General features: G+C 34.7%; 15 protein-coding genes and 1 long non-coding RNA gene across 31 annotated transcripts; 9 read left to right on the top strand and 7 right to left on the bottom strand.

Annotated features, from left to right (window-relative positions):
- Positions 1-18555: 18555 nt before the first annotated feature.
- On the bottom strand, positions 18556-36732 carry LOC120351453 (peroxisome biogenesis factor 10-like). 2 transcript variants are annotated; one of them, XM_039428915.1, is made up of 6 exons: positions 36450-36732; positions 35288-35408; positions 32647-32784; positions 31129-31286; positions 29607-29855; positions 18556-26733 (listed from the first exon to the last, which is right to left on the bottom strand). In XM_039428915.1, the coding sequence occupies exons 3-6, from the start codon at positions 32768-32770 to the stop codon at positions 26377-26379; spliced, it is 888 nt and encodes a 295-aa protein (XP_039284849.1). In that variant the 5' UTR covers positions 32771-32784; positions 35288-35408; positions 36450-36732; the 3' UTR covers positions 18556-26376. The 2 variants fall into 2 exon arrangements, with proteins under 2 accessions (XP_039284849.1, XP_039284848.1); XM_039428914.1 differs by lacking the exon at positions 35288-35408 and having other exon boundaries at positions 36450-36729.
- Positions 36733-41672: 4940 nt separating this feature from the next.
- On the top strand, positions 41673-42669 carry LOC111044008. The gene has a single exon (XM_022329059.2). The coding sequence runs from the start codon at positions 41692-41694 to the stop codon at positions 42592-42594; it is 903 nt and encodes a 300-aa protein (XP_022184751.1). The 5' UTR covers positions 41673-41691; the 3' UTR covers positions 42595-42669.
- Positions 42670-43574: 905 nt separating this feature from the next.
- Positions 43575-49484, bottom strand: LOC111044007 (tubulin alpha-1 chain). The gene is made up of 5 exons (XM_022329058.2): positions 49248-49484; positions 48642-48864; positions 47474-47775; positions 45902-46429; positions 43575-44248 (listed from the first exon to the last, which is right to left on the bottom strand). Exons 1-5 carry the CDS (start codon positions 49248-49250, stop codon positions 43955-43957), a joined length of 1350 nt encoding a protein of 449 aa, XP_022184750.1. The 5' UTR covers positions 49251-49484; the 3' UTR covers positions 43575-43954.
- A 2941-nt stretch (positions 49485-52425) lies between these two features.
- LOC111044010 (putative inorganic phosphate cotransporter) lies at positions 52426-88969 on the bottom strand. Of its 6 annotated transcripts, none has more exons than XM_022329061.2 (9): positions 88232-88969; positions 71543-71742; positions 66616-66849; positions 64615-64702; positions 63016-63239; positions 56995-57147; positions 55995-56127; positions 54235-54473; positions 52426-52735 (listed from the first exon to the last, which is right to left on the bottom strand). In XM_022329061.2, exons 1-9 carry the CDS (start codon positions 88272-88274, stop codon positions 52532-52534), a joined length of 1518 nt encoding a protein of 505 aa, XP_022184753.1. In that variant the 5' UTR covers positions 88275-88969; the 3' UTR covers positions 52426-52531. The 6 variants fall into 6 exon arrangements, with proteins under 6 accessions (XP_022184753.1, XP_039284845.1, XP_039284844.1 ...); XM_039428911.1 differs by lacking the exon at positions 88232-88969 and adding an exon at positions 72663-72708; XM_039428910.1 differs by lacking the exon at positions 88232-88969 and adding an exon at positions 72410-72509.
- An 11387-nt stretch (positions 88970-100356) lies between these two features.
- LOC111044011 (2-oxoglutarate and iron-dependent oxygenase domain-containing protein 3) lies at positions 100357-111054 on the bottom strand. The gene is made up of 7 exons (XM_039429558.1): positions 110891-111054; positions 110639-110759; positions 105726-105937; positions 105654-105678; positions 103921-104074; positions 102391-102517; positions 100357-101516 (listed from the first exon to the last, which is right to left on the bottom strand). The coding sequence occupies exons 2-7, from the start codon at positions 110743-110745 to the stop codon at positions 101386-101388; spliced, it is 756 nt and encodes a 251-aa protein (XP_039285492.1). The 5' UTR covers positions 110746-110759; positions 110891-111054; the 3' UTR covers positions 100357-101385.
- Positions 111055-116816: 5762 nt separating this feature from the next.
- Positions 116817-131464, bottom strand: LOC111056715 (E3 ubiquitin-protein ligase parkin). Its single transcript, XM_039428909.1, has 9 exons — positions 131011-131464; positions 128990-129216; positions 127829-127961; positions 126252-126391; positions 122568-122766; positions 121366-121503; positions 120090-120206; positions 117872-117956; positions 116817-117129 (listed from the first exon to the last, which is right to left on the bottom strand). The coding sequence occupies exons 1-9, from the start codon at positions 131266-131268 to the stop codon at positions 117026-117028; spliced, it is 1401 nt and encodes a 466-aa protein (XP_039284843.1). The 5' UTR covers positions 131269-131464; the 3' UTR covers positions 116817-117025.
- A 279-nt stretch (positions 131465-131743) lies between these two features.
- On the top strand, positions 131744-135608 carry LOC111056028. The gene is made up of 3 exons (XM_022343345.2): positions 131744-132021; positions 132401-132567; positions 133159-135608. The coding sequence occupies exon 3, from the start codon at positions 133763-133765 to the stop codon at positions 134699-134701; it is 939 nt and encodes a 312-aa protein (XP_022199037.2). The 5' UTR covers positions 131744-132021; positions 132401-132567; positions 133159-133762; the 3' UTR covers positions 134702-135608.
- A 7743-nt stretch (positions 135609-143351) lies between these two features.
- Positions 143352-239181, top strand: LOC111046153. Of its 7 annotated transcripts, none has more exons than XM_039428905.1 (41): positions 143352-143528; positions 147674-147811; positions 148514-148685; positions 149198-149379; positions 149719-149844; positions 151300-151458; positions 153201-153405; positions 154289-154467; positions 157659-157853; positions 162892-163029; positions 163755-163929; positions 164368-164549; positions 170201-170347; positions 171167-171242; positions 177901-178035; positions 180436-180519; positions 188685-188827; positions 190267-190422; positions 192825-192968; positions 193520-193724; positions 194964-195151; positions 196772-196924; positions 203014-203098; positions 203803-203939; positions 207651-207747; positions 208324-208463; positions 211741-211803; positions 213874-214023; positions 216613-216756; positions 217319-217523; positions 220328-220515; positions 222149-222298; positions 223262-223346; positions 226028-226164; positions 226721-226808; positions 227514-227653; positions 229502-229564; positions 230840-230911; positions 236889-237025; positions 238087-238133; positions 238848-239181. In XM_039428905.1, the coding sequence occupies exons 2-41, from the start codon at positions 147797-147799 to the stop codon at positions 239099-239101; spliced, it is 5541 nt and encodes a 1846-aa protein (XP_039284839.1). In that variant the 5' UTR covers positions 143352-143528; positions 147674-147796; the 3' UTR covers positions 239102-239181. The 7 variants fall into 7 exon arrangements, with proteins under 7 accessions (XP_039284839.1, XP_039284837.1, XP_039284838.1 ...); XM_039428903.1 differs by having other exon boundaries at positions 177901-178046; positions 180438-180519; positions 211744-211803; XM_039428904.1 differs by having other exon boundaries at positions 177901-178046; positions 180438-180519; positions 229505-229564.
- Positions 239182-245232: 6051 nt separating this feature from the next.
- Positions 245233-267074, top strand: LOC111063275 (ATP-dependent RNA helicase A-like). The gene is made up of 14 exons (XM_039428901.1): positions 245233-245421; positions 248824-249037; positions 249621-249860; positions 251079-251299; positions 254626-254737; positions 255154-255245; positions 256010-256219; positions 257260-257434; positions 258295-258465; positions 259453-259610; positions 261241-261390; positions 263704-263811; positions 264830-264945; positions 266085-267074. Exons 1-14 carry the CDS (start codon positions 245305-245307, stop codon positions 266254-266256), a joined length of 2256 nt encoding a protein of 751 aa, XP_039284835.1. The 5' UTR covers positions 245233-245304; the 3' UTR covers positions 266257-267074.
- Positions 267075-269445: 2371 nt separating this feature from the next.
- On the bottom strand, positions 269446-417149 carry LOC111046165 (43 kDa receptor-associated protein of the synapse homolog). 2 transcript variants are annotated; one of them, XM_039428899.1, is made up of 11 exons: positions 416987-417149; positions 372123-372219; positions 324447-324788; positions 287911-288094; positions 285215-285366; positions 280230-280536; positions 274762-274962; positions 273801-273899; positions 272650-272841; positions 271548-271747; positions 269446-270413 (listed from the first exon to the last, which is right to left on the bottom strand). In XM_039428899.1, the coding sequence occupies exons 3-11, from the start codon at positions 324482-324484 to the stop codon at positions 270245-270247; spliced, it is 1542 nt and encodes a 513-aa protein (XP_039284833.1). In that variant the 5' UTR covers positions 324485-324788; positions 372123-372219; positions 416987-417149; the 3' UTR covers positions 269446-270244. The 2 variants fall into 2 exon arrangements, with proteins under 2 accessions (XP_039284833.1, XP_039284834.1); XM_039428900.1 differs by lacking the exon at positions 372123-372219.
- LOC120351647 lies at positions 416948-453628 on the top strand. Its single transcript, XM_039429557.1, has 3 exons — positions 416948-417179; positions 452410-452785; positions 453373-453628. The coding sequence occupies exons 1-3, from the start codon at positions 416948-416950 to the stop codon at positions 453626-453628; spliced, it is 864 nt and encodes a 287-aa protein (XP_039285491.1).
- A 49-nt stretch (positions 453629-453677) lies between these two features.
- On the top strand, positions 453678-457191 carry LOC120351451 (odorant receptor 85f-like). Its single transcript, XM_039428898.1, has 5 exons — positions 453678-453809; positions 454812-454911; positions 455365-455454; positions 456544-456699; positions 457101-457191. The coding sequence occupies exons 1-5, from the start codon at positions 453769-453771 to the stop codon at positions 457152-457154; spliced, it is 441 nt and encodes a 146-aa protein (XP_039284832.1). The 5' UTR covers positions 453678-453768; the 3' UTR covers positions 457155-457191.
- A 10696-nt stretch (positions 457192-467887) lies between these two features.
- On the bottom strand, positions 467888-483896 carry LOC111044274 (putative RNA polymerase II subunit B1 CTD phosphatase RPAP2). Its single transcript, XM_022329369.2, has 7 exons — positions 483713-483896; positions 482618-482732; positions 480556-480726; positions 478593-478726; positions 470590-471696; positions 469019-469168; positions 467888-468137 (listed from the first exon to the last, which is right to left on the bottom strand). Exons 1-7 carry the CDS (start codon positions 483739-483741, stop codon positions 467981-467983), a joined length of 1863 nt encoding a protein of 620 aa, XP_022185061.2. The 5' UTR covers positions 483742-483896; the 3' UTR covers positions 467888-467980.
- A 247-nt stretch (positions 483897-484143) lies between these two features.
- On the top strand, positions 484144-503112 carry LOC111044273 (endoplasmic reticulum lectin 1). Of its 2 annotated transcripts, XM_022329367.2 has the most exons (9): positions 484169-484608; positions 487104-487196; positions 487580-487660; positions 488503-488638; positions 491799-492063; positions 493730-493850; positions 494765-494824; positions 497463-497630; positions 499788-503112. In XM_022329367.2, exons 1-9 carry the CDS (start codon positions 484474-484476, stop codon positions 500247-500249), a joined length of 1521 nt encoding a protein of 506 aa, XP_022185059.1. In that variant the 5' UTR covers positions 484169-484473; the 3' UTR covers positions 500250-503112. The 2 variants fall into 2 exon arrangements, with proteins under 2 accessions (XP_022185060.1, XP_022185059.1); XM_022329368.2 differs by lacking the exon at positions 494765-494824 and having other exon boundaries at positions 484144-484608.
- Positions 503113-509085: 5973 nt separating this feature from the next.
- LOC111044263 (zinc finger protein 236) lies at positions 509086-539109 on the top strand. 2 transcript variants are annotated; one of them, XM_039428895.1, is made up of 14 exons: positions 509086-509318; positions 509541-509704; positions 512062-512208; positions 512893-513051; positions 514591-514834; positions 516763-516969; positions 527454-527787; positions 528677-528896; positions 529458-529569; positions 530192-530491; positions 531450-531735; positions 533209-533539; positions 536008-536236; positions 538770-539109. In XM_039428895.1, exons 2-14 carry the CDS (start codon positions 509555-509557, stop codon positions 539015-539017), a joined length of 2967 nt encoding a protein of 988 aa, XP_039284829.1. In that variant the 5' UTR covers positions 509086-509318; positions 509541-509554; the 3' UTR covers positions 539018-539109. The 2 variants fall into 2 exon arrangements, with proteins under 2 accessions (XP_039284829.1, XP_039284831.1); XM_039428897.1 differs by lacking the exons at positions 509086-509318; positions 509541-509704 and adding an exon at positions 510116-510274.
- Positions 539110-547820: 8711 nt separating this feature from the next.
- LOC120351450 lies at positions 547821-555532 on the top strand. The gene is made up of 3 exons (XR_005571409.1): positions 547821-547947; positions 548393-548540; positions 549186-555532. It is a non-coding gene; the product is annotated as an uncharacterized LOC120351450 (long non-coding RNA).
- The last annotated feature ends 21184 nt before the right edge of the window (positions 555533-576716 follow it).

Below are 576716 nucleotides of genomic sequence, written 5' to 3'. Positions count from 1 at the left end.
GGGCTGGATATTTCTATGTGTGGGACGAAATAGTAGCGTCCAGAGGTTCCCAGGATTTAGCTTCTTGTTTGATCAAACTTTTGAAATTGAATGCTTGCCATAAGAAAAAAGTTACAATTTACAGTGACTCCTGCACAGGACAAAATCGAAACATCAATAGGCTACATTAGCTTTGATGAGATTTATTCAAAGTGGAGAAACCGAGATTCAAATCGTGGATCAAAAATTTCTAGTGTCTGGTCACTCATTTCTCCCTACCTAACGATTCTGAGTTTGGATGTGTCGAATCAGCTGCAAAGGGGAAAAGTGTGTTTGTGCCTGATGACTGGTATTCGTTAATGAAACTTGCCATCTCAAGACAATTGCCAACTGCCGACTCAGACAATCCATCTTATGAGCCTGGCATGTTTTAGACAAGATATGTGAGTAGAAGGAAAAAATTTTCACAATAATTATTCTTTTCAAAAACTTTGTACGCGATTTGCCAGAAATTGTGTTTTTGACACTTGTGGAACACTTTTCTCAGAAACTATCTGGGATATGGTGTTTAAATTTCAACCACATATTTATGGGTACATTACACACCCTTTAACACAGGGATTTCGCCCTATGACAAATTTGAACTATTTACAAGGGTTTTCTATGGCCTTTGCCAACCATGGACTCTAAGGTCTAGAACAAATGAATGTACTGCGGAAAAATGTCCTTATAAAAAAGAAGTTATGGGAGAGTCTCATTCTTAATATATGTAATTCACCAACTGACATTCATTTATTGAACCAAATGGTAGACAAAGAGTTGTGATCGAAAAAAGATGTGCTCTTCACAACGAAAGCTACTTTTTTAATTGCATTGGTGAGAGAAGAATAATGAAAACGATCATTACTCTTATAGAGCCTGACAAATAGTGCCTGTAGAAACGACAGCGACTTCTAAAATGTCATCTTAGGGTTCGTAAACTCCCAACCATTAATAGTGTAAAAATCTACCAACACAGTTGCTCAGGTTTCATTGGGAGTGCCAATTTGAAGGACATGGTCAATATATTGCCTGCTCTCGCGAATGACAGCAAAAAGACAGAAAAATTGGAAACTTATTGAATATTTCAATCAATATATAAATGATAATAGGCCTATTTATAAGAAATAGCTGAGAGTACATATAATATGAGAATAGTGTATACAACTGGAAAGTATTCAACAACTAAACTCTTGAATTTGTTACCAACTGTCACTGAAGCAATGAATGTACTGCAGAAAAATGTCCTGAGAAGAAAAGAAGGTATGGGACAGACCCATTATCAATATCATTATCAACTTCTCCAGTTCCAGTTAAGCCACAGACAGTTCTATGTCAGGACATTCTCTGGCGATCTTTTGGAATTAATATATTTACAAGTGACGGGTTTACAACCCTCGCAATTATAAGTGGCTGAAAGAGAGCATGAGAGCTTGAAACCTTATAACACATTCATCTTCACCATTTTCAACTTTGTAAGCAATCTTGTTTATACGGGAATATTGAGAAAAACTTATTTGGATAAAGGGAGAATTCTTATGGATACTTTTGAACCCGTAAATGTTCCCTGTGAAACTGGTGTTTAAACCACTAACAACTAAACTCTTAAATTTGTTGCCAACTGTCACTGACACAAATGAATGTACTGCAGAAAAATGTCCTCAAAAATAAATAAGTTATGGGAAAGTCTCATTATCAATAAATGTTGAGTTGTTGTTGGAGAATTCACAACAAAAGGCTACTCTTTCAATTGCATTGGTGAGAGAAGAATAAGGAAAACGATGCATGATAATTTACATTGAGCCTGACGAATAGTGCCTGTAGAAATGATAGCCGACTTCTACAATGTCATCTTAGGGATCGGGATCTTCAATAGTGGAAAAAATTCACCTACACGGTTGCTCAGGTTTCATTGGGAGTGAAAATTTGAATGACAGGGCACCCAACTATGCATCTTGGAACATCATCTCCTGAAAAGCTACATCAGAAAAACCTACATCAGTATCTACTTAGACTTGTGGTGCAACAGAAGAGAGATTCAGAAACACTTTTTGTCAGGAGCTGTTACAGGTGTTAAAACTCATGTTGTAATCCACAATTGAATCATTTGTTCCTGCCACCCTCAGCGCTAGTGTTCCCTCCACTAGTTTCCCCTTTTTGCCGCATGTCTACCTACTGGCTTGTTATTCACTTATATCTTCTCTCGTATTATTTCAATCAATTACTGAATTAACTTACGAATCCAGAATACCATACTGATTTTCATCAAATTGTTATTGCCTTTGTGAGATACGAGGCAATACGTTTTATATACTTCTTTAATATTTTCAAATCATTCTTTGCCGTTGTAGGATATAAGGCAATAAGTGTTACATATCTTTTCAATACTTTCAAATCATTCTTTTGTCGTTGTAAGATACAGGGCAACATAACCTCTACAAACCATTATTCTATTATTGTAGAAATTCAAGGCAACAAGCTTAATTACTTCTTGTGCATTCAATACCTAATTAAGTGGTCTCTAAATGCTCTAGATTATTTTCATATCAATTTTTTCATAACCTGTTTCAAGTTGTCTCAGAAGCAATCAAAATACTCATATTAAATACATTTACCTATCCTTTATGGTTTCAAATAATAAGTTTATTATTGTTAATCATATCATTCATTAACTATTGTAATAAAATATCTCTTTACAATATCTCTTTTATTGTAAATCTCTTTACAACGTCCTAAAGCGTCACTCCAGGTGGTCCTTTGAGGTAATCACTGTATTCTTGGACTATGTGAGATGTTGATTGAACATCAATTGGACATTTCACAACAGGTATCAGATGAACAATTTTAATTAAACTGTAATTTGCCAGTACATTTATTGATAGAGGTAGATGAGATTGCTCATGCTGTATCCAATGGAACTGCTCCTGGATTGGCTACTGATGTAGAGGTAAAAGAACCACAGGAAGTACAAGAGTGTTCATGATATATTGTATTAGAAACATCCAACAATTCATCTCAATTCATCCAACAATCATATCAAAATGGATACTTTGAAACTCTTGTTTGCCAGGAGCCAAATGACGAATTCTCTGTTCCAGTCATCAGCCCTGTTCAAAGTTCTACTGAATCAGGGAGTACATAGGCCTATTTTTCAATTCTTAATTTACCGAGGATTGAATAGGGAATATTCAATTTAAATCTAACGATCATGTTTCAACTATGGACGATTCTGAAATATCTGCTACAGTTGAAGCCACTACCGGAATGGCAAAAACAAAATAGATTGTGGAAAGTTAGGACGGTGCTGGATTCTGTCAAAGCAGGGTGTCTGGACCAACACCTAAATTATCCATTGATGAACAGATGATCCCCTTCAGTGGACATACCACATTGAAACAATATGCAAAAGGTAAACCCAACCCCGTTAAAACCCCGTGAAAACTCTTTTGTTGGCTTCTCATAGTTCTAGATTGTTTAATCTATCAAGGAAATAGGACAAACATTTACAAATAACATAGATTCTAAAAATTTCACAATTTGCGGAAATGCAGTTGCACATTTGATTGAGACAGTAGAGAGGAATTCATGTATCTATGTTGACAGATTTTTCAGTACTGTCAGATTGTTAGATCATTTGCTTGACAATGACATTTTTTGACTGGTACTGTGATGAAGAATAAGATTCCATGTTCTCAATTTATGGTTAGGTTAGTTTTTTGAAGAAACTGCCTTTATAAATGTTTTATGAATGAAATAAATTCAATAATATTCAGTTGGAGTTCGGCAGCCGAGCTGGACAGACGTCTCTAGAGGAGCTCCTGTAATATCGTTGTCAGCAGTTTAGCAGTTAACAATGTATTAGTTTGTGAATTGTTAAAGTGAGTGTTTTAAGTGAATATTCCAGTAAGTAAAGGTAAGATCCTGTTAACCCTTCAAGTGATGGGTGTGTGCATACAGTGCACAGACGATTTCATTGTTAGTGTGTAGGCACACTACTGCGTCATCAGACCTTCTCCCCACCAATTACCCTCCTTCCATGCCTTCTTCAAGGCCACTCAATAGATTGAGCAAGTCCAGTTGACAGCACGCTCTTGCTAGAAGTGTTTGTTTCCAACGCGACACGTTTTGTGCATCCAGTGCACAGCGCATCATAATATGTCACAAAGTAATTCACAGAAGAAGAATGTTGATCCCAGTGATTATGCCCGGATTTTGGATGAACTATCGGACTTGGAAGATAGGAATGAAGAGTGCTTGGACAATGACCCATCTGACTGTGAAGAAGATGAGCAAATTATCTTCTCCAAACATAACACAGACTCAGAAAATGAAGATGTGCCAGATTCATTGTTACAAACCAAAGTTTCTACACTTCCTGGATCTTCAGCTATGGATGACTTCAATTCAACTGATGAAGAGGCTCCAGACAATGAAGGTAACTCTGATTTCTCCATTAAAACTATTTATAAAAAGAAAAAAAATAATAAAAAAGTGATGAAAGAAGTTAGTGAGACTCACAAATGGAAAAAAAAAACGCCCATCAAGAGCAAGTTTTCAAGAACTCCTCGTAAAAATGTAGTTAGAATACTTCCTTCTACAAAAAATTGTCATGATGTCAAAGATGAATTTCTGCTTTTTCTAAAATTATCAACCAAAACATGATCGATGTTATTGTGAAACACACCAACAGTTACATGCAGAGGACTAGGGATATGGCTAACCTGGATCAAAAAGAGAGTTCGAAAAGACAACTGATTGACACCAACAGAGAAGAAATGCTGGCTATTTGTTAGGTAGAAAAAAATGTCTAAAATAAATCTTGAGGAAGCATGGGCAAAAGATGGGACAGGACTTGAAATATTACAGGGTGTCATGGGCATGAGGAGATTTAAAAATTTGACAGCAGCCATCAGATTTGATGAAAAATCTACTAGAGATGAACGAAAAAAGAATGACAAGTTGGCAATAATTCGCGAATTTATAGACTCTTTCAATTATAATATTCAAGAATACTACACTCCAGGAGATCAACTGACAATTGATGAAAAACTTGAGCCCTTTCGTGGACGATGTTCTTTTATACAGTACATCCCAAACAAGCCCGCCAAATATGGGATAAAAGTTTTTGCAACTGTTGATTCCCGAACATATTACTCACTGAAGCTTGAAATTTACTGCGATACTCAACCTGAAGGTCCCTACAGTGTATCCAACACCCCAATGGATATTGTAAAAAAAATGCTTGTTTCTGGGTATGAAGGTTCTAACAGAAACTTAACAACAGATAACTGGTATACCAGTTATCCCCTTGCCAAGTACTTACATTCAAAGCAAATTACACTTGATGGTACTTTGAAAAAATAAAAATAAAAGAGAGATCCCTGACAAATTCCAACCATCCAAGTCAAGAGCAGTGGGGAGTTCAGTGTTTGGATTCCAGAAAGACATTACACTTGTCTCATATACAACAAAAAAAATAAGTGCGTCATACTACTCAGTACTGTTCATGATGACGACAAACTTCATCCAGACACATCTAAACCGGAAATAATAATAGACTACAATAAGTTCAAATGAAGGGTGGATACCGTTGATCAACTCAGGGGGAATAATTACACAGTAGCTCGAGGAACAAGGAGATGGCCATTGGCGTGCTTCTTCTCATTGTTGAATGTGGCTGGGATAAACTCACAAATACTCTTGAATTTCAGTTCGCCAGACAACTCACCCAAGTTGAGAAGAATATTTTTGTCCAACCTCGCCACATCTTTGATGAAACCTCATCTCCAAGAAGAAGAAGCTTGAACTCACTCCCTCTTCATGCTCAACACATCATCAAAAGACTGATACCTGATGAACCAAGCCAAGCTGATGATGAGCCACAAACTAAGAGGCCCAAAGGACATGGACGCTGCCACGGGTGTGAAGGAGCTAAAAGAAGTAATACAAGGTGCGGCAGTCAATCGGGCGATTTTGCAACAGCGCTTGTGTTCGTTTGGCTGGAGTGGGGAGAACGATGCTACGCCCATCGTGTAGAAAACTTTAAAGCATTTTAGTAGCAATGGAGCAGTGGACAGGAGCACAGCGTGCTTATGCCGTAAAATCATTTTATAAAAACGGGGACAGCTATGTGATCGCTCAACGTGAATTTAGAAGAGAGTTCAAGATTCATCGTAATAATGCTGTTCCATCAGCCAATGCCATAAAGACCTGGGTTCGTAACTTTGAGGCAACTGGTTCTACAGTGAAGAAGAGAGGTGGTAGTGCAAAAAAAGGGCGTACACCAGAGAACATAGCGGTAGTTGGAGTGATGAGCGATGTTAGCAGAAGACTTACTGAGTGCATACATAGGAATGGTGGACGTCTGACAGATGTTATTTTTCGAAAATAAGACTTTTCTTTTCTATTTTTTAGTTTTTTGAGTTTGTAAACTAAATGCTACTATCTTTACTCTGTGTTTTTGTATGTTTCATGTCAATAAATCTAATCATTCACTCTTGATAACACTTTTAAAATCGCCCGATTGACTGCCGCACCTTGTACTACAATAACTTGTGAACAATGTATGAAGTTTACTTGCAAAAATCATATTGCTACAGTTTGTATCAAGTGCTCTTCCAGCAATGAAGTTGTTGAAGATGAAGACTAATTATGCACAATAATTCTAGATATTTCTTAATCTTTTCCACAATATTTCATGATAATTTTGAATTATATTAATAAAACTTCTTTTTTTATATAAAACAGTATTTTATTTATTTGCCATTTTTCTGTTTTATATTATTTTTTCTATGCTTTATAGTGTTATTGAGTGCACTGAGGATACCTTCAGCCAATATGGTCACTTGAAGCAAGAGTGTAATTATGCCCATATTTTAATATAATTCATATGATTTATAAATATTATCTATTGAAAATATATTCAATATCATAAAAAATATATTTCATGATATAAAGTTGGTGACATATCTGTTACAGGTCACAGTAGAGGTCTGTAGCTATGGTGCGGAGAGTAGATATATTTTTACACCAAATGCTGACAGCATTAAACAGTGACCATCTTGGCAAAAAATCTTCTCAGTGCGACTCAATAATATCTAATAAATTACAAAATACCTTCTAGGCATCATTTAAGTATATATCAATTCAAATATTCAACCAAAAAAAGAGAGATGGGAATATACCGTTGTGCAGCCCATCACTTGACGGGATGAGAAGCCACCCATCACTTGAAGGGTTAAAAATAGCTTAGAGTACAAATAATGGGGCAGTGTGAATAAAAACGAGTACGACGAGTATTTACTTACAAGTAAAGTGTAACGAGTATTCAAACTCCATGTAAACTGATGTGAATAAAGCGTCGAGTTTTCTTGTGACCATGTACTCGCCAACCCGAGGGTTTACTAGGAAGTATTGTAAACTCGCGAGACAATTGAATTCACAAGAAAGGCAAGTAAATACTTGTAGCGCCACACAGACTACTACCCATCATTTCCTGTTGTGACTTGTTCTACACATGCCCTTTCAGTTGCATTTCAGTGGGAACAACCTTTCAAAGGCTGCTTGACTGAGTGATCGACACAGAAATGGAACCCTATGCATTCACATACCTAGATGATGTGATTGTGCTAGAAAGCTGGTTTAATAATATTAACAAAGAGAAGTGTCAATTTTGAAAACCCGAGCTTTTTACCTAGGACATATTGTGATGGAACAAGGTCTTTTAACTTTCCCAACCACAAAACGTATTTAAGCTTTTTTGGAATGTTTCAGGTTTGACTTCCTGGTATAGACACTTGTATCAGACATATGTACTGAAAGTTTCATATGTTGGTAACCCCTTACACCATTGAAATCAGATGTGAAGTGGCAATGAGGCAGTGAAGAAGAGGAAGCGTTTAATAAACTATCAGCTCTTACCCAATCACACATACAAGCTCATCCCCATTTCTATTTTCTTTTTAAAATCTAGTTGGATACTTCAGATTTTGGACTGTGTTGACCCAGGAAATATAAAAGGTCATGGCCTTCGCCAACTATGGACTCTAAGGTCTGGAACAAATGAATGTACTTCAAAAAAAATGTCCTGATAAAAAAGAAGTTATGGGAGAGTCTCATTCTCAATATATGTTAATTCACCAACTGACATTCATTTATTGAACCAAATGGTAGACAAAGACTTGTGATCGAAAAAAAAGATGTGCTAGGAGAATTCACAACAAAAGGCTATTTTTTTAATTGCATTGGTGAGAGAAGAATAAGGAAAACGATGTATGGTCATTTACTCTTATAGAGCCTGACAAATAGTGCCTGTAGAAACGACAGCCGACTTCTACAATGTCATCTTAGGGTCATTTACTCTTATAGAGCCTGACAAATAGTGCCTGTAGAAACGACAGCCGACTTCTACAATGTCATCTCAGGGTTCGTGAACTCCCAACCCATTAATAGTGTAAAAAATCTACCAAGACAGTTGCTCAGGTTTCATTGGAGTGCCAATTTGAATGACATTGGTCAATATATTGACAGCGAATGACACTCGCGAATGACAGCAAAAAGACAGGAAAATTGGAAACCTATTGAATATTTCAATAAATATATAAATGATAAAAGATTTCTTAATAAGAACCACCTGAAAATGATGTATCATGCTCTAGTCAAGTCAATTCTGCAGTATGGCATAGTTGTTTGGGGAGGCTGTTTCAACTGTCATATTGCTGAATTATTTGTAGCACAAAAACTGATAATTAAAACTATATTAAGCAAACCCAGGCTCTATCCAACGGATATGGTTTTTAGTGATTTTGAGGTCATGACTATACGTCAACTATACATAAAAACCATAATTGAGTACTTAATAAAATATAGATCCGATTTTCCTCTCACAATAAACTCTACTCTTAGTTATTATAATCTAAGGGCCACTGCTAACAAATATGTAACCTATAACACTAATATTGAATGTATAAAGGGCACGCCACACCAAGCTCGCTACCGCGGCGGTAGCGAAGTTTTAAAAATCGCTAGCCATGTATTCAGGTTGATCGCGCCACACCGAGCTCGCTACCGCGGCGGTAGTACGGCGCACTACCACCTACGACCGCCTGCTAGGCGATTCAACAAAAGTTCGCTGAGAGGTAGTACGGCGGACAAAGCGAGCTCAGTGTGGCGCGCTCAACCTGAATACATGGCAGGCGATTCGAAGAGGTAGCGCATGCGCACCTCTCCTCCTTGCAACACAACACAACTAGTACGTCTCACCCCCCACTACTAGACTCACTACTCGGAGACTACCGCTAGTGGACGTTTTTCGGTGTGGCGTGCTCAGCCGAGAAAACTACCACCAGCGGTACTACCTCGGCGGTACTGGCGAGCTTGGTGTGGCGAGTCCTTAAGGAGGCAATTAATTTACATAGGTACTAAAATAATAAACCTCATTCCAAATCACTTTCTCATGGACATAAGATCAGCGGAAAAATTAACTGGATATAAAAAACTGGACATACAGTAATTTCTTCTTCCATTTAGATAATATATGACTCGAGATTTCTGCTCCAGCATTGTTTTTTCATTAGTTTTTTCATTTTTCAGTGGACTAGCTTACCTTTATTTTGAGTACCTATTCCTCTGTTTTCTTCCTTTCCCCCATTTCTCCCTTCCTTTTTTTCCTCATTACTTCTCTTCTCTTCTTTGCCTGCCTATTACATGGGAAACCATAGTTGGCTAGGTACCTTCCTCTCTTTTTTTTCTCTTCTCCAACACACCCAAACACTAAGCCCATTGTTTTTTTTATATTTGTAACATTTTATTGTGTTTTATTTGTTTCGTAAATCTTTGTAATTTTGTTTTGTCTTGTTTTGTGTGTTTTTAATAAAATAATTGAAATTGAATATCTACTTATGCTATCGTTTCTCTATGGTATTACTATATAATAATTGTTTCACTTTTAAACAAAATATCACACATTTTTCATCATTATTTTTTTAAATTTCATTTCAGATGTTCCTTGTGAAGAGTCTTCAGAGCATAGCAGCAAAAATAAAAAGAAGAAGAAAAGAAGGCTGGATGAGTAGAAGTAGTGTAATGTGACAATCTCTCACTCACTAGCTAGTCTAGATTCTATAAGTTACATATCATGTTTTTTTAATACTATTTTATTGTTCAAGTAATTGATTTTTATTTTATTTTCGTTGATTATTTCAGTGTCATATTTGATGACACTAATTTTCAATAATGTCATTATTGTCTCAAGTTTTAAGTCGATCGTCTATTTTCGTATTGTTTAAATTATTTGAGTTTATATTAGGAGTTTAAAGATAATACTTATATAATTTTAATACCGGTATTCGAATAGCTACTTTAATTTAAGAACAACTGGCTTTACTTGCTGAGGTGTTTGAGTAGTATCTACTGTACTACCGTACTTGTATTGCAAGTAACTTTTATTGATACTAATTCTCCTGTTTCACGAGTTTTTCAGAAGAACCCATGTAATAAAATGATATAATAAATAGTATCAGTGAAACTTGATGTAAATATCGTAGATAAGTGATAAATATTTATTTATCCAATTAGCCTATGTTTTTGTTAATATGTAGATAATAAATACCTTGGAATAGGCCTATTTATGAGAAAATAGCTGAGAGTACATATAATATGAGAATAGTGTATACAACTGGAAAGTATGTACTGCAGAAAAATTTCCTGAGAAATGTTATGAGAGAGTCTCATTATCAATGAATGTTGAGTTGTTGTTGGAGAATTCACAACAAAAGGCTACTCTTTCAATTGCATTTGTGAGAGAAGAATAAGGAAAACGATGCATGATAATTTACTCTTATGGAGCCTGACAAATAGTGCCTGTAGAAATGATAGCCGATTTCTACAATGCCATCTTAGGGTTCGGGATCTCCCAACCCTTCAATAGTGGAAAAAAATCCACCTACACGGTTGCTCAGGTTTCATTGGGAGTGAAAATTTGAATGACAGGGCACCCAACTATGCATCTTGGAACATCATCTCCTGAAAAGCTACATCAGAAAAACCTACATCCAGTATCTACTTGGACTTGTGGTGCAACCAGTGGCGGCGTGTCCATGAGAGCACAAGAGCACGTGAACCCCCTATGAAATTGCTACAATAAATTAAAGTTCAAATCAATAGAAAATTGATTGAAGTAATAGTAATACTCAAATTTCTTGTAATATTAAAACAATAAGGAGCGCACCAAGCAAGGTACATGCATTGAGATAACCTTTTGAATTACGCGCTACAGCAAGCAGGATCACTGCTCCAAGCATTAGTATGGGTTCAAATGGTAGCTGGGCGAGTTCAATTCCCTCCCCGTGGGGGGTGGGAGACTATTTACATTAGCTTTACGGTGAGCTGCTTTCCAAGCAGCTCATAGCTGTGATAGTGTGCTTTGCATTGGCGCCATTGCCTTCTAGAGCCATTTCCACTTATGAACTGTTCTAGCTGGCACTGGCTACTACTTTGTTTACTGTTTGCAGTTTCGCGTTCGCGCTACATGTGTTGTCGATTTTGAGGTTAATTCTTGTTTCTTCTTTCTTGTGTTTTGAAAAGTGAGAATGGAGGGTTCAAGAAAGGTTTCAGTTAGCTATTTAAAAGAGATAGTGTTCTCTAATTTATCAATCGAGGAAAAAATATCGATTAAGGAAAGTGGTAGGCCTACACCGACAATTGATATACATCAGACTTCTACATCGAAATCCAGGACATACAAGAGAGATTTCAAAGACCAACAATATGAAAAGACATCTTGGCTGTGTGGTTGTGAAGAAACTAACAAACTTTATTGTTTTCTGTGCTTGTTGTTTGCTCGCGAAAAAGGCGATCCAGCATGGATTAAGAACGGTGTGTGTGATTTAGCTCATTTGACTCAAAAAATTAAAAAGCATGAAAACTCACATGCGCATATTAGTGCTTCATTGGATTTCAATTACTTGGTAAAATTGATGTTCGTCAACAGCTTGATAGTGCTTATCGTTTGAGCATCAGAAAACATAATGAGCAAGTCACCAAAAATAGGTATGTGCTTTCCAAACTTATAGACTGCATTAAATTTTGTGGTGCATTTGAGTTAGCTCTTAAAGGTCATCGAGAGGACGACAATGCTTTAAATCCGGGAATTTTCAAAGGCCTTGTGAATTTTACTGCAGAGCTTGATTCGGCTTTGAAAGAACATTTAAATAGTGCTACAGTTTTCAAAGGCACCTCCAAAGACATTCAAAATGAATTGCTGGACTGCATGCTTTCTGTGTGCCAAGAAAATATCAAACAGGAGATTAAAAATGCTCAATATGTTTCTCTAATAGCAGATGAGACAACTGACATTTCGTCTGCATTTCAGTTAGTTTTAGTTTTTCGGTAAATTTTATCAAATGGTCAACCAGTAGAGAGATTTTGGAAGTTCGATAATCCTGAGGGTCATGATTCACAATCGATTGCAAAATGTATTTTTTCAAGTTTGGATACTGTCATAACAATTCCAGAAAAACTCATTTCTCAAAGTTATGATGGTGCGAATGTGATGAGTGGACAACATGCTGGTGTGCAGACAATTGTGCAACAAACCTATAAGCATGCTTTTTTTGTGCATTGCTATGCACATCAACTCAATTTAATTGTAGCACAAGCAGCGAGTCAAAATCAAGATGTAAGAATTTTTTTCTCAGATTTGAGTGATATTACTATTTTTTTTCAAATTCTCCTCAAAGAATAGATGTTTTAGACAGAGTAGTCGGCAAACGTGTACCTAGGGCGTCAGCAACAAGGTGGAATTTTAAAAGTAGAACTGTGAATACAGTTTTTGAATATAGAGAAGAGCTAATCGAGTGTATGGAGGAGATTCAATCCACATCAAAACAACCTTCTAGTATTATAAAAGCAGGTGCTATTGCTCGTCTTCTCAAAGATAATAGATTCATTTTTTGGCTCTCGGTTTTTCACAGGCTAATGCCTCATGTTGACATTTTATATAATCAGCTGCAAACAGTTAAGACAGATGCTATGAAAATCAAATCAAATGTTGAACATTTTATCAAAGCTGTTGAAGAGGAAAGAACTAAAATGAATGATTTGATGGAGATGGTAGCAGACTGTGCAGGAAGTGTGCCCAAACGTTCAAGGCGCGAAGAGGACACCTACCTCAGTAGAACAGTGGCTGCCAAGGAAACCTGTGACATCATCACCACTCAAATCAAAACCCGGTTCTCATTCACAACATTCTATTCAGCAATCTGTTTATTGGACTCACAAAAATTTGAACATTTCAATAAGGATTTCCCAGATACCTTGCTTGAAGATACTGTTAAGGTTTACTCATTTCTTGAGAAAAATCGCCTAAAAACAGAACTTGAAATAATTTTTAGAAGAGTAGACTTCAGAAATTTGCTTGGTGCTGTCAGTTTGCTACAATTTTTCATTGAAAATAACTTAACTTCGTCATTTTCCGAAACCTATAAACTTTTGTTGATAATTTCAACCATCCCAATGACAACAGCTGAAGCTGAGAGGTGTTTTTCTACACTAAAACGAATCAAGACGTTTTTGCGCTCCACAATGAACCAGGACAGGCTATCAGCATTAGCAATGCTGACTATTGAGAAGGAAATGATAGCAAATATCATTAACTTCAATGAGAAGGTGATCGATGTTTTCGCAGCAAGGAAGGAGAGGAGGATGGATTTTATTTAAAAAATGCTCTGTAAATGCCAACTAGAAGGAGGGTGAGTGTTAACAAAGTCTCTAAAAGCATGTTAATCCTTATTTCTTTGATTGGAATTATCTTACATCGAGGAAAAATTATTGCTGTTTTCTGTATAATTTATGATTTGTACATGAATTATTCAATGGGAGTATGGGAGTACATCTTCTAGGTTGAGAATCCTGAGTATATCTAAATACTTATTATTATTAAACGAAAATCCAAATTATTATATAGGTACTTAATATAATACAACCATTAGAATATTTTGTTACCTACGTAATAATATGATAGGCCTAGTACTCTTCTAGGAATAAAAAATTACATTCTACTACGTGAAACGAACAAAATTCACTTGAAACATGGTGTTTAACAAATTATTAAAGATCTAGATCTTGTTGCTCATGTTAAATGTGAACCCCCCATTAGTATTTGCACGAGCCGCCACTGGGTGCAACAGAAGAGAGATTCAGAAACACTTTTTGTCAGGAGCTGTTACAGGTGTTAAAACTCATTTTTGTAATCCGCAATAAAATCATTATTGTTCCTGCCACCCTCAGCGCTAGTGTTCCCTCCACTAGTTTCCCCTTTTTGCCGCATGTCTACCTACCTGGCTTGTTATTCACTTATATCTTCTCTCGTATTATTTCAATCAATTTACTGAATTAACTTACGAATCCAGAATACCATACTAATACATTTATCCTTTATGGTTTCAAATAATATGTTTATTATTGTTAATCATATCATTCATTAACTATTGTAATAAAATATCTCTTTACAATATCTCTTTTATTGTAAATCTCTTTACAACGTCCTAAAGCGTCACTCCAGGTGGTCCTTTGAGGTAATCACTGTATTCTTGGACTATGTGAGATGTTGATTGAACATCAATTGGACATTTCATAACAGGTATCAGATGAACAATTTAAATTAAACTGTAATTTGCCAGTACATTCATTAATAGAGGTAGATGAGATTGCTCATGCTGTATCCAATGGAACTGCTCCTGGATTGGCTACTGATGTAGAGTTTTTTGATAGAGATTGTAATCTTTCAATGTAAATTGGATTTTCAATGAGCAAATCATATAGTTTTCAGTAAGTTAATTAATGACATTGAATTTGAATTAAATAAGTCCTTGAGCTTAGTATAAGCAGTTAATTGAAATTATTTATTGTAGGTTAAAGATTAATTCAAATAGTATTTAGTACATTGCCAATTGCTCCAGGCATTGGGTTGTTGACCTCAGGTTGAGTCAGCAGTTTTATAGATTTAGCCTGCCATATTTGGCTACATAGGCGGAAATTAGGCCTGTGAATTGAGTCATTGACTGTCAATGGGGTCAAAGGGGTCTAGAATCAAAACTCACATTATCCATTTTTGACGAAATTTAGTTAGCACTAGATTCCTACAGAAAAAGATGCGAGAAATTCAATGGTGCTAATAGTTCTTCTCTAAAATCACATTATCCCACATAAAATGGAACCAAAAGTTGTGGGTTAGTGTCAAAACTGACAATATCCGTAGGATAATGTGAGTTTTGTCAGTTAGGCAGCTGTAGCCAATGAGAGAGCAGCATTCAGGTCATGTGACTCCTGTCAAACAACATTTTAGCAAAGCAGTCCATAGCAGCAAAATATTTGAGTATTGAGTGGTTAGAATCTTTATTAGAGTCAATTTATTTTATTGTGTTAGAATCTTTTGTTCAATGGATATCTCAGTGACGCCAGTGCAGAGTAATGAGAGAGCTAGAAAACCTAAAAAGTCACCATTGCAGTGGAAGAAAGCTTAATTGAAGACAGAACGGTAAGTTTCAGTATAACTACAAACCATGCTTTCATCCCTTGTTCTGTTTTAGATTCTTGTAATTTCTCTAATTATTGCATAACAGATGATACAATTTCTAAATAGGAATGATTGTGGGAGCTTTCACTTTTTAAACTAAGCCACTTAAAATTAATATAACTTACTAAGCCAGAAGAGAGCAAACAAATTAGGCATAACCTAAAAGTTGCTTTCTTTGGTTTTAGGTACAAGCCCAAGAGTATGCCGGACAAACCAACTTGTCGACACAACAGTCAATCCTTTCAATGTTGTTCGCTTGATATGTGTGATTTGAAAAAGTTTCATTCTTTATTCTATAAAAAGACAGAAAAAGAATATCAGGATCATTTCGTTTTAAAATAATATGTTGAGATTGTGAATGTGAGGAGAAGGCGTCCAAATCAACGGAAAAATCAAAATGAAGTATCCAAGTACAAAAAACAAATGAGGAGTACACGTTATTTTGTATTAAATAAAAAGAAGGAGAGGGTGCCTGTTTGTTTGAATGCATTCATTGGTATTCTGGGCATATCCAGATTCAGAGTCAATAATATTACAAAAACATTCCATGAACAGGGCTTTATAACTGAGAAAAGGGGAGGTTTTAAGAGGACAGCAGAATTTGCTCCAAAAAAGATTAATGTCATGAAGTTTATTGAAAAATTGCAGTGCATTGAGTGCCACTATTGTCGAAAAGAGAGTAATAGAAAATATTTGTCCTCTGATTTGTGTATCAAGAAATTGTTCATGATGTATTCAGCTGAAAATGGAAATGTGCCTGTCAAGGAATCATACTTCCGTAACATTTTCAATACCAACTATAATTTGGGTTTTCGATCTCCTCGAACTGATGTTTGTTCTACGTGCTTGTGCCTACAAGAAAAAATCAAAGCTGAAAGTGATCCAGATAGAAAGTCTAACTTGTTGATTGAGAAACGTGTACATAAATTGCGTGCAAAAGCGTTCTATAATAAACTCCAGGACACAGACGAAAATCTTCTTATCTTATCCTTCGACTGCCAGAAAAATCTTCCAATCCCCAAATTGCCAGACCAATCAACTTATTATTCAAGACAAATTTATGTACAGAATTTTTCAGTTGTGAGAGGTCATAGTAAGTCACAGTTGAACAAGGAATCAGTTACTTCTTATTGCTGGACAGAGAATAAATTCGACAAAGATTCAAACACCATCGCTTCATGTGTTTTTGACACCTTGAGATCTATTGATTTGACCCCCTACAATAGGATTAGACAGATATCTGACGGGTGTGGCGGACAAAATAAAAATAGCATTTTTATAGGAATGTGTAGCTTCTGGTTGAGTTCTGTGGCACCAAGTAACATTGAAGAAATTGAGGTAGTATATCCCGTTACAGGGCACAGTTTCCTTCCAGCAGACAGGGTTTTTGGGAACATTGAAAAAATTTTGAAAAAGAAAGAAGTCATAACTACTTATGAAGAAGTATACGATATTATATCTGAGCATGCAACTATAAAAATCCTTGGGAAAGACTGTGAAGTAACTGATTTTAAAAATGTAGTTAAAAGAAACATGAAAGATACCCAAAAATGGCCTTTTAAAATCTCCCAATGTAAACGCATTTACATAAAAGTTCGAAAAAATGCACGAAATAAAGTTCTGGTCAGAGGTGAGCCCACGTATGTAAGTGATTTGTCTGATAAGTATTGGAACCTAATGAAAAATGGTAAAAAACCTAATCCGGACTTGAATCCTGACATTATAGAAGAGAAAAATTATCTTGCGGAGGAGAAAAAAAACGATGTCGACAAACTACTTAAAAACATTTTGGTGAGGATTGGCGACTCATCGATAATCTGGAGTTCTATAAGAAAGCAATAGACAATAATGGTGAAGAAGAACAAGAACCAATAATATATTTTGAATGTGGATGTGAAGATGAAAATATGAATAATCAGTTCACTATTTGAAAAAAATATTTTAATTTTCTGATCAACATTTATTTTATTTTTATCCTTTTGAATTATTAACAGTGTATCAATAAAAGTTTAATTTGTAAGAAGAATGTTTTTTCAATCACCTTCCTTACCACATAACTCTTCTGGCTTAGTAATTTGTGTCAATAGCCCATATAATATTTCAAAAAGACAGTATTATAGTCTACTAGTGGGACAAAATTAAAGAGATTCGAACTTACAATAATTTCGACAAAACTCATTTTCAAAACTTACAATATCCAGAATATTCAGTATCAAATCTCACATTATCCCAGGATGAGTGTCAAAACTCACATTATCCATATTATTTTCCTTTTTTTTTTCTTGATTCTGTGGAGAATTGTCTGACTTTCAATATCCATTTCTATTTGAATACCTCAAATGAACATGAAAACACGAGCCATAAGTATCTTTCTTTGGAATCACAATGTGAGCAAGTTTTTTGGCTGTACTGAAAAATTTGATTTTTGGATAATGTGAGTTTTGATTCTAGACTATTATTAGTGCTGTGTGAGGCCATTGGTTGAGTTATTAACACTTGGAACTTTTAATAGTGCTGACTGAGTTAGGTTACTCCAGTTCATACTGGTTTTGGATTTTAATACCAGTTAGGCTGAGTGGGGGTTCAAAGAGTGGGAGAGGAGGAAAAATCAGTAGTAGGGATCTAGCAAGAGTGGGAGGTCAGGCTAGCCACCGCAGACCGGAGGGAGAATAAAATAATTCCCACTAGAGAATTACTGGGAAAAATCTTTTGTGGGGGAAAGTAAAATATCCCCGTGTGTGCTGTTTGTCTGATATATCCAGTAAAAGATGGAGAGGGTGACCCTAAATTGACGTCCGAGGAAACCAGGAAAAAATTGGTCGAAGTTATAAAGCCTGCAGACGACTTTATCCAGGTGAGAAACATGAGGAGGATAAGAAATGGGGGAGTTCTAGTGGAAGCGAGCAATAAGGAATCGGCGGATAAGGTAAGAGCAGCAGTCCCCCCACAGGGGCCAAGTGGACTCAGGGCCAGAGAAGAAAGCGCTCCCAAAAGTAATGATATATGACGTTCCTGGTGATAAGACTGATGAAGAAGTCATAGAGAGCCTCTTGAAGTAGAATCACGATGGACGAATCTCGAACGATGATTTCTCTAGAGGATTCAAGAAGGTTAAGCCCTTGTGTGTCTTTGACGTATATATCAGTCAGCAGTAGGTGGCTGAAAAATTTCCCCTGACGTATATATCCGTCGCCGACTTTGTCCTTCTTTTAAACGTTCAGTGTCGGATTTATCCGTCTAAAACTGATGCCTCTACAATCTTTAGTTCATTTCTTCACCGTTTCAAGCAATGAAAGTGTTATCCAGCTGATTATAGTGCCTCTCTATGTGTTTTACCATCGTAGTGCAACTTGTGTATATTGTTGGAGTTGGAAGGTGAACAGATCTGTCATCTGTAGTTTCATAGACTTGTTGTTTGATGTTTGTTATGGTCAGTTTTGTCAGTTGTTTGCGTAGCATTGAATTCAGATAAAGTTATCTTGTATAATGTTATTAGTTTTATAAAACTGTACATAATTGTAAATAAAATGGCAAGTACTTCTCATGGGAATCAGGAGTATAATATTGAAGATGATGATATCGCTCAGCTACTAAGTGATTTGGACAGTGAATCGGATAGTGATAGTGACTTTTTAGGTTATAGTGATGATGAAGATGAAGTTGAGATTAAAAATGTTCCTGCACCACCAGTTCAAGTCGCAAGACAAGGAAGACAAGTTAGACAAGTGCAAGCTGTGAATGTAAATTGGAAACAATATGATGAAGCAACTAATTATTGTCAACCTAGTCAGTTCACAGGTAATCCAGGATTGAAAGTACCGGTAAATAATCCCATGGATGCTCTTGAAATTTTCCAACTTTTTGTTACTGATGAACTTATAGATCAGATAGTGGAACAAACAAATAAATATGCAAACTATTTCCTGGAGTTCAGAGTATTGAACAGTTTTCTAGATTTCACCAGTGGAAACCAACTAATAGGAGTGAAATATTTCTTCTTTTTGCTATTTATCTGATGAGTGGGATAATTTGGAAGCCACAGCTAGACAATTACTACACTACAAAACCACTCTTTTCCACACCTGGGTTTTCTGCTATCCTTTCCAACAAAAGACTAAAGCTGCTTTCCCGTTTTCTTCACTTTGCTGACAATGAGCAACAACCAAGGCAACACAAGAAACTGTATAAGATAAAGCCAATTTTGGACTACTTTGTAAATAGATTCACTGCAGTGTATACCCCAGAACGAGAGGATGCTATCGACGAGAGTCTATTGTTGTGGAAGGGACGATTGAGTTTCATGCAGTTCATCAGGATAAAGCGTTCACGTTTCGGAATCAAATCATACATCCTCTCTGAATCAAAAACTGACTACATACACAAAATAATAGTCTACACTGGAGGAGAAACAGAAATTACCAATGATCCGAGATTTGGACATGCAAGCAATGTGGTTTTGACCCTCATGAACCACCTTCTAAACATGGGCTACTGTGTGTACACTGATAATTTCTATTACAGCCCTGAACTAGCTATTGCACTGAAGAGAATGGACACTGACTTAGTGGGCACTGTTAGAAAAAATAGGAAAGGAGTTCCAAAAGAATTTGTAAAGAAGAAGTTGGCTAGGGGTGAAACGGCTGCATTGTGTGAGGAAGAAGGCACCATGCTCCTTTTGAAATGGCAGGATAAGCGTGATGTCTTGTGCTTGTCTACACATCACCAGTTGGGCTTTGTGGATGTTGTTAGAAGAGGAAAGGAAGTCCAAGTTCCAAATGTTATTCATGACTATAACATTTTTATGGGTGGTGTTGATCGAGTTGACCAAATGTTGAGTGCTTACCCCATGGAGAGAAAGAGACAGAAGATTTGGTACAAGAAGCAATTCAGACATTTACTCAACATGTGCATTCACAATGCACATGTTATTCATGAAAAATGTGGAGGCACTTTCAGTCCTCTTCAGTTCAGAGAGAGTCTGTTCGAGAGTATTGTTGAGAAACATTTTTTAGAAAAGCCAAAGAAAGGCAGACCATCTGCAGAAGAGGATCCCCTTCGACTGCGAGAGAGGCATTTCCCAAAAATTGTCACAGCTACAGAGAAAAAAGCTAATGCTTCAAGGAGATGTACAGTTTGTGCCTCAAAAGGAAAACGAAGAGAGTCCAGATACCAATGCACTCCTTGTGATGTTGGATTGTGTGTGGTTCCATGCTTTGAGGACTTTCACACAAAGAAGAAGTATTGAAGTTATAATTTTGAACTGTAAATAATAATGTGTAAATATTGGAACATTCAATTTATTTTGCAGCTAAATGTAGTAATAATAGTAAAAAAGTCAAAGTGGTAAAAATAAAAATTAGTGAATTCGGAAATAAAATTTTTCAAAAAGTGGTTGCAGAAATTATTATACGCAAAAGTGGTTGCTTGCTTGCTTCAATACATTTTATGGGAGTACATAAATAGTGAGTGAAACAGATGATTTATTCTGCTAATTTTATATAGCCCAATTTATTTAGAAGGATTACGCAGATGTGGCCAGATGCTATAAGTGTCAGGCTTATGGGCATGGGGCCAAATATTGAAGAGAGAAGCTTGTATGTAGCCATTGTGCGGGAGAAAACAATTTCAAGGACTGCCAACAAAAAACTGGACGCTGTCTGTGGGGCCTGTGAGAGATACGGGCAGAAACACGATCATTCGGTACTGGATCAGGAATGCCCAGTGGTGGATTTTGCTGGTTAAGCGGAAATCTAGAGCTGAGTGTTTCATTTTGGTTATTGTGCTTCCACCTCTTCTCCCCGCTCCTTCCAGTGAAGTTGGCTGGGTGAGCTCTATTCCTCCCCCTCCCCGGGCCGCCCGGGCGGAGCTGCTGAGCTGCAGCCGGGCTCACTGCTGCTGCTGCCGCTACTGTGGTCAAAGTCAGACCGTGCATTACGTTCCGTGATATGCACAGTGCGTGCAAACGTTTCGTGAAATGTAAATATGAGTGTATTATATAGACCAGTGGTTCTTAACGGGGGCGATATAACTTTAATGCCAGTCACAGCTCAGTAACAGTTATCAAAGTGAACGGAACTGCTCTAACAAATACGTTACCGGCGCATGCGCATACTCCTGTATACTAGAGGAACAATCCTACAGCGAGACACGCGTAGCTCTCCAAGATCGTCTGTACATAGGAATGCAAAACCACCGAGCATGCGCAGTAAGTGTCGTTTTGCTGTAATTAATAGTTATTTTTATGTTCCACAAACTAACCAGAAAGTGGCATTGTTAGTATAAAATCTAAATCATAGAGAAAGGATAAGCGTAAGTTATGTTTATATGATTGTCTCTGATAAAATCGTGAAAATTTCGGATAATAAAAAGAAGTGCCGCCAGTATAATACCTCGTATTTGAAATATGGTTTCGTCGTATCACCTTCAACTTCCCATGTGTTTGGTTTGTAACAAAGTGCTATGTAATGAAGCTATGAAACCTTCTTGTTTGCAAGACCACTTGCAAAGAATGCATCCTGACAAACAAAATAAGGATTTGTCATTTTTTTCTAATCTGAGGGAGAAGTTGCAGAAATCACCATCAGTTTCTACTTTTGCTATGACAACAACAAAATGCAATGATGGCTTAATTGCATCTTATAATCTTGCAAAAATTATTGCAAAAGCTGGAAAAAGCCATACAATTGGAGAGGAATTGATCTTGCCATCTGTGAAAGTTATTTTAGAGACGGTTTTACACCATTCAGCTTCTTCTGCTGCAACTGTTATTAAAAAGTTCCATTGAGTAATGATTCAGTACGTCGACGAATTGATGAAATGTCTGTCTAATGATGTTGAAACAACTTTATGTGAAATTTTACGAGTGACTGAATTCTCTTTACAAATTGATGAAAGTACCTTACCCGGAAATGAAGCTTTACTATTAGCATATATGTTCGTTTTGCAAATGATAGGAATGTCCAACAAGAGATGCTATTTGCAAAAAAAATTGACAACAGACACTACAGGTGAATCCATTTTTAAAGTAACAAAATCATATTTTGAAGAAAAAAAACTCTTAAAAACATTCTATCTGTTGCAACTGATGGGGTCGTCAAAATGGTTGGTCATCACCGTGGGTTCATTGCTTTTTTGGAAAAAGAGGTACCTGGTATTATTGCTGTTCACTGCGTTATTCACCGGCAACATTTAGTTGCCATGAACCTCAATGCACGTTTGCACCAGTCACTGTTGTATGTCATTTCAGCAGTCAATAGAATTCGTAGCAGCGCTCTCAATGATCGACTGTTCCGGCAGATGTGCAGTGAAAATGATGAAGAATTCAACCACTTAATTCTTCACACAGAAGTGAGGTGGCTATCAAAGGGTGCCTGTCTGAATAAATTCTGGGATCTCTTTGATTCTGTAATTCAATTCCTTGAAGAGCGAGACTTGCTTTCGAAAAACAATCTCAAGCAATTCAAAACTGATGTTGCCTACATAACTGATTTATTTCCTAAATTCAATCAAATCAATTTGCAACTGCAAGGTGATGATCTGAACATGATAGCTACAAAATCAGTGATATCTGCTTTTTTGAAAAAGCTTACTCTGTGGAAACAAAACTTTATACGCCGTGTTTTAGCCAGTTCCCTATTCTAGCAGCTGTAAACCAAGAGATAGAAATTTCTTTTGAAGACACACAGCTATATTGTCAACACCTTGAGTCATTGGAAAAAAATTTTCTAAGCGTTTTGAAGATATTTTATTGATGGAAATCCCGAGATGGGTTGTGAATCCTTTTCAAAGCTCTGATGGTAATGATGACATTGAAATTCAAGAGGAACTTGTTGAATTATCTTCAAATTAGCAACTAAAAGCGACATTTGATGGAGGACAGCAGCTGACACAATTCTGGATCCAGCCTAGCATTCCCCGTCTCTACCCTAGAGTTTGGGCTACCACTAGAAACTTTTTCATTGGGTTTCCCTCATCATACCTCGTTGAAAGAGGTTTCAGTGCCGTTGCTAACTTGATAACAAAGAAAAGGAACCGGCTACAAATCACAGATAGGGGAGACTTGCGCCTAAATCTGACAAGGATTGAGCCAAATGTGAAGAAATTAGCTCAAACCCACCAAGCCCAACCATCTCATTGGAATTATCACATTTTTCAATCATGGTATGTAATTGTATTTATATACATAATTTATTAAAATATATAATGACTTTGTTGTTTTTCACAAATTGAAACGATTTTTGTGAAAATTCTGATTTTACAGTTTTTTTCAACTTTTATTGAATTAATAGACTAGGAATTCTCAGAACAACAAGATTATTAAATGACGACAAATCTAATAAAATAATAATGATCATTCGATAACACAGTATAATTAAGAGATCATCTCATATTATTTATTTAATAAATATGTGGTTGAGGCTTTTCTAGTCTTTTTATTCAATGTGGATACCTATCACAATATCACCTTTACTACACATAATATTTAATTTTGATTCCTGTTATAAAAAAACCACCAGAAAGTTGCAATGATATGCCCCTATTGTAAAATAGGTGAAGGGGGCGTTGGCAAATGTATCATACTTGAAGGGAGCGATAACCAAAAAAAGGGTTGAGAACCAGTGGTTTGTATCGATTGGAATTCTTGTAGGGTGGAGGATTACGCAGATGTGGCCAGATGCTATAAGTGTCAGGCCTATGGACATGTGGCCAAATATTGTAGAGAGAAGCTTGTTTGTAGCCATTGTGCGGGAGAACACAATTTCAAGGACTGCCAGCATAAAACTAAGGACGCTGTCTGTGGGGCCTGTAAGAGATACGGGCAGGAACCCGATCATTCGGTACTGGAACGGGAATGCCCAGTGGTGGATTTTGCTGGTTAAGCGGAAATCTAGAGCTGAGTGTTTCGTTTTGGTTGGCTTCAAGTAATGAAGATTCATAAACAGACTTTAGGTTCAGTATAATGGCTTGTGCACACCACTGCGTTCCAAGAGGAAAATTAGTACAAGCTTAGCTTAGTTTTCATTTTTCAGATTGTAATATTATTGTAGATCATTGTATTGAATTATTGATGAATGATTGATTGATCAGATTAGTTTATTATAAATTAGATAAATATAAATATGTTCGAACACCCAAACCAATCTGTGATGTAAGAAATGATTGATAAAATTAAAACATTTTTCATCAGTGAACAAACTGGTTCTTGAGAGAGGAATGAGCATTACTTTACTTGTTTGATATATCTCCATAAAATAAGAATGAATTGTTAATGCATGTTTGGTATTATTTATTCAGCCAATGCTGTTATTCACTTTACTTGTTTGTAATTGACTTTTTTATGCATTATCTGTAATGTTGCAACAATTAAATTTATTTGAATTCATCCTGGAAGAAATTCAATATGTCAATGGGTCGATTAAAATTATTAAATTGAATTTTCAATTTGAATATTTTAAAATTGTTCAAGATTTTTTCTCTAGATGGGCCTATATCGATTTGTAAAGGAATCAGTTTCAGGCGTATAATATTCTTGTTGTTTCCAAACTGGTTTCATGTAAATAAATGAATAGATAAGCGAAGCACTCCCATTCTCACTATCATATACAAAATATTTTCTTTTACTGTATGAAAAATGAAACTACTATAACCTAGGCCTTAATAGACCTACTAGGGATACATTTTACACGATATATCGCCTAAATAAAAACTTTGCTCTACCACTTCAGCCAGGAAGGGACAAATTTCCCGACTCAAGCAGTACCGTACTTACAGGCTCACAAAGCAATACATAACAAATTATCACTTGAAAACCCAATCAAATACACTTCAATTATTATGAACTTGAAAATATTCTAGTAGTACTTACTAGTGAGCAATGCTATACTTAAAAACGAACTATTACGTAAAACCCCAGTCAAATATACTTCAATTATTAACTTAATAATGGATAATATTCCAGCAGTATTTACTAACAATGCTATACATAACAACGAATCACTGAGTTGAGACCTATAGTGAGGTCCACGTTATAATAGCAGTGGAGAAAGATAGGAGAACAGCGTTGCCGATTCACTGCTTTGTCACTGCCTTCTATAGAGGATAGCTGATAATGGTATATCTGATGCAATAACAACTACTGTTCATTCTTGTTTAAAATAATCAATTATGCGTTGCTAATTTTCTGTCTTGTGAAAACCTTCTATAGAGGATAGCTGATAATGGTATATCTGATGTAATATCAACTGTTCATTATTGTTTTAAATAATCAATTATGCGTTGCCGATTCTCTGTCTTGTTAATTATATTTCTTAATTGTTGAAGAAAGATCCGGCAACATTGCGGAAATAGAAAAAGATAGCGCAAGGATGCTTTGTCAAATATTTACAAATGATTATTTTACAATGATTGAATATTAAATATTATTATATTGATATGATTTTTCAATATAATGATATAATCTATCAATAACTCTGGGCTATTGTTATTCTTCATCATATTGTGTTATTTATCTTATTATGTGCACTGTATTTTTTTTCTTCTGACGAGCTTATACATTGAAAAAATGTCAGGCAGAATAAAGAATTTGAATTAATATAATAAATTCATTTTATTGTTATGATTGAGTTGAATGTTACATTGATTACTTAATAGACAAGGATAGCAACACCAATGCTCATCAAATACTGCATTATAACGTGGACCTCACTTCAGGCAAATACGCTTTATCAGGCAAATACACGACGATACAATCGTGGTTTTAAGAGTAAATAATAAGTTCTTACTGATCACAGATAATTGTGTAGGGGCACAACGCGACATGGCTGCACAGGCTCCCGACACACGGGGCACCGCTGTTCAGTGTGTAGCCACTCGATGAGGCAGTGCCAGCAGAACAGGTGGCCGCACGGCGTCACACTGGAGCTGTGCCGCTCCTCCAAGCACAGCGGACATGAGTCTCGCAGCGGCCGAACCACTTTCGAATGCGTCGGCTGAGTGCGCGCGCGCAACTCGTCCGCCGACAGTTGTGCAAAGTTGATCGACTCGGTGGCGCCCGACAGCGCCGCGTACACCAGCGTAACAACGCTCAGAATCTTGAAGCCGTACAACGATTTCCGATCCTTCAGCCATTGTCGAACAAGAACCTGCAAAACAAAACACGACGCTTAATGATTTATTTATTTAGCGTATGGCAGTATACACAACACATTTATGATCACAAAATTCGAAAAAAAAAGAAAACAATAGAAAATTCATATATAAATCGAATGAAAATATCTTAGTCACTTTTGACCTGGAAATTAGAGGCATGCTTCCAGGGTATTTTCCTGGTACATTCCTCCACTATGTGTCTCACAGTCTGGACTGCTCCACACTCACAGAAAGGGGAGTCAGCCTTCCCCCACTTATGCATCAGATAGGCACATCTACCATGATGAGTTCGTACCCTATTCAATGCCGACCATGTTTTACGAGGCAAATCGAAGCCTGGTGGCCTTTTGGTTACAAATGGGATGTCAATGTTCTGCTTTGCTGACCACGCTTGTTGCCAGGCCTCAGTTATACGGAAACCTGAATCTAAGGCTGTAATTGCCGTCCTAACCGGTGGCTTACGAGATTGCAGACGTCTCTGATTGGCATCTTGTATATCCTCATGTATTGGCAGGCTTCGATTTTCCTGTATCTTCTTGTACTCTCTAGTAAGGGCATTCATGCGTCGAAGATTTGGGGGTGGGATGTGACTCAACACCGGGAGCCATTCCACAGGGGTAGATTTTAGAACACCACCTATCATTCTCATTGAGTTATTTAGCTTAATGATGAATTTATGATAATGCATTCAATTCCATCCAATCTATTAATTTTTTTATTATTTTATTCAAGTATATGTTGGAGTGATTATGTTTATTCAATTAAATGTTTGATGATATTTCATATTATAAAGAGTTTGTAATATGTCTTGAATATTCTAATTGGCAATAAATGGAATTGAAATTTATTGCCCAATAATAGATACAATTTACAATATCAGGTTCAATATGTTTTACAATGATTGATTGAATATTTTTGCACAAAGGCTCTACCAGCCTATTATATGGAAAACCATAGTTGACTATGATGTTGCTATCCTTGACTATCATTCAACAAAGCAGATGGTGCTATCTCTTTCACGTTTTGTGATGTTGCCACATCGTTTATCAACAATGTAGCAATTCATCTAATTGATAAAATATTTAATCTCAATCGTGAAAATTTATTTTTTAGGCTACATCTTTGAAAAATATATTTTCTTGACAAATAAAATATGATTAACTATTTTCAACAATAATGAACAGTTAAATTGATCAGATATACCAGTATCAGCTGTTTGGGTGGCAAGGCTGAGATCTGGTAACCCTTTTCTCCTATCTTCCTACACTGCCATTATAACGTGGACCTCACTATAGGTATTTTACCTCCTTTCTTTCTTTTCACCACACACCACCATGAAGCCTGTTTTTGTATATTATTTTTAATTTCTATTTTGTATATTGATTTATATGTGTATCTCGTATTGATTTGAATAAAATTATGATTGATTTATTATTGTGGTAGAGTGGAATGTCACATTTATTTATTCAATCAATTAACATAACACAACTTGCAGAAAAATACGAAAGGCTTAAGCCCAAAACGTCCCAAAAATAATTTGTACCACAGTCCAAATGTAGCTTAGTTATGTGTTACTATCACATTTTTTCAATTACCTACTAACTGCAATTTACAATTCAATACAAACAAACAAGAAACACAGATTATTAAATTTAAACATATTTTCAAAATGAGAAAAATCAAATACAAATTAATTCCATAGTACCCTTTTTCAAAGGAAACTTTTTCATAAAAAATACAATAACAACTAGTTCCGGTATTTCTAATCCATTTTCAAGTTTTTCTTAAAATAAAATATTGAATTATTACTAATAAACAAAATTATATCTTCAAATAACTTATTTTTTTAATAAAAAAAGAGAGTTATTGAGGATAATATTTTGTATATTAGAAATAATTCAATATTTTATTTTAAGAAAAACTTCAAAATGGATTGAGCATATCGAAGCTACTTGTTATTGTATTTTACACAAAAAGTTTTTCAAAATAGGGTGCTATGGAATCATTTTTCATATAAGTAGCACTAATGAATACGTTATTAAACAATAACAAACTATTGAAAAAGTCCAAACCTTGAGTAATTGTTTCAGGTATCCATCGTCTCATTTACGTTCATAATAAATGTCTCTAGTTCTGCTGTTTAAAATTTCAAAAACTGAGATTAAAGAATGTCCATTTCACTGACTTGAATAAAATAGTTTCAATAATTCTTGTTAGGTTGACTATAAGTTGAGGATAATTTATAAGCAGTCTTCAGGTTGGAGTCGTCGCCGTCATGCGAATTACAGTTGGTGCACAAGGTTAGGTAGGCCTAGTTGATAAGTTGAGGACATATTTATGACGAATCTCATTAAAAAAAATAGAATGGACATTGCTGCCTCAAGCTGTGTTATCTCTAGATGTAAATTGCACTCAGTGGAATTTGTTTTGGTGAGATGGAAATTCAACATTTAACCTGTCGTAGCTCATTATAGTTTTATGTTCAGCGCTGTGAGGTTGCTCAATAAATAATAATATGATGCATCCAGGTTATAAGCTAATGCCGATGCATCCAGTTTAAACAACATTGCCTCATGTTATAATCCATTGTTTACATTCTAAGAACAACCCATGTTTTTTGAAAATTTTAGAATTTGAAAATAGTTTGTCTTTTACTAGGCCAGAGATAAATGCTCATTTCTGAAAGGCATATCTGATAAGTGTGTAGTAGAATTAAAGCAAGACGACCACTGACTTGAATGAATTTTATAGTATTTATAGAATAATTATAAGATCGTAGAGAGCAGTGCAAGTAGGGTGAGTTTGAATGGTAGTGTTAGTCATATTAGTTTGTTATCTCTTATGATAGGAGGTGAAGTGCACTTACATATTGTATTCCAGTAAGCCGTTTTGAAAACTGGCCATAGAAGCCAGACCAGTAGAATACAGCTTTATGCAGTCTCTCCAAAATTGGAATGAATAGTTTCAGCCAGGTTATGACTCTTAAAATTTGCAGCTGAGCTTCCGGTCTGAGTTCGCCATCGTTTTTCAAACAATCGCTGTTTTCAACTTTTTGTAGAGCTGTTAAGACTAGCTTCTGTCCAAAGCTGCTTAGGAGAACCATTAGAATTCTCATCTGAAAAAATAATTTCATAATGGAGCAACAGAGAATGAGAAGATATGATATATGAGTATTTATAATGCAATGAATATAGAGAGAATCATTTCAAATATCCGTGTTATCAATTTCAAATACATATTCTTGTTTTGCTCTAATTTTCAATTCAACAAATCTGCAAAATACAAAAGTGAACATGGATTCGAACTTGCAAATAATAGATAGCTGAGTATTACAAATATCCAACACTTCTCAATACAGTGAATGGATAGATTCTTCTACCTAGGAATATATGGACATGAAACTGACAATTATGCATGAGTAATTTGATATATAATGCATGGGTTTAGTAAACTGAGAGATTGAAATTAATGCCATACAGCCGGAATAGTGAAGAATATTATTAAAAATTGATAGTACTGGTTAAGTGATAAATATCCCACAAATTATTGTATTCAGTATTTGTTTCTCACATCATATGAATGAGAATATACTACCTATAACACAAGACCAACCATTTTCCTCTACATTGATTCAAACCACGTGGTAAACTTTGTCTTAGTTGATCAGTTTCTTCTTAGAAACTACTAACAATTGTTTAATAACTAATAACTTGAAAAATTTCAAAACAAAACCTTTGTAGCCCTATAAAAGTAGATCAGTTCTTATTAATTTATTCATTGGGAAGCTACATTCAAGATTTTAACAGAGATTTAGTAAATTCCTATAGCTGGAAACTCTAGAATTTCATCAAGTTTCATTGAAAATTGGTCAATTGAAAAATAAATTACTACTGTGGTATTTCAGTGACTAATTGTAGAGCCTAGCTAAAAGTTGCTTCCATGTGGTTCGCAGCCCACCTATATCTGTAGGTCTTCTCACCCCTACCTACCTCGCACTCATCCCTCATCATCATCCGTCTCGTTACATGCGCGCAGGCCTAGAGCTTATGTGGGCATCACCCTTAATAAAGATAAATGTATAAAGCCATTTTCACTTTGAATCTTTCTTCAATGTATACATGGATGTGTGTTTCCTTTCTCTCTTAATAGATAAAACTGTATCATGATTTAACAATGATTGGATGCTTTCAAAAATACTCAGAATAAGATTGAGAATTACAATTATTATTATAAGTTTTATTTAGTAGTGAACTGAAGCTCGAAGAGCATTGATTCGTTTTTTCAATAGTTAAATTAAAACAACATTTGAAAATAATTTGTTCTGAAATACACCAATATTGTTAAAAATGTGTCAATTGAGGTACAGCTTACTGTGTAAGCCAACTTACCTTCAATGCCGGTATGTTTGAATTATCGGAATCGAACTGAAGGATTCCTGTGTATTCCTCGCCCAGAGTTTGTAGACCACTCAGAGTTGTTGAACCGAAATATATTAGATTACTTAAAGCACTCAACGAATTTCTGTACTTGATCAATGCTTTATTACCTGTGAAAATAGAAAATTCCAATAATTGAAACAAAAAGAGAAGAAGCAGGTGCTACAGTAACATGATGACCACTATCAACATTATTTATTTATTTATTCATAGACAATGGATACAATTCAGGTGTAAACGACAGGCATTCGTTCAAAACTATTTCAACATTAATTCAAAATAAACAGTCCACAGGTTCATGGATCATGACTTGATTTACACACAATTTCAAGTTTAAAAAAGCTGTAAGTGAGAATGGAATTCTTTCGAATTATAGAGTAACATTCCCACTCATTATTATGATTCTTCTACTGAATAATTTCAGATGATATTGATAGAGTAAAACATTTAATAAACGAATGGAACATCACTTTTTGTTTTCTATTTAATGAGAATGAAACATCACTTTTACTTGAAGAGGCCATAAATCCTTATACATTAGAAGACTACTAAAAAATAATGACAGTCACTAAGAGGAATCAAGTTCCGGTCACACCTCTCATGCAGCGTTCCTACACATGTCCGTTTTTGTGGTGAAGGGGTGGCGGTGGGACATATAATACAACGAACATGTGTGGCATTCTAGGCCGTTGACATCCGTGATCGGATTGCAGTATGATGAGTGTAGTTCCAGCTTATCAGGGAAATTTACAAACGACTTCAGACAAAAGAAAATTTTGTTTTACACAGCTATACAAGCACAACCAGTAACAATTGAAAACTGAAATTTTGGGAAAACAGCTGGGAATCTCGTAATATGAATTATAACATGTTTTTCAAACTCATACCTAGTTTGTTGAGATTTTAGATCGTTATGTCTCATACAACAATACATGTCTCTACGGCGGGCTACACACTGGTGTCGTAGACCAGACATGATGTCTACGACAAATCTCATGTCCGAGACATGTCGCATATGAAACCAACTTGTGTTGTAAAATCAGAGCTTACTCACTGCTTGCGACAGATGTTCGAGGCATCGCCTGTGTCAGCCGGTTCCATGCGACACATGTCGCGTGAGACATCACTCCGCGCATGCGCTCCAGCCACTGTCTACTGCCAGCACTGAGCACTCTTTGTCACTGTTCATGCTCAGTCTGTAATACAGCTTTGTAACAACAGAAAATCACAAGACATGCGACAAGCGACAGAGACATGCAAAATACATGCATGTCTCATGAAATTTGATAAGACACGACAGTGTGTAGCGACACCAGAGTGTAGCCCGTATACGACTTTATGGGCATTCGCTATAATATGCATTCCACTTGAATTATATCAACATGTTCAAGAAGCATATCAATGTAGAATAGATTGAAAAATATAAGGAGAAACTGAATTGGGTAGGCTTACTTCAAGTTATTACCTTACCTCCGACTTGAAGTAGAATATCATATAGACTACTTTCAATTTTTTCTCTCAAGACATCGTCCTTCTGCGAAGCTCGCAGAATCTCCGCAGGACCTGCACGAGTGAATTCTGATACTATTTTCATTTTGTAGGTAGATCCTGTAAAGAAGGACATAATTTATTGAAGCGTTGATGTTGTAATCATTCTATTTTCAAGTAAATCCCTCGTACAAATTGTGCAAGTTACAGAGTAAAGCCGAAGAAAACTAATACTACAAGATACGGATAATATATAGGATATTATATAATATAATATATATAAGGACATAATTTATTGAAGCGTTGATGTTGTAATCATTCTATTTTCAAGTAAATCCCTCGTACAAATTGTGCAAGTTACAGAGTAAAGCCGGAGAAAACTGATACTACAAGATACGGATAATATATTATTATTGTTAGTAAACCATACGCTTATAATATGATTATTTAATGACCCATGGTGAGTTTTAAATTGATTGATCCTGGTCGTAGGCTTACAATATGGCTTTTTTGACCCAAGGTAAGTTTTCAAATAGGTAGTTGGTTGAATGGTTTTTACCCAGGGTAACCTTTAAAGACAAATTGTAATGCATCGAAATGATCAATTTTGTTGAAATAATAATATTATATAAAACAAATAGCTCAATTTAGAAAAATCAAAGCAATAGTACAGAGTTGGTCAATCAACAAGGAAAAAGATAGCATAGGAATAATTATTACGAACAATTTCAAATAACTGAAACAATAACTTATCTAGTAACAACAATTTGAATCCTTCTTCATTACATGGCTCGCAATAATAAAGAAGTTTGATTGTATCCCTTAAATTATTTCCTTATCCTAACCAACTTCTCACAAACCTTAATGAATTGATCACCCTCTTAGTGTGGTATTGAATGCATGCCTTGGCAAAGGATATATCTCCACAGCCCTAAAACTGGCTAGAACAGTGCCTATCTTCAAAAAGGGTGACCGTACAGCCCTGAAAAGTTACAGGCCAATTTCTATTATTCCAGCACTGACCAAGATCTTTGAAGCCTTTATGAAGATAGAGTAATGGACCACTTTGAGAGCAATAACCTATTTTCAATTGTGCAGCATGGATTCAGGCGCGGTAAATCGACAATCACAGCTGTTTCCAAGCTGGTAGGTGACATCCTAGATTCTTTTGAAGAGGGGGACAAATTAGCACTGGCTCTGGCAGACCTGAGTAAGGCGTTTGAGAGTGTCCCGCATGATATTCTGCTGGAGAAACTTGCAGCATGTGGAGTCGTAGGTCGGGTCCTTGCCACGCTTGGATCCTACCTGGCAGACAGAAGGCAGATCCTTTCGCTGGAGGGAGCTAACTCAGGTCCACTACACGTTCATCATGCGGTGCCACAAGGATCAGGGATTAGACCCCTCCTTTTTCTGATTATGGCCAATGACATTGGTTTGCTGGGAAACATCATACTGTTTGCTGACGACACCACAATCTTTGCCAGAGGGAAAACACCAGTGTTGGCACAGAGGGCGGCAGCAGATATTTTTGGACTGGCCAAACAGTGGTTCACTAATAATAAGCTGAGTCTTAACGATGACAAGACACAAGAGACTACCAGCAGCTTTAGAACAAACCAGCTCATCAATCGGACTGAGGTCAAGCTACTAGTATTTACACTGGATTCAAGGCTCACCTGGGGTAGCCACACTAACAAGCTTTTCCTGAAGCTATCCAGGATAATATTTCTACTCAGGCGTCTAAAGCCTCTTATTTCTAGGAAGCGTCTTATTAAAGTGTACTTTGCCTTGTTCCACTGCCATATTATTTATGCAGATGTGGGGACATGCACCAGGATGTAATGATGTACTTCTTCAACAGAGAAAGGCAGCATTTCTCGCTGCATTGATCGCTGCCATCTTTTAGTGTTTTTTCTGACTTTCATTGTGAAATGACGCCATCGATCCCACAAGTGTGGTTAATGGATGAAGAAGAAGGTATGAGGCATTTAGAATTTTAGACTCAGTAGGATATTTTGATCACTGTCGGCCGATCTTCATAAGACTGGGTACCGGTATCTATACGGTGTTCAACCAGTACATTCTGCTCTCCTTGCTACACATAAAAAGTCATCAATCAATGACAAGAAACGCCGATGAGCATTCTTATAATACGAGAGGAAAAGCTAAAATTGATGTACCCTTCTGCAGATTGACAAGAAGAGAGACTGTTCCCTGTACTGGCACAGAAGATCTTCAACGCGCTGCCAGACATGGTGAGGGATCTGGATGAAAGAAGTTTTGATGCGAGGATTAGAGCCTGGCTGCATGGGGTGCCATTCTACTCTGTGGCTGAATACTTTGAGGCCGACAAGTCTTCAACTTGATTCGATTTTTCTGTTTCTCAATCTCGATCACTTCAAAAGTGACACACTTATGGGCGATGAAGTATGAATACTTTTAAATATCAGTTATTTCGGTTGTAACCAACCTGAACAAGTTGTTATCAATAAAGTTTTGAAGTTAAAATTATTAGTTGATTTTAGTTTATTATTCAAGTTATTTGATTACTATTAGAAATTGTTTAGGTACTCTAGTTAATTTAATTTTTTATATCAGTTTACTAAATTTAGATTAAACTAACCATTAGTTTAAAAAGTAGCCTATTACATTTTGGCTGATTTGTATTGGCGCTCTTCCATTGCCACATTACATATGGCTTGCTTCTGTGGGGTCATTCAGCGGGGGCTGCTGATGTGCTGAGACTGCAAAAGAAGGCTATAAGAATTATAACAGGCAGCGATCATCTTTCCCACTGCAAGCCCATCTTTGCTCGCCTTGGTGTACTGACTGTCTTCAGCCATTACATCCTCCTGTGCTTGGTGTATGTCAAGAAGATACAGCATACTCTAGCTGCCCGTAGTGACATCCACCGCCACAACACCAGGCGCAGTGAGCTGTTGGATATCCCCAGGAGACGCCTCCACCGATCACAGGCCAGTTACAGGATTTCAGCCCTGAAATTCTACAACAAGCTGCCTAATAGTGTGAAGCAATTGGATGAGGCCGCCTTCAGGAGAACCATCCGGAAGCTACTGTGTGCAAAGGCATACTACAGTGTGAACGAATTTATGAGTGATAATTTGAATTTTTATTGAGAGCATGAGCACTGGATCACTGCCATCTGAACTGTTACAGTTTTTTTTTTCATGTGTTTGTACGTGTTTTGATTTTTTGAGGCCATCGATCCCACAATTGTGGGTAATGGATGAAGCTGAAGGTATTAGGTATTAAGGTATTGTCATGCTGAGCTTTATTTGATTTCTGTATTTATAAGTGCGAAATAAATTTTAATTTAATTCTAATCAATTTTTATCTTTAAAAGTTTTTTATCGCCGGTTCAAAATCTGCATGCTGGTACTCGGGACGACTTGATAAATTTTGTTTTCACCATTTCTGTCGACTTCTTCCCAAAAGCAATAACTTATATGAAGATACTTTTGGAGGTATAAAGGCTTAGGTTTGGTGTCAAAGATTACTGGTCACACTGCTACACTAGATTGATTTCAATTCCCTGCATTCTATTTAAAATTTATTATTATAAGCGCTTCAATCCGAAAGTAATAATTGAAAACCATATTCTTGTACTCTGAATATTTATTGATTGAAATAGAAATTCTGAAAAAATTAAAATAGATTTGAACAGGAAAGGCACGTGCATTTTTCTAAAGTGCATTTTTTGAATCATTTTAGAATTAATTTAATTTTAATTTTAATTATAAAAATATTACCAGTTCTTTACTTACATCAAATCCAGTTTTTTTTTAAATTAATCACTTTAGTTGAGTTTATACGTAAAAACATGCAATAATGACTAATTATTAATCACAAAACATCATTGTTTAGAGCATTGTCATTGTCAATTATTGTCATCCTCTTGCACCTTTTTTCTGTTTGAGCTTGTTTGAGGATGAGGTTAGGTTTCTATTTAGGAAAGTTTGAACAAACATGACCTTCTTGATAAACTACAAGGTTTCAACAAATCGGGAAAAACACCTAGAATAATAGTTATTATCATAAGAAAATCCTGATAGAATTCTGTTCTGATTATTGTTATCATTAATTAGATTCTTTCTATAATGAAATTATTGATTCATGAGCATACGATTTGATTCAACTTCTTAGCTATATCCATCTGTAGATCACCCAAAGTGCTCAAGTGATTCTACGTTCTGGTAGCTTACAATGCAGCAAAATTATAGATGAATTTACATGATATAGACTAAGAAAATAATTATTGAACCGTATATGATATGAAAAAGCAATTTGTAATATAATAACTATAGATAATAATTATATTGTTATGTATCTACATAAATTGGCGGAGCTTTGGACATATCAATGTCCATTCTTCGGAAAGAATATTAAAAATATCCTCCCCACTAACTCTCTACCAAAACGTTAATTTCATTATTTAAACTAAGGATTTATTTATTAATGGAAATATTGTAAAAGTTTTAATCAATATGAATATTTAAGAGAAAAAAAACAGAAAATTGATAAAGTAAAATAATTATATAGATAGATAAGATCAAATAATTGATTAATAAAATGAAGTAGACTGAAAGTAGATCAGGGTAATCAACTTTCAGTAATATACAGCAGTATGCAGTGGATAATTGAAATAACATGAGTTTATATAATATATATATATACAATTCGTTCTATAACAGGTTTAAAGGTTTGTATTTGTGGGATGGGTGGGGGATGGTTGTCGTGATCGTTCTAGGGCCGGACAGTTTCAGTCATTTGTTCCAAAAGATGTTTTTTTAAAGTCAGGATAAAGCTCGCTCGGCTCTCGATGGACCTGATAGAAACAGGAAGTGCATTCCATGCACGACAGGCACTGACTAAGAAGGATTTTGTGAAAATAGTAGTTCGATGATTGGGTATCCTTAAAGTACTTTCTCCGGTTCTAGTATGTGAAGCATCTATCCTCCTACCTTCAGAGACAAATTTGAAATCATCTTTAAAATAGTTCGGATTACCGTATTTCAAGATATCTCTAACAAGCTTGACTATTCAAAAAAGCCTTTGATTGGGAAGCTTCAATGTTGAACTAGCAATGTGGGCTGGGGTGATATGATCATGGCGTTGGAGAGAGTAGACGAAACGTAGACAATAATTTTGGCAACGCTGTAGTTTATCATTCAGAGTGACTTGCATATCGTTAAGAACAGAATTACAATACATCAAATGTGGGAAGATGAGAGATTGAACCAATAATAATTTAATGTTTCTAGGGAGAATATCGTGCATTTTCTTCAATGCATGCATGGCTGAGAATACCTTTTTACAAGTTTTGTTCACTTGTTCTGACCAGTCAAGAGTATTATTCATAATAATGCCTAAATTTTTAACTGAGCTACAGTAAGGAATGTCATTACCATCTAAACTAATTTTGTGGATCGATTCAAGGTCAATATTGTTTATAAGACGAGAATATCCAATTATAATCGGTTGTGTTTTGATGGGATTAAGCTTAAGGCCATTTTTCTTTGTCCATTCCACTATCGAATTGATATCCTGATTCATTATTCCAACTGTTTCATTAATTTTTGTTATGGGACAGCTTAAATAGATTTGAAGGTCGTCTGCATAAGTATGGAAACTGGAGAATTTGATAATGGAAGAAAGGTCATTAGCATACAAAGTGAAGAGGAGAGGGCCTAAAATTGAACCTTGTGGTACACCATGCATAACGTTTTTCCAAGTAGACTTTTTGTCACCGACAGATACACATTGTTTCCTACCTAATAGATAGGATTTAAACCAAACTAACGAGTTGTGACTGAAACCAAGGATAGCCAACTTATTCAGAAGGACTGTATGATCAACAGTATCAAATGCTTTAGAAAAATCAAATAGGGTGAGGATGGTGCATTTTCTTTGGTCCATAGCTAACCTTATATCATCAGTGTAAGGTATGAGAGCTCTCAGTCCTAACTCTAGCCTTCACTTATTTTAATACTAGTGTTTTTAAAAAATTAATTTTTTCTTTTTTTATTATGAAATTCTCGGAGAAGTAGCTTAAAGCTTTAGAGTAAAACCCTAATTCATGTTTCTAACCGCTCCTCTGTGTTTTGATTCTTTTAAATACATGTATTATTATAATTGTTTTAATCTCTCGTCTTAAGCTTGCTTAGAGGTGTATTTAGGGTGGGGATAAGGCGGTGTGAGGCCCAGCACTATGTAACCTATTTAAACTTTTTATAGGAAAAAATAAACATAGACCTAAATATCACACCTTTGAATGTGATAATTATGAAAAAAACATCTGACCCATTTTCCTTAGGAGGTATATTATAACCCTCATCTACTTTGATGTTTGTTCCACTCCACCCCTAGGCTAACAGTCATGCAGTTTGGCTTCCCAGACAGTGGGTGCAGTCGACCATGTAGCTGATGCTTCGAGGATAGTGACTCTTTTTGCTCAGGCTCTGTGTGATCTGAGCTGAGCTTTCGCCTGCGTAGACCATTGCATTTTACTTGGAAAGTTTTTATGGTCTAACGGACTCAGATCTTTCCATCTTGGGCTCAAGTCTTTCTGGAAGGACTCAGCTTGTCTCCCTCAGTGGTGCAAACTCCCGAACGCTTCCGGTGGGTTTTGGTGTTCCTCAGGGATCAGTGCCGGTTCATTGTCATGATGAATCACTTTGACGACCACGGTTCCTCTCTGATGCTTGCGAATGATGTATCGCTACTGTCGTCGGGTGCTGAGCTTGAGCGTGTTTTGGACGCGTCTGCGTAGCATATTTGATCTGTCACTTCATGGTTCCAGGCTAATCGATTCCAGCTGAATGAGGACAAGACCCAAATGATCATCAGCAGCTTGACACGAGAACTACGTGAACCTCAGAATCAAGTGAATCTGCTGGGTTTTGTCTTGGTCTGCAAACTCAGCTGGAACAGTCATATAATGCAGGTGACCAGCCAACTCTTCCGCATTTGCTTCCTGCTGCTCAAAATGAGGGGCTTGTAACAGAGAGGTGTCTGGTAATGATATATCACGCTTTCTTCTATTGCCAGAGCACTCATGGATTGCTCCTGTGGAGTCATTCAGCATGTGCCGATGTCCTGAGGCTGCAAAAGAGGGTTGTAAGAATTATAACAGGCAGTGACCATCTTGTCCACTGTAAACCCATTTTGCTCGCCTTGGTGTTCTAACGATCATCAGACATTACATTCTCCTGTGCTTGGTGTATTTCAAGAGAATACAGCATACTGTAGCTGCCCGTTGTGACATCCACCACCACAACACCGTGCGCAGATGTCACCAAGAGACCCCTCTACCGATCACAGGCTAGTTATAGGATATCTGCCCTGAAATTCTTCAACAAGGTGCCTAGTAAAATAGAATAGAATAGTGGTGTGAAGCAGTTGGATGAGGCCGCCTTCAGGAGAACCGTCCGGAATCTGCTGTGTGACAAGTTAAATTACAGTGTGAATGAATTCATGGGTGATAATTTGATCAGTTTGATTCAATCGATCGCTGCCAACTGACAATTACAGTAAGTGTTGAATTGCGCGTTTTGAGTTTTTTGACGCCATCGCCCCCTCAAGTATGGGTAATGGATGAAGCAGAAGGTATTAGATGTATTATAAAGTTTGGTGAAATAGCGCCCTGATCTTGCTAAAGCTAACTTCACCGCTTTTCTATGTTTTGATTCTATGTCGAAACAACTTTACTAAGACATTGTGATCTGGAGTCATGTTGAAGGTTGTGAGAGAATCTGAATCATTACTGTAGCACCCCGCCTTGAACTCTGCTGTCCAATCATTGATAGTTTTAAAATAATGTTGTCTTCAGCCAATATATGTATTATATATCTACAGCTCGCTGCTGCTCCTGGGGATCTTCACAGATTTCAGGAGAGTGGCTAGTTACATCAACATAATAATGAGGCACATTGATGTCAACAGACCCTACTCTGGATTATTAAGATATCATAATAGTTACTGTATACCATTCACACATTAAATATAGAATGAACTCTCAGAATACGTGTGAGACCTGCCAGAAGCTGAAAATTTTCATGAAACTACTGTACATATTGTGGGATGAATTTCAACGTGTGTCACCATACGAAATTAATGACGACGAGATGGAATGGCTCTATGCTGTTCTGAAAACACAACTCTTCATTTACAATCTGAATATTTTTTAATATCTCATCAAATCTATTCAGCATAATGCTAGTTGGCAATGATATAAGAAATATGAATACTGGTATGGATTTATCGGTTGCATTAAATTTCAGGTGTGAAACTATAATCAGAGGCTTTTCTATCACTTTTCCTCGTCTTTGTTATAGCTATCAGCATCAGCCTTCTTTATAATGCCTAATTCCACTATGCTTAAGGATGTCGCTTGAGAATGAAAACTGAAAAGTTAATATTACATAAGATATACCGGTATCAGCTATCCTCTATAGAAGGCAGTGGCAAGGCAGAGTATCGGCAACGCTGTTCTCCTATTTTTCTCCACTCCATTCTTGGACCTCACTATAGTAATTTTTGGGTTAAGGAATCGTGGTTGGAAGGATTAGGGGGTGGGGGAATAGTAGAAAAAATAAAGGATTTGATGAATGATGGTGTCACGGTTTTTTGAACTGAGGTCAGAAGTTCAGCTTAGAAGGTATAGCTTACAAATTTCAGAATAATAAAGGTACTCCTTGCTTACTTGAGATGGGGCTCAGTGCTCTGAACAAGTCCAGACTTAACTAGTATGTTGTAAAGTTTTAGAAGCTCTATTGTGAACAAAGTGAATCATTATTCAAGTTATTTACCATACCAATAGTTCAAGTTGGCATAAAAATTATCAAGTTAGGATGAACACCTTAAAAGAGATTAATTTTCTCCAGGAAAGCTCATCAGAATCCGATAGGCTAATCAGAGTCTTATTTTGGGATGTTGGTTGGTTTTTATAAAGCTTGATAAAATAGTGCTGTGGGACTACTGAGACAGTAATGCCTCCTTATTTTGCAGATGATTGGCAGAAGATTTCTGGTGCCTGGACTAAGCTTCTGCAGGCGGATTCCCATACTAAGACAGACATCATATCGTACATCTGTGAGTAAGGTCGATGCTCTCCAATCGACTAGTGAAGTGTCAAGTGATGACAGTATTCACACTAAACATCCAAACTTCAACTCATTACTGGCAGTTGCAAAATCCTATGGTCTAGATAGAAATTTCCTAGTCGAATCAATCGAAGTCAATCCAAATGTATTGAGTGTTGATCCAAATAGAATGGATAAAGTTGCATGTCAACTCACTCAATTTGGATTTGGTAAAGAGTTGCTGGAAAGCATTTTCACCCACTATCCAGAAATTTGTACAACTTCCACAGAACGGCTCAACGACTCTCTGCTTTTTTGGAGTAAAGCAAATTTTGGTGATAGACTTATGTATGGAATTTTGAATTCTCATCCTGAACTTATTGACAAATTGGATAGTAGTAGCTCTGAAAGGATAAGAGTTTTGTTGCCTTACCTGGAAAGTCATAAAAACATCGCTGTGGCTATACTGAATAATCCTAGTGTACTATTTGAAGCATGGGAAACACTTGAAGCCAAGTTAGAATATCTTAACTCTATAAATATAATGTCTGAAAAAGTTGCTATTAGTGGAGGATTAGGGCTGACTCTAGATCAAATAAAAACTAGGTTTGAGTTTTTGAAAAGAGCAGGAGTTTATAGAGACGTGCAATTAAAGAAAAAGATGCTCAATAAACTAAATCCAAAAATCGAAAAAATACTTTCAACAAATGATGAGGATTTTGCTAGGAATGTAGCTAGATTATCATTGATTGAATTTGAAACATTTACAGAACTTTATGAACGCCAATTGGAGAAGGAAGAATGTGGAGACTTATCCGATGATGATTAATAGATTGTTCAAGAGAGTGATGTTATAATGTGGAAACTATATATTCCTTCAACAATAAATAGTTTTTTAATAGTCTCCAGTGTTCTACTCAATACTTTTAAATAGTTCACAAATTCTAAAAACTGGTTTTCTAATGTATTGAATCAAGGATTATTCAGCTACGGTATAAAATGTGAGATTCTCTCTCAATCAGTTCAAGCAATTCAAACCAATATTTTCAATTGTGTTTCAATGATTTCAATTCTCCATTCAAAAGCGATATTCAGCGACAATTCAGTATTTTTTATCGTCTTATGTGATTTATGTGGCAATTCCAATAATTTAAATTATTTCCAATAAGCAAGATAAAGCTGGATTAGCATACAACAGCGACAGTGAAAATATAATTCCAATAAGTTCTAATGGTATTATTCATACTTACTCGGCTGGGCTGAGAGGTAACAGTCAAATTAGTACTTGTGAGAATTATATTTCCACTGTTCACTTTCTCTGTTGTGTGCGAAACCAGCATAATCAGATAATCTAATAATTTTCTATATTGTGTGAAAGACTTCCCAGTCAGGACTTCCCATATACTACCTATATAGGAGGTCCTGGTTCAGCCTTGTGAAACAAATTTCACATCACTATTAAGAGGTGTGTTCGTATAGTAAGAATAGCATATGAGTGTTATTGCTTTTTCAGACAAATTCATAGTTAATCCAAAAAATTTACTCATCTGAATCTAAGTGTCGGTTGCACGAAAGCCTGTTAAATTTCAATCATGATTAAATGCCATAAAAACCAATTATAGAAGCCTTCTTTTCAAAAACGCCTTCTCTGATTGGTATTTAATTGTGATTGAAATTTAACAGGCTTTTGTGCAACGAGGCCTATAACTTATAACTAAGAAAATAACCAAGTTGATTAGTAGGCAAACAACAGTAATACTACAACAATATTATTGTCAACGAAAAACAGTACAATAAACAAAATAATAAATCATTTTTCCAGTTGAGTATTAAATTTATTTCAACAATTATTGAAACAAAACAAGTTGAATATCATTAATTTTCTATCATTAAAATCGAAGTTCATATAAATATTCTCATCGTCAAAACTCCCTTCAAATTTCTCAAGTTATGTATTCTCAATTCATTTTCCATGAAGGAATTGAGAAAACAATATACATTCCACAAAAGTTCAGCAACAATAAATTGCTCAAAAACGTTACAGAACAAGTTATCAACATTGGAACGCTGAAATTTTCAAAGTTAAAATGAAGGTTGGGGCGTTTAAAAATGATGTAACAAAATATTGAGGTGTTTAAAAATGATATAACAAAAGATTGGGGTAGCTGAAGATGAAGATTGGGGTGTATCTAGGCTTCTTCACCCTCGCCCTCTCCGACAATCGAATCCATGCCGACCTCCTCGTAGTCCTTCTCGAGTGCGGCCAAGTCCTCGCGAGCCTCGCTGAACTCTCCCTCCTCCATACCCTCACCGACGTACCAGTGCACAAAGGCGCGCTTGGCGTACATCAGGTCGAACTTGTGGTCCAGCCTTGACCACGCCTCCGCAATGGCCGTTGTGTTGGACAGCATGCATACGGCGCGCTGCACCTTCGCCAAATCGCCTCCCGGCACCACCGTCGGCGGCTGGTAGTTGATTCCAACCTAAAACACACACACACACACCAGTTAGTGTTTATATTTTTTCTATACTTTGAATTTATTCAAAGTTATTCAAGATTGACAAGTCCATATACCCCTTTGAGAGGAGGTCAGTGGCTGCTGAATTATCTATCTATCTATCTATTCTCATAGGCATACTTTATAAGATTTGTTTTCCACTTGTAGTCTTTAAAAACAGAAAGATAAGTTCTAGTTAATTCAATCTAACAATACATTAAGTTTAATAAGAACAATCAAGTCTGTACAAACTTAATGTAAAATCACTCCACTCATATGGGCTGCTTTATTCAAATTAATAAAAACAATATAAAAAACTTTTAGTACCCTTTTATTAAAAACTTTAAAATATCTTAACGACTAGTTTCGACCATTGGTCATTTTCAAGTAAAAATTACTGTACTTGAAAGTTTAACTTGAAAATGACCAATGGTCAAAATTACATCACAATAGGTTCAAAATTACTTGAAAATGACCAATGTTCGAAACTAATCGTTAAAATATTTCAAAGCTTTTAATAAAAGGGTACAACAAGTTTTTCATATTGTTTTTATTAATTTGAATAAAGCAGCCCATATAAGTGGAGTGATTTTACATTAAGTTTGTACAGACTTGAGCGCCACGAATACTCGCATTTCACTTTTCATCAGCTGATTATATCTGTATTTGTACAGAAACAGTAAGGTCCAGCTTTGCATCAGCTGATAATGAGTGGAAAGCGCTCAGTCTGTACGCACCTTATCTTTTTCCATACTTGACAAAATTATTTATGGTATATATCACCACAATAGAGAACAGATCAAGTCCACTTAATTATCTTTTAAAGATAGATGAAGAACAATCGAATCTAAACTACACTTAGACCTCCATCTCATCTTACTTAACCCAAGTATGCCGAATGCTTTTGGTTTATCTATCTCACTATAAAATTCACTTTCCAACTTGTGTAATAATATTTCAAGTCAGCATAATACTTGAAACTTGGTTTTTTATAAGAATTTCTAAATAGCTTTTATTGCCTCAGCCTTATTGTTTTAATGTTTCATGAAAGTCTTGTCATCAAAGATGGATGCTAATTCATTGGATCACGAAAAGAATTCTTCACTCTACTTGATACATCTGTCAATATAAAAATAATTTCAACAAGAAAAACATCAGTAATTCTCCAGTGTCAATATTCAAGTGAAATTTTGATCTGAAAAATATAAGAGCATCTCCCTTTAAAAATGTTAGAGTAATGCAAGAACTATCAGTAACTCCAAGGGGTCGATTACCGAAAACTCACTATTTTCAATTAATAACTGTTTAAAGTTTGAACTAGTAAGCAGTAACGTCAATCTGTTGCAACTCTTAATACTGAATATTCTAATTTAAATATTAAATTTATTAACCCTCTCAATACCAAACGTTTTTTAACCAGATCACTCCCGTGTTATCGGATCGACACGTTAAACTGTCGGTCCCGGCTGAAGTATGATAGTCGTAAGGCCCATTGACGGCTTAAATTATATATTCAGGCGGTGGGACCTTCCCGCAAGGGACTCCCCACCAACAAAAGCCATACGAATTTACTTTATTCTAATTTAAAACACTTATTTTCAATCCAAAAAATATTATCTCTCATCAACTATACTGTACCTTGAAGCCTGTGGGGCACCAGTCAACAAATTGTATTGTTCTCTTTGTCTTGATAGTGGCGATTGCTGTATTCACGTCCTTGGGAACGACATCACCTCTATACAGCATGCAGCAGGCCATGTATTTGCCATGTCTGGGATCGCACTTCACCATTTGGTTGGCTGGCTCAAAGCAAGAGTTGGTTATCTCATTGACAGACAGCTGTTCATGGTAGGCCTTCTCAGCCGACACGATTGGTGCATAAGTGACTAGAGGGAAGTGGATTCTCGGGTAGGGGACTAGATTGGTTTGGAATTCTGTGAGATCCACGTTGAGAGCTCCGTCGAATCTCAAGGAGGCGGTGATCGACGATACTATCTGGCCAATCAGTCTGTTGAGGTTTGTGTAGGTGGGTCTCTCAATGTCCAGATTTCTTCTGCAAATGTCGTAGATCGCCTCGTTGTCTGCCATGAAAGCACAATCTGAGTGCTCCAGAGTTGTGTGTGTTGTTAGAATTGAGTTGTAGGGCTCCACAACTGCTGTTGAAACCTGAAAGGTGAATAGCATTTCGATTGATAGCATTTTTTTGAATTTTCGTTCAATAATAGTTTTTATCCATTCATTAGAATTTGAATATCAGATTTTTTCTCATATTTACTGAATACAGTAGATATAATTGTGAGATTGCGCACTGAAAAGTAACAAAGTAGATAGGGCTCACTGTTGTTCACTGAAAACTCAACTGTTTTAAAACTTGAAATTTTATTCAACTCAAGTTTCATAATACGGTACTCAAAGTAGTGCTTCTAATGAAGCTATATTATCGTTATATCACAGCTGCAAATCTTCGCCTTCTAGTGACAAGAACTAGAAGATTGAAAAATATTAATCTAGTGACATGAAAGTAACTTATCTTTTGAGACAAGATTTCTGTGGATATAGTTATAACGCTCATAGATAAGCTAAATATTGAAATCCACTGAGGCTATTCATTTAGTTACTGCAGTCGGCCAGACAGTGTTAGCTAATCAAGTAACACCTTTCTGTTTATTGTTTCTTTTACCGCGTACTTCATTAATTCAATCTCCTAGTAAATTAATGATTCTCAGTTATTTTAATCGGTGTAATAAGAGTAATTATGAATTCAGTGTAAGAAACTTTTAATGAGTAATTTGCTATTCAGTCTTTAACCACACTTTATATTTTTTCTAAAAAATTAGTACCCTAAATTAACTCAACTCGAATTTCTAAAATGACTAAAGAAAGACATTTAAATCTAAGTAGAAGTATCGAGAAATTATGGTTGCACTATAATATTAGAATGCACACAATGAAAAATATTGAATACTTTAGTTTCTAAAATGACTAGAGGAAAGGCATTTTCATCTAAGTAGGAGTTATACCGAGAATTTGAGGTGGCACAATAGAATTTTAGTATCTTATCCTATGTGTAGTACCTTATTCTGAAAATATTCTTCCACATTCCAAGAAAATTATGGTTGCTCGAAAGTTTTGGTATTTTATGTAAATTTGTCAACTCTTTCTAAATATATTTCTTAATATAAGATCAAAATATCTATACAAAATACATACTTGAGGAGCAGGGTAGATAGCATACTCCAGTTTGCTCTTCTTGCCGTAATCGACAGAGAGACGTTCCATGAGGAGGGATGCAAAGCCAGACCCAGTTCCACCACCGAACGAGTGAAATATCAAGAATCCTTGCAGGCCTGTGCATTGGTCTGCAAGCTTCCTGATTCTATCCAAAACCAGATCCACGATTTCTTTGCCGGCTGTGTAGTGTCCTCGTGCATAGTTATTGGCGGCGTCCTCTTTTCCTGTTATCAATTGTTCTGGGTGGAAAAGCTGTCTGTAGGTTCCGGTTCTTACTTCGTCTGCAATTTTCAAAATAATAATATTACTATTTCTTGTTCATGAAAATTATTATTTAAGTAGCAATTTTTGGCAAAGTTTTTATAAAAAATCCTTAGACCCAATTGGTCAATTGTCATTATCCTTCCGGCAGTCGCGCTGTTGTAAAAAGTACAACAGTGTCAGTTTTTTGCTGCACAAAACTATTGAATGGGTTAGTGTCAGTGAATGAGTCACCTATGCATTTCAAAACCTCCCCCCATCATTCCACTGAGTTGCAATATCAACCAAGCAATGGTTCAGTCTTTTGGTGCCATTTAGTCGCGACAGTGCATAAGTCGCACTGTGCATAAGATAGGGAAAGACTGTATACAGGGACTGTAAACAAACCAATAACACAAAATTGATGGCTTTTTGCTTGATGTACCTTATTGGGCTATGAAATGGTAATCATCCAAATGTTCATAGGCAAAATAATCCAAGAGGATGAAAAAGTAACTATACAATTAATTAATATGTTTTGACAGTAAACAGAGTACATATCACTTGGAAAATTGAATGTTGTAAAAAAATACAACACGCGTCTGCTCATGTGATTGAGGAAGGTTAATATTGTCTTTGTTACTGGGTGGGGCTTCTGTAGAAATTTTCAAAGTGTAGTTGCTGAAAATGAAATTTAGAATTTCTCAAATCAAGACATATTGTCACATTTGCAAATTACAATAGTAGGCTACCTGTACCTATATTTTCAATATTATTGCATTGTCTAGTTCTCAATTCAATGTTTAACTACTGCTACTTAATAAAAGCGTAGCAAATTTTATTAAGTGACCAATTAAAATAGATTTTTTTAGCAGAGAATAATTAATAAGATCCTAGATGATCTTACCAACTACTGTAGGTTCAAGATCAACGAAAACAGCTCTGGGCACATGCTTCCCTGCTCCCGTTTCACTGAAGAATGTGTTGAAACTATCATCGCCGCTACCGACTGTTTTATCAGAGGGCATTTGGCCATCAGGCTGGATCCCGTGCTCAAGGCAATACAGCTCCCAGCACGCATTTCCAATCTGCACTCCGGCCTGGCCAGTGTGAACTGATATGCATTCACGCTACAATTAACAAAATATCCACAGATTATTTCAAATATTCATCCGTAGATTATCATTGGACATGAATGGATGTTTAAAAACAGTCGATAGATCATGTCAGAGGCACTGAAATTAATGTGCGTAATTATGTGCGACCTAAAAAGAGATTTTTCAATGTTTGAAAATTAATATTTCCTGGCTACATATGAATGGATGATCAACGTTTTTTAGATGTTTTGAAAATTAATATTCCTCTACTGAATAATTTAATTGTTAAAATAGTTGAATAGTCTTACTTAGAAAAAATTAATATCAAATGTTTTTTATGTATCAAGATGTTATCTAGAAAAAAATTGAAAAGAACAAGATAAACTCAAACTAAAAATTGTATGTTTTAAACTTACCATTTTGAATTAGGTTTTGTTGAATTAAAAGACGAGGTTCAAATTACTTGAAATTAAAGTATTCAAACAAATATTTTTATAGAATTCAACAAGACAACAAAAGCAAGATTAGTTTGCTTGTGTTTCTTGCAAATACTGTTATCAGCCGATTTGAATTTTGCTAATAGAATAGCTCAACTATAAACAAGATGAAAAAATTGGTTCAACTGATCATAGGAAATTTCAATCATATGACTATGCTATTTTTAAAATTAATAATTCTATGTGCAGGTTGCATAAAATTCTGTTAAATTGATTAAAAGCCAGCTGATTGGTTAACGTGAAATTGATTACGAAAAATTTAACCGGCTTTTATGCAACCGGGCCTATTATTTTTTATAATTAAATATGTTCCTCAATACAAACTTTTTGAATAGGTAAGGAAAGTATTGCTTTCCGAAAAAAATTAAGGTACCCCAATTTCTAAATTTCTATACGTTCCAAGGTCCCCTGTGTCCAAAAAAGTGGTTTTTGTGTATTGGTCTGTATGTGTGTGTGTGTGTGTGTGTATGTGCGTCTGTGTACACGATATCTCATCTCCCAATTAACGGAATGACTTGAAATTTGGAACTTAAGGTCCTTTCACTATAAGGATCCGACACGAACAATTTCGATCAAATGCAATTAAAGATGGGGCTAAAATGGCGAAAATAATGCCAAAAACAGGGTTTTTCGTGATTTTCTCGGAAACGGCTCCAACGATTTTGATCAAATTTATACCTAAAATAGTCATCAATAAGCACTATCAACTGCCACAAGTCCCATATCTGTAAAAATTTCAGGAGCTCCGCCCCATCAATGCAGATAGATTCCCAATTATCAGGCTTCAGATACAATTGAAACAAAAAAACTCAAGTGGAGTAGATTGAGCATGAAAATCTCTACAATTAATGTTCAGTAACATTTTCACCTAAAATTGAAAATAAGCTTTTAATTCGAGAAAATATGATTATTCAATTGCAAATTATCGTTGATTCTATTGAATCATTCACTATGAAGAGATAGCAGACCTCATGTGTGTCTTCAGCGTTATTGCCCTGTCACCAGCTGACTAAAATCTTTGAATAGTAGCTTTGAGAAGAGCGGGAACACTAGCGTCAGGTGATCAATTTTCATAACGGCAAGGAAAGTAGTGTGAGTGCGCCACACCAGATTTTTTCATTATAACTAATTTCTTTGGATTTGATGGATCGAATCACATCCATCACTAAAATGCAAATTCAGATTGACTTATAAATTTTACATTACTAACTTTTAACTTTTAACTTTCCACTTGGATCTAAAGTACTTAAGACTAATGGCTAAGGCCAATCTATGTTTTTTATCTAAAACTCATTGTGATGAGTGTGATGCCCACATAAGCTCCAGGCGTGTTCAACTGTGCATGTTTAATGGGAATGTTGAAGGATAATAACTAGTAGTTCTGTGAGCAGTAGACCTCGCGCTCAGTGAGTTACATTGACCTGTTGTTATATTTTCTCAAAAATTAATAAATAATTTATCAATTAAAAATGTCTAGAAAAAATCCTAAATAAACATAGAGCTTTCTTTCAAGATGTCCGATGTTTTTGGACGGGTAGCATTATAGTCCACTAGACAGCTGATTTATGATGAATAATTCTATAGTCTGATTTTCACGGTAATATTGGCGTATGAAGGAGGCTCCTTTTTCCTTTTATATTATCCTTGAAATGCAAAATTTCCAAAAACCTTGTATATAAGTCGACGTGCAATTTAAAAAGGAACATACCTGTCAAATTTCATGAAAATGTATTACCGCGTTTCGCCGTAAATGCGCAACATAAAAACTTATAAACATTTAAACATTAAGAGAAATGCCAAACCGTCGACTTGAATCTTAGACCTCACTTCGCTCGGTCAATGATGATGAGTGATTTAAAAACTCATATACAGCAGTACCGGGTATTATACCTAATATTTATACCGAAATCTAATACTTCATGTACAGTATCATATTCAGTAGAGTCGGCTTTTCAAGTTGGTTACTCAACCAACTGGAGTAGCTTGCGCATTCTTGTTGACTTATCTAAGCGATTACATAGTTTACACCCTAATAGTAAATTTCAGCGGTCTACTTAGAGGTTTTCTCCCTTTACCTGAACTTATTTGTAGATGGTCATCGTTTTGAGGAGACGCTTGAAGAAGGCCAAATCTCTTCAAACCACTTCACCCGTTTATCCCTAATGAGTATGAGTTGCTTATAATTGCAATGAATACTTCCAGTCCATGTTCTCTCAACATAGGTATTGAAAATGTGCTCTTGTTGTTTCTTTCCAGGATTGTCTTTTATCTTGACTCTCTGCATAAATATTATGAAGTGAGAGTATAGACTAGGAATCCGATTGAGCAGTTGGTTTCTGTAATTGTATTCAATTTCTTTTGAGAATCTGATTTTAATATAGGCCTGATCTCAATTTCATAACTCCTGTATAAATTTTGAATCTCAACCACTTATAAGACCTGGCTCAAATGAAACACAAACATTATGGTGTACCATACCGTACGGTACAGTATATTTTATACTATAAGCTATCCTGATACGGTAATCCAAAAATAATAAGGACGTGTTGAGAATGATTCTATATTTTTATCATTCGATCAATTTTATGTCTAATCCGAATCCACTTCCATTTTTTAATTCATTGCTAATGAATATAAAATTTTTCCTAATAGCTATGAGAATAAATTGATGTAATAAAGATAGTCTCTCTTATTTTAACAGAAAAACGTTCTACATGATAATATCTTCCACAATATTCTTAATTTAATAGCAGAATTTTTGTATTGAATTGAAGGTACCTACACATCAGTAAAATCTGAGATATTTTTGTTTTTAAATAACTGATAAATAGATAAATAATTGAATGAATGATGAATTAATTGGTATTTTATTTTTTTAATTTAATTTTGTTTTCTCCAGAACGATGCTCACATGAGTTCTAGTCTTGTGTGTGATAGATACATAGATAGATAAATGTCTTTTATTTTTACTTTAAAACATTGCAAAAAGTGATGAGGACGAAGTTGAAGCAATAAGAGCCCCCTCTTCCAATTAGGATGGGATGGATTATGATGAGAGATGATTCTCGGGAGGATTAAATAATAAGATACACCACACTTACAAAAAGCTATTTGGTATATTCTCTTAAAAAATAGTTTTACAAATATTTGAGACTAGAATTAAACCTATCTGATAAATAATCTTAAACCTAGGTAGAAAAATATCACATCCTCGACTTCATTTTAGACACATCATCTTTAGTTTGTGAATCACTGCATGTCCTTTTCTTTGCGTTGGATTCTTCCATTTCGAGGGGGTTGTTCCAAGGCTGCACTTCACCGGATCCAGTGAACAGGTAGACCAAGTTGGTCGCCACTAGAACTATAACTGCTATCCAGAACACGAGTCTCCATTCCAGCAATGTACTCTGCAATTAAAAGACAAGCAATTGTTATTACAAAATGACCTACACGAATGTCGAAGCTACACTATTGCTATCCCATTTTTAGATATTTTTAATTCACTTATCACTGCTAATAAGAGTAAAGTCCATCTAGAAACATAATAATAATCCATTCTAGTAATAATAATACTATCAATTTTATTGTATAGTGCATTTTAAAGAATAAAGAATTTTGAATTGAATTGAGACCTCTGGAAATAAGAAAAATCCAATGCGAAAGTCCAATTGAGAAAAGTCCATTTGTGTTACGACCATTTATGCTTGAGTAATTTCATAGCAGGCTATTCATTTATGAATTTTCCGTAATAATTAAAAACTTCATAAATTAATTATAGATATATCTTTACATAGAATTACAACAGTGGTGCCCTTTCTATTTAATTTGAGACACAATTTAGTTTCGGGTAATCATCCCATTATCAAGTGTCAGAATGAATTATTATTTTGGAGTAAACAAATTAAATCAAATAATTTTTGTATGAATAAATAATATTTTTTGTATGAATAAATAATTCTATATGACAGAACTTTTAATCTATATGTTCAGAAGGCAATTGACATGGTGAGAGAGGAAGTGAATGTGGGTGTCAAAATCCATGGTAAAAAATAGACATGCTGAGATTTGCAGATTACATAGCAATTATGGCAGAAAGTGAAGAGGATTCGGAAAGAATATTATGCATAACAAACGAAATTATGGAAAAGAATACAGCCTAATAAACACACAAACAAAACAAAAATACTAGTCTTTAGCAGAAACAGAGAGAATAGGACAGAAATAATTAGGCTGAGGAATGAAGTCATAAAAGAAGTAAAGGAGTTCGACTATCTCGGAAGCAAGATCACTATTGATGAAAGAAGTAGTAAAGACATATCTAGCAGCGTTTATCAAGCAAATGTTATCAATAATAAAAAGAAGATATTGAATGCAAGAATATTGAGTCTAGAGGTGATGAAACGGTTGCTCAAAACTTATGTATTGAAACCTAAGGAAGTGAAGCTTGGACGTTGGGTGTGAAAGAAGAGAGAATAATTTCTGCTTTTGAGACATGGTGCTACAGAAGAATGCTAAGGATCATTTGGAGAGAGAAGGTAACGAATGAAGAGGAGAGTTTTAAAGAGTTGGAGAGAGAGGTTGTCTACTGAATGAAATAAAGACAAGAAGAGCACAACTAGTTGGTCATATTCTTTGACATGAGAGACTAACAAAAAGAATAATGGAGGGAAGGAATGTGCGAGGAAGGCCAGTGCTGGAGTACATGGAACAACTGAAGAAGGATCAGAGATGTGTCAACTACATAGTGACCTCAAAAGGATGGCGGATGACAGAGTGGTATGGAGAGTTGCTGCCAACCAGCCCAATGGCTGTTAACAAAAGAAGAAGATAGAACTTTCAAGTAGTCGTTTTGAAGTGAATGGATAATAATTATAGATAACTTCTGACAAATTGTGAAGCTACTCACATTTGGCGTGAGGACTCCAACAAGGTATGGTGTGATGATGCCTGAGATGGCTCCGATGCCGCCTACCAGGGCCAGAGTGGTGCCCGCATAGTTGGGACTCAGATCGAGGGCATTGACCTTGAGGCTGGGCACAAAGGCGCCCATCAGACCCATGCCGACCGTGAAGAATGTCGCCACCAGCACTTTGTCGCAGCCGGCGTAAGTGGCTGCCAGAATGCCAAACGCCGGGCCCACTGACGCTGCAAAATTAATCAATCGTTCAATTTCACACAATCAAATTGATGTAAAACTTGGAAATTAATGTACAATTTTTTCAACTTTATTCCACTCACTCTAAGGGTTGTGTGGCAGAGAGGACCTCGAGTCCTAAATCGATCACTTTAAAATGGCATTAACATGCCGTGAGTAATAAAATATAGTTGAAAAAAACTTATACATAATTTTTACATAAATACGAGTAGCCCTTATCAAAATAGGTAGTGAATCAAATTGATGATCTATTAAGGAATGTCATTTGAACAGTAACATTTTTTCTGAAACATAGAAAAAAATAATTTTGTTATTCATACAACGATCGAAGTTGATACAATTTATTATGAACATTTGTGTAAAAATGTATGAATTTGAACTGCTTGTTTAATTGAGTAGGTACTGTTGTTTGAACAGCAACAATAATCTAAAACGTAGTAAAACTTAATTTTGTCATCAATATAACTACGGTACTGAAGTAAACACAATCACGAACATTTGTGTGAAAATGTATGAATTTGAATTTCTTGATCTTTTAAGAAATGTATTTGAACAGCAGGTAACAATTTTCTAAATAGGAGAAATACGGTACAGAATTTTGTTATCCATATAACGATCGAAGTCATCCATAATACAATATAACGATCGAAGCTGATACAATCACGAGCATTTCTGTAAAAAATTATGAATTTGAACTTCTTGATCCATTGATAAATATCATTTGAACAATAAAATTGTTCCAAATCGTAGAAAAACTGAATTTTGCTATCTATTAATTCATATATAACAATCAAAGTTGACACAATCAGGAATATTTGTGTGAAAATGTATAAACTTTAACTTATTGATCCTCTAATGACGTATGCACATGTTGGCCCAATGAAGGCCAATGACGACCAGCGACAGTGTGGATCGGTGGTTTATTGCCAACTCTGGCTACCGCTAGCCTTGATTGGACACTACTGTCACAATGCAGGCTGGGCCAACATGTGGACTATAGTCATGATAAATGTTATTTTAAACAGTATCAATTTTCTATCGTTGAAAACCTGATTTTTCCGGGAAAGCTACTGAAAAGAAAGAACCAGGCCTAAGATTCTTACCATTTTTTTTTCATTATCATAATTACTTATATTGAGCCAGACCACATTAAGCGTTTTTTTCAAGCGTTTGTTCTCGCGTTCTTTTAGGCGCCAGCCCAATCAGAGAGATCCCTGCCCTGCCGATGAAAACGCTTCATATGGTCTGCCCCCTAATTACTAAGGGCCAAGCCACATGGAGCGGTTTTTTTAGGCGCCAACCCAATCAGCCAATCGGAGAGCTTCCTGCCCTGCCGACTCTGAAAACACCTGAAAAAACGCTCATGTGGTTTTGCCCTAGACAAAAACCACTTTCGTTATTAAAATACTAAATTCTGCATTTTGATATTGCACTCTACATTTCTTTCTACTGAAAAGTCTTTTGTTTATTAGATTACATCAATATTCAACATGGATTTTTCCAAGTCTCACCTATGGTAATGAAAGTTTTCCTGACACAGGTTACAGGGTACTGTTTGACGTTGATCAACCAGTCGACAATCCATCCAGACGTGATGGCAGCGATCCACATCACCATATAAGGTGCTGCCGACAGGAATCCATTCTGAAATCACAAACAACGATTTGAGATCGAAGGAGAAACGTGAATTAAAAGAAGCCTCACTCATTTAATGTCAGAGTAGACAGAGGGTGAGCAAATCTTCAAACACTGATGAAACAAACCATTTGAGGTACAATTGAATTCTCACAAACAACTCCAGCCTCCTAATTAGCTGGGCTCTCAACTCAGTAATGAATAGTCCCACACAAGGTGTGCTTATAATAGCTTGTTAAGCTCATATCATATATCTGTGTGTGATTACATTTGACCGTCCTTTATTTATTTTATTAGAGCTTATATTAACATATTGATATAGAAATAGGCCTATATAACATATAGCTAAACGTGAAAAAGACGAAGCTATAGGGAGAACAGATAATAGAGCACCTTAGAAAAATAGGAGATAAAAAGAAACAGAGAGTTTCAGCTAAAGTTCACACATAATAATATACATCAAACATTAGTGACAAGACAAAATTTATTCTATAAGTTATAGACAATGTGTAACCTTACTAATCATATAGTTTGATGATTCAAACTATCGAGTAAGATCTTTTGATTACAAGTTCTTATTATAGTAAGAAGGTATAAAAATATTTGTAAATCTTAAAAGGACATTCTAAACAGTTTTTCAATCCGCTGAAAAGAATGGACTCTTATAACCCGAAAGTTTCCAGTCAGTAAGTAGGCTAAACTAAATTGTTTATTTAATAAATTAATTGACTGCAAGTCTGTGTTTGAATGTTTTCTTGGTCTTAAACTGAAGTTTTGAGTACATTTAAACTCAATAATTTCTTGAATGAATTTAAGGTTAAATGATATCATGTAAGAATTAGATGTAATAATAGTAGACTTCATTTTTCAACTAACCTGAGCGATTGAGAAATGCATAACACTCTTCATGTATTTGGGGAGATCAGTGATGATGGTGAAGAGACCCCAGTCGTGGCCAATCTGAGCGATGATCAGGCCCCACAGTGGCACTGACGTCATAATACTTCTCCATGGTGTTGGAGGCAGCTCCTGTGATACAAGTAAAATGCAAAATTAGAGCACATAGTTGAAATTTTTGCTAGGTTACAGTAGTCGAAATCATGCTATTCGAGTAAATTAGAGCACATATTTGGAATATTTGCTAGGGTAGTTGAAATTATGCTATAGTTGCGTATTGATCGTTCACGTTAACGTGAACTGTTCACGTTGATTATCAGTCACACCCACCAAAACTATCAGCTTCTATATTTCTTTCTCACCATTACCTATTTAATATCATATTTACATCTCTTTCATCACCTCCTGAAGATTACAAGTATAATATGCTTAATTAAATAGAATTATCAGAACCTATTTTTTGTTCCATGCTGAACAAAGTACCCATATTTTTTTTTTTTTTTCTTGATTTTTATAGCACCTAGTTAAAGACTAATAAGCTATTCTATTTTGACATAAATTGATAAGAATATTGTTTGTGAAGGTAAAACCCATTGGTTAAGCCTTCTATATTGGTCAAGGATTAAATAAAGATTATTTTTAGCATAAAAGGATACAGTATTCTGCCTTTGCACTTCCAATTGAACACTTTAGCACTAAACTAATTCGTGTGGCTTTCTGCGTTGCAGTCTTCTTACTCCATGCACGTTGAGCAGCTGGATTGCTTCCACGTTCACATGTTGATGAAGTCTTTTCTCATGTTTTTCTGCAAATCTTTGGATTTCACTGATGACTGTCGCCACTCCCAGGTCGCGGTGGAGATCAGAGTTCCTGATGTACCAAGGAGCGTCTACACAACTTCTGAGTACTTTGTTCTGGAAGCGCTGGATGATGTCGATATTGGATGGTCGGGTGCAGCCCCAGAGTTGAATTCCGTAGGTCCACACCGGCTTGAGAATCTGCTTGTAGAGAAGCAATTTGTTATAATTTGACAACTTTGATGTCCTCCCAAGTAGCCAGTACATTTTATGGAATTTTATGCCAAGTTGTTCTCTTTTCTTCTTCACATGCTCCTTCCATCTAAGCTTGGCATCCAGCGTCATGCCTAGATACTTTGCAGTGTTGGAGTAGGGTACAATATTCCCATTGAGTGTTAAGGGGATATATTGAACTCTTCTGTTTGTAAAGTTGACTTGAACTGATTTTGCTTCATTCAATTTTATAAGCCAGTGTTTTGTCCAAACATTTATTCTGTTGACTGCCACCTGCAATTTCTCTGTAGAAACTTCAACAGTTTCACCAACTGATAAAACTGCTGTGTCATCAGCAAATGTTGCTACTGTTACGTTTTCGGGTTGAGGTATATCAGATGTGTATAGGAGGTACAAGAGGGGACCCAGTACACTTCCTTGAGGAACTCCAGCCCTGATTTCTCTGAGAGATGAAAAAGCATCATCTTGTTTTATCCTGAAATAACGGTCTTGAAGATATGATTTCAGTATCAGACTGTATTCTGTTGGTAAGAACTGGTTCATTTTGTAGCACAATCCTGAATGCCATACTTTGTCGAAAGCCTGTGCTACATCAAGGAAAATTGCAGAGCAAACTTTCTTTTCCTCCAATGTATTTTCAATAATATTTGTTATTCTGTGCACCTGATCTATTGTACTATGTTTATCTCGAAATCCGAATTGATGGGTTGGTATTAATCCATTATCATCCAGATAAGGCTTTAATCTTTTCAGTAGAAGTTTCTCAAATAATTTTGATATTACTGGCAGTAGTGAAATTGGCCTATACGAGGTTACATCATGTGGTGGCTTTCCAGGTTTTGGTATCATGATGACATCGGCTACCTTCCAGAAACTTGGCACATATTTCAATCGGAATGAAGCGTTGAAGAGATGGCATAGCTTCACAATTGCTTTTCTTGGGAGCTCCTGTAGAATCTCTCCAGTTATTAAGTCGAAACCTGGCGTTTTCTTTCTGCTCAAATTTTTAATCTCATATTCTACCTCCCTTGGCGATGTTGGAGTGATAACTCCTGCTCCAAGATGATGAGGATTCTCATCTATAATTGTTTCCTCATGAGGTGAGAAAACCTTTTCCAGATGATCAGCAAACAAATCGGCTTTCTCTTTATTGCTCCTTGCCCAGCAATCTTGATTCTTCCTTATCGGTGTAACTTGTTCAAGAGGTCTCTTCAGTTTCCTGGTTGATCTCCATAATGAAAAATTTGTAGTAGACTCATTGGTTAACTCTTCTAAGTATTTATTGATATCATGTTGTTTTACATCCTGTATCATCTTTCTCAGTTCATTAGTAATTCTATTAAGTTCTGTTTTAATTCTTGGATTTCTTGTTGATTGCCATGATCTTCTTGTTCTTCTTCTTTTTTCTATCAACTCTCTTACCGCTACAGGATAGCAATTACCTTTGAAAATCCTGCTTTGAAGTAGTGGTGTATTTTCCCAGGCACATTGTTGGATATTGATTACAAACTCCTGGACTTCAGTTTCTAGTTCATCTATAGTTTGCAGAGATGTGTTCAAGTCTATTCTAGAGTCTATCATATTTTTAAAAGTTTCTAAATCTGTGTACCTGTTGATGAGTCTAGGTGGCATTTCTTTTTTAACAGCTGCACTGTGCATTGTCAAAACTATTGGCGAATGGTCAGAGTTGAGATCAAATTTTTCTTCAACTTCAACACAGTTTGGTGAAATATTTTTTGTGATGAAAAAATCTATCAGGTCTGGAATTTTTGTTTTGTCTGTTGGCCAGTAAGTTGGTTTCCTTGTTGAGTGAACATCGCAGTGGTATTCATTAACAGCCAGTAATAGCTCCTTTCCTTTAGTTGTGGTCAGTCGGGACCCCCATTGTGTATTCTTTGAATTGAAGTCTCCTCCTATGATAAATTTCCCTGTGAAGTTGCTTAGGAAATCAATATATTCTATCTTCTTCAAATTAAATCGTGGTGGACAGTAGACGGCTCCAATTGTGATCGTACCAGATGGTCTACCGATAAGTTTGACTTTGATTGAAATCGACTGGAACTCCTGCAATTCTATCTTCTTGAACTCGTGATGGTTTAGCTCTTCTCTTACAATAACCGCACTTCCGCCTCTAGCGCTGTTGTTGGGATGTATGGCATGGTACGTTTTGTACCCTCTAATTTTAAAGTAGGATTCTTTGGTGAAATGAGTTTCGGAAATGAGACAGGCATCTATTTTATGCTCAATTAGAATTGCTAATAGATCATCTTTGTGCTGTAGTAATCCATTAGCATTCCAAGTCATAATTTTGAATCTATTTTCCATGCTTCTTGTGAATGACTTCTGGAACTGAAATATTTTCCAGTTTTTCTAACCTACTTAAAATTGATTTATTGAGGCCTTCTTGCACAACTAGTTTCTCAAGAATCAATTTAAGTTGAGTTGTAATGCTCAGTTCCAAATCTTTACTCAAGTTGTAATCTTGAAGACTTGACTTTTCGTTACTGTTGATAGGTACTTTATTTTTCAGCTTATCAGCATAACTCTGGTTCTCCTTAACTCTACTGTCATTTATTACAGCTCTCTGTGGCACAATAGGATCGTTTCTTTTGTTGACTGACGAAATAGATTTTATTGCTTTTTTCTTATTTCGAAGTGCCTGCAACTCTTGTGCTACAACACATCCTCTATAATTAGCAGGGTGCTCCATCCCACAATTGTAGCATTTAGGCTTAACTTCTTTACTCTTAGTACAGTTGATAGTGATGTGGGGACCAGCGCATTTCACGCACCTAGGCTCCTTCTGGCAGTATTTTTTCGTGTGTCCCCAGGTTTGACAATTTTTACATTGCGGTAGAAATTTCGATTTTTTCAGGGGGACTACTTCAACCTTCATACCCATAATTACACATATTTCATAAATTCTATTTATGCTCTCTGTGTTTTCAAAAGTTAACATGAATATTGGGAGTGGTTCTTTTGTTTTCCATTTAAGAATGTTTACCACGTCCAATATTTTAAATCCTTTTTCCTGAAGTTCCTCTTTTATTTCCTGTGGATTGCAAGTGCTGTGCAACTTCTTCACTATTACTCTAATGGGTCTCGTTTGCTTGTTTTCAAACGAAGACCAATTCATTTTTTTGTCATTCAGCAATGATGTAGCTAGTCTATAATTATCCTCAGATTCAACGTTGAGTTTTAAGCTACCATTATTCAATAGTGTGATCTTATAAGAGTCTTTTATTTTTTCATTCAAAATCTTATACACTACTTGATAGTCTTGGATGTTGTAGAGTATTATTGGAGGAGGTCTCTTAACTTGTTTGATACTAGGAGTTTTTTTTGGTTCAGCATTCTCTTTTAGTTCAGTTTCTCTACGTGAACTCACTTTCTGCTCATTGGATGATTGTGTTGGAGGTGAGTCAGATTGTTCTCTCTTCCTCTTTCTTTGCTTTTGACGAATCCATTCTGTTTCAGTAGACAATTCTTCTTCATCGGTTTGATAATTGTCCGTATTTTTTTCTTCATTATTAGATTTAGACTCTAACGCTGATAATCTAGTTTGAAGCTGTTCAAGTTGAATTTTAAGTTCAGAACTTATTTTTTCTGATTGCTGGAATTTTGTATTAGCTTCGTTCCAAGCTTTAAATAAAAATTTTTCGCATTCTGATTGAATTTTATCAGTTCGAACCTTGTAGGAGACAGGTTTATTTTCTTCAGTTATAGTAATAATAGTTGTATTATCGTCACCGTTCATAGTTACGATAGTTCAGTTCTCACAATAGAATTACCGATTCAGCACTCACCGAAGCAGCAATATCCGAATTCGGCTACAGTCATAGTTGCTGCCAACGCGCGCGCGCACGCACACACACACTCACTCACAATTCGGCAATGCCGTTTTCACTGACACAACAGTTTGATGGTATACTTTTAGAATAATTACATGAATTTCACAAAACACGTCCACTCGCTTCGGCTTCCGAAAGCTGAATATTGATATAAATTATATAAAATGTATTTTTGGATAGCGGAAATAGTTTAGGGCGATTGTGTAGACTCCATAAGTTTTCATCTAGGCTACAGGCTATTTCCTGAGTATGTGAAAGGTGGTGTACTCTTTCACGATCCCACTTCATTAATTAGAAACTTCATTGTCCACTAACGATCCAGGATAATACATTTTTTACATCTTCAAAAATCAACTATTCATGGCAAACGCACATACATCAAGATAATTATAATAAAATGAGAGTAATTGAATTTATTTCTTAGTGAGGACCTCCACACCATTATAAATTATAATAAATTCAAACAAATAATATTGTTTTAAAATCAAATTGAATTCAATAGATATAATTAAGTTGAAATCAAAATAAAATTATAAAATGATTATTGATCAAGCAATGAAATCGTGGAAAATTTATTCTCAGGTTTATAATGATTTTTTTCAAAAAAGAAAATATTTTTTAAAAAGTGAATTTTTATCATTTTTGCTGCAGGAGAGTCTCTTGTAGGAAGGTCCTATCAGGCCTGAATATATCATCCAAACTGTCAATGGGTCTTATGACTGTTATACTTCAGCCAGGACCGACAATTCAACGTGCTCATTCAATAATAGGGGAGTGACCTGATTACAAAATTTTGGTGGTAACTGGGTTTGAACACGGGATCTCTAGGCTGCTACGCAAGTACTTTTGAAAAATATCTTGAATATGGCTATTGAGTGCCATACTCTTTTTCACAAATAAATGCTTGCTCTCATTCTACAGATGTACGGTACCTTACAAGGAAATCATAGAACCTCAATTTTTGTTACCAATCACTGTAAAATTATCTAATACAAAAATTCTACCGAGTCACTGTCAATAATATTTGTAGAACCGTTCCATAATTAAATAATTTGACAACATATGTGTGTTTCTATTTAAATACGAGAATATTAATCGTAAAAATGAGTGCTACTAACCGCTCGTTTCTTCAACTGTCCAACAGATTTCGACAGGAGGAATTCTTTTTCCGACTGCGATATGAATGGATGGGACGAGGGGTCGCTGTAGCACAAAAACTGCCACAAAAAGAACCAGATGAGACCAGATGTGCCGAATACGTAGAACACACTCGTCCAGCCACCCATGTATCGAATCAGCAGTCCGCCGACTGCCATTGATATCACGTTGCCAATTTGAGCACCTGTTCAATGAAAGAAACACATTTTATAGTAGGCTATAAGCATAGAGAGGATGTAGAAAAATATCTAGCGTGCCTAGGAGTGAGGAACTGGAAGAGACTGGCTAATCAGAGCGATGAATGGAGGCGAATTGTTGAAGTGGCCAAAGTCCAGGGATGTAGCGCTTCGTAAGTAAGTATAAGCATAATGAAAAGAACACTTAGATATTATTCTGTCTCTGCTATGAGTTGCATGGAATCAGTGCTTAATCATGAATTAAATGAGCCATAATATAGAATGATGGTGAATATAATGAAACAATTTGAAATGATTCCATGTTGAGCTTTGCTAATCAAATAGCGATAATTAAAAATAGGTTAATTATGTGAGATTAAATCATATCTTACTCAAAGCTTGTTCCAAAAATTTCAAAAAAAAATCCTGTACGGATAAATAAATATTATTAACAAATTGTAGATAATGATAATTTTACCTAATGGTATTCCACAAATTTGCTCAACAAAATGAGAATTCAATGTTTGACATTGAAAATTCAAACTACTTGCAAGAGACCAATATCAATAATATTATCATTAGGGCCTACCGGTGGCCTAAAATTGGAATTAATTTTGATAAATAAAATTCCTGAATATAATTCAACTAGCAATGTAAACTTTTAACAGTGCTGTATGTTGATAAAATACAATTTGAATGTATATTTTTCAATTTTTATTGTGTTGATTTGTATCTTTATTCGGGTTTGACGAGTATTAACAAGTGAGTTGAATTTTATAAAACGCATGGATTTTGTTGAGTTAAGTAACGCATGAAATAACGTTGAATTTCACGCATTTCACATAATATGCATGACATTCGGTTCTACCTAGTTTTCATTGGCATGTAATCATTATATTCACGACTAAAAATTAGAGGTAAAAAATCGTTATTAATTATGATTTATAGAAATAATGAGTTAAAAATAAGGAACTAATTAATGATTAGTTAGAGATAAAATTAGCACCCAAGTTTTGAGAAATCCTTTTCAACTTATATTTATCACAATACATATTTGGGACAGATTAGCCTACTGGTTGGTAGGCTAGGTATCATACATAGTTACCGCCATGTACTTTCTGGAGATCATCACGTACGTTAGTAAAAATTGGAGGGCATTCTCATCAGTTTTACTTGATCATTCCTACAATACGAGGAGTGGTATAGAAGTTGTAAAAATTGCTTATGATGAGTTTCTTTTACATTTATTCAAATCCCGATTAATTTTCATACATACTATCGAATCACTGTAGCCTGATAACTATAGTAGGCTACTATAATCAGAATAAGCAGAATGTGTAGGCCTATGTAGGAAGTGTGTATGTAATTCACTTTTGTCTTTACCTGCAAAAACAAGTGCTCCTAGTCTTCCTCTCTCTTGCACAGGAGCCCATTGAGCGAGCATTACATTGAGAGAAGGATACAAAGGCCCCTGAAAATAATAAAAAATGAATACTTAATAATTATATTGACATTTGACGTGATGATAAAAATTAATTATCATAAAATATTCCATCTTTAGTTTATTGTACCTGATAAACAAATGCCCGCAACAATTAATTCATTAATATCATCACTCGAATAGTCCAATTAAATCTCTCAGAACTTCATGCACAATAAATCATATCCAGTTATGGAAGTTCTATTATCAAATCAGCAACAAGAACGTGTCACTTCTATGTGCCAGCTGCACAAAAGCCGGTTAAATTTAAATCGTGATTAATTCCACAAGAACCAATCAGAGAAGCCGTCTTATAAAAAAGACCTACTCTAATTGTTTCTCGTGAAATTAATCACGGTTAAAATCTAACCAGCTTTTGTAGAATCGGCACTATGTAATTTTCCTTAGATATTGCAAGTAGCCTAAATAATCTATCCTGGGCTTGGTAATTTGAAATGTTCTCATAAAGAATAATATTAATGATTGACTATTCAAGTGTTTATGACGCATAAATCTAAAAGCTCAATTTCGCTCGTTAATGGATCGGAACGATGTAATTACTCTTTTAGTAGCTCAATTACTGGTGCCCTGCTGATGAATTTCTATCATTTTCTTTATTATTTTTATTATCTTTCATTAAAATTCAGATAGTAGCCTACCTACATATTTACAAAGAGTTTATTGTATTCAAGATAGTCACAGTATCACAGTAACATTAATTAATATTTTAAAGTACTGCAGGCCTACCAGTAATAATTTTTTACATTGAAAATAATGTCTCTGAAATAAATCATTACAATTCATTGAATTTACACTTAAAGTGGACAATAACACTAATGTTTTTGGGGAAAAATTATTTTGTGCTGAAAAATGCACATTATCTACCCCGACTTGTACTCGATATTCTGATCGTTGCACGACAATATGCTCATACTAGCAAGAACAAAAATAATAATTACGGTATTGTTCGATTGTTCCCCACAAACTTGAGTATTTCTCTATGTATACTAAAGTTCATCCCAATGAATTCTATAGTATCATTCAAAAGAGGATAGCACGAGTTATCTTTCATTTAAGTTTATTTCAATCAATTGAATTTATATAAAGTAAGGAGATGATGCCATTGCATGAATGCTATTTTAAAGTATATTCTAATACCTAGATTGTACTTATCAGTGAAAAGATATACTACCTTATATTCAAGAAGATTTGTCATTATCTGCAACTGAATTATTCAACCGTTTCATTAATCTCAACAAGGCTATAGAGTTCGATAGTTTTATCATTGTAGAATCACTATATTACCATAGCCACCTCTAATACAGGCGCCTGTATTAGAGGTGGCTAGAATCACTATTACGCTTTTCATTTACTTTGATGACACAAGTACATACGTGGTGTCATCAAAGAATAAAATGAAAGATAAAATGTACGTGTATGATTACATTGGTCGCGTATATGTGCAAGTACACGCTTTGTTATGCATTACCAAGCTTGCAGATGAGAAACAAAATCTGGAAAGAGCAATAAAACATTCACACTGAATGTTGTGTCAGTGTGAGCAGCTACATGCAAGTTACAACATGCTTCAATGGTACTTTTCAACAAAAAAATTCGGCTCTTGCATGATTTGACTTGCATATATACGCATTCAATATGATCACACTCTGATATCTCAAAATACTAATGGAATTTGTATGATATCCTCCGGTACTCCTATTAGGCTTTGAACGTTATTCATTGTATCAAACCATTATTAATTTGAAATTCCACATTAAGTCATATCACATTGAATGTGATCACACCCAAGGAAATAAATAAATAAAGATGAAAGTAAACGAGTGACTTATAGATGATTCTATGTAATATAATGAGCAAAATTTGAGGATGAATTATTAGATTACCTGGCCAAGTCCGAGAATGAATCTGGTGACAATGAGGTAGGAGGCACCTTGGTGAGCGGCGAGTGGCGTGATGAGGGTGCAAATGGTGGAGATGAGCAGGCCGAGGCCAAGGACCTGCTTCCCCCCCACCCTCTCAGCCAGAAGACCGCCAGGCAGCTGAGTCAGCACATAGCCCCAGAAGAACGCGCTCAGAATCATTCCTTGTGTCTGCTCTTCCCAGTCGAACTCAGCTGACTGTAACCATACAGTAAACATACCGTTCAAACATTATTTATGTGGCATTGTCATTAATCCCCTCATTATCACCTGGGCTTAAAATACTCGTGAAGAGTTGCCCTTGAAAATAAATAAATAAATTCATTCATACATGTAACAATCATTTTGTCTCTGCTGTAACACACAAGAACTCTCAAGTCCTTTCTTCGTCCTCAATCAATAATATGTCAAGCAATTATCCCAATATTATTCTCAAGTAATTAAAAACTGTAGAAGTAAACCAGTATTTTTGTTACAGAAATTATAGTTGAAATAGAACTAGTCCATACTCCAGCGCTACTTTCTTTGTTCGAATTTGCCGTCAATAGCCTACTCTAATAGAAACTCAATATCCAATCAATATTATTCAATACCGGTACTCTAATATTGGTCCACCTACTTAATCCATATACAGTAATCACTCGAGTTCAAGTCTAAGCTAGAAATTCGAGATTAAATGCGAATTTACCTATATTTTATAGAAATAATATTATCCTATAGATAATTATAAATAGTTTACCTATAGAAATAAACTTTTCACAAAAAAAAATAGGTAAACTTTATTACCCGCATGTAAATTGACCTAAGATTTGATACTCAGCAATATGTGAATAATTGATTTTGCAAAATTATTTTATTAAATAGGATAAATTGATAACATATTTTTCAAAATTCAAGGTTGTTGGTTGTTGTTCAATATGATTCTGGACTCTTTGAAATTTGAGTCATTAATTTTACTATTTATTTTACACTAATATGCGAAATACTTTCTGATTATATAGGGGCCTACTGTATTCCTACTATGAATTATAAAAAAGTGTGGGGTTTTCTATCCGTACTTCTTTGAAAATAATACGGTGACTGAAATATCGATCACGCAAGAGAAATAATATCCCTTGTAAATTTGATGAGTGGAATTTCAACTAGGCCTACACATAATAGCAAACATATCAAAGGGTTCCTTATTCGAGCAATTCACAAATCACCCATTATCTTGTAAGTGAAATATTCAACAACAAAATTGTGACATTATAAAAACCACATTCATTGGGTTGAATGCCAATGCCAATTCTATATGATAAAGCGATCAGGTTATGCAAATGTAAGAGAAGCAAAGATGATGTAAGCTGGGGAATTTCTCAGAAGATAATAAATTTGAATTCTAATATCTTGTCAATTATGCAATAGCTAGCTTCTTTGCTTTATTTTTATTACAATTTACAGCTCATAGAGTAGACTGCAAAAACTATAAAAGTAGCTTGCCCTGAATTCAGAACGAAACTTTTCCGCATACAATGTAATTTTCTAGGATGAGATTTATGGATAAGCTACTTCTCCAAATCGTTAACATGGGATAAAAGTAATCTGCAGTGAATAACGGACTCTTTTTTGTGATAATACAGATCAATGACCAGACATATAGTCAACGATCCTTCTTAAATCTTCTCATCAAATCTTCGTCTTATTTATCAATAAAAATCACAAATCAGCTGTCAGCTGGATATTAATTTATTGCATGCAATTTTAATACAGAAATATTAATTGTATGCAATTCAATGCGCCTAGCCACAGCCTACTATAGATATTATCTAAAGTAAGCCATGGCCTAGCACCATTTCTTTTAACTTTCCACTGCTTTGATAGAATAGCTGAAAGAATATGTTTGTCATTTTGAGCGAGTTCTATAAAACCCGGGTTCTGCCCAGCTCACCTGCGGAGGCCTAAATAAATTTATTTCATTTCGAGAAATATATACTTCATTCAGTTTGTACAGAGAACAGAGTAGAATAACCATACATGCGAATAAAATGACGAAATACGAAGGAGTCTTTGACTAGGTAATATAAACTAAAGCTCATTAATCTGAAAACAGGGACATTGACCTGTGAGCATTGCGAATCAGTAATCGACGTATAATGTAGTTCAGAAGAACTACATTGAGGCTTAATGACGTCATGTTACTGTGTGGTGTAATCAAAACAGTTTGATAAGGAAAGTCCACTCTACTGGTATTCGCGAAAATGAAAGGATTGCTAATATATAGGAGGAGAACGAGTAGCTGCTTATAGTGAGTTCAAATCAATTTTTCGCCAGGACCAACCTTGACACAATCGTAGATCAAGTTAATACCAAGAACAGAGAACTTGTTCCTAAATAACATGGTTGATGGTATTCTAAAAGTTTCCTTAACGGTGCAGAAACTACAAAAGCAAATTCCATGAATAAAGAAAATTGTTAACACAATTGAAACTTGACATGGGTAAATGGTCATTTTTAAACGTTACAGTTAGTTCAGTAGTATTGAGAAATCAATTTATCATGATTGATTCTTTGTTCTTTATAGAGCAATTTCTCTTCACACATTTGATGAAAAACCGTACATTTTATCAAATTAACAAATTAATTATTATTGGTCTGTATTGTCAAGATTATCAAGTTTCAGTAAACAATAATAATTAAATTTATCATGAGTAATGCTCCAAATAGAGAGTTTAATAAACTTTTTTCTGTTATTCAAGCTTATTAATAAGCTTGATAAATTTCATGGTTTTGAGTTTTTCCAAGCCTTACCCATGGCAAAATTGAGAAAAAATTATGTAAGACAGAAGAAAAATTCAAAAGTAGATAGTCTGGCTCAAACTAGTTAAAGCTAAAAGAAAGTTGATATTGCTTAATTGCATTAAAACCTTATAATATTGTCGATCTGAAGAGACTATTATAGGACTACCATATACTGAATGCTCATCAGGAATCTATAGAATATTGATTTGAGGCCATTGTGCCTATAAGCCCTATTTCAATGATTGATGTGTTATATAAGGATGAGGATGAATATAATGTCAAATGGGGTTCCTCTAAGGAATTAATTCTTAAATTTGCGTGTAGCCTATTACTGAATAAAAAATAAATATGAGATTAAAAAAATAACGGCTTGATGATCAAATATAGGAGAAAAATGTAAGGGATCAAGGATATCTAGACTTTTATGGTAATTTATTTATTTCGAAATTTGACCAATTTGAATCAGCCTATTAACCTGAGGTTTGAATAATTAATGAACTATACAACCTACAACCTGCTCGAAAGTACCCCTGAAATCCTGAATAATAATTTATTAATTCTTGCCAAATCGATCAAGCCTTCTTGGCTATTAATCACCAAAAGTAGAACTAGGGCCCAATATGGTATGTTGCTCATTGTCAGTAACTGTGATTGCTACAAAATTGATACCTACAACCTAATATTAGGTAGTAGGTACCGTGAGTATAAATCATACTTCAATACCTTACTACATATGTAATTATCCCGAATAAGTGAATAGATATGAATTATCAAGATGAAGTCATCACTGGAGTTCAATATGAGATTTCCATTAAAATAGTACCAGGCCACATAAATCAACAAAATAATAACTGATTTAATAATTTTTTATACTGACATGCCATTGACAATAGCATGAACTTGAGAAAGTTTTGTACACAGTATACTCGTATAGGCTTCCTATCGTTGTTGAATGAACAAAAATGGGGGTTGCATTTTGTTATGTTGAAGATGCTGGAAATTTAAGTCTGAAACTTTCACTTGATTAATTTCTCTACAGCTATATTTTGAATCAATAAAGGTTAAATAATATTTTTAAAAAGTGACTATAGTTGTAGGTGGGTGGGTTCCAAACCTTCAGATTAGGCTATACTATAAAGTATTTTTCAGGTCAAAATCATGCCGAATAGCCTACCTTCTGTAGGTGTCTTGAGTTGAGTAGATCCGTTTAAAAATCAGATTATTTTATTCAAGAGCTAAGAAAATATAATTTAATTGAGAATACATTCCATCATCGTTGAATTAAAAGCTGCATTATTAAGTTCCAGTAAATTTCATTTTTTATTATAGCCTACCGATATTCGATTCTTTAAAACTCAGTTGAATAAGAAGCACCCTGCTATGATGTTAGTAAAGATTTTTACCGAAATGTTTCACTAGCCCGCATCCAATAACTTATGGAAGAGATAATCGTACATGGTCAAGTAGTTCGATGCAAAATGATCCATTCTCGAAAACATCAAGCACTTTCACATCACTATATAAACATAACTTATGCCCGTTCTCCTTATTATCACTTTCTTCAAGTTGTAACTTTTATCCTGGTTCCTGACGATTTTCACTTCAACTTATTTCCACATTTTCCCGTCATAGCAGCCTGAACCTTATTTTTGGCACTTTGTAGAGTGTTCTATCATTCACACACTTAGCTACCGTATTCACGTGTACACTACTGTGCTCTCAGAACGGACCGCGCAGCATCTGCCCAAAGTGTTATCGGTCTGTTGTGACCGTTTGGACTGTAGAAAAAATTACCGTATACTTTTATCTGAGTGATAATGCAATCTTCTGATAATGTACTTTGAAATAAACTTTCTTCATGGAGATTATACAGGGAAAACTAAATTATTATTATAGAATAAAGTTGGAAATATAAACATTTGAAGAATTCGTCTATCTGAAGCTGATTTCTTCTTGACTCTTAGAACGTTGGGAGCTTAAAAATTTTTCCAAAACATGTTATTATTTTCATTTTTTCTGCTCACAAGATGTGGCATTTTGTTGGGAAAAACTTGCATATGAGATTCTTCCTATGAATATTGTCATGTACCGTAACTACTAGGCTACTCACCGAAAGGTATTTCTTGGTGAAATTGGCACTGGTCTCTGCATTATCATAGGGACAAGAGTTTGGGTCTATCTTGCCTTTATGATGAACGTTGACCATCTCTGTGATGGCCAAACTCAGACAAAACCTTTGGATGTAACCATTGGCGAGGGCGAGGAAACCCATTATGCCCAACACATATCTTTGCTTCATGCAACAGTTATCTGAAACAAACCAAAATAATATATCAATTCAATTAGGTACTCACACAAAATTATAATCAATCATCTCCCGTATTCAAAGATTCACAACTCCATCATTGATTGATTTCATCATAGTGAGATATTTTTTCCCACAGATTAGTAGGCTACAATTTTGTTATAATCATAAAATTGGAAGTAAAATTATCGTTTTCTGTTTTGGTACTCGTCACCGGCACTCAAACTATGGTTTTGCTGGTTTCGCTGAATTAGTATGATAATATTATTACCGAATTATGTTAAAAAATTATACTTCTTTTTTTAAAGTTAACATTTTGTAATCTGTATTTAATTGTAAACATATTTCGTAAAGCATTTTTTTTTTTGAAATTCAACTCTAGTCTACTATTACAATATATGTGATATTATTATAATTATCACATTAAATACAAGTTTAGTTTCTGATGCTGGAATATAATATAAGATCAATAAATCTACCACTGTATCGACAAAAGTTCTTCATGTGTTAAAATATAAATGAAGTATAATTCTGATAGTTCGTATAAGCACGGAATAAGCATACCATAGTAGTGCTTCTTTCCTCTGTGGTATAAGTTACAACTTCAAAATAAATAATTTTATTAATTGAGACAACAGAGTAGTAGAAAGCAAGCCTCATAATCAATCAGACCTATTGGGCCAAACCCACTGAACTCATGTAATCTCTCCAATGAAACAATAGAGTTTATTGTATTGAACTGATGAATTAAATACATTTGAGCAACATTTTTTGTTTGAAAGTCTCTAATTAGTGGCTATTTGTAGAAAAAGAGTTAGCCTATCCTTATCAGTTAAAAAGGTCAGCAATTCAAAAAATTGCATTATGCAATTCTATCAATAATTTTCAAATGCCTTGAAAGGGATTATATCTTATAAATAGCTACCGTAGCAATAACCAGTCGCATGTTGCTCCATATTTTCATCTGAAAATCGAAGAGATGAGATAATTATGTAGCCCATATCTAGTCAAAATTACAAACTGTTCAAAATAATCAAATATTAACTTGTCATTTAAATTTTCTCATCAAATAGAAAGCTAATATCGACTTGAAAATGACCAATATCTCATAATAATATAATATCTATCAATGATTGAAGTGTATCGCTTAATTTCGAACTTGTTTGCCATTATTTAAGGATTATTTTGTTGACGAGTTTAGAGGAAAAATATATTCTCAAGATTTTCAAGTTGATCAACTTGAACTTGTTCATTCTCAAGTGGAATAATCTCTTTGACATTATTTGATAGATTGGTCATATTTTTTAAAAGAGTCCGGAACATCGTTATCTGCCACTTGTCACTGTTTATTTTAGTAATTACATAGGCTATATACCGTACTCTTTCAGATTAAATTTGCAATATTCGGAAGCGTAGGTATTAATCAGTTTTATGAAGAAAATAGTATGCCTTTAGATTAAATTGAGAGCCAGGTGCGTCACTGATCGCATTGAAACTTGAATGATAAGTATATTGCTATTTGTATTGTCACAAGCCGCTACTCAGATTACCTATTGATGTGAATCAGATTATTTTTGAGTTGAGCGTAGTCGTCATTTCTATAATGAGTGGCAATACAAATTCCTCAGTTAAGAGATTAATTGCCTGTTCAAATCCAATCAATTGGCTTTGAGTTTTTCATAACACTCCAACAGTACGATACTATTATAAATAAATATTACAATCTCAAAAAAGAGAAAAAAACGTTTCATTCTACGTATATGTTCCGATAATTACATGTAGGTTGTAGGTACCGTACGGTACCCAATTATTGTCGAAGTGTATGAGTAGATTGAAAATAGTATTCAAATTCTCGAACAGAATAATAGAATTGCAGAATGATTGAGATTCCAAAATTAATTATGTATGGTTGAATTTGAATTTCCACTGTAAATTACTGCCTTCTGTATGTAAGTTCTTGCAAAACGATGACCCAGGCCTAGTTAGCATGGATGGTTGATTGCCTGTTTGAATAATAATTAGACATAGTAGTCCCACGTCTACGTCTAAAATTAATGCAGAATGTTATTGACGGAAATGGGAAATGAATCAAAGAGAAGTAAAAAAAGCAAGTTAAATACCTACTCCATGAATTAAAAAAATTATATTCTGATTTCAAATTCAGTTTCAACTTTCATGTTGAATGCCCAATATAACAGCCATACTTAATGAATTAGCAAGTTTTCAAAACTTTTCCATAGATTTTTATCAGTATTTTGATCTCAAATTACAATTTCTTCAAATTCAATTCAGAAATCCTAATTTATTCAAAACGAACATACAGTCATAGTCATAAAATTGACATTATTGCACTTCTTTCCAGGAAATCCATTGCAAGAGACTTCCAATAAATTACCGTTTCATGATTATTCATATATATTGATAGAGAATAATCCCCTACGTTTTCATTGCTGTTAAAAGACAATAGGCCTACTCACATTAAATCACTTACACGTGTGCTAAATAAGCTTTTAAGTAGTCCCATTTGATTTATTTAATTGAGTATTATACAAGAACTAGTCTTTAAATGCTATTGGAGTAGGCTAGTTCGTAATTAATGCAATTATTTGATCTAAGTCATTTTATTAATACTGTGAGAATTTTATAATGAGCATAATACTATATAGTATAAATAATATGCGGATTTGATCTTATTTAATAATAATTTTAAGATGGAGTTCTAGGTATTTTATTTATTCAAAACAATTAGCGTTTGTCTTGGAATTTTTGTATCATATAAATTTTCTTTACATTTTACTGTTCTCATTTTTTTAAAGTAATTATAATGTTAGTATCGGCTCAACCATGGGGTGTGTGATTTTTCAATGAAATCAAGGGCAATCCTCGTATTGTGATATTCAAAATTCAAATGATACATTTACATTCATGTTATTCTGTTGCTACTATATTCAATACATTTAATGAAGGTCAATGAACTGTACAATATAATTTCATGTGCAACTTAAACTATACCGTACCACGTGTACCGCCCGCGCCCATAATAGAACAATGATAACTAAACTTCCTCGCACAATGATAGATTAATCTTCTCAATGCAAAAATTCTCTTCACTTTTAGCTATGGTTTGAAGACGAATAGCTTTTAATTATATAAATAGACCTACTTGAAGAATACAAGAGACTATCATGAATTTTATTGACTCTATAATATCTAAAGCAGAGAATCTCTTTAGCTGCGAATAATCCCATTTTATATTTCTAGAGAATGTCTTCTTCTTCTTCTTCTTCTTCTTCTTCTTCTTCTTCTTCTTCTTCTTCTTCTTCTTCTTCTTCTTCTTCTTCTTCTTCTTCTTCTTCTCTTCTTCTTCTTCTTCTTCTTCTTCTTCTTCTTCTTCTTCTTCTTCTTCTTCTTCTTCTTCTTCTTCTTTCAAGCAGGGATTAGGCTATTACCTGTTCCGACTCAACTTATAATAAAAAAATGTATATAAATTAAGTTATCTCAATATTAAATAATGAATTAAATTTGTAGTTAAATAATTAGGTATTATAAATGTAATTCCAGATTCATATATTATCAATAAAAAAACAATTCTATTTAGTATAATAACATTTGTTTCTATTTTTATCCATTTATGGTAGTAGTAATCATTGCCACCTTTTCCGTGGCCTGCCTACCTATTGATTATCTCTTTTGCCTACCGGCTGATACTTCAAAAATGTTATTGGAAGCATATCAGCTGACATTCGTTCAATATGTAAGTATCATGCTTTGTTTACATTCTAAAGAATGTCAGATTTTCAATTTTATTATGAACACAAAGCTTAAATAGTATGTGTTCTTGTATAAACCTACTTAGAATAATTTTTTTCTTGTTAGAATCATTATTGTTTTTTCCTGAACTGATATGATTGATCCATATCCCTGACCGTTCAAAAAATCACATTTTACATTCATGGAAATATGAAAATACTCCCAAAATGTTATTTCGAATGACACTATCTCATTGTTTTGTGTTGAGATGATCAAATGAATAGACAACAAATAAAATTCGTAATGATGCAAAAATAAACTTTTCTATTAATTTGTTTCAAACACGTTTTGGAAAACACTAGCTCCACAATGTTAGTGAAAGAATATAACTTCTATCGCACTTATCAATAATTATTCAACTCCATTAAGGAAAGCTACGTTCAATGAACAATGAGTCCTTCAGACTTTCTTTCCAACGTAATATTATGCAATAAGGTGCTTCCCACTATCACTGCAGGATACCGTACTGTATTGATACATAATAAATGCACTTAATAAACAGAGATAATGTTATTGAACATAATGTTATGAACTCCAATACTGGTTGAGGAAAATGCTGTACTATCATAATATTATAGGCTACTATGTTAATGGTTATAAAAATAATATTTAATATGAATGAGTGCAACAAACTATTACGATTAGACGAATTTTAACAATCCTGTAAATTTTACTGGATTGTTAATAGAAAATAAAATATGAAAGCCTTCGCCTATTATCAGAATGATACTAACGGGAATGTAGTCTAGAATTATTTCCTTTTATTTATTAAGTAATAATGAATGATCTATTGCTAAAAATAACAAGAAAAATACAAAACATTAATATCTTGTACAATATTTTTTGCGTGGCTGGAATAAGAGAAGCTTGCGCTCCAGCCACGATAAATTATGACCTCTCGGGAAGAAAATCACTTCCATCTATTTGACCAATAATAAAGAGGGCATATTGTACCAACCACTTCAGACTAACCAAAAAAACGTTGTCTGATTTCTTCTACATAGGGTTCAATAACTTTATAGTTATGATGAGGCCTGTGGAGAAGAGAACCACGTGAGATGAGATGAATGAATGATAAGATGTGTGACTGCTCAGAGCACTGCGATCATGTCAAAAGCGTGCCGACTCTGAGAACAATGATTGGAATTCCATAGACAAATTACAATTCAATTTGTAGAAGGAACCTACATATAGCTTTCTAGAGTTATTGTATTTCCGTGCCATGCTTGAAATAAAACTACACTGTGAATAAATACAGTTTCAAAAATTTCACCGAATAAGAAGTTACAAAATCGAAATCCACCTACTTACTTAAGCCTACTCAATCATGAAATATTAGTTCAAATACTCTCTACTTTCTCAAGATATGTAGTTGAAATTCATCGAAGAATTTGACATTCTATGTCTGGAAAATGGTTATAAAAATTATTTTTAGTGGTTGAAAACTATATATTATGATCAACAACTATACTTTATTTATATATTTTTTTAATGTATGCATTCAGTGCTACTCATTTTAATTCATAAAATAGAATTATGAACGTTTTTTTGGAATCAATAATAATTATTAAATAATATTATTTTATTTAAAAATATTTAATTATTTTAAAATAATAGATTAAAACACATCGATGAGTGTAGTTTAAATTTGTGTATTTAATCTGTCTTTTATATTTATTTCAGAAAAAGGTACTACTGTATAATGCTATTTTATACAAATTTATCTACTCGTAAATCTTCTACTATTATTTCATAAATACAGTAATCGAATCTTAATTGAATATTAAATACAAATTGAAAGTTGTTAATCACATAAGAAGCCGAATAAAAATATTTAAAAAACATACACATAAAAAATGAAAAACTACATTTGAAGCCAAAATAAGATTGGAAATTTGCAGAGAATATATAATTATAGAAAATCACTAGAGTCCTGTGTTTATAAAACACAACTAGTTACGAGCACATGAAAATGGCATAAGTACAGCTAGGAACTGGTCGTGCTTTAAAAAAATATAACAGGTGTACTGTACATTATTAGTGGTTTTCTATAATTGAACATTTAAGTAGCCCTATTAAAATACTTTATCAACTTCAAGAAATATATAGACAATAATTTATGCTCTATGCTTAGAGAACAAGGGGTGGGTAGGCCTCATTCAAGGGATCCTGATCAATAGGGAGAGTAGCCTACAATGAAACCGTGATCAATAATTTATCATTAAGTACTTCCAAATTCAATTTTGTAAAGTTTCATATGGGTTGAGCTAAAAGCTTGTTCGAAAATTTATTATCAGAAGCAGAAGATCGGAATTTGCGTGACCTTGAACAGGTTTTGGCATTGAGTTTTTCGCATTGCCAATGGCGAGGTCTCCTCACTGTCATATGACCTTGACCGAGAAGTTTACACCGAGCAGAGATCACAAGTGTAATGAGACAAGTGGCCGGTGATGTATAGGCCTAGTGTAGGCGCTTTTTCTCATCCAAACAAGTTTAGTCAAATAAAAGTATAACTCCATCAGTAATGCTTCAATGATCGCATCGAGACGCAATTACAACGTTTTTTGTCAACTCGAATAATATTATTTTCTTCTCAAGTTACAATAACATTCCTTGATCCAATAGATGCCCACGGTCTGCGAATTGCAATTGGATCAACTTAGAATGTGTAATAAAGATTACCAAATAAATATATTATTATCACTACCTAAATTTCGTTTATGTATGCCATTATATCATGAATCAACATCACCTCACTATAGAAGCCTTATCATATCGTAATTCAGCAGTCTAAATTATAATAAAGGATATCAAAGCTCCACCCTGAAGCTACTTTCATTGATGAAGAAGATTTATGAACACTTCTAAAACATTTTCAATCCACTACCACATTAAAAAGAAATGTTATCCTTATAGCGACTTCACCCTCCATACATTAGTTGTAGAATATTGATAACTTTTCATGAAGATGGAAAGGGATGATTCACAGTTTGATACAAAGACTTTCTAATTATTCAATTTCTACTATAAAATCAATTCAGGTGAATGTTTGATTCGCAATTGATAGAAAGACGGTACACGGTATGATAATATAATTCTTGCCACATTCAACTTAGATCAAAATCAATAACGCTATTTTAGAGAAAGACTCTCAACATCTCAAATATCTCCATACGATTCCTATACCAATACTGTATCTTCTGAATTTGTTCTATAATAAGATTAGAGAATGTATCTTTAGCAGTTGCAAAGAATCATTGGATTTTATAAAAAAATCCAAAAAACCACTGTATAAAAGAAAAAAGATTAATTTGTCGGTTTCATAACACTATAAATAGATAATTAATAGATTAACCATTGTCATTGAATTAATATTATCATATATACAGAACATTCAACATTTTGAACGATTTTTTTTGTAGCTGGTAAATCGATCAAAGGCCAGCGAAATAATATTTTCAACATAAATTAAGAGATCAATTTATGGATTTGAACTGCCTGGACACATTATTTTTAATTACGCCAATTCGTCAGCAATAATGATAAGTGACCATTTTTTATGTATTAAATCAATATTTCTTTCTATTCACACATCCCAACTTCATTTGAATTTTGATAAAGGGAGACAGACAAAGGACATTCATTCAAATTCTTAGCAAAAGTTAATTTATATTTACAAAAGTTAGGAATATTGTTTTCAGTTTTTGGTTTGGAGTAGCGGCATATTTAGAGTGTTATTGATTGCGCCTGAAGATGCACTATGCTGTTTCAATAGATAAGTTAATTAATTAATTCTAGTACAACAGTAAGAACTTCTTCTGTAGTTGAAGTATTCTTGACATTGAGTAAGAGTTCAAGGTCGTCTGTGGCTTGCTTTGGTGAATGCAAATGACTCTCGATTGCAAAACTACAGTAGGCCTAAAATAATTCATTCCTGGACTTTGGCGTACAAGAACTTGCATTATCGCAAGTTCCGTTTCACAGTTCCGGATATTGTAGAGTTTGTTCCGGAACGTGCCATTATGTATTGTGAACAGCTTCAAGAGAAATTAGCACTATTAAATATTCAAGAAATGACCTCAATCACTCGCAACTTGAATACGTGATTGGCAAGTGAGATGTTGAGGAGTCTATAACACTTGAAAAATGCAAAAATTTCTTCTTTTTAGCAAGGTCTGTGCGACTAGGCCCCAGGTCAGATTTTATCTTCCTGGCATTCTCGATTAGTAAGTCGATGGTCAAGTCTTCTACCATTACATACTTCACCATTAATCACAAAGTCTTTGGACCTCTACTCGATCAAGCCAAAAAGTTACCTCATCGAATGATTAAAATTTACAAGTAATCATAATTTCACATTCATTTTTTTATTCAATTTGTTCTTGAGAAGTCAGTTTGGAGGTTGGGACTAGAATGCTTTTGGAAGCATTCAAGAAATTCAGGAGACAAGTGATTCATGGCAGAGAACTGAAAACCGGGAAAACAAAATATGTGGAATGGCAGTACTCTCAATTGGTGAAGACCTATTTCTAGTATCCTTCTGAGACTCGGCACCTCAATCATTTTTCCTTTGAGACTTGATCTGCCACTGCACTTTTGGGTGGGGTTATGAATAGGTTCAGGACTTGTTAGGTAAAATACCAGGCATTAGTGTAAAATACACCCTTCCTTGAGGTTTAGCCGATTTTCCCTTCTGCGAGTATGGCCTATGGAAGCAAACCATGTACGGTACCGGATTCTTGATAATGTCTCTGGATTACCTGAACAATATTAAATAAAAATTTTAATTATAATAATTTAGGCTATAACTTTGAGGTAGGCCTATTTTCACCTCTTGATTTCATACACATGATGATAAAAATAGTAAGACATTTTTGAGTGGAGAATCTTTTTTGAAATAGAGTATATGCCTAGTGTGTTATGAATAGTCACTTATTCAGTCACGTATAGTTGTGTTTAAATAGTATTTATTGTACTGTTTGCTGTTAATGTGATATTTTTATTTGGATGATTTCGCTGAGAGATTTTGAATATTTCGCTGAAGAATTTGAATTTATTGGAACTGATAGAAGCTATTTTTTTGAATTAATTAAGTTTGTAGCGTGAATATTGATGTTGTGAAACTTATCCATAATTGAAGAGACTTGAAATGTTATTAAGAATCCACTTTATTTAGTGTTGTTACAGTTGATGATGTGTGAGCACACACGAAAGCATGTTCCTGTAAAGTGTTAATTTTTATTTAAATAATGTGGATTTTTAACATCATTTCAAGTCTCTTCCATTATTTTTGGAATGTTTAAATCTTTTCCCATTATATACTGTATCAATATCGAATAAATAATAATCTACATTAGGTACAGTATCAAAGTAATATGCGGATACCCATAATACTCAAATGGGAAATTATGTAAAATTGTAAACGATCTTCATCAATAGTTTAAATTTTTGTACACTCAGCTCATAAGCTTAGTTCAAGTTCAATGATGAAAAGAACCATTTTAGTTTCAGTGATATTCTAGCTTCGTCATGCTACAATTCTATACTCAAGGTTGGAGACTACAAAGAGCGTAGAGTGTAATGGTCAAATTTGGATTTAACAGACAATAATCCAACAATGTAGCAGGCTATAGCAATAACAATATACCGATCATTCCTATTCATTTTTTCAAGATGCTAGTTTACATTTCCAATTTTCCTCTATTGAGGAAATAAACGATTTTTCTCACAGTTTAACATCAAGGTAACGAGGATGATTTTATTCGATCATAAAAGCACTGGTATTACCAGTTTGTTCAACTCCAGTCAATTATTTCACTTAAACTCACGACATTCTAGAGAGGAGAACTCTCCATGCGTCATTACTGAAGTCATGGATTGTATACAAACAATATTGACTACGTCACTCGATATTAGGTACAGTTATGAAACACTTTCTTCCCATTCATGGCAAGGACCAGTCGACTTCAGCTATTCTCTATAATTCAATGGATGATCACAGATTTTTCATAGATAGATATTTTCGTTTCTCCAGGTTATTTGTTTCATAATACACAATGCTAATATACAGTATATACGTACCATATACACTCATATAGAATACGATTTAACTGGTATCTGAAGAGATAATTCGTGAAAAGAGACTGACACTATCCTCATAATAAATTATTACAGTTGATAGAGGGAGCCTAATTGAAAAAATTGAGAATTTTCTTGATTGTAAGCATCTGATTTCTCCAACCTATGACATTCCTGGTTGATGGCGAATTATGTCGAGAATAGAAAATTTATAAAACTACCCTAATTTAACTAAACCATTCTGTAACTTGCTGTTGTATGTTTCCAAATGCAGAATAATTCCTATTTTAATTTTTCACTCTCTGACTCTCGTATGTTTTATAATAGTAACTATTATGACATTCAATAGTAATATGTCAATAGTACATACCGTATATTATTAGAGGAAATATTTACAATCTTACTAGTGCAGCTCACTTGTACTGTTCGAAAGAAAAGAAAATCACGTGTTTTGTGATAATACGAGCTATGTGATGTAGTCTGGGTTTCCGAAATATTTTCGATTTGTTGCGATACAGCGGAGAGAGAGAGAGTGTGTGAGAGAAAGAGAGAGAGAGAGAGAGAGAGGAGGAGAGAGTGAAAGAGAGGGAGATAAGACTCATACAAACCGCTCATAGGTTCATTGCAGCTAGTTTTCTGTTCTGCTAAAACCGAGAATGTCATTTCTCTGATCAAGCAACAGGTGTCTTACTCGATAGCACTCAATAATTTTTCAAACAATTTCAACCCATCAAATATATGAGTTGTGTCCTCTTGAATTCGCAAATAGACCACTGTTTCCATCTAAATCCAATGAAAAAAAAGTTGTCCAATTTTCCCTTCAATAACAATTATGTTTCAAGAACCTCAGGCAGACTATGCTTCTAGACACAAAACTTCCTTATAGCATATTCATGTTAGACTGATTTGTACCATAGGTTGAAAGATAAATATTTAAAATTACTAACAAATAATTACCAACTAGATAATTATTCTTCTCTCCGCGTGTCAAAAGGTAATTCTGCAAATTGACAGTTACGTTAATCACAAGTTTTTGAGGCCACTTAGAAAATACTGTAAGAGACTAAGTATTGCCGTGACATTGACAATAACAATTTGCACAATTACACATTTTTCTTGCATATTTTTTCAGTTGTGAAAACTTATATTGGGTTATGTGCGAAGCAATAGTCTGAGGCAGGTGCAAAATACTGCTATTAGGAAATCGGCTTGAACAATTAGAATAATTCATCTGTTCATCTGTTGTCATGATTTCTCCCAATTAACCTTCACAAAAAAATCGCTTTATTTGTTTGCTTTTTGTGTTTAGATTTGTTTGTTTTGTGTATCAATTTGTTCTATTTGGTGTATCAACACTCAACAATAGACAAATGGACAACTAAATTTCAATGAGTGTTTTAATAGTGGAGTTTTTATAGGCGTAGTAGTGGATGAATGGTTGAGTTGTTGAGAGAATGTAAATGTAATAAAATCATGTAGTTTGTTTAAAATAAATTTTGGTATGAATTAGATGCATTCGGATCATGAATGCTATGATATATTAAATCTGTAGGCTACGGCGTTACAAGATAATCGGAAAATGAGTAACTTAAAATGAGAGTCTCATTGAAAGTTGGCCTTCTGGGTGAGTAGTTGCACGAAATGAGGATTAGATGTTCTAATGAGTGTTTTCACTAATCCTTGGAGGCGTTCCAGGTCCTGGTCATTTACAGAATTTGATGGGAAATATGTGGGAAGGAGAGTGCACAGTTTGGTTATGGATGTGGATGATGTGAGTGGACAAGGGAGACCAAGGTTGAGGTGGAGGGTCCAGAAAGTATAGAATGTATACTATTCTATACTCTACGTTCTATAAACTAAAATAGTATGGTATAGTATACATTTCATACTCTCCGGGTGGGTCTCCCTCTTACGAGAGAGAGAGAGAGAGTGAGGGAGACAGAGAGAGAGGGTAGAGGGAAGAGGACTATATTATATAAAAACAATATACTCTTAAATTCTTATAGAGTTACACATTGAATATTTTTCAAGACGTCAAATTCAAGTTACCCTCATATTATTAACAGTATTTCACACCTTCCACGTACCTGAGTCAGTACAATACTGTTACTGAACATGAGGTAGAGGTATTACTTGATTCAACAAATACTTTATCTTATAAGATCTCAATATAAACTTAGCCTGAAAATAATAGCAACATAGCTGCATAGACCAATATAACAGCAACATAGGCCTGTAACAACTATGGCAACAAGTCAACTCAAAAAACGATTACAACAATAAAATTGACAAATTTCATCGTCAATCGCAACCAAAATAAACATCACGGTTCAATTCTTGAAAACCTTTTGAATCCCAATGACATAACACATACACTCATTACAGTACATTTGAACACTATGAAGTAAACTCTCTCAATGAGAGATAAGATTTATTACTGGCTCGTTCAACTTCAGTTCTCTTCTTCTATCATTCTTATTCTTTCTCACTTATTGCTACCATTTTCGTATTCCCCAAATCATCAATCTTCTCTAGATTCTTTCTTTACATCACAAAAAGATAATTATTTTGAGGAGTATGCTTAGCAATTAATTAAAAACATTATCCATATAATCACTTCATTATCTAATACTCATCATGTTATTTGAACTTCTGAAGAGACACTTGTTATGAAGTGCTAAATTAAAAGCTATTAAATTCGTATTGCTCTGCTGAATACTTTACTCTTCTAATAATTTTTCCACATACATTTTATACCGTGACCTACTTTCAAATCAACCTCAGTTGAATTTCCAGGTAGATACTACAGACTATCATGTTGTATGAATGAATTTTGAAATACGGTATATAGACTTAATTTGATATGATTAATTTGGTATGTTGATGTTATTAAATCAAAACATAGGCATTTGTATAGAAATTCGAAATTGAATTCTCCATTGATAAGTAGCCTAACAAAGATAGGTAACAAAGATAAACTCTTAAAATTGAAGTTCAATAGCATTTGTCCTTGTCTCTTTCCAGCTAGTTGCAATAGATAGATAATATATTTTAATTCAATTCTATCGATGAAGAGGCAATACTTGAAATGGCATCTGACCTCACAAAATGAACTCATAATGTTTTATTTCGTAATAGAATCGCCTGTGATTACCGAAGTGGATATTTGAAAATTTGTGATTTTGATAATGTGCAGGTCAAAAGGAGAAACCTGGCTCACTCGTTGGAACTGCTTCGGCATTCTCAAAACTCAGATTTAAATACACAAATAGAATAGCGAATCCCCGAATCATGAAAATACTGAAAAAAATGGGTAGGCTACAGGTATGTAAATCATCAGTGACCTAAACTGGTTTTTCTGAGATAATCAACAGTCTCTATTTTGCAAAAAATATATTTTATTATTTGCAATTTTATGGAACTCGTGCTGAATTTGATTTAAAGCTTGAAGATGAGACGATGAACCGGACAGTAGTTCTCAATCAGGTTTTTCTAATGCTGATGCGATACGCATCTTAATAAAAAGAAGAGAGAGTTGATCCTCTGGAGAAAAAATATATGCAAAAATCCCAAAGAGAACTCAAAAGAATGTTTGAGTCTATTGGAAGCGCAAGCAAGCTGAGTATCCAAGGACACGCTCACATGAACAGTCAATGCATTGTTGACATGAGCATGATAAATGTAGCCTACATGATTAAAAAAGAATACAGTTGATAGCACGTTGAAGAGGCAGTTAATTGTGAATCGGTGATATATCATTAGAGCAGTCATGTGATAATATAATGCATACTAATAAAAACCTAGTTTTTACATTTTTGCCTGATCATTTCTCAATTGTGAGTGACGATTTGAATTCTCTCTCCTGTTCCCCTCAATGATTTTAACACACGTGATTTCTGGTACAGAATTGAGGTCTGATGAATTTGAACTTTAGGATAGTGAAGTAATAGTACAGAACTCAATCGAGGTCTAAAATTTAATTTAGAGTGTAATAGCATAGAGAAACGATAGCATAAGTAGATATCCCATGGTATAGGGCGTTTATGTCGCAACTTTTACTGTTATCCCAAGCCGATAGTTCACGTAGTTCTTTCCTATGCAGCTGTGTGACGGTGGTAGTCTCTCAAATTGTGCCGTTCATACACTATCACCCCAACAAAACAGTAAAAATTGACAATAATCGACAGTAATCGGCTTGAGATAACAGTAAAAGTTGCGACATAAATTCCCTATACCATGGGATATCTACTTGCGCTATTGTTACTTTCCTTGCCCTACTACCATAGGTTAGGAAAGTATTGCTTTCCAAAAAATTAAGGTACCCTAATTTCAAGTTTTCTATACGTTTCAAGGTCCCCTGAGTCCAAAAACATGATTTTTTCTCTATGATAATAGATAGTGTAATAGCTTAGGCTCATTCCATAATTTATAATATATAACCCTAATTTAAGTACTTCATTATTTATATTTTATATTATTTATCATTGTATATTTGTACTTACCGTGTTGTGGAATGAAGAAGATTTTTGATGTGAAGTGTAAAACAGTATAAGGTAGGCAAACCATGACACTACACTAAGCTACAAACATACTTCCGACTTTGTGTTTCCTATGATATAATGAGATTTCTCTCCATAATGATTAATGAGACTGATAAAAGAGCGGATACCGATATAACATTTCTAAACCTGGGGCAGCTTATACAATTTGAAAATCAATGTAATGAATCGCGCTTCTATTCTGTGCTGAACAATGAATGAATAATAATCAGTGATGTAAGAAAGAAATAGTCCACTCCAGCTACTTTTTCTTCGTGTTCATCAATGAGAAAAATAAAGATCGAAGTACAGTACCAGCTTAGGCCCTGAGGCTACAAGTCTACTCGTTCCAATGTCGATCATCAGTCATCGTATATCTAGTAAACTATTGTTGTTGTTTATCCTCAAAGACTATAAAATTTTCCACGCTCGTTTCGAATACGAAGTGACGATATATGTAGTGACTATTATTTGTCTGTTACTATCCAATACTGTATACTTCATGTTCTTGACTATACTTAGATGAGTACCGTATGTAAGTAATTGTACAGGTTACAAGTGGAAATAGCATATCTGATTAACAAAAACTTTCCAAGTTGTATTCAATTCATTCCTTATTTTGAGTACTGTAGGACTATAGTAACCCTAGTGTTTAGGATGATGAGCTGTGATTATAAGAGTATATGTTCTTGATGTGCCCATTATTAATTAATTAATATATGTAGTTCAAAGCTAATCAGGCGTGGGAGGTGGCTTACTATAGCCACTATATTTGTTACTAAAGTGACAAATATGTAATATGAAATATATCAAAACACAAAGGAAAGAGCATAGGAAAGAAAATAGAAAGAACAAAGGAGAGAAGAAAGGGTATCTTCTTCTGAAACATGGATGACCTATATCATAGAGAAAGGATAAGCTTAAGGATAAACGTCAATTTGTTTGTCTCTGCCTATATCTACCTCATCCCTTTATCTATCCACAGATTGTATGAAACTATTTATGTAAAAATAAGTAACCCATCAGTAGATAGGCAGCAAAGTCAAAATGATTTATGTTCAACAAATTAATTAATTTTGATGTATATGTCTATCTCGAATTCAATTGATATCATATCAAGATTTATTCGTATTCCTCAAACTTTATCATGGTTAGAACTCGAAAAATGTTCATATCGAGGTAATCTAATCACTACTATTATTCACTATAGAAATCCATGATTCCAAAGCTATCGTTGAGCAGTCTAACTCAATAGCATCACTGTATCAATATCCTATCACTGAATAATATTATTTATGTGATAAAAAACTTCAAAAATGATTTCACAGACAATCCGTTTAAAACTAGGAACGTAAACATGGATTGAGTAAAGTTGTGATAAGATGAAATGATAAAGCCAGATCGGAAAACAGTCTATAATGAGATTAACCTTATATACTGTCAGCATTCCTTATAAGTAACACTATCGCTTATCATTCAACCAGTGCTGACAGTTTGAAGTGAATCTCATTTCAGAACTGTTCAACAGGTAGTCCCTCCAACTCCATCCCCAACAACTAACTGCATACGGTTCCGGTAGGCCAACTAAACTCTGAACACAAAAACACTGAAAATAGCTTCAAGCTACGTTTGCACCAAAGTTATTAACAAAATGTTTATTTCTCCGTCCTTATAGATTCTATTAGATTGAACATAACTCATCATACACATGATGAACATATGTATTTGCCAAGTTCCGTTCAATCTAATATAATCTATATGGATGGAAAAATAAACATTTTGTTAATAGCTTTGGTGTAAACGCAGCTTAATAAACTCAATTTTAGTGACTCATTCTTTCAACTATTTATATTTATTTGCCACTGTCTCAAAACGATTTTCATGATAATGATAATGATATTGAAAATGGATAAATAGGAGTGTAATTGATCAATTATTGAATAATTGATAGCATCATCAGTGGGCCTAACTTTATTTATTTTTCAAATATGTCAAGTCATTTTGGCGGGATGAGCTCTCGGATTTTAATAGAAAACTACACACAAACTAGATGAAAATTTGTGCTCACCTTGTGTTTTAGGCAAGGGCTCCAGCGAATTAGTAGCAGCCATTGTGAGTGGAGAATAAGACGGACACGACACAATTGGAGCACCGATATCCCAACACTGGACACAGTCACAGGACGAACAAGGAGAACAACTAGTCCAAGACGAAAGTGCGAAAGTGACGTCTTTCACAGCACACGGCAGGAGAAGGAGACCTGAGACATGATTCACAGACAACGGATTGACGGCAAATGTTGTTGACAGCAGCCGATGCCGACCCAGACTAAAACTACGCGGTGGCTGACGACTAGTTTTATAGCAGGCGGAACGTTAACGCTCGGCCGCATGTCGATCATCCTCCTAATATATTCGCTAGGACGCCGGCCTCCAAACTTAGGGTGAATATACCGGTTGGCATTTTGCGACCCTGCTTCGACATCTCCAAAGGACCGCTTAGTAATTGCGCGATTGCTATCTCCATCAACAACCGAAATCTACAACAGCTTTCTTTCATTCAAGTCGACAGCCGGAGAAAATGAGAAGCGCCACAGATAAACCCGTGAATGAGTGATGCTCACTTCCGAATGGATGAGGCTTCGAAAACTGGAGCAGGGTCAAATACATCCGATTCCATCACGTTCAATGACAAGGACCAACTGATATTAGTGATAACTCACAACTTAACTTAGTTTACAACTGAATGAAAAAGGATGAAAATTTAAGATTTGGAAGTAAATCCTCTGAAAAATTAGAATCACTCAACTTATATGGGTTACTTCATTCAAATTAATAAAAACAACATGAAACTTGTAGTAACTAAGAAAATAAGTAACATAAGGAAATATATTATCTAGTATCAACTTGTTTATTTTTACATTTTAACTTCGAAATGGCCAAAGTAGCCCGAAACTAGTCGTTAAAATGTTTTAAAAAAAGGGTACTACGAGTTGTATGTTGTTTTTATTAATCTGAAAAACTAATATGACAACTGTTGGGTTCCACTATTTGACGCATAGCAAGATTAATGACTGAAGAATATTAAACAAATACATTCAATGAGTCCCAATCAGTTTATCTCAGAGTAGTTTATCTCATATATGCATGACTAATAAAATGATTGAAGAATTAGAGAAACTGCAGGTTAACCCCGAAACTAGTTCTGAATTTGGAATAATAACTCGATATAGATAAAATAATTTAATATATCTTCATAATCCACATTGATTGATTGCTTATCCACATTATGCATTGCTACTTCAAACTTCACCAATTCAAGCCATTCTATTCTAGTCTATTATGGTCTATTCTAGACTATCCTAGTCTATTTTAGTCTATTCTATTCCATTCTATAGCATTAAAACTGCGGCAAGTAGAACTCAACACTGACTAATATGTAGCCCAGTTGGACCAATATACTTTCCAAGAATATTATACAGTAATTGTTTTCTCAGAAATGTATACAATGATGATAATAGTACATTAACAAAAATTGAGACAGATTGTTTATTATATTGACAAATGAAAAGATTAGGGAATGATAAGCAACAGTATTATTCCGCTCATGTTGTCAATAATCGTTTTGAGAATTCAATTATTACTTCCAAAGAATGATGATAAGACTAGTAGAGCTCTCTCGAAATTGCAGGAAATGCCCTATGAAATTGTACAAAATTCCCAAAAACTGTTTCGAAGCAAGTTCAAACTACAAACAATATTCAAATTCATTCATTTTAAACAAGCTTCCTGCTGATAATCATCAAATCTTCTAAACATGTGATTCAATGAATGCTACAAAATCAACAAAACTACAAATGATAATGCTCAAGTCAACAATAAAGTTGAATTTGTTTGGCAAATCTATATGCGATAAAACTTCAACACATTATTGAGTACTAATCTTCAACATAATGGTGGAGTGGGGAAAAAATCATTCTTGAAAACTATTATACTGGACCAACTGAAAGTAAGTATTGAATTTTCTACACCAAATAAATGCTCTATAAACATGATTGACAATTCATACATTGATTTTGAAAGAGTATGATATCATAAATAGATAATAAAAATTATGGACATTGTGGTGATAGATTGAAAGGAAAAGTGCATCTAGAATAGAGCATTTTGCGAGTCCAGTATAGGTTTAGAGTAGACTACGTTTGGTGGAGGCCAAGGTCAAGTATTGAAGCCTCTGTACAAGATACCAGTTCCCGAAAAGGAAAATCAGACCATATTCAAGAGGTAAGAGGTACTTAAATTCGAGAAGTAAGAGACCCTTTCTTCCCGGAAAACTAAGCATTTGAGCTTTTGTAAATCAAGATCAGGTATTTTTTATCGAATGAACAGATGATGAACATTTTCTGATCATAGTAATTGTTAATAAACTTGTTGGACAGGATAACTGTTCAAATTATCGATTAATAATTGAAAAGGAATTGATATAAGGAAAGGAAATAGTTTACCTTCTAGGAAAACTCGATTCAAATCAAGTGTTCTAAACAAAAGATGGACTGGCTGAGATAATTATCGTTATTGGCTTCAAGAGAGAAATCTTCAGCGGAATCGTAGAATATCATCAGACGCGTAGTATCCAATGTCAACTTTTAGATATATCTTTTAAAAGTTATTTAATGAACTGTCTCTTCAATCATAATAATACTATTTATTATTATCCTATATATAACACAAATTATAATTTCATACCAGTAATTATATTGAATAACATCTGAGGTATCTAAGACTATCTACTCATTTCAGAGCTTACTTAAAGATCCTTGATGAGGGAACAATAATAGAAATAGTTGGTGAACTCTTGGCTTGAGTTTTGGCTGAGCTCTTGAAGTACGGTACAGAGGATGAGAGGAATGTTGGAAAAACGTCGAATACAGTATCTCTTTTTCAAATAATGAGTCCAGTTGAGTACATTTACTAGGTGTGATGATGAATGAATAATTGGTGTAGTTCAACTTTAACAAATTGAAGAGTAAGAAATTAATAACCATTCTTCAGCTTGGGAGGAGTGATGGAGGTTGTAACTTCGGGAATGATACTGGATTATATAGCATACGATTCTGAAGAACTGAACATAATATTAAGATTGATAGTTGGCGGTAAGTCTACTATAGTGAGGTCCACGTTATAATGACAGTGTTTGATTAGCAATAGTATTGCTATCCTTGTCTATCATTCAACAAAGCAGATAGCGCTATCTCTTTCTCGCTTTGCTCTGTTGCCAGATCGTCTTTTAACAATGTAGAATTAATAATGAATATTAACAAAATATTTAATCTTAATTATGAAATTATTAAACAATTATAATTTCTTGCTTAATAAATTATAATTGATTATTTTAAACGAGAATAAACAGTTTATATTACATCAATAAACCTGTATCAGCTACCGTCTATAGAAGGCATTGAAAAGACTGAGGATCGGCAACTTGTTCTCTTATCTTTCTCCACTGCCATTATAACGTGGATCTCACTGTAGTCGTTCAAAAAAGTTCGGGTGGCAAGACACCAAAAATAAGGTCCTTGAAAATATTAGAGATAACTCTGTTCAAAACTACATAAGAAAACAGGGAAATCCAGTGTAATTGACAGCTGTCAAGTTTAAGTAAAGATTAAATTTTGTTAAATATTTATCAATATTCACCTTTTCATTAGATTTAATCGTAGACTTGTCAAATTATAAAAATGGATGAGATCAAACAAAAAAGTTTGCATTATAGAACTTAGTACAATACCTGATAAGTAGTATTATCTTAGGCTGCAGTGAGTTAGTTAATGTGCACTGTAGGCTACGGTGTAGGCTACCTGTAATAAACAACTGTCGTAAGTTATCAAACTATAGTTCTCCCAGACTTTGTCATTCCATCACCCATCAGCCACAGTTTAACATGAAGACACTACATGATTGACTTCCTAGTAAATCAGTCAGAAATTTGATAAACCTGGTCAAGTCAACAGATTGATCTATAGGCCAGTGTAAAATAGATGAATCCTGGTTTCACATTTGCAAGTCGCTATAAGATGAAATACGACGCACCTAGGTTGATGAGATTAGTTTCTCTGCTTATTTTAAAATCACTAGAAGTAGATTTAGTACTCATTTCAAAATCATTTGCTAGTTTGCTACTGTAGGTACTTTATCTGACGTTTTTAGAGCTGTTTCTTTGTAGCTATATTAGAGAGAAGGTTTACTATCGAAACTCAAAAATATTTAGGGCAGGTTACTTCATACCCTCCGTAATAACTCAACACATAAATTTATTTTAGTTTCAATAATGACCCCTCCCTAACTACCTTTCCTATTATTAATCAGGAATTTATCCTGAATAATGATAATAGCTCATATATTTTCTCCATATCTATTTCAACACTCAAGAGCTTTAGTACTTAACATTTTAGAACTCAAACATTATAATATACTTTCTAAAGTAATAAATATATCACCACAAGTCAAAAGGCATAAATGAATTAATGGTAAAATCAACTTAGAATCGCACTCAAAAACTCAGAAATCGTAACTAAATAGTAGATATTTTAAAATAAGAAAAATGACTAACAAAAAATTCACATAAAATGCTGGAGTAAACTCAATTTATGCACATACATGATCTTTAGGTAGGTCTACTATATTTGTGTTATTGGAATTTTTCTTCTAATCATTATATTTCTTCTATTCCAGTTATTCTTCTTCATCTTATCCTTCTTCTTCGTCTTCTTCTTCTTCTTCCTCCTCCTCCTCTCTTACTACTAACTACTCATTACTACTATTTCTACTACTCATCCTTTTCCTCCTCCTTCTAATCATCATCATTCTCTTATTTTCTTCTATGTCAAATCAACTCATTCATTCAAGCCAGCAATCGTTTGATGGTTCTTATTTCATTCAAAACGATAATAGATCTACAATCTCCCATACTTCCATAAACTTGGGTTCTTGTTATAAGTGAAGTCTATTTCCCTAGTTTTATCAATGAAGGTTCTGAGTAACCGTACTATTGTACTCTATTACATTGAGCATGAATTCCATGTGGAGAAATTGAGGAGAAGTCTGAATTGTAAATACCATCTGTGAATTACAGGAGGTCATGAAATTAATATTACCATTGAGAAAAAAGGCTATGTAAGCGTGTTAAGTACATGCTTATGTGAGCGTTTGAGTAAATTATTCTAGGAGCAGGTCAACTGGTTATTGCGTCTTTTCCTCCTTCTCAATTTCGCCAGCAAAATTCGAGGAAATAAACTGAGGCATGAACAGAATTCAATACACATTGATAATGAGTGTACCTTTATGATAATTTTAAACAGTACGGTACTTTTCTGGGACGAAACTTCATATTATTTTCCCTACATTTAACTATAATGGAAAGATATATAAACTAGATTTCATCATCTATTTTTTATATTGCGAATGATGCTCACGTTTTTTCTCCTGTGAGTACGTAAAGAAAGTTTACCTAGTTTGCGTAGATGATTGATGAGATGATCAAACGTCCATGCCACCGGCGGGAATCGAACCCACGTACTAGGGGGTGTGAGCACACTGGAGATTGTAACGCTTCAGACCACTTGATCAATCTAGACGGCAATTTTGATTTGTCAAACTATACTTGCCTTTTATACGTAATTAAGTTTTTTTCTGATCAAAATTTATATTTTTTACGACATAGCTACCTAGAATCCACAAGTCATATTTTCCTAGTTGAATGTGAAGTTATGAATTTTCAGCATTACCAAAATTCCTCAAACGAGTTGGAAATCCACAAATATTAGCTCCCACCCATTCCTGGATCGAAATCGTATCGATATACCAGTAATTACTGCAATCCGGTAGCCTACTTTCCACTAAATTAGTCAACAATAATTACTTACTACTAAATTAGCTTAATGGATGGACACATTACACTATATAAATTGCATGAAAATATTTACGATGAAAATGACACATTGTTGAAACACAAGTTTTAATAACATGCTGCACTATTCCACTCTGAATGCTGAATAGACTGCAAATACAAGCCAAACTTTGCTGCTGTTGTGTCATCAAGATTGTGTTTATCTGAAATCTTGTCAAACATTTTAGGAATATCATCGTAGCTCTGGTTTTGAGTATAAATTCCAATCACACTTATTGGTACAGTTAAAAGGAATTTGAGAGCAGTATTCTTTGCATTGAGTTGTCTCAATGCGCCAACTATATAGGCTTAGTAATTTATCTGGCTTCGTTTTGAAAACTTTTTACAAATATTGCCTGCATATACAGTGTAAACGTAGTATTCTACTTCAAGTCAAACAGTACTCTAATGGATCAAGGATAGGTGATGGGTGTAATGAATATATAATCACACTTTAAAACAATGCTAAAGGTGTCAGGGGGAGGACAGAAAAAAGGACAGAAAAAAAGGACAGAAAAGACGTTTGCATATATGAATGAGCTGATTAGAAATTTATCACAAGAAAGTACTGTAATCAGTCACAACCAGCTAACATAGTAAATTACAAGATTGCGCATTCAATAGGCAACAACTCTGATTATGCTTATCAAAGCTTCTTAAATTTCGTTCTGCAATTGATACAGCTCAAGAATACGCCTTCTTTAAAAGAAACTCCACTCATCGAGCTATTTCCTTATTAGAGATGCGGCAATTTTTGTAGAAAACTATTTTTATTGACGTCTTTTATTCAGAAGGCACATAGAATACAAAAGAAAAATAATACCAAAAAATCGTAATAAATAGCCGCCTTTTATGCTGTTAGACGATAAGCAGAGAGACTCAACCTTGGCCATTACACTCTCAATACAACAATCTTTACACGCCACATTAGCAAAACGCTTTCAATCAACGTTTTCCAGTTCATTTTTTACAAACACTTCAGTCTCGGAAGACCAATAATATAAGAATATCATTAATATTCAAATAAATAGTAGGATATCATTCATATTTGAATAAATGATCTAAAAAGTAGGATATTAATAATTCACAGTTAAAGTGCATGAAAACAAGGATATCATTCATATTTCAGAACTGATCAAATTCTTTATTCAATTAGTACAAAATGTTTGCATTATTTATCAACTTGCGTTCAGAATAATTTATTTCCACATACTAATCAATATTCACATAACAACCAGTCCACACTTACTCATACTATTGATAAGAATTCTATTGTTGAATGTTTCTTAACAAGTAAAAGTTTAAACTAATCTGGTAGGCATAATTACGATACTGAAAATTGAGCTAAATTTATTAACTGGAATTATAATGGATAAGAGAAAATCTATAATATTAATTTATACTCGTATAAGACATCAAAAACAAGTCATGAACATACAGTTCGTTGAATGGAATTGGGAATTCTCTTCTAAGGGGAATATTTTATCACACTTAACACCGGTAGGAAAAATTAATCTTCATAGGCCTAGCCATAATTTCTATTCGTCCATAAAAATGCTTTCAACTCTTATTGCTGGAGCAAGAGCATTATTTATTTATTTATTCATTTGTGGATAGAATTACAAATCATATAAATATGATTGGGAAAGAATAACAGGCTATTTTAGTCCCAAAACTATTCTATTCCCAAATAGAATAACATGTCCAAAAAATAGGTTATGTTCTTATTGCTGAAAGTTCAAGTCCAATTTTTGTCCAAAAATATATATGAGCTGAATTATGGATTATACAGTAGTACCAAAACATTTTTTCAAAGATAAAAAGAACCTACCTAAGTGAGAAACTGGATCAGATAATTATGTCGAATTTTATCACATCACATATTTATTGATTCATACAATAAGTATCAAATGATAGGGAGAGAAAAAATAAGGTAACCTTGTACTATTCCTCTCCCAAATTTAGATAAGGTTACCTTACTTTTGAGATGAAGTAGATAAATACCAGATAATTCAAATGAATATTTTTCAAAAGTAGTTATAATTATTTTGCCAATAATTAGCTCTTCTACAAATGTACAGGTGGGGATTTTGATTTACTAAATGAAAATGTGCAATATACAACAATCTGTAGTTTATTAAAAAGGCTATACAGAACGTAACCAGTTAGCTGGTGCGTTTCTTTGTGAAGGATCATTCTGTTTTCTAAAGATAGTAAAGTGAAAGCCCTTCCACTCTGACATAACTTTGAACAGTGAGCCTGCTGGCTGTGATTTGCAGCACTTTATGAGATGGAAATTGCTAGCCGCCGTAGTTATATCTCGTCTGTCTTGATGCTCGATTTGGCAAATAGGAGTTGCTAACTCGCAGCTATACTCTTTTTTCATGAATATGTATGAGATCGTTGACAGGGTACCTATAATATTGTTGTGATGGCGTCAAATTATTCTCGGCTAAATTTCCTTTTCTCGCTGCTACGTTTTTATGGGACTTTGGGAGCCAGTGAGATGTTTAACTGTTTTGTAGCGCTGCTATTCAAATGAGCAGGCAAATGATGAGAATAAAGTATAATAGGCTAGAAGAAATGGGTAGACTTTCGAGATCCTCTGGACTCAGGCTACATGGTTTTAGGTTTTAGATCAAAAAAACATTTCAAGAGATGACAAATGATTTATGTTATGGGAACAAAACTGAAATTTTATAAAAAAGAATAGGCTAATATTCATGTTTACTACTTTTTGCTATATCTATGTTTCGAACGCAAACTAGATATTTTGTTTTATTAAGATGACATGAATTCTCACATTAACTTAAGTAACATAAGTTGATACAATTAGTCCTCATTAGGATAACTGTATTTTCTACATAAGAAAAGTTTTGTGTGTCGAAACATGTCACGTCTATAAGGGAAAATAAGGGAAGGAATTGGCTTACTTACATGAACGGGATATGAAGTACATGTTTGACGCATTATCATGTCTGAACTACTGAACAGATTAACTGGAAATTTTGCATTATAATATTATATTATATTTAATTAAAACAGAAAATAATTCATTCCCCCAAAGCTTATTTTTATAGAAATCACAATATACTGGTTTACAATCAATTGTTTTATAGCATGAAAAACAAGGAAAATAATAAAGCCTACACGTAAAACGAACATGGAGCATGATTTTTTGAAAATCGTAATTTTCTCTGAATTTGATTTTTCAAATTTTCTCTGACATTTTCCTCAATAATTGCTTTTTTCTATGAGATTTTAGCTCATTTCATCAATATTTATGAAAATCATGCATTTTTTGGATGAAAACTAGCCTTCATTGAGCTGGGGAATACCCTCCTAATTTGTCATCAAAAGATGATAGTTTGAGACTATTAAGATTCTTTTGACAACGCAACTCCAATATGACAGTTGCATTGAAAGCAGGCATTCAGTTTAAAAGAGAATTCTTCAAAGCATATTTTCATATGTATTCACGTTCAAATTGACCGTAGCGCTGCCTTATTGCTATGGAAATGCACAAGTGTTTACATTTTGAATACTTAATAACAGCTTAGTACAGTTTCAAGTCCATGCTTTATTTGGGAGAATCTGTCAATACATCAAGACACTGATGGGGAAATGACAATCCGTCACATTCTTGGAATGATATCGTATGTAATTATTGCACTGCGTCACACTGACTTTGAAGATGAGCCGAATCTGAAAACTCTCAAAGCGATATTGAAGGCTTTATAAAATTCCATAATGATTCGCTTTCATGTGATTTGGAACGACATGCAATGGCCATGACAACGAAATGGTTCAATATTTATTTTATTACGCAGCAGATGCTCAATAATAATTACTGCAGTTGATTACGCGTGCTGTATTTTTGCTATTATCCAGTTTTCACTAGTTCATTGGCCTTCGTCTCGCAACTGGTATTTTTTCGTTAAAAGACACAGTAGCATCATTCATACAGACCGACTTCGGATAACAGGCTCATGGACTCCTCTCAAGTTTCAATTAGAAACAAGTTGTCATTCATAGTTCGGGATTTGTAGAGAGACATTACTTTCAAATATTCATGATAGAATTACACTGCCAAAAATGATCAATTCCAACAATTTTTTTGTAGTTGAGACGTTGTTGATATTGTGGTAATTATTCATATTAAATAAAAAAACTAAGAAATTGTCAAAAACCACAGACTAAGACTTTGGTTTGAACTAAAACTTTAGTTTATCAGAGATTGACAAAGGCATAACAACCGAAACCGGTCTTGCTAACTTTCAATAAAATCTGTGGTTTTTGACAGTTTCTTAGTCTTTTTATTTAATTTCAACAACCTATAACTATAGGTGCATGAAGTTTGAATTTCAATCACACTTATTGTTAAATAGATAATTTTTGATAAATACAGTGCTGTAATGTAATTGATCTCAGTAACAAAATCTATCATTCAATGAATGTTATTTATACTCTTTATTTGTTGATATCGATTAACTTATTTTTAGGTATTTTGCTAATCATACATCCTGACCTAGCTATTAAAAGCTATAATTGGTCATTTATTTAACATACACTCCCACTGTAGTAAAATATTGAATGAATTTGGGCAAGTCAATTCAGCCAATTTATTGAGCTCTTATCGAATCTGAAATAATAACATTTTGACAGTTGAATAATTGACTCAGAAAATTGTAAGAATAAATAGATAATTTCAATCTAGTGATAGCAATGTTGTAATAGCTTATTCAACGAATTTGGAATTGTTCCAATGGAATTTTCCGTTAATTTTAAAGCGATTCTAAAGCTTGATCTTAAATTAGAATAGGCTGAATGTAACACATGCGGAGTACATTAAAGAGCCGCTCTTTGGGAAAAAAATAAATTAGAAGAATCGAATTACGCTATTATTTCATATGATAAATCCGTGATTGAACGTTGAACTGTATATGAATTTAACAGTACGACAACTTGGATTACAGATTAGAGCTGATATCCTTAATGCTTGATTGTTGTTTTTTAGAAGTACAATATTTAGGATATGAATGGACGTTCGCCCATAACTTATGTTACTAGTTATACGTGAATAGTCAAAATAGAAGAGTTATTTACACCAAATCAATATACAGAAAACGAGGTACCTTCATCCTGGCAGAGGTACCTGCGTTGGTTGGCTTTATTTTCTCTTGATTAACTCAATATTTTCCAAATTTATAGGTTGTAAATATTATCAAGTGCAATTAATTTCTAATTTCTAGTTTTATTGTTAATATCGTAGCTATTATTAAGTGCGATTCATCTCCAATTTATAGTTTTTTGTATTTTTGAACTGACAATAGGATTGGAACTGTTAAAAGTGAAGACAACCGATTTTTGGAAACACGTTACTATCAAAATATGGGAGAAAAGAAGTTTTGTGCTAAGACTGTTCTAATCCTTTAATGTGTTATTGTATAGGAGTAGGCTATAGATGAATAAATTAAATAGCATTTATTTTCATATTATAGGTGACATGTAATCCTTTACTAATTCAGTTTATTATTTGCTTAGAATTATGTTTTTGAGTCCCTAATTAAACCAATAAAATCTACATCGAGACTTACTAGTCCTGTTCGCACCTCAATGCAACTAAGCAATATTTATGTATTTGCAGTTCATGACATTTTTATACGAAGTGGAAATTGGAGAAGTGACGAGACGAAAACTGCATTCCTTCATGATTATCATGATAACAATGAACCAGTAGAATTCAGACTTTTGACTGACCTCGATGCCGTGTTTAAGCAACGATAAACCATAATTCAAAATAAACACGCTGACTACAGATCATTCAACATTTTTTTGATGAATTTTTCCATTTGATGATTTTTTGTAATTTTTCCAACTTCATTAAAGAATATCACACTATCCATGTACACTGACAACGAATTTGTCCTGCGAAAAACTAAATTCCTGCCTATTTTACGATTAACAGTAGCATCATCCACATATTCAACATTCCAGTTAAAATATTAATAGAAAAGTACATAGAACATTATTGTCAGTGTGATATATTGCTGGATTATTTGTTTTTTTGGTAGATATAATGGTTATTTTTTCCACTATAGAGAGACCTCTAATGGAATAGATTTCCAATTTTCAATTTCATCCAAGAAAAATTCATCAATCTACTGGTTCTCCAAGGTCAAGCTAGCAAAATCGTGATACCCTTACAATAGCAGTAGAGATAGGTTAACGAGACTGAGTTCAATATCCATTCAACAACACTTATTTTATTTATTAAAAGTACAAATCTTGAGATTCATAACAATTACAGTGATTACAGAAAAACTGTTTGACACAAATTTTCATTGCATTATTCATCAACTGCTTTCTGTTAGAAGTGCACAAATTTATTTATTACCGTAAAACTCACTAGATTTGAAGATTTAAGCGTAAAAAATATTATGAAGTAATAATACAAAAGGAGTAGAAGTGTAACGTTTGTAGATATAATAACAATGAATACAGTTGGAATGAGCACCAAATATGGCAATATTTGGGGTAGCTATCAATCTTTTTATCAGCACAGAAAGAAACAAAAACAAGGTACCGATAAAACGTCTCTTCTTCCCTATTCTAAAATAATAATTCTATTGGAGATCATTCAACTATTTCTTCACTTTCAAAGATGAAGAACCAATTAAAGAATATATATTCTGGTGGAGAATCTACTCAGAAAGTAGTAGGAATGATTATTCAAAGACTTTAATCTTTAGGGTGAACGACTTCGATCACTCTTAAAAAGGCAAAGACCCACTTATGACAAAGCCATCCTTAATATTAGTACTAAGCAATTTTGCTAACTAGGAAAAGGTTGAAGAAAAATCATCTATATAGAAATATTTTTCAACTGCTTAAAACAATATTTGTGCTAGATTGAGCGAATGATTTCTTCGTTTTTACTAAGAATTATGCCTATATTTATGATCTCCGGGCTTGAGCTTGGGAAATGAGAAGGGATATGAGTGGAACCAAGTTTAAGGAGGGTTCCTAACCACTGGGGAGCGATGGAATAAATGATATTTGGGGGTGTCTCCCTCACAAAATGTGGAGCATGGATCTCAAATTATCTAATCGATAGCTTATCAGCGCGACCATCGCTTCCCAATATTTGATTTTTACTTTTTAAAGAATTAATTATAGTGGAAAATCACAAAGTTGAATCAGTCTTGTAGCTAAAAATAGGAATGAATGAGAAATGTTTGGCTTACTGGTGGCTAACCGATAACAAGGTTCAACTATTCAACTGGGATCTTTGATAGCATGCGACTCATCACAGGTGAATGAAATGGTGAGCGCGTATCTGGTGCCGGAAGAGACACGTTCCACTAGATGCACGTTCTCCCATCCCGATGTGAACATTGACACTCGTCCTGCACAAATAATCAAAATACAGTTCTACTTCAAATACATTTTCATAAGCAGCTTTATACCATCAAGTCTTTCCCTCTCCACGTGTATTACGTTAGTATAGATACTCTAACCTATATCTTGGATTGCAAAAATGTATCCTTCACGATGAAAAAATAGTATCTATCTATCTACCTCTCTCACTCATAGAATGTAATATCATACAAAGGAGGAACATTTCAATTCCAGAATAAGATGAGAATATGTATTTTTAATATTATACAGCGCGAGTTTATTGAACGATAGTGTAGCCTACATACTAAACTATTTTTCAACATTTTTTCATAGAGATTCAAATAGTATGTTTCTGTCAAATCCAACGAAACATTGTTTTTTTCTGAATGTTTTACATTTATTTGTATTTCAACTATGTTTTATGAAACCTACATTCACCTATTTAAACGATTGCATACGAATGTAAGTAACTCAAGTTTTATCTAGACATTTTCAATCCTTAATGAGAGCATATTTATTGTTAGACTATTATTTTTAGGAATTTATAAGAAACTTGACTACCAGTGAATGTAAGTGTATTCCCAGAGTAAATTTTTTTTTCGAATTATAGGCTGATACAAATCATTTGTTTGACTGGAATATGATAAAACATGTATCTTAGCCTACTCATTCACGTAATTTTTCACGTATTTTTATTTTAAGTTCTAAAATACTTTCTATTAATTTCAGGCAAAGTAAGGATATCAATTTCACAAGAGTTGTTTCTACGACCTGATTAAAACTTGAAATATGCTCATTAAACTTTATTCCTATAAATTCATAAATATGCAGAATTTGTATAATGTGCGTCATTTATAACGAGCAAGTTATTTATTTACTAACCTTTCTTTGGTTCCACTATTAGAGTACTATTATCTGGATCAATGAAAACAAATCTTCCTCCCGTATAATCGTCTCCAAAGTTGTTGAGGTACAGCAGAGAAGTGTAGTGGAACGACTCATATGTTTCCTGAAAACATTGAATACGGGTATGGATTCAGACAAGTTCTAAATAGAAAATCCCCTGAGAATAGAATAGAATCTTGTAACATTATGTTGAACATTTTGATTTTACAGAGTGCTGGAAAAATGTATAGGCATACAAATCAAATGAAATTAAACTTACGAGATCAACTAAGCCTTGTAACTCACCTGAAAAACGTGAGACTAAAACCACCACGGTACCCTATTAGCTATAACGAACCAAAACTATGCTTAGAAAGAATGGCAATTTACTTTCAGCTTTCATTTTATTATGTTTTGGTGCCAAGAAGTTATCATATCTTAACCTTCCGGAAGTCGCACCCTACTCAATCTCACGAGCAGTCGCGTGTTGTAATTTTTACATCATATTTTTTATGTGTTATATACTCTGTTTACTGTCAAAACATATTAATTAGCCTAATTGTATAATTAATATTTCCATCTCATTGGATTATTTTACGCCTATGAACATTTGCATGATTACCTTTTTGTAGCCCAATAAGGTACACCAAGCAAAGCCAACAATTCTGTGTTATTGGTTCGTTGGCAGTCTCTTTCCCTATCATATGCACTGTCTTTCATATGTACTACTTATGCACTGTCGCGACTAGATGGCACCTAAAGACTGAACCATTGCTCCGTTGATACTGCAACTCAGTGGAGTGATGGGGAGAAAGTTTTGGAATGCATAGGTGACTCATTCACTGACACAACCCCATTCAATAGTTTTGTGCAGCAAAAAACTGACACTGTTGTACTTTTTACAACAGCGCGACTGCTGGAAGGTTAAGAATTGATCATTGGGTGGTAACCGAGGATAAAATCGCTGATTTTAAGATTGAAACAGGTTCAATTCAATAGCTTTTTCTTCGGTCATTACTGTAAAGGGCGTTTTTGTTTCAAATTTCACTGTTAACTCGAGGCGATACTCCTATGGTCACACGCAAAAATAGTCCGAAGGAATTTGTAACTACTCACTTTGAGCGGTTACCCGGATTTGAACTATTGATTTGAAATCAACTTGATAGTTATACCATTGACCGACGAACAGGCCTAATAGATATATGTAGGCAATTATTAATTGGTACAGTACCGTATCTTTGCTAGCAGTGGAGTTGTACTCAGATGTTAACTATATAGCCTAAAACGATTTATTTATGAATACCAATCTTGATTATTTCTTATAAAAATTATAAGATTTAATGCTATTGTATAATTATTATACAAACTTATTATATTACTCCATAAGTCATGATGTCTCAAGTTTTATTTACACTGTTGTTATGTTTGTGCTGCAAACATATATATAATTTTGACTAAATAAACTCAATTCAATTCAGTTCGGTCCAAGTATTAACATAAACTTGACAGAGTAAGGGCATTACAAACCTTATCAACGTGAGGATGCCAGTACTCATCGTGAGGCGTAGAGGGAGGGATGGATGTGAGACGAGAGAAAAAAGTTGGATGAGTGAGATGAAGTACTTTCTCGTCGATCCCAAAGTGTTGAGCGATTGCAGATTGTATTTTTCCTCTCACTTGTCTGGAAGATGAATGATTATGTCAGAAAACATTACAAGCAACATTTTCATTGGTATTTGAGAATGTCTCAAATCGGTGAAAATAAATAAAAAAAAAACATTTGTAAAGAAAGACATGCTATCAATAGAAACAGATATATTATGCCTGAATAGATGCATTTTGGAGTTTCATAAGGTAGGCTAGTCTTATTCTAAAATGTGAAACAAATCTCACATTTATAGATAATGCCACAGATAGGTTGTATTGATCATTTGATTGGAATTCAATCTTATCGGGAACTAGCATTAACTTAAGGTTTAACTCGACAATGTATGTAGCAGTACAGTCAACTGCTGTGATATGATTCCACTCGACCAGAAATTATTGAAAAGGGATTGATGAATAGAATATGAAAATCCTTACACTGTTTTGAGGGTGTGATCACTTTTTGAAGCATTTGGTATGCAAATACTCACTTCGAATAAACTCAATGAAAAAAAAATCATTTGTTTATTGAATAATTCGAAATCCTATATAAGATCTACATTCAAAGTTTAACATTGAATAAAAACGAAAGTAGAATAACTAGTAGTTCTGTGAACAGTAGACTTCGCGCTCAGTAAGTTACATTGATCTGTTGTTATGTTTTTTTTTCAAAAATTGATAAATTATTTATCAATTTGAAATGTCTAGAAAAAATCCTAGATGGACATAGAGCTTTCTGTCCTATCGTACCGTGACGTGTCGTCCCGGAATGTGAGCGCTGTTATCAGGTCTGGTTGCAACTGTCTACAACGTTGATGGAAAGATATATTTTCAATATGTTCAATGTTTTTGAACGGGTAGTATTATAGTCCACTAAACAGCTGATTTATGATGTATAATTCTATAGTCTGATTTTTACTCTGATATTGGCGTATGAAGGAGGCTCCTTTTTCCTTTAATATTATCCTTGAAATGCGAAATTTCCTAAAACCTTGTACATACGTCGACGCGCAATTTAAAAATGAACATACTTGTCAAATTTCATGAGAATCTATTACCGCGTTTCGCCGTAAATGGGCAACATATAAACATTAAGAGAAATGCCAAACCGTCGACTTGAATCTTGGACCTCACTTCGCTCGGTCAATAATTTAACAAGCGATATGAGAGAAATTTGAAATCTATGATTTGGTAGAAGAATAATGTTGTAAAGCCTAATAAGAAAACCGGATGATATCCTATAAATTCCAATAGTATTTTGAGATATTATGGGTGTGATCACATTGAATATGTTCAAGTGAATGTCTGATCATGCAAGAGCTGAAAAACAAAATCTGGAAAGAGCCATACAAAGACGTTGTGACATGCATGCATCTACCCACACTGAACGCAGCCAATACGTACATGCGTTCAGTGTGAGTCTTCCAATTGCTCTTTCCATAGTTTGTTTCTCATCTGTCATGCATAACCAAGCGTGAACTTGCACGTTCAATGTGATCACACCCTTGGAATATACGGTACTATTTAAATGCAATAAAACCGACCCTAAAATGGTTGACGAATAATTTGAATTGAAAATGAATATTTCAAAACAATTAAATTGAATGTACACCTACTTGTAGATTTTAAAATTAGAAAGTGCTCTATGCTTGATAAGATATTGAGTAAGATAATGTTTAGTGTGATACCTGGAAAAGCCTCAATTTCTGTTCGATATTTTTCCGAACAAGGAACATCTACTCTTTGCAGATTAACGTGATCAGTATGTTTGGCGAGATGTCTTTCTCTCAAATAGAAATAGTACGGATACAAATAAATGGAGGCAGCAAGGCAAATCACGCAGTTGAAGCAAAATATTTTCAATTGCAGTTTGAAGTTGAAGCTTGTATTAGAATTATTCCTGTGGAAAGATTTGTACTGGGAATTAGAAATATTTCATCAAAATCGACATCAATCAAATACCAGACATCATTAAACATGAAAACTTCAGTGGTGAATAATGTAGTAAATTTCATTTCCGCAACAAAATACATCATACAAATTATTCTACATAACAATAATCACAAAAATAAGATAGGATAAATCACTAGATTGTGGTATTATAGAAAAGAGATCCAACTGAATGAGGTACACCAGCACCAGATGCAAGTTCGAATCCGAACAGATTAGGGGAAATAATTAATTCTGTCAACTCCTAATAACCAGTCTCAATTTCAATTTATGGAAATGATTATGAAGCTGTCGTTGGCCTACGTCTTTCTCAATAGTTAGTTTCTGCTTGGTGTCTATAATTACCTCATGAGAAATTTGATTGGATTATCTCCTATCAATCCTTTAATTCAATCTCTTATCTCTCATGTGTTATAATTTAATCCAATAATTATTATCCTTTCCATGAATCTAATAATAATCTTTTCCATCGACTCTCTAAATTAAATTCAGCTGAATACTGACACATTTTCAATATTCACTCACAATCTTTCGACAGAGCAAAACTTTCAACAACAAAGAAACGAAATAGAGCATAATAAGAAAACAAAGATATTGCCAAATTTCACTAAAAATCTTTTTTAGTGAAAATTTCACTTTTTTAGTGAAATTTGACAATATCTTTGTTTTCTTATTATGGAGAGATTTCACAACATCACCATCGAAATAGAGCATGACTACATATTTTTGCTGTCGAAGCCGATTGGAGAAGTTGACAACATAAAACGATGAAAAATATTTTAGTGTCATAATAGCATTAGACGTTTTAATTGACAAAAGTTAATACCTATAGGTACCGGTAGAGTATAAAGTAACCTCGTGCAATACATTAAGCCACCAGTGGGACGCAAGAGACCGAGCATCGTCGTCCTAAGTAAAGCATGCTGGGACAACAGGATCGTCTGCCTGTCTGGCAACCCTAGTGTAAAGAGAACAATAAGAACCAATGCCACCCTACTCCCTAGGTGACTCACTAGTCCTAATGCCGCATCTACAGGTTGGCTCAATGAAGATGAGCGCCAGAGTGTGGATGGGTGGGTGGTTTGCCAGTGCTGGCCATCATTGGCCATCGCTCCGATTTTTTCCGAGCGGTGGCCAGCCCAGCTTAGGCCAATGAAGATCAGCTCTGGCAAATCACCCATCCAACAAATCAACCAATGTGTGCTGTTTCCTGTTTTTTTCGTCTGTTCTGTTGGTTTTTCTGTGTAGCTTTAGGCCTAATTGTTATTTATTAATTATTATTATTACGTTACATTGAGATATTGAATCGCATGCGTCATGGCATGCAATTTATAGTCAACTCGACAGCTGATTTATGATGAATAATTCTATAGTCTGATTTTCACTCTAATATTGAAGTATGAAGGAGGCTCCTTTTTCCTCTTATATTATCCTTGAAATGCAAAATTTCCAAAAACCCTGTATATACGTCGACGCACAATTTAAAAAGGAACATACCTGTCAAATTTCATGAAAATCTATTACCGCGTTTCGCCGTAAATGCGCAACATATAAAAATTTAAACATTAAGGCCGGTTACAGAGCTCGACCGACCGTCAGTGCGTATGTACCATCCTGACCGTACGCATCGATCAATCAGTTTTACACATTCAGAGCTCAACCGACCGTCAGTGCGTATGCACCATCCTTACCATACATCAGTTTTTCTGACTCACAAAATGGACGCCTTTACAGATTGTTTAATTGCAGCTTATTATCTTCTTAAACGAAAGATTAAAAGACGTAGATATCAAGTTCACCCGATGGTCGCCCAAAGAGCATTTCAAAGGGAATTTAGTACCATTATAAACATCATTGCTTGGGGTGAAGATACATTTTTCAACTACTTCAGTATCTCCATCAGAGATTTTTATGAGTTATTTCGAGCTTGTATCACCATTGGAAACACTTGCAGTCACTTTAAGCTACGGATCAAATAAATGTAGATAATATTAATAATATATGATTTTTTAAAATAAAACATTTAGAAATGATTGAAGAAATGTATAGAAAAAACTCTGAATTCAAATATGACACTATTAATTGAATTCATTATTTATGCTATTCAATTCAATATCAGCTGATTGTCGGGCAGAGGTGTCAGCACATTGGTTATGTTGCGACCAGTACAGCTCTGAAAGCTTCTATTTGCTTCAATAGCGCGTCAGTCGACCAATGGAACGGATGCGCACGAGCTCGACCGATGGTTTTCATACGCTGTATAAAACGCATGGTCCTGACCGTGCGCGTGCGTGCCGTCAGTCCTGCTCTGAACGGAAACATGAAAAAGACAAGTGCGACTGACGTACGCACTGACGGTCGGTCGAGCTCTGTAACCGGCCTAAGAGAAATGCCAAACCGTCGACTTGAATCTTAGACCTCACTTCGCTCGGTCAATTACCGTAATTATTATTGCGTTACTTCTTTTAATTGATTTTTATAGTTTTTATTTTGTTTATTTCAGTTAATAATTTCAATTTCGATCATGGATATGTCGCTGGTTAACGGTGGTCTTGATTGGGTACTGATCACATTGCAGTGTGGATGGCAAGTGCAACCAGGCTGGGTTAACGACCAGTGGCGTAGCCTCAAAACTTACCTAGGGCCAGCTCTCCTGGCAAATCCAACCCCCCGCCCCGCACAGTAATTTCAAAATTAACTCTCAAAAGACAAAAAGCTTCATTGAAGATTATTAATACAGTTGTTAAAACTCTCAATATCATCATGGAACAATAAAACTACATTCAACCCATTTGTGCTTCAAACAGCTCTTGCAAAGCACGGGTTACCTGCTACTGAAAAATAAAACAAGCTTGTAAAAGCAAAGGTGTGTACAGACTTTCGCTCTGCTCCGCAACCGAACGTCACTCCAGCAGAGCGATTGATGATCGACCGGGGAGCAACAGTGGTTCGACCGGGGAACGCGAGAAGAGCTAACATCTTCCGTAACGTTCATGGTGGGTGCGTAGGCGGCGCGACTGTGGTTCGATGGAGGAACGAAGGCGGTACGAGGGCGGAGCGTGCTCGGTGCTGGTTGGAAGCGCGTGTATGTGTACGCAGCTCAATAGCCTCATCAGATCGAACCAAAACTGGCAAAAACAACGCTCCCAAGAGCGAAGCTTTCAGATTCACTGCAATGCAAAAGGAACCTACTCACTCACCACCACTCCTCAATTGAGGATAGAACATAGTCATTATAGACCGATAGACTAACGCTCAACTTTCCGTATATGGCCTGATCACGCCGCATCACCCACGCTAATTTTGAGTTAAAACATGAAGCCAATACTGGTTTTACGAAAATTTCTACCTCTCTGAATGATATAATAATTATTTCTTGAAACTAGTTGGGCTTCGCAGCTAGCATAGCTAGCCTTGAGAATACGCAACTGCTAGCGACAGAGTCAACATGAGGACTATAGTCCATACAAAATTACTGTTGACCTGGACGGGATATCCGGAGAGAGATCAGCCAATCACAGTGATGAATTGAGTCAAAGCGCAGTTGCCAATTTGTTGATTAACTTAGTCGACTCAGTGCTTTCAGAGAGGAACCTTCGTATGTGTATCATGAGCACTTGAAAACTCACTAGAAATTAGAGATCGCTGGCCGCTTTAGAACGGCAACATCGCCGCCGTTGTATCCCTCTTTCTCTGCTCTGCATATCCCCCCCCCAAGTCAAAAGTAATGTATGGACTATAGTCATAAGACTTGTATTATCCAACAGTCTAAGCAACCGGTGGAACGACAATTGTCTCAGTGAGTCGGGAGGCATTTGTTTTTACTGCGCTCATTACATAGGGTCGCAAGCCGCGACGCCAGATTTTTTCAGCCAGACGCCCGGCTGATGTCTCTCTTATGTCGTCAGCCCAGTAGTCAATCCTGGTGTTTCACTGTGCATTGAAGGGCCTTCAATGACTACTTACTTCATACTTCTCTACTTAGTCATGACCAGAGATCTGGATATTGACTGTTTCTGGACGTGGACCTTACTTGGTCCTTGTCGTAGGGTTGACATATTTTAAGCTATGTCAATAATAGGTATTCATTTATTTAAGTTTCTCTACTTTTCAACTTCGTTTCTTTGGTAAATTTTCAACTTTATGAAGACATCCTTGCCTGTAGGAATCACATATATCACTCGATGTTTAGCTAATGCGTCTGTTGTCCTCTCATTCCTCCACTGAGTAAAATGGAGACTCTATCAACCAGTAGATTGGTCCCTGGCGACCGACTGGTGGCTTAATTTAATACGAGCCTCAAGAGTAACAAGCAAAAAGAGATGAACAGTCAACATCAATTGAATGGAAAGCAAAATAAAAAATATTAGGGATACAGTTGTGTGACATTAGACCTATATCAGTATCTATTCAGTTATCAGCATTATATGGTGCAACATTCGATATTTTATTTTAATACCAATTAATACTTACACCTGATACGAAACTGTTCCCAATATTTGCATAAGTATGTTATCATGTAACATAGGCTAGTTGAGTGTAAGAGAGGGCCGATTGAGCCCTAACTTCGCTCCCTAAGAAAAATAAAGGCAGTTATTCTAGACCTATTCTACCATAAGACTTGACTCAGGTATTTTTATTAATGACTTACTTGGACTTGGACTCATCTTTTCTATTATCAGATGGAGATAGTTTGGCTATTTTCTTCCGAGATCCGATCTTTGAATCCCCATCTTTTCTCAACTGTTTGCGAGGCATTTTTTTTTCTCAAACTGTGGACAGAATAATGAATTATCAATCTTTATTGTGAATGGCTCACTTTTGAAAATATAATTTATTACAAAAGAAAATATTTAGTAGAAATGATAATGTTACTTAAATTAGGAAATATCAATTACGTTACCGGTATTCAATCTGTCCAAGAAAGTGAGAGCAGATCTCTACTCTCTACAGCAGCAGTATTGATAATAATATTATAAATATAATGTAGTTGTTTGTTTACAAAAAATTAATGTCTACACTGATAGTTTGTGAGGTTATGTTAGTTCCTATGCGCAAATCATAACCATTTGCATGTCACCACGAAAATTAATACGGTACGTCAGAGATCACGTGACAAGTAACCAGCTGACCAATATTGCTTGTTTCTGTCGCTAGGTAGCGCTAAAGACGTAGAAAAAGGCGGCTTATCAATCAGATTTAAACAGGATTATCACTGTTTTTCTGATATACATTCAACAATAATGAATTAATCTTAGCACGTTAATTTACGACATAAAAATAATAATATACGTATGACGTTGTGGAACTTTTCCATAATTGAAGAGACTTAAGATCCACTATAAACTGGATTTTTTTATTTTTTGACAACTCAAGTCTCTTCAATTATTCTTGTGACTTTTATTGGTGAGGAGTTCCTGACGGAAGTTCCAATAAGGGGTAATTAGGATGTAATAGAATACATGTTCAAAAACGGGTTATATTTAGAAATACTCCTCTCTTGGTTTCCCTCGTAAAGTTAAAAATGTCCTCTCTTTCACATCAACTTTTCATATGAGCGACAAGTGTCAACAATAAACAATAATCGCAATGCTTTGAATGATCCTATAATATAGTGACATCTATGGTATCAGGTTTATAGGCTAAAATCCATCACCCACCTAAAAACGTACTTACCGTACGGTATGCCACAAAGACCTTAAAGAGATCTTTAAGGTCTTTGGTATGCCATTATCCAATATCTCGATCAAAGACCAGGCCATTCCTGGATAGATCGCGTCAGTTGGTATATCTCAACATCAGAAATAAAAAACACTGGTCAAACAGACCACACTTCACTTGATCATGATGGCAATGTCACAGATCACAATAGTAGCCTATCTTCATTAAAGAAGTCACTGATCATATATATGATTATATAATTTTTTCAATTAGTCACTTAGACAATGAAGAACTGATAAGATGTTCACCGGACGCGCCCTCACCGGCTCCGGCAGGTGGTTATACATCCTCATCGCCAGAACGGGGAAACAGTCCTTCACCTTCGATAAACGACATTGCAGCACATACAAATTTATCCTTCTCCGAGTGTTGCAGGAGTGCACTTGCTCTCTCCGATGTAGCGTTGTGATGTTACTCCTAACCTATAGCAAGGAAGCCAAGATGTAATGTCCACAGACTGTGTGGATGCCCAATCTGCGGAAGACTGCCTGGAAATGTGCGTCATACTTGCTATATATGTGATTCGGAGAGCTTTCTTTTGGAGCAGTAGAATGTCTCTGGCATGTGGCGACGAATGTCGGATTCAACGGATATTGTCGGATACCAACGAATGTTGGTATCAGATCAAGATACCATATACGCAGTATGCGGCTACCAGAAAAACTGCATGGTACAACACCAGCAACCGCTCGACTCTCAGCTGGGCTCTCAACTTCCTGAAAATATATATGACTCACACTCCAAGAATATGACGATGCTCCCAGGTCAACTTTGGATGTATACTGAATCCGAGGAGGGTGACAGGTGTCTGGTTTAGATCTGTGCTGCCAAGAGTACACATCACTTTCTGGGTCATTACCCACGCAAAAGGTAAATGCGTGTCAATGCGTAATATGGGCATCATCCGCAATAGGCCTATATATATGTTTTTGCTATTTATATAAACAGCAGGCTACTTATAACAATAGACGAACGAATGCGACAATTGGCATGTCATAATATAGGTAGGCTTCTTCATGTCGTATTAAACTCAACTTACTTGTCACTTTCTTGTATTTTTGTCCTTCTGCCATCTGTCACAGGTCTTAGTTGTCATTTTAAGTAGTGTGTTCGTTCTCAATACAAACATGAATTAATAGAGAATATATAAAGATGTTTTCAACTTACTTGTTACTGTACTGTACTTGCAGGGTACTTGCCGATGTAGGTTACGAAAACACGAATATTATGAATTGATAAGAATAATTATTACCAGTCAGCATCAATGAAAAGCGTCAAGTAGGTAGCGTTTATCACATTATTTATCAAACTCATCGACAAAGCGCCGACATCTCATAATTTAATTATGTCATGTTACTTGCTGCTTGCAAGTAACTTGAAACTAGAATAAAATAGTAGGCTAAGTCGCCTCAAACTGACAAAATTGAGATGGAACCCCCCGAGACGACGAATCGAAAGTCGGTGACGACATCATCGGGAGCGAAATGCTGTCGACATGTCGGTGTGGTCGAGAGCTGGTCCATTTCACAGCATTGAATCTGAGTCCAAAGTTGTCGTTCGTTGTCTTGTCTGCGCAATGTCGATGTCCTTAAAAACTCACCTAAAGACTAAATCCTTTATTTCATTCTTTTTTTTAACATCCTCCAGGTGAAATCACTGATAATCGAACTGAGTAGAATTCCGGAGCAAAGAATCAAGTGTGTTGAAAGGAAAAGGGATGGTTCTTAATGTAAGGAAGAGCAAAGTGATGATGGTATCAAAGGTAGGAGGAGAGAATGTGGAAATTAGGGTTGACAGAGAGGTGCTTGACCAGGTGTCGAAATAAGAGTACTTGGGTGCGTGGTTCTCTGAAGATGGAAAAATAGATATGGAGGTGCTGAACAGGGTAAGGAAAGGTCCACTGGCTTACTATTCCGTCAAAGACTACACATTTAATAAAATTGAACCAATCTTCCTGTACGGAGTGAAAGCTGGCCCATGAGTTCATGACCATGAAAATAAAATAAGAACGGTAGAAACTAAATGTCATAGAAAACATGTGGGAAGATAGAAAAGGATAGAATCCGAAACATCAGAATAAGAGAGGAAGTTGGCATGAGAGATGTGAGAGGATTGAAATGAGGCAGCTTGAATGGTATGGACATGTACAGCGGATGGATGGCAGTAGAAAAGCGAAATAATTTGCGAACGTGAGAGTGCAGGGAAGGAGAACTGTATGACGACCGAGGTACTCATATGAGGACAGAATTGAGGAGATTGGAAGGAGAAGAGGGAAGACTGCTCCGGAGATGAGAAGGATGGCGATAGACAGACGGGTATGCAAGAACTGGGTCGAGGCTAGCACAACGCTGTAAAGGCATAGCGGAGAGAGACAAAGAAGAAGAAAATAATCGAGTGTGTTCATTGTAATACCAGCGTCGCTTCCAACTCAATATGTTTTTGCTCAACTTTACACTTGAGTATTAACTTTTAAGCGCTCCAGTTAAATTCCCTCCTTATTATGTTTACACTCTCCTCAATAGAAAAAATCTGGTGTGGCGCACTCACACAACTTTCCTTGTCGTTATGAAAATTTATCACCTGACGCTAGTGTTCACGCGCATCTCAAGTCTACTATTTAAAGAACCAAGCCAGCTGGTGACAGGACAATAACGCTGGAGACAGACGAAGTCTGCTATCTCTTCATAGTAAATGATTCAATAGAATCAACAGTTGCCAACAGTTTGCAATTGAAATAATATCATTTTATCGAATTTCGATCTTATTTTAAATGAGAATGTTACTGAACATTAATTGTAGAGATTTTCATGCTTAATCTTTCCCACTTGGAAATTTTTGTTTAAATTGTTTCTGAAGCCTGATAAATGGGAATCTTAAATCAAACTTTGCATAGTTGTGCGGAGCTCCTGGAATTTTTACAGATATGGGACTTGTGGCAGTTGATAGAGCTTATTGATGACTATTCTAGGTATAAATTTGATCAAAATCGTTCGAGCCGTTTTCGAGAAAATCACGAAAAACCCTGTTTTTGACAACATTTTCGTCATTTTATCCGCCATCTTGAATTGCATTTGATCGAAATTGTTCGTGTCGGATCCTTATATTGTAAGGACTTTAAGTTACAAATTTCAAGTAATTCCGTTAATTGGGAGATGAGATATCGTGTACACAGACGCACATACACTCATACTCACAAACACACAGACCAATACCCAAAAACCAATTTTTTGGACTCAGGGGACCTTGAAACGTATAGATATTTAGTAATTGAGGCACCTTAATTTTTTTCGAAAAGCAATACTTTCCTTACCTATGGTAATAGGGCAAGGAAAGTAAAAAACAATGTCTGTGTCAGAAGGAGCGTCGTTGTAAGTCGTCTCTCAATTCAAGTTCCTTAGAAAAAGTAGCTGTGTTGGGAAAAATTATAATCAAGGATCTATAAAAAATAGCAATAATGTTCAAATACAATTATCACTAGCCAAATACATAAATATGTGGGCAAAGCTAAAAACTGAATCAAGAGATAGATAGATCATTATTTATTGTCTTCATTTTTTATACTTTAAATTAAAATATTATAAGTGCTGTGGACGAAGTTGAGCTAATAAGAGCTCCTCTTCTACTCAATTCACAAGAGGAGAGAAACAAAACTGATAACGTCACTTTTGCTTCTCCAGCAGCTCTCACAGTGAGGGTATTGCTGTAGTATCAGCTTATATTAGTATCATAGAATCAGCGTGACACCGATATCAATCAATTTTGCTTTAGTTGCCTAACATACATTAACAAGAACCAATCTATACAGTATTAAAACTATATGAGAAAATTCCTTGTTACATTGGTGTTAAGTTATACAATAAATTGCCTGCCAAGTTGAAGTCCAAGTGAATGAGCGAAAGCTTATTCAAAAAGATATGATACAGCTTTCTTGCTGCAAAGGCTTACTATAGAGTGAACGATTTGTGAATCCTTGGTACATATCAGCACTTGTAAGTTGTAAAAATACAAGTATAGGCACATTGTTTTAATTATCTCGGTTTAATTCTGTTCTCTAATTTTGATATTTCATTGGTGTGAGGGTTCTTTCAATAACTTATTCTAAATTATATTTCTTTGATGATGTTCAACGGTTTATTATATTGTGCAGTATGATATACTGTGTTGAATAAAGGGATAGCTTATCTTCTTTTAATCAGAAAAATAATTATTACTAAACAAAATTCCAATTAAATGATGTAAATCACCCCGAAGACTTCTGCTACTGCAAATATTGACAACAGGGTAAAAAGCTAGATGGAAATTCGATGAGCGCTACTATACAAAAATTATTTGTCAGCCCGGGAACCGAACCCAGTACCTCCGGCCAGGAATGCTTACCCTTACACCAAACTGACAATCTCTGGATAGCAACGCTCATTTTATACAAAGCCATAGCGGCCAGCCAGTCTACAGATGGAAATAAATTGGAAGTTGCATGTGTTCAAATGCTAAATTATGAATAATTATTATTAAACGAAATTCCAATTAAATGCTGTAAATCACCCGAAGACTTCTGCTACTGCAAATATTGACAACAGGGTAAACAGCTAGATGGAAATTCGATTCCCGGGCAGACAAATAATTTTTGTTTAGTAGCGCTCATCGAATTTACATCTAGCTGTTTACCCTGTTGTCAATATTTGCAGTAGCAGAAGTCTTCGGGGTGATTTACAGCATTTAATTGGAATTTCGTTAAGTAATAATTATTCATTATTTAGCATTTGAACAAATGCAACTTCCAATTTATTTCCATCTCTAATCAGAAAGATTCTAGCAGTTGGTTCAACAATTTTGATTGGTGTTCCCAAAGAGCCTTGGAACGATCTTAAAAATCTTTGATAATTACAGCCCCAAGTGGTAAAAACTAAACTATTCCATAGAAACTGTAACAGTGACTGTACGACCTTCTCATTCATTCCTTCTCATAGCGACGGACGCACATCAGCATCTCACATAGCGTAGAGAACTGCTTTGAAAGCATGGTATGTCTTGGAAGGCAAAATAATGGAAGGTCACTAACGCAGTTAGTAGTTAGTGTATCTAGAGTGAAAACCCTTGTAATAAAGAACATTATTTTGAGGATAAGGATGGAGAAAATAGAATGCATTTTATTTTAATAATTTATTCAAAGAAACCCTGGTTTAGAAAAATCTTCTCGAATCTTTACAGCTATATGGAGTAATAATTGCTTATTACTGGAAGACACTTAATTGGGAATTCTCAAAAATAAATTGAGCTTTGGCTTCAGTCGAATCATGACTTTAGTTTGATCATAAATTTACCCGAACCAATGAGCGCCCATACAATCACGTGTCCATTCTGTTTGACAAACCCAGCACCATTGCAGTTTACACCTTGTACAAACCATGTGCATGCAACCACCTGCGGAAAATCACAACATTTCAATTAGCTACATTGTATTCCTCAAGCCTCGTTTCCATTAACACAAATTCAGCGCTGAAACATGATTGGAGATCGAATGAAGACAACTTGTAATAATTGAAACTGTCGACAACATTTCAACTCTGCTGTTCCTTGTGCCAGCCCAATAAGCCGCGGCGCAAGTTATTCATATTTCACAATTGATTACTCATCTCTTTTTATCACAAATTCTAACTTCCTTATAAATAAAGATAGAAAGATTCGGTTTTCGGATTTGGATCCAGCACCTCCAAAAACTAAATGCTTGAGTCAGATTTCCGAGAATACCCAAAAATTGGTAAGTTTTGGTCACTTTTATAGTTTTGTATATTTTTATAGTACTCAAGAGCAAGGTCTCACGTTGGAGCTAAGTTAGCGTCTAAGTTTCATTGCACCCACTTTCATGGAGTTTGCGCCAAAATGAAAACAATAGATGACAAAGTTGTAAAATTCACTCAACAAGCTGTTGCAGCTCGTCTTTTTGTTGTGATATTGTAAACTGCCAGAATGGAAACTAGGCTTCACAGAAGTAGTCTTTTCACTTTGCATTCGACATAATATTCAAGTTTATTCATAAGCATATTTTTTTCTATTTATGTAAACACATTGTGGAATTGAAATATCAGATAAACTCTGTCCACGGAACATGGAATACGATTTCTGTCTTAGTGATTACTGATTTTTCATAAAAGTGAATATTTACCATCACGCTCAGTAGCTGTTCGACACTTTGGACAAGGTTTTGTTGTGACTCTGATCGCAACTTTACTTGCCTCATCCCAACGAGCCTGCGAATAAATTGTTTATTTCAATTTTTCTTAAAATAAGTTCAACTGACTTGGAATACTTTCACAATGAAATTGCTCTTTAAACAAGCCAAGCATACCTAATAATATATGACACAGTACTAGTGTATATATGAAGGTGGTCATTCAAATTGAAACTTTGAATTAAACACTGTTGGTAGTTGGCTTAAAACTACAGAAAAACGTACGAATAAGAATGTTAAAGGAATGAACGTACAAATAAGTACATTGAAATGGAAAAAAATGTATCTATGTAGAATTTGAATGATATCAAATGATCAATGACAGTTCTAAGTGATTAGAGAGTGTTATTTTGTTATCAACTTTGGTTTGTGAAAAATCTAAATTCGAACTTTTTTTGTTTTCAATGTTTGGACTGAAAATTGGAATTCGAAAGTGTATGGAACATAGGTAACCTATTTTTTGGACTACCGTATTTATAGTCTAAACATCAAAATTCGGGGATAAAAACAGTTTTGGGCTGTGGCTGTTGGTCCTTCCCCAATCAATTGAGAGAATTGTGTTCTGTGTATCAATAAATAAATCAATTTTATAAACTATGCTTTTATACTCCGGAGCGAAGCTCGGTGTCCCGATATTAAATAAATAAATGCTTATTTCCCAAAAAAACTAAAACTACAAAATCAATTACACAAAATATTAGATAAATTACAATTACATAGGTACAATAGTTAGTTACAAAAATTCTTATAATGTGCCCTCTACTTGTTTAGTTTTTTCTGTGTGGAAATTGACCTACTCCACTATGGCGTATCACTATGTTCTAGAGTAGGTTTTGTTTGGTTTTTTTTGTGCGTATTATTAATAAGTTAGTGTTTAGTAAGTAATTAGGTGGTTAGTTGTTGTTTGAAATAATGTTTTCTATGTTCTGTCTTCCTTTGCTCATCAACCAATTGTGTACTGTTGTTTTGAACTTTCTAGGATGATTAATCTCTGTAAAGTTTGCAGGAAGTAGATTATATTTTGGTGCTAAATGATTGAAATGTCTCTGGTATAGTGCCTTCCTTGCAAAATTGGTGATGTGGTTTGAATCTGGCTGAATCTGGTGTTGTGGTTGTGGTTTCTGGTTTGAAATGTTGTTGGGTTCTTGTGTAATCTGCATAGTATCTCCTTGGAGTAAAGCTGTCTTGGATCCATCACGTCAAACTCATTGAATAGCTGGTCTGATGAGTAGCGTGGAGGCTTCTGGTTGATGACCCTCATGATCAGCTTCTGTACCCTGAGGAGCGGTTCGATGTGTAAGAAGCTTGTACCTCCCCATCCTACAATCCCATACAGCATGAGGGACTGTGCTAGAGAGAAGAACTCTTAGACATCCCTTGTCGACCAGTGTCCTCAGAATCCTGAATCTGTAGATGGTCTTCCTCAGTCTCTTATATATAATATATAATATAATATTATTATATATCACCTTTAAATGCTGTCTTAAGAGGTGGCTTTTTTAAATTGGTAGGGACGCCGCATCGCGGCTCATCCAATCCGCCTATATCCATTGAAGATCACCCCTAGTTATGAATGTTCGTCTGGATATGCAGAACTCTGTAGTTTTCTTTTCTGAATACTACAGGAATTTAAGGTCACTAGCATTGAGTCCTCTCCGCATCCTTTAAAGACGTTTTTTATTTTATTTATTCTATCTACCTTATACTTATTCTATTGTTTTATTATTTTTTTCAAAAATCTTCAACTATTATTGTTGCTATATTCAGTTCACGGAACTCATTCCCCACACCCAGACCTGTTGTCTTTGTGGGGAATATTCACTATGTATATTTTTTGTCTCAGCTGCTGTATTTTATTTTGTGAATAAAGATTATTTGATTTGATTTATATACAACAGAATGCAAATAATACTTGGAAACAAATATAAATAAAAAGAGACACCTACCTACCCTTATTGAAATTGTTCACTCACAATATTATTTTAATAAGGGTACTTAGACTTATATTTTTGTTTATATCCAAGAGTAGCCCTAACGGAAAAAAGACAATTTGGAAAAAAAATTATCCGAAATGGTCATTTTAACTACTAAATTGAGAGAAATAGCACACTAGGATAGAGAAATATTGGAAATTAATTTTCTGTATAATTACCTGGGAAGCTCTAGTTGGATCGACTGAATAAGACTGGGAGGATGCACCTGCTTCTTCAGGTCTGCTTGAGCAATCTCCCAAGTGGTAACCCTGCATACAGTCTCGGCAAAATACAAACTGAAAAACCATCGGAAGTTTTCAATTATCACAGTTGAATCAAGATTAAAATACTCATAATAAGGATAGTAACAAGTATTCAGATTTGAGACTGGAACTGGTTTGGATAAGTATAAAAGTTACAGTAACAATAATTCTAGTTCAAATTATTTTCATAGTACACAGTCATATTCTCATTGTTCCCATGTCAATGGATCAGGGGATATTTGTTGGAAATAATGGAATCAATAAAAAATACATTTATAATGAGAACTTACAATCAAAGGTGATGAGACCCTAGAGAGACCCCAGTATGGCTTGTGATGGAAACAAATTGTCAAATATGTTGTGTTTTGTGTATCATTGAATAGATAAATATCACAATTTGAGAATGATAGGCTAATTAAGTCTGTTATCAAAATTAGCACTGAAAGTTCATATTTATTTATACATTGATAGATACAATATCATTATAATCTATGGATGATTGGGAAATGAACAACAGGCTTAAAGCCCAAAACTGTTCCTTTCCCAAATTTAGATAGACATTGTCCGAGAATAGGTTATGTTTATCTCTTCATTGTCTATTTATCTATGTATTTAATGTATTTTTATTCATATATCTAGTTACACTGTATTATTTATTCAATTGCATTTGTGATGTCGAGGTTGAATGGTAGAGAGGACTTGAAAGTCCTAAATCCGCCTAATAAAGATTTTTTTCATTTCATTTCATTATCTGATTCAATGTTGGTTACTAATGTATCTTATTGGAATGAAATAAGCCAATTTCCAAATTTCTTTCAGATTATTATTATCTTGCAAATGGATTATTACCTAACCTAACACTATAGTCTGTTCTGGGAGCCAAGAGATGAAGTAAACAAAAATGCGCGTGTAAGAGTGAATCTTGGAGCAGCAAGACTGACTCACATTATCTACCTATCATTTTTGTCATAGACTGTACTGAACAATCACAATACGTGGCTCATTTTCCATGAAAACACTATGATCTGGAATTTAAGAGCATTCAAACAATGAGAGGATATAGAGTCATCACTTTTATACGCACACAGAAGTAGGCGCATGTTATTATCGTCTCTCCTTTCGATGAATAACTATAGAAGCCGAAACAATATGAAATCAATGGGAAAAATGGATAGAATAGAACTTAACTTACACCACAACCACCCACACACTGGACTCTTTTGCAGTCGGAGTCAATGAGGATGCCAGCACCGCACCCCGGCTGTGGACACAAAACGCCACCCGACCTCAGTACAAACTCTTCCGCTCCAAACCTCTGGTACGTTTGATACTGAAACATCAACATCATCTCAAAATGAATCATCGCAGGAAAATATACTTCTCAGTTCAAAGTATTGCAACTTGCAAATAGTCAGACATTATTTTTCAATTGATTGAATTATGATTCAATTGATTGACAATAATATTAATACTTGAAATTTTGGGTGTCCAATAGTAGCAAGCATTCAAAAGGCACACCAGTTTTTAATTTTAAGTCAGGCTTAGGCCACAAACTCAAGTTCTGTCGTAAATTTGTCAAAATCTTTAAATAAGGATGAACTATTGAAAAGATTGACATGTTTGTCCTACATATTTCATATCCTAATGATGCACGGTTTATATATGCGTATGGCGTGAGGGAAAACATGAAAAATATTATACACTGGAAAGTATTGTAGTGCCATTTGAAATTTAGATGAAAAAAGATGGGCGAAGAGGTTGTTGTTGAGTCTTGCTCCCCGGTCGATCATCAATCGCTCTGCTCGAGTGACGTTCGATTGCGGAGCAGAGCGAAAGTCTGTACGCACCTCTACAAATACAATCCACTAATCAATCATCCTTGGTATTTGAAAAGGTAAGCTTGATCCCTACTTGTAGCTGGAATGAGCTTGTCCAACATCTGAACATCGCTACAACATACCAATAATACTAACAGTTGGATAATAACATTTGGTATATTCAGACAAAGATATGTATTCGAAGACACCGAGTAACGACTTAACTATTCATGCTTTTACTTTTACTATTTAAGACTGAACGTCCTCACACACCTAGCTACGTGTAACTAGGAATAAGCCGTCCTATCTCCCAATGCTGAAAGCTACGCTTCGCTGTAGTGAACGGGTCAGATTGCGTAGCGTAGATTAAACATTGGGAGATAGGACGGCTTATTCCTAGCTAGGTGTGTGAGGACGTTTAGTCTTGAATAGTAAAAGTAAAAGCTACAGGTAGCTAGGTGTGTGACCTCCTTGAGATTTGACAATAAATTATCATTAAAGTATATCATATCAGAGATAGCAGCAGTAGAAAGATATCCAATATGAATCAAAAAATGATTTCAGCATTACACATTACCTGTTCACTAGTGAGCAGTCGAAAATGGTGGCATTCTTCGATCAAGGAGTCCTCACAGCCAGCAGGACAAGGCAGAGTGTAGCCGAGTCTGTCATCAGAGACGAACTGTCGCTCACGCAGTCTAGTCACGCAGTACTGACGAAAACAGTCCAGGCAGGTCACGTGACGTTCTTCGCACGAGAACACCAGCACTGGATCACTCATTGCCGAAAATAAACAAGGAATTTTACATGAAACACAAAATAAATGATCTGAAGAGAACTGTCAAGAGATATGACCATGAATGAGGACCAACATCTCTGTAAGAAATAGAATGGGGGAATAAATTCATTTACTTATTAAAAAAAAAACAGTTACAATTTGAAGACACAATAAGCTCTAAGGCTCAACTCACACTCACGCGACTCAGGTCGAGAAGAGACTCGACTCTAGTCGAGAGCATGTGTTTCCAAATGGTGACACTCAGACCAGTCGATTCTAGTCTCCGCGATGTCACCATTTTAAAACACATGCTCTCACCTAGAGTCGAGTCTCTAACTTCTCGACCTGAGTCGCGTGAGTGTGAGTTGAGCCAAAGTTGTCGAAAAAAGGTGTATATTGTATTGATGAATTGACCAAACCTTATTGTACCAGCATGACATTTAAAAGTAACAATTCAATATATGGTACTTTAAAAAAAGTATAAATACTTTTTAAAAATTATATACTTTAAAAACTTATAAGTATGAAAGAAAAAGTGTTATGAGGGTTTTTAACTACTTGGGCCATCTCAGTTTGAACGGAAATAAACTAGCAGTTCATGTAAACACCCAGAATGTAAAAAAAATGATAGATGCGATCATTTACATATACAATCCACATTCACTAGTAGTTCTGTGAACAGTAGACCTCACGCAATTTTCTCATCCACGAGTATCTGGTGTCACCTGTTCACCGGCTTCTCCGGACATCTGTGTAATGCATGCAATGAATAATCCACTTGTCAGCTGATTGATTATGAATGATTCTATAGTCTGATTAATCAGAGCAGATGATATTATAATATAATTATAGTGATATCAGAGCATGGAGGAAATTCCTTTTTCTTTTATATTATCCTTAGAATGCAAAATTTCAAAAAACCTTGTGTATACATCGATGCGCAGTTAAAAAAAGAATATTCCTGCCAAATCTCATAGAAATCTATCAACGCTTTTGGCCGTAAATGCGTTACATACATCATACCGACGAAAGAAAATCAGAGTTAAAACATAGACCTCACTGCATTCGGTCAACAAGTAATCGTGGTTTATAGCCTCAAATGTAGATGGTGAATTTTATGATTCACAGTCACTGATGACAGCGCTGCAATTGGTAGCTCATCAATATTTTTCCCGAGAGAGGTCTGATTTACATTCAAGGACTCTCCAACTCCAACTCATCAGACAGGTGGTTTGCTCCACACAGTTGGTGCTAACAATAAACTACATATCATAATCTAAGACTACTCACGGACATTTTCAATTCCAATACAACATTCTGTAAAATTCAAGGTTTCTAGGTTTTGTTTAAATGATTAACGGTCAAATTATTTAAATCGAACTATGATATTTTATAGAATAATTTTGTAAGTCTTGAATTACAACTAATCTGTACAATAGTCTGATCAATACTGAGTTACTGTGTTTAGCCATACACATCACAACAGCGATATTCCTCACTATAGTGAGGTACATGTTATAATGGCAGTGTATGATTGACTATATTGTTGCTGTCCTTTCCTATCATACAACAAAACAGATAGCGCTATCTCTCTCTAGCTTTGCAATGTTGTCAGTTTGCCAGAATATTTTATTTTCACTTTTGACAGTGACTGTACAAAAGTAAACAATTCATTATCAATCGCCATTTATTCTTCATTCTATCGAAATACTTGAGTACACAAGTCGTATAATTGATTTAAAATGTATTTTAGGAACAATTAAATAATTTTTAGACACTACCGTATGAGAAACACAAATTGAAATACCTGAAATGACATTTTAAAAGTTGATAACTAACCATCCTAGACTTCATCCATGCTTCAGTTAGCCTACACGTATAGGTTAGACCTACTCGTACCGGTATAAATAATATTGAAAGGTTATTTCAGAATTATTTCCATTGAAATTACTTATCTCGAATGAGATTTCCATTTTTCTATCATTTTTAAAAGAAATTGTAATAGAATACCCACCAAATAACTTAATTTCTGTTGTTTTGAAATTCAGATTGTTGTATCACAGCTTTTTAAATCAGCCGCCATTTCAGGTTTGTATAAAAATAAAAATCTGATCTTAGTTATGAAAGCAAATTTTCGAATCAAATTATGGAAAAAAATTCCTTGATTAATTTGACATTAAATTGATTATGTAATCAAGGAAATGATAATTATTATCATATAGATCAAATTTTATGGGATGAATTGAGTAACAGCTGTGTACACTCAGTGGCAAAATGGAGAAACTTGGCAACGTTTTTCTCCTATCTTTCTTCACTGCCATTATAACGTGGACCTCACTATAGCTTAATGATGAGCTAAGTGAACATAGTATAAGATATTTCTCACATAAATATGATAAGAGGATTTGTATGGAATTAGTATTCTAATTCATAAATCATAATGGAATAATTGATGACCCTTATAGTTTATTTATGTTTATGTGATGAATGAAGAGGTATCTGTTATACAATATTTGAAATTTATCTGCCACTAAATTTCACAGTTGGGTCAGCCACTATATTCTACAGATGGGTTTCGTTTAGCAACTGGATTATAGAAACATAACTCGCTCTTGAATTGCTCATTCGAATGCATCATTCATTTGAGCCAAAAGTGATTCGCTCTACGCAATTGGTGCTGACAATGTGATCACAGGACGACAAAAACCATACACTACAATTAGTGCTTAGTCGTGTTACGATCCTGAAACAATTTCTTCATGAATAAGTATAAGTGATATAGACCTAATGTCCTATTTAAGGCACAAGCAGAAATCATAATTTTAATTGCTGAGACCGAGTGTGCTGTTTTTTGGACATCAATAATTAACCTCCAAGAAATTCATAAAATATAGGTTCAAAATACATCAGCTTTCATAATTCATATGAATGATAATATTAAGATAGTAGATTGGGATATTTAATGTAGTTTTAACACAAAAAATAGGTACTTACTTGTCATCATCCGATGGTCTTCCAACGGTTTCTTTGTTGCCATGTTGGATTTAGCTCAAAAGTCTGAACAAAGAGGTTATAACTGAACGGGCTTGTTGCTGTTCGCAGCTGTCTAGTATGCTCTATCAAGTAGTGCCAACACTGTCACTTAAATCAGAATTTCCCTCAGACTATTTTTTAAGTTGATGTACTGTAATAGCACATCAGGACTAACAGAGATAATTTTATTTTGTTGGATAGGACTAGTTTAGGGACAATGAAATGTGATGAAAATGGGACCTTAGGAATTTAATAAGTTTTATAAAATCTGAGGGCAGGGCTCAGGAGGCTAAGTATTTCTTAAGTATAAGTATAAGTATTAGTATAAGTATAAGTATTATTCCTGAATAAGTACTCTAGTATTTTTAATTTGGTGTTTCACGCCCTGTACTTAATGATAGAGAAGTGGAAAACGTTTACGCAAACATACAACGTGAATGCAGAGCATACCTGATGTCTGTGCAGGCTAGACAAGGAACCTGGCTGATATTAGGCCTGATTAAATATAGAGGAACCGCTTCATCTTTTTCGCCCTGTGAGGTGTGCTCTGCACACTTGAAATAAAACTGGGCCCAAGAAACTGGTCCGGTCTGAAAAGTAGAAAAAAAACGCGAACTTGAAAACCGCATTAAATTGTAAACATATTAGTCTGAAGATTATAATCGTGAAATTAATGATACAAAGATTTGACATTAAAGGTTACTTGGGTTACCATTAGACAGTAATGGTAGCATGCTAGTTGTATTGTGAGTGATGTTGTGGTATTTTTCCATGATGAATAGCCATGGAATACAGCCGTGCATATTGCACATGAATGCAGCCATGTGATTTTGTCGAAACATTACTTTTTGTTTATTCAGTAATGGTAAAATATTGTCAGATAATTTTAACAAGGGAGAGTTTGGGATACTACATCTGTAGAAAGTAGAATATTCGATGTAGTTGATAATCGAATTGTCGGTACTGTACGTCAGTTGTCAATAAGAATAGATAGTAGATTCTCACACATAATCTGCATTGTCGGTCAGTCATGTATTTAATTATTCATGAAATCAACATAAATGAAAACGTTTGTTCTGAAAGCTGATTATTATATTATAGAAATAACTATAGTGAGGTCCATGTTATAATGGCAGTGTTTGGTTAGCAATGGTATTGCTATCCTTGTCTATCATTCAACAAAGCGGACAGCGCTATCTCTTTCTCGCTTTGATCTGTTGCTAGATAGTCTTTTAACAATGTAGAATTATTAACTAACAAAATATTTCATCTTAATTATGAGAATTCATTATGAAATTATTGGTAAATATAATTTCTTGCTCAATAAAATATAATTGATTATTTTAAACGAGAATGAACAGTTAATATTACATTAATAATCCTATATCAGCTACCGTCTATGGAAGGCATTGACAATATAGAAGATCGGCAACGTTGTTCTCCTATCTTTCTCCACTGCCACTATAACGTGGACCTCACTGTAATACCCTTTTCAAAGTTTTTTTTTACATAAACACAACTATTTTACGCATTAGTTATCTTCTTTTTTTACATAAAAGGTTTGAGTTTGAAAATCGCTTCTAGGTGGTTCGGAACCAAACTAATGCGTTTTTTCACATAAACACTGAAACTTCAGTTCCAATTTACTGAAAAACAATAATTAATTTTGACACTTGAAAATGGCATGAGTGCTGTAACTAGTTGTGTTCTTGTAAAAACGTTTAAAAAGGGTACTAGTTATTCCTATAATGACTAAACAATTCAACTAATCCTATTGAGATACGTTATTATAAAACGTTTGTATTATCATTCATCCCCTCATCATCATCTAGACTTAAAATACTTGTAGAAAGTTGTCTTTGTAAATAAATAAATATCGAATAATAAGATTACTTTTATCAAGTCTAACGCCATCAATTGCCTCCAGTTTCGGTTCATTAATTGATCTTGACTGATATGCACATACTTCATCAACTATGCTCATAGATACAAAAAAAAATACAAGGATATTTAAAAAAAAAACTCACTTGACATCTGTTCTCCTCACAATGAGCAGAGATCCGATTGTCTTTCAAAACATCGTCCCAGCAAGATGGGTCACTGTCCACTGTCAATGCACCACTGTGACAGCTGGCACATCTCACTCTCAGCTTACCCACGCTGTACAAATATTGAACAGAATTTCAATTAAATTCCAAACAATAATGTATAAAATATTCAAAATTCTATCAACAAACAGCAATTTAAAACATCGATCAATTAAATCTCAAACAATAATGCACAAAATATTTAGTATTCGTTCAACAACAACAATTAATTTAACAACGATTGAATAAATCCAATCAATCAATCATGAATTAAAAAGGTTCAAACTAGACTAATAATAATCAGGATATATCGCATAACAAAACGAAGTCAATACACCTTTATCTATAGGCTACACAATATGTATTATATTTATATAATATATAAATTATATATATATATATATATATAATATATATATATATATATATATATATATATATAAGAACGCTGCTGCAGGCTAAGCTAAAATACACTAAAGAGAAAAGAATACATCCACGAATGGTTTACAAAATACTATTTTATATGTTAATGCTATTGAAATCGTTCAGTTTCAATTTTTCAACTAGATTACTTGAAAACTGAGTAAATTTGTGTTGAAAGTTTATGTCTAAATATTCTTGTAAGTCTTACTACAGACTTCATCAGAATAGAACAGATCAGATTAGGTTTGGTAGTGGCTGTTGTAGCTGTAAAATAGTTATAGCCTAATAAGTTAATAAGAGACAATAATTTCTGTGGACTTGTTAGAATATTATTATATTGTAGAATATATAGACAATGAATAATAAATACCTAACACGGTAACATATATGCATTGATAATCCATAAATGATTGGAGAGAAAAAAATGATTTGATATGCTCGCTTAAATATGTTTTATGAAAACAATAATTCTATTCCATGTAAACTGTCTCTTACGAGATGTAACAATCAACCATTAATAACTATTTATTTTCATTTCTCTACATGATTTCAAATTAAATTTTTCACATTGTAAAAATGGAGGATTTATGATTTGAATCCAGCACAAGCTGGAAACATAATGGATGATTTGCATATGAAATTCTGAAAAAATGTAAAGGGAGACAGTTTTACACATACCTAACACTCTTACATGGTTGGCTGCAGTAGACATAGAAATGAGTGTTTTTACTGTTCTTCTCCTCACTCGATTCGAGTTGTTCCTCAATTGTGGAATTGGAATCATCGTTTTCACTAATATTGCTTAGTTGAAGGTTGGCTACAGATTCACTAAGGGGCCGAGATCGCTTCGAGTTACTTCTGGATTGAACCGCATGCAGAATGCTTTGTTCGCCAAGATCACATTCCTGAAAAATTGAAACATTCAACATTATCTGAGTGAAAGATAGAGACTGAACACACACAACATCTAATGGACTTTATTTCCTATGTATACAATATGGAAGTAGCTTAGAAATGTCAAGGCAGTCTAGGCTTGGGACAGAGGACCAGTAATGGAATGGATACTTATTTGTTACTCAGTTTTTACTTCGTTGATTACCTCAGCAGGCAGATGACCGGGGAATCGTCCTATTCCCTTCAAGTTGATTTCGTCAAATTATTGTAGTCACCTCTGCCTGATATGTGTGAACGAATAATTCTGAATGAGTTCTCTGATTCTAAATCTGAACATGTAAAAGATACTCCTCGAATTATACGGTAGCACTGTAATATTGTCTGTCTATCAAATACTGTTTCAATATTCTCGCAAATGCATTAATGTTCACAGTAAATTTCAAATACCTGGGAACAGGTTGTGGAGGTATATGCTGGAGAGTTACTGTTATTTTTTAATCTGTGTTGAAGGAGGTTTATACAGAGAGAATAGAACTAATTCCTAAAATCTTTGCTTTTATGCCTTTTCTATTTCTTGACCTGTAGTTCTGTTTGTATTGCCTAAGATTTGGGTTTGAGTTTATTACCAGAATGGAAGATTCTATTGAAGATATAGATTGAGATTATAATTATTCTTTTAAAGTACTTTTCAATGTTCAATGTGATTGACTAGTATTATAATTTTTACTGATTTGTAAGTAGGATACCTTACAGACTTACTTCTATCAACAGCCATTTGACTAGGTAAAAATGTTTAATAAACATTGAATTTACATAAATTGTACAATCAACTTATGGATATTGTCACAAAGCGACATGAGAAAAGAAAGCCAAACGCATATTCATCTTGAACTTCAATCTAAATGGAAGGAGTGGATAGTGATCGGCATCCCCAGTCATTTTACCCATTTTTCGGAGATGGGGAGCTGGTGAACAGAGAGTACGGTAGTAGAAAGTAAGTTTTGTGTTGAATTCCTCCCATGACTGGAGAATGTGTTCTGGATTGTGAACTCGTAATAGAGTGAGTTGCTGATATCCTATAATGCAGATCAGTCAGCCGAGAATTTAGTAAGTCTACGACCTTCTCTCAAGCTAGATCTGGATTTGAACTTCAATCGCATCAATCTGAGAAGCTAGAATGGAATAAACTTTATTCTTTTAAGTATACACAGTATACAATTGGAAACGTCAACCATAAATTAAATTGAGATCTAAGCAAATTATCATGTTAATTCTTTAAATTCTAGGCACTATAATACAAATATCACTTTGGTAAACATTAAAGTATAATGTTAATAGCAAAATAATATAATCAATCATATATTCAAAAATTATTGTTAATATCCCTTCATCCACATTAAAATACTCAGCAAGTGAATAAAGAGGATTTTCCGTTAGAAGCTTTTTTAATCTATTTTTGAAAGCATTAATTGTCATGGCTCTTAATTGATGGGTAGCGGTGAAGACATTTTTGGAGAACCTTTAATGCATCGAAGTGTCAAGTAGCCCACACGGCTACTGTAAGGCTATTCGAGATCTGAGCTGTGAGCAACTTTTTCTACTCTACCCAAACTCGGCTAAAATACCTACCGTGATGCCCTGTACCTGTACCCCATACTCTTGAATCCTTCTAAGAGTATGTACGAAGAGAGACGTAGGCTCTCAAAGCAGTGGTAATTTTTCTCATTCCCCAATTCTACCTCTCCGTATTAAAATAAATATAAGGATAGAATTTAAACTAGATTAAATCAGTAAATATAACTTACCTCTATAGTTATTGAATCATCCAACTCCTTCCCCGCAAAAATGATTTTTACTTCATTTGGAGGTAAACCAAGTTTAGGAGCAATGACCTCTTTCACATTTTTTATATCCCACTTTGGATCAAGCTCTATTGACAGCGTGTTCCCGGTATTTGATTTAATATAAATATTTAGAGAATTACTGATAGATTTCTTACCTAACCTGAAAAATTGTAGCATACTATTCAAAATATCAAATATGATATTTAAAAAGGATGCCATTAATAGACTGATAATGAAATAAACTAATAAGATGTTATAATAAATGGGTATTTAATACTTGACTATATTAACATTATAATCATTTACTCAATAAAAAATTCTGAACACTACTACATATTATTAAATATTAAACAAGAACTCAACTTCCTTTTAAGTTTCAATTTCAAAACAACACAGACAGATCCACTTTCTCACTCGCTCAGCTGTTAACCTTACAGCTGGTGAACAGCTGACATGTTAATATGAATAATAAATAATTGTATAATCAAATTGAATAAAATATATATTTTGATTATAATTATACTTCCTAATATATTGTTACTTGAGATTGATAAAAAAAAACTACCGATTTAGAGAGTGTTTATATACACCTTTTGCTTTGATGGATAATCGAGTGTTGAATATTTAATTCTATGTCGTAATAGTTGACAGCATTGTATGTTACCGACATTTCTACCGACATCTATGTCGCGAATAGACTGAAATATTATTGTGAAGTGTTTAAGGTAAAACCACCAGTAGTTGACACTGCACTAGTAGTTGACACTTTTAATGAATAACAAGAGAAATAAAGGTGCCAGATGAATAATATTGTTCTGTCTGTGTAGTGTAGCTCTCTAGTGGTGTGTATGTGAACTACTGTACCGCCATCTTTAACAGAAGTCGAAGTGCAATCATCTCATGACAACAGTGCATGCTTTTCAATTAATAGTTGGGATTTCGTTGTGGAGTTGGCTAAGAACAGGCTAAAAGGTAAGGATTGCAAATTTAAACACAAATTATAATTTTTATTAAGTAGATGTTTAATACGTTGCCTTAGACTCTGAAGTATACATACAGTTTTTAAAATAACCTAAAAATTGAAAAAAAATGGCTGTTTGGCATCATGTCAACTACTGAAACTTGGAATTGTACTGTATTGAGTAGTTGACACGGAGTGTCAACTACTGGGGAGTAATATAATTTGATAATTCTGCTCTATTTGAGTGTTATTTAACTGCTTACATTTTTAATTTGTGCATTATAACCTTTAAAACATTTTCAAAGTATCATATCCAATAGTTGACAGGGGGTGTCAACTATTGGAGTTTCAATGTGTCAACTTCTAAATTACTCCCTTTTTCATTTTCAGATGCCTCCAACAAAAGGTAATTTTAGAAAATATACACAAGAGGCAATGGAAGCAGCTGTGGAAGATGTAAGATTGCATAATACACCTTATAAAACTGCAGCTAAAAAATTTAATGTTCCAAGGGTCACTTTGAAGTACAAGGTTGAAGGAAAACACCCAATTGACAGGTAACGCAGCTCTATGATGTTTTCAAAGGATTGAAAATAATATGAATTTTAATAATAAACTACAAAACTCAAACTACAAGAACCTAACAAAACTCAGTTCATGAAATTCATATTATTTTCATTGCTTTCTAATCATATAATCTAAAAGTAAGTTATTTGAGAGATTTTTTATCCCTAAGCATTTATACCTCATTTTGGACACAGCTGTTGACATACACAGTACCTCTAACCTCCACATCCAGAAGCCACCTCCAATCCTTGACCCTTGATTTGTGTCATCTATCATTTCCATATTATTCCACAACTATCATCTTCAAAAAAATTATTCATATAACTCATCATATTTTTGAATTCTCTCATTAATAATAATTAGAATAATTTAATTAACTTGATAGTTTAGAAATTCAATTGAACCTCTATATATTCTTTATATATCTATATATATTCTTTTTTAAATCTCACATACCTTAAGTTACATTTTCTTTGTCTAGCTTGAGAGTTTACATCACATAGTGTCAATGTTTGTCAAACATATGCAAAAAAAGGATATTCTTGTAGGATTGAAAAATTATTCTATTCTATTTGTTCAAGGAAAATGGGTCCAGCAGCTATTTCAAGTCCAGGTGAAGAAACAACTATCTGTAATTGGATTTACAGCATGGCCCATGCAGGATTTCCTGTTACAATGCAGGAGGTTGTATTCAGTGTGCAGCGCCTTTTAAAAGAGTTGAAGAGGCCGAACCCGTTCAAAGACAGCTGCCCAGGAAAATCATGGATGAGAGGATTCATGAGAAGAAACCCCGGAATAGCTGTTCGTATGTCCCAAAACCTTACAACAACGAGGGCTGCAGTAACCAAGGAAAGCCTTTGTAATTGGTTCTAAGAAGTTGAGGCATTTTTGGTTGAAAATAAACAAGAAGAGATTCTACAAGATCCAAGAAGAATCTTCAATACAGATGAGACAGCATTTTTTCTAAACCCAAAGGGTAGTAAAGTATTGGCAAAAAAAGGGGATAAGACTGTATATCAGCAAGTGAATCCAGATGAGAAAGAATGCCTCACTGTCCTTATCACAGGTAGTGCAAGTGGTGCTGTACCTCCCCCAACAGTTTTGTACAAATATAAAAGGATCCCGCAGGAAATTGCAGAGAATTTTCCTCCAGCGTGGGGCTTGGGAAAAACAGAGTCTGGTTGGATGACCTGTGAGGCATTTTTCGAATTTGTCGCTGATATTTTCTACCCATGGCTGAAGAAAGAAAATATTCCTTTGCCAGTTGCTCTTTTTGTGGATGGGCACTCATCTCATCTGAGTTTGCAAGTGAGTCAGTTTTGTGAAAAAAATGGCATAATCCTCATCGCACTGTACCCAAATGCAACGCATCTCTTACAGCCAATGGATGTTTCGGTTTTCAGGACTCTCAAAGAGCACTGGAAGAGGAAAGTACATGAATGGAGGCTATCCAATTTGGAGGCTCCAATCTTGAAGAAGAAAGATTTTCCAAAACTTTTGAAACAAGTTATAGACAATGTGCTACAAGTGACTATTCTGGAAAATGGTTTCAGAAAATGTGGATTGTTTCCATGGAACCCAGAAGCTATCACTCTACCATTAAACATTGAAGGTGAAAATCAAGTCACAAAAGCCAAAAAACGTAGCCAATTTTTGAAAGAAGGCCTTCGATTTCTCAATGAAAGTATTCCAGAAAGCAAGCTGAAAATATTTTGTAACAGTAGTACAAGTAACGAGTTGGAGGAAAAAGATATTTCACTCTTTGAACTATGGCAGAAGACAAAATTAGAACTGGAAAGTAATTTGCTGAATGCATCTGGTCCTACCAATGAGGGGGCCAATCTAAGCACTGTGGATGGGGACCTATCATCTGCAACACTCACTCCTGATGCTACTAATGAGGGGGCCAATCCAAACACTGTTGATGGGGACCTGTCATCTGCAACACTCACTCCTGATGCTACTACTAATGAGGGGGCCAATCCAAGCACTGTTGATGGGGACCTGACATCTGCAACACTCACTCCTGATGCTACTAATGAGGGGGCCAATCCAAGCACTGTGGATGGGGAGCTGTCATCTGCAACACTCACTCCTGGTGCTATCAATGATTGTATTGATTAGCCTGCTGAAGATAGTATTGATCATACTGATCTTTGTCAAGCTGGAACTTCTAAAGTATCTTCAGAAATCCCCAGCCCCTTCAAAAGACATTTTTTTCTCCAGAAAGACAAGAATGAACCAAAACAGAAACGATCGATGAAGGAGAAAATGCCTGCCATTGTCTCAGGACACCTGTGTCAAGAATATTTTAGAAAGAAGTTGGCAAAAAAGGAAGAATTAGAAAAAAGAAAACTGGAATGTGCTGCCGAGAGACAAAGGAAAAAAGATGAAAAAGAAAGAGTGAAACAAGGTAAAGTTCAGCAGCATAAGAAAAGGACTGCAAAGCAGGTGCTTCATTATGAAGACAGCTCAAACTCTGGCATAGATGAGGTGCTATCAGACAGTGATTTTAAAGATGAGAGTGATGAGGAAAGCATGCATGAGAAAACCCTGAAGAAACCAGTAGAGAGGAAAGTAGGTGAGTATGTAGTTTTTTCTTATGAAGATGAGCTATTTCCGGGTGTTATAACTGATGTTTGTGAAACAGCTGCTACTATTTCAGCAATGCAAAAATCTGGGAGACTCTGGAAATGGCCAGAAAAAGAAAGTTGATAAATTGGACTATGAATGGAGAAATGTAATATGCCACATTGATGAGCCTTTAAAAATGAGTACAACGAGAAATGTTTACTCAGTCCCGGAACTTGCATTTTTATGGGATTAACTTCTTTCATTCTGATAACTTAGCAGTCTTAGCACAACTCATATTCATTTTTAAACTTAATTTATGTAATTACATCAACACTCAATTTTTGTATTTTTCTACAACTTTCATCATTTATCTCATTCCTGTATTCATACAGAGTACACAAAAATTCATTTACTAAACCTTTTCTCATTAAAAACATGTGTAAACTACTAAAGAATGTCAATAAAATAAAGAGTGTAATAAATAAAGAGTTTTATATAGAGTGTCAACTACTGGAAATAAAATGTGTCAACTACTGAATATTCTTGTTTTTCCTTGGTGTCAACTACTGGACCTGTGCCCATTAAAAAAAAAAAATAATAAAATTCTCACATACATTTTATTAATGTTATTCTTGTGACAATATGATAGAGGAATAGATTGTGCATCTATCAGAAACTTTAAGTTTCCGCTAAAGTGAATTTGGTTTAAGTAATGTTAAAAACAAGACATATAAATCCTTAAGGTGTCAACTACTGGTGGTTTTACCTTACTCTTCTTCACATCAAAATAAATAAAAAAGGTACTAATTATAGAAATAGAAGTATCAATAATGAGAGTTCTGGATGACTTTGTTACCAGAATAATATTATGGCAGAGGATTCACATTATTCTTCTAATTTTCAATTTTATAATTTTTTGGGGGTGTTATGAGGGGAGGCAAGTGATTATCCAAATGTGGAGGCAAATGTGCTATGAACAGAAACCATTATTATTATCATTATCCTCCTTGCAAGTGATTAATTCTCATGTAAAATTAGCTGAGAAATCCAATGGAATTAGTTTGAAATATGAAAATTTGGTGATGATTGAGAAAGTGAGCAGCATATTATGAAATATTCAATTTATTCAACTTTAAATGTATAGGAATAGTATAATAACCCTCATTTTTGACCAGAAATTTGAATTATTTCTGTATAAAGGTGTATTGTAGAGGATTTCTATCTAAAGAAAGAAATATTCAGTGAATTTCTCGTCTAAAACGCACACAAATCTCACAAATTAGTATTCAAAAGTGACAAAACAGCAATCTTTATAAAATGTTTTTCTTTGTCTATTTGTCTTTTCTAAATCCTAATTTTTAGATTGCAGATTATTCCTCTAGTGGGGGCACTACTCAAAATGAAAAACATCTAAACTTACCTAATGTTCGGTTACAGAGATTAGTTTATGGGCCTTTGCTGTCCCGGATTATGATTAATGATCTGAGACAAGAAAACTTAAGCCCTCTCTTTGCAGATGATACCACAATCATTTGGTACACAATTACAATTGGTGAGGGTAGTGAACCTACAGCAGCATGATTGAGAGCACAGCCTCTCTGAGGTTGAGGACTGGTTTCAGCAAATAAGCTGCTTCTCTGTGTAGGTAAGACCAAGAGGTGATATGTACTTTGGCAACATGCAGGCATTCTGACATGCAGACATATTGATTGAAAATTGACAATGAGGATATCATATTCTTGGAGTGTTTAGAGAGCTTTCAAGTGTTTGAGTTCTTGAAGTGCATAAGAAACTTCTGTTTTTGTTAAACCATGAAGTTTTTAGTAACCTTATACTGTATGGTATCCTGATTTGGGGACATTCACAAGAGTGATTTTACTGCTCCAAAGAAAGCACTTAATAATATTACATATCAAATAATTACATATGCAAAGATGATGATAAAAGCAAGCCAATCATCTCCATATTGAGCATCCACAGAGCATGTGGACACTAAATATTTTGGCTCAACTACTATATTTCACAATAAGAAGCAACATTCCAATGATACAGCAAAGAGAGCAGGTGCATTCATACAACACTCCAAAAATGAAAGATTCAGACATTCTATGAGATAATGATATGCTGTCATTTGTTAAAGGTAAGGGGATATTTCTCAGTGCTGGCGTTGGAGATGTTTGGAATTTGATCAGTGAATGTCTTTAAACTTCCATGCTGAAGTGACTCAGTGGTAAAATTCTACACTATATTATTATTACTCTTCAAAGATAAATGTGATCTGTGACACTGCCATTGTCATCAAGTAAAACATGTGGTATGTTTTACCAATAATTTTTATTTTGAATGACAAGATCTATTGGGAAGTTTTGCTACTTTATTGAGAAATTGAAAATATAGGACATAAAAGCAGTTTCTCTTACAGGCAGTATTTTCCAACCAGCCGAATTTATCCAAGATGGTACCAATTTTCAACAATGGAGACCAAAACTAACCCATCTCTTTTCTACACATAATTTCAAAAAATTAATGTTCAGACCATAAAGAGAGTCCAAAAAATGTAGGCTATTCACTCTTTGCTATTTATTTTGAAAGACTCTCCTGATTTTAATTCAATCTGTACAATTCAAACCTGCATAGCATCACATCACATTGCTTTATATGTGTTGCCAATGCTAAGTTTTTTAATGTGGCTCTATATCTTAGGCAGAGCATGTGCTTTGAGCTGACTGATAACAGTTCAACATGTGATCAAAAACAAAAAAAAAAGAATGTGAAAATATATTTTGGTGTAAACTGTTCATGGCTCGCATATTAATACATTACATGGGCCAAAGACATCGCTCAGGTCATGTAATAATTGGTCTGAAATGGCCCAAGTTCATAGTAGTTGCTCCTTAACATGAGACTGGCGCTCTGTACTGCAAGCTGATATTTATGCTCTGGAGCTTGAAATGCTGTGTTCCTAAGTCTTTCCTTGTAATTTGCTACGGTATCTCTGTTTTTTCCAGGATGTGATTATGTATAGCATCAAAAAGGCAACAGTCCACAGATGTGATAAGAGTTTGTCTGTTCATTCAGAAGAGGGACTAGCAACTCCTGAAATTTTCAGGTGCTGAGACCTGAGAGACTTGCTCATTGTTGTACTCTCTTTGTAAGAGAGAAGGTCCTCTTAGTCTCACACTGTTCATCCTTCACACTCTTTACTAAACACTTGAAAAAGTGGGGTGTGGATGAGCTTGAAACCAGGCAAAACAGCAAACTATAGGTATGAGACCAGGCTGGATTAACTTTACTCTAGGCTGAACAAAGCTTGTTTTCTAGCCCATCTTTGTTTCTGTCTCTACAAACAAGCTAGCTGGTATCAGTAAGGAATTTACCAGGTGGGCAGGTTTCCTATGAAAGAGAGCTGCAGCTGCTTAGTACTGTAAGCTTTTTTCCCATTTTGTGATTAGTATAAATTTGTTTTGTTTGCTTTCGGTTCAGTTCATTTTACCAGCAGGTTTTTAATAATTGGTGTGTCCCTAAAACCACTTCATGCTCCAAAATAATAACTGAATGACTAAATAGGTAAACTTATATCAAAATGCAGTTTGAAAATCATTTTCATCCAATTGGAATGAGTAATCTACAAATATGTAGATAATAATTATCTATAATATTACTATAGGCTAATGAAGTGTATTATTCACATTTCAAGTACATTCTTCAAACAACTAAAACGTCTACTCATTATTCGAGCAATTCGAATAATGAGCAGGAAGCATGCGCTCAGAAATATTATCAAACTCAAAGGTTTCGAACATAACCTATAGAACATAATATTCTAAATTTCTAAGATCAAAGTTCAAAAACAGTATGCAATATGCCTATTCAGTATTCAAATAACTCCAAAACTCGTTTCCCTCTTTAGAATAGAATAGAAAGTTATAAATAGAATAGAAAGTACTAGATTTATATTTTTCAAGTTTATAGTTTGTAGGACTGTTATAGTTGAAACATGTGGAAGTAAAAAGTAAGTTGAACCAAAGTTTTGCTTTATTAAATACTTTTTCAAAAAGTTTAGAGAATCTTTATGTCTATCAAAAACAACATTAATTTTACCTTACTGCTACTTTAGGTCAACTATTCTCATTTTTATTTGAAAGTAAATAGCCCACTCAACAGTTGTCTAATTATGGCATTTATTTATGTCTTGTGTTATGTGAATGTACTGTACCTACAGTACAGAATTATTTTATTAATATTACTATAAACTTATATTATTTCATATAGATATTTCATTTTTAATAATTTTATGTTTATTCATTCCTTCTTCCAAAAATATGCAACTTGCAAAAACCACTTGCAGGAATAATTTACATTTTTGATAATTCCTCAGTTTCCATCTTAGGCTCATACCTTTCTAGAAGAACTCAGCATGTCTATCTCGGTTGTGCAAATTCCCAGACACTTCCGGTGACTTTTGGTGTTACTCAGGGGTGAGTGCTTTGGCCTACACTGTTCCTAGTTATGATAAATTACCTTGACAACCAAGGTTTCTCTCTAATATTTGCGAATGATGTAGGCCTATCTCTACTGTCGTCGGGTGCTGAGTTTAAGCGGGTTTTGGTAGTATCTGCAGAGCATCTTCGATCTGATTCTTTGTGGTTCCTGGCTAATCGGTTTCAGCTGAATGAGGAAAGACCCAAAGGATCATCCGCAGTTTGTCACAAGAACCACGTCCCTCTCAGAATTCAGTGAAGCTGCTGGGTTTAAACTCAGCTGGAACAGTCATATAAAATCAGGTAACCAGCCAACTCTCCCGCATTTGCTATCTGGTGTTTAAGATGAGGGTCTGGTGACTGAGAAATATCTTGTAATAATGTATCACGCTCTCTTCCATTGCCACATCACCTATGGATTGCTCCTGTGGGGTCACTCGACAGGGTTTGTTGAAGTCCTGAGGCTGCAAAAGAGGGATATGAAAATAATAATAGGCAGTGACCATCTCTTTGCACTGTAAGCCCATCCTTGCTCGCCTTGGTATACTGATAGTCATCTGTCATTTCATCCTCCTGGTATATGTCAAGAGGATACAGAATACTCTGGCTGCTCTTAGTGGCATTCACCACCACCCTGACTCGAATCTCTTATATTATGTTAAATCCTGGACAATTATCTGCAATTTATGTTTTCATTACCTCTTCTAAAAAAGTTTTTAACAATACAAAAATATAACTTTAAACGATATTGTAGGCTTCAAAAACTTAATATTCAATTCAGCCACATTGTACGCAATAATACTCTGTCGCCCACCCTCACTCTGACTGACGGCCGCCGCTCAGTTGTCGTCGACTGGCTGGTGACGCGCCTCTCCGTCGAACACGCTCCTCACCGCCTGCGACACCACCTGCCCCATTAAACATATCCTTGATCCAGCCGTCGCCTCCACCAGCCGCTCGCCTCCATCCACCGTGGAGCAGTGACCGTCCACCATCAGCCGATCGACCTCCTCCGAAGCTCTCACATTTAGTACACGATTTCTTCACTCCTTACACGTCCGGAAAATTTTCGACCTTTTTCTTCTGGTCTCTGATGCAAAGTCTTTGTGCATTACAAATCTTGATCCCGTCAACTTTCTACTGTTCTTTGTACTTTGTTTTTGTACGTTGGGAAAGTGGGCGATAAATAAGGTAGATGACTAATACAGAAGTCTCTAACTATTTCTGCGTAGTTCACAGTTGCACAATCATAGTTCAGTCCTCGCAAAATTAGATTGTTTCTCCGTCATAAAATCAAATAAAATTTTATTTACTAATTAACAATAGTTTTACAAGAAAATAAATGAATAATTTGTTGTTAAATAATTGGCTTGGCTAAAAAAAGAAATATTGAGCTCTAGCCACGAGTTGAAAACATTCTTTACCTACATTTTAACATGATTTTAGAATTAATACAGCTCTTTATAATATAATACAGACCAGCACAATACAGATGGACAAATCAAAATAAAAAATCATAAGTACCTCATGTAATATAGTTAATCATATAGCATACCCTAACCAAGATACTTCAAATATTTCAAATAGCACTAGAATTTCAAAACAGATTTAGTGGACTTTTGCATACTTCAGTAAATATTATTAACAACATCAAACATACGGTATTTAAGAAAAATTGAAAAATATATTTTGTTTATCAATTGGGAATTTTAAAGTAATAATTTATTTTCACCCATTCCTTTATTGAATTAAGTTTAGTTTTTGTTATTTTTGTAGATCTTACACTCAACACTGAAGCTGCTGCAACAGTCGTGGGGATGTGCGAAAAATTGAAGAGAATTTGATGCTCTATAAGCTCATGATCAGCATGGATTTTTCCCATCGATATTCAAAAAGTTATAAGAGCAAAAATAGCATAAAATAGAAGGAAAATGTGTTTTTTCAAAAATGTCACATATTTTAGAGCGGATATCTCGAAAAGTGAAAGAGATATAAAAAAAGTTGATAGATCAATATTTTAGGAAATTATGTAAGCTTTAATTTCTTATAGAATAGTCATGTCTGTAAAATGCATAATTTTTGAGTTATAACTGAGAAACCAAAAATGGTACATTTGAACCACCCCCACCCCTTCAGCACAGGGTGTAGGGGTGGGGACTTTTATATGTTTACCTCCTCACAACCCTAAACAGAACTACGGGGTCAAAAATTGTCTTCCAAACTTTTCCCTCTATAACAGTTCTATAACACTTTATGACTGGGCTAACAGTGGGACGTATATATTATAAGGAACAGTTCGAGGAGTAAAAAGGTGATTATTTTTGTTCAGGAATAAGATTAAATTTGTTATGTAGGTTTGGCGTAGCGTGGGTAAGCCAATTTCTTCAATGATATTCCTGCTAGGATAACGCCTGGGCCTTCCTAGCGCCGCTCTAATAATATATATTTGCATTATAGTTTTTTTAAGTGGGCTGCTTATCATAGGCTGCTCCCCAAACAAAAGCTCCCCACACCTCTCCCTGAACACACATAGCAAGAGACTTACTTACTTCTAACTTCTTATGTCTTCACCACGCTCCAAGGATCGAGAAATTGCCAATGTTTTCTATCGATCTCCTTATCAGGGTTGTCAGTTGTCGAATGCACCGCTATCCTCTGCGGTGGTGGTATTTGAGATCTTTAATATAGATCCATAGGATCTTTCTGTTGAGTTGTAGGGATGGGTCCCACTACAATTAATTATCGTGGAGCAGGGAATTTTGCAGTTAAACACTGGATCTCCAAGTTATTGAGTGGTAGGAACGGTTCCCTCTTCAAGACGATTGTCAGATGTCAAAGATGGTGCAAGTTTACTCTCTCATACTGTTGTCTCCCTCCAATTTGAGAATCAAACTGTGCATATCCAGGATTAGCTTCCAATAAATACCCTCCATTAACAGCTAGTTCAAATTTGCATTGACAGTACTAACGTCCGAGTCCCTCCAGGGTTCACAAGCCAAGTGGGGATTGCTTGGCCTAGTCCTACGATTGTTCTTCATGAATATCAGATCATGATTACTCGATGGGTTTTTACGCAAATGATTTAACTTATGGATTAAATATCGAATAATCTATAATAAAAAGGAAATAATTGGCTTATACATGTACGGGATAGGAAATACACGAATGACGCATCATCACGTCTGAACTACTGAACTGATTAACTTGAAATTTTGCATATAGATTATTATTCACCAAGTATGGTTATAGGCCTATTTTCAGTTTTTCAAGAATTCAGTACGTCAAGTTTTCAGTTTGTCAAATTGTCAGGATTGCAGTACGTCAAGTTCAAGTTCGTCGAGTTTCCAGTTCTTGATACTTTGCTTGAGAGTGGTCATTTTAAAAAAAGTGTATTCAACAGTTTCATCCTTTATCAATATCTTCTTCTTCTTTTACATCCATACCATATATGAAGGAAGGATCTACGGAATACGAAATACATGTCTGACGCATCATCGCGAACTACTGAGCTACAAATATGTAGATAATAATTATCTATAATATTACTATAGGCTAATGAAGTGTATTATTCACATTTCAAGTACATTCTTCAAACAACTAAAACGTCTACTCATTATTCGAGCAATTCGAATAATGAGCAGGAAGCATGCGCTCAGAAATATTATCAAACTCAAAGGTTTCGAACATAACCTATAGAACATAATATTCTAAATTTCTAAGATCAAAGTTCAAAAACAGTATGCAATATGCCTATTCAGTATTCAAATAACTCCAAAACTCGTTTCCCTCTTTAGAATAGAATAGAAAGTTATAAATAGAATAGAAAGTACTAGATTTATATTTTTCAAGTTTATAGTTTGTAGGACTGTTATAGTTGAAACATGTGGAAGTAAAAAGTAAGTTGAACCAAAGTTTTGCTTTATTAAATACTTTTTAAAAAGTTTAGAGAATCTTTATGTCTATCAAAAACAACATTAATTTTACCTTACTGTTACTTTAGGTCAACTATTCTAATTTTTATCTGAAAGTAAATAACCCACTCAACAGTTGTCTAATTATGGCATTTATTTATGTCTTGTGTTATGTGAATGTACTGTACCTACAGTACAGAATTATTTTATTAATATTACTATAATTATATTATTTCATATAGATATTTCATTTTTAATAATTTTATGTTTATTCATTCCTTCTTCCAAAAATATGCAACTTGCAAAAACCACTTGCAGGAATAATTTACATTTTTGATAATTCCTCAGTTTCCATCTTAGGCTCATACTTTTCTAGAAGAACTCAGCATGTCTATCTCGGTTGTGCAAATTCCCAGACACTTCCGGTGACTTTTGGCGTTACTCAGGGGTGAGTGCTTTGGCCTACACTGTTCCTAGTTATGATAAATTACCTTGACAACCAAGGTTTCTCTCTAATATTTGCGAATGATGTAGGCCTATCTCTACTGTCGTCGGGTGCTGAGTTTAAGCGGGTTTTGGTAGTATCTGCAGAGCATCTTCGATCTGATTCTTTGTGGTTCCTGGCTAATCGGTTTCAGCTGAATGAGGAAAGACCCAAAGGATCATCCGCAGTTTGTCACAAGAACCACGTCCCTCTCAGAATTCAGTGAAGCTGCTGGGTTTAAACTCAGCTGGAACAGTCATATAAAATCAGGTAACCAGCCAACTCTCCCGCATTTGCTATCTGGTGTTTAAGATGAGGGTCTGGTGACTGAGAAATATCTTGTAATAATGTATCACGCTCTCTTCCATTGCCACATCACCTATGGATTGCTCCTGTGGGGTCACTCGACAGGGTTTGTTGAAGTCCTGAGGCTGCAAAAGAGGGATATGAAAATAATAATAGGCAGTGACCATCTCTTTGCACTGTAAGCCCATCCTTGCTCGCCTTGGTATACTGATAGTCATCTGTCATTTCATCCTCCTGGTATATGTCAAGAGGATACAGAATACTCTGGCTGCTCTTAGTGGCATTCACCACCACCCTGACTCGAATCTCTTATATTATGTTAAATCCTGGACAATTATCTGCAATTTATGTTTTCATTACCTCTTCTAAAAAAGTTTTTAACAATACAAAAATATAACTTTAAACGATATTGTAGGCTTCAAAAACTTAATATTCAATTCAGCCACATTGTACGCAATAATACTCTGTCGCCCACCCTCACTCTGACTGACGGCCGCCGCTCAGTTGTCGTCGACTGGCTGGTGACGCGCCTCTCCGTCGAACACGCTCCTCACCGCCTGCGACACCACCTGCCCCATTAAACATATCCTTGATCCAGCCGTCGCCTCCACCAGCCGCTCGCCTCCATCCACCGTGGAGCAGTGACCGTCCACCATCAGCCGATCGACCTCCTCCGAAGCTCTCACATTTAGTACACGATTTCTTCACTCCTTACACGTCCGGAAAATTTTCGACCTTTTTCTTCTGGTCTCTGATGCAAAGTCTTTGTGCATTACAAATCTTGATCCCGTCAACTTTCTACTGTTCTTTGTACTTTGTTTTTGTACGTTGGGAAAGTGGGCGATAAATAAGGTAGATGACTAATACAGAAGTCTCTAACTATTTCTGCGTAGTTCACAGTTGCACAATCATAGTTCAGTCCTCGCAAAATTAGATTGTTTCTCCGTCATAAAATCAAATAAAATTTTATTTACTAATTAACAATAGTTTTACAAGAAAATAAATGAATAATTTGTTGTTAAATAATTGGTGTGGCTAAAAAAAGAAATTTTGAGCTCTAGCCACGAGTTGAAAACATTCTTTACCTACATTTTAACATGATTTTAGAATTAATACAGCTCTTTATAATATAATACAGACCAGCACAATACAGATGGACAAATCAAAATAAAAAATCATAAGTACCTCATGTAATATAGTTAATCATATAGCATACCCTAACCAAGATACTTCAAATATTTCAAATAGCACTAGAATTTCAAAACAGATTTAGTGGACTTTTGCATACTTCAGTAAATATTATTAACAACATCAAACATACGGTATTTAAGAAAAATTGAAAAATATATTTTGTTTATCAATTGGGAATTTTAAAGTAATAATTTATTTTCACCCATTCCTTTATTGAATTAAGTTTAGTTTTTGTTATTTTTGTAGATCTTACACTCAACACTGAAGCTGCTGCAACAGTCGTGGGGATGTGCGAAAAATTGAAGAGAATTTGATGCTCTATAAGCTCATGATCAGCATGGATTTTTCCCATCGATATTCAAAAAGTTATAAGAGCAAAAATAGCATAAAATAGAAGGAAAATGTGTTTTTTCAAAAATGTCACATATTTTAGAGCGGATATCTCGAAAAGTGAAAGAGATATAAAAGAAGTTGATAGATCAATATTTTAGGAAATTATGTAAGCTTTAATTTCTTATAGAATAGTCATGTCTGTAAAATGCATAATTTTTGAGTTATAACTGAGAAACCAAAAAATGGTACATTTGAACCACCCCCACCCCTTCAGCACAGGGTGTAGGGGTGGGGACTTTTATATGTTTACCTCCTCACAACCCTAAACAGAACTACGGGGTCAAAAATTGTCTTCCAAACTTTTCCCTCTATAACAGTTCTATAACACTTTATGACTGGGCTAACAGTGGGACGTATATATTATAAGGAACAGTTCGAGGAGTAAAAAGGTGATTATTTTTGTTCAGGAATAAGATTAAATTTGTTATGTAGGTTTGGCGTAGCGTGGGTAAGCCAATTTCTTCAATGATATTCCTGCTAGGATAACGCCTGGGCCTTCCTAGCGCCGCTCTAATAATATATATTTGCATTATAGTTTTTTTAAGTGGGCTGCTTATCATAGGCTGCTCCCCAAACAAAAGCTCCCCACACCTCTCCCTGAACACACATAGCAAGAGACTTACTTACTTCTAACTTCTTATGTCTTCACCACGCTCCAAGGATCGAGAAATTGCCAATGTTTTCTATCGATCTCCTTATCAGGGTTGTCAGTTGTCGAATGCACCGCTATCCTCTGCGGTGGTGGTATTTGAGATCTTTAATATAGATCCATAGGATCTTTCTGTTGAGTTGTAGGGATGGGTCCCACTACAATTAATTATCGTGGAGCAGGGAATTTTGCAGTTAAACACTGGATCTCCAAGTTATTGAGTGGTAGGAACGGTTCCCTCTTCAAGACGATTGTCAGATGTCAAAGATGGTGCAAGTTTACTCTCTCATACTGTTGTCTCCCTCCAATTTGAGAATCAAACTGTGCATATCCAGGATTAGCTTCCAATAAATACCCTCCATTAACAGCTAGTTCAAATTTGCATTGACAGTACTAACTTCCGAGTCCCTCCAGGGTTCACAAGCCAAGTGGGGATTGCTTGGCCTAGTCCTACGATTGTTCTTCATGAATATCAGATCATGATTACTCGATGGGTTTTTTCGCAAATGATTCAACTTATGGATTAAATATCAAATAATCTATAATAAAAAGGAAATAATTGGCTTATACATGTACGGGATAGGAAATACACGAATGACGCATCATCACGTCTGAACTACTGAACTGATTAACTTGAAATTTTGCATATAGATTATTATTCACCAAGTATGGTTATAGGCCTATTTTCAGTTTTTCAAGAATTCAGTACGTCAAGTTTTCAGTTTGTCAAATTGTCAGGATTGCAGTACGTCAAGTTCAAGTTCGTCGAGTTTCCAGTTCTTGATACTTTGCTTGAGAGTGGTCATTTAAAAAAAGTGTATTCAACAGTTTCATCCTTTATCAATATCTTCTTCTTCTTTTACATCCATACCATATATGAAGGAAGGATCTACGGAATACGAAATACATGTCTGACGCATCATCGCGAACTACTGAGCTTGAAATTTGCTTTAAGATTATTAATTTACCGAGGTCGGTTATAGGTTCTTTCTATTTGTGTTAATTTGTCATCAAATTGTACTTCTATTGTAAATTAATGCAGTTGTTGGTACTTTTAATATCAGCATGGAACTAAAACTAAATTCAATCTATTTGTGTTTTTTACAGGGCATGGGTTACCTGCTAGTGGTGACCTTCATCTAATGGATCTCTACCACTATTTGCTCCCTCTGGAATAGGATCTTCTGAAGTGGATCAAATTAAAGACTGCTTTAGTCTTTAGTCGTGAGAATGTCCAATGCTCAGGTAAATTGACGGTCGCAACTTTATTTCAAAGATAGAGTCTTGCAGAAACGTTAATTGCGATATTAAAAGTATGTCATTGTATATGACATGTAATTGTTATGTTCTTGTTTCTAGTTTTGAAATATTTTCTATTCTATTGAAGATTCCTAAATAATACCCACTAGAAAGAAGGACTTAGATTCACTTAGGAGAGTAAGAGTTCTGGTAAAAACTTTTATTTTTAGGTATGGCTTTATTTTTATTGAGTCATGGACTTGAATAATTTTATTTTATATATGCAGTTAATTAAGTGGGTTCATTTTCTTCAATCAAATAAATAAATAGCCTACTGTATTGGTTTAACATATACATGCTACTCTCTTTCACTTGATTAACAATTTTGAAATCACTCTCAATTTTGCTGTTCTTGGAGGTCAATCATTTTTACATCCATCTTACCAAGTTATTGTATCCTCAATTTAAAATAAAACGTGTTTTTAGTGAAGAAACATATTATCGAAAGCCTATTGCATAACATGACAAACTCACAAATCATTCATAGATACTCCTGTTGAATTAAATTATGTTAGAGTAGATTAAATGAGGTAGCCAATTATTGTATTCCTACCGCTTTCAATTGAAACTTCTTATTCTTCCTATCAAAACTCAAGAAAATATATGTGAATTTCATTTGAATACAATACTTTCTTTGTTAATCCTCAGGAAAGTCCTCCAAACGATGGAATAACTGCTGATTATGTTACCATACATAACAAGCTGCTGAATTCAATTGAGAAAAAAATACAAAAATATGACTTAACAAATGCTGAATCCTTTCTCACTTTTTGGAGTGAAACGAATGATGCAGTCATCACATACGACTATCTCTTGTCAAGTAAGTAATCTCAGATCAAACAATTTTATTCTTTTTTGAAGTGATTTTGATATGTAAAGGAAATTGGATTAATTTGATACCAACTCACTTCTGCAAGCTCATCACCCTTGAACCCTTACGAGTGACTTCAATAGACTATTCAGTTATGTGAATAGCTTTGATAGATAATATTTAAAATGGTCTACGTCCAATAAGACATATTTCGACGCAACATATTTATTAGTTATCACTTTAATACTTGGTGCCATACACTGTATTATGATTGGTGTGGAAGTAACAAGAACGAATATTATTAATTTCTTAGTTGTTTTTTTTTGTATTAGCACTTATTGCATTTGGCATTTACATTCAATTTTTCAGAGAATAATTAGATCCAATATTATCTAATTAATACTGCTTTCGCTCAAATAAGAATTTAATTAATTATTCAATTTACTAATAGTTTGCTGCCGAATTCAAGTAAGTTACAAATTTGAGGAAATCGTTTATTCTAATTTGTATTTGTTTTGCAGGCTCTGTGAACCCATCCGTGATTTTCTGTGTGGTAGCTTTGGAATCGCCAATTGTTGGCAAAGTATTTATCACCGATGCATCAGCCACTGTCAAAGAAATCGCCACTAGACTGGCGTCGGTTAAAGCTGTTAAATATCTGTTGAAAGCAAATCTGATAACTTCTGAGGATGTCAAAAGCATTGTAAGTGATGAAATCAGTATACTGGATTTCTTACAATTGTCTTCATTTGTCTGTCCTGGTTCAATTATTGATAAATTATTAAACTGGTTCAACAATTTTGTGGGAATTACAAGTTTTCTATTTATTGAAATGTAGCCTATATTTTGAATACTGTGAAAAACAAATTTTTTCACTAATATGTTAGCCTATGTATATGAGATTGAGACTAATATGATGTTTGAGAAGCTCTTTCTTAGTAAGTGTATTTTCATAGTGACTTGCTGCATTATTAATACCAATTTTGATGTTTTATGGAGTAGCATCTATGTTCATGCACATCATAAAATATTTTCTTTACAGGATCTTGATTTGCCGGAGTATGATTCAGACGTTCTTGACAACCTCCAAAAATTTATGTTTGCCTCGACAAATAATAAAAACCGATCAAATCCAGTGGCAAATTCTAGTCTGAATCAAGAAAAATCTGTAAGTAGTCTTCTTCATCTTGCGTTGCAATCGTAGTATGTACTGTACACTGTAATGTGATTTACGAAAAATATTGAATTTGTAATGCCGTTTACAATAGATAGACATGGAGAAATATGATTTCGTCAAATATTGTAAAGCTTTCATTTGGAAGAGATTATTTCTCAGGTTTTTCTGTGATGTGAACACTTCCTATTACGTTATATTATACAACATAATTGAGGATGTAAGAACCAAAGGGATGTAAGTGATCCAAACCAAGTTTTGAGAAAAAAGCCTGTAAAGTTGAAGCCTAATATAAAATTCCATAATAATGAGAAAAATTAAGTAAAATTAGGTAGATAATTACAAACTTTTCCTCTATTTCTTACAGTAATTAATATTTGTTTGGCAATTTTTTTGTTTTTATAATAATGATTTAAAAAAAAACTTACATGCACTTACATCTTTTTTCTTCCAAGTTGTAACTTACACCCCTTTTGCTTTGAAAGACAAGACTATTATGGGTTGGTTATAAAAAATCTTAATTAGAATAAAAAAACTGTAATTATGTCAAAAAAGATGAAAAATTGAAAACGAAATACAAATACTAGAGATTAAACTTCAATTAAGTCAAAAAATATTAAAAAAACGTAAAAAGTCAACTTGAAGCAACAATAATATCAGCTGAACGTGGGTTTGCTTGGAACCAAAGAGATGTAAGCATGCTTGCATCCTTCTTCCACTCAGCTGATGGGCCATTTCTGTGAGTAGTATTTTTTTTCTCCACCAGAATGCAGCATCTGTTACTTAGTTCACTTAAATCCTTTTGCCACCAAATAAATATATGTTTCATCTTCGCATTTTGCTATTTAACTCATATTATTAGAAAATGTCACTTACATCCCTCTGGTTCTAAGTGCCTCAATTGTACTACACACTTACGTATTTATTGCTCCAATTTCACCATTATGTTGATTGATTTTTAAAGGGCTCGAATGCGGGTTCCATTGGTGAGCATAGTCACAAAGTAGGCCTAGGCCTAATGCAATCAAGAGATCCGACACCTCTTCGTCAAAAATCTTCCAAATCTGATGTTAATGAAAACGTCATTGTTGACATGAAAATTCCAGACTTACGGGCTACGAACAAATTCATAAATATTCTACATGTTATGTTGCTATTCTACGAAAAGTTTCTGCAAAAACTGTGTGCTCCCAAGTGTAGTTATGTTTCCAGTAATTATGAATTGAGGTCTCAAATTCACAAAATCCGAATAAGTTTATTTAGAAATTAATTCATAAATTCAAGATACACAATTATTATTAATTGAAATTCTACCTCATTGATAACCCTCGTTTTTGTAGACCGTCCTTTTCCTTCTGAGTTGTTCAATTTATATATAGTTAATATAAGCTAACAGTTGAATCTATTCATTTTCTGATAATCAGGTTTGCAATTATTAATTTTCTGCAGGTGGATTGTGGAAAATCAATGATAAATCGTAATGAAAATGGAAAATTAGAGCAGAACCATATTGACAAACTTGTTGAAACAAGGTCTTCAAAATCGATTACCTTGGAGACCTTCCCAGAAAAAGACAGAGAGAGCGCTAACAATGTCATGGAATCACAGGTAATTTACAAATTTGATTATCTCTGCTTATAATTAATTTTCTTTCCCCAGCATTTCATAATATTATTGCTTATCTTGTATCTATCATTACTATTGTTTTCAACCCCTTATCTCACTCTGAATAGACAATTGTCGTTAAGAAGCTTTTTTCTGATGAGCGTGACTGATGATGATTTAGAATGAGATTACTCTATCAGTCTCGAGTTGTTTATCATTAAATAATCTCTTTCCCCAAGACGTTGCCACAATCTTCAGTAGACTTGTTGAAAAATGACATAATCAATCTGGCCATTTTGTTGAGTGAGAGCTTCAGTTCAGTATTCAATCATAGTTCCTCATTGTTGTGATCTTGACTTAATTAGAAAGAGAAGTAACTCAAGGTATCCTTATTTTTTCTGATGATGTGCTGATTCGTTTTTCACATTTTAACATTTTTGTTATTAACTGTATTTGTTTTGTATTACTAACATTAATGTTTATAACATTTTCTTTTGGCTGCTAGTTTTGTTATCAACAAAAGTTGATAACTTTGTCACGTGTTTCGTCAGCTGCTATAGTTGGTAGGGACAAGGTCTATAAATACAGGTCATGACACAATCACGTGATGCAATCGCCATTTTATGGGGTTCTAGTTCACCAATTTTCAAATTTATCAGCTGTTATCATTATAGATTGAACAACATGATTTGTGTTATTTTGTTATATTGTTCAAGGAATATTGCTTGGTTTTGAATTGTAAAATAAATTGTTCAGACAATAATAACATTTTGATTCCAACTAGTAACTGAAATGTTGATTTTTAGATTTAATTGATTGGGAACTTAAAAATCTTTTTGAAGTTGGCCTCGCATATTTCTGTCTTGTCCCAATGCCTTATGAATCATAATCCTTAAGATACAAGAATAAGAACAATTTTTAATAATAAATAAATGAATAATTGAAGTATTTATTATTGAAATTTCATTATTAAAAAATTGAAAACCTGAATTCACATATTATTTGAACTAGAATATTGTTTTTAAAATGCATAATTTTGTTACGAGCAAATTGAATTAGATTGGATTTTCAAATGTACCGCCATAAAGACCCCATAAAATGGCCGCTCCATAAGGAACACGAGTGTCATGACCTGTATTTATAGACCTTGACTTTGGGTAGGGAACACTAGCGCGCTCTGTGTTGCAGAATGCTGGGCGAGGGGGTTGTTGGGAAGATAGGAACCTGTTACTAACAAAAGTTAATGCGCTAAAAGAGGCTATTAACTTTTGTTACTAACATTTGTTAATAGCATAACACACTTCCTTTGATCCTTACCGACTCTCGATGGATAACATAAATCTTGTTAATAACAAGTAATTTTCTGTTAAAAACACGAGTTATTAACTTTTGTCAAGAGAAATTGTTGTCGATTCAGTCAAGTTGATAATATTTTGTTAATAACTCGTGTTATTAACTCCGGTGTAAACGCAGCTTATTAATTTGATTTCTGAATTACAACTGACATCTTCTCAATCATTAATCACATTATCTCAGAAATGACACTTTCTCAAATACAATTCTCATTATTCTTAGTTACGAGTGATAATTTATCAAATTCAATCAACTGTTCTCATTTACATTCGACATTTCCCCAAATACATATTACTATTCTCAATTCCAATATATTGTTTCTATCTCGAATACAATTTTAAGAGGAGTAGTTAGAATAGGCCATTCAGAAATTGATTATTCTTGTTTTACAGGAGAGTTCTTCTTCTGCCGTCCGACCAGAAAAGTCTCAAAATCTAGACTCACAAGAAAACGAGAAGATTGTCACAGAAAACATGCAAAACATCGTGTTAAATGGAGGAGACTGTAATTATTCATCTTTCAAGGATGCAACATCTTTTCTCCGTAATTGGTGTGACAGGAATAACGTAGTCGCACTTTCCGAATGTGCTTACATAAGTAAGACTTCATTTTTGTGTTAAGTATTATTTCTTAAAAATTATTCAATGAAACGTATGTGACTCAAAACTGATCTAGCTAACTAGATGCATGGTTCAATTGACGAATTGATTAAACAGAAGAAATGAAACTAATTCACCCTAGACAGAAACACCGTACATTTCCTTTGCACAAATCCGGTCAACTCATGTCGAAATTGATATTCTGGCCTTTCAACGTTACATTAACATTGGTGTTGCCTTATTTTTAAACTGAAGAAAACTGAATTTTGTAGTTTTCATAATTCTAGATAGAAATTATTGCAAAAAACTAATTTTTGTCTACGAGTTCATCTCATTCTCGGATATTTCAACTTATCATCAAGCCTTGGTGATTTCATCCATGATCTTATATCTCATCTCCTTGGTCAAAAATCTCACAACTCTTTTGATAAAAAAAAAACTCTTGCAAATATGTTATAAAAACATACATTACCATACTATAGTATAGTTACAAAACTTGTCAGGTTTATTTAGGACAAAGAATTTAAAATTATATATCAAGAATAATAAAGTGATAACTATGCGAATCCCCTACTTATTCAAACCTTTCTATCATCTGGTGGATGGTTGAACTTTTTATTTTTCAATTTGTTATGGATTATTCCAGTTTATCAATTTTCTGTCGCTTCTTGAACGCTTTGATGTTCATTAGACTATTAATTAAAACTTGGGAAACTTGAAATTCTCAAACAATTCAAACAAAACTCAAAACAAAAATTACATTCTAATTTTTAATTGATGAATCTCTTTTGAACCCTCGTTCAAATTTAAGCTTTCTCTCACTTTGAATTTGTTTGATTTATTCATTGATTAGTCATAGTTTAATATGATTCACTTTTCAGAAGCTGTGTCCATGAAGGGATTTGTCTGCTCATTAGCGTTGTCATCCTCTACGGGGAATTTATTTTTAACTGAGAGTGCATCCCTTACGGAAGAAGGAGCATGTTTATTTGCTTCAAAGAAAGCCGTCAGCTACCTAGTGGACAACGGAAAAGTAACACTTGATGAAATTGGACATATTGTGAGTAAAATAACTATTGATTTCTCCATTATTATTTTACTTTGAAATACGGGGTTTTCACCATTATCAATTCACTCCAAAATACGGTCTTCCTTATAAGAGGAAACAAGTAATTTATTTCCTCATATTGTTAGTTTATTCTTTCGAAATCAATTGTTACTATTATCATTATTGAAATCAGTGGGAGATATGACTTGAGTAACTTGAAAAAGTATCACTTACTATGAAACCCCCCCCCATGTATGCACCAAACTGCCAATGAGTCCAGTCACTATAACATTGGTGCTTGCAATATATATCATTTATATTATTATAATATATTATTCAAATTAATTTGACATTTTTCGACCGAATTTGACTTATGATGCATGCTTTTGAACCGCCTTGTCGAGCTGAGAAGAATGAAGTGTAGTACGATGCGATGCGAGCATTGTGACAGAAGTTATGAGTGTTTGAAATTCCAATCCTTGAGGATTTTGTCCTTATGTGCGCCTCCCCTCTAGGAAATACTGAAATGAAGTAAATCTAACTGGTGATTCTCATAGAACATAATCTCATGACCTTATATCATCGAGCGAAATATCACTGTGATGACAATTTTTTTGGTGATGATGGTTAAAGCTAAAAGTTAGGTGTTTGTAAATGTGTGTTTGAAATTCTAATCCTTGAGGATTTTGTCCTTATGTGCGCCTCCCCTCTAGGAAATACTGAAATGAAGTAAATCTAACTGGTGATTCTCATAGAACATAATCTCATGACCTTATATCATCGTGCGAAATATCACTGTGATGACAGTTTTTTTGGTAATGATGGTTGAAGCTAAAAGTTGGGTGTTTGTATGAAGTAGACCGCTCTACCTGGTCTCAGATTGTAGAGCACAAAATTACGCCCAGAGGGGTTTCGAATTTTACATCTAAATGGTAACAATAGGAATATATTGTTGATCAAAAACTAAAATTCATCAAAGTTGATTTTTTCTTGAAATTTTACTAATTTTTGAAAAATGATAACTCCATACTACTGGAGATAGACAGTTCTGAATGATCTCTATTTATTCAGAATTTTATAATCTAAAAAAAGGCGTGAGCAAATTTTTCAGTCCGATTACTGGATTTGGCGGAAATAGCTGAAAACTGGAAAATGAACCGAAAATACGAGGTTTTTGGGCCACTCTGTATCTAGCACAAGGAAATTTCGCATGAAGAAATTGGTTCTGGACTTCTTCCATGTATCCAAATAATATATTTAAAAATCAGATCTACAATATATAAATTAATAAATAAATGATCTTTATTATCTTGTAAGCTAATTGTAGCAATTGGTTCGTCAGAAAAACAAGCACACTTAAAATCAAGCTCCTTACAATGGTGATAGATATTCAAATCCAGATTCCTTGCTGTTGGCCAAGTACATCCTTGGATACAAAGATAGCTAAATGGGTGATTCACTGAAAGAACTAACCAGTAGATAGTCATCAAAATTTACCATTTTCAGTTGATCATCACATAGCCAGTGCTCCCCAAGGCATAATATCTTGTAATTAACCCCACATATTGCCAATTCAATATCAAGTTTATTTGCCAAATTGGGACACTGCACAATGCTAAAGAGAATTTTGAAATTAATCTCAGATGCCACAGGGCCTTTACTGGTACTTGTGTTCCTAATTGGGTCAGAAGCTATGTGATTAGCTGCCCCAAGGTTCTCCTGAATAAAAAACGTTTAATTGTCACATTTCGATGCCAAAGTTCACCATCCAGGAAAGATTTCCTCTTTTCAAAGTCAATACCAATCTTGAAGCTGTCACTTGATCCCTTTGTCTCCAATTTTTCACTTGAACCCTTTGTCTCCAATTTTTCAACAACACAGTTTTTGTATCAGCAAAAGTGTTATGCACAAATCCCTTGACTGCATCAACAGTTGTTCTACTCTGTATTTTACCCAGATGAAACCAGGTCCTCTTAGTTCCAGTCAAAATAGTACTGTTACTTCCAGCACCAATCACTACCTTACGAAGTCCCTTGTCGATATTCATGCGCTTAGTTTTCGTTTCTTTGCCATCCTGCAATAATTTAGTCGGTTTAGCTGACGAACCAACCGCTTTTGCATAATTTTTCCGCTTACGTTTATTTATGACATCCTTAAAACCATCACACCGATTGAGGCCAGTTTCATTCAGATTTTCCTCATTTACAATAAAGTTAGGTAAAGCAGGGAAGGAAGAATGATGATATGGAAAGTCCCCTTTGTCAAGATATTTATTCAATGTCCGAGAGCATTGTTTATGTGAGTCAGAAGCAGATTTGTCTTCAACAACTGAAAGTACGTCCGAATGATACTTGTTTTTACTATCACTTTCATTCTGATTGACAGCTGCAGTTTATGATGTGTCCAGTTGATTTGTCGACTTGTCAACCACTGTCGATGTGTCGATTGTTGAATGTCCAATGTTTAATAAGTCAATCTTTACAATCGACTTTCTTCAAACAGTTGATCTATTTTGTTTGTTTGAGTTGGTAGACAGGTGTTGGCCTGCGCGTAAATTCAAATTCAAACAGTCTGATTCACTAACATATTTTTGTTAGTCATTGTTTACGTCAATGAATTTCTTGAACTTTATTCAACTTGAACTAACCTCAAGTAAATTATCAATTTTCAGAAAAAAAATCATTATTGAATGAGTTCATAGCCTACAATTTAATATCCATTTCACCTACCTTCCTAGATAAGGATAAAATGTTGTCAATACTATGGGTTTTCACTGTTGATAACCTATTATTACAGTCACTGCAGCAATGCCACTCAACCACATCACCAAGTGCTTGAATTTTCTCATAATTGTCTTTTGAGACTTCAACACATTTCGAGTGATACCACTTGTCACAAAATAAATCACAAAAAGTAGCTTCCGAATTTGATTTAATAGCTTTTTTACAGAGACCACAAGATGAGTTTACTACTTCATCCACTGCCATCTTGACTCAAAGTAGTAGTATTATTGCAAGCACACTCCCATTTTATATCTGTATTGACTGGACTAAATTTCATTTTCGAGTGAAGATGAATTTTTTAAAGTTAGACATCTCAAAGCTCTACAATGTCGGTCTACACCACCTATGATTCCTCATCCTCATCCTAATATTTTATTCAACTTGTCTAGTATCAACATGAAATTATATTTATGTTCCTAGAATCTTCATGTACCGAAAGTCGAAGCAGTCATATTACGAAAACTTCAAAATTCTCAGAAAGCAGAGCAGTTTGAGGAACAGAAAATTGAAGAATTTGTCGAATCACCGATGTCCTCGGACTCGGAGGGTACATCGGATGAAGATAGCGACAGCGATTCGAATATCCGCGAATCACGGAACGCAAAAGCAGTTTGTGTAAGTTTTGAATTTCGAACTTGTTCATGTCAGTTTTTGTAGTTTTCCAAATCATCAACGTGCACATTTACAGTATACAGTACACGCTCTAGTAGAACAACATGGATTACATTCATAAATGCGTTACACTTACAAAAGTTCAGTAAAATTATTGCAAAGTTATTAGGAAACATTTCTATAGACTTGCAACAGAGTACGACACTCAAAAAGAAACCAATTTCCAATACATTATTTGTTCAAAAACCTTTGAATAATTTCATCAAGTTTCAATTACAACATTTCAATACCCAAGTGGTTGTGTGGAAAAGTCTTGAAAAACCAATTCATAACATATGTGCAGGTTATCCTGTATATACTGCAGGTGATGGGTGAAGGGTGGGTGAAAAGTCCGAGAACGGCTTAATATCTCATACACAAAGGTAATTTAACGGTGGGTGTGATTGGAGATCCTACTCAATTTGAAAATACTACTTTACTATGACTTTAAAAATCTGGTACGCCATCTTGGATCCGCCATTTTGAATGCAACTTTGTTTTTTTAAATAGGAAGGTGGTCATGCAATACATAATTTCAAGAGAAAAAGAATGACGAAAACCGCATATCGATATCTCAAACCGTTTCAAAGATTTTCACATTATTAATCAATACTATTCAAAGCAGAAAATAGAGAAAAAAAGTCTGAGAACGGCTTAGTATCTCATAAAAAAAGTGATTCCAAGGTGAGTGTGATTGGGAATCCTACTCAATTTGAAAATACTACTCTACTATGACTTTAGAAATCTGGTCCATTATCTTGGATCCGCCATTTTGAATGCAACTTTATTTTTACTTTCCTTGCCCTATTACCTACCATAGTTGTTAAGGAAAGTATTGCTTTCCAAAAAAAATTAAGATACCCTAATTTCAAGTTTTCTATACGTTTCAAGGTCCCCTGAGTACAAAAAATGATGTGTGTGTGTGTGTGTGTGTGTGTGGTGTGTGTGTGTGTGTGTGTGTGTGTGCACGATAACTCCATTCCTAATTAACCAATTGACTTGAAATTTTAAACATAAGGTCCTTATACCATAAGGATCCGACAATTAAGAAATTCAATAAAATTCAATTCAAGATGGCGGAAAAAATTGCGGATAATTACTAAAAAACCGAATCACGAAAACGGCTCTAACGATTTTCTTCAAATTTATACCATGGATAGCAATTTATAAGCCCTATCAACTGACATGAGTCTCATTTCTGAGGAAATTGCAGGAGCTCCGTAATATTCTTGAGAAAAATGGAGGATAATTACTAAAAAAACATGTTTTTCACGGTTTTCTCGAAAACGGCTCTAATGATTTTCTTCAAATTTATACCATGGATATCTTTTTATTTTTTTATTATTTTTTTTCGTCCTATCAACTGATATGAGTCTTATTTCTGAGAAACTAGCAGGAGCTCCGTAATATTCTTGAGCAAAATGGCGGACAATTTCTAAAAAACCATGTTTTTCACGATTTTCTCAAAAATGACTTGGCCATTTTTTTCAAATTCATACCCTGTATAATAGTTATTTATCAGCTCTATCAACTGGCTTGAGTCTTTTCCCTGGGAAACTAATGGGTCCACCCCATTCAGAACCAATCCCACAAGAACCAATGAGAGAAGGCGTTTTTGAAAAGATGGCTTCTCTGATTGGCTCTCGTGGAATTAATCACGGTTAAAATTTAACCGGCTGTTGTGCAACCAGGCCATAGTCGAGATATTTAATCTGTAGAACAGCTGTTTTGACGAGTTTTGAAAAAAATCATCGAATTTTACAATTTACACAAAGGAAAAAATCTGGTGTGGCGCACTCACACAACTTTCCTTGCCGTTATGAAAATTGATCAACTGACGCTAGTGTTCCCGCGCAACTCAAGTCTACTATTTAAAGATCTAAGCCAGCTGGTGACAGGACAATAACGCTGCAGACACACGAAGTCTGCTATCTCTTCATAGTGAATGATTTAATAGAATCAACAGTTGCCAACAGTTTGCAATTTAATAATCTTATTTTCTCGAATATCGAGCTTATTTTCAATTTTTGATGAAAATGTTACTAAACATTAATTGTAGAGATTCTCATGCTCAATCTTTTCCACTTGAAATTTTTTGTTTAAACTGTATCTGAAGCCTGATAATTGGGAATCTAAAATCAAACTTTGCATAGATGGGGCGGAGCTCCTGAAATTTTTACAGATTTGGGACAGATTTGTGACAGTTGATAGAGCTTTTCAATGACTATATTAGGTATAAATTTGATCAAAATCGTTGGAGCCGTTTTTGAGAAAATCGCGAAAAACCCGGTTTTTAACAACATTTTTGCCATTTTAGCCGCCATCTTGTATTGCATTTGATCGAAATTGTTCGTGTCGGATCCTTATAGTGTAAGGACCTTAAGTTCCAAATTTCAAGTAATTCCGTTAATTGGGAGATGAGATATCGTGTACACAGACGCACATACACTCATACACAACCACTTTTTTGGACTCAGGGGACCTTGAAACGTATAGAAATTTAGAAATTGGGGTACCTTAATTTTTTTCGGAAAGCAATACTTTCCTTACCTATGGTAATAGGGAAAGGAAAGTAAAAGTACTCTGAAAACAGTTATAATATATACACATACAGTAGTCCAATCGTAGTTTCAAATATGTTGCCGCCAATCGTCATTATGTTATTCCCCTAAACTAAATTATTCTCGTTCAAGAATGAGGCTTACAGTACAGTTCAATGAGCAAGGAAAGTTGTGTGAGTGTACTACACCAGAATTTTTTTAATAGGAAGGCGGTCATGCAATACATGTTTTCGATACGAAATTTTAAGAAAAGATGAATGGTGAAAGCCGCACATCGATATCTCAAACTGTTTAGAAGATATTTATATTATTCATCAATACCACTTATGTATTCCATTTCTGATTTGCATGGTATTGTTTAATAATGTGAACATCTTCTAAACGTTTTGAGATATCGATGTGCGGTTTTCGCCATTCATTTTGTCTTGAAATTCCATATTGAATTCATGTATTGTATGACAACCTTCCTATTTAAAAAAATAAAGTTGCATTCAATATGGCAGATCCAAGATGGCGGACCAGATTTTTAAAGTCATAGTAAAGTAGTACTTCCAATTTGAATAGGATCCCCGATCACACCCACCATATTACCTTTGTGTATGATATATTAAGCCGTTCTCGGACTTTTTCCCTTCTTTCTGCCTTGAATAGTATTGATTAATAATGTTAAATATGAAGCTGGCCGCTATGGCTTCGTTTAAAATGAGCGCTGCTATCCAGAGATTGTCAGTTTGGTGTAAGGGTAAGCATTCCTGACCGGCAATTAGGAGGTACCGGGTTCGATTCCCGGGCTGACAAATAGTTTTTGAATAGTAGCGCTCTTCGAATTTCCATCTAGCTGTTCACCCTGTTGTCAATATTTGCAGTAGCAGAAGTCTTCGGGGTGATTTACAGCATTTAATTTGAATTTTCGTTCAATTAAATTATAAAAGTGATTATTTACTATTCTGATTAGGAAAAGATTATTCTAATTATTTCCAGAGCTGATTATGAAAATGTATTATTATTATCATCTTTATTCGGTAAATTTTGTGAATATGTTATCTTTTTCTATTGAAATCGAACACCGGATCTTATGACTCATGATGAATGTATTTCATTTTCCTAAAACAGTGAAGTGTTTGGAATGGATGTTAATTTGTTATCTGATCCCGCAGATAAGTGATGAGTAAGCTATTGGTTGTTCAAATTTTACGGGTGATCCCTTTATGGCTTGTATCTGTACGGTTCTATCAGATTCAGTTAAATATTTTTCAATTCAACATTTTATGCGCTAGTTGCATGTAAATCTAGAAGAGGCTACATAATTCTATTTCTACAAAAAATTTGATTCTAGACCTGTTACATTTGTCAATTATTGTAATAACAAGAGTGGCCCAAATGTAACTCCCAATGCGTTTTTGGAACTCAAGCTTTATGAAGGATGATGACTTTTGGACCAATCTTTATATCGAAATATCAAATCAATTCAATTTTTATTGTTCACATTGTTTGTAGCATAAAAATTATCAGTAAAAGAAGAGCACTTTTCTTCTGTAATAAAATTTCATATAAAAAAAAACAGATGACTTCCACCACGAAAAATGAGTTATAACTTAAATATTGGAAATACTGATGATGATGCCAAGAAAGCAAACAATAATATTTTACTGCTCACAAATAAAGCAAGATGCTTTTGTACGTGAGCAGGAGTTGAAAAAAAAACACACACACGCATACATTTACATACAAGCATATTTCAAAACATAGACTTTGAACAGTTTATGTATTTGAATATAACAGAATACCACCAATAGAAATCAATTGTTGAAGCTTACACCTTCATAGAGAACGTAGAGAAAACAGGAAGTCAACAATATAAGTTAAATAATGCAGGTCATGAGGTGTTTGTTCTAAAAATTGAGGAAAGAAAAAATATATATACAAGCACAGTAAATTAGTTTGATAAAAAATCATGGTAGCTCATCACCCTGAAAAAAATTTCCAGTTCGATTGGTGAATGAAGGCATAGCCAATTTTTTAGGATATAGAAGATTCTTGTTTATTTATTTATCATTTACAATCAACTTGAGGACAAAGAAACAGACTACAGTCCAAAACTTCTTTTCATCCCAATTTCATAAAATAAAATGTCCAAATAAAGGTTATGTGCGACTTTCCAATTCTTCACTAATTTCCACATTGAAACAAAACACGAACACTTGAAACAATTATTAATTTTGAATTTAGAAAGATTAAGATCCGAATTGATAACAGAATTCCTTCTACTTAGTACTCTAAACTGTAATACTTATCTATATAACTAGTTGAAATCCATAAAAATATACAATGTGTTAAGTCAAAAATATGTCTATTAAAAATATTCAATAGTATGAAATATGAAGTCATTAACAAATGAATCTACATTTTTCCGGTGATCAAGAATAATCATTGTTGTGTAGGATGACCAAAATGGTGGATCTGACCAAGAGCAGAACCACATTGAAGAAGTTGACGAAATGGAAGCTCATGCACCAATATCCTCGGAGGATATTCTAGATAAAAATGCAGACACCACCAAATTTGTTCTGGAATCGCAGGTAATGAACTCTCCCAATTAAGAATTTTGGTGCTCTTAAATGATGTGCTATTTTATTTGGTGAAAACTCCACAATATTTTAATTTTAAATTATTATGAATTAAAACAAGTATCATGAAAAGGAGTTTGAAAATAACTAGCTATATTTTATTTGAATAAAATCGTTTTATTCTACTTCAGTCATCAAACTTGATAAGATTACCTGGATGAGATTTACCTTAGATTACCTAAGATTATATATCTATATCTTTCTTGATCCATGATCATCTTATGATGCATAAGATCACGTCAAAAAATTAGAACACTTCACACATTATAGAGTCCAAGTCAATAAGTAAGTGAATAATATGGTCAATAAGTTATGCCTATATGATTTCAGCGGTTGTAAAGCATTGAAGGTCTATGCTGAATTCAGGCAGATGAAAAAACTCTTCAACATCATGTTACTTGGATTTCTATTTCCTGATGAATAAGAGTAGCTCTCACCAAAAAGTTAATAGAGTATTGTCGTATCATGATCAAATGATAAAAAATACTCCTTTATCATAATTTAATCATAACTTATCATACTCCTTCATGAAAATTTAAAACTGATAGAGTATTCTCATTTTATTTTACTGCATCCGCTAAGATGATTTCGTATTATGAAAAATATTGATTTTTCCATTGAACACAATGATTGGAAGAAATATTAAATGCCATTTTCATCGATGTATTTTCCCACAGAATGAGTCTTCAGAAGCTGTTATCAACGGTGATTCGCAGGAACATTCTCAAGAAATTCCAACGCAAAATAGCACTATGTATCCAGCATCAAAGAATCAGTCTAATAAAAAAATAGTTTTAAGCGATTGGTGTCGACAGAATAATATACATCTTGCCGTTGACTTTGCCCCCATACGTAAGTGAAATTTCCGCTCTTTTTAAACTTGCCCTGTTAAGGAGGACCATAACTTTTGAAAAAATATAGGATATTCTCATACTTAGCTTATTCATTCTAGTCTAAGTTTTCTATTCCGACAACATGCATCAATGAGTAAAATTTCATGAAAGTATAAAAAAAGATATGTAGACTTGAGTCTACCAAATGCTCTCCCTATCATTCTAATGATGTTCTTATTGAGAGAATAATCATTGTAATTGTTCCAAAAAGTCGAGAAATTAATCTTTTTTGGTAGAATATGTTATTGCCATGAAACATGGTTATGGTCAAATAGTATAAATAATAATGTATTCCAAATATATCTTGAACTAGTTAACCTCATTCATGGTGTATATTGGATATTGAAAAATATCATTTATGATGTCTCTGATTTTCGTCGTTCAATTTTACTTTCAGAAATTGGACCCTCTAGGATTGAACTCTGTACAGTCACTTTGAAATGGACAACTAATGACAAATCATTTTCAACTGGGGCAGTTGGAAACTCATCGAAAATGGCTGAACGATTGGCAACAAAGAAGGCTCTCATTCATCTCATGTCGGAAGGATTAGTAATGCCTGATGAAATCAACAGAATAGTGAGTGAAACCGTTATTTTCTCACATTTTTCTGCCTAAGGAGTTTCAGTGATCTCCATTCAATCTTAGGATTCTCTAATTTTCAATTAAATTTATCTGTAATAGCTTTTTCCTGAGATAACGCAATTCATTTGATATTAATTTGTAAGAACAAAATAATAATATATTTGACTAAAATGTACATGCCACGTACAATTATTATTCAACTTCGGAATAGAAACCAATAACTGGAGTAACAAAGACCTAATTTTTTATTATTCATCCCAGTTCAAAGATGCAGTTTCACATTGAAAATGTAACCAGTGGGAATGGATGAATTCCTTCTCAATGTGAATTTCTTGATTGTAGGTGAATACGATTATGAAATTAAAAGCCGTCAGGCTCGCTTTGCTCGCCATATCCATCTAGCCAGCCTGGACCCCCGGCTTATTATCCAAAAATGAGATCAGCGGGCTCTTTGATGAAATATTAAAGTCACCTCATCACAAAATTTTTAGACCCTAGCTAAACCTCTGTACCAAATTTGAAAATTTTCTGTCTATTACTTGATGAAAGAACTGAGAAAACGCAAAAAACCGCTAATTTTGGGCGTATCTTTGGCGTTATTGCAAATTCCTTCTAACACAACATTATTACACCCCAGCTGAGCTTCTGTAGTAAATTTGAACATTTTCTGTTCATTTGTTCTCGATAAAGCTGAGAGAGTGCAAAAAACGCTGAAAAAACGTAGATTATGGATGTATCTTAGGCGTTATTTCAAATTCCTTCTAACACAACATTATTACACCCTAGCTGAGCTTATGTACTGTCACAAAGTGAATTTTGCGACGAATGGAGAATCGTCATTTAGTATATAATTTAGCAAATTCTCTTAATTTTAGAGGAAAATGTAACCAGTGGGAATGGATGAATTCCTTCTCAATGTGAATTTCTTGATTGTAGGTGAATACGATTATGAAATTAAAAGCCGTCAGGCTCGCTTTGCTCGCCATATCCATCAAAAATTGGGTTGACAGTCGGATGTATTTTGTTGAACTTAAGAGTTGATTGTGTAAATCATCATCATTGGTGACAACACTGCGAGTTATCATCAGCGGATTCATCTGCTGAAACCAGAAATTTCCAGATTTTGTTTACTGGTTTGAGCGTTCTGTTATCTAACATGCAGTCAGCAGCAGTCGTGCCAGAGTAGCCGCTTCTTGTAATTTCTGGTGAGAAAGATTGTTTACCGGTCTAATCTATTATAGTAATTAGCAGCACTGTCATCATGGTTACACCCTTAGCATCAAGATCATCTGAATCATACCCTGTCACATGGTCGGTGGCATGATCGTCTCCTGAGACTCCTATTCTCCTATTGGACGGTAATCTCTTTTCCCCCAGCCTCCTAATTTTCCACTGACCCTACTCTGCGAGGAGCAGACCTGGGTGAGAGGCAGTTGTTCAGCGATCAAGTTTGTGTATGGCCGCGTTCTGTGTGGCGTCCCAAAATGTGGTGTTCTTTAGGGATAATATTCTATTTCTATTTTATTGAATAGAATATTGTGAGTCGAATTACCGACTATTTGAAGTTAGATTTTCCTGGGGGATTTTCTGTCCTTGTAGATTTTATTTATTTATTTGTTCGGTAGTCGAGTGTGTGAACGGGTCGCGAATCTCCTCTCCTTACGACGTTCCCGGTACTAGTTTATTACTAGAGGAATTATTATATTTTGTGTGTTAGAATATAATATTGTAGGACGAGTTCCGGACAACTCGAAGATAGATCTTCCTTGGGGATTTTCTTTCTTGTTAGTTATTTCTCCCAACTCGTATCACTGGGGGTGAGCGAGTTATCCTTGGTTTCGAAACCAGGAGGGGTCTTAAGTTTGTGCTACAAACAGTTAAGTGGGAAATTTAACTAGGCTCTTGTAGCGGGTTATTTTAGAGTGCTTAATTTATAAGTCTCTACTCTGTCGCTTCACGACGTTTTTAATTATTATAATACGGGAATTGAGAATCGGTTCATCATTCTCTGTATCAGTATCCACGTCGATTCAGGTAATTGTATGTCAGGACTGGTAGTCCGTATGTTTTTCCTTCCCTGTGGTAAGGTGGCCTTCAACTTGAAGAGTAGTTTTTCTCAATTGAATTTTTATTCTTGTAGGGAAATCCCTAGCCTTTTTAAGAATAGTTTTTCTCAATTAATTTCTATTCTTGTGGGGAAATCCCTGTCCTTTTTGAGAATAGTTTTCTCGATTAATTTTTATCCTTGAAGAGAAATTATTATCATTTATAGTAAATTTTCCTTGTTTAGTTTTCATACTATAGAGTGGCCCTGTATTTTAACTTTGCTTAGCAGTTCCGGACTAGCTATAATTCCTAGTAGGAAAATTCCAATCCGTTTCCTAGAGAACTCAGGTGCAGCTTGAGTTCTTCCCAGTCGAAGTCATCAGACTGCGACGTCCTTTCTCTTATTTTCTCTTAATTTTCCCTATTCTAAAATCCTTCCAGCTCTCAGGTACAGCTTGAGAACTTCCCGGTCGAAGTCATCAGATTGCGACAAGCTTCCTCTTACTCTCTCCTAATTTTTCCTGTTCTAAAATCCTTCCTGATCTTAGTTCCAGACTCGAGATCAACCCCGTCGCGGTCTCAGACCCGCGAAAAGTTTAGGAAAACCCTGTTTAAATTAGGATCTCAGTTTCAGATTAGAGATTGTCCTAGTCGCGGTTTTTCAGACCCGCGAATCCTTTCTAAAATTCCTAGAAACCTGTCTCCTTTAATAGCAAATATTATTTGCTGGTTTTCCCTGTGGAAAATTCACGATTTTTCCCGTGATCTCAGTTGCAAATTAGAGATCGATTTTGTTGTAGTCCTTAGCAGGTCCTTAGCAGAGCTAGAGCGCAATTGTCAGATTGCGGATTATTGAACAGATATCTGTTTGTTGTAGAGAATAATAGTCTTATTATTGATTCTCTGTTCCCTATACCCTATACCGTATACTTCATACCGTGCACCCTATTCTCTATAGCTTACACCCTATACCGTGCCCTATTCAACTATATCTCAAATACTACTAACGACTCCATAGTTCCGCCACACCTTTACTCCATAGCCCTCACCTTAAATCCTGTAATAAAACCTCTTTCCGGGCTCGCAGATCCAGTCTGCCCTCCGTCAGCTCGCAGTTGGTTCAGATTGTGTATTACCTTTACAAATATAATTATTTGTAGTGATTTTAGTTAGTCAGATCTGTCTCCTTGTATAGGGTAATCTCAGTCGCCCTTAACGCCCAACCTGAATTCCAAGAGCCGAGGGCCAAATCGGCCAGCAACGGCACGGGCATACACTCTTCCCTTCAAGTTAAATACCTCCCGACAGAAACAGAGGGTAATGAATCAGGATAGGGAGAGAAGTGTAGGTCCGGTATCTCCACCAGTCAGTACGGACACTGACCCCGACCCATACCCGGCTGTAGCTAGTCCGCGTCGTAGCAATACTTCGCAATTATTAGATAACCTAGGGGGTGGAATAGGCGTATCTAATAGTACTAAATTTGAACAATTTCTGTTCATTTGTTCTCGATAAAGCTGAGGAAACGCTAAAAAACGCTGGAAAAACGCAGATTTTTGTCGTATCTTTGGAATTTTTCCCAAATCCGTTCTTAGTGCGCCTCTAAAGGGCCAACTGAACATACCTACCAAATTTGAACGTTTTTGGTGCGGTAGATCTTTAGTTCTGCGAGTGAGTGAGTGAGTCGGTCAGTGAGTGAGTGCCATTTCACTTTTATATAGAAGAACGCCGTTGAAGAGTCAAAGCTTTCATTGATGCAAATAATAATAATAATTGCCTTCAAAGCATCTGATTAAGGCAATAAATTCTTGGGTTATTCCATCTCTGACCTACAGTTTTGGTGTTCTGAAGTGGTCTGACACTCGTCTGGAACAAATGGACAGGCTTGTGAGGACTCAAATGACAAAAAACAGGGTGCATCACCCAAGATCATCGATGAGCCGTTTATATATGCAAAGGAAGCTGGGTGGCAGGGGTTTGTCCAGGGTTTCAGATCTGTGTACAAAACAAGAGAAAAGACTAAGAGAGTATTTCATTTCTGCTAACACAAATCTCCTCAGGGAAGTGTGCCGATTGGATGAAAATTATACTGCACTTAACCTGAGGAATCCTAATGGTCGAGAGCTCTTGACAGTGCATGATTACAAGGCAGAATGGCAACAAAGGGAACTGCATGGGCGCTACTGCAAGCATCTGAACTCTGATCATACTAATCATGACCTTTCAAGCAGGTGGCTGACAGATGGAAGTCTTTTCCCAGAGACAGAAGGCTTTATAATTGCTATGCAGGATCAGGTTGTAGCTACCAATTCCTATAGAAGACACATCATTCGAGATCTGAGCATAAGTGATGAATGCAGGCTTTGTAACGCTGCAGTAGAAAGTATTCAGCACATAGTTTCAGGCTGCTCAATATTGGCACCAAAAGAGTATTTGAGGCGTTATAATAATGTTGCAAAAATAGTGCACCTGAAATTGCAGCAGGAATTTGACTTGTTTGAAGAAATGCCCCCATACTATTCTTACTCTCCACCTGCATTTATTGAGAGAAACCAGATTAAGATCTATTGGGATGTTCAAATGATCACTGACAGGCAGGTCATTCATAACAAGTCTGATATCCTAATGTTGAACATGAATCAAAAAGAAGCATTGATAATTGATGTAGCCATACCAGCAGATCAAAATTGTCAAAGAACAAGAGGTGAGAAATTGAGGAAGTATCAAGAGTAGCATTTGAGCTCAAAGATATGTATGGGCTCAAGAATGTTAGAATAATCCCAATCGTAATATCCGTGAATGGTCTGATTCCTAATTCAACAGTGGAGAGCTGTAAGGTTATTGATGTCTCAGAAACTCTGGTAGGGAAAATGCAGAAGTCTGTTCTGCTTGATACAGCTCGCATAGTACGCCAAACGCTCCAACATACTTGGTAAAATACTTTATCAATAATAGAAAATAATGCCAAGAGGTTGCATAAATTTTGTCCCTCTTCGCATAAGCTATCCGCAATTGCGTGAAAAAGAGAATAATAATAATAATACTAATGTTTTATTCAACCAATAGAATTCACATTACAATTGCATTTGAAAGCACAAAAGCATTTCATATTATTAAACAGTCAATAAAAAAGTAAAAAAACACAGAATCCTACGTGTAGATGGGATATATACAATAATTGAATATTCAAACAAAATAAAATAGGATATTCAATGGATAATATTAATAGAAGGAAAATGCTTTTGGAAGAAATAATGGTTCATCCCTCTTTAACCCTAAAATACTGGTTATGTTGTTAATTCTTTTCATTTATATTATTGGTGCAATTGCACAGAAGATGTGGTTTCAATATGGCTCAATAGTCCTGTAAATAAAATGCTAAATAAAGTGTGATAAATTACAATGTAAACGGAGTATTCAGCTATGGAAATGTTTCACTATATCAATATTTATTGTACTAATTTTCCATTAATGATCTCTTACACTTCAGAAGTTGCATCTAAATCTGATGAATTTGATAGTTTACATCTTTCACTGTATTTTTTTAGGATTGGATATCGTTGTTAATTTGTTTATTCTCATTAAGTATTATGTTTCAGGATTTGAATACAAACAAAAGCGACAAGTCAACTAATGAAAAAGTTAAACAATTCCTTTCCGATAAGGCTAACAAGGCGAAGTCCAGGTTGAGTTTTGATTTGATACATAGGCTGGAAGAGTCTGTCAGTAGTTTCCCAATAGACCAGGTAATTGATTCCTTATGACTTCTTTCCATTTGTGACATGTAACAGATATCATTTCAGCGATCCTTGTAAGAAACATTCATACATTCATCCACGTAGACAGCATTCATACAGGGATTGAATTACATCAGTTTTAATGTGAATGAATTGAACATTGCGTTTTCAAGATTGCAAAATGATGAACATATTGATAAAAACTTTCTCTTTTCTTCTTGTTTCAATATATTTGCATGAGGTTTACCACTGGTTCTCATTCTATTCTTTTTTGTTGCAATAATATATATTTTATTATAGTTGTAAATACTGTTGTTTAAATGAATTTAGGTAATTTTCAATACTGTGGAAACTTCTATTTCGCTCATATCTAATAATAATATAAATTCGTTTTTGAACTATTTTTGATGACACTACAGTTAGGTTTTTTGAATAAAAGTTATTAAAAAATAGTACTCACGTGGAGCGCTTTTGGGTTTTCTCAAACCTATTTTCAACACACAGAGTGACTGTAGTTTCATCACAAACGAAGTTCAAAAACGAATTATTAACTTCGTTTACTCGCAGTTCGTCATGGATTGTGGAATAGATGAGAATAATATTAAATTGCTTCTTCCTCTAATTAGCAGCATATCTATTAAAACATGAAATCACTTCGCTTGTATGGGCTACATTATTAAAACTTGAAAATGCCCAAAGTAGGTCGAAACTAGTTGTTTGAAATGTTTTAAATAAAAGGGTACTTCATGTTTTTATTTGGTTTTTAATAACTATTAAAACATTTTTACTATACATTCTGATTCAATTGATTTCCAAAACTATTTTCAGAAAAATGAAAAATCACAGCTTGAGGAATGGTGTTCAGCTCATGGATTGAAAATGGAGATTAGTACTTCGAAAATAGGTAAATATGATTCATTTATACATTTGAAAGTTAATATTGGCTAAGTAAATTGTATATCATGATTCCAGATTAAACCAGTTTGCAAGCAACCTATAGTAAGTATCAGTTGTTATTATTATTATTATTATTATTATTATTATTATTATTATTATTTAGATCAATGCTATAAACTATATAGTGATCTATCATTCATTTCCACTGAATAACGTTTTTACTGTTCTTATTAACATGAAATGCCCTTCTAGAGGTTCACTATTGCGGTGATTTGTCATGGGTTTCAAAGGGGGACGCGTCAGTTGAGGACTACGACATTTGAGGACTGATTTCCAGTTCTCTACGGTCGCAGTCCTTGACTGTCGGGGCTGTGCAAAAATTAAACAGTTCTCAACTGTCGCCTGTCGCTTTACGGTCCTCTACGGTATTTGTTAGAATTCATTTATTGTAATTTATTGTTATTGATTGATTGAATTAATAAGTTCTTTTAAGTCTTCATCTGTCTTCATAAGACAGTGTTATCCAATAAAACAATTAATGCAAAATTTTCCTCTATTTTTTAAGATCTTGCGAATTAGTGATGGGAAGTATCCAGTTCAATTCAATACATGGATATTCAGTAAGCTTTACAGATAAGTGTTTAAGCTGCAAACACTTCTTGATACGTCTTTTCACTTTCTATTAATAATAATTCTAAAAATTATGTATAAATAAAAATATAACCATAAAACTTTCTAGAAATCAAATTTTTCAATTAAATGAAGAAGATTTAAATAACGACAGGGATTTCAGAGTATTTCAAGACTTGGATCAGTCCAAAGAATTTTTGAAGAACAAGACAGTGAATGAACTAAATATTTTATGCACCAATATTAGATCACTCAGAAAAAATTGGGATACATTGAGAGCAGAAACTAACAGTATAATCAATGAAATAGATATTCTTGTGCTTAGCGAAATTAATATTAATAGTGAAGAAACAAATTTGTATGGAATTCAGGGTTTTACAAGTCTATTTAAATGTAGGTCCGATGGGAGAGGGGGAGGTGGATTGGGAATTTTTTACAAAGCAGGTATTAAAGTTGAGAAAAATGAAATAGATTTTGTGTCTGCTGAATTAATATCTTTTAAGTTTTGTGATTTTTAAGTCTGTTGCTACTGTTATGACAAATTTATTATCATCTAAGGCCTCAAAGATATCGTCTGTCATTTTTTCTAACAAATCTATTGTTGATTTTTTTGAAACAAAACCGTATTGTGCCTCATTTATTATATTATGTCTAGTCAAGTATTGATTCAATTGCATACTAATAAAGTGTTCCAGGATTTTCATGACTACTGAAATCGATCCTATTGGCCTATAAGAATCCACACTTTTCTTTACCCCGTTTTTGTAGATAGGTCTGAGATACGTTACTTTTAAGCTTTGAGGTATCTTCCCTGTTTCAATTATTCGATTAATTAGATGCATAAGTACCAGCTTTAGATAGAAAATATTATTTACTATATCTAGTGATCTGATCTTATCAGGACCAGCAGATGATCTGTTGTTAAGTTTACCAATAATACTATAGAGGTGTTGTTCTTTCATTTTTTGAAAATACATACTCATCTTATTACCTATTGTGTAGTTCCCTTCTGTTAAGTTCAAGGTCAAATCAAAATGTTGTCCATTCATCTCTGTTGTAATTTCTTCTATTTTTTCTTTAAAGCTCCTTTTAAATCTCTCTGTTAAGTTCATTATTTGATTATTTTCATTTAAATTAAAATTAGCCTTAATTGATTGTTTTAGAGCTGGTCTTTTCTTCTTGTTAACAAATTGATTTATGATTTCCCAAGTTTTCTTCGTGTTATTAAAGTTATTGTTAAACACTCTAAAATAATAATTCATTTTTTCCTTTCTAATCAAGTCAGTCAACTTGTTTCTAATAATTTTAAATTGATTTCTCAGATCTATATTATATTTGTCTCTCTTAACCATTTTCCAAACCTCATTTTTCTTTCTATCATTCGCTTTATACTATCATTGAACCAGGGATTATGTATATTATTTGCTCTTAACTTGACCTTTATTATACTCCTATCATAAATGCTATGGAACCTCCTAACTAGCTCGTTATAAATCTCTGATGGTTCTCTTAAATCTAATATTGGCCACCAATTTTCAGCTCGAATCAATTCATTAACCTTCCTTGTTAATATAATAGCTTTATGTTCATCTTCTATAGAACATTGATCTTCATCTGTGTGGTTTTTCAGTAATTTAACTCCTGTCCAATAGTGATCTGCAACCTTGCTTTCAATTAAAAAGGAAATATAGGAGCTACTTTCGTCTACCTTTAAATTAACGTGATCCAAACAAGTTGATACCAATGTATTATTATAGATTTCTTCTCTTGTTGGTTTTTGGATACTGTTATATAGGCCATGAGAGTATAACACATTTATATAATTGTTTGCCCCGTACATGTTTGTTAGGTAACATATGTTGATATCTCCCACTATGACGATGTTTTTTTCATTTTTTATTATTTCAGATGATAAAAAACTGTCTAGTTCCTCATTGAAAAGATTCACATTTAGATTAGGAGGTCTGTATATTGCTATTAGTATTACAGTCTTACTTCTACCACAGAGTTTCATAACAACCAGTTCAGCCGATTCAAATTCTATATTATATTGTTCTACTTCATACCATTGTTTATAGAAAATTCCTATTCCACCACCCCCTCTTCCATCCGACCTACATTTCATTAAATTCACAAATCCTGGAATTCCATACAAATTGATTTCTTCATTTTTAATATTAATTTCGCTAAGAACTAAAACATCTATCTCATTAATTATATCATTACTTTCTGCTCTCAAAAAATCCCAATTCTTCCTCAATGATCTAATGTTAATGCTAACAATATTCACTTCATTAATTGTTTCTCTTTTTTTAAAAACTCTCTAGATTGACTTAAATTCTGAAATACTCTGAAATCCTCATCATTATTTAAATCATCGTTATTTAATTGAATAATCTTATCTACCGAATCTACTTACAATATTATATTTTTTCTATTTTACCAATTTCTACTGTTTTTAAATTGAAATAAGAACAATATACTATTTATTAATGATAATATGCAATTAATATTTATGTAGGCTGTAAAAAAAAACAATAATAACAGTATCCTACAATCACAGAACGATAATAATACTAAGAATAATGTATAAAAATTTCTTTGTTTCCAGATATTAGTGAAAATAATCTTATTAGATTACTTGATGATATTTTGACTGTAAAAAATAGATAATTTATTTGGCCAATGATCATTAAGTGTTATTTAAATCATTTTATCTAAATCTTCTAGCTTTATAATCCTAATACCTTTGGAAAGTTCATCCTTTCTGACCATGATTCTGTCACCGTTCATCCAAACATATTTATATTTTTTTCTTTTTACTAATCTCCTTTACCTTCATCATCAGTATGTTGAAATAGGGCGTCAGGTGATCATTGAAGTATATTGCCTTCTTGGGAAGATCGGGGTTAATTAATCCAGTATCCGGCTTACGTTTCCTTGCTGCTTTGATGATTCTATCCCTGATCGCTCTCGAGTTTAGTTGCAGAATAGCAGGACTATGGTTTTCATTTTTTGATGGCAATCGGTGAGTTGAGATATCTTGCGTTCTTATATCTATTTCCATTTTTCCCAGTAAAGTAGTGATGCTCTGAGCTAGATCTTCATTTTTTTTGAAGGGTATACCTGAAATGATGATGTTCCTCGATCTTGCATACTGCCGCTCAGACTCCACTGTTATTTTCAAGTCTTCCAACTCTTTTCTTAACGCTGCCGAATCCCCTTGAATCACTTCGATGTCTTTCCTCATTTCTCCTACTTTCTCTTCGACCTTCTTGATCATCGTCATCATTTCATCCATTTTCTCATTGATCACTTTTTCTTGTTTTGCAAACAGTTTTTCCATCATGGATTTAAGCGCGATGTAAGTGGGTTCTGTAGGTTCATCTTCGACGCTATTTAATCTGCTCCTATTAGATCTGCATTTTGAACATTCCCATTCTCCTTTTTTCTGACTACCTTTTGCTTTCCAAGTATTTTTAGAGACTCCAGAACAGCCATAGTGAAGACCGGATTGACATCTGCTGCAGACAATGTAGTCGTTATCAATCGGTAAATCATTATCACAAACCGAGCAATTCATTGTTCCTCCTTGTATACAATTCAGTTCAATCAAAATAAATTACGTGAATGGATTCAATTCAGGTATTCAATTCAGGTATTCAATTTTCACTTTTCTAACCTCAAATTGCGATTTCAGTACAGACCGATTTTCATTTCACCACATCTCCTGCAGCCACTTCTTATCACTCCTATCACTTTTAATCACTATTTAGCCAAGATAAAAAACTAAAACATATTAATTAAACTATTTTTATTAATTATCGATTAATAATTAATCGATAGTTCATCCATACTTTGAAAATCACGTTTGGATTCTGGCACTGCTTCCTTGATAATGAAATTGAAATTGAAATTGAAATTGAATTGAATAAATTGAATAGATCAATGCTATAAACTATATATTGATCTATTATTCATTCAATTTCCACTGAATAACGTTTTTACTGTTCTTATTAACATCAAATGCCCTTCTAGAGGTTCACTATTGCGGTGATTTGTCATGGGTTTCAAAGGGGGACGCGTCAGTTGAGGACTACGACATTTGAGGACTGATTTCCAGTTCTCTACGGTCGCAGTCCTTGACTGTCGGGGCTGTGCAAAAATTAAACAGTTCTCAACTGTCGCCTGGCGCAGGCGTCATTTGAGGACTCTTTATCAGGAGTTCTCTATGGTCGCAGTCCTCAACTATCAGGGCTGTGCACAAATTTAAGAGTCCTCAACTGTCGCCTGTCGCTTTACGGTCCTCTACGGTATTTGTTAGAATTCATTTATTGTAATTTATTGTTATTGATTGATTGAATTAATAAGTTCTTTTAAGTCTTCATCTGTCTTCATAAGACAGTGTTATCCAATAAAACAATTAATGCAAAATTTTCCTCTATTTTTTAAGATCTTGCGAATTAGTGATGGGAAGTATCCAGTTCAATTCAATACATGGATATTCAGTAAGCTTTAAAGATAAGCTGCAAACACTTCTTGATACGTCTTTTCACTTTCTATTAATAATGATTTTAAAAATTATGTTTACATTAAAAGATGTAGAACTGAAGAACAAGGAGAGTTTTTCTAATCTTATTATGTTGTCTTCCATAGAACGCACGAAATGTGAATTTCCTCCATTTATTAAACATATATTCGTAATCTACAATGTACTGAGAATTTGACATCCAAGTATCAAAAAGGTATTTACGAGTTTGAAATTTTTTTATGAAGAAGCAACTAAGGTATATTTACAGTTGTAAAGTTGCAATACTATTCATAAGATGGGTGGAATAATGGGATATTAGATATTACTCAATTGCTGGTAAATCCATGGCAATTAAATGATGATTATTTTGGTCTGTCTGCCATTCTGAAGACTTCGCAAATTCGGTTATAGACATCGACGAACCTGTGTTCAAATACCGAATGGCCGAACTGTACAGTCTGGTATAAAAGTAGGATGTGTCCTCAAATGTCGCCTGCGCTAGGCGACATTTGAGCACTCTTTGTCCTCTACGGTCGCAGTCCTCAATTGTCGGAGGCCTCCACTGTCGCTTCTGTGCTTTTAGAAGAGTCATTTTCTGTCGGTAGCCTCGTTTGACATAGACCCTTTTCAAAGAAAAACCGTGAAAAAAAAAATATATATTTAAAATTATTAATGATCAATCAAACTTAAAATTATCAATTCAATTCATTGGTCATTTTTTATTTCGCTTTGTAATTTATGTCCAGAGATAAAATCACATGTATTCAACATTTAATTCCGTAATTTTTACCCTGTCAATATCTAGATAGATCTTCTAGAGCTCTAGACTATTAGATGCGTTCTAAGAAAGTTGGCTAAAACCTTGTCAAAAGTATTTCCTAAATCTTCGTTATCCAGACTTTTCTTGCATTGTCCCAGATTTTTTGAGAAAGATTTAGACATAATTCATCACCAGTATTTTTTGAATTGTTGAACATTATATAATTTAATATATTTATCAGAATTTAATTTAAGTTATCCAAAGTTTGTGGGTTGTGGGTTGCCAAATAAAAAAGGTTAGGTACTACAAACTACTGTATTATTTTATTGTATTCCGACCACTGCAAGTACCTCTTTTTCTCATATAATATAACGTTATTCTTATTTGAAATCAGTCGATCCTGTATCATTAAAGCTTGTAATTTAAGATTTTTTTTCATTCCAAATGAAGTCTGCTATTTTCGGCACCTCACGAGAATGACCCTGGATTGTCAGTAACGGGGAAAATAGTTGAAGAACGATGTATAGAGTAGGCTTATCGTTATGTTTTGCGATTTTTATCGCACGCATCATTGGCCCACTTCATTTCTCTGTCCACATTTCGGCAAGGGCTCGTGATGCACCAACTCTTGATAATGTATATAATGCCCAATTGTATGGATGTTATGTCCAATTATATGTCTATCAAAGCATGCTTCTCAGTTTCCACTGTTAATATTAGTTTTCACTTTTTCCTTTTCCACAGTTGAGGCCATATTCGAGTGCAAAGTGATAGTAGAACCTTATGACTATGTTGGTTCTGGGAAAGGAAAAAGATGCCCTTCGTTCAGGAGAGCCTGCCTAGACTTCATCAATCATTTACAAGAAGATGATAAGCCAGATAAGCTAGAGGTTTGTAATCTTTCGAGATTCAGTTTCCTTAAGAATCAGAATATTTTTCAACAATTCAAAGTTTCTCTCGCTAATACTCAAATCGATTCAATGATCTTTTCAATATTTCGTAAACAAAGTAAAAAGTAAACAAATAATTATTCAAGCATTTCGACTGTCACAATCAAGTGAAAGCTGTCTATCCGGCCGCTTTCAGCTTATATGATCTACGGCTAAACTTTGTTTCAATGAACTCTCCTGTGTGTTCGGGTACATAGGCCTTTGGCCTAATGGCCTGTGTGTCCACATATGTACACAGTCTTGGTCGAACAGTCGAAGAGTAAACATATCATAGCATAGAGTAGTTTCATTAACAGTAGTGAAAAGTAGGTCAATAGCAAGGTGTTACTTAGTTTTCAATAGCAACTACCAACTTTGGAACAGCAAATTCACCAACAAAGCCACCAAGTGGCATCTTTCCAAATTCAATTGAAGAAATTTGTATAAGACCATTACATAAAGGTGGCGATAGATCTGAACTTAACAACTATTGGCCAAAATAGCATTAGTCAGCAATATTTCAAAGATTCTTGAAAAACTTGTAAAAAAGCGATTGGTCAATATTATCTTTAATCAAAAAACCTGTTATCACCCAATCAGTATGGCTTCCGACAATATAGGTGTACAGATGATGCTATATCTGAGTTGACAAGGTCTAGCAAAGGCATTTGATACAGTGTCGCATGACATCTTGCTGAAAAAGCTTCAGGCTATGGTTGTGAGAGGTGTTGACTCAGAAAGGTTCAAGTCATATCTGGAAATTCATAAGCAGAAAGTCAGGATTGGGAAAAAGCTAGGTGCAGGCTGGAGGAGATGGCCTTCCAGTTAGCTTTGGAGTACCACAAGGGACAGTTCTTGGACCAATACTCTACCTCATCTTTGCCACTGTATGTCGGTGGCAAGATTATTGCCTTTGCCGATGACACAGCAGTATTATTCCGGGGAACCAGCTGGGATGTGAGTCTTCAGGTCGACTGAAAAGTTGCCTCTTGGCTCTACAGTAACATTCTGACGATTAATGCCTCAAAAACAAAATGTATTTATATTCTCACTGACAGATTCCAAGAACCCTTCTAAGCAGACAATCAAACTGCATCATTGCAAATTGGATAGTATGAATTGTAATTCCTTCAATAGAGTGCAAAAACAATATAACATATTTAGGAGCCATAATAGAATATGGATCGAAATTACTTCGCTGGGATAAACATATCTCACATCAAACGGCTAAAATCAGAAAATTAATTTACAAATTCATCCAAGTCAGCCAGCTACTGTCAACAGACATGATTAAAAATGTTCATTATACAATAGTCGAGTCCACAGCAAGATATGGCATTCTGGCCTAGGGAGCTAAAAATTTCTGCCACATCGATCTTATCTTCAAGGTTCAGAAGCTGATTTTGAGGATAATAGGACGCGAACATCCACTCTTCCCTTCAGTACTATTATTCTCAGAGCTCAGCATCCTCAGCATCAGACAGATTTACCAGACTTTTAACATTCACCAAAAAGAACCCACAATTCTTCTTCAATCTGAATCACCCACAAGGAACACGCAGAAGGAACATGGAATTGGCATTCCCCAGGATGACAACATTAGCTGCTCAGAGGTCAGCCACATATTTAGGACCAAAAATGTTCAATAAACTCCCAATAGCCATTGAAGAAACAGTTTCAATCAATTCATTCAAATCGAAAATAAAAACCTGGCTGCTGGACAATAGAATCAAACATGGAGAACAATTATTAGTTCTATGGAAAAATTTTCTATACTCTTTCATTCTTATAGTAAATAACTTTTAGTTGAGTTATTTTTGGTGAATTGAATAACTTTCTCAAAAATTGATTTTTTATATAATTTTTGTGTTATTCAGTCAACAATACCATTAAGAATTTATCCTCTAAATCTCATGGATTTATCTCTTACCGAATTTGAAATGTTTACAAATTTTCCCAAAAATGTAAACTTTAGGCGCACATATCTTAAAAAGATATAATCGGAAAAAATGTTTTCCTGTGAAAAAGTTTTCATTTTGATAGCTTGATGATATACAAATCAAAAAACTTTGAAAAATATCACCAGTAAAGTTTATTTTTAGCCTTTGCACAGCCTTAAGCTTGGAGATTTTCTGTCCATTTCATCATAATCCTATCGGCTCAAGTTCAAGAAGTGGTCTCTGACAAATATTCATGAGTTATTGAATTTATTTCAATGATAATAATCCATATATCATTTCAATTGGCTTTATCATGTTGTGAGTCATGAGTTTATAGAGTTTCAAATAATTTCGTTTTCCAATAACTTTCAATGAATCTTTTTGTACAGTATAATTTGCATTTGATTTTCAGGTGACTGATGATCCAATTATCGTGTTACGAGAATGGTGCAAGGATCGGGAACTGAAATTGCAGCACAAAAGTGAAAAAACAGGTTATTCATTAATTTATATACATGGACAATTCAGGTAGAAATAACAGGTATTCGCCCAAAACGGCCTTGAACCTCAATTCAGAAAACACAGTCTAGAGGTTATTTTTAAAATGATAACTCATTTTATACACAATTTGAGTAAATAATTTATTGATAAGTTACGGCTAATATTATTACTAATTATAAAATGTTGACTTCATAACTCGTTTTCATATGTTATGTTTTTCAATTTTGTAAAATTTTAGTATTGTTGAAATACTAGCAAACTAATTTTTAAAGTTTCCTATCACTTTTCATGTGAAAATATGTTTTCGATGCTAAAGATTGAAGATTGAATTTTAATGAATAGATTTTTATTTAAGAAAAATGTGGATTTGGGATACCCTAAGGGCCGGTTTCCGAGCTCGGGATCTATAATTTCTGGACTTACAGAGTCTAAGACTGAAATAAGCACTCGGGTCTTAATCGACTTTCTGAGTCACGGGTTTATCTTCTAAACTCCGGGGGCTATTAAGTTCTCGACTTATTTGAGTCCAGTAGTTTAACGCAGTAAACATGAGGGAAATTCACAATATTATATTGTTGTTATTTTGGCAATGGAAGACAGCTGATAGAAGCGGGCTTATTAAAACGAGCATGCTCTCCAAACTATTTTGTAACAATTATTTTGTGAAAATACGTCTCGATTTATTTGTAGGCCTATAAAGCAAAACCTAACTTTTTGAAACATGAATGAATAAACATTTCATTTCACGTTATGCTATTATTGATCATTGATCCTTGCTAGTGATTTTGGAATAAAAATTTTAGTAGGCTATTGAGTTGGAAAACTTACTTGTTTTGAAAAAAACTGAAATGATAATTTATTATTGTTATATTATTACCATTATTAATATGTCAAATATGACATTGATTGATAACATTCACAATGAAAGATGAAATTCTAAGGCAATCCTTTTATTATCTTTATTGAAAATTTTTAGGTTATGTCACAGTCGTTAAATTAGGTTAGTTTTTTACGCATAATTCTTATAGAGTTTTATTTTAAAATAGACTTGCAAACTATAAATTATGAATTTAGATGTACTAATCCAAATAATTTACGTATTCCAAGACATTTATTTGGCTATTCATTTACTCCAAAACAATAAATGAGATGTGTTTGCTCAGTTTCAGTCCAGAACATAATTTTAAAACCTACCTCAGTCGAGGGTTAAAAATCACACTGTTTTAAGTTCTGGACTTAACGATTTTTGATTAATCCTTGACTCGGAAAGAGGCGAGAATCTAGTTCAAGTCCTGGACTTATAAGCCCTTCACTCAGAAAGCGAAATTATAAACTCCTGGGTCTAACATGATCTCTAAACTCCAGGGTCTATTTGAGTCCTCGACTACGTTAACGCTCTGACTCGGAAAGCCAATTTTCTGACTCCAGAGTTTAAAGCCAGTTAAAGTCTATAACTTAGCTAAATCCCGAGCTCGGAAACCGGCCATTATTTTTTTTTATTGTTACTTACTAGCACAAATTTCGTAGATTCGCATTAATCTATTATCATTTTTTTTCTATTACATCGATTAGGTTAAATTTACATATCACTTGTGCAAAACAACAACAGGCTGTTATTTTTCCAATTTATACATCTTTTCTTAATCAACCTCTATTATAAAATCCTTTGTAAATCTCCAATGAGATGTTTTATATTAATTTCAAGCATTGGCCCGCCCCTTATAAATTTTTACCAAAGACAATGTGTTGATATTTCTACTTGCTTTTTCGATTGATACTTAACAGCTCTGTAATAATTCGATGTGACACCATAATTAAGTTTGATTTCTTCCTTTGATGTGACGTGACTTCATAATAATGTTTGATTTCTTCCTTCACAAATTCGAATAATGTTTTTTAAATACTTTTTACCAATAGTCCAGCATTGCTGCTTGCAATATATATTGTAGTTCCGATTTTTAAAGAATATTATCTGGATACATAAGAGGACTCCAGAAAAAAATTTTTCATGCAAAATTTCCTTGTGCTAGATACAGAGTCGCCCAAAAACCTCGTATTTTCGGTTCATTTTTCAGTTTTCAGTTATTTTGCCAAATCCAGTAATCGGACAGAGAACTTTGCTCTCGCCATTTTTTTAGATAATATTTTTCTGAATGAAATGAGATCATTCGAAACTGTCCATCTCCAATGAGTAAGTCCTGATTTTTCAAAAATTTTAAGAAAAAATCAACAATTAACTTCCCATTCTTCGACCAAATTTGACTTATGATTCATGGTTTTTAACGAGCCGAGGAGAATGAAGTGTAGTACGATGAGATACGATAGTTGTGTCAAAAGTTATATGTTTGAAATTTTGATCCTTGAGGTGTCCTTACACGCGCCTCTCCACTTGAAAATACTGAAATGAAGTGCATCTAACGGGTTATTCTCATAGAACATAATCTTATGAACTTATATCATCTTGCAAAATATTACTGTGAGTACAATTTAGTTGGTGATGATGGTTGAAGCTAGGTGAATAAGGATTGTTGAAGAATAAATGGTGAATAAGGTGTTTTTCACAATAAAAGGAGCATTGATGTCAGGTCAGGTGTACCTGGAAATCCATATGAGATAGAGCGCTCTACCTGGTCTCAGATTGTAGAACACAAAATTACGCCCAGAGGGATTTCATAAATGGTGACAATATTGTTGATAAAAAACTAAAATTCATCAAAGTTGATTTTTTTCTTGAAATTTTTGTCATTTTTGAAAAATTATAACTCAGTACTCATTGGTGATAGTCAGTTCCGAATTATCTCATTTTATTCAGAATTTTATAATATAAAAAAGGCGAGAGCAAATTTTTCTGTCCGATTACTGGATTTGGCGAAAATAACTGAAAACTGGAAAATGAACCAAAAATACGAGGTTTTTGGGCCTTTCTGTATCTAGCAAAAGGAAATTTTGCATGAAAATAAATATTGGTTCTGGACTTCTCTCATGTATCCAAATGATGTGATTCAGATCACTTCTATAATTCAATTCAACTGATAAGATTCATTCATGCACTTAATTTCATTCAATGAGTCATTAATTATTTTTATTTTATAGTTCTTTTAACTCTTTTAATTTCTCTTCATTATCAGTCAGCTGGTTGGATGAAATCTGAGTCGATATGACATTTCTTATCAACAGAACCTTCCATCCAGTCAAATCCATATATTGTTTTGATGCTGCTTTTGCATTATGTGTATTTATGTGTGTGAATGAAGAGTAGAATCTCACGTGCTCATGTGATTGTGATCTGGTTGTCTTTCTCATCCCGTTATCTTGACTACGCCTCACTTATATGTTGCCTCCGTTCTCTGTTCCAATTCTTGTTAATCGGTAGGGTTTATCACTTTGTCAAGATAAAGTTACATGATAAAATTACTTTCTTTCCTATTATTACTATCGACTATTTACTCTTTTTATTATTATTATTACTTATATATATATATATATATATATATTTTTTTTTTTTAAAGTATTCTTCTCATTTTTCTGTGTCATAAGTTATCGCTCATACCTATATTTATCAGCATGCAGTTCATTGCCTTATATATATTTTTTTCTCTAATTCTCTACCTAATTACAGTATCTTGATTGAGTTATCAGCTCTCTACTTCTTTCCTCTTCTATCAATATTCGCTATTCTTGTGGATTTATATATGCATTCACTGTATTAGTATGTTTATAATTATCAATGGAGCCGAACCGCCTAGGCCATCTAATATAGCGTCATCTTATCGTTTCATAGCGCTCGACTTCTTCACTTGATTATTTTCTTCTTCTATCTCTTATGATTTCTATATTTCTTCTATCATTTCCTTCTTTGTGTGTGTATGTCAGTATGAATGTGGTAAGTGTCTTTTTTGTAGCTTCTCATTGTTTCGCCGATTCACCCCCCTCTTCTGCCTTGCTGATCGTCGCAGACACCTTGTCTATACAGCAGGATGACGGCGCGGCCGCGCTGAGTGTCGGCGATTCCCTCAAGCGGGCATTCTCTCCTTTCCCGGATCGACTTAAGATCGCTCATGTTAATGCGCAATCCCTTCTCTGTCATATAGATGAACTTTCGAGAGCAAAGATTGTGACATCATTCTTGTATCCGAGACCTGGCTGAAACCGACAATCCTTAATCGACTTGTTGCACTCGAGGATTATGTGCTCATTCGGAATGACCGGTTACACAAGAATGGGGGAGGGGTTGCTGCGTTTGTCAAGCGTTCTCTGCTGCCTGTTCATAAGTTTTCCTCTGATACCTCCCGTGCAGCTAGACCTGAATACATGTTTATTGAGGTTAAGTGTAACGGAGTTAAAATGTTAATAGCAGTTTGCTACAGACCGCCTCATATTGGGTATATGTCAGAATTTGAGGAAGCACTACTTGAGCTGATGGTGCCCTATGAACATGTGGCTATCATGGGTGAATTCAATACTGACTTACTTGGACCTGATACTCATGACAAAATACAACTGACCACTATGTTTTTTGCGAATGGTATGACATTGCTGCCTCTCCAAGCTACGCACCATACATCCACTTCGGACACATTGCTTGATCTTATTGCAGTTGCCGATGTGAGAGCAGCTGTGTGCCATGGGCAGATCCCCTTTCCAGGCCTCTCTGCACATGATATGATATTCCTAGTTTATAATATTAAGAGGCCTAAACCTAAACCAAAAATAATCACTTATAGAGATTATAAGAATATAAACTACCACAATTTGTTCAATGATGCAATTAACCTTGACTGGTTACAGATATTCCAAACTAACAATGTTAATGTTATGTTGGACATTCTTAACCACAATATAGTTTCTCTTTTTGAAAAACATGTTCCTTTAAAAAATCGCAGAGTAACCAGAGATCCTGCTCCATGGCTCACAGATGAGATACGCCAGCTAATGAGGAATCGAGATTATTGGTGCAAAATTGCAAGAGCTTCAAAAAGCCCCAATGATTTCAATCATTATAAGCGTTTGAGGAACTCTTGCAAGCAAACAATTAGAAATGCGAAAGCTACATTCTATCGTAACTTGATCTCCTCAAAGCGATCATCAACTTCATCTCTTTGGCGTGCTCTGAGGGAGATTGGGACTGGCAAGGAGAGGCAGGTACCGACTGTTGCTCACTCGCTGGATGATCTCAATGACTTCTTCACTGACATCACTGTAGGTTTGGACCAAGCTCGTGCTCACTTTGACTCTCTGCCTGATTTTCATCCCAATCAGGACTTCTACTTCTCCAATGTCACGGAGCAAGAGGTCTTCTTGGCTGTTCATCGAGTGAAGAGTAATGCTGTTGGTGCAGACGGTATCCCGATTAAGTTCATCAAAATTATCCTTCCTTTTATCCTCCCATTTCTCACCCATTTCATCAATACCTCACTTTTAACGTCCGTCTTTCCTAATGACTGGAAGCTATCCATAGTAATTCACTTGAACAAGATCCCTAACAGTTCTAGTCCTAATAGATTTTAGTAAGGCATTCGATAGCATTTTCCATCCCACTTTACTCTATAAACTCAGAAACTTAGGTTTTTCCAACTTCACTGTGGCATGGGTGAGGTCTTATCTTCAGGGTCGGTGTCAGTGTGTGAGAGTCGGGGATGCCTCTTCACGGTGGTGTGAAGTGAACAGAGGAGTTCCTCAGGGTTCAGGGTCCTCTGCTGTTCAGCATCTACATAAATGACGTGACAAGCACTCTACTCATGACTAGACATCACCTGTATGCCGACGACTTGCAAGTATACCGGCACTGCAAGAAAAATGACTTCGACGTCACAGTTGATGAAGTCAACGCTGACTTGACTCGTTTGGTACGATGGACTGAGAATAATGGACTGAAAATTAACGAGACTAAATCAAAATCAATAGTCATAGGTTATTCAAGACTTTTAAACACACTTGACATAACTAACGGACCATTTGTAAAATTGAATAACATACAATTGCAATACAGTTCTGACGTGAAAAATCTAGGACTTACAATGACAAGGACTCTTGACTGGACCAGCCACGTGACTCAGACTTGTAACAGGGTCATTGGGGGGATTATGACATTGAAGAGGATCTCTGACCTCATTCCCTTTTCAACGAAGGTTGATCAGGTCAAGACTCTGATCTTCCCGATCTTCAACTACTGTGACATTGTGACTCTTGACATGACAGTTCAACTTCTGCAGAGGATGCAGCGAGCACATAATTACTGTGTTCGCTTTATCTTTAACCTGAGACGTGACGACCATGTAACTGAATACTTTAACAGACTTGAACTTATGAAGCTGCGTGAGAGTAGATCACATCATGCTTTGTGCTTCCTCTATAAGATATTGAAAACTAAAACCCCTAAGTATCTGGCAGTAGAGTACCGTTACTTGGGTGACTTTGGTCGTGGAGGAACGCGGCATGGATCACATCTGCTGGCTGTCCCAACACATAGGACTGTTATGTACAACAAGTCGTTCCTTGTGACAGCCTGTAGTTTGTGGAATTCTCTGCCTGCTGAGCTAAGGCTTGTTGAGGGACATCGTCGGTTCGGTGCGGCTGTCTTGCGGTGGATCAGAGGTGGTGGACTCGGCTGGAATGTTCACTGAATCTTAACGTGAGTGTTGGTGTGTGTTTGTATGTGTTTGTGTGTGTGTGTGTGTGTGTGTGTGTGGTGTGTGTGTGTGTGTGTGTGTGTGTGTTTGTGTATGTGTGTGTGTGTCCTTTCTTCCTTCTTTAATTTATTCCTCTCTTTCTTCTTTTCTACTTCTATAGAAATGATCTATGGATTTTGAACTGACGTTTCTTCCGTTTTCACTTTTCAGTTTTCTCTTTTTCCTTATTGTATTCTTTTCACTGATTCAAATTAGAAAGAAATTTTGTTTTTTTTCTTTCTTTCATTCGCTATTTGGAAATTTTATTATTTTGTAAATTGCTTTATTTTATCTTATAATCTTTGTTGTACAGTGTTTTAGTTTTACTTAGAATTGTATTGGAGGGTTAAGTGTAAGAGAGGGCCGGCTGCGCCCTAACTTCGCCCTCCTAGGTTTTAATAAAGGCAGCTAATCAATCAATCAAATCAATCAAATAATATGTTGAAAAATCATAACTACAATATATTGCAAGCACACCTGCTTTTTATGTCTATATTGACTGGACTACAAGTGATAATTGAAGAAGAAACTATAATGCAGGGTTAACGAATGATTTCATCAAATAATTGTTTGTTGATAAATAATATTCTCTAACCGTGAAATTATCCACAGGCACAGTTATATTGAATAAAATGTAAAGAACATTATTTCTTGAAAAGTAGGCTACCAAATGATCTTTATTGCAGATAAGGTAGGTATTCTTGTAATATTATTTCTTGTTGGGGTTCTTCCAATTTCGCATGACTTGTTGTATCCCTTTAGTATCTCTTAACCTTTGTCACCTTGCTCGTTCAATTCAACTTTTTGCGCTTTCCTTATATGAGGATAAATGTTTCACAATCAATAACTACTGTCGACATACTGCAACAAGTCGCACAAAAATTTAAGATCAAATCAAATTTATCGCCAAATTAATATAAATTCACAAAACATGAGAAACAATATCCAGATTCACACATTGGAAAGTTACTAACAAAATTACAAAAGCTTTTATTGAAAATGCAACGAGCATTCAGTAAGCACTCCAATTAGAGAAAAATAGGAAAAAGTTTCTGTAGCCTATGAAACAAAATTTAGCAAACATTTTCAAAAAAGAAAAAGTAGCTCATATCATAAACATAAACGTGAACAAAATATAATTCGATAAACAAATATTTACGTTGATATATTAGAAATTACAAATATAGTACAGGATAACATATAAAATTAAATTCAGTTTGAGATCAGCCTACAAGAATGCTGTAAAATGTGAAATCAAGGTCATTTGGCTACTAAATAGTTGTTCCATATCATATTTAATCCATGTACTATACTTGATCGGTACATGTACAATTGAAGTGGGTTTCTACAAGCAATATTAAATCATCCCATTTTACTGGCTAACCATGAACAATATACATTCGTCACATTGTACTCTATGACCGGAATAATTTACATTCTTAATACTGTAGACCTTAGTTTATTAACTTTTTAATTGTTTTCCCCCTCAGATCCTGCCAAACATCAAAGTCGAGTCAAGGTTGAATCATTTTCCTTTTCTGGTATTGGAATAGGACCAGATGTGCAATCAGCAGAAAATCTTGCTTGTAGAAGATTTATTGACCGATTGAGGGCAGAAAAGCTGTTTCCAAAGGTGAAGATGATCTATTTTATGATTAAGGAAAGAATTTGTTTATACATGTACGGGATAGAAAATTCACGAATGACGCATCATCACGTATGAACTACTGGACTGATTAACTTGAAATTTTGCATAGAGATTCTTAATTTACCGAGGATGGTTATTGGCCGAATTTGAATTCTTCAAGACTTCAGTACGTCAAGTTTTCAGTTTTTTTAATCTCTTTGTGGAGCACGGGTTACCTGCTAGTGCTAATAATAAATTCTTATCATCCTGAAATCCCAGTTTTCAAGTTCAATTGAATTATAAATATGGAATGGGGTTGAAAAATTAATGATAGGAAAATCAATCTAGAACAAAAATACTCAAATTATACAAATGTGGAATGGGATTGATAAATTAATGATAGGAAAATCAATCTAAAGATAATAACAACAATACATATGCAAAAGTTGATTGACTGTGAAAGATGATTGTTATATCAATGGTCACTAGCTTAAATCACCATTATCAATAATCAATCAATGATTCATTTTTCATTATAATTTCTGAATTAATCTGAATTTCTCATTGCAGTGAGAAAATTGAGCTTATACCGTGATATAATAGTAGGTTATATATAATGAAATTATTCCTGTTCCAAAAATATAATTTTAATGTGTTGTAGAAGATGAGAGTAAGTACTAAATTTGGAGACTTGAACAGCTCCTGATAATATGAGATAACGAATTTCTCTAAAATAGAGTAAATTTGGTCAAGATTTTTTTTTTCAATTACGTATTGGAGACTTCAGTTATGGAATATAAGACAAGTCAAATTGAAAGCTAAAAATTCTATACAACAGATAGATTGTACAATAAATTCTATACTAAGTTAACACTAATTCGAGTCTGAGAGGAACTCTTGTACACTATACATGTCTTTATCAACTAAATACTTTTGAAATTTGTCATATCGTTAATACTTCTTAGAGAACCAGGTAGCTTGTTATGAATTTTTTTTCTAATGTAATTAGGTTTTTGCTCAAATAACCTATTATGACTTATTATTTGATAATCTGCTCGGTTACGGGTACATCAGAATCTTGGTTCACACCACTCGCCTTCACAAATATTACAGCCTCATATATATATATATATATATATATATATATATATATATATATATATATATATATATATATATATATAATGACGTTACAGTCAAAAAACCAAGTTTCTTGAATAAAGATCTACAAGAATCCAACCTATTTGCCTTTTCAATACGTCATCTGAGTGCCCGTTTTTGAATTTTTAAGACTATCCAAATTTTGTTTAGATGAATTACCCCACACTAAAATCGCATACCTTATTATGGGATAGTATGAGGCCATGGTAAGCAGTTAACATTGCTTACCACAGATGAGTTAATATGAGATCTCCATTGATAAATATTTGTCAATTTTGTTCAAGGACGAGACTGAGGAATGTAAACAAAGTGAAATAGTCACTGAGGATGTTCGAAAGACTACAAATTCAACGTCTCTTGTTCAAAGACCCCCACTGTTAAGAGATCTTGTTCAAAGATACTGTCAAAATAATTACGGACTGGCGAACAATTATGGACAGGTAACTTCATTAAGACTCCACGAATCGCTAAATTATTCTATTACTAAAAATAACATTAAAATAGTACCCTTTTTAAAATCCACCTTTCACTTCTTTAATTAATACATTGCAATTTATCATAAAAGTTTTGTGCTTTTAATTGAGTTTCAATTATTGCCATAATTTGAAGAAGTTTATTGTTTTTTGGAAGAAGTAGAAGGTGTTAGGGTATCATTTCTATCACTAAAAGTAGCTCTTCTATTACTGTATGTCGACCGGCATGTTGTCGGGGATAATTGCAACACGTTGGGGAAAAACATAGATATAATCATAGATTGATGTATCAATGATTTAGATTAACCAATTGAAAGAGTGCATCATAATATTAATCAATTGCAGTTATATTTAATTCAAGAGAATTATATTTCATCCTCTCATGATGTATTGCAAGTTAGAAAAGCTGCAAAAATTAGTACTGTTGCATTTTCAGTTGACCTATGGCCTTACTATTTGTAGCTTTAATTGACGGATGGAAAATGAATGTCCATCATAAAGTTGAAGATGATTAATGTATGTTTTCTCTTGTAGGTCAGCTCTTTTGAAAGATATACTTGAACTTTCACAATCTGCATGCAAATGAGTGCTAACCTGATGTTCAGTCCTATTGCTCGTTTCAAAAGTTTCAGTATTTGTTTGATTTTTATTCTTACTATTGGAAATCAGAAACCTTATTTGAAACAACAGGACTCCCAATATTAGCAAATATATTATCAAGACAAGCATATTATCTGTTGTATTTACGACATTTGTGAAAGTCATGTTGAATTGCCTTAATAAGTTTTTTAGCGCAAAAGAGCTATATCTTTCTCTATTCAAGTCGAAATCCGAGTTCACATCTCCACCTACGAATAAATGATAGTTTTTAAATACATGGATTTGAACAGTTATTCCAATTGTTCCAAGAAAACTCTACCGTTACCATTAGGAGATCTATAAATTGATGTGATTCAATTTGGAATTACGATTGATAACACATGTAGCTTCAAAGTCTATCTACCTGCAAAAAAAATCTACATTCAAATGGTCAAAATCCTTGACTGATTTTTTATAAAGATTGCCACTCCACCTCGAATGTGAAGTGTTCTATAAAAACTATCACAAAGAAAATAATCATCTAGTATCAAAAAAGACAGTTGAGGCTCTCTACGCCAATGCTCTCACATATAATATCAATACTGTTATCAATAGCAAAAACTATTTCAGTTTTTCTAATTCTATTATTCTGTTCATTATAAAGAGTTGTGTAAAATTATTCTCATCACATTGAGCATCTAAATTGATTTGATCAGAACAAACACCAATCACAGAATGTGTATCAACAGAAGTGGAATTCGAATTAAATTTTTGCTTATCTATTCTTCTAAAAAAGAATTGATTGGAAGAGTAATGGGAGGAAATGAACTCAAATATGAAAAATAATCCTCTACATACTCAACAACCCTATCACTGATATACGCTTTTCCAAAACCATTCTTGTGCAATCCATGATTTGTGAAAAATCTTCGTCCTAGGCTAATAATGTCTATGAATTTTACATGTGAATACAGGTTACATGTTTTCAACATTGACCTATTAGTTTCTTTGATTACGACGTTGACGCAGGACCAGTCTGTCAGGTCGTACCGAAGAGGAATTGAAAAAACAGAACATTTGTCCTATACAGAGCAGCCAAACTCCATCGCAACGCTATTAGAACATCTTCAGCCTCATTCTTGCTTCATTCAATTACCAAGTTTTGATTTGCCAACCAAAACAGGGTCAGCATTGAGTAAAGTACAAACGCAGCATGGTCGATTTTCCTACTAGGGTGGCCACTAACGGTAAAACATGCATGATACACATGCTGTCATTCATTGTTGTCTCATTACAGCGAAATGCTTCGAGCAAAATGTTTTGATAAATCTATGATTTTTCTGCCGCTGCTCTATTTGAGATTAGATTATCTTCTATCATTATAATTTGTGATTTATAGTGATTTGTTTATTTTCATTGTATGTTTATTTCCTGTTAAAAGCCTCTCGCTGATGACAAAACATGCATCATGATCATGGGTGTGTGTGTGCATGATAAACATGCATGTTTATCATGCATGCCCTATCGTTCGTGGCCAGCCTTATATGCAAGAATGGGGAAAGGCAGGTTCACTTTTTTATGAGTGTGAGGCAGTTCAGACTTTATGGACAAGTGCCCTAGAACAGCCCATTCAAATTCTCTGGAAGTGTGCCTATACCTTTTATTCGTTGTATAATATATTTACTTGTACAGATTATGCATAGTTATTTGAAAGTTATGTGTGTTATTATATGTTGCGTGTCTGTCATACGCTAAATAAATGGGTTTCACTTATTGTTTACTTTTTGTAGGAATCGAATAAAAAATCTAAGCAAAATGAAGAAAATACTCTGGATATTGCTGAATCAAGAACTTCTCAACCACTCCCCAACGAATTCCCCGAGAGCATCCAATGTGAAGACAGTGGCAGTGATATTGATCCACTTGAAGAACAGGTAGCTTCAAAAAATCCAATAATCACTACTTTATTCTATTACAAAAAAATAGTACCCTTTTGAAAAACTACCTTTCACTCCTTTAATAAATACATTTAAGTTCTGTGCTTTTGATTAATTTCAATTATTTTAATAATTTCAAGAAGTTTGTTGTTTTTAAAAAGAAGTAGGAGGTGTTAGGGTATCATTCCTATACTATTTTCATCACTAAAAGTAGCTCTTCTATTACTGTATGTCAACCGGCATTTTATCGAGGATAATAAATTGCAGCACGTGGGGGAAAAACGTAGATATAGTCATAGACTGATGTATCAATGATTCAGATTAACCTATTTGAAGAGTGTGTCACAATATTAACCTATTTCTGTTTTATTTCATTCAAGAGTGTATCATATTTTCATTATGTATTGCAAGGTAGAAAAACTGCAAAAATCAATACTGTTGCATTTTGAGTTGACCTATGTCCTTACTATTTGTAGCTTTGTTTGACAGATGAAAAATGAATGTCCATCATAAAGTTAAAAATGATTCATGTATTTTTTATCTTGTAGGTCAGCTCTTCAGAAGACGGTTCGGATGCTGATCTCTCAGAAAGATCTCAGAATTCTTCACAACAACAAATTGATGAATCGTTTTTGGCATTCAAGCAAGAAATTATTAAAAACAGATCATTGGGTTCTGGAGGTGAAATCACAAGTCTACATGATTGGTGTCAACAGAACAATGTAGCTTTCAAGTTAAAATATCACTTTGGACGTAAGCAAGCAAATAATTTAAAATTGGTTATGATTGATTATGTATTGGTTATGTACTCCAATGATGGATGAGTAGTGGCGAGCGATCAAATAAATCAGTGCTTTGGCAATGACAAAACTATCATCATTGATATAGTTGCACATTGATGTTTCTCATCGGAATATAAGCCTACTTTAGTTATAGTAGGAAAACAGTATCAATATCAATGTTCAACTACTTTGTACTGATTGCCTTGGTAGAATGGTTGGTGTTGGTCTGGAAATCTTCACTTAGACAACTTTTCAAGGCAAGATGTTTAGTTAGATATGAGTGGACGATTCGGTTGCATGTTCCATTCATTAATGAAGCAAAATCCTATCTGCTAGGCTGGGTTGAGAGTGCAAGGAGATCCCATTAATGTAGACTACATAGGAATCTTGCTTCATTTAGACGACATTTAGTAAGCCTTAAACGAATATCAATTCAAAAAATGAGAATTGCCAAAGTGGGATGTATAAGACTGCATAAATCAAACTTATATGAAACAGATGGAATCACAATAAGATGATTGTCAGCCATGTTAATTCCAAACAATTTATTATTTTGTTGTTCATTAGTTTCTGTTTGTTTTTGAACGAGAACGAACTTGTTTCAATCGGGGTGTTATAAATTTAACGCCAATTAATAGAATTAAATCATGATGTTTTTTGTACTTTTAAGTGATTTAAAAAAATGTATTATGCATTGTTCTTGTGTAAACATTATTTTGAGGCAAAAAGAAATTGAGGATCCAACAATCTCAAATACTGTATGCGTAAATTGGATTATCGAAAATAACCAAAAATAAGGGAGTTTTGATTACTTTGGTTACTACTAGGTGTCTACTTTTCGATTACTAGTGCTTGGGATCACTAGAGCTAGCGTCTACTTAGTACTGAGTTAGCGTCTACGTTGTCGTTGCACCCACTTTCATGCAGTTTGCGCCAAAATGGAAACAATAGACCGAAATATGTAACAGTTGCTCAATGAGTTGGCACAGCTCGCTTTGTTTTTATGATATTGCAAATTGCCAGAATGGAAAAGCTTTTTCAGCATTCGAGAATCTAATATAATATTTTGCAGTTACTGTAAAGAAAACATCTTTTGTTGTCTATAAACCAATCATTGCATTATTGAAAAAATTAAATTACTACATACTCCATTGTTGATTTTTATAAAAATACAGTAATTAAGTTACATCATAATGATATATTTTTTCAGCAACAACAGGAACTAAACGTAATGTTTGGTTTTGTGCGTTGACATTGAGTTCTCCGACAGTTGGTGAATTTTGTTCGTTTTCGGCACCTGGAAGTAAGAGAAAGGCATGCGAGCCGTTAGTGACAAAGTTCGCCTTCAATTATCTGGTACAGGAAGAATTTATAATACGTGATCAAATCAAAAGCCATGTAAGTAGAATAAAATATATTTTGCTCAAATTGATCAATAGAATGAAATCATCACAGTTATCTACTGATTCACGTTCGAAGTTAAGAATTCTGAGAGGTGCAAACACAGAATGATAATTTGTATTACTTGTTTAAAGTATTACTTATTTTATAAATTCTTATACTCGTATTCATTCCAGTAGATGAATATTTGTTGATGGATCCTCTATATTTTTATTATGTAATTTTTGTTAGTTTCGGAAGAATATTGAATATATAATATTACAAAGGAATGAATGGGAATAAACATGGTATGGAATTCGAAATACATTTTTGACGCATCATCAATAATTGTGAACTAATGGGCTGATTAACTTAAAATTTTGCATGAAGATCTTGAGTTAACCGAGTATGTTAAGGTCCTGTTTCCATTCTTATCAATCAATTAATTCCTATTTTAATAGTTGTAACAAATTTAGCGGGTTAAACCACTACCACCGTAAACAAAGTCATAGTGCAGCATTCTGGTGACGTCAGCACAGGTAGGGCTCCTATAAAAATTTGTTGATTCCAGCTGATCTATATCAGCTAGTGTTTTTATTGGTGTAGGAACCCTACCTGTGCTGACGTTACCATCAACTACCTGTCATGCACTATGGCTTTGTTTACGGAGGTAGTGGTTAAACCAGCTCCTATTATATAAAAATTGAATAGGCTTTTTGAATTGGGATTCACCTGCACCCTTGATTTCTGCTTGGTATTTTGCTAGTGACAGATGGAAGCAGTTGCTACAGGTATTCTAGTATTCAACGTAGCATTGCTCCTCACCCTGCCGCCGTGGACTCAAATTTTATTCAATTCTATTGTAGATTGAAAAAATGAAAGATTGCACACTGCTTCCTGACCTTGAATCGACCGTGCTACTTGAAAACATCGTTTCAGACAAACTATTATTACAGAGGCTCCCAAACGCCGCAGTCCGGCTCAGAGAAAAGGAAATGTATTCTGTACTGAATAATCTCAAAACACGATTCAGTGTGAATAAAAACATTGTGAATTGATGTTTTCGAGTCCATTAACAATCTACAGCTGTAGTTATCAGTCATCACTTTTATACGCACACAAGTACAAACTTAATGTTGCATATCCTTTGGATGATATGAGCAGAATTATTGAAAGGGATGCTTCTATCAATTATATGTATTCGTCACAATATACAATCATTTAAAAGAACATTTATTAAGATGATACCCCACTACTGAATTTCAGACTCCTGATCACTATAAATCACTTAATAGAATCTAGTCCGGGCGCAAATGTCATTCCGTGGTTATTTTTGGGTAACAGCTGTGGAAGATGTCTCAATTTATTCGTTAGTTCCATCATAATGAGAAATTAGAATTATGATAGACCTAGCGAAAAAATTGATACATCTTCCATGACTGTTACCCGAAAATAACCACGGAGTGTCTTTTTCATGACATTTGCGCCCGGACTAATCCCTCGTCTTTCGTTTCAACTGTTTTTAGAACGCAAACCTGTTATGTTAAAAAAAACAGTGTGATATTTATTCCATTATATACATTACATTTTCTTGACATAAATGTATATTTTATTTAATATTCACTATTTTTGTTTTAGAAGATTGATGTGTCACCAATGGAAGCAAGAGTACTGAAAAAACTCGAGTTCACTCCACATATAAAAAGTCGTTATTATAAAAAGGGTTCAAAAATTGACTTCAAACTTCAAGAAAATAAGAAGAAAACTTCCGCTAGTAGAGTTTCATATAAGGTAATATACCCATTTTGTAACTCTCTTCAGATAACAATATTATTAAAGAATATTTGGTAAGGATTGATAAGGTAATATTTTATGTATATATATATATATAATATATATATATATATATATATATATATATATATATATATATATATACAGGGTGTTTCAGAAGTAGTGTCGAGAATTTTAGGGTATTGTACCTGGATGCTAGGAGACTACAAATGTCATATTTGAAGTGTCCAAAACTCAGCGGTTATCCTTATAGCTGCCATTTTGTTTTTTTCACTTAAAAATTTTTATCTCAAGAACGAAATGTTGTATTGATCTGAAATTTGGCATGAATATTTATGCTATAAAGACTCAACTATAAAAAATAAAAAAAAATTTTTTCGTTGAAATTTTTCAAAATGGCGGCCATTTTAAATTTTTGATGGCGAATATCTCGAAAACCGTCCATTTTACAGAAAATTTACAAGAGACAAAAAAGTTAGAAAATTTATTCACAATTCCAATGATACCTAATTTATTAAGATTGGTCGAAGAATAACAGAGAAATTAATTTTTTTCGTACTGCATGCATGACCACTTTTCACCATTCAAAGATCAATATTAATTTTTTTTATAATTTCATGAAAACCGTTCTTATTACAGAAATATACAAGAATAACTTTCCTCCAAATTTTATTTTACATTGAAAAATATTAATTTCACTCAAATCGGTTCACTGATACTAATGCAGCAATTGCTCAAAATGCCGTCCTTCAACTTGATTACACAGTCTGCACCTTTCAATCATGGACCGTCGAACTGCTATAAAAGCATTTTCATCATCTTGAATGGCACCTGCTGCAGCAACCACTCTTGCCACAAGGTCTTCTTCGTTTTCTACTGGCGTGCTGTAAACAAGGTCTTTCATATGGCCCCAGAAAAAAAATCTAAAGGGTTGAGGTCAGGTGAACGTGCGGGCCACGGTACTGGTCCACCCCGCCCAATCCACCGCTGACGATAGGTCATGTTCAGAAAGTCCGTAACAACATTTCCGAAATGAGCAGGGGCACCATCATGTTGAAACCAAATATTATATCTGTTTGCAAGAGGCACATCTTCCAAAAGTTCTGGTAGTATGTCTCTTAAAAAAGTAATGTACGTGGGAGAATTCAGACGATTAGGAAGAATGTATGGTCCAATCACGCGATTACCTAAGATACCCGTCCTAACATTCAGCGAAAATCTATGCTGATAACCACGCACTTTGACCTCATGAGGATTGTCTAAGGCCCAGACGTGACTGTTGCGAGAGTTGAAGATTCCTTCTCTTGTAAAGCTGGACTCATCGGTAAATAACACATTTTCTAGAAAATTTGGTTGGATAATGTCTTGCTGAAGAAACCAACGGGCACAGTTTACTCTTGGCTCATAGTCGCGTTCAACCAATGAGTGAACTTTTTGAAAGCGGAAGGGGTGAAGTCTTTCCTTGTTTAGTACACGCCACACAGAAGAAGCACTTGAATTGATTTGCTTTGCAACTGCTCTCGTACTCGTTCTAGGATTGAAATCGAATTTCTGCAATACTTCCTCTTCAAAAGCAACATTTCGAACTGCTCGAGGCCTACCAGCAATTACCCTGTTCCGTTCAAATGAACCAACTTCTCTCAGCCGATTATGAGTTCTTGTGAACACCTTGTCGGAAGGGAGACGGCGGTTTGGAAATGCAGCTGCATACATTCTTCTTGCTTCGGTCGCATTGCCAAGAGCTGCTCCATACATGAAGTGAATATCGGTGTACTCCAGCGAACTAAATTCCATTACAATAATTAAATATTTGTGTAGAAGCAACGTAAGAAAATATTGAAACTGGAAATTTAAGATAGAAATAAGACCTAGGAAACGTGAGACTAAGAAATAGGAAGCACTACATCTGGTTCTTTACTTTTAATGAAACAACAATACTTTTACAAGACAAACATTATCATCTGAAAACCATTGTAAAATCATCTGTTTGCCCATATGGAGCCATACCGAGTTTCAAAGCTTCATCTTAAATACATCTGGAATTAAAAAATTAATATTGATCTTTAAATGGTGAAAAGTGGTCATGCATGCAGTACGAAAAAAATTAATTTCTCTGTTATTCTTCGACCAATCTTAATAAATTAGGTATCATTGGAATCGTGAAATACACCGATGCTGAATTGTTTGGCGACTAGTTTTTGAGAAACTTATGCTGGATTCATATGGAAAAATATCTGAAAAATTGAATAAAACTAGTCTGGAAGCTGTAGTGTGAGTAGATTTTGAGAAAAAAGTTGAAATATGCAAAAAATCTAAGTAGAAAAACACAGACTTCTACGTTTGATGCCCGATAACTTTCTTTAATGACCAGTAAACGTTTATTCCTCGCAATAAAAATTGTAGAGAATTTAATTCTGAAAAGAATGATGTAAGCTGTGTAAACTAAATTTAAATAAAAGTTGGATAAAATGTATTCTTATGTAGTACATTACACCACAAAAATTTGCTGTTTTTATGAGGAGAGAACTAATAACTCATAGTTTGTAGCTGATTGCAAATAAAACATGGATTTTAATAACAGCTGTTCCAAAACAGCTGATTTATTATGTTTTAAAAAAGAAAATATTTAAATGAAATTATCAGCTGAAAATTATTTTCAGAAATATTTTAGCTCACTGTTGAACAAAAAAAAAAACAAACTGTAAGTTAGGCCTACTGTAACCGCTCTGTGTTTCTTGTTTAATCTATTAACCAGTTATTTGTAACCATTCCACTTTGCTTTTGTGTTAAGTGTTAACTTTTTCAATAATGGCAGCTAATTTTAGACATTATTCATACTCCGAATTAGCTGACATGCATTTAATGTATGGAATGGGACACTACTGTAATAGTACTGAAGCAAGACGTTTGTATCAAGAGAACTTTCCTAACCGAGTATGTCCAAGTTCAATGTTTTTTGCCACTATTCATCAACGTCTGTCTGAAACAGATTCTTTGATATCCAAAGAGCACATTTATGCAGGCAGACCCCGATCTACTATGACTGTTGAGTTAGAAGAACAAGTTCTTAATGAAATTTATGAACATCCATAGAAGAGCACGAGAGAATTGTCAGTGCAGTTTAATGTCAATCAATCTATTATTTGGAGGATACTAAAAGAGCAACAATTACATCCATACCACCTCCAGAAAGTTCATACTCTATTGCCACGAGACTGTATTCCCCGTGCTGGTATTTGCCGATGGTTTTTAGTAAAACTTGTTTACCCAAACTTTTTAACAACCGTTTTATTTACCGACGAGGCACACTACACAAGAACAGCTATCGTTAACGACCACAACCAACATATTTGGGCAGCTGAGAATCTACATGCCATCAATCCTAATCTTCCACAACATCAGTTTTCAGTAATCATTTGGGCAGGAATCATAGGAGATAATCTACTTCTGTTCGAGCTTCCTCCCAGGCTTAATGGCATAATCTACTAGTCTTTTGGTATAAGTTTGCTGTCATTTAGATATGCTACTTTCATATTAAAAAAAAACTTCTCATAAAAAACCGAATATTTTATTTGCAATCAGCTACAACTTATGAGTTATTAGTTCTCTCCTCATAAAACAGCAAATTTTTGTGGTGTAATGTACTACATAAGAATACATTTTATTCAACTTTTATTTAAATTTAGTTTACACAGCTTACACCATTCTTTTCAGAATTGAATTATCTACAATTTTAATTCTAAAAAATGATTTGTTTACTGGTCATTAAAGAAAGTTATTGGGCATCAAACATAGAAGTCTGTGTTTTTCTACTTAGAACTGACACTACAGCTTCCAGACTAGTTTTATTCAATTTTTCAGATATTTTTCCATATGAATCCAGCATAAGTTTCTCAAAAACTAGTCGCCAAACAATTCAGCATCGGTGTATTTCACCAGAGGAACTGAATTCCGGGCGAATATCTGATGCAATACGGGGTCCATCTGAAGGCCTCTCGGACTCAGACATCAACATCCTTTCGCCAGACACTCCCAACACAACACACTTCTATCTTCTTCCAAAAATCCATGAAGAAGGCAATCCTGGTCGTCCCATTGTTTCAAGCATAAATAGCCCAACAGAACGAATCTCTGCCCTTGTTGATTTCCACCTCCAACCCATTGTTGCCTCCCTACCCTCTCATCTCAAAGACTCCTTCCACTTCATAGATATCCTAAGAAACACAACCCTTCCAATTGATCAACAACTCCTCCTTGTTACCATTGATGTGGCCTCCCTCTACACATCCATCCCCCATTCTGAAGCCTTAAAATCCCTTGAGCATTTCCTCTCCTCACGTCCCACACCCTCCACCCCTTCAACCACCTTCCTTGCAAACCTTGCAAAACTGGTGCTCACAAGCAATGCCTTCAGGTTTGAAGATAAATATTATCTTCAGACTCAGGGTACAGCCATGGGCAGTCATGGGCCTCCTTGAACAGGATTTCCTTTCTAAACAAACCCTATCCTCCCTGATATGGCTCCGTTTCATTGACAACATATTCCTCATATGATACCCTTCCCCATGGACATGATACCCTTTCCCACTTCCTCAATCAACTTAACTCCAACTACTCTGTCTCCTTCACCTGTAATATCTCTGAATTCTCCAGCATCTTCCTAGATGTCAACGTAATCCTTTCCAACTCCAATGCCTTATCCACCAATACTTTCACCAAATCCACCCACACTCAACAGTTCCTACACTTTGAGAGTTGCCATCCCTACCACATCAAAAGATCCCTCCCACGTTCCCTCTCAATCTGAGGCCAAAAAATTGGCAGTGATCCCCACCACCTTGACCAGTACCTCAAAAAACTCCACCAATCCCTCCTGAAATGTAACTATCCTGAAAGGTTGTTACAGAAACAAATCTCCTCCAAAACGGACACTAATCCAACCACAAAAATTCCCAAATCCCACAAACTCCAAAGCTCTGTACTACCTACTTCCCTGGAATCGTAAACCTCAAGCCTGTCCTTAAAGATCTGTTCCATGTCGTCTCCTCCAATCCCTCTACCAAACACCTTTTCCAGCAACCACCCACCCTCATTTACAAGCAGCTTCCCAACCTCAAGAAAAGTTTCAGTAAAAACCAATCACTCACGTCTGATGAAATCCGAACTCCACCTGGTATCCTACCTACCCTGCAAACGCCCCCGCTGTAAAACCTGCCCCATCACCGATCCTTCCTTTTCCTTTACCAGTCCTATCAGCAACTACACCCATCAAATCCATCAATCCAGTAATTGCATCTCCAAAAATTGCATCTACCTCCTTTCCTGCAACTTCTGTCCTGCCTTCTTCAACAGACAGCAATAGTACCAGAGCTACCAAATAAAAATAAAAATAAAAATAGAAATAAAAATAAATTTCATTCCAATTCAATTCTATAATTACATTTTTTCAATTATAGTCTAATTCTTTTCTAACTTCTAATTCCAAATCTCCTCTTCTCTATCAATTCATAATCTACCCCTTTCCTTATCCATAACCCACTCAAATTTGAAATCTCCCGCTTGTAACCCATAATGGCACCCCTTCAATATGTACTCCTTCCCCCTCCGTCATCTACTGCCGTACTCTGTGGTCTCTACTACTTAATTCGTTTCAACTACGTGCTCTGTGGTCGTGACTGTTGGAATTCAAACTGAACAACAAATCAACACCACTCTCTACACGGTCATTTTTGATTAGAAGAAGAAAAATAAATACATGCTTTAAGACAGACTTGAAACCCTTAAAAACCATCCTTAGAGTTAAAATATCGCCAAAAGAATTCTTAATGAGCACCTATAAGGAAGCTATATTCTAAGTTTTGTTGAAATCCATCCAGTAGTTAATCAGAGCTCGTGATCAGTGGGTGAGTGAGTCAGTGAGTGATATAAGAATTTTATTAGTATGGGATGGGTTTAATTTCTTTAGGTATAATTCTTTTTCATACGACTGTGAGAAAATTATATATATCTGATGCATTTTCCTATTAACGTACCAAAAAGTGAATAAGTTTCTCAAATTCTTAAATAATTCAGTATTTTGTTTTTAGCCTGCCAAATCGAATCCAACAGCGGAACTTGAAGATTGGTGTATGAAGAATGGATTGACAGTGAAGTATGAGTGGCTAGTACTAAGTAAGTAATTTATCTTGCATCTAATTAATGTTACTACGTTAGACTTACGTATACTGTAATACAATTTTTATTGATTTAAAAATTATCTTGGAAAAGATTACTTTTATCTTTCTGCAGTGGTTTTTACGCAGCAACGTTTATGGAGAACTCCTGTGAAATGTATCCAACTATCTACTAACATTTTTCATATGTTTTGTCAATCTCTTGAGGGAAACTCAAAGAGAACTATTGTAATATTTAAATTTTTTCCAGATAATTTATTGTGGAGCATTCCATATAATTGATAAATTTGAAGAAATGTTCTTAATTTCATATGTGGAATTTGAATTTTAGCAATACAATATATACAATAATGAACCTCTGGGAAATTATAAAGAAATGATACAAAAATAGTTAAACCACAATAGAGCAGCGAAAAAATGAACAACAAAGAAGTCATAAAAACCTAACCGCAAAACTTTTTAGCTCTGATGCAAGCCTTTTGCTGAAGATGCTAAAGCTTGTACAGACATGTTCGACAGACATGAAGTAGGCCTACCGTTAATGGCAACCTGAAGTTTTTTATCGGTTTGATTGATAAACCTCCTTTAAACTATATATTTTTTCTTAATACAAAAATAAGAATGAATGCTTTACTGATTTTTTTAATATTCTAGCTTCTGAATATTCTTTAATTGTAATCTTTTCTTCGCACACCTATACAGACGGGAAGGAATATCTTTACCAAGTAAAAGTACCACCGCATGAGTATATCGGAACCGGAAATGGCTCAAACAGTGTAGCTAAACAAAGAGCTTGTCAAGACTTCATCAACCATTTACCAAAAGAATGTAAACGTCAGGTAAATACCAACTTGATATTCTCATTACAGATATACTCTAAAATTTTCTTGGAAACACTAATAGGATATGGGATGTTTCGTGGTCAGTGACCGTATTATATACACCCTTCATTGAGAGTGTAAACATTCTAGTTTGTAGACACTTTATGATACTTAGCATCACGTGATACTAAGTAGAATATATGGCTCTGAAGTTTGGGGTCTTGGTTGTTCTGATATTTTGGAAAGGGCACAGTTTATTTTCTGAAAAACGTGTTCTTCTGTTAAATGTCACATCACCGAGTTGGGCTGTACTTTGGAATTGGGCAGGTTGAAACTCAGTCACATTGTACTGAAGAGAATTTTTGGTTTTCTTTTAAGGGTCCCACCCCGTAAGGGTTCAAGGTTTTTAAGGGTCTGGAAGTAGTTACCCTAAACTCTGTTTCTCGTTGTTTTTGGACTGTGTACTGGATCAGAAGAATATACATGGAACCTCGAGATGGTTGTCTCTTCTTCAGAAGAAGTGCAGTGATCAGGGTATCGTAATTGCATGGGGAGATAGGGCTGACCTCTTTCACAGGTTGAAAGCTGTAGAGGGAATCTTGTTCAGAAATTACGCAGATAGTTTGTATGCGGAAGATGTAGAAGCGGCACTCAGCTCTATGAATTGCCCTCACTACAGAATTAAATGCCAATTTCATGATGGGTGAGCAGCTTGGATACCAAATGCCCATTGTCAAAGTCCGTTCTATCACTCAATTGCAAATGGCTACTAATGTATCCAATATATCTAAAATACAAGGTAGTGTTAAAGAAAAGATGCGCAGTAACAAATTTAAACCAGCTGTTCGGTATGACGTCATTGCTGCTCTAGAAATCTATTCTTCCTATCTTTTCAATGTTAAATTGAGCAACTCTGTAAGTCTTTTTCTTAAAAAGTACATAACTTTCAAGTCTCATCGACATCTCCTACGATTCATACAATATTTATCTTAAATTTTTCTAGAAATTCAATACTTCTGGACGGCTGGATGTTTAAGAATGCTGGATTTTGTAAGAGCCTGCACATCGAATACCTGTTGCTCTTTTATTGAAAAACCAACATGCTTTGCCTGGCTCTTTTATAATTAAATTACTCAATGCTGATAAATTTGATAAATCGATCATTTTTCAATGAATTAGAAGCGTTTAAACATTAATTATATTATTTTTCTCAAAATCATTGATATCTTGTCTGTGTAGCCTAATGTATCTATATATAATAAGAGAGAGTATGGCTGTGTTTGTTCGTTTGTTCGCATCAAAACATGTCAACTTGTGGATTGCAAACCGGAAAAACGGGAATGATTTAGATCTCCAATTTTTGCTCATAGATTCTAAAAATATCAATCTCGTGCACCTCGAAGCCCAAATTTCAATTTTCCTTCTAGATTTTTCAGAATTAATGTTCAAATTTCATTCATGCTACCATACAAGAAGTTCCATATGACATAGGCTACATTATTATTTGCAGACCTAAAATGTGTTTTTTAAGGAGGTTATAATGTTCATTTTCAAGACATTCATTTTCGAACGGAGCCGTATAGCTTAATGGTAGAGCACTCGGTTTCCGAGAGTTTCTCGGATCGAATCCCGATTCCTTCCAAATTTTTTTGTTAATTTTTTCCCTTGAAACGTATTATTATAAATTATTTTTTTGAAGGAATTTGTTTCCATTGCAATTAAATTTGGATTTTATCAAATAATTATTTTCAATATAAAATTTTGCCACCAGTAAAAATGTTGGACATAGGTTTCATGCTGTATCATTGAAATTCATAAGAAAAACATGAATAGATCACAATAAAATTAGTAATAATTTATATTCCCCAGTTATAATGTACTATCAGATACAACTAGGGAGTGGAACGATTATTGTAGGTATTTTGTTTGGAATAGGGAAAACAAAGGCTGCCTGATTAAAATTGAGGAGGATCTAATCGATACTAAAATTTATTGATGTATTGAAAAAAATCAATATGATACTGTGAGGTTTTAAAGTATTATGTCTTCATCAGTTATTTGTACTATAATAAAGGAAAGAACTGGCTTAAACACATAAGGAATAGAAAAATTATTTTTGTCGCATCATCACGTCTGAACTACTCAACTGATTAATTTGAAATTTTGCATATAGATTCTTAATTAACCGAGGATGGTTATAGTCCTATTTTCAATTCTTCAAGATTTCAAGTTTCAATTGGTCATGCTTCCAGTTGTATAGAAACAGCTGAAGATTTCTTTTTAAAGGGAGATTAGATGATAGGTATGATTGGGGATCCTATTCGAATAAAAATAACTGATTTTCTGTTGCATCAAAATATTTTGGTCCGCCATCTTGGAACCGCCATTTTGAAATCAACTCCATTTTTTAAAATTGGAAGGTAGTCATGATTTTAATTTTTGTCTTGAATTTTTCATTTCGTTTCATCTCATAATTTCTTTATTAATAAATTTGTACAGTGTATACAATGAATAGTGTCAAAAATATCTTTGATTAGATACAATTTAAAATAAAATACAAAACAAATAAAACATCTACAGAATACAACAATACAAACATACAATACAATTCAACTCATAGGATCTGGTCACATTCATTCAGATATTCTTCGATATTATAAAGAGCTCTTTCAGTTAAATATATTTTTACTTCCAATTTGAATTTATTTGGATTCGGCTCTTGTTGGATTCGCGTCGGTAGCTTGTTATAGAACTTGGCTCCTATCCTATGTATGTGGGCTTCTTCTCGTAGTACTCAAGTCTATGGCTTTGCAAATGTAAAAGTTTATCTCTGTTTCTAGTGCTGCACCTATGATTATGTCCTAACGTCAAAATATTTCCAAGATTTTCTTTCACACATAATTGTCTCAAAGATGTAAAGACTGTAAAGTCTTTATATTTAAGTGAGCGAAATGTTCTTTAACTGATGCTATGGGGTCTAGGTGTAAAATTATTCTTATAGATTGTTTTTGTGCTTTGAGAATTGAATGTTATTAATTTTCAGTTATGCAGTAGTATTCTATTATTCTTGAATGTTTGATAATCCGCATTAGTGGCGACATTAAAAGAGACATAACGAGTGATATCGTGCTCTCTCATAAGCTGAGATATTACTTAAGTATTTCATTTCTATTGGATGTTAATGTTGGAATTATTGAATAATTATATTGTGCATGACATGTATCTCTATGTAACTGTATCTCTGTATTTGTATGGCTAGTCCGTGAACAAATAAAATGATTATTTATTTATTTATTTACTAGTAGAAACTAGTAGTTTATTTATTATAAGTAGAATGATGTACGTCTATTTGTTAACGTACATCTGTTAGAAACACATTTGGCAGGTATTAACTATCACATCATTAAGGAAGTTCAATTTCGTAGAAGTAATAAAAATGTTACTTTTTAATTAATGTGTATGAAACTAACAAGAGATTAGTTAATTGTACTTTTCTTGAAGTTTCCTCTTTCCTTTAAAGTTAAATAAAAATCACATAATTATAATTGATTTCCTTGCATTGATTAGATTATTCCATTTTATTCAGGTGTTATGTTCATCATGGAATCGAATAAATGGTGAAATCAATATATTTTGATTGTCATCTGAACTTTATTTATTAAACTCTGTATGTTCTTATAATTTATTGTCCTTTGCAAAAATAATTCTTATTTTCGTTTTTCTTCCAAGGTTTTGAGTGATAAGATTGTGAGAAGTGCGTCAAAAGCACTTAGTGATTGGTGCTCCAAGCAAGGATTGGAAATGGACTGCAAGAGGAGAAAAACAGGTGAATTGCTTTGAAAATCGACATTCAACCCCTATTGGCTTCAACTTGATTGGTCATTATTTATAATAATTTTAGTTCTTTTTATCATTGCATATGATTCCACATGAGCTTTTAGCTTGTGCTTGGGTAATGAAAAGTGCATGGGTGATTGATGAGATGATCAAACGTGAATGACTACCGGCGGGATTTGAACCCACGACCAGGTAGCGCTAGCAGACTGAAGGGTGTAACGCCTTAGTCGTCTTGATTAATTCAAGATAATAAACCTTTTTGCTTAATCAGTCCTAGAAAAACTATTCAGATCTACTCTGTAATCGAGTTTCTTACAATAATAATTTTTTTCTTTTATATCGTTGATCAATAATTTGTTATTAGTATACTCTATTATTTGTTCTTATTTTATCATGAATTAACATTTTAACTCAGTTTACTATTAATTCGACTTTTTCCACTCCAATGTCACTTATTTAAGTTAGTTTATATCAGGACTGTCTCTAGATGGAACTAAACTTTTCTGATTCTGTGATCGTTTTATTTCATCATTAATAATAGTTTCAACTAATTTTATATGTTTAGTACCGAGAAAATATGAATTCGTGGTAAGGGTACAGTCGTTTGATTTTGTTGGCACCGGAATAGAACGGAAGAAAAGATATGCTCGGGAGATAGCTGCTCAAGATTTCCTGGATCGTTTGATGGCAGAAGGGATACGAAAGGTAAGACAGTTTAATTTGATGGAATTTCATTCATTTATTACATTGAGTACAATCGAAAACTTGGAGAAAGAATCAACATGCTCAAGCCCAAAATTGTTCCTATTCCAATTAAAAACAACACATTTATTTATTAGTATTATAGTAGTCCAGTCAAGGAAAGTTTATAGAGGGAAGAGTTTGGAAGACAATTTTTGACCCCGCAGTTCTGTTTAGAGTAGTAAGGAGGTAAACATATCAAAAGTCCCCACTCCTACCCATTGTGCTAAGGGGTGGGGGTTGTTCAAATGTACCATTTTTTCTGGTTTCTCGCATATAACTCGAAACCTATGTATCTTAATGACAAACCTGTTCTATACAAAATTCATCTCACAACTTTCTCTATATCTTTTCTAGTTTTCGAGATATCCGCTGTTGAAGGTGTGACATTTTTGAAAAAAAAAACGCGTTTTTCACAATTGTTTTTCTATTTTTGCTCTTATAAGGGAAAAATCCATGCTGATTATGAGCTTATAGAGCATTAAATTCTCTTCAATTTGATGTATAATTTCACACTTCTACGCATTTTCCTACAACTGCTGCAGCAGCTTTAGTGTTGAGTGTGAAATCTCCAGTTTTTCAACAATAGACCAATTGACAAAGTAATTTGGAGGGAATGTTTTGAACACAATTTTTGACTTTGCAGCTTTGTTGAGACTTGTTGGGAGGAGAACATATCAAAAGTCCCCATTCCTAACTCATGTGCTAAGGGGATGAGGTTGGTTTAAAAGTTGAATTTTTCCAGCTTTTTTCTTCCACGCTCATATCTTGAGAACGTTCAACCGACATAACCAACTAAACAAAAACGAAGCTTAATAAATTCTCTACCTTTTTTGTTCAGTGGAATTTTGTGATATTCCCAAAATTTCCCGATATATTCGCTCTTGAAGGTGTGTAATTGTTAAAATAACAGGTTTTTATCCAATTTTTTGCTCTTTCAGGGCTCATAACTCTCCAACAATTCATCGCAAAAATTTATGCTTATCGTAGTTTTGTAGAGCATTACATTCTCTTTGAAATCATATATTATTTCACTATTCCAAGTTTTCGTTTCATTGTTTTAACAACTTAAATGTTGGGGGTGGAATTTTCACATTTTTGTGTAATAGTTTTTCAGTATCAGTATTGAAAAATCATTTTGTTACTTATACTATCGTTATTTTTATTTACTAGGACAGAATCATGGAGATGATAACTGTCGTGAAGATATTTTTAATATTTGTAACGGCAGGAAGCCATGGGGAATAATGATAGAACCCCATTTCGTAACGAGGAAAAATATATGATGATTGCTTTACACACACACACACACACACACACACACACACACATATATATATATATATACTTAACCCGTTTGAATTATTCGAATCCATGGTTGGAGCATTGGATGGATTCGTTCATTCAAGATCTTCACTGTTGATTAACAACACCTGTTCTAGCAACTAAGTAACTTATCACGAGCCAGGAACGTCAAATAAAAGATTTGTAGAAATGCTACTGACATTATTTTATTATTTGTATTCAAACATAAAATTATCGATCATTTTTGAAATTGTGTTACTTCCAATCATAATCTTCAATGTAAACAATCCGGTTTCCTATTCAATACTTGTTTCAAAATTACAACATAAAAACGTAATTTCAATTAATATTTCTTAAATTGAGACTTTATCGCAATGATTCATAATTAATATTCAGAAAAGAATTTGCTAACTCACTCTACAATTTAGGGCCTTGGTCAATTTATCGGGTCAATCTATTTGAGCTTAATAAAATAATTTTGGCACACGACATGATATCGAAAATTTAACAAATAAATCAGCACTCACGTTTACATTTTACCTACTATTTTCTATACTACATGCTTTCTAATTAACTAAAAATGATGTCAAGGCGATTTTTCATGTAAATAGGCCGAAGCCCAATTTATAGTCTGAGACTTGTTCTGCGACCACATCTTCTCGTGGTGACGACTCGATTAGAACTGTCGCTTTTCCATTAAACTTTTCCGATTGTCAAGAAAACATGTGCAGCGCCCGTCCTAGTTTAAAGTTGAAACGACGTGGGGTCGCATGGTTCAAACATTTCAAAATACGATTGCATTTTCATCACAAAATCAAAGTCAGTACTATGGAAATGCTAGAAGACTGTGTGGCGAATCATCTGCTATTTTCCACACGTGTGGAACATATATTTAGCAGCTTGTATTAGTTTGTTTATTAGTCATCATCAATATTACAGTTCAAAATTTGTCATCATTTCATTAGTCAACTTATTCATCTAGTCCAATGTATTTTGTACTAGTTGGCCCGGTTAACTTCGTACCGCCAAAAAGTCAATGTATCCCATGTCACACTTGACTTTATTTGGTGAATCATGAAATTCATCCGACAATCAATATTTTCATTCACATCTCAATACAGACTTCCCATGTGCTTAGTCATGCAGCATTTATTATTCCGGAAACATATTCTCAATCTATTGGTAGTTAAATTCTCGACTGGATAAATGCAAATGTCACTCATAAAGCTTTCTGTATAAACTTGGCTCATTTTTGATAGAATTATTGCATTTTGCTTGCAAGTAACGCAACGCAACTAGCACTTGAAGGACTTTATTGAGGCGGCCATGTTTACTGATCTATAACTCGACAACAATTGACGATCTTGACGCACTGTTCATAGAGCAATTTGTGGGGAGGACAGGCTGTTCAGCTCTGTAAAATCACCCCCCACCCCTTGTCTATGTCTCATGATAGTTATCTTAGGTTGAAAAAAATGACCCTCGTTTCTATTTATAGTATGTCGATGACGAATGTTGGGTGCCGCATTAGTTTACATCAGATCAAAACTTGTTTAATTCCAACAATAACATTCCACTGATTTTCATTTCTGAATTGTCAATGATCATTAAAATATCTGAAGTAATAGATTGGTGCCAGAACTCAAATTATTTGCGCCTTAACTGCGCCAGAAGAGTTGGAATTGAACAAGTTGTAGTCTGATGTGAGCAGAAGCAGCACCGGAAACCGATTTACTCAAACAACTGAAAAATAAAATACTATGTACTCAAAATAACTAAAATTTAAGTGAGTAACTATTAAAATATGCCCAAAAAGACAAACCAGATCGTGTTCACCAGAGTTGTCATCTCCATGATTTGGTCAGAAACTTTTCAAACTGTCCGTTTATTCAACATTTGTATATGCTTGTAATATTGTAATGTTCAATTTTCCAAGCAGGAATCCGACGAAGCAGTTAATGATGGTTGTGATAGTGACGTGGAATTTCGTGAAGAGAAGGTGAATAGATTATATTTTTATAATTAACAGGAATTGTTTGAACAAGTAAAATAATAGACGATGATTATTCGCAATAAGTATTACTGATAACAACTATTGAGTGCAAAACATTCCAACTTGAATCTATTTCATTAATTTGATCTCAAGGTTAATTAAAGAAAGTGTTCTTCTTGTGACACACTGACTTTTTCTAGTATTCCAGTGTGCCACAAAAAGATGCAAAACGACACAGAAAAGTTAACATAACCTCGTATAATATAGAACACTGAGATGGCCAAAAGAATTCAGAAATTGAGATACGATTTCTAGAAGAAAGTGTTCGTCTATTAGAAGTCTGAGTCTGTAGTTTTCTGCTCGTAAGCAGGTCCTTCTATATGGCAGCAGTCCTCCACTCTCTTCTATTCTCTGCCAGTCGCTTCGTTGCATAGTAGCTCATCCCCTCCTTGATGTCGTCCAACATTTTGTATCTTCTTCTCCCTCTTCCTCTTCTTCCCTGAACGGTCCCCTCCATGGCATCCACCAACAAGCATTGCCGTCTCATCCAATGTCCCAGCCATCTCCTCTTTCTTCCCTTTATCACATCCAGCAGACTCCTTCTTTCCCCAACCCTCCTCAACACCTCCTCGTTTGTAACCTTATCCCTCCAACTGATCCCCTCCATCTTTCTCCATATCCACATTTCCAATGCCTCAAGCCTCCTCTTATTCTCCTTTCTCAGCGTCCAAGTTTCTGCACCATACAGTGCCACACTCCAAACATAGCACTTTATTAGCCTTTTCCTTAGTGTCTTGTCCAGTTGGCTACAAAGAATTCTCTTTTTCTTATTGAATGCTGTTTTTGCCATAGCAATTCTTACTTTGATTTCTTTGTTGCATTTCATATCCTCTTCCATTATGCTTCCTAGATACTTGAAAGATGATACCTGTTCCAACTGTTCACCCTCCAGTACAGCATTCCCCATTCTTGCTCTCCCTGCACCAATTCTCATGCACTTTGTCTTCCTGACGTTTATCCTCATTCCATACCTCTCACAAGCCTCATTCACATCTCTCAACATTCCATTCATCATTGTCCAGCTATCAGCCAGGATCGCCATATCATCTGCAAATCTTATGCACTCTATGTGTCTTCCTCCAATGCTGACTCCTCTTTTGCCATCCAAACATTCCTGCAATATATCCTCTAGGTAAACGTTGAAAAGGATTGGTGACATACAACATCCCTGTCTCACTCCTCTTCCTATTCTACTCTCTTCTCCAATTTCGCCCTCTATTCTCACTCTGCTGGTCTGGTTGACATACAGGTTCCTGATTAGTCTCCTCTCCTCCCATTCCACACCTCTTCTTTTCAGAGTATCCATAAGTCGGTCCCATCTGACTCTGTCAAATGCTTTTTCCAGATCCACAAATGTCACAAAAACCTCTCTCTGTTTCTCTACAAATCTCTCTCCAATACTTCTTAACAAGCCAATTGCTTCCCTAGTGCCTCCGCCCTTCCTAAAACCATATTGTTCCTCTCCCATTGAGTTATTCAACCTTCCATACAGCCTTCCTATTTATTATTCTCAAAAGGATTTTCGCTGTATGAGCTATTAGACTGATTGTCCTGAATTCCTCACATTTTCGAGTGTTTTTCTTCTTTGGAATTGGTACAATAACTGAGATTAGAAATTCCTCAGGCCATTCTCCATTCTCATATATTTTGTTGCACAGATATGTGACTATTAGAAGATAAGGTAATTTTGAAATTTCTGGGTGCTATGGTATCTTCAGGCACTACTCAGTTACAATATTGATGCTGCTACTTTTATTCTTCAGATGAGCAATTTAGCTCATGCCAATCTAACCGCTACTCAACATTGTAAAATGATGTTATTACTTCTATTCAAGTAGTGTAATTTCAACAGAATGAAAGATAACTCCGATCATAGAACGAAGATACGTTCATAAATTGAAGACTTATTCTGGTATTGAGTATATAAAAATCTATTATTTTAAGAAGTGACAGACAAGCTTAAGATTATTCAAATAAACTATTTTCAAAGACAATAAATATCTGTTTTTTTTCAAGGATGAGACGGAGGAATGTGCGCAACATGAAAAACTCAGCGAGGCTGCTGACGAATCTAGAACTTCAACTCCCCTCTCTCAATGCTGCTCTGAAAACGTCACATGTGAAGACAGTGGCAGTTCCATAGTGTTTATGGATGAAGATGAAGAGGTAATAAACATACTGTACAACGTGCATACTTTTGAAACATTTTTAACTGGAAAATTCGAATCAAATCCGATTTCTTAATTGTTTTTTCGAGAATGACTAGAGCATTGCAATAATCAACGTAAAAGTTGAATATTAGTTGTTAACAAATTATATAAATTGAATTAACAATGAACGCCAGTGTTTTGAAACGTACCCTTATTATGGAATGGCTCCCGGTGTTGAGTCATATACCAACCCCAAATCTTGGACGCATGAACGATCTCAGTAGAGCATACAAAAAATATTTATCATGCTAAAACAATCCTGAATAAACCGAGAATATATCCCAGTAGAGACACTTTCGACCAATTCAAGGTGATGACTATTCGCCAACTATATATACAGAAAATGCTACATTACATACGGGTAAATAAAAACGAGTTTAAATTGAGGGATAATTCTGCTTTGTATAACTTCAGATTGAGTTCGTACAACACATTTAACATCATTTACACCAATCTGACAATAGTACGCAGACAATTGAGTTATCTTAGCACTGAACTAATGAATCTCATCCCTGGTAACAGAATTGATTTTTTTTCTCTGTGGGCAGGCGAAGGATGGGAACGGAAGTCATTGAAAACTTTTTCTTTGACATCAGTAATATATTGTAATTTATTTTTTCACTATTAACTCCTTTGGTTTTTTCTTTTGTATTAAGTTAGCTTGATTTTGTTTTAAATTGATACTCTCACTCAGCGGGCAGGATTATTCCTTTGCTGGGTGATGCCAATAGTGTATTTTATTTGTTTCAATTTTGTTTTCCATTATAGAATTATCTCTAAGGAATTGATAGAATGATTTTATACTATATATACTATGCAATGTTAAACATGTATTGATTTTGGCAATAAACAATTATTATTATTATTATACAAGAGGTTATAGGAAAACCTAAACCTGCCAATACATCAGGATGTACAAGATACCAGTCAAAGCCCTCTGCATTTCCATAAGCCACTACTAGGACGGCAATAGGAGCTATAGGAGCAGATTTGAGTTTAGACCTGTCAACAAGAGTGGACAGCAAAGCAGGACAACAACATGTATCACCCAAAAATCTTGAGTTTAGCTTTTCCACCAATATATCAAACTGAGGGAAAGTTGATGCCAGAAATGATTCAACATCTGTCACAGGAGTTCCTTTTTTGATTTTTCCCAAATGGAACCAGATCTTTTTTCACCAGATAGAAACTCTGAGCCAATTGAACCTGAGCCTATAATGAACTTCTGGTCAAATTTACGATTAGCTCTATTCACTTTCTTTGCTTGCCTTCTACCTGTCACTAGTTTCCAGTCATTTTATTTTTCCCTTAAAGATGTACTTGAACTTTCATAATCTGCATGCAAATGAGTACTAACCTGATGTTCAGTCCTATTGCTCGTTTCAAAAGTTTCAGTATTTGTTCGATTTTTATTCTGATTATTGGTAATCAGAAAGGAATTACTTTATTTGAAACAACAGGACTCCTAATATTAGTAAATATATTATCAAGACAAGCATATTATCTGTTGTATTTACGACATTTGTGAAAGTCATGTTGAATTGTCTTAATAAGTTTTTTAGCTCAAAAGAGCTATATCTTTCTCTATTCAAGTCAAAATTCGAGTTCACATCTCCACCTACGAATAAATGATAGTTTTTAAAAGCCAGCCCATGCAAGAATTTGAACATTTCTCCCAATTGTTCCAAGAAAACTCTACTGTTACCATTAGGAGATCTATAAATTGATGTGATTCAATTTGGAAACACGATTGATAACACATGTAGCTTCAAAGTCCATCTACCTGCAAAAAAAATCTATATTCAAATTGTCAAAATCCTTGACTGATTTTTTATAAAGATTGCCACTCCACCTCGAATATAATGTGTTCTATAAAAACTATCACAAAGAAAATAATCATCTAGTTTTAAAAAAGACAGTTGAGGCTCTCTACGCCAATGCTCACACATATAATATCAATACTATTATAAATAGCAAGAACTATTTCAGTTTTTCCAATTCTATTATTCTGTTCATTATAAAGAGTTGTGTAAAATTATTTTCATCACATTGAGCATCTAAATTGATTTGATCAGAACAAACACCAATCACAGAATGTGTATTAACAGAAGTGGAATTCGAATTAAATTTTTGCTTATCTATTCTTCTAAAAAAGAATTGAGTGGAAGAGTAATGGGAGGAAATGAACTCAAATATGAAAAATAATCCTCTACATACTTAACAATCCTATCACTGATATACGCTTTTCCAAAACCATTCTTGTGCAATCCATGATTTGTGAAAAATCTTCGTCCTAGGTTAATAATGTCTATGAATTTTACATGTGAATACAGGTTACATGTTTTTAACATTGACTTTATGGACAAGTGCCCTAGAACAGCCCATTCAAATTTTCTGGAAGTGTGCCTATACCTTTTATTCGTTGTATAATATATTTACATGTACAGATTATGCATAGTTATTTGAAAGTTATGTGTGTTATTATATGTTGCGTGTCTGTCATACGCTAAATAAATGGGTTTCACTTATTGTTTACTTTTCGTAGGAATCGAATAAAAAATCTGAGCAAAATGAAGAAAATACTATGGATGTTGCTGAATCAAGAACTTCTCTACCACTCCCCAACGAATTCCCCGAAAGCACTCAATGTGAAGACAGTGGCAGTGATATTGATCCACTTGAAGAACAGGTAGCTTCAAAAAAATCCAATAATCACTACTTTATTCTATTACAAAAAAAAAATAAAATAAAAATAGTACCCTTTTGAAAAACTACCTTTCACTCCTTTAATTAATACATTTAAGTTCTGTGCTTTTGATTAATTTCAATTATTTTAATAATTTCATGAAGTTTGTTGTTTTTTAAAAGAAGTAGGAGGTGTTAGGGTATCATTCCCATACTATTTTTATCACTAAAAGTAGCTCTTCTATTACTGTATGTCAACCGGCATGTTATCGAGGATAATTGCAGCACGTGGGGAAAAAACGTAGATATAATCATAGACTGATGTATCAATGATTCAGATTAACCAATTTGAAGAGTGTGTCATAATATTAACCTATTTCTGTTTTATTTCATTCAAGAGTGTATCATTTTTTCATTATGTATTGCAAGGTAGAAAAACTGCAAAAATAAATACTGTTGCATTTTGAGTTGACCTATGTCCTTACTATTTGTAGCTTTGTTTGACAGATGAAAAATGAATGTCCATCATAAAGTTAAAAATGATTAATGTATTTTTTATCTTGTAGGTCAGCTCTTCAGAAGACGGTTTAGATGCTGATCTCCCAGAAAGATCTCAGAATTCTCCACAGCAACAAATTGATGAATCGTTTTTGGCATTCAAGCAAGAAATTATTAAAAACAGATCATTGGGTTCTGGAGGTGAAATCACAAGTCTACATGATTGGTGTCAACAGAACAATGTAGCTTTCAAGTTAAAATATCACTTTGGACGTAAGCAAGCAAATAATTTAAAATTGGTTATGATTGATTATGTATTGGTTATGTACTCCAATGATGGATGAGTAGTGGCGAGCGATCAAATAAATCAGTGCTTTGGCAATGACAAAACTATCATCATTGAAATAGTTGCACATTGATGTTTCTCATCGGAATATAAGCCTACTTTAGTTATAGTAGGAAAACAGTATCAATATCAATGTTCAACTACTTTGTACTGATTGCCTTGGTAGAATGGTTGGTGTTGGTCTGGAAATCTTCACTTAGACGCCTTTTCAAGGCAAGATGTTTAGTTAGATATGAGTGGACGATTCGGTTGCATGTTCCATTCATTAATAAAGCAAAATCCTATCTGCTAGGCTGGGTTGAGAGTGCAAGGAGATCCCATTAATGTAGACTACATAGGAATCTTGTTTCATTTAGACGAAATTTAGTAAGCCTTAAACGAATATCAATTCAAAAAAATGAGAAATGCCAAAGTGGGATGTGTATGACTGCATAAATCAAACTTATGAAACAGATGGAATCACAATAAGATGATTGTCAGCCATGTTAATTCCAAACAGTTTATTATTTTGTTGTTCATTAGTTTCTGTTTGTTTTTGAACGAGAACAAACTTGTTTCAATCGGGGTGTTATAAATTTAACGCCAATTAATAGAATTAAATCATGATGTTTTTTGTACTTTTAAGTGATTTAAAAAAATGTATCATGCATTGTTTTTGTGTAAACATTATTTTGAGGCAAAAAGAAATTGAGGATCAAACAATCTCAAATACTGTATGCGTAAATTGGATTACCGAAAATAACCAAAAATAAGGGAGTTTTGGTTACTTTGGTTTCTAGTTTTGGGTTACTTTTCGATTACTAGTGCTTGGGATCACTAGAGCTAGCGTCCACTTAGTACTGAGGTAGCGTCTACGTTGTCGTTGCACCCACTTTCATGCAGTTTACGCCAAAATGGAAACAATAGACCGAAATATGTAACAGTTGTTCAATGAGTTGGCACAGCTCGCTTTGTTTTTATGATATTGCAAATTGCCAGAATGGAAACTAGGCTTTTTCAGCCTTTGAGATTCTAATATAATATTTTGCAGATTATAATATTTAAAGAATAGCTATTTATGTATTTAGAGCATAATGCGCGACTTTTCCGCTCGCACAAAACAGTTATCATGCGATGCGAAGTGGAGCGTGATAATTTTGCAAGAGCGATAAAGAAGCATTATGCGCAAATTACTTACAAAATTTTTCTACAACTGCCCAAACCTGTTAAATTACTTATATCTGGCTGAGTTAATAATAATTCGTCTTCACTGATATCCATCATGGCTGCAGAGTGCAGAACCGGTACAATTACCGACTTTTTAGGTTAAGATCTGACCTACTTTTGGCGAGCTGCTTATCATCAGCTGATAATCAAGCGTAAAGAAACTCTTTTGCGCATGCGCGAATGATTAGCGAGCGTAAAGAAAATCTTCTGCGCATGCACAGATGGTTAGCGAGTGAAAAAGTAGATTCTCCTCAGAAATAAGCTGTTTTATGAGGAGAATTGAGTATGTAAATTCTTTTTTCTTGTGCAGTTGTAGAAATAGTTATTTGTGCAACTAGTGCGCAAAGTGACAGTTTGCTGCACCGAAAGAAACGTTTACGCCCGAGCCGTAGGCGAGGGCGGAATGGTTTCTTGAGTGCAGCAGAGGAACTTTGCGCACGTATTTCACATTAAATTTTCCCTACAGTTACCATTGAATATGAAAAGTGGGTAATTATGGGTAAAATGATGGCTGAAATCCATCAAATGTTTGTGTGTGTGATGCTGATATTAATAACAACCTTAATTCATTTAAAAAGTAATAAGACAATTGAAGTTGAAAATTCTCAGCCAAAGTTCTCATTTTTATTCATTCAAGAATCAGAAAAAATACAGATAGAACAAAAAATTCGCATTCAAAATACACGCCAACAGCTCATTGGGATGGCTGAACCGACAAGCGCGCGACCTAGCGGGAAGAATCGTATCTATATAACTTCGTTTCATTCAGCTAAAAACAGTATTCAGATATTTAGACTTATGGTTAACTAAAATTACCGAAAAATACTATAAGTAAACAAAAAAATATTTATAAAATAACATGGACAACAGAAAAAATTTTATTGTAGTATATTCGAATGTTATTTTATTAATTTTATTGACATGGATTTCGAACGGTAATTATTTAACCTGAAAATTCGAATTTCGTAATGTGTGTTTGCTACATTCTCATTGCTTGGAGTTGAAATAACTATTACTGTCAATAGAAAAGAAACATTATTTATTATCAAATGATGAGAAGTTATTATTTAATTATGATTTTGATAAACATTATTATTGTTTTGGATTTCTAGATTGGGATTTTATCATAAATAATATTTGTAGCCATATAGCCATTGATGATTCTTATCTAACCACAGACATTGTTACCAACTTAATTTTTATTTTCCTGCTCTAGTGCTCCATATAACCTACTAACTATTTTGCGTTGTCATGCTGCAAATCTGGAGTACGCAAAGTAATACTTTGCGCACTAGAGCGGAAAAGTGATTCTTTGCGCACTAGAGCGGAAAAGTGATTCTTTGCAGCCTGCAATCAGTGCAGAAATGGTCACTTTTCAAGGTATCTGTAGGAAAAAACATTTTTTGTTGTCTATAAACCAATAATTGCATTATTGAAAAATTAAATTACTACATACTCCATTGTTTTTTTGTTTTTTTTAAATACAGTACCTAATTAAGTTACTCATAATGATATATTTTTTCAGCAACAACAGGAACTAAACGTAATGTTTGGTTTTGTGCGTTGACATTGAGTTCTCCGACAGTTGGTGAATTTTGTTCGTTTTCGGCACCTGGAAGTAAGAGAAAGGCATGTGAGCCGTTAGTGACAAAGTTCGCCTTCAATTATCTGGTACAGGAAGAATTTGTAATACGTGATCAAATCAAAAGCCATGTAAGTAGAATAAAATATATTTTGCTCAAATTGATCAATAGAATAAAATCATCACAGTTATCTACTGATTATCTACTGATACTTAGTTAAGAATTCTGAGAGGTGCAAACACAGATATAGTGATATAGAAACAGAATGATAATTTGTATTACTTGTTTAAAGTATTACTTATTTTATAAATTCTTATACTCGTATTCATTCCAGTAGATGAATATTTTTTGATGGATCCTCTATATTTTTATTATGTAATTTTTGTTAGTTTCGGAAGAATATTGAATATATAATATTACAAAGGAATGAATGGGAATAAACATGGTATGGAATTCGAAATACATTTTTGACGCATCATCAATAATTGTGAACTAATGGACTGATTAACTTGAAATTTTGCATAAAAATCTTGAGTTAACCGAGGATGTTAAGGTCCTGTTTCCATTCTTATCAATCAATTAATTCCTATTTTAATAGTTGTAACAAATTTAGCGGGTTAAACCACTACCACCGTAAACAAAGTCATAGTGCAGCATTCTGGTGACGTCAGCACAGGTAGGGCTCCTATAAAATTTTGTTGATTCCAGCTGATCTATATCAGCTAGTGTTTTCATTAGTGTAGGAGCCCTACCTGTGCTGACGTTACCATCAACTACCTGTCATGCACTATGGCTTTGTTTACAGAGGTAGTGGTTAAACCAGCTATTATTATATAAAAATTGAATAGGCTATTTGAATTGGGATTCACCTGCACCCTTGATTGCTGCTTATGATTTTGCCAGTGACAGATGGAAGCAGTTGCTATAGGTCTTCCAGTGTTGCAACGTTGCATTGCTCCTCACCCTGCCGCCGTGGACTCAAATTTTATTCAATTCTATTGTAGATTAAAAAAAATGAAAGATTGCACACTGCTTCCTGACCTTGAATCGACCGTGCTACTTGAAAACATCTTTTCAGACAAACTATTATTTCAGAGGCTCCCAAACGCCGCAGTCCGGCTCAGAGAAAAGGAAATGTATTCTGTACTGAATAATCTCAAAACACGATTCAGTGTGAATAAAAGCATTGTGAATTGATATTTTCGAGTCCATTAATAATCTACAGCTGCTATCAGTCATCACTTTTATACGCACACAAGTACAGACTTAATGTTGCCTATCCTTTGGATGATATGAGCAGAATTATTGAATGGGATGCTTCTATCAATTATATGTCTCCGTCACAATATACACTCATTTAAAAGAACATTTATTAAGATGATAGCCTACTTCTGAATTTTAGACTCCTGATCACTATAAATCACTTAATAGAATCTAGTCCGGGCGCAAATGTCATTCCGTGGTCATTTTTGGGTATCAGCTGTGGAAGATGTCTCAATTTCTTCGTTAGTTCCAGCATAATGAGAAATTGAAATTATGCTAGACCTAGCGAAGAAACTAATACATCTTCCATGACTGTTACCCGAAAATGACCACCGAGTGTCTTTTTCATGTCATTTGCGCCCGGACTAATCCCTGGTCTTTCGTTTCAACTGTTTTTAGAACGCAAACCTGTTCTGTTCAAAAAAACCAGAATGTGATATATATTCCATTATATTCATTACATTTTCTTGACATAAATGTATCTTTTATTTTTGTTTTAGAATATTGATTTGACACCAACGGAAGCAAGAATACTGAAAAAACTCCAGTTCACTCCACATATAACAAGCCGTTATTATAAAAAGGGTTCAAAAATTGACTTCAAACTTCAGGAAAATAAGAAAACTTCCTCTAGTGCTGTGTCATATACGGTAATATACCCATTTTGTAACTCTCTTCAGATAGCAATTGAAGAATATATGGTGTGGATTGATAAGGAAATATATATTCATCCTAGTAGATGATTGAAATTCCGTGATGGCTATGTATCTACCGGTATATCTTATGTAATATTAAATTTTCATTCTAATTTAAAATAATAAATTGTATTTAATTCATAAAAAAATATATTTCTCAATGATTAAGTGATAAGTTTTCGTGATCGAGATTCAATATTTGGTTGATTGATTTTATTTGTACATTGTTTAAAAATGATCTGGCAACATTGCAGAGTTAGAAAAGAATAGCGCTATCTGCGTTGTCGAATGATAGACAAGTAAAGCTACACCAATATTAATCAAATACTGCCATTGTAACTATATTTAGTGTATAATTTACCTTTCCCAACTCTTTAAAAATGAGTATTTATTTTATGGTATTCAATAACACAATATGACATAATAGAAATAACTAGTGACCCCCTGGGTTGGAGAACTCGCTCAAGAACTGTTGTATTGTAATCTTTGAAACCCGCAACTTTTAATTATACAGAGTTGATGAAAATCTTGGAAACAGCAGAATATTTCTCTAACAAGAATAATTTGACAGGTTTCATTGGGGATCCTATTTGAAATGAAAAATTACTCTGTCGCTTCAACATCTTTGTCTCTCATATGAATCCAAAATTATTATAAAGTTTTTGTAGAACATACAAACAGACGGACAATGACTTTGGCTTTCAGTAAGTCATAATTGAGAACTCGCTAACGCTTGTTCAAAAACATTTGCCAAAGAAGTTTGAATATCTGATAACATATAATTTATTAGTATCTTTAGCGATTCTTCCTGATACGACTGTGAGAAAATTATATCTATGTGATGCATTCTCCTATTATTGTTTCAGAAAGTGCATGAGTTTCTCAAATAACTGCTATAATTCAATATTTTGTTTTTAGCCTGCCAAATCGAAACCAAAAGCGATACTTGATGATTGGTGTAAGAAGAATGGATTGACAGTGAATTATGAATGCGGAGTACTAAGTAAGTAATTTAACTAGAATGTAAATAATGATCCAACGCTAGACTTACGTATCCTGTGATAAAATTGTTATTGTAATTCTCTTTTGAAAGATTATCTTTCTGTAGCGGTTTAATTATGTAAGCCAGGTAAAGAACTATGATAACAAAAGAGAACAGAAATACTAGAACGTTATTTAATTGGTATCTTTCGGTTTACATGGTTGAAAATAAATATTAATTTTTCTCTATTCCAAAAAAGGAAAATATAAATATGAATACAAACACAATATTAAAGTTGAATTTAATGGGGAAAAACAACTCGCTGCTGCTCAATCTTTGTGGTTATGAAAATTAAGAACAATGATCTTATCCAGTAGTCACCTACCTTTTGAATATGGCTTCCCCCTTTGGCATCCACTGGTTTAATCGCGACTTTACAGTTAGTATTTTAAAAGAACAAAAATTAACTGAACCAATGAATAGGCTCAGAACCCGTCTCCCTTAATTATACAATTATTTTTAAACTGCCCGATCTGTGACAGAATAACTGTATTATAAAACGAAACGAAAGTCTAGCCTTTTCCACTGGATCAGCCGGACATTACTCACAGTAAAGTAACGAGCTCAGATCGATCATTTTTATAATCCCATCTATTCGCTTCCGTCAACGAGAGTTGGATCATATCTAAATATTTCAAAGGACTGCCTTCTAAGTAAAATGGAAGATATAGTAATTTATCCTTTTCATCCCACGAATTTGCATTTGAAACTCTTCCAAAATGAACAAAAAAAAATCTATAACATCCTCCGATTTCTTCATCCACATATCCGTGGAGCTAAGAAAGGTCGCTTTTTATCAGCCATATTCAATGTTTCAAATGAACCAACTGTATCCGATTTTATAATAACGTCTGTCTGAACCGCACTATCTTTTTTTCAATAAAAGTTTTATTAAGAATATTTGAATCCTCGTCTCCAGATATAGATTGTTTACTTTTACTAACTTCTGAGGAATCCAGAGTGAATTTTCTTCTCAAAGTCTGCTCTAAAAAGGCAAGATTGGGATGCTGTAACGCTAATTCGTTCGATAACCTGACCCCTTCTATTATATGATTCACAGCTTTCTCTTGACTAAGTAAATGCTGTTCAGGTTGAAAAACGACAATTTCAAGATCCTAATATGAGATCTCAAAAAATCTAAATCCGCATTTGGGGGAACAATCTATATTGCTGAGCTATGGACAACGCTTCTTTAAGATTCAATTCTTTTGTACGAATATTCCTAAGATCTACCACTGCACTCATTCCATAATATAAATATAAATGATAAGATAAAATACAACAACAAATGAAAACCACAAAAATTGAATCTTCACTGAGGTAACCGGAAAAGTCCAAATTTTAAAAGCTGGATTAAAAACCCTTGAGCCTCCACCAATTATGTAATCAGGATGGTGGGAATGAGAGAGAGAGAAAAAAAGTGCAATGACAGGTTTTGAAAAAACAAACAAATTTATTATTTAGAATTATGGGTCTGAAAAATAGAAAAAATACAATTAACTATTATCTTACTTTACCTTAAAAAATTGTCCCTTGGCCTGAATCCTCAGGGTCCGGTTAAACCACTCCCGACTTTAAATAAAAAAATATATAAAAAAATACCTTCTTATGCCAGCTGATGAATCAAAACACTAGCCTTCCCTTCAAGATTCAGATCCTGAAAACGCAATTATGTAGGTTTAAACTGCCCGAACTGTGACAGCCTATAATAATTGAATTCTCAAGACAGAATCCTTCAGGTAACCAATGCCTTAACTCAGCAACTAACTTCACAAACGGTTCAAAGAATACGGGCCTCCGAAGAAAAATTCAAAATCTATTTATGTGAAAAACACATGCAGCCTTGATTCACTGACCAAAAGTCAACTCACTCTTGTTTGTATTGCATGGAGCTAAAACCCATAATATTGCCTTCACGCAACCTGATAAAACACAAGTTTCATCTTTGTACATTGGAGATCTTCTCGCTTTATCAATTTCATTTAATAATCAAATCCGCGACCAGATTTCCAATTCACAAAATAATATTTCAAAAATTGAATAGGTTTTGATGTCATGTATGACATATGCAACCAAGTTCATGGAAGACTCCTGGAAATGTATTTCACTTTCCGACTATCTACTAACATTTTTTATATGTTTTGTTAATTCCATGAGCGTTCAAAGGGAACTATTGTGAAATTTAAATCGTTTTTCCAGGTAGATCATTGTGGAGCATTCTATATAATTAGTGAATTTGAATGAAGCTTATTAATTTATTTTGGAAACTTGAATTTTTTCAATATTTATAAATAAACCACTGGGAAATTACAAAAAAATGATACAAAAATAGTTTAATCACGAATAGAGCAGCGAAAAAATGAACAACAAAGAATACAGAAAAACCTAACCTCAAAATTTTTTCACTGGAAGGCAAGCCATTTGCTGAAGACACAAAACTCTGTTTAGACATGTAGTAACATTAATGGCCGGCCTAAGGTTTGTTATCGGTTTGATTGATAAACCACCAATAAACTTTATAATTTTTCCAAATACAAAAATGAGATGTGGTTCAGAAATTTGTGAATGCTTTACTGATTTTTTTACTTTTCTAGCTTCTGAATATTCTTTAAATGTAATGTTTTCTTCGCACTCCTCTACAGACATGGCTGGATATCATATCCAAGTAAAAGTACCACCGTATGAATATATCGGAACCGGAAATGGCTCAAGCGGTGTAGCTAATCAAAGGGCTTGTCAAGACTTCATCAACCATTTGCCAAAAGAATGTAAACCTCAGGTAAATACCAACTTTATATTCTCATTACAGAGATAGACTCTAAAATTATCTTGGAAACACTAATAGGATAATTATGGGATATTTCCTGGTCTGTGACCTTATTATATACACCCTTCATTGAGAGTGCAAACATTCTAGTTTGTAGATATTTAGTAGTTTGTAGACACTTTATGATACTCAGCATCACTTGATACTAAGTAGAATGATGTACGTATATTTGTTAACGTACATCTATTAGAAACACATTCTATTATTTGACAGCTATTAACTATTAATGAGGAAGTTTAACTAATAATTATTTTTAATCAATAGGTATGAAATCTTTTTCGAAGTTTCCACTTTCTTTTGAAGTTGAATCAAAATTACTTAATTTTAATCGATTTCCTTGTATTGTTGAGATTATTCCATTCTATTCAGGTGTAATGCGAATCTTGCGAATAAATAATGTCGAATTCGATATATTATGATTGGCTTTTGAACTTTGTTTATTGAACTCTATATGTTCTCATAATTGACATTTACAGAAAATAATTCTTATTTTCGTTGTTCTTCCAAGGTTTCGGGCAATCAGAAAGCTTCAGTAGTACTGCGTGATTGGTGCACCATGCAAGGATTGAAAATGTTCTGCAATAAGACAACTACAGGTGAATTGCTTTGAAAATTGATATTCACCCCTATTGACTTCAACTTGATCGGTCATTATTTACAATAATTTTAGTTCTTTTTATTATTGCATATGATTTCACATGAGCTTTTAGCTTGTGATTGGGTAATGAAAAGTGCATGGGTGATTGATGAGATGATCAAACGTGAATGACTACCGGCGGGATTTGAACCCACGACCAGGTAGCGCCAGCAGACTGAAGGGTGGAACAAGGTCTATAAATTTATTTATTATTTTACAAAGACTTTCTAGAAGTATTTTAAGCCTAAGTGATGATGAGATTATTGATAATACAATGAAGGTATATTATTATATAATTATAATAAATACTAGTATTGATAATATTGTATGTACTAGTATACAAGAATTTTCGACCTTGGGGTGGAACGCCTTGGTCGTCTCAGCTAGTTCAAGATAATAAACTTAACTGTTTAATCAGTCCTAGAACAACTATTAAAATCTACTCTGTAATTGAGTTTCTCACAATCATACAATTTTTTCTTTTATATCGTTCATTAATAATTTGTTAATAGAATGCTCCATTATTTGTTCTTTTACCACTCCAATGTCACTTATTAAAGTTAGTTTATACCAGGACTTTCACTAGATTGAACTAAACTTTTCTGATTCTGTGATTGTTGTATTTCATCATCAATAATATTTTGAAATAATTTTATATGTTTAGTACCGAGAAAAACAAAATGCGTGGTAAGGGTACAGTCGTTTGATTTTGTTGGCACCGGAATAGAACGGATGAGAAAAGATGCTGAGGACACAGCTGCTCAAGTTTTCTTGGATCATTTGATGGCAGAAGGGATGCGACAGGTAAGACAGTTTAATTTGATGGAATTCCATTAATTTATTACATTGAGTACAATCGAACACTTGCGGAAAAGGACCAACATGCTCAAGCTCAAAACTTTTCTTATTCCAATTTAAACAACAAATTCATGAATTTTTAAATATCAAAAACTAGATACTTCACAACTATTACTTTAATTTTATTATTTTATGAGATCAAATTTTTCAGCTTTTAAAACTATTCATTATTGTCAGGATTGAACTCACAATTGATAGCATTTATCTATATAAATAAAAATCGAGCCTCACATTTTGACATTGATGACAAAATGTTGAGAGTTACCGCCAAGTGTATTTCAAGTTTATTTTCGGTTATTAGCCAAATCAACATTGTTTTTCTTAATATTGTTTGATATTCCGTTTATTGATATTCGTATTCTGATATTTTTAACGGCCTCAGCTTAGCAGCCGATTTCATTTACTTTTCTAAACGACTTGTTTTAATTAGTATTCACTTCATTACTGTGGAAAAACATTTTTGTGAAATTGTTTTCAATAATAATATTGAAAAATAATTTTGTTACTTATACTATGATTTTTTTAGTTATTAGGGCAGAATCATGAAGATCCTGTAAATATTATCTTCTTGGTCATATTATAATATGTTACTAATAATTCAGCCATTAGTTACGCCTAGTACGAGGGTCGTCAGTTTTCAACCTCCGATTTACCATATATAAGAGAGGAATGCATATAACTAATAATGTGATTACTAGAACTTACATACACTTATGGTCACTCTCCAACATAATTGCCGTTGAGGTATTTGTCATGTCAGTGGACCAGCCTTCCAAAATCCTGTTTATTAACTGTTGCCGCAAAATGAGTTGAAGTATGCCGTTGTTTTGGAGCTCCTCTATAGTTTCGAATGGCTACTCTTCAAGTTATGTCTTGAGCTTAGTATATAAGTTTCTAGTGGCCAAGTCATGTTTTTATGACAGGTGATAACAATATTCCATTTGAATTGCCGAAGAAGCCGTTTGATTGCAACAGCACTTTGAGTTGTCATTGCTTACAAAGTTAAATAAGTAAATTCAACTAGCATATCTAAATTTCCGACTTGATTCATGCACATCATCACTCATAAAACATTCGGCTCATTTTCGGTAGATGTTTGCTGAACTATTGCATTTTGCTTGCAAGTAACACAACGCAACTAGCTCTTGGGAGACTTAATTGAGGCGGCCATGTTCACGGGTCAATAACTCGACAATAATTGACGATCTTGACGCACTGTTCATAGAGCATTTTGTGAGGAGGACAGGCTTTTCAGGTCTGCGAAAATCGCCCCCTACCCCTTGTTATGTCTTATGATAGTTATCGGTTGAAAAAATGACCCTCGTATATATGTTAGAGTATGTCGAAGCCGAATGTTGGGTGCCGCATTAGCTTACATCATATCAAAACTTGTTTAATTCCAACTCTAACATTCCACTGATTTTTCATATCTGAAATCATTGATAATTATTGAAATATCTGAAGTGATAGATTGGTGCCCGAACTCAGATTATTTGCTCCTTAATTGCGCCAGAAGAGTTGGAATTGAACAATTTGTGGTTTGATGTGAGTAGAAGCAGCACCGGACATCGATTTACTAAAACAACTGGAAAAAATATTACGTGCCCAAAAAAACTAAAATTTAATTGAGTAACTATTGAAATATAACCAATAAGATACACCAGTTCTTGTTCAAGAGAGCTGTCGTCGCCATCGTTTGATCAAAAACTTTTCTAACTGTCCTCGTTTATTTAATATATGCTTCTAATAAATATGTTTATATGCTTCTAATATTTTACTGTTCAATTTTCCTAGCAGGAATCCCACGAAGCAGTTGATGATGGCTGTGATAGTGACGTGGACATTCTTGAAGAAAAGGTAAATAGATTTATATTTTTATAATTATCAGGCATTTTTTGAACAAGTCAAATACTAGACGATAATTTACAATTAAAAGGAAAAAATAGATAAAAATTTAGATAAAAGGAATTGAATGCTTAGTTTACCTGTATGATGTAATAATGTTTAGTAAAAACATGCAAAAAGACTAGAAAATGTACTAAAAATATTTGAAAGGGCAAATATAAAGGTGAATTTAGAGAAATGCGACTTTGCAAAGCAATATTTGGGACACCTAGTAACTTCAGATGGAGTGAAACCAGACCCTGCAAAAGTTGAAGCTGTGAAGAATTATCCACACATAAATTATTTTTTGTCATGAAATGGTGTTACCTGCCAATCAACCTATATAATAAAATAGTAATACTAATAATAACTATTGGGTGCGAAATATTCAAACTTGAATCTATTTGATCTTACGGTTAAAGTAAATTTAGTAGTTGATATTGATTTAAATTGAGTTCTTAATATAAATTATCGTGTATAATACTGGTGAATTCACCGGTCCTGATATTAGTAGGTAGTGAGTTTTTCAACAAATTTGAGGACATTGACAACTAATTTATAGCTTAGTCAAACAAGAGCAAAACAAGTTATTTGTGCATAAAATAGTCTCTTGGAGAATGTAGTCTAATAGGCTATAACCACTACCGTTCCTCCGTAAACTGTTTACGGAGGTAGTGCTATAACACGGTATTCATTTACGAATCATATTCTGATTAACATATTTTTAATATTGATTACTGTGAGTACATGAAAAGCGAAAAATGTAGCTATACTTGTGAAATAAGTTCTTCACAAAGGTTTACAATTTTTTCTAATTTTATTACCATATTCCTGCCTTTGTCTTCTCCCAATCATATATTATTGTTTAATATTTCGATTTGTGGCTCTGTTGATAAATAAATTGTATTAAATAATTAATCAGACTTCAAATTATATATATTCAAATAGGTATTATATATTTTTTAAAATAGAGGTGATAAAAGTATAGGAAGATTCACTTCTAGCTGTCAGCATTCTACATGAATGACATGAATGTTTCCAATTCAACAAATGATGACAGTTTGAAACAAATTATTTTATATATTAACAATTATCAAGGTTCAGTGTTTTCTTTCCAATGGCCAATCGATAGTTACCGCCAAACATACTAAAGCAAAAATCCTTGAGCCTGATCTTAGAACTCGCTAAATTCGTTCAATTAGTATAACTTCTATCACCTAGTTACATATTAAAAAAATTTTTTTTCAGGTTCAATTGAATGAGGGAGCCAACACCTTGCCAAAAATAGATTTATCAAGCATCACTCACTTGTTCAAAAAAGTAAGTAGCAATATTATCTATTTATTCAATAGTATTCCAACCAAAATGTTGAAGAGAAAAATCATGTAGTGACTGACTCATTTTCCAAGAATTTATTAATGTCAAAGTTGATATGGCGGAAGGTGTGGCTCGTTCATCAATTGGGCTAGTCAGTCGGGTCGAGCGAGGGGTTTGTTACCACTGTCTGAAAAAATGGCTTTTGGTGGCCCTGAAAAGGGACCAAGTTTGTTGCTGGTGGCCCTGAAAAGGGACCAAGATTGTTGCTGGTGGCCCTAAAAGGGACCAAGGCAGGCTAGATGTTTAGTAGTCGTCGACTGGCGCGATACCACGCCGCGCGAGGGTCCCGGGCAGGTCCGTCTGGTGCGAGAGCAGGCCGGCAGGGGCTCAAGTCAATGGTTCGCAGTCTCCACTCTGGTTTACCCGGGCTACGGAGAGGGCTGACCGGGTGATCTACTAGCCAGAGGTCGTGCCGAATCTCCGCCGGGAGGACCTCCTCGACCACTTCCTCGTTTAGAAGGGGCCTTCGGTCAAACCCCGGGCAGGCAGGGTCGTAGGCTTCCGCTGCACACACTCCGATGTCGGTTCGGCACCCAACCCGCGCATCCAGAACCGCGCGCCAGTTGTTAGGCTGGGGCGCTAAGTCTTGGGGCGCAGCTGGCGCGGCGGTGTACAGCCTCAGCCTCTCCTCCACCTGGCGAAGCCGACGTAGGGCCCTCCTCTTCTGGATTCGGCGGCCGGCTCGGTTCCTCCTAGGCATCGGCTGGGTAGTAGACAAGGAAGACACCTCAGGTTGCGGTTAGTCTCGCCGTGGTTCCCTCATTGGCCTGCTCGCTGCTCTGCTCCTGGTCTCGGTAGTGGTCTCGGCTGGTAGTGGTCTCTGGTAGTGGTCTCGGCTGGTGGTCTCTTCTGGCTCTTCAGTGGAAGGCTGCTAGTGAGCAAGTGCTATCGAGGGTAGCTGAGTAGCCCCCTTTTATTCACAGTCCCCGAGTTCACCTGCGCTGCTATTGGCCGGCGGTGCTCGGCCAATAGAAACGCAGGAACGGGTGGCGGCGACTGAGGCGCACCCTGGTGGCGGGTGGGTCAACCACTCATTTGGTTGATGCGTGGCGTGGGGAGCAGAGCAGAGCGGCAGGCTGAAAGGTAGCGAACGCGAGGGAGGTATCAATTCCCCCCCCCCCCGTTTGAGGTAGCCACGGCGAGAATTTATTGATTGCAAAAAACAAGATACAATGTTTACAAAATATACAAAAGTGCCATTGGGCGATAATTTTACAGAAGTGAGACCAGAAGGGTCTCCCCCAACAGGTGGGTTGTGGTCAATAATTACAGAAATAAGACCAGAAGGGTCTCCCCCAACAGGTGGGTTGTTATTCCAAGAGATGTTGCTGGTCGGTGGTTGGAGCCGGGCGTAGTTGAGTCTCGTACACCTTGATGGTCTCGTTGTCACGGGTGATCCAGTAGACAGCTCCTTGGTTGTGGGCGACCGTATATGGTCCCTTCCATCTGGGTGCTAGGCCCGCGTGGAATTTCTGAGCCTTGTTTGAGAGTTGATGATTCCGTGTGAGCACCTGGTCGCCGATCTGGTAACGAGGCTGTGTCTCGGCTATCGGGTCTCCCTTCCTATTGAGATAATTTTCTTGGTTCAACACGGCTTCGCGTTGGATTGCGGTTAGCGTGTGTAGACGCTGGTTAATATGGTCTTTGTGCGGTTCGAGTTGATTTTCGGGCCAGTGGCTCCATTCCCCTGGCCGTGGAAGGGTTTGGCCAAACAGGATTTGACTGGGGCTGTATCTTGTTGCCGTGTTCTGTCGATTTCGCAGGGTGAATAGCACGGATGGTAGTTGGTTCTCCCATTCTTGGTGTTGTTCTTGTAGGCGGATCCGTAGTCCCTTCTTGAGTTCCTGGTTCCTTCTCTCGGTAGGGTTGGCTCGGGGGTGATAAATTGGCGTGGTGTAGTGTAAGACTCCCCATTTGAGGCAGAGTTCGTTCCATAGTTTCCCCGTAAACTGAGTGCCATTGTCGGAGAGTAGGATTTTTGGGTATCCCCATCTGGGAAACAGGTGCGTATCCATCGTGCGGCCAATCGTGTTGGCGTCGCCGTGAGGCAGCGGGTAGGCTTCTATCCACCTGGAGAAAGAATCAGTGATGACCAATATGAATCGATTTCTTCGCTTGGAGAGTGGGTAGGGGCCCATCAGATCGAGACATACGGTTTCCCATGGTCTAGTAGACCGTCGCGGTCGTTGCGTAGGTTCGTGATTCCGGTTGTACGCTTTTGAGCAGCTACACAGCAGGCAATTTTGTACGTACGCGGTTATCTGCGCCTTCATACGGGGCCAAGTGTAGTATGTAGCGATGTTTCGGTAGGTTTCGGCGTAGCCTGGATGTCCCATTAGATCATCGTCGTGATAGCGGAACAGTAGCCGGGTGCGAAAGTTGGGCGGTATGACTATTCGCCAACCGTCGCGTGTCTTCTTCTCCCAGAGTCGGTTGTGTAGGCGGTAACTGGTGAGGAATACTTGATCAGTTCCCGGTTGATCCTCCAACGGTCGGGGTTCGATCTCCATCCATCGTTGCACCTGCGCGTTGATCTGGTCGTCTGTGGCCTGTGCTTTCCGAATCTCTTCTAACAGTTCAGTTTCGGTTGCGATGCTTGCTAGCGTAGCGGGTTCACTGGTGACTGGCAGGATGTCGGGAGGCATGGTTCGTTCTAGTTGTTGACTGGTCTCCTCAACTTTTTCGTTGTCGGGTTGCCGTGACAGTGCGTCGGCGAACTGATTCTCTTTACCCGGGCAGTGTTCTAGGGTGAAGTCAAATTCTTGTAGGAGCAGGGCCCATCGAGTGAGTTTGGCGCGGCTGTCCTTTGCAGTTTGTAACCAGGTAATCACCTTATTGTCGGTACGGAGTATGAATGGCCTGCCTTCCAGGTAAGGGCGATATCGCTTTATTGCCCAGACAACCGCAAGGCACTCTTGTTCGTTACTGTGATACTGTTGTTCCGTGTGGTTCAGCTTGGCACTGGCGTATGCGATCACCTTACGGTCATTGTTGATTTCTTGGTATAGGACAGCCCCTATACCGACCTTGCTGGCGTCTGTCTGTAGGATGAAGGTCTTGGAGAAATCTGGTCGACAGAGTGGTTGGATGTTGGCGGTCAATGCTTGTAGGCGGCGGAAAGCTGTCTCTTCTGTTGGTGACCATTTCCATCGCGTCTTCGTGCTAAGTAGCTCAGACAGAGGCGCACAAACGTCAGCGGCGTTGGGTAAAAATTCTCGTAGCCAGCCGACTACTCCGAGAAATTCTCGCAGTTTCTTTCTGGTGGTGGGTCTCTCCAGTATCGCCGTTTCCCTGCCGTTTCTTCGCGAGTTCTGGGCAGTCGCGATGAAAATGCTTGGCCGGGCAGTAATGACACTGAGGAAGCTGGTTGTAGTTGAACCTCGGCGGCGGCTCTCGATGGGGTGGCCCTGCGGGTGCCGTAGGTTGAGGCGGCTTATATTTTGGTCGACTGTTGAGGTCGGTTTCCAGGTCGTTGGCGATCATGATCAGCTCTTCATAGTTCGTGGGACGAGCAGCTCGAACTAGGGTGCGAAGCTCGGAACTCAGCTGACCGATGAGCAGGGCGATCACCTCGTCTTCAGCCAGGTTGGTTCCTAAGCGCTGCTGTAGTTGGAGCTTCTGACGGATGAATCGCTCCACTGGCTGGTTCGGTTTGTGGGTGGTGCCATAAAATTCCGTGTGAGCGGCTGCGATTTTATGGGCTCCCGAGAAACGGGCCTGAAGTCGGTCACGGAACTGTTCCCAGGTGGTGACGAATTCTCCGTAGTCTCTCCACCAGGCGGCGGCGTCGTCTTGTAGTTGCGCTTTTAGAAGCATGACCCAGGTATAGCTGGGAATGTGGTGACCCTGTAGCAGCTCGGTGCACTGTCGCATGAAGGTGATGGGGTCTTCATGGAGCTTGCCGCGGAAGAACGGTAGCAGGGTCGCTATGCTGGTCAGCTGGCTGAGGTTGCCGGTGTAGCTGACGGCTGGAGCCGGTAAGTTGGCCATGTTGCTGGTTGCGGTAGTGGCGTGACTAGAGGTTGACGGTGGAGCAGGCAGGTTGACGGTCAGCGCGCTGGGTTGCAGGGTGGTTGGTCGAGCGGGCTCGCTGGTGAAGGCGGATGGCTGCGTTGCCCCGGTTTCACTGGTGGAAGCGGGCGGCTGCGTCGTGCTGCTGTCGGTTTGACCGGTGGTCTGTGCAGGCCAGCCGGCGAATGTAGACTCGGTGTGTTGGCTGGTTGACTGCATCGAATCTTCGGTGGTCGTATCTCCACTGTCTCCGGCTCCGGTTCTAGTCGCTACCATGTTCAGGTGTTATGGGCGCCACTGGGAAATTGCCTGTTCCCAGACAGGTATTCTGAATTGAAAGATTCAGAGACACATTTTGTTGAAAGAAAATAAGTTTGAATTTTTTGTGTGAAAAATTCAAGACATACATTTAGATGAAAAATTTAAGACATACATTTAGTTGAAAATTTAGGTTGACATTTTGTTTGAAAAAAAAGTTTTGACAGTGGTAACGGGTTACTGTATCTCCATACAGTGAGTGGCCCCACGTTGGCAGGCGCCAATAAAGTTTATATCTTTGAATAATACTATCCCATTTGCTTTACTGTATCTTTCTACTCAAGCTAATGTTTTAACATATTTTCAGCTATCATACTCCATATCAAAATTGGATTGAAGGGATCTATTTTGAACAATTTTTAGAAGTTCTTCTCAAGTTGATGGGATTCTTTATGCTCTTAAACCTCAACTAAACCTAAGGCAGGTTACAGAGCTCGACTGACGGTCAGTGTATATACATCACATTTTCTGACTCACAAAATGGACGCATTTACATATTGTTATTGCAGCTTATTATCTTCGAAAACGAAAGATTAAAAGACGTAGATATCAAGTTCACCCGATGGTCGCCCAAAGAGCACCATACTCTTTGATGAATCAGTTTTACACATTCAAAGCTCGACCGACCGTCAGTGCGTATGCACCATCCTGACCATACATCAGTATTTCTGACTCTTAAAATAGATGCCTTTACAGATTGTTATTGCAGCTTATTATCTTCGAAAACGAAAGATTAAAAACGTAGATATCAAGTTCACCCGATGGTCGCCCAAAGAGCATTTCAAAGGGAATTTAGTACCATTATATACATCATTGCTTGGGGTGAAGATACATTTTTCAACTACCTCAGAATGTCCATCAGAAATTTTGATGAGTTATTTCGAGCTTGTATCACCATTGGGAATACTTGCAGTCACTTTAAGCTACGGATCAAATAAATGTAGATAATATTAATAATATATGTTTTCCAATAAAAATTTTAGAAATGATTCAAGAAATGTATAGAAAAACTCTTAATTCAAATATGATACTATTAATTGAATTCACTTATTATGCTATTCAATTCAATATCAGCTGATTGTCGGGCAGAGGTGTCAGCACATTGGTTGTGTTGCGATCGGGCTACTGATCAGTACAGCTCTGAAAGCTTCTATTTGTTTCATTAGCGCGTCAGTCGACCGATGGAACGGATGCGCTCGAGCTCGACCGATGGTCTTCGTACGCTGTATAAAACGCATGGTCCTGACCGTGCGCATGCGTGCCGTCAGTCCTGCTCTGAACGGATACATGGAATATCTATGGAAAAGACAAGTGCGACTGACGTACGCACTGACGGTCGGTCGAGCTCTGTAACCGGCCTAAAACTGTAGGTCCACTCTTATCTTACCGTCATCCGTTTCATAGCCCTTAAGCTATGCATAGGTTCCTAGTGGTATATAATCCTCAGAAGGAATACTCCAATGATGAAAAAACATAATATTGGTTATATCAGGTTTATTTGTCTCTCGAAGTACCTTTTTTATCAAGAATCTTCTCACATGCTAATTTAGGAATGAATTATTCTAATACAATTATTGAATCTTTGATCCAGGCGAACTCAAGCCAGTGCATCAATGTCACTCCTGGTTACTGGATTGGCTCAGAAGAGGCTGGACTGCAACAGTTCTTTGACGAAAATAACATTAATGCCCAGTACACTCTCTCAACTGATCCTGATTGTTCGGAAGGGTGAGTAATGCTAGTCTATATGAATAAACATATTTAGTTTGTTTGTAGGTAAATGAAAAAACGTCTTCCATTATTAAATGAAATCGATCCTTTATGAACTCAAGATATAGGTGTTTTTTTTTATTCATGCAATGCTTATAATATTTAAGACGTAATAAATACATGAAATTATATGAGTTAATATACAGCAACAAATATCATGAGTAATAATATTGTTATAAATAATAATAGCAGTAAAATTCGTATATATTGTGTAGTTGAACGTCTGGAGCATTAATTTACGTAACGCGTTATCGACGCTGATGTGATATGAGCTGGGAGCAACGAGAAACTGGTTTTGATTATCCATGAATGTTCCGTATACAAAAATAATCATAATTTTCATTAGATTGATGAATAAGTTCCACAACTTCCCGTATTTTCATTCAATATGGATGCTTACCACATTATAATCTTTAATGCCAAGTAGGCTTAAACAGAAAGTGTGTATTTAAATTGTTGAAAAATCCAAGAGTACATACTATCAAACAACAAAAACTTACATGGAAAGGCGAGGTGCAAGGCGTACAAAATCTTCGTAGTAGAAAGAACCGACGGATGTAATGTCCATCTGAAACAGTGAGAAGTGCTGTGTGTGAGAGAAGTGTTAATTTTTTCAACAGTGGACATCATAATCAAGCTTTGAAATGGATTTGGAGAAAAATGGATCTAAATGCATTAAAGAAAAAACTACAAAAAATATTTTTATGATAGTTGATACTATTGATATGAAAAATGAGGATATCAATAGTACGAGCGTACTATTTTTCATCAATCCAATTTTGTAAGGTTGCATGCCAGGATGATATTGAGATATGTTGGTGTCTTTTCACTACATGACTGAATTTCAATTTTGTTGGTTGAAAATTAAATATGGACGTACTACACATGCTCTCTGATGGTCGTGGATTTTATCACATACTATTTGTAATTCTAGTTTTATTTTTTTCTACAGTTTGGTCAATCCTCTTATATTTTTACTCAATGTGATAGAATCATTTTAATAGTTCTCATTCTTTCAGGTGCCATGTAGCTTCTATGCAATTCTATGTCCGAAGGATAGGAAAATGTGAGTAGTATTTTTATGTACTTGATCAAGCTTTTGAAAAATACCTTTCAATTTGAATTATATTCTACTAAGTTTGTTTTAAGTAAAAACAGTAATGCGATGAATAAGTATCTAATGAAGGATAAGATGATGATTTGAGTTATTTTTGTCATTAAACCTCATAGACATGGAACATGCCATTTTATAATGTTTGAATGAAGACAAATATTCGCTTGTTGATTATGTACTCAAGATTTACGGAATTTGTTTATAATATTTCTTTATGCTATATCCCACAACGAATATTGTCAAACAAAGCCTTTTGCAATTATTCTGACTAATCAATTTGGCTACATTCCACTCAATGAAAAAAATGTTCAAAATTATTTCCAACACTCCGCTCACTCAATATTAATTATCATTTAATCACTTTTCTACATCTTATAGATTATGTCTTGGAAGGTGTTGTCCGGTACATTATATAACCTTTTAGTTTAGCAACAAGATAGAGACAAATAATATATAAAAATGCAATTTTAAAATTTCTGGTCACTCAATCAGTGCTACCTCCAGTTGTTTTTTTTAGTTCAGTAGCGTGGTCAAAGTGACTACTTTCCGCACATCAATCATTTTGCGTACTGCACTGAGCTAAAGAAAATGCTGGCCTTGCGCAAATGCGGGAATCATAGAAACAAAATGAATAATGGTGTGAAAATAATATAAATCAATTTTCAGCTTTCAGCGCATCTTCAAACGGCAGTACAGTAACAGAAGCTAAGGCGAAATGTGCATCCCTCCTTCTAAAGCAACTTATTCTGGCAAACTTGTTTGATGGTCTGAAGCAGAGGAAAGCAATTGCTCCTATCAAGGAACCGATTGAGTTGGATGTGCCTGATGAACTTGTGCAGAGCATCATACAGTTATGCACTGAATTCGATGTCAATACTCCTGAGTTGGTGAGTTGTAAAATGTGTCAACTGAATGACTAACATGTACCTTAATAAAATGTCTAGTAAATTATTATTCTATAATACAGGGTTATTCTAAATGGTGGACCCATTTTTAAATATTCATGTATTACTAAAGAACCATCCCCACATGAACAATCTTTATATCAATGGAAAGAGAAAGTTTGAAATTTTGTGGCGGTTGATGATGGTTTCGTTCCATAACTGGCTGGTAGAGTTCCGCAATAATAGGCCGCCATTCTGTGCCACTGTGGGTGAGATGGCGACTGTTGATGGTGGATTCACGGAGGATCGGCAGCCTTGATCGCAGGTTGATTGGTTTGTGCTTTCCTCCCCTTCCCCCTCTCACAAAGAGGCAAGATAACCTCTCTCCCTCACCCCTCCTTCATCCTCCCCCGTTTATCTTTCAACCCAGCACTTCAAGAAGCGTGTTCGAGAAGTCAACATCGTTTCGTTCCGTTTCTCCTGTTCCGTGGCGTTCGAGCTGAACGCAATTACCTCGTCTCGTTTCGTGATATATGTACAATATCATATAGGCCTACGCATAAAGACAGGATATCGTCAGCAGTAACTTCTACACACGAGCTACAGTCCACTTCCTCGCCAGTTCCAAGGTTAGTGCAGATTAAAGACTTACTTTTGGGGCTGTCGACGTTTTCGTGAATTAAATCTTAACTGTACCCCAATCCTTAGGTTTGGGGACAGGACGGGATTACCAGTTGAGCACACGGTTTTTTGCGTTATTGAGTTTGCAAAAGTGAGTCGCAAATTGTAGTGCGACGGGCATTTCGTACCAAATTTGGGATTGAACCTCCAACTGCAAAAAGCATTAGCCGTTGGTTTAAGCAATTTCTACAAACTGGAAGTGCGTTGAAATGAAAAAGCGCAGGCCGACCACGTGTGTTTGTTTAATCTATATAATAATAGAGAGTAGGGCTGTGTTTGTTCGCATCAAAACATGTCAACTTGTGGATTGCATACCGGAAAAACGGGAATGATTTAGATCTCCAAATTTCTCACATAGATTCTAAAAATATTCTGCTGATTGTGCAGAAGGAAGTTATCAAGGCTGCGACAGGCTATCCAAGACGTTATCCTACTGATCAGCTTTTCATGGAGTTTCAGGTTTTGGATATTCGACAGCTTTTTATCAAGGCACTACTTGTGCATATGCATAAAAGAAAGGAAAGTCTAAATATAATTGTATCAAATCATGACCATTTCATACGTGCCTCTAGCATTAGCAGCATAAGGATGCCTAGATTGATGAGTCTGGTCTCATCCCGATGTCCCTATTATATTGCTCATCGCTTGTGTTGCAACATGCCTGTTCAGTTGTCAATCTTTAACACATACAGTAATGCAGCGTACAAGAAAATATTGCTCTCTTGGCTGTTCCAACAGAGTAGAGTAACATCGGAGATGTTATTGCGGTCTGTTTACCATTTCTAAAAGGTTTTTTGGAAATAATAATATGTTTTCAATTTGCTATGTCCGTCTCTAGCATGTGCTTGCCTGACGGCCCTGATGGATGATCCTCGACTGAAATTAAAACTTTTCTATTTTGTACTTTCTTCTTTCTATCTGTCTCCTTTTCACTCTCTCTTTCTTCACTCTTCTCTTCCCTTCTTTCATTTTTTTCTCTCTCTTTAGTTAGTTTCTCCTCTGAATTAAAATGAATATATTAAGTGATTCGGGCTCTTCTTCGCACACAAGCATCATAGCCCATGTGAAGAAAATTTCCTCTAATGCTTTCTATAATTTTTTGTAATGTGTATTTATAAAGAGGAATAAATTGATTTGATATCAATTTCGTGCACCTCGAAGCCCAAATTTCAATTTTCCTTCTAGATTTCTTAGAATTAATGTTCAAATTTCATTCATGCTACCGTACATGAAGTTCTATACAGCATAGGCTACATTGTTGTAGGCCTAGGCAAAACTTCTTTGGAGAGGTGAGGCTTTTGACCCTGCGAAGTTTCGGAGGGGAAAAAAGAAAAACTCAAGAGGCCAGTGATGGGTGAAAAAACAGGCACAAATGTGGGTCAAGAGGCTGAGTCAAGGGTGGCCGGGCGCCCTAGAGGCAACTTGGCCGCCCCTTCCTCGGCGGAAGGACCTACAAAGAAGGTCAGGAGTGGAACTCACGCAGATCACGAGGACTAATCAGCCTGAAGAGACTGCCAAGCATATCACACTGGATTGCAACAAGGATTGCAATCTCCAGGTGATGAATGAAATGTTAGTATAGGGAAAAACTCCTGGTTCTTGTAAAGGACATAGGTATTGGTTTGCCTAACTAACATACTACTTGGGAACACAATAAGCTTCGGTTGACGTTTGGGGTTCTTTGAACCTATGGATCCTTGAATCCGTCCCTTCCAAAACAATAAACAATAATTGTTGTAGGCCGAGAGTGTGCTTTTTATGAGGAGGTTGAAATGTTGTTACAAGACATTGATTTTCGAACGGAGACGTGTAGCGTAATCTATCATACACGTACGGGAAATTATATATAAGGAAAATAATGTTTGACGCATCATCACGTCTGAACTACTGGACTGATTGATTTGAAATTTTGCATAAAGATTCTTTATCAACCGAGGATGGTTATAGGCCTTTTTTCAAATTTCTAATATTTTATAATAAGTTTTCAGTTTGTAAAATTTTAAAATAGACCCTTGCGGAGCACGGGTTACTTGCTAGTAAGCAATAAACGTGTAGGACGAGTTTGGCTACCGTGTAGATGTTTGCCGTGCAGCAGCCGGAGGCCACATTGAACACTTTCAAGGCATTAAAAAAACTTTGAAACTTTCTCTTTCCATTGGTATAAAGATTGTCCATTTTGCATTTTTACTTTAATGAATACTAAGTTTTGAAGATGGGTCCATCGTACAGAATAACCCTGTATTTCTAGGGGCTCTTCTAGTTTTCATTATTTGGATCGATGGGGCCGCTATGCTAATTTGATATATATAAAGCTTTTCTCACCATCACCTAAGTAATGTTCTTTCTGAAAGTCAAAATTTCACCCAAAATTGAAAAAATCTAAAAGATGGAAATGAAAAAATCGGCAAAAATTACAAGTGCTCTGGAGTTTACCATGCATTTTTTTAGAATTGTTCAGAGAGTTTCAATGCTTAACATTTCTAAAATTTGATATTTCTTTAAGTCACCAAAATAACCCACTCTAAGAAAAAAATCTGCTTATTGACTTCTACTTTTTCAGAGTGATTTCGAAGTACAATTTTATCTGAGAAAGATGGAAAGTAGCTCAATTAGATAATCTACATAACCTATTACCTAAACTGTGACACGTGACCTGCGCCAGCCAGATCACATGATATTATCATTATTTATTATCTAAATGACAGTAGTAAACATTATCTGTTTAATTCTTTAATATAATAAAGAATTATATGATCTGTAATAGTATCAAAAATAAAGAATTAAATTAACATGCACGTGATAGGAAATACATGATTGACGCCTGAACTATGGAACTGATCAACTATATGATATGCATAAAGATGCTGAATTTACCGAGAATGTTTATAGGCTCATTTCCATTTTTATCAATTATTATAATTCAATTATTGAATGAAATGTTGTGGGTTTAATCCAACTACAGTTTTTTTTTGCTGAGCCAACTGAGTCTTCAACTTCAATGAAGATTTTCTAAGTAATTATTGACAAATGATAAATAATTATTGTATTCTCTCAATCATTTTCCCGATTGTTGTCAAGTGAATTTCACAGGATAACAGTTTCAATTTCCGGCAAGGAACTATAGAACTAGAATCGAATCTTTTTTTTTGCTTTTCACAGACCCTTGCGCAGCGCAGTTTACGCTCGTTTAGCTATAAAATCATCATTTTACTAGAACGGGGAATTTATTTTCATTTATTTTTACAAGAACACTGAATGGGAGAGAAAAACTAAGGATACTCCTAGTACTATTTCTCTCCCAAATTTATATATTTAAATTCAATTAAGAGTAGTTTATGAACAGTAATAGTTTAGTTAGTAGATAGTTACACACTACCGAGACAATTTCAACAGTAAAAACTGTGCTTTCTAATTATTTGATCTGAGAGTGATTAGTAAAATACTGTATAAACCTTTCCGCCATCATATCAATAGCTTTGTTTATTTCATCATCTCTGCTTACCATTCTGCTATGATTCGTTGACGATTCTTTGATATCTAAGATAATTTGATTATGTTGATTTCTTTAAAAACTTATACTTTATATCCATTGTATACGAACACAAGATTTAAATTCCAAGTTATACAATAAACCTAACTATTAGAAAGTATCTGATACTCCTCGTGAATACCGTAGGTTTATAATGGAGTCTTGCATTTTGATATCATATATATATATATAATATATATATATATATATATATATATATATATATATAATATATGAAAATGAATGTCTGTTTGTGTGTTTGTTGCCTATAGACTCGAAAACTACTTGACAGAACGGCATGAAACTTTGAAAATATGTTGTGTGAATATTGGGGATTGTTTCTGACCAGAAATTTTAATAAGGGTGCTAATAATAATTATTTATTTATCCATTTTATATACCTATGTTTTTGACATTTTCGGCCGAGCGGCTACCGAAGAACGGGAAGATGATCATGATTTAAGATCATAACGTAAGTAATACAGAGTTAGCATAATCATTGAAACCCGTGAATAGATTTCAACGATTTGGCAACATCCAAATTACAAAACCCACTCAGCCCAACCAATGCTTTGTTCCATTAGCTCTTTTGTGGTCAACTTTTTTCTTGAAGCTTTTTTCATTGTCAAAACAGTTTCATCTCTACTATTCATAAAATAAAGAATTAAATTAACATGCACGTGATAGGAAATACATGATTGACGCCTGAACTATGGAACTGATCAACTATATGATATGCATAAAGATGCCGAATTTACCCGAGAATGTTTATAGGCACATTTCCATTTTTATCAATTATAATTCAATTATTGAATGAAATGTTGTGGGTTTTATTCCAACTACAGTTTTTTTTTGCTGAGCCAACTGAGTCTTCAACTTCAATGAAGATTTTCCAAGTAATTATTGACAAATGATAAATAATTATTGTATTCTCTCAATCATTTTCCCGATTGTTGTCAAGTGAATTTCACAGGATAACAGTTTAAATTTCCGGCAAGGAACTATAGAACTAGAATCGAATCTTTTTTTGCTTTTCACAGACCCTTGCGCAGCGCAGGTTACGCTCGTTTAGCTATAAAATCATCATTTTACTAAAACGGGGAATTTATTTTTATTTATTTTTACAAGAAAGCACTGAATGGGAGAGAAAAACTAAGGATACTTCTTGTATTATTTCTCTCCCAAATTTATATATTTAAATTCAATAGAGTAGTTTATAAACAGTAATAGTTTAGTTAGTAGATAGTTATACACTACCGAGACAATAATTTCAACAGTAAAACTGTGCTTTCTAATTATTTGACCTGAGAGGAATTAGTAAAATACTGTATAAACCTTTCCGCCATCATATCAATAGCTTTGTTTATTTCATTATCTGCTTACCATTCTGCTATGATTCGTAGACGATTCTTTGAGATTCAATATAATTTTATAATGTTGATTTCTTTAAGAACTTGTACTTCATGTACATTGTATATGAACACAAGATTTAAATTCCAAGTTATACAATAAACCTAACTATTAGAATCTCCTCGTGAATACCGTAAGTTTGTAATGGAGTCATGCATTTTGATATCTATAATATAATAAAGGAAATAACTGGCTTATACACGAACGGGATTGAAAAATTCTGTTTGACGCATAATCACGTCTGAACTACTGGACTGATTACCTTGAAATTGCATATAGATTCTTAATTAACCGAGGATGGTTATAGGCCTTTTTTCAATTCTTCATTACGTCAAGTTTTCAGTTTGTCAAGTTTTAAAATAGACCCTTACGGAGCACGGGTTACCCGCTAGAAAACTAATTAAGTATTCCATACTCCTTCATCTGCAACTATATAGTAGCCTTATTCCATAATATTCTCATTAAAATGTATTCGTAAATGGAAAACGATTTTTTCAAAATCATGTAATACGGAATGATTTAGTGCCTTTATATTTTTCAGATGAGCTTGTCGGATATTAGTAAACAATTGAGGACCTCGCTCAAGGATAGATTACAAAGGCGTGCGTTCAAAAACAGTATGAGAGAACGTGAAAAACTGCCAATTTACAAGCATGAAAGGAAAATTCTTAAATGCATCAAAGACAATGCAGTTACCATACTAAAAGGAAGTACAGGCAGTGGAAAGTCTACACAAGTGAGTAAAATATTTTTATTCCAATCCCATTCTAATTAATTCATAAATAAGAAACAAGAATTATTCACAAATCATACTTAGCATTCATGTTTTCTAGCAATATAATTCTGGAGCTCAAGGCGAGTTCAGGTGAGATCTAGTAGTATCTAGAATCAACACTATAGTACTAGCAAAGAAAGCTATTTGTGAAAGGTGTTTGCTTTTATGTGAAAGTACAAATTTTCAGATTTAATTGAATATCATTCAAGAACCGACTACTCACATTGGAAATATATTTTCATTGAAAAATATTTTATTTTCTGATATTGGAAAATTCTATGGTAAAACTTCTCTGAAGAAACAAACCCGCTTTTGTTGATTATCTTTGAAGTCCATATTCACGATTGGATTTAACAGATTCAATATACTTAATACTGTGAGCTACATTAACTCAATTATGCACGATTAAACTGTTCGGGGCTACTATGGATTTCGTCTATTAAATGAACTATGTTAGTCAAGTCAAGTAAGACGTTCAACAATTCAAATTAAGATTGTTCTGTATCTTTAGTAGAACGTTTCTATTTCAAAAAGTACAATACCTTTTTTCCAATAGCTTTTTCCACTGAAACCTTAAGGTCAACATTTAAAGTCCAAAAATTGAAAACCAGAAGATTCATATGAAATTTATGTTACTATATGAAATTCTAAATAATAATATATTCATGCCAGATTTCATCAATTTGTTAAATTTTCATGTTCCATGCAATAGACCAAGACTTAATATGCTATTTCAAATACCGTTTGTCAGAACCGCTCACCATTTCAATTCCTACCTAAATAGAACAATGAGATTGTACAATAGACTAAACCCATTCCTTGACCCCTTCTATGACCGCTACAATACATTCAAAAATCTTGTGAAAAATTATGCTCCTCAATTGATGAATAAAATATTATTTTTGAGCTCTACTAACTCTCTTTTTTCAAATCTTTCTTCTTTCTATAGGCTATGTATCTTTCATCCTAAACCCCTTTACTAACTTTCCGGAATCTAACCCAAATATCGTTCTCTTCTGATCTTATTATTTATAATGAATCGTGAATATTTTATGAAGTGCGATATTATTTTCTTTTGTTTTCTCTTTTGTATGTTAATTGTAATGTTATACTATCATATATGTCATTAAGGCTCGTACTGGAGTTTGTCTGTGAGCCTTTCTATGTTTTCTTGGAATGAATAAATAAAACGTTATTGATAGCCTAACTTGTTCTTGATTTTGTATGATTTTGTTTGATCAACTTTCACTCGTTTTCATTTTTCTCTTCTCCCATTGATGGGTATTGCCTGTCATTTTTCATAACTTTGATTAGTTTTCTCTAGAAAGTGATAGAGTTCGTAAAATCTCTTTTTAACTTGATGGATTTATGTGGAATCCAACAGAGTAGTTGGATAACACGCCTACGAACCTTTTATAAACAGAGTTTATAAACTGAATCCCAGCCAGTTCATGATTGTTCATAATATCACTTCATTTCATATAAATAAAAATATAAATCCAAGTACCCTTTTTAAAATTGTTTATTCACAACATGTTTCGGCTATAATTATGATGCCATTATCAAGCATTATGTCATTATTATTGACTTGATAATGGCATCATAATTATAGCCGAAACATGTTGTTAGTAAACAATATTTTGAAAAGGGTACTTAGATCTATATTTTCATTTATATTCAAGAGTAGCCCTAACTGAAAAAACATTTCACCTCATACTTACGCATAAGTGAAAATCTTATGAAGGCATCAGTCAGGAAACAAAGATTCCTTTCCCCCTCTGTTCATCACTATTTATTTAGGTCATGTCAGAGGCCCTGAAATTGATCAGTTGCGACCTGAAAACTCTAACACCAGACCTGAGCCAGCCAGGTCACACGATATTATTATTATTACTATTATTATTTAGGCTACTGCAAGAAAATAATTTATGAATGTTATTAAAAAATAAAAAACAAGACCTCGTATTGTGAGGCTTACTTAGTGAAATAGTTTATTTCTGATGAATGTCATGATCTACCAATAATTATTTATCGATTTAACACTTGAAGAAGGAATATTGTAGAACTTCTACATATGAAGGTGAATGAGGGTGGTTACAAGGGGTGGTTTCTCATTAAATCTAATAGACCAGTAACTCTTCATAATATTTTTCATGTGTTTTATCGTTATGTAACCTCTATATATAACATTTGAAGTAGAAAGAAAAAATAAATATCTAAGTAGGTCCACCCTATCATGTAGTAAATGAACAATTTAAGAATAGGGTACTTAGGTTTTTATTTTTTCTTTCTATTCAACAGAAAGAAAGATAACGAAAAAAGATAATTTTTGTAGTGTATGTGTTTTGTTATTTTTTAGCTTTGAAATTTTAAAAATATTTTTGAATTTTTTGATGGATTTTGAAGTGTAATACTTGAGTTTTCAACATTTATAACAAACCAAGATTCAAAATTTTTTTGTGTTTATATTATTGTAAATAATACGACTGTGAATGTTTGTAAAATTTTAACAATTGATATCCTAACTCATCTGAACTTTTTAATCCAAATGTTGTTCATCCCTCAACCATTCAAATTCAAATTCATTTTATTTTCAGAAAGTGTACATTCTACAATATATTCCCCTCAAAATTACTTCTCTAATATGGAACAAGTCCGTGTTTAGAGGAGGAGTCAATACAACAATAGGCACAATACAAGAAAGAATAAGTTGACTTTCTACTGCTGTAGTTTACAAGCATAAGCTATTAAAACATATTTACATACAATAATATTAACAAATAAAACAATTGAAAAAATGTAATCACTTAGCCAAATAACAATAGAAATAGATTCAATAAACAAAAACTGATTGATTCCCTTTTTTATCATAGATCTGGAAACATTACTGTACCGATGTACTCAATGCACTCATTTACACATTTGAAAACAATCATTTCTACAATACCATTACTAAACAATCATTTTGATTTTTGCTTGTGTCAATAGTATAATGGAATAAATAAATATTAAATACATAGGTTCAATGGTCCATCAGATTTAATGAAATCTAGAAAACAGGCCTGAATAAAATAGATATTGTTTGTATCATGAATAAATCACAATAATGAAAACATCATCTTCAGACAATGAAGATCACACCATACATGTTGAAATATGTAGCCTATGTAATTTTTCAATAAATAGTGATATTATTAGACATTATTCTAGTGTTTTTATCATGGATGATTGCGTCAATATCTCACCAAAAACAGTATAAGAAATTAATTACATTTCGAATATGCTACATCCTCCGTTCTATCCATTCACCTTACTTCTTTATCGCTCCACTCAATATACTAACCTCTGAGGCGATGTTTTTAGGTTTGCCAGTACATTTTGGACTATGCAATCGAGAGTGACAAGGGAGCTTATTGCAATATCATTGTGATCGAACCGAAGCGTATCTGCGCTTCGACGCTGGCCGAAAGAGTGGCATCCGAACGCTACGAGTTTCTGGGACAGAGTGTTGGCTACGCTGTGCGCTTCGACTCCATTCTTCCTCGTCCGTACGGCTCCATTCTGTTCTGCACTCCAGGTTTGCCAACCCACCTTCTCCTTCTCATTCAATTTGCACTTCATTTTGTATTTAGAGTGGCTTCTACCATAGGGAAAAGATAGCATAAGAAGATATCCCATGGTATAGGTCGTTTTTGTTCCAGATTTCTAGCCGTTTTTTCTTGTCTTAAGCCGACTAATGTCTATTATTACTGACTTGGCCGGATAGAGTGTAAAAACTGCACAGTATGAGACACTAACAGCATCACATAGCTTCACAAAAAAAACTACTATGAGTATCGGCTTGTGTTAAGATTGAAAATTGAAACATAAACTATGGGATATCTTCTTGTGCTATATTTTCGCTATGCTACTAAGCTTCTAGGTTGCAACACATTCAACTGATTCAAAACTAATTAAAACCGTTTTAAAAGGGTACTAGCTATTTCTATAATGATTGAACAATTCAAGTAACTCTATTGAAATACTTTATCATGTATTCCCTAACACACAGGCTTTGCCAATGTGAGGAACCTTCTTCAAGTTTTGTACTTGTATATTGTATATTGTTTGTATTTTCTAAGAAGAAGAAGAATAAAGATAATTCCAATTTCAATTTGTAGGTTACTTCTTGAGAAGAGTAGAAAATGGACTGGTCGGCGTGTCGCACATCATAGTGGATGAAATCCATGAGAGAGGTTTGGAAACTGATTACATTTTGATGATGTTGCGGATGATGCTGAAGAGTTGCAGCTCACTGAAAGTGATTTTGATGTCTGCTGACGTCAATATTGACTTATTTTCAAGTTATTTCGATGGATGTGCTCATATTACTGTGCATGGAAACTGTTATCCAGTGAAAGGTAAGCCATGGAGTTTTGCCTCTGATGTGATGTCATCATTATCTTTGTGAAGATATGGTTATAGATAAGAAAATATTATAAGAATTTGCTTGGTCGATGTATTGCTTATCAATAGGCTATTCCATCCTACATGTTTCTATATTAAAAAAACTAGCTGCAAAACTTAGGCTTAGAATCGAATATTTGCTTAAAATTCGCAATATGTTGGAAATAATCAAATTTAGATGCAATTTACTTCAAAACAAAAATGTTTTCGTTCTGGTCGTTCATATGTTTCCAGTTGTTGAACAAAGCATTAATTGGGCCAAAAATTACGAATTGAGTAAAAACACACGTGGCGATATTCAATTATTAGTTTGAGCCTAATGTCTAAACAAAGAAAATCACCACAAACAAGCCTGTTGGACGATTTCACCCTGTTTTTATTTAATAACTTTTAGATTGAATGACGCTCTCTTCGTTTGAAACAGAAAAATCATGAGATTTAAAAGTTGTACAAGTAAATTTACAAAGGAAGCGGCGTTTTGGCTTCATAGAGTTAGTCAAGTACGAATAATTATTTATAATATGTGTCATCATGTAATTAGTTGATTATTGCAATCAAGCAAGTATAATCAAAATAATCTGAATGAAAGAAGCTACATTATTTGGAAAATAGTGGCTCACAAAATCAGTTATTTATTCTAAGAAAAATGAAGGAGGATACAAAAATTATTCTAATAAAAATTATTTTAGATATATTTAATTTATTCAAAAAGAGATTAATATCATAATTGAGTTATGGGCCCAAAAGCTTTTAGTTTAGCTTATCTTTTTATAAAATGTTGTAATAGCATAAAGAATTTTGATTTCTTAGGTATTAGTTCATTCTAATTTTTATAAAATTAAGAAGAGTAAATCTTTTTAATTACTTTATATACCCTATCAAGGTATTCCTTTATTCAGGCATCTTCCTATAGTGCACTAATTTACACTATTTTGATCATTATTGTGAAGCTATTAAGAATTGCAAATTATTTACAAGATTTCAATCTGAAAGATACAGAATTTAGAGGAATTATATATAATATTTCAAGAGTGCTACCTCTTTCATGTATGTGAAGATTAATCGCCGTTTCTCATCTGTCATTTCCAGTCCAGATTATTGTTTGTCTTCTTTAGCTTCAATCATTCGATTGGTAGGCAGCTTACTATCGTTAGTATGTTTGTATTTTTCAGAATACTTCCTGGAAGATTGCATTGAACTGATCAAATTCAAATTCAATGATCCCTATGGCGAAATCTATGCAGAAGAGGATAGCGATGCATGCTCGTCATTCGGACAGAGCCATGAAGATGTGAGCGAATGCGGAGTGCTGGACAGCTCAGCCTACTCTACACAAACATTGCAAACGTTGGCCTGCTATGACGAGCAAGCCATCAGTAGTGAGCTGATTGAGGTATGGCATAACAATAGAATATTAAATGTAATATTACAGAATTACCATTTTGGATAAAATAGAATAATAAGTAAGGAATAGAGTGTGGAATAACGGTTTCAACTGTTAACGGATTAACAAATGGGTATGAAGAAAGTATGGTGGACAGATTATTGAGTAAAATTAATAGACAAATTTCAATCAATTCTAGCTTTGTAGGCTCAAACTGTGAGGAGAAGACTTGGATAACAATCCCATATTTAGGCCTTGTATCTGATAAGATAATTGAATTGAATTGAATCGCTGCCTTTATTAAAAACCTAGGAGGGCGAAGTTAGGGCGCAGCCGGCCCTCTCTTACACTTAACCCTCCATACAATACTAAGTTACAACTAAAACAACATCATAAACAATGAACTAAAGTAAAAGAAAACAATAACTTAGAAAATTTACAAGAAAAAATATATATAAATATAATAACTATATTTAATTTTTTATTATATTATAATTATTTATAATTATATATAAATATAATAAAAATAAAAAAAAGAGAAAACTCGAACTCCTTTCGAATTTGAGTACGTAAAGGTGGTTATGCAGAAAGGAAGAAGAGAAAAGTGAATACAGTTGAGAATTTTCAGTCCAAATCCATAGATTATTCCGGTAGAAGAAAGGGAAGAAGGGAGAAGAAAGAAAAGAAAAGGAAGAGAGAAAGAAGGAAGAAAGAGAGGAACCACACATACACACACACATATATACACTATATAGACTTGAATTACGGGTTAGGGAGCATTCCAGCCGAGTCCACCACCTCTGATCCACCGCAAGACAGCCGCGCCGAACCGGCGACGTCCCTCAACTAGCTTCAGCTCAGCAGGCAAAGAATTCCATAACTACAGGCTGTCACAAGGAACGACTTATTGAACATAACAGTCCTATGTGTTGGGACAGCCAGCAGATGGGATCCATGCCGCGTTCCTCCACGGCCAAAATCACCCAAGTAACGGTACTTCACTGCCAGATACTTAGGCGTTTTGGTTTTCAATATCTTATGCAGGAAACACAAAGCATGATGTGATCTACTCTCACGCAGCTTCATGAGTTCAAGTCTGTTAAAGTATTCGGTCACATGGTCGTCACGTCTCAGGTTGAAGATAAAGCGAACACAATAATTATGTGCACGCTGCATCCTCTGCAAAAGTTGAACTGTCATGTCAAGAGTCACAATGTCACAGTAGTTGAAGATTGGGAAAATCAGAGTCTTGACCAGCATAACCTTTGTAGGAAAGGGAATGAAGTCAGAGATCCTCTTCAATGTCATGATCCCCCCAATGACCCTGTTACAAGTCCGAGTCACGTGGCTGGTCCAGTCAAGAGTCCTTGTCATTGTCAGTCCCAAATTTTTCACGTCAGAACTGTATTCCAATTGTATGTTATTCAATGTTATGTATGGTCCGTTAGATATGTCAATTGTGTTTAAAAGTCTTGAGTAACCTATCACTATAGATTTCGATTTTGTCTCGTTAATTTTTAGTCCATTATTATCAGTCCACTGTACCAAACGAGTCAAGTCAGCATTGACCTCATCAACTGTGACACCAAAGTCATTTTTCTTGCAGTGTCGGTATATTTGTAAATCGTCTGCATACAGGTGATGTCTGGTCGTAAGTAGAGTGCTTGTCACGTCATTTATGTAAATGCTGAACAATAGAGGACCCAATACCGAACCCTGAGGAACTCCTCTGTTCACTTCACGCCACCGTGAAGAGGCATCCCCAACTCTCACACACTGACACCGACCCCGAAGATAGGACCTCACCCATGCCACAGTGGAGTTGGAAAAACCTAATTTTCTGAGTTTGTAGAGTAGAGTAGGATGGAAAATACTGTCGAATGCCTTGCTAAAATCTATTAGGACTAGAACTGTTAGCTCTCTATTATCCATGGCCCTACGGATGTCGTCAGTTACTCTCAGGAGTGCAGAGGTGGTGCTATGACCACTACGGAACCCCGATTGAAAGTCACCAATCAATCCAGAGCCATGAACGAATGTGCTCAATTGAGAGTGAACAATGATTTCCAGAACCTTTGACAAGACGGACAATAAGCTAATAGGCCTGTAATCAGATGGAGAGAGAGGGTTAGGGATCTTGTTCAAGGGGATTACAATAGATGACTTCCAGCCATCAGGAAAGATAGGTAAGGAATTGAAGAGGAATGGATTTCATGTTGCTTTCAAGACAAAACCGATTTTAAATAGTCTATTTAGCTGGAGTAAAGACAAAATTGATATTTGGGATAAAAGCGGGGTGTACAAACTTAAATGTGATGATTGTAATGCTTGTTATGTGGGTCAGACTGGTAGAAGTTTCAAAAGTAGAATTAAAGAACACATCAGAGATTGGAATAAACAAAATGGGGAATCTAACTTTGCAGAACATTTGATAACAAATAATCACAAGTTCACAGTTAAGGAGAATGTTGAGTTTCTGCGTGTTAATAACAAAGGCAGATCTTTGAATATTCTAGAGGCTTTAGAAATAACAAGAGTAATTAAGGAAAATTCCCAGTATAGTTTAAATGACCAGATTCATTTCAACCAATACAACACTACAAATTTAGTTTTATCATAAAATTGTAAGCATTCATTAGTCAATAGTTTTTCCATTTACATATTTGTTTTATTATCTTTCACACTTGTTTTCTTGGTTCTTATTTTGTACTAAAAGTAAATTTTATTATCATGGCGATTCTGTTGCTTAAGCCGCCATTTTGTCACACCGTTGAGGAGGAGGAGACTGTCTAGCTAGGCCAATGGCAGGCGTTCATGCCCTCGACCAATAGCAGTACTCGCCTACTAGTATAAATTCTGCTGCTCTTGTATTTAGTTTTAGTTTATCAGAGATTGACAATGGTGTAATAACCGAAACCGGTCTTTCTAATTATCAATAAATCAGTGGTTTTTTGACAATTTCTTAGTCTTTTTCATTCAATATGAATAATTACCACAATATCAACTTTTCAACTACACAAAAAGTGAAACGTTTCCAATTATAGAAATGAGAAAATAAAGTTTTATTTTGCTGCAACTATTCACTGCGACTAAGCCCCGTTTTGGAAAGCCAATTTTCTGATTCCAGCTGTTTAAAGTCTAGAACTTTCCTAAATCCCGAGCTCGGAAACTGGCCCATAGAGTTTAGATTTAGACTCAACGTTCTTCAGCCAAAGATAGGGAGAGGAAAAATAAGGTAACCATGTGCTATTCCTCTCCCAAATTTAGAAAATGTTACACTAATAGTACGAAATAGGTTAAGTCTGATGAATAACTGATTGTACATTTTATTACAGGCTATCATTGTGTGGACCAGAGAGCAAAACATCAACGGTTCAATACTGGTTTTCTTACCAGGATGGGGTGACATAAGCAAAGCTTCAGGACATCTGAGTAGATCGATCAATAGTGAGTATATAAATTGTCAATGTCAATAAAATTATAAATTCAGTTTTAGAATCATTCTGATTCCAAATAATTTATATTGCATATTATTTGAATATTGCTGTATTCAGTTTATTTGTTTTGTATTGTACTGTTGTTTAGTGAAATGGGTCTATCGAGACCTAGCACGTCATAATAAAAATCAATCAATCTGAATAACGAACTTTTTTAGCTGTTGAAAAAGTATTATAAAAGTGTTTAGCTGAGTTTTTATCATTGTTCTGATTGAAATATAATTAGTATTGCTCCTACACACAGACCAGTAGTCTTGTAGGGGGTTTCCTTTATATCGTATTGTACTGTAACTCTCATTTTTGTATCTAACATTCTGGGAAATACATTTATTTGATTTGATTGAAATGTTTGTAAAAATATTTCAGGTGCCAATTATTGTGTTCTGCCTCTACACTCTAAAATCAAGGGTCCTGAGCAAAAGCAAGTTTTCCTGCCAGCTCCTCCTGGAAAGACAAAAGTAAGAACTTCTTGTGGTAGTATATATGTTAATTTTTCAGTTTCTCAAAACAGCTCAATATTTTTCATATTTCATATTTGCAGTAGCAGAAGTCTTCGGGGTGAATTACAGTATTTAATTTGGATTTTCGTTTAGTAATAATAATATTAATTCATCAGCATTTGAATAATTGCAATATGTCAGTAATTTCCATCTGTAGACTGGATATTCATTCCATTCTATTTTCTATTTATCTCATCAAAAGTTTGGTAGAGAGTTACTGGGAAGGATATTCTGAGTATTCTTACCAAAGAATGGACTTTGATATGTTCAAAGCTTCGCCAATATTCATGTAGATGCAAAACAATATTATCTTATAGTAATTCTGAATTGTTTTCTTCCATATCATGCACAGTTCAATATTATATTCGTTTATATTTTGTAAATTCATCTGAAACTTATTGTAAGTAAGCTATTGCTGTATTGTAAGCTAATATATAGCAGTGTATAAGCCAGTATGTATGTAATCTGCATGAATGAAGCAATCAATCAAAATCTAAATTTTTAGTATAACTATTTTTGAATTGGGATTTTGCTGAATTGTGTGGAAGTAAATATCTAGAATGTAGAATAGTAAACTACCTTACTTTATGTTAGACTTTGTTATGTTATATATACTCGGCAGGGATAGAGATTGGTTTTCCAGTTTATTTCTTGATCTATGATCCACTGCTCATTGACAAAGATTTTGTTAAATTCCACTTTTTTCTGTATTTTGTGTTTAGGTTATTCTTTCGACAAGCCTTGCTGAATCGTCTGTAACAATTGATGATGTGATTTGCGTGATTGATAGCTGTAAATCGCGCATTTCAATTTCGCAGGACAATTTGTCCTTCAAATTTGTGTCTGAGTGGGCATCGAAAGTGAATCTCAACCAGCGATCAGGCAGAGCTGGGCGATTGAGGCCTGGATTTTGCTTCAGACTTTGCACTAAGGTACATAAATCATCATGCCGTATATGCAGGTCTACAGTACTCTTTCTTCCAAACTGTTATGCATCAATAATGAAGCATATTTATTTGCTCCGAAAATGAACTTGTTTTAACTTTGCAATGCATCAATTCCGTAGATATAATGTTTACATCATGTAGACTTCAAAGTATGCATTAAAAAAGTTGAATTTTCACCCAAGAAATTTTCAGTATCCCATTCAGCAATTATCTTATGAATAATATTGATATGATTGAAAATTAACTGCACTTAGGTTATTATAATTTGAATTTGAATACAGCTCTTACAATCAACTTTAAAATGCATTAATTTACTAGATATAATGTATACATTATGTAGACTTGAAAGTATGCATTAAAAACTTTAATATTGACCCAAGAAATTATCAGTACTTTTATTCAGCAAATATCTTATGAATAATATTGATATGATTGAAAAGTAACTGCACTTAGGTAATTACAATCAATTACTGATTGAGAGGATTTTGATATTGCCTTTTTAGAATTATAATTCTTAATCAGAATTCCCATTCGATTGCTATCAGCTATCCTGAAGAAGACTTGTACTAGTGCAATTATTGGCAACAGAGGAAACAGCTAGAAGAAAATTCTATGAGAGCTACTATCCAAAAATTATTTGCCTGTGCGGTAATCGAACTCAGCACCTCCCCATTACCGAACAGATATGTTACCCATACTCCAACACAACCTCTGGATAGAATTCTCACTTGGAGAATTTTGAAGTGACACATAACCTCTAGCTACATTATTGGACTTTTGTATAAATTAGAATTGGAATCGTATTGGGTGTAAGTTAGCCTGCGGTGCTTTTCTGTAAGTTGTATAATTCTGAATGATTGAATAAATAAATAAATCAGCATTTGAATAAATGCATTATCATATTCCGCTTGATCTATATACGTTACTGACTGGCCGCTTTGGCTTTTCATAAAACTAAATAATTAATTAAATGTATCGATGATTTATTGTTTATTCTATGAAATTGAATTTTTTTCTTAATTCAGGCAAGATATGAAGAGCTGCCATTGGATATTGAGCCTCAAATGTCTCGTGCGCCTTTGTACAGCCTTGTACTGTCTCTTAAACTTATGAAGATGGGAAACATCAGAGATGTCTTGAATAGCACCTTAGAACCCCCACCTCTCCGTTCCATTGAAGAAGCGGAACGCTTGTTGAGTGGTGAGTTGTTTGACATATTGAATGTTTTTTTTTGTTTTGCTTTTTTGTATTATAGGTGCTCCCTATCATTTTATATATCTTATCATTGTATATTCTTATCATTTTATATTCCTATCATGAACATTTGTTGTTCAAGAGACTGGCTTCTTCTCCAATTTTTCCCCCCAACATTTATAAAACTAGTCTAAATCTGGAATTTACCGAACATAAAAAAAAATAAAAGGATATTTCTGTTCATCGATAGTTGGGATTAATACATTAATATAACATTAAAAATTAATAAAAAAAAAAATAAAAGGATATTTTATATTCATCGATCTCTTTTGTCAATAATTTTATGCCATTTCTATCGTTAGTCTGTTTCTATTTGAATATTTTGTTGAGAATTCACGTGTGAAATTTGAACTTGCTTTGGATTTAATCGAACAAAATAAAATAATTTTCTTTTGTATCACATGCCCATTGAAAATTTTACTGCTGGAGATAAATCACACGTTTATTGATTGATCATGTTCAAAATCAGTAATGTCCTGCTTTAGAATAGAATAGCATAGAATATATTTATTAGCCTCAATAGAATATCACAATTTGACATATAGGCCAGTCAACACAATAAAACAGGGTTTATACAACACAACAATAAATTTGAGGTCGTACACCCTTGAAAGCTATCTTACAGTTGAGTAAAGTTGATAATTTTCCAATTGTTGATATTCAACTGAATGCACAGTTCAACTGCTCCAGCTAAAAGATCCTCTACTTGTTGTCTCTGAATCTTGCATATTCTTCTAGTACGATTTCTTAATAATAATGATATTATACTCTTTATTTCTATTTTTTTAAATTGATTTTATTTGCAGAACTCCAGTGTTTGGATAGCCGGATGGAATTAACTCCATTGGGTGAAATGTTGGGCCGACTACCTCTTGATCCTAGAGTCGGTAGAATGCTGTTGATGAGCACCCTGTTCGAATGCCCGTCTCAAATATTGAAGATTGCTGCATATGCTTCAGTTCAGGAGGAATTATTCGGTAATCTTATCTACTTTATATTACTCAGTGTAGCAAATTCTTGTTCATGTTTTTGCTCAAATCCATTTTGCTTTAAATATTCAGTGTTGAAGCAAAACACAATTTTTTCAACAGTTTCTACCCAAAGTACCTCTTCATTATATTCTAACTTCTAAGTAGCCTAACATTAGAAGTCGTGTATATTCATGTATATTGATAAAAGCTCCTCTTCTTTTTTTATTGTGGACGATGACCGTATAAGCTTTTTGCTTTTGCGTGGGTAATTAAAAGTGCGTTGGTGAATTGATGAGATGATGAAACGTCCATATCGTCGGCGGGATTCGAACCCACTAACCAGGCGGTGCCAGCAGACCGAAGTTTGTATCGCTCCTTACTACTAGATCAACCCTAAAGCCAACCCTCCATAGGACAACCTGTTATAATTTTCCAATTGAGTATTTTTATAGGGCTACTTGAATGTTAATTACAGAAATGCATTTTATAATAAACAAGACTAGTTTCGCCGATCATGCAGTTTTCTAGTGTCCTTTCAAAATAAGGTTACTATAGTGAGGTCTACGTTATAATGACTGTAGAGAAAGATAAAAGAACAGCATTGTATATTCTCTTCCTTGCCACTGCCTTCTATAGATGATAGCTGATACTGGTATATCTGATGTAAAATTAAATAACACTATCCTTGCTTAGAATTATTGTAAATTATATTTTATTCGTCAGGAAAATATATTTTTCAATGATTAAATATTAAATTTCCATGATTGAGATCAAATATTCTGTTACTTGATTCTAATTACATAATTCTAAATTTTTAGAAAACGATCTGGTAACGTTGCGGAGAAAGAAAAGGATAACGCTATCTGCTTTGTTGAATGATAGACAAAGAGAGCAACACGAATTTGAATCAAATACTCCCATTAGAACGTGGACCTCACTATAGTGATTTTCTGTAATTGAACCATTTGTAATATAATTATCATTATTTTGTAGATAAACCTAGTGAAGATATGAAAATGATTGGAAAGCAGCGATACAGCGACCATATTGCAGTGCTGCAAGTCTTATCGTCTAGAGAGAATTTGAGTAACATTCAGGAGTATTACCAAACCAACTCTCTCAACTTGCTTGATGATATTTTAAGGATTGAGGTAAGATACTTCATTTACTTGCAAATGGTACCGTACTGTACATTATCAAATTATCGAATAAAATTATTGTTCTCTCTATTTTAATTATATCACGTAGTATAAAGCAATGAAGAAAACTAGAATGTTGGAAGAGCTTCAAATGTATCAATAGGCTATACATTCGCTCCAATCCTATACTATTGAACGAGCAATTTCTATTTATATGTTTTTATGTTTGTATTTCACTGGATCTCGAAAACGGTTCCTACGATTCTCACGAAATTCTGAACATAGTAGGTTTATAATATAAAAATTCTATTGCACGAGGTCTCATCCCAGGGAAAACTCGCTGAAGGACATTAAAAGGATGATAATTATTATTCATCCTTGGAAAAACAGCTGATAATAATTATTTCGTCGTCTGTTGATGATGGAAGTGAGTGAGCGAGTTCATGTGTGTGGGACTGTGTCAAAATTATCACTCAGCTGTTGAACTTTTGTAATCATTCAATCAGGTACTTAGTGCCGGTTGCAAAAAAGGCGGGTTATTTTTAATCCTGATTAACTCCAGTACAACCGTCTTTTTGAAATGGTCTACTCTGATTTGGTTCACGTGAAATTAATCAGGATTAAAATTTAACTGGCTTTTGTGAGGAAAATTTTTGCATTCCTCTGGGAATTGATTAATTATCAATTCACTGTGATTAGATAAAACATTCCTGTACGAACTATGAATATTATTATAATTTCTTCTTTTTCATGCTTTTGTACTCCAGAGCGAAGCTTGGTCCCCGATATTAAACGTAATTTCGTGATTGATTTGTAAAATATTAGTCATATTCGATGGGCTAAGCAGTACAGTACGCAGTACGCAGTACAACTTTTGTACTGGACACATTTAATTTGGAAAACCGCGCTCAAAGGGATTACAATTCTGAATTAATTTTGGACCAATGCGGCCTTATGCATTTATAAAATAAAATGTTCAAAGTGAAGTATTGCTTTGTTGCTGCTGTTGGTATACTTAATAAGTAATAATATTGTTTTTTATTCTCCTGTTCGATAATTCTGACTTAACCAACTATCATCAGTCAAATACAGAATTTTGATTTTTGACTCACTCAAATTTTTATTCAACAAATATTTATGGCTCCATTGAGTTTGTGAATCCGTAATATTTATTCATTTATTTCATTATTTTTTGGACTGTTGTATAAATTAGAATTGGAACCGTTTTGGGTTTATATGTGGTACTTTTCTGTAAGTTGTGTAATTCTGAATGATTAAATAAATAAATTAATTAATTAATGTAATTATCTGGAAATGTTGAGAAGTGTTGAAAAGAAATTAGAATAGTAATGCTCTAAGAGTATTTTCTCATATTCATTTTGATTATACTGTAGAACGCCCTAGTAGGTAATAGCAGAGACAAAAATAATATAGTTATTATCCTTCATCTTACTTATCCTTCATCTATGGTAATAGTGTATATTACTTTACTTTAGAGCTTACACACGCAATTTTTCATTATTTTATCTATCTCCCACTCTGTCAACGTTATGTGTACAGAGTTAGATTGAATCTGTTAGATTCGGATTGAGAATTAAGTGATGAATAAACTGTGTTTGATAAATGGTCTTTATTGTTTCAGGATCAACTCTTCACAAGGATGTGCGGGTTTGGCTTTGATGTACCATCGATTCATGACTCCATGGATGATAAACTTGACATTGTAACTGGTCTTTTGTGCCAAGCATTTTATCCGAATGTTTGTGCAGTTAAACCAAAGCTTAAAAAACGAGTAAGTACCAGTCATCTCTAGTTGACTAATGATATATGTCATCCAACACCTCAGAAATATTGAGCTAAAACTCACTCGGTTGGGAATCATTTAAATCGTTGTTGTATTATTCAATGTTGTAGTGGATTTTCCATGGCTTGGAGCTATGGCAACGAAACTTCCCTTTATAAAACTGATGAAGCTTGGAAGGCATATTTAGATATTAGAAGATCATATAAGCAGTTGATTAATAAAGCTAAGAAAACATATAACATTTCTAAAATTGAGTCTACTAGTAATAAGTGCAAAGCCGCATGGAAAATAATAAAATATGTTCAGGAAGAGGCTCGAAAAGATCCAATTCCATTCACATCCAATGAAATTAATAACTTTTTCTTGGACGCAGTGATGGATGTTCATGATAAAGATTAATCGGCCCAATTTAACGGCACAGAATTTATTGGAACAAACCTTCAATTTCCCTCTTAACCAGGATAAGCCAAAATTCTCATTCCACAAAGTCTCCACACGTGAAGTGCTTGATATAGTGCTTAGTTTTAAAGCTTCATCCAGTGTTGATATTTACGGCTTTTCAAGTAATCTATTAAAGAAAATTATTCAAAATATTTTAAATCCATTTACATATTGTATAAATAGATGCCTGAGAGATGGAGTTTTTCCTGAAGTGCTAAGTTTCCAGAATTGTACCTGTTTATAAGAAGGGGCCTAAAGATATTCCAGGTAGCTATCGTCCCATCTCATTGGTTCCATGTGAAGTGAAAAGTGTAAATTTAAAGTATTGTGCTCACTATAACCTTAGTGTCCGGTTTCCCATTAGGGAACTTTGGTCTATATACGGCGAGTTGGAACTACCCTTGGGTCTCCCCACCATTCAAAGCCATACGCTAATAATAATAATAATTGGTTCCATGTTTTTCAAAAGTCAGTCCTCGAGACCATAATGCATAGGCAGTTATATAGGCAGTTAAGGGTAGGTCAACTACCGGAGCCATGGATGCTCTTGTCAAGAATATTTTGAGCGCTTTTGAAAATAAAGAGTATGCTCAGGTGACCTTTTGTGACCTGAGCAAAGCTTTTGATTGTGTTGTGCACTCTCTCTCTCTCTCACTGGATAAATTCAAATTTTATGGCGTGTGTGGAGCAGATCTTAGCTTATTTAAAACTTATATTGTGGGACGTAAACAAGTGGTGTGTATTGAAGATAAGAAATCAGATGTAGCATGTGTAAAATTCGGTGTCACACAGGGATCAGTTCTCGGACCTGATTCTCTGATCAGACAACTGAAAAATCATGTTCCAGATAATTATTTGAGATCAACATATTTTGCCTTTTTTCAGAGTATTGCAACATATGGCATACTACTGTGGGGAAATAGTAGTGATGCAGAAAATATTTTATTATTGCAAAAGAAGGTGGTCAGGGTTTTAAATTATTCTCATAGACTAGCACATTGTAAGCTCTTTTTGTCCAGCTTAGAATAATGAAAATAGTGAATTTTACATATAGACAGTATTATTGCATGTTAAAAAACTCATCTAATTCAAAATTAAGACATAAAACTCATAGCCATAACACAATAAATTACCATAGGATTGATATCCCCTATCAGAGGTTATCCAAAACAGTCAAAAGTTATGATACATTTGGTATAAAAATTTTCAATAAATCACCTACAGATTCAAAATTAGAGACAGAAAAGAAATTCATGACAAGGTTATTTAATTGGCTTGTGATAAATCCTTTTTATAGTGTTGAAGAGTTCTTTGAGAATGGAGTAATTGTTACTTAGAGTTAAGAGGTTTCTATTTGTATTCATGTATTGTTCAAAAGGCTCAAGTTGTGCTGTAAGGAATATGTTTAGTGCATTCAAATGAATTCTATTACTTTATTTGAAAAATCTAATTGACTTACAGTTTACTTACTGTATTATTTTTAAAACTCTAATTAAAGTAATGTAATTTTGTGTGTACAGTTGCTGTAAAACTTGATTTTATCTTTTGTCGTACTGCATTCAATATTTGACTTTGCCTATTGTTCTAAGATTTTAAAGGCAATAGAATCATATTTATTTCATTCATTTATAGGCTGCATCATATTTGAACGGTTTTCTATTCAACTTGGCAAATATTCACAAGCCAGTCATCATTTAATATATCCAGTAAAATTCTGCTAACAAGATAGATACTCCTTGTCAATAATTGAATTGGTTCTCTTTAATCTCATCGATTAATTTCTATTGTATTGTATTCATGGCTATTTGTAGAATACTGAATCGTTTTATTACCATTTCTATTCATATTTTTTCATTGTAGGTTTTCCAGCCAAATGGCAAGTTTGGACTGATCTCCGGCCGGTCCTTGATTGGCTACTCTGATATTGATTTCAATCCTCCGTTCCCGATTTTCATTTTTGGGGAGCAGGTCAGTTTACATTGTGAATCTCTTCCACAATCAAATGAATTGTGTTTATGGGGACAATAAACCAATAAATTGTGTTTATGTTTCAGGTATAAGGACAGCAATAATTCGTCACAAATTTATATCCCTTGAACACATTCTATATAGAATTCTATATAGAGAACTTCGGTTTCTCAGGCTTATGCCTTTGAATGTTAATTCGATTTTATTCTATTTTATTCTGTATTATAGCAGAAAGGACATAAATGCGATGTTGATTTTTTTTAAACTGTGATGCCAACTATCGATCTAGTCGATCATTCTCCGATTATTAATATGTGAACTTGTGAATTAACTGCTACAGAATGAATTACTGCTAATGAATATCTTAGGCCTACTCGCAGATTTACGTGGATAAAAATTTCAGTTATTGAAAATTATGATACGAAAAAATTCGATGATACCTGTGAAGAGCTTTGCATAATATCATATATTTCTTGTCAATAATTGCATTGATCCTCTGGAGTATTGAAATTTCAATGTTATCGATCCCACGTGTAATTTAATGCATTACGATTTCTAATGTCATGAAGATTCATACTGTAATTCCAGGTATATATTTTGTGTTTGTATTCTGTATTGAAGAATATTTCCATAGTTTTCTCATTCTATCGTAGATAAATGTGTCGTATTATCAAAATTGACTATGTTGCTCAAATGAAGATGTTTCTATTTAGTTCAGATCTAGTTATAATAAAGGTTTGTTATGAATTGATAATATAATTTTGGACTGGATTCATCAATCACTGGACAAGCAATTAATTCTGTTATAATGAGTGATAAAACTTTGTTCAGTCTTAAGGTCTCAGATACAAGCAGATACTAACGTAATCCTTTATTCTCATTATTGCTCTATCTATTTTCAATACATATTCCAATAATATATGTGTGAATTTTTATTGTTACAATTTTTATTCTCGTACCAAATTGCTATCTGCTATTTTATCATTTTATAACTTGATATTGTCTTCTTATTTTTCAGACTGAAACTTCGATAAATGTGTGCAAAAACTTGACAATGGTCAGTCCGATTCATCTATTGTGCTTCACAAACTGCAAAGTTGTTTATGAGAACGGAGTGGTGAAGATTGATGACTGGTAAGTAGGCCTACGCATTCTCCAAACATTATTAGACAGTGGTAGGGAATAGAAGGTACAGCAATTTGGTAAGTTTTTATGGATTTCAAAGCCATCTTACTGTGATGAGTAGTGAGGTATCATCAAAGTGCACCCACTCAATCAACTGTTCAAGTGGCTTAAAATTCAAGAAAGTCAATCTCTATCATGTCTACAGAAATATTGTTGGAAGCAAACAGCCTATCTTTTGATGTAGCATGGTGTTCACATTAAATAACCTATTGTTGCATTTGTGAACTTAGTGAACTTAATGTATTTGAAAGCTTAGAGATTTCTAGTTTCGAAATTATTTGCTCAATGTTAGAAACAGATTATTAACGTCAATTCCTTCAAAACCACTCTATTTCGAAATGTTGAAAAATCATTTTCTCTACCTTAGGTTGATGTTGAAATGATGTTTACCACTTAATAACATAGAGTGCACAATACATAGAAATCGTAAGCATATGGATTTTGAGTTTATACATAAGCAACAGAACAGAATAGAAGCAACTCATTCAAAACAACTCTAATTTAAAATGTACAAAAATCCGTTTTAACCATGCAAAGTGAGGTATATGATTCAAGTCGACGGTTCTGCATCTCTCTTTATGTTTGTATGTTCATAAATGTCCCACATTTATGGCCAAACGCGGCATCACATTCTCATGAAATTTGACAGATTGTTCCTTTTCAAATAGTGCAAGATACAGAGTTCTGAAATACTGTACGGTATGTATTATATTCTATAATCTGTTGTATTATGCTATGGAAATGAATAAATTGAATTCAATTCACTATTGTAATGGTTGTTTAATGAACCGTAACATGCTATTCAAGATTCTGGTAAGTTTGTTGTGATAAATCATTATCGTGGATAGTTTTCAAAGTTGTTTACTGGTTTAATTCACGTCTACACCAAAGTTGTCAATGATTATGTTTTCCTGTCCTTATAAATTATATTAGACTAAGCATCATGTGTTTGCCAAGTTCTGTTTAATCTGGTAGAATTTATCAAGTCGGGAAAAACGATTTTTGTTGCCAACTTTAGTATTAACGCAGCTTTAGGGTTTGTTGAATAACTGAATTTATCAACCTGTTACTTTGTTCCCGATGCACAGGTTACCGTTGAAGATGGACCGTGATGCGGCCGCTGCCCTCATGTGCGTGAGGCAGATGATCGAGAAGGCGCTGCATGATGTCGTCTCCCATCCGTCCGCTGCCCGCAAAGCTGCCCACCAAAGGTTAGCAACTGTTGTCAAACAACTTTGCGAAACCGATTTCGATTTGTGAAGAATTTGAAAAAACAACCAAAACCAGCCAAATCAACTGGTTTCAGGCTCGAAAAGTCGCCAAACAATATTGTTCAATCTGAGTATTATTATTAATCTGTTTGAATATTTGTTCGATTAATGCAGAAGAGTCTATTAGAAGTATCTAATAATTACTAACTAATTTTCTCTCCATTCAGGAGAACACTCCAATCATTAAAACACTCAAGTGCGCCTTTAAATGAAGTCAGTACCTTTTTAATTGTTACGGGAACTTACCAAAAAATATAACTTTCTCATAATGTGTTCATCATGATAGATTAGTTTTTGAATATGATAATTTTTAGGCTCAGAGTACAATTATAGTGAAAAATAGGAACTTACACTTATTTTAGAAGACTGTTTTTCAAGTTCAGATAGGATTTATTTTTACATGTCTTTTGTTTTTCGAGTATTAATCGCTTATCAATCTAATCTTAATCAATCAGTCCCAGTTAGATCATTTATTCAATTAATGCATCTGTTGATAAGGTCATTCTGTATCTGTTAATAAAGTCTGTCTATCCTTTACTGCCAGTTGTAAAGGAAAATATATGATTTATTTTTACCTGTCTATTGGTTTTCGAGCATTAATAGCTTATGAATCTAATCTTAATAAATCAATCAATGAATCTCATTTAGATCATTCATTCGATTAATGCATCTGTTAATAATGTTATTCTCTATCTGTTAATGAAGTCTTTCTATCCTTTACTGCCAGTTGTAAAGGAAAATTGTTGTCTTTTTATAATATTTTTCTACTTTTCCATTGAGAAATAAAATTGTTCAAATATACTGAAACGCTTATCTTTTTCATGATCGGCCTTTTCCCAATTCACCTAATGAAAAAGCATACGGTGTTGTGTGATTGTTGGTAGCCATCTTGTTATTGGTTCCAAATTTGAATGATGAATAATAACCTCACAAAATTACACTTTTGTCAGGTTTATTCTAATTATTCAGTTTGAAGCTGGATTCGCACACAAAAGTGACAGTGAACCGTGAAAATTTAATTCCTACGAGTTATATTTGCACTATTCCCATTCAGCCCGGCCGAGCGAATATGAATAATCCCATTAGAACCTATGGGAATTATATTTCTACTGTCACTGTCACTGTTGTGTGAGAATCCAGATTAACAGATAATGATAATTTGACTTCTTGTGGGACCGGACTCCCACTAGATAAACTCCTACAGGTACATTTGATGATTAAGCTGTACATATTTGAGCACAGATTCTCATCTAATATAAGATTCGACAAAATCCTATTATATTAAGCGAGCAATTTCTGTATATACTTATATGGTTATGTGGTTATATGGGTATATATTTATGCTCAACGGATCTCGAAAACGGCTCTAACGATTTTCACGAAATTTGGAACATAGTAGGTTTATGATATAAACATTCGATTGCACTAGGTCTCATCCTTGGGAAAACTCGCTGAACGACATTAAATATGGATAATTCATCCTTGGCTGAAACAGCTGAGACTTTCGTCGTCTGTGGATAGTACAAAAGTGAGTGAGCGAGTGAGTATGTGAAAAATCAAAATATCGCATAACCGAAATTCATAAGATGACGTATAGCCAGCTGTGAAATATAAACACGATCATTTTAGAGAATTGTGATCTGTTTATCAATAAATAAAAATAGCTGTGAAAGTAAATAAATTAAATAATGAATGAAAATTAAATAAATGAAGCAGCTGTGAAATATAGACACGATCATTTTAGAGAATTGTGTTCTGTTTATCTATATATATAAAAGCGAAATGGCACTCACTCACTCACTCGCATAACTAAAAATCTACCGGACCAAAAACGTTCAAATTTGGTAGGTATGTTCAGTTGGCCCTTTAGAGGCGCACTAAGAAATCTTTTGGCAATATTTTAACTCTAAGGGTTGTTTTTAAGGGTTTAAAGTTCGTCTCTTAGCATGTATATTCTTCTTCTCCCAATCTCTCAATTATAATTGAAATTTCCATATCATATGTTACTATAGAACTATAATCTAGATAGAGTACCTCTTTGAAACAGTTGTTAACTGGCAACTAAATTAATAATTTTGTCAGGTTGGCATTAAGTTCAGTTGTCTTTGTTAGGTTGGCACCAAGTTGAAGATTTAAATGCATTTATTGCGGAAAAATATTGATTGGGCACTGCTACTTCAATCCTGGGAATATTATATTACTAGCAGTCAGGCTCGCTTCGCTCGCCATATCCGTTTAGTCTGGACTCCCGACTGGATTGTCCTATTCGCTCGCCTGCTGATCTCATTCTTGGACGATCCAGCCGGGGGTCCAGGGGGCGGAGCCCCCTGGCTAGACGGATATGGCGAGCGAAGCGAGCCTGACGGCTAGTCAATAAATAAAAATAACGAGCGAAGCTCTGTGCCCCGATATTTGATATTATATTGCAAAATTATATTTTTATTATAACCCTTGCACACCAACGCTGGAAGAGAGCGGGAGGGCGAGGGGCAGTGTTTCCATTGTGAATCTGGTTAAAAATCGCTCTTGTCCCATTTCAGTGTGGGCAATACTTTGCTAGCAAAAATATATTCAAGTCATACAATGCGGAACTTTAAAGATATTGGAATCAGAGTATTAAGAGGATCTGTTGTATTATGACCTGATCCTAGACTTTGCTATGGGTAGGATAAATTTGTAAAATTCCTAGCTTGTAGCAACCAAAAATTTTCAAATAAAGATCACAGTGTTTGGATAACATATTTTATTTATATATATATATATATAATATATTCATTTGTTTTACATTTGAATTTAGCTCCTCATGATCGATTTCCTACAACGCCAGTTTAATAGGCTACTTATCCAAACAATTTGAGCAAACTGTACCTTTTCAAGTAAAACATTTCATAGGCATTAAAATATGACAGCACTCACATATCAAACTCAACCGAGCCATTGCTCTATCATATTTCTTTTTATCATAGATCAATAGATCAACAATAATTATTATAGGAAGATAAATTCTCAAAATACAATATCAACTTGTCGTTTAGAACTAGGTTCTCATAAAAATTATAGGTACATCATTAGGATACGTCTCTGGATTAAAATATTACATTGTCAACTAAAAATATACCTATTTCACACAGAATTGAATAGAGAGGTAGGCTACTTGTGAATTACATTATTAAAACCATGCAATTTTGTATTCACAAATCATTTGACGGAAATATTATTCCTACCTCATATTGAACAATTTCCTGGCACAGCTCAACAATGCTGCAATTCATAAATTGCCATTTTCACAAATTAATATGAAGTATTTGAAATTATTGCATGGCTTTGATCTTCTTTAAAGATCGCATTACTTGAATTTCTATTGATTTGTGAGTTGCAACATCAAAGCACTTCCAGTAGGCCTACTCTATTTCCCTCTCTAACAATGAACTTTTACCATTATCCTAGAACCACATTTCGCTTTGATTAGGCAATATCAAATTCATTAATTTGATTTCAAGCTCATGCAATCTGTCAAATTCCAGTGCAGTATTGGCAACTTAATTAATTTTAAACTTATATCATGTATAACTGATCTACATGGTCATCAGTTGATATCAACATAAAATTGCCATCCTGAATACTCTCCTGGTTTAATTTAAAGAGAATAATCCAAATATTATTGTAAATTTTATGATTCTATGATTGAGGGTATCTAAGTATCTGTAAAATTTTCAGTTTCTTCTTCCTGAAATAAAATGGTATCCAGTTAATTCGATATGAGATCACGTTCACCTCTTTTTAAATCAATCAGCATTACGTTATTCTTTAAAATATCGCTTTCTTAATAATTGTTTATTCAATAATATTTAAACTTTATCACTGATATCGCATTTTAAAGTTTTAGATTAGATCGATGTGTGGCAGTTGAATGTTGAAGTATTCTCAGCAATCATTGGCATCCGCAACCGCGGATGAAGATGATGAAACATCATTGCTTATACAGTAGATGAAGCATGGAGGGATAAGCTCGCTAGACTGAAAGTTGAATGATGTGCATGAGAGTCTTCACTGTGCAGGTATAATCTTGAGCTAATTGATCTTTCGCAGTCCGGACAGACTCGCTTTTTCTTCTTATCGCGCCTTCTTACGATTTCGTGAGCACATCTGAAACATTCAGAATCGATTGTTATTTTACTATCTACATGATGAAATCTCTAATAACGATGCATATAATGATATGGATGACAATATACTTCAGAATAGAAATATTCTAATACAATAATGGTAATACTCATACTTTAGAATAAACTAGGAATTTTGTTTAAGATAGTGGGCAGATTTAATTTTTGTACAAATTGTTCCAGAAAGGAGAACTCGAAACATACTTTTGCCCAATTCTCACAGTGAGATTCACTTCAGATTGTCACCATCCTTTATAAGTAGCATCAATGCAGTTTATCTAAAGTTAATCCTAATTTATTGTTGTTTTGAAGATAAGTTTTATTGTTGTTATCCCACCTTGAACTAAAGAAGTTGGTCTTCATGTCTTCGTTGAACATTCTTCACGAAATTAACTCAATGCTAAACTAAAGTGAATTGGCATACGATGAATTCATGTTTTGTGCAGAATAGTCAATTTGAGCTAAAAAAATGTGTGTGCAAGAAAACAATATGTCGTGCAAAACCACATATCATCTTCTGTATAAACTATTATAACATCTGGATAAAAATGCACTTTTCATCCTTTCAAATCTCATGCACTGTGCCTCATGCCCTGGCTTTAACGTAATAACCAATACACATTACCAACTTAACATACTACCGATGGTGTGTGTACGTGGTAAACAAAGCTCCAGATCCATTACAACCAAGATCACCTTTTCAATCTCATCGATAGTCTCATTTGATACTCATTCAACTGAGGATTTATTAGCATTATCGTATCCCCTGAGAGTTAATGAAGGTGAAAATGAAGCCTGGTGCATTGAAACTAATTTTGTAGATTTTTAACGAAAAATAAACTTAACCAAATTAAGACAGATAAGAGGTGAATCAGTTGTCCTGAGTGATGGCCAGGACGGGGCGATGGTTCTTGAACAGGTAGTCGGCGAACTCAGAGTAGGGAGTCTTATTGAGGACAGATCCGTTCCAGACGCGTCGGGAGTTGGAAAAAATACAGAGGAAATGATGTGGAAGTGAAATTTTATAGGCTACTCTATTCAACCATTCAGTTTAATCTGGCCATTGAGTTCAGAATCAGATCAAACGTTGTGTTTAAAGTGGCTTTTTGTAGCCTACCTAGCGTGAAGTATATGAGCACAGGGCAGAGCTTCCAGGCTGTCGGCTTCGAAGCCGAAAGGCAGGTTGCATGCACCACACTGCAGCTCTAGCTCCTCCTCGAGGCACTGCACCGCTCTGCTGTGCTCTTCTTGCTGGGCCTCGTCGCCCAAACTCTGGTAGATTCTGCAGAGTCGCACACGCACTGTTCGTATCAGTAACTGAAATAACACACCGCGAATTAATTTTAATACTTCAAATTACATTCATAATATTAGATGGTGATATTTGCTCAAATTAAATTAGGTTTGGGTTTAGGTTTAAAGTTTCTCGATATGCTATTTTCTCCTTAAAAATTATAACATATTCACTTTCTGAGTAGTTGTGAAGGTGATATTGTGGTAGTTATCCATACTGGATAAAAATACCATTGATTGAAACTCAGAGCAAAGCCCAGATTCTTTGTAACTAAAGTTAAGACTATTAAGCCTATATATATATTCTACTAAAAACTCTCGTTTTTAATGAGACTGTGTTTGGACAATATCTAGTCTTCCTTTTCAGTTTAGATACTAAAATAATCAACTTCGTTTTCAAAAGTCTAAATTAAGTCAATATTGTACAAAAATATTTGTACTCGCATATTTTTTTGTATAGGTGGGAGAGATTTTTTTTACACAGGAATGTATCACTACACCTGATGAATATTTTTGTTATCAATGGTCTTCATATTTCTGTTATATTTTATCCTGTACTATTAAATTATCGTGTCCATCCAAAAACACAATATAGTAAACCAATATTTAGAGGTTATCAGAAATTGTGGGCCCCCTATATAGACTTCAGATAGTGGAATTTGATGGTTATCTTGGATTTTTGGGTCACTATTTCGGGCTCATGGGGGAGGGGGTTGTAACCTTGACTCCTCCCCTTCCCCCTTCACTACGCCACTGCTCATTAGTTGTATTTTATTTAATGTACCTACCTGATACAAATTACGCAAGGAAACAAAAATATTCCTCTACAGTCAGCTACCAAATTCAAATGATGCAATACTTTAGGCTACTATTGGTCATTGGAAAAAAATCTTATCAAAATGGAAACATCTGGCTGATTGACCAACCTTAGCTCCAATTGCCATAGCGACTTCTAGAAGGCGGTTATTGAATTCTAATGGACGACAGTTGCAAATCTTCTGCTGTAATCGGAGTGCTTCGAGACATCGTGCGGCTCCATCCATGGCTTCCATCTGACACAGCCGATCTCCCATGGCACACGCTGTTGACATGGCGCTCTCGTATTGCCGGTACGCGTTCTAACAACACAACGAAAGTACTGTCTTCAAACATATTGGTTCTAAAGTAGAAAGCAATAGAACAAAAGTAAGCATGTTGGTTCAACGGTAGAATACTACCGTTCTCATTGTAGGAAGTTCACATAAACAATAAAATAGAATTGTACGGACTATGGAGTTCAGGTGGCTTCAATTGAATGTATTTTTGATGGATAGGTAGCCTACTTTTAAAATCAACGAAAATATTAAACGAAAATCAACGAAAAATACTGTAATAGATCAGAACTTATTAATAAAATGGGTAGAGAGGATAGTTTAACATACAAGTTGAATATATCTCACACTATATGACTATATCTCGAGAGAAAAGGAATTGGAAATATTTCTTTGTTAAAATAAACACAAATACATCCCAGAAAGCAAATACCGGCACCTTATTGTTTTCTAATTTGTGTTCCCTATAGGCTACCCTGTGTGGTTTAGTTTTGAAATTATATATTTTGCTCATCTATTTCACTATTCAAGACAAACTGCAAGTGATAATCCGTTTTTGAACTATTTTCAACGACACTACAGTCTAATTTTTAAATATTAGTTATTAGCACAGTGAGTAGTAGTTTTAATAACTGATATTCAAAAATTAGACTGTAGTGTCGAAGAAAATAGTTCAAAAATGGATTATATTTTTTGCATAGTTGAATTCTAATTTGTGTTCCAAGCATTTTAATTTTCATGAGTGTAAGCGAAAATTGCATAAATACAATATTGGTTTTGTTACTTTGAATTGAATGAATCATTGTGATGTGCTTAATCTTGTATAAAAATTCTCATTTAAAATATCTTTCACATTTTTATCAATAAGATACATATAGAATCGCAATCTGCGCTATTCAAAGCATACCTACAAAAACTATACCGTGATAGAATAAAATCGAGAATAATATTGTTGTTAGCTTATGAATAGAATCTACAATACTTACACTAATTTCAGATTTTTTCCTGTAGATATCCCCCATAATTCTAATACTTTTGGCATATGTTAGTTGATCACCAGATACTAAGGCAAGACGTGTGGCTTCCTGTAACAATTAAAAATAGATAACTTTTAATCAGGGGTTTTTATGAATGTATTGTATTCTTATTAGATTAAATGAAATAAATTTATATTGTATCTATTACTTATATTGATTACAATATCTGAAGAAAAAGTAATGTGGCAATACGCCCAATGTTAACACTATTAGGAGATGAGTAAGGTGTCAGTACTACTGATGGAGAATCAAGAAATCAGACCTTTCTCAGCTACTTTTCTCACAAGAAGTCTTTTGAATTCAACATCAAGTTGAGTTTATTATTTTCTTCTTACTAATTAACCTAATTATTTAGTACTGTCCCATTAAATTCGAATAAAATTATAATACTCTCCGAGATTCAGGATCTTTCAAATCTGTGTACATTTCAAAATGATTCATTACTTCAGTTTTTTTAGAGAAAGACAATACCTACCATCGTAATCTCCCAAATCCAAGATCCTTCCAAATTGTATAAATTTTCAAGTGATTAAATCCAAATCTAGGAAATGGTTACTCACAACTTCCAATCTGTAATCAGTTCTAAAGTTTCCAAGTTGATTCTAGACCCGTACCCATAGAAATCTGTCTTATTTTCTATACAGTAGACCAAAGTTAGTAGCCTGAATTTCCTATAACGTTTTAAAGGTTACACGCTTCATTTTTTTGGGCTACGTTTCATGATGAACGAAGGCACTATTTTAATGTAGCTTATCGTATAAAATTTTTGAAAGTTGCATTATATACAATATTTAATAAGCTATTTTATATTTTTCTAGCTTTTTTCATCGACAAACAAATGTATTGTAACCTGTGAAACAAAAAGTAAAGTCCTAATTACAGAAATATAATCACAATTGAAAACACGTACACTACAGTAGTCATGAGCATCGCCGAGCTCGCCCTGCTTGCGGAGGGCAGAGGCCATTTGCAGGAGTGCGGCGCGGTGGTGACGCGAGTTGAGGTCTCCCAGCTGCAGGTTGCGCGACAGGTCGTACGCCTTCGACGCGTAGCGCGCGCTTTTGTCCGCATCTTGCAGCCGTGAAAACAACTCCGATAGTCCAACGTAAACCTGAACAAAGAAAATACAATTCAGGTTTTTCTGGATAGATTTACATAAGAAATAGAAATCATCTTCCATCGCACCTATTTGATATTGAAGCTAATAATATTGTGAGGGTGTGAAAATACATTTGTTTGTTGAGATGTCCAGTACACATCACATTGTTTTGAGAATTTATTATTAACATATAATCAATTATTGATTATAGTTTATAATTATTAAGGGCAGTAATCGTCAGTCTAAAAAAGATTGTTCATGGAAAAGATGCAAAATAGAGTGCCACAAGGAAGCGGGGGATTTTTAAATAACGTCATTTCCATGAATAAATTCATGAGTTGTAAGTTATCAACGAAAAACAGAAAAATCATGTATTCAGCATGCCATTAATGCCTCTACAATCAAAATGTCGAGAAGTGTCTCTTTACTTTTTAAAAAATGGGAAGATATGCTCTCATTCGGCCTTTACATACTGTTATATGATACAGCCTTTTTAATGTTTAAATCGCCTGCTCTACCCTGTATATGGTGGGCATCTTCCAATCTGTGCTCAAAATGATTTCAATTTTATCTTTGTTCCATACAAAAATAAAGATAAAACTCTACATACATCTAGATACAGTAATAGAGATTGGGATTTGCATCCCAAATGCTCTTGATAATAAAAAACAATTTTTTCTGAGTACAACGATTAAAAAAAGCCTATGAATGAGGTGACTGAGACCTGCAAAGAATGGTGGTAAAGATCCACATGCCACAGCAATGTGACCAAGCTGTATTTTAATATCACTGCATTTTCTCTTGAGTAAATTCAAATTCTCCAATGCGTTCACATCAATTGTTCGAAAATTCGAACAACTGCGAACTCTACAGTCAGTTTGGCTGCGAACCACACACTTATCCCACACCTCCAGCAATTGGCCACCTGCTATGCGCACGAACAGCGAAGTGCAGGGCGCGAACTACTATCCAACGGCACTGTCAAGTCGATAGGCATAGGCAAGTATCACTGAGGAGTTTAGCCTACGATGCAGTGTAACCACCCACACAAACGTCTAAAACTTCCAACTTCACAGTGTTTCCTAGTGCCTTTCTTTCTCTCTCTCTCTCTCTTGAGATGTAGATGCATAACAATATTATTTTTAGTTATTACAAATTTCTTTTTTCGTATCATATACAGTTCAATAATTATTTTTCAAGCAAAGTTGTTTGCAAAGAATCATAAATTCAAATTCACATGGATCCGGAATGGAAAAGTATTCGTCAGAGAGAGTGAAGAGACCAGAATAATTCGAATTTCCAGTATGGCTGATCTGGAAAACCTGAATGCGAAATTGTTAAATGTCAACTTGACTTCTGAGAGTGGATAGGACTGGCCCACCGGACATTCAACAGGAGAAAAAGACTTTCTTTTGATTTGTTTTAGTATTTACAAATGGCTGATATAGAAGAAATCTTTAATTTATATGATAGTGAAAATAATTTAACAAAAGAAATAGATGATTATTTTAATTATTTACCCTTTAGTGAAAATAAAGATATAATTTTTTTAAATATTTATGTAATGAATGTACGTAGTTTGAGCAAAAATTTCAATGAATTCCTGTGTCTTCTTCAAAACTGTAAAACTTCTTATGACATAATTATCCTTACAGAGACATGGATAAATGAAAACACTCCTTTTACTTTTAACATACCAGGTTACAGAGTAGTTAATAAAAGTTCTAAACTGAATAAGTGCGATAGTTTGTGTATATATGTAAAAGATTCTTTCGACTTTTCTACATTGAACTGTGAGATTGATGAATGCAATTCAATATCTCTTGATATCAAAACGATTAGTGGTAAAACTCTTAAATTTATTGGTATCTATAGATCTCCTAGTGGTAATGTGCCGAGATTTTTATCTAGTTTAGAAAATTATATAACATCAATTCCAAAAGATATTGACGTCTGTTTTGCAGGCGATATCAACTTGAATATGAGTTTAAGTAATCAGCTTATTATTGAGTATGTTGATATTTTTAGTGGAAACGGGTTTAAATCTTACATAAATGGAAATACGAGAGTAACAGAGACTTCCGTCTCCTGTCTTGATCATATTTTTCTGAGAAACAATGATAAGAAATTAAAATGTAAAATAGGCAATATATTGAAGACTCATATTACAGATCACTTCTCGGTTTCTCTCCACTTGGGGTATGTAGACTGTTTTGTTGGTGACATTATTGCCCCAGTAAACATTAAGAAAATAAATTATGACATTTTAAGGCAGGCTATGGCTGAGGAAAAGTGGAGTGCTATCATGGAGGATGTTTTTGATGATGTTGATGATATGGTTGTATATTTCATAAATACGCTTAATAAACATATTGCGAAATCAACTCAGGTAAAAACGGTTACTCATAAAAATAGACCCCTAAAACCTTGGATAGTTCCCGGATTGATAAAATCGATCAATACCAAAGATAAAATGTATAAAAAAATTAAGAAAGAGCCTTTCAATATAAGATTAAAACAAGATTTGAAAAATTTCAGGGTAATATTGAATAAAGTAATTACAACTGCTAAAACACATTATTATAAAAATCAAATTAATAAACACAATAATAACCCCAAGAATCTTTGGAAGTGTATAAATGAGATTATTAATGAAAAAACCACAGGCAGAGATAAGATTACCATTGATGCAAACACATTAAATGACCATTTTGCCTCTGTCGGAATGAAACATGCTCAGAATATCAAAATAACTAATGAAAAAATTGAATTGCAGTTTGAAAAATACGATCACCATTTTCAAAATTCTTGGTTCATTAATCCAGTTTGCTCATCTGATATAGAAAAAATAATTAAAAATTTAAAAAGTAGTTCTAGTCCTGGTCTTGATAGCATAAATAACATGACTTTAAAACACATAGCCGAATACATTTCAACACCTCTATCTCATGTTATAAATAAGATCTTCATCACAGCAACATTTCCAAATCATTTTAAAATTGCAAATTTAAAACCGTTATTTAAAGGTGGAGACAAAAGCAACCCCAACAACTATAGACCCATTAGTCTTTTGAGTAACATAGCAAAAATCGCAGAAAAATGCATAAAAATGAGTTTATTGAGTTATATTGATAAGTATAACATTATCCAAAAAAATCAATTTGGTTTTCAAAAAAATAAAAACACGCAAGATGCACTAGCTTATTTTATAAACATTGTCACAAATAATCTTAATAAAAATGAAAAACCTTTAGCAGTCTTCTTAGATTTATCGAAAGCATTCGACACGGTTCCACATGATAATTTATTTATTAAACTAGATAAAATGGGTATAAGAGGAATCCCTCTTGATCTAATAAAAAGTTACCTGCAAAACAGATCCCAATTCTATCTTTAAATTCTCAAGAAAGTTCTGTAACCCTAACATCTTTTGGTTTGCCTCAAGGTACCGTGCTATCTCCAATACTATTTCTGCTTTATGTAAATGATCTTTTAAAACTGAAACTAGACTGTGGTAAACTGGTGTCTTTTGCCGATGACACAGCTATAATTTTTTCGCAAAAAAACTGGGAAGATGCTTTCAGGGTTGCTGAAGGTGAAATGTCTAAAATTCAAAAATGGCTTGAACTAAATACATTGAGCTTGAATGTACAGAAAACTAAATATATTTCATTTTCAGCAAATGCAGCTGGAAAGCCTGATAGAAACTTAAAAATAAAACTTCACTTAGAGTGCACAAACAAGGACCTCTGCAGTTGTCCAAGTATTGTAAATGTATGTAATTTAAAGTATTTAGGAATAATTATTGATGAATGCTTGAAGTGGCAGCCCCATACTGCTTTTATAACAAAAAAACTTAAATATATTTCATATAAATTTTACCAAATAAATAAAATATTAGAACTGAAAGATTTAAAAACCGTGTATTTTGCATTGGTGCAATCCATTTTGGAATATGGGATAGTAATCTGGGGTGGAGCTTTTGACACTCATGTAAATAATTTATTCATCACCCAAAAATATATTATTAAAACAATATTAAATAAACATAGACTTTATTCAACTAATCTATTATTTCACGAATTTAACGTTTTGACTTTGAGACAACTCTACTTGAAAAATTTAACAAAATATATTATTAAGTATAAAGACAATTTTTTTATGATAAATGAATCTCATTACAATTTTAGGCCAAATACTATCAATAAATACGAAGTTTATTATGCAAAATTTACACTAGTTAAGAGACAGTTGATATATTTAAGCAGCAAGTTTATAAATATATTACCTTTTAATTTAACACATATAACTAGAGATACCAGTAATGATATAAAAAATTGGATAATTGCAAACTATTTCACTTCAATAGAAAACCTTATTTAAATTAAAATTTATTGTATCCCTTATAATTTATTTACTTTTATCTTTTTTTCATTCTCAGAAATGACTAAATGATGAGGATTTTTTTTTTATTTTAAATATTATTATACTATTTTCGATTTGCAACGGTCACCAGCGGGCAAAGTTTATTCTTTTGCTGGTGATGCCATATATAATAAGTAAATTATATTTACATATGTAAAGAGATATTTATGATTTTGTATTATTATTTTCTTATTTTTAAGTTAACACTTGTATTTTGTTTAAATTTATTATTCATAATTTTTTGAATTCACTCTTTATTTGTGATTGTTTTTGTTTTTTTAAATGGCGAAATAAATGATTTGATTTGATTTTCTCAGTCTACAATATGTAAATTCATCTATAATTTTGCTGTATTGTAAGCTATTTTATATAAGTGTATAGGCAAGTATATATTGTAATCTACATAAATAAAGTACTCAATCAATTAATCAATCAATCAATCTTGTCTGCTTCACAGCTCGGGGTGGGCTTTGGCATTCTCTACCACTCTCCTCCACTCATCCCTGTCAGCAGTCTTGGACTGCCATCCTCTCTCCTCCAATCCTGCCAAGTCCTTCATGACACAATCCATCCAGCGATTACGAGACCTTCCCTTCCTCCTGCGGTTGTTCATCTTGCTCCTCAATATTCTAAGAGAAAGATGGCCCTCTTCCATTCACTAAACATGTTCAAGCCATCTTAACCTCTGAGACTATGAATCTAACATGTCCTGCCTATGGGTGCATCCAAATCAGCATCATATTTTATTCTCCAGACATTATTTTCACATGTTGAACCTTATATTCCTAGGGTAAAAATGAAAAATTTCCTGAGCTACTCTGTAGATGGATGTGAATCAGCTGTGGTGCACTGACCTGCAATTCGAGCGCCGGATCCTGAATGCGTTGAGCGATTGAGTGAGCTTGTTGAAAGGCCTGCAGAGCCTTGCAGAAGGTGGCCAGCTCGAGATGGATGGTGCCGACTGTGATCTGCACGAGGCCCGCCGTGCGACATTGGTCGCACTCGTTGTAGAGCGAGTGACGCGCGCACGCCAGTGCTCGTTCCAGTGCGCCCATTCGCTCGTGCGTGCGCGCCAAATTCAAATAGGCCTCCGCTCGCAGGTTCGGACTGTCCGCCTCCTCTGCCAGGTTCAGTTGTCGGTGTGCAAACTCCATGCTTTCCCTACAAATACGAAATTTAACTTTTTTAATAATAATAATAATAATAATAATAATAACTTTTATTCACTTCATTGTACAATTTTACAAAGCATAATAACATAAAAAATATCAAGTGCACTCCTCATTAGGCTAGGCCTGCGTCGAGGAGTGGTTCGTCTTATGAATTACAGAAAATATATAAGAAAAACGATTCAGCTGCTTCAAGTACTATATAGAGCTACTTACATAAATAGTATTATCTTATGCCATTAAGCAATCCAAACAAAAATACACATCTTCCACAAAAAGAAACAAATTGATTACAATGCTTAGTTTATATAGCCTAGTTTACAGAATAAAGTTAAACATAGGTATTTCAATGAAACAAAACGAAACGAAACAATTTATGAAGCCGATAAATACAGTCTCAACCTTCTACAGAAAATCGATAAGGAGGACTCTCTAGAAATATCGAAAGGTAAAACATTAAATAAACGAGGACCCTGAAAGGCTGCATGACCAGCCGCAGATGCAGTTACACATCTCGGCTCATACAGTTTCTCTCTGGCTTGACCACGAGTTGTATATCCATGTTCAGGAGTCACTGGAAAATCTAATGGTCGTTCAAATACATATTTTAATAAGTTAAATTTATATAAATCATCAGGGCTTAGAACTTTGAGTTCTTTATAGATTAGGTTAGTGGGATATCTAATTGGTCTATTCAGACATATTTTTACAATTTTCTTATACTGCAAAATAAGGGGTTGTAAGATGGAAGATCCACAACCTCCCCATCCAACAATGCCGTATTCAATTACAGAAGAGATTAGGGCAAGGAATACCATCCTCAACTGGTACAATGGAAGAATATTTCTCAATTGAACAAACTTATAAAATGTTTTCCTTAATCTATTACAAACATAAGAAATATGTGGCTCCCACCTTAGTCGAGAATCTATCATGATGCCCAGGTATTTTACAGAATCATGAACAAAGAGAGGAGCACACTGGCAAAAGGACTGGTTACAGTCAGGTTTATGAATAATAATTTTAAGTTGGTACTCCTCAGAGGGCTTACCAGCCATTGTGAGGTAAAAGGGTAGAACCACAGTTTTATCTATATTTATACATAATTTATTGTGGTCACACCAATTTTTTATCTTTGCTATACCACTATTTGCTTTCTCAAATGTTTCCATCCATGAATTTCCATGAAACAGAGCTACAGTGTCATCCGCAAATGAGTAGAGAGAGCCACAGTCTAGATCAATATTTAATAAATCATTAATATAAATTAGGAATAGAATTGGGCCAAGCACTGTTCCTTGTGGAATCCCAGCTTCAACTCTCCTATCGTTGCTAATTGTATCATCAATTTTTACGGCTTGTGACCTTAAGTTTAAGTACGACCTAAAAAATTTCAAAACTATGCCTCTAAAACCGATAATTTCCATTTTATTTAGCAAGAGTTCATGGTCCACTGTGTCGAAAGCCTTTTGGAAGTCCAGAAAGATTCCCAAGCACTTTTTTTCTCTATCTAAATGATTTATAACTTCTCTACTCACTCTAAATATTGCATCAGAAGTATTAAGGCCACTTTGAAAAAACCAATTGCGAACTATTTAAGATTTTATATTTATTTAAGTAGGATATTAGTCTCGACTTTACACATTTTTCTATAATTTTACTAATACTAGATAAGAGGGAAATGGGACGATAATTATTCAAACTGGATTTCTCCTTTCCTTTATGTAATGGAATGACTATAGCCCGTTTCATTTCGTCAGGGAAGTAGCCCTGTTGAAAACATAGATTAATTATATGCTCAAGAGGTTTAGAAATATTATAGGCATTTTCAATGAGGCAATTTGCATATACTCTATCAGGGCCAAGAGTTACCCTTCTTTTCAGACTAAAAATAGTATTAATAACTTCTTCTTCTGAGACTGGTGTAAAAAAGAATGAATTACAATTTCCTGGAATTACTCTATACCTGTATGTTTTGTCTTGATTTAAGTTCTTTAGATTCCTATTTGTAATCTCTCTACCGATTGTAGTGAAATATTTATTGAATTCATCTGCTATCTCTTTCTTTTTGTCTGATTTTATTACTCGTTTATCAATGCCTTGTATATCAGAAGATATATTTTTCTTTTGTTTAGTAGAATCCGTTGCTTCATTTATTGTTTCCCAGGTCTTCTTGATATTATGTTTGCAGTTAATAAATTTGTTTTTGAAATAAGTCTCCTTTACCACGCGCAAAATTCTCTTTAAAATAGTATTATAATTTTTTAATTTGTTGGCAAGTGCATCATTGAACGGCTGTCTTCTAGCTTTTATAGTCATTTTGTTCCTTGTCCTTATAGATCTAACTAAACTTGATGTGATCCAGGGTTTAAGTCGGGTTTGTCTACTGCTAACCCTATGACAAACTTTTTTTGATAATGTAAAATGTTTTATGATAGTATCAAAGAAAATTGTAAAGGCTTTTTTAGCACTGTTTTCTGACATAGATTCCCCCCACGATTCGTTTTCAATTCTAATCTTAAAATTATTTAAATCAATTTTTTCTTGTATGATTTGTAGATCATCAACAGCAGTATTTTTATTTTCACATATTTGATTCTTAGTCTCACTAATAGTACCCATTATTGCTTCATGGTCAGTAATCGAACAATTAAAAATAGCTGGATTAAGCCTAAAATACCGACTTTTTAGAAAAAAATGGTCAATACATGTTTCAGATACGTCACCGATTCTAGTACCTCCATAAAGATAACTCATAAACCCATATTCATTCAATACATCCATATACCTATGCCCAGGTAGACCTAAACGATTTTCCAAGATATCAATATTCGTATCACCAATCAGGACTCGATTTGAGAAGCATTTAGTCTCCTCTAAAAACATTTCAAGGTTATCTATGAATTCAAAAACATTCGTATCTGACGGTGATCGATAAAGGGCAGTGAAGTAAAACTGGTTTTGTTGAAAATCAATAATAAAATTAATAACATTTGTTTGTTGAATATCGACATTCAATATTTCAAACTTAATAACATGCTTAATATGCACAATAATTCCATCGAATTTATTATATTTTGTTGGTTTTATGTATTTATTGTAATTGGGTACATCAAACCCGTCATCATGAGACAACCAGGTTTCAGTAAGTATTATAATATCAAAATTTACATTTAAACTAGTAAGAAGCACACATAATTCATCAAAATTCCGTCTGACACTTCTAATGTTCAAATGAAAAATTTTTAAAACAGAATTGTCCGAAAAGAAAAAATTAACATGATTAGAATCTTGTAGCTTCGAAGTTTTACAATTATTATTGTCATAAAGTTCCTCCAATAAGTTTCTTACTTGGCAGTTCTCCATAATAAATTAGAGAGAAAAAAACAATAACCAAATAGAAACTAATTTACAGCTTGTTGTAATCATCCTTCGATCTGATCAGCAAAGCCGGACTGGTTTCAGTCTTCCTGACAAAAATTTTTCCATCTCTAGACCATACGTAGCGGTAGTTTTTCTCTTCAGCCAACTTCTTCGTGTCTTTGAGCAGCATGGACACCGCCGGGGACAAGTGTTGGTACGCCGATATCCTACCAACCGGAAGAAAGCGAGATACAGTCTTTGTCGATATGCCAGGCTCACTTTTGTCTTCAAGTGCCTTCTTCTTGAATTCAGACAGCCATGTCACCTTATCTTCTCGACGCATAAATTTTAAAATAATAGGCTTAATGCCGTCCTTGGTACGCGAAGGAACTCTGTGTGCGGCACTAAGATCCTTGCCTGTTAGAGGACTACCTATTGCAGTGGAAATATTTTTAAAAACTTCAAATACGGATTCGTTAGGAGATTCAGGTAAATCAGTTACAATAACGTTGTCACGGCGAGTGTACATCTCAAAATCAGCTATTTGTTTTTTTAATGAGCTAATGAAAAAATAATACATTTTTTTATTAATTCATCAATTAACTATTTTGGTTACTTCAATCTATTTAGTACCTAGGTCAGTATAGTTACTGGCCTTTTTCATGCCAAAACAACATGACATGAAAAAGGCAAAACTATTAGATCGTCACACACTTAGAGAAGGGTAGCTAGAAATACGACTCGTCTTTGGAAGACGTAGCCGTTTTATCTCCCATGTTGCAATCTGTCCCGTTCACATCAACGTAGCGTAGCTTCAAGTGTCTCTTCACGCTTAGCTACGCTACGCTTAAATACGTCCTCGGAAGACGTAGTCGTCCTACCTCCCAATATTGAAAGCTACGCTACGCTGATGTAAACGGAACAGATTCGTAGCCTGGATTTAACATTGGGATATAGGACGTATTTCAACGTGGCTAAATGTGAAGAGACCGGCTGGCAGAAAGAACGGCTGTCTTTCGAAAATGTATTTCTAGCTACGCGTCGCTAGGTGTATGACAGCCTTTAGTTCAAATAAAACAGCTTGAGACTTGAGCCTCCACCTCAGCATTGGCAGATTGTGTAAATACATTGAAAGTTTTAGGGGTCAGAGCTCTTCCTAGACCTATAAAATATTAAATAATGATATTTGATACAGTATTGCTCTTATTGCAGGTGAGATTTCATCGCAGAGAAAATTCGTTAAAATAATAATTCTAAATTCTAATCTACATTTCAAGATGGATCGATATGAAACAATGTTTTATTACCTGTACTTCGCCCAATCCATGTAAGCTTGATATAAATAACCTAATAGTATAAATTTATCACTTCTTTTTTTAATTCTTTTTAAAGCACTTCTCCATTTTGTCACAGCTGCTTGCTGCTTGTGTTGGTTATACAGCCGCACACCTTGCTCAACCTAAAAAACAAACAAAAATATCTTCAATAATTGGCACGACAAGGACATTACTTTTCTGATGGAATACTTGAAATGACTTGAAAATAAGACATTCAACGTTACTCAACAGGCTCGATTCCACTTCTGCTATAGGCCTTTGTATTTTTTTATTGAGAAATGATCCTCATCATTCCAGTTCAATTGAATTAATTTATTACAATGTTCCATCTTATACACTCGATTATTGAACAGTTATCAATTATTATTTCTAAAGTCAAATAAGATATTTCCATCTCACCAAAGTAACAATGAATACCATCAAGTTAGAGTTCTGTGCATAGGTTTTTGGAAAATACATTGATTTACATGTCTATAATGACGTAAAGATTGTATCTATAACATTTAATAGTTGATTTTTCCACCTCCAATTTTAATTTAAGAGAATTTCAATTTATTCAAAAACTTCACTCCCACACATGTAAGTTTCGGTTGAAACCTCATTCATATTACATGAGCATGAGAGGGCCAACAGAAAAATCTATCCGCATATTGTAATACGCCAAACCAAACATGCAGGATCAATCGAAGGGTTGCATGTGATATTGTGAGATTTCACACCCTCATCTGACTAAAATATTCTTCCTATCTTCCAGTTTTATGATGGTGCACATTACATATGCTGAATACCAGCTACAATAGCGTCAGAAATCGGTATACCAGAAAACGACTTATCCTAAGGTTTGTTATGCACAATGATCAGCAAATTCTGGAAAAGTCTGGATTCTACATGGAAAATCTGAATACTCATTCACAAGGTGTATAAAATTGAGGATGTGAATGATTTCACAGATCACCTGAATATTCTCATAACAATTGATCATAACAAATTGAAAATTGTTTGATATCCTTTCGAAATTTTAATAATATAATTTTTAAAATTATTGTGATTTTAAAATGAATCACTCTTTTAACAGAAGTTCATGTTGTGAAGTGGTGAGACTACACACAGCACATTTTCGACTATCTAGAATGTCACTTCATCGCTTTTGGAAAAATGTAGAGATACCTGAATATACTGAAGTGAAAGTAGTTGAGTATATTGTAACGGTTTAAAACCTTTGAATCATTCTAGTTCTGACATTTCAATTGTCAATTGTGATGAAAATTATTTTAACTTGTTTGATTATGATGCTGCATAATTATATGATAAATAAAAAAAATACGGTATGCACCTTAACCTTCCACCTCTCCCTCAGTGTCTTAATCTATTGTTGCCCTGATTCTCAACCCTCCACCTCACACTCTTGAGTGTCTTGATCTGTTCCCTAGATTCCTCCCATCTTCTTCTTGTGATGGATGCGAGAATCCCGTATTTCTTGCACGTAACGAATTTCAGAGGTAATTGATGAGTTTATCAACAATATAATAGAAAATCTAATCAGTTAACTGTTTCCTATAATCTACAAAATTGCCGAGGAAAACTGCGTGAAAATGCAATAGTTGAAATAGTTATTTGTGCAACTAGTGCGCAAAGTGACAGTTTGCTGCACCGAAAGAAACGTTTACGCACGAGCCGTAGGCGAGTGCGGAATGATGGTTTCTTGAGTGCAGCAAACGAACTTTGCGCACATATTTCACATTAAATTTTTCCTTCAGTTACCATTGAATATGAAAAGTGGGAAATCATGGTTAAAATTCCCTGAAATCCATCAAATGTTTTTCTGTGTAATTTTATTATTAATAAAAACCTTAATTTATTAAAATTGAATAATAATAATTGAATTATAATGATTGGTAATTCATATGAAAATTTATGTGACTGCTTGAAGGGGGTTTATCTTATGTAAGCATTGAAATGACTATAATCAAGGCACATAATAAACAGGCAACACTGTTCTCCACTGCCATTATATCGTGGAACTCACTATACCATAGTCAGTGTTACCAACTTAATTTTGATTTTCCTGCACTGGTGCTCCATATAACCTACTAACTATTTTGTGTTGTCATGCTGCAAATCTGGAGTATGCAAAGTACTCACTTTGCGCACTAGTGCGGAAAAGTGATTCTTTGCGGCCTGCAATCAGTGCACAAATAGTCACTTTTCAAGGTATCTGTAGGAAAAGAAACAACAGTCAACAGCACAACAGTCTAACTGTTAACTTCTAATCCCGATTAAATGCCACGAGAAGCCTTCTCCTCAGAAAAACCTTCTCTGATTGGTTATCGTGAAATTTAATCATGATTGAAATTTAACAGGCTTTTATGCAACCGGGCCTCAGACCTTAACCAAACATTTCGCAAATATTTACATGTGTGTTAGAAACATGTAACGAACATTGCATTCGTTACATGTGCCAACATTTCATTAATTTACAGAGGGGAATTCAAATCCCGATTCTATTTCCAGGTTTGAGTTATTATGCTGAAAAATAATGTTAGCCCAGTTATGTCAGTTTCCATATTAGATGTACTGTGGAGAATTGAAATCCCTATTCTATTACCAGTGCTTTGCTACGCACATGATGGGTGCTCCTTTGGGCATGAAATATTAAGAGAACTCACCCTTCTGCGGGCCAGCTGTTGATCCATCTTCTGGCGGCAGCCGACGAGGCACTCCCAGAGTCCGGGGCCTGCCCTCCTGGGAGTGAAGTCCTCCTCGGTGAACTCGTAGAGGTCAAGAGGATGTCGGGAGCCGTCGGGCGATGAGAGCAGGGCAGTCGCTGAGAGCTGGTGTGAGACCCCGCCCCTATCAACAACACATCACAACAACTCTCAACTCTTTTGCCACTTCACTCTCTCGTCTCTCGCTGTGCCCTCCTCAAATATTCACTACTCTAAATCAATACCTCAAGTTTGCATTCCTGCTCCACCTCTTGGTAGATGACGACGACTCTTATCCTTGTAACGATGTTCCACTTGTTATCCCCCTCTACAGACATATTACAACAGTGATGTCTGGAAAGTGCAGAGCTACAGATTGAAATGAATGAGAGATTGCATTAATTTACCTCTTGGTAGATTTCGACGTCTCCAATCCTTGTAATGATGCTCCACTTGTTATAGACCGACCCCACTACTGACATAATTACAACAGTTATGTCTGAATGAATATTTTAGAGCTACAAATTGAAATGAATGAGTGATTGCATCTATTTTATTATTGCTAATGATATAGAATTAACTACATAGTACCCTTTTTATAAACACTACTAGTTTTTCTCTTGAAGAGCACTTAAAAAATGACTTGAAAGCTGAAAATAGCAGTGTCTATATAAAAAGTTTAAAAAGGTTACTATGTAGTTATTTCTTTATTAAAGTCCACAGATTCCACAGTATTTCGAGAAATTTCACAGTGCTCTCCACAATAATCATAATGATCTTATTCCAAGCACAAGAAGATCAATCAATTGAGTGGATGGTAATCTATGAAATGATTTACATAGTAAAATATGTGGCTGTAAAGTTGAATCTTCCATTCAGTTATAAAACAGTTATCGTATGGTAAAAATTCATGTGACCCACCACCAAAAAAGTCATTATTAGTATAGTATTAGTATAAATATTTATTTTATCCGTTTCATATCAAATGTGTATTTAAATTGAATTTATGTGATAGATATTGATGAAAAAATGTAGTGAGATAATGTTGCCTTATTCAACAGTTACAAAATTTCAGGCAATACCATGAAATTCTTCAACTTCAGTTACAATCAACATTTTCCCTGTGTCACTATATTATTTTCATATTAGATTATCACAACATGTGAGGTAGAGACTAAAATACGGGACACTAAAGTAAACACACACTGTAAGAAGACTGTAAATGAACTCAGACAGTGAAAGTTAATTTATCAAATAATAAGCGAGGATCTGAATAAACGTTTTAGGAACAGGATTGAAACGGCATGCAAGACCTTTGAAATGTTATTGCAATCATCAAAGCTGGGAAGGTTTATTGTGGGATCCATTTGACCCTTGTCGGATTCAAGCGAATCTACCATTGAGCTTGAGCTTGCATCTACAAGGTGAATCCATAACATCATTTGGCTCTAGAAAGCCTTACAGAGAGCCGACAGTTAATGCTGTGTGACAAGTTAATGCCAGTTCATATTCTCCGAATTCTCTTTGAAAATTATACAAGAGAACATTGAATATCAGAGTTGCGATGGACCAACAATATATTGAATCATTTTCATTTCGGATGTTCATTTTAGTCATCTCGTATTCTTTACAAATTGATTCTTTCAACATCTGCTCTCAGTGTATGCAGCGTATTCTACTCTCAGAATGAGGACAAATTTTTGAAATTTATGAATACAACACCATCAAGATTAAAAATTAAAACTTGAAGGAAGAAAATAGTGATAGAACACAGCTTTAAAAAATTGATTAAAGATTCTATTGTTTTATCATTATAAATTTGCAATGTGTTGAATTAGTACGGAGTTTTTAATGAGAATTTTCAACCCTAAAATATGGAGGAAAACGATATAAATATGCTTAATTATAATAAATTTGTTATATCTTACTTGGGGAAACTATCTTTTTTCGTTGGGTCTATTCTTTCATAGAAATTAAAAAAAAATCCAAGCACCTTTTTTAGAATAAACCATTTATATTTTCTATTTCTATTGGGGAAACGATTATTCGATAACTAGGAAGGAAATCATTCCAAGTAGGAAATAGAAGTAATCTTCATCAAAACATGAGAAATTGATTTTCTAATAATCACCGGATAATGTAGGTTTTTTACATAATTTTCAAGGAATATAACAGGCACTAAATGCTAGTAAAAGAATCTCATCTCTTATCCAAAATGATGAAGAAGTTCTCATCTCCTCTTAAAATGATTCGATTCAGCGTTATTCAATCTTGCTGAAGAGAATTCATTATTTTTTTTCTTTTATTTAGATAAGTTAGATTTGATTTTTAGTTCTAGTTGGATAAGTATGGAGAAAAATTATATTCATAATCATGATAATATCTATCGAAACTGGGGAAACGAACATTTACGGTTCAATTCTATATTGTTTCTCTTGAAGTTGATGAAGCGATTTCCTACAATGCGATTGCCACAAGCATCTTATCAGTCATCATCTTATCTTAGCATTATCATTATCTTATCTCATCATCGTATCCTATCATTTTATCAGATTGGGAATTTCACGAAAACAAAATTTTTCAGTTTTGTTTTTTGAGCAATGTTCAATGCACACACAACATAACAAAGTCCTCTTCTGGGTGCAGAATTTTGTGAACCATTAATATTTATGATATCGTCCTTGTTGCTGAAATTATATTATTATTCAATGTGGTGTACGCTAATGAATATAAATTACAATCTTGATAGACGTAGCGAGCGGCACTTTATATCAACGCTCCGGTTATAAATCGGAGTTTGGCCAAAGTGTTGGACCAAGCCATGCGCTGGCAATTACCTGATAGCACCCTAACCACCGTTCACCCCTAATCATCTCCTCCTCCTCCTCCTCCTCCTCTTCTCCCTACTCCTTCTCCTCCTTCTTCTCTTCCTCATCTTTCCGCTCATCACCAACCCACCACTTCCTTCTCGAGTGGCTCATTTCTGCCGTTTTCCTCCACCTTAAACTTCGTTCTCCTCAAACACTATATTACTAATTCTCACTTTCTCAAACTTAAACTACAACTCCATATTTTCTTACTCATATTGCACTTTCTCTCACTTCATCTTCTACACCATTGCAAATACTGTCTTCCTCCAAAATCTCGCCTCACCACCATCATCTTCATATCTAACTCAAATTATCATCTCCTAACATCTTGTTACATCTCACTTATGTTATCTCTCCTATAAATCTCAATTTATAAACTCGCTACTCGTTACTACTACTCCTTGACTGCACTAGCTTATAACTTGATAATATTACGTATGAAGCGAGTGTAGAAAAATTTTGGGCTGGCGCCTGTTTTTTCATTCCTTAATTGTATTTCAAATTTCAATTTTATTGATGTCATGCATTGTACAATAATACAATATTGACACAAGTCAAATACATAGTCACAATGGTGAATTACATTGAAAAAATATTAAGATATTTAAATAACAAAAAATAATTCAATTCGCTGCCAAGATGACAAAAATCACATCATTTTAAAAATTTCTCAATTCAAAAAATTCCAATATACTGTAAAAGGATTTTTCGATCACCCAATCCTTCAACTTAATCTTTAACAAAACTTCAGAGTCGATCTCAGATATAACAGGTGGGAGAGAGTTCAATATTTTCCTGCTCATTTGATCAGGACTACCCTGGAAAAAAGACGTTCTATGAGCATCTATTCTCAGAGCATTCCTAGACCTCGTGTTGTTACCGTGTATATTAGATCCTCTAGCCCAGGAAGTTCTATGTTTGAGTCCATGTAGTGCAGCCTCGAGTATGTATAGACAGGGAAGCGTCAGAATTCTTGCACTTTGGAACAGTGGCCTGCAAGGGGTGATAGGAGGTTTCCCCAGCATCATCCTGACCACTCGCTTCTGTGCCTTGAACACTCTGACAATTCCAGTTGATGAGCCCCAGAAGATCAAGCCGTAGGTCAGTAGCGGTTGAAAGTAACCATAATAAGCCGAGAATACTACTTTCTTGTTCAGACTCGTCGTTAATCTTGATATCGCAAATGTTGCCCCACTAAGTCGCTTCACGACCTCGTCCACATGGTAATTCCACCTCAATCCAGAGTCAACCTCGATTCCTAGAAAACCACAAGCACCTGTAGATTTGATTTGTTTTGAATCCAACTTGAAATTTAGTGAATTAGAGAATTCCGGGCGGTTGGACTTACTGATAGAAAAATCCATAAAACAGGTTTTCTCGACATTGACTTTCAGTTTATTTGCCTTACACCAATTCTCGATGCTTTCTGTGACGCGCTCTCCCTGCCTCAGCAATTGCTGCAGATCATTCTCAACAATAAGAAAGTTCGCATCATCTGCAAATAGGACGCTACTGACAAGAGGTACATTACTTGGTTAAGTCATTTATATACAATGAAAACAATATCGGACCGAGAACTGTTCCCTGTGGTACTCCCCTTTTTATCTGGCAAATTTTCGACCTGTATTTATGATTCATCACTTTTTGTTTCCTGTCCTCAATTTCTACAACCTGCACTCTTTCCGTGGTAAATGATTTCAACCATTCTAATGCTGAGCCTTTGAATCCATAATGTTGCATCTTTTATATCAAAATATCATGATCAATACTATCAAAAGCCCGTTTTAAATCTATAAAGAAACCCAAAGCGTTTTTTTCAGCATCCAGTGACTTGTATATTCGGCATAAGAAGTTATTAATGGCATCAATAGTTGACTTTCCACGTCGAAACCCGAACTGGCTTGAGGAGAGAATTCTGTTAACTTCAAGGTGTTTTGAAATGGTAGTTATAGCCAATTTCTCATGCAACTTGGAAAATGAGCTCGTGACTGATATTGTTCGAAAATTACTCACTTCTGTAGTGGATCCTTTTTTATGGATGGGAATAGCTTTGCCCACTTTCAATTGACAGAGAAATGTTCCTGAGCTGAACGATAGATTGATAAGCTTCGTTATTACACTTCTTATTGGATCAAAACACTCCTTTAATATCATCCATTCCACTCGACATTTTGCTTTTAATATTGTTCATAGCTGAAGAAACCTCGTCCTTTGTAATATTATTATTATCGAATGAATGAATAAATGAAAAAAAATAGGTGAATATGATCTGTTTTTTAATGAGCTACAATATTATTATTATTAAGCATTGGATTCCAATAAATTGGGTTATGAATGGCAAGAGACATACTGTAATATAAAGTTTTAACAGGAACAGATGCAAAAACGCTAAAACGAAACTAAAGCTAAGTTCAAATTCATTGAATATCGAACGATTAAATTATGTAGATTATATTATACTAGCAGGTGACCATGCTCCGCAAGGGTCTCATTAATAACCTGACGTATTGAAATCTTGAAGAATTGAGAATAGTCCTATAACTATCCTCGGTAAATTGAGAATCTATTCGTAAAATTTCAAATTAATCATCAGTTCAGTAGTAGAGACGTGATGATGCGTCTTTCGTGAATTTCCTATCTTCTTCGTATAAGCCAATTCTTTCCTTTATTATATTTTTATTTTGAACTTTATTTCGAATAAGTGTTTTGCCTGTCACTCCTTATAATTAATTTACACTCTTTCTCCCTTCTCTCAACGAAAGTATTAAAATCTGCAGCGCTAATTTAAGAACCAAGCTCATCGATTCTCTAGCTCATCTTTTCTGAAGCTTGTTCATCTTTCGTCTTCGTTCATTTCGAGAGAGGAACCTGGCCCTTCTAATTTCAAGCTCACCAGCTGAATCGTGCTGTTCATTGCCGTATCCTGAAATTGACTGTCAGGAGCCTGTTAATACGCCGTTTAAACTGCAAACACTGCTAATGACGATATCAGCCACTCTCCGTCAAGCAATTAAACGTGGGGATCTGTCGATAATAGAATTCTGGAACGGGTGATGCATAAATCTTGAAATAGAACTTACAACACATTTGAGAAGAAAATGATCAACCGATATTATTAGCTCATAAATATTATTTGTTATAACGAAAAAACAAACAGTATGATGAATAAATCTCTGAAATTCACATTCAATATTGTTTCAGAGGCTTCATGTTAATCCCTCCTGACAGAGGTTCATCAATAATTATTAATGTTTCATAGGATAATTTGATTCACATATTAAAATTAGGGACTGCCAATATATATCGCTATATATTCTTACTGTAAGTATCTCACCTATTCAGATGAAAAACATATTTATAGTATCTTTGAAAAAATAGAACTACTCATCTTAATGGAAAAAAAACTGATATAGAAAAATACACTTGATAATTGAAGAAAAATCATAAACCGTACATTCATGTATGGGTATTCTTTCTTCAGAGTATAAAATTCTTATTCTTCATTTTATGGTATTTAGTGACTTGACTGATGCTGGTTCGAGGTAGTCTAATCACAATTTCATGAATTGAACACAGAAACTTCAGATGTTTTAAATCGTTTGAAGCTCAGAAAAACACATTATTCCGGTTGGTAGTCAAGGATTAAGTAATAGTTATAGTCAAGTTTCTCTTGACTTATCATTCGGGAACTATTCTATTCCTCTGAGTCCTTACATAAATGATCCTATTTCATAGCAGAAAGTAGTCTTTCTATAGACTACTTCATATTTCTGAGCTTCAACCAAAGCCTGATCAAGGATCCCATGGAAATATTCATGTCTCTCTGAACTCGTGCGGTTTCGAGTTTCAGAGAAATCAATGGGATCGCAAGGAAGAGAAATGTAGGAAATATGTTGTCGGCTCTTTATTTCCGTCCAATTTGACGGTTTTCTCTGTACCGTTGGAAAAATCACATTGCTTGTTATCTCAGCTCTCTTCAGATTTGTTTGTCTCATATAACTTGGGGCAGTCCTTTGATGTTGTGAAATCAAACAGGACTTATTCCAAAAAGCATTTCCAATATATCAGAGACCAGCTCTGAGCCTCCCAGTTGGAGTTTGCAGAAAGAAATCCAATACCTTCAAAAAAGTCATTTTCATTTTAATGACTGCGCTATTGAGCTCTCAAGCCGAGAAGAACATGTTTTCAATGGAGCTGCTTCATTGAGCGATCACACATGAGCTCATTTTTATCTCAAAACCATTAAAATGGAACAATTTCAAACACTATTTTCATTTTTAGATTTGATGAGTTCACATTTCATGAGACTACATGATTCCTAGAGAATGTTTTCGATTTGAACGAGTAAACAATTTTCAAGCTCTATGTTGATGTGTTCAATTTCTTGATGAACTGTAATGTGTTTATTTTCTTGTGAGTTTCAATTCAACATGAAGTGATTTATTTCATTCATTTGAGAAAGATTTTGGGAACGACTGAAAACGTGCCAAGTTTAACCTAAATCCTACTTATTTTCATCACAAAATTTGATCCAAGATAACCAATTTCATCGAAATAAGAAAATAAAATCTGCACTTATAGTGTCGCAGACCTATATAGACAAACTTCATATAGGTATTCTGTTAAACTATTTGTAAATTGTTAAACTATCGTCATCTATCCTGAGTAAACAAGTATCTTGAAACTTCAGGATTTCCCTCCAAATAAACCTATTTTGAATTCTCAAAAAAACTATCCAGTTTATATAGATGTATGTTATCAGAAGTTTACAATTGATACTTTGGACTCCAGAGACTTCCATTCCAGAGGTTTTTATTGTGAGATTGAATTGAAACTTATTTTGTAAATATTCTGAAGCGGATTTCCAAATTTAATATCAATTCCATCCGAAAAATGATCGTCAACGTTATCTGATTTCAAAATACGGTATCAGTATCGAATGGAAATAATCAGTATTCAAATAACTCTTTTCATAAATATTCAAGTATCCCACCCTTTCGGATGAACCAATATCGTATCGGAAGCAGAGAATTTCCAATATGCAAAAGAGCCGTGAACTGCAATAATTAATTTATAATTGCGGAAAAACGTATCATCGGTTCGAATTCCCTCATGGAAAAATATATTGGAATGATGAAGGGTGAAAAATCGCGATGACACTTCAAAAAGCGGACCGAATCACACAGAGGCATGCGATGTGTGTGAGTGTGAGTCGTTTGGATGGAATCGTGATTGGTTGGGGTGGTGGTGGTGAGAGGAAGGGTTTAGGCCACTTATTGGTGGCGGTCTCTCCATCCATCCATCTCATGGCCTTACTGCTGGTCGTCGTCATCCGCCATTCATCTTGATCGCATTCACCGCTTCGTCTTCCTTTCGTTGCGAAATTTTTACAATACCGACCGTCCGTCCGCCAATCCATCCTTTCAGTCTTCTAATCTCCGGATAAAGCATCCATTTACGCTCCTTCAACATTGACGTTTTTCGCCTCTCCCATCGCCAATTGAGAAAATAAACTCCGGCCTTAATTTACATGAACAATGTCTACAGTATTTGCGTTTGTAGCTTGGAAAATCTATAGGAGCTCTCGTCTCATCGGTTGTCGTCTCAAAGCCTCTGTGTTTTTACTCTTGTTCTCTTCACTGAATTATCTTGACAAAAAGCGGGAATCACTGCACAATTTCGTAGAGAAATTGTGAAAGACTGGAAAACAGGGGAAAATCGAATGACAGAATCTGGAAAAATCGAATGACAAAAATCTCAGAAGAAAGACGATAAAAACATAACACAGTAACTTAATTGTAATCCCTGCTTCTGATATAATTTCTTACACTTTTTTCTCTGTATAGTTCCATCATTTTATTTTCAATTCTTGGCCATCTGGAATACTGTGCTACCTTTGACTGACAGACTAATACAATTGTTTCATGAAACAGTTGCCTAGTTGACTATAGGTACTAATGAAGTTGTGAAGTTCATTATAATGTATGTTAAGCCCAGACGTTCGTATATTTTTATGTTTTTTCAAGGAGAAAATTTCCACTTCATGAACTTAATGTTTTTTTTATTATAAATTTGAAGTGTAATAATTAATAAATCATTAAAGTATGTAAATCATTGAGTATCTTAGATACTCACATTCGTTTGAATCATGTACGATCACTCTGTATTCGATCACTAAAGTATTCTTTGATTTTTTTTGTTCTTGATTGTATTATTCATTTTGAATTCATTGTTGGACAAACAAACGTTTGCATCAGTTTACATCCAACTGATTGTTGATTTGTGTTTTGGGATTGATCACACAGACTATCTGTCCTTTTTGCCAACTTGAATTTTGATTCTGACTTATTCTACCCATAATGAGTGAACTATAGAGTTCTATTGATTCACATTAATGCAGATTACAAGCTGCGGATTTCAAAATCAGTGCGATAGTACGTGAACGAGTTCTTCAGCCCAGGGGTCTCAATAGCTTAATCATGGTTAAATAAAGGTATTATACATGTAATGGGGAGTTAGACTAAATTTGAACAAAATTTTAAGATGTGTACAGTTACAACTTAGTAATTGGCGCCACCTACTTGCAGTATTGAGAACTACACTAGTAGGCGTTCCAGTCTACCAATTAGAAGAGAGGATGGTGAGCTGGGAGGCGTGGCTTGCTGTCATTGGTCTGTTATTCTTACGCCAGTCTCTATCATTCTCGCTTTCTTCTATACATTCACACTCTCTCTTCAAGTAGAGTGCTGATGAAAAGAATATTCTCTAGTATAATTTCCCAAGAAATGACCCATTACCCATACAGAGTACGGTAACCTATAAAGTTCTATTGATTGACTATACTTTTCAGTTGCGGACTTGAAAATCAGAAAAATAGGAATGAGCGAACTCTCCAGCCCGGGGTGCTTCCTATTTTTTGTTTAATTTTTATATGAAGTCAATTTACGTGGAATTGCCACCCCCTTCCCCAACTTTGGTTATTTTTGGTGAATTGAATAACTTCCTCAAAAATTGAATTGAATATTTTTAGAAATCTTATTTCTTATTCAATCAACAATACCATGACGAATCGCTTGGATTTATCTGTTACAGAATTTAAACTTTGGGCGCTCATAACTGGAAAATTAATGATCGAAAAAAATGTTTTCCTGAGAAAGTTTATTTTTAGCATCTGCATAGCCTTAACCAGAAGAGCACCTATGCTGATGTTTGAAGCACTAACGATTGACACCATTTTGAATGAAAAATACTAAGAAATTGTCAAAAAACCACAGATTTATTGATACTTAGACCGGTTTCGGTTATTACATCATTTCCAATCTCTGATAAACTAAAACTAAATACAAGAGCAGCAGAATTTATACTAGTAGGCGAGTACTGCTATTGGTCAAGGGCATGAACGCGTGCCATTAGCCCAGCTAGACAGTCTCCTCCCACTCAACGGTGTGACAAAATGGCGGCTTAAGCAACAGAATCGCCATGATAACAAAATTTACTTTCAGTACGAAATAAGAACCAAGAAAACAAGTGTTAATGAAACAAATATGTAAATGGAAAAACTATTGACTAATGTATGCTTACAATTTTATGATTAAACTAAATTCGTAGTGTTGTATTGGTTGAAATGAATCTGGTCATTCAAACTATACTTCGAATTCTCCTTAATTACTCTTGTTTTTTTCTAAAGCCTCTAGAATATTCAAAGATCTGCCTTTGTTATTAACATGCAGAAACTCAACATTCTCCTTAATGAATCTCTTCTTCGGCCTGGTTCATCATGATTACTAATTATAATTAGTAATAGAGCAAACAACTCATTACTAGAGCAGAGCAGTTTGTATCGTTGATGAAGCTTTAGTTTAGATTCAATATTATTGGATCAGTAATAGAGTGAATGTGTTGTTTCATTACAACGACTAACCCTATCAATTAACAGCTATCTTGAACAATGAAACCCACCAGTAATTGTACAAAATTACTGTTCAGCCAAAACTGTGAGAACATTCGAATTCAGATTAATTGAATTAAACTTCGTTTGCAGAACAACTCTGACTTCCATTTCACAGTCTATTCAGTATCTTTGATTGAGATAGTTTATTCGTTGTGCTCATGCTCGTTATGAGAGACGTGAAGCTTTGTCAGTTTGCTCAACAAAAACATCATTATTATAATTCGGTCAACAAATACGGTAGCGAAACAATTCAATTTCCACCTTTTGTATGCAGGTGTTTGATAAATTCAGTTGGGAACCGATGAGTGTTAGTGAAACAATCACTGCTCTATTCTATATACTATAATTAGCAATCTATTTAATTGAAATGTATACTTGTAGAAGGCAAATATTGAACCCTAAACGGCTTTTTTGGAAGATTGGAAACTCACTAGAGATTTTCGAACACTCTCAAAATGTATTCAATAAAATCAAGATCTAAATCACTTCATGATCCTGATTGGTCACTCACTAAAACGTGAATAGGCTAGAAGTTTAGTTTGTAATTTGAGAGATATTTCGTAAAATACTTCGTTTTTGAAAGAATTCATCTTTTCTCTAGAAACTGAATAGAATATTATTATTGTTATTATTATTATTATATATGAACTTAAAAATTATTTTAAACAGGTGAGCTATTTTTATAAAATGGAATGACTATGATATTCTCATAAAACCACTAGCCCACAAACGGACGAGTCGAGGCTCCAGTCATCAATAAGAGCTTACTTCGATCGTTCAAAAAGATCATTGTCATTGCATAATCAAACAATGTTCATCTACGGCATAAATTAAGTGAGTATTATTTACGTAAAGATTATTTCTGTCATCTCTGTCCACGGTAACTTTTTCCAGTCTTAGGCCTATTGGTACAGTTGACAGTGAATAGCTCCATTTTCATCATGTTAGCTGTTATTAGTGATTACTATACTCTAACGTTATTATTTCATAATTTCTCCACAAACTCCTAAATAATATTTTCTTAGTCTTCGAAGTGGAATCTGAGAATACAATCCACATGAAACCACTCCATAGAGTAACGTATCTGTAGTTTGAGAATGAATTGATGGGGAGGATTTCATATGCCATGCTCAACCAGACAGAAATAAATATGCAATATGAAAAATAAGATCGAGTTTAGCGGTTGCTGGTGGAGCGATTCTCGATGGGGTCTCCGATATTGTAATAGGCCGTCAGAGGGGGAAGTCAGCAAGGTCGTATGTTGGCGAAATGTTTTCTTTCTGTCGGGCCAAGTGAAAGATTCGCCTGGACTGTTATTGTACAGTTCGGATAACAGGAAGGAATAAAAAGCAGAAAATCCTTCAGTTGGTATATTTTTCCTCTCCCTCCTACAGGAAGCCACTCTTTCCAACTCACGGTTGGTTTCGATAGTATCGATTGCCAGCAGCGGTCGAGTTCGAGAGAAGAAGATGCGATAGAAGCCCCAAGTCGGCAGGAAATGAATCCATCAGGGTACGTGACTAATGATTTGAGGCGACTCAATCCCGACAACTGGACCGCTTGCGATCTATTTCCTGCCAACATGTGAAACTAATGACCCGAAAAAGCATTTGATATTGTTTTAGGACACCTCAGTCCTCAAATCTACTCCTGTGACAAGTACGGAGAAGATTGTTTACTCTAAACAATTGCATCCTTCTCAAATATTACCGTGAACTACTATACTGAATAATAATAACATGTATCCTTTCCTTTTTCCTTTTTCCTTCGTCCTGGTACCCCCAGAAGAAGGGAGTTTATTATAGAAAATATAACAAACAAAAATGAAAAATACACTTATAAAAAGAAATCTTACAAACAAAACAAATGAAGAATAATAAAAAAAAGCAAGAATGACAAAAGATAAGAAGATTCCCTTTCAGTAGAACATTTCAAATATTACAAACCAGACGAATTATAAATTCTCCAAAACCTTCTAAAGAAGGTTTGACTGGAGGAGTCAAGTTTTACATTATATTAAAAAAAACCATAGAAATAGTACATTGATACAATCAATCTTGATACAATCAAAATTAATTGATACATTGATAATAATTCATTTAATTGTATTGTGTAGCAATAAAATAATAAAATAATGGGCTTTCAGTTGTTGCTTATCACAAACAATAATACACAAGAAAAAATATATATAAAAAAAGAAAGAATTTATGAAAATCATTCAAATTCACTCAAATTATTTAACAGAAAGTGTTTCATCTTATTCTTAACAATTGAAATTCTATCCAGACCAATTAAATCATCTGGCAACTCATTGAAAATAGTTGGTACAACATAACTAAGTTCACATTTACCATGATAATTATTGTATTCGGGCACAATAAACCTCTTATAAGCAGCACCTTGTCTTCGCTCATGCAAAATTCTACTTGACATTTTAAAGTTATTAGAAAAATAATTATTTAATAAGATATCATATCTGAAAAGCTCGTTTACAGGAAGAATGCTATATTTTTTAAACAAATTTGGCTTAGGGTAACTCTCTTGTTTTGAATGAACTATTTTCAGCAAGGAATTTTGTAATCTCTTAACTCTATCAATTTCATAGCCACTTGCATTACCCCAAACATTGACACCGTATCTTACTACGGATTCAGCTAGGGCTTTATAAACAACTATCAATGTCTTCTTTGAGACAGATCGCTGTAAGTTATATAAACCAAATAGACATGAGCGAAGACGCTGGCATACACTATCAATGTGAGGACCCCACTTTAAACAATCATCAATGAAAATACCTAGATATTTTTGAATTGTAACTTGTTTGACCTTTTCATTACAAGTACAAGGAGTTCCAAAGTTATTCTCATGTAGACAATTTAAGGAATGCATAGTAATATTAGTGGACTTTGAGGTTTGACGTGGCGGTCTCATATGCATACAAGTGGTTTTTTTAAAATTCAAAGTCAAGCCATTATCATGGATCCATCTTTGCATTCTATCAAAGTCTCTTTGTAGCAATATCCTTGCTTCATCAAAACTTGTGTGGCTGGCTACCATAACTGTGTCATCAGCATACTGAAATATCTTAGTTTCCTTTGAAACACCAACCATTGTGATTACTGACACCAGATAAAGCAATGGTCCAAGATTGGAACCTTGTGGCACACCAGAGGTGACAAATTCATGGCGACTGTAGGATTTTCCTACTTTAACAGTAACCTTTCGGTTATTCAAATAATCTATTAACCAGTTAATACCTCGTCTTGACAAACCAATTTCACTCATGGACTGTACAATTTTATGAAAAGATAAAGTGTCAAACGTTTTCTTGAAATCTAGAAATAATATTAAAACATGGTAATTCTTATTTAATTTATTATTTATATAGTTACATAATTGGGATAAAAGCTGACCAGTTGATTTGTCGCGTTGGAATCCAAATTGAGCTGAAGGGATTGAATTGTGATTTTTTAAATGCATAACTAATTCATTACAAATATACTTTTCAACTATCTTATCAGGTGAAGAAAGTATTGAAATAGGCCGATAGTTAGAAATTTCTGATCTGGATCCATTTTTGAAAATCGGTCTTATTATGGAAGTTTTCAATTTATTTGGAACTTTACCTTCCTCTAATGATAAATTGATTAATCTTGTGATAATTGGTATGAACTTGATACTGTGATTTTTATATCAGACATCAAAATATTATCAATCCCTGGAGATTTATTTGAACTCATACTTCTGATGATATTACCTATTTTTAATTCATCTGCATCAGGTAAGTCAAAGCTAGGAAAATTAACATTGGTATCATTATCATTTTCTAAATAAGTAGTAATATTACACTCATGTTTTGCAGCTCTAACACCTTCTGTGAATTCACTGCAGAAATGGTCCACAACCTCCTCAACCTGCCTATCACCAACCACTATGTGTTTCATTATATTATCATCAACTGACAACTTTTCTTGTCTACCCATGGCAACGTTGATTAATGACCAAGTATTTTTTATGCTATTAATGTTTGTCTCAAATTCATTTTTTAGAAAATTACACTTTGCCTTTTTAATATCTTTATTTAATTTGTTACGATATTTCTTATATGCTTCCAAGCCCTCTGGTGTACCAGAGTGTCTATACAAATTATCCCTTTCTTTCAATCTCCTATGCAACTCTAGAGTCATCCAATTCTTTTTAAGTTTAACTTGAGATTTGTTTTTAACTTTGATTTTTGATTTTTCATATCCCAAGTCATAGACTCGGCATAACTCATTATAGAGCTCATCACAGCTATTCAAACTTAAAATGCTATTAACATCAATATCGCTGAGGTAACGATTTATTCTATTTTTTAAGTAAATATATTTATAATCACTCCCAATAGTTGAATTTACACTAAGATTTTGATCTATTGGACATGAACATAAAACAGAAAAATGATCACTTATTCTACTTTTTACTACACCAGTATAGATTGGTTCATCATACTTCATCCATCGAACAAAATAATGATCTAAACAAGATCTAACTGGTACTCCCTGCAGGAAAACCTCTCTTGTATTACTCCAAATACCTCTAACAAATCCCATGGAATAGAGCGTATCTAAGTATTCTTTTATAATAGAAGACCTATCCTCATTCAAATTGAGGTTGATATCACCTGACAACAAGAATTTACAATCAATGGGTACTTTATTAATATTTTCATTGAGCTCTTTGATAAAATTAGACTTAGATAAATTAGGAGGGCGATAAATACCCAAGAAATAAGTTTTGAAATTTGCATTAATACTAGAACGTATAAATCCTTGAACATTTTCAAAAGTAACAAAATTATAATCTATCCTTTCAAAAATAAAACAATTTCTTAGAAACATACAAACACCACCACCACCTCTATTTTCTCGCAACCAGAAATGCTTATTGAAACCCTCAATTTTGAAATGATCCATCAGGTAAGATTTAGTTTGTACTTCCGTAAAAAATATCAAGTCAAGTGATTGAATAAATTTATCATAAGCTAGTATGAATTCATCAAAGTGCAACTGGATTTTTCTAATATTGAGAGTAAGTGAATTGAAGTTGGATTTGACACCATTCATATTATGTCTATTGGTCCCTAAAGAAGAAGAAAGAGGTACAAACAATTCGAGCTCAGTAACATCATGGAAAATACTCTCAATACTATAATAATAATAATAATAATAATAATAATAATAACTGAATAACATGTTTCTCTCTCATTGATTTCAATTATTGACGATTGCACACATTAAGTGTATCAAATATTTTACATAATAATTTAGTATTATCATTGAATCATTATTTTGTTTTTTCTCGAGAGTAGCCCAGCTACGTCTTTAAATTCTAATTAATAACGTTCTTTCCATTTCATTTTGATGATTCGAATTTAAATTCTATTATTGAATGAAGTATTATCATTTATGCTGATTGCCTTCATTTGTTATAGCTGTTCTATTTATTTCTGATTGGCCGTAACTGTGAAGACGTAGGATGTCATACTTCAGGAAAACTCTCAATCATATCTTAGTCATCTCGCATATCTTTAGTCATCTCATGATTCCACAGGAGTGAAAATTATTGTGAAGGGTTGGATTATTTGATGCAACTCTGTTTATACCTTCATTCCTAATTCAAACGATCAATGATGACATGAAACTCAATATTTTCCTATGATTTTCTAGGCTACAGCCTTCAGCTCACATGGGTATTACAAGTGTGGATTGTAATTGACTACAAATTGTTCAAGTGGAATTATCTGAAACGAACAGAACTTTTCTTCCAATAATTTGAATTATTAGATCAATTGATGATAGTTTTCTGATGAAGACTATTTTTCATATCAACCTCGAAGTTGAAGCTTTGACAAGGTTACTTTCTCAGTCACTTGAATTGATTAGTAGCATTTATTTCCTTTTGATGACATTGGGATTATGAATAGTATTTTATCTTATATGAAGGATGATCGCAATATCCTTCTCGTTATTGAGGAACGTTTCGAAGATGAGTCTATCAATGTAGACTTATACATCACCGAGACGCTTTTGTATCACAATTTCCACAGCTGCTCGATTTGTAATTGAAATCCACTTTGGGTTTGTTATTCAAATGAGAGTGAAGTGCATTTAATTATGGCACTTTGTCTTTGTCAAGACTCCCTGCCAGCCGCACCCTACCCCTCCAACCAATGGCAAAGCTTGCACTCTGGTGGCTTGCTTACATTGTGCGCAGTGAACGCTGGCAAGATAAATTACTCCGCTGGATGTTCAACAACTTGGCCTCTGAAACGGTTGCTGACCTTAACAGTTTTTTTGACAAGAGCTAAGTGCCATGAATGTCTTCTCTTGTGGCTCTAAAAAACCCTGAAGCTTCTTATAATAATTATCTCTCCAGACTTACTGGAAAACTGCTGGGTAATGCACTTGGCTCAATGCAGAGCTTCAGCTCGGCGAGTTTCCCTGGAAGAAAGATTTAGTAGACCACCATTGCTGGTACTGATGGAAATTGGGAAACGTAATTTCCTGGGATACAAATTTTGAAAAGTTATCCCATTGATATTAACCTATCATAGAAGAGGTCACATAAGAAGTCATAGACATCTAAAAAGTGTCATAAAGGCATAAAGTGAAATCTGACAGGCCAATTGAGCGGCTATTGGAAATAATCAATAGTAGGCCTATATGAATAAAAATAAAGACTTATTTCTCAAATAGAAGATTATTGATTAAAAAATCATATCAATCATAAGTACAATGATTAAGCCTATTGTGAGCACCAGTGATATCTGACAGGCTTAAGTAATTCCAATTGAGCGACTATTAGAAATAATCAATAGTAGGCCTATATGAATAAAAATAAAGACTTATTTCTCAAATAGAAGATTATTGATTAAAAAATCATATTAATCATAAGTACAATGATTAAGCCTATTGTGAGCACCAGTGTGCATAAAGTGATATCTGACAGGCTTAAGTAATTCCAATTGAGCGACTATTAGAAATAATCAATAGTAGGCCTATATGAATAAAAATAAAGACTTATTTCTCAAATAGAAGATTATTGATTAAAAAATCATATTAATCATAAGTACAATGATTAAGCCTATTGTGAGCACCAGTGTGCATAAAGTGATATCTGACAGGCTTAAGTAATTCCAATTGAGCGACTATTAGAAATAATCAATAGTAGGCCTATATGAATAAAAATAAAGACTTATTTCTCAAATAGAAGATTATTGATTAAAAAATCATATTAATCATAAGTACAATGATTAAGCCTATTGTGAGCACCAGTGTGCATAAAGTGATATCTGACAGGCTTAAGTAATTCCAATTGAGCGACTATTAGAAATAATCAATAGTAGGCCTATATGAATAAAAATAAAGACTTATTTCTCAAATAGAAGATTATTGATTAAAAAATCATATTAATCATAAGTACAATGATTAAGCCTATTGTGAGCACCAGTGTGCATAAAGTGATATCTGACAGGCTTAAGTAATTCCAATTGAGCGACTATTAGAAATAATCAATAGTAGGCCTATATGAATAAAAATAAAGACTTATTTCTCAAATAGAAGATTATTGATTAAAAAATCATATTAATCATAAGTACAATGATTAAGCCTATTGTGAGCACCAGTGTGCATAAAGTGATATCTGACAGGCTTAAGTAATTCCAATTGAGCGACTATTAGAAATAATCAATAGTAGGCCTATATGAATAAAAATAAAGACTTATTTCTCAAATAGAAGATTATTGATTAAAAAATCATATCAATCATAAGTACAATGATTAAGCCTATTGTGAGCACCAGTGTGCATAAAGTGATATCTGACAGGCTTAAGTAATTCCAATTGAGCGACTATTAGAAATAATCAATAGTAGGCCAACATTTTTTACAGAATGAAGCAGAAACATTTCAAATCCACGAGATATTCTTCCATTGTTCATTCATATTTTGTACTATCAGTTAATACAGATTGCTAACAATTATTCCAGTAACTGAAATATTTCTAATTAATCATTTCATTTTGAGATTTTCAGGTTGAAGACTCAACATGAATGCAGAAAGCAACTAATCAACAAACACAAGCATGTTTTCACATTACAATAAAGAAGAAGAATGGCGAAGCTGAAATCTGTGAAGGAATGTAGGTCAGTTGCTCTAGAAACACTTGGTAAATGTGATTATGAGAAACGATTGTGAGGAACTTTTTGAAAAACCAGAGAAAATAAGTGTGATTGAACGGAATTTTTGTCTCTGGCTTTGTAGAAAGAGTAAATTGGTGTATCTCCGATCAACACTGGAACTTCTATACAAACAAAACACATACTAATAACGTGGTATTGGAGTGGAACTTTGGCAACTACAGTACTGCAATCAGACCTGAAAGTTTTGAGAAGTCGTTAGCCAAGATTGATCAGAAATTCAACTGATTGAACTGATTGAATGGCCAAATCAAGTTTGACGCTGGAAAACGGCAGCTGCACTGCACTTTGCCAAAGCTGTTTTAGTGAATTAGATGCCAGTTGCACGGCTACAGAACACAGATCGATGCCACTCTGCCATTCGCCCTCCGACGACTATTCAACAACAACAGCAGCAGCAACACGATTTGTGGAAATTGGAAGACGGAGTGACAAACGAAATTAGCTTCGGTGCAAGTTGTGCTTGAAGCGGCGGCTTCGGCGGCGTCAGTGGTCTGGATGGGTGACCGGTCGAGCCCTGCGGTTGCCCAACTTCCCCGGCCGCCATTTTGTCGGATCAATCACACCCCCACCCCTCACCACCCAACAACTCAACCGGATCGCACCACCTTCATCTTGCACAACTCTCCACAACCACATCCTCCCCTCAGAAACACTTTCGAAACAAACCGAGCTTTCATCACCTGCTAGAACTTTTCAACAACTTGGCTTCAACTGGAACATTCGGCTGGCATCCAGCTCAGAGCCGAGGAATTACTTCTTATCAAACTGTAAAAATAATCTGAATGACTTGGAAGTCAATTTTAAAACGTCTTCTTCTTTCAAACAGGGATTGGGCTATTGCCATTTTCCGACTCACTTTCAGCTTGTAATTAGAAAAAAAAAAATAAATGCATAAATTAATAACATCAATATAATCCAATCTAATAGCATCACTATCATCACAGTTTTAAAACGTATCATGAATAAGTACGTTGAATAATTAGAAATGCCTCATAATATGGATAAGTAAGCCCTGTTGTTTCTCCTTCACCCGCAATTATATAAAGCTACTACAATTATGTACAAGTGAAAATTTCTCCTTTTTTATAATATTCAAACTGTCTGTGAATGAGAATGTGAGGAATAAATTCACTTTCCACCCTGAAAGCGGAAAATGTGAATACTGAGCATGGATCACAGAGTTGTATCATGATATTGGATTAGATATGGTGGTATCGTATTCAGTAGAAATTTCAAGTAATCTTGAACTCAAATTTCAGTATATATGCTCACACTACCCACTCCAGAGGTTCCATGTCCAAATCTTTCATCACACTGTAATGTACAAGTGATTCTCGAAAAACTATACATGCTCACACTGGAAAATAAAACATTACGTCCATTTCATCTCAATAAATAAGGCCTTATTTCATGAACTGTGAAATTAATACTCATCGACTAAACCAAAATTTATATCTATAGATGGGAATTATACATGGAGGAGAAGCAGGAGCACGATGCAGTCTTATCTTTCTAGAGATCAGACTTTGAGCATTCAAAGATAATTGACATTCTGTCTTCCAAGGTTTCACCATTTTGTTTGAGCTTGAGGGTACCAAAACTAATATATTGCTAATCAGGACAGGACAGAATTCGAGAGGAGTGATTGACATAGAACGTCGACATGGCGGTCCTAGTTCCGTTTCTCCTCGTATAAAGACAGCTTATCTACTGACTGTCTGTCTATCCATCTACTCAACGAGGTTTCCTCTAAACATGTCAAGGAAATGCGGTTCATGGAGAAAGAAGAGAACCAAATAGGGATTGCTTACAATTTGAAGTATTTGGTAGAAGACAAGAGCAGATGCTTACTTGAATCTGTAGAATGTTAAGACGAGGGTGCTTTATGACACAAATAAAGATTATCCGCTCCAAGCTTTCTTTCCGCTTCGAAAGTACTGTTCCCAAGATTCTTAATACTAGAACAGTTTCGTTTGGATGACTGGCTGATTACTCTGAAGTAATTGAATTATAAATGAAAATAGTTCAACGAATATAACAAAAATTGATAAATAGTTTATTTCTTCCAATAGGTTGGAATTTAAATGATAGGAGTGTAATGTAAATAAGCTCAAACTGTTTTCCAAATGCAATGTAGGGCTTATATTGATAAAGCTGTCAATCCTCTATCCAATTCCATAATTTTCAAAATAATAAAGAACTCGGCACATTATGGATGTTGAGGACAATCACATCGGTAAATTATTCATCGATTTGAAAATGGATTGTTAGAGCATACATATTTTTATTCCATTCCATTCAAAACATTATCCCAAATTATTCCACATCATTCCAAATTAAAAACATTATTTACACTGTAATAAAACAACAACATTCAAGTACATTCAGCAGTTTGTAACTGAATTGATTGAGCTTTACTGGAATAATGCTTCCGTAGGATTAACTAATATTCATTTCTTCCTACAGCTGTATTTTTGCATTGTAATCAGCTTAGCTATTTCCAATATCCACTGACGTCACACAAACACAATCGTGATGATTTTCACTCATCATCTATTTGTGTTTTGTGCGCTCCAATGCTGTGATACAGCCACTCGGTTTTTTGTTATTTATTATGCGCCTCTCTATCACACTTTTACCAACATTTGATGAGTATGTCTACATATTTCACAGTTTTGAAGCCTGCAAGTAGATCATGATGTTCTTGATAATTCAATAAGGGGAAAAATAAATAAGAGATTCTTGATCACAATAAATAGGATTCTATCGAATTCATTCACTTTCATTAGAGGCAATAGAAAATTTATAAATTTTCATCTATAACAAGATAAATTTGACAATGATTCCTAAAGTCATCCAATATTTTTACAGCCGGTCACGTCGGGGACGATTTACAAGTGTACACTGGAAAAATCGATAATAACGAACGTCACGAGAATCAATCATACATTCCAGTGCACTCATTGTAAACTGTACCCAATTTGGCCATGTTCAAATGTCTCAATCAAGCATGGTGAAGCCGAGTATTACACTTTAATTATATTGATGTGGATGACAGGATGTAAACTTCTTGTTTCAATCATACTGGACCTTCCATGTTGAACTGACTATTCTAGGTGGGCTTAGAAGCATCCATCATGTTAGATGAATTGAGGACCTTGTCATTATGTTATATGCGAGTATCATATCAGATTATTATTTTGGAACAGATAAGAAAAAAATGTTATTTCAAATGCAAAAAATATGCTATGTCACCTTTCAGTAAAGCTGACAACATTGGAATTGACAGCTATAATAAACTAATCAAGAAGCAATAGTTAAGGGTTGTGTGCAGGAATCTATGAAGCTTGAAACTTATGCAAACCGAAAATCTTTGCCATAAGGACCTCCACTCCTATCCTCCAGAATTCTGAGAAACAGCATTCTGATCGATCTCCCATTCTTTCAGCATCATAGATGACATCATAGCTTCAATATGGTAGAATAAACGAATCAGTGGAAGCTGAACCGTTTTCAAGGAGCCAAAAAATAATACAGTTGTAGAATGGTCTGGAAAATGGCAGTTGAGAATACATTTTCATGCTGAGATGATCGGAATCTTACAGTGGCATTCACGTATTGTGGAGAAATTGTCATGGGAGCAAAAAAATGAAGACAGTAAGTTGCAGGAAAATTTTGTGGGGGAGGAGAGACGAAAAACTTTCTCTGTTATGCATAACACAGAGATTTTTTCCAAGAAGTCCCGAAATGAAAAAGTGCTGCTGAATACTGAGGGAGAAAATAAAGTAGGCTTGAGACTGCAAACTTTGCTGTTATATCTATTTTGACAGAGATATTTCATCTGTATTCACTGGCGTGGATTCCAACGCAGTTGTTTCACTAAAATATTCCGAATTTTCCGGTCGACTTCTCTCGTAATGGGGAGAATGTAAATTTGGAGAAATAAGTGGGTAGAAGTTTGATCAAATTCATCAAATTGGAAATGATCGACAACAATTCTGGGGCAAAATATTGAAAAAAGAATTGTAAGCTCAATTCAAAAGTCCAAAAGAATCAAGTTCAAATGAATACGCTGTGTAAATCTACGGAATACCGAGAGCAATAGGAACGTTAACCATAATATAGAAACAAATATCTTGATGGGCGGAGGCGAATACTGTATGCAGATTACAAAATATTGACATTATTTGAATAAAGAACGGCAAGAAGTGTTCTACATTAAGGCCAGCTTAGAATCACTATTATTCTAGAAATTCAACAAAGATAATGTGAGAAATTAGACTACTAGAACTGAACACACAATGGAATTCATGTACAAAATTTAAAAAATTGATTTCTACATTAATTTGCTTCTTCCACTCGTGTATCAAATAATATATGAAGGCCTTGTTCCTCGTGAGATGTCAGATGCAAAAGCGAGAGCACAACCTTTGTCATCTGCCTTATTTGTTCCAAGAGTAGTTTATATTATGAGCATGCGCTTCCATTTGAACTCAGATGATAATATATGAGATTGAAAAAGCAATGTCAACAGATTGTGCTCATTCCTCTGGGCTCATAAATGACAGAAAGTAATTCCACATTTTACACACGAGGAAAATTTTCGACAGAGCTTTTTTGCAGCTTGAAACAAAGGAGCTCAGTAGCGCAGTGGTAGGTACTTCCCTGTGTCTATAACATTTTTATGTTTACGACGTTTCTTTTGAGCTTGCATCATTTTTTTATTTCATCCAGCAAGATGAAAAGGCTGAGAGGAAAGTCTTTATGAACGTGAAAGCATATCAATGTTCTCAGCATCATATCAGGAATCTCTCATCTCATCTTCTTCAACAGAATCATCCTTTCCATCGATCATACTGAGGGGAATCTTTCCAGTTTTTCCATATGTGGTATCCAACATGAACTTGTATTTCTCACTCACACTTTTCGAAAGACGCTTGAAGATATCCTAGTACACAATAGCAAAAGTATTCAAATTATAACACAGTCAGGGAAGTAACCAAACCCCATTTTCTACTTTATCATAATAGGACACATATTCAGCCTAAAAGATGCAGATAGAATGATCACTCGCATCATGTTTGTCACGGTTGCTTAGCTGTTCCAATAGCTTGCATCTTATGTATAATCCTGTATTTTCATTCATTCAAATCTTCAATGATACTATTGCACTCTCAAGTTCTTGATGAGAATACATATTTCTCCAATCTAATCTAATCTTGCCGAAGCGATTGACAAATCATACAACTTGTAAGAATACATAATTTCTCCATGTCACATGTAGCTCCTTGATATTGGATTATTTGAGAAGAATTATCGTTGATATTGGATTATTTCAGAAGAATTATTGCAAATTCACATCAGATCTTAGGAAAGTGGATATCTTTCAACTTGCAGGAGACAATTACATTTCGTGTAGCAAGAGAAGAGCTTCAAAGAATTATTGTTCATTGTTGCAGCTCATACCATAGGGACCGTTCTATACTTCCGCGGAAGTAACAGGAAAAAGCAGATTATGGTGGTCTTTTGAAGCTTAGCTTGCCATCCATTGTGCCGTACTGTACAATGAGAATGAAACCAAGTCCTGGTCCTGGTTCGGATAGCGTTTCATAATAAGTCGACAGGACAATGAAATGAGAATTCTCATTTCCGAGTTATGTTTCAATGTGATGAGAGTGACGTCTCACCATAATGAACATGCCTTGGAGGCAATGAATTTATGCTGAAGTGCAATTCCTTATCACTTTGAGTTGTAGATGAGAATATTCATCTTGGATAGTGGCTCTTCAGCGATGCCTAGTACAAAAATAGTCACATTGTCTTGAAAGTTCTCTACTTAGTATCATGAAATCATCATTTGCAGCAAGATAAATACACTACTAAGAAGGTTGATGAGATGTTGAGATAAACTCTAAATGGTGTTTTGCAACTTACTTAGTTATTGACTTGAACAATTTTAAATCTCGTGTCTTTTTGATGTTTACTTGGCAGGGGAAGAGAACAAAAGCAACGAATAATCACTGATGATTATTCCTTAAACTTATGCCTTTCTATTTGAACAGTTGAACAGTGATATCGATTATTTTTTGAAAGATCGTGATTGGTTACCGTCAATTTGGATTTTAGGTACCTTATAATGCTATTATTTCCAAGTACTTCCTTGAACTTCTATTACAAGCGCCTATTTTTGAGTAAAATTTCAAGCGGGGATCTCACAGGTCATCCTTTTTAAATAATCATTTTCTTCAATTTGAGTAGTGATGAATGCTATTGGAAGTCTCGAATTGATGCAATATAATCGTGGGAATACTTCCAATGGTTAAAAATGGCTTTTTCTATTATTTTGTGAAGTAATGTGTTATATTCGCAGAAAATGCATACCGCATACATACCTTCAGTGATATGTAAAATCAAAACATTTTTTACTATCAATAATAGTGAGAGAAGAAGATAAGCAAGATGAAGAGAAGCAAGTTAAACATGTAAATAGTCTGTTCTAATCAATATCAAACATTGGAGGGGAACTTTCAAAATTTGGAGATATTAAAGTTCAAACCTCATAATCTCGTTGAATAAAAATGACGTACAAGCTTGTATACATTAATGCAAGCTTTAATGCATTTAAAATGCATACACGACTGAATGATTGACAACAATGAAAACTTGACTATCTGACGTCTTATACTACCTAGGAAGGTAATAAATAGGACACTGGACTCGGTGCTACTACTCCCGGGTGTTGTAGGCTATAACCTTCTGTGGTGTAACCCTTTCTGATCTCTCAGATAAACCGTGTATAACGGATGGTAAGCTACTAAGTCCCTTTTGCTGAAGTTCTCTTTACTATCCAATCCCAGGATATTGACTACTTATTTGAAGCTTAGTCGAACCTAAGAGAGGATATTAAAAAAGATCTATCATTTAAATACATGCAACTGAAGGGTTTGATGATTGATAATGTGCATGGCTGTGTTTCGAATGTATATCGGATGATGGAATTAGATGATGTATGAAATAATGATGAACTTCCACTACAATATATGTGATTTGTGATGATAATTAATAACAATATTTCGTCAAGAATTTTGTAATCATTTCCTCAAAAAGGACAGAGAAATGCTTTGACCAATTTCATTGCCCAACAAACTTGATCTGTAGAATGCTTCCAAGAATATTTGCTTGAAATTTGAAGTTGATTGGTCAGAGCAGTCCTTAGTATCGTGAAATATATGACAGCTAAACTTTTTGATTCATAGAGTTGAACTAATAACTCCCCAAGCACGTTTCATTACAATGACACTTGTATGTTATAGATTGAACATTATGGTGATCTGAATAAGAATCAGGAATAGCGCCAATGAATTGTAGGCCTGTTGCGTGCAATATGATTCCGGTAGCTGATTAAATGCCTACGATTCATGGGGGAAGAGGATACCTTTGCAGTTTGCACCCTTGAAACTTGAAAGGTAGGCCTAGTTTTGGTCTTAAGGTGCGTGAGGATAATCTTCACGGCCAAGTTGAGCAAATTAGTTCATGGTCAAGTCAAATCGACCAACAATTTACTGAATAGTAGTTGTTAATCGAGTCATCATCTATCTCTTTCCAAAACATTGCTTCTAGGTTGTTAAAAATAGTATTACTACTGGCGGCTGGTACAAATAATAGTGTATAAATAAAATAAATAAATGCCTATAAATACCTAATAAATAAATGAATGTAATTGCATTAGAATTAAACAAGTCATCTACAATAATCACGTCCGCTTATACTACATGGCGTCAGCAGGGTGAATGTATTATTCACTAGCCGTCAGGCTCGCTTCGCTCGCCATATCCGTCTAGACCCCCGACTTGATAGTCCAAAAATGAGATCAGCGGGCTCACTTTTATATATATAGATAATGGTAATTAAACAATCCTATTCAGGCATCTATGAAGAAATCACGAATAGTTCTAATTTTATCATGTATTAATCAATCGTTCACAAATTTCAAGTTGGTAGAATACGGGTTGAACTATTGTTTCTGGAGTAAAAGTTTAATCACCTTTCAATTATGGACCTGGTGTAAATACTATACACCATACATGATCCACGTTTTGCCGAGAATAATAAATTGAATCCTTGAAGAATTTTCTTATGACTTCAGTTCATATACATTCCATACTGATTATTTTGTAATATCAATGCCTAGTTTGAAAAAAGTGTGGTCAAGTTACTATTTTTAAAGCACTAAACTAACTATCTGCAAGCTACTGGTGGTGGAGCAGCTAGATTCTTCCTCTTGAAAAATGCATTGCGTCTCTTATAGCAGGATCAGGTAATTTTCGAAATATTCTACGAATGATTAAGTTTCTGGATTATTTGAAACGAACTAATTAAAACATATTGATTGACATTGATTATTATATAGCCAAGGTCAGACTTCAGATTCAATAATCAAGTACTCTGACTAATGTAGCCTATTACTTGAGAATGAAGCTTAGTAAGAACTGAAACGCTATTTACTGAGATTTAAAAGATACTTAAAGATTTCAAAGAAACTTAAAGATATGATCAGACCTGACAAGACTAACTAATGTTGATTATTGAATGAGATCGAAGATCAGTAATACTGCGTTTACACCAAAGTTATTAACAAAATGTTAATAACTTTATCCTTATAAATTCTATTAGATTGAACGGAACTTGACAATCATGTTCAATCTAATAGAATCCATAAGGATTAAGTTATTAACATTTTGTTGATTGGACCGCTAATCACTGAGAGCTAGATATTTTCCGATGCTAGTGATTTTTGAGCTTGATCCATTATGCATTATGTGACCCGACTCACTTTCCACATAAAATAGAATTGAGCGATTGAACAGCATGAAGCGGTTTCAGAATCTGGTGTTACAGCATCAATCTTCGACACCCTTCACATATAAAAGTGTTGTCAACGCAAGTGTGTGGTGAGCTATAAGCGCACAGTGGACTACACTACTACTTGAGACTTCGCTCCTTCCTTCAGGTCTGTGGAAGCAATAATCCTTCAAAATCAGGACTACGCACAACCCTGATTATATTTCGACAGCACATCAATCAAAGCCTCAACATCGTCATCTTCTTCACCAGTGACGTCACCTGGTACCTCACAGGCCACAGCCTGTCAAATCTAGTAGGCCTACCATGCCCGTGCTTATTTTTCGGAAAGGAAATTTCAACCTCATGAAATATGTCACAGATTTTAGATCACCGTAGGAAACTTCACAAAGAAATTATCGCTTAGACTATTGTTGCTTGAAATTCAATTTCCAGCGCTTATCAGCAATTTCTCAGTAAGTAGCAGTAAGACAATGAATTTCGATGTGCTACGGAAATGTCTTAATCAGTATGTAACAGCTATGAATAAAATGTATGATTATCAAGATGTTTTCAAATTCGGGATAGATGAATTTGAGATAAATGTCAAATAATAATAGCTTGATCTCTCCGATTCAAAATCCATTTCCAAACTACCAATGCTAACACAGTTATAATGGGAAAGGGGATCAATTAATCAATAAATGCATTGATAAGTCGGATAAGAGTTATGTATATGTAAAGAGCAATATTGAGTGATGGAGGAGATTCCGATACATTATGAGGGAAAAATATTCTGTCTATACGAGCAGTTAGGAGATTGCCCTTTCGAATTCTGAAACTAAAACTTGTGTATGAATCTAGTAGCCTGAATAAGATCACTCAAATTCCAGTTAATCTGGTATGAATTGAACTATTGATCAATATCAAACCTGTATGATGGGTTACCTTATGGAGTCAGTTTCACATCCAGTGGGCCTACTCGAAATCATGTTCTGATAGTGATGAACTCCTATACTGGTGAGCTCTAAGCACTTGTTCAAGAAGAACTATAGAATACCCTTTCCATGTTTTGAAACTCACAAAAAACCTATTGAGGAAAGATTTTCATCGATAATTGGCACTTTGATCACAGAGAACCATTCTAGCACGTCAAGTTCATAACTCTAATTATAACAATTACGTGGAACAATTTTTACAAACATGATTATAAAATTTCATTCATCAAGTGAAATTATCACCGAGCATTCAAAATTGACGTATGTTGTCCCCAATCAATTATTGATTATTCTGCTATCAGGAATATTGAGGTTCGTTGAGCTCTTTGACAAGATATAATAAATATGATGGGCCCGACTGAGTTTCCATAACGATTCAAATTGGATGGTTTTGGAGAGACAACGGATTTTGCCATTCTACTTTTGATTGGGGATGCGGAATGGTGTTGATATTTCGTTTCGATAATGCTATTTCCCGAGGCTGTCAATATTACCAATAAAGGTATTTTTCCTGAAAGTATTAGATAAACCTTGGCTCTTGCGTCACGTGCTAACTGTAGCCTGCAGCTCTCCGATATTTTATCACCGTGATTTGATTGCTGAAAAACTTTTCATTGAAGTGTTTCGCCACAAAGCGACGTGAACTTTCAAAGCTTAGTGATGACGCTCAGTCTAATCATGGTATAGTTCGTCGATATCGTTTATTGATTATTAATAAATTGGAAACCTTTGTTGCTCGTTCTTTGACAATATTGCAATTCAATTGTAGGATAGAATGGAGATCAGGCTTGCGTGATAATGGCAACCTTTGATCATGTGAGGCTGAATTTTTTCAAATAGCGAAAACAACGATTTTGTAACTTTCAAAGGAGTTGGTTATTTGTGAGCAAAATGAATAGATCATATATAGCGTATTGTGATCTTGGAATGGATAGAAGATTGATATAGAGTAGAGTTATAGATGATTAAAAAAGCTTATTGTAGTTTATTCTCACCAGTAATAAACTGGGCCTTTGTCTCTTGTCATGGATATTCAGGTTGAGATGTTCCATTCGAGAAGTACATGAATTATAATTATGTCCTATTCTATTAGGTTCATAGTTGAATGATTGATTATCTATAGAAGCAGAGACTAGAACACTAGATTACTAGTAATATAGTTATACAGTAATTTGGTTGTAGCATAGAGTTACCTTCAAAGGGATATATGACATCCATCATCCCCATATCCATTAGATCCAATGCTGTGCAAGTCAAGAGCAGAGCCAAGTCACTGAGCATAGCTTCTCAATTATCGGAAAAGTTAATTGAATGCTTGTGATGTACCCGACCAACGTCACATACATGCTACACGACTTACATGCAATCTGTAGCCACTATTTGAAATCTCAATTCTATTCACTCCACATTTTCAATGTGTTGATTTTAGTGATTTAGAAGAAAGTAGATAATCCAGAGGATTTGAGTTTCAAATGATTTGAATTTCAAATATCCATGACATGAAATTTATAAGGTAGATCATAGTGAGATGAAGATTCAATAAAGATTTTATATCCATATCTATGTATTAATTCTAGAAAATAATTCGATCACTATATTGATTACTGGAACATAACTCTTAAAATATTAATTTTTCTTTATTTGCACATTCAAACTCATTTTATTCTTACTTACCCCTTATTTTCAAAGTTTTTTGCTGGCAGTTATCATTATCACTCTCATCCTATCATTCATATGAGACTGCATGCTCTCTCATCATCTTTATTGAAAGCACCTCTCCTTCATCACTTCATATATTCATTTTCACCATCACTTTCACCATCAACTCTATGAGGGATGTTTAAGAGGTAGTTTTCTAAGTATTATTTTTTCTTTTCAAACGTTGTGTTAAGGAAACTTATTTGGGTCATTACCTGTTGTTTCCGATATGATATTGTGAATAAATAAATAATATAATGCTTTGAAATTTGGAACTTCCTATTTCTTATTTAGCGTACTGAAAGCACCAGTCTAGCTGAGGATGGGGCAGGTGTAGCCCCGAAACCATGTAAAACAAAATTAAAGTGCTATTGACAACATCTGTGTCTCATTTTTACATAATAATGCTTCAGTTCGGAGAGCAAACTACATGAAGGAAGATTAAGATCTCTACTTCCACTAAAAAAAGTATAGAATTTGAATCCAGCATTTGAAACCTTCTATTCTCTTCACTCCACATTTTTTCTGTGATAATTTTAATGATTCAGAAGAAAATGGATAATCCAGTTGATTTTACTTCCAGATGATTTAAATTTAGTTGAAAAGTTCCAATAGGATCTATTCTTCAATCCAAACTCATCAGATAGTCTTGAAGCAATATTGTGTATTATGTCTTCGATAAAAGAATGAAGGGTACTAATGATTCCATTAGATAATTGTTTAAATAATTCACCTAATTTCAATTTTTGCTAACCTGGCTATTTTCAATTAAGAGTTTGATTGATCGAAACTATCCTATACTATTGAACGAGCAATTTCTGTTTATATGTTTAGATGTTTGGATGTTTAGATGTTTGTATTTCACCGGATCTCGAAAACGGCTCTAACGATTCTCACGAATCTAGAACATAGTAGGTTTATAATATAAAGATTCGATTGCACTGGGACTCATCCCTGGGAAAACTCGCTGAAGGATATTAAAAGGATAATTATTCTTCATCCTTGGGAAAACATCTGATAATAATTATTTCGTCGTCTGTTGGTGATGGAAGTGAGTGAGCGAGTTCATGTGTGTGGGACTGTGTCAAAATTATGACTCAGCTGTTGAACTTTTGTGATCATTCAATCAGGTACTTAGTGCCGGATGCAAAAAAGCCGTGTTATTTTCAATCCTGATTAATTCCAGTAGATCCATCTTTTTGAAATGGTCTTCTCTGATTTGGTTCACGTGAAGTTGATCAGGATTAAAATTCAACCGGCTTTTGTGCAACTGGGCCTTTGTGAGGGAAATTTTTGCATTCCTCTGGGAATCAATCTCAATTTACTGTGATTAGATAGAACATTTCTGCGTGAATGTTATTATAATTCCTCCTATCGTAATTATTTTTTCATGCTTTTGTACTCCAGAGCGAAGCTCGGTCACCGATATTGTCTAACTAATGATTGCAGTGTTTGGAACGTCTCCATTGTGATTGACCTATTCTATAAAATCTAATCCAAATTGAGTAAGCTTCTTGATAAGTAACTGTAGCAACTGGGGCATTCTAACTATTCTCGAAATGTGTAGGAGTGTCCCGGAAGCAGTTTTTCACCAAAAGTGACCTGAGATGTGGCTGCAACTGCAGTTACGAATAAGAGAAGAGCCATCGCTTTTGTTTTCGCAATTCGCTCGGCCGAATCGTGAGACTGGAAGCAATTTCGGGCAATAAAAACTCCACTCTTCTCTCGGTTTCCCTGGAAATCGAGCAGCGGAGCCTCGCAGTAACGCCGAAACGTGCGCTTTGCAGTATCACTTTCCACAATGGCAAGTTCCAAGCGAGCTTCAAGCACATCCACTGTATTTAGAACTCATGCAGCGCTTATTTCTCCTCACTTGATTCAATTCGCTTCCCTGTTTGTCATTCATATGATATGAGTCCACTTGAATATTCTAGCTAAAATTTAAGTCATAATCATGGATGGAGAACTAGAATATTCATCGTCAGAAATTAACATGTTGTATGGAATCCAAATATTTGCTTCAGTGATCAGTCGTCTTTAACGTTTTAATCCTTTCAATAGAAGTTACTTACCGTTACAGTTAACATGTAGTTGAACATGTTGATATATGTTGATAAAATAAACATTTCCAGTAAAGATAGCGGTCCATTTAAGGTTGTTAGGTACACTTTTCTTAAATTGGATAATCTTTTTCAATATAATTGTTAAGATCATTATAAGAGTGAGAAAAAGTGGCAACTGAAATTTTTAAGTGGTCTAATAAGCGAGTTATGGCAGTTATGGGTCGTTAAAGTGCTAACTCCGTTTTCTTTCCAGATCAAAAACAGTTACGACTATAAATTAACAGAACTCCTCTTAAAAATTCAAAAAATGTATCCTTCCAAACTGAAACATTTTATTCCCCATATTGTAATCATACATAAAGAAGTACAATTTCTTGTGAATTCGATAACTTGTTTATTTTGGTATAAATTGCGAAATAACGCATATTAGAACAAAGCCAATAATATTATACTGAATGTATTAAAAAAACACAAATGAAAAATTCAAAACCGTTTATGATCTGGAAAGAAAACGGAGTTAGCACTTACAACAACCCATAACTCGATTATTAGACCACTTAAAAATTTCAGTTGCCACTTTTCTCACTCCAATAATGATCTTAACAATTATATTGAAAAAGATTATCCAATTTAAATTAAAAAGGTTTACCGAACAGCCTTAATGAAATAAATTGCAGAATAGTGTGAAGTGATTAGGATAGACTAGGAAAAGATTAGGTTTTTCATGATTATTTAGAATTTGTTTAGGTGTTATGTTTAGGATTGGTTAGGAGTTTGAAATTCTCGAAATGATAATATTGTGTGGTTAGAATACAATAATAGATCGGGTCTTCTATGATTCATCATATTGTTTAGGTGTGATGTTTAGAATTGGTAAGGGATTTGAAATTTCCCAAATGAAAGTACTGATTCATATCACCATTATTGAACGAAAATGAGCTATCAACTTGATATGAAACATATTTTTAAAGAGATGCCCAAAGCTTGAGAACATGTTTTTTAGTGAGGAGTATTATGAGTATGCAATTCAATGCAATTGTATCACATTTGATGTATTTCTCTCAAAGATCTCTCTTATATTTTCTATCTCTTGATCATCAGAGATATTCCTTTTTTAACTTTCTATAAAATTCCAATACTCGACTACAATAGGTTAGTTCTTCTGTATTATTTGTTAGAGTTAACCGTTGAAAAGGATTCTTATCATAATCATTATTAAACGAGAATCCAAATTAAATGCTGTAATTCTATGATTCTTATCATAAGAGGGAAGAACTATTTCCACTCTCTCCATTATTCTTTGACACCTTGCATGTTGAAAAATATTTTATTGTAGAATCACGTTATCACGATTTGGATCTGATGTATGGGGAACTTCATGTATTATGTGAGGAATAAGTGTTATTGTCTATTCAATAGCTCTTGAGAATTCATGAACATAATGAGTTTGGTTTCATATATTATTAATTTTGCCGACTCTCTCTCCACTGACAGACAGGCTTCACTTAGGCTACTACGTCTCTATCGAAAACTGAGATCTACGTCTATCTGTCAAATTAACTTCATCTGACAATTATCATGCTCAGTTCTACGATCGCTGATTTTTAATTCTCACTTCTGCTCTATATATAATACACTAAATTTATTTTTTCTACTCCAACTCGTGTGATATTGGTCTCTCAAGTAATGGCTTTCAGTTCAGGAAAATATTATTTTATATTATCTTATTTATAATCTACAACTGTTGTATGCAGCCGTTATATCGTAACATTATTGTTATAGAGGACATCATATTCATCACTGTACAGACCATATTGCATTATGTTGTAGCATAAACGTCATTTTTATTCAATTAGCCTACAGATTGGAATCTAGCTTGGTGAATTGAACAAACATTGTTACCAGAGAAAACGAATGAATCCCATAGCATAGAAGAAATTGTATGAATAATCATCATAATCACTATGATAATTATCATAATTATAATCACTACTAATAATATAGTCTCAGGAGTTCAATTTCTAAGATACATATTATATTTAGTAGAATCGCTGAGAATGGAAGAGATTTTATTTGGGGGTATCTTATTTTGGCTCTGAGCCAGAAGATTAAAATCAGCCGCTCAACACTCAAACAGTTGAAGGTCAACTTTGGACTGAATTAGGCTGAAACCGTTACTCTGCCCCAATACTGCCTCACATTGGTTCTCTAATGGAATGTGGCTTCATTTCACTTGAGTTTTCCAACTTTAATATTAGACTTTGAATACCTTTGGGTCCCAATCCATGTTGAAACTACTCCAAACTTCAGAATGTTCAACTTAGAAGTCTTACATTTTTAAGAATAAATGTTAATGATCTCCCATTGTCAGAGAAAATCTGAAAGTTTTTGAACATCTCACCAAATTTAGGAGGGCTGATATTCCTAGGGGGTACTCTTTCTACTTGGACTGAGGTCGTCATAGTTGAGATGTGGCCCAGTCAGTTCACGACCCATTAGTGAATCATGGACGCAACTTGTGTGTGACTCTTGAAAATGAGCCAATTATACGTGTATCACATCTTTTTCAAATTCAAATTCAAATTTATTTCTCAAAAAACATACACAATTATAATAATCTAATATTATGACATATAAAAATAATACAAGAAAAATACTATTAAATATATAAAATGATCCCAAAACTGCAGTATATTTTTTTATGTCCATCTATGTTTAAGGAGTAGCCTACAAGGTAAAACCTGTGCGTAGACCTAAGTTGCAGTAATATATTTATTCAATATAATTAAGAAATTAAACCAAAATAAGAACAAAGATTAGTGGAACTTACACACAAATATAAATTTGTAGATTAAATTAGATAAAAGTTAGTAAAACACAATAATTATTATTCTATGATAAAAATTCTATCATTTGATAATATGATAAATATGTAAATGATTACATTACGAAATATATGTATATGTATGTATGTAATGTATATGTAAATATTAATATGTATATTATTAAATATATTATAATTAATATGTGAATATATAAATATTATATGATAAAATCTATTCATTTATCTCAATGATCTCTTCTTCTTCTTCCTTTCACGGGTTAGGCATTACTGCATTACAATATTTCATTCTCGAATTCAGTTTTAAAGTGACTTTCACCTATCAGTTATACTGTAATTGGATGCTTCATAGCGGAGTTTGAGACAAAAATCATTATAACACTTCGAATATGATATTTGCTATTGTGGAAGTGGGAGGAGCAATAGTCTATATTTTATTGTCTATGTAGAAGCTGGTTCAATGAAACAATCTGACTGTGGAGTTAGATTCCCATTAGGTGAATCAATGATTCTCAAGCTGTCTTTTATTCAACCATATACTGGTTAAATGAGTAGAATAAGGTGTTATCAGTTGTCAGAGCTGACATTCATACACTTTTAAACTTTTAACCCAGTTTTTTCTATGTGACCTACTTTCATAGGTGTGGCAAATATCGTTTTCGAATACATGTTTGTAATAAAGATTCACTCCTAGTACGATAATTAATAATGCAATTGAGTTATTAGTAATAAAAACTGAAATGAACATGATTTGAATATTATTTCTCATTTGACCTACTTCTATAACGTGGGAGCAATAAATTTCCCGGATTTTGTAACTTGGTATTACATTTGATGAGATGTCAATGATAAAAGAGAGGAATGTAAGTTGTCAGTGTAAAAACTGGGATGAACATGTTTGTTATCTAGGTTTTTGGAGAGGATTGCAAAAATCCATACTGGCGTTAAAAGAGCAGAGAGCAGAGGAAAAGAGGTAGAGATGAGAGTGCGCTTACCCGAGATATTCTCTGGAGGCGATGGACTCCCAGGACATGGCGGTGTTGGCAGCCTCACAGCTCCGATCCGTGAGAAGGTGCAGGAACAACGTTGTAACGGTCACTAGGTACTATCCTCGTGTGTGAACACTACGTCAGCCCCCCCGCTGCCCCCGAGTCACCCCTTCCAAATTACCACCCGTCGGCGAGAGCCACCCCTCTCCCACCCCAACCACCCCGGCTAGCTGCCCCAAATCCTGACCTAGACTCTTCTCCCTGCCCCATCATATCTTCTACTCTATTTCTGCTGCTGCTACCCCATACTGGCATCGAGACGCATTCTGCCGCAAACTCCAAATCCACCTGAAACATAAACATACCACGCTAAGAAATAACTCATGAGCTTGACGTTTTGGGAGTTTATGATTGCATCAAGGTACGCACCAACTTAACTCCCCAGAACATACAAGAAACTCATGTATTTCACCACAAAAGTCAAGAAAAAGCTTTCCTGGATCAATTATTATTATTTATACTACTTGAGAAGTAATTAATTCATCATCAATTACCACAATTTGCGTAAAGTGATGTAGCATTTGACCGAAATGATTTCATCTCTGACCTATTAGGAACGACCTTCCTGGAATCTAGAACTAAAAAATAGGATGTTTTCGAAGAGTTAAGTGCTCTTCTATATCAAATAAGAGATTTTCAACTAATAGAATTGAAAAATGTTATACAAAGCATACTACTACTACATACTACATCAATAAATGGGAAGACTATTGTTCATTGGTTATATTCACCAATAATTGGATCATCAGAAGTATCAGAATCATAAGAATAATTCAATTTCTCTCAATTCTCAAAGCGATGCATTATACTACAACTAATAATAATAGTTCTCACCACAATTTTCTATTCCGATTGATACAGAATTTGTATCAACTCAATTCAATTTGTATTCGGTATTTATTTCCCAATTCAATTGAAAAATCTGAACTGAGTAATCTGTGAATGTCGTAGGATCAAATCCTCCATAGAGAGAGTGTCTATGAAAAAGCCACTTTCATTATTGACAACGATGAATAGAGATGGAAGTACAGAAGAAAAATAATATTCGATGATGGAAATACATTTCGCTTCATGATGTTATAGGGACTGGGAAAAAGTATTTCCCTTGTTACTTTTAAAGTGAAGTGCAATCATACTCTTTTCCTTATTGGGAAGTTTTTCTTCAATTTTCCTTGCTGGTTCTTCCACCTCAAATTGAAATTGATGGAAGAGCTCTCATATTTTCAAGCACCTTCGCCCACCAAAGCTTTAGAGATTACATTGCATTCGGGATGGAAGTCTGTGATAATTAAAATTGAATACAAGGACAAAGGTCCGGGCAGATACGAGTTGAATGATAGGGTTCTCTGTTGTAAGCGGCATCACACACTATACAATCAACAAGCAATACAATAATAAACATTCGTTATTCCCATGAGATGAGGAAAGCTCGATGTATTCCGTGTGAATTTCTGATAGTTCTGAGAACAGTGCATTGAAAATTCATCAGTTGGATATGGAATGTCTTTTAATCTGAAAATTCAGCTTTAAGCTTACTAAATTAGTTTTTCATTCGTTATCTTGATGAAATTTCTGTTAAAATTTCTCAATTTTTGAAGTGAAAATGGAAAACCATTATTGTCGAAATTAAAACTTTCTTAGTTTTAACAGAACTATGAAGCTCCTTGATGACATGCAACTTTGCGCTGCTACACAACTTTACTGATTGTATAATCGCTGGAAATATTTATATCATGTCAGCAAGAGACTAGTTCTTCACTATTTTGAATCTTCTGGCAAAGAACTCTCCTCAACATGCAAATCGACTCCAATCAACATGCTAATGTAGCTGCATGCCAGATGACAACAATTTTCCCAGACAGATCATAGAGAGCGCTGTACCAACAAATGTTGTATGAATATTTATCAAGAATGCTCTCCGGTGGTGCGAACCAATTACAAATACTATCAAATTTTAGTGGAATTCCTACTAGGTATTCTTGTTTTTTATTTGTTTATTTTTCTTCAAACTTCAAAACAGAATTGAGTCATGTTTTACTCAACCAGTGTGTGATTCATAGAAAGTTCACAGTTGGTTGGTGTCATCCTTTGTCAAATTATTTATCATGCATAACTGCATAACTGCATGTTCACAGCATAACTGAACAAAATATGGTTATTGAATGAAAAAGACTAAGAAATTGTCAAAAAACCACTGATTTATTGATAATTAGAAAGACCGGTTTCGGTTATTACACCATTGTCAATCTCTGATAAACTCAGTTTGTTCAGAGATTGACAATGGTGTAATAACCGAAACCGGTCTTTCTAATTATCAATAAATCAGTGGTTTTTTGACAATTTCTTAGTCTTTTTCATTCAATATGAATAATTACCACAATATCAACTTCTCAACTACACAAAAAGTGAAATATGGTTATGATCGGTTAGGTTCTGGGGTCAAAATGTAGAGAATATCATAGAAGAGGATAGTTAAGATAAATCTGTTATGGCCTATAGTAATGAGAAAGCATTCAGGTATATCAATTTGATAGAAGGTTGAGTGTTTATTGAGGGTTAACTGTCACGTTGTAACTCAAAAAATAAGACTATCAATTTCATCTGGAGTTCTCACTCTGAACGGACAGAATATTCTGTTTACACATGACACACTAAGTCTAAATACACCCCACCGGCTTTGAAAAATTGAAAAGCTCCATTCCAAACCTGCTAAGTCAAAAACATAATTTGTTGGCAAATAGGGAAAAACTGTTGCTGAATCACTGTATGCTCTGTGCCAATGAATTCTCGCTGGAAGTTAATTCATCATTAGAAGATCAATATGTATCATTTTCAAAGTTGTTAATTAATCTAACCATCTTTTTGTAGAAATAAAACTGCACATGCGCAGAAACATGGCATGGATTGGGAAAAACGACTACTAAGTAGTTGACTTGACAGGTTTTAGAGAAAAAATAATGTTTGAATGGTGATTGCAGCTTTAAGAAGCAGGTTTTGGCAAGAAACACACTAGCAGATGATGAAGTCATATGTTTTGATGAGATATGACATGAAAAACAGAAATCTGAGAAAATTGACTTAGCAGGTTTGGAATGGAGCTCTTCAATTACCAATCAAGTATGAAAAATCCAATAAATAACTAGAGTTGGCCTCAAATCTCATCTACTGTCACATAAAACAACTTTAGCGAATTGTAATCTACGAACTATCAGCACCATGTAACACCAAAGCAAGAGTTTTGGAACGCAATAAATTTCGACACAAGCAATAAATTCAGCGGTCTGTCGAAAAACGGCAGCGGAAATGAATATTGTGCGCTGTAAAATTGAATGCGAATCGGACTCGGAACAGTTTTTCATGTGTGTGGCCCCTGAAATGAGAGTGTGAGCGGTTATTAGAGTGGTGATGCAGGAAAGTCATGTGTGACGCCGGTGATGGAGGATGTGGACTATTTGTTCATGCGCGGAAGAAGGTGGCTGTGGCTGTAGAAAAGTGTGGAAGAGGCAGGGGATGGCATAATGTGCAGATTATCGAAGAAGATCGAATCAGTTGCGAGACAATGGTAAAGGAGGGGTCGCGAAAGAGGGGAGCCAGCATCGTCGTCTTCTGCTCATGAATATTTTGGCGGAATTCCAGGGTCCCTGCTGCTGAATGCTGAGGCGGGTGGCGCTGAACCTCTTTCGAGGGCGCGGCATGACACACGGGGTCAGTAGGTCAAATATTGATCTATGTTGTATCGCACAAAACCAACTACTTTTGCCCTTGGCCTATGCTGCGCGCCTATTTTTGGCCACACACTCACCTCTCATTTGTCTACTATACTAAGTGCGAAAACCAGCATCCGTGCCAAATCGACGGTGAGAAAGTGTGCCTCACCAACAACACCTCCCACCCCCCAGCCAACCGGAATCTCCTCCCCCGCACCACCACCACCACAAACTATTTCCAATACTTCGCGCCAAAATTCAAATTTATATCCTCAATAATGCTTTGCATATTGAAGAAATTGAGTTTTTCCTTTTCCAAGGATACCAAAACGATAAGAATAATTTTTACTTCTAATTCTTGCTTATTATTTTTAACAAAGATGATTGATGTAAAATGAATGCATCTGTTTTGTTAATTATGTTCTATCATAACATCTCTTAATTTGAATTTCATAATTGGTGATTACTTCATAATTAATGCATTTCCACAAGATCAGAAGAATAAGAAGGTCTTGATATTTTGGATATTTTGTGAATTATCCAAGTTGAGCAACAGTTCATTCATGAAGTTTATTCATTCATCAATACAGAACCAAATCATTTAGCAATGTTTGACAAAGTCATTTTTAATAATTCCTTCACCTTGTAAGAGAACTCACAAATTAAAAATATCAAGATTAGTTTAATTTCCCATAAGTTTCAAGATCAGCTGAATTTTCTGACCCATGAAGATCAAATCACTTTGGTATCTGTTAGTTGAAATCGAATGAAACTGTCAAATAAGTTGGATCGATGTCAATTGGGTATCAATAGATGAACGGCGAATTCCATCCACATAGAAAATAATCATAAAAAATGAAAATATCAATGACCACAATACATGAATTTATTCATGACATTCATATCTAGGCCTACTTATTCTTCTTTTCAAGATCCTTCCTATTTATACACAATCGAGATCGAGTACATTGATGATTCTCAAGAGAAGTTATGAGCAAGACAGTATTTTTCATGATCGAGCTAGGAGCTTATGATGAGGACAGTTCCTGCAGGTAGCTTAATTCCATCTGAAACAATGTGAACATGCAAGGTATTCTTGTAATCTTCAGAAGATGAGACATTACCAACGACATCAATATTAACACGCATGTGGAATGGGAAATGGAGTTCCAATTGAATTACATTGTCATTTTATCAGACAAGAGCAAACAGCACTTTGCACCAAAATCAGTCTCACGAGAGAATCCTTCGACAATCTCAACAGCCAATCAATATTCTTACCAAAAGCGCTCAGAATATATGACTTCAGTTTCTATCACTTTTTCTTCTAGCAGCAAAATATACACTAACATAGTATTCAGTGCTCTTATTGAAATTACAGCGAATGATAATCTTTAATCTATTTGTTTCAAGGAATGAAACAGGCTCAAGGTTGTCGCAAATTGAGACACGACGCGACGTGACACAACACGACTTGAGTCTGCTGGATGTGACACAACACGACTTGAGTCTGCTGGATGAGTTTTAATACCATATAATCAAGATAATTCACATGCGCTATCTTCATCTCAATGTCAAAATTAAAATATGATAATATGAAATGAACTCGTCTATCAGACACACGACACGTCGCGTTGAGTCCCGTCTCAATAAGGAGCGAACCTTATAGTGAGTTCACAATGAGACCAATATCATACATCATCATCAAGATCATACCATACAAGACTGAACTTCTATCAGACTTTCTTCGAGTCAAAAAAGCATGACTGTGAGTATCTATTGGATTTCCTATTATATTCAAGACTGAAGAGCTGAAGTTTCAGAAGTAATGGAGAAGTTTGGTTCAAACTTATCTACAGCGGAAGAAAATAAAATTATTGTGAATAAATCAGGCCGGGGTTCACACTCAACAGGAACAGAACTACTATAAATTATCATTCCGGCAATAAAACGTGATTAATGAGTCACATTCAAGAAAAATGTTCTAGCCATTATCAGTTTGATGACCCGGTTTAACTACAAATGCAGTGAGAGTATTGTTAAAATGAGTGAATTTGGAATGCTGCCCAGAATCTCACAAATGAATGGAGTTTGCAGGCACATTTATGCTTGCATTCATTAATGAAGAGGAGTGATTAACTTACTAAGCCTCAATTCTACAGCTTCCACCAAGCCCATCCCTCTTCGCATTATCAAGTTTCAATCTGAATACCAGAATCCCTGAGCTAATCCTTTAAAATTTTAGAGGTATGTTTACAGAGTTACTTGGATGAGGAAATAGTTATATCTTGGACGTTCTAATTTCAGTTGCGTATGAACCACTTTTCTGTGTTAATTTTAGAGATTCGCAAGGTATAAAGTAAATTCAATGTATATCTTCAAAGGAACAACGGATTAGGAATATTAGTCATAGTGTATTTTTTACTGGGTGTTACCATAGAGAAACAGTAGCGTAAGTAGATATCCCATGGTATAGGGCGTTTATGTCGCAAGTTTTACTGTTATCTCAAGCCGATAGTTCACGTAGTTGTTTCCTATGCAGCTGTGTGACGCTGGTAGTCTCTCAAATTGTGCCGTTCATACACTTTCACCCCAACAGAACAGTAAAATTTGACATTAATCGACAGTAATCGGCTTGAGATAACAGTAAAAGTTGCGACATAAATTCCCCATACCATGGGATATCTACTTACGCTATTGTTTCTCTATGGTGTTACCCACATTAGTAAGTAATGTGGGTAATTTTGAGTGGGTAATGTTATGAGTCGGTAATGAACAAAGATTATGATATCATGATCTTGGCAGAACTCAAACCACACTATGTAACAGCTCTATTGTTATTCGCTCTATAAACCACAAGAGATAAGAGTCACATGCTTCTAGACAATTCTCCAACAATACCTTCATACATCTTAATCAGTCTTGTTTCCTAATAGAATGAACATTCGACAGTGTTGATAGAGTGGAAAACAATTAATAACATCAACTCAATTGATGGATCAGAGATCGTAAATTATATCTCATAGGAGATATTCTCACATATCATTCTGTGAACTTGAGATGCTTGATGGTAATAGATTGATAGCTTATCAAATTTGAAAGGAGGATTAAATAGTTACATCTCCACTCGACTTCAAGATACAGCTCGCATAATCAAATAACTTTCTTCAGAATTTTCATCGTTATGAATTCACTGAACAACGTCTATTTCTCGCAGATTCAAAACAAGTCGAGACAAGCCTTTCAGAAACTAACTTCCAGAAAGAAATGTCATTACAAATTCTGCTCATTATTATCATCCAAAGCTTCATCATCAAGTTCGACAAGTTCGCCTTGTGAATTGTCTCCAATATTGATATAGATTTTTTGTTTCTCTCGACAGATCTCCCTATCTCCTCTATCGTTTCCATCAGTCAAATAATTTTGGCCTTGAATTTTCTTTGTAATTTCAAAACAAATGGTGACAGAGTTAGACAGAAGTGAAGAAGTTAAAGAATGAGTTTGATTTGAATAAAAAAGGAGAATATTATTGTTGAAAGGCTGAGAGAGATAGCACCAAAAAAGAGGCGATTCACTGATTAGTTAATATTATCATCATCGTCATCATCATTATTATTCAAAAAATTTATATTCTTTTAAGTCACAAATCAAAGATTTTGAAGTTTATTATGTGCATCGCACAAATTACAAACATGAGTTGTAACTTTGATTAGGGAGTACATAGCAGCAAATAAAACGTTTCCATAACACTCTCGATTATTGTGTGCTAATTTCCTGATCAGTGTGGAAACAGATATATCATGATCATTATCACATTATCAATATGAGCAGAAAGTGAATGAGTTTGAAACTGTTGACGGATAATAATTAATTGAATACTGATTGTCACTTCCATATCAATGTCTCTTTCTTGACTGATCGATCAATTAAAATATAGTCACTTCGATCAATATTGCCACTTCCATATCAATGTCTCTTTCTTGATTGATCGATCAATTAAAATATAGAATCAATCGGTGAGAGAATGATTCATGGATAGGTGTGTTTGCACTCAATTCATGAATGAACGGTGATTCAAATATTAAATAAAAATACCACAATATTAACTTCTCAACTACACAAAAAGTAATTAAAATACATTCGATAATGGAAAAAATGTAATGGAATTGATAAATATAAATATTGAGTGGGCCAGATATAACAGAAACTTCAATAAGACAGAAATTTCCTACAACAGAGATGATAATTTTGTTCTGAAAATTTTGGGATGAGTCAGATATCATTCTTGATTCGTTCAATCATCTTTATTCAAGTATACATAAAGATGTACGAGAATGCGTCAATTAGAAAAAAATCCTTGAAAATATAACATGTCAGTTATAGCAAATATATAAAAATTTACAATACTTATCTAATAGTCTTCAAGGATGGTTTTCCAGAAACTCATCCACCGAGTAATATGCTTTTTCTATTAAGAATTTATGAAGGTTAGTTTTGAATTTTCTCAATCCACCGTTAGTTGATGATAGTTTCAAAAAGTTTGGAAGTCTATTATAAAATTTGCACCCTGTACAGCTAGGCTTCCTCTCAAATGTTGATAACATTGACAGGTTTTTTCAGAGTATGCTTCCGTGACAGAACACCAGGCACCAGCACACGCCCGTATTGTGACATGGTGGCGAGCAATGGAGCAATGGAGCGCGTGTAGCCTGGGACAAATGAAGTGAACCTGAAATGGCTGATCCCTGCCAGTGACACTAGCAGTGATTTCCAACAGACTGACTGCCTGCGTAAAGGCACAGCGCAACAAGCCTGAACGCACCCCGCATACAAGTGTAATCTCCGCGTAACTCTTCCGGAAGACACGTTGTGTGCTACTTCTTCTGTAACATGAACTGTCAAGTTTCGGTATTAAACGTGATAGATATCTTCTAGTGAATTTAGGAGCTACAAAACAATTGGTAAAGTTCTGTAGCCGAATAGATCTTCGTGTAAATGGGTTTCTCTGATCTGTGATATGTAACTGTATATTCTATAGTCGAATATACTCGTACTTCTACTTCACTTTGTGATGATATGGTTTTAGTAATAGATGATTATTAGAGTGTTAATGGATTTCATAGCACCAGTAAAAATATTAAGGGGTAATGATTGTATGTGTGTGCTGTTATTGTTTGGTTGTGTATTGAAAGTTCATGTTCAGGAAAATTGAATGTTGAAATTGAAGTAGGTGTAAAGCCGTGTCCATACTGAACAAATGTTAGACAAACATGTTTGCTGAAAAAGTTTTGGCAAATTTTATTATGTTTGACAAACAATGTTTGCCCGTGACCAGTGTGGACGCGTCACCAACCAAAATATTTGTAAGTAAGAAGAACAGGTTTTATGTTTTACAGCTGTCAACTCTGAAAATGTTTGGAAAAACAGTAATTTTTTGTTTGACAAACAATGATTGGTCCTCAGCTACTCAAAAAACATGTTTCCCGAACATGTATGTCGAACATTTTTGTTCAGTGTGGACACGGCTTTAATTTTATCATGGTAAAATTCTTAAATATTGTTGTATTGGCAATTATTCCAATATTTATATATAATTGGTAGACTTTTTCAATAACATTGATATGATGTGATAAAATTTTCAATAATAAAGTCCAATATAATAAATTATAGTCGTAAAAATCAATCCAAAATCAATAACTGAAATGTTTGAAAGCCTTTCATAATAATAATATATTTGTATTTTGTTCTTGTACACGCTGGAGATTCCAGAAATTACAAATGAATCTCCGGCTTCATTGTTTTCATAGACATTTGAAAACTGAACATCTCATAGGATAATAATAATATCAATACAGTAGGTACTATAATAAGCTATTTGTGAATCGATGCTCTTTTTTATTATTCTTTAAAATTTTTTGGAATAACTGAAAATCAAGGAGAAATTCCTGTAGCTCCACGTAAACTGTTCATTTATAAATTATTCAGTTTTCCATCGCAAATTATAGAATTTTTCCGGTGAAATTATGAATATAACTTCATATAATAATACGACGAAAACCTATTATCTAAGATAGATATATTTCATTATTGATCCCTTTGAATAATTTTGTTAAGAGACACATGCAGGAGCAGTGTAAGCTCTGATATTGTGTTTCAATAACAGAGATAAATATCTAAAATAGAACTAATCCGGTATTGATCGCGATTGGCGCAACCAAGCAGCATAACGGGTCTCCCAAAATAGAATTGGATTGCTGAGTCCCATCTCCAATTATTCAATTCCTCGAATCAATTTTTTCATCTGACATTAGGAAGGATTTTGATGACTATCTGACTTATTTGGGGACTATAAATTGGGTCAAATTTTATTGGAAACTAGTTTCAATATTGAAAAATAGTGAACCGTATTGACAAGGCAAAATAAAGCTGAATAATATAATTTATTCGTGAGAAAGGGTTACAGCTCGCAATATATTCATGAAGTAATGAAGAGGCAAACCATAGTTTGCTCTTAACAAAGCCGTTATTTCACACTTTCAAAGTTTTTGCTCATTGGTTTTAGTTTGAAGTACAAAACTCGAGCTTTGTCAAGAGCTGCTCATTACACTCCAGTGTTATTTCAGTTGTTTCAGCAAGAGTTTGAAGCAGCATGAATGAAAATTCTACATCCATCATTAGCAATTCAAGCAGTTCTTCTCGCTTTTATGTCGTATCTATCATTTCCTTGTACTTCTCTCGTGTTATAGGTACCGCCAGTGCTGTTTTTGTAACAGTCTTTTGTGACAAAAAATGAAAAAGTTTTTGATCCTTTCCTTTTGAATTTGTGATCGTTTGAATTGTTTCTTGTTCCTAAATAACTTTAGAACACAATTTTCGGGTCCAAATTTGAAAAGTTTTCCCTGGGGCGAGTCTACCCCAACAGAAGAGCATTGCTTACCGGAACCTATACTGCATTCACAAAAAAGCTACACATTCAATTGTCCCTCACTCTATTTTCCAGTATTATCGACCGTTCTGTTCCCCACTACATTAACAGAGTAATCTACTTCATATTCTGTAGTCATCAAAGTGGAAATAGAAGTATTGAAACGTGAGAAATTAAATGAACTGGTTTGGAACTGATCTATGTTGGTTTAAGATATTCTGCCATATATGCAACTTATTTATCCCAATTTGGTTCTGTTATAAAGGGAGTTTCGTTTGTACCAACCTGAGTGGAAGCATTCTATACATTGTCACGTGGTAATTTAAAACCACCAAATATTTTAAAATGAACCAATGAAATGTAATAGAACTATAAAATTGGAAAGAAGGTTAGACCTACTCAAAGGATAAATCAACTTAAATCAAGTATCATTAGCGATTAGGAGTAATAGTGTTATCAAAAACGATAGGAAAACATGTATAATTGTGATTTAATAATTATGAGAACCCATTGGTAAGATCAAAAAAAATTATAAAGCGGCATACTTATTATTGGAGGTTAGAATTATTTGTTTACATTTTGAAAAGAATTAGTCGATCTTGGATAAATCGATAATTATTAGAATCAATACTGAACGAATTAGCTGATTATTCGATCAACCCATATAACAGGTTGAATTATAAAAAACTAGCCGTCAGGCTCGCTTCGCTCGCCATATCCGTCTAGCCAGATGGCTCCGCCCCCTGGACCCCCGACTGGATCGTCCAAGAATGAGATAAGCAGGCTCGCTTCGCTCGCCTGCATTTTTCATTTGAGCATTTTTATCATATGTTAGGACAATCCAGTCGGGGGTCCAGACTAAACGGCTGGCTAAACGGATATGGCGAGCGAAGCGAGCCTGACGGCTAGTTATATAATATTACCAGGATTGAAGTAGCAGTGCCCAATCAATTTTTCCGCGATAAATGCATTGAAATCTTCAACTTGGTGCCAACCTAACAAAGTCAACTCAACTTAATGCCAATCTGACAAAATTATTAATTTAGTTGCCAGTCAACAACTGTTTCGAAGAGGTACTCTATCTAGATTACTCTCTTTAGATTATAGTTCTATAGTAACATATGATATGGAAATTTCAATTATAATTAAGAGATTGGGAGAAGAAGAATATACATGCTAAAAGACGAACTTTAAACCCTTAAAAACAACCCTTAGAGTTAAAATATTGCCAAAAGATTTCTTAGTACGCCTCTAAAGGGCCAACTGAACATACGTACCAAATTTGAACGTTTTTGGTCCGGTAGATTTTTAGTTATGCGAGTGAGTGAGTGAGTGAGTGAGTGAGTGAGTGAGTGAGTGAGTCAGTCAGTGAGTGAGTGCCATTTCGCTTTTATATATATAGATTTACTCATAAAGGATGTATACTAAAGGAAGTCGATGCGTAGAAATACGAACATCCATTGTTTCTGTATAAATATTTATTATAATCTAAAAAAGCATGATAAATCAAGAGTATACAGAACTCATATAAAAACTAAATGTCTTAAAATCGCATGTTAGGATTTATTTATGAAATCAATTTAAGATAAACACTCCATACATTTGTATAAAAACTCTTTTTTATTTAATTTTTTCTATTATAAAGCCGAGGAAGCCCTGATTCCCAAGGCAACCAATTGTATTGAGTTTATTAAATTGAAGGCCAATCAGAGAGTAGCTTACAGAATTGTTCGTGGAAGAGACAAATCTTTCTGAAAACCTCCTTCTTCTGGCTTAAGATCCCGACCTGAGAGGATGCACATGGAGTTTAGGGTTCTTTCTTCTTCCTTTTAAAATTTTAAAAACTATTAAGCCAAACCCTTTTTTTTTTTTAATGTAAAGTATTTGTATTAAATGTTCAATTATCTGTGAACTCAGTGCTGTCAAAGAGTTCGTAATTTGTAACGATTCCCATAAAAATATCTTTAATTCGAAAGAAACTTATAAGAATCTGGATCACGCGTTAGCCCAGCAGTGACGAAAAGGAGCCTACCTAATTAATTATTGGAAATAATTAATTCAGACCACGAGACCGTCAAGAACTTCAATTCAGTGAGTGATAAGTCAAACGAGCTCGTTTCAGGTTCTACGTACAGTGGGGGAATTAATAAAAAAGCGCTATTCAAATTAACTTGAATTAAATAAAAGATCACAATGTGTTGAATGCTAGCACATAGTTCATAAGAACATTTTATAAATTTATTTAATACAGGTAGGAAGCTTACTTCCATGCACAGCCCGAATTCATATTAAAAGCCCTGAGATCTCATGTTTGAATATTAATTTATTAATTATAATTTTGTTAATTGAACAACGTATATCATATCAAACTTATAGACCGAACAGGTTTTTGTTTGCAGAATTTTGTATTGATTGGAAGTATAAGCATCAGTATTAAATATAATATATTATGAATTTGAAACTCACTATTGTGAATATTAGCAAAGCGTGTGATAATTATTCAGATTTTAGAAATAGATTATTTAAGTGAATTATAGATATATCGAATATTTTATGCACATCTTTTTTATGGGAATATATTTTGTGTTTTATGTCAGCATACAAACTCATAGAATTTTTTATTATATCCTAACTCATCTCGTGATATACAGTTTGAGCTGTTTTAATACCAACAAATAGTTAGCAGCACTTAAAATCATTGAATCAAGTAATATTAATCTTATTCAGAGCACTCAATATTTATCATTCTTTGATGATATTCATCTCATCTACCAGAACAAGTATATTAAGAATTATATTAATAAGGTTCCAGTTATATCATATAAGGATCCAGAGAGCTTCAAGAACTGGCGTTGTAAGTTCTAAGGAATTTTGGAAGGGTATATTGGTGAATACTTGTATTCACGACGAGCGTTTTAGGAATCAACTAGAAACAACTATAGTTGGTCCTTATCATTCTCTAGTGGTGCATGGTTACTGATAATCAGTCATCAAATATTCTTTTAATTTCCTCACTGGTATTCTTCAAGAACTTCACAGAAGCAGCGGTAAGAATTATCAATCACCGGTCACTGAACCTTATGGTGATTATTTGTATTTATAAAATTCATGTTTCTACCACTGAGCTAGAGCTGAGGTTTGAACCCAGTAATTTTGCGAGCCGGACGGCCTTAATTTTTTGTGAATTTATTCACAAAAGAGGGAATTTAGAGACGGCTCTTATAAATATCAGAAACATCGTATTATCTGTGAAGGATTTACAATTCACAACTTCACAACATGTATATACGAGTAATAGTATTGCATCATATAAAATACACTTTAAATAGCTCTAGATATCAAACTGAAGTTAATGAATGTAGAGTATCTCGATAGAAATTAACAAACCTATCAATTTAAAGATTGGGACTAGCAATATACGAGTACTAATCTGATTTCACCCTCTGATGGAAATTTCTTCTTATGGGGTTACGTTGAATGTAAGAAGCTCCAGCCAACCAATCATGCTAGTACTTTGAGTTAGAATAGCATAAGAAAATAAGTGGTCTTTTCAATAAGCTGTTCCAGCACAGGAGTTCATTATATCGAGTAAAGTATGATGATCGGATTTGATTGCGCTTTTCGAACGGTTGAGCCCGATATGTGTTTGAGAAAGTGGAATGAGTTGAAGAACTAAGCTACAGTATTGGAATTTTGTTGGTTCAGTCTTAAACAGTTGATAAATTAACTGTGAAGCTGCACTTGCTTCATGTAAGAGAAGTTCAATGAATGATTCTTCCAATAACAAATAGGGCAAGGTTCTATGTTGAATGTTATGTTCATCTGATATGGATGTTCAGTAAAGATTCCAAAAATGAATGTATTTTCATCAACGACATTTCTATTTCATTCAAATGCCAAAAAATCACAATATAAAACAAAATTACAAAACGATGCAATAAGCGATAATAGGATGGCATAATAACTTACACAAAACCAACCGGAAAAACAACAGGTTTCATGATGGCGTGTGATGAAGAGAATAAACGAAGGAAAATACCTAGAAATTATAATAAGCAGGAACCCAGGTATAACTCTAATATTGTTGAATACTCATTATTGATTTACTCATGATGATTTGATGACTATCCGTTCAATCAAATATAATTCCATCGCAAGTAATTCAAGAAATGCATGATGATATTATTCTAGGAGCAATCTGTAGGCTACTGAAAAAGACCTCTTTACATTCCTAACCACTCACCAATCAACGAGAAACCTAGATATTGAGGATAGGGTAGGTGTAGCAGCCGAAACCTCTTTCTTGAGCTGTCAATTTAAAATTCAAGTTTCATGAAACAGGATATATCTACCACATTAACACATCCATTACAACCAAGAAATCTCTATTAGCAGGGATTGATCGTAATTCTTCAATCTCGTGTTAGTTCAGGAGTATTTAGTAGGATATTTAAATAGGAGATTAAGTAGATTTATACTTCATATCTTATCATTGTCCGTGGAAGGCATGGGATTCGACAATCTTCAGTATAAACTTTTATTGTGGATAACACTCATAAATTTTCAAATGAATGGATAAAGACTGAAAAATGAGGAATACGACTCATAACAGAGCTAGAGAATTCGTTATTTGCCAAAACAGTTGGGAACAGGATTGCATTCCATAGATATAGGTATTATTATTATACGTGAGCTAATTGGATATTTGCCGTCGGTGTACATTAATATGCAGAAACATTCAAATAATGTTTTGTTGTGAAGTCACTCCAAAACCACGAGCTAATAATATCAGAGATGTGAGGCGACTGCGGCTCTAGCTTAATTAGTAGGCGAAATGTTGCTGTTTCGAGCTGGCTGTATATAAATAGGGAAATTGGATACAGATGAGTATAATAGAGAAGTTCTGCAGCCTGGACTTGTTTGCTGCAACATCAAGTTAGTTTCTGGTTGGTAATATTTTTTTGGAAGAAGTTCGCAGTCATGCTTATGTAAATGAAAATTATCTAGAACATTGAGGAATATTCATTTAGTTGAGATCATCGTTGAGAACACACAGTATGATGCACTTGGTTTCAACAATCTATTGTAGCTACCCTCACAATGATATGTATCACAAGTATACATGAGACGTATACATACATATGAGATATTATCATTATGACGAATCTAATTTATTCATACAATAAATCATAATTGCAGTAGCGGATTGAAGAAAACAGGCGCTGGCCCAAAACTTCCTCTATTACTAAATTTAGTCCAATGAAATGTCCATAGGGGGGACAACTAAACAACAATTCTCCCTTTAAAACGAAAGGTATAAACTATAATTATACCCTGATATCAGTGGCAATATGAGTTTCAAATACCTTATTGATCATGAATAGTTATCTTCATTATAGATTTCAATTATTTCTTCATTACATTGATTGTCTAGTTGGTTCATTCTTGGGCCCGCTACATGAACATTTGGAAGTACAGTACTAGAACAACAGGAGAAACAAATATTAAATTACATACACTGCGAGGATAGTTGGAAATTTCAGTTCCTGAATTGAAATACCTATAAATTACTATTAGTTAAATTCTATTAGTTGATTCATTTTGTTTTCTATTGAATAAAGCCTTTTCCTTTGCCATTTGTCGCTCAAAAATTGTGTATATCAGAGATAAAAAAATAATTATAATTATGTGAAAATTAGAATAATTCACCCGAATCCATCCCAGATTTCTTCCTGTTCTTCTTTTTTGTTGATAAAGATAATTATTCCGTTCATATTTGCTTAATTCATCATAAATTTTCCCACAGGTTTCTAATCTTTTTTCTCAATATTGGTTTTCACAAAAGGTTAACTTTAATAATTGTCTGCTGGAGAGGACCGAAGCTATCAGCACAAGAAACTTCCCTCAAAAATCTACAATGATCCAATTCTCAGAAATTCGATGACAATAGACTCTGGCCAAATCTGAAAACGGTGCTTTCAGTTCCCACAGAAGCTTAGAAGGAACGAAGTTAATCTTATACCAACAACAATGGGCACAGATTCCATTTCAACTTGCTGCTTAGGAGTACTTGGTGGATTAAGCAGAAAAGAGAAACAACTGAAAATAGGGGACAGGTTATGAATGAAAACAGCTGCTGCAGATCGTGCCTTTGTTGGCAATGGAAAATGCCCCAGCTAAGCCCGATTGTATGGCTGCGCTAATTCTATTCACGTTCCGCTCCGAGAATAATATTGTTCCGACTTTATCGCGGTTCAATTTCCTCAATTCGATGTTCCAGGCTTGTGCGACTCAACCATCCCACCCATTATACATTCATTCCATTTATTGAAAGCAGCAAAGTTTTGATAAATTGAAGACTGATAATTGAAAACCTTCACATCCCTTGGGCGATCGGATGCAGTCATCAATAATAATAAACAGAACTCGGCTATTCGCAAGATTTATTCTTAATATTCATGTCCCATGACTGAAAGAATGAGGTCAACTCAGACTTTCCTTGAAGACTGATATTTGATTTAATGATGATGGTTAGAGTACTCTTGTAGCACAAGAAGTCACATTGAAATACCTAAGATATTCATGTTTCATTATAGGGCAACTAAAATTATTGTTAGAATCAATTCATGGGATCATGCTTTCATTTATCCTTTTTTTATCAAGTTTTGGTTGATTAACAGAACATTATGGAAGAGGAAGAAGGTTCTTGAGAATTTCTATTTCATCCACACAGATACCTAAATTTTTAGATTTGAAACTTGAAGGCAATCATTTCAAATTTCGAATGTTTTTCGCAATAAAGAAATCTTGAATCTTGATGCATTATATATTTTTTCATTGAAAAATGATTAAAAGTAGAAATCTGTGATTCCTTGTCCTGAACGATAGTGATTCAGGCATCATTCCCACCAATCCAGAGTCTGAGGGAGAATACAGCTTCATGGTGATATGAGCATCAAATTGGAAGTTTCGGCCCGAACCACGAATGTAATTTTGGCTACAGGATCTTAATTTAGAGAGCAGGGACCCCGCTGAACTGGAACATGATACTGTGGTAAGATCAGAAGATAATTAACTGGAGAGAATTCGCATGTCCTTTGAAGAACGACGTCCAGTAATTGAAGTACAGAGTTGGATCAGCAGACATCAGTGATGCCAACCAACCAACACGTGGCTTGGAGCATAGCTCAATTACACCTGCTCCACTGTAATTGATGGAAATTAGATAGCAACCGCAATATACACACGTGATAGCGATGCAATTGTAATGTGAGTGAGCGCCGTCTTATCGTCTCAGATTTCGAGTGTCTCTTGGAACATGATCTGTCTACTGTGATTCGTCTTGAATCATCCATACCATATCATAACGTAATCAAATGTTTATTTTCTCATAAAGTGTGGAAAAATACAAAAGAATAGAGACTTTGAACGTTCTATCATAGGGAAACGATAGCATAAGTAGATATCCCATGGTATAGGGCGTTTATATCGCAACAACTGTCACAACTTTTACTGTAATCCCAAGCCGATAGTTCACATAGTTCTTTCCTATGCAGCTGTGTGACGCTGGTAGTCTATCAAATTGTGCCGTTCATACACTATCACTCGAAAAAAACAGTGAAAATTGACAATAATCGACAGTAATCGGCTTGAGATAACAGTAAAAGTTGCGACATAAATTCCCTATACCATGGGATATCTACTTACGCTATTGTTTCTCTATGGTTCTATCTACTTGAATGATTATTGATATCTTGGGAAATGCAGTTTCGAGTCCAAATCCGTCACCATCCACTCGTTATGTTTTTGGCAGCTCTTAAACAAAATTTTCGAACTAATAAATTAGTGGAATCAGTATCTCGAATAATCTGTGAACTTGGAAGGTTAGTATATTGAATTTTTGGAATATATACAAGAATATTCAAACATTGTGCTTTATTTATTATACAAGATGCGCCAGAGAAACTTACTTATTTGAGAGGTCAATAAAAGCAAAAGTACTGTATATATCTCAATTTTTTCCAAGCAGTCTTGGCATTTACATCAGATCAATGGCGACCCCCATTGCGCATACACTGATGAAGTCGATTTTTAAGATTTGTATCCACTCGTTGCAGTAGATATCAATCGGTATGTTGGCAATAGCGTCGCGGATGTCGTTCTTGAGGTGTACTATGGTCCATGATCGATCGACATGAACCAGAGATTTCAAATAACCCTATGAATCTGTTCAAAGAAACGCATGTGGAAATGAGCCTCGTCACTGAAAAAATGATCGCGTCTTCAGGCAGGTTGTCAATCAGCATATCACAAGCATTCTGACGGGCAACAAAATCGCATTCAGTCAATTCTTGAACAACAGCCAGTCTATAGGGATGAGATTGAAGGTCTTTATGGAAAATTCGTCGAGCAGTGGAATCAGGAATTGCCATAGCAGCGGCGTGTTTGCGAGCCGAACGCCGGGGAGAACGCACAACTGACTACCTCACTCTTTCGATATTTTCTGGAGTTCTGATGGTTCGTTGAAATCCGTTTCTGGGTTCAGCGACACTTCCACACTCCCGAAACTAGTTAACCCACAACAGAATCAAATTACGGCCAGGAACGAGTCTGTGAGGAGGAATTTCAAATCGAACGCGGGAACACGTTGCGTAGCAAGAACAAGTGACCGGCAATTAGAAAAGACTCTCTCAACTGCGAAGGCCCGCTGCTCTCTAGACCAGAGCATGATGGCTACTTACTTGAGGGAGGATAAATTTGATAACTTCACCCTCCAGATGTGCCCCCTCCCACCTCTCTACGCGACCAATTCACCGCGCAGGATTTTTTTCAAATAAGTAAGTTTCTCTGGCGCACTTTGTATAATAAATAAAGCACAAACAATGTTTGAATATTCTACATTTTATTGAATGTATTCCAAAATACGCACCTTATACAACCATTTTCTGAAAAGTATTTTCTTTCATACCTCCTTCTTATTTCAATGATTATTATTATTCACTTTATCATTGTCTTAACGATTGATTATTCGACCTCGTGTTGAACCGGCCAATCCAATTGATTTCCATGATAGCCATCGTAACACATTTTTTGTTAAACAACTTACCACTGAAATGAAACTCATCGATCCAAGTTATCCGTATTATTTTTCATGCTTGCAGTTTTCATCTCTGCAGTATTCATTCATTCTCCTAAAACATTGTTTAATGTAAATGCTATCAGTCCTTTCGTGATAATTTTCCCTCTATATTAACCAACTGTATATTTGTATCACTACTGTATTACATCGCAGCAAGACTTTTTCTCTTGAATGGATTGTATTTTCATTATCCTCAGTCTTCTCCAACCAATATTATCATCCATTAACAGAATAACTCACTCTATCATTGATTATCAGTGGAAATGTTCTCAAAATTACAACCGTTCGCATGAAGAATTATATGATCACTAATACGGGCATCCAAATAACGGTTCAATGTGTATGAGGTGAGTAAATTTATATATTGAATAAAGTGCGGCTGACGGGAGCGTAAATAGGGGTAAAAAGCTTGTACATACAGTACGAGTATAATGCGAACAACAACATTCGTTGTCAAGTATTTATCGAGTATTGTGACAGCAACAATGTTCGAAATTCCCGAGCAGAAATGTTGTTGGAAATACCAGTGTGAAAGTGTGTGTACTCTCATTATACGTACAACAGATTACAACGTGGACTACCTTCTAATTGGCAACATGTATTAATGATAATAATCGATCGGAACGAATGCGAGATAGGACGTGGCCTCTCATTGACCCTTCAGGCTTTAATTACAGTTCGGGTCCGAATGTAATCAAGTGCAGACGCGGCAGCAGTAGCGTTGTCAGCACTATTCTCGTCACAGCGCCGATGATACACGGCAAGTCTTTCCAGGAATCGGGCGCGGCGGAGGCAGATTGAATTATGGCGGCCGGTGTCGGCATGGCGACTAATCACTGTCGCCCTATTACTTTGCTCGATGGATTCCGGCGCTCGAGCTGTTAATAGGAGTGAGATGCCATCAATTACAACCTCACTGCCGAAGGACACTATGATTTCAGTGCAACACGAAGGGGTGGCAGTCTCTCCACTGACGAGCATCTTGATAAACTTGCTTTTTATGGGAGTATTATAGTGATTGAATGGAGAAAACATAATAGTTTGAGATTATTGCTGCATGTATTACTATAAGTTGCTCATGGGAGAATGAAATAATCCTATAATATTTTATCTTTGCAAAAATGTTAATAGCAATACATAGTCTAGTTTCATTTCAACTCTATCAGACTGGACCGTGTAAACGGTTCCAATAAGATAATATTATAAATATTAGAATATCCAATGTTATGAATGTGTAACAATTGGCTGAGTGGTTGTTTGACAATTGCACACTCAATGAATGACTATAGTAGCGATAAATTCGAGTATTGATTTTAAACACAGACGTCCGAAAGAACGTTTGTAAGTATCTTGTCATATCAATAACCTATCTCTCCATTATATCGTCATATAAATCTGTCTCACCATTATCTGATCATTATCAATCCATCTTTCCATTATCTGATCATTGTTAATCCATCTCTCCATTATCTGATCATCATCAATCCATCTCTCCATTATCGCAGATAACTCCTACGTATAAATCAATCATTCATGGGAGTGCTTATCCAGTGATCGATGATTTGCCAAATACTTTGTAAAATAATACAAAATTAGTTAATATTGAACTTCAGATTTCTATGTTTTCCATGAATGGGAAACAATCGTTGATTTTTTATTGATCAGCAGGCTTTTTGAAATATGTTCTAGCAAAATCAGTCTAATCATTACTTATTATATTATTTTAGTAAAGATGAGTATTATAGTTATGGAGAATATCATATTATACAATGACACATTCTTTAAGTAGTTTTTGTGGTATCACTCTACACTCATCGGTCAGTCCAGTCTGTCTGTAGTGAGTGAGGGCTCCTACCTGAAACGACAGTACCATAGCTCGAACTACATCACATAGTATACACCGAATACGAAAACAATGGCCACTAAGCTCTCTGGATGCAGCCAGAGCAAACAATACAACATGAGGACGCACAGTATCAGTTGGGATTGGATGAGCAGCGCTAAGGCAGTTCAATCAACATAACAGTCACGTGATATGTATGCTCCATGTTGTTGCAAGCATACAACCACTCTGCTGCGAATCCGAGCCGAGTAAATACATGAACAACTATTCCAACAACGTCGGCACGTACAGGTCACTGATTAATTGTTAATAATAATTGAGCACCCTGGTTTCCATTATCCATCAATGGATATCAGCGCTACTGAACCTATTCATGAATTTCAACTAATATTCATTCAAATTTGGATTATTGATTTATCACTCTCAGAGATAGATTTGTACTTACAAATGTGAGAGTAATGTGATGTATCAACAGATTTCCATTCATTGATACAATCTGAAGTCGGAATTTTCATGTTGAAAACTGGAAGTTTACAACCTTAACATTAAACATTAGTATACAACCTCATTATTCACTCATAAACTTGATGAAACAATAGTTGATGTTCATGTCCAAATTTACTTGTGCGTGGATAATGAGATGAGACTTGATTACAAGCCGGTATTTACATGCTGACCTGAGGTATATAGTCTCGTGAGCTTCGATCTCTTTGTATTATTACTTCTATGTTTGATGACATTGTTTCATTATTTTATATAAGAATTTGTACAAAGAGCATATAAATTATTTGAATCAGTATTTGACAAAAAAAAACATGCACTTGAAGGGACTCGAACCCACTATTTTACCAGCATCAGTCTATCAAAGGTCAAAGGTTGATAGCTTCTAATTTATAGCAGTAGTAAAGTAAGGAAAGTAACACTTCGAGAAGAATTTACAGAAGTGTCGGTGGAAATGATACACATTATCAAACCAATATCATGCAGGAAATGGAAGGAAAATTGAAAAAAATTATAACAGAATAACTTTAATCAATCATAATAAACCGCTGTTTGAGAGAGGAGTAACAAACCTAATGTTGAATCGTTCAGAGTTATCACATCTTGGTGTCGTGCTAGGAAATTAGTAAATTCCGGAAACAGTTAATAAAAAGAGCACATAACAGTAAACAGCAGTAAGAGAAAAAAGAAGAAAGCGTGATTAAAGGTCGGAGCACGTTCTTTTCAACTGAATTTTGCACTGGTGCGGCAGTTTATGCGTTTTCCAAGCCTCCATAGACTACAGCGGTCATGAAATAAATCCAATAGTAACTCGTTCACATCCGACGCCATATAATAAACTCTCAACGGCCGAAAATATCTTTGAGTTTTGTATTTATAACTTGTACTGCTCATAAAAAGTTACCATGCCTTGGAATCAATTATTTCTTTTTACTGCTATTGTTCGTGTTGAATTTCAGTGAAACCTATTGAATGAATCACCTTTGGAATGTAGTTTATCAGGAAACATTCGCCAACTAATCAAATAAGTTGCATTTTATTGATCCGATGTCCAAGCTCGTCCACAGTTGCTGTATCCCAAAAGAGTATTATGGAACTATAATCAGAGACTATATAACCAAGGCTTATCTCAAATAAATAAGACCTACCTCATTCACTGTTAAATGAGGCTTACATGTTGAATCTGTGCTATTATTGAGACCCGGTTAAAAAAAATATTCTTTTTGTTCAAATCAATATTATTCTGTATTCCCCAACACTGAGCTGACTGAACATTGTATTCAAGAAGACGAATCACTCCTATAAGACAATGATTCTATTACGGAATGAAGAGGATCATGCCTTGTAGTATTATGGAAGCATATGTTGAAAGTTGAATGGTCTAATAAGGATTCAACAAGAATAACTGGAATGTCCGCCCATTGTACGGCTCATCTCCTTGTAAACTGCAGTCTTCAGCCCCACCCGCGCTGTTTCATCACTGAGAATAACAATACAATGCTTCCCAACGCAATTTTGTCTCCGTCCTCATCTCGGTCTCCCATTCTCCATCTTCATTTTGTTCTTCCGTCCTCCGTCTTCATCTAGGCTGTTCACTTTCTCTTTGTTGGTCGCAAGAACTATCCAACATCTCGAAGAACTCATTAACTTCCTCCGTCCCTCGCCAGCTTTCCTCACTCACCATCTTCTCACATCCATAACCATTTTCTTTTTCTCTGTTGCACTGTTATTCGCCATCCACAATCATCCTCCATCTTCATCCTATTTTCCTTCTTCATCTTGTTACGAGTAGAAGTTTTTGCAGTCTTGAGTTAAACTCGCGCCCGACTTTCCACTAATGAGGACAGTCTGTGGACACCAGAATTTCCCCCTCCCTCCCTCAGCCTACTTGACATGACTGAAGTTCTTTCAAAAACATTGGTACCTTGTCTGTGTTTTTTGCTTTGTCTCTTACAAACATAATATTTTGAGACTAATTTATTCCTGAAACAATTTCACAGCAACTCTCATTGTACAGGTCTTTCTAGTGAAGTATTTGCATCCGATAATTCCTTCTGCGAACATTGATAATCCAATAACACTATTTTTTGATAACATTCAAATTCGTATCTCTGATTTTTATGCAAGACTGAATAGTCACGATATAAATATAAAATAGGAATCGACAGAGAAGAATCAGTCAAAACTATTTCCATCTGATCAAAGTCAGAATAAGATTTGCACAAAGAAAAGTTGTGACTGTCTTCTGGATTGGGTATGATTCTCTATAATTCAAATCCATGATTATAATTTAATATACTAGCCGTCAGGCTCGCTTCACCCGCCATATCCGTCTAGCTAGGGGGCTCCGCCCCCTGGACCCAAGACTGGATCGTCCAAAAATGAGATCAGCGGGCTCGCTTCGCTCGCCTGCATGTAGACCTCAGCGGAACCTCTGTACCGAATTCTGGATCCCCGACTGGATTGTCCAAAAATGAGATCAGCGGGCTCGCTTCGCTCGCCTGCATGTAGACCTCAGCGGAACTTCTGTACCGAATTTGAACGTATTATGTCAATTTGATCTCGAAAAACACCTGTCACCATATCGGCGTATCTTTGGCGAACAAAATTCTTCCCCCTCAGCTAAACCTGTGTACTGAATTTTTTTTAATATATTTCCATCAATTATCGAAAAAGGTGAGGAAACGCAGAAATGCTGAGAAAACTCTAATTTTGGGCGTATCTTTGGCGTTATTCCAAATTCCTTCTAACACAACATTATTGCACCCTAGCTGAGCTTGTGTAGTAAATTTGAACATTTTCTGTTCATTTGTTCTCGATAAAGCTGAGAAAGCCCAAAAAAAACGCTTGAAAACGCAGATTTTGGGCGTATCTTTGGCGTTATTTCAAATTCCTTCTAACACAACATTATTGCACCCCAGCTGAGCTTCTGTAGTTCTGTAGTAAATTTGAACATTTTCTGTTTATTTGTTCTCGATAAAGCTGAGAAAACGCTAAAAAACGCAGATTTTGGGCGTATCTTTGGAAATTTTTCGAAATCCATTCTTATTGTGCCTCTAAAGGGTCAACTGAATACACCTACCAAATTTGAAATGTTATGTCATATTTTTATCATATGTTAGTACGATCCAGTCGGGGGTCCAGACTAAACGTCTGGCTAAACGGATATGGCGAGCGAAGCTAGCCTGACGGCTAGTAATATTAAATTCCCAGGAATAGCTCTGATTGAAGTAGCAGTACCCAATCAATTTTTCCGCGATAAATCAGGACCTCCTAATTAGGTATTTAGGAGGTACTGGATAAATTTGTATTTAGGAGGTCCTGGATAAATGCATTCCAATCTTCAACTTGGTGCCAACCTAACAAAGTCAACTCAACTTAATGCCAACCTGACAAAATTTTTAATTTAGTTACCAGAACAACTGTTTCGAAGAGGTACTCTCTTTAGATTATAGTTCTATATCAACATATGGTATGGACATTTTCCAATTATAATAATTTTAAGATATTGGAATAAGAAGAATATACATGCTGAAAGACGAACTTTAAACCCTTGAAAACTACCCTTAGAGTTGAAATATTGCCAAAAGATTTCCTAGTGCGCCTCTAAAGGGCCAACTGAACATACCTACCAAATTTGAACGTTTTTGGTCCGGTAGATTTTTAGTTCTGCGAGTAAGTGAGTGAGTGAATCAGTCAGTCAGTCAGTCAGTCAGTGAGTGAGTGCCATTTCGCTTTTATATATATAGATTAAGATTATATGGGATTCTTTTTTATTCCATCTGGAAACATTTGCTTCATTGTCAACCAATCAACGATGAGAAAATTGATATTTCGCATAGAATTTATTTTATGAATATATTGAGAAGAGGGAGATTATTGCTACTGAAAGACTTGTAAGGCTTAGAATTTGAAAGATTATGATGGAAAACGGTTTATAGACTTTATAGCAGTGAATCGTCAACTTGAATGTTTAGTACTTGAAATAATGATAGCATTAAGAATACTCCAATTCAGGCTTTGAGAAGGAAGATTTGTATTGATGGTAATAATCAAATAATTGAGAAAATATGAATAATAACTCCTCAATATTGAAGAAATTACAGCAATATTTAGTGGTTCTAACAGGTAGCGCTACTCAAATAATAACGATGCGCCACTTGACATATCCTATCCTTATTGGACTATATTTTGGATCATACTCTACGTGTACTTATACATTTGCCATGAATTATTTAAGTGAATTTCAATCTCATTGAATCACTGGTTCATATTAATGATACAAATGGAATTTCCAGGGCTGATGATGACAAACTCAGGAACAGATGAATCAACGTTTCTATGATACCATATATCATAGCTTTGTAAAAGTCAATAAATGCTGAAACAGTCGCTAAATACAGTCACTGTACCAATCATACAGACGTTCATATCGGTGACATCAGATTGGCAAATTTGACATTCTCTATACAGGAATCATCAAACTCTTATCATCAACATCAATTATACATGCGTAATTCCAGGAAAATATATTACAGTGCAGTGAGCAGTGTCTATCGAATCCTATTATATCAAACATAACTTGGAAAACAGATGTTTTGACCTTGACCTTGACCTTTACCTTGACCTCTACTTTGACCTTGACCTTGGGCTCGACTTTGACTTTGACCTTGACCTTGACCTTGACCTTGGCCTTGGACCAAGACTATACTACTATGTGTTAATGTGTTTGTCAATATCCTTTCAATCTGGTAAATTTATAAGGACGACAAAATAATAATCGAACGTCCAGAAATCGATATGTATGTGTGTAACTGGCTTTTTCGTACAAATCTGATACAATTCACCCTTGCAAATAAATACGAGATTTTCCATGTAGCAATCCACGAACAAGAACTTGAGATATGTGATATAAATTCATAATGATATCTTACTCAGCAGCCTGTTTCAGACATCCTTTGTTAAGCAATTGAATCGTTCCTACTCATCCATATACTTGACAATGTCTAACGTACTTACACAACTTGTTATTACTATTACCGTCATTTCCACTCAGTGATGAGGAACCTACCCACAGTACATAGTACTCATTATGATAGTCAGAATGTATTGCCAACAAACCACTTGCATGAAGACGATTCAGAGCATCATTACCATTAACGCTTTTGCTTTGAGTGCTTGAATCAATTCGGAGCTTCACACCTCCTCCAACGCTATACTCATAGAATCTTATGCATGAACTGTGATAAACACCTTTCCAACCCGCATTGCAAGTGACATCTCAATAAGAGCGCTATCTCGCCGTTGAGTTCTGAAACCATTCCATGGCAGCGTACTGTACTGTCGGTGATATCAACGCCTTCTTCAATGAATTGATACCATATATCATAGCTTTGTAAAAGTCAATAAATGCTGAAACAGTCGCTAAATACAGTCACTGTACCAATCATACAGACGTTCATATCGGTGACATCAGATTGGCAAATTTGACATTCTCTATACAGGAATCATCAAACTCTTATCATCAACATCAATTATACATGCGTAATTCCAGGAAAATATATTACAGTGCAGTGAGCAGTGTCTATCGAATCCTATTATATCAAACATAACTTGGAAAACAGATGTTTTGACCTTGACCTTGACCTTTACCTTGACCTCTACTTTGACCTTGACCTTGGGCTCGACTTTGACTTTGACCTTGACCTTGACCTTGACCTTGGCCTTGGACCAAGACTATACTACTATGTGTTAATGTGTTTGTCAATATCCTTTCAATCTGGTAAATTTATAAGGACGACAAAATAATAATCGAACGTCCAGAAATCGTCCAGAGTATGTGTGTAACTGACTTTTTCGTACAAATCTGATACAATTCACCCTTGCAAATAAATACGAGCTTTTCCATGTAGCAATCCACGAACAAGAACTTGAGATATGTGATATAAATTCATAATGCTATCTTACTCAGCAGCCTGTTTCAGACATCCTTTGTTAAGCAATTGAATCGTTCCTACTCATCCATATACTTGACAATGTCTAACGTACTTCCACAACTTGTTATTACTATTACCGTCATTTCCACTCAGTGATGAGGAACCTACCCACAGTACATAGTACTCATTATGATAGTCAGAATGTATTGCCAACAAACCACTTGCATGAAGACGATTCAGAGCATCATTACTATTAACGCTTTTGCTTTGAGTGCTTGAATCAATTCGGAGCTTCACACCTCCTCCAACGCTATACTCATAGAATCTTATGCATGAACTGTGCTAAACACCTTTCCAACCCGCATTGCAAGTGACATCTCAATAAGAGCGCTATCTCGCCGTTGAGTTCTGAAACCATTCCATGGCAGCGTACTGTACTGTCGGTGATATCAACGCCTTCTTCAGTGTATTCATGGATGACTCATCTCGACAAAATGTGAAAATCAAGAGAATCTATGTTTACTACTTATATATACATACTCCTCTATTGAAAGAAGATTTGAAGCATCAAAAATTATTTTCCACTATCCTTTCACGCAATTGATAGTTTATCAATGAATTTCCATCGTCAATCAATTCTGTTGTCTACTCATTCATAATACACCGACTCCTTCTCCATATTCTCGGAAAAGTATTATTTTCGGACTTTGGAAAAAGCTGATAATTTCTCATTTTTCATTGTAAACTCACAATGTATAAGCACAATATATTCTAGTTCTCTGCTTTGACCTTACACAGCTGTTTCAATCCTGTTTGCTCACTCCTTCATAATTGAAGAGGATCGATGAAGAGGAATGGTGAATTTAAATACGGGTTTGGTGAATGTTAATGTAGGTCTTACGTTGCAACTTACGTATTCAATCAATTTATTTATTATAGGTATGATAAAACTTTTGATAATTAATGGTATAATTATTATACTAGGGTTGTAATTGAAAGAAGTGATTCGGTAAATTAAAGATTGGTGGTTGATAAAAATTTATGAAGGCTACTCGTATTTGTGGTGTCAGACGTGTGTGATAGGCAATCATGAAAGAATTCAAAAAAATCTTAATTTTCATTGTTATGTTATTTCATTTTAGAATACTCCTTTCCATTGAGAAATTTGATTAAAATTATAATGAAATCTTGATGCTTATGAACTACTATTGTGAGGACTAGAATAGTGAAATTGAGTTGTTAACTATTGGAGCAAGTGACACATTATATCTATTGTCTCCAGTGATTGTCACAGCAATTCATCTCTGAGGATTTTTATATCCTTAGAATGTATTCTGAGGATATAATCTATCGAACAACATTTTTATAGAATGTCATAGCCTTAAAGAAAACAATTTCATATGAAATGTGACCTGGAAGTTGGCAATCACAGCAGAGCAAATAACAGTAAAGCCGTCCAATAGCTTTTGAACTGAGCTCTGCGTGGGTCATTCCTTTTCACGCTTCCAGAAATCATTATTTGTATTCTATTCCCACTTTGAATCCCTCGATATGTGATAGCTGATGGAACAATTGGCTGAGAACATCAGCGCATCTTTGAAAAGTCACGTTTCTTGAACGTGCCAAACTGCTTCTCCTTTGGAAGAGAATGCACGGCGAAGATGCATGCTACTCTATACATAAACACTGTCTTCAAAAAGCACTTTCGGGCTGAGAGTTTAGAAGCAATATTCCAAATTCTAAAATTACAATAACTCCGGAGCAAGCCAACTTGTGATTCGACTGACTCGCTTTCGCATGGGAACGAACTCAGCTGAGAGTAATCCATGCTCCCTGAACGAATTCATTTTGAACACGACAACAAGCCTCTCCACTTGCTCAGTAATTTCATCATTCCACTCCACATCATTCAAAAGCTAGATGTTTTCGTGCTTAAATTAATTGATACTAATTGAGTGAGAGTGTTAAACTCCCTCATACCAAGCAATTCGCCCGCTTTCGCTTTTGTACTTTAATGACGCTTGATGAGGCGGTACGAGCTGACGAATATATTTTCGGTAATTATCAAGTTTTGTGCTCCTGCGATTTGTCGCTATCACGGATTTAACTCATGCTTCACAAGGGGAGGCAAATAAAAAAGTGTATTCCATTAAATAATATTACGGTGAACGATGTTCTGCTTACGATAGTCAAATTGCTAGAGCGTCTTATATTTTTACTAGTACGAATAAGATGGCGTTTTTGGGGAAACTCCGATTTACTAATTTTTTGAGACAAATGAACACAAATAAACTGTTTGGACTGAATCAGTGCGATTGACGGGGGTATATCAACTCACATTCAATGAGAAATACATTATTTATTCTCTACAAGAATTAAAGGAGTTGCCCGTGGAAAAGTTGTCTAGACGCTGGCTTTGTAAAATCTCATAAGAAGGGGCTGTGTATGCAACCCGCACGACAGATTGTATAGTCACTTTGGATTTGGGTTGAATAATGAAAATGCTGAAATTTGATTAAAAAAAAATCAATTTTAATGGGGAGAATCAATAATAATAAAGCTTTTTTTACATCCTTGAAAGAACTAAAGCCCATCTTATGAGGTATATGTGGTTGGCAACAAATACAATTTCACATTAATTCTACATTATACAATGTTTCACTTTTCAATTCAGAATCTGTCAATAATTTTTGCCCATCTTCCCCTGTCTCTAGCTTCGGTCAGCCACAAATCTCCAACTCGTTGCGAAAGTTGATCCCTCCACCGGAGTGCTGGACGTCCCCTTCCTCTGATCCTGTCCCGTGGTATGTCATTCCGTGCATGTCTTCGCCCATCTGTCAGCTTCCATCCACGTGACCGGCCCATCTCCACTTGATTAGATGAGTTTCCCGTTGCAGATACTTTACATTGATCATTTTCAAAATTTCCGTGTTTCTAACTCTCTGTTGCAGTTCAAGCCCAATTATACTCCTTGACATTTTTGTCTGAGTTGTCTCGAATCTTCTGTGAAGTTCAGCTGTCAGTGTCCAAGATTGGTCCCAATACAATCGTGATGGATAGACACATTTCCTGAGAGCTTTCGCTCTCAATTCATTCGAGAAGTCTCGTTTGAGTATGTTCCTTAGGATCCAATACCTCTTCCATCCCTTGTTTATTCTCTGCTTTATTTCCTCCCCTGTTCAAATTAATTAATAACTCAAGTATTAAATCAGAATCTTACTTGTTTCTTGCTGATGATTATCATAGTATATGATATCATGAAGTTGTGTAATTAGACAAAGGGATGATATAAAATAAGGCCAGACTGCGAAAGAATCTGCTCCATAACTGGAACAGCTATAACAGACTATAAATTTGGGATTATCAAGACACTAGGCTAGCTGAACGAGCGTTAGCGAGTCATCATATTTCAAATCAAGCTGATATTTATATGTAATTTCCAAATGATCTACCAGAACTCCATTTCAATTTTTCACGTTCCATCTCCAGACGCTACAACAGCTACTTGCTAATATTCGTAGTGATATAACAACACTATACATGCATTAAATTAATTGACAGACATAATAGTTATTTCATATTTATCTATGATACGCATTCAACCCAAACAGCTCTTCATTTTCAGTAAATTAATCTTTGGGCTCCAGAGTATTCTGTTCATCACTCTACTACTCCCCAATTTTCTGTACAGATTTGGAGAAAATACGATTACTCGGCTTCTTCATTACATTTGTCATAAAAGTGAACGGTTCCTTAACTATTGATCTGTCAACCATCTGAGAACTTCTGTGGATTACTTCTGTGAGCTCCTTACCATTTGATTATTCTGACTTCTATGAAGGATCCAATTTGCTACGACTAATTCGGACGACAAACTTCCTTAAGCCTGCGGTGACAATATTCTTAGAACTCAAGAGAATTATTCTACTGGAACGAATCAAGGATGGAATTAATCAGTAGTATTATCTTTGGCAGGAGTTCCATTGTCAGATATTGAAATCAAGTATGATTCGTGAATAAATTTTGTAATCACAAAGATTTAAATGAAACCATGATATTGTATTAACTTTAAAATTTTGAAATTCCTCTCACCATATCGCGCTATCTTGTTAGATTAGCTAGAAAGATAAATGTTTACTAAATTTTGTTTTCAAGACTCCGGTTTGAAGCTTATCATACTTTACACATATGAGAAAAGTTGTAATGAGCGTTACACGACAATTTGGCACGAGAAAACATATATAGCTTCTATACAAGAATAGTTTGCGCTATCGAAAAGACTATAATTACTTACTGCTTGAACATTATTTGAATGAAACATTTCAAATTGTTAGCTACTTCAGCCATCATTTCCAATCAATACTTAATGATTCTTTCTATTGAATCATTTTGAAGTGAATAATGTGTTACAATTACAATATTTTAAATTGTTTGATGAATTCTAATAGAAAAGCATTCAAAATATGTATGATCTCTCAGCATCATGACTTGTGTTTGGATGGTATTTGGGTATTTACGAGAGGATTAATCTCGAGGGATTACAACACAGTTCAAAATTCAACGATATAAATATTTTTCTTTCGAAAACTTATATATTCGGGGTTTCTTAATGTTTGTGTTATATAGTAATACCACAGTACACTTTTGAAAAAAAATTAATAGAAATCTTTATAATTTGTTATTTTGTACTAAAATGTTCTTAGAAGAGTACTTTTTTACTCTCTTGGAACTCTTTCTCCCAATTACTCTTCAGTTCGATCCACCTATTTCTCTCTCTGTCTGTTTTCCTCTTTCCAACACTTCCATACACACATACAGACTCAAACACAATTTATCTCCATGTATCTCTTGTATTTTTCAATAAGGAGAGCTGAAAGTTCACCACTCAAAAATATTGGTACATGAAACATTTGCATATTGCACGTGCGGTCACATACAAGGGCCATTTCTAAGTTGCACATAAATGAGAATGTGGCATTCAGTATAAATTCTATGCCGGAGTATAATACGTTTACCGAGTATTCCTAGCAAAATGTTCGCAAGAATGAATTTTGAGCTGCAGGATGGAGGCTCGGTCATTCGTTGAGAGACTGTGTTACAAGGCCGGTACAGTGTTTTCTGACAATGTGATGCTGCTGCTGAAGGCATTGTGGATTCTGGACACGTCTGTAGTCGCTCTTTCCGACCTTATGCAGTTTGTTGTGCTCGTGCCTCAAGCCTCGTTGTTATCCTGCCCTGCATCGATGACTATCTCTGCCTGGAAACGAATCGCATACCGATAAAGCAGTCATTGTAGGTGTGGGGTTGCCTTACTGTATCACATGAAACATCCAGCACCCAATAGTTCGACACACACTAACATCGGAAAACAAATGGTGTCAAATCAGAAAAACTATCCGAGTTTATTCTTTGTGATAACTTTTCTCGTATAGTATCACTACTTTTTCTTTTCTTCTATCTTTATCCTTGATAATGGATCACAGAAGAAATAATAATTTTCCCCCATTTTGTCACTCAAATCAGAAGTTGAACCATGTTGTGAATCTACATCATCATTTCCAACAACATCATCTTCTTCTCCCATTCTCATCACAAAATCGTTTTTGACATGACAGAATTGGAGTTCGTTTGAAGATCATCAAATACATACATTTCTCTATGATCCTGAATTCTGTCATTCTGTCATTGTATTAGCAGGAATTATGATATTACTTGAGAGGAATGGTTGATAAAAAAGTGTTGAACAATCCTATAATTTTTCATCGATTATGATTGAATAATGAAACAATCTTGAACTTCTGTAGATAACTACTCCTATTTCAATATGAACACTGATTATAGCTCATGCAGTTCATTCTCTGATTATCATCTATATCGACCAATTACGTATTGAGCTGTGGGAGTTTTGGGAATTCATGGGAATTATCCCAATAGCTCATCCACGTTATCATTATTGGAAAAGAGTTATTCAAGTCGCGAATTCTCATTATTTTGATAACTCTCCTATATTTCCCACAGTGGAAAAAAATTTAACTTGTAAAACAGTAGTCTACTGGATTGAATTGTTTTTATCATAGATAATATAATACGAAGAATTCAACGAGTTGTGTTCTAAACTATGTATGATTCTGAATATTGTCTAATAACATACCATCAAGGTAATATCCGAAACCATCGACTGCTAAACCTTATTACTTGTCCTTGATTATGAAGTATCACCTTCTTCAAGGAAATCCACAAGATCTAACTAATCAAGAATTGAAAACGTTTTCTAGTTCTCCTCATTCTAGCGGCTTTTCAAAACGTTCAATTATTGTTGGAATTATCATGATTGTCTGACACAATTATTCATGGATGAGGTCTTTCTTTCAGAGATCTTCCCACTCGAAAAATAAACTGGAGCACCTCTTCCTAAACGAAGCCTGTTGGAGAGTGGTAGAGCTGGTAGGAAATATTTTAATTATTCAGGATGGAAACAGAGGCCGTTTCCAATTTGCGATGTGAACTCAATTGCCTCACCTATATTTGCGCCGGTGTCTAGACAGAGACAAACCCACTTGGCTTTCCTTCGCTCCTCGCTTTCAACCATAATTTAAACTAAGAATGCCTACAGAGCTACCGAGTGCTCAGCTATTTCCATACTACGTTCTTCTTAAATTTGCTCGACACAGTTTCGCACCAAGTTCCGGTTATCCGTGACTGCTCAAGCGCGTTATTGGACCGAGTTGGCGGATTCCGATAGAGATTGCATCGATGAATGCCAACCGGAAACATGCTTTGGGGCTCGAGCGACCCGTAAATATAATAACTGTGTGAGAGCAACTCAATTATTGATAAATGGACCGACCGAGCTCCACTGCAATTGCATCGACATGGATCCGCTGTTTCAACCAGAACTAATCAACATTCAATGCGAGTTCAACATCGTTATCCTACGAACTTAGCCTATATACTCTCGTTTCCATCATCGCCAAACAAAGCACAAAAATCTTGTTAGAATCACTCTGATAAATCACTGTATATAGTAATGGATATATACTGGAAACTGAATACTTACCCTGGATACTGTGTCCTGGATTCTATATACTGAATGAATATAATTATACTGTATTGCCTTCTCTTCTTCTTCTTCTCTGTCTCTTCCCCGCATGCCGTCAAAGCGTTGGGGTAGCCTCGACCCATCTTCTCCACTCCCGTCGATCCGCCGCCAGTCTCCTCATCTCTGGAACACTCTTTCCCCTTCTCCTCCCTATTTCCTCTATTCTGTCCTCGTACGAATACCTTGGACGGCCCACTGTTCTTTTGCCCTGTACTCTGACATTTACATACTGTTTGGCCTTTCTATCATCCCCCATCCGCTGTATATGCCCAAACCATCCAAGCTGCCTCATTTCTATCCTCTCGCTCACATCTCTCATGCCAACTTCCTCTCTTATCCTGGTGTTTCGAATCCTATCTCTCCTGGTCTTTCCTACTGATTTCCTGTGACACTTCATTTCCACCGTCCTGATTTTATTCTCATGGCATGATTTAATGGGCCAGCTTTCACTCCCGTACAACATGATGGGTTCAATTACTGATCGATAGACGTGATTTTTAATTCTTTTTTCTATCTCTCTTTTCCCAAAAATGCAATCCTTGATTGCATAGTAGGCCGTAGATCCCTTTCTCACCCTATTCATCACTTCCAGATCTATTTTTCCGTCCTCAGTAAACATTGTACCAAGGTATTCGTACTTCCCTACCTGTTCGAGCAGTTCTTCACTCACCATAATTTGAATATTCTCTCTCCCTCCTCTTGAAACCACCATCACCTTACTTTTACTCACATTCATAATCATTCCTCTTCGTTTCAGCTCCTCAGCCCATTCTGTCACTGATTGTTGGAGTTTCTGCTGAGTATCAGCAATCAGCACTATATCGTCCGCATATAGGAGAGCTCTTGCCCCAATCGGTCGCATGTTCCAATACCCTACCATCATATTCTGGGTCCTTCTCTTGCACACCTTATGGATCTCATCCATCACTAATATGAAGAGTAGGGGACTCAGACTGTCACCCTGTTTTACCCCCATCTCCATACCAAATTCATGGGACATTCCTCCACATATTCGCACTTTCGCTCTCATTCCTACATTGACACTAATGATGGCCTTGATCAGCTTTTCAGGTACTCTCTTTCTTTTTAAGGCTTCCCATATCACCTGTCGTGGAACTGAGTCAAAAGCAGCCTTCAGGTCTAAGAAAGCTAAATAGACAGGCTTTCCCCTCTCTAAAAATTTTGAGCATATATTCCTCAGCGATGACACATGCTCCTGGGCCTGTCTACCCGGCCTAAACGCTGCCTGTTCCTCCTCCATCTCTTGCTCTACAACTTTGCGCAAACGTTTCTCCAGAATACCCGTGTATACTTTCATGCTCACTTGAGAGAGGCAAACCGCTCTATAATTTTCACAGTCTGTGGTGGGGCCCTTCTTGTGGATAGGGATGATAATATTCTTGGTCCATTGACTGGGAACTCTTTCTTGATGCCATATCAAGTTGATCAAACTTGTCATCTTCTCTATCAAGAGATCTCCTCCCCATTTTATTAGCTCTGGCACAATCCCATCCTCTCCCGCAGCCCTTCCTGTCCTCAGCCTTTTTATTGATTCTTCCACTTCATTTGTAGTGATCTCATTGGTTATGCCATCTATCAATTCATCCATCATTTGCTGATGCTCATCTTGGTCAAACCCTGTTTCATTCTCATTTCTTTGGAACTTATTTTCGTAGTACCTTCTCCATCTCTCCATCACTTCCTCCAACTGTGACACCAACCTTCCATTTTCATCCACTATTGATCTAGTCTGCTTTCCAAATTTTCCTCTCAGCTGTTTCACCGTTCTCCAGAAAGCTCGCCCATTTTCACGTCCATGCAAATTTTGTAGATCTCTGCCAAAATTTTCCCAGGATTCGATTTTTGCTAATTTGACAGTTCTCTTGGCAACATTCCGTTTTTCAACGTAGATTCTGTAATCCTCCTGTCTCTTAGAGCCTATAAATTTCTTGTATGCTTTCTTCTTCTCTCTAACTTTCATCTTGACTTCTTCTGACCACCATCTAGTTCTTCTCTTAAACCTTCCTACTACTTTCTGGCCACATACCTCCTCAGCAGCACCCATAATAACTTCTTTCAATTCACTCCAAATAAAATCAACATTATTTTGCATATCTTCAGCATTTTGCAAATTTTCAATCCGATTTGAGAGCTCTACTTTATATTTTTCTCTATTTTCAGCAAGTCTCAACTCTTCATGCTTTATTCTCCTGTATGCTTTCTGTCTGCAAACCTTTCTTTCTCTAAAACCTGTGTCCGCAACCAGAAGTTTGTGGTCAGTGTCCAGTTCTGCTCCCCTTATGACCTTCACATCCCTAAAAGCATATCTAAGCTCTCCTTGATAGAGAATGTAATCAATCATGCTTTCTGCCTCTCTGCCTTCTCCAACGAATGTAATCTTGTGGATTCTCTTATGAATGAACCAAGTGTTCCCTATGAGGAAATTGTGTTGAGATGCATATTCAATCAATCTTTGTCCATTGTTATTCTTAATCACCTCACATCCATACTTTCCCATACACCCATTCCCCACCTGCTCATCCATTCCGATTCTTCCATTGAAATCACCAATCACTACAAGTTTCCTTGATTCTTCAGCTTCAATGGTTTCTCTCTCTAGCTGCATCCAGAATTCATCTTTCTCGGCCACATTTGCATCTTCTGTTGGTCCATATACTTGGATTATGCTAATTTTCTCTTCCAGGTCTAGATCTACTCTTATTATTCTAGGGCTAATGGCTTTCCAACTTCTAACTCTGGTGTTGGTTTCTTCATCTATTACAATAGCCACTCCACCGCAAGCTCTCCTTCCATCAGCTACTCCTGAGTATCTCATTACATATCCCTCCTCAAGAACTCTCTCTCCTACACCCCTTCTTCTCGTTTCGCATATACCCAACACCTTGATCTTATACTTTTTCATCTCCTCTACCATCTCTACCTCTTTCCCAGTCAGTGTCCGAATGTTCCATGTCCCAAATCTGATAAAGTGGCTTGTCCGTTTATTCCGTAAATTCCGGTCCCGTCCGAGGCTAGTTGTAGTTCTTTGAATCAGCTTTAAACCAGCGTGTGGGTGATTAGCCCAACGACGCCTTCTTTGGAGTACTTCTTCGTCTGACTCCTACCCCTCGACCTGTCCGGCTTGGGAGGCCCTGCTGGTAGTTACACTACCGCCGGCATAGCTCTCGGGGTTATTGGAGTACACAAGCCCCTCCACCAACGACAAGGTGTTGTACTCCCTAGGAGGGGCTGCCTACTAATACTAATTCTGTACTTTGTGAGTTTGACTTCGTTTTGATTTATCAGTCTGTTGCACAACAAAATCATCTATAATATAATAGAGGAAATAATTGACCTACACACGTACGTGATAGGAAATTCACGAATGACCCATCATCATGTCTGAACTACAATACTGATTAACTTGAAATTTCGCATATAGATTTTCAATTTACTGAGGATGCTTATAGGCCTATTTTGAATTTTTCAATATTTTAGTAGGTCAAGTTTTCAGTTTGTCAAGTTTCCAATTGGACCCTTGCGGAGCACGGGTGACCTTTAAGTCGCAAATGAATGTGATTAATAATCTCTTCCATGTATGATATTCGCTATGTGAAATAAGAGTTGAATCGTTTCTGGAATATTCTGGGTGGTTTTGCCAAAGTGAGTAATTATTGAAATTGGTTGATTTTAGAGACATGGATCCTATTCTCAAAATGAATATTCCAGAAATTGCAATACAATAAATAACATGAGAGAATAAATTCCGCTGTTTCTACTGAAGTTCATTGAAAAATCTACACTACTATGAAATTGGAAATTTTGAAAACAACATGATACAGTAATGAATTGTCATTTTTCTCTAGGGCTACTCTTAATATAGATAAAAATATAAATATGAGTACCCTTTTTAAATTTATATTTGCATTTATATTTCTATCACCAGTGATGAATATATCCTGGAAACCGACTCTCAAAAGTTCTATTGCAGATAATGGATAAGAGAGATGAGATATAAAGTACTAATACAGAATGATAACAATGTTATTGTTGGAAAAATATTAAGTTACTGATATCCCTGTGATGAGACAACAAGTTCAATACAGCGAGTTTCAGCTATGAGATCATGAGAGTTTTATATTTGATATTATTATGTGCATTCACGTACACAGAAGCGTAACAAATACATCGACGAAAATAGAATTTAATTCCTTTTTTTCAATTATATTATTTGTTCAACGCTACATGTTTCATGACACCTTTCTATCTCGAAAAAGTATCAATTTCTCTCTTGTGTAAATAGATGTACACACAACATGCTTGCTGTAAATTCATCATCTGTTCGTTTCGTTACCTACTGTACATAATATAATAGAGGGTTTTAAAAAAGGGAATCTCTAGTGGACTCTTGTTTTATCCACAATTCCCATTGTTTGTAATGTTACATAAAATTAATTAATCAAGTCGATAACAAAAAATAATACAGAATGACCACTACTACGTCACTAGCTACTCCATGTTAAGAGCTCAACGAAAAATCGAAGTTCATCCGTCATATTCAGGTTTCATTTTCAAGTCCATCAGGTTCAACAGTATCAGAAAAATAAAGGCTATTGGAGTTGAATCATTATTCTCACAATGAACACAAAGTATACGAGGAATATTATTAAGTAATATGTTCTTAGTGAGGCTAAATATAGAACCGTATCGTAGCTCATGAGATGCATTTTTCAAACTGATGTTTGATTCACCCATCACTTAAAGATGAGTTCATTTAGAATGGATTGAAATTCCTATGAGCTCAAATGAATTTATGGATAACTCTAAAAGCCTAGTATCAAATACTTAACTCATAGATAAAAGTGCTTAAATGTGTTTCCATCATTTTCATCACCAATCAATTCTTTCCAAATTGACACAACAAAATAATTTCTCTTAGATACACTGTTTTCCCTGAATAGTTAGCAACAGAACTTGAAGAGAATAAAATCCCATTCTCATTCCCATTTTTCTTTCCCATTCTCATTATTCTAGCTACATCGCTCCCGACTTCAGAATTTAAAAACCATTATCCACTATCAAGTTGATCAAGATGATCAAATAGATCGATTTTTAAATTATTTTCAGAAAGATATCAGGAGAAATTATTCTTATGAAGAGAAAGAAACTGGAGGATTGAAAAGGAAAGTAACATTTCAGATGAACAACAATTACTCATCTAGGAATGCTAGAAAATCTGTGAGACGTAAATTGGCAAACGAGTTTACATCTGAATCATTTCCCTCGAAAGCGATCAGTCTCAATTTGGAACTACATTTTTCAAGTGACTCAAGAAGGGTTTCAGCCCTCATTCCCTCGGCTGTGTTCGCAAAGATAATTAAGAATACAACCGAGACGTTACGCTTTATTTCAGCAGGATTTGCATTAATCTCCACTTCACTTGGAATGAATAATGCACGATTTGTTACAACCAACAGTTGGGAAATCAGAAGCAAGTCCTGGAAAATCTTCTGTTAGAGGGTTTGTTCTTGAAATAAACAAGCAATATTGTTGTTGATTCTGAATACATGGCTCTTTCTTCTTCTTAAAGGATTGGTTATTAACAATTTGAAATTATTTTAAAATTAAAAGCAGGAATGCCACTATAATTCACGACATACATCACATTCGAAGCGATATAGCAGAGAGTGGAATAATATGAGATCAAAATACCCAAAGTATCATGTAATATCTTCCAATAATTTGAATAGGCTAGCAAAAAGAATCACATGGACTCTTTCTGATGTAGAGAACAATAGAGTTGAACCTTCTGCTTAATGACAGATATGTTTTATCTTGTGAATGGAAGACGCCGAGTCAGCAATATGAATGTTGAAAATGTATGCCCGGTGAAATCGAAAACTGGAGTTACAGGTCAATAGGTTTCGTTGCATTATCGCGAAGGGGATATTCTGTCGAAAAGAAGGGCAAAACACTGTTCACTAGTAGTTCTGCGAACAGTAGACCTCGCTCATGAATACAACTTTCAATCTAATGAGAAGGACCAGTACAGTAAGTACAGTATGTTGTGAAGATGTAGCCATGTCATCTATTATTTCCTCCATTGAAAGTGATAGAGAGACTGTTTCCAGGGACACCGGACTTATCAAGGAGGTGTATCGTATAAGGTACCTTTATATCGTCTCCATATTTACAATATTAACATATATTACAACTTTTCTAATAATTACTTATAAGAAATCGGTCCTCTCTCCTTGATCTGGAAAATGGGAAATTGTAAACGAAAATTCATGAAAACTTTTCATATAAGTGCTACATAGTGATTGGATAAATAGAAGTACGAATTTCTTCACTCCTTCATAGCAATATATTATCATATTCCTGCATCTGGGAAATAAGAAACTGTAGACAAAATTCTATTGAAACTTTTCAAATATAACTGCTTCAAGTGCTTTGTATGTGCTCTTGTATTATCCTCGTTTTGATAATACTTGAATACATAATGCATTTTGCAATTCTGTATTTCTGTTTTCACGATATGAAGAATGAATTTGAATGTGCATATAAAAACTATTCGCATATGAAAATATCATTCCTTGCACTTGCAGATGTCAGTACCTCCTAAAACTATTCATGGACTCGTAAAAAACTATAACTCTCAAATACTATTTTCCATACTCCCAGTTTCTTGAAGAAGTTACAGTACCTTGTTAGGATGAGCAGTTTCTGTAGAAAGTTACCTGCGCAATATAATAGTAGCTTATCTCGTTTATAACACTTTGAAGAGATTTCTGAGCTCTTCCGAGCATATCGGCATCCATACTCCTCCGTCATCCACAACACTCTCAATTCCATTCTTCGCGGCTGCAACTTTCAACGACAAACTGCCATACCTCAGGCAACATATTTTGTTTCGATGCGTCATATACGCTGCCGCCGCATCTTCTCGCATCCTCCACACTTTTCTCATTTACTTCTCTTTCCTTTTTGCTCACCAACTATTAAGTTCTGAGCTTCCATGCTCCATCTTGCACGTGACTCAGTTCACGGAGTCTAGTCGACTCCCAACAACTTTTATACGACAACAAACTTTCTTGTAAAAAGTTGCGAACTCCTCCACCCCCACGCTAAAGATAATTAAGGACAGCCACCAGCGAGGTCGCTACAATTTGCAGTTTAGCAAACCAATTAAAATTATAGCATGAGTTCAACTTGGTTCAAGAAATGGACATGTGGCAATTTGGGATTGCTTAGCCAACTTCCACACTAGATGAGAACTATTGTCAATTTACAATTAGCTTCATGAGACTGAGTCATACTGGATAATTTTTTTTTTTGAAATATCTGTTTAATTGTCAGACATACTTCAAAGCTCGAGGTGATGGGAGATATGTTTTCTTGTTGTTTGAAATATTTCACTTGGATTATCACGTACTACACTGAAATTTTGATAAACTAATAATTATTCATAATAATAAAATATTCAAAATAATTTTTTTTCGGGTAGCCTAGTTAATTTTTCTCATATCCATGATAATAAGGGTGTAAATCAAGCACCAGGCAAAGGTTCTTCGTCGTATTTCCACCTTATATTTCACGAAGTCTTGTGAAGCATCACATTCTCTTGCATTGTTACTTTTATTTTTTTATAACGTGTAAGTCAAGGTATGAAATTGTAATGAATCAAATCAAATAATCTTTATTCACAGAATAAGTAAATGCAGCAGCAGAGACAAAATATATCTAGTGAATATTTTCACAAAGACAACAAGTCTGGGTGTGGGGAATGAGTAAAGAACTTATAAATTTGAAATCGAATATGATTTTTTAATACTTTAAAATAATTTATGATTCTTCATTAGTACATTCTTGACTCACTATTATTCAACTTACGCTATACGATAGCTTATGCTATTTTTTCTCTATATTTATTCCCCCAATCCATATATCCGTGTTGTGCCGTGCTATGAAATTTAGAAAGTTAATTTGGAATTTAGAATTTAGAAGCACACACAATATAACTTAATAAAAGGGACGCTTGATAAACATACCTAGTGCTAGAGAACGGGAAACCAGAAATGACAAGAGAGACAACGAAATAGAGAGAAGGTATCAACTATATTGTCACCTCTTACAGTTAAATTCAACAATTAAAAAAAAACAAAGAAGTTACATCATGAAAACCGAAAATAAAATAACTAAATTTAGAAAGTTATCTCTGATATAGATAAGTCGGTAATAACCTACTCTGTATGCTCTACATTGAAAACGTTTTTGATTGAATCATAAGAAGCTTAAAGGACTCTAATTTCAAAATAAGAATTGAAAATTATCATAGGTATGTCTCAAAAGTTAATCATTAATGACAATTAATATTTTAAGAAAAGATCCACATAAAATTCATAAAATTCTTAGAACATTAAATTTAGAACACACTTGGAAACTTTAAAACACTATCAAAACATTATCAAATATTAATGATCCCCAATGATAACTATTCTGTATCTTTATATCATGAAAGCTGCAAAGACAAACATTCCTCAAGTATCACATCATGGAATACTACCTTGGAAAAAACTATTAAAAAAATTTATGTCATCAAAACAAATTTAGAAAAGGTTAGGGTCCTTGAAACTTCATTTGATCCTTTACAACTTTAAGATGAGAATTATTTTAAAACATTAATTTAATCAATAAGGGACCTTTAAAAATTCATATACTCATTCAACTTTTAGTAGTTTAGAAGATTATAATTATTTATAAATTTAAAGAAAACTGAAATTCCCAGCTGGATCCTTACAGAGAAAATATGCCTCACATTTCAATGTAAAGATACAACCGAAAATCTATTACTCAAACCAAATTAATAAAATTAATAATCTATCTATCCCCAATAATAACTCAAAATTACGATTTAACAAAAGTCTAATTCCGCACGTTTTAATTGATTGAAAGTCTGTAGTCACTAAAACTCATTTTGTCACATCCGGAGTTCCTGGGACGTTCGTTTAATTTGGAAAAAGTTGTTACCTCATAGCCGTTTCTTCAATTTGAATCTAGGCTCGGTGATCGAGCTCTACACGTCCAGATGGACAGGAGACAGCATACCCCAAGCTTCTAGGACGGCCATCGATTCAGAGGCGTCTCAGCGGCTTAAAGACACACGTTCATGAACCCGTGAATTGATGGATTCGTACGTTGATCCCATACTTGATGTTCCCGTACTTACACCGCTGTTAGAATAAAAAAATAAACTAGGATAATACAAATTAACTTAACTTCAGTTATATAATAAAATCAACCTATTTTAGGTTATATAAAACTCAAATCAATACTTATTACTTTAAAACATAAATAGACATTACCTACTTCAATCTCTTGATTTAATAGAATAGAATTTATTTGTAATCAGGGTTATGCCCTATACACAAAGCGATGAGTACATAGTTATTCCATAATAGGCCTACATAATTCACAAGTTGATTGAATTACTTTTCATAACAAGGTATTTCGAGTATTGTTGTTAGTTTAGTCAGTTCTCTTACGTAAATTACATATATGGTGTAATTTTAAAAGAATAAATTACATGATAGGTGTTTCCTAAATAATCAAGAAAGCTTTTCATTAGAATCAAAAAGACAAATAAAATCTATAACAAAAATACTGATAGAACTCATAATAATATACTATAAACATCAGTCAATTTGGATTTAAACAACAGTAATTGAAATTTAGGTTAATAGCTTCCTCTTCAAAAATAATTTAAAATCAAAAATATCATTCTCAATTCCTTCTTCAGAATGGTACTCTACATTTCTACATATTACACTCAAATGTATCTATCACAACAAATTTAACACTCTGATGGAAGCTTTCATCGATAATCATTTCCTTAATTATATTATAATCTATGACGTACCTTTAGTAGCGGTTATAGGAGGAAAATCTCCATTGTGAGGTGACAATTTGATACTCTCTCTCTTCTCAATTAAAGCAACTACTGAGGCGGAAAAAAACTAAAAACACTACTGGAACAAACGGTTCCAGAGCCAAATACTAAAAAGGCCTAAAGCTGGCATGGAAGCCATGATTAACACAAAGTATTGATCAGACTACATTTTGTACTGCTTATGACGGAGGCCAGACGCTGAGTGAATGCACTTCGCTTTTCTCGTATTGCCGTGGACAGCTGTAAACGGCCTCACTAGATGGGAAGCCAACCAACGCCAACTGTGATTGGTAGCCACTATTCTCTAGAAAAATTTCCACCAATAGAAAGGAACGTTACAACTACAATTTAAGATACATTCTCCCACCAAGTGAAAGCTATTTTTCCTTGACAGCTGTAAATTCCTTGCCTTATAAGGTCGTGAACCAGACCGATATTCTAGGAAAATCGTTGATCTTCCCAGTACCACAACTTCTACACACACACCTATAGAGTCGACACTACACAACGCAGAAAAGCAAGGGTCATGAACTAAGCTGTTGCTCCAGGAAAATTGATGTTATTCTTAGGATCATAGCTTCTACGCACACACTTACAGAGTCAACACAACACAACGCCGAAAAGCAAAACAGCAAAATCCATTTTCACAACAGGCTAACTTCTCAGGCTAATTCGCATAATTCTCATCACTCACAATTGTAACAATAAATATTGTTACAGTGTGAAACGTAGAAAGTTTTTCTAAAGTGATGGGATAAGGAAAAATATAAATAATATTTCTCATGTGACATGAGACTACGTGATCACACTGTATTCTATTTAGTCAATACAGTGACTGTTCTTTATTATTTATTCTTTGTTGATTCATACAACAAGTACATCATCAAAAATGATAGGGAGAGAAAAATAAAGTAACATTATCTATCAAGGTGAGTTTATCTATTATTGAAACCTGAAATTGAACCGATTGCTGTGTGTTGTGATTGACATTTGAAAATTCTACGTTGAAAATCTCGACAGTCAATTGCGATCAACCTTCAGAGAATCGATTGGAACGGAAATCATTAGAAGGTGAATCATTAACGATATAATAATACTCTAATCCTAACTAGCAAAAACTCTGAACAACGCCATGATATTAAAGACACAGACATACCAAACCAGTTGAATTCGTTCAAATATTCATCAAAAAGCAAGTCAATATTGTTAATGACATGACTTATTGTCAATTATTTTTAACTTGACAATCTTATCAGTTTTATCTTACATCCCGAATAAACGTTTTCAGCTGGAAAATTTCATTAATTTGTTCAATTTATGAAATATTGTGAATTCTCTGATTTTGATTTTCTAGTCAATGTATGAATGTATAAGTTTGGTAAGTGGAGTCTTGGGTGATATCTTGGGTAAGTGGAGGATGATGATAGAACAAAGTACAATATTTCAAACAGGTCCAGGCAAATGAGGTGGAAAACAGAAGTTCACCTGATAAAAGGTCTGAATCAATATTGATTACCATACATCATTTTTTGCTGCGTGGACCACAGATTATTGAAGCGTGAAATTGCAATAAATCGGCAAAGTCGTTCCTCGTTCGATCACAAATTTCAGCGGAAAAAGAGAGAGGCTGGTCTCCAAAGATCAGGTGGCGTTTGACCCTGTGATCGGGATGCGGAGAAATATTCTGATGGCGGGTGAAGCAATTTCTTTTGAATTTCGGCCACAACTGAGGCGGAAATCAGGTTGGCGACATATTGTGCCTCAGACCGAACAGTGTTTCTGCATGACCGATCATGCCTCGCCGCGCAACTCATTCATGCACGAGGGTGCGCGTCCAAACTGGCGTAATTAAGCGTCGACTGTAATTTTTAATGTGCGGAACCGCTTCACAAAGGCTGAATCGTGTTCAGACAATTTCAGTCGTTTTCAGCTTTCGTTCAAATTTAATCCACCTTAATTGCACATAAAGCAACATAACGAGAGATGCTCCAATGAAATATCTCGTTACGAATTCCATCATCCATTATAATTTAAGCATCGTCGAATAAAAATACAAATTTCATCAGAAAACTGAGCCAAAAAAGAACGTTTAAAATTAAACTGTTTCCTGACGACTATTGAAATCGCAGAATCTTCTCCATACCATTCACTTCCACACAATTTAATTTTTATATCAAACCATTGAATTGAACATTATCAAAATCCATGCTCTTTCTATCTTCGACCCCGCAGAGAAAATCTAAGAAAAACTATTGGATTGGAACAGAGAAAAAAAAGTTTTTCTTCAAACTTCATCACGTTGATAATGTTTATTGAATTTATCGAATTGTCTTAATGATTAGATTCACAATCAATGTGAATCATCCTCTGAGCAAATATAACTTTTTCATATGAAAGCTCCTATATATAATATATATTATTCCTATTCAACTGTATAATGCGGTATCAGAGTGATGATAATATACATTGCGATTCCTATACTATTTTACATATTTCATGCAAATAAGATTTATCATCACTTACATCAATTTCGAATCTGCTGTATTGATCAAGAATGTAGTCCGATTTCTCAAGGCCTTAATAAGGTTTAATAATCCTCCGGTCCCTCAAGGCGATAAACCTGTAAACAGAATAATAGAAAATGTTGATACAATTTATGTGACACGATTGTCACATCTATAGAATCGATGCTATGTCATGAAGAACGGAAAGTAATGGAGTAATGAATGGGAACGAACACAATGTAAATGGGAAAGTTAAAAGCCATTCCACAGTGAACTGACAAACATGCATAGAGGTGAAAGGAACAAAGAAAACATTGCTCCGCTAGCAGAGAATCCTTTTTTCCAAAATAGCTCTGGAGTTACACAATGTACTTAGAGAGCTGGAGAGCCTGAAGTGTGTTTTCCTTGCTTACTCATTTCAAGCTCAGGAAAAAATAAACGGACGAGAGTGTCTCGAGGAGACAATTCAATAGCCAAACTTTTCCCCAACGCACAACTTTGAATCCAATTCAGTTGCATGAGTGGAATCTCAATCCTTTTTCGCACAGAAAAATGTTTAATACAACTCGTATAATCAAGTAACGTGTTTCCAAAATAAAGTTACATATATATATATCAGGCTGAATTCCAACAGAGTCTGTATTGATTCATGACTTTGAATTTTTAGTGAATTTCCGTTGGGATTATCGTACCTATTCATACGCTAAGCGAGCGACATCAAAATATGATGATGTAAGGCAGAAATAAGAACCAATTTAATATGAGATCCTTGATAATAATTCTGATGAGAGGAATGAGCTTGTGCAGTAGGGCAGATCTGTTAAGATTAAAGTTCATCCTGAATAAGCCTGTACCATGAGAGTAGAATAGATAGTCAGATGTTCGTGGAGTATTCGGGAGAAATATTACTTGAATCTTATTGAAATACATATCACATAGTTCGTATAACATGAGATGAAACTCACGCTGCTGAGAAATTCGAAGCCTATCTAGAGAGTGGCAGACTGAAAGAGCAGACGCCATTCAATAACTCGCAAGAAAAGCCGTGGAAATGATGGAACGACTCTGCGGATCTTGAGAGACGCACGCGCAGGCACGGTCACGAACAAGCGGCGGAAAAAGGATGGCCGATGCGTGTTAGCTGGAAAAATCTGGAAAGTGGGCAGTAAAGTGTGTCATTATTTGGCCATACGCCAAAAAATCCATTTCACTCGAGAAATGAGGTAAAACGAGTATCACATTGCAAAACACGTGATGTACTCCAATGCCGTCCCATTGAGCTCTAACAAGCAAGAGTTAACCTGACAACCCACCAACACCTTCAGGGAAGACCTTCTTATTTATGTTGTTCTGCTTGAGCGAAACAAGCGGACGATCGTGATGTTGAGTTACGTTGGTTCGTGTACGCGCTTGAATGGGTTGCCACAACACTGCAATCTGCTTTTTGCTATAATGATGATTTGGACTCCATCTTCAGAAGCTCGTGATAGATGCTATTGTGTTTTGTCGGAAGAAAATCCATATTGCGAACAGGAACAGATGTTCCTGATGGCTTCCAACGATTGCTGAACTGAACAGCTTCCATTCTCATCCCGTTATTTATTAAATCTATTCTGACGATTGAACAAAAATGATTCTACAATATTAATTCTGAATTAGATTCCCAATCATTTCATAGGTCAGAAATGAGAAATCATCATTCTATTTATTTGTCAAGTCTGATTGAACTGTGAAGATAAAATTACATGTAGGCTACATTGTATTGACTACAGTAACTATATTATCCAAAATAAGATTGGGTAATAATATATAATATATATCTTATCAATATAGTATCTATATTACCCAATATAGTTACTGTAGTATTGACTAGTAACTCACATGCATCTTCTGGTGTTAATAAAGAGATGTCTAATTCGATTTTCTCGGAACATTAGCTCATACAAAAAGTAGCAGTGATGAAGCTTGAAAGAATGAAAAGAATTCAATCCAATTCAACAATAAGAAAAAGCTTGAGAAGATTGGAAAGCTCAATATCAAAAAAGGTTTATTATCAATTTTTCGTTTTGTCACTGTAATAGGCCGATGTCATGATACAAATTTCCTTGATATACAGCAACTTGAAATTTCGAGAGAAAATAAGACGAAAATAGAATCGTCCATCAATTTAATCCACATGTGACGTATGGGCTCCAGTATATCATTATGATAAAACATCTAAATCTTAGGAGAAATGAGTTATTGCTAGAACATAATAGTAAAGAATATTTATGTTAGGCACTAAAAGAGAGTATTTAATGTACATATCTCAAACAGGTTACTCATAAGGAAACTTACAGAGATAGAGGGAGGACTAGTTTCTCCAATTCAGAGTTTTATGAGTATGACTCATTTGAACATTCCATCTGGAACTTCCATAAACATAAAACAACTGAAGGCTGCGATACTTGGCGAGGAGAATATCATGGCAAATAATGATTATTGCCAAGTCCTCACTTCTGGAAGCAACATTTCAGTAGTTTCCAGCTTGAGTGTCCTGAATCCATTCTATGAAAATTATACCAGTTCTATCTCAGAACAAGCTTCAATGTTTAACAACAGAGAATCGACAACAATAGAGATATCACCTCCGCTTAGAAATGAGAGATACATTAATGGATCTTGCTCAACATTAAAAGGTCGGATCGATAGAATAGTTTCATGAATGAAGAACCAGAATCTCCATCATTGGCTCATGACTATTGACTGATAGAGAAACAAACTATAGGCTACTTGATTGATTTTTTAAAATATTATAGAAGAATACGGTTCTTAATCACGAATAAGATAGTGTTACAACCATTGAACCATGTACAGGAACGTACTACAATATCTTCATAAATAATGATTTTATGGGTGAGTTGCGAAGGTTATGCGTGAATAACGAGGTGGACTCCCATTATGATATAAGATACCTTATCATCTCAGGCACATCTTATAGCTTATTAAGCACCAACAGTTGTCGGAGTTATAGATTGCAAATAGTAATTTGTGTATCTAGAGACTAGAGCACACCTTTGTCTCCTGATGAGGAACAATGACGAACAGATTTCGTTGAATTACTTGAGGAAGAGAAATTGAATCAGCTCTTTGATGCATAGTACTTTAATACACTTTAATTATTTTTCCACATTCATGAAAGACTCGTATAATTTTTAACAGAATAGATAGTGAATAAATGGATAAATAAATATCATTGATATTTCCCTTGATTATGATACTCTGCTCTGAAAAGCTTGCACCAATATAAACAATATCACATTTTATCAATATGCCTAACGATGCAACCAGACGTACACGTGATCTTTCAACGAAATTCATGTGGGGCTATGATAAAGATGATAATCAAAAGTGCTGCGTTATTACTAGATTTTCTTCTATGTTAATTGATTGTTCTTCATGTAACTCCTTACTTTGAGATCTTTTTTATGATTGGAGGGATGAGATTTTCGAATATTCATGTAACCGGGTGAGATTCGAACCCACTGCAAGGCACAGTGAAGCAGGCTGAAAGATTCGACATAATACTGTTTTTCTATGATGGATTTATTATTGATTCATGTTCTGAATAAGAGGATATTGCGCACTATTCAAATATTACTTGCTAGATGATGATGTTGATGTTTGTAGATTTCGAACTCAGTCTTTACTAATGAAATTCTAAACTCACCCACTCACTTATTAAATGAATCACTGATCACGATTCATGAAGAACTACGGCATAGGTTTCATCAAAAATAGGAATCTAGCTTGCTTATAGGTCCAAGGTTCTGATCTTTATACGATATTCCAACTTTTCATCGGATAGAGTGAGAGAAGAAAGTGAGATTGGTGTAATCTAAGAAAGATGGAATGAATAAGAGACGATTCATGAATTCAATATGTCCAATTTCAATGCTCATAACCCTGCTCTCATTTGAACATAATCTCCAAGAAAAATTTTGATTTTTTAGGATTTGAAGTTCGTTATCAAGTATGCAACAAGTAAAGCTATGTTGTAGACATTTTATCAACTTATAGCAATATCATTGGGTTGAAAACATAATTCTATATATATTTTATTTTTGTTAAGTTGAAACGGAACAATATTTGTAATGACTCAAGAATTCATCAGAAGTTGTAATTCTTTCTTGCATAAAACTCAGAAATTGTAGTTCAATTTGTGATTTCACAAGTTGGATGGCTACTCATTAGCAGCGATGCAATTTCAGAGAGTAATCTCCCATCATTGTATCAAGTTCGAATAGAGTTGAGAATTTGGTAGGGGCAAGAAAACAGAAATTGCAAGTATCGAATGCGGTTGTGGTATCTTGGTTTATGGCAAGATTTTGCGCTTATCCCCGGAGAAGAGAAAGATCAGCTCTATTCTGCTCGTTATAAGATACTTCATAGCTTGGACTCTTCCCAATTTCTTCTCTTTCGCTTTGACTCAAGATGTCTTCTCCCTCGAGCTATTTATTAAACTTTGTTTTGTCTACATCCAACAACTTTCCGACTCATTCAGTCACTTGACCTCCACACTCGCTTTCATCATAAATCGCCATCTCCAAAATGGAGTCTTGACCTCCATATTAATGTATCTATGGTGAACTTTTCAAGAAATCAAATTATTGAAAATGGAAATACTCCAGTCCATGACTTCGACATCCCCTGAACTTACATTATGAATTGAGAATGAACTCCAGCTTATGAAGAAAGTCCTCAGTACGACTATTTCTCATTGAATAGGAAAGATGAGTATTTAATAAGTCAAGTGAAGGATAACTTTGATAAAGTCAAGGACTGAGACTCATAGAAAGATGATGGGGAGAGAAGATACAGCGAAATTAAATGAAAAAGTGAACCATCATTCTCATTTCGATGACTTGTGTGCATCATAACTTCAAATCAACAAGCTCATTCCTGAATTATTCAAAATTAAAGAACTTCCACTAACTTGAGAAATATCAATATCAAATTCTATCTCTGTTATTCAGGTCACAGTTTTAGTATGGAAGAAGGAGAATTCTGGATGGCTTTGCATTTTTTTCCAATAATGTATAGCGTAATACAGAAAATATAACATTTAATTGAAACGACTTGATATTGTCAAAACTACCTTGATTGATTAAAAAAATATGAGATACTATTTCCAGTTATTACACCATTATCAATATCCAGTAAACTGAAAACTTGAACATCAAGCATGGGTGAAGCCCTACGATTGGCTATTATCTGTCGGTCAATAGATGCTAGCTCTACTGCCATTGGCCGAGACATGACACACTTTCAAGTAATCCAATGAAAGCATAGCTCAACCTTTATTGGTCGCTAGCTAATGACCAATCGTATCGCTTTACTCAAACCATTGATTCTGCTGCTCAATGTTTGAGCTTTTAGTTTACTAGAGATGATAAATCAGTGGTTTTGGGAAAATAGAGTCGTTTTCATTTTATATAAATATTTACTACATCATCACCTTTACAAAAACACAGAAAGTAACTGAAAATTACTCTTGAAACTTTGTCATACTATCCCAATAACTAGTGATTCTCAATATATTTTCTTGTAATCCAATGTTCAATGAGAAGTATATTTTCAGAACATTCTCTACAGAGTGCAGAGAAGTGTATTTGGAGTAATATCAAAAAGAAGAAGAGAGGTTGAGTTTTGTATTAATATACGATTATCCTGGATGTTGAGAAGGTTTTATTCGAATTTCGAAAGATTAAACTTTTCCGGGGGTTGAAAATGAGAGAATAAAATCTTTTCATGAAAAACAGTTCCGTTCCTACGATTCCATTCTTTCATTAGAAACAGAGAAAAAGCTTGAATTCTAAGTTCTCAGTCGTAATCATTAAATCATTAAGAGCACTTGTGCTATCATTTTACCATTCATCTGCGCTTTATATTACTTATTAGATGATTTTACCAATCACAATATCCTGTTAAACTCTATGTGTACTTCCGATTCTAAACTCATGTCAAATCTAGGAGGTTAGATCGAATAATGAATCCTCTATCATTGTCTGGAGCAAGTCAATTTTCAGTTGAGATAGAATGATGAATAGATGGATTCATTGTCAACAGCTATCCCATACATCCAAAACATACACGTGGATTGTTAACATATTGTAGCACTCTTGTGTTCGGGCAAGTTTCAGGATGAAATAGGCATTATATGACGAATAATCAACAAACTGCTCTCAAATAACTTTCTCGCTGGAAAACTCATATTGTTTGTTGTATGCTTTCGATATGAGATTAATAATTCAGTGCATATGAAATTCTCCATTTCTGAAATTTCACCATGGAATGAATTCCTCTTCTTCTTCCTCATGTACCTTCACCATGGCGGAGGTTGGCTATCATGATAGCGATTTTTACTCACTGATGGCGTTACTATGTATCTCTTTCTTTCCTCATCAACATCGTGAACTTTCTATAAAAGGAGTATATGATCAAAAAGGAGACATCTTCCAATAACAAATGAGAATAGATTGCAAACCTCGCAATACGAATGCATAAATTTGAATTATGATGTTCGAATAGATGAATAAGTAGAGACTACATTATCACCAGTAGCTAGTTGTCATTCATGACTCCAATAATGTGAAAGGGTGTATTCATGATCATGGCTCACTACTAGTGTTATTACAGGGACTGCAAAGGAGGACATTTACTGTACAACTCTTTGAAATATATGAGAGAATTTAAAAAGCTATGATCTCTGATAATACTCATTGACATCTTGATGGAACACTTGCGTGAATGGAAGATTAGGAATATAGAGTGCAAGAATACTTTATAGAAATAGTAAGATAGAAATACTAGCGTGCTTTGGATGAAAAGATAATTTATTCCAGGAATACGTGTGAGAGTTATGAATTGAGGCCATACATGGGTAAAGTTTTCCCATGAAATAAATGGTGAAATGAGAAAGGGAGATTGAAGCACTAGGTGACAATGAAAAACGCAGCATTCAAACTTATAGCCACGAAGATTTATCCTAACTGAAAGGCTTTTATGTGCCTACAGAACTGTCATATTCCAATTTGCTCATGCACTCAGCTTTGACCATAAATTTAGAGCAACGATCTGAATTTGAATTTATACAGGTTGGGCCCACACTGAACAGTGGTACTCAAAATACTAATTCTCTGCATGTAGGCCTAACCCTGACAACGTATGTGCAACGGTACAACATTTATAGGATGATTTCGAATGAATGATGTTGTTGCCGAACTATTCCATTTCCTACCATTTGTCTTGAATACAGTTGATTACATTTTTCCTCCATATCAATCCAAATCGACTTAGTATGAAATATTAAGGAGGAAATATTAGTAGGGAATATTATTAATTATATATAATTATAATAATATAAGTTTTTTTCGAGTGACTGTGGGAAGTGGAAGGTAAGGTTCAGGGGATTTATTCATAATGCTACAGGACTTTTTGAAACTTCTCAATTGTTGCTTTATATGGCTTCCTGTTACAACAAATTATAGAAGTCATAAACTATGTTCAATAAATGTAATGTTGTGGAACACGCGCTAATTGGAAGAATTCTATTATAAAAAAACATTATTGTTATGGATGAGGCCTTTAGAAGGATGGCAGGAGGCGAGGGGTTTCTGGTAAACAACACAGAGATGGCAGGTTATTGTTCAAGTTAATAATATTGATTGAGAATAGTCCTTTTGATTTTATTAGTAATGGAAGATAATTATAATTTTTTCTTAAGAAGTATAAAAAGTAGAGAAGAAAGTTTTCAGCTATGTTACATTTGAGTTATTGTTTCTGAAGATATATCATTGTAGAGTATTGCTGGAAGTCAGGAAGATAGTCTTTAAATTGGAATGTAATTTTGAATATTATGTTGAGTTTGAGACTTGCTAAAGTTTTATATTTTCCTGACTGTGTTTTTTCATGGCGTTAAAGGTTTTAACTGAACGCTAATTTATTAAATAATACCAGAACTTTTGAATTATTTATGAAGAAAGATCCATTAATTTTGATACAAAGAATCAGTAGTTTAAAGGTAAAAATTCATATAAAATGAGGATTCGAACGGAATGGGAGAATTTAAATAATCTGCAATCAATAGATAACTCCTTTGTTTATTTAGCTTTTGATGAATTGTAGGAAGAGTTAGAAATTGATGCCATTATACATTTATTTACAGCGGTTCATGTGTGTGACCCCAAACCAACTTCATGTACCACCCCTTTGGTTCCGCTTACTTTATGTAACACCGCTTCTCAAGACACCCGTTCAGATGACAGGTCTAGGGACGTAAGATGTCGTCGTCAAGCCAAATTCAACCGGTAAAAGTTCACCGCCAAAAACAAGGTACGTAATCTCGATGATAAAGCAACGTACAGACCAACGAAAGTGCAGTGTAGTGAAACAAAGGTTCATTCAAGAATGTCGATCAAAAGTGGGATTCTAAATTTATGAAATGGGTTATATGGGTTATTATCGACGAAAATTGGGTTCAACGGGTTTTTTATTTCTTGAGTTTTCGCATTGAAATTAATTTGTTATTCTATGACTGATATTGTTTGGTTTTGTGACGTATTGCTATCTAAACGAGGGATAGTAATGCGCCCACAAATCAGATTAAGAATGTCAACAAAGTAACTTAACATGAAATTGTTGAAAACAAATCAAATTTTCTTTGTCCGATTTTAGTTGCCAATGTTTATTTAAGTAGTTGGTATTTTTCAAATTGTAGTGTTAGTTTATAGTAGAAATCTATTAAATCAGGCATGGCAAGATAAATTGAAGTTTTCTTTACTCTAGCCCGTTCACCTGCATGAATTAAGTATAGACTCAGGTATTTCCTAGATGTTCGGCCTATTTTCAAATTCCAAATTTTATTCCAAATTAACTTTTTTATTATCTATTAAAAGGCCAGGCACAGTCTTGAAAAATTATTATTCGATTTCATAAAATGGTATAGATGATTTTCCCGATACGCATCATAGGAGAGGATACTCATCAGTAATTTATTGCTTGTTATTTATTATCCAATGGAATACACAGAGAGCTATCATGCTATTTTAAAATACGATATTCAGTTTTATTATCGTCTATAGTACTACTTCTACTACTACTTTACAACTACCGTATTAAATAATAATCGAATCCATAAAAGCATTGAATCGCTCCACGATAAAGAACGTAGCATCGAGCATCTGCTGCAAGTCATCAATCACTTCTTCAGTCGTATTTTATTCCTCACCCATATCATGCATGCTGAATTTCTATCAGGAAGTCAGATTTTGGACTTCAATTGGGTTCCCATCCATCATTTATTGAGATCAGCTTCTCGTTTCAGAATATTGACTGGTAATTAAATTAATAGTTTTGTCAGGTTGGCATTAAGTTGAGTTGACTTTGTTAGGTTGGCACCAAGTTGAAGATTGAAATGCATTAATCGCGGAAAAATTGATTGGGCACTGCTACTTTAATCAGAGCTATACCTGAGAATATTATATTACTAGCCGTCAGGCTCGCTTCGCTCGCCATATCCGTTTAGCCAGACGTTTAGTCTGGACCCCCGACTGGATCGTCCTAACATATGATAAAAATGCTCAAATGAAAAATGCAGGCGAGCGAAGGCTAGTTGGATATATATTTCTGGCTTTCATGTCTCAGCAGTATAACAAGGTAGGGCTGACAGATGGTGGTTGTGAATATACCAATGTTTTCTAATTTTCAAATTTCTCCGTAATCCATCATCAATAATTAGGATACAATATTATTGATGGTGAATTCAAGTGTAATTTTTAAGAAAAGTTCAAGATTTCCGAAGATTATAGTTCTATTGAGAATTGTTCATTGAGCTTATATGGAAAGAACTCTTTTTCTGTAGAGAATGAATTATTGGAGAATAGAGGGTATGGAGGAATAAACTGGATACTCATGGAGAGAATTCTAAGCCTGATATTCCAATGCTTTGTTAGCCTGTAAAAACCTCTATTTTTTCATCAGTATTGAAAAACATGGGCAGTTGCCAATTTCCAATGGGGCAGGTGAATGTGCGTCGGTTGAATGAACAAACTTTTGCCACCTGAAAATTAGTGAGAGCTAGCTGATATTTTGCTCTGGCGTCTCTCAGTGCGCCTTTCAGTCTTGATTAGAGGGTACGAGGCTGCCACAAGCAGCCATGTTTGTATGGGTTTCGGCTGCTTTTACAGGACTTTTCCAAACTTTTCCCTGTTTCGAAAGCAAAGGTGAAGCTACACAGATTGTCGCGCATGGCCGCCTAAAAACAAATCACACAATTCGACTATTCATTAGACAAACAGTGTTTCTAATAAAACTCAGATGGTCTGATGAATCACGCACTGGGATAGAAAGTTTTCATTAATGAGGTAATCAATATGAGGACTTGATACGTTTGATGTTACCTCATTTATATTATTATGAGAAAAGTTAACAGTACTGTGCCGAAAGCTCAAATTGGAATTGTTATTAATTTTCCAGTGATAGGACTTAAACAATTTAAGTTGCAAATTAGTGCTTTGGTTGATAGAGGATCAGAGGTTGAAAGCCAAAGAGGAAAAGTCTGTTTCAATTAAGTGATTCCAATAGAAATCAGAATTTTCCTTGTGAAAATGTTCATCTTGTTAGTGTATTTATATTATTTTTAGAGAGAATTCACTCGTTAACAATAAAGAGTTGAAGACTATGGGCATTTATGGGTATAGGATATAAACGTCAAATATCAAAGAATATGTTATAAATTTACCGAACACTAAGGATAAAAGTGCGATGAGAGATATACTAAAACTGATTGAGATCAGTGTAGAGCTGGGATACTAGAAGTACCTTTAATATTGTACTGAGATCAAAAACCTCAATATCTGGTGATCTCAAATAATGAAATGCAATCAATCTCAATTGATCCCATAGAGACATAAGCATGAAGCTTATTGCTCATACAGAAGTTTAATCTTTGATTGAGATGATTGAAGTGATTGTGAAAACAATCATTATTAAAGGGTCATTTCCACGAATTTCAATTTTTAGACAGAAAATATTGATCTTTAATTTATTGCAATATCTCTGCCAAGCCGAACGGTCTATATTTTCCAGTTATTTGTCATTTGTCAAACATCATGATCGATCTCAATAAACATATAGTTGCACCAACACTCGTTCATCCAATTATTGAACTTCCAATAATTATTTTCCTTATTATCTAATTGTTAATTACAATTACTGTTTCATGTACACACAACTATTCGGTGTTCAAGTTTTGATTTTCCTCTTGTTCATGCCCTAAAATTTATAGTTTAAAAGAATTTCTTTTTCAGATTAAACTAGAAGTTTGAAAGTAAATTCAACTTTCACCACCCGAATCTGTCACACAAATACTTTCCTGACTGAAAACGATTCTGATTCATCTCCTAGCTCAGTCAGAGAGATAATCTGTAATCGACCAAGCATGGATTGGATTCAGGCTATGTCATTCTATTGTGCTGAAGAGAGAGAGAGAGAGAGAAAGTATGGCTTGGATGAAAGAGTGTGTAGAGAAGATTTTGTCTAAATCACCCTGTCCTGCAGGCTACCGCACAAAAAAAGAGATAAATAGAAAGAAGAAAGCAAAAAATGGCAGCGAAAGAATCAAGAGTGTACAAAAGAGTGATTTGCTCTCTCCTTCTCCAATAGCTTTTCTCGTCCTCTATTTTTAATCTCGCAGCAGGAAGTTATTGAATCCTCTACTCACTATAGTTAATATTCGCCAGTGATTGAGAATAAAGGTGTGTTATAAATATAATTCCACAATTCAATGCTTAAATGTACAAGTCAGTCGATCAGAACAAAAGTTGGATTAATCCAAATTGAGGAACAGGGACCCAAACGTTTATGAGAATTGAAATTGAAACACCTCATGTTTTAAGTGTCTTATTTTGAGGGGAAATGAGGGGAAAACACCTTCCTTCACAAGAGCTTCTTGAGCTCTTATAACAATGAATAACTGATTGAAATTATGATGATAGTGGGTCAGATTAATGCCCATTACCAATTACATTAAAACTATCATAAAATGACTCTCAAAGTACGGTATCTGAAAGTGAAAATTCGTCTCATCAAAGTATTCGTAGTAAATATATTTCTTTTTCAGAGTCTTTGACCGCCGCTCTTTGAATTACATACAGCTAATAGCACTCTGTATAATGATGCATATATCCCTAGGATAATTTCTATGAAACGAAAGATTTTGTGGTCATATAATACAAATTACTCTAGACTGGAGTTAATTTTCCTATGGGTAATTTTGGAAGGAGTTTAAAAACAGTATCGCTTGTGTTTATACATTCCAAAAAGGAAATTATTTCAGTTGTAAAAACACACATTACTTACTGTTCGATTTTCAAAATATGTGCAAGAGAGATCGTATTGTACACTTTTGTATTTGAATCCATCATGGAATTAGTTCCATTGACCCGAAAAATACAACGAGGTGATATTTTAAGGATAATAGAATTCCTTCTTAGGATTAACATAGTGTGAAATGAAAACCGCAGATGATTTATACAGTTTCGTGCGAAGTCAATTCAGCTTGAATGTTTCTAGATTACTAAATATTCAATGCTAGTCAAAATTTGATATTGCTCGAATAAGGTTACAAGATTACAATCGATAATTTCATGCGAGAATTCTCATCGCATCTGGAATGTTATTTGTGCGTCACAATCAACAATGACGCAACATCATCAATTGAATTGGATTAATACTGCGATCTCAATAAACACTGTTCACTCTATTGAGTAGTATTTACTGTTCTCAATATCCGTGTTGTGAGAGTTTAGTAGGTTATTTGAGAGGTTAGTCAGTATTGTTTCTATTTATCTCGCAAGCTGCCCAAGAATCGTGAGCAATAAGAGTGCGGTTTCCTCGTCATCATTAGAGCAATATTGCGTCCCTAGACGATTAATACCTGAACGTTAAGGGACCTTGTTACTGGCAAAGTTGACTGAGCAAAGTCTGCAGAAAATTTTAATAAACTTAATGGAGTAGGAAGGCTGGCTGCGAGCTTCGAAGGCACCTGCGACCTTCTATAGATTACTCGATGCCTGCAAGCCTGGAAAGCCGTTTCACTGTTTCTTTAAGCGAATGTAACGAGTGGCGGCAGGACCTTTTATCGAACGAAGCTCCACTCTCAAATTGATATTAATTCGTCCAGCAGTGGCCTCACCACAGAGCAAAACACTGTATTGCAGGCAATCTCGACTCCTATAAATCATTAGAGGTCATGTTGCATTCATTTATGAAAATAATTTTTTGGCGAATCATTCCATATTAATAACCAACTAACGCATCTCCTTAATCCTATCATAATATTCAATGTTCTTGAAACATCTTTGAGGGGTTATATGAACTATTATTGCATAACAACAGAATAGAAACCAAGATTCCTCATTTGGTAAAGGAGGATCACTAGTACAATCCACCTGAACGATAGGCTCATACGAAACACTAGAATCAACGAATTTATTTATGAGACCTTTTAAAGCATTACAAACTCAATAATTACTTCCGTCTTGAATCAAGTTAAATAGATATACAACGTATATCATCTATCAACCTTGCTCCAATACAGGAATCAGTAATAAGGTAGTTTTAAGATATTGAAACATCTCTGTTACAACGACGTGTAGAATAAAGTTTACACTTCTTCTTCTTTTGGTTCCTTCTCCTATCGGAGGTTGGAAATCATCACGGCAATTTTCACTTTATTGATTGCAGCCTTGAATAGTTCCCTTGAGTTGCAGCTATACCATTCTCTTAAATTACGCAGCCAGGATATCCTTCTTCTTCCCACACTCCTCTTTCCCATGATCCTTCCTTGCAATATAAGTCTCAACAGCTCATACTTTTCACCCCTCATTACATGACCCAAATATTGCAATTTTCTTCTCTTTATAGTCGCAACAACTTCACATTCCTTTGCCATCATTAACATTACATCCCTATTTGTCACTTTTCTTGTCCATGGTATTCTCCACATCCTTCTATAGCACCACATTTCAAATGCCTCGATGTTTTCGAGGTTTGACTTTTTTATTAAAGTCCATGCTTCCATGCCGTACAGCAATGTAGAAAACACATAACAACGCAGCACACTATTGTGACTAAAATGCTATGAAAAAAAACACTCCAGGAACTGGATTATGCTAGGGAAAGTTGGAAGAATTATTTATTGTAATGTGCCTGCCCCTTTTTAAAGATAATAGATAAGATAATTTTGAATAAAATTTAGAATTTAGAAATAGGCCGACACATCTAGAAAATACCTGAGTCTATACCTAATTCATGCAGGTGAACGGGCTAGAGTCAAGAAAACTTCAATTAATCTTGCCATGCCTGATTTAATAGGTTTTTAGTATAGAATAACACTACAATTTGAAATAATTGAAAAATACAAACAGCTTCAATAAACATTGGCAACTAAAATCGAACAACAGAAACAACAATTTCATGTTACTTTGGTGACATTCTTCATCTGATTCGGGGGCGCATTACTATCCCCGATTAGATAGCAATACGTCACAAAACCAAACAATATCAGTCATCAAATAACAAGTTCATTTCAACATGGAATTACTCAAGAAAGAAAAGCCCGTTGAACCCAAGTTTCGTCGATAGTAACCCATATAACCCATTTCATAATAATTTTGAATCCCCACTTTTGATTGACATTCTCGAATGAACCTTTGTTTCACTACACTGCACTTTCGTTGGTCTGTACGTTGCTTTATCGTCGGGGTTACAGTACCTTGTTTTTGGCGGTGAGCTTTTACCGGTTGAATTTGGCTTGACGGCGACGTCCTCTTACGTCCCTAGACCTGTCGTCTGAACGGGTGTCTTGAAGCGGTGTTACATAAAGTAGCGGAACCAAAGGGGTGGTAGTACAAGAAGTTGGTTTGGGGACACACATGAACCGCTTAGCGGTTATTTGAAGAAACAATTATTCGTACATGATGAAGAAACACAATTAAACCTTTCAGGACATGGCACTACTAGTAAATTTAAACATTAATAAAAAATAAAACTAGCTCCTACATTAACTACTGAAATAAACTTATAAACCTGCCCAAAAAGGGGGAAACATAGTGACTACATCTTTACTCTCGTAGTGCTCCTAGCAAAGTGTCCTCCGAACGTAATCTGGTCTCTCGACTGGGGAATCCCCACTACTGTATTTAGAAACAGGTCTCCTATTGGGCGAAAGGAATCAATTTGACCAATCGTCGCGTGGCTTCTAGAGCCTTTGGACCAAATAGTAACTGCAAAATCGGTAGTTTGTTATAATTTCAATGCTTGCTGTTTTCCAACTTATCGCACTTTATGTCGCGACAAGAAGGCTAAGTTTTAGAGATAATTCCATAATCTACATTCCTCGACGACTCGGAGCCACAATTTTTAAATATCTATCATGGGAAACTCGAAGTCATGGCCGTTCATAATAGAGAGAGAAAATAATTTATTTCGCTAACTCACTTACAATAATGGCTCTAGTCTATTGCGTATTAAATTTACTATTATAACTCGGGAAAAGGCCTGAATTAAAAGGAGTGCTCGGCACACTCCCCTTCCTTACGGTGTGAAACACGCAAAAAGAAATCTAATCAGGATATGTTACCATAGAGGCATTCTGTATGTTTTGGAGAGTCGAATTTCTGGATTGATAGTAGGATCCAATTTGAAGCGGGCCCTCTTCAAAAGAAATCTCTTTAATCATTCCGAAATTCAGCAAAATGTATAACTAATAGAGATTTGTGGTAAGAGTCTTTAAAACTGTGGCAAGAGTCAGGACAAAACAATATGGGCGTGTCCACTTTTTAAGTAGGCACTAAAGATGGACCGAGTATAATAATCTTTGAATACTTCAATCACTTTATTGAGTCCCTGGTTATTTTCTTGGCAAACTCTAACAAGGGAAAACGTTTAAAAGACATCATAGTTTTAATTGGTTCTATGTTACTCTGCTGTTGTAAAATATGGAGTACGTTGATTATAATAGTAAAGGATGAAACCTTTTCACTCTGCTGAATGTATTGAAATCTAACTATCATTACTATAGAGTTGAGAGTGCAACATATTTTTAACAATATAAAGCAATTCAATAGGCAATACTATTCTACATCGACTACGATTGAGAATAGTAGTCGAGAGATAATAATGGTTGAAACTGCAACGCTAGCGAGCCATCGGAGAGCAATGACACACGCTTGATGTACATTCCGTAGCTATGAAAATTTCTATCCATTATTGTATTCCAGCAGGAAATCTCTATCACTGAATTGTATTAAAGTGAACTAAAACGGAAGCAGTTAAACTGAATACACCAATGATAAGTTTATAATTGCATTAATCATGGAAGGTAAACTAATAAAAAATAGGGATATCAACAAAAATAATATGAAATATAAAGCGAATAGAATATAAAATATGAGGCCTTAGACATTATTCTTATTATTTTATGAATGAGAATATATTCTATCTATATGTACTAACTCCTAACTATGTGAATGTATAATTCTTAACTATGAATGGATGAGTATTAAGCTATTGAAAATGGGTATAGTATAGAATATTATGATAAATCGTCTTATGCTAAATAACTTATGATTATTAGAGACATCACATACATACATTGCTACATAGGATATTATGACTGTTGATAACTTCAAAAATTGATCATCACCCGATTTGCCAAACAATCAATTATCTACTACCGTGGAAAACTGTACAACCATTTCATTTACCGCGAGTATGCAGCCGTGCATGAAATAAAATTAAACCTAATTCACCTACCTAAATATATTTAATATTACGAAGTTAATAACATAATTTAATGACTAATCTAGTTGCGCAAGTTATTTACATTCCGGAATTTCTTCTATATACATTATATTGTCACGTAACAAAATCTTTGACTAATAAACCCTTCATGAACCCGTAATGAATCCTTCTAACAAATACGGTAATATCTTTATCATAACTCTTTTTCTCCTTTCTCCTTCTCATTCATTAGGAATCATCTCGTTGAGTGTATAGGGACAAGGCTACAGAGTGGCGCCATACTCACAAAAACTTATCCAATTATAACTCACGACAAAAAATCTTGTCTTCAATAGACTGATCTGTTTCCTATTTTTTTCTGATCTGTTTCGGATATTTTTCAACATGACTCAAGCGTGATTTTGCATTATAATATTCCAGTAGGAAACCTTCACGACAGAACGCTAGTCAAAACAGAACTATGATCAAGTGCCAGGCTTTAATCGACAATAATAATTCTGTATTTCGCTTCTCACTAGAGTACGTGACATTTTCTCTAAACACTGGAAGCATACTTTTCATCGCATGATTTAATAATATGAAAGTTCAGCTCTAACTTAGCATTGTTGGACTGCTACTGCTTGCCTTCTGATTACCAACATTATTGAATTTACCAACACATTAACACATTAATAGGCTACTAATACACTATTACTGATTCTCAAGTTCACTGACATTTTCAACCTTACTGGAGCCTCACATAATTATTTCTCAACAATAAATTTCATATCCAACTAGTTTCAATTACTCTACTAGATCTCAAAATATCTCAACTTATTCACATGGAAAACTTGATTGCAATTTTACTATTCATCATTAAAAAATTTATCATTTCATTAAGATTTTCCTATTTTTTTATTTATTAATTCTTTTTGACTACTTATCTCTAAAGGGTCCTACTACTGTTAATTACCTCAATTTAATTTTCCCAACAAAAATTCTATTTCCTTTTTGACACGAATTTTCCTACATACCTTATATCCCCATTTAAATTTTTAATCAACCTTTCAACTCTCAACTACAGAATAATTTAAACTCATGCTTAACTCAAGAGATTTTTCCCTTTTCATTTCAAATTCAACTAGAAGAATTTCACTGTTAATTTTATTTTAATTTAACCCGTTCATTAGTGTTCCAATATTTATTTCTACTTTCACTGATAACCATTTTAACATTACCTAGGTACTCGAAAAAGTTTCTCTGTTATTTTATTTGTATACCTTAACTAATCACTTTAAATATTCATTGTCTAAAACCTTCAATTTTCGTTACCATACCAAATTTCTAAGCAACTTTAAACTCAATAATACCCCTTTTTTTACCAATTTTTACTTGTGTTTTTGCGGCTGACTTTCCTACCAAACATTAACGAACCTTTTGACTGGGCTTCCCTAAACTGCATTACGCTGATTGTTTTCCTTACAATCACTACGAAGACTCACTAAATATTCTAGATTTCGGTTTACGTTATTCTACTGACGAGCCCCATAACTCTCGAATGAACCAGACCGTTTACTAGATACAATTAAATCTTAGCTCACACCATCTTCGGTGCCTTTCGCTAAAATTATACAATTCCACCGTACAAATTTGCAAGGTTAGTCACAGCTAAATTCCTTGATTTGTTACATGGACAGCTTTCGGGCAGTGCTCCGTTCTCTCTGGACACGGGCCTACACTCGCGCCGATTACCTAAATTCAACAACAACACACACAGGCAGGACATCCCCTTGTCCTCCTCTAAATCTTGAGTCTCAACTAAACAAACAAAAAAATTCCCCACAGTCTACAGGAAACGTTACCAACACAACGGATCTTTACACTATCACTACGCATGTCTACCGCAAAAATCACACCTAAAAAAAAATATTTCCAATAATAAAACTGATTCACCTTTTTGAGAATAAACATTACTGATAAAGGGACTTAACAACCTCATCTGAATCAACTTATTTTCATACAAATTCCCAAGGATTTGATTATCGTTTCAACTTTAATCTACAATACCCAATTATTTAGTTTAAACATCTCAAGGCCAAAAATACTCATCAACTTTTCAAAACTACATATCAACAATAACTAATAAAACAGTTTCCTATTTATTCTCTGATTACCTTCGATCTACCTAAACTTATCAAAAAAATTTCCTATTTTCCTCAAACATTCTCCCATAATAATTTCCGAATTTTCCTAATTTACTTGGTTGACCTTTAAAATCTCAATATTCCCTTTCACTACTACTATAATGATATTCAACTACCAGACGTGAGACCAGAATACGTACGTTGACATTACAATAATTTCTATCATCATTCACGGAATTACAGAATACAAAAATTTATTCAGCACTTAGAATCAGTTGTTTTTCACCTATGCTAGTTTCTTCTACCAATTTTTATTCTACCGTTAAACCTTCAAAAATCAATTTCAATATTAAGTTTTAGAATACTTTCAACTTAAGCATCAATGATACTTGACTTTATCTTTAAGCACTTCAAAAGATTATCATTTTAATGGTTTAACATAACTGAATAACTTTCCTGTTTCATCTACAATTATTTAAACTTCAGAAAAATTGGAGTAGCAACAATAAATTATTCATTCAACTCCAAACCCAAAATATTGACAGTTAACACGTTCACAGAATGAATTATTAAGTATAGACTCAGAAAAATTGATCTAGTATTATTAGAGTAAGTTATGAAAAATTTAATTTTTTAGAAAATTTGAATTCCAGAGATTTAAATATCTCTAGACAGCAGAGTCGGCGCAGTTGTGTGCCAAAGAAGATAATTTTGAATAAAATTTAGAATTTAGAAATAGGCCGACACATCTAGAAAATACCTGAGTCTATACCTAATTCATGCAGGTGAACGGGCTAGAGTCAAGAAAACTTCAATTAATCTTGCCATGCCTGATTTAATAGGTTTTTAGTATAGAATAACACTACAATTTGAAATAATTGAAAAATACAAACAGCTTCAATAAACATTGGCAACTAAAATCGAACAACAGAAACAACAATTTCATGTTACTTTGGTGACATTCTTCATCTGATTCGGGGGCGCATTACTATCCCCGATTAGATAGCAATACGTCACAAAACCAAACAATATCAGTCATCAAATAACAAGTTCATTTCAACATGGAATTACTCAAGAAAGAAAAGCCCGTTGAACCCAAGTTTCGTCGATAGTAACCCATATAACCCATTTCATAATAATTTTGAATCCCCACTTTTGATTGACATTCTCGAATGAACCTTTGTTTCACTACACTGCACTTTCGTTGGTCTGTACGTTGCTTTATCGTCGGGGTTACAGTACCTTGTTTTTGGCGGTGAGCTTTTACCGGTTGAATTTGGCTTGACGGCGACGTCCTCTTACGTCCCTAGACCTGTCGTCTGAACGGGTGTCTTGAAGCGGTGTTACATAAAGTAGCGGAACCAAAGGGGTGGTAGTACAAGAAGTTGGTTTGGGGACACACATGAACCGCTTAGCGGTTATTTGAAGAAACAATTATTCGTACATGATGAAGAAACACAATTAAACCTTTCAGGACATGGCACTACTAGTAAATTTAAACATTAATAAAAAATAAAACTAGCTCCTACATTAACTACTGAAATAAACTTATAAACCTGCCCAAAAAGGGGGAAACATAGTGACTACATCTTTACTCTCGTAGTGCTCCTAGCAAAGTGTCCTCCGAAACGTAATCTGGTCTCTCGACTGGGGAATCCCCACTACTGTATTTAGAAACAGGTCTCCTATTGGGCGAAGAGAATCAATTTGACCAATCGTCGCGTGGCTTCTAGAGCCTTTGGACCAAATAGTAACTGCAAAATCGGTAGTTTGTTATAATTTCAATGCTTGCTGTTTTCCAACTTATCGCACTTTATGTCGCGACAAGAAGGCTAAGTTTTAGAGATAATTCCATAATCTACATTCCTCGACGACTCGGAGCCACAATTTTTAAATATCTATCATGGGAAACTCGAAGTCATGGCCGTTCATAATAGAGAGAGAAAATAATTTATTTCGCTAACTCACTTACAATAATGGCTCTAGTCTATTGCGTATTAAATTTACTATTATAACTCGGGAAAAGGCCTGAATTTCTTCACTCACCGTTGATATTAACTGTCCCATATATTTTTTCTAAAAATTCATCTTTCGAATATACTCAGGGCATTAATATTGTGAGTAGTGAGAGTTCAAGCTTCTTACCCGTATGTAATTCGTAAAACATTTAAAAAAAACTCAATGCTTAATTTGAGAAGCAATGTTGAAACTTTATAACTAAACTTTAAACAGAAAACTGTAATCTTGTAGAAAGTATAGATGTGAAGATAGTGAAAATTCAAGATGTGAAAATAGGTTATCAGCACTTCTCAATATCTAAAATGTTATGAAGGACTTCTAACTTGTTTGATGTGGTTGGACGCTCAGCACGAACAGTTGGCTGCAATCATTAATGGCCGTGGAGAGAAGGTGCGATTAGGAGTTCAGCTGTTGGTCTGGGAAGTGACAGTTCCAGCGGTGTGTATTGACAGTGGTTGTCAAAACCCTCCAGTATTAAGCACTGTCACAGGAAATAATGGATTGTCGCTAGAGAAAGAGAGATGGATGGTGAGTGAGTGAGTGAGTGAGAAACTCAAAGTAAATGTTTGAACAGTTTAATGACAGAGATGACATTGCTTGTTCCAACAGAAGAAAAAGAAACTAAAGAGCTGTTACAGTTATCCAATTTTTCGCTTTTCCCAAAAATAAAAACTTTGTCTCATCCATATTGATTCAAGGCTGCTCCATCCCATCAAATATTCCCCTTCAAGGGCGATGGAGGAAAAATTTATGATAAGCGAGTATTCATTAGCGATTCTTTGAGACAAGACTTCAAATTCAGAAGTAGAAGCTTCAGAAAATTTGTATTCCCAAGAACTTTAAACCTAATAAGAGGAGTTTCTTAGGCATTTTGATGATAGTAGCGTTTCTATTGACTCAGGGATACAAGAGCTCTGAGTTCATCTTTCTTGAATTGAAGGTCTGTTCTGAGCAGTTTAAAAGCATGGAAATAAAGATAAGTATCTCATAAGAAAATTCAATTATTCTTTATAACAGTATTATTGAACTCGTGTGCAAGTTGTGAATCGTAATACATAATATGAAATACATGGATATATAGTATTAATTCGGCATTACTGAATAGTAATGCTATCCTCTGCTATTCACTCAGCGTAGGGTGGGGACTTTTGATGTGTTATCCTTCAACTACCCCAAGCCAAGAATCGGGGTCAAAATTATGCTTCAAACTCCAAACATTTTCTTTGCCTACAATTCTGCATCACGAAAAAGGAATAATATTGCTTCAATACAACAATGTTAGCTGAATTCACTAATTTCGGGAAGTGAAAATATTTCTCGGATGCTGATGAATTAATGCAATTAACCTTTCGATTGACGTGTAGTGAAACTGCAAGACTTGTTGCTCTGCTGCTCTTCTCATTTGGCTTCGAAATGAATATTTTCATTTTCAAGTTTTGTTTCACTTTGGAAACGCTTTTCACATTGTTTAACCACACACAATCTTTCCAAATAACGTCTCCAGTCTTCTGAGCTGTTAGATTGGAAGCATTCAATATTTCAATTAAGTGAGACTACTTGTCAGAAATTTCATTCCATGTATTTATCACCCATCTTGATGCATTCTTTTGTGAACCCATATTCTTGTATGAGCCAATATTTCCTCTCTAGAATTTGAATAATAAACTCAGCTTGATCATTCATTCGTATAGGAGAGAATCAGGATCAATGCAAAGTATTTGTTCACTTGTGATTACAAAGTAGAGAAACTTCACCAAGACTTATTCAAATGGATAATAATTCTGATATCTAATCGAACATAATATATAATCTCATCTTATTAGAGAAATCCAAGTCACATCCGCATGTAAGAAACACAAGGCTGTGGTTTCACAAGATAAGGGGTGAACCACACCGTTCATATATCAAACATTTCAGAAAGTGGTAATGGATAGGAAGTTGGGTGATGTCAGTCTAGAGAGCACGTTTTACGGGACATGAACGACTGTCGCGACTGAACACGATGTTTTCGTCTTTGCCATCCATGCTGGTTGCTGGTTTAATCATTCACGGATGAAGGGTGGAGCTTTGGTGGAAAGGGGCGAAGAGGAGAGGTATCACTTGATGATACATGGCTTGGAAAGTCATCAGTTCACCCCCTCCCATCCACCCATCAACAACCCGTGCTCATTCACTGCGAAAGCTTTATCACAAGGAACTTGGCCAACAATAAATTATTTAATGGGAGTTGTCGGCGGGATATTTTATTGGTCCTCGGCTACACTCTCATGTCTTACTGCACACAAACAAGCTTCAAGAATTCCTTGAGTCGAGAAAATTCTAAAAGGCAAGTACTTTACTTCTTGAGAGGTGTTTACCAGGAAATTCCTCGGCATTCTTTTGCTTTGCTTGTTCCCTCACTAATACCAGTGAACAAGTACTTTTTGGTGACATCAGAGCTGGTAATTAGCAAAGGATGTCAGTCCTTTGTCCTGGTTCAACTCATTTCTTGGTGACAAAGCTCCGGAAATTCCATTTCTACCGTCTGAAATGATGAGACATCAATAGAGGATTTCCTCTATTTGGTGACTGTTCCGAACCTGTGTCATGTGTCATAACCCAATTTTTCTTAGTATTTTCTTAATATTAATTTAAAAATTTTCTTGGTATTTTTCCTCATGATCAAGCACTAATAATAATATTCCATTCCTTTCAAAACCTTTAGATAGGCTTGTGCAATTCTGGGATAAGTACTCGATTACTAATATTCTGTCTAAAGAGGAATTCCGGTTATAATTTTATTTGAACGTTCTCTCAGTCATTTTTGAACGTTTATTAAATTATTATGTTTATTTATCTGAACTCAATTTTTTTTATAGCACCTAGTTAAAGACTAATAATCTGAACTGAAGTGATGAGGTTAGTTATTCTCTTAACAACTCACTGTTTAATATCAGCTATTGCTAGAGGGGAATTCAAAATTTTGGGAAATTAATAGTAGTCTGCAATATTGCAGTTAAATCTGCAATATTGAGCGCAGTAAGTCGATGTTATTGAACGAAGAATTTCATATCTGCAAAATATTTTACAATTCATTAATGTAGGCGTAGGCTTCAGCTTTCAATTTTCCTGGTCTTCCTTATCCTTGAGACGGTGGCATCAGATCCTGTTCAGAGCTCTAATGAAAATTAATGAATATAATCATCGCCATAACTCTTTCCGTCAAGGAAAACGTCTCAATTTTGTTGCAAAAAATGATTAATCACTACCGTTTCCTCATTTACTTGTTATTCATGAGAAAGACGGAGATTCGGAAATGAATTTCTTATTCACTTCAGCTCAGGTCAATATTATGATTGATACATTTTCTTCTTACAAGCAGTTCACCACTTGGAGATTTGCCAGCCAGAAACGCCTAGAAGGATTAGGTGAATGAAATTTGTAAGGAATTATTTCCGACAGTGTTGAGTCGATGAGTCTTTTTCTCATGTCAAGTATATTAGGAATGACGTCTTCATCGTTACTATGTTAATCTGATCCGATGGATGTGCACTCTTGAAAGATTGAATCAATGTTGTACAATACTTGTGAATTGAATTTTCCTGAGTGCTCCTGGTCGATTTTCCAGTTTCTTCGTCGCTCAGACACATCAACACAGAAACATTCCTTGATATCTTCGATGCTAATACAAAATGTTTGATAGAGATAGAAGTTGACTCATGCACAAATATAACCCCAGCAATAAGCTTTTTCCTTTGTGGTCTGACTATAATTACATCAAGTTGAGCGCCAATCAAACGTGAGCTATGTCGATTATCGATATAACATTTCAATGGAATATGCTATTGTCGTTTTACATATTTTCATAATGGCTTAATCAGTTGAATCTCTGAATACAATTGCTCGTCATAAGTCACGGAAGGGCAACCTAGAAATCTATTCTATTTACTGGTAATTCATTGCTCAGTCGAAATTTCATGACACCCACCTCTATAATATGAACGTTGCTAGAAATCAAATTATCCATTATTGTATCACAGCAAAGTAGCTTTATCATAATCTTGTTAGAATACATTAGTCGATAATTTTTCTATTTACATATTTGTTTTATTATGTTTCACTTGTTTTCTTGGGTTTTATTTTTTACTGCAAGTGAATTTTGTTATCATGGCGAGTCTGTTGCTTAAACCGCCATTTTGTGACGTTTCTATCATATGCACCGTTAAGTGGGAGGAGAGTGACTAGCTGGGCCAATAGCAGGCGTTCATGCCCTTGTTCAATAGCAGTACTCGCCTACTAATATAAACTCTGCTGCTCTTGTATTCAGTATTCAGTTTTAGTTTATCAGAGGCAACCGAAACCTGTCTTTCTATTTTTAATAAAATAATATTTTATTAAAAAATATTATGTGGTTTTTGACCATTTAGTCTTTTTATTTAATTTTTTCTCAATTCAAATATAATTTATTCAGAGAATACAACAAACATTCCGTCAAAATTTCAACAGGGACTTCCACTCAAGATGAGGAAACGTCTTCGAAAAAATGTAACTAAACAGAGATAAATTTATCATATACGATAGATTACATATCACTATAGAATATAAGATAGATTACAAACGAAGCTTTCTGAATGATCAAGTAAGTAGTAGTATCGAAACTCCGATACCGTACATCGAAAAAGTACATTGTAGGAGAAATACCAGTTGGATGAATTGCAACCAAACTTTGCTGTGTAGTTGCAAAGTAAACTATTGTGTTTCAAACGTGGCCATAAGCAACAATCAAATGTGGAGTTCACACCAGTGCAGTGACCAGTGAAGCAGTAACAGTGTTCGTACATTTATATTCAAAGCCCTCATATGAGTTTCAGTCTGTTGAAGCGTCTGAATTCTCACTAAATTTGTTACTGACAAACACTCTATGTACAATGTATACCGTACACAGTCTATTTACAGCTACGCACCTCATTACGGTTGTGCACCAGTTGTTTTGTTTGGGGACTCGAAGTGTCACTTTTGGCGGGAATAACTCTGCTTGTAACCCATGAAATTGCAAACTAAATCTCGAATGCAGACTCGCCGATGGTTTATCACGCTCTGAAGCCTAGAAGCCTAGACAATTTGCTGCAATTCTCGTGTTGTAATTATTTCTCTTTCCAACATTACTCGCTGTTGAAGGAGATAAAATAGTGTATTCTAGTTTATGTGGTTGGAAATCAGTCTTATAAACTGAGATTAATCTTAATCCTATCACATAAAGATTATACGATGATTAACAGAGACTATACGAAGGTTAATAAAGGTACGATGAAGTGATTATACAATGGAGTGAGTGAACTTCAGTAGCCAAAAAACATTCTTTTTTAAAGGCTACAAGAATATGTTTTTGAATCAATTACAAGTTTATTATTAGAAATAATGCTCTGTAGTTATCGTCGAAACTACAATCATTAAACCAGCATACTGGTTACATGCAACCAGCCAACTACTAAACTGGACTGACGAAAATGGTTCCAATGGACGACCGTATTCGGCCGAGTTGACGGCCGGCAGATTCGACCGAGCCAACGGCCGAACAGATCGGTTGAATACGGTTCCAGTGGACGGTTACCCTTAGCTTAATAACTTAATAACCTCACCTTAAGCTTCAATAATTTTCAACTGAGAACTTGTTTCGTTCGTTTGAATAATTCTTGTATTGATTTGGGTCTCGAGGTATCTACTACCTAAGTTATTATCACATCTGATGTACTCGTAGATATTATTCAAAAGAATCTGAATATTCTATCCACATCCTCAAATATTCTTCAGACAACTGTGAATTCCAAGCCTTCACGTCTCTTAATAGAAATTGGAACTTGAAACAGAAGGAGAAAATATCGGGAGATCATCAAAACTTCAACAACAGTCCTTGATAGAGAAAAGTCAATTTCACAGTCTGCAGTCTGTATCACATGCGCTTGTGTGTCAGTATGTGCACGGATGAAAAACTTGACGCTCCAGATTAGTTCTATTAGGAAAATCGTCAAGTGTTGGAAAAGCTATTGCGGAAATCGAGAAGCCAGCTCGTTAAAGGGTTGAAGCGTTGCAGGCACTCGAGGCTAATGTCTTGAGACAGAAGATATCTTATCGGGCAGCACCATTTCCTGATATCTCCTGGGGACTGCTAAAAGCTGAATCTTGTCTTTCCGCGATGCCAATAGGGAAGTTTCTTATGCGGAAACTGGCATTAACCACAGACCAATAGACACCTCTTATACGATTACTACTATTATTGATGCTGCTTCCGCCTCTAATTATTTATTGATTCTCCATAGAGATGATTATAATAATGCAAGTCGTCGATGTGGCTCTCATTCAGAGTAACATTGAGCTTTTCTTCACCTCAATTGAATTGACCTGAAATTTTTCTTCACCTCAATTGAATTGACCTGAAATCCCTTAGCAAATCGTCCGCCTTATAAAACATTATGTAGCAGAATAAGAAACATCTATTTAGAATAGAATTTAATTTTAAACTTAAATTTGTACAGTCGGTTCCTCCAGAAGATCCTTTTCCATTGATACTAGAACTGAATTGTATGAAATAAGACAGGAGCACAGAGGATGAGAATTGAATAATATGGGAAAGTGAATAGCTTCTTGAATACAAAGATACATCATCATATTGATCTACCATGCCATGTCTTTCAATTGCAAATTGAAAATTGTGAATGTGGAATAACGGAGCAGCCTTTTCGAAACTAACGGACTTCTTTACGCCTTATTTGAAAATGTTTATCCAATGGAAAATCGATTCTTTCAAATTCCTCATTTTTCTTAAACTCACGTTTCTGTTTTCTCTCTGAGTTGCAGGTGGAAAATATGAGAAATTTCAAAAAGCAGAAAATACAGAAAATGTAAGGAGAGTATATCAAGAATCAGCATTGCATCCTGGCAAAGATTAATCATTTCATGTTAGAATCGATTAATTGTTATCAAGAGGTTGGTTTTATGCATTTATCTGCCGTGAAAAATTCTCAATTCCATGTTATCTGTAACCATTCAATAATGGAATGATTGAGAGCGAAATAAACATTCATTTTTGATTCGAGAGAAATTGTTCATTTTAAGTTGTTAGCCCGAGGATAAGCCTGCTATTTACATTGATTATAAGACAATTATATATGAATTATTCGTTGAAATGCATAATACATGACAACATGAATATAGAGAACGATTTTGTCATGTTTATCTTCCTCAAGGAAATAATAATTACCTATTATAGTGTTTTTTCACTTTCAGATTGATAATAATTATCTAAATGTCTCTGTAAATAAAAAGTGGTCGACTAAATCCTGCACTGTATCTCAGGTCAGCACATTCGACTCCAGAGTCAGCATTTCATCTAAGAATCTCCAGACTATCCTTTCTTGTAATGGTTTTTCACGTCGTGAGCACAAATCTGCTGGCAACTCATTTGGACAGGTCTACTCCCAGGAGTGACGTTAGGATCAATTGGCCACCCGTGGACTTTCAATACTCTGGAGACATCCTGACTCGGCCGGACAACCCATCTAACGATTTTCCCGTTTCCAACTCCATGTTAAATCGAAGATGAGCTCTCTGTGAAGACTTCTCTCAAATGCAGCCGTTTATTATGTCATTGGAGTCATTATCACTTGTTCTTATACTCCGATACGACAAGACACCATGACAACAAGAGTGAATATGATAGTGTACTCTGTGTTTTTTATATATATTTTGAAAGATTAATATTCCTGATTTCAACAATACAAGGTTAATTTTAACAAATTATTTTCTTGTAAATGTAAGACCAGCTCCTTACAACTAAACTTGAAATTGCATTGGATATTATCATGCTTATAACATTTGATAATTCCAATCTCATAAAGAAAACTACCATAACACAGGACACATGTTTGAAACATGCAGAAATCTCAGACTTTTCAGAGAAGGAAGCATAATAGTCATCACAAATTTCTATATGAAACAATATTTTTTCAAGAAAAATGCGTACTCGTGTACTATATTAGCATACAGACTACCCAATGGACCATAGACTCTTAATCCATTAGATTTCAAATTCCACTTTTATTAATCATTGATACAATTAGAGGATTTATCTCTGATGATTACGGTAACAATATTCCGGAGCCAATATTTGGATTCAATCAATAAGCCTTTAGCACCTAGTTTGAATCTCACACTATAATCGATTTATATATTTCACTACATTATCTGTTTAAATTATTGATGGAATTTAGAGAATAAATATCTATCTCTGATGACCATGTCAAATATATTTGGAGCCAATATTGTGATTACATCAATACGCCTTTAGCACCTAGTTTGAATCTCACACTATAATATCATTTCACTACATTGCACCGAATCATAATACTAATAATTCTCTTCCACCTGCAACTAAATCAGAATACAGATAGTATTAATAATACTCTTACTGAGAATTAATATTTATCTGTTTCTATACAAATAATTATATTACTGATATTCCTACGAATAATTCGGCCTCGGAATCCTATTTCACAAACCACTAAATCAGAAACTATCGCGAGTGTTGTTTGTATCAGAGGCAGACAAAGCCATGTCGTATCCAATGTTGTTGGGGCATTGTATTTCAATTTGCTAGCCCGAACTGAAACCGAATAATATTTACTAGCTGCTAGTACTGCACATATCATACAGTTATGCATGGATTACATATTGCACATGCAAACATGTATAGGGATTCCATCATTGGTGGCGAGGTATGAATGAAATTTACGGCCGCTCGGTTGATATCTCAGTTTTTGTTGTCAACGTTTTCTGTTGGGGCGGATGGTGGAAGGTATCAGCGGTGTGGGGCCTTCATATGCACAAACTCGGTCTAGTAGAAGCCGCTATTGGATTTATGGAACTCAGCCTAGCTTCGAAAGACATTGAGTTATGTTCCACCTTCCATGGCTTATTGTTGTTCGTTATACTGACGGCACACATGAGCAAAAACCATAAATACAAACGCTCCGTCTCGTAAACAAAAAAAATCGTTCACTGCTAGTATGTTTAGGCAGTATGTTGGAATATAACGTCACATTGCAGTATTCAAGTCAGTTATGGCTGTTGTTCATCAATTAATTTCGAATAGTATATCAATTATTTTGATTATCTTGTCAAATTTCACTACTCAACAAAATAATAATGATAATATTGTATAATCACCGATTTTAGTATTATTTATCCTCTGTCAGTAATATTTGAAGTCTATCTAGAGAATGTGAGCTCCTTCTACTCGACAATACATTTGAGCTCTATTTGTAGCCTACATTATTTTGTTGAGTAAAATGGCTCCATCACATTTTTTATTCAATAATGTAATAAACTAACTGTTTTTTGTAGAGCTTCACGTGAATGTCACGTGAACTTCTATTGCTCGAAGTTCTATATATGAACTTGCTGCATTGAATTCAACATGAATGTAATATAATTAATGATTATTGATGATAAAAAAGTGTTCAATTATGGTAGAATTGATGAATGTGTCCTGATAGGAAAGAAGAAATATCTTAATGGATGAACAATAAAAAGTCCATAATCTAATCTCACGTTACAGTTTGGTGCTCAGATAAATTTGTCAGCGGGTGAACTTTTAAACGAGTCCCTGAACAAATCTGTCATTGTCGAAATTGACGCTTCGTCAAACATAAATTTCAACCTATTATAAAAAGTTGTTGGAGCACGTTGGTAGATAATGGATGATCAAAAATAATTGATGAGGCTTTTAGTTTGATACCTTTATAATATAGATGAAGGGAGAAATCGCCATTGTTCATATTTATCGTTTGGGAAGCTGTCAAAAAAGAGTATTTTCAATATCATATCGTAGATGAGTTTTTATAAGTGTAAAACCTGCTTGCCGCTTGCTTCCAGCAATTGTCGTCTTTGAAGGTATTTTTTTCAGGGGAGCATTAGCCAAGTGTAATGGATGATCTGAGGCGTGATGTAAAAAAGAAGACGAAAGCACAAAAAATATATGGAAACTTGAAAGGGAAAAATGGACAGTCAGCCAGAAGATAATGACTGGAAAATGTCAATTAGTTCACTGGATTACTCTATTCATATGATTTTCTGAAGTGATAAACTTGCCCCTCCAGATGAATTTGTGATCCCATTATAATGATTTCGAATACGCAGTGATACTGGTACTTGAGAAATAATGGGGATTATTCCTGGAAGCTTATAATGAGCAGAGTCAAATGATGAAATTTTGAAGCTTTCAAGTAGTAAAGGTCAACTCTCGTATACCTGGGAATGATTTAGAACTACTTGACCACTCTTGAATAATTCGTAGAGTACTCCATTACTATTCACGAGCTCCGCTGTGATTTTCAAACTGATGAAATGCCATTAAAAGGGCATGTTTGGAGCCATTTGAAACCTTTTAAAATGACTCACAATTCGAAGCTCGCTGGTTTTATGATTCCAAAGCTCCAATACTCCCGAATAGAACTCTCGAAACCCGCTCACAATGCTATACTGTACTGGGGAGAGGTAACGGAATATGCATTTTTCAAAAAGGTTGGAACCAATTTCCTTTCAAACCCTCACCACTCAACACAGGTATCAAATCACTCCGAATGAATTTGTTCCAAATCAAGAATTCATCCTTTCAATATACGACATTACTGACTAACAAAATTTTATAAATTATCACCATGAAGTGAAGAAATCACATATGAAAATACTTCAGATTGATTAATCATTTCTTATTTTCTCTTCCTAAGCAGATGTAGACTGATATTATTATTTATCTATGGAAGATGTCTTATCGTAGGATTGATAAATTCTAAGAAGTCGAATAAATATTCTTCGAAAATATTGGAGCTTTATCATCTCCAAGTTTCTACAAAATAATGATTGAGTCACGAGAAAAAGCCTGGTCCCAATAGGCCGTTGCGATTTCAAGCTTTTTATCGTGATTGAACATTCTAATTATTATATGATATTAGTAGGATCATTGAACATTTCTTATCGGATGATAGGTTTTTAATGAATTTTTAGGTTGTTCAGGTTTCTATTTCATTGCTTGTTTTTTATGAATTCGAAGACGCTGGGAAGCTAAATTTAGTGATTAAGTTTTATGTAAACACTTTCATCGTTCAATCATCGATAACATTCAATCGATGATATTGTCTGAATAAGCTGCTATCGAAAACCTGCTAGTAATACGATCAGAGAAACCTAAAAAATTCTTCATTAATCGTGCTAGAGTTATTGTAGTATTCTGACAACGAGAGTTTCGTATGAACAGTGAATTCAACATTTCTACAAGCAAACTCCAAATACTGAAGTACTTAACACTGCATGATTCCATTTTATCTGTACACAAAGGTGGGTTTAATGAGAAAGGCTGCTCTCATCGGATTTTCTATAATATTCGGTGACAAGGCCGCAATCATTGCAGCTCGAAGGGGAAAATTCGCAGCGATTGGTCCCAACGGTGACAAAACCGAATCCGATAACAAGTGTTTGGATGACAACATGTCGCAACCTGCCTATCCCTGTCCTGTCACGCCAATTCCAATCCTGACGATAACCATTCAACACAAAAACCCCACCGGACTGTTGCAAATTATTTCCTATTCAGTCAGCAATGTCTGAACTTTTTTGCAAACACTGGAACTTCCAAATTGAATATTTTCATCAATACAAAAAGTTTTATTCTTCATGTTACACACATATATTATTTCTATCAATTTCAAATTGCATCACTAACAGCGATTTCTTTAATAAGACTAATCAAAAGTCTATGATGAATAGACTGCTATTCAAGTATTTTCACGTTATTATAGAAATATGAGAGTCTATTATTTATTTATACATTGATACATAGGTTACAATATCATTCTCAATTATGAATGATTGGGAAAGGAACATCAGGCTTAAAGCCCAAAACTGTTCCTTTCCCAAATTTAGATAGAAATTGTCCAAAAATATGTTATGTTTACACTTCACGATTTTTGTCCAATTTCAAGTCCAAAATATTTATAAACTAGGAATTTAGAATTTAGGAAAGTTGAAAACCAAATTAAATAAGAATACTTTACTAAATCATCACTAATAAATGAAAAATACTGCATTAATAATAATGAAAATTTTAAAACTTGAAATGAAACTCAAAATTACTCCTACAAACTTATACGATGCGAATAGGTATGCGCACTCCAATTGAAAAAAATGCATCGAATCTAATCGTCCGATTCGTCCGATGCGTGCCGTCCGTCCGATGACGATCTGTGTGCGCCTACCTTAAAACAACAGCTGTCTGTAGTATTATTACTTTATTGATTGTATTATTCAGAATACTATTAATTATTGTAGGAATACTACTCTAGATGTATGATTATTTTTCACCCTCCTTATAAATTTTGATGATGAAACGTTTACTGTTTTTTGAATCATTTTTGTAGAATAATTATTGGCTTTCTACTAACAAATCATTCCTAAAAACGGTTTTGGAGTGACAGAAACAAAAAGGGACAGGAATTGGAGTTGAGTTGTCTATCGGAGCCAATAGAGGGAGAAAGACATAGAGGGGCAAGAATTAGAGTGGAGTTACCTATTGGATACAACAGAGGGACTGCAACATAGAGGAGCAAGAATTAGAGGAGGCTTGTCTATTGGGAACAAGCGTTTACAAGTTTCCGTTTTCTAGTTTTGCAGGTAGAGTAATGTAGGCAGGTGGTGAATACAAACGTAATTGTAAATATTCATGAAGCTTTTGCCTTGTTGAGGCTGGCAGACGATGAATACAGACAGAGGAGAATGAGTGATCGATTGAGACAAGATAGCAGCTGCTGGCGGAGTGATGAGCCGACCAACAGTTTAGAGAGTGCGCTCGAATGGAGCTGTTCATTAATTTGAACTAAGCTCAGCAAACAATGGTCAACCTGTGGACTAGCAGGACAGCAAACACAAATTCATCACTGGAAGTCCAACTTCCCGCAAATTTATTCGTAGTGGATGAGCAAAATAGCCTCGAAAAAGCTGGCAAACAATAGCTGACATCATAACCATTCAAAGTCAAACACTGTAGGTCGAAAACTAGTCAACTCAAGACTTTGCATCCAGTTGATATTTCTGTTTCATCTCCGTTAATTTTCACTCCCAGCTGAGAGATGCAATAAATAATAGATTTGCTTCTGAAAAATCACAGTTCATTTCACTATTACTTTTACTTTATTTTATGTATGGTTACTACTTTGACAATAGTTAAACGTGTTTGATAAGATTCAAATATACCAATCACATTATATTTTCGTACAGACTATCAACTTATGATAGTCAGTTCTGAGTCATCTGCTCAACCAGTTCTAAAATAGTCTTCAACGTTTGAGAGGTTTTCTGAAGGTTTTCAGGTTTTGTGAAAGATTATCAGTAGACAATCTATGAACAAGGAGAACAAGTAGTGTATAAGGAGACCATGTACACTAGTCACTTAGTGGTGAATCTATAACTTCATATTGAATTTCTATTTCCATTTAAACTCCCAGTGGGATGGATGCAGTATGAATATTTAAATTTTCAAACCTTGTTACAACGTTTATTCCATCCTTCCGTCGTTTCTTGATGCATGAGTCATTAGAAGCGTCACGTTGAGCTGGAAACGAGCAATTCAATGATTTGTATCTCACAGGATGAGTCTCTGTCAAAGAGAAATTATTACACATGACATATGTCGTCTTGGGAGCAGCCAATGTTGACTCAACTTCCATGTAGCTTGCTATGAAATTACGATATATTGCGAGTTTGCAGCTGGCATCATTAGTGGAAAACAGAAATATCCCGTCTGTGTCATGTTGCGTCGAGTTGAAAGGGGGTAAAAATCAACAGGAGCAAGAGGAGGTTATACGGCAATAACCGATATATCGGCTCTGATGGCAATGAGAGAACACGTCTTCTGCATCACCAACTGAAAAGCACAGCCTGTTATAACGGATGGACTACTTCTCGATAATCGATGTGAGGCCCTTCAACAGAAGCTGCATTAGCATTGATTAATAAATCGATCACCCTGTGATTCGCTTCGACTGTTTTGTGAGCTTTGTAAACTTTGCTTTTACACGTTTGTGTTTAGCTGCTCAACAAGAAGAAACTCTCTCAAAGTTTATTCCCTCACATGGGACACATGGAAACATTCTCTGTGATTCTATTGGCGAGTAGGTACCCTACTCTGCTACAAATCAATGTCTCTCAGTCCTCTCAGAAACACAAACATTTTAATACGAATTGGACACAGTGATTGTTTCTCTCTTCATCCAGATTTAGAACGATATTTTCAGAAATTAACAGAAACACAAATTTTTTTATAGGACACGATGATTTTTTTCTTTCCATCCAGATTTAGATCAATATTCTCAGTGATATAGATCCTTTGAGTTTTTGATCTTGGAGAAAACAAATAACAGTTTTTAAGAGTAAACCTTACGATTACCTTACTCACGATTACTTGATTCTATCCCTTGTAGCAAAACTACCATAAAAACTCTCCTCTACCACTTGATGTTATTTGCAATCCATTTGTATTTGTATCGGTGAGTAGATCTCTTTGAAGAGACCGACCAGTAAAATAGATATACCAGCATCCTCCACTTTAATGGAGGATAATTGTATGTATTATAATACACTAAGTAAACAGACCTGTGATAATATAATCGATATATTTTCAAGTTCTGCGATAATACTCCACTTTCATACTGATATGAAATGAATAGGTTTCCATCAAATGTGTACTATACTTATTCTATTTTCATCTTTCAGCTTGATGTTATCCTGTAGATTATAGAATTCACGTCCTCGATTAATTCTCGTAGCTCTCTCAACAAACCGACTTTCACACTTTCTTTCACAAATATTTCTCTCTATGTCGAAGAACTAGGGAAATTATTATTATTAATTATTTCGATCACTATGATGTAGTATGAAATTTGAATACTCCTCAATTAGCTCTAAGCTAGAGGAGCAACAAAACACTTTGTATGATACTATGTAACTTTAAATATGATATTATTATTTTTATTTATTATTATTATGGTTGCGAACAGCCTCATAGTGCATTAGACTGCAAGAGATCATGTGATTCAACAGAAGCTGGATTGGAGCTACAAAATCTTGATAGTCGAATTTTAATCCTCATTTCTCGAATAAAGCCACTATAGTTATTATTTCACTGTGAGAAGACGCAGTAGTAGAGTGAACTTTCCGATTTGATTGATATTGGACGAGAATTCGGATCCCATTTGTATTTTTACAGAAAACTGCAATTTTGAGAAGAACAGATAGATGAGTCATCATGAATGATGAAGTAGGCCTACGTATCTCATGAATACTGATACTCATACAGACTACGGAGTTCGACGCATATGCAGAATGACCCCGTATCACTCACCAATATGAATGAGTTTATCAGGTTACGTGTCAAAGTTAACAGGCTACCAGGGGAAACAGTGTTTGAATAATCCCCGGATCCATTGCATTAGATCGGCCGAATGGAACACATGGTGTTCGGGACTCGGAGGAATAGTTGGCGTTTCCAAGGAGCAGTCAAAGCTGGATAGTAGTTCGGAGAAGTGAGCCTTCTCTCTCAGGCTCAGGCGGCAGTAGCTCATTTCCTGACTCGAAACACGCTCGACTTGCCAATGAATCTGGTAACTTGCTCGGAATCCTCTCCTCTGCTCTGTTCACTGAGGGAAATTACTCACCGTCCAATAATGACTGAGCGTTGGTCTGTTGTTGTTCTTGCCGAGATGGCTGCAACTCAATCGAGCAATGTCTGCTGTCATTGAGCAGCACAATGCTCATGCCAACAATGATCTATTCCACATTGGAATTGGTTGGATGTGACAACTATCTAATAATAGTTGTGCGGGCCTACTCCATTCCATCTAAACAGTTTCCATTACGTTGGTATTGTTTGACTATTCGATTTTACAGTCTTTCTTCTAGCTACTTTCTAGCTAACAATTCTCTGCCCGTGATTAAGAGACCCTTGTATAGAACTCTGGAAGGAGCTGGAGAATTTGAATAGGATCATAAGAAAATAAAATTATAGTCCATGATTGATATGTCTTATTAATAGGTCGTATATCAGATTCTTAAAGTGAAAAAGAAGACATGTACTTGTTATTAATAGAGACATTTGATTGCTGTTATATTCTACCCAATCCTAAAAATTGATTATGATTTGAACCTTTCTTCCTTTTCTGCTTTCATCTCCACAACATCAATTTCTAGATCTACAGAATCTCCATTGCTTATCAGGAATGAAATCATAATTCGAATAATTTGAATCTTACCATAATTTGCACGGTAATATTTGGACATCGATGGAGATCAATGATAATAAATATTATTCATCAAAAATATTATCATGAGTTTTTATCATGGATGGATTGATATATCAAAAGGGATAATACTAATATTGTTGAGCGAAAAGCTCTTATCTACATTTCACTTGGCTCCATCTCTCGTTCTTAATGCAGGAGAAATGTATTAGAGAGACTGTATTACTTACAAACTTGAACCGTTAGCAAGAGTATTAATTCTTATCAACTTTGAGAATGGCATATATGAATAGTGATAATTAGAATGGCGGGAGTGAGCAGCTCGCAGCTGGATTAAGCATTTCAGCATGATCATTACCCTGGATGAACAACTAGGTTCTGGTAATCCAACTGGAGAGAGTAAGTTGCCAGCTGCCAGCGAACGCGGATCGCAACTCAATTACAAAGTTGCCGGCCGATTTTATTTGAAGTTGCACTCGATTCCATTCTGTTTGAGCGCGAATGCTACAGTTTTGACAGCACACGTCTGCCAACAACTACTGTCAATGAAAACGTAATCCAACTACCAGCCTGTTGTTACTAATCCATCCACAATGTCTTCTTGATTAGCAGAGATGAATATTGATAAGTTCTGACAATACTGCTAGTGCTACTGTACTCAATGTCATTAATTTCAACATTCCATCAAAATTGAATCAAGTTGAGCCGGGATAATTGGAGCCACTCGTGCACTTCAGCGGCCTGATAAATTGATAGGTGATGGTTGACTGATGAGATTATTACTGAACTATATTCAGAGAAAAATTCAGAGAACGAACTAATTAGGTGAGTATACTCGTTGATCATCCAAAAAAATGGTTACATTGGTGAGTCTAAAAAAGCTGTCACTTTCTAAATCTCAGAGCTTCAACTTTCAGAATGCCATGATGAATATCATGAGTCATTCATGAATATGTTTTGCAAATGATCACTTTTAAAATCTCAGAGCTTTTTGACTCTGAATGTCAGATCAACAACGGAACTGAGTGTTCTATTCGGAGCTTTCAAAGGTGGCAATTTTCTTCTCCTTCCCGGCTACTTTTTAAACTGCGCAATGTGACGGATCTACAACATCAGCGTTTTTTTTTTGTCTGAGTTAATAACTTATTGCTAAGTCAATAACTAATCTGTATTGATTTTCGTATTTTAATAATACAAAAAAAACTACAATATATAAGAATGGAACAAAGGTTGGAAAATTAAGGAGATATCCTGTATAAGATAGATTCCCATTCTAAAATGATATAAGGGCACAAAGCAAATATGTTGATGAGATTGATACATCAACATGTCAGAGGTGGGGGATTGGATATTCTGGGAGAGCCTAAGGATTTTCATCATGATTAACTCAATCTGAGAACGTACAGCCTAACTGTATGAGCACATGTATATTGTGACAACACATTTCGTAGGCAGAGCTTGAATTGATAGATAGAGCGACTGTTACCATCTACAATATAAGGTTTACTCACCAGAAAATTATTACTATAATTTTTTTGGTTTTGATCCTATTTATATTATAGATGTGAATGTTTTGTCATTAATCATATAATCAATCATTGTACCTCTCTCGGGAAGGTGTTTTTTGAATTTGGCCTATTGAAATCAATGAATTGATTTTGTATATTGAGATTATCCAATCTCACTCACAATATTTCGAGTGAGATCTCGGGTTCTAATCCTCTTTCTTCATCAACTTTGGGGAAGTATCGGCCTTATCTCGTTGTAACGGTATTCTCTCCCGGCAACTTGGAAGGAGCTCATCTGTTTTTCGTCGTACTCTCTCATAACCGGTTAAAGTGCGCGGTCGTGTCGCTAAAAATTTTCAACTCGGCTATGATCAATTATTGTGATTATTGAACTGAATGTTAAACTGAATGTACGTGCATGTGGAAGGACTAATACCGAAAAACCAATGCACTACCGGCGGAGGATTGCTATCCAGGTACAAAAGATTGAAAGCCGGTGAGTCCGTTCCATTATTAGAAAATTAGTACAAAGGACCCTTAGGTGGAGTCAGTTTCCACAATATCTGTAGTGAATTCATAGAAAGATTGAAGATCATTAATTCATGATTCTTAGTATGAGTAAACCTATAGGAATGAAATTTCAAAATTGCATGTTCCTTTCCATCAAGCTCTGATAAATCTCATCGCTGCTCATCATAGTTCATGGAAATCTCATTAATTTCCCATTTCATGAGAGTCTGATAACAAGATTATCGCTCAAAGACCTTCCAATATGTTTTTCCATTATCGATGAAAAGTGTTCTCTTCTTCTGCTACTGGGGAGTTCCATTTCTATATAAAATTTCTGAGAAGGAAGATGACGCGAAAAGAAAAAAATCACAAGTTGGCGTAGGGACGTAGCACCCTCTTTCATAAGGGAGAAAAATAATTCACCGAACCTCTCAAAACGCCCACGGCCTCATCATGCATAATTGCATTACCTATTCAATGTTATGACGGATCTGACTATGAAAATATTTCTGAAAAGACTTCTATATTGAATTTTCACCTTTCACTTATTATACGAGAATATCAATGCGTTTCATTACGTCATTATCGTGGAATTTCTGTCAGTTCCAACAAATCAATGATTTGATCCCTATAATAATGTGGGATTGTTTATTCAAAAATTTAATTGATATAATATGGGTTCAAACCAATTTATTCTATAGATCCTGTTATCAGTTTTTGATAGCTTTCTGTCTGTTGTTATTGAAACTTTCTCGTTAATATTACCACTTGTTCACATATAAATTATAATTTTCTTCTCCTGTTGATCTGATTTTTAAGTATCCCTAGTGTCCTAATTGTTCATGATTATTCTTAACTTCCTTCCGATTCAAAAGAAAACGATAACATAGATCAGTATTATTTTGAGTACAACTCATATCCAATCAATAAGCTTGATTAATACTTCATTCCAGATTCGATCTTCTGTCAGATCGAACTGTCTTACTCTTGTAGTGAATAGCTTGTACTTAGAAACTAAAAGTACGTAGAATCACGAACATTGCACATCAGCTATTAATTGAATAATAGTTTTAGATATTATACTGTTGAGTTTCTCCTTACAATCATTTCAGATAATTCATCGGGAACAAAGATAACAGAATCTGACGGGTCGAAATTATGGTGAATAGTTTACCGCTTTTGGATGGTATCGTGAGGCCCGCCGCAAAGTAGACCCACGCTAATCCACCCCTCGATTTCAATTTCATTGTACACGTTTTTGAAACAACGTATTTTAGTTGAGAAGAGGAAAAAGTCTCTGTTCAAAAGAAATTTTGACAAATGTAAAATGTTGCTTTATAGTATAGAAGAATTTTATGAGTATAGATAGAGAGATGTTGCTGTATGCATCTTTAAATTCAAAAAATATAAATACCGTATATGACGAATATAATTTTGATGTATAGTTGAAGATATTAATATTGATAAATCGAATTTTTATAAATGATTCCTAATATATTCATCTTCAAATTAAAAAAAGAGTAATATAAATACTGTATAATGACGAATATAAGATGTTGTGTAGTGTTTAAATGTTGATATTGACATATCAAATGTTGATAAATGATTTTGAAATTTGATATATCGATCTTCAGTTCGAGTCACATCCATTAATTTTCTTTCATCCATTCATATACCTACAGGAAGGTATCAAGGAATTGAGTCAATTATCGATCCGCCATAAGGTGACATTTCGCTGGAGGGGAAAATATTCTTCCATTACTCGGGATCAAAAATTTCCGTTGTTGGTGAATGCTGGCGAAAAGCTCTCGGCGAACTTCAACCCCGATCTGAACATTAGACACAGTCTTGGCTTGGTGCTTGTTCTGCGCAATTAATTTACTTGAAACACGTCTCATATAGCTCGCGCACCCATTCGCCCTTTTCTGATACATTATCTACAACACGCGCATGTACCCACACACTACAACATTTTCTTGTATCAAGTTTTCGAGGAATTTCTGCCGTTTCAAGCTGTACTTTGGGAATAGAAACGAAAAACTCAAAGAATTGCTGTGCACATCAAGTGAGTTTCTTTCATCAAATAACTTGAAAAGTGTGAGAAGCTTGACTCATTACATTCACATTGAATCTAATTGTGAAAAATAAAGATGTAGAAAAAATACAGAAAACACAGTCTCATTGCCTGGTTGTAAACTGTTCCAATGATTTGTATATAAGAGAATAAAAAATACAATCTTGTCCAAAAGTGGGTGCTTGTTTCTCATGTTGAATAGATGAATTCATCGTGTCCATAGACCTTAAATTAGACCTGTAGACCTAGACCGTAGACCTTTAGACCTAACTCAATTACGACCATTCAAGAGACAATGGTTTGTACACTCAATACATTCTCAATTCAACACTATTATTATCATCATCTCTCACCCTCGCGTAAGTTTAGAGTCCTAGCGGCATCTTTTCATTCATAGCGTCAAAATGTAAAACTTTTTAATAAATTAGCAGCCACACATAGATTCACAAATGAAAATGACGTGAATATTGTCACAAACCTCTCTTCATACTCCATAATATAAGAGTAATGCACTGAATCAAGTTCAATAGATCATTGTGAAAAGAATCAGGACCATCTAAAACTTTCAGAACTAAGCAAACATGGAGCAGTCATCTTTTCTACTGCTTGAAGAACTTTAATTAATAACAAGCAACAAGGATATCCCCTTGAGCAAGGCTCGTGAATTATTCCACAGCATCATTCCCCTTTCTCTCTTTCTATCCAATTCTTTCTCAAAACTCTTTCTCATTCATTTTTTGTCGCTCACGAATGGCGTGTTCCCTACAGTCTTTAATTTTTTGCTTCTGTCCGTCCCAGCTATTTATCTTCTCCTCCAGTCTACGTTCTTTGCTTTCAGCCCAGTCCAATTTTGGTAAATTATAAAAGATAAATATAATTCTTCTTTCTCCACAAAGAGCAATCTTCCATTAGGATTCTCTTCATTTCAAATTTCTGGAATAGCTGAGAATTTTTGATCCTCATCCAGCCCGTCAACCCAAAGTTTCTTTCAAGATGTTCTTGAAATAAGTGTACACTCAATCGAATTCACCGAGATCTTCTAGAGATAAAAATTATCTTCAAAGCTACCTCGAATGAACTTTGAGGTTGAGATTCAAGTTTCAAGGGTCCAAACTTTTAATTAACCTCAGACTCGATTTTTCAGCAAACTAGAGACTGCTAAAAGATGGAATTATTATGCAATCACACAGAATAAGAGAGCAGGAGAGGGAGTGAGTTGAAGGAAATTGGCGGAATCCATTTTATTTTAGGTGCAATTAAGACTGAAAAGCTCTCTCGAAGGATTCACCTCAGGAGAGAGTGGGAAGATGTGAGCGAGATAAGAAGGAAGTAGGCGAAAGGTAAACTTCCTCGTCCAAGGAAACGGGAAAAGGTTGAAAAGTGAGAAGACCAGAAGAAGAGAGTAGAGAGAGGGAGAATAATCAGATAGATTTCCAAGAGTTCTAGTGAGTGTGAAATCGATAAAATTCAAAAACAACAAGTGAAGTTTTCTATGAAATATCAAGGAGTTCAAATTGCGTGATTAATGCTGAAAGACTGGAAAATAGGTAGGGGAAGAAATAAATTCGAGGAATAAATTACATCTAGTGGAATTTCCAAATCGAATAATTTATTGGATATTTTGAACTCATAAATAAAAGAGTTCGGAAAGCGATAAACTACCTTCTTGCACCAAGAGAGGAAGGTTATCGAACTGTTTTAATTATCAGAAGTTTGGAGTTCTTCATCGAACTTCTCAATCCATTATAAGGCATGCAAACGAACTCAAAGCAATCAGCTAATTAGTTTCGTAGGTAGTTCAGTCCGATGGCATCTTCCAACATTCCAATATTGTTCTGAGTTAGAAGATTGATCATCCAAAGTTTTTAAGAATACGGAGAATAAAGTCACTTAGGTGAGAAACTAACGCAAAGAGAAAAAATATCAAGTGAAAGACTACAAGATAGTATTATACATTATGTCAAGATATTTACCATTCCTAGCAGAATTCGTAAATAACTCAACAATGAATTGAAAACAATACTCATTTTCGACTCGACCATGAATCTGGTTTCAATTCATATATCAATAAGAGGGCGAAGTAGATAATTGGCGATAGATTAACATAAACTTTGTAGACAAGCCGAATACCTCATAAGAGAGCATAAATGACAGTTAATCATGATGAGATTCTGGAATACATTGGAAAATCTCGATATATCCCATATTTATAGAAAAAATAGCAAGATAAATTCAGGAGTGAGAGATTTGGGGCTAAAATGAGAATGATCTATTCAGGTCTGATCTAATCTCAAACAACTACAGAAATTCAAAACAAATAAAAATAGAATGGATTAAGATTCACTGAAAAGTTATAGTGAGCAATTGAAAGTTTTTTCAATCTATTTCCCAATACTTGTATCATTATGGTAATAATACCATCATTCAAAGGCCATTATGGTAATTCTCCGAAGCGGTGGTACCTTTAAATGATCTTCGAATTCACATATGTAATATTTTTACATATTAGTATATTCACATTTCTGCATTTCTTCCAGGTTAACATCCATTCTCGCAACAGAAAGAATACATTCCTAAAATGGACATTAAATAAATTATCATCATTTTAAAATAATTCCAGAAAAAAATCATCGTGATTCTCTCGTCCATCCCTGACAGTGACAATACTGTTCAACTGCTCAAAAAATGGAAAAACCATGAAAATTGAAATTACTTCTCAAAAACTCATTCCTGAAATACTCTCAGTGAGAATTTTTTGAAGGGATTATGTAGTTCAAGTGCTCATGATTTCTCAACTATGGATTATGCCTTTAATCTTCAAATGCGTTGAAAATCACTGATTATAAAGTGAATTGTTGATATTATGCCTTGAGAATTTGAGAAATACTCTCAATCACTATAATCGCAACTATACTTTTGAAAAAATTATGAGAACTTGTGTGAGTATCTCAATAGATCACTATACTGTACTAGGAAAGACAAGAGAGCTTATGTAAGGGACCCATGATATTATTGCTCACTCTAATGTAGAGTATAGAATGTCACTATCTCTCCTCAGTTTTCCCTGATTGAATCAGTCCAATGAATTCACTCTGGTTCAAGAGAAGTTTCATATTTTGAAGGAATTATTGTAGAGATTCCTTACAATAATTATTGCATTATGTAGAGTAACTACAATAATTTAAAACATTATTATTTTGATCTTCATGAACTTGATATGTTTATTTAAAACTTTACTGTTGATCGCTTCCAAACTTGTCACCGATTCAGAAGAAATCTATAGTATCAGTAAGTTGTCAAACTTTGAATTACTTGCAACCTTTCCATTGAACTGAATTTTTTATCAGCGATGGTTCCGGGAAAGTTTCTTGACTTTTGATACTTTGCGCGTGAACTTTGACAACTTTCTACCGAAAAGAGGAACTTTCAACTTGTTGCCGATGATGGAGACAGACATGCAGCGCGTGATGGTAACTTCTTACCTTGAAGTGTCAACAGTTGACAGTCAAACGTGGAGTGGTGAAGAGAGGGGGCGGATTGATGAACTGACCCGCACAGACTGGAATTCGACGGCCTACTGCAGGCAAGCGTTCCGTTGCCGCGTCGCCGGCGGTCCAGAGTGTCGAGGTGCCGAGCAAAGCAGAGAGCTGCTCTACGCTTGGCAGGGTGCGAAGGGTGAGCGAGAGGTGAGGTGAGGGTGAGAGAGAGGTGTGGTGAGGGTGAGAGAGAGGTGTGGTGAGGGTGAGAGAGAGTTGACGCACGCGCCTTGGCCATTGTGACAGCATCGGGCGCCTACTTGCTTCCTCGTCACCAACCAATGCCACTTTCAAACCTTTATTTCATATTCACTTACTATGTTCCTCTAAAAATCTGGATTCCCACATACTGGTATCAAAATCCATGTCTGGCTCATCAGCTTAAATTGGCTATCCATACCTTCTTCTTCCCTCAGCTCCAATCGTCACCGAGCAATGCCTCTTTGAAACCTCCATTCCACCATTTCATATTCACTTACAATGTTCCACTAAAAAGCTGGATTCCCACATAACAGTATCAAAATCCATGTACGGCTCAGTAAAAATATTCCTGCCATGGGTTTTAATGGGGCGATTCATACTGGCTTCATCACCAAGCAATGCCACATTCAAACCTTTATTTCACCATTCCATAATCATTTACTATGTTCCACTGTAAAGCTGTCCTACGTAACGTTATCGAAGTCCTTGTCCAGTTCAGTGGAGATATTCTTTCCTGCAGTTCTAATAGGAATATCTCATTGAATCGACTCCCTAGTACTGGCTTGACCATGGTGAATGGTAATAGTCCCATTGAAAATCATTGAAAGAATTTTTTTACTGAAACGGACATAGATCAGAAATAGTTTATGTCCCAGCTAAGGTGATGTTTATGAACAGTTCTTGACATTTTTTTCAACTATGTTAAACCAGCTCCATGAATAGTTCTGATTGGTTCCTGCTATTGCTTGCTAGGCAGCCATAGTTTGCTTGGCTGAGACAGTACTCTTGAGATTTCCATAGATGTTTTTGATTGTTGATAATCTGCATTGAAGAAAATGTCTCCAATGTTGTCGTACAAAAAATTAATCCTCCTATAAAATCGTGTTTCAAATAACAATGTTGTTTTCAAATCATGTCTACTCTTCGCAGATTCTATTTGTAGCTTCTCGTACATAGAACCAGATACTTGGATCAGTTCATCGTTGCAACTGAAAATATACATATTGAAATGTATTTTTCTACAAAGCTCTTGGCATAGCAAACTCGATTATCAACAGAGTAACAGAGACAAAAGAATTCCTTCTCTTTTGTGTGTGATAGTAGGAAAACTCATGCTATCGAGTTGCTTTTCTCCCATGGCAACAAACGATTCCACTATAAGCGGATGTCAATATTGTAGTGTCAACTGCAAACTATATGTCACACACACACTACAGTATTATGTAAGAGTGATTGTATGTTGAATTATTCTACGCTCTATTTTAAAGGTATCATTGTTGTAGACGTATGCAGAATTATTGTCATGGAATACTGTCCAATAAACAATCAGAGCTTGACAATAGTCTCCACTAATGAAATGTCAATATAGTATTCTACGTGACCCGATTTGTGGTTCAGGATGATATCGAGCTGATATTGAGCATACATTGATCAGTAGATAGTGTCTGCGTAATATTTCAATTCTATTGTAGAATCTATACCATGATCAATTATTCCGAAAACATGATACAAATATAAGGATTGACTGAATCTTGATTAAGCTTCAAGTTTGACTCCTTAGAAACCTAAATTAAAGGATAATGGAAGCTGGTGTTTCATGAACATTTTATTATGTCCATGGAGTATGTGAGAAGTATTAGGAATTTGGAGCTTTTAGGTTTAAGTTTGAGTTCAAGATGCGATTCTATACAGCACGTATTATCATAGGACAAGAGATTGAATGCTCGATATAATGTAATTTAACCCGAACGTTCATGAAAAAAGAAGATGATACTTTGAAACGAATTTCCTCCCAACGCACGGCATGAACTCATCGAGTTGTCTCCACTTCGCTTAATCCTAACAACATTCATCTTGGATACAAGATTCAAGCTGCAACCTATTACGTCTACAATATAGGTCAGAGTATATAATGGAGTATCCGGGCCTTGATGCCCTTAGGGACACTCTGCTTTTTTCTCCCCGTTTCCGAAAAACGGGTCTCCAGCTCATAACGTGATGATAAGAATTGTTTTTTCTCTACTTTCAAGCCTCCACACATCACGTGACTATTTCTGTAGACTTTGGTCAGATTTTAAACACCAAAAATGAATAGATTATCGAGTTATCAGGCTTGCCCAGGTCTCAAATTATCAGCAATTTTCGTAACGATTAAGAAAAAAATCCTACAATCTCGAACTTTTTATAGTAGGATTAATTAATTCATTCATTCATTGTACATTCATCACGACATATTTCGCCCCAACAACCACTCAAATATGATTATTTATTGACTTGATGACGTCTAAGCTTATGAACCTTACGATTTACTTTGAAATATTCACTTCTAAAGTTTTCACTTCTTGCTCATAGAAAAACTGAGGAGAGACTTGCATGAAACCAGACTGTATTATATTTAATGGTCTGCAATATGAACTGTGTAATCCAATTAGCTATGTTAGTAATATTATGTCATTGAATAAAACTTGATTTGCTTTGAACATATTATTGGAACAAAAAGTTATGATCCTCAATGATCAATGGTTGTCAATCCCAGGAATTCTTCAGTGCATTTGAATATGAATATTCCTATTTTTATACAGACACCAGATCTGAGCCAGCGAGGTCACACGATATTATTATTATTTATCATGATATGTGCAGTCAAAACAAAAGCTTTTATACAGAGCTCATCTGCTCATGTATGTTTATTTTGTGTATGAAATGAATTATTAAACTATGCAAGCTCAATCAATACAAATATGCGTGTACATTCATATTCATCAATATTTATTATTGCACTGTTATTTTCATCTGTGCAAATATCTCCTCTGATTCCCTTCTCATCAACGGATTGAGCAAAAGCTAAAATACGGCATGATAGGGAGTTGGACAAACTAGGATCATCGCTACTGAACCAATCCCATTCAATTATTTAAGCAATCGACTCATTCGTTTGATGACAAAGCATTTGAAATTGGCAGGATGGTTACCAGAACAAGTGGCAATGAATTCAATTGCGTTCTCGTTTCAAAGTCACCCATTGTTAATTGAAACTCCTACTCAGCCTCTACATACAAGTGGCCTGTGAGTATCTGAATCCATAGTCTTTCGGATTACAGAAGACAGACATGGTTCTCCATATAGCTACAAAGGCCGGACGACGCACTTGAAGCACCTTCAAGTATAGCGTTTTGAGTACAGAAAACGAATATTATGTCTATGTGACCTGTGAGATTGCTATTTATAATTTAGAATTGGCGCCAATTCAGGCTTCAATCAAGATGGAATGATAGTTAGTTCTACTGAATCTAATAAAGGTAAATCATTCAATTGTTTATTCATTTATTTATTAATAAACATCGATAGATACAATATCATTACCAACTATGAATGATTGGGAAAGGAACAACAGGCTTAAAGCCCAAAACTGTTCCTTTTCCTGATTGAGATAGAAATTGTCCAAAAATAGGTTATGTTTGACTCAAAAACGACACAACGACTTTCCAGAAAGGAACAGCTTCATGAGATTCAATACTTTATAACGATCTTTTGTGTATCTTGAATGTTCTCCGTGACTATTAATAGTAGTTAATGTAATTGACCTAGATTTCTTGGCAATGATATTTCCCATAATTTCAAATGATCCAAAGGAGGAGAATTCTATGATTAGGACATCAACTATAAATGAACCAAACGACTCAATCCACACGTGAATCAACAAATATACATGTATATCGTGTACGCAATTGCATGTTACCTGAATAAATAGATACGGGACTCGAATTGGTGGTGCAAATAGATCATATAGATGCAGGTTCTAGTGTCCAAAGTCGTACTACAGTGTGACGTCACAGGAAGGGATCAAACAGAACGCTATTGGATGAGAGGCAACTCGCTAATTACTGGGCAAGGAAGAGAGTTTCCGACTACCTTTTAAAGGAGCTATTAAGACTTCTCAAAGCTTGTGTAGCATTCCACTCCACATGTCAGTGTAGCCCACTCTCCTCTCACATTCACAGACTTCAACATTTAGGACCTTTTCAGCACTCCATTTGAGTAATCAAAATTGGGGGAAAATTCAACACCATTAATTATCTTTCCAATCATGTATTGATCCCGACAATTTTGAGGTAACCACGTTGTTTCATAGAATTCGTCATAGGGTCCACTGCTATCGATGGTAAACCATCCAAGAATCACAGGATTCATAATTGACTGAGGTTTCCGAAACGGTTAAACCACAACAGTCACAGAGTGTTGATGTCGTTTCTATATTCATGGATTTTAAATATTCACTCTGCGTGCACATGCTTTCAAAGTTCAAAAACAAAACAGTCTACTCTGTAGAGAATAATCCCGAGTGAGGTTATAGTTATGAGAGAATATAGGAAGGAAAGAGAAAGAGATAGGTTTGAAGATGAAAAGAGAGTCAGAGAGCGAGTGAGATGTGTTTTAAAGAGTCCAGAGACTACAGGGAGCTGTGACGGCGGTAGTTTTAATGTAAGTCCTGGGCGCAGCCATTAGATTTTACCGTTGTAGTACAGAATTCACATACACATTCAACGGCTTTACTGAGCTCACAGGCAGTTTTGGTTCTGGTCTGCTTTGAAATTCAGCAGCCGAAGAGATGCTTTCATCAGCTGTAGATTTTACGTTGTCTGGCCAAACGACTCCCAAAAGAAAATCTAATTAACAGCCTAGTGTTGAAAAGTCTCGTCTGGTTTTGATAGCGGCTTATTATATCCCACTGGAAAGCGATTAAAGAATGCTGAGTTTATTATTGAGCACTAAATGACTGTTCACCTTGATGAGAGGCTCATTTTAATTCATGATGGTTCTCTTCATTTTCATAACGATGCTAAAAGGCAAGTGTTCATCGTAAAAAGACTCAAATTCTTGTGTAAAAAGTTCTCTGAACCTTTTTTTGTGGTTTTCATTCAATCAATATTCCCAACTGCTATTGAAGAGCAAGTTACATTCAATTAAAAAGTTCAATTTCTCTTAGCATCTCATTTTTCCTTTAAATTTCACTTACACCGTGTTGATTGAATTCTCTTTCAAAAGCGAGTACTGTTCAATTTCCAGATCGTCTCTCAGTCGAATTCGACCTTAATTGATCCCGAACTCTACAATATTTATTGAAGTATAATTACATTATGAGAGCATGATTGTAGTGTATAAAACCTAGAAGCATGGTTTGGAATTCAAATCAATAACTGAAATTCAGCTAAACAGAAAAACAAGCATATGATATTTTCGTACTCTTGACTAGGAAACTTGCCTATGTGTGAGAGAGAGTCGTTTGAACACAAACAAAAAATATCCTCCCTGCTCGTTCATGTTCTAAAGAAGCGTGTTGAGGAAGTTCATTTTTGCGAATAGGGTAAAATTGATACATCTCCAGTAAAAAATGGAATGGCTTTGGATTTCTATTTATGGAACAAATTATGATGACCGTCATAATTATTAGCTCATATAAGAGACTATTTCTTCTATAGTATTCTACTATTTCTCTGGAAATTCTTAGATTTGAATAGTGATGATTTAAGAGGTGCTAACGAAGTGAGCTCATGTAATTTTAATTCTGCTATTGATCCAGTCGATTGAAATTTTCCTCATTCTTCACTATAGTTTGGAATTTTCTAATTGATTATGATTGATTCAATTTAATTTATAAGTATTATTTTAATTTAAGAATGATTTTTGTGTAATTGATGAATCTTAAGTGACACATAACCTAGCTACATTTGGACTGTTGTATAAATTAGAATTGGAACCGTTTCGGGCTTATAAGCCTGTGGTACTTTTCTGTAAGTTGTTTAATTCTGAATGATTAAATAAATAAATATTGGATTTTTTTTATCGCGGATGATATGAATTTCCAAGATAATCAGCTATTCAGATGCCGCATCTGTGAGTACCAGTGCTCTAACCAGTAAGTATGGCGCTTTGAAGCAGGTAAAAATGAGATATGGAACTGAAATATGACTGGCCTACGTGCTTCGTTCCACATTCGCTCCAGTTGGCATTAGCAACTTGATGAAGGACGTGCCCTAGGCAATTTACAACCCTCTTTAATTATTTCTCGTTGTAAGTGTCCTTAAAGCCAGCGCCCTGCATGAATGTGTAATACTGGGAGCCGTGCTTCTAGAAAGCATTAGCAAGAGTAAAAAAATATAAGGAAGTGGTCAATTGGTTTTTATGTGAAGCTCTATCACTCATGGCTTTAAAGTGCTTCCATACTTTTCATTATATTTGATATTTATCATCCAGGGGGTACAAGTATTTGTCAAGGAACTAATGAATTGCATGTGTTACCTATGCTATATAAAATATAATTCAATATTGTTTGTTGTTCGAAATGATTGTTCATTGACCTCACGAATATAATGAGAGCACCATTCATTCAATTCACAATTTATTTCACAATTCAATCCCGAATCTGTTCAAGTCCAACCACCTATTTTTTGGGAACTATACACAGCAATTTATTTTAACTGATACTCTTGACTTTATAAATGCACTTTACATAAATGTAAATTGTCAAATATAATGTATCCAGTATGCTTTATTAACGTATGTTGGAACAAGATGTGCTCTATTACTCCAACAAGTTCAGTGTAGTCACATTACATCTGACTTGCTTACATGCTTTATCCGACATCGTTGGAGGCAAGATGTAGCGTGGTGGTATGGCGTAGATGGTTCTTAGCTGGAGAGCTAAACATGCTAAACATCGTAGACAGGCGTAGTCACCGGCTTGACAAGACGATATCGACCATTAGTGGCGTACTCAAGATATCGTCTTCCCATTTTGATTCTCGAGCTGCTCCTCAACAAAAGTACGTTAAGCACGCACGAAATATTCAAGACGCGTTTTGGGTAACGGCCAAACCCGGCCTGGATTTGGCACTGATCTAGCCAAGCCCCTTATGGCATCTCCTTCATGGACTCTGCATTCCCATCATTGTCAGATGCCACATGATACTGATGCTCGAGAATTAGCCATGTCAAGAGACTTCCACGCATGAATCTTTGTTACGTGAGGCCTCCTTCATTTCAAAGCCTACAACAAAAGGTACTCTATATAGTTGTTCACATTGGATCTTTGTAGTGGACTGTAAAAATATAGCATAATAACTGCTTTTGCTATCTTTTCTCTATGAATATACTGACTATACTGGGTTTTCAATTACAGAAAAGCATTTTTTTCATACTCTCAAACCAGCTTATTAATGATGTTGTATAATATCACTCCAATTTCATGTTTCAAGTTGAGATCTATATTATTTAATATAGTTTATAATGTATATCTAATGGAATTTTTATCCTTCTCCAGAAGTATCTTAAATTCCTTCTTTCCATTTCATATTGTTCATATTTCTGTTATCCATGACAATTTGTGCCATCTTTGGATCACATCTATTATTCACAAACAATCCACATATCTACCCTGAGATCATTTCTAAACAGCATGGAGCAAAGCCACTCGCAAGGATGAATATCAGATAAAATCTTTCTATACTCATCAAAAAAATTAAATTATTGATTATTCCAGTATAGATAAAGATGACAGAAGAAAGTAATTTTACTATCGATACCTCATCTTTGAAATCTCCTGAAGTTATATTCAACTGATAAAAAATGGTAATGGAATAATTGAGTCCTCAAGTTTTCCAGTAGATGGATTCAAATACGACCTTACTCTTTCGGAACGTTCTCAGACTGTTTTAGTATTCAAACTAAAATCTCGTTAAAAAAACTGATTATTGGTTTTTTAATTTTAAGGAGTGAGTAGAGTCAACTGTGGGCAAAAATCTAAATATAGGATTCAGAGAATGAGTTCTAGTTTATACTTGGAAAAATCAGAATTCAGAGAGATGTTTTAACAAAAAGTGGAAGATATTCAAAGAAAAATATTCAAAACCATCCAAGCTTATCAGCATATAAACGTTGATGCATTACAGTAAAAGGAAATCTCGTCTCTGGGAGTGGAATATTCTATCGGACACTGAATTCCGATTCGAGTCCAAGTGTAGGATACAGTATTGCTACGGAGGTTTGGTGGAGCATTTTGATTTAGCATCGGACTGTATCATGGAACATTAGTATTGTCTACCCGCTCCACTCCCATAGGTGGAATGATTTATTCTGTGCCGAAGATAATTGAATAGATTGCTCTGGCTAGCGAATCTGAAAAAACGGTTTTGTAATTTGCATCTTCCCCGTTACTTTTTTATTGTAGCAAACAAACAAAGCGCGTAGAATGCAAAAACCCAACAGAGCTATCCCAAATAAGCTGCAGTGTACGACTGCTGTAGTATTAGTAGTAGTTGAGATCAATTGCATGCCGTATTTTTGTTCCAGTTTAGTGGAGAAAATCATGTAGTGGCCCAGTTCTACTCTGCAACACAGTGAAACACGGCTTACATACTGGTTACACAGAAAGCTATTTAGCGCCGGAGTAATACAATGGGCTAAAACTGTGCACACCCAGTGTTGTCGTTTATTGTTTGTAGCATGTAATTCATTTCTATGGCGCAAAATGAGCTCTTGGTTCATGATCATCATCAATGATGAACTGTTTCCTCTGGTACTTTCTGCAGCATAATATACTTGTCTTCTCATTATGTTATGAATTTTAACTATCCCCATCTTGTCTGACTCTGGTTTATTTATAGTGTATCCATCAGAAAAGTATCTCTCGTTTCAATTTTTATTCTAAGATATCCATGTCTTTCGACCAATCCACCTAGCTCAAATGCATCAAACTTACAAGGGTAAGCCCTCAATGGCATCGCTAATTCCCACCAAATGACCAAATTGCCGATTTCGAAGATACATGTATTTTGATGGGATTGACAAACAACGAATGCTTCAATTATATATGACTGGTGATGATTTTTGGAGAGAGGATCATCCCTTTATAGAATAACATACTATTCTGAGCGAACAAGTCACAACTTTACTGGTTCTTGAATGCGAAGTTCGTATGTAGATAATCTATCTTAATGATGCAATTTAATATTTAAATTTAAAGACTTGAAACTTCCCATTTAATTTGAATCTTTCGTTGATCTTATGTCGCCTATCTTATTATTCCAGCATTGTTTCATTCTTCACGGGGTATTCCGTTCTAGTACAAGTGTTAACACATTGAGAATTGGTTTTTCAATCAACTTATTATTACAATTCCATTACAATTATTGTTATTAATATTATTGCTAAAGTCATCGGAATCACTAGTTGAATGTGGATAAATATTACAGCTACGTTTCATATATTAGAGTATTATCAAACTATTAGATCAGATTGGATTGGAATTCAATTCATAATTGGTTAACGAAGATTCGAATTAGCATCCCCTGAAGACTACTGTAAATGAAAATAATGTCGACGAGAAAATATCTGGGAGGAAAAACGATGAACGTTACTACCATAGACAATATAAATAAACTTCATGTGAGTATGCCAACATGGATATCAAAGACAATATTTATTTATGCCACTACACAGTACACAACAATATTTGTCCGAGCACTAATATTTTTGAGAAATAGCTGTTATCGATTTCCCTTCTAGCTACTATCTCTGTTGTCGATGTTAGGACATGAGTGAGAAGTGTTATCATATTCGATAGCATATTGATTATTGAATGAAAAAGACTGATAAATTGTCAAAAACCACAGATTTATTGATACTTAGAAAAACCGGTTTCGGCTATTACAGTATTGTCAATCTCTGATAAACTCAGTTTCTAAGTAGGCCTATCAATAAATCTGTGGTTTTTGACAATTTCTTAGTCTTTTTCATTCAATATGAATAATTACCACAATATCAACTTCTCAACTACCCAAATAGCATATTGATTATAATATATAGCATTTATTGGTTCAATCGTCCTAAATTCTCTATGAATCTAATAATGTATTGAATTTTGAATTTATGAAAATATATGTGATTTTATTGATTGCTATATATATGTGATGCATTTTAAGATTTGAAATAATCTAGTCTTAGATTAAAATCTAGTAAGATTTAAAATATTTTGTCTGCTACAAAATCAATGAATTGTTTTATGCAAGGCCGATATGGTAGATGACATCACAGAAATTTCCAAGATTCCTAAAAATTTCAGGGAATCAAACCCAGTACCCAGGATATAACACTCAAGGTACGAGCTCCAGATTCCTAAGCAAAGCAAGCTCTTTGGAGAAAACAAATAATATTACCATCGTTGTCAGAAAAATTGATGGAATCAATTGTAGTAGTCACCTCCCTCCTTCAAGGATAAGACAAGGAAGTATGTTTCATTGTTTGGTTTCAAGTTTACTACCTACATATAAGTGGTAACAACACTAACTTTACCCACCCAACATTATTTCTGTGTCAATTTATTCAAAAATTCATATCATTTGTCTGCTAATAAACTTGAATCATATCTCATACGAGTCATACTCTTACATGGAATACTCTTACTATGGATGCACATAGAAATTTTAGTAAATGTTTGCATAAAATACATTATCATTATAAACAAGGGCACGAGAATTCGGTGGCCATTAATTGTGATTACTGCTATCCACAGATCGTTTCGTGTTGCCTGGGATGGCAATTACAGTGATAAATCGGTTTGATACGTCGAATGGCGCAGTGGAGTGTTGTTCGCAATGCGAGTAAACCCGCACATTACAACTTCTCAGTTTACTAGTCACTTACTGCCAGTGTTGTCTGTGCTAACTAATGGAAGATGCTTTCCACATCACCACTTTCCGTGAAACTTTCAAAGAAACCACACACACATTCCACGGAGTTCAATGGAGCTGCTTCCTCCTCATTGCTAGATTTTTGGATGTTGATAGTTCTAAAACTCAGTTCACTCTTTCATTCGCTAACCCATTTATTGAGAACACTATAACAGTCTGATATACCTTAGTGAGAAATTTGATCTTCATGAATATAAACTCACATCTTCAGCTTTAAAGTGGGATGTTCAATGAAATTCCATTCCAATCAAACAAAACTGTTTTTTTTCAATAATTTGAATTGTGAGAGTCATGAAATTGAGTAATGACTCGGTAAAGCTGTGAGCTTATTTCTATGAGCTGTATCTATGGCAATACGATTAAAAGTAAATCGTGCGATAAATCAATAACAAAATCACCAAGCTTTAATTTTGAGTAATCCATTCCAAACATGAACGATGTGAGGACAATGTATCAAAATTACACTTATGGTTGATGGATTATTCTCCGGTTGAGATTAATGAGCTATTTTCATTCTTGGACGAATTGTTCATGTTGACAGTCACTTGTTTCAATTTTTTACTATCTTATAATTGTTATGATTTCTCGATGGTGTGTGCATGTGTGTGGAATAAATTGATATAATTTTATCTAATCCAGATAAGTATTTTTGTTTAAGTTTTTTCATAAGCATTTTTAGCTGAGCTGAATGTATTTCACTCCTGTTTGCAGACAAGAATATTCTCAAGCAAACAGTAGTGTATTCAATGATTTGTAATTCAACTTTGTAACGGAATTTGTTATGTAAATGATGTCATTGAAAATTATAATGTATCAATCATTTTATACTTGTATAATTAATAAATCTATCCTAGAGATTTCAATAACCAAGTAAAACGGTTTTCCAGGAGTAAAAATAAAAAAGAGTTGTTGAAAAAGTTTGATGCTGTAGTTGCTTTCAAAGTTCGTGATCCCGCATTCTTCGTATTTTAACGCAACAATTCACAACAGGATGTTCGAGATGCCACCAAGTAAAAGTTGAGCAAACACTGTTGATTTTTTGTAAGTTGGCTTGTTTCCGAAGTTGATCGTTGCTCATCTTGCGAAGATGAATGCAAATGCGGCCGTAGACGATGACAAGACGCCGAGGAGTCTGGTGATCCTGTGAGCTTGCAATATGCAAATCATGCCACGCTAAGCCTCAGGGATACATTTGACGGATAAATGTAAAGCCACTCACATCCTCTCGACAAGGATAATTTCCAAGGGTGTTTTGCACTTTAGTCTACGACAGTGAATGTTAAACTCCCTGTTAATAGCTTCTCCGATGTGCCGAAGCATCTGGAAACACTTCGTATAATCCACCAACTCACCAAGTAAGGATTACAAGTATACTTACAAGAATCAGTTTGACTGACACTGTTCCCTTCCTCTTGTCAACTGACATATTCAGGCTAGTTTGTATTGCAATTTCATTATATCAATGTTCCAATTGATGCAAACAATGCTGATAGTAGAGGAAGGAAGAGTAAATTAAAATAGAAATAAAGATAGTCAAGAAAGTTTATTTCAAAAATACATGGCACCAGTTCTTGTCTTATCAAACTATTGACTCAGTGAATTACAATTATTTACTTGAGTTTATCACAATTTTGTCTATGTTTATTTGGTACCTCTTGGCAATGTATCCTGTAAATTTGTGGAGAAAACTTAATTTCATTCTAAACAGGGAGAAAATATTAGCCGAGACCATCAGTCGATAATTCAGGGTAGATAGAGATGAACTATCGGGAAACAGAATAAAATCCTCAAGCAAAGGTAGTAGACTATTATATTTCAGTCCCAGTTGATGAGAAACTTTCTAAGATGTAATAATTTGTAGACCTTGTCACGTGGTAAATTAATACCACCAAATATTTTAAAATGAACCAATTAAATATAATAGAACTATAAAATTGGAAAGAAGGTTAGACCTAGTCAAAGGATAAATCAAGTATTATTAGCGATTAGGAGTAATAGCATTATCAACAATGATAAGAAAACATGTATAATTGTGATTTAATAATTATGAGAACCCATCGGTAAGATCAAAAAATTATAAAGCGGCTTACTTATTATTGGCGGATTATAAAAAATAAAATGCATGAACATTGAGGTTAGAGTTATTTGTTTACATTTGAAAAGAATTAGTCGATCTTGGATAAATCGATAATTATTAGAATCAATACTGAGCGAATCAGCTGATTATTCGATCAACCCATATGACAGGTTGAATTATATAAAATTTACTCATAAAGGATATATTATGTATACTAAAGGAAGTCGATGTGTAGAAATACGAACACCCATTATTTTTGTATAAATATTTATTATAATCTAAAAAAGCATGATAAATCAAGAGTATACAAAACTCATATAAAAACTAAATGTATTAACATCGCATGTTAGGATTTATTTATGAAATCAATTTAAGATAAACACTCCATACATTTGTATAAAAATTCTTTTTTATTTAATTTTTTCTATTATAAAGCCGAGGAAGCCCTGATTCCCAAGGCAACCAATTTTATTGAGTCTATTAAATGAAGGCCAATCAGAGAGTAGCTTACAGAATTATTCGTGGAAGAGACAAATTTTTCTAAAAACCTCCTTCTTCTGGCTTAAGATCCCGACCTGAGAGGATGCACATGGAGTTTAGGGTTCTTTCTTCCTCTTTTTAAAATTTTAAAACTATTAAGCCAAACCCTTTTTTAAATGTAAAGTATTTGTATTAAATGTCAATTATCTGTGAACTCAGTGCTGTCAAAGAGTTCGTAATTTGTAAAGATTCCCATAAAAATAGCTTTAATTCGAAAGAAACTTATAAAAATCTGGATCATGCGTTAGCCCAGCAGTGACGAAAAGGAGCCTACCTAATTAATTATTGGAAATAATTAATTCAATCCACGAGACCATCTAGAACTTCAGTTCAGTGAGTGATAAGTCGAACGAGCTCGTTTTTTCTACGTTCAGTGGGGTAATTAATAAAAAAGCGCTATTCAAATTAACTTGAATTAAATAAAAAGTCACCACGTGTTGAATAATATCACATAGTTCATAAGAACATTTTATAAATTTATTTAATATATGTAGGAAGCTTACTTCCACGCACGGCCCGAATTCATACAAATCCCTGAGATCTCATGTTTGAATATTGATTTATTAATTATAATTTGTTAATCGACCAAACTATATCATATCAAACTTATAGACCGAACAGGTTTTTATTTGCAGATTTTGTATTAATTGGAAGTATAAGTATCAGTATTAAATATAATATATTTATGAATTTGAAACTCACTATTGTGAATATTAGCAAAGCCTGTGATAATTATTCAGATTTTAGAAATAGATTATTTAAGTGAATTATAGATATATCGAATATTGTATGCACATCTTTTTTTATGGGAATACATTTTATGTTTTATGTCAGCATACAAACTCATAGAATTTTTTATTATATCCTAACTCATCTCGTGATATACAGTTTGAGCTGTTTTAATACCAACAAATATTTAGCAGCACTAAAAATTATTGAATCAAGTAATATTAATCTTATTCAGAGCACTCAATATTTATCCTCCTTTGATGATATTCATCTCATCTACCAGAACAAGTATATTAAGAAATTATATTAATAAGGTTCCAGTTATATCATATAAGGATCCAGAGAACTTCAAGAACTGGCGTTGTAAGTTCTAAGGAATTTCGGAAGGGTATATTGGTGAATACTTGTATTCGCAACGAGCGTTTTAAGAATCAACTAGAAACAACTATAGTTGGTCCTTATTATTCTCTAGTGATGCATGGTTACTGATAATCAGTCATCAAATATTCTTTTACTTTCCTTATTGGTAGCCTATTCTCCAAGAACTTCATAGAAGCAGCGGTAAGAATTATCAATCACCGGTCACTGAACCTTATGGTGATTATTTGTATTTATAAAATTCATGTTTCTACCACTGAGCTAGAGCTGAGGTTTGAACCCAGTAATTTTGCGAGCCGGACGGCCTTAATTTTTTGTGAATTTATTCGCAAAAGAGGGAATTTAACGACTGCTCTTATAAATACTAATATCATCACTCTATCATGAGAGGTAACCCTCCAAGGGCACAGAGCACAATCTCACAACCTATCAATAACATTTTCTTTATTAACACTTGAATTTTCTACAATCATTGGAAAGGTAGACTGAAAAGAGAATGATCAAGACCAGATAAGAATTTCACATTTTTCAAGAGTTAAACTTTCTGCAGGGGATCTGATTGATCGAGTATTTCACTCGTATTGCTGAGTTTCAATGAGATCTCACTGCCATTTGCATCGCATAAATCTCTATTGGATAGGAATGAGGGAATGAAGAAGACAGGCGCAATGGATTTTTTTGGAGAGGGAGAGTGTTAGGGAATATTCATGGGGAGAAGGAGAGTATGTGAAATAGCGTGAAGATGAAGCGAGAGGTGGAAAAAGAATGATGCGTTCCGATGGCTCTTGCTTTACGAATATTAAATCTGATACGTGAATGCTTTTCCAGATATTCATATTTCAAGACATGGTTTGAGACTGCTATGACGGATTGTCACGTGACCTGTTTGCCAATTCTCATGATCGAATCGAAAGAGTTCGTTGAGGGAGATGAATCAATTTCGCCAGACCAACTTACTTATACAGTAGTTTTTTATCGACGATATTGAATCAATTCCGCTCTTATTTATTCTGGGGTGGAACGCATTGATACAACAATAGGCTTCGAAAATGATATGACACAAGTCATAGTGGCCTTAGTACAATACGAGTTTACTAAGCGATCACTTATCTTTTCACTTAACGATCTAATTAGAATTTGTAAACATTTCTCCAATAAACCCTGAATCAATTTTTTTCGTTGAAAACATCTTCATCGTAATCAGACATGATTCAAACAAGTTGACTTTCGAGCTCAACAGAAATCAATAATTATTTTCCTCACTTATCATTATCTAAACCTGATACACTCGTCATTAATTTAATTTATTCCTGAACTCAGAAAAAACCGGATAGTTATGTGTTATAGAGTAGGCCTAACAACCTCACTTATAAATTTCAATTTATTGATTCACTTATCTTACTTTTAATAATTATACGTATCATTTTGCTATAGAAGTACCTTTACTTATAAAGTAGCTATAGGAGGCAAAGAATCTGATCCACGGTCCTTGACCAATATATTGTTCACCCGGTTGCCTGTACAGCCCCTGCCAGTTAATTCTTTCTGAGGCCGTTTGCAAAGTGTGAATTAACAAGCTCTTGAGAGCTGGAAAATCAAATCAAGATGTAAACTTATTCATTTTCATGTAAAAACACTATCTGTCCCGATCCAGTTAAAACTTACTTCGTACAAATGAATCGCGTGTAATTTTCCTTCTAAGAGATAATATTACAAAACGAGTCTGAAGCTCACAAGAGATACAGGAAAAAATTATAATTTCCTATCTATATATTTTCTCCAAAAATAATAGGACTGTAGGTTAATCATAACTACAACAGAGGGTACAAATAGCGTATCGTTAAGAGCAGATTTTCTAAACTCCACAGAAGATTGAGAAATTTCTTTATTATTACTACTCATGTGCTATTCCCAATAATTCCCAACATTGATTCCAAAATAGTGAAACTATGAAATAACTACCAGAGTTTTAATGCACTTCACGTGGAATAGAGTCTGGAACACCATCCATCACATGTTCTAGAGCGGGGTGTTTCCTATTTGAGGAAGCCATCTGTCGGAAAATACGGGTATATCTTTGTAATCAGTAAATTGCTCGACCTAAAAGCTTTGTCGGGATACGGATGAATGCCGAGTCCAGTACGCTCTGCACGCTCAACGCTTGCGAGGCGAGGTGAGACGAGGCGAGGTGAGGCGAAAGGGATTGTGCCAGGAACAGAGCAATCGGACAGCAAGCGGCGTAATCATGTACGGCGAGGTTTAGCCAGAAGCTTTTCTGAGGCAGACGGATTAAAGCCGGCAAAATCTGTATTTGGAGCAACCGCTGATGGCAAGCAAACTTCAGCCGGACAGCACTTGAATATCACTGAGCAAGATCAACTCCTCCCCTCACCCACTGCTCCTCTTCCAGTGACCAAAAATATCCTCTCCGCTATTCCACCAACGCACTCATTATTAATGACTGGGTTGTAACAGGCAAAGTTAGTTTGCTTTCGTAATTGAAATCGGACCGCCGCTATTCGAGTCAGGTATAGTGCAATTTATTTGCAGGGTGAAAATTACTTCAACATCATATAATCGTTTACGCTTGAGAGAGAGAGAGATTCGACTCAACTCTTGGTGACATCTGGTTTACTGCTTCAGTGAGATAGAGTTCATATCCGAATGACAAGAATATTAAACCACCGTTTAATTGATAGAGCCGAATAGGAACCGTATTTTCTTCTTAGCCTGCGTTTACATTCGTTTGATATCTCATTCAATATTGATCGAACTCAATAGTGGAAACAGAATTCAAAGACAAATTTTATATAACTTTATTCATCACATTACCTCTTATATCATCACATATAAAAATTATGGATGGCATACGATTTCAAACAAATGTACATGCAGCTTCAAGGTTAGTTTGTAATTTCAAAGTTCTGTATTCTGCGATCTTCATTTCAAAAATCGATATATTTGATTTTATCTCATATACATAAAAAATTGATATATATGTTTCATTACTCAAAAACACAATTCAATTCAAAAGAAACCAATACAAGATGATGATGATGAACAATATTCCAATATAGCAATAATTAGAGAAACATATTTTATAACAGTATTCAATAATCTCTTCTCTTTTCTTTTTAATGGACGAATTTCAGGCCACATTAATTTTCTACGATAATACTTCAAGTTTTTCACCATCAATTCAAATCTCATAATATTCTATCATCTTATCAACTTGATTATCATATTCATTCATGATGTTACTAAGAACTATAAATATTTTTTGAAATCAAAATGAGAACTCATTGCAAAGCTGTAAGATATGAAGAAATTGAAAATGCTGCTGCAATTCAAATCATCTGTCACAGACCAGGAAGACGCACAAAGCCAAGTAAAGATAATCTCTACTAATGAATACCTCATTAGAGGCTGAGTGGGAAGACTTGTATGAAAAGACTGAGGGAAGCCGTACAGTCTGACAGCTATTTTCGAATCTTAGAAGATCACTCAATACCATGTACAATGGGCCTGCACATTCTGAATTTCTATTCCTTATAGCTGCCTTTTCATCTCCTTTTTTGTATCTCATCTTTTTCATCATATATATTCGATGATATCGACTGTAGTTAGTAGGTTAGAAGCAGTAGAAGATGGAATGTATTTAATCAATACAAAAAATTGAAGAATTATTGTGAATATACTCTATTTGAATAGAACATGATATGAGCAATTAAGTGAAAATTAATTTCAATTCATATGAATTATTATTTGCCAATACTTTGGAAACAACTAGTCAGTGAAATCAGCCTATCAGTGAAATAAAAGCTTTTACAATGAACGATAAAAACACATGATATATCAAATCATGAGAATAGTATGAAAAACTGTCATCTGACTGTTTTACAGAATCATTGAAACCACTCTGCGAATTCCATACAATGAGGTTTATTCAATTGATTGGAAGAGACTTTGTTATCCTCTATCATTCAAATTAAATAACTATCAGAGATAATACAGTGTTTTGTAATAATGCACATTAGTGTGCAAACCATCCAATTGATATACAAATTATTATTGCATTGACACCTATATCACATATCCTTCCTATCATTCCTTATTTGGAAACAACATTCCGTTCATCCCGTCAAGGATGCTCACTTGGCTGTGAAGAGGCGTTTGATTGATCATTCCTTACTAGATGTACACAACGGAAGTCATCATGTCGGTAGGTGCGTCCTCAGCTTTCACGGGTCAGTAATCAATCATCTATCAAGGAAAAGCAATCAAATCCCAAAGCTTCACAGCTCCAGAGTCTTGTTTACAGTTTCGGAGCAGGTTAGGGTTAAGGCAATTTGCGAGATAAAATATCAATGGTAACGCTTTCTTAAATTTATCGCGGTGGCTGTAGTTCCGTTTGAAGATATCTCACCTGAAGCTGAGAGCATAAATTTCGCTTGCGATTGTAGGAGTGAGGGAGCAGTGTGTTCTGTGAGTGGGATAGAGATAGGGGGTTGATGTGGAGCATCTGGAGACGGAATGTGGGCCTTTTATTCCCAGGGGTGTGAGGGGGCAGAAACGGCACCCCAGACAGGATCGTTTCAAGCGCTCGTCTCTTATCGCTGTGACCCGAATTTCTAGTTCTACGCATATGCCTCCCTTACCTTCACCCCTCATCAAGTCCCCCGCATACATTCAACATGCAGTAGATGCTCCCCGAAACAAGTTTCAATACGACTGAGTTATCGCGTAATTATACGATAACATCATCACATGTCACTTTCATTCGAACTTCTTGCCGTTTGAGTTTTGTGCGATGACTTATTGTTATGTATTCTGGTCTGCAGCCGAGCTTGGTTCAGGGAAGTGAATTAAGTAAAGTTCCTGAATATAAATGACATGAATGATCATGATTTATTAGCTGGTGTGTTTATTTGCATAGATGGATGGAAAGTTTTCACGTGGTATAGAATGAATTCAGTTCGCACAACTTCTCCGATTTATATAAATTTAATACAAATACAGTTTTCTCTGTAACATACCATTAAGAACATTGCGTACCAATGACTCTTTGATTCAATATTCCAAATACTTGAACCAGTCTGATAAATGGTAGATTAAGTTTCCGAAGTCCTACTTTGCAATGAATTTCTGTTCAGCTGGGCCTTCCACTGAATCCAAGTATTCAACACAACCTTGATTCAACTGACTCCAACCAATATAGAAACAAGTCAATAGATACTAGTGAACACTACAGTTTTACTTTTTTTAACGTTACTATCACGTATCGTTATCTCGGAAATGTGTAACAGTGGGATACATATTCACAGAAAAAAATTAGTGGTTGAAGGTACTGACTTGCATAGTATACTTAAAAATCATCCAATCACTCATTCACGCATAAATTACTCAATCTGGACTCTTAAGCTGCGTACACATATACGCGCCTCCAACCCGCACCGAGCACGCTCCGCCCTCGTACCACCCTCGTTCCTCCATCGCACCGCAGTCGCTCCACCCCCGCTCGGCAGTCGCACCCATCAAGAACGTTACGGAAGATGTTAGATCTTCTCGCGTTCCCCGGTCGAACCACTCTTGCTCGCCGGTCGATCATCAATCGCTCTGCTGGAGTGACTTTCGGTTGCGGAGCAGAGCGAAAGTCTGTACGCACCTTTACATACCATCAATACCTTCAAACCCGATTAATGATAGACTCATGATTTACTTGATATTGGTTTTTTGAATGATTATAGAGGAAGTTCTTATCTTAGGAGGACTAGTTGCTGAAAAAAAACCCTGTATTTCATCTTCATATTAAAAAGTCAATAATTAATCTATATAACATCGGATTAAGCTACTAGTTATATTATGATTTCCATTCAAACCATCAATCTATGTTCATTATCGAATGATGGAAATGATTCGTATGTATATGATATAATAATGAATATGAAAAGTATTAGAGAGGGAATTGATTGGAAGTTCATGTTTATCTTTGGAGATTACAACGATTAAAGCATTCAGAAGAAATCAAAAGACTCGATCCATTCAGCTTCCTTGGAGACTATAAATTCACAACGGAATTGAGTGAATAGACCTAATTTACATGGAGATTATAAGCACGGTACCGCAGGAAATCCCACAGGCTATTGGGAGCCCGATCCATCCCGAAGCTAATCTCATTAATTAGTTGATCGATCGGTTGGCTAGCCTGCGTATCAAAACCCTCTTGCAAACACATTATTAATGTTATCACTTTCAATAAACTGAGTTTGCTCTATTCAGTTTGATGAATAAATTTTCAGTTCATGTCAGAGCTCACCTGCACTCAAGAACTCGATGTAGAGATGATGAAATTTGACGCTCTACATCTGAATTCCACTTGTGAAAAGATCCAATTTGACTAATCTTGCGATACTTTTTTGTAGGAGTTAAATTATTTTGACATGACTGGAGAAAGATGACTGAAATATATTCCCCTTTACAATACTTACTTGAGCGATAGAGAAACGAATACTAATATTTGTATATAATTATTCTTTTGTTTCTGTTTGAACTCATCTGTAAATTATTTTCACTGTAATGATTTTGAAGGTAGTAGAATTCTTTGAAAAAACGATTTTTCAGAAGAATTTGCTTTGAAAACCAATGAAGATACATACATCTTCCAGTTTTTGGGAATTATCATTTTCAAAGAAATTTAATTATCGAATATATATTTTCTAATTGATACTTGATTCCAACTGATGTGATTTTTTCATAAGCCATCAATAGTAGGATCAATCTATGGATTTTACACAATAATTTGATTGTATGATATGAGATGTTGTGGTATTTCTCCATAATTGAAAGAATAAGACTTTGATATTGTCAATACCACTTTTATTTATTCGAAAATTAATTCATAATTCAGTACCAGGTTTTATGGTAAAACCTACCACATCTTCAGCGGGAGTAATATGTTTGTTGTTGTTGAAGGAACAGGAAATTCAATTTTAGGTTATGTGTCGGGATTGTAAAATAATAATCACAATTATTATGAATTGTTTTCATAATAATGTCCATTGTTTTCATAATTCTATAATATTATTATAACTTTTAGAATTTTGGAAGAATTTCAAAACCATAAATGATTATACAATCACCAGTAAGCTCCCAACAAAATTTGATGCATTTAAATTTCTCAAGATGACTAGATTTCCATTTACAATGTGAATTTCCATTCTACAAATATTAACATAGTTTAACAGTTTTCATTCTCCTTCCCTAAAATTGAATTTCCTGTTCCTCCAACATCAACAAAACATATTAGTTCAGCTGAAGATGTGATAGGTTTTACCATGAAACCTGGTACTGAATTATGAATTACTTTTTGAATGAATAAAAATGATATTGACAATATAAAAGTCTTATTCTTTCGATTTTACACATGTAATGGATCCATTCCATTTTATGTTTTTTGCAAGGTATGTACAGCGCGTATAAGTAATGATGTACATTCAGCTAGCTCGCCCTCTCACTATATATTTGAAGAAAATGCATTGAACCACACATCTGAAAGGATGAAGAAAAAGCCTTTACCTTGTAAATTCTCTCTTAGAATAAGGAACACATGTAATTCAGCCTTTGGAGCCGGAACAAAGTCCGTATATCCCTCTATGCGAACAATTCCTATTTTTTATTAGATCTATGGTCGTGTATCCGTTTATCCCTCGGGTATCGTACCAGAGCCGACAAAGTATCTGCCTGGTCAAAGCATTTGTTCCGTTGCACAGGTGTCTGATACTACTAAGCACCAGCACCACACTACACCAAGGCCGAGTCAGCCAAAATAAAAAATATTACGTTTCCTTCGTGTGACAAACTGTGAATGAGGCCGCACACGTCCACACTTTTACATTATACAGCAAAGTCATATTCTCTTTACTGGTCATATTCTGCCTGTAGTTCAAAGCTATAAAATGCGCCATCCTCTATCAGCCTCTCACTCTCTAATCTCAAAAAGCCTCCAGCTAGTAAAAATGGATCGAAAGGGATACCATTTATTCATTGTTTTATTATTTTTATGCATTTGAGTATAAGTTATGCATTCTGTGAGTAACAGGGGGATGTATGAACAATACTGCAATAAAAAAATAAATTCGTATGGCATTTGTTGGTGGGGAGAGTCCCTTGCGGGAAGGTCCCACCGCCTGAATATATAATTTGAGCCGTCAATGGGCCTCAAGACTGTCATACTTCAGCCGGGTTCGACAGTTTAACGTGCCCATCCGATAACACGGGAGTGATCTGGTTAAAAAACTTTTGGTTGTGAGTGGGTTCGAACACGGGATATCTATGCTGCTACGCAAGCACTCTATCCACTAGACCACGAATAACTCCATACTGCAATAACAAACTCACAGACATGAAATGTCATAAAATCTATTGTTTCTGCTTGAGGTTACCTGGTTCAATCTGAGGTTTTTCTATTATATTGCATGTCGTTAGTGTAGTACATTGTTTGAACCTTTTCTGATTTTGAAAGTTTTCAGTAAACCTCATATCTCATATCATTGTATCTTTGCTACATCACCAAGTAGTAACAATGGAGATAAACATTTCCTAAATTATAAATAATCTACATAATAATGTGATCATGTTGAATTCCCTAAATTATAGATAATTTAAACAATTATAATGTGATCACGTTGAATTACCTAAATTATAGATAATTTGAATAATAAACGTGATCACGTAGATTTGATTACGTTGATCACATTGATTTGATAATATTTTGATCACGTTGAATTAGTTCGGAATGAAGAAATGTTTTGCCAATTCACAATTTGTAATTCTTTCTATCCAGAAATAGAAATCACATTACTGTAATAATTATTATTATTCAGATTGGTTAATACCACATCAATGTATATTATTATGTTGATATGATCAGTCAATTTCAACCAATAATACCGTACTATTATTGTTACGATCTTTATCTTATAATAATTGCGTATTTGATAAGCTACTAATAATTGAATGAGCAAAGCGAATTCTATGTTTCAAGTCAATCGGCGTTTGTCTGTTTGTTTGTACCGCAGTTGCAGTCGCAGTTATGGTCCAATTTGGATAAAATTTGGTATACAAGTACTTTAAAACAAGGCGCATAAACGTATGTATTAAAAATTTTCAAATTCATCCCCGTTTCAAAATGGCGGCCCTTTATTCGGAAATTTTACTATAAAAATCAACCTAACTTTTCAATACTTTATCAGATCAGGTTCAAATTGGGCTCATTCTTCTCAGCTCTTCAAAGCGGTATCATTTCATGTATCACATGTTGAAGATTTTCTAATTTTTGGAATTCGACTATTTTTACAAGTCCCAATCCAAGTTCCAGATTTTTTATCTTTTCAACCGTGCTTCCGAGCTCATAAGTGTAGAGGACCTTTATTCTTCAGCACTCCAAGGTGGTCTTATTTTATATATCACATGCTCAAAATTTTTAAAATTTAGAATTCGATATAGCACCACCACCCCCCCTCCCAAAGTCCCAAATTTCAAGTTTCAGATTTCTTATCTCTTTAGCCGTGCATCCTAGCTCAAAAGTGTAAGAAACTTTCATTTTCCAGCGCTCCAAGGCGGTCTTCTTTCATACATTAAATGTTGAAAATTTCGATTTTTTTATAATTCAATCATTTCCCACCACCCCCAAGACCCACCTTTCAAGTTTCTGATTTTTTATCTCTTCAACCGTGCATCCTAGCTCAAAAATGTAAAGAACTTCTATTTGTCAGCGTCCACCACCGATCCTATTGCATTTATATCATCATACTCTAAATCCAATTTGTATGTGTGTGTGTGTGTGTGTGTGGATAGGCGGGCGTGTGTCAGTAGTGATTTTAGTGAGTGTAGCGAATTCTACTGATCTTCGAACTACTAGTAAATAATTTTGAACATTTTTTCCTGTAAAGAGATAAGTTGGCATATTATTCAACACTGTATGAAACGACTAGTAATTGGCCTGACTACTTTATTTATTTAAAATATTCTATGAATGAGTCTCTATTGTTGCACCATTATCAATCACCAGAACCAATTAACCGTCACCAATCAACTTGCAACTCATGTTTATAGGGGAGTAATGATTATTATTGAAACTGACATTCAATATTACTGAGTTTCTCAATTCGATTTGCCAGTTTCTTAATTAGTTTTAACAATAGAAGTGCTTGGGACTATTTCAAGTCGTAAAAAATTATTTTTATTCACTAGCATAAAACAAATTAGCTAGAATTAAACTAGCCTCTTCGAAATAAGCTACTGTATTCACAAGGAGAAGCATAGGAAGTTAGCAATGCAACATTACAGAACGAGAACTTATTCTAGGTTAATCGGATCTATAAATAGAAGTAAGTACGGTAAAGAGGCAGTGAGCTTGAGTTACTTGTCTGCTTTAATAATACTTGAAGCTAGGTTTTCTCGTTTGATAGTCCTCATTGAGAAATTCAATTGAATGGTGAATGGCATGAATTCTTGAATAGGCCAGAGAAAAGGGCATTGGAGCCGTCCTTCCTTGCTCCATTCAGAATCGGAATTGAATTTCACAGGAAAGTTGAATAACGATCAGCAACCCAACGTCCGTCTCACCTCCGCTTCTCACCACTTGCCAGCAAATTGAAAAGGAATGTCCCATGTGCCACTACAATTAATGCCTTCACTCTTGTTTCTAACATCCGTCTCAATGCGTCTCCCCGATCGAATTAGGCACTTGCTCCTACCTCTCACCTTGAACACGAGCACTCTAAGCAACAGTATTTGGGTTGAGAAAGTATTAATCATCTGGGAAGATGAAAAACTTCAATGAAGAGCAACTATTGTACTTGGGAATAAGGCTGTTTTTTTCAATTCACGAGCTAATACTTATTCTTGAAGCCGGGTTATAACCTAGCCATTTTGTAGATGATTGACATGTGTAATTATATATTTCCTAGTTGAAAGAATGGAGCAGTGATGGAATATTATATGAGTATATCAGGATATAAATGTTATCAGATACTCTCATTACATTTTACAGTCGAAAGTACTCAGCATTGATGCTAAACTATAGGAATATAAATCAAGGCAAAAAGTATCGGAATGGCTTTATTCCTATATTGTTAAATACCTATCCTCTTCTATCAGGGTTTGCAAAGTGTCAGCCCTCCCCCTAAATGGGAAAACAATTTTATCAATATAACATTATAAGATTTATTCATGGGAGAGCACATGTGATACCACAGATTATAACGTCCTGGTGGCCACTGCTAAATTTTAGTTGATGATCAACAGAGGGATGCTACGGTACGACGAATTTTGAACTGGGGGTTGGTTTAGTAGCCCCAAGATACATGTCTTCCCACCGTCCAGGAAAATGACTGTGGTATTCCAAGTGAAATTTTAAAAGAATCTGAGATCCTGACTGCAAATCTTCTACCACTAAAATCAAGAGATAGGTACGATAGCTTAACGAGTATTCTTTATTTTGTATTCTTTATTTATTTTGTCAGCAATACCTGAGTGTGGCGAAAAATATCGTTCGCACCACGAGCAAAAATGTTTTTCCAGCTCTCAATCTTTTCTAGTCCTCGGCCTACGGCCTCGGACTTGAAAACCGATTTCGAGCTGGAAAAATCTCATTTTCTGCTCTAGGTGCGAAATATACTATTTATGTACGCCAGTGAAGTTAATGGATTTATTACTCGTATTCAATTGATCATCTTTATGCTTAAGGTTTAAGGAGAACCTCTCTTCCTCTACTTTTCTGCAAGGAGAGGACAAAAAGTAAGTAATTCACAAGGACTGTTACAACAGTTTTATCATATATCACTTCCGTTTTTCTATTATTAATGATTTTTAATGGTGTATCAATTTATCGATATTATTCATTCCGATAATATGCTTTCAAATTCATTAGGCTACTTCAAATTCATGATAGTGTATCAAAAAGAATTTTATAAAAAAAACTTCCACATTATCTGCTAATCATACTAATCTCCATAATATCATATCAAAAGTTATATTTCATGAAGTCTCAAGATATATAAGAATATTTTGTTTTGCAGTATGATATTCAGACTTTGAATTCAATTTTTTTTGTCAATTGCCACATCTACCATGTTACAGTGTCTACTATCCAATCATATATAATTGACGATATTCAGACTTCGAATTCAATTCTTCTTGTCAATTGCCACATCTACCATGTTACAGAGTCTACTGTCCAATCATATATAATTTACATCCCCGGATCTCTTTGATGGGTATATACTAAAAAGTAATTGGTGCAGAAGAATTTCTCCATAGTTTCGTTTCTGTGAGAGATATCACTAATACGACCAACGCCATCAAAAACCTGCTCAACACGCTCCAAAGGATAGAATTAATGAGGGAATGATAGTTTCCCTCATCGTCGAACATCACAAACCCCACAATGATAACGTGCAGCTTAAGAATGATAAGAATGGGAGATGCCGGGCAGGAATCAGAAGCTGGAAGAACGGATGAGCATTGAGCATGAATACACCCGGACAGTAATGAGGGACAGGATGCAGAATACATGTTGGAGTTCCTCGCCTCTCTCAGAGTCTCTCTCTCTCTCTTCCTCCCACACTCACACTCACTGAGTCTCTCTCCTTTTTTCCGTAGGTACCTCTTCATCACCTAACAAAGCCATAACATCTAAGAATTTTCACTGGTTTTAAAAATATGAATGTGATTGAAAGTTGACGGTTATTGCTGAGTTGATATGTGGTCACTGAGTTTATAAGCTAAATTAATGCATACAGCTGTGCTTCTAGAATTAAGTTTGTTTTTTCGGTTCTTTTTCAAAATTATTTCTTTAATATTTATGAATCTTCTCTATTCAAGTGATAATGTGAAATATCTGTTCTATTTTTTTGTTTTGAAGCATCTAAATTTGAAAATTTACTTTGTGAACATATTAGTGGTCTGAAAATTTTGCGAAGTGAAGAGCTACAAGATTTAACCTATTTCGGACTAAGTGTAACTATATCTAAATTGGGGAGAGGAATAGCAAAAGGTCACCTTATTTTTCCTCTCCCTATCATTTATATGATGTACACTTATTATATCAATCAATAAAGAATAAAGAATGGTGAAAGATGTTCAAACTTATGAAAAACTACATAGAATCATTTGAATTTATAAAGCTTTTGAATGTATAACAAATGTAATAATCATACTCAAAACTATTTCATCAGTAGAAATTACACGATAATTCGGTCGAAAATTTTTAAGATTCCGATAAGTTTCAATCATTTTTTAAAGAAAATGGTGAGGTGGTTATCGATTATTATCCTCGGTTTCCATGGAACAATTATATATATATTATTTTAGTTTTCCATAGCATGACTGAAGAAGATGAAAAATGTATTACAAATTGCAGTTATCCAACTTTTGGAATATTACTACTGTATTATAATAGAGAAGTCCCTAGTTCTATTCATTTATTTGCAACTGGATATTTGCAATGATTATTATACGGTGATAACTTAAGGGTATAAACAGAGGAAGCTTCTATAATTCAACTTCTAGACTGTTTATTCCGTGGTTTGAGGCTCATCAATAAATGCGCGAGCACAACGAGTAGGTCGCGGTGGAGATCGATGCTACTAATTGCTGTGCAATGATAAAAAAATTTGAAGGTTATGTAAATAATAACTGAAGTACCGGTATAATAATTGAAGTACCGGTATGAAAGCATATAGATATAAAAGAACTCTAACGAGCTAAAATCTTCATCTGACCTTTCTCTTTCCACCCCACGAATAACGAATACAGGTAGACTACACCTCAAATGCACTTAACCATCATTTATTTATCATTTACAGAGTGAGTCATATGTATGGGAACCCCTCAATAAGTTGGAGACTATTGTAGTCTATTGTATAATACTGTAACTTTCAGGATAAGTTATTGGTCAAATACTGTACCTATTGATGTACAACTGAATTTCAACCCCTCATAAGGTGTGGTGACTTAGGGGTTGTAACTAGAATATTTTAAATGTAAACACCAATTGTGTGGTACATCGTTTTAAATGCCATTTCAAAACAAGAAATATAACATCAATTAAAATGTTCTATGATACTTGTATACAAAATGGCGGCTGATTGAAGTTTTAGTTTTTAAAGAAATGAGGGGCTGTAACTCAAATATTTTGAATATAAACACCCATTGTGTTACACTCATTTCAGAGGCATTTTTAAAACGAGAAAGATGACATCAATAAGAATGTTCTATGATACTTTTATCAAAAATGGCGGCTGATTTAAGTTTTAGTTTTTGAAGAAATAATTTATAAAGTTCAATCTGCTGCCATTTTTGATACAAGTATCATAGAACATTTTAATTGATGTTATCTTTCTTGCTCTAAAAATGCCTTTAAAATTATGTATTTTAGATTAAATATTTGAAAATAAATTATTATGGGTTTTTACATAAAAAATATTTGAGTTACAACTTCTAAGTCACCCCCTTATGAGGGGTTGAAATTCAGTTGTACGTCATAAGGTGGAGTATTCGTCCAATAACTTATCCTGGAAGTTGTAGTATTATATCTACAACAGTCTCCAACTTATTGAAGGGTTCCCATACATATAACTCACTCTGTATATACATAACAATATACAGGACTATAAGCATAAAGAATCGTTCAAAAATACTGCATCAATATCATTCGTGAATAGATATCACGTGCCGATGAGTTACTTCGAGTATAAATATAGACGACAATCAACCATCAACGAGTACAATATTTTATAAACGATAATATGAATGATACTAAAAACAATATGTAGAAAACCTTATATTGATTCAAAAGTTAAAACTGTGCATTTTGATCACCATTTGCAGTTACTTGCTGTGTTATGATGGCACCGGCTCCTTCTGCACTACGAATATACAATTTCCTTATTTTAAAAACAGTTTCACAGCGTCCGCGTTCATTTGATAAGACACCCACTTCAAAAGATTCAATCAACTCGGTTGCCAGTTGCTATCGTTTAAGCAACGAATTCTGGAGAGAGGATCTCAGCTAGGCTCCTTTTAAATGGATTCGTTTCATCTTTCCCGCTCTTTTCGAGTAGAATACTAATTACGACGCTCAAAAGAATCTCTCAATCCTTTCTACACTTTAAGGATTCAAGTCAGACAAAGTGTAGTTCGTTTCTTAGAAGACGCTTCTTCGCTAATTCGTGACGATGTTCAGTGTAACAAGTAGTATCAAGACTTTCTAGAATATTTGATAGCACGCTTACGCCCGCATCATTGTTTTTTCAGTAATTCTAGTGCTTATCGAGCTCGTTCTAGAAATGAGATAGTATTCACCAAGGGAGGAAGAGAACTTGGCATTGAAATATCTTTTGAACATCCCCTTCTAGTGAACTGGTAACACTTTATTTATCTCAACTGATGATGAAAAAAATTATGAAATTTGAATGCTTTTACAAAATACAATATAGAAATGATCATTATCAAAGGTATTTTCCAAGAGCATCGTTGAAATTACGGATGAATGTAGTTTATTGATGGGGTTTTCTTTGAATGAGTGTCTCACTAGACGATCGATACAAGATGAAATCGAATTGCAGCATCTATTTCTATTATGAATGGAAATTTTTTTACTGACCGGTGGAAAGAATATAAGAAAAATATTCATTCGATACTAGTAGTCTAGAGATATTTTATCCAGTGAGCATGATCATTTTGGTTGTTATTCGAAATTTCTCAAGCATACCATACAATCTTTTCATCAAACTGAAAAAGTGACATTATTGCCATAACATGGAAGTGGGGCAGGTATGAATGCATAAGCACCAAACAAAGGTTTTTATTTTTTGCTTTCGGTGAGACAAAAAAGTGACGGACGGATTTTCACCAGGAAGTTGGAGTTTAGCCTCTTTACAACGTTGGCGTTTTGTTTTGAAATAGCCGAAGCATGAACAGATTTATGGGGAAGTTCAGATGATATTCACGGGCGCAAAAAGTTGCCAAGAATGCCGTAGCTTATCGCCGGTGGAAAGTTCCAACAGTTGATGCTCCAATAAAAGCCGTTAAAATGTAAGTTTATTCTTCACCCCATTGTGTACGTTGCCACTAGGAACGTATTTGATGGCCATTCTTGCTTGATAATCGTCACAATGGAGACCATCAATTCTGCACAATTCAGCGGTCACAATAGGCTGGGTGGTCCATGCTAATACTCAACTGCAAAATAAATAAATGATGATTTTTGTCATTCACAAAACATTAAACTCGAAAATAATAATGATATATCACATATATCTTATAGGTATGATACTTAATAGTATACGTTCATGAAATTGTCATTACATTCCTTATTTTCAAACGTCTATGTGACAGGTAAAAATTAATAATCCTTTTTTATCTAATTTTTTATTTATGATTTTATTTTATATCCTTCCCACAACTATAAACTATCATAATATTATCTTTTTCATTTTGTAGAAAAAAATGGACCCAACGGTCAAACGCCTTCTAGTATTCATATTTATTGGATCTACCAAATAGTATACACATATTTATGTGGATAGGAACCCACCTGAAACTGTAGGTCTACTCAGCTTTTATCATCATCTTTGTCAAGATGAACAATATTTTTGTTACCAACGCACCATTCTACAGATTCTGTCGGCATCACCCTCACAAAAAAGCTAGTGAAGCTGGATATTACTTTATAACAGTTACTCTATTGTTGTTTGATCGATAACTACTTATTGATAATCGTATCCAGTAATTTCAAAGAATATCCAAACATCTAATTTATGCTATTGAATTACCTGACAAATTCATAAGAAGAAATTAATATTCGTATATGTATCTGAATGTTGATATTCAAGTTTTCATCATTGTAATTGAGCAATGCATTTTCCATTATATCTGAAAAAAGGGATGAGCAAGACGTTTCTCAACATTAAAAATAAGAACCATTAAGCCGTGTCCACACAGAACAAATTTTCGACATACATGTTCGGCAAACATGTTTGTTGAGGAGCTCAGGGAGACAAATATTTTGAAAAGTTTAGACAATCATTGTTTGTCAAACAAAAAATTACTGTTTTCCAAACATTTTTCAGTGCTGCAGCTGTAAAACATAAAACCTGTTCTCCTCACTTGAAATATTTTGTTTGGTGACTAGTCTACAATGGGTCACGGGCGAACATTGTTTGTCAATCATAATAAAAGTTGCCCAAACTGTTTCAACAAACATTTTGTCGAACATTTTTTCAGTGTGGACACGGCTTTAGAAGTAAGATGATATGAACATGAAAAGATAACACAAGATGGGGAGAATGCGCAAGAAGAAAACATCATTTGATTATTCTTGGAGAAATATTAGTAAATTATTATTATTATTAGTTATTAAATTATTAGTTATAGTAGAGGATTAAATGCGTCACAAAAAATTCTCAAACATTCACAAATTGTTCTCAGTGAGCATTGAGCTGCGAATACGCATAATCAGACTCAATCAAAATAAAACAAGGCCTTATAAAAAAGAATGATGATGAATTATTTAATAAGCCGAGGCGTTCCGCCTGCTAATAATTAATATCATTATCAGTGTTATTCGTATGGTAGTATTGATTGATCCGGCTCAGATTTCACAAATCAGAAGCTTTTAATGTTCATGCAATCAGTTTCTCTTGTTTCTTAGGACGACATCGCAAATAAACAAGATTCGTGAATATCTCTTACATTATAGAATTAGATATGATTCCTATGAATTGGTTAGAATCATTCCCATTATAAAATGTGATACGAAACGTCCTAAGGTAGGTCTACTATTGAAATATCCAATAAGGAATTATTCTCGATCAATCAAATCTGTTATGGTTTATTAAGACAGTTACTCGAAATTATAATAAATCTTTGTTGAGGTTTGGGGTTCACGCAGTGTATTGGTTGTGAAAAGAATAATTCAAGTTGACGTTTCCTGATGACATCTATAGACAAAAGTGAGGTAAGCTCTTTTCATATTTAAAAAAAAATTTAACACAGTCACAATGCCAGCTTAAACACAAACTTATCTTATCAAATTCAAATGAGAATTTTACTGATTTTTCTCTTAGGTTGTATTTTTTTCAACATGCTCACATAACCATAATTGCAATAAGAATTTATTGTTGAACCATTGCGAATGAACGCAAAGTTGATTTAATGTTCACTTAATGTCCTAATGTGTGTTAAAATATTCATAAAATGCAAATAGTGAATGATAAACAGTTTCCTTGGATCTCATCTGAATATGAGTCATCTTGGAAAATTTGGCAGTCATATATCGTAATGGCCATATATCATCTATATACCATAAAGCAGCTATATATCATTCACTATCGTAGACATTTCTGGTTGCACTTGAAATATTCAACAGTTCATCTGCTTTCATAATTTATTAAATGAATTCCACAACGATTATAATTTTCAAGTTATTATCCAAGAAATAAGAGTTCCTCCGATTTTTTACCAAGGTGTTTTTACATCAAAATATTCCGAGTAGAATTGACATTTCTCAAGAGACCCTGAATAGATAAAAGGAGAGGAGATTAGTATTTGACGGCTTTATCGCACCGAATAACTGGATTGCAAGAAACTTGCCATTTTTTCAAAATGAAGAGTTCAATAATAATTCTCAAGAACAACTGATCCCGAATATCTCCAAGTCATCCCGAAAATATTGGATTGGAATCATTTCATGAGAAAGAACACCAACAATCAACATTCTAACTTCAACATTTCTGTCCCAATCAAAGTCATTTTTTGGAATGTTGTATTTGACTCTCAGAGGCGAACGTCTCCCCTCTCTGTCCCTGAACAGTTCTCCACCACATTTATCTTATCCACGCTACAAACATCCTGCAATCTTCCCGCATTTATTGCGTGAATGCAGATTATTCCTATGAAACTTGAACTAGGTACTCGTAATATTATCTTGTAGGATCTCTCAATAATTTTATTGTAATCGTATATTTCTTGTAATCGGGCATTTCCAATCATTTTATATCAATTTAAATTTATTCAAAAACAAAAGCACACAAGATAAGATCAAAATACATAGGCTGAATCAAAATATAAGCAAACACTGGAACTTTTTAAACAAGTAATTAAAGATATAAAATTCTTCTTTAGACGATATCATATATCGTAGTAATCATATAATAAAATATATCAATGACAGATAGATTATTTATGAGTAAGAAATTTTTCTCGAAACTATATCAAGTGTATTTCGGTTTTTGTTTTCGAGTCTTTTTAATCCGTAAATGCCCAATCAACATACCAGTTTTTATTTAGGTGACTGAAGTACATTTCATGACATTTATTGACTATATTCTTGAGTATTCAACTTTAATAGGTTCGATAACAATTATTTATATTTCGTAACTCAGTTTCCTCGTGTCTCCATCCAAGTATATGTCAAGGTATCACTTGCTACTTTGAACCTATGTACACTTTTGAATTCATATTTGCCAGCTTTCAGATCTTCTAGCTACAGAAGTGGGCATTTCTAAGTATTTAAATTCAAGTTCATATTCAAATACAAACCTATTAGCTAAGAACAGTTTGCTTCTCCGGTCAAAGCAATCAATAACAATAACAATAATACAAGTGAATGGAAGCCAAACCTTACTTGACTGAGGTGACTCTTAAGAATTGTTGAAAATAGTCTATATTATTGTTTTCTTCCTGGGGCATATTGCATGTAAAAATACAAACTAATAATATCACAGAAGTCATGTGGTTGTTAAAATAGGAAAGTATTCAACTATTAGCTTGTATCATGGATCAGGGCCCTGGTTGAAGGTCAGCCCAGATTTTTTAAGGATCTCTAAATTCTCAAAGATCTCAAAATAACGTTACCGTATTTCAATATAATCTCACCACATCTCGTGAAACATGTAAAATTCAATTTTTTCGTTGGATATTTCATATAGCTCGATTTCTGTAATTGAAGATAATACTTTGCCTTATACCAATAGAAGAAAAAGATATTTCATAGTAAGGTCTTTATTAGTAAGAAAAGGCATATCTAATATTTGTTAAAAGCTCAATATTTGTGACAAAAAACTGGAGACATACGGAATATTTATCCCAAATTCTTCAAACAAGAGATGACCAAATTGTTTTTTTTAGTGGAGATATGTTTATATAGATAGTGAATCTGTCTATATCTATATAGACAGTGAAGCTTTCCTCTTTACATTTTTCTTTTTATGAATTTTTTTTCATCTCAGTGTCCATATGATTCTTTGTTCTGTATTACATGGTTTGTGCCCATGTAAGATATTTTAAGTGCATATTTTTCCACCTCTCATCTTTTCTCCTGGAAAGTAGTTTCAGCAATAAATTTAAGATAGAATTTTTTATAAAAAAAAATATTTCTATTGTTAAGGCGCTTTTTTGTTATTTAATCTATTTTGTTTTTATTTTATTTCACTCTTGTTTCATTCTTAGCTTGTTATTTATTTTAAATCTAATTTTTGAATGAAGAATGTTGTAATGCTTCAAGGAGACATACAAGGGTTTAACCAGTTGTCTCCATGTGTGTATTTATGCAAATAAATGAATGAATTATTTACTATCGATAGAATCTCTAAAAATTTGTATCCATAGTATCTATTATCGCTATGAATCAGATTTCCTGTCCAATCAAATCATTTACTTTTACCTGTTGCTCATGCAGCCAAATGCACAAAAACAAATCGAAGACATCAGGCACATGCGCTCCATTTCGTGTGCACTCAAGTCGACTGGCATCAAGAATAGTCGGGTGGCATGCCACATCCTGCTACTAGTGGCTTGCATTGTCAACATCCTCATGAGCATGTCTTCAAAGTGGCACGACCTTGAGAGTCGCATTCTCTGCCTGAGAGACCTGCAGAGTCTGCTGCTCATTCTGATCTATTTCATTATTATGGGCCAGGATGGGCGAGTGCTCGAGAAATTCTGCGATATCATGGACGAACAGTTTTCCGGCCGAATCGAGATTCAGCAATTTGATGAGATAAACAGGTGAAGTTGAATCTAAGATATTGTTGAATAATTGGGTAATTTGAATATTTTTAGGGAAAACATCATCTATAGAAAAAATTATTTAGAATTAATTTCGACTCTTCATCAATCCTTGATTGCTATCAAGCTTTTCTAACTAGGAAATTTTCCTCTTGCTGAATAGAAAGATGGTGATACTAAAAGAAAGAACTGAAAAAAGGCTAATCTTGTACTTTCAAGAATCACTAGTCAGCAGGCCAAATTCATATCCCATTGATAATTTTGGTTCGGTAGATTCTAAGTTTTGCCATTACAATAAATTAAAAATATAATTTCATTTATATTTCAAGCACAACTCGCAATGTTGATATGTACTTGAATGAGAGCTATGGTTGTAGATTGGATGACTAATAATGAGAGAATCATCATTCATCATTCTGCATAAATTCAATCAATTTTGCATGTTGATATAACCTGAGTGACAATATATGGAAAATCCCACGTGAAGAATAGACGATATGATTCAACTCATGAGATATGTAATATGAAGCTTGTCATGCTATAGACAATTTATTTTAATATCTATTTCAATTTTCCATTTTTGATAGGAACTTCAGAGTTGCTAACAGCTTGAATGTGAAGAAATACTGTCGCAACTTCTTAATATTTTTGTTGGTTCGTAATTCGGCCATGGCATTTGTGCCGATGATCTATTCGATTTTGCTGGTGATTTCCGCGGTGATGAAAGATGACTACGAGAAACTGAACCACCTACCAGTCATCATCAACTTCCATTACCCTGAACGACACGCTGCTGGCAACTGCAACTGGCTCTCAATCTTTTCGCTACTTATTTCTATGTGATAAACATATTTCTGTCATATATTTTCACTATGAGTGGTATCTTCATATTCCATAACATCAGTTACCACTTCGAGCTACTTTCTTCATACATTCAAGAATTTGATAAGCTGGAATTATTGGAAGATATCAGACTCAAATTTATGATGAAACAATTGACTGCATACCATCAGACTATACTCAGGTACGTATCAAATGAATTATCAACTGAGGCACTAATGCTATAAATAGTAGCCTACTGTCCTGATAAACAGGCTTAAACCATTGATAACTTAGTTGATGAATGAAACGTAGAAGCGAATTTGCAAATAAAGAAGCTTAGATCAATGAAAAGTGGGGGATTAGAATGAAAAAAAAATGATTGTGGTTTGTATGGAAATGTTGAGTGGCATATATGTAAAGACTGAGTTTGGAATAGTATTATTTATTGTTTGCATAGTTTATGAATACTTTTCCGCTAGGGCTACTCTTTAATATAAATAGAAATATAAATTCAAGTACCCTTTAAAAATTGTTTATTCACAACGTGTTTCGGCTATAAGATGCCATTATCAAGTATTGATAAACCTACAATCATCAAGACTTATTTGATTATATGATTCTTCATCATATTGCCGAACCATGTTGTGAATGACCAATTTTAAAAAGGGTACTTAGATTTCTATTTTTATTTATGAATACTGTTTATTACATAGCATACATTGTACACTGAACATAGTACAAGTGCTTCATAATTCATATGAATACACTTTGTAGAATAAAATGATTACATTTACTACTTGCTGGCCCGGCAAACTTCTTACCATATTTTTATAATTTATAGCCATTTTTATAATATGATCCACTTGGGTTTCGCTATAATAAGATTTCGTCAGTTTCCAATTCGACATTGGAAGTGGTGAAAATGCCAGAGTGACGCACAGTGAAATTGATTACTTTCTTTTTTCCATCGACAATAATATTTGCTTTCCTTCATCTATGCCTACTGCTCCGTATCTGTCTTATCCAACTACTTTTTAGCCCATACCATTATATGGTATACAATCTTGACATTTCTTAGCTGAATCATAATATAAGTTATAGTAATTTCTATATTTTTACTATATTATGCAACTATATCATTAATTTACTTATTACTATATTTTTACTGAATTTTGTATAATTTTTTATTCACTTTATTTTGCAGAATTCATTCGAGCTTCGACGAGCACTGTCGATTTCTAATATTTGGCTTCAGTTTTGCTGTTACATTCCAAGCTTGTACGTACATCTACAGCATTGTGGAGGTTGGTGAAATTGATTCCGCTGAAACACTACCTCTATTCATTCTATTTTATGAGAAGAATATTTTTTGAATTTATAAGAAAGAGATCAATCTCTAGTAATTCATTCCAACTTACCTTAATGTGATTCATAAGAATTTCTCTGACATAATGTATGTGCTTTTCATGATAACACTCCAGAATAGAACATTCGAATTCGTCTGTTTGATTAATGATTCGAATTCTTGTAATACTGTAGAAGTTAATTGATCTAATACAACTGCAGAGCAATGAAAGAAGAATTTAAAGTTTTATTACAGATCTATGTTTACTTAGTCTATGGTTTATTCTGCCCAATATTTCTTGTAAAAAAATTACTTCTTACATCTACACAATTAAAATTTAAAACATTAATAATATGACTAATACATGGGCAAAGATCATAATATTTAGGCTAACAGTGCTTGATGTTTACAGATGAGAGAATCAAAATATGTCATCCAGCTATCTTTTGCGTTGGTTCTGCTTTACGCGTTCTCTATATACGGACAAAAAATTGTTGATGCGGTAAGTTCTGAAGAAAACTTCAAAGTACAAGACAAGTGATTTATCAATATTAGTAACCTCATGAAACCTTTATGGTATACCTAGAACTGAGTGCATTGTAAACGTTGAGTGGAAATCTCATTGAGTTCTATTGTCGATATTGTCACGATGATTATCGAGATTGAATGCGCCTATGTGCAATAGGAAGTCGAATCATGCATGAGCCGAAAATAAAATTAGAAAAGTGCCATTGAAACACGTTGTGACTTGCATCTAGCTAAACGTACCCGCAAGTTTGATTGTTCCTACTTAACCTATTTCGAACTATGTGTGACCTTATCTAAATGTTGGAGAGGAATAGAACAAGGTTACCTTCTTTTTTCTCTCCCTATCATTTTGATGATGTACTTATGTATGGATCAATAAAGAATAGAGGATAAGGAAGAATAAAGAATAACCAAGTTCCAGATATTTTTACTTGCCTGCAAGCTTGGTCATGCATAATCAAGTGTTCACTTGCACATAATACGAATCCAATGTGATCACACACAAAGTATGTAGGCATCTTATGCCTACATAAGAATGCCTAATACTCCACATGGAGTAAATATGGCCATCAATTTGAAAATGAAATGACACAATTCAACCATTATAATGAATAAATATTTCTCATTAAATTTATTTCATTAGGAAATAAAATAAATAAATAATCTTATTCCGAATTGGTAGTAAAGTGTAATAATGTATAGGAAGTCCTATAAAGCTCGTTTTACATTCAGTCACCAGTCTCGGCCACCAGTGGGTCGCCAGAGACCATACAATGGCGGCCTAAAGCACGCTGGGACACAAGAGAAACACCAGGATTGACTACCGGGCTGACAACACGAGTGAGTCACCAGCTGGATCAACGATTGTCGGCCGTCAGAATCTGGTGATCCCAGAGTAATGAGCGCAATAAGAACTAATATCCCCCGACTCGTTCGGAAATTTGACTACTCACTGTCTCTCTGAAAGCAGAAGTTTTAATATTACATTGATATTCATAGATAAAATGCATGTAGATTCTGTGTAGGGTACGAAATAGTGTTTACCTCGATTTGACATTTGCAGGGCGAACTTGTGAATCAATCAATTTACGAATGCAACTGGACTGAGAAGCCTTTGTGGTATAAGAAACACTTATTGATCATGCTTATTCGATCATCTCAAAGTATTGAATTCCATTGTTTTGAATTGGTGTCAGTGAAGAACACATTTTTCATGAAGGTAACCAAGATTCCTGCTGTAATAACGTGCTATTTTCCTTTCTGTATGAGCATGCTAGTCAAACTGAGGTAGAATCAAAAATCAATTGATCTAATCGAATCTCAACCGATCCTTCATGCTTCATATTGTGATTTTCATACTCTTTTTCTATAAATAAAAATATTAATCTGAGTACCCTTTTAAACTATTTTGTCACGTCATGTTTCGGCCATTAACTAATGCCATCATTTACAATAAGATGGCGCATCTATTTCTATTTACGAAATCATTTCACAAACAGGTTGAGTATTCTCCTTCATCTATGTTGAAGGAGAATGTGAATTTGAAGAGTTTCTGTAACGTCCATTTCGAATAGAATATTTAATTTAAAGAATATAGAATTTTTAATTTATATTTTTTAGGTGCTGCAAACGACTTATACGTACTTCAATTTCCTGAAAGATACCAACAAATGATGTTTCTCCATTAGATGATGCGCCGTTACATAGAAACTCTATCCTAGAACTTTTGGATTTATTGTTTCTACATTTTCTTTGGAATAGAGATGTTTGTACAATATTTTGATACTGTCAAAATGGATTTCTCAACAACAGGCAATTTTATTAATAATGTCATATGTATTCAATAATAAATATTCCACCAATTTCTCTCTCTTTCTCTGTCTCTCTCACCTTTTCTCTATCTCTCTGTTTCTCAACCCTCTCTCACACACTCACTCTCTAACACAAACTCTCTCTCTCTCTCTTTCTCCCATAAATAACTCCAATCTAAACTTCCTCTCTTTCTATCCTTCTGTTTTTCTCTCTTTCTCTCACTCACTATCCTCCACTCACAATTTCTCTAAGCAAATAAAATAAAAAAGTCGTGAACAACAACTGCAACTGTGAATAGAGTCATAGAAGAGTTGAGCCGGTCGAACAGTTTTACTGAGCTATTTCCCCGGAGGGAAAAAACATAAAGTTGCCCTCGCCTTATAAGGTTTGCAGCGGTAGTGATTGCAATGGTCAAAACGGCTCCACTCTGAGAGTAGCTGGTGACCTTTGGCTGATTGAAAACTCTCGGCTCCAGCTAAAACGTACTTTGCGGAATTGAAAACTCATGAACCTCTTATTCGCACTGTGTGAGGGCAAATTGTGTCAAGAGAAGCACTCTCCAGTTTGCACACTCCACTCGATGAGACTGCGGGGAAAAGACTAAACTCAACTCAGATTGCGTCTGGAAGCCAACGTCTACTCCAATGTTAATATTATTGAACTAAGGAAGGCTATTCAATCCAATTAGAGAAACTCCGATTTCGACTCAGGTGTTTGAACCACAGTAACGCTGCGAGTTGGCCTAAAAATCGCCCTGAATAACTAGTGCCAAAGGTGAGTTTTTCTGAAAAGTTGACTGTTATTGAATTATTGATGGACCTAACGTTGAAGTGAATTGATTTTCACACCCTAACTCGTGTTAGTTATAACTGTAATAGAATATTGATGTACATAGTTGTTTCCAAATGCTGATACCTGGACAGTAACTCTATTTGTATGAGATGTGTTCGATAACAAATAAAAAGCTGGATTGTTATTGATTCACATAATATAACAAAATCATTTTTAGTGTATAATAATGAATTGTTATAATCATGTTATCATGGGCGAATCACTTCAACCATTCAATCTATGCCCATCGATTTCGTATTTACTCATGAGAAAAATTCATTGCCCACATAATTTTTCATTTAAATTCCACTCCTCCAATTTTTATTCAATTTCCATTAAAATATTTCCATTCTCTAAAAATGTTTCAAAATGTCTTGATCAATGCAAGAAGGAATAATATTATGCTTTCCATATAAATATACGAAATAGTTGTTGTTATTATTATTTTATTGGAACAATCTGAAATATTGGAATTCCAATTTTGTAATCCAAGTTTTCTTATACAGTATAATGGGGAAGTACAATTGATTCAAATTTCTGTTGAGATAAAGATTACTCATACATTGTGATGAGAAAATAAAGTATTGAAATTGTTGCTTTGAGATGTCGTTATAAAGTTGTGGTTTTTGACTTTATTCATACAGCACTTGGGATGATGTTAGTGATCTGAGCCTTGACTGAACAGCATCATTATTGTGTTCTAAACCTGTGTAAATCACGTCGTCTCACTTCATTTTATAAGGTAATGTTTCGTGAAATTTCTTCCATAATGTTTTAGATGAACTTTCGACTTTTCAACAATGATGATATTTGGCATACCGGTACTTCAGGTAAATAGCCTTAACGCCTGTAGAGTACCTGAACTACCTACATAATACTTATCGTTTCAAGGTCATTCTCTCATTGCTTAATATTGTAATTATGAATGTAGGCTAGATCTTGAGGGCTAAAGCTGTAAATCTATTCTACAGCTCGTAGTTTTATGAGATGGGTAACATAAGAGCGTAGTAAATGTGATGCGTTATCTGTTCGCAGATCGATTTGCTGTTGAATCTCCCACTCTCTAGAAGCCTTCACAGGCCCCACTTGAAAGCTGACACCCGCTACGCTCTCTTGATATTGGGCTTTTCCCTTCACATGTCTCAGACAAACAATTTCTATGAGCTTTGCAAACTTTTCCACATCTTATATGAGTTTTCTCAGTCCTGGACAAGACAGCTTTGCCTGTTCAAAAAGAATACCAATATAAAACTACGTTTCAAGTTTTGCAATTCGTAATTGGACATTTTTCCTCAACATCGGCCTATTGGGAATATTCCCACTCGATATACAAAGAATCGGATAAAGGAAGGAAAGTATTCAAAGAATATTTCCAATTCTACCTGGGATCAACGATCTATATAAAATACTAACAGTATGTATAGATTGTTGCCTGGGACTAATCTTGTTCCTCCTTTTCTCAACTCTTGAATTCGTCCTTCTCACATAACAAATATTCATCGATTCTTTATCTAGTCGAACTACCTCCCTAATAATGTACAATGTGTGCTCTTTTGTACAGTATACGCAAGTAGACCTATGCATCAGTGCATAATGTTTGGTTTCACTAAGCACTAAATTTATTATATTTCTGTGGCAATAGTAACTATTGTGAACAACAGAGCACGCGTGTAAAGTGTACCCAGTTTGATCATTTTCAAATGTCTTGACCGAGCTTGGAGAAGCCGGCCATGAGTGTTCGCACAATTTTCAAAATCCATCATCTCAGGTACATTCCGAGCTTGACAGATCCTAGCATAAAATTGGTAACTTTATATACAGAGAAACTCAGTAGCTAATTGCTTCCAATTCCAAAGCGTAGTAAAGAAAGGGGTTGGCCACAAAAATACCCAAAGAAACGAGTAGATAATACAAAACCCGCAATAAACATTGAAGAAGAGCAGCTGTAAACGAGCACTTCTGGCTGCTTGCCACACCTATTAATTTGGCAGAACGCGAGGTCCAATCAACTTGGGCGCTGAAGAATGAAAAGGCTCTCACCGTTGGAAAAGCTCACTGTTCAGAAATCAGCTTCCCTGCATTAGACTATTATCATCACCTATGAGATGCGAATGAAGTGTGAACTGCTCGTATTTTGAACGAATCGTCGCTATGAACAATAAAGAACTCACTGATATCAATCCAATAATTCACTTGAATGAATAAATCCCGTATAATATGTAGAATTAACTCATCATCTCTATGACCTTTATTGAGTCTGACCTATATGTATGACCTGAATGATGAATAGCCTAATAATTAATGCCCGGTTTCACCAAACTTGGTCAAGACATTTGAACATGGCAAAATTAGGTACGGTTTACGACGAGTGCACTGGGACATATTATGATTTCTTTGGCAATAATTTATTACTATCGATCATTTCAGTGCACACTGTAAAACGTACCCGACTTGATTGTTCGAATGTCTTGACTGAACTAGGTAAAACCGGGCATGAGTCAAATCAATGAATAAGTTCACAGATAAATCCACTTCCATGTGGAATTAAAAACAAAATAATGCAATATAGCTTTCAATGTAATCGGAATGTGATCGTATGTGACTTTCAATTATATTTGAGCATCTCAATGAAAGGATGTTTGAAAACATTATTTCGTATTGATACATGATGGAATAAAAACAATAGAATATCTCCAGAGTGATTGAAAGAATTCAACTTCACACCAGCAGGCAGACATTTAAAAAATCCATTAACAATAATACTCCTACCAGTGCAGCATCTTGAGCAGCCATGGACCTAAATCATATTATTTCTTCATTTCAGCTATTTAGTCAAGTTTAAATTCAATCATGATTGTATTTCCTGTATTTGTGGGTTGACTGGAATAATAAGACTCATCCCTTAATAATAAAAACATGCGATAATATTTCTAGTTAAAATATCACATGGCACATTACCAATTCTTTTGTAACTTGTAAACCTTCTACAATAACTTTCTATATATTTTATCGTATAAATCTCATATTCAACTATCAAGCTTATTGAATGGTGCCTTCGCTTTCCTATGTCGTTGTTTCAGGTGATATTTCATTTTCTCCCGATGTACCGGTACGATGAAAATTTAGCACATCGCTTCTTTGGAATCTGGAACTGCATGAAGTGCTCCCAAAAGAAATCGGTTTCAGTTAGTTCAAGCAAGTTGTTATTGCACCGAATAGAAATCCAAGTTGAAAAATCCAATATTCTTCCAGAACAGAGAGAAAGAGAAAGAGAAAGAGAGAGAGAGAGAGAGAGAGAGAGAGAGAGAGAGAGAGAGAGAGACGCTTTGGAAATGAGTTATAGTGAAGAACAAAGTTGGATCAAGACTTGCTGAGAGTTATACAAGCAGCTTTTGTCCTGGACATTTTCCTGTTTGGATGTATTCCATAATATTGTTGTATCTACTCGTTTGTTTGAACAACAATATATTGATTTCTTACTCTTTCTGTTGTTCCCCGTTTTTGAGGTTTCCTATCCCGACGGAAATTTTGAACTTTTCCAATTTCATGTAGCCTTCACTTCCAACAAGTTTATAAACACTAATCCTTATCCATTATTATCTTATGCCCTACTTACTTTTTGTTCTATTGTTCCATATGGAGCAGCCATCGTCTCAGAATTATCAAGAAACTCAATTTGATAAAACTTGGAACATCGAAGATTGAGAGAATAATTACCGATAATAGCTAAACATGGCGCACTATCTTCAACACATTGTAAAGAGAGTACAATCTGGAACAAGTTGAAAGACTAGTAAAAAAAATGTCCCAATTATCTTGCATTAATGCCGAGTTATCTATGGAGAGAGAGCAATACTGAAGTATAGATATGATTCTATAGAATCCATGATGACATTCATTATTAAAAAACCTTTTGAATAAAGGACTCCTTGGAAATCTCCACAAAAACGCTTTGGGCTTAGTAAATTTTGTAACAGATGCTTGACAGTTCTATTGTTCTTCAAGATGATTTAAATGTCTCTAATCATTATCTTAAAAATGATACTTTCTCATCTAAAGTAATAATTCATTCGGATTTAAAAAAGTGAGAACAACGAAGCTACAGAGCTCTTTATGCTTGCATCAGTTACATATCTGTTATTTACTATGGGGAAGATTTTAAATTATTCTACAAGAAAGAATCCAACCCATTCTTTTTACTAGACTACTGATGTTCTTCTTTAAAAATTTAACAAAAGCTTTGGTATTATGTTATGAAGCAGCATTACTTCAATGATGTGGGTGAGAGAGTTGGTATAGGCTCAAAAATGACAGAATGATAGGCTCAAATTCATATGATTCTCGCACACCTACAGGCTGGGAATATAAAATTGTTAATTATTGTTACGATGTGAATAAGTGATCAGTTTTATTAAGAATCATTTATTAAAAAACAATTATTAAGAATCTAATAGATCTTTGTAAGTCCACTGTTTCATTTCAATTGTAAATAAAGTTTATAAAATATAATATAACATTTTCTAGTTTCAATTTTCCAAGAGCTGACGATTCAAGTTTGTGATATGGTAATTAGTCAAAATCGATAAGTTTTAGAAACTTATTGGTATACATTGGTTGAAAGAAGTACCTACCGTGCAGTAGGTGAAAAGCCTGAATTGCTCAATAAAATTCGACGTTTTAGTTATAGATAGTCTAATTTTTCATAAGATGATTAAGATCAAAAATCTTAATCAAAAAATTAATTCACTCTATCAGAAAATGGTTCTCAATATTATATTATTCTCAATTTCATTGAGTAGAAGCAATAGAATAACTATAATTAATTTTGTAATGTAAAGAAAAAAATACATGTTTGCCTGAATATTTAAGGAGTCAAGCAAGAAGAGAAGGCTACAGTAAGGCTGTACTTTGTATAAGATTGTCTCCAAGTAAAAAAGCTGTCGGGAATCACTGCCAAGGGAACCCATAGACTGGCATGGATAGCGTGGTGATAAATAATGAATTTAATGGATAGAAAAAACATCTCGGAGAATGAGAAAATCGCATTCAATTTCAATCGACTAAGAAATGAACGAGACTCAATTTCAAGAAGGAATTTCTCGCCGTAATCAATTTCAGTGGCAATTCAAAGCTCTACCATATCCTTTCAGTCGAATCTTTCTTTGCAATAAGATTTACGACTTCTATTTGTTTGGAACGTCATCAAACCTACTGCTGGCATTAATAGATGCGCATTTTGGATGGAACTTTTCCGAGTAAATACCGAGTATCCTAAATATGGGAAATAGATATTATGATCAGCTCAACATCAATAAAGTATTGTGAGCCAGATTATATTTTCCTATGAGATCATATTTCTCAATAACTTTAACAATGGGAAGTTGATAGATCTTCAAGTGAGGGCAATTTGAAGAATGAAAGCTAAATTTTATGGTTAGATTCGTCGTAGTTTTCGACATTTGGATAACCCCTCTTATTTAGTTTTATCCAGCTCTTTCTATCCGGAACTATTACAGAATTATATAGTGATATTTTTTATAATAAGGTCTATGCAATGTTTCGGGTAGAGAGTGGGGAGTTTTTTTTTCATTTTTTTCTTAAGAGGTAAATGTAAGGCGTACCGGCGAGTACCGTCTCAAAAAAAATCATTGGAAAATAAATAGCCTATACAATGGCAATTAATAATCCCATCAACCACAACCACATTGTTCAGAAAAATTTGGGAAGGCAAACGGAAGAAAACAATAAAAACTCATCAATTTCAAAGTACAATATATTTCTTTAGTCCTCAATTTAAAGGTCCGGTTTTTTTTAGTTCTCTCACACTCTTATCCTTCCACTCCACACTGGCATGTTTGAGTGAATGAATTAAACTAATTGGAAACTTGAGGCACAACTGAAAATCGTTGTTTTCGGGTGTAATTTTGGTAAATGCGTTCTTAGCACACTTTAGCGGTCCAATACTGGACATACCTGGATTGCAATGATTTTTGACTCCGTAGTCTTTTTAGATCTGGTGGGGATCTGGAGAACGTATGACCGCAGCACTTCAATTAGAGGTGGCTGAGGTATGATGCATCACTCCCATTTCTCTCTTGTATTTTCGTCGCCTCTTTTTTAGAATTTTGGTAAATTCCTGTACTGCGCCTAATCCCTAGTGGCAATTAAATTTGAACCTTTTTCAGAAGTTCTTTTGTCTTTGTCTTCTGGATCCATCTCCCTTCTGTTAGTTTATAGGAGTACCGTACCTATATTCAAATCATTTCAGTTTCCCTCAAAATATATTCTTTCATTCACAATAATTAAATTGTTTTTAGAGGAACAATGAAAGAAAAATTTTGAATGAAAAAGACTGAGAAATTGTCAAAAAACCACTGATTTATTGATTAGAAAGACCGGTTTCGGTTATTACACCATTGTAAATCTCTGAGTTTATCAATAAATCAGTGTTTTTTTTATTGGTGGTAAAGTGGTAGTTCATCATTGTCAATCACTGAGTTTATCAGAGATTGACAATGGTGTAATAACCGAAACCGGTCTTTCTAATCAATAAATCAGTGGTTTTTTTACAATTTCTCAGTCTTTTTCATTCAAAATTTTTCTTTGATTGTTCCTCGATATACTGTGCGCACTTTCACAGTGAAGCAAATTGATATAGACAGTTCACAGTGACTATCTCACTACCTAAATATTTTATTATTATATTATTTGAATGAAGTTATTCTATTCAGAATAACGCTATTTATCGAGAAAATGTCAATTCTCCTTGCATCACAGTAACCTATTCTTGAAACCATATCCGTCATGGGAAAAGTAAATGGATTAAACGTTTTATTGTACCATGCGTTTTGTGTAAACGCTTTATGTGCCTTTCGGGGAAATCTAATAATGTGTCATCTCACATGTCAGCCATACGTCAAATGTCTACTTATTATCCTGCTTTGAAAACTACAAGTTTAGAAGCCATGTAATAGGAGTAGGCTTATTAGTGTAGTTACGATTTTATCAAGGTTTACCATGTATACCTTTCCATGTGTTAGGTACATTTGATTTTATAATATAATAGGAAACATGGAAAGAAGCCAGCCAAATTCCAATTCCAGAACCCAAAAGTGCATAGGTTCATTTTCCAAAGATTGATGTGATAAATTATTATAGTTTCAAATTATTCAAATATCCCAAAGACAATTTTTTTAATGAAATCTAACGTTAATAATGTTATAGAATGGATTCAAACTTGAAGTGTGATTGAGAGGAATTGTGGAAGAGAAAGAGAGGATGAGACAAGAGAAGAGAATGATGTAGGTGAATGAGTTGAGGGGAAGTGTGTCCGTTTTCACGGGAAGTTTGATGCTCACTTTCCAGCTAGTTGTCGGAAATCTCTCAAGATGTTTTGTCCCATGAGCGTTAGCAGGGCTTTGGTAGGAAATGGCCCCACTTGTATGCCTCACATCATGTGTTGGACCTTTCTGGAAAATCCGTGAGAGAGGCACTTTTTTCTGAAGTTTTTAAAGTGTTTCATTATAATATTATGAATCGGTTGAAAAAAGTTTCACATTGTTGACTCTGGTCTGTTTTGCTCTGTCTGGAAAGTAACACTCTGGACTGACTTACCCCTTCCTCAGCACCAAGGCTCTACTATGCGTCGAAATAACATTTGATCATCCTTGTGAGCTGCATCCAGCAATTCGAGTCAACCAGCCAGCATGCCGTAATTTTATAACTATTGTGTGTACAAACTAATGCGCCACGAACACGCGCATTTCACTTATCATCAGCTGATGCCATGATTATTATATCTATAGGCCTATTTGTGCAGAAACAGATTATAATAATAATAATAATAATGAATAGGTCTATTTCCATTTTTGCGTAATAAAAATTTAGAAAAGTCAATGAATACTAGTCAATAACAAATTGAAAGTTAACATAAAAAACCATATTACAGATATCAGACTTTAGGCTACACAGTATCACGTATGTGAAAATCCAGAGATGGACACAACAAAGTCTCAAATTCTATTGAAATAAGTCACTTTATAAATAGATATATTATATAGTATATATTATAGATATAGTATATCTATTATAAATAGATATACTAAAAATATATATAAATATATATAGTACATTATAGATATATAATACAACAGATCTATAAGATACAGATATACCAATAAGCAAAGAATCAGATGGTGAAAAATGAAATGCGCGAGTTCGACGCACATGAGTTTGTACACATCATTAGGAATACAAATGACTCAGGCATGTGCAGTTAGCTTCCTTCTACCTTCCACCTCCACCCGCCCCCGTACTGAACAACTAGGGATCTTCTCTACAGTCCAGATTTATCTTTGAACTTGAATTTAGTATTCGGGATCAAATGTATACAGTAATGAATTCAAATGACCCTGACCCAAAGCACACTGAGACTTACATCAGTGGAATGTAGCTGTGGCCCATTTCCGACTCAGGCCAGCCATTAACGTAACGTTTTGCTGTGCATTTTCGACTGTTGTACAGCAATGAAACCTGAACGTTTGTTCAAGTATTTTGCCTTGCTTTAAATTAAAATCAATTTTTCTCGTTGTTGATCAGACAAAAATGTCAGGTGAAAAGTTACGTTAGTGACTGTCCTAACGCAGTCTGGTTTCAGCCAGTCCTAAAGCAGTCTGGACTCAGTTCCTCTCGATTTGACTTCATCTATACAGCATATGACATAACAGAAAAAATGTTGTTCAATAAATTATGTTTCAAAGGTAAAAGGGTTGATAAGAGGGCTCGGGTTTTGTTTGTGAATGGCAATATATAGTATTATTCAAGATGTTTTTGATACAAGTAATTTCAGATAAATAAACACAACAAACGAAAACGTTGACGATGATTTTAGATTGACAAATCAAGATTAAATGAATGTCACTCATTTATCAATACAATCAGAACAGTAGCCTACTGTTAAACAGTTTATTGTCATAACCATGCGCACTGTACTTACAAACTCAGTAGTAAGTTAGATAGATGTGGAAAGGACATACAGTAATAGGATGTCCGTCGATATTTATGCATGGCTGTTAGCATTTAGTATTACGAGCACTTGCATAGAATACGATGCTCTATTTGCATTAATAGCCGTACAGAATTTGCTAGAAGCACGTTTTGCTTTGCTGTAACATTTGACAACGATAAGGGCCGTAAAAACTAATGCCTGTACTCAGCATTGATCAACTGAATTAGTACAATTTTGCTAGTCAGCAAGATACATTAGTATAGTGAATCATATAGTCTACAGTAACTATTTGGTTTCATTCTATCCATGTTTACCAATAAAGATAAGAGTAATTTCAAATAGCAATAGGAGTGTAAATATTTTTTCTTTATTTTACAACTATATACCACTATGTATAACTATACATAGTTATACTATGTATTAACTATATATCCACTATATTACTTATTATTATCCATTTATTTATAATACTGTTCACTGATTGTATATTGTTAATGGAAAATATAAATCGTATCTCTATTGAACAATCACCTGCCAGGATAGTGAAAGAATTTGTAAAATATTTAGAAGGATTAGAACAACAATAATATATTCGTCAAATTATAATTTGTCAGATTTATTGTTCTAGTTCTGCTTTGTAAAAATAAATGACCAGATAATACAATAATATATTTGTGAGTTGAACTGACACGAGAATCAATCATCTACAATTGTCATCAATGCGAGAGAGGATCAATGGTAACAAAGTAAAAAGCTATTCATCAATAAAAAACATATATTAAAAATCCACAAGTTGATGTTATCACGTTCATAATTACTGTGTTTCAGTGATCGACCAATACAATATAGATTACGATTGGAAAAGAGAATGTTCATACAAAAGCCACGTCATGAGCCGATCTAGATAATCACTGTCCTGTTCGTAGCTCATCAAGATGAGAGTAATATATTTTCTGGCTTTCTCTGTCGCTAACAATTTTGCCAATCCTTCATCCCGAACAGAAAACCTGCAAAAAAAGATTAAATTTTTCAAAAAAAAATTAAGATCTATATGAATAAGGAAGAACAGTTTCACAATAATTCTCTTGTCTCATCTAAATCGTCCTTTGAGAGCTGAGTTACTACACCACCATTCAAGTTTCACAAAGTAATTTGTGAAAGCATGCGATGTTACACTGAGAAATAAGCTTCTAATTTTGAGTAGGAAAAAAGTAAATTTGAAACTAATTGAGTGATCAGATTACTTAATTTTTCATATTACAATATAAAATAGTAGGCCTAATGAGTGATTATGTGACGGAATGATTAGATATATATATGATGTGTTTGAAGAATTTTTTAATAGGATAAATCCACTATAATGACGCAGCTTTAAAAATGCAAGCTTTAAATGCAGCTAAATCGCAAGTTGAACCAGGATATTAATCAGTTCACAACTACAAGAGCATAAGGTGAAACAATTAATTGGGCCTCACCATTGAACCTATCTCCTTGAACTCAATTGGAATATAATTGGCAAACAAATCATGTACCTATGTTTTATTTTTCCTCTTCAGATCATTTATCTGTATTGTTGTCAATGATTTCCTATCAGAAGCTTCTTTTGAAACAATTGATGCATCATGTAAATTTCCTTTGCGTCTACCTTATTGAAAACTTCAACCCACTCAAAGTTTTGACTTTCAAGGTGGATGAGCTATGTTTTTGACAAATTTTCAAGTATTGTTTTGAACTGTGGAGTCACATCTCGTGCATTTCTGTTGATGAATCACTAATTTATTCTCGTATTGAAAAGTCTTGACTTAATAAATTAATCAATCATAATTTCATTCAATATTATGAAATACAATTTCAATGAAATGTTGAATTGAAAATCAGTGATACTCACAATTTAACAATTATGATTGCAATGAATTGCCATTCAATTGGTTTGAACACAACATTGCTTGCAGAAAGCGTGAATGTGTGAACTAAATCTCTCATATCTTTCTTGGAGATAAGGTTTGTAATTCCAACAGTCTTCATAACGTCAGGTAAACTGGAACAGACAATTTACATGAGTACTTATGCAATGGAACATTTGTAAAATTTTAAACACATGAAGGTATTTTTACTTTTAAAAATTATCAAGATCTTATAAGTAGAAAATACTAGGTCAAACTAGGTCTGGTCTCCTTTATTACACAAACATCAATTAAACTTTTGTCAGTAAGTTCAAAGGACAAAACTCAATTTGCTATGAATTTATCTTTAATTGTTTTAGATAGATTTTTCACAAAAATGAACCACAGACAGTTCACCCTATTCAAATAAATAGTCTTGACAATGCACTTGATGAATAATACAAGATGGGAGGCGGAGGAAATTGCCGAAAATATTAGAAAAGGGTTTGCGAAGATATATGAATTACGAGACATGTAAGGCCGTATTTATATATAAATGATAGAAGAAAATAAATTCCTTGGTAAGCATACTTTAGTGAACCAATAAGAACAATTCTAGTCTTGTTCAATGATTCAGATTGGTTGCAGTTATTGTTTACTAGGCAACCAAAGCGTGCTTTGCTAAGGCAGTTCTAAGAATGGTTTAAAATGAAAACTTAGCTTGATCTTAGTCTTCTCTAATTACTATTTTCATGAATTCTTAGAGATACTGGACTGTGAGAAAGATGGTAAGGCTTAAAATCGTGTTACCATACAGTTTAATTGAAAACTGATCAAATTATATTAAAATCGAAAAAAGCTATTGTCAAACTCTAGTTCTCCACAAGAAAATAACCCAATAGAAACAATACGACGAGAATATGAGTAGATAGGAATCAATAACATGCCATAAAATATTATCGCATGTGGTTTCATTTTTAGGAAAGTGATAAGAAAGAATGGTAAGAAATTACGTGGATTAAATAAGTTAGAATATTCTCATTGCACGGGTGACTGATTGAAGACAACTCTAATAATCATGTGCTTCAAAATTGATTTGTTTAGGAAAGGAGCCCAATTAAAACTGCAGGTCCACTCATCTCTTATAATCAAAATTCTTATTTTCCACGTACAAGTCTAAAGCTTGTGTGGGCATCACCATCAGAGCAAATATTTCACTTCACACTTATTTTCTTAGTCATAACCAGAGATCTAATTTGGACTCATTTGGATTGATTGTGAATGTGGACCTGGCTTGGTCCTTGTAGTGGTTGACATATGAACTATTCAAAGTGAACATTCATAGTACATATGATACTATTTTATATGAATTATGAGACATATAAGGCCGTATTTATAAATAAATAATAGGAGAAAATAAATTATTCGGTAAGCATACTTTGATGAACCAATCAGAACAAATCTAGTCTTGTTCAATGATTCAGACGTTTGTCTAAATTGTTCATTTAGTACTAATCTACTAAATTGAACGTACTCAAATGTATTAAATGCCAAGTTTTGAGAACAGGTGACTTACACTTTGTTGAGGTGGTCAAGGACAATACGCCTTCTGAATGCATGTTGGGCATGCTGATCCACAAGTGGCAGCACATTTGGTTTCTCATCCTTTGCTTCAGATTCTTCGATAATTGCATTGGAGAACTGAACCCTCTTATCACCGGCATAGAACGAGCGAACCTTCAACTCCATCTCCTTGGCTTCTTCTCTCAGCTTCTTGAAGTCGGGGAGAGGCTTGGTCGGTATCACACTCTCCTCTCTCACTTCTTTATCAAACTTGGAATCCTTCATATCTAAAATATTCAATTTGGTACAGATTTCAATGTACCGCTCGAACAAATACGGATCTCTAGCTGAGTCGATATTCTTCTCTTGCAGTTTGTCCAATAGACCGTGTTCTTCAAGAATATTACGGAGTTTTTCTGATCCAAATATAAAATTCAAAGTTTCTACTGACACCCATTCACGTATTTTTTGTTCGGTATTAAGGACAGCGGCCAAAACTGGTGATTTATCTGGATGTTCTTCATGTTTTTCCTTATTCTGTTTCTTCTTTTTCATCTTCTTAGATTCTACTTTTTCTTTTTGGTTCCCCACATTAGTTACTTCATGAGATTCTGCAACTAAAGTCCCTTTCACATCATTCACTTCCCTATTAGAACTAATCACATGATTCAAGTTTCCCTCAGTTCTGATATTTGTATTAATTTGTGATGCTTGATTGTTTATTGTTCCCTCTATTTTCTTGTCCCAGCTTTCAATCACTTTATCACTCTTTTCACTAAATGGTTGTTCATTGAATGTGGAAGATTGATCCTTTGTAGGCAACGTTTTATGATTAGCAAGATCCCCAACTACTGATGACTGGCTATCAAATTCATGCTTCTGAGTTTCCGCGTTCACGTGATCACCATCGAGAGAACTACAGGAATCAAAGAATAGCTCTTCAGTATTCGATGTAGACTGATTATCCAATTTGGAACGACCAGTACTGTCATTTGTAGCAATTTCCAAATTACTAGTATACGATTCATTCTCATCAGACGCTCTTTTCAATGAAGATTCATCATTTTTGACAGTAGCCGGCCTCTCAACATTCATTTGAATTTCTTCGCCATAGCTGCATCTGAAATACAAAGATTAATTTTATGAGTATATTATTCTTGCAATAAAGGATAGAGCTTGAGGTAAATGGAATATTTCAATGAATATAAGGAATAATCTGCAGTTATACGACATGCATTTCATGGATAGATTTCATAGGACCAAAATCTGACAAATCGGCTAAACAACGTTTGAGTATTACATGCGTACCTCTCAAACATCATTTTTTTACTTTCCTTGCCCTATTACCAAAGGTAAGGAAAGTATTGCTTTCCGAAAAAAATTAAGATACCCTAATTTTAAGTTTTCTATACGTTTCAAGGTCCCCTGAGTCCAAAAAAATGATTTTTGGGTGTTGGTCTGTGTGTGTGTGTGTGTATGTGTGTATGTCTGTGAACACGATAACTCCATTCCTAATTAACCGATTGACTTGAAATTTTAAACTTAAGGTCCTTATACCATGGGGATCCGACAATAAGGAATTCAATAAAATTCAATTCAAGATGGCGGAAAAAATGGCGGATAATTACTAAAAAACCATGTTTTTCACGGTTTTCTCGAAAACGGCTCTAACGATTTTCTTCAAATTTATACCATGGATAGCTATTTATAAGCCCTATCAACTGACCTGAGTCTCATTTCTGGGAAAATTGCAGAAGTTCCGTAATATGCTTAAGAAAAATGGCGGATAATCACTAAAAAACCATATTTTTCACGGTTTTCTCGAAAACGGCTCAAACGATTCTCTTCAAATTTATACCATGGATTCATGAGCCCTATCGACTGACATGAGTCTCATTTCTGGGAAAATTGCAGGAGTTCCGTAATATTCTTAAGAAAAATGGCGGATAATTACTAAAAAAACCATGTTTTTCACGATTTTCTTAAAAATGACTTGACCGATTTTTTCCAAATTCATACCCTGCATAGTTATTTATCAGCTCTATCAACTGGCATGAGTCTCCCTCCTGAGAAACTTATGGGGGGTCCACCCCATCCTAGAGAAATGGACTTTGTAACCTCCTTCTCGTGCATGAGGTAGGTAGGTAGAGCAGTTTATAAAAAGAACACATCGTCGGTCCAATGGTAAAGTTGCGAAACTGCAAAATCCTGTTTTTTCAGGAGAGCAAAAAGTAACTTGAGATCTGCCTATAAAATCGAGTTTTTTCCCATGAAATCTAATTTTATGGCTGTGTTATTGATTATTGTTATTTATTGTTGGTGAACTCAAAATTTAGTAATTATTCTATTTTTATATTGAAAAAGCAGATTCGTTACTTTACCATGGTCAGATTTTTGTTAAACAACAAAACATTTTTGCGAATGTGATAATGGAGTGAATGAAAAAAATGACTTTAATGATAGTATTAATGATTTAATCAACAAAATCAATGTTTAAGAACGTAATGTTATAATACTATAGTAGAAATTTGAAGAAATGTCGTTTTTTTACATGTTCTGACTATCAATTGTCACTATCTGACTCTTCAAAATCAGGTTCGGCGAGGGCATCTCGAACTGAATTTGAGTTTGGCAAATTATTGTAGTAAGTGTAGTACGCTCTTGGAATAACAAGATTTTTGCATAGCATTTGTAGATCATTAAATTTCGCTGCAAAAATTTTCAGCTTTGATGGGTACAATCTCATGAGCTCTTCAGTAGAAGGACGGCCTCTTTTCTTTTGTAGAAAATTTTTTTTGAAGTTACCTGCATATTCAGATTTTGTGTAAAAAACGTCTGGCTCTTCCTTTCTGAATTGAAGCCAGACAATATTTCGGAATTTGAAGCTTCCTTCCTCTGATTTAATTTTGTACCTAGTTAATTTTATTGAAATTCAAAAAATCATCATGGAGCAATGTTGTCACTTGAAATGGACTTGGATTGGAACGTGCTGTTCTAATTAATTGTGCCCATCCTTCAGGTATATACACTGGTACGTGCTTGGGATTTTTGTTCAATATTTGAATGCATTGAGTCACATTCCATCTGGCTGTGCCCTGTTTCAAAGAACTTATGGTCAATAATCTGCAATGTTTCGTGATCTTTCATAAGTTGGTTGCACATGACAATAAAATTTATGTTTTTTTGCTGTCCTTCACAGCCATCTGACATCATCCTCACATGATTCACTTTTTTTCCATAATAAATTTGTAAATGCATGTCGACTTCGACACTCCCCCTCTTACCTTCTGACTCATCCCACAGATAACACATTACATCAGCACTTCCCAGATTATATACAGCAAGTTTTCTCAATAAAAAATCTGGTGTGGCGCACTCACACAACTTTCCTTGCCGTTATGGAAATTGACCACCTGACGCTAGTGTTCCCGCGCATCTCAAGTCTACTATTCAAAGATTTGAGCCAGCTGGTGACAGGGCAATAACGCTGGAGACACACATGAGGTCTGCTATCTCTTCATAGTGAATGATTTAATAGAATCAACAATAATTTGCAATTGAATAATCACATTTTCTCGAATTTAAAGCTTATTTTCAATCTTAGGTGAAAATGTTACTGAACATTAATTGTAGAGATTTTCATGCTCAATCTACTCCACTTGATTTTTTTTTTGTTTCAATTGTATCTGAAGCCTGATAATTGGGAATCTATCTGCATTGATGGGGCGGAGCTCCTGAAATTTTTACAGATATGGGACTTGTGGCAGTTGATAGAGCTTATTGATGACTATTTTAGGTATGAATTTGATCAAAATCCTTGGAGCCGTTTCCGAGAAAATCACGAAAAACCCTGTTTTTGACAACATTTTCGCCATTTTAGCCGCCATCTTGAATTGCATTTGATCGAAATTGTTCGTGTCGGATCCTTATAGTGAAAGGACCTTAAGTTCCAAATTTCAAGTCATTCCGTTAATTGGGAGTTGAGATATCGTGTACACAGACGCACATACACTCATACACACACACACACACACACAACACACACCACACACACACACACACACACCACACACACACACACACCACACACACACACACCACACACACACACACACACACACACAACACACACACCACACACACACACCAACACACACACACCACACACACACACACACACAACCACACCACACACACACACACACACACACACCACACACCACCACACACACACACACACACAACACACACACACACAACACACACACACACACCACACACACCACACACACACACACACACACACACACACACACACCACACACACACACACCACACACACACACACACACCACACACACACACACACACACACACACACACACACACACACACACACACACACACACACACCACACACACACACACACACCACACACCACACACACACACACACACACACACACACACCACACACACCACACACACACACCACACACACACACACACACACCACACACACACACACACCACACACACACACACACACACACACACAACCACACCACACACACACACACACACACACACAACACACACCACACACACACACACACACACACACACACACACACACACACACACCACACACACCACACACACACACCACACACACACAACACACACACACACCACAACACACACACACACACACACCACACACACACACACACATACAGACCAATACCCAAAAACCAGTTTTTTGGACTCAGGGGACCTTGAAACGTATGGAAATTTAGAAATTGGGGTACCTTAATTTTTTTCGGAAAGCAATACTTTCCTTACCTACGGTAATAGGGCAAGGAAAGTAAAAATTGGACCAGCTGCTCCTTTTATAAGTATTAAGAACAGCTTCTAAATCAAAATTGAATGACAGTGTTGTAGGATCGTTTTTGGCTGCTTCCTTGTCTTCATCTCTACACTGACGAGCAAGTTCTTTCCTTTGCATTTGTGAGAGATAAGCCTCTTCATTCGAGTTTCCACTTTTTTCTTTATTCGCAACACAAATTTTGAATAACTCAATTTGATGCTTTGCTGTTCGAAAATAATTATTCAAATTGAAAATCAGACATCAAATACACTCATCACTTATAACATAACAATCGATAAACGTAATCACGCGTAATCCCGGCAATAATTGACACAGTGTTGAGAATTATTGAAATTTATCATTCATGGAAATCTTTTAAGGATTAATTTAAGTGTAAGTTATGGGCTATTAAAACAAATAATAATATTATTGGTTGATAAATTATCATGCAATTAAAATTTCTAAATGAGTATTCTATTCCATTTTGCACCACAGTGCACAGCGAATGTGCGCTTTCGCGAGTATACTACTGTAACTTTGTGGAAAGTGACCGCAGTAAACTAACGAAACTCGTCATTCGCGAGTTTACTGGAGTGAAAAAATCAAGAAAGCATCAGTTTCGCTAGTTTACATTTCAAATTGTACAGGAATGGGAGAAGATACAGATTCACGAGTTTGCCATGGTAAGCTAGACACTAAAAGCAGATGATTCCACCAGAAAACTCATTTTTGCAAAATTGTTAGTTTCGCGAGTTTACCAGTGGACCGACGACATAGAGATATTTCATCTGTAGAACAGCTGTTTTGACGACTTCAGAGAAAATGTAATTTGTTATTCGTCATTATGTTATTGAAAATCGTCATTATGTTATTCCCCTAAATTCTTCTCGTTTGAGAATGAGGCTTACATTTCAATGAGCAAGGAAAGTTGTGTGAGTGTACACACCAGATTTTTTTAATTATTCCACAATATACCTAAAAAGCAAAATTTTAAAGGAATTTGATATGATTGGGTATCAAGTATTTTGGGACCTAATAAATTGGCTGAATTGTACAATTGAACATTCATATTGCCCATGAAAATAAAGTGATTTTTTTATATAGCACTACAGCCCAATATGAGCTTTGGCCGCCTTCACTAAAGCTCTCCACGCTTCTCGGTCCTCTGTTAATTGTCTCCATCCTCTATATCACATTTTCTGGAGATCGTCTTTCACTTCATCTTCCCACCTGTCTCGGCCTTCCTTTTAAGCAATCTGTTCTCATTCATTCTACAGATATGTCCAAACCTCCTAAGCCGCTGCGCCTTTATAAATTTCACAATATTTCGGCCTTTTATCAATGCCTCGAGCTCTGAATTGGTTCTTCTCCTCCACTCCTCTCCTTCTTCAACTGAACCTTAGGATTTTCCTTTCAAAAACGCTTAGATGGTTTTTGTCTTCTTTTGTTAACGTCCAAACTGTACGTTACAACAGGTCGAATTAGGCTTTCATATATTTCAAGTTTTGTGTTTATACATTTATGAGCCTGTTCTTCAAAAGTTTCATGTTACTAAAGTATGCTCTATTTCCAGCCAATACTCTTTACTTGATGTTGTAACTCATCTTGTTTTCGTTATTCAGTTTAACCCCCAAGTAGCTGAAGCTCCTTACACCTTGAAAGATTTTATGACCGATTCTGAGATTTTGTGGAACTCTTCTAGTTTGACTCCTTGATATTTTCATACACCTCGTTTTACTTTCATTTACCATCAACCCAATCTTTTCCGCCTCTCTCTCTCTCTCTCTCTCTCTCTCTCTCTCTCTCTCTCTCTCTCTCTCTCACTCTCTCTCTCTCTCTCTCTCTCTCTCCTCTCTCTCTCTCTCTCTCTCTCTCTCTCTCTCTCTCTCTCTCTCTCTCTCTCTCTCTCTCTCTCTCTCTCTCTCTCTCTCTCTCTCTCTCTCTCTCTCTCTCTCTCTCTCTCTCTCTCTCTCTCTCTCTCTCTCTCTCTCTCTCTCTCTCTCTCTCTCTCTCTCTCTCTCTCTCTCTCTAGCAACAAATACGTTTCCTGCAGGACATCTTTCCTTCTTCTAATTATTGCTACATCGTCCGCATGTGCACATACCTGATACATTCGGTGGAAAATATTTCCCCTGTCTATTCCTTCAATAGCTCTATGCAATGCAATATTGATTCCTATAGAGCTTGGAACAGGTCTTGGTTTCTCGGTTGTAATGGCTTTGAAGGCTTGTACTCAATTTCTTGTTAACTCTTGATAAATTATGTAAAAATTAATGTTTTGTCCTCTTAATGGGAATAAAAGTATTTTGTCATTGAAAGAGACTCAGTGAAGGCATTTTACGCCATGAGTTTTCTAATTTCTTTCTTTGATTTTAATTTAATCAACGAAGATAAGTTCATAACCTATGTGGTACAAGCCTCGTGGCAAGCTTTTTCATCCAAACAAAAAAATATAACTAATTTGAGCTATAAGTTCTTCATTATAATTACAGCTTATTTTTAATAATAAAATTATTATCTAGGCCTACTTGTCATGATCGAGTTCCTGTATTACAATATGTTGGTACCAAAAGGCTTGAGTACATCAATGTTTGATATCCATTCCCAGTTTTCTTTTTTATATGTCCACTTTCCTTATTAAATAAGTAAAATTAAAGTTAATTCAAGTAAATTTTATTTTAAAACCGATGTCTTATCCATTAGGGAACAGGATACAAGTTAGATTGCCCTTGGCAATTATATCACCGTAACACCTCAGTATTTTATTGCTACCTACACTTCAATGACTTATCGAAACTTGTTATAAATATTCATTACTGCACTTATTTCATGAAAGATTATATTTTGGATACAATAAATTTTTGTATGCTTAATTACTTGTTGTTTTCATAGGGTATTTCCTTTTCCAATTACACTTATATTCCTTAATTAACTTACCGTGAGCTAAATAGCTGCCAGTAACTTTCATTATTGTTTTGCATTCAACTTCTGATCAATTTTGGATGAACAGCAATCATTCAAACTCTATGTATGATTTGGCCAGGTAATCAAAGCAGCGCTCTCAGTTGTCAAATCATTTTATTTACTGAAGTCCATTTCAAAAGCTCATTTCAACTAGATCATACAGTAGTGTCAATTTTACTCACCTGCTGATATTACTATTTAATGGTATCAGCGTGAAGGCATCAGTTTCCTTGGTCTCTATCAACCACAGAGGGCTGGAAGGCAGCTGATCAAAAAGAAATTTGCTAGCTTTATAGCAAATATTACTACAGAATTTCTGAAAAGAAAAGGCAAGTTATTAGTCAATGAATAATAGAACGAAAATATGATATGGCAATATTTATTTATCAATGGCATTAGTACAATGCAGTAGAAACAAAAAAAGAATAGAGTCTAAAACGTATCTTTCATATATTCATACCTAAAACTGTTTTGAGCCTATTCTCAGTCATTTTATAACTTGGGAACATTACGTTTAAAAAAATTGGTAGGTGCTATATGTGGTCTATTAACGGCCATATGCACCGTCTTAGCTAAGCTAAGGCTACATGTAGCGATGGTCGCATCTATTGAAGTGTTTTACTTTCCAAGTTTAAACTAACAGCTGGTCTATTTTCGTTTAAACTGAGATTGTACATACGGCCCTTATATCATATAATTTGCAGATCAATAAAGCACCACTCACAGTGCAATGTATTTCACAATAATTATTTCTATATACAGAGTGTCCCACCAAGGTTGTAACAGCCGTTGACAATAGATACTACTCAACATTTCTGACAAAAAATGTTCAGTAAACTTTTTTCCTATCGACCTTGGTTTTCGAGATATATCGATTTTTCGATATTTTCAGAATATGCCTACTTCCGGTCATTAAATACTCAATAACTCGAAAACTACTAGTCGAATTTCAATTTCAAGGGTATTGTTGGAAAGAGAAACACATTTCAAACAAGATTGATGTAATTTTATTTGTTGTTACATATTTTGTAGTTTTTTATTAGGGCTTCAACTTGAAAAAATTATATTCTTCAAATTCAAAGTCAAATTTCAAATCGTTTTCTCTCGATTTTTTTCCGCGTAATTATAGTGGTTTCAATATTTCAAAAACTTCTTCTTTTTATAAGCTTTCGAATGAGTATAAATTCGAAAAGGTAAGATCCATGATGAAGTGTACCATAAATCCTGAATAAAATAACAAGAAGTGTATGTTTCAGCCTACTTTCAGTATAGTTTTCAGAGTGCTTTCCAGTTAATTGGCATGATATGTATCAACTTTGTCTAGTACAGAAGTGCTCGCGTTCATTATCATGAAATTTACCTTGATTTAGTACTTGATCATGTTATTGGAGTATGGAGAGTGTGGATGCAATTCAAGAGAGGCAGAGAGAGTATACAGGAGACGTTTTCCTGACCGAAAACACCCATCTCATAACACGTTATTGAGTATTTAATGACCGGAAGTATCCGGTCATTTTCATTCTGAAAATATCGAAAAATCGATACCGGTATATCTCGAAAACCAAGGCGATAGGAAAAAAGTTTACTGAACTTTTTTTGTCAGAAATGTTGAGTAGAATCTATGGTTAACGGCTGTTACAACCTGTATACAGTATATATATATTTGATATTATAAACATTGTTGTCTATTATTTAATTATTTCCATAATTACTATCTCATTACATTAGATAATTATAATGAGTTCTTGGTTTGAAATATGTATCTTGGTTAATTAGTAAGAACAGTTAACATTCTCACTGGAGGGAGGTTGGAATTTCTGAAATAATTATAACAAGGTCTAATATAAGAACGAACACTTCTAACAACAATGAGACATTCATTAAGACACTGTGTCATCAATAACACTGTTTTATGAATAACATGTTGGGTTATCGTTTGACTCAAGGAAATTTTCAGTGGATTGTATATTTCATTTACATACAATGTTCAATATGTTTTTCCATACTAGTTTCATAGAGGTTTTTAAATTGCATACTGGAAATCTTACCATTCTCTCAGCAGTGCCAAAAAAGTGTCAACTTTTCATAATGGGAATTAACATTTTTGAAAACTGAAAATTCGAAATTTCATACAGGAAATCTTACCTTTCTTTCAGCAGTGTCGAAAAGTGTCAACTGCCCATTACATCTCACAATTGAATACTGTTTTTTAGGTATATTTTTCAGTTTGGATGAGCATAACGGATAGCCACAGACATAGGTGATCGAACGCTCATCAACAACATCTTGATAAGTACTTTGATTGATGTGTGGTAACTGAAATGAGGCAAGATTATGATTTTTGAGTCGACAGTAATTTGAAAAGATACATGAAACTAATTACATACAAGTACAAGAGCAAGTCAGATCATGCATGAGCCAAGGAAATATCTGGAAAGAGCCATTAAAACACGTTGTGAGTTGTCTGTAGCTACTCAAACTGAACGTAACCAGCAAGTGCGCGTGTTTAGTGTGAGTATTCCTATTTCTCTTTCCAGATTTTGTTTCTCATCTGCGCGCTTGGTTATCAAGATCACACGACTAGTGCACGCGTGATCTTGTGTGATCAAGCGGACAAAATATAAGCATTCAATGTGATCATACACTAAGAGCTTGTTCACATGACAGCGACTTACGCTCGGTTGTCACGCGGTTGGCAAATCGCTCGATTCGCCAGTCTCGTACACATGACAGCGATTCATAAGCGATTTGACCTCGGTTAAGTCTGAGATTACAACCGCCACGATTCACCGGCGACTACTAAAACCGAGCGATGCATGTGTACGGCACCATGTGTTTCCCTATACCTGGCAACCGCTCGGTTGGTCAATCGCGCGACAATCGAGCGTAAATCGCTGTCATGTCAACAGGATCTTAGTCTCAAATGTCACGCCTAAAAACTGATTATAAATCCCTCAAAATTGATTACAAAATATTTAGCAATTTATTAACAGTTTATTCAATCCTTCAGAAGATTGGTATATGTGTAGATAGATATTTTTGGCAGAAATAAAAAAAATAAGTCAAAGTTAAAAAATGTGATAATATCACCCTCTCAAAATATAGCATAAATCGTTAAACGGTATGCTCCAGTAGAATCTATTTTTTATTGCGCACTAGTATGTAACCCGTGCTCCGCAAGGGTCTATTTTAGACTTGACAAACTGAAAACTTGACGTAATAAAATCTTGAAGGATTGAAAATAGGCCTATAACCATCCTTAAAGAATTTATTTAAGAGTTAATTAAGAATCTATATGCAAAATTCCAAGTTAATCAGTCCAGTAGTTCAGACCTGATAATGCGTCAAACATAATTTTCCTAACCCGTACGTTCTTTACTCTATTATAGTAGAGATGAATGATTTATCACTATCTTTGAATGAGAATAACTTTTGAAGGGTTTGAGATATCGATGTGCGGTTTTCACCATTAACTTTCTCTTAAAATTCTGTATCGAAATCATGTATTATATGATCACCTTCAAATTTTATAAAATGAAGTTGGATTCAAAATGGCGGTTTCAAGATGGCAGACCAAAATTTTGATGCGACAGGAAATCAGTTATTTTTATTCGAATAGGATCCCCGATCATATTTCTATCATCTAATTTCCCTTTTAAAGAAATGTTCAACTGTTTCTATACAACTGGAAGCATAACAAATTGAAAATTGACAAACTAAAAACTTTACGTAATGAAATTTTGAAGAATAATTAAAAATGGGCCTATAACCATCCACGGTTAATTAAGAATCTATATGTAAAATTTCAAGTTAATCAGTGCAGTAGTTCAGACGGGATGATGCGTCAAACAATGTTTTCCTATCCGTACGTGTATAAACCAGTTTTTTTACTTTATTACGGAATAGTATACATGATGCCCACACAAACTCGAATAATGGGAAGTTGTGGGTTAAGGATGCAACTCCTCAGTCGTCTCGACTTACCTGGCTGGCAAAGGGTTTGGTAGATTTTTTTTAACCCAATATTGTAAAGATTAGGGAGAAAAAGGAGAAAATGACATTTTTTGTCGGTTGGTTTCAATATACCGAATATACAGAATATACCAATATACAGAATACAATACCGTGATTCTACTAGGACAATATTTTTTGAACCACGCTGTGGACTAGCATTCCCCCTCAAAGAATACGAATTCAAATTACTTACAGTTCGACGGAGGGTTGGCTCCAACACATTCAGTTCAATCAATGTTTCCACACACTGGAGAGCTTTAGCTGTGCATTCCTTTTTCCTCAGGAGCATCAACTCCAAATTTTCTCTCCTGTGGAAAGCATCACATAAATCGATAAAAGAAAGACATTAACTTGTCAAGAAACACAGTGAAAATATACTAAGAGAATAATAATTTCATCTTTGAATATAAATAGGCTATATACTTAATGTGCAATAAAACATATTATAATCTACTTCAACACATCTAGAAAAACTTTTAAATGTCATGCTTCAATACATTTAAAGAATTCAAATATGTTTTTATGTAGGTAAGATGAGGACGAGAGAAATAGACAGGACACTTCGACTAAAACCACATGAGACTCAACTCTGAATTTTCAAGAGAGGAGTGGGTAAAGGTTTGATTAGTTTGTTTTCGGCAGCCGGTATCCTTGTTTTCAACAATTTCTACACTGACCGTATGCAAGCAGAATGAGAGCGGAAGATGTGCGACAAATTCTTATCCCTACCACGTCAGACACTCTTTTACAATTTTACGGATTGGATGTAGTGTTATACCTTGCTGCCTCTATATGCCTAATGAGTTTTTATTTGCTATGTTTGGTCAATTGTAAAGCTTGACAGCAATATCTAGCAGCGAACTGTATATCTATTTTGTTGAACCACGATGTTGAATTTGTAAACAATTCAAGCTGTGTAATCTTCCAGGCTTAGGCTACTGAAATAAAAATAGGAGATTTTTGATTTGCTCAAGCTGACTTGACTCAAGTTTCTTGACCTCATCTACAAACATATAGGCTTATACGTAAACATACGATATCTTGCAACTCATATTCCAAAGTCAACGTTTCCAATATATTGTCTTCAATTTTTAATTATGAATAAGCTCATGTGCACGTTTTCAAGATCAATATTCTTCTATATTGCAATATAAAAAGTCTGAAATATCTTTTGCTAGCAACAGAATGATAAATCATTCTAAAAACCTATAAACTAAAATAAGCTAGGAATCATTCCCAAATTTAAAGTTTTAAGAAAAGATGAAATAATTTTTAAAGATCAACTGACCTTAATGATTTTGTTTCACTTCCTGACATTTTATTGAGTTGAAAATATTCAATATATCACATCTAAAGATATTTTTAGACGAACATAACAATCTATTAACCAAGACAATAATAAACTTGTATTTTTGTAAATAGAGGTATTATTATTTTATTTTAGGTTAGAAAATTCTGAAGCAAAACAGCTGGAAGTGCCAGAAAAACAGTCACTGCTACCACTGCAGCAACGTATAGGCTTATAACTACTATTTATGAAAACCAATTGACAAAAATGTTAAAAGAGTTCGGAAAAATACTCCAATTATTTGTAAAATATCATTATGATTGCTATTGGATTACTTTTTTTACAACCATTATTACGTTTTTTACAATCATTCAATAAGAATTACGTCAGTGGTTACGTTGGCCCTACCGGAATATTTCTGCTAAGTGTACCAGAGAATTCAAAACAGCTGTTTACGACGTACGCTTTCTGTTGCTTTGAGTCTGCAATGTTGACTCGGCAAATGATCATTTTCATAGCGTTTTGTGTTTATTTTTTTGATTTTGAATGTTAAAAAAATTAAACTGATGGATTTGTTCTTCAGACTTACTAGCATATTATCAATTTTGTGACAAAAATACAATTGTGGTTGTATTTTCTTCGTGAAAACCCCTGTTTATGTTGTTGTTGGGCACCTGTGATTTGTTTAGTGACAGTGTACGTGGTTACAATTCATAGGATATTTTTTGATCACATTTTTTGACTGTTTGACTGCTGCTTAAATGAATTCAATATTTAATTTTGTTGTGTTCTCTTTACTGATTTTTGTCAAGTTTGTTATAGGAGATTTAAAAGGCTTTGATGATACAGTATTATTCAAATTGAACTGGCCCGGTCGAGATAGCTCCGAATTATTGGTACGTAACTTAAGTAATTATTTCTTATGGTTAGGCTATTTACAGAGATTAATAATCAATAGATAAAAAGATAAATCATTCTATTGAGTCCTTCAAAAGCAATTTAATAGTAAAAATAATACAATTTATACTTTATTGGATTAAAATGATGAAACAATACAGATATAGATCAAAATCAAAGTTTCTGTGTCCTAGTCTCAAGCTATTCATATCTATGCTATGTCTAGCTTAAGACTACCGGTATTAAACAAACTATTAGTCCAGTCAAATGGTCGTTTTTCAGGAAACAGCACCGAAAGAATTTTTCTCGATGGTTCTATATGTATTTTGGGGCGCTGAATTCGAATCTGAAATTTGCTGACACGTCAGAATGCGGCTTTACCCCCAAAAACCCCCAAAATTTCGGACATTTTTCAATTTTCCCATTTTATCTCGTTTACCTTGAGTTTCTCGCAAAAAATCATTCTCGACAAAATTAAGGAAAAAATGTCCAATAAATTGAGTCGTCGCGCAGGATTCTACCATTTTTGGTTCCGGAGCTACGAATTTTTAAAAAAGGGCATTTTTTATAAGGGGTTTTCGAAATTATGAAAACCTACCACTTCTACCCTATACAACATGGATATTTTTCTAGTATAGATAGAAAACCACACATCACGTGAAAGAACAATTAATTATGGACAGGATTCCTTAGGAATTTTTGAATTTAGTAGTGGGGGAGGGGGAATATACCCAAAAATAGAAAATCATGTCCTACAGCCAAAATAAAAATTTTTCACTATAATACCTTTTCAAGGCCTTCCTAACAAAAAAATACATATTTCGGCTGAAATCATCTCACGCGGGTTATTTTCTATGAGAATCACCCGTTAGAAACATTTAATTTTAGTATTTCCTAGTGGGGGGTACGTCATAAGGATACGTCAAGGATCAAAACTTAAAACACATAACTTTTGACAGAATGATCAGATCTCCTCGTACTACAGCTCATTTTTCTCAGCTCGTCAAGCCGGTTCAAAATCATGTATCATAATTGAAATTTGATGAAAAAAAATCAACATGTAGTGTATTTTATCCCCTATTTAAATACACTGAAAAATGGCCAATTTCTATATTCAAAACTGTGTATCGCGGTAACCCGATATGATAAAAAATTGTACTTGGTCTTGATTTTAAGAACAGAATCTCCTCTTTCTTGTGAGGTAAATTAATTTTGTAAAAATATAATTGCGCTCTCTGCGTTGTTGAATAATAGACATCGATAGAAACAATGTTGATCAAATACTGCCATTATTTATTTATTTATTAAAACAGTCACAAACACGATATTTGGAAAGAGAAACAGGCAATTGCCCAAAACTTCTTCAATTCCTTGATTTTGGCACATAAATAGTCCAAAGTGAGGTTAAGTTTAAAATTTCTGTTTTCACCAAAGATTAACACTCAGAGAATACGTATTCGAGATATGACTGATGAATTTTGAATTTCGAAGGGTTGATTAGTGCCGGAAATAACACTAAACAATCCGAAAGTTTCAATAATATTGAAATAAACTTGAAAATTTCGAGCAGAAAAATTAAAACTACTATCACTATTATAATGGGGTTCTCACTATAATGAAAAGGCATCTGTTCGAGGAATTTTCTGCGGCCGCTGCTACTACCGTATGCACAGCTCAGTTAAAGTACATTGTGTGGGCGACGATTCAATGGACACTTCGTCTTTTGGCAAGGTGAAAAACGCCTCGTGTGTAAGGGTTCTAACTGTGAGGAGGTTAGCTTTAAATTTTCAACTAACTAATAATTTGAAATGGGAATGGATGCTGGCAATAATAATGGGGTTATTGAATCTGTATATGCTCGAAGAGTCCTAGTAAGCGAATTATATATCTACATAAACAACTACAATCTAAATTCAAGCATTGAATTTTGTAGGGTAAAGTAGAAAACATTCAAACTTGTTCTAAACTCGCTCTTTCCAATTAAAAAGTTAATTTAATAGTACTAAAACTGCTCAGCAGAGCAAAGAAAAGTATGGCTCAACAGAATCTCGGACTTATTGGTCCCAACTTATTTCAATATTTTATTTTTTTCTATGTTCAGATGGGTGTATGCAATACCTACTTTTACTTCCTAAACAATAGTACGTATTGGTGTATGTCACTCACTGAAGGTGTTCACCTACTAAAGGTGTTAACTTACTAAAGATCTGCAGTTTAAAATTAGTTACCTTATATTGAAACACGTTTTTGATTATATTGATATAAATGTTTTATCACAGAAGAGAATATCAAATTAAGACAATAACTAATGTCAGACAACTAATGAAAACCGGCTTGATGAACAAGCCGTAGTCACTTACACAACTTATAGGACCTTTATCAAGTGCCACCTTTAGTAGCTGACGCACTCCCGTTCAGAATAATTATTTTTTACTTCCTTGATCCGACCAATGTTTCTCATTGATTTCATTACAAACATATTTCTATTTTTCAGGATGTACCTGAGAATGGTGAATATATGTTCGTGACCACACACAATAAGGAAAAATATAAATGTTTGTTACCAGATCTCCGTGAAAAAGAAAAGGTTTGAATTTTAAAGGTTAAAGTGCATAGCCTACATTTTATTTTGCTTAGTATTTCTGAATTGTTTTGAACTTTATTGAATTTTTTCTTTATAGATATCCTAAACATTTTTTTCTGATATAAGTTATCTGATTTTATTGTTTATTGTCATCTGTTGGTTTTATCAAGTAGATACTGTGTATACATACCAATTCTAAAAAAAAACTATTTATATGCTTATATTGGTAGTTAAAAAATAGTAAAGCTTGGTCCACTGTCACATTATGTTTATTAAAAACAATCCTGGCAAACTTTTTAATGTTTTACGAGCAATTCCTGCTTTCATTAAATTTGTTCTAGTTTGTTGGTTGACAATTCATTTCTAATAGTTCTCTTTTCAAACAGGGCTCAGAAGAAATATACAGTGGTCCTAATCCGTTGGAATTACTTTCACCACTTTTTTCGCAATCATCCTGTTCCTACAGAGTAAGTTATATATTTATATTCTATTATGTTCATGTGGATAAAAATCAATTCTGATGTAATATCGAGATGCAGTGCCTCCTAACAAATTACACATGATGAATGCAAAAATAAAACCTACAATAATATTCAAATACGTTCGAACACATCTTAAGTTTTGTGTTGTATTTTAAGACTTTGTTTTTTCGATATCTTGTTCGATATTTTCCAACTAAATAGCTGTGTGTGTACTTACGTGTATTGAAATTGAATTTCATGACGCCATCGATCACACAAGTATGGGTAATGGATGAAGCAGAAGATATTAAAGGTAGACTATAATTCAACTACAGCCTCAAATCACCTTCATCACATAAATTAGTCCACTATTAGAGATTTAATTGTTCCTGGAAAAAATCTGTTCATAATAAGTATCTAAGCAATGGACTTGAATCTATAAAGCATATAAAGCACTGACTTCAGGATTGCGAACTTTTGGAAAAAGAAGAACTTTCGATTAGAGAAATGAGTGATACCAAGATGTTTAACCTTGATAATAATCTACTGATTTGCTTATTTGTATCAGTACATTAGTGTTTTGTTTCCCTAAGAGCAAACTATAGTATAGAAATAATATAGATATCATAGTCCTTCACAATTAGGGAGCATCCCTAAGCCATGTAGCAAGCAATTGATATCCCAAACCTCTTCAAATCCTCCACCTGGAAATAACAATAATTGATCCTATCCGTGTAACAGACTGTAATATTAACTGAGGACCGTTGTCCTGTCTGGAGCATTACCTACTTTAGGGATGCACCCATAAATCGTCAATCACCCTCAACTATGTTTACTTTGCTTTACAGTTGGAATCCTATTGGACTTACGAAGTTTGTCACGGAAGGTATGTGAGACAGTACCATGAAGAGAGAGATGGGAAGAAAGTCAAACTCCAGGAATATTATCTTGGTCGTTGGGATAAAACACTTCACAATAAATTGGGTAAGTTTTGAATTATGATTGTATTGACAAAATTTATATATTTCATATGTTTTCAAACATTTAACGTAAAGCATAAACCAATTGTTGAACCAACTCATATTTCCTCAATTCACAATAATAAACTATACAAGTAATTACAATAGTTATCTTATTATTCTTTAGAAACAAACAAATACTGCTGACTAATGTAGGAAAAAATATCACCCTTGCTGGTTTGTATAACGTATAGTCTTTACTCTATTTAAAATATACAGGGTGATTCATAATTATGGTAAAATAATTTAATACGTGATAGTAGAGGTGAAAATAAGAAAAAATGTTCCTATAAACATATATCCATAAACGCTTCATTAGCGAGCTATACAGGGTGAAAAATTTCGCCCGGAATTCAGTTCCTCTGGTGAAATACACCGATGCTGAATTGTTTGGGTACTAGTTTTTAAAAAATGTATGGTGGATTCATATGGAAAAATATCTGAAATATTGAATAAAACTAGTCTGGAAGCTGTAGTATGAGTAGTTTTTGTGAAAAAAGTTAAAATATGCAAGAAAACTATGTAGAAAAACACAGACTTCTACGTTTGATGCCCAATAACTTTCTTTAATGACCAGTAAACAAACTTTTTTTGAAATAACAATTGTAGAGAATTTAATTCTGAAAAGAATTATGTAAGCTGTGTAAACTAAATTTGAATAAAAGTTGAATAAAATGTATTCTAATGTAGTACATTACACCACAAAAATTTGCTGTTTTATAAGGAGAGAAATAATAACTCATAGGTTGTAGCTGATTGCAAATAAAACATGGATTTGAATTTCCAAAACAGCTGATCTATTTTGTTTTAAATAAGAAAATATTCAAAAGAAATTATCAGCTGAAAACTTTTTTCAGAAATATTTTAGCTCACTGTTGAAAAAAACAACAAACTGTAAGTTAGGCCTACTGTAACTGCGCTGTGTTTTTTGTTTAATCTATTAACCACTTATTTGTAACCATTTCACTTTGCTTTTTTGTGTTGAGTGTTAACTTTTTAAAAAACGGCAGGTAACTTTAGACATCATTCATTTAATGTATGGGATGGGAGTAATGGGACACAGTAATAGAACTGAAGCAAGACGTTTGTATCAAGATGTCCAAGTTCGAGGTTTTTTGCCACTATTCATCAACGTCTGTCTGAAACAGGTTCTTTGATGTCCAAAGAGCACATTTATGCAGGCAGACCCCAATCAACTTGGACTGTTGAGTTAAAGGAACAAGTTCTTAATGAAATTTATGAAGATCCAGAGAAGAGCACGAGAGAATAATCAGTGCAGTTTAATGTCAATCAATCTATTAGTTTGAGAGCAACAATCACATCCATACCACCTCCAGAAAGTTCATACTCTATTGCCACGAGACTGTATTCCCCGTGCTGGTATTTGCCGATGGTGTTTAGAAAAACTTGTTAACCCAAACTTTTAAACAACCGTTTCATTTACCGACAAGGCACACTTTACAAGAACTGCTATCGTTAACGTCCACAACCAACATATTTGGGCAGCTGACAATCCTCATGTCATCAATCCTAATCGTCCACAACATCAGTTTTCAGTAAACATTTGGGCAGGAATCATAGGAGATCATCTACTTCTGTTCGAGCTTTCTCCCAGGCTTAATGGCATAATCTACTTAAACTTCTTGAGAGAGGAGCTATTTATCTTACTTGAAGATGTACCTCTTCAGTTGCGCCAATACATTTGGTTTATGCATGATGGAGCTCCAGCACACTTCATTGTTGTTGTTCGTGAACACGAACACCTGAATCACAGGTTTCCAAATCAATGGATAGGCCGAGGTGGGCCAGTACCATGGCCAGCTAGGTCACCACACTTGAATCCTTTGGATTTTTATCTTTGGGGACACTTGAAAACCTTAGGATACAATACTCCGATTGATACAATTGAAGAACTCCGATTAAGAATTTTGAACGGAATATGAATGATAATTAGAGCAGACTCCTGGAATAATTGAACGGGTCCGACAATCGATGAGAAGACGTCTGAACATATGCATTAAGAACAACGGAGGTCACTTTGATCATCATCTTTAGTCTTTTGGTATAAGTTTAATGTCATTTAGATAATATGTTACTTTCATATAGGAATCAAACTTTTCCTAAAAAACCAGATATTTTATTTGCAATCAGCTACAACCTATGAGTTAGGTATTAGTTCTCTCCTCATAAAACAGCAAATTTTTGTGGTGTAATGTACTACATATTAAGAATACATTTTATTCAACTATTATTTAAATTTAGTTTACACAGCTTACATAATTCTTTTCAGACTTAAATTCTCTACAATTATTTCAAAAAATTATATGTTTACTGGTCATTAAATAAAGTTATTGGACATCAAACGTAGAAGTATGTGTTTTTCTACGTAGATTTCTTGCATATTTTAACTTTTTTCTCAAAAACTACTCACACTACAGCTTCCAGACTAGTTTTATTCAATTTTTCAGATATTTTTCCATATGAATCCATCATACGTTTTTTAAAAACTAGTCCCCAAACAATTCAGCATCAGTGTTTTTCACCAGAGGAACTGAATTCCGGGCGAAATTTTTCACCCTGTATAGCTCGCTAATGAAGCGTTTATGGATATATGTTTATAAGAACTTTTCTTCTTATTTTTACCTCTACTATCACGTATTGAATTATTTTACCATAATTATGAATCACCCTGTATAACATTGTGAATTGTTGAAGCTATTTTGTATTATCGAAGTTTTTAATTGATTGTCGATAAAAACATATCATGTTATACAGATTTCGGCAGAGAAGTATGAATGATTTGAAGCAATTATCATAGTTTTATTCCTCAACTGAACTCGATTCTCAGCTTGACAGTGTTGAGCTTAGATGTTGCCATCAAACGTATTAAGAGGGAAAATGATTATAAGTTGTTTCATTGATTATGAATGAATTAATGTGTCGTGCACGTTCACTGACATTGATATTTGGGAATCCAGCTTAATTCTAGGCTCTGTGGGAATGAAGCTCTGTGTGATTAATGAATCATTGATAACGCAATGAAAAGAGAGTTTTCACTTTCAATCATCAGTTATCAAGTATTATCCACCTTGAATGACTAATCTATCCATATCCAACCTGTGTAGATGAAGAACTTGAGGCGGAAAAAGTGGCGGGCTTCCCGAATCCGCCTCCGACGAAAAAGCTGGATGGGCTGAATCTGCCCTACCTGCAGCTCAACCTCACTGACGGCACCATCTGCGACCTCAATGGAAAGCCGCGCCAAACCAAAATACTCTATGTCTGCTACAACCATGGAAAGCACGAAATCTACACATTCAAGGAAACCTCCACTTGTGAATATGAGCTCATAGTTTTGTCGGCGCTACTCTGTCATCATCCTAAATATAGGTGAGGATAAAAAAGTAGTGTATATTCGTAAGGCGAATGCCTGTTGTTTTCACTTGGATTGTACCTATTGTCTATGGATAAATAGATAATAAATAAAGGCTTTTTATTGGTGGGGAGTCCCATGCGGGTAGAGGTGAGAATAAAATTGACAATATTTATTTTGATTAAAATGGTCTGATGTGATTAAAAGGTGAGAATAAAGTTGACAATATTCATTTTGATTGACATGGTGTGATTTGATGTGCTGGAGACAAGGAAAGAGGAAGAATATTTTGCCAACCATGATTTCTCATGAGGTAAAGTTTTATCTAATAGGCAAAACAGGAATGGAAGGAAAGTGTATGTGTAACGAGGAAAACAGGATTTATAAAATATTATAGTATTATAGTACCCTTTTTTGAAATTAATACAAAATAATAGATTAATTTGCGTTTTTAATATATTATGCATACATTTTAAGAAAACACGATTCATTTATTATTATTGCGGATGATGCTCACGTGAGCTTTTTTTTCTTGTGCGTGGGTTAAGGGGAAGTGCGAGGGTGATTTATGAGATGATCAAACGTAGATGGCTAATCGGCGGGATTCGAACCCGCGACCAGGTAGCACTAGCAGACTGAAGGGTGCAATGCCGTAGTCGGCTCGGTCATCCTGGCCGGATGAAAGTAGAGAATGTAGATGGTAAATTTATTCTTATTTGCCTCATTACACGTGGAGCTTCATCTCCACGAAATATGAAATAAGACGATAGACGTCACTCACTTGCTAGTACTAAATTTTGGATGTAATAATTCCACATTCAATCATCAGTTTCCAAGTGAAATTCAATAGATTTGCAAATAGGAGTTTGAAACCTGTAGATTGCATTCAAGATCAATTGAATTGGAAATTAATATTGTATCAATCCATAGTCTTTGCCAATCTTTAACCTTCCGGTAGGCGCGCCCTTCTCAATCACACGAGCAGTCGCGTGTTGTATTTTCTACAACATCCAATTTTCCAAGTGCTATGTACTCTGTTTACTGTCAAAACATATTAATTAATTTTATAATTCCTTTTTCCATCTTCTTGGATTATTTTACGCCTATGAACATTTGTATGATTACCATTTCATAGCCCAATAAGGTACATCAAGCAAAGCCATCAATTCTGTGTTATTGGTTCGTTTACAGTCCCCGTATACAGGCTTTCCCTATCTTATGCACAGTGCGACTTATGCACTGTCGCGACTAAATGGCACCTAAAGACTGAACCATTGCTCGGTTGATACTGCAACTCAGTGGAGTGATGGGGGGAAAGTTTTGGAATGCATAGGTGACTCATTCACTGACACCACCCCATTCAATAGTTTTGTGCAGCAAAAAAACTGACACTGTTGTACTTTTTACAACAGCCGGAAGGTTAAAAACTTGACCTGTGGTAAATATGTATCATATTATATCAGTGTTCGAAATAGTTTAGCAATCTATTCGCATTCATGTCATTCAAACAACACAATTAGGAATTGTGTTGAAAATTGAATTGAATTGAAAATGCTATTAGAATATTACATTCGTTGCTTATTCAACATCAATTAGAATTAGTATGGTTTCAGGTATAATGAGAAGTATTTAATGAAATGCATTGCTCAACTTTTTTCTACTTCATTAAAAATGTGTTGACAGGCCACAAGAATCAGGAGAGCATCCTATCAGCTGCATGCCAATTGATGATTCCCCAAGAAAACCAAAGAATCTGATTGCACTGGAGGCTGAAAGTATGAAGCTCAAACACCAAAGAATGATGGTTTGTCACATCAATAATTATCATACATTTGGTTGATAGATACTTCAATTTCTTTTCAAACTTTTATTTTGGTTGTGCGAACGTTTTCATAGCTAAGAACAGTCTTCTTTTAGCATTTCACTAGAACTTATACTAACTTCTAGAAATTTTTACAACTTGTTTGAATTAATATTCTCGATTTGTATTTAGATGTATTCGAGTAAACACTGACAAGATCTGCATTTTTATTTTACAATCATTTTAAAATCAAGTAGTTATGTCATGCTATGCAGGCTTGAATGTTCAGATATCTATGGACAATCAGTTGTAGGTATTTTACTATTTCTCTTACAATATCTTGAAAATCTTTCGATTTCAACTCATGAATACATCAACCACAGTCTGTTAAAAAGTGAATATGTCCGGGGAATCGAAAGTAATAGTTTCAATGATAACATTTCTTTCTATTTTTCTAGTACATTTTCCGTTCCCTACGATTATCCCCCATTGGTAAGAGTAACTTTTAATAAAGTTTTCCATTCCGTTTTAACATTGATATTTCAGTGAATAAATTATTAAAATGATGATCAAAACCATAATATGAACCAATAAATCACATCAAATAAACACTTGGGCTACTCAACTTTAAATACTATAGTTTTGAATTGAAATAATAGTTACATCGATGAGTGAATTATCATTGTGAAGATGGTTTGCTGGTTACAATAATTTGAAGGGTAAAAATATTCAAATTATCAGTGTAGCATCCACCAAACCATTAAGTTCTTTATTTGTGGATCGACAATGCACTCAAAATTAATTTTTTTTTTGAAATCTATGAATTATTCCATTATTATTTCATTATTACTTCAGTTCCCATCCTCAAAGGATCTAGAAAACTCTAAAAATAAAGTAATTGAGTTTTCCATTAACAGGAGAACGAGGAATTAAAGAAGCTGTTGGCTGTATTCACTGTGGACAAAATCCAGGGAGAGGTTCGTTTTTATTTTGGTTTTGTTTATTTTACTTTTACTCGTCTATCAATTGAACAGCATCAATATTCATTCATTTTTTTCGCCTGTCTTATCAACTCTTTGTTTCCGCTTCTATTTAAGTTGTGAAAAAATGTATGCTTCCACGCAAGAAAGACATATCGTCCACTAAACTTTTAACCGCAACCAACTTTCATTGCTTTTAGAAATATAAACTAATCAGAATATCTATTTCTGGGGACGGAGTGTGTTGAGCATCCTAAAATATACATCATCCAACCACTAAACAATAATAGTTTTCACGCACCATGCACTACTCGTCTCAAAATGACGTTCACCTTCATGATAACCTTCAATTTTGTAACATACTGTATATACACATCATGATCAAATATTCAAGGGTTTTGTGAGGGTATCAATGAAAGTCATATTTTCCAAGTAAAGTGGATCCCAGATAGAATACTAGTTATGTTGTAACTCAGTTTCTTTGGCTTTTTATCCACTGCTATTCTATCATTTTTACATCTAGACATGAATACCTTTTATCCAGGGGCGAGGCGTGACGTTTTGGCTCAGTCATCTCCAGGAATTCAGTAGGAATTTTGAATGAAAGCTGTACTTTAAAGATAATGTTTCATTTATCGGTTATTTATCAAGAAAGATGACATCTAGTATAAGATAAGCTTACTATTCAAAATCCTAGAGTTGGAAAGTTTAGAACTTGGCTAAATCTCAAGCTCGGAAACTGGCCCTTACAATAATTTAAAAAGTTTAAGAAATTCTTTATTGATTCATGCAACAAGTACATCATCAAAAATATCAGGGAGAGAAAAAATAAGGTAACCATGTGCTATTCCTCTCCCAAATTTAGATAAGGTTACACATAGTCCGAAATAGGTTAAGTCTTGTATTTGTTCACTTCACTAAATTTCCAGTTCTTGATTATTTTCACAAAGTAGATTTTTAAATTTAGATGCTTCAAAACCAAACATAGAAGAAATAATAATAATAATTATCAATAACAAATTGCAAACAAAATAATTATCGTACGGTTTGTATAAATAACACTGGCGCGGAACAGTGGAATCGCAGAAAATAGCGATGTCTTTGACCGTTTACTCCACCATCGTTTACGGGGAGAGTGAGAGTGATGATGCGGAAGAGTGGTGGTAACCAATGCTAAATAGCATTACTGCAATCGCATATTTTTGAGAATCACACTGAATGGATGGAACTGATGATGCAATAGTCTACTTTATCCAAGCTTGGCGCGCTCGCAAAAAAACTGTTCTCTTTTGGTTCCATCAACTTTTTTGTATTTATTTTAAATATTTTCAATTTAATAATATACACATTACATATCAATTTCTGTCCAGTCATCGGCGAATCCAGAGATGACCGGACGCCTCGCCTTTGCTATTATCCTAAATATAACCTTTTCAAACTCATATTCAAAAAGGAAGCAGTATTGGCTGCCAAATATATTCCCTTTTCCATACCAGTTTAGAAAATATTGATAATTGAGATAGATTATCCATTTCGAGATAAGCACTGAAGGGTTTAATCAGATACAGCAATGAAGTGATACAGCACTCATATAGGAACTCTTATTTTTAGGGCTACAGAATACCTATCATACCTTTACACTTGAAAATGGCACTTGAAGAGTTTAAACTATAGTCGTGGTTTGTTTACTTAAAATTAAAGGGTACTATTGTGTTCCTACTCATATAGTCATACGTATTCACTAGTGATAGCCACTTTGACTATTGAATGAAATAAATTAAAACTTTTTAATACGTGCAACTACCATGTCTTGTACGTGAAAACTGGAGTCTTCAAGGCATAATTCAAAGAAAAAAAATAACAGTATTAGGATTTACGGGCTTCCAACTTCAAGCTCATTTAAGCTATATCTATTTTATTTATTATTATTTATCCCCCCCCCTACACACAGATGGATAGTCTAGTAGGGGGATTCCAAAATATGTTGTATATTGTATTCCTTATTCGTGTATTATGTTTTTTGGAAATAAACTGAATTGAATTGAATTGAATTTTGGTTTATTTATTCTATTTATTTATGTAATGGACACTGATGTGAAAATATTGGTAGATAAAATACGGAGGCAATCCTTGTGTTATTTTTTCTTCCAAATTCAGGTGACAGTCCAAAAAGTAGGTTAGGCTATGTTTCCTTCACTTGTCTAATTTTAACATGAAATTTTGAATCTAAAACAAATTGTATAACAAAATCGCACTCAATAATCACTAAAACTGTAAAATATCGACCTACTTTGAAAATGTTCTATCCAAAAATTATAAATAAAATTATTCAGTTAATTTTATTTCAATTTTAGAATTTTGCTTTGGTCATGGGTTATATCGCTGATGTTGGTGGAAGAACATAGTTTTGTTGAACACCAGGGTTTTTATATTAACCTATCGGTTTTCATTCGCTGATTTTGGTGGAAGAACATAATTTTGTTGAACACCAGGGTTTTTATATTAACCTATCGGTTTTCATGCACAGTGTACAGGATATTGTTTCTATTCCTTGGTTTCTGATTAGCATCAGGGTTGAAATAATATCCTGTTTGTTTAGATGCACAGTGAATATTGTTTTTATTTGTTTGCCCAGGATGGAGAAACGCGAGTTCGAGTAGAGCTGCGTCAGCTGGACTCCTCGGAGGCGGCCGCCAGCACGCTGAGCACGCCTGTCAAGGACAAAATGACGTCACCCGTCGACTCTCTCGACAAAATGGCTGCTGTCGACAAAATTCTATCCGGCGAAAACTGTTTGCAAGGAGTAAGTCATTCACCTTAGACTATTCTCTTTCTCTTGCAATCAGATACATGATAACTGTAAAAGTTTACAGTTTAAAAAATCAATTAAAAATAGAATAATATTTAAAAAAATATATTATTTATACTTCTATTGTTTTCTAATTCTTTATTTCTCATCTATTATTAATTTAGTCAATATTGCGTTGATATTAATGAAGTTGAAAGTTATCAGCAAAAAAAATCTGGTGTGGCGCACTCACACAACTTTCCTTACCGTTATGAAAATTAATCACCAGACGCTAGTGTACTCGCGCACCTCAAGTCTACTATTCAAAGATATGAGACAGCTGGTGATAGGTCAATAACGCTGGAGGCACACGAGGTCTGCTATCTCTTCGTAGTGAATGATTTAATAGAACCAACAGTTTGCAATTTAATAATCACATTTCCTCGGATTTCAAGCTTATTTTCAATTTTAGGTGGAAATGTTACTGAACATTAATTGCAGAGATTTTCATGCTCAATCTTTTCGACTTTTTGTCTCACTAAATTGTATATGAAGGCTGATAATTGAGAATCTAAATTAAACTTCGCATAGATGGGGCAAAGATCCTGAAATTTTTACAGATATAGGACTTGTTGCAGTTGATAGAGCTTATCAATGACTATTTCAGGTATGAATTTGATCAAAATCGTTGGAGCCGTTTTCGAGAAAATCGCGAAAAACCCTGTTTTTGACAACATTTTCGCCATTTTAGCCGCCATCTTGGATTGCATTTGATCGAAATTGTTCATGTGGGATCCTTACAGTGTAAGGACCTTACATTCCAAATGTCAAGTCATTCCGTTATCTGGGAGATGAGATATCGTGTACACAGACGCACATACACACACACACACACACACACAACACACACACACACACACACACCACACACACACACACACACACACCACACACACACACACCACACACACACACCACACACACACACACACACACACACACACACACACACACAACACACACACACACACACACACACACACACACACACATACAGACCAATAGCCTACCCAAAAAAGGTATAGAAATATAGAAATTGGGGTACCTTAATTTTTTCGGAAAGCAATACTTTCCTTACCTATGGTAATAGGGCAAGGAAAGTAATACTCTGGCTGGAATCGAAACCTCAACCTTTCATTCACAAGTCTCGTGCGTTACCTTTGTGTCACAAGTTCACTCACTGAAGCCACTAATTTTGTTTGGGCATTCATCGTTACATAAACTTTCTATCGTAAATTGAATAGAATTGTTTCAACTATCAAAATTAGAATTGATTGATTTTGAAAAATAAAAATAGTTCTATAACCATCCTCGATAAATTCGCGCTATCCTTCTCGTTTCTAGAGAAGGATAGCGCAAATGTTGCTACATCGATTTTCAACAATGTAGAAATATGATTAATTGAAAAAATATTTGATCTCAATAATTATAAAAATGAATTATTTATTGAAAAATATATTCCCTTGACGAATAAAATGTATTATTTTAAATAACAATGAACAGTTAATACTACATCAACCGATATACTAGATACCTAGTAGGCCTATATCTAGAATACTAGATACCGATATACCGGTATCAGCTATCCTCTATAGTAGGCAGTGGCAAGGCGAAGAATCGGCAACGCTCTTCTCCTATCTTTCATCTTTCTCCACCGTCATTATAACGTGGACCTCTCTATAGCAATTGCTAATTTCAAGTCATTTTCAAGCAAATGCTGGGGTTCGAGTTAGCTGTATAATCTTATATGTATAGCCAAAACTAATGACTGGTTGCTAGTCCCTAGATTCTAGGTTTTTCCAATTGACCCATTAATTCATGTATCTCGTATGCCGTACATGTTAATTCAAATTCCTTCCTTATGCCGCATCTATATGTTGGCCCAATGAAGGCCAATGTCAACCAGCGCCTATGTGTGGATGGGTGGTTTGCCAGAGCTGGCCTTCATTGCTCTACGTTGGGTCTCTAGGCTTACTGGGCCAGCGACTAGGTCAACATGTGGAGTAGGCATCAGATTCCAGTTTTTCTTTAATCCACCCATTGATTCATGCATTTCCCGTACATGTTAATTAAAATTGCTCCCTTTTTACAAGACTGTGCTTGGTTGCGCAGGGCTCAGGCTGGTGGAAGTACGAGTTCTGCTACGGCAAGAGCGTGGAGCAGTACCACTTGGAGAAGGACGGCTCGAGAATCGTAGTGCGCCTAGGCACCTTCGACAGGGCGGCCCACGTGGAGTGGCTGCAGAGGCACCCACACAAGCGACCCAAGCCGCAGGCGACACGCACCCATGTGTCGCACTTCTACGGTGCGGGCAGCATCTGCGACAAGACAGGACAGCCGCGCGAAACCGAGGTGAAGCTCAAGTGTGTGACGGGCCAGTCGCTCAGCTCTGTATCGCTGTACCTGCTCGAGCCGCACACTTGCCAGTACATCCTGGGCGTCGAGTCGCCTGTCATCTGCAGTCTGCTGCCGCTCGTCGATGAGCATGGTCTCGTGCCCCTCGACGCCCAAATTGTGCCCGACAAGTCTGCCGACGAGGAAATTGTCATCAACGAAATCAAAGACGAACTCTGAAACGCTCCTCCCAGTTCACAATCTGTGTTATTGAATTTCTATAAGACAAAAACCATTGACATTGTCACATCCACTTATATATTGAAACATTTTTGAGAAAATTACTAAAACTGTTTAATATATTAGTCCCGGTTACACAAAAGTTACTCGTGATCAACTTCACGAGAACCAATCATAGAAGGCTTTTGAAGAAAGTTGAATTTTAATCGTGATTAATTTCACGCGAACTCATTAGAGAAGGTTTTCTCAAAAAGAAGGCTTCTCTTATTGGTTCTCGTGAAATTAATCTCGATTAAAATCTAACCGGCTTTTGTGTAACCGGTACTAAGTGCTTGTGACAATTTCAAGTCGTGATTCAAGATAGATGTATACCACTTCACCTTCTCAACAACACAGAAAGTGTTTGAAAACTAGTCCACATCACTCAAAGGGACATCTCCCACAGTCTCACGCACTGTAATGGAGAACTTTGTGTAAGATATTTTCAGCGTCACATGTGCGAATCGTATCGAAAAAACCGACTCAATAAAACCCGTATGGTCAATGGCAGATGAACCCAAGTTGAAATTAATTCAGGATTGAATAATTTTTTATTATATTTGAATATTGTTCTTTTCTGTTTATCGATATTTCCTCCAGTTTTTCGTAGACGTCATATATTTTTCTATTCATTTTTTATTCACTATTGGAGTGACAGAATCAAGATTTCCGTTGTAAGCTTTATTTTCAGTTCTGCCTTGAAGTTCAAGAATATCAGGTACAACAGGGATCTCTTTGGCAGGTGATATAGGCCTATTGTTAATCACGACTTTAAGAGGATCTGGATCAATTTCAATAACAGGATCATATTCTTGGCAATGGTTACTGCTTGAATCGTATGGATTTATTAGTGGATCAAATAGTTCTGCGAATTCTCATGCAATACTATTTGAAATTGTAGGAGAGCAGGACGAGCATCCACCAATTGCATTTATTTAATTCATCCAAAATTATTATTAAACTGATCATTTGTAAGAACTGAGAGGAGCTCGGATATTTTTACATTAAAAACGAAAATTTATCAATGTGCTCTGTGATTTTCTGTTTAATGATGTTATACATTATTATTGTAATACATTTTATTATTGTATTGTACACATGTTATCCATCCGTTATTAAGTACTAGAGTTTTTCAAGTACTAATTAGTAGTGGTATAAATCTGGAATAACATCATTAGACAATCACAGAGCAGATTGATAAATTTTCGTTTTTACTGTAAAAATATCCGAGCTCCTCTCAGTTCTTACAAATTATCAGTTTCATAATTTTTGGATGAAACAAATGAATGCAACTGGTTGATGCTCGTCCTGCTCTCCTACAATTTCAAATAGTATTGCACGAGAAGCATAGAACAACTAGTTGATCCACTAATAAATCCATAAGATTCAAGCAGTAACCTTTGCCAAGAAGATGATTCTGTTTTCAAAATTGATTCAGATCCTCTTGAAGTCGTGATTAACAATAGGCCTATATCACCTGCCAAAGAGATCCTTGTACAAGATATTCCTGAAATTCAAGGCAAATGTATGACGTCTACGAAACACTGGAGGAATTTTTTGATTAATATATTATAATTTTTTTCTAATTCAGTTTAAACTTTGGGTTTAACTTGTCGTTTAGAAATGTTACAATCTCTCATCCAATTTATAAGCTGAATCAAGCTATGAAATATGTAGTTTGTGACAATTTCAAAACTTTTCATTTAATATGGATATCCACTACAACATCACCTTCACTTTATCAAAAAGTGTTGATAATCCTTGTTATCATTCCAAGCTTAATAGTATTAATAGTAATTGTGTAATTCTATCCAAGATTTATTGTAAAGTACATGTATTATGAGTATAAAACCTACAAACTGAAGCACACCATATACAGATCTCAGAATGTGAGTTTAAAGCTGTTCGGGATGATTGCAAGACGCGGGACGACGACTTGAATGGGGCAATTTTCAAGCCGTAATTGAATGGTTAAAATTGTCCCGCTCCCGTCGTTGTTCCGTGTCTTCCTCCACAATTGTGCGTAAGACTATAAGATAGTTTAATGCTGGGCTGCACAAACCAGAATCAACTGATTTGTATCATATGATCCTTTATTAGACTAACCAATCTTGTTGCGTGGAACCCAAAGGTATTTTTTAAAGACAAACAATTGTTATTCCCTTGATTTTATTTAATATCCATCATAAAAGAGATGGCTGATTGATGCTTAGAAGAGTCAAGTGCATCTGGAAATATTGTAATTATTAATTCCACTCAATTTTTAGATTCAGAAATGTATATTTTATTTATTTGTATAATTTGAGGGAAATAATAACGACAAATATGGTTGATAATGGAATAGTCTTCATTTAGAACTGTTATTTCATTGCCTTTGAATGCTAAACAATGGTAGATTATATTTATTCGTAAGCTCCTATATTTATTGAATTGTTGGTTAATAATCTAATCTAGTTGCAGTAGCAAACCTTTTAGTCTCACCTAATTCATTAGCAGTTGTTGAGTTGCCTCACGAGTTACTCCGGTATTCGCATGCAGTGTTTTTACTTATCAAATTTCAAAATAATCTGGATATTTGAGCAATCATCATAGCAAGTTCTGTGGCTGCAGCCTTTCTCCAAAGTTCCAGTGCAAGACGTTTCCTTATTTAAAGCATATTGAAAGGTGTAGCCTATGTGTTTTACTGTCAAAATGGCCATAAAGAGCCCTGAAAATGCTGCAATCGTGATAGTTCTTGATAAACTTATAAAAAATTCTTGAAGTTAGTGTTTCCATGATGTTATACCATACATATGTCAGAATAAATGTTGTTTTTTGTTTCAAATGCTTTGTGTTTTAATTTTCTCTTAGAAAAAGACACTTTTTTCATCTTCATATTTTCATGATGATACTCACATAAGCTTTTTGCTCGATCATGGCTAATGGGATGAAATGCCTCTGGTTGGGATTCGAATTCACGACCAGGTGGAGCATGCGGTGGACTGTTTTATAACTGTTGCTTCTAAAACTGTTATTTCCAAATAGTCACATCGTGTGCATTGGGCCTAGAAAAACTCAACTTAGAATTTGGGCTATATAAAACGACCTGATTAGATAATAACATGAAATTGTTATATTTATGGTCTTATATAGAATGTAATTTTTTCATATCTGTTTCCCGTTCAGCTATTGCGGGTTTGGGGGTCTGAATAATGCCTCTCCATCTTCCTCGTTCTTTCCAAGAATATAATAGTATGGTTTTATATAAAATGACCTGTAAGAAACGCACAACGAGATGGCTCCTGATCCCTGGTCTTCATTGTTTCAAATAGCAGCCAGCAGGAGCCATCTCATTGTGCGGTATCTGTTACTGTATCATTGGCTCCAACGATGTGGTACGTGAACAATATGGTTTTTGGCCATAAACATCGATGGATTGGGATCCATTACTGCTAATATAATTAGCCTAACTATGGTCAAGACTTTTTATAGTAGAATGGGTAAGTTTAATGTTTTTTAAAATGGGCTTACAGTGATGAAGCTTTTTGATCAAATGGTAATTCGGCCAGAAAAACCTAATATTCAATAAGGTAATAATATAATATAATTATCTATCTAGTCTGAAAACTGATATCCAGAAAATATATTATTATAGGCTACAGTATGAAAAATATTATTTGGGAGAAATAAGCCAAATAGGCTTATATCAAACGATCAGACAGTAGTATAATATAAACTAGGTACGGTACATCGATGGCTATGAATTCATGGTGAGAAACTATCGAGTGGGAGATAAAAATACCTACGAGCCACGAAAAACTGAAATCAAAGAAATTACTACATTTTTACTTTCCTTGCTCTACCTACTAGTCCTACTACCACAGGTAAGGAAACTATAATATTGCTTTCCAAAAAATCTGGTATGGCGCACTCACACAACTTTCCATCACCTGACGCTAGTGTCACGCGCATCTCAATTAGGCTACTATTCAAAGATCCAAGCCAGCTGGTGAGAGGACAATAACGCTGGAGACACACGAAGTCTGCTATCTCTTCATAGTGAATGATTCAATAGAATCAACAGTTCGCAATTGAAATAATAACATTTTCTCGAATTTCGAGCTTATTTTAAATTTTAGGTGAAAACGTTACTGAACATTAATTGTAGAGATGCTTAATCTTTTCCACTTGGATTTTTTTTTCAAATTGTATCTGAAGCCTGATAATTCGGAATCTTAAATCAAACTTTGCATAGATGGGGCGGAGCTCCTGGAATTTTTACAGATATGGGACTTTTGGCAGTCCCCACGTAGTATAGGCATAGACATAGTTATCAATGACTATTTTAGGGATAAATTTGATCAAAATCGTTGGAGCCGTTTTCGAGAAAATCGCGAAAAACCCTGTTTTTTGACATTTTAGCCGCCATCTTGAATTGCATTAGATCGAAATTGTTTATGTCGGATCCTCTTATTTTAAGGACCTTAAGTTCCAAATTTCAAGTCATTCTGAGATAATTGGGAGATGAGATATCGTGTACACAGACGCACATACACTCATATACACACACACACACACACACACATACACACACCATATATATATATATATATATATATATATATATATATATATATATATATATATATATACAGACCAATACCCAAGAACCACTTTTTTGGACTCAGGGGACCTTGAAACATTTAGAAATTGGGGTATCTTAATTTTTTCGGAAAGCAATACTTTCCTAACCTATGGTAATAGGGCAAGGAAAGTAAAAAGATGATAGATTTTCTAATGATTCTAGTCATTCAAGTGAGAGTACGGTAATCATATTTTTCTTTCCCGTATTTCTTTAAGTGAAACTGTTGATACTGTGAAATCGTTCCTAGCTGATAAGAAAATTGAAGTGTCTCAGTGTATTGAACTTGACACTAAATTCAATTCATATAAATCGTTTAAAATTGAGGTGCCTTCCAAATCTTTTGAAAAGCTATTAAATTCTGAATTTTGGCCTTCGGGAGCTCTTGTGCGCCGATTCATACCCTACAGAAACCGTGTTAATTCCCTTGTTTTTTTTTTTTGGGGAAATCAAGCCTCAACCACTACTCAGGCTTATAAATGATAATAGGTACTCAAAAGAATACAAAACTAATTGTGGGTCACTGGAATGCCCAGAGCGTGAGAAACAAACAAGGCTTACTTTCATTGTTTGTAGAAAATGAAAAACTTGACATTTTATGTATGAATGAACATTTTTTGACTTCTTTTGAAATTGATTTTTATATGAAGATATCAGACCTAGTTCTTGCTTCAATTTTTTGTAGATGTGTGACGAGATGTGGGGGATGTGCCCTCTATGTTCGAATTGACCTTGACTTCAATGTTATTGATGTAACCCCTTTTTGTTGCGAACTTGACCTTGAAGTGGTTGCCATTTCAGTGCCTAAATTACGTGTTATTATTGTGTCTTTGTATCACTCACCTAGTGGGAATTTTGTGCTTTTTTGTGAACTTTTTGAACGGCTATTGATATCTTTAACCAAGAAATATGATTCTGAAATTCTGATTGCTGGTGATTTCAATGTTGATTTTATCAGTGATGCTCCAAAAACTCGATCTGTTATTGAATTGCTAAAATGTTATGGAATGTATATCACCTGCACTGAGCCTACAAGAGGAAGAGCTTGCCTTGACAACGTTGCAGTTAGCCTTCAGTCTGAATTTTGCAGCACAAATGTGATAGAGTTGCATGGGGATGACCACTGCTTTGAGGACTGCTTGCATCCTCCCGAAAGCGGCTGAGGCACGTGTCGCGCCCTCTTCTACCTGGCATGCTGATTACATTTTTCGAACGAGACCTGTGCATGAATCGGCCCTTGAAAATTTCAGAGGTGTCTTGTCCAGTACATCCTGGAATGATATTTTCCTCTCCTCAGGTGGTACTGAGTTGTTTGCAGCTTTTTTCAATATTTTCGTGACAGATTCGATTTCTTTCTTCCTGAGATTGTCAGGCCTCACCGCCCCCAGGCACTAAGGAGGAGACCTAGACATCTGGATGGCCACAGGGAGTGGTATACTGATGATCTGGCAAGACTTAAGGGACTCATGATCGCCCTCAAGAACCGATGTGAGGATGGTGATGCTGACAGCTCTGCTAGATATAGAAACTTCAAACAATTCTACAAGAGGAGGATCGAGCTGGCTAAGAGGTTTGCAACTGAGTGACAGATTGAGGATGCACCTAACCAATGCAAAGCTGCCTGGGATGTGATAAATACAAACAGATCCATGCCATGGAAAAAGATCGACTTTGCAAGCCCGGATGATTTTAGTGGCTTCTTTGTGGGTTCGGTTCAGGATATAGTGGATTCCCTGCCAGATGCTGCCATTGATCCAATTGATCTGTTGGAAGGAAGAATCCAGCCGGGACTGGAGCATCTCTCCTTCTTTCGCCCCACCACACCAGCTGCCTTGAGGAAGATCATACGCTCTTTCAAACCCTCAAAGCGTCCAGATATGTTTAGCATGTCTGTGAGCATGCTTCGAGAGGTTGTTGATGCCATTGCAGTTCCTCTCTCTGCATCTGTCAATGAGTGCTTGAGGTCTGGAAATTTTCCTGATTTCTTGAAAACATCAAGAACTGTCCCAGTCTTCAAGAAGGGTGATCGTGAGAACCTTTGTAGCTTCAGGCCAATCTCCATAACTCCTGTCTTTGGCAAGGTGATTGAGGCGTGATAAAGCCCTCAGCTGGAGGCTTTTTTGAGGAGAATGGCCTGTTCTCCAACATGCAGTTTAGTTTCCAAGTTGGGAGATCAACAGTGGATGCAGTCGACCATGTGGCTGAGCAGATTGATGCTGCCTTTGAGGATGGTGAGTCTCTTGCTCTTGCTCTTTGTGATCTGAGCCAAGCCTTTGCCTGCGTGGACCATGGCATTCTTCTTAGAAAGCTGAGCTTTTATGGTTTTGGAGACTCTGCCTTCTCCATCTCGGGCTCTTGCCTTTCAGAAAGGACTCAGCTTGTCTCCCTTCAGTGGTGCGGACTCCTGGACACTTCCGGTAACTTTTGGTGTTCCTCAGGGATCGGTGCTGGGGCCCACTTTGTTCCTTGTCATGATAAATGACTTCGACGACCACGGTTCCTCTCTGATGTTCGCGGATGATGCATCTCTACTGTCATCGGGTGCTGAGCTTGATTGGGTTTTAGAGGCATCTGTGGAGCATCTTCGATCTGCCACTTCATGGTTCCTGGCTAATCGATTCCAGCTGAATGAGGACAAGACCCAAAGGATCATCTGCAGCTTGTCACGTGAGCCGCGTGACCCTCAGAATCCAGTGAAGCTGCTGGGTTTTGTCTTGGACAGCAAACTCAGCTGGAACAGTCATATACAGCAAGTAACCAGTCGGCTCTCCCGCATTTGCTTTCTGCTGCTCAAGATGAGGGGCCTGGTGACTGAGAAGTACCTGATAATGATGTATCAAGCGCTCTTCCATTGCCACATTACCTATGGCTTGCTTCTGTGGGGTCATTCAGCGGGGGCTGCTGATGTGCTGAGACTGCAAAAGAGGGCTATAAGAATTATAACAGGCAGCGATCATCTTGCCCACTGCAAGCCCATCTTTGCTCGCCTTGGTGTACTGACTGTCTTCAGTGTTACATTGTTACATCATCCTGTGCTTGGTGTATGTCAAGAAGATACAGCATACTCTAGTTGCCCGTAGTGACATCCACCGCCACAACACCAGGCGCAGTGAGCTGTTGGATATCCCCAGGAGACGCCTCCACCGATCACAGGCCAGTTACAGGATTTCAGCCCTGAAATTCTACAACAAGCTGCCTAATAGTGTGAAGCAATTGGATGAGGCCGCCTTCAGGAGAACCGTCCGGAAGCTGCTGTGTGCAAAGGCATACTACAGTGTGAACGAATTTATGGGTGATGATTTGAATTTTTATTGAGAGCGTGAGCGCTGGATCACAGCCATCTGAACAGTTACAGTTTTTTTTTTCATGTGTTTGTACGTGTTTTGATTTTTTGACGCCATCTATCCCGCAATTGTGGGTAATGGATGAAGCTGAAGCTGAAGGTATTAAAAATTGAGGTACGGTACCTCATTTTCAAGTTTTTACACGTTCTAATAAGGTTGTTGGTGTGTGTGTGTGTCTGTTAACATGATTACTCCTTTTCTAATAAACGGATTAACTTGAAATTTTCAATTCTCGTACCATGAAGATATATAAATGCGATAAAATTATATTATTATATGGCGAATGATGATTAAAAAGCAATGTTTTTACGGTTTTTTTAAACTGCTCTAAGATTTTTTTCAAATCTATACCCTGAATAGCTGTTTATAAGCCCTATATCAACTGACTAACATTTCTGTAAAAGCTACATTCTCGATAAAAATGGATTTTGTTAAATGTCTATCACGATTATCTCAAAAATGGCTCAACCGATTTTTTCTAAATTGATGCCCTGAATATACTAGGCTCCATTCAAATTCTTTTTTATTGCTGTAAGATTTTTTCAAAATGCATAACAAAGTCAAAACATAAGTTATAATAATCATAAGATCACATATTATTATCTAACAGTTCATTTTAATGACACAGTTCATTTTTACATTAATTGGCATGAGTCTTCTTCTGTATATTTTCTGCATGCAGGTTTAACTTCGAGGAAATTATTTATTGGTAAACTTTTAAAACGTAGCATTGACATACAAAAAGTGGTGAATGTAGATAATATACAACGTTTAGAAGCAGCCCATTACTAAGGTCTGTTATTCGAGTACTGGCAAGTGGCAACAATGCTTCTTGATCAGAAAACCAAAATGGTGTCGATTCTGTTTGTAATAGGCCTAATTTTGTAGGTTTTCAACCGGCTTTTTGCTCTTTTAATTAAGTTTATTAGTTATTGCGTTGATTTATTCATTTGAAACTGAAATATTTTATGAAAATGTGTGTGGTGTTTAAAGAATTCATTCTTCGTAGTTTCTCTAGCCCCTATACCGTACTTAACACTTTAGCCCCTATGATGAATTAGAAAAGTAAGTTTCTTTAACAATTATAAAATAGGCTTATTTTTTTCTTTATTCAAACATACGTTAGTTTAACACAAACTAAAGATAAATATAAACATAAATATTTTAAAACATAAGTTTTATTGTTTTAAACTGTTGAAGTTTAAATCTAGCTACATAAAAAAATTACAGCCTAGTTTGCCTACTTGAGATTGAAGTAACAATTTGTAATGGTTTGTTTCATTCAAGGCATTTCATCAATAATGAAGGTCTTCAGCAGTACCAAAGACAACCAAATGGTTGTTACAAATGTGAAAGAGCAAGTGACAAATTCTATAATTACCAATCGTCAGAATGGGCAGGTGATGTTATTAAATACATCTGCAATACAGACTTCAATATCTTCTCAAATGGTAAGAAGCATTTAAAAGTGTTTATTAACTTTTTACTCACTTTATTTTACTATTATATATACCTGTGGTTTGCAAAGAAATCAGTAAAACAAGATTAAATGGATTGAATTTCAGGTAGCTGAATACTAAAACCGTTTTTCAGTTGGGCGCTTTCAAGAGTTACAAAAAATAGATATTTAAGAATTGGAATAATTCTAATTTAAAATAAGATTGACAAATTTATTAAATTAGCCTACGTAAAAAAATATTTTGACAAAATACATATGTACCGTACCTAAATCGTTTATTGATGATGAAAATTATTGGTATAAAAATTACGACTGTAGAGGCTAGCGATAACAATAATCAGACAGACAAGATAAGATAGCCACGGGTTGAAGCTTCAATCTGTCTTTCCCCCGTTTTTAATATTGAAAGTTCAGTAGTTGTGAATCTGAAACGCGAAAGGAAGGAGCATGCTGCTCGTCGCCGCAACATCACCCGCAATCGCAATATAAATTCTCCGAATATGAAGTACCCTGCGCAGGTAGTACATTCAATAGGCAGTCTATACATTCTTACCAAAAAACGGTGAGTCGCTTTATCTTTATTATTTCGCTTAAATTAAGCAGTCCATTTATACTATAACCGCCTCTCCATTTGGCCGCTCCGCAGCTGGATCGTGGTCGAACAAAGCCACATTTAATAATTATTTTCTCAAAAAAAGCATCTCTATTCTGATTAGATTTAATTTCTGTTAGGGCAAAATTAATAAAATTCAATATATCTTGTCTATCTGATACATGTTACTGCTATGCTAATATTCATGTTAGAATTGGTGTAACTGCATAGATAAGGATATCTACGTTATAGTAGTAAACGTCCTTGAAAATGTCTAATTAAGAAGAATCGCAAACAAACATGTTTTCTGAAGAAAAAAGATTACGCATATTGGAAGCTAAGAAAAATCAATTATTTCAAAGAGTGCAACAAACGTATGAAGCTAGCAAAAATCTTTCAATTGCCGCAGATAAAAATGTATTCCTAGTTGAGATAGGTACCCTTCTATTAAAGAAGCTAGAGATGAGTTTGGAACTTTGATTGATGATATTAATCAATTATAACTGAAATTGATAACAATTATCAACCCAATTTCCAAGCTATTGATTCTTTTCAAGATTTGTTCCGCCATTATCAGAGTGGAGAAATCTCATTTATCGCGCATGAGAAAAAGGAAACTAAAAATAAATCTGCTATTGGAATCAAACCTAAAATTAAATAAGCAATTTTAGAACTTCCTGGATTTTCAGGAGAAATTTTAGAATGGCCCACATTCTATGAAATTTTCAGAATAAATATTCACGAAAATGCTCTAACATCTGGAATATTGCCAACCGCTGAACATTATCCTATTCTGTGGAAAACTGACTGAAGAAACTTTTCTGAAGAAAACTGAAGAATCAAGACAAAAGAAACTTTGCTTCTTATTATTTAGATAAGATAATTGATTTTAAACCTATTAAAATTCATTCATCCAATGGATTAAAAGGTTTTTACAAAATTCGTAGCATCACAGAGGATGCTATTAAAGTGCTTTGATTTAGCTGATTTGATAATTTTTCAACTAGCTCTCTCAAAACTAGATCCAGCAACTGTACATTCTTTCGAAATGGATTCTAGAAAAAACGCAATTCCAACTTATGATAAACTGTTGAATTTTATCAGAGAAAACGAAGAAATTCTGTCTCGCAACCCAAAAAATTACACTCCAGAAAGCTCCATGAAAGACAAAACTAGAATCAATAATAAACATTCACATTCTTTCTCGATTAAGAAAAACAATAATTTTATCAACCGCCTAAATGTGTGATGTGCAGTGAATTACATCAATTGTATTCATGTCCAGTTTATAAGAGCTTGCCTACAGCTAATAGATTCTCGACAGTGAAGAAAAATAATTTGTGTGATAACTGTTTATCTTCCTAGCATACAGCAAAGAATTGTAAGAGCACAAAATCATGTATATTTTGTAGAAAACATCATCACTTTAGTTTACATCGTGATAATAAATTAGAATTGACAAAGGAATCAGACGAAAAGAGATGTAGTACATTTGATTAATCATCATAATCGCCTCAATTGCTTTCGCATTGTTCAGTAAAATCGCCTGTTAGCTCATTATACATTATGCGCTCCTCCAACGACTGTGAGATTTCTTCCCTTCTGGAGTCCTGATTTATAGTCATGTTTACTGCCTACAATTACGGGGCTACAAAGAAAGTATCAATACCTTATTTCAAAACATCATTCCGAGATGCTGAGTTTATCGATTAATATGCGAGAAATTAATCATGAGCATCTTTCAAAATTATTTTCAGAATCAAAGCATACTGATCAGTACGTCACCACCACAAATGGCGAACATGTCAAGCTCAGGAAAAAATGACATTCTTGTTTCAAACGTTCACCTAGTTTCAGCTCTCCAGTCTCCAATCATCTGGCCCGGGGATGCTTCCATAAAAAAGGTGAGCCAAGCTCTATCCAATAACTCATTGATATTTATAAACTCAACTATCCTTATTTTATAGGGTTATGTCCACATAACCTACAAACTTGTGCGTGGACAATAGCGGGAAATGCTATGCAGAGGCAATGATAATGATAATCAGTCAGAGAATTGAGAGTGCTTCATTTGATGAAAATTATAAGTTGTTAAAATCTGTTCACTTATATGGGCTACTTTATTCAAATTAATAAAAACTATAAAACTTGTAGTACCCTATTATTTTAAAGTTTTTATAAAAAGGTACTACAAGTTTTATATTGTTTTTATTAATTATAAGTTGTACAGCTTTTTTGGCTGAGGATGATCCCCACATAATCCATAGTATTGTGTGCAGTCATGGAAGGAATGATAAAGGAAAGATGTGGTCCTAGAGTCTCAGATGGTATCCAAACCATCGGGAAGTGATTTTGAAGCACATAATAAATTTAATGTTTGTTAGCGGATCCGACTAATTTAATCAGCTAAAACTGGACGAATTTTGAGTTATTTCTAATTAGTGCTACTTTCTATAGAAATAGCTTTGCATTAAATAGTTTTAATTAGTGCTATTTCTTCAGCAAGACTTGTCTATATAGAATTAATATTTGAATTAATGTTGCGCACTTTTCACAAACTCAACTGTACACCATTATTTGTATAATAGGCTACTGACAAGACAGGAAAAGACAATGAACGTGTAACCAGAGCCAATCCTACAAGCATAATTGCCAACGATGCCACCGCGACTGCGGCCCCTACCTTCCTCACAATCATGGCTCCTCAAAGCAACTCTGTTTTCAACGCCTCGCAACCTGCTCCTCAGGTGAGCTAGTAGTGCAGGTGAGGTGGTTTCATTTTCTAATCAAAACTTCTCGCTCTAAATAATTCATGCTCTATTCATTTACATTTTTAATTTTTCAAGATTCAGTTAATCACTGGAATTTGAACTGAAACTCTATAAAAATTTTATTTCGAGTATAATGCTCATATGTGTTGTGCATGACATTCTATAGCATAAATGCTAGAAATAATATTATTGTTCAGGAGTTGAGGTAATGAGAAATGTATGAATCTTGTAAGTGAGTTAGGAACCATCGGAGAATTGTATCTAATTTGGAGCTGACCAGAACGTGGTAATCTGTCCAGCAAGTGCTCGTCATTCATATTTTCGTAGTGAACTGGTGCAGTGTCGGACTTTGAGCAAATTGAAGCCATAGATTTGAAAGCTATTAATATCATCAAATTGTTTTGAATTCAATATGATCCAAACCACAGTTTCAATGGAAATATCTTCATCAGATAATTTTTAAACTCTTATTTCAGCATTACAACTATGTAGATTGTTTTTAGTTATTGTTATACTGCAATTTCTTATATTTCCAGTTACAGCAAGAGATCTCAATAATTTCTAGGCTCAAACATATTGTTGTTTCTATGATATTCTTATTCTCAATGCATTTTAACAATGCATTTTTGTTATATTAATTGTTATTACCAAAATCAATACATGCTACAATATGTTAATTACTCATTTGCCAAGGCAAATTTATAGTTGTATTTCAAGCATTGGTAATGATGAGGGGATCAATGATAATACAGAGTGTTTCAGAGAAACGGGAAATTTTGAAAGTTGAATAATTCCAAGTAAACCAACTCTTTAAATAACGTTTTTCATATCATACAATAGTAAAAATAATGCCATTTTAGAATAAATAATACCGTAACATTTATTTTTTGAAGATGACATCTTGCAGGTATGTTCCTTCTCTACGCAAACATTCCTGTAGTCTCTTCATCACATTGTCCATGGTTTGACGTAACATTTCAACTGGAATTTGAAATCGCTTCTCGAATCTTGGATTTCAATTCTGCAACAACGGAAGAATTGAAAGCCAAGATTCGAGAAGCAACAACGGAAGAATTGAAAGCCAAGATTCGAGAAGCAACAACGGAAGAATTGAAAGCCAAGATTCGAGAAGCGATTTCAAATTCCAGTTGTAATGTTACGTCAAACCATGGACAATGTGATGAAGAGACTACAGGAATGTTTGCGTAGAAAAGGAACATACCTGCAAGATGTCATCTTCAAAAAATTAATGTTACCGTACTATTTATTCTAAAATGGCATCATTTTTACTATTGAATGATATGAAAAACTTTTTTTAAAGATTTGTTTTTCTTGAAATTTTTCAAGTTTCAAAATCTCCCGTTTTTCTGAAACACCCTGTACAAACGTTTTCATTTACGATGATTTCATGAATGGAGAGAAGAGATGAAGGTTATGTACTATGTGCCACATTTTCAATGTTTTTCTGTCCAAAACAAAATTCTTTTTCTTATTATAGTCTATTATATGTTGCAGTTTATAATGTTAGGTGAACTGGCTCCAAACCAAATATTATTGTCAAGCCCTGGCGTTGGCGTTGATGAGAATGCAGAGATAATCCAGTGCAAGCAGTTGAACAACAGTGAACCAATAAAAATGGAACCAAAGGTGGCAACCAATGTGCTCGTTATTAATGAGGCGAGGGCCAATGCTAAAGCCAATGCCAATGCATGTGGCCAAGTGAAGCAGTCAAAGCTAGTCAATGCTCTTCCTGCCACTGGTCAGTATTATTATTATTATTATTATTTCATTCCTCAATCTGATAAGATCTTTAAGATCTTCTTAAACCTGTACCAGGGTGATATTTGTAGCGGTTTTGAAAATATCATCAACTCATTTATTTCATTAAATCGATTATAGTCTGAAAACACAAATTGAAATAGTCAACCACTTTTATTATATAATACAATATAAACAAAACCGTTATTCTTTATTAATTCATACAACAAGTACATCATCAAAAATGATAGAGAGAAAAAAGTAACCTTGTGCTATTCCTCTCCCAAATTTAGATAAGGTTACATGGTCTTGTGGCTTCACCAGCCACATCTTCAGCTGTTTGTGGCTGGTAAAGCCACGAAACCAGGTTCTGTTTATATTATAGTATTATATAATAATAAAAGTAGTACAATTTCAATTTGTGTTTTCATTATGGAAAAGTACCACAACATCACACACAACACAACTGTAATGTCAATTCCAGTCTATCAACTTATCTCTTGAATCACTGCAAATAGGCTGCATTTCCTACTCACAAATTTGTTTTATTATTCTGAGTAGTCTGTGTTGATTTCTTACAATATTGGATTGAATATAAATATTCTCTAGTAATGTTCAATATTTAATTTACACTAAAAACGCAATGATTTCTTCTCCTTAGTATTATGCTGTAAAGAATAAACTTTGCAAACTAGTAGTTAAAAGTTGTTTTTATGATGAACAAAGTGACTTATCAAAGTTTATTCCAGTAATATAAATGCATATATCAATTTCCAAAGTTCACGAAATATAATTTAACTGATTAATCATGAATAATCAATTTCGTAATTTTCACTTTCCAAGTAGGCTATATCTTGATTGTGGCTAAGTAAATCTTAATTCCTGGATCTTTCCATATATGGATCAATCATATATATGTTCTCCAAGAATCTTGACTTGCTCATGAATTTTATTCTTTGTGGATTGCTGATTTCAATTCATTTTATTTTATTTATTTATCTATATTTTTCACAAAGAAGCACTGATTGAGAGAGAAAAACTAAGGATACTCCTTGTACTATTTCTCTCCTTAGTTTTTCTCTCCCAAATTTAGATAACATTTTAAAAGTCCGAAATAGGGTTATGATTTCACTTTACTAAAATTTAGTCCATTTTCACTCAAAAACAACGAAATCTAAGATTTTTGAATTTTGACGGTTAAAAACAGAATAAAAATTGCCTCGATAAACCTTTATCCTTCAATTTAATCAATTTTGACGTGACAACGTCTTATAAATTGGTTTGCCGGGTGACACTTCAAGAAACTGCGTTACGTTCCCACGTTATGCGCTCACAATGAGAGCGAGTGAGAGCGTTCGTTTCGGTTCACGGTCGTCTGGAAAGAGCACGAATAGGAGCAGTGGCGAGCAAAGCAGCAGCCCGAAGGCATTCACCTGGAGAGAGAGTGAAACGGAGCAGTCAACCTGCGCAGGCGCCGCAAGCAATCTCCTGCGACTGCGCCTGCTTAGGTGAATAAGGTTGTGGAATGTTGTGAATGTGAATATGTTGTAGTAATCACAATAATGCATAATCACAATATAATCATGCATAAGTGAATAGGTTATGTTGTAGTAATCACAATGTTGTGGTTCAGTGCGAGATTCTTTGTATAAATTAATGTTTTCAATATAATTCTTTGTATAAATAAATGTTTTAAATTGTTACTATTATTTCATCCTTCTTCCTACTATACGAATGAATATTCACATTAAAATTATTTTACCACTCAAAGTCGTTGTCACGTAAAACTTTCGCCCGTATACCGACTTTACAGGCAACCATGCAATTTTTTAGGTAGTTTTTGATTGTAATACAAATATCTAGTTCCAAGACTGGATGAGAGATAGCAATAATTTGATAGAAAAGTTTCAGTTTTAAATTTATTTTCAGATGTGGGTGCGCATGTTGGAGTATCAGAAGGACGGACAACTTCAAAAAAGCGTAGTAGAAAAGTGAACGGCGTAACACAAACGACGTCAGATATCCAAACTCATTCATCCACAAACAGCCAATCAACTGTCTCCATTTCTAAGCTAATACCTCCTACTGATTTGCAAACTCAAGCTGCAACTTTGCCACCTAACAACCAGACTACAGGTATGTTTTAGTGACTTTATTTCTAATGTCATAGAATTAAGATTACTATTTGATATTATTAGCAACAAAGGAGATCAAAGTTATTCAATTGAGATTTTACATCTCAGCTTCAGATTTATGAAATTGAAAACATTCTATACATTATAGATGATAATATACATGAACTGAAATACATGATAAAATGAATGTAATCCTTGATAAAGGAGTGTTTTAGGTTTAGTGCGTCGAGTGTACAGCTTCCAGCCAATTAACTGCACATATCCACACAGCGCGGATCCTGTGTGTCGAATCTGCTAATAGATACCACCCTCACAGAAGAAAGACTTGGCTGATAATTTGACCAATTAAGACAAGGTTATTTGCTAGTCGTTCCGCTGAACAGACTATAGCCGGTTTTTGTGGTGATTGAAACTAGTTTCAGAGACTAACCAGAACTGTTTTCATTGCACTATAAATCTTACACTATAAAAAACTATGAAACCTATTGATTTATTCATTCATCAATACAGAATCACTTACAATGATATTGGAAGAGCAAAAACAGGCGAACCCTTTAGTATTCCTCTTCCAAATTTAGATTATGAGTTCAAAATAAGGCTAAGCTACTTTTTACTTTCAACTTCAAATCACAATTTTCCGTCCAAAAGTATTTCCATTCGAAATTTAGAATTTGGAACGATTAAAAATAAACAATACAAATGAAATACCACAACACCAACATATTGAATTAACTGAGAAATTCATAATATACTCGTTGATGACCTAAGTAGTTCTGAGATTATGAAAGCAGTGAAGATTATAAAGTAGCCTGTAATATAGCCAGTTGAAATCTGAAGATAGAACCTAGTTTACAGCGGTGCCAGCTTGTTGGGTAGGACATAGATATGTGTAAGAAGCTGGTTGCTCTACATTCACGCTTCTTCTTTCTAATCATATGAACCATATGACTTGTTAATAATTTACTAATGTTGTTTATCAAACTATCATTGAATGTTCATATTTGTACAGTTTAAGTTATTGAGATTATTTATATTATAATTGACATTAAAAATCGATTTTCTAAAGTAAATGAAAATCTTTCGTCAATTATTCATTAATGTGCGAAGTAAGATCATTATAAATCGATTTTTTTGTTCAACATGCCGAAAAAAGGTAAGAGTGAATTTTCAATTGATATTGATAGGAAATTTGTTTTGGAAAAATTCTCGGGGAAAATTGGACAAAATGCAAAATTCTGGCTGGAAGATTTTGAGAAAGAATGTATCCGTTACAATATCCACAACGATGAAGAAAAAATAACATGTTTAAGACTATTTTTAGAAGGGAGTTCTGAAGATTGGTATACTTCCAACAAATATAAATTAGGATTGAAAAATTGGAATTTGTAGTCAAAAACATTGGCTAAGCTCTAGCCGGCCTGCTCCCCCTGCTATCTCAGTTATTATTGAAGATATCGACTCAATTTTTTTTTTAAATGAAAGAGGAAGACAAAATAAAGCGCGCTAGCATATTTTTATACCATTTGATTTAATTTTAATATTAGAAATAGCTGTTTCAAAACTAACCTTATTCTATAGAATGGACGATTCTAAATTATAATGATTTGTATCAACTATTATTAAAGATATTATGGGACTAAATTTTTTTAATGAAAGAAGAAGAAAAAATATGTGTCGGTAACTGAATAACAATTCTAATCAATGAAATTTAATGTTATTAATATTAACAGCAAATTTTGAATTTTGTCCAACCTATAATACTATCATGTTTTTACTAGCACCATAGAGTTGTAGAGTTATAGAGTTGCTGCTCTATTCTCTACAGGTCACAAATTTGAAGCATGCTAAATAGAGTTGTCATCGGTTTTTGAAATTGCTCGATAAGAAAGATTCCGATTTCAACTTGTTCGATTAATGATTCAAGAGTTCAATATTTATTTTATTGTTTTTTTATTGTTATTGTTTTACAAACTTCAATTTGATATATTTAAATTATAATTTGTTCTACATTTTTTCCCATTATTGGAATACTTAATACATAATCGGGGAGTCCGATCTCACTAGGCATCAAACCTGCATCCTTGTAGAAACCAATCTGAAAAAACAAACCAATTCAAACTTTTTTTTGAAAAAATTAGAAACCCCAATGGGTACTAAATTTTAAAGTCTCATTTAGGTATTAATAATTAAAGTTTATTTATTTATTCAATCATTCAGAATTATACAACTTACAGAAAAGTACCACAGGCTAACATATGCTTAAAACGGTTCCAGTTATAATTTTCACTACCTATCTTCAATTTTTTCAAAAAAAAAAATCCAATTTTGGGAAAAAAATAATTTTGAATTAGAACTCAAATGTATCAAATTTGAATAAAAATTCTAATTCCATCAAAGAGCTAACCATTACTGCTGACCACATTTTCTTCTGTATTTAATGCTATTGATGAAGTTGATAGGAAATCTGGAAAATATAAAAAATGTGCCAGTTGTTTGCCTGAAAAATGTTGAGAATATTTTTAAATGGAGCTAACCATAATTACTGCTGACCACATTTTCTCCTGTATCTAACGATATTGATGAAACCCTACCTACCAAAGTTTGATGTGACTATCAAACCTTAAGTGATGAAGACTGAGCAAGTCTGATGGTTGCTCAGTCTTTATCTGGTAAGGCTTTGTTATATTAGGTTGGAAAATGCTTGGTTAGAGGGGAGCTCAATGGTTGGGCTGGACTGCATTTGTTAGTTCGAGTTAGGCTTTGTTGGGTTGGGGATAATAAAAAACTCAGGTTACAAAGGTTTGGGTTGAAAAAGGTTAGGTTAGGGGAGGTTAGGTTGGAAAGATTTTGCATAGAAAGGATTTGGTTAGGAGGCATTAGCTTAGAAACACTTAGGTTGAGAAAATCTTAGGTTAGGAGATACTTAGGCTAGGAAACTGTTGGGTTGGGAAAAATTAGGTTAGAAAAAGCTTTGGTTGGGGAAAGCTTCGATTGGGAAATGCTTAGGTTAAAAAAAGCACAAGTTAGGGAAAGCTTAGGTTGGGGAAAAATTGGTGAGGAAAAGCTAAGGTTGGAAAAATCTAAGGTTAGGGAAAGCCTATGTTAGGAAAAGATAAGGTTAGGAGAAGCTAAGGTAAGGAAAAGCTTTGGTTGGGGAAAGCTTAGGTTAAGAAAACCTTGGGTGAGGAATAAGCTTAAGTTGGGAAAAGCTCTGGTTAGGAAAGCTTAGGTTAGGAGAAGCTAAAGTTGGGAGAATCTAAGGTTGAATGAAGCTTAGGTTAGGGAAAGCTTTGGTTAGTGAAAGCTTAGGTGAGGAAAAGCTTTAAGTTAGGAGAAACTTAGGTTAGGTTGGGTTAGGTTAGGTTAGGAAAAGCTTAGGTTAGGTTGGGTTAGGTTAGGTTAGGTTAGGAAAAGCTTAGGTAAGGTTAGGTAAGGTAAGGTTAGGAAAAGCTTAGGTTAGGTTAGGTTAGGTTAGGTTGGGTTAGGTTAGGAAAAGCTTAGGTTAGGTTAGGAAAAGCTTAGGTTAGGTTAGGTTAGGTTGGGTTAGGTTAGGTTAGGTTAGGTTAGGAAAAGCTTAGGTTAGGTTAGGAAAAGCTTAGGTTAGGTTAGGAAAAGCTTAGGTTAGGTTAGGTTGGGTTAGGTTAGGAAAAGCTTAGGTTAGGTTAGGTTGGGTTAGGTTAGGTTAGGTTAGGTAGGTTAGGTTAGGAAAAGCTTAGGTTAGGTTAGGTTGGGTTAGGTTAGGTTAGGAAAAGCTTAGGTTAGGTTAGGTGGGTTAGGTTAGGTTAGGAAAAGCTTAGGTTAGGTTAGGTTAGGAAAAGCTTAGGTTAGGTTAGGTTGGGTTAGGTTAGGTTAGGTTAGGTTAGGTTAGGAAAAGCTTAGGTTAGGTTAGGTTGGGAAAAGATTAGGTTAGGTTAGGTTAGGTTGGTTAGGTTAGGTTAGGAAAAGCTTAGGTTAGGAAAAGCTTAGGTTGAGAAAAGCATGGGTTAGGAAAAGCTTTGGTTGGGAAAAGTTAAAATTGGGGAAACCTCAGGTTAGGAGAAGCTTAGGTTAGGAGAATCTAAGGTTAGGTAAAGCTTAGGTTAGGAAAAGCTTTGGTTAGGGGAAGCTTTGGTTAGTGAAAGCTCAGGTTAGGAAAAGCTTAGGTTGGAAAAGCTTTGATTAGGGAAAGCTTTGGTTAGTGAAAGCTTAGGTTAGGAAAAGCTTTGAGTTAGGAGAAACTTAGGTTAGGAGAAGCTTGGGTTAGGAGAAAACTTAGGTTAGGAGAAGCAAAGGTTAGGATAAGCTTAGGTAAGGAAAAAGTCAAGTGTTAGGGAAAGCTTAGGTTAGAAGAAGCTAAGGTTAGGAGAAGCTAAGGTTAGGTAAAGCTTATGTTAGGAAAAGCTTTGGTTAGTTAAAGCTTAGGTTAGGAAAAGCTTAGGTTGGGAAAAACTCTAGTTAGGTGAAGCTAATTTTAGGAAAATCTCAGATTAGAAAAAGTTTAGTTTAGGAGAGATCTGTTCTTGGCCCAGGCTCAGTAAGCTTTGGTCATACTTGTTCAGGTTAGTAATTATTTGACTTGATTCAAGAGTTCTGTTGTGTATTTTTGAAAGAATAAGAACTCTCAGTAGAATTATTTCAATGATCTTTATTGATCACTTTATATTATTGTTAAGTCGAATACGATACAGAATAGAAAATACTAGAACAGGTGAACAGCGCCTTATGAATGTGTCTGTCTTTGTGTTTCAAATTCAATGCCTGTCTGATCTTTTTGAATGTTGTAGTGTAGAAATGTACAATGGATAATAATTTAGATTATAATGCAAATGTTTGTAATATTCATATCATATTCATGTAAAATAAATGTTGTTGGTAATAAATTGAATCAGTGTTTTCTTCATTTCTGTGCAATATTTTATGTTGACTACTCTGTTTAGGCGGTAGTTCAAATATATATATAACAAGTTCATTCAATTAAAATGTATCATTGTCATAAGAAAATGTGATTAAGAATAAAGGTTTGTACATTGTCCACCACTTCTTCAACTCCTAGTTCTTAACATTATAGTTCTTTCCATACTCAAAGAGTCTCCACTATTGAAAAATCTCTTTATCTTAACTCTTGAATCCTATCTCAATGTTCAATTGTTCTATTCAATCATCTTAATTACTATAAATATAAATGACTTGAACCTGACATAAATTGACCAGAACCTAATTGTTTTTTTAATGTTTAAATTAGTATTTTAGGATAGAATTTATATTACCGACACCTATTTTTTCTTCCTCTTCAATTTAAAAAAAATTGATTGATATCTTAAAAAATAGTTGAGATACAATTTATTGTGAGATACAATTATTGTTAGTCACATAAACCAAAAATTACCAATTTCTGTTCTGTTTCAGGGTCAGCTTTAGAAAGTTAATGTTAATTTAATGAAAAACTCCCCAGAATAATATCTAATTTCTATTTAATTCATCGATTAATCAATTATATTGTATTCCAATGTCCATGCTTGCCTGTAGTTACCTCTTCAATCACTTTCGAAGAAGTTGAATTGATGCGAACATTCATTCGAGCAATCGCTTATTTTGAAATCTTTAATTCGGCCATAAAATATGAGTCAGCTGTGCTATTGGCTTCATTAATCACAGTTCATTCTTCATTGTTTACATAACATCATTCTTCATTGTTGAGTCTCACTTCAGAAATTCAAACTGTTTTTTTTTTAATGTTTTAAAAAGTCTTTCAAAATAAAATTCATAGAAGCAACACCTATTTTTCCTTCTTCTTTCATCAAAAAAAAAAATTGAGTTGATACCTTCAAAAATAGTTGAGATAATAATATATTTAGAATCGTCCATTCTTCAAAATAAGGTTAGTTTTGAAACAGCTATTTCTAATATTAAAATCTAACTAAATTGTATAAAAATAGGCTAGCGCGCTTTATTTTTTCCTCCTCTTTTATTTAAAAAAAAATTTGAGTCGATATCTTCAATAATAACTGAGATAACAGGGGGAGCATGCCGGCTAGAATTTTGTCAAAACATTTCTCCAAACTTTTTCTAATAAAGGCTGGTCAAATGTGAGATATGCATATTCATTCAAATACATTGAAAATTTTGGATCTATGCTTGATTATGCTTTGAAGAAGGAACGATTATTGCTTATTCTTTTATTGATTATTGATTATTCTTTCTAATCATATGAACCATATGACTTGTTAATAATTTACTAATGTTGTTTATCAAACTATCATTGAATGTTCATATTTGTACAGTTTAAGTTATTGAGATTATTTATATTATAATTGACATTAAAAATCGATTTTCTAAAGTAAATGAAAATCTTTCTTCAATTATTCATTAATGTGCGAAGTAAGATCATTATAAATCGATTTTTTTGTTCAACATGCCGAAAAAAGGTAAGAGTGAATTTTCAATTGATATTGATAGGAAATTTGTTTTGGAAAAATTCTCGGGGAAAATTGGACAAAATGCAAAATTCTGGCTGGAAGATTTTGAGAAAGAATGTATCCGTTACAATATCCACAACGATGAAGAAAAAATAACATGTTTAAGACTATTTTTAGAAGGGAGTTCTGAAGATTGGTATACTTCCAACAAATATAAATTAGGATTGAAAAATTGGAATTTGTGGTCAAAAACATTTCTCCAAACTTTTTCTAATAAAGGCTGGTCAAATGTGAGATATGCATATTCATTCAAATACATTGAAAATTTTGGATCTATGCTTGATTATGCTTTGAAGAAGGAACGATTATTGCTTGAATGTGAGAGAACTATGACAGATGAATCTAGAATCTCACATATTGTTGTGGGACTACCAGTTCATATTCAGAATAGATTAGATAAGGAAAATATCGAGACCACAGAAGATCTGATGAATGAGATTCAAAAATATGATTCATTCACAAACTCAAACGGACATAGTCATATAAATAGCCAGAAAAAAGACTCAACAAAGATGGAAGAGATAAGAAGAAAGAAGACTCCTTGTTCTGTATGTACAGCCTTGGGAAAACCAAATCGCTTTCATCCTGCAGAGATCTGTAGGAATAGAAATAAAACAGTGAATTTCACAACCTGTGAGGAAAATACACTCGATGTTGATAACTCAAAAAACTGAATAAGCCGGCGTGTAAGTTCATTCCATTGATTACAGTTAATGTACTAGTTGATAAAAAGAAGATTGTAAAAGGGGTTTATGACAGTGGCTCAAATATCACTCTAATAAATCAGAAAATTGTTGATGAGCTGAAGACAAAACTTATGAACGATCATAACCTTTTTCGAACTATTAGTGGTGTGAATTTTACAAATCGCCGGGCCAAAATTCCAATGAAAATCAATAAAATCGAAGTATAAAATTAGATGTATATGTTGTGAAGAACAATAATTTCTCTTATGACTTACTTCTTGGATTGGATGCAATAAAAAAGTTCAAATTGATACAGAATGAAAATTTAGAAATTTTACAGAAGGTTGATGACAAAACAGATGTTGAAAGATTGAATTATGAGTCATCTGTCTTCTCTGTAAATATGGAAAGCAATCTGAATTATCTTGATACTGAAAAGAGACAAACAATAACAAGGCTGATTGAAGGTTATGAATCACTATTTGCAAAACACAAATATGATGTAGGTGAGGTAAAACATGCAGAGGCAGAAATCAAACTTTCAGAAGATAGATATATTATTAAGAAGCCATACAGAACGTGTATCCCAGATAAAAAAGAAATAGAACAACAAATTTCAAAACTTTTAGAGGCAGGATTGATTGAATATTCAACTTCACCATTTGCATCTCCTGTTACACTTGCCTTCAAACGAGAAGAAAAAAAAAATCACGGCTATGTATTGACTTCCGGGAACTGAACAAAATTGTAATACCAGAGCCACAACTATTCCCAAGAATAGAAGATATAACAGTGAAGGCTGGTAATTGTAAATGGTACACAGTACTTGATGTTAATTCAGCATTCTGGACAATACCAATAAAAAAAGAAGACAGAATGAAAACTGCATTTGTGACCCACGAAGGCCATTATCAATGGTTACGGATACCATTTGGTTTGAAGACCGCGCCTGCAATTTTTCAAAGAATATTGGGTAACACTTTACAAAAAAATAAGTTGACTGATTTTTGTACTTGCTACATTGATGATATTTTAATATTTTCAAAGACATTTGAGGAACACTTGAAACATATAAACCTCGTACTTGATGCGGTTTATAAAGAAGGGTTCAAGCTGAAATTGGAAAAATGTAACTTTGCAAGGAGTTCAATTAAATATTTGGGACACATAATTGAAAATAACTCAGTCCGTCCACTCACTGACAATCTCAAAGCAATTGAAAATTTCCCACAACCGAAAACCAAGAAGAATGTACGCCAGTTTTTGGGGAAAATAAATTTCTATTATAAATACATAGAGAATGCAGTGAAAGTTCTAGAACCTTTACACAATCTACTGAGGAAGGACATACCTTTTATCTGGTCAGAGACATGTGATAAAGCTTTCCAAAACGTGAAGAAATACTTATGTTCTAGTCCCGTATTACAAATTTATGATTATGAAAAACCAGTATTCATTTTCACCGATGCCAGTGGAGAGGGATTTGGAGCAGTACTGAAACAACCAAAAGAAAATAATGAGCTTCATCCAGTAGCATATTTTTCAAAAAAACTGAGCCCTGCTCAAAAGAAGAAAAAAGCTATTTAATGGGAATGTATGGCTATAAAAGAGACAATTATGTATTGGCAATATTGGTTGATAGGACGGAAGTTTACAGTGATCACAGACCACAAACCATTGGAGAATCTTAGAGTGAAAGCACGAACCGATGAAGAATTGGGAGATCTTATATACTACCTATCGCAATATGATTTCACATTGATATATAGCCCAGGAAAAGGAAATGTTGAAGCAGATACTTTATCAAGAAATCCAGTTTTAGAGCACTTTGAAGGAAATGAAGACATTTTAACAGTTGTGAATTTGATATCTATACAAGAAATAAAAGACGATCAAGAAAAAAACAAAGAAGCAATAATAATAGGAATGTTAAATATAAAGAGGACATATTCTACAAATGTATGAAAGGAAACAAAAGAATCTTCCTTTCTCAAGAAAAGGGTAAAGAATTGATTGAGAAAATTCATTTTCAACTAGGACATATCGGAACTCACCACACACTATTACACATACGTCCACATTACTACTTTTCCAACATGGATGAAATGGTCAAGCGCTATTGTGATTCGTGTCATATATGTAAGAAGAATAAAACAAGAAGAGGTCGCTCAATAGGATTACTTTCACAATTGGGTCCAGCTAGTGAACCGTATGAGATCATGTCGATAGATACTGTTGGAGGGTTTGGTGGAAACAACTCAACAAAACGATACCTACACATATTGGTCGATCACTTCTCTAGATATGCATTCACTTCAAGCTCTAGCGGTCAAACTACTAAAGAATACATTCGTTTGCTAGATCCTATCTTACAAAACCATTCTGTCAAGATCCTATTAGCTGATCAATATGCGTCTATCAAATCAAAAAAGTTTAGAGATTACCTACTCGAAAAAGGTGTTACAATGGTGTTCACATCGGTAGATTGCCCACAATCAAATGGTCTTAATGAGCGGCTAAACCAGACATTGGTGAATCGTATTAGATGCAAAGTCAATAGTCCAGAAGGAAGAACGCAGACGTGGTCGAAAATAGCGGAAAGTTGCACATCAGAATACAACAAGACAATCCATAGCACTACTAAATTTACACCAAGATATCTGCTATTGGGAGAGGATTTGGAAATAATACCATCACAACTGAGGAAAAAACGAAACTTACAAATAGACAGAGAAGAAGCAATAAAAAATTCCAATTTAAACCACAAACGGAACAAACTGAGATGTGATAAGAACAGAAGAATATATGGTTTCAAGGAAAAAGAACTAGTGTATATAGAAAAAGGGAACAAGTTGAATAGAAATAAATTAGATGAAGTTAGAAGTGGACCGTTCCCCATTATAAGAAGAATATCAAACTCAATGTATGAAGTGGCCTGCGGAATCAATGGGAGTGAACCAATCATCTGTCACTCAAGCAAATTGACACCTTCGAGGAAGTTTCTCGTTCAAGGGGGGGAGATGTAAGAAGCTGGTTGCTCTACATTCACGCTTCTTCTTTCTAATCATATGAACCATATGACTTGTTAATAATTTACTAATGTTGTTTATCAAACTATCATTGAATGTTCATATTTGTACAGTTTAAGTTATTGAGATTATTTATATTATAATTGACATTAAAAATCGATTTTCTAAAGTAAATGAAAATCTTTCGTCAATTATTCATTAATGTGCGAAGTAAGATCATTATATATGTTTATATATAAATGTTTTATAAAACTGCTAATTAAAAAGTTATGTATAAATGAACTGCTGCCTGCAAGCTTAGTATGTCTATTCCAGATGGAAGCAATGACATGGGCTACACAGCTCAGCTGTTGTCTCAACTGACCAACACAGCTGTTGAGCTGCCGGCAATCAGCTGTTCGCAGGTGTCGTCCGTGCTGTCGGCCCTTGAACCAGCTGGCAACAGCTGTGCCAGCATCGACAAGCAGACCCAAACCATTGAATGTCTGCGGACCCTTCAAGCGAGAGCAACCCTTGAAGAGAGAGTAACCCCTCAAGAGAGAGCAAACCTTCAAGCGAGAGCAACCCGTCAAGCGAGAGCAGCAGCTGAAGCGAAACGAGCGCCCAGAGAACCAAACTGTGACTCGGAAGAGATGAAACATTATCTCAGGTAAGATGAACGTCCAATCTTGCTTGGTAAGGTACAATTCTAAAAATGACCTCTATCTCTATATGATTCTAACTATAAAGGTGCGTACAGATATACGCGCCTCCAACACGCTCCGCTATCGCTCCGCCCTCGCTCCGCACATGAACGTTAAGGGAGATGTTGGCTCTTCTTGCGTTCCACTCTTGCTCCCCGGTCGATCATCAATCGATCTGCTCGAGTGACGTTCGATTGCGGAGCAGAGTGAAAGTCTGTACGCACCTTTAGAAATACAATACTCATGCAATTACTAGAAGGAGGATTGAGATGAGGATACAAAATTGCCACCTGAATAAGTCGGGTAGGAGATATCAGAATGAGTAAGTTCTCTTTTTTGGGAAAATTCCCCTGTTTTGACATACGATATCTCTGTCTCTCTTGATTTAAATTGGCTAAATTTGTTTCAAATATTGTAGATTATTCAAATTCAAATTAGTGTATTTTGAAACATGCCTCACAATGTGAAGGGCGATGTATGGTTATCAAAATTTTAGGAGTGCAAGAAATTGATAGCGAAGTTTGTTGAGGATTGTGAGGTTCGTACAAAGAAATTTCACAAGCAAAAAATTGGTTATTAAACTACTTTTCAGTCTCCATGCAATATGCTTGTTGAAACCAGAACTACAATACATTTTACCAAGGTACCTAGTATACCTAGGTACATTGCATTTTACAAATGTATTGTTTATACATGTATTATCTTGACCAAGGATGATGACAAAGTTGAGAGCTTCAATTGGCTTGGAAGCACTAGTGAGTAATTCTTCTAGTGAATAATTCTTTCGACATACATTTTCAAGAGCGATATTTTTATTGAAGCGACTGCTTAATTTTGCTTCTATGTTTTTTACAGAGCTCAGTATTCGGTTTTGAAGCAAGAAGACCTTGCCAATAATCTACCAGGAATTTATCAATGTTCCGAATGTATTTACCTGAGCACAAACTCAGCTAATGTAGGGACACATTTCGAGCGTTTTCATCACCTCAAGTCGACTGTAGCCACATTGCCGAAAAGGAATACTTTGAAATGCGTCGGGTGCAGTAATGTCTTCTACTCAAAACATTCTCTGCAGGTAGTGTACAAATCTATCAGTTCCTCTTATTTGTCTTTGGTCTATATCACATTTACAGCTCGACTACATTAAAATTTACAAACCTATAAGTATGAATAAATCTATCAAAGTTTTTAGTCTTGAGATTCGTATTCATACTTTTTTCCAGAATAGTCTCTGGATACGTATAAATCACAGAATAAAATTGTTCAAGATGTGTGTGATAGTTTTCCTACCAGTAAAACAGAAGTGTGGACTTGGCCTCAGAGGCTTTAATACTCTCAGCTCAGCTATAGTATACAATTTTAAATTATGTATTCCGAATTATATTAAGGCTTCTTTTGAGATTCTCGATTCAAAGTTACGTGAACTTTGAGCATAATAGTTAAGCATATATAATATGTATATTGCAGATTCTGCAATATACTTGAACATCATAATAACCTAAAAACACGAAAAATGTAAGATATCTCACTGTTGATCTGAAGTAGCGATATTGATCTAATGTGAAAAGTGAGCTTTCATATGTTTATAAGTATTTCATAAAATTGATTTATTTTTCACCGCGTATCAATTTTGCAGGTACATCTTGTACAAGATCATGAAGTCTCTGGCGCTGAAGTAAGTATGATGACGGACATCATAGTGAAACCACAGATACCTGAAACTGGGCCAAACGAACCAACAAAAGAAGGTATTGTTCCCTTTCTGTTGTTCCCTTATATTGCTTTCCCAAATGAACGTATTTGGTTGTAATCCATCCAGCTCGTTCTTTGAATTCCTGTTTTTAGGACATAATATTCATGTCAGTATTATTCGTGGTTGTGATGTAATCTTCATTGCCCTTCTACTTATGAGTATGATAAGTATTGCTTTCCTTGAATGTACGTATTTATTTCAAAATCAATCATCACGCTACATCAATAAAATGAATAAATAATTCCTAAAGCATTGATTAAGCCAATTAATATTATTAATATTATTAGCGCATGACTTTGAATGGTGGGGAGACCCAAGGGTAGTTCCACCTCGCCGTATATAATCCAAAGTTCACTAATGCGAAACCGTACACTAAGGTTATAGTGAGCACAATACTTTAAATTTACACTTTTCAATTCGGAATAAAGTTCATTTTGATGTTAAAAAGTCCAATTATATACAAAACCAAAACAAAACACAAAACCACTAAGCCAAATTTAGAAAATATTGAATTTAAACAATAAATTTAGAGCCGAAGATTTATAGCACGTTACAATTTTGCCATGGCAACCATATGATGAGCCAATATGAAAACAACAGATTTCTATTTTTTTCAGAAGAAACAAATACCTACAACAAAGAGCAGAATACTGACAGAACGATACCAAAATCTTCTGTTTCAAAATCAAATTACTACATTGCCAAAAGTCTTGTCATCGATTTGAGAAGACCGATGCAAAGCAAGTCTCCCGTTATAGCGGCCACTGCTACCTGTGTGCATTCCGAGACTCGCAACTCAAATGAAGGATCGACTACAATTGACTCCACAGAGTTGACCAATTCGCAATACTTGGTCGATCTCACAGCTCAGTTTTCAGCTGCCGCTCAGAAACTACCACTAACTAACACACAGCAAGGTAATGAAATAATGAATTAGTTTTGAATGATTAAGTTAGCTCGAAAAAATCTTTACTCGCCGCAAATTGAAATGCAAGTACCTACAAGCCAAGCTGCATGTTCTAAATAAACGTTCACTTGTACAAAATATATGTTGAACGTGCCAAACTAACATCTCATTCACTGAGTCTTTTGGCTGGAGTTTGGATTCCCTTGTATAGAACCCCCTTTTCTTCCATATTTCTTATTTTTCATAGTAAAACTTTTCTTGTACCTACTATAATATGCTCTTATCCTTCTTGACGTATGCATTTTCATGCTCTTTTAACATGTTTATCAATTTTTCGTGATCCACCTTTGTTAGTGTAAATTATCAAAAAAAAAAATGGCAAAGTATTCTCTCTGGTATCTTTTGCTGCGTGAGTGGTAATCAACTGTTAGATTAAATGTATGCTCATACAATTTATATTTGAATGTCTGCGTACACATATTCGCGCTTCCAACCAGCACCGAGCACGCTCCTCCCTCGTACCGCCCTCGTACCACCATCGAACCACAGTCTCACCGCTCACGCACCCATCATGAACGTTATGGAAGATGTTAGATCTTCTCGCGTTCCCCGGTCGAACCACTGTTGCTCGCCGGTCGATCATCAATCGCTCTGCTGGAGTGACGTTCGGTTGCAGAGCAGAGCGAAAGTCTGTACGCACCTCAACGTTGGTAGATGTGAATGATGCTTAACTCCTTTAAATCACGTGAAGAGTATCTGAATACAGAATCAAACTACGGTATGACATATCTAGTTTATTCATTGCATCGAAATCCAACTAATGAATTCTAGCTGAATACTTTATCGTTAAGATGTTTCAATATCATCTGCAAGGATTATTCTCTTTTTTTACTCTAATTACAAAGCTTACCTGAGAAAGTTCAATATACTTTGTACTGTTGTGGTTGATGTTTATTTTTTCTCTTCAGATGAAAATAATAGAGACGTCGTCACTAAGGATGAGAAAACTGTTGAAGATGCTCTCAAAATGAAAGTGAATGACAATGAAGATAAACCAACAAATCAACAAAATATTCCGATTGTCGAAATGGAAGTGAATGAAACGCCTATTAGCCGTAGTAAATCCGATGTGGAGACAAGAGAGAAGTTCACCTCGCCTGCTAAAAAACGTGGGAGACCAAGTAAATCAAAAAGCTCTAGGATCAAAAAGTCTGTGACTGACGGAGAGACGGAAGATGACTATGCTGTGAGAGAGTGAGTTGATTGTTTTATGGCCAAGTTTAATATGAATGCTAAGCTATGCCTAGCCACAAATCACTATAAAATTTAATAAATAAGATATCAAGATCATATAATATTACAGTCAGTATCATTTATACAGCAGACATTATACTTGATATAATATTCATTACTGTATAAATCTATCTTATTATATTTAAAAGTAAGGAATTGCCTTATACATGTACAGGATAGGCAATACACAGAGGCGAGGCGTCCGGTCATCTCTGGATTCGCCGATGACTGGACAGAAATTGATATGTAATGTGTATATTATTAAATTGAAAATATTTAAAATAAATATAAATACAAAAAAAGGCTAAGAAACATAAAGAGAAATGTTTTTTTGCGAGCGAACCAAGCTTGAATAAAGTAGACTACTGCATCAGTTCCATCCGTTCAATTTGATTCTCAAAAATATGCGATACCAGTACTGCTATTTAGCATTGGTTACCACCACTCTTCTGCATCATCACTCGCCCTCTCCCCGTAAACGATGGTGGAGTAAACGGTCAAAGACATCGCTATTTCCTGTGATTCCACTGTTTCCAAATTCACTGCAATTCCAAACCGTACGATAATTATTTTGTTTGCAATTTGTTATTGATAATAACAATAATAATAATAATTATTATTTCTTCTGTTTGGTTTTGAAGCATCTAAATTCAAAACTACTTTGTAAAAATAATAAATTAAGAACTGAAAATTTTTGAAGTGAACAGCAACTACAAGAGAACCTATATCGGACTATGTGTAACCTTATCTAAATTTGGGAGAGGAATAACACAAGGTTACCTTATATTTTTCTCTCCCTGTTATTTTTTGATGATGTACTTGTATAAATTAATAAAGGATAAGGAATTTCATTTTTTTAAAATTAATTTTAATTATTGAGGGCCAGCTTCCGAGCTTGAGATTTAGCCAAGTTCTAGATTTTTCAATTCTAGGATTTTGAATAGTAAGCTTATCTTGTACTAGATGTCATCTTGCTCGAAAATAATCGTCCAAAATGAAACATTATTTTTTAAGTAGGGGAGGAGGTTGCATTTTTCATTCAAACTTTCAACTGAATTTTTCCTGGACATGAGCCAAAAAGTCACACCTCGCCCCTGGAAATACACAATTGACGCATCTATAATATAAATAAAATAATTGGTTTATACATGTACGGGATAGGATATACACGAATGATGCATCATAACGTCTGAACTACTGAACTGATTAACTTCGTTTAAAACTTTTAACTTGAGGATGGTTATAGTCATATATTCGGAATAAAATATAATTTATTATTTTAAACAAGAATGAACAGTTAATATTACATCAGAAATACCGGTATCAGCTATCCTATATAGAAGACAGTGGCAAGCAGAAAATCGCCACCACCCCTGTTCTCCCTATATTTTTCTTCACTGCCATTATAACGTGGACCTCACTATTGAATTGCAGATGCGGCATTGATGGGTGTGAGTTGAGGTACGAGCACGGATCAAACCTGGTGTACCACCAGCAGTGCCATGACAAGAGCAAAGCCGGCCAACTGGCATTCACGTGCGCCGAGTGTGGGGCGAGCCAGTCCAAGTGGCCGAGCATGGCGATCCACCTGTGGAGGGTGCACAACATCGACATGGAGCTGATCTCATGCGAGCAGTGCAGTTACAAGACCTACTTCACCAAGCACATGACCACGCATGCGCTCACACACGGCGATCTGCGCCCGTTCCTCTGTGACAACTGCGGCAAGGGATTCAAAACACGCAAGCAGATGCATAATCACAAGGTTCGTCACAATATGCAAACAAATACAATATAGTATAATGCAAAATACAATATAAAATATTATACAATGTGAAGAAAACATGCTGATTAAGTTGAACTTGAACCAAAAATAACAATTCACAATTGAAAATGTTTTAGAATTTCAATTTATCTTGGATTATTTGATTGAACAAATTGATCAGTCAACAGCTGAAATAGTTGAAGAAGAATGTCTACAAATTGCATCATCTTGTAACTTGTATGATTGTTTCTTTAATCTGTGTTATACTCTATAGTGAGGTCCACACTAAATAATAGCAGTGGAGGAAGATAGGAGAATAGCGTTGCCTTCTATAGAAGGATAATTTTGGTATTCTTCGTATTCTTCTTTGGTATTCCTTGGTAGCTATTTCTTCTGTCAGTGGCGAAAGATAGGAGAATAAATATAAAATATTATGTTAATTATAAATTTTTATAATTGAGATTAAATATTATGTTGATTAATTATATTTCTACATAGTTGAGAAACGATCTGGCAACGTTACGGAGCTAGAAAAGTATAGTGCTAAATGCTTTCTAGAATGATAGACAAGGATAGCAGCACCAATGTCAATCAAATACTTCCATTATAACGTGAACATCACTATAGGATTTAGGTAGTGGCTTCACGTCTATCAAGATTTGCATGCATCTTCAGCGCCCCAAGTGGGAATTTTGTCAACTACAATAACAAAATTCCTGATTCGATTTTCTAAAATGATTGGGTGGTTCTGAATATTACTAGAATATTGTCTAGGATATTCAAAACCTATTAATATTACTGCTTTAGAGTGTTTAAACCCTAGAAACGAAACTCCAGTTACCATCGTATGCGCATATTGAAGGACACCAACGTCGGGGTGCGTCTTGACGGATGTGTGCCAATTTTTCTCAATGGTATCAATGTACCTGGAATACATTGTATTCTAGATACACCTTGAATGTTCCAGACCTTGAATGTTATAATCTAAAAGTTGTAATATAATAAGTACTTTATGCTACAGGTCAATGTACCTATTCTAGTTACCTTGCTGCAGATTATGAAAAATTATATCGAAATAACAGCTGGTTTAACATCAATACTGTGAAAATATAATATACTAGAAGCTCTGTGAACAGTAGACCTCGCGCAATTAAAAAACCACTGCCTCCTCTAACACTGTCCATCAGAGTGAATTATGTCCTGTCCTTAGATGTCGGCCAGATATCTGTGTGTAAACAACTAATGGCTGTTTGGGTTGTTGTAACAACAATAATAATTAATATTAATTATAATTATAAGCATTACAATGCTAATAATTTGTTGTAAATAACTATGCTACTATCATCAAAAGCTTACCGAGTTGAAAGCAGAGAAAAGTCGGGAGAAAATAATATGCTACTTTGAATTATCAATTGCATGCCTCATTGCTTGCAATTAGCCTAATAGTCCACATGACAGCTGGTTTTTTACCAAGTTACATTGAGATATTAATATTGCATGTTATCCACTATTTAATATTGCATATTAATATGCAATAATATTGCTTTAATATCCAATCGACAACTGATTTATGATGAATAATTATATAGTGCGATTTTTACGGTATTATAGGCGTTCGAAGGAATCAAATCAAATCAAATCCATTTATTGCCAACGACAAGTATAAAACAAGTATAGGACACGTCATAAAAATACAATCATTGTTATACATGTACATAATATTACAATTTCATCACAATTTAAAAATTTTTCATATTAAAGCTAAAATATTCATCCAGATTGTAAAAACAGTTTCTAATTAGAAAATCTTTAATTCTTAATTTGAAATCTTCCACAGCCAAGTCTCTAATGTTTAATGGTAATTGGTTAAAGAATCGAATTGCACACGCCCTAAAACTCACATGACTGGATTTGTACCGACAGTATTCATTTCTCAGGTTCAATTTACTTCTGGTATTGTGGGAATGAGTTTCAGAATGACTGGAAAAAGACATAACATTAGTTTTTACGAACAATAAACATTGAAATATAAAAATACAGGGTAAACACATAATTCTAAGCTCAATGAAAAGAGGTTTGCAATGCGTAAGGGGTGGTACTTTACATATATTTCTTATTGCCCTCTTTTGTAAAATAAACAAAGAATTAGCATCATTGTAGTTTCCCCATAATAACGTACCATAGGAAAGATGAGAGTGTACATAGCTATTCCTTTTCCTTTTGTATTATCCTTAAAATACAAAATTTCAAAAACCCTATATATATACGTCGACGCGAAATTCAAAAAGGAACATACCTGTAAAATTTCACGAAATCTATTGCTGAGTTTCGCTGTAAATTCGGAACATATAAACATGAAGATAAATGCAAAACCATCGACTTCAATCTTAGACCTCACTTCGCTCGGTCAACTACTTTATATAACATGGTTGAAGATGAAAGATTTTATCCTAATTAATGTTTGATAGGTGCTGCACAGAAGCAATGTTGGAGAGGAAAGTGGCGAAGGTGAAGGCGATGCGAGCAAAACGAGCAAGTTTGCTTGCACAATATGCGGCCGCAAAATGAAGGACACCCGCAATCTCAGGCTGCACATGGAAAATGTTCACCACAAGATGCGTCGCTTCTTCTGTACATTTTGTAGCTATACCACCTACTCCCGAGGATCATTGCTCATACACCAACGCATACATACTGGTATTTTATTACTTTCATTCATATTTCTATAATATTAGTACATTTTGAGTATTTGAATCAGAGCTTCAATCAGGAGTACTGCGTAACTGCGTACCTTTAATAGATAAAGAGGCACCTCTTCTCCATAGTGACTTACTAAAGCTTGGGTTTTCTTTGTGCGTAAATGCCGTCGTCGACCACGACAGGGAGAGAATCTCAGATTGGGTAGATTTAAATTTGTCTACATAACCTAAAATATTATGTTTTAATTGGGCAGGTTGAGTTTATACTTTACTATACTTTTAAATGGCAATATATGTTGATATCATTAGAAATGTCTAATTCTTTAATAATAAAGACAAATAATGAAAAGTTATTTGATCAGCTGTTTTTGCACACTTGAAATTTGGACAATATGAATGTCAACAATGCTTGCCGTCGTCGACTGCGGAAATTTACGCATAAACGAAAATGCATCTTGAGGTGTGAGGATGCATGGATGGACTATCCATGAGTAAAGTGAAGCAATTTCTCTCTGTGAGAATGCCAGTCTCCTTGTTTGTGTAAGACTAGGCAGTTTAGTGGGTATGCATCTAATGTTGAGAGTGTGGCTATGCGGGGGACTCGCGATCGCCTCCAACATGCTTGAGCTCTCAAGCTTGACTCAGTAATAGACAATCCCTTAAAAGGTAGGCTTAGCTCGCTGGGCTCATATCTGTGCGTAAATGCGTATTGCCGTCCTTTATTACAAAATACAAATTACCTATGAAGAAATTTAAACAGTTGATAACAATAATTTAAAGACGTATCCACACTGAACAAATGTTCGACATACATGTTTGGCAAACATGTCTGTTGAGGAGCTCAGGGACAAACTTTTTAAAAAGTTTGGACAATCATTGTTTGTCAAACAAAACATTACTCTTTTCCAAACATTTTCAGTGTTGACAGCTATAAAACATAAAACCTGTTCTTCCCACTTACAAATATTTTGTTTGGTGACGCGTCCACACTGGTCATGGGCAAACATTGTTTGTTAAACATAATAAAATTCGCCCAAACTTTTTCAACAAACATGTTTGTCGAAAATTTGTTCAGTGTGGACATGGCTTTAGATTACAATACAATCAAGAAATTTGATTTTTACGGTACGATGCCAAGCAAGACTTACGTAATCTAGCATTTCCTCCACATTATCAATAACTAATGTATGCAAATTGCACGAAAGCAGCATGATGTACCTATTCTAAGCATGAAAAATGAGATACTTGTTCACCTTTATTTTGTTGAGCAGTGTTGAGCAGTTCAGACTGTGAGACATATTGTGAAGGAGTGTTCAACAAATCTTAATTAACAAAGAACTATTATATTTTCAAAATTCAAATTACTTCACTCATAAAGCCGGTTATGTTGCGATATTACTTCACTACGGTAAAGGTTCATTCCCTAAGCAACGACTGTAGTCACGTTGTAATTACTGATGTAGTCTACTGTACATCATTATAGGCTATAGATATCATAATATAAAGTAATAGACTACAGCATTTAATATATAGCGCGGTTGAAACCGTCGTCGGTTTAGGAATTGGCACTTAAGGGTCGCCGTCAAGTTGTCCCCCCGACTACTTGACACCTACCAAAGGACCAAAGGTGCCAACTAGTCATGACCGTAAACGACAACTTGACACCTCGCACGCTGGCGTCAAGGTCACCCTGACTACGTGTCACCTACAGAGCACCAGTTGGCACAACTTACACCTTCGCGGCGTAGAGAGGAGGGATCAAGCAATTTTATTACTGGTTATGATGTAGAATTGAATTCCAAGCACTTTTCGGTTCAGTAACATTTTCCCGTCAACACACGGTTCGGGAAATATTCGCCGTCTTTATTATTTTTAGGACAATTTTTCGAGTTGGTTGAAAACAGAAATAAACCCGTTTGATGACTGAACCAGATGTAGAACACAATTCTAAACACATTTTGTTTAGTTATATTTTCCCGTCAGACGCACCGTTTACGAGTAAATTGAGCCTAATGCTAGGACAGATATGGTAGCCAGCCGTAATGGTGATTTCTTGTGGAGTGGAATCGAGGTGATGGGTTGTCGTGACCGTAGACGACTACCTGAACCCTAATAAAAATATACCATTGCCGTCAAGTTGTCAACCCGACTACTTGTCACCTACTGGACACCTCGCACCCTCGCGTCAGGGTGTCCCCCCCCCCCCCCGACTAGTTGTCACCTCCTTAGAAAGGAGACAAGTAGACGGGGATGGCTCACGTCAACTTGTCCCCTAAAAACCGATTTTAAAAGGGGACAAGTAGTCGGGGTGGAACCTAGTCGCGTTCCCACCCTTAATAGAGCCGATAATATTATTAGTTATAATGTTGAACACTCAATTATAATACCGAAAATGGTATAGACAAACTGATCGATGATCAAAGTTCGCACCAATAATTCTTTTTTTTCTCATTAAAGCAATATTGTCATTCGTTCAAAAATAGTTAATTAATATGTATAGAGTATCCACTGATTTGAATTTAATTGCTTAGGTGAAAAGCCGTTCAAATGCGACTCATGTGTTTATGCCACATCTGACCATAACTCGTTACGCCGACATAAAATGCAGCACTCAGGCAATAAGCCCTACAACTGTCCGCACTGCAGCTATGCCTGTATTCAGGCCTCCACCTACAAGACTCATCTTAAAAGCAAACATCCAGGTATGTTCAGTTCAATTGAAACTTTGCGCATCTTACAACAAATTCAGAATTTTTCTTATGTGGAAGCTGCTTTCTAAGGAACATGTTGAAATTACTGAAGACTTCTTCTGTAGCAGAGGTCCTTAGTTCTGAAAACGTACATATTTCTTATTTGTAAAATAACACAATAGTACCCTTTTTGAGATCTTTTTAATGTAAGATAACAAATTAAAGACAACTAGTTTCTATGCTTACATCATTTTCAAGTTTTAAAAATTGAAAATGATGTAAGCATCGAAACTAGTTTTTTTTTTCAATTTATTTTACATAGAAAAGATCACAAAAAAGGTAGGCTACTATCGATGGTCGGTCCTTAGTTCTATTTATATAGCTTTCATTGGATATTTGAAATATTTATACAGTAATAATATTCCAGCTGTTGGTTAACTGCAATTTCTAATAAAACTTCCATCTTTTTCAATTTTTCATAATACTCAGTTATCTTGTTTGATGATGTAGGCAGTACTGATTTGCCTGGTTACTTTGATCTTCACTATAGCTCATTTTTAAACAAGTTTTAATTTATCAAGAAAGTATATTTCGCCTCATATTAGTGTTTTGAAATAAGTTGCCAAGTGTTCTTATTCGTGTGAGCAGTTAATTTTTGTTGTGAAATCGATTCCGAATTTATCATGTTTAGCTTCTTAAAAACTAACCTATTTCTTGAATGGTAGAGCAGTGAATTTTTCAAAACTCTCGACTCTATAAGTTTCAATACAGGACTTATTGTTGCTGACTTCTAGTGATTGTGATTCTTATCGATGACTGACGTGTTGACTTTGACATTGAAGTTTTAGCTTCAGAAGCCGGTAACCTAAAAAGGATTTTTGAGCGGGAAACCGAGTTTATCGTAACCCGTTAGCTACGAAACAGCTGTTTTTGACAGTTCTAAAATGACTTTGCAACAGTTTATATTTTTCTAGTTAACACTCAGCCTAGATAACACTCAACTGACACTGACATATCTCTGCAAGCTTCACTAAGCGGTACTATAATAATATAATTATTTATTAATTATTATAAAAATAAAGTCATTTGAAAAGACATTAATCAGCAGTAAAACCCTTATAACTATTAGTTTACTACCAATAATATGAATAGTGACGTTGATACGGCTGGTGATATGCTGCTTTCCACTAGCCTATCTTCAAATGAGCTTGACAGTGATTTCCTAGGATTCGAGGAAGTGAGAGATAAGGACATAGAGATAATTTCCCTTAAATCTCAAATATTTGAACTTGAATTCAAACTTGAAGCAAAAGATTATTTGTACCACGAAATTAACGAACTAAATTCTACTGTAACTAAAATGAAAACAACAATAGAAGTACTCAATGCAGATAATAGTTTCTTAAGAGATAAGAATGATACGTTAGAGGCTGAACTTGCGGATCTCAGAAACTTTTATTCTCCTGGTGACACTCAACGGATTGGGAAATCATTAGATAATATTAATAATGTTTCAATTGATACCGTTAATTATTTTGATATTTTGTCAGATCTAGGAAATAAATCTCAATACACAGTAAATAGGAATGAGAAACGAGATAAAAGGGCTACATATAATAACAGAAAAAAGTCAACAGTGAAAAATAAGAAGAAAATTGTAAATAAGGTTTTAGTGCTGTCTGACAGTCATGGGAGGGACATTGGATGGGAGTTGAATGAGCAGGTGAAAGAAAGTGGGTTTGAGGCAACGGTTATATCGAAACCAGGAGGTACTTTTAACGAAGTGACGCGGGATATTGACATGCTCACAAAAGACTACAATGTAAATGACAGAGTGGTAATTTTAGCAGGTACTAACGACGTGGTTAATAAAACAGTGCAGCCTACAAACTTAGACCTAAGTAGAATAAGGAAAATTTTTAAGCGCTCTAAAGTAGTCATATTATTCATCCCATTTAGGTATGATAAACCATTAATGAATATCAATGTTAATAAGCTCAACGCATGGATGGCTGATGAAATTACAAATTACAAATTACAAATTACTTCTAACACGAAGATCATTGATCTGAACAATTTTGACATCACTGATTATACGCAGCATGGCTTGCATTTAACCCTTTATAGGGCAGAAGTGAAGGACATTAAATTTTTCCGATTTTTTTCCACAGAATCATTCAAAAGTACTTTATAAGCATACTGAAATCTTTATTCCTTTTTAAATACTTATTTTTCATAGAGTTTTGAGGTGGGAAATTATTGTCCCACTGCCCTATAAAGGAATCTTATGGATTCCATCATATTGGTACTTATAGAGCAGTGGGATAATAGTTTCCCACTTTTAGCATTCATCATAAATCACTTATAGATGACCAGGATAAGTTGTTTTCACTTTGGCAATAGAATAAATTCAACCAAGTAAATGAGGAATATGATCATTTGTTCACTATAGTTGAACTTTAGAAGTGAAACATAATGAGAAAGATTAGTGATATCTTTCAATCACATGAATAATTTGATGAAAAACACATTAGTGAATATATATATATATTTCTTCAAGTATTACAATAAATGAATTTATAAGCTTATATAAAATCGAATTGATGGAATAAACACTAGTAAATTGTATATACATTTTGAAGTATCACAAAAGATGCATCGATAAGCTTATATAGAATTGAATTGATGAAATAAACTTTAGTGAATTGTTTATATATTTTGAAGTAGTTACTGTAGTTGACGTCCAATCTTTATCTCACAATTCAATGTTGGAATTACTCCAATGCAGGCTTTGTTCATTCATGTCTCAAGAATAAAACCTGCAAAAGTAAAAGCGAAACAAGAATTGATAAAGCTTCAGGTAACATCTTATAAGGAATATTATACTAATCACTATACAGCTTAGGTTATCGTCAATTATACACCTATCACCTCTTCACTACAAAACCAGGATTGCAAAAAACTAATTTTCTCTTCAAAATAAACTAATAATTCCACTAATAGTGATTATTATTCCATTATTGCATTTATATTGTTGTCTTATACAAATATGAGTTATGAGAGTACAGCCGGAATGAATTTCTGACTGTGCAAGTTGGAAGATAAGTACAAATATTACGACAGCCAGATGAAGAAGCATCCAACAAATAATATTTACAGATAGAGGAATAAATTCTAAACATAGTGTAATATAGTTTTGGAAGCAAACTGTTCAATTTCGTATTAAAAATAAATCTGAAAAGTTATGTTGTTTCATAACCTAGAAGTTGTTTACATGACCGTCCTTCGGTTTTTCAATGTTTATTATTACAGCTGTTTTTTCTCGAATTGATGCACTAATTATTACATTACAGGAAATCAAACCAGACATAGTTATTGTGACTGAACATAAATTAAATGATAATGAAATTCAAAAAATTAAAATACCAGGATATTATTGTAAGTGTTGGTATGTAAGGAAGTCTTTTAGGGGGGGGGGGTGGAGTATTGATATTAGTATCTGATAAACTAATCGAATGCAGAAACATCATGACTAAGACAATAAATGTTATAAATGAAGATAAGATTTTTGAGACATGTACAATAGAAATAGAAATATATAACAAGAAATATATTGTAGCTGGATTTTATAGAACTCCATCAGAAAATATTGAGATGTTCCTGGAAAAATTTAATCGATTTTTAATAGATCTGTAAGATTAATAAAAATGTAGTAATAGGAGGAGACTTCAATGTCGATGTTTTGAGGGAGGGTAGAAAGAAAACTGATTTTATCAATGTAATAAATATGCATGGATTAAAATATACCGTAGAATATACCCACTAGAATAACTGACTCATGTGAATCGGCAATTGATAATTTCATCACCAGTCTTAACAAAAGGGATATTCTTGTGGAGTGTTTAATTACGGCACTCTCGGATCACGATGGGCAAATTTTCAATATATTAGATGTGAATAATAAGCTTAAAAGTAATGGAGTTATTAAAATGGTTAGGAGGTATGAAAATGATCAAATCACTTGTTTTAAGAATGACCTAGCCACAATAGACTGGACTGAGCTTTATTTGAGTCCTGTTGAGAGTAAATTCACTTATTTTTACAATTCACTGAAGTATTATTTTAATTGGCATTTTCCTCTAAGTAGAATTGTGAAGAAGAGACTTAAAAATAAGTGGATTGATGTTGAAGTTGTCAATGAGCACGAAAATCTCATACAAGCTAATAGATTATTTAGGACAAATAAAAGTGATATCAATTTGAAGGAAAATTTAAAAGCTCATAAGAAACGCTTTAGAAAAACTATTCAATTAAAGAAAACTAAACACATTGAAGCTAAACTAAAAAATTCAACAAATGTAAATAAAACAATTTGGCATATAGTGAATACCGAGACACAAAACAAAAATGATAAGGTTTGCAAGAATATTTTACTCGGGAATAACAATTTAGTTATAGATAATCCCTATGATGTCGCAAATATGCTTAACACTAATTTTGTAGAAATGGTCGATACTCATGTTGTACCGAATCTAAGCAAATCTGGCACATCAATAAATGATAAAGAGCTACATATCACAGATTTCAAGTTTATCTCCAAAACAATTGATGAAGAGACATTGTCCAATATCATCGATTCAATTAAACCAAAGTGGTCAGCAGGGTATGATGAAATTCCCATGAGAATTATAAAAGAAGCTAAATCATTCCTAATTAAGCCTCTGCTACATGTAATTAACGCGTCACTCATACTTGGTAAGTATCCAGATGAACTAAAAGTATCAAAAGTGATACCAGTGTTCAAAAAAGGAGATCCTTACGATCCTGCAAATTATAGACCTTTAGCAATTCAACCTTCAATAGCAAAAATATTTGAAAAAAGTATGCTAATACAGCTTATTAATTATTTTGAAACAAACAAATTACTAGACACGGAACAACATGGTTACAGAAAAAACAGGTCTACAACGACTGCCTTGATAGAGTTTATTGAAAATATTTTAGAGAAATTGGACAAAGGGTACAGCATTGTTGGCACCTTCCTAGATTTAACAAAAGCATTTGACTCTGTAGATCACAGAATATTATTAAAAAAACTAGAAACTTATGGAATTTGTGGAAAAGAGCTCAACTGGATGGAATCATATTTGGTGGGTCGAAGTCAATATGTAAATATAAAGTATTATGATAAAAATGAAGTAAGTGATATTAAATCTAGTTTAAGGTACATGAACTACTCTGTTCCGCAGGGATCTGTTTTGGGGCCATTTTTGTTCCTTTGCTATTTGGGGGGATTACCAAAATATGCGAAAGATGTAATTGAAAGTACTAAATTTTGTATGTACGCCGATGACATTAGTTTAAGCATATTCGACAAAGATTTGGATATAATCGAAGAAAAATGTAATGACACAATATTGCTTTTAAAAAACGTTTTAAGTAAAATGAACCTTTTATTAAATAATGATAAAACGAAATTTGTACATTTCACCTGTAGAAATCCCAAAAGAAAAAGTACACTGAAGCTAAATAACCTAAATAACATGAAATTTTTAGGCGTAGATCTAGATAACAAACTCAATTGGGAAGAGCATGTATCAAGAGTATGTAAAAAAGTAAGTACAGGAATATTTGCACTAAGAAGGCTGGCACCCATTTGTAATTTATTAACTTTGAGATCCGTGTATTATGCCACTGTCCACTCTCATATTTCATATGGCATTGAGATTTATGGTGGGACTAGTGCATTTAACTTGAATAGGATATTAAAACTCCAAAAAGAAGCAGTAAGAAAAATATTTAATTTAAATAGACAAGAGTCGTGCAGGACATTTTTTAGAAAGTTAGAATTAATGACGGTGTATGGACTTTATATTTATAAAACAATATTACACGTAAAAAATAATGAAGACAAATTCCCCAGGCAATCCAGTGTGCATGACTATAATACAAGAAATAGGAACAACTTTATTATCAAAGAACATAGTAAAGAGAAGTACAAACAAAGCCCGACCTATATGGGCATCAAATTCATCACTTACCTTCCTACTAAGATTAATCATGAAAAAGATATTACAAGGTTTAAAAACAAACTGAAAAAGTATATCGTGAAATTAGAATTATACAGTTATGAAGAATTTTATAGTGCCAACTCATTATGTATTTAGACTACCTATTGTTGATGTATTTTGTTTTTTACTTGTATTGATTTTATTATTTTGAAAATAATAAAGAAAGACGCATTCATGTACATTTTGATGTATGTTTTGAATAAAGAGATTGATTGATTGATTGATTGATTGATGTTATTTGTTGTAAGGAATAACCGTTGTTTGTTGAAATTTTCCGGCTTTTAGTGTTTAGTGGAAGTAATTGATTAGTTTTTCAATTTACTTTCAAATTTCTAAATTTCTTTTATTTGTAAGTGTTTGCTCGGTAAAAACCTTCTTTCTGGACTAGTATATGAATCAAAATTCTGAGGATAAACAGTTTTGGGTTGTGCTTGTTGGTCCTACCCCAATTATTTTTATGAATAATTGTGCATCTTGAATAAATAAATGAATTATGAGTTTGAATAAATTTCATTTTATTGATAGAGCGCACAAAAATTACAGAGTTGGAGAAGAAAAAATTAAAAAATAAAGAATTTGGAGGAATCTTCACTCTGATATACCTTCTATGTAGACTTGTTCAACATGTGGCCAAAGTTTGAATATTGTATATATATGGAAATAAAATCGAGTTTTATCAGATAGCAAATAATGTATTTACTGGAATGACTTCAATGAAATAACTGTATAGTCCTTTCAAATTTATTGTGTACACCTTTCAAGCGACAAATTCAAATATTGAAAATCATTAATCTTGTTCCACAGTATAGAGAGAAACTCAATCTTGTAACTGATTGACTGTACCTAAAACACACATACAGGATCGTCATTGAAATTGAATACTTGAGGTTGTATTTGCGTGGTTGAGTTGAAAACAGTTTACCAACATGATCGTTGTAATTTCCATTCAATGTTGCAAATTAATATAAAAAGACACAGATAAATGAAAAAAGTCTGTGATGATTGAGCAAGACCTATTGACGAATTAGCAAAAGTTTTACACAGGAGATAATCAGTACATGGGCTTATAATGAGTTTCCCAAAATGAATCAAAGATTTGAATTAACCGTATTTTTGCAGTTGCATGTTGGGACATCAAACTCTTGTCAATATTTCTGTTGTGTAAACCAGGGACCTGTTTCATAAAAATTTAGAAGTCCTGTAATACAGGAACAGCTGATTTTATCGGCTATATTGATTGGAATGGTGATCCTCCTGTATTACAGGACTTGTAACTTTTATGAAACAGGCCCCAGGTTTTAATTCATTTAAACCACTGCTTAACAGATTTAAACAGAATGTTTAGAAATCGAAACATTATCTCTATCCATATACTGTGAATAGTCACTTTTTGTCTTCACTTTAACAATATTTTATCAGAATCACAGTTTGGGAAATCCATTTATATAATTTGTTCATCGTTAACAATGCATCAGTATCACGATGATTTTATGAAAAACCACATTATTAATTATTGTTAAACATTGCATTAACATCATGATAAAGTTAATGCACTATGATGAAGATAATAACGGCTGGCGATTGACTAATCAAGCCGTAAATGTGTTGTATATATTGTATTGTGTTAACTTGTATGATGAAGCATTCTTTGTATTCTATAATAATAATTCTATTCTATAGATCATGATAATATTGTCAAGGTTGTACACCAATATTACGTTATGTTGAAAATCTATAATTTTTGAAGCAGTGTAGGGATCTTCCAAACATTCTCAAGGGGTGAAGAAAGTAGTTGTATGTATAGTTGATGTATATTTGATTGATTTTAATGAAGATTAGCAGGTAACCCGTGCTCCGCAAGCCTCTTATTAAAAACGTGACCCACTAAAGTCTTGAAGAATTGAAAATAACTAATAACCATCCTCGGTAAATTAGGAATCAATATGCAAATTTCCAAGTTAATCAGTCCAGTAGTTGAGACGTGATGATGCGTCATTCGTAAATTTCCTCGTCTGTTTATAAGCCTATTCTTTCCTTTATTTAATTATAGAATCGATGGATAATTTTCAAGCGAAATTCGGGAATGGAATACTAAGGACTATAGGCCTAAGCCTTTTTTTTCCATCTCCAATCATTTTATGATTATGTGTTTTTAATATTGTTCAATAATCAAATATAAGTCACAGGATAGCTTTTACGTAGTCTTATCTAAGATAACGTTCGAGTATCTTGAAATGAAATACGTTATAACGAGAATTATTTTATCATAATTTGATGAATCGGGGCTCTGTAATGTACTTCCACTAACACATATCATTTTCTAAATATGCTAGATAACATTTCTTACTAGCCGTAAAAAAATTTTTTACTAGCCGTAAATTTTATTTTATTCATTTCCATTATGTAATCAAATTAATGAAAAATTAGTAATATTAATTGAGATAAGAAGCAATTTACTAGTAATAAGAGGGTTAATTGGTTGATAAATGAACAGGTATCTGCAAAATTTAGGGCCGTTTGCACAGTACCAGTTTCAATCTTGAACTGGATTAAATCTATATCAATTAGTATCGTTTGTTATAAGATTTATTTTGAGTTTAAGTCAACAGCTGATTGAATTCAGTCTGAGCATTCACTGTGCAAACTGTCCCAAGAGTTCCATAATGCATTGGTGCCTCAATGTTGAGACGCCCAGTCTAACAAACTTATTCAAAATAAGTTCTGACTCTTGACTTTCTGATTCACAGTTTTGTATTATTATGTAAAAAATGTTTCTCTGAATTATTAGTATATTTTTTGTTCAATTGGTGGTTGTTCTGCTTCAGGTCTCATTAGAAGTAGCTGAAATTGTTGGTAGAGCTTTAGCGCCATCATCACTTCCTATCCTGGGCTTACCTCATGCTGAAATTATCATCTCAGACCATCTAGGCTTTGAAGATTCAAGTGAAGTGAGTAAATGATTAATGCAATTCCTCTATATTTATTTCATTGTTAGTATCTAACCTCGTGGATGAAGCTCAATCAAATGAAATCTATTCATCCACATGCGAATGTTGCTTTTTTATTTCTTGGCAAACTTTTGGAATTGTGGAATTTGGATTGTGGAAACTTATCGTGGTAAATTAACTATTAGCTTGTTGTCGATCATTTCTATCATTTTTTCATGTGTGACTAACTTGAATAATACGGTATTTATATCTTGTAATCTCAGTCTATCTGTGAAATCAAATTTATTGTTCTTCAATGCAAATAGAATTATTATCAATTTGAATTATTTCTTTCAATCATATCAATGTTTTCTCAAAAAACTACCTAACAGAAGTTCATACTGATATCATGAAATGATTAGTAAATATTTTCTCGTTTGTTATGTATCAGCATCTCTTTTTTCAGTCCTGCGAAATGATCATTCCTGAATCACAAGGAAGCAGGAGGTGAAGAAATTGCCAAAATGGAGATACGTTCTTATTAGAAGCAGCTGGGGAACCGGCCGTACTGTCCAATGTTTTTTGGAACAAAACTATACTGTACCACTTGAAGTGTGAGTTATTATTAAATTAAACGTTGTTAATTGTCATTCTATTTTCTTATGTACAACTAGAACTCATTACAGTTTCGCAAGAAAGACTTATTTATAAATTATTGTTATTAAGGTATCTTGGTGAACACCATGAAATCTGTGATTGGCAAGCAACAAAAATCAGAAAACATTCAGAATCGTTGATCAAAATTCTATAATCGTTTTGATTGGTTTACCAAACATTATAACGTTTCCGAAATCGTTTATGAATACAGTTCTAAATATTTTTTCAAGCTAATTATTGTACGATTTCTCCAATCAAATAGACGAAACATAATAATTTACTCCTCAGAAACATTCCTTCTATCTATTGAAAATTCTGGCGTATTTGAAATAGAATATAGTTAATATTTTGTACTTTCTTGAGTTGATTTGGCAGTGAATTGGAGCAGTAAAATATGTTCTGAAGGGTCTAGAGTAGATTTATTCTTTAATATTTGAAACGCTCGCATTTTTTAAAAGAAGAATCTTCTACAATTTTTATTACTAAGTGTGAATTTAATTCTCATTTTTTTCTCAGCAAATGTTTGGTTTTTGTAACACTTACTTTGTTACTAGATATTAATTTTTTTTTTCACTTACAGTTCAATGAATTTTCTGTTGCAGGCTCTGATTCTTTTGAGTTGATTTTGAAAATCAGAAAACAACTTATGAAGTTTGATCATCAATGGATATTCCTTTCATCTCGACTCTTCTACTCGTCATCTTCCATCTCCTCTTCAGTGCAGACTCCAATGGTGAGATGGAAAACACAATGAACAATAAATATTCATATTTTAGATAAGACAACATAATGCTTAAAAATATGTATTGATATATTTTACATATTATGATATGGGTATTCAAGTATTCTATTCAGAAAGTATCACTCTTCAACTGTTTATTAGTCTCTTTCAAATCTTTCAAAAATGTTGGTCAAACATATGTATTGTCGCTTTAGGTTTCTTCTGCATATTTCAATTTTATTCTCATTTTCCTCCTGTGTGTGTATTGGACAATCACAGCAACTTAACTCAAAAATAAGGGACGACTATATTGTAAATGACGAGTCTCTTCGAATCATACGTTCAGTTTAGTCTTATCAATTACAATATGTCAGTCAAATTCAATCTTATCAATTATAATTAATTAGTTGTTATTCAAACTTAGAAATTCTATATATTTCTTTTCAAAATTTGACTCAAATACTTCAATTTTATCAGTTCATGCAACTAACGTCAAGGTATGATCCTTTCAATATCACCTTAAATTCTATCAACTAGTCAACAAGAGAAACACAATATCCAGGGGCGTAGTCTCAAAACGTACCTAGGGCAAGCTCTTTTGGCAATTTAATCTACACCCTCCCATTCAAAAAATTATCTTCGAATAATAATAGTAAAGCCCTCAATTTCACGAGTCATTGGCTTTGAATCTTAAAGGAATCTAATAACTTCCCAAAAGTATTAATTCTAAACTAAAATTCTCACCTTGGATCTATCTGTACAGTAAGTCAGACCTCATTCCTCTCTTGAAAAATGCTTCAATTACTTCGGAGTAGAAAGAAGTCTCCTTGATTTTGACTGTGTGGTAGCTCAGTCAATTCAGGACTAGGTGGATCTTGATAATTGGTTTCTTTTCCTTTTCAGAGCTTAGAAAATCCTCTTTGGAGAAGCAGTTGATAATTATTTTCTTCGAAATAAAATTTCTCTATGCTTGGCCAAAGCCGGGTTGATAGATTTCACATATTTTTCACTCTTTATATATTATTACACAATGTGGCAATGTGAATAAGTAACACTAATTTGGATGATTGTTCAACTCTCAGGGAAATCTGCGTCAATGTGACTGGATTTATCGAAGACAAACACAATTGAAACGACAAGAGCTGTTCTTGAAATAACAAATTATTTTATCAATGAATGAATCTACAACACAAAATACATTTCAATTTATCACAAGCATAAAATGCTATAAATCAGTATGTTCGGCAGCTGAATTTGGCAGAGAAACAGAAAAATAAAAGGAACTGAAACTCTAGAGTTTGAAAAACGTTGGCTGGTACACTAGATACTAGTGAGATAGCAGGAGTCAGTGGTGTCACTAGCTTGAGACACCAATGATGTCCCAGCAGTGTTCGGGCTGGTGGCCCGAGTGAGATACCAGTGGCCAAATACCAAAAATAATTGGTCTCTTAACCAGTGTAGAGAGCGCAATAAAATCTAATGCCCTGCGACTTGCTTCAATACTTTGGTTTCCCACTGGTGACCTGTTATCCTACGGTAATGCGGACGTAATTATTGTAATATTATTTATTTATTTACTTATCATATTGTGTACAAATACTTAACATGAGGAAAGGCACAACAGGCTCATGCCCAAAACTGTCTCATTTCCAATTTATACTATACTGGAATGCCAGGAATGCTGAAATTTATGTATTAGAATGCCAGGTTTTTTACTTGCCAGACAGGTTAGCTGAGACGACTGAGGCGTTGCACCCTCAAGTCTGCTAGCGCTACCTGGTCGTGAGTTCGAATACCGCCTAACTATAAGACTCTATAGGCTCTAATATTGACTCTATAAGCACTAGTTTTAAAACAATGAAAAGCCTCACTATGTAACTATATCGCTATGTAATTATATTGTGCAACTGGGCCTTGAAATACTTTCAGAATTTTGTCTCAAAGTGTATCTGTAATCCACATGTAATCCCCACTTGGTAGATTATATAGGGGGCATCTCAATTCTGTTGAAAAGTGGAACAGAGGTAAACCAATTGTCTGTTGTCAGGTTACGATTAGTTCCATGGATTGGCTCTGATAGTTTCCTAACATAATATGTAGGAAACATAATATGTTTCCCAACATAACATATATTTCCCAACATAATACAGGTTCCTTGTTTTGTGTATTTACTTCTCCAATGTATAGAATTGCATTACACATGTAACTGGTCTTAGAATCGTTCAACATTACTGTTTTCAAGCCATATCTGTCAGGTTTAGATTTGATATACACTGAAGCCACAGCGACCTCGAAAACCTAGTAGCTGCTCATCAATGGTGCAGTATTCGAATGGTGTATAATATGAACGACAATGTTCCACAAAATTGTCCCACAAATATCGTATTACAGTCAAACGATCGTTTCTTGCTCTCTCCTGCCTACTGGTTTTGTCATCAAAGCGCAAGCACGTACTTATCAAGTGAAATCGTGGCAAGGACATGGTAGCTCTATAAATCGAGAATCCTAACTGAGGTGACCAAAGTTCTTCTAAATTTCTTCTTGAATCTTTGTGCGTACTAGCCGAGTACAAGATGCCTATGTAAGCTTTCATTTCTTTTATAGAAGTATTGCGATGGTAAGACTGCCTTGAAATGTTACGCACCTGTCTGTTTATCTCTTCATTTGTCCGAAGGGTTATTTCTTCTATCATGATATCATCAAAAAGAAGGTTCCAAGCATCTTAGGGGGCTCTCACTTCTCGAGCTGCACCTCTTGGACCAGGCAAATATGTTTCTAGGTTTCTTTCAGCAACTCTCCCACGTCGTTCTGGCTCCTTTATGGTCCAAATATAGGGTGTCTTTTTATTTCTTCCCCTAATCAAATGAATATTTCTTCGATGTCTCTCAATTGGATTGCTGGATTATGGATTTTGTTCATTTTCGATATCAACAGACTCATCAATATCCAGCACATTGTCACATTCACTAGGCAAATTATCAGGCTCATTAACATTAGGTTCACTCACATTCAGTACATCACCAGATTCATTCAACATTTCGATGGCATCTTGTTCATCATTTGATATAACATAATCCGGATCCGAATCCGTGTTATCACCGAACATGCTCTCTGGATCGTCTTCATCACTTTCTTCTAAGAAAGCACGAATTAAATCAGGCCTATCTCGAAGATTGTGTGCCATTGTGTACCAAAAAAATGAAGAAACTAACAAACATAAAAACAATCACCACTTGAAAAAGACACACATAAACATAACACTGGGGTTCAGCAGACCCCACAACACTTTAATAACTCTCTAGACTGGACAGAAGCAGACTGACATTCGGTGTCAACAGTGCAAGCCGACAGTGCAAGTAGTACCAACTGAATTTACATTTGAGTGAAATATCCTTATCTTCGGTTTATGCAGAGAAATAACTAAAAAAGAAAGGCTGGGGTCCAGCAGACCACAGTGTTATATTTAAATGTTAACTTGAGTGTGTTGAACTGTCGTCTGCTTTGAACTAGCCGGCCGGTTCAAGTTGTCTGCTGAGATACAATCTTAATCAGCTGTTTGCGCTTAATCTTATTGACGTAACCACGTTTGGTGTCTACTGCCTTTGACAATCCTTATCGCCTCTTGAGATAAGCACCCTGCATTCATCGTTTCTCATTTTTTATCTGCTTCAACAGTAGCCCTAACTCTTTCGCATCGAGTATGGTTTTCTGATTTTCCTTCCTCAATTCGTATTTCCCTTCCCAAATCCTTTTCAACTTTAGGAGCTTCCAAATTTTCCGCTTGCTTTGACAGCTCTCATAGCATTTTCTTCATGTCTTCTTCCTCATCAATTACAATCATTTTACATTCAACAATATGAGTAAAAAAGTAACTTTGTGGTAAATGTAGAAAAAATGTCAATAAATGTAATAAAGCCGTACTTTGCAGTGGAAACTGCTCGCAGTGGTTCCACTTAAAAAATGCTCTTCTCTAACTAATGATGAGTACGAACTAATCAGGGTGAAAAAAGGGTGAAATGGTATGGTCTTGTATTGAGTGTAAAGGAGTGGAAACAAATGCGAATACTGATAACAACTGAAAATCGAACTCATGCTGTTCTACTTCTGATGATGAGCAAAATGAGGATTTAAATGTAGAATTGAATAGTAATACATTGTAGTGAATGCTGTTAATCAGTGTGGATGCGACAGGCACACTGCCCAAAACCGCACTCCACACAAAATAATAAAGAATAATAAGAAAACAAAAACAACTTATACAGAACAAACTTCAGAATTACATGCTAAATCTTAAAATAAAATACTAATTATTTATATCATTAAATGCTATTCGTATTGTACAATATAAATAATTTTAATTAAAATAAGAAAATAAGTTTAATTGAAATAAGAATAGAGAGAATAAGTTCAATATAAATGAAAAAAAGTCGACCATTTAAATTTAAACTAAACAAAATTAAAAAGAAAAAAAATAAAACAGAGAAGAAGTAAGGTAAAGACATATATTTATAGATAGATAGCAGAAGAAGAGAGGAGAGAGAGTGCTTGAAGTTAAACATTGACAAAAGAACTAATATTCAAGTATTATAGAGCATGATTTAATAAAGGCATTCAAAGACGGATTGAAGAGATCGATATCACGAGATACTGTGTTGAAGAGTCTCATGGATCGATTGATGGGTGAGTTATAATCCTGCAACGTTCGAGATCTTGGTATAAAAAACGAAAAATACCTCCCACGAGAAACAGTCGGCACATAGAAGCCCAATCTTTCCAGGTGAAAAGGATGCTGCGTAAGACCATTAACTACTTTATATAAATGTAAGATGGCTTGGAGATTACGTCTGGATTTCAATGTTGGAATTTTGAACATGATTCTGAGTTGTGATGTGGGATATGCAAAATAGGGATAGTGGCCAAACTTTTTAAAATACAGGTAGCGAAGGAATTTATTTTGAACTTTTTCAAGAGAATCAGAATATTCAGCATGATAAGGATCCCAAATAATTGAGGCATATTCCAATCTACTCCTTACCAACGACTTGTACAGATATATTATAGTATCTAAATTACTGAAGTGTTTGCAAGTTCTAATAACAAAGCCCAACAGTCGATTAGAAACATTTAAAATGTGTTCAATATGAGAGATGAATCTGAAATCATTTTGAAAATAGACTCCTAAATCCTTACACGATATTTTGATTGGAAGAGCAGAACCATTCATCGTGTAAGAGTAATTAAAAGGAAGATTCTGTCTTGAACATGTCATTATGTGTGATTTATTAACATTAATTTTTAAACCATTCACAGAGCTCCATGTGGTAATCTCATTAATATCCTCTTGTAATGTATCACAATCATTTACACCGGTAATAGTTTTATATATCTTAACATCGGCAAATAAAAGACATTTAGAGTTTTTTAATACATCAGGTAGATCGTTGATCATGATGAGGAATAAAAGAGGACCCAATGATGTACCTTGAGGGACACCAGATACGTTTGCATATAGATCAGAATCACAACCATCATATGACACAAATTGTTTCCTGTCCTTCAGATAAGATGCTATAAATCCTACAGTAGAATTCGAGAAATTATAGGCCAGTAGTTTGTGTAGTAGAACATCATGATTTACAAGGTCAAAAGCCTTTCGGAAATCAATGTATACAACATCAACCCTCCCAGAAGACTCCAGACCATGCAAAACATCACATGAAAATTCAATTAAATTTGTAGTAGTCGACTTACCAGGTAAAAAGCCGTGTTGCTGTTTATTGAAACTGTTTAACATGTGCTTGTAAATAGAATCGAAAATGATACTTTCAAAAATCTTTGAAAAAACATTTGTCAAGCTTATTGGTCTAAAATTAGCAATGTCTTGCATGTTGCCAGACTTTAATATTGGTGAGACCCTAGCGAGCTTCCATTCATTCGGGAAAACACCTAGTTTTAGAGATAAATTAAAAATGAAGCAAAGATTAAAGGACAAAAGATCGCAGCATCCCTTCACCAGGAAAGGCGGAATACCATCAGGACCAAACGATGCCCTAGGCTTAAGTAACTTGATAGCTTTCTCAACATTTTCGATGGAAACAGTCCTTAAATTTAAAATATTCTGATCAGACACAACCGGTGAGTTTATGGCAGAAGGAACCATTGAACCATCATATATACTGAGGCAAAGTGATTGGCGAAACCATTCGCAATATCCACCCCACTCTCGAATACTGATGAATTCAGAAACATACTTTTCTTCTTCCGTGCTGCAGCAATACGTTTGTTATTCACATAAGACCAGAAACTACGTATGTTACCTCTCACTGAGGACTGAACAGTAATTAGGTACCTTTTATTGGCTTCACGTATTTTGGCTTTCAATGAACGCCTAATCAATATAAATCTATGATTATGAAAATCAGAATGTCTCCGCTTCCTTGCCAATCTGTTCTTAAGTTTAATTTCACTAATTATTTCCCCTGTGAACTATAAGGGATAACCTTGCCTTTTTACAGGATTCCTTCTAGGTATGCAACAATCAATGACAGAGAATAAAGTATTATAGAAATGATTTACAGCCTCATCAACATCTGTCATACAATAGAGAGAAGACCAATCGATATCATTCAAAATAATGTACAAGTTTGAATAGTCAGCTCTTTTATAGTTATAAATAAGGTTATTAGAAAAATAATTGGAATTACGGTTTAAATTGAGATACGGTATAATAAATGTTAGTTCAAGAGCAGGATGATGAGCATCCTCAAAAACCAAAGGTTATGCATCCCGCTGGACATTCAAATCAATGTTGCTAAGTACCAGATCCAAAGTACGGTTGTTTACATTGAGAATATTATTCTTGAGCTCTAAGTTAAACAATGTTGAAAAATTATTTAGTCTACGTGCACGTAAGGAACCAGTAAATAAGTTGTAATCAGCCGAGTTAATCTCAGGAAGATTAAAATCTTCAACCATAATAATATCTGGACCTCAGAGCCAAAGGAACTTAACTCACAAACAACACTTTTTCAGGAGAGCCCAAAAAATTTTTTTTCCTGCATTTTCTTCAATTTCTAAACACTCCATCACTGTCAAATTTTCTAATTAGCATTTTTTATGTTTAATTCACGATATTTACACCCTGGTGTAGTTATTTTTGTCGTATTTCACTCAGATTCTGAGAAAACGGAGTTAATACTTTTTGGTCCTCAGAAACGTGGCACATTCGGCTTGAAAAGTTGAGAACCAAGAAGTAGTAACTCCAGTTTTCAATGTTTTACATTGTAGAAATTCTTCTTATTATGCTTGTTAATTAAATTTTCACAATTACATAAGAATTAAATAATCCGATAATCAGTCAATGTTATTTAAATCAAGCTCAAATCCTACTACCAATAAAGTTCTAGGTATTCTGTGTGTATGTACTTTCTTAATTCAAATTTCAGATAACATACAAACATGAAATTTTTCAAGTTTTCAAAATCTTAAGATGTGTATTGTATAGCTGAGGCCAAATAGTTAGGTAGTTTCGTGGGTCTCTCGTGCTCTCCAACAGCTGATGTTGTCAATTAGAGTTCTTATTTGGCTAGGACCTCGATAATGTTTTTAAAATTAGAAGAGGCACTAGATGCTTTATATCAACTGTTAGTAAGTTACATCACTTACAAGAGACCCACGAAACCGCCTGACTATTTGGCGTCAGATATACGTCAGGTATACGTAGTAATGGTTCAATACTGAAATAGTGATTTTTGTCAATTTTTTAAATGTTCATTACTTTGTAAAATATCCAGAATAATTCACAAGCTCAATGCCGTGTTGCATGACAAGCTTGAAGTGGAATCATTTATGTGTTTCAATTCCTGGTTTATCAGGCTCTGAACTAACACCACATAATGAATTAGTCTTATTTCATCAAATCATTTTGATAAAGGATACCTATGTGAGTTGCAATGAAAAGCATACCATATATTTTCATGAAGATAATATTTATTATATAGATAATAATGTTGGCATTTGAATAATTGATAAATGAACAGCAATTTAATTATTAAACTTCATCTAAAACATCATTGCCTTCATCGCCATGGGGAAGACTTTGAAAAAACCCATGATATTCTTCAGGAACCCATTTCAAGAGAATTTGAAGATCTTGGTATTTAGCATTGCTTATTTTCTTCCTTTGTGCTCTCAGCTGTGGTAGCTCTTCAGGAATAGAGACATCCTTTCTTCTGTTTCGAACTAGATCGACGCACTTGAATTCACTTTCTTCAAATGAATTTTTGAAGAATAACTTCCCTGGTTCATTTTTTTTCACTTGAAACCATACTGCCGACGAAATTTGAAAGCTGCTTCCATCAATACATTGCTTCCTCTGAATAAGAGGTCCTGATTTTTCTGTCAGCGATGTGAAGGACAAAAAATTTTCCAGCATCATTCTCACAACATTGAAAGGTGGGCCTGTCTTTTTTGCATTTGTGATTACATTCACCCAGTCATTGCATGTGAAAATTGAGTGACTGGGTGCCTTCTTTGACGCTCTCTCAATGACACTGTGGTCACTGTCCACTTCCATGTGTGTGTGTCCTCTCAAAAGAAACTTGTGATTGATTACTTTCAATGTTTTACTTATATTCAATAGACACATGTACATCAACACCATCATCAAGTTTCTATTCTGCCCGGGACAACTATCTGTCCACACAATCAAATTTTCTAAATCCGGGTCATCTTTCAACCCTGCCTCAATTGCCCAAGTGTAGAAGCATGAGGCTATCTCGTTGCCACCGCGACCTGCCGTCGATTCATCCCATAGCATACAGTAGGTTTTATTAGAGCTATGAATTGTATAATTTAGAGTCCAAAGTTTATTATTACCATCAATTTATTAACCCATTGAGACTCTCAACATGATTATAGAAATTTTCAAAAATACACATATTCGAAGCAGGCGGAATATAAACAACAATCAAAAATACATTACAATAACCGAAATTTAGTTTGACACACAAAAACTGGAAACCCTCACCACGGGAAGAAGCTACCAATTGAGAGCTATAGCAATCTTTCACAGCTACAACAACTCCCCATCCTCTTCTTCCGTCATTTGTTAAGTCATTACGATATATAGATGTATACCTATTATCAAATAGCTCTTGGTCGGATATATGAGAGTGAAGCCAAGTTTCAGATAAAGCTATGGCATCAAAATTTGAATTCAAAAGATTTTCCGAAAATTCATGCGTTTTAGTTCATTAATCCATTAACATTTTGATAGTAAAAGCTCAATTTGGACATTTTACCAGAAACAAAAGCTACAAATAGGATAATAGTTGTATTTTATTAATTATAGTAGAGAAAATAAATTTAAATACTTATTATGTCTAAATATATACAACAAATTAAATGTTTGTAAGCTCAATTCAATATATAGGCCGACAATATATTTAGTTGAGTCTCCACAGTCATTTAATAATAACCTGCTTTAATTAATCAGAGTGGTGAAAGTAGATAACGATAACAAATTGATAATCCAGATAAGAAATGAAGAGTGAAACAGGAAACTATGTTACTCACTAGAAAGAGATAAACAAAAATGACAGCACTGATTGTATTTGTAAATGAAATGAAACAATAAAACGGTAGTATCATTTCTGCCCATTTTCCATCCATTGAGCAAACTTCACTCACGAGAAAATAGAAACACACTTTGAATCTGTTCGGACGAAACTATCAATGTTCCTCTTTGTTGTCTGGTGTTGTGTGGTAGAGGGGGCAATTGAACGGTGATGCGCATAGCATAATCGCAGCCAGTTGCCGATTGACAGCCAATCGAACAGCTCACTTCTCGTAATGTCGATTTTTGCAAAGTGATCTATTGATTTATTGTGATTTATTACAAGTGTCGTCTCGTCTCGTATCGTGATCTGGACCCGGGATCCTAAATGCAAGGAGGATTTGGACATGAAGGTAGGCCTATGTTATTGTGCACTTAGCCATTTAATTGTTCAACTTGCTACCCGACGCCAGACAACCCCAAAAGGTTCTCGATGTAATTTATACAGTCCACAAACCAGAGTGCTGTTTGAGCCAGCCTCTGTCGAATAAACATGTTTTTTTTTGGTTTTTATTAAATCAAAAATCAGAAGAAAAGAAATAAAGAAGCCACCCAAATAAAATTTGCACAACCATACTATTTAGAAAGGTAGTGATGCGACATAAGGCCAACGTCCAAAGTGACGGTTCAAAATCACTACCCGGAGAAGAACCGCAAAGAAACTCCGAGATAATAGTGAGAAAACGATCCTACCGCTTAAACCTGCCATTGGTTCATGGCTAGTTGGATCCTGGGTTTAGCCTCCTGAGGGAAGACTATCCCGTTGATCACTTTAGTGATCCAACAGTTGATACGCTTCGAGATGTTAACCTTATCATCACACAAAGACTTAGTATCAACTGCCAAGCAGATGATGACCACAATGAATAACACAAAATACAACAAACTAGTCCGTTTCATCTTAATTATAAACGAGACATACTTATTCTATCATCATGACTCATCACTCAACGACCGAGAGCACCTCGGCGAGTTTGCAGACCTCGAGGTGTTTGCCGTAGAACACCGCGAGGTGTATGTTCCTGACGATTGGGAGCTACTAGTTGTTGGGGTCGCGCAGGTATTCATGGTTCTCGCCTCTGCTGGACCTGTTCATTTCTCCTGTCGCGTTGATGTTCTAGGTGTCTCTGTTGACTAGGAGATCTCGGCGAAACCTGACCACCCGGTGGGATGACGATGCCTCCGACATGCCCACCATCATTCGGTAGGCATCCTCTGTCAAATGAACATGTTTTTTTTGGGTTTTATTAAATCAAAAATCAGAAGAAAAGAAATAAAGAAGCCACCCAAATAAAATTTGCACAACCATACTATTTAGAAAGGTAGTGACGCGCCATAAGGCTGACGTCCAAAGTGACGGTTCAAAATCACTACCCAGAGAAGAACCGCAAAGAAACTCCGAGATAATAGTGAGAAAACGATCCTACCGCTTAAACCTGCTATTGGTTCATGGCTAGTTGGATCCTGGGTTTAGCCTCCTGAGGGGAGACTATCCCGTTGATCACTTTAGTGATCCAACAGTTGATACGCTTCGGGATGTTAACCTTATCATCACACAAAGACTTAGTATCAACTGCCAAGCAGATGATGACCACAATGAATAACACAAAATACAACAAACTAGTCCGTTTCATCTTAATTATAAATGAGACATACTTATTCTATCATCATGACTCATCACTCAACGACCGAGAGCACCTCGGCGAGTTTGCAGACCTCGAGGTGTTTGCCGTAGAACACCGCGAGGTGTATGTTCCTGACGATTGGGAGCTACTAGTTGTTGGGGTTGTGCAGGTATTCGTGGTTCTCACCTCTGCTGGACCTGTTCATGTCTCCTGTCGCATTGATGTTCTAGGTGTCTCTGTTGACTAGGAGATCTCGGCGAAACCTGACCACCCGGTCAGGGTTTGATGACAAGGTTGATGACAGGGTTTCATTATGACAAGGGTGATTATTGTGATGGTTAGGTTATTAGTAATAGCAAGAAAACTAAAAATAATATTGTTAGTAGTAAATATAAAATAAGTCATATCAATTTAAAACTATTTTTCATTAATATCTGCTCACTTAAATACAAATTGAGTCAGCTTGAGATCTTCTTAAGAAGTCCACTGATATTCTGTGTATAAATGAACACTGGCTAGACCAAGAAGAGGTTCCACTGTATATTCCAAGACTCACGTGGTGGTCTATAATTAGGGTTATCGTATTTTTTTATGCCAGATCCGGACATGGGGCTTTCCGGGTGGCCTGGGGGGTATGGAATACCCCCCAGACAAAGGGGGGATCCGGGGGTCCTCCCCCGTAAAATTGTAGAAAATTAAGCACTGAAATATTTGTTTTTAGCCATTCTGAGGCATGAAAAATGTTATTAAACTCAGGTCAGTTTATACGTTTCTATATTAAAAATGTGGATTATTGGGTTGAAAAATTACAAATTTATCATAATTAAGCCTTTTTAATTACAATCACTCAAATTCAAATTCCATTACATATTAATAGTAAAAAAACGAGTATTTATATTATTTGGAGTTTCTCTTCCTTGATTCATACTTTTCAGATGAACTGACTTTCTTCAAAAAAGGTTTGTCATTTTTTATGTGGTCGTGGAATTCTGAGCATGTCAAAACAGAATTTGCTTTAATGTAAAGAAGATCTCTTACAACTGGCAGAGATAATCTTCCTCTTTCAGCCGTCGAGACAGACCCCCTCATTGAAAAAATGCGCTCGGCTGGAGCTGAAGTACCAGGCAGACACATGGCGAATTCCACTATTTTGAAAATATTCACAAAGGACACATTGCTTTTGGAACATACTTCAAATACTTGTTTCCATTTGTCTTGAGTTTTGGGTTTTTCGTCTTTTGGTAGGGAACCCCATGCGGGTTTAAGATTTTTCAAAACGTGGATCAGTGACGAACGCTCATCAAATAGTTCATCCACATTGATAGAATCTGGTATAACGCTGGCTACAGTTGAAGCACTGTCTTCCATCTCATCCCAGGTAGGATAACCATTTGAAGTGGTTAGCCTTATCAAAGCTGTTTTCCCAAAGTTTCAAGTAGCTAATCCCAGCTGTATAAAATCCTTCCACACTTTTCAGAAAAAGTTCTTCCTTCTTATCATCAAAGGCTTCCTCATTTTTTAACTTCCTTTGTAACTGTTTTGCTGCAAACGGTATAAAGTTATTTGCCTTCCTTTCTTCCAGTTTGATAACTAATTCTTCATACGCCTGTGACGCTTCTGTAGCAGTAATTTGATCAGACTCAACTTTGAGAATGGTCATCTGGAACATTTGAATGAATAAATGAATTTATTTCCTCCTCAAATTACAAATTACAAAAGTAGAAATTAAATAGTATCTTGGAAATTATACTGATCACGTATCCAGTTGTGTGATCAGATAATCAAAGTATAATTAACAAGGTAAAAACATTATCAACTTAAATAATAAAAATAAAAATAAACTTGTATGAAAAAAAATAAAAATAAAAGCTGTGAGTCTAGTCTAGGTGATTAAGATTGCTAAAACAATACTGAAACTACTGCCTGTAGCGCATTAGATAAAAAAACAAATAAATTGAAACAGCCCAGAAAACCAAAAACTGGAATAAATGAAATGCATTTAAATGTAATAATTAATATAATAATATAATACCGTACATGCCTTAGTGGAAGGCTTCCTTGCACGAATGTTAGATAAAGTTCATTTACTGGATCTTCAAAAAATGCAAGTACCGATACAGGGCAGTTTTCGATTGATAAGAAATACGACTTCAATGGCTCAAACATCATCAGTATCCTTTCCACTGCAGGCATTAAGCTCAAAAATCTTGTGTTTCCGTGTGAAAGCATTCTTCTATACTCAACTTCTGCAGATTCACAAAACTCTTTTAATGCGGTCACTCTGACAGTATACTGATAAAAGAATTTGTAAACTTTGACAACAATTGCCTCAACATCAACAGGCATGGCATCACAAGCAGTCTGCACTGTGTTATGCATAATATGAGCAGAGCAGCCAATTCCAAGGATTGGTCTTGACAGAGCCTTTTGCAATTTTCGAAAAACATTGCCTTGGCCATGCCTTTTGACTCCACCAAAGTTGGTATTAGTGTTATCAGCACATAGACACACAACTTTGGAATCAACAGAGAACTGTTTGATGCATTTTAAAATATGTTCTACTAAAATATCAGATGTTTCTCCCGGAAGTTCATCAAAAAATAACAGTTTTACGTTAACACCGTCATTTTGGTTAAAATAACGGACACATACAAACAGGAGTCAATTTAACATCTTTTCTGTTTGAGCTGTCAATTGTTAGTGTGAGGAAATCTGCATCCTTGAGATCTTCGAGCAGTTTGTCAAATATGTAAGGAGATATCACATTCACAATGACTGCTTCGGTTTTTGTCCGAGCCCCCGGAAATTTGGGCTCAAACATCTTTTTAATAAGTTTGGAAGTGCAATCAGACGTTTTAAAACTAAGTCCGTGCATTGCGGTATGGTAGGCAAAAGTCGCCTCTTTTGCTGCACATTGCAAGTCAGCTTCTGTGACATCAGTATTTTTAAAAAACGTTTCAATACTTGCCGAGGACGTTGCTTGATTGGCCTTTTTGTGTCTCTCACTCTGCAAGTGATTTTCTATGTCGTATCGTCCTCTATGCTCCACCGAAAATTCAGAGTTGCACGTCAAATATCTCACGCGGTCACTGCTGTTTTGACAGTTTCAAAAACTTTTACTCTTCTTTTAATTTGTCAGTAAAAACACATTTTCGCTTTGGCATTTTGTACAGTTCAACTTACAAACTGAACACTAATAAGTACCGTACCTAATAATAGTACAAAGTCACTTAGAACATTATGCACACAAAATAAGAGTTATTTTTAAACCAACTACCATGTAACCAACACAATACGAATACAAACAGTGCGAGTCGTCCGCTCTAGGCGCTGTGTGGATTGCGACTGTGAGTAACCTTGAGCTGGTGGCTGGAACAGACATGTAGTGACATGAAGCACTTAACAGACAGCTGGCAGTGAGCGCGCAGTTCTGACAGTGTTACAAAGCTAAGTTGCCGCGCGGCGTAAAATTCCCCAATTAGGCCACGGTTTCAGTTCATATTAGTGAAATCCGGACATTTCACAGATCCGGACACCAAACCGGACACGTGTTCCAAATCCGGACTGTCCGGACGAAATCCGGACGTATGGTAACCGTATCTATAATATTGTCAGAAACTCCATTGAATATAATGTCCTGAATATAAGTCAGTTCTGTATTGATAAGGTATTCGAAGTGTCAGCAATAAGGCTTCTTAGTAATAACAGTATCATAGTAAGTTTATATAGAACCCCCGACTCTGATTTCAAAGATTTTTTGAGTCGACTAGAAGTATTATTATTTTTTAACAAAAAACCCTTACTCTTTCATGGCAATTGCTGGCGATTTCAATGTAAATATTCTTGATCAACTTGAGCATGAAGTTTCACAATTCTTAAATGTAATGAGGTCGTTTAATTTATATCATGTTCATTGCCTCCCGACGAGAGGGAGAGCATGTCTTGATAATGTGTTCACATCTATTGAATCTGAACGTTTGGAATGTCACTTGTATGAGCAGGACCTGATCTCTGATCATGCGGAATATTTGTAAATTTCAAAACAATCAACCGAAGTGTAAATAAGGAAACACACCCTAAGTTCCACAAAAACGTCTCATCACAAACGACTGACTGATGGACTTGAATGCATATTTCGCAAACTACAAGTGGACAAATATATTCAATACCGGTGATATGCCGTCTACTACGAAGACTATTATCCTTAGAGTAACTCAGATAGTGAAATCAATTTTCTTTGGTATTGTACATGTAAAAGAAAGGGACAGAGCTTTTGAAAAGTAGTTAACAATAAAGGAATATTATTGATTGGCAGCAGCCAAACTGAAAGTTTATAAATTGTTTGTAGTTGTTGGTAATCAGCCTTGACGTTTAGCAACGGAGATTGATATTTAATAGAAAACAAATTAAACCGGTATTCTTCTTTTGTAAAGAGAATAAAGTTGAACTAATATTTTTTTAATGGATGATAAGAATGATAAAATAATTTTGAATGAATAAAATATTCAAAAGACATGTCAGAAACATTTTATGCTTTGCTAGATGTTGCTTACCATGACGACGATTTCTCTTTAAACGATAAACAGCTGTTCTACTACTCAGTCTACTTACATTTTTACTAGAATTAGATAAGGATTGATTTGAGGCATTATTCCTAGAATTCTTCTCAGGAATAAAATTGTCTAGTCAAGACTTCTTAGCTCTACAGTCGCGTGAAAAATGACCAGGCTTTCTGCATGTAAAGCAAATCACCTCACCTTCTCTTCTAGTGGGATTTGAGTCAGGTTTCCTAGCATCAATTTTATTTTTCTTTTAACAAGTATAATAATCATAATATTTATGCAAAAAATATTTATTGCAAAAAATTACGATCACCCGTATAAATCGTATATAGTACGATGACAGTTACTATTCTAATCTGTCATACATGACATCAAAACCTATTCAATTTTTGAAATATTATTTTGTGAATTGGAAATCTGGTCGCGGATTTAATTATTAAATATAATTGATAAAGCGAGATCTCCAATGTACAAAGATGAAACGTGTGTTTTATCACGTTTCGTGAAGGCAATATTATGGTTTTTAGCTCCATGCTATACAAACAAGAGTGAGTTGACTTTTGGTCTGTGAATCAAGGCTGCATGTGTTTTTCACATGAATAGATTTGGAATTTTTCTTTCGTGGCCCGTATACTTGAACCGTTTGTGAAGTGAGTTGTTGAGTTAAGGCATTGGTTACCTGAAGGATTCTGTCTTGAGAATTCAATTATAGGCTGTCGCAGTCCGGGCAGTTTAAACCTGCATAATTGTATTTTCAGGATTTGAGTCTTGTAGGGAAAGCTGGTGTTTTTGATTCAATCAACTGGCAGAGTTTTTTTTATATTTTTTTATTTTAAATTCGGGAGTGTTTTAACTGGACCTTGAAGAGCAGGCCAAGGGAAAGGTAAGGTAAAGTAAGATCTATAATTCTAAATAGTAATTTTGTTTTTTTTATTGTTTTATTATCATAAACTGAACGACCACAGATCAGCAAAGCGAGTAGCCCCTGAAATATTCATCTGATTATTATTTCGTAATAAATTCTAATTATAATTCTAATTTCGTAATAAATAATTTATTGATTTGTTTTAATATCAAAAACCTGTAAGATCTTTTCTTGTTTTTCATTTTCCCACCCTTACATAATTGGTGAAGGCATAAAATCATGCTTACATATTTGGTGAAGCCATATCATGCTTACATATTTGGTGGAGGCTTCTCCCGCTGTTCAACATCTTGCTTACATATTTTGGTGGAGGCTTCTCCCGCCGTTCCACATCCAGCTTACATATTTGATGGAGGCTCAAGGTTTATTTTTAATCCAGCTTTATACTTGGACTTTTCTGGTATCCTCAATTCTGTGGTCGCATTGTTTACTATTGAATATTATTTTTATTTCAGTGAAATTTTTTATGGGTTAAATAGTTGAGTTTGAACATTCCGGGGCTGTAGAAACAGTTGTTAGGATGAATTTCGAGGATTTAATGAATTGGAATATTTTGGAACTATAATGTTATCATTGCCTATTACAAAATGTATTACTAACGGATTTCGATGGATTAAGAATAACGATTATGAGATAAACGATATTGGAAAGATATTTACGATTATTGATTTTGAGATTTTAACTTGTAAAAGCTATGGTATTTGAAGATTGTAAGATTTATGATTAATTCTTATTGGAGAGACTTAGATATTCATGATGATATGGAAAATTGATGATCATTAAGAAAGGATTAAATTGAAAATTTATTACCTATATTATTGAAGATATTCTGAGATATTATGGAGAATTTATTATTATTAAAACCGGATTAATTGAGGATTTATTTTTTTATTATTGACTATAATTGGATTGTAACAGACTAACAATGGAAAAATATAGATCTTTACTATTACCGAAATTTTTTGATGGAAAAGATGAAGAATTTGACATTGATGATTTTTTTTATTACTTTGAGAATGTTGCCTCAGAAAATGATTGGGTCGACGAAAGGGATAACTTATTATATTTACGGGCTTGTTTGAAAGGAAGTGCTAAGAAATACTTTGAAATTATTGAGAACGATTTGATCCGACAAAAAAATTTTGAATATATGCCAGTGAAAGGAAAATTGATTAATTTTTTCGATTTCCACAAATGGTGGAAATTAGAAAAGGAATTGAATACTTGTAGAATGGAATTCGAGGAAGATGGCAGAGATTTTGTAGTGAGAGTTTTATCTCTATGTAGGAAATTGGATTCGAATATGCTGGAATCACTGATTATCAGAATTATATTAAGAGGTTTGTCTACACGTATATATGGAAGAATTATCACGTTACACAATAGGACAATTGAAGAACTGTTTAAAAATATTGAGCAATATGAATTATCATGCCAGAATTTCTTGAATGTATGGAAATTTGGACAAGTACAACAAATAGATGATAATACGGAAACAGAGTTTGAAGAAATATTGGAAATCGGAAATGAATTTGAAATTGAGAATCGTTTTGAAAAAGCTTTTATTTGTGATACATCATGTGAGGATTTTAATACTTATGATGATATTTTTTTGAATGAAATAAATATTTGTTGTGATGCTAGTATTACTCAAGTACATGAGGAAGATATAATTGACAGAGGAAAAATATATGTAAATGATTAACCCTACAACTGGCGGGCGTTTTAATCTAAACTGGCAAGCCGAATTTGGCATGTATGCAGCGGTTTTTCTAAATATTTCTAAAAATTCATCCAAAGCACATAATGTAAAGTATCATACATCGTTTTTTTTTCAGAAAATCCCAAGGAATAATAATATGTAAAAATAAAACTCACCTAAAAATCCTTGTATGTCATTTGATCCAAGATTTGAAAAAAAAAATCCATTTGAGATTTTTTTTTCATTTTCAATCGCTTATAAAGTTTTTTCCACTGTACACTACACGGATTCTAGAATACCCAAAATACTCCTTAGATCATCTACATTCATAATATATACTCTTATAGTCTATAAAAACGCGTAATAATAAAGTTATTACAAAAAATGTGACATATGTACACATTCACCTATTCTGGGTCATTGATAGGCACTTCATCTTCTGGGGCTTTCCTTTTCTGTACATACCCTACATGCCTCCAAAAGTGTTCTAATTAATGAAAACAAGCTGTATGAACACCACAATTACATGCAGGACACCAATAAAAACTGCGGGATTTTTTTTGAGCTGTAGAACACACAACACCCGTTGTCTGTTACCAGGAAGGTGCTCAAGCTCGTGCTTCAGGTTACCAGCTGGCCCTGCCATGGGTGGAGGATTATTCTGTGGCTGAGAGTCGTTTACAAGCTGTTCAATAAGAGTTTCCATGAATTCCTCACGACCAATAGGTTTGTCAGTGTTCAGTGAATACAAAATACAGGCATTGAACATTGCCATGTCTAAAAGATTGTAAAATATCTTTTTCCAATATCTTTTGGTGGCTCTGCTGCATGTCACATGATAAATACTTTTGTCCTTATTATCAACACCACCCATATTCAAATTATAATTATTTATCAGGACTGGCTTCATATTCACTTTTCCACTTCTACTGGTAATTCTAGAATCCTCAGCATGACATCCCGTTGTTATCAAATAGACTGGTTTTCTTGTCTTCTTTTCCTTGTACCCTACCATCAATATTTCATTTTTTCGGAAATATAGAGAAGTCTGTGGAGGAATTTGGGTTGTCAGAATTGTTTTTGAAAGGTCTCTTGATCTTTTATTGACTGTACCTGTAATAAATGTTTTATGAGTGAGAAGTTCGTTTGCTAGTGGTATTTTTGTATTAAAGTTAACAGAAAAAAGGTGTTTCATATAACCGATGAAAATTCATTAGGACCACAAAATGATATTGAAATGAATGGAATGACTCCTGAATCGGGTTTGAAAAATGTTGATAATAAACATTCTGTTAACAGGAGGCAACGATCTTTTGATAATGATGAGAACTATGTGCTTAAACAAAAAGCAGGTCGTGTAAATATTATATTGAACGGATTACATGAATGTGAATCAGCAATTCGTGTGAACAGTGAAATAAAAAACACTGAGTCAGATTTGAATAATTGTAATATTCTGAATGATAATATAAAGGATAATAAAAGTGAACCAAATGAATTTGTTAATGGGAACACTGTAGAAAAACATGATGAAATTTTTATCAATTTATTGCAATCTGATAGTAATAATATCTTGGGAAGCGTGTCCCAGTTAAGCATTAATAGCGATGAAATATTTATTGAAACAATAATTCTGGAGAGGTTTGAAAAACGAACTCAGGCTCAGCAGACTCAGCGAAAGTATTACATGAGACAATATTGCTAGTAGAACAAGGCATTTTAGCTGATTTGCAGTTGTCATTCAATGAAGGACGCTGAACTGTTTAGGACTAATACATTATTCGATGTCAGATGGCTACAAAATGACAATACCAAGTATCGTTTATTTCCGGAGAGGCCGGTACCTTGTCTGTAGCAGTCATACGCTAAAATTTATGTCCATTTATAAGCTATTTCTCAAAGGAGTTCAGAATAGTCAAATTTTCAGCAATAGCCAAAAAGCTAAAATTAATAATACTCAGAGAGTAAGTCAAAGTAATCTCTAAAGAAAAAGAATGTTCTCAGTCAGTCAACATACAAGAAAAGTTATGCAACATAATCAGGAAACAGGGGGTATATGGACAGTGGCACGACATGGCACAGGTCACAATCCCCTGAAACAAACACACACAAGAACACAAGCAAAAATTTTCGCCCTGACTCCAAATTACAAAACACAGCATATTTCAAGATCATAAAGAAGATACACTGGTAAATGGTTAGATGATTAGAGTAAACAAGCATGTAACTCACCTTTTTATTCTATATCTCTCCGCCGCCATGTGCACCTCATGGTCAGAAGTTTCAGGAGTAACTGGTTAAAAGGTTAGAAATGCAGCCGGAGGACGACAGATGGGCATGAGACGGGGACCGCCAGAACACCACACTACGGGCACCTCCGAGGAGACCCCTGGAGTGCACGGAGCTGGCCAAAGGACCATACAGCCGTTCCTCCATTGGTCGCCTGTGAGAAATAGTCTCACTCAACTCGCGCAGGCCAGCAGAAGCATACAGGCTACATTGTCAAGGAATGGGCACGGGGCACATAAGCACTTGGTTCCACCTGCACACTGATGCTATCGGCATGTTCTACGAATCCCCGACCTGGACACCATCCGCACCTCAACAGCTGCATCTTAGCTCTACAGTCGCGTGAAAAATGACCAGGCTTACTGCATGTAAAGCAAATCACCTCACCTTCTCTTCTAGTGGGATTTGAGTCAGGTTTCCTAGCATCAATTTTATTGTTTTAACAAGTATAATAATCATAATATATGCAAAAAATATTTATTGCAAAAAATTACGATCACCCGTATAAATCGTATATAGTACGATGGCAGTTACTATTCTAATCTTAATACCATTACAATATTATTAAGCTTTAATATGGTATAGATATACTTTTAATAACAATACTATTAATTTATACTAGGCTATTGCAGACAATTATGTATGAAATATCAGACTATCGAAAATACTGTGCATATTAACAAAGGACTTTGGCTTAAAAGAATTTTACAAATACTCAAATATCAGGAGGGAGGGACACAATTCAAACCTTTCCTGTAGATTAAATGTGCAATATGGATAAGTCAGGACGAGCGAAGAATATGAATGTGACTGAGAATATGATAATTATAAGAATAACAAATAGAATTTGACTAATTTACTTGATATCTATGAATTCAATAACTTGAATTTTACTAGATATGATGTATTTGTACATTGTACATTGTATTATTTATTGAATTGTACCTGATAGATAGATAGATAGATAGATATATTTCTCGATCCATGAAACATCTATAGATGCATGAGATCACGTCAAAATATTAGAACACATACAATATTTTGACGCCAATAATTTTATAAATCTATTAGATTTATTCATTTCTGGAATCAAATCTTCTTAAATTCGACATAAACTTCGACAAAGACACTAGCCCTAGAATAGACCATCAACATCATGGTCCAGTACATTAGAAAGTGCCAAAAAAGGAACAGAACTACCAATTCGTAAACGGCTTTGTACTCAATTCGTTCCCTACTCTGTACAGCGACCATTACAATATTATTGGTGTAAATGCTTTGTCAAATAGCCTGGACACTAATCCAGCAAAATCAAAAATTGAAATTTTCTTACCAGGATGACTCATTAGCCAGTTATTATACATTCAGTGTTATATTCTTTTTGTAATAGCCAGATACTGCTTTGTCAAGTGGCTGCATTTTATGACTTTGCCTACATCTACAACAATTGATTTTGTTCAAAACTGTTTTGTTAAGAAAGCCTCCAATGTAATAGATAACATTATATTGAAGAATATTATCACTCTTCAACAACTCAATCACATAATCATTCTCCCGATCATCATTAGGTTCATTACGACACCCATCGGTATCATCACTTGTCATCAATGACGGAAGTTTTCTATTCTTCCGCCACTGAACAAGTTGTCGGTTGGATCAATTTGCATGAGCGTTGCATTGGCAGACAATGTCGGCTATATCTCGTTTTTCATGAGAATTTGCCTGAATGCCCATTTATATTATAACCATGTCTATCACATAAAAAAAAAACAATTCTAAATAGTCCTGCGAAAATTTATACTTAACTACATAATTGAAACCTGAATTTTGTAAGACATTATTTGCCACTGCAATAACAGACTTTACTGCCATAGCAAATCCTATTACAAACAGTTTGCTTTTACTTTTATAAAGAGGTGTGCCATCAAGTGTGCTCAAAAAATAAAGGTATCTGATACTTTCAAAAATATATTTTTCACAATCATTCAAGTTTTCTCTTGTGAGTGGTATCTTAGAACCTTTGAGAAAAGGGTCTTTCGAATTTAGAAAATCGAAAATCTCATCACAGGAAATAGATTTCACTGCTTCCTGTGCCCCTTGAAAGACATGAACTCCTATTTGCTCTAGAAACTCTGTAGCAGTAGCAACTGAAGAAATCAATGTCTGAGCAGCTAACTTTACTTTCATTTTATTCATATACCATTGAATATACTTCCATGTTAATTTATTAGCAAAACTTAAACCTAGCGAGCTCTGAACTTCATGGAGTTCATCCATATAGGCCCATTTGATGCTGCCGTGCTTCTAATTCTTTTAATTCTGCTAGACAGTTCCTAGCCAACTTAAGCATGTGGCATGCATCTGGAATGGCATGTATAGTCTGATCTTAAAACTACTATTTAGCTTACCTATATCTCCATAGATGTTACAACCCGACGACTGGAATGTAGCAATTTGTTGCAGCACCATCAAAAGTCACACTGTGTATTTTTATACCAGACGCGTTCGCCATTTTTTTGCAGTTTTTATTCAATTTTTCTGCAAATTCGCGGTCATTTTATTAATTAAAAAATAGCCACATGAAATCTTCCAATAGTCCTTAATGCTAACAAGAATGAAAACTAAAGCTTCTGTAGCTGGTACATTATTCATTGTTACAAAATATTTTGAAAAGCACACTCATTTGAATTAGCACGCTTCAATCAGCTGTTTCTGCTATAATGCCAACAATACAACAACAAAATATTGGGAATTTCCCTCATGATTTTCTTCAAGTCATGGTTTCAAATAAGTCGAGAACTTAATAGACCCCGGATGTTTAGATGATAAATCCGTGACTCAGAAAGACGATTTGATCAGAGTGATTATTTTAGACCTGGACTCTGTAAGTCCGCAAACTTCTTGAAATCATCAGAATACCTCTGACCTTTGGAGCTTCTTGCTGCATTCTTATTCACATTTAGAAATAGCTCTCTAGTTAAGCCGTGGAACTTATCCATTATAAGGTATTCCAAGCCAGAAATTCAACATTCCTATATTCTTCAATTCAAAAACTAACTGTTTGAAAGTTTTGATCATTTGACTTCGCCTCTGCTTCTTCTGCTGGAGAATCTTCATTTTTACTGTCAATGTCTTCACTAATTTACTTGAATTGTCTTTTGTCTGTGATCTTTTTTCTTGCGTTGGTGAAGATGTAGATACTTCTTCGACACTTACAGAGCTGGCTTGTTAGGATTTTTCTTCATTCCCTAGATTTTTCTCTACTAGTTGTGATGTAGAAGCATCCCTCACATTTCTTGGAACCAGAATAAATTGAATCAAATTCTTGAAAGATGTAAGCAGTTGATAAATAAATTGAATTGAACAATTCATAACACGAGGAGGCCTAGCTTTAAGGTTATAAATGTTCACACAAACAGAAATTTGAAGATAATTGTTTCATCACAATTTCTATAGTCTGTCCAAACTGTCATGAGCCCTGAAAGAAGCCTACCCTTGCTCCCCCACGCGCAGGCACACACGCCCGGCCTACCTGCGTCATTGATATACTATGTATACTAGGGTCTTATTTTGCACAATTTCTATAGTCTGTCCAAACTGCCATGAGCCCTGAAAGAAGCCGACCCTTGCTCCCCCACGCGCAGGCACACACACATACCGAGAATCGAACCATGTACCTCTTGGTTGCGGCCGAGCGGCTTTACCGACAGTTTCATCCAATGAATTTCCTTCTGCTATGCACTTCGTCGGTCAATATTGCAGTAGCAGGAGTTCTTAGTTCTATTTATAGAGCTTTCATTATGAATTCCAGTTAATAATAATAATATAAGTAAATAAGAGGCTCATCTCGCCTCTCTCCTATCTCCAATTTCTCCTCAGCATTTTTAATATTTTTGTCCTGGAGAAGCCACTTTGTTTTCAAGTGGCTCATCTCGCCTCTCTCCAATTTCTCCTCAGCAATTTTAATATTTCTGTCCTGGAGAAGTCATTTTTTTTTATCGTGTGGGTTCCTTCTCTTCCTTCAGACATGTTTCCAAAGTAGTTTATCTCTTTGATTGAGATCGTTTGTATCTCCGCTGAAAAATAAAGACTTTTTGTTAACATGGTGTTAATAATACAAATAATCATGTCAATACAACATAGCAATGCAAAAAACCGGTTACTTAATCAAATATTTCATTCACAACTGTGGCAAACTTCCTTCTGTTATCAGAACAGATTTAATATTCATTTGTATGGCTCGTATGATTCATATTTGTACCAAACAGTGTCAATACAAACATTGTTTGGGATTTGAAATATAATCTTGAAAATAAGGATGCATGAAAATATATAAATATTTTAAAAAAATCTTTGTTACCGAAATTGAAGAAGATTTCAAATTTAATTGATTGAATCCTCTTATCTTTATGATGGAAATTAGAATTTAGAGTGGAATGACACAAATTCCATTCTCGAGAACCGATCAACAATTGATAATATTGTTCGGTAGGATAACTTATGCTATAGTGAGATTCGCGTTATTAGTACGGTAATCAGTTGAAATGGTAGGACAACAGGGTAGCCGATTCACTGTTTTCAACGCCTTCTATGTTAGATAGCTGTGATTCATATTATTCCAGTATATCCGATGTGATAGTAATTATTGTTGATTCTTTTCAATAACGATCAAAAATATTTTCTTATAATTCAATGTTGAATTCTCATAATTAAGATAAACTATTTTGGTAGTTTATTATACTTCTTCATAGCCAAAAAATTATCTGGCAATTGATTGATTGATTGAGTACTTTATTTATGTAGATTACAATATATACTGGCTTATACTCTCATATACAATAGCTTGCAATACAGCAAAATTATGGATGAATTTACAAAATATAAATTAAGAAAATAATTATTGAGCTGTATATAATATGAAAAAGAACAATTTGTAATAATTATAGATAAAATAGATAATATTGTTATGCATACATAAATTGGCGGAGCTTTGGACATATCAATGTCCATTCTTTCGAAAGAATATTCGAAGTATTCTTCCCACTAACTCTACCAAAACGTTAATTTTATTAATTCAACTAAGGGTTTATTTAAAAATGAAAATATTGTAAAAGTTTTAATTAATATGAAGATTTAAGAGAAAAAAAAACAGAAAATTGATAAAGTAAAATGATTATATGAGTAACTAAGATCAAATCATTAATTATTAAGATGGAGTAGGCTGAAAGTAGATTAAGGTAATCAACTTTCAGTAATATACAGCAGTATGCAGTGGATAATTAAAATAACATGAGTTTATATAATACTAGCTGGCCCGGCGAACTTCGTACCGCCAAACAGTTAATGCATCTCATGACAAACTTTAGCTGGATGCACACCTGAGGAGGCTCGATGCGGCATTTTGCATCCAGGTGCTTCTTGCTTATTTGTTTGAATGGAAGAACTCACACTCACTGATTCGGACATAGCATGTAACAGTGTGATAAGGCAATCTCCATAAGATCAACACTTTGTATCACCAAGCCGCGCCTCCTCAGGTGTGCTTAGTCTTTGCTTAATCTGATTCACTATATTTTTATGAAAATTACCCATCAATCAGTATTTTATATCTCAATATGGACTTCCTATGTGCTAGTTATACAGCAGTTTGCATTTTTAGATATAGTTGAATGCACCTTGCTGGGGAATTGAATGGTATATCTCCTTGCTGCTGATTTTCCCGTGCATATTCTAAATTTACAGCATTCCGAGCTCTACGACCCAAGTTTGGACGTCGTTCGCACCGCGGCATTATTTCATTTCATTTATTCATAGACAATAGATTCAATGCAGGTAAAAACAACAGGCTGCTTTTAACCTTAATTTGGAATACACGGTCTAGAGGTTATGTAAATAATAACTTAATTCACACACTATTTTGAGTCCAAAAAATGTATGTACTACAATATTTTGGGATTTATCAGATTAATTAATTTCAAAATATAAATACCAACCAAAATCTTCCTTCACAATCACAAAACATATTAAAAATTTCACTTAAATCCACAAATTATACTCATGTTAAAATTTTAAACATGTTAAAATTATTATTAGAATTGAAATTTTGTGAATCAGTAGGAAGAAAGAAAATGGAAAAACAGATCTACCGACGGCTGTTGGATGACGCGATGATTAAGGTAAACTAGCCAAATTCCGTGACCTTAAGAACTGCTGATGGGGATATTGTAAAATAAGAAAAATAACACTTAGTTTACAAGATAATACAACTAATCCTCTTAATTCTTCAGCATTTGAAAAGAGATCTAGCACATCAATTTTCTTATAATTATGTTTAATAAATAAAATATCAACGAAATTGAGTATCACGACACTCCAAGGCTATCAGCCTATCTCCGTGATACAAGATTTATGTCCGTGATTTCATTGCCAAAGTCCGTGCAATGATAATTCTTAATATAATTTCACCACAAAGATGCTTGAAAGGCATAGGTAACCAATTAAATACCTTATTTGTTCAATTTGGGGTCATTCTTCTCACAAATGGATAGTAAAATATGTAATATTAATGATATAAGTTCGAATTAAGGTCGAATTCATTCATATGGTACGTATGATAAGGAAGAACTTCAATGATGTGAAAGTTATAAGAACTTTTCTGTTCCAAAACTAGCATTCCAAATTATTATTTGAAAA

The sequence above is a fragment of the Nilaparvata lugens genome, chromosome 5, assembly GCF_014356525.2.
Source record: "Nilaparvata lugens isolate BPH chromosome 5, ASM1435652v1, whole genome shotgun sequence".
Classification (NCBI taxonomy): domain Eukaryota; kingdom Metazoa; phylum Arthropoda; class Insecta; order Hemiptera; family Delphacidae; genus Nilaparvata; species Nilaparvata lugens.
The sequence above is the reverse complement of the archived record's forward strand: the minus strand, read 5'-3'. Positions and strand labels throughout refer to the sequence as shown.

Coding starts and splice junctions, on each gene's coding strand:
- LOC120351453 (XM_039428915.1), bottom strand. CDS start 32,770: ATGAAAATAGTATCAGAATTCACTCGTGCAGGTCCTGCGGAGATTCTG. Junction 29,856..31,128: donor CAAACATACCGGCATTGAAG/GTAAGTTGGCTT, acceptor TTATTTTTTCAG/ATGAGAATTCTAATGGTTCT. Junction 26,734..29,606: donor GGCTTACTGGAATACAATAT/GTAAGTGCACTT, acceptor TTTGTTTTGCAG/GTTCTTGTTCGACAATGGCT.
- LOC111044008 (XM_022329059.2), top strand. CDS start 41,692: ATGATTGGCAGAAGATTTCTGGTGCCTGGACTAAGCTTCTGCAGGCGG.
- LOC111044007 (XM_022329058.2), bottom strand. Junction 47,776..48,641: donor TCTTGAACCTACAGTAGTTG/GTAAGATCATCT, acceptor TGAAAATTGCAG/ACGAAGTAAGAACCGGAACC. Junction 46,430..47,473: donor CTATCTACCCTGCTCCTCAA/GTATGTATTTTG, acceptor TTCACCTTTCAG/GTTTCAACAGCAGTTGTGGA.
- LOC111044010 (XM_039428910.1), bottom strand. CDS start 72,494: ATGTATTTAATTCATCAGTTCAATACAATAAACTCTATTGTTTCATTG. Junction 66,850..71,542: donor TCACCAAGAAATACCTTTCG/GTGAGTAGCCTA, acceptor GTATGGTTACAG/TCAGCTGAGTTCGACTGGGA. Junction 52,736..54,234: donor TTGGAGTCCTCACGCCAAAT/GTGAGTAGCTTC, acceptor TTTTAATTGCAG/AGTACATTGCTGGAATGGAG.
- LOC111044011 (XM_039429558.1), bottom strand. CDS start 110,745: ATGCCTCGCAAACAGTTGAGAAAAGATGGGGATTCAAAGATCGGATCT. Junction 105,679..105,725: donor AGAAATTGAGGCTTTTCCAG/GTATCACACTAA, acceptor TCAAGCATAGAG/CACTTTCTAATTTTAAAATC. Junction 104,075..105,653: donor TCTAATTTTAAAATCTACAA/GTAGGTGTACAT, acceptor TTCATCTTCCAG/ACAAGTGAGAGGAAAAATAC.
- LOC111056715 (XM_039428909.1), bottom strand. CDS start 131,268: ATGGCATCCTTTTTAAATATCATATTTGATATTTTGAATAGTATGCTA. Junction 129,217..131,010: donor ATGATTCAATAACTATAGAG/GTAAGTTATATT, acceptor TCAATTTTTCAG/GAATGTGATCTTGGCGAACA. Junction 122,767..126,251: donor CTAGCCTGCACAGACATCAG/GTATGCTCTGCA, acceptor TTCGGCAATGAG/TGATCCAGTGCTGGTGTTCT.
- LOC111056028 (XM_022343345.2), top strand. CDS start 133,763: ATGACCTGTGAGGCATTTTTCGAATTTGTCGCTGATATTTTCTACCCA.
- LOC111046153 (XM_039428902.1), top strand. Junction 203,099..203,802: donor GTATGAGTGGCTAGTACTAA/GTAAGTAATTTA, acceptor ACACCTATACAG/ACGGGAAGGAATATCTTTAC. Junction 203,940..207,650: donor CAAAAGAATGTAAACGTCAG/GTAAATACCAAC, acceptor TTTTCTTCCAAG/GTTTTGAGTGATAAGATTGT.
- LOC111063275 (XM_039428901.1), top strand. CDS start 245,305: ATGAGAGAACGTGAAAAACTGCCAATTTACAAGCATGAAAGGAAAATT. Junction 254,738..255,153: donor TCTGAGTAGATCGATCAATA/GTGAGTATATAA, acceptor AAAATATTTCAG/GTGCCAATTATTGTGTTCTG. Junction 257,435..258,294: donor AGCGGAACGCTTGTTGAGTG/GTGAGTTGTTTG, acceptor TTTTATTTGCAG/AACTCCAGTGTTTGGATAGC.
- LOC111046165 (XM_039428899.1), bottom strand. CDS start 324,484: ATGTCCTGGGAGTCCATCGCCTCCAGAGAATATCTCGG. Junction 288,095..324,446: donor GCCTCCAGAGAATATCTCGG/GTAAGCGCACTC, acceptor TGTTGTTGATAG/GGGCGGGGTCTCACACCAGC. Junction 274,963..280,229: donor ATCCGGCGCTCGAATTGCAG/GTCAGTGCACCA, acceptor TTCTTTGTTCAG/GTTTACGTTGGACTATCGGA.
- LOC120351647 (XM_039429557.1), top strand. CDS start 416,948: ATGGAGACAGACATGCAGCGCGTGATGGTAACTTCTTACCTTGAAGTG. Junction 417,180..452,409: donor CGCTTGGCAGGGTGCGAAGG/GTGAGCGAGAGG, acceptor GCTATGAATCAG/ATTTCCTGTCCAATCAAATC. Junction 452,786..453,372: donor CAATTTGATGAGATAAACAG/GTGAAGTTGAAT, acceptor CATTTTTGATAG/GAACTTCAGAGTTGCTAACA.
- LOC120351451 (XM_039428898.1), top strand. CDS start 453,769: ATGATGAAACAATTGACTGCATACCATCAGACTATACTCAG. Junction 453,810..454,811: donor TACCATCAGACTATACTCAG/GTACGTATCAAA, acceptor TTTATTTTGCAG/AATTCATTCGAGCTTCGACG. Junction 455,455..456,543: donor GACAAAAAATTGTTGATGCG/GTAAGTTCTGAA, acceptor TGACATTTGCAG/GGCGAACTTGTGAATCAATC.
- LOC111044274 (XM_022329369.2), bottom strand. CDS start 483,741: ATGTCAGGAAGTGAAACAAAATCATTAAG. Junction 482,733..483,712: donor AGTGAAACAAAATCATTAAG/GTCAGTTGATCT, acceptor TGCTTTCCACAG/GAGAGAAAATTTGGAGTTGA. Junction 471,697..478,592: donor TTAAATAGTAATATCAGCAG/GTGAGTAAAATT, acceptor TTTGTATTTCAG/ATGCAGCTATGGCGAAGAAA.
- LOC111044273 (XM_022329367.2), top strand. CDS start 484,474: ATGAATTCAATATTTAATTTTGTTGTGTTCTCTTTACTGATTTTTGTC. Junction 484,609..487,103: donor GAGATAGCTCCGAATTATTG/GTACGTAACTTA, acceptor TCTATTTTTCAG/GATGTACCTGAGAATGGTGA. Junction 487,661..488,502: donor AATCATCCTGTTCCTACAGA/GTAAGTTATATA, acceptor TTTGCTTTACAG/TTGGAATCCTATTGGACTTA.
- LOC111044263 (XM_039428895.1), top strand. CDS start 509,555: ATGAAGGTCTTCAGCAGTACCAAAGACAACCAAATGGTTGTTACAAAT. Junction 512,209..512,892: donor GGGATGCTTCCATAAAAAAG/GTGAGCCAAGCT, acceptor TTTGTATAATAG/GCTACTGACAAGACAGGAAA. Junction 533,540..536,007: donor AGCAGATGCATAATCACAAG/GTTCGTCACAAT, acceptor AATGTTTGATAG/GTGCTGCACAGAAGCAATGT.